The sequence below is a fragment of the Globicephala melas genome, chromosome 1, assembly GCF_963455315.2.
Source record: "Globicephala melas chromosome 1, mGloMel1.2, whole genome shotgun sequence".
NCBI classification, from domain to species: Eukaryota; Metazoa; Chordata; class Mammalia; order Artiodactyla; family Delphinidae; genus Globicephala; species Globicephala melas.
In genome coordinates, this window is record NC_083314.1 from 48,295,671 (window position 1) to 48,872,386 (window position 576,716).

General features: G+C 45.8%; 1 protein-coding gene and 1 pseudogene across 1 annotated transcript; both read right to left on the reverse strand.

Annotated features, from left to right (window-relative positions):
• Positions 1-16,087: 16,087 nt before the first annotated feature.
• On the reverse strand, positions 16,088-379,747 carry CACNA1E (calcium voltage-gated channel subunit alpha1 E). The gene is made up of 48 exons (XM_060295653.1): positions 379,620-379,747; positions 311,417-311,683; positions 284,135-284,240; positions 283,141-283,280; positions 220,171-220,274; positions 218,689-218,841; positions 217,364-217,545; positions 155,351-155,454; positions 100,723-100,838; positions 96,231-96,284; positions 95,523-95,612; positions 94,367-94,576; positions 93,473-93,585; positions 91,717-91,829; positions 91,223-91,354; positions 90,700-90,772; positions 89,725-89,842; positions 87,612-87,679; positions 86,033-86,130; positions 81,878-81,934; positions 80,055-80,708; positions 79,337-79,650; positions 77,134-77,293; positions 75,842-75,971; positions 75,080-75,139; positions 74,205-74,311; positions 61,614-61,710; positions 59,062-59,222; positions 58,396-58,533; positions 57,377-57,578; positions 56,393-56,557; positions 55,453-55,563; positions 51,856-51,939; positions 50,979-51,104; positions 47,421-47,486; positions 43,062-43,153; positions 42,356-42,521; positions 38,405-38,532; positions 34,892-34,988; positions 30,747-30,852; positions 29,546-29,653; positions 28,192-28,292; positions 27,809-27,915; positions 23,695-23,806; positions 21,120-21,248; positions 19,913-20,093; positions 18,769-18,959; positions 16,088-17,216 (listed from the first exon to the last, which is right to left on the reverse strand). Exons 1-48 carry the CDS (start codon positions 379,721-379,723, stop codon positions 16,674-16,676), a joined length of 7,038 nt encoding a protein of 2,345 aa, XP_060151636.1. The 5' UTR covers positions 379,724-379,747; the 3' UTR covers positions 16,088-16,673.
• Positions 379,748-520,173: 140,426 nt separating this feature from the next.
• On the reverse strand, positions 520,174-521,337 carry LOC115847590 (antizyme inhibitor 1 pseudogene; annotated as a pseudogene).
• Positions 521,338-576,716: the final 55,379 nt, after the last annotated feature.

A 576,716-nucleotide genomic window follows, 5' to 3' on the forward strand; every position in this document is an offset into this window, starting at 1 on the left:
CACTCCACAGAGTGAAGGTCTTGTAAATGATTGTCAGTAATTAGGAAATAAATTGATTAGGATAATATTTAAAATTTGATTATATTTTTGGGATGATGAAAATGTTCTCAAATTAATTGTGGTGATAGTTGCACAACTCTGAATATAATAAAAAATACTGAATCGTAACTGTAAGTGGCTGCACTGTGTGACCTGTGAATTGTATCTAAAGCTTTTAATTAAGACAAATCCATGTGACTTCAGTTTATTGTCACCACAGCTAAAGCAATCCCCAGTCCTTACCTGGCAAGTGGGAGGCATGGGTGCTCTCTCCCTCCATTCCCGGGATGGGTCCCTTTTCACAAACTCTTTTCAGTCTTGGAAACCTTCAAACCTCCAAGTGGGATGTGTCATCTCCCTTCACATCTCTCCCCCAGTTCTAATGATGGTGCTGATGTGAGGGAAGGGGGCGGAGCCCAGGAACTGGGTTCAGATCTGCATGACACCCTTTAACAAGACAGTAGTGTTCTAGATCATACCCCAAGGAGACCGAGGAATTTGGAAAGAGGACACCTGGATAAATTAGGGATGTTTATCCTGGGTGTCTTGATAACAGTCTTCAAATATCTGATGACCTGTCTTCTGGAAGAAGAATTAGACTTAGGTAGCTCTAGAGGACGGGTCTATGAGTAATAGATGAAAGTTACATAGAGAGGGGAAAAAACGCCATGAAATGGGGCCCATCTCAAACTGCCACCTATTTAGTCAGGTCCACCTTAAAATACTACCTTCAAAAGCTTACCCTTTGATATTTAAAGACTGGCTCTACATGGTACGTGCAAACCAGAGAGGAGTCACACTGACAGGAAATGCCCTGGGTCCAGTTCCACAAAGGACAAATTTTGGAGCCTGAATTAAAGATTCTGTGAGTGTCTGTCTAATCCCAGATACCTTTATAATTAATATCCTTTATCCTGGCTGAGTCAGTGTGAGGTCTCAAACCTTCTACCTAAGAGCAGACTGGCTCAAAGCAGCTGATGCTTCTAAGAAACTCCTCAAGAAGGAAAACAAAACATTATAGCTTCTTTTCCTTTGAAGCTGACATCAGCTACTAACAGAAAAGAACTTCCAAACCTATAAATACGGTTACATCTAGTGAGTCTCAGTTTTCCTTTTTGTTAAATATTTTCTCCGATAGCTGATATTTTCTGGAGGGAAGATATAAAGAGACTTTTGCAAGAAGAAAGGACCACGTAGCCCCCAAATGCCATAAATGGAAATACCTTTGGACTCAGAAGGGAATGTGTATTTGAGTTTTTATTTTAGATCAGGCTGTAGTTGGCCTATTGTGTAGCCTTACACAGGATAGATTTCTTTTTCTAATTTTTATTTTATATTGGAGCATAGTTGATTAACAATGCTCTGTTAGTTTTAGGTGAACAGCAAAGTGATTCAGTTCAGGATAGATTTCTTATCAATAAAATGAGGTGCTGGAATTAAATCCCTATTTCTCAAACACGGCTTCTCGGACCACTTTAATCTGAATCATCCAGGATGCTTATAAAATGTGAAAATATGGAGCCCCACCAAGACCTACTCTATCAGTATTTCTGGAGGTAGAACCCAGGAATCTGCATTTTCAATAACAGCCTAGGGGATTCTGATGTACGCTACAGTTGGAGAACTATTGGGTCAGATAGTCACTAATATCCCTTTCATCTTGAACATTTTCTCATCCAGTACTTTTTCATCCACTGCGGAGAACCTGGAATATCTTTCAAGTAAAGATTTTGTACTGCATCTTACCCTTTATGGAGAGACCTAGGCTGACCAATGGTTGGTTTACCTAGGAGTAAGGGGATTCCCAGGATGCAAGCCTTTCAGGCAAACTGAAGCAAGTCTGTCATCCCGTGAGGACCAGCTGAAGTGATGATTTCTTCCACTAGAGAGACCTGCCAGTCCACCAGGATGCCGGAAACTTCTCTGTGTCAGTCACAAATACACATCTAGCTGAGATTATAATTCCTGGCACTCTGATAGCAAAGGGTCAAGACACCGATGTGCCCCTTGGCATGAGGGTCAGCTCAGAAACTGTTGCCCTCTCTGTAGTCCATTGGCACGGCTTGCAGTGGGGATGGGTGGGTGGGTGGGCTTCAGTCTTGGGGGGAGTTGGCAGGGCAACTTCCATCAGCCGTTCCCATCCATCTGTACAGCTTGTAGCGTGAGCCAACGTGAGTCATCTCTGCTGCATCAGTGCAAACCACCCATGGGGAGTCCGACCTCTGCCTATTTCTAGAGAGGCATTTAACGAAGACTGACCTAATTCAAGCAAAAATACGTCTCAATTAGTGTGCAACTAACCCACTGATTTTTTCTAGAAAAGAACCTTTCTGCCATGCTTGGTGACTCGATGGTGATGCTTGGTAATGGTGAAGTTGCACTTTGCTTGTGTTAATGCTTCTCCTCCTTCTTCTTTCTTTTCCTCCCTCTCCTATCCTAGCTTTCTCTCTCTCTCTCTCAAGGAGGGTTAGCTGCTGGTGATCAATCATGATGCCTGAAAACCCTCTCTTAGTCCCTCTATCTGGCAGAGCAGCTCCCATTTTTCATTAAATGAATATGGAAATTAGAAGTGAAGAATAAGCAAATTGGGACTTTTCTCTGAGACAAGAGTGGGGGCATGATTTAAAAATAGATCTATAATAACATATAAAGACTGATGCAACCATAACATTTCTTATGTGAGGTATTAAGGGGTTGCCTTCTTAGATGAGAAGGCACTGTGATGCTTGGAGTGATACACTTTGAAGATGGAGCAAGGGTTCACAAGCCAAAGGATACAGGTGGCCACTAGAAGCTGAAAAAGGCAAGGCAAGGAACTCTGCCTCAGAGGCTCCAGAAAGAACCAGCCCTGCTAACACCTTGACTTTAGTCCAGTGAAACCGACCTCTGACCTCCAGAACAGTAAAAGAATAAATCCATATGGTTTCTCAAGCCACTAGTTTGTATAATTTGTTGCAATAGCAAAAGGAAACTAATAGACCATTTTAACTAACTAGCTGGCTCACTCATTGGAAACTACAGATTCGTCTGTCAGTGTGCCACATCAGCCAATCATCAAAGCCTGCCTAATCCTCCCCTAAGTGGACTTCTCAATTCCGTCCACTTCTTTCCATCTCTGCTGTCATTATCCTCGCCCAGGATAATGGGTTTCCCCTACAGTGAATTTCTCCTCTTTGAGCCCCATTCACCTCGTTGCAGCCAAAGTGTTTTTGTTTTGTTTTGTTTTGTTTTGTTCTTACAAATCAGACCATGCCATTTCTCTGCTTCTAACCACCTCAGCGGCTGGTCACTCACTTCAGGATAAAGTCTCGAGGATAAACAGAGTCACAGGTCAGAGGGTTTGTGATAGAGGTTCCCAGAGCCTCCTGGGAAACGGCCCCTCTGGGGTTCTACAGCACAGAACTGAGGGATTTATGTGGCCCGGACTGTGTTAGGCTGTGGAGGGGGTGGAGTTGAGGGTGATAGATGGGAGCTGTCCTCCAGCCTGAGAGTTCTGCCCTGTACAAGCCTTGTCATCACGGTGTGATTTCAAGACTGATGAGGTGCACCAGTGGAGGCATCCCCTGGCACCTCTCCAGATTGACCTACACGGAGAACAGCTTCAGTGTCATGCCTGGCAGTGGAACCTGGAGGAGATGGTTAGGCCTCCAAAGGGTCTGACGTAACCTCACTCATTCACATCATCATCTTTGGCAGTGTACTCCCAGTGCCCGATTTGGTGGTCACAAGATTGTATCTCTGACTGTCTTGGAGAACATTTTTATTTCTCTTCAGTGTATACTGACCGTCGTGACTTTCTTCTGTATCCTTTCGGTAAGCGGACCTGCTCTGGCTCACCCGTGCGATGTCTGTGTCTAGTCTTCTCATAATTTAATACTTGCCATTGACTAACACGGTGGTTGCGTGAAGGCTAAGCTCTGAACACGGTCTCTGTGCTCTCCCTTAATGCTCCAACCTTATCCCTTCACACACCCTCTCAAAGCTCTGCCCTTGAACCACAGCAAGCTACTAATAGGTCCTCCCACACCTCTACCTGGTACCCTCTTCCCCACTCTTGTGGCCCAGCTACACTCTGCTATCCTTCAGCCCTCAACTCAAATACTGGCTCTCTCAGGAAGCTGTTTCTGACTCCCAAGCCCCTCTTAGGGGCTTCCATAGTTCCCTGAAAGGTCCCCCCTGCGTAAGAATCACACAGTGGGGCAGTGGTTTGTTTGTTGTCTGTAACTCCATTAGGCGGTGGACAGCTCGAAGCCACTACTTCATCTGTCTTCTTCACCATCAAAATCCTAGTTCTTGGCACCATAGTGTGTGATTAATAAATACATCTGATGAATGGGTGAATGGATTCATAATAACAGTAATCATGTTTTATGGAATGCCTGCTATGTGATAGGCACCATGCCAGGTACTCTGTGTGTGTGTGTGTGTATGTATGTGTGTGTACAGCTGACCCTTGAACAACACAGGTTTGAACTGCTTGGGTCCACTTATCTGCAGATCTTTTCAATAAATATAGTACCTGTATTTTAATTTTACAGATCTTTAAATTAAGTAAGTATAGGGAAAAGTTTGTGTTCAATTAGAGAACACAATATGTGGAATCAAAAGAACTAAGGTTTGAATCCTGATTCTGTCCAAACTGTTTCGGCTTCTTGCCCTTGTTTGAGTCACTCATCAGTTCCTCTGTTTTTGAGGCAGAGATAGCGGTATGCAGATTTTCGATGGCTTGGGGGTCGGCGCCCCTAAACCCTGCATTGCTCAAAGGTCGACTGTAATCTCTAATCCTAAATACAACTATGCAAGGTTGGTCTTGTTATCCTAATTCTGTAGTTGGGAAAACCAAGGATTAGAGGCTAAGTTACATGGCTGGGGTCACTATTCGATGCATAATTGGAATTTGGGGCCAGATCTATCTATTGCTTTATGTCAGTATATTTACTGAGCTGTATTTATAATGAAGCACCCTTTTCCCCTCTCAAACCCCTCCCAGCCATTCACACTGTAATCCCATCCAAGTCAAGCCATCAGATCTGGAGGCCCAGGAAAGCAGTGTTCCCAGCATGCCTGGGAACTGGGCCTGGATTCTATCCTTTGTTTCCAGGCCCAAATAGTTTGATGTCACAGCTCTTCCTTTGAATTCCTTTGAGGCAGGTAGCTCTGTGTTGGGCTTGGTCTTTCCCTAATACCTCCTGGGACTGTTGTGGGGGAATTATAAACAGCCTTTGGGGTGGGGCTGGGGGATGTGAAGACTCAGGGTTTTTTGTGCTTTTTTTTCAAGAGAGAGGACCCATAGCTTCCATTAGATTCCCAAAGGAGTCTTCTGGATGTGTGAGCAAAAGGGCCTCCTGGGTATTTCTCTGCTGTTTTCTTCCCCTCTTCTCTTTTGGAAGTTGTGCTAGGGTGGGTGGAGCCTACTCTGGCTGCCCAGATTCACAGGAGTCCTCCTTGATCTCTGGAAAACCCACATTAGAGCTTTTCTAAATCTCATATCCCTCACGTATGAATGAGCTTGGGCCAGAATTGACACCTAGGCTCCTTCCTGCTCTAGCATTCTGGTTCTATGATTCCTGTGTGTTACAGAATCATTTAAGTATCAGCACATGGAGGCTAAAGGTATTTTATGCACACATGAGGTGTTGCATGCAGAAGCAGGGGCCGGAGGTTTGGAAGCAATACCTGATGCATGGGGGTCCCCTTCCTGGATGGACTCACGGCTGCTGAGCCACGTTGCTCTGCCTTTTTGGTACTCTGTTCCCTGCAAAGCACTGCAATTTATTGATGTCCAGAGCAGATGCCTTATGAACTAATAATTTTTATTGACCACCTAGCAATGGTTTTTTTAAAGGATTTTTCTGATTTTTTTCTTTCTTTTAATAGAGTAACAATCAGGCCGTTGACGCTGAATCTGATTCTCTTACGTGTGCCATTAATTTGTCAGTTGCTTCATATTTCAAATTGCCTTGAATATTGCTAGTTTATATGTGTGCAGTATTTTTAATATTGCCATTAACTTTATTCCTACTTTTACAATTACTACCTCCCACTAATGTTTCTCCCATTTTGTTATTAAATGAATATGGAAATTAGAAGTGAAGAGTAAGCAAATTAGGGCTTGTTTCTGAGACAAGAACGGAGGCGTTATTTAAAAATAGATATACAATAATGTTTTGCTTGCTATTTAAGGCTTAATTTATTCCGTTTTCGTTAGACACCTGTCTACAGATCAGATTGTCCTCTGTGTTTCACTGACAGAAAAGGAACACCCACCCGGCATACTCTTCCGGTTAGAACGTGTCTCTGAGGGTTCAGTTTCTCGGATTTAGGGGGGTTGGGGAATGAACTTTTATGTGATGATAATGACAAGGATGGTGTTCCTATGGGGCGGGCACTGGCTATTCTCTTTATATGCAGTAACTTGTCAGTACCATCTAACCACCCTATGAGGTAGTTACTACTATTGTTCCATTTTATTTTATTTTATTCTATTTTAAATTTTTTGATAATTTTTTTTTTTTTTTGGCCGTGCCGCACAGCACGTGGGATCTTAGTTCCCCGACCAGGGATTGAACCCTTGCCCCTTGCGTTGGAAGTGCAGAGTTTCAACCACTGCACTGCCAGGGAAGTCCTGTTGTTCCATTTTAAAGATGAAGAAAGTGAGTGTTAGGTTAAATGGCTTGCTCAAGGGCACACAGTTCATGAATGGCGGTGCACAGATTTGAACTCAGTTGGGTCTGACTCCAGCACTTGCTTTTATAACGTCTCTTCTCTTTCTCTGTGTTGCCTCTTATGCTTGAGGTGTTCTAGAGTCATATACACCTGGGACTAGTCCCAATATTTTGTGTTTAAGGGACTGACATCTTGGTCTTTGGGAATTTTCCTAGCTTATTAGCAAAGGAACTTGGTATACAAGTAAAAACAAGTTTTTAATATTGTAGAAAATTTAAAGGACATGTGTTAGGGTAACCAACAAGTGCTCAGAAGCATAATACAGAAACACCAGAAAGAAGTGCAGAACAGTGTCTATTTTTCTTTATATATGTTTCCTAGTGCCATTACCCTGTGAAATACTATGGACCTATGGTCTAGATTAGAAGGAAACCAAAAAAAAAAAAAAAAAAAACCCCAAAACCCTTATTAATCCATGTAGAAATTCCTTAGAGATCAACATTTGCCTAAACAAACCAACTAGTAATCCCATAAAAGAATGAAGGTAAGGAAGACTGTTGCTGACATTCCATCTTCCCAGCTCCAATGGTGATGAAAGCCATGGGAAAGAAATTGTGACGGGAAAATACACAAAACCTGAGAGTTGGACAAGATCTCAGAAGTTTCCAATCCAGCCTCCAAGGACCTAGGCCATTTTCTTATAATCAAAACCGTCCAAAAATGTGGTGCAGTAATTCTTACTTAACAAAATTATATGTCTTAGGGCTTGAGAGGTTATCTTGGATGGAACTGCAGAAATGGGGGACTTATCCTAGAATTCTTGGTTTTATTTAATTGATAAAATAATTATTCAGATTAAAATAATAAACCCAACACTAGGATTAGAAGATGATGATGCTTCCCCAGGGAGAATGAGACAAAAAGTTGTCCTCCAAATGGAGACTCAAAGGGACCACTGGACCCGGGGACTGATTTCTATCTTTTTATTAAAGAAGCCATGATGGTCAAATAAGGAATGATATGGGCAGAAGGAAAGAATGGACAGTATTTCCTGAAAGGCTTGGGGAGTCTGCTCCGTCCTGAACTTGGCAGCTAAGCTGGTGTCCCATAATCTTCTCCCTCTTTTGGGAGGGAGGCTGCTTATAGTTCTTCTAGTCAAGAAGCCCTGTGTCCCATAAAGAGATTCTCTGCCTATTTTTAAACTCCTCCCCTGGACATAGTATTTTTCTGATTAGAAAAATTTCCCCAACTTTTTCCAACTAGTTTATCTGGTTATTTATTTATTTGTTATTTCCTCTAAGATGAAGAACATTTATTAATAAAAGAAAATCTTCTAGGACCAGGATGTCCTTGGAACTTTGGGAAACTCTGGAATTCCTCATAACTAGCTGGGCTGAGCAGACATTGACATCCAGAAGCTGCTGCCCATCCCCCTTGAGAGTCCTGGCAACGATTCACTTCCATGATCTCCCTTTTGAGTGGGAGCAAAGAAACACATCGAGTGAGAGAGGGAATCAGGCCGATTAATTCTTTACAACAAGGTTTTATTTATTTATTTTCTTTGACCCCACCCCCCACCCCCCAAAAAAGAAACAATGAAAGTTGTTCATCTTTCTTTTATTTTTAATTGTTTTCCTTTTGGATCCAAACGAGCATTTATATTACAGGATATCCACCTGGTTAACATGCAGTGCTGAACTCTGGCTTTGGGAGAGATGCACCGATACCGTGGGCAGTCCAGCACTGGCTGCCATTCCAACATGGTCACTGAAGGGGCATCAGGCTGGCACACCACGGTGGATGCTGCCTGTAAGGAAGTGTCTCAAGTGCCTTGACTCACACGTGTTTTGTAATGCACGTGGCAGCATTTTAACAGCCTAAGGCAGATCACCCAATTTCCCTCTTGGTCCCATCTGATGTGCTCATCCTCTAAGAGCAAACCAAGCAGGGGGAATGGCCTGCCCTTGGGTCCCAAAGGACGGAGGGCATGGCCTGGGCACCCTGTTGTCCACTTCCTTGCAGTGTTATCTTTTGAGGCTAGTGCACCATGTGGAGTTTGAAATCTATTCCTGATAAAGCTTATCTCCTGTCCCGCTAACTGCCTCTCCTCCCTCTCCCCTCTTATGGTGCTTGTGCCACTAGGAAGATCAATGAAATCTCTCCACTACTGGCACTACTATATTGAAGAGCTGTTAGTTAAGGTCATCGAGATTGTCTTCAGGCTGCTTGAAAGCAAGAACCTCCTTTCTCTCCATCTCCCAAGTCTGGAAATTTTTTTTCAGGGCTCTATTAATCCTCTGAGGCCTTCAAATCCACTACCTAGAGTGGAAAGAACCCCTCTGCCCCCGATATCATGCTAACAAGTTGACCCGTGATCTGGCATAAATGAGGATCCCAGGTCACGCTCCTCTAAGCCTTCCTCTACCTGGGACCAGCTGGTGTTTCTCACCTTAGCCTTGTCTTTGTCCTAGAGCTTGTTTTCCCCACCTCCACCCAACTCGTCCCAGCTATGAAATGCCCTGCACACTTAGTGCTTTAGATGTTTCTCCTCTGTTTGTTTTTCTGGGTGAGTTCCCAATCTTGGACTCAGTTTGAGTGGAGATGGACGGCTCTCTAATGTCACCAAGAAGGAGGTTCCTCTGCAATCACAGCACTTAGGGTGGCTTTGTATAAATTTTGGTTGGTCACAAAACCCCAGGGTAGAAAAACACTGACTGAAGTTTGGCCTGCAGGCTAAGTATCTATCTCCATGGGTAGCCATTAAAATATAATACCTATGTTTTTACTAAAGCTGTTGGGATCTGCTTAATGCTACCTAGCTCCATATCAAATGTAACTAAGACCAGAACTACAGTATATTTTAATTGGCAGTTAGATTACCTTGTTTAGCCCTCATTTCCTATTATTTTATTTTTTTAAAATTGGCTAATGGCACTTTGAAGCTTTGCAGTGTGTTTTTCCTGCTCATCTCTTATCAAGATTTCTAATAGATTTTGAGTGGTGGTTCTTCTGTGCTACAGGCCATCTCTAGAAGAAATTAGAGAGTACTGGAAGGAAAACTGAGTCACCAAATAAGGTCAAATGTGAACCTGGCAGTTTTGACTGATTTAGTCTCCTTGCAGTTTGGGGGTCCCCCTCTGAGTGAACCAAGAAGGAAGTGGTACTGCCTGGTACACATTCTCGGATCTGGTCCAGAACATAGAGAATAATCCATCCTTATCTCTGACAAGCTGGCAGAAGAGAGAGAGAAAGACCCACGCAGATTTCCAATGCTGAGTAGGAGAAGGGGTCTCAGGGAGGATCGTACGTGTTAGCTCGTGAGCATTGGATCTAAGACTGGTTCAGTGTCCACAAAGGAGACGCTGGACTGGGAAGCTCTGAGCATGGACACTCAACTGCCTTCCTGGATTCAAAAAAGAAAGTCTGGATTTTTGTTGTTGTTGTTGTTAGCAAGCTAAGAAGAAGAGGAAGGGAAAAGGGGAAAACTAGAGGGTGAAATTAAAGGAACTCCTGGATTCAGGATCCATTAAACATGAAGTTTCTTCCAAAAAAAAAAAAAAAAAAATGCTTACAGCAATGCCAAGAATGTCATAGGTCCTAAATGGGATATAGGGAGTGAAGAGTTTTCTAAACTGATTTGTGGAGACTTAAGTGCTTTATTTAAATGATGAGTTAGTAACTTACTTGCAAACACTTGACACACCCGGGAACTAGCCAAGCATTAGTATTTTAATTTTCCTAATAAGGGAAAGAAAGTAGAGAGAGGCGATACCCTGCTGAAGGCACAGGTTAGTACAGAAGGCTGGGATAGATTTTATTATTTTTGACTTTCAATAATTTTCATTTACCAAATTACTACGCCCTTTTTAAACTTTTTTATCTTTTCATCAAGACATAAATTTTGTATTTATTGGTTAAAGATGTCCTAGAAAAATTCTGTATCCATTCTATTATTTCCTTGGCTTTCCCTGTGTTTTCAGAGTTTTTCAGTCTTCTAGATAATATGTTAAGTCCCTAAAAGGAGAAGAGACAGAGAAATGAGAGACAGAAGCTGACTTAGAAGGAGAAAGAAGACAAAAAGGAAACCAGAGAGAGAAAATAGAGCTGGTACTGTGTAACCTCAGATTTTGGACTTAAATATCACATCATTAAATTGGACAGAAATTAATTCCTAAAGAGAAGCTAATTCAGAAACAATGCAGAGCACACGTTTACCCTTCTTTGCTGTTCTAGAGCAGGTCTCTTACCAAAAAGTGCAACTAACCAAACAAAAAAAAAAATCCAAAAAACACCCCCATAAATCCCCTTATCTCTTTTTACCTGATCTACTCAGCTCTTTCAGACCCCCAGAAATAAGAATTCAGGGACCTCCCTGGTGGTCCAGTGGTTAAGACTTCGCCTTCCAATGCAGGGGGTGTGGGTTCGATCCCTGGTCGGGGAGCTAAGATCCCACCTGCCTCAGCGCCAAAAAACCAAAACATAAAACAGAATCAATATTGTAACAAATTCAATAAAGACTTTAAAAATGGTCCACATCAAAAATAAAATCAATCTCAATAATATATTTACATCACAGCATGACTTATTATAAAATCTCTTCTTGCATTTAGAAGGTCAAGATACCAGCCCCCCTATTTTTAGCATGGGGGGGAGGAAGTAAGACTATAAAAATAGAAGCACAGTCTGGGGACACCCCAGCCTCACCAGCAATGTGATAGGATCTCCTCTGAGTCCCATTCTTGCTTCTTAACTAACTGGCTTGAATTTTAGGAGCCGCTTTTCAGGCCCTTGGGTAGGTTGGGACAATCTATGAATCAGTTATCTTTGGCTTGGAGTGATCTCTCTGGGATGCCCAAGCCTCAGAGGCTCAAAGCAGAAGGGACTCAAGAAAAAGACGGCCATCAGAAACCAAAGACGGCTCTTTCCGTTCCTAGTCTTTTCTGCCCCCAAGTGGTACATCTATATCTCTGACAGGGTGAGTTGTAGCACACGGCAGCTGACAATCGCCCCAGCCAGCTGCAGCTGAGCCCGCCACTAGAGCCAGCAGAGAAACCACGGGCTGCTGCTTTGCTGGGTTACACCTGCCTATGATGACTGGGTGGTTCAGAGAGGAGAAAACAAAAATCAAAAAGACAACACTCCTGACAGAGGCAGTGTTTATCAACGTGGGATCTCCTCTGATCGCCTCATGAAAATGTTAGGTCGCAACTCCTGAGTTAATCTCGTTTGGCTTTTGTTAAAATAAGAGTCTCAGTGTGGATATATAGTTATCCAAACCGGGACCTGATTCCCTATGGGGCTCCTGTCTGGAGTTAAACCATCATGCTCTGACTGGCCACTTGCATGGGGCCACTGTCCTCCTTTCCTACAGCATAAAGTCCTCTCCCGGAACTCCAGGGAAGTGCTCAATGCTCTGGAAACCAGGGGGGGGAAGGACAGACAGGATGGGTGAGAAGCAAGTGAGGAAGAATCTACCCCAAGGCATGGAAACACCTCTCTTCACCCCGATTCTCTGCATACACTGGCACTGGGCCTTTAAGATCTCAAACATAAGAGACATGAAACTGATAAAAATAGCAGTGAACGTTCCTTAACCTTCTCATAAAATCTCAGCAAAGTAGGTGACTTTCTGCTCCCCTCCTGTTACACATGCACCCCTTTTTCAATACAACCTCATAAGATGTATTATAGCTGAGCTTAGAAATTAAAGAATCTCTCAACTTATCCCCGGCTTGACCCACTAAAGAAATATTCTGTGCAAAAACGAGACATCTAGAGCAGGCTTTAGAAATAAGGATGTAATGAAAAACTGAGAACTTTCTTAAAGCATCAAAGTTATTCAATTTTGTTCCATTTTACTCCAGGAGAGACCTGATTTCCCTACGATGGGCTTTCATCGAGTACGTGGACGATTCGTACACACCAGCAAGAGTTCTGCACGTTACACTAGCTCAGATCATCTTGTGTCACCAGGTGAGTCCCCGACTGTATTTCATGAGGCTCAAGCGTGCCCTAACGGCAGAGAGCCCAGCAGAGTCAGGCAGGTCGGCAGGTAAGCTTGGACTGGGTGGACTTAACCATCTCGGGAGTTGGGTCATTACTAACGTGTGGCAAAACGAGGGCTGGGATGGGAGGACAGAGGGCGCCCAGGCTCCTCACAAAGCCTATGTGAAGGAGGATGTGTGTGGAGGATGCGTGCTGGCCGAGTGGTGGAACATGGGGTCATCTCTTTGTGGTGGCAGAGTCAAGGGAAGGCAAAACCAGCAGATCTGGAGTTCAGCTTCAGAGAACTGGTATCAGTGATTTCGGTACCTCATAGAAACACTGAATGGGGAGACGTGAAACCCAGATCAGAAATAGATTCCTCAGCTAGAAAAACACACAGCCCCACGTTGGGCGGCTGTGTTCACGGCTCATGTTGAGCCTGGGGGACCCTCAAGGATACCGTCCCGTCACGGTGTAGGTAAGTCTATCCTGACCCTGGCTCACGGCACCTTGGCCTAGAGCCTAGAGCTCTACCCCCTTGTCTGAAGGCCTGCTGGCGCTCTGCCCCCTTGGTGACTGAGACAGGCAGCGGGACACACATATACGTACACGGAAAGAGAGATGAATTCCCCACCAGAAGTCTGTCTGGAGCCTTAAGTGAAAAGAGGAGTATCTAAACACAAACCTAGTTAGAACATCTCTCTGCCTTGGTTTCTTTTCTTTTCCTTCTGCTTCCTTCTTTTTCCCTTCCTCTCCCCACTACCTCCCTCTTTCTTATTCTGAGGGGATCCCGAAGGCTCACACTGGCAAGGGAAACTGGACGTACAGCTAAAGATTCTTCCGAGGGGACCTACAGTGCTGAGTTTGAGCACGCTGTGTATCTCAAACACTGGTGGTGGTTCTGTTTTGCTTGGAATTTCTCAAGATGCTGCCATCCTTTTTAATCCAAAGAGAAGCACAGGTTTTGAGATTTAAAGGTGGGGGGGGGATCTTTTCAAGGGAAAGAGGCAGAATCTGACACCTAGGAATGGATCTCCAGGTTGGCTACTGGGGGAAGGTTAGGGTTCATATTTATTCAGAGGTGGAAGGAAACCACTGCAAGATTATGCTAATGCGTTCTGTGACTTCATAGAAAATTGTCTTTTATTATCTGGTCTTAATAGAAGGGTAAATGCAGGCTAAGGGATTAGAAACCTGATTTCTTGGTCAGGGGGAGATGAATTAAAGAGATGAGTTCGTAAGTTCATGGGTACTACAAAAGCCCAAGGAGTTGGTCAGGGGCCTGCATCTACAGTGCAGTATGCCACTTTATTCAGGACTCAAGTGCTTGTGTGGATGTGAGTTTAAGGAGTTCAGATGTCCAGGAAGGTTTCCTGGCACAGCAAATCGAGTGTCTGTAATGTTGTTTGCAGGCAAATCCCACTTCTGGTAATTAATTGCTCTGCCAGCCTCAGTGCCTCCTGTTGCAATGGTGTAAGACGTCACTTCAACACCCATTCTCAAAACACAATGCAATAGACTCGCTGGTGCAGAATGGCCGTCCTGTGTCAGCCTTTCCCTCAGGAAAGCTGCATTTCCGAGGTGGAAGAAAGCAATTTTGTGCGAAGCAGCCCATAGCAGCACTTTGGCAGGAAAGGACACCGAGCAGGGGAAACCTTTAAGACAGTACAAGGCCCCGAGTCTGAGTCTCAGGTAACAATCCCGCCTGTTAGGATCAGGGTGTTACACAGTCACACTCCCAGTTACCCCTGAGCACACGCGTGTGCTGAGTGGGAGAGGAAAGGGAAAAAAGACGAGGGTTTCAGAGTGGGAGGCCTACGTCTCTGCCTCACTCGTCTCCTGCCCCAGGACTGCTTTGGTTTGGGGGCTGACTCTGGGCCGTGAAGCTCCATCCATGTCTAGGACAGAAGGCAGGGCCATCACAAATGATTTTGCAGCCACAGGGTTGAATCTGGCTTTGCAGAGCTGATACGACGATGCCTTATTTCTATTTCCACAACAACAACAAAACAAAAAAACCCAAGTTCGTAATAACAGCCACTGACTGCTCCTACCCAAGACGTGAAGTCTGCCTGGGCCGGAGGAGAATAAAGAGTGTTTGTTTATCCGCTGCGATCTCAGTTGGGGGCCTCTGAGTCGCCCCATGGAGGGTCCTGGGAGGCAGGTTCCATCTGCTCCTGGCTGGGAGAGGAGGGCCCTGCCTGGTACCCCCTGCAGGAAATCCTTCCACCTAACGGTGATGGTGCTGGAGGACTGGAGAGGGACATGAGGGGGTGATGTGTTTCCACCGAATGGATAATCGATACAGTGAAGGAGAACTGATCAGCTAAGAAAGGGCTCTCTTGTTCTCAATGCTTATGAGTTTTGGGGGTTAGGAACAATGTCCTGAGGTTGTCTTCTGCTCAGCTCTACTTTAGGGATGGGGAAAGCCCAGGGGAATATTCAGGACCACCGGGGTCCCAGGCCTGTCACCTTGTGTACTGAGGCCCCACTGGAGCCTGCTTTGCCAGAAGGAACAGCCCAGGTCTAAGCTGAGGTATATTTACTCATCACCTTAAAGTATCCTTGACAAACTGACCCTCAATCACAAACTAGCTGCAGAAGCTGCCCGTCCAAGCGTCCCTCCCTCACGGGAGCCCCTCAGTAAACTCAGAGCGACTCTCTCATTGAAGCTTCTCTGGTTGCAATCTGTTGGCCTTTCTCATCTCTACGGAAGAAGTCCCTACCAGGTGATGTGTAGCTCACCTTGGATGTGTGTGTGCTGCCCTCTTGGGGAGCGGCTGGGGAGGCCAGGCCACTAGTACTTGGGCTCACTGGCCTTGGCACGGCACTGGCCTTGCTGCTTGGCAAAGAGCTCTTCTGCTCCTGGCCCAGAGTCTGGGCTGACATGCAGCCGGTATGTGCTGGGCCGGCTGCAGCGCCGTTCCACATACTGAATTACCTCTATACTGGTTGGAAAACTGACTCTGCCTGAGCCCCTTAAGTGCCCCCCTGCGACACTCAGCCCACCCTCGGGGCTCCCCCGTGCCCGGCCTCTCCCGGGCTAAGTGAGGCCTGTTGGGGCATGGGGTGCCAGTGCTGAGGCCGGACTCCACGCTCATCAGCGGGTGCCCTGGTCACACGGGTTGTTAAATACTTTGAAAATGTCACCCTTACCAGAGCCTTCGGCACCTCCCTGGACCTCAGGGGGCCTCCCTGGCCTATCCTCAATGAACACAGCACCTACTGAGTGGGTGACAGGCCTCAGACGGGACTGCAGCGACCAGCAGCAGCAGCTCTCCGCTCCTTGGCCCCCCCCCCCCCGCTATGGTGAGGGCTGCCGGCCTATGGCTTTGCTCACCCAGACCGGCTCTCGCTGCTGCTACCACAGCGCCCCGACCCCTTCCCCTTCCCCCTCCCTCTCTGCCTCCTACCCTTGACATCCAATGCTCCTGAACTCAGCCTGTGCTTCCTCTGGGGACGCAAGCCACAGGATAACGCATGAGATGCCGTCATGGTTGGCCTGGTGGCAGGGGTGCTGGCCGAGGAGGAAGGGCTGGTGAGGGAGGAGAGTCCTCTCCCAGGGTCTCCATGACTCCCCAGTTAAGAGCCAGAATGTCTTCCAGGCTTCTCAGGGCAACAGGCATAGCCACAGGCCGGCCTGACATCCCCGCGGCTATAGAAAAGTGGGAAGGGGCAAGGGGAAGCAAAGCCATCCTCGTGTCCCTTCTCTCCTGGGAATAACCCTCCATGTTCTTGTATATTCTTTCCCCAGCAAAGAGGCAGAACTATGGCAGTGCCCATCTTGCCAAGGGAAATACAGCGATTTGGTGGGTTTGACCGGTTTTCCTTCTGTCCTTTCCTTCCTCTTCTCTTATAATGCACGGTGTCCTTCTATCTTCTTCCTCCCTCTTCCTCCCCCCCGGGCCGCACTGGCTTCCCAATTGGGGTCTTGGTTTTCTCCGTGTTGAGAGAAGAGCATGCATCGGAGGGGGGCGCGGCCTCTAGCACTTGTCGTCTTCTTCCGTATCGCTCAGAAGGTCGCTGACGGCTCCACACATCATGCCTGGTCCAGGCCCCCCGTGCCTCCGCCGCCGATAGTGCCCATTGGGCATCTGCCAGCTGTGCCGCAGGGGCGGGGCTGAGCCGATGGTGTTGGACCGGCCGAGGCTGGTCGCCACAGCTGCTTCAAAGGTGAGCGTCTCCTCCTCGCCACAGTCCGAGGCGTGGGAGTCTTCGTGCAGGGCCAGGTAGGGCTCAGAGATGTAGCGCTGTGGGGAGGAGGGGTGGCCCTGCTGTACGTACCGGGGGTTGCAAGGCTCGGGCAGGCTGGCGTCATTGCCCTCCAGAGCTTGGGAGGTCAGTGGGGAGCCACCCTCGCTCCCATCAGCAGGTGGGGAGATGCTCCCAGTGTGTCTTATCAGGGAGCTGTAGGAAAGGAGGGGCCGAGGCTTCGGAGGGACAGGTGGGAGCTGCCGACGACTTCGTCTTGGGGTGCTGGTGTCGGAGACGGAGGGAATGGAGCTTTCACTGAGGGACCCTGTGCCCTGTGCGGCAGGAAGAATATGGCATGTTAGCCTGGGTTTGGCATCATTCCTACCTGGGACCTGGTTAAGGTCCCTAACCCCTCCTACAGAGAGCCACCAGAGTCCCCCCTGCTACCAGTCACATCCGCTCAGGGACGCAGAGATTACAGGAGACTCAGGAGCCAGTACCATGGAGACCAGGGTATGTCAGCTTTCAATATGCTTATGCATCTTTGGGGTCTTGTTAAACTGCAGACGCAGCTCAGGAAGTCTGGGGTGGGGCCTGAGATCCTGCATTTCTAACAAGCTCACAGGTGCTGCCGGTCCTTGGAACAAACACGTTGAGTAGCAAAGATCCGGAAGCTCACTCTCTCTAGCACGTGGCACGTTGAAAGAAAGACTTGAAGCTTTTGGGAAAGACAACTACGTGAAAGGTAAACGAACGCTCTAGAGTTGCTCTGTCTGGGGAACGTTCTTGGGAATTGGATCTAAGGGCATGGCAAATACCTTCCCTCATCTTCTCTTTTTGCATCTGTGTTTCCAGTGGCGTGCTAAGACTAACTTGGCTTCTACACCCGCTCCCCACTTATCTGCTGGTTCAGGCCTGACACACCTAGTCCCAAGGGTCTCTGAGCCCAGGGGTTGGTACATGGACCTCCAGCTCGGTGTTGAGGCTTAAGGTGTGCGTGTAACCTAGGAACCACATGCTCAAGATCTCCTGGGAGATTCTGGGGTCCTTCCAAGTGCAGACTTCTGGGTTCTACCTTACAGCGGGTCTCACTACTGAAGCAGAAGCCTCGAGGTCCCAGGAACGTGCACTTATAACAAGCCCTAGGTGACTCCGTTCTGCACTACAACTCGACACCACTGCTCTAGAAGTAAACTTCTCAACTGCGTCTGAAAGTTGGCTGTGGAAGCCCTTCCTCTTGCCCACTGCTCACTGCCGATGGGTCTCACACCTGGACTCCGAGAGTATTGGAGCAAGGTAGGGCAGGGAGTGAGGGATGGTAGTCAGGAGGAAAACAGGGCCAGAGAGTGTTTTCACACAGCCCTCATAGTTGTATCTTAGACCTAGGCTGACGTTTCAGTAACTGGCCGGAAGGAGAGATGCTCTTCCTCTTGGGATGGCCGGAAGCTAGATAGATGAAGTTGAATTGATCTGACTTTTGAATCCTGTGTTGAGAGAGGAATCACCATTCCAACCAATATTAAGGGCCACACGACTGGTCAAAGCTTTTCTGGCTAAAAAACCATCCTTTCCTCTGAAATCTGCCTGAGCTATTTATGAACTTACTTATTTGTTGTGACTCTGTAACTCTGGATACTGAGAACCAAGATGGAAGGACCCCTAGACACCATTGTCTTTCTTGGGGGGCTCTTTGGTTTTCTGTGAATCCGTATCACTTCTGAGTACACAAGTGTTAAGTAAAAAGCTAACCTCTATGCACAATGGATGCAGTTTCCTGTGAAGCTGAGGTCTGTGTGGGTGCTGGATGCCCACATTCTGCACCTCATGTTAACAGCCCGCCCCTCCCTGTCTTCTGCAGAGGCTCAGCTTCCTCTCCATGCTCACCGGTCTGTTGGAGGTCTGCGACCTGCACTCGCTGGGAGACCGGGACTGATGACGTTCTGGGGACTCCCAGTCGGCCTGGGTCCCTCGCTCCTCGGAGTTGCAGCGGGAGACGTCGGGAGAGAGAAGATGCTTTCGCTCTTTCGATCGTCCCCGCTCTCTGCCCCCTGAGCGGTGGGTGTCGGACTTGTGGCCTATGAGAGATGACAGAAGCAACTATCGTAACTCTGCCCATCCTGGCCGCTGAACACAAAGATAAGTCTTACAGCTTGGGACCAGGCCCCTCAAGGACCCTGGCTTCTGCAGACATGTCAACAGGTGATCTGAAAGGGAAGAAGGAGAGAAAGACTGGAAAATTACCCTTTTGTGAAGAGGTAAGTGGGCAAGCTGCCACTGGAAAGACTTGCAAATTCAAGGATGCAATCACTCTCTTCTTCCATTTACGCTAGATACAATTCAGGTAGAATCTCTGCCAGCAATGTGGCCCAAGAATCCTCTACGTCCTAAACATGGGTGTGTAACTTTTTAGAGGGAAAACGGCACTAGCAGAAGGGAATTAAGAAGTTGCTATGAACAAAGTAAACACAGTTACTGTAATGCCCTAGGACTGAAGTCAATGGATTTCACTTCTAGTCCCCTCTCTGCCACTTGCTGGCCCTATGATATGGGACATGTCACTGCTTTTTTATCTTTGTTTCTTTACTTAGTAAAAATAGTTTGAACCAGACTAGGGATTTTCTGTTTCTATCAATATGACCCTTTTCCTTAAAAAACAAAACTCAAATGCATAAAACAATTCCAGGTAGCACTGTCTGGGTCGAAGTGCAGTTAGCGGGTAACGCTCCGCCCTTGCCAGGGGGTCTCTAATGCTTCCCTAAGGCAGTGGAGTGGTTTTGTAGAAGGCCCTTGGGAAAACTCTGTTTTAATGATTTTTATAGCCCTGGTCTGGAAGAAAGAAATCTCCTCAGCCTTTGTGATGACTAGAGAGGGTTTTGTTGCTTTGTTTCATGATGTGAGTCAGACAGGAAACCCCCTTTGTTAAGGAGCATTGTTCCTTCACTCTCCGCAACCCCATCTTTACCTAGATTCTGTTCCTGTGACTTTCAGTTCTCGTCAGAAAAGAGGCAAACGGTGAAGACTCCCTCACCTGAGTCAGAGTTCAGGCGGTGGGCTGACAGCCTCAGGGAGGAGTGGTAACTCCGGCGACGCGACTTGTAGGTGTTTTCGCTGCTTCGCTCCATGGAGAATTCCTCCAGCCAAGAGGAATTTGAACGCTTTTCCCGAATAGTGGAAAATGAACGTCTTATGGAGCTAGGGTCTGTCACCACCTGGAAACATGAGCCCCCCAGAAGAACACAAGGTATGGATTAATTACTGAAATGGTCTAGAAGTAAGGAAGATGTAGGACTGAGATTGTTGAAGACTGCAAATTGTCATCTCCCATAAATCCCTTTTGCTCAGACCTTAGCTGGAGGAGGCTGTTCCAGAAAGTGTCTTTACGTTAACATAGTCACTGGGCTGGTGCAGGGCTCCTCTTCACGCTCAGGAAAGCAAGGAGCTGAGGGTCCTGTGCAAGCTGCCCATAGAACCATCTACCCTGGAGACTCAGCCAGGACCTGCCGTGAACCTGGAGCCACTTTGAAACAAGTGAGGGCAACTGTCAAAAAGTCTCCACCACGAAAGCAGCACGGCTCTGCTGCTTGTTTCTTGCCCTCCTCGGGGAAGGCGCCACCCTATAGCGCTAGAGCTGAGGAGAGCCGGTAAATGAGTGGCTCCTGAGAATGCACTGCGCTCTCTCCATCAGTCCCACCCCAGCTCCTCCTTAAACTCTGGCATTTTGACTTGCCACAGATGTGAAAACAGATCCACAAAAACTTTTTGTCTCTGTCAAAACTTGATGTAAGACAGACAGACAGAAAAAAGCCAGGAAAACAGACAAAGGAATGAGGCGTGGCCTGCACTGGCTAGGACAGACAGTCCTGACACAGAGCTGTGTGTGTACGTAACTGCCTATGCGCTAGAGGAACCAGGAAAGGAGAAAAGGAGGAAAAATGCACAGGGGAAATCCTGGAAAATATTTCTTGCATGGCTGGTTGGTTGGGTCTTGAGGATGTTGAGCCCATCCGGGGGCCTGCCCTTTGGCTGGCTCGGCTGTCGTGGTTAGGGTTTCATTGCAAACACGGTGTGGAGGAGCAGGCTCTGTAGAGAAAGCCCGTGAGCCAGGTTTTGCTTATAGAGAAGGGGTGGGGGCAGGTCAAGGGCTCACCTGAAGATATCTGATGTGTGTTCAGAACCCACCAATTCAATACAGCCCAGGATGCCACTGCATATGGTAGGTGGTGGTTGCGTTTTACCTGGGGATCCACAGTCAGGCGTGGCATAGAGGATGCCCTCCCAGATCCCGCATGCTCCTGGGTGTCCGAAGGAAGGTAGATGCCATGGTTAGAGGGCTGCACGCTTTTTAATTCACTAACCTCTGGCTCCTAGAAATAAACACACAGCCAAGCTTGTGGGACCTGATTCCATCCCATTGCTTCTCACTTCCAGGGGATGCTTCTGCCTCCTCCATGTGAAGAACGGCTTTCAGAAGAGACACTTGCATCTCTAAGGTCTCCGTTGTGTGTGTATATATGTTTGTGTCTATGTGTGCACATAGGTGGTATACCAGATGTCCCAAACAGAAAGCGCTAACTAGGATTGAGGGATAAGGATCACCTTTTCTGGTTAAGTATCATCTTAGTTATCACTGAGCAATGCTTCAGATTTTATAGCTTCGTGAAATTTACCTTCTGCAAGTTGACAGTATGGGGTTTAGTCTTGTAATCTGAAGAAGCCATTTGTCAATTAAATAGAAATCACTATTTTAAGGAAAGTCAGCAATTTCCGGTGTCAGGTTTAGCTTCTGAAACCTTAAGACACGTGATTTTAAGAGCTTTCTTATGATTGAAACCATCCAATAATGGGGGGTGGGTAGCCATCTTTCAGGAATGCTTTGGACTAGTGCAGTCTAATAGAAATATAATGCAAATCACTTATGTCATTTAAAATTTCCTAGTAATTACATTTTAAAAAGTAAAAAGAAACATGAAATTTAATAGATTTTATGTAACCCAATATAGCCAAATATTCTCATGGCCACATGTAATCAATATAAAAAATTAATGAGCCATTTTACATTTTTTGGTACCAAGTCTTTGACATTGGCATGTACTTTACACCTATGGCACGTCTCAATTTGGACTAGTCACATTTCAAGTGCTCAGTTACCGTATGTATTGGACTATGAGAGCACTTGAGAGCTTTAAGAAGGTTGGATGGGAGAACTCTAGGGTCGTGCCCAAATCAGTTCATTTTCCTGGTTAAAGAATGTTTGTTAGTTTGGCAAATGTACGTGCTCTGTATAGACAGCTAGTGTCATTGCGCAAAGAGTACAGCCGCTTTAAAAATGTTTGTTTACGTGGGCCACCCAACAAAGAGACCTAGGAATATCTTAGACAGACATCTGGAGATTATACCAGAAAAAAAGCATTTTACATTTAGGAAATGACACCTAAAAACATGGGTGTATGAGTAGGGTACTATTAAAGGAAAGGGGGCCTGAGACACCCCCTTGGCCTCAATGACCATTTGGCTGAGTGGTTCCTGGTACGAACGGGAGGACTGCCTTCAAAGGACGTGATGTGTGCACCTGAAGAAGTTACAGTGTTTGCAGTACGTGCTTTATATAGCACCCAGGTCTGACTCAAAACAGACGTGATAACGACACTGCAGTCTACGTGGTAACAACAACTGCAGCCAACGGGTATCAGAGGTGGTGCAAGACACGCCCACACACACAAATCATGGCCATGTCCCAGGACGTTGAGCAGGGAGCCCCAAAGGATGGGCAGGAGTACACAGTGGTGAGTGTATCGCATGGGCTGACACCTGAATTGAATTACAGACACCAGTACTGACAATGAGATGAACATATATCCAAAAAGTCCTGGCACTACAGCTCAGCCCCGGGAAACCTGCAGAAAGGGTGATGTAATGAAGCCTCCCTGTGAAAGAAAGGACACGTGATTGAGATTTTTCTCACCAGGCAGACACATCACCAGGCAAGCCATAAAATGATGAGAGGCCCTTTTTAGAATTAAACTGTCTGGACCAATGAGTCCCTTTTCCCCTCTGAAGGGTACCCATTCCATCAGACGTGGCCTCCACAAGCAGGCCACACCCACACTCCACCCACACATCCATTCAGGAAGGCGCTGGGGTACACTAACAGTGGGGCGGGGTCAGGGAAAAAAATGAAGGGGAGAGAAGAACACAGGTGAATTAGAATCAAAGTGACATGGGACTCACTTAATACAAGCTGTCTATATAGACTACTGCAAAGGTTGGGTTTTACCCTTTTTCTTTCCAGACCAATAACCACCTGGATTTTAATTCTAAGCTCCAGAGGGAACTTGACCTCATGGCTCCTGAACTCCTAATAGTAAAGTCCATCATCTCTGGGAGTCCCATTTTAGCTTTGTATTATCAAAATCTAAAGTTCCATCTGTCATCCATTGGTGCCATCCATTCTTATGATGATTCATCCTCAGGCTCCCTCTCAAAGGCAAGATTTCATTTGTCACTTCTGCTTCTCCATTTGATGCCCAGGGGCATAAATTAAGAGGGCTTGGCCTGAAGCATTATAAGTTCCTGAAGCAGGTAAGGAGCCTCTGGGGTTGTAAAACCCGAAGAGGGAGCATTTGTCAAAGAACATGAGAAACTCAGCTATGAAAGGGGAGATGGCAGGAAACTTTCAGGGTAATTGGTTGGACGATCAGAAAGGTTTTTTTTCTGATGGAGCAAGGCTATGGAATAAAATTTGAAAATGAGAGGGGGAGGGATCAGGAAACCAAGGAAGTATTTTTGAGGTCATGTAACTCATTCATTCACCAGAGATTGCTGTTCCTGGAATTGTCCATCGTCAGCTGGGTCCATACAGGCCAACTGGAATATTTCCTGCGGGGAGAGTGGACTCATCGAAGGGTATCCGCTCCGGCCACTCCTGCAAAGCAATGCCAAGTTCAGAGGTAACGTGTGCATAAGAGAAAGAGAAACAGTCATGACGTAGTTGTCATTACCAATTCCCACCCAGACAAGACTTCCTCCCCAGCATAGGGCAACACCCTTTAGCCTTGGCTGGCTTGAAAGCCTGATAACTTACAGGTGGCTGGCCCTAGAATAGAAAATTTTTTTAAAAAAGCATTGGAAAAGAGGAACCACTGTTTTCAACCTGCATTTGGAACCATTCATCATTTTGCTGGCGACTAGCATATCTGTGACAAATGACATCATTTGTCACACTCAGCCATATGGAAGACCAATGCTAGACTGTAAACCTGTTTCTGCTCAGTTTCTCCATTCGGCAGAAAAATGCCGTAGCTTAAAGTGAACAGTTTGTTTAAATATTAAGCAGTCATGGTCTTTTAAAAAATTTCCTCCACTCTCAGAAAGAATATGGTTGTATTGTGCCAACATCCCTGGCCAAACCAAACAATTCAATGCCATGAACATTTATTGAAGGACTGCTCTGTATCAGACACTGCTGGTGTATGAACTGCATGGAACGATTTCAGAAGAGGTGAAAGAGGTGACAACATCTGGGGCGATGGCTATGTAGGAGGATGCTTCAATGGTGATGAGGTAAAAAAGGACAGGGGCAGAGTTGGCCAAGTGTTTAGGGGCCTCTGAACGAAAAGCATGGACAGCTGTTGCAGTGTGCCTGCTATTAAACCACCGTTTGGTACCTGAAAGACACCCTCAGCCTATGGGATCCACTGGGCTGGTTAGGAAAAAAAAGGGGCAGCCAATCTTTCCTGAGAACTTGGCGCTGCTGCGGCCACTCATTGCTACTAGTACAGTAACAGTTCCTCTTTGACCTAAGCCAGCATGCAGACTGAGCTTCCTGATCACGGGAAGAGGAACGTGGTCAGTGACTGGGGCAGCAGCTCCCTCGGTGGGTGTGGAATTAGGAGGGAGAGATGGGACACCGTCTCTGCCAGTGTCCCATCTGCTCCGGAGACAGCCAGTGCAGAGTCTCCTGCTAATGACTGTGAATCCAGTGGAAAATCCGAGACCTAAGCAAGGATTGCCAGTCACTGAAAAACAATCCATTAGACTGGGATCACAGGGGACAATCTGAAGCACAGACTTTTCACCCAACCTGTCCCCTCGCTGCTAGTGAGGGCTTTAGCTGAATTGTTACAACTGCTAGAGAGCAGTCTGCCATTTAAACGACTGCTTAAATGTCAATCATCTTCTTCTGTGTGCCTTGGCCTGAGAACCATGGGAAACAAGCACTGCTCTATAGGAAATGGGCCCCCTTTTGTCCTACAGAAAATGAGTAACTCCAGGATCCCCAATAGGTAGACAGGACACTTGAAAGCACTGAACAACCTTATAGACTTGAAGAATTTGAACCCTGAGTAACCTCTTACTTTGAAAACCTTGTCTGGCTTCTCACTGTTATTAGGAGAGAGTCCAGAGGCCTCTTTCATGACCCACTTCCTACCTGGCCACCCTCCTCTTGCATTACTTTCCCTTATTCCCTGAATTCCAACATGCTGGGCTCTCTCAGTTGGTTGAAGGTGCCAGGCTTCTTTCTGCCTCAGGACTTGAATAAAGGCTGTTCCCCAGAGTGCAGGATGCTTCTCAAACACCCGGTCCCTTGCAAACTCGTTTTTGAATTCATCCTTCAAAATTCTTCTTAAAAGGCACTTCCTTAAGGAAACCTTACCTGATAAACTCGTCAGAGGTCTCTCTCACACGCAATCAGATCATAATGTATTTTTTTCCCATCCTAGCGCTCACCAGAACTGTGATTAAATCATCAAAAATGACAAGTGTTTTTTTTCCTGATAATCTGTTTCATGTTTGTTTTTCTACCAGCTGTAAGCTCAACGAGAGAGGAGCCCTGTCACGTCCACCACGCTACCTCCAAAGCAATCTCTACTTGAACAATTCAGGGCTCTAGAAACACAAGTGGTTCCAAAGAACCAGCCTGCTGCTCCACCAGCATCTCCGTTTCAGGAAGTGGACCAACATCCACCTAGAAGCTCAAACCAGAAACCCGAGGGTCATCTTGGACTCCTCCCTGTCCCTCACACCATGTAGCAAATCAATCAATCACCAAATCCTATCCGTTCTGTGTATTAATTGCCTCTCAAGTCTGATTCTCTCTCCCCATTTCTATCCTGTTAGTCCAAGCCACAGTCTCACGATATTCACAATTGCAGCCACGTACTAAATGGTGTTCTATCTCTCGAACTGCTTCCCTCCAATCCACGGAGCCCACACTGCATTAAAGAATGATCTCTGGAAAGCCCAAACCTGATCATGTCACTCTGATGCTCGTGTCGCCCATTATCCTTGGATGACACTAAACTTCTGTATCCTGCCTGTAAACTACCTCTGTATCCCTACATCCTGGCCCCTCCAAATCCATCACCTGCCACGTCCCCCGATATCTCTGTGCTCCAACCATCATGACAGTTCTTAGGTTCCTTAAACTTACCATACTTTACTTTATTTCACCTCTTGAAGTACCTGCTTTTGAGTCTCAATCAAATGTTACTTCCTCAGGGAAGCGTCCTCAAATCCTCAAACTACGTGCGTTGCTTCCTTTACACAGTCACAATAGCCTACCCTTCCACATTTTAACCTTTATCACTCTTGTAATTTCTTTTTTAAGAACTGTGTCCATGGGGACTGTGTGATTATCTGGACTGAATCCCCAGTGTCTGAGCCAGTTTTGGGGTCACACCGACTCTCAGTAAATACTGGTCAAATCAATGAGTGAATGAATTAATAAACATATGGGACAGAGGCTGGAATAGTCCAATGATGGGAGTTAATTTGTACAGCAAATTGTTGTGGCTAAAACAGATCTAGATGGTGGAGGGTGTCCTCTATTTCTAAGCCAAAGACCCTTGAAAAACACTGTGAACTCTTCCAAGGAGGTAGTCCCTAGTACTCTAATCATACCTCTTGACCACCTTCCCGCACGGACCAAAGATAAACATGTACTTGTTTTTTTGTAGACAGGAGAATCCATACCTTACTTTAACACCTCACATGTTTTGTAAAAACGACCGACGGCCTTGGTCGTTTTTTTTCTTTTCCAAATGCGTCGGATTGTGACCTTTGAAAACAATGCTTTTCAAAAACAGGTCTCCAACACCACAGGCAGAAAGAAATTTATGGCGTGAGAGATTCCAAATGGTATTCTGACTGAGGGCTCATTCCTAAGCCTGGGATTTCACTCCTCTGACAATTACTGAAGTTGTGATATTTAGTGATTTACTGGTTCCAAGAGAGCTAGACTGGAAAAAAGTCACTAATCATAACCAACGACAACAAGCCATTTACGCTGGGTAGAGGGACCATTTGGGTACATCACTTGTGATGAGAGAAAGAAAGCATTAAAATGAAGTATGTATATTACATTAGATCCTTTATGGCCAATGACCACATTGGGGCTAAGGCTTCCAACTCGGAAGAATTGGCACATGCCTTAATTAGGGTTTTGTTTCCACTTTCAATATAGAAAATTAACAAAAAATTGTTTTGCCTGATTTAAGGTTCTTTTTGTTCATTACAGATAACACAGTGTAGTGGGAAGACTCTGGGCTTGCAAATAACTGACTTAAATTCCAATTCAGCTTCCTACCAGCCATATGGCTTTGGGCCACTTAGTGAACCTCTCTGAGTTCACTCTAAAGTGATGATACTAATACAGCCCCTTACTTCCTTTGTCCATTCACAGTGCTCCCTGTCTCTGGAGCTGGCCACAGCACCAAACACGCTCAGTCTGCTTTTCCATTACCCCTGCTGAATAACCATCTTAAGATACAACATGTGGTCTTCTCACCCTCAGAGAGGGGACCATCCATGCATCTCAGCGTTAGTATTAGCTCGGGCACTTCTAGGCAATGAGTTTTCTGGGTCTGCCCGACGGCACACGTGATAATGCAAGCAGGGGAGTCATGGACCCTCTGGTAATACTCACAGGCCTGAAACGGGGTCCTGCTGGAGATAAGGCAGGGCTTTGGCATTAGCAATGATCTCCTGAGGCAGAGATGACGGCTCCATCCGCTGGAACATGGGTGCGTTTTTCTGTGTTGAAAGTGGAAAGGAGGAAAAAGGAACTCAAATGACTGTGGGGGAAAAATACCATTTGAGTAAAACAGGAATATGACTGATACCCTGTTTGACTATCTGAACCTCTGCCCCACTGGTTTTCTAATCCCTTGATCCTAGGGAGGTTCCTGGACCCTGCAAAGCAAAGCCTGACCTCTGCTTCTAAGCACTTGCAGGGCACTGTGCCCCAGGGATGCACAGGCCTGTCCCTTCAGGGGCCCACCCAGCCACCACGCTGTCCTTGACCTTCACCTGTTCCTCCAGCTGCTGCCTCTGCTTCTTCACCTTGCTCTGTTTATAGTAGTCCATGATCATCATTGCTGCATAGATTTTGCCCACAGTCAGGTCAGAGGCTGAAGACACAAGTGTGGCATGGAGGGGAACAGGGAGAAGACACGGGGGGGGGAAAGTGAGGACACCTAGGAAGCAGGTTTGCCCCTTCGGCCACCCACCCATCCAACATTTATTGAGGGTTCCATCTGTGCCAGGCACTGAGGCTACAGAGTGAACAGGCCCCCATGTCTAGCCTCAGGGAGCTTCCACGGCCACCCAGGGAGGGTGATGTTACCAATGATGTGCAGCACATCAGTAAGCACCTCCCCACCCCCAGAATGGTCTAGGTTTCCGTCTCTTAGTAACACCACCTTTTCCCCAACGGCTTGAAGGTTTGCTGAACTGTGTTATGTGGAAGGACAGAGCTATGTAGCCAAGAAGTTTCATCCACCACCGCAGTGACCTATCTTAAGAAACTGTTCTCCAGTGTGGAGGTTCCTCAGAAAACTGAAACTAGAACTACCATGTGATCCGGCAATCCTACTCCTGGGCATATATCCAGACAAAACTCGAATTCAAAAAGATACACACACCTCAGTGCTCATAGCAGCACTATTCACAATAGCCAAGACACGGAAGCAACCTAAATGTCCATCAACAGATGAACAGATAAAGAAGCTGTGGTACATATATACAGTGGAATACTACTCAGCCATAAAAAAGAACAAAATAATGCCATTTGCAGCAACAAGGATGCAACTAGAGATTATCATACTAAGTCAGAAAGAGACAAATAACATATGATGTCACTTATATGTGGACTCTAAAATATGGCACGAAATGGAAACAGACTCACGGACATAAAGAACAGACTCGCAGACATAAAGAACAGACTTGTGGTTGCCAAGGGAGGGAGGGTGGGGGAGGGAAGGATTGGGAGTTTGGGGTTAGTAGATGCAAACTATTACATATAGGATGGATAAACAACAAGGTTAGTATAGCACAGGGAACTATATTCAATATCCTGGGATAAACCATAATGGAAAAGAATATAAAAAAGAATATATTTATGTATATAATTAATTATATAATCACTTTGCTATATAGCAGAAATTAACACAACTGTAAATCAACTATACTTCAGTAAAAAAAAAAAAAAGAAACTGTTTTCAATTAATGACAAAAGGAACTTGAGAAGTGAGGGATTTTTGTTTCCTAAGAATAAAAGAGCACCCTTCCCTTATCTCCTCGATCATTCTGTGTTCCCCCCAAGGGTGTGGTCTTGGCGTGCTGGGCCCACAGTGACAAGGATACCCTGGAGGAGACCCCACACCTTTGGGCATGGGCACAAGCAGATCTAACATCTTCTGGGACAGGTGAGGCCAGATGGCCAGGGTCTCCTTCTGTAGCTCTGAGTCTAGCTGCTGCCTGTCCGCACCACCTAGGGGAAGATACATTTATTAATAGCGAAAACAGAACAGACACAGAAATAACAAGGACGGAGGGAGGAGGTGGGGCAGGAGCTGAGTCAGCACGGCACGTCATATTCTCAGAGGGGATCTTGGTACTTAGCGACAGTGGACCTGGCAATACTGGGTCTTTCTGCTGAAGAAGCAGAACACATTTTGGCTCCGTTTTCAGTGACTCAGGGATATCCTGTCACAGAGAGCCGAGGCCCTGGGACCAAGATCAGCCTCCTCATTGATTCACAGAGGCTCCCAGCTGCTCAGTATATCAGAAGGGGGAATGCAGAGAGCCACGAGCCAGCCTCCTCTGCCTTTATACGTGTATCAGTTCTTCCAGCGATCTGACTCCAGAGTCTGAGTGACCTGATTTTTTTTTTTTTTTTTTTTTGCGGTACGTGGGCCTCTCACTGCTGTGGCCTCTCCCGTTGCGGAGCACAGGCTCCGGACGCGCAGGCTCAGCGGCCATGGCTCACGGGCCCAGCGGCATGTGGGATCTTCCCGGACCGGGGCACGAACCCGTGTCCCCTGCATCGGCAGGTGGACTCCCAACCACTGCGCCACCAGGGAAGCCCGAGTGACCTGATTTTAAAAAGGATTTGGGTCAGGTAAGAGCAGGAAGCTGGAGGCCCATCTGCAAGTAGTAAACCCTTTCTTTCCTAAACCACTGAATTAGAAATCAAAAGGAACAAAATACTGCCATGATAGCACCTGCCACAGAAGCCTTCCAAGTTGTTAAAGGCACCACATAAGGGGAAAAAGAAAAAAAAAAAAAAGAACTGAATCAAAACTCATTTGTTCAATCAACAGATATTTCTAAAATGCCTACTTTGTGTCAGACACCAAAGATCACATACTGTTGAAGTTAAAAGGAGGCTTAGTGATTATCAAACCGTTCATTTCACCAAGAAGAAAGGGCAAATATAATAGTTACTGTAGCTCAGAGGTGAAACAGGGACCCTACTATTTGATCTCCAGGTCACTGCCTCATGGATGAAAGGTCAAACATTTCCATCCTGCGCCACCCTGCGTGAGTTGTTTCAGAATCTTTCCCCCCCCAAGCTTACTGACCTTTGGCGATTTTAATGTCCAGAGCTGTCCGGATCAGAGCCATAAGCGTGGAAGTGAAGTGGACAGTCATGTCCTCAGCCACCGGCATATTCATCAGGACTAACCTCTGTGTGAAAGAGAGAAAAGAAACAGCAGGAGGAAAAAAATATATCGAGAGAAACCTTGGTGAGAAGGGAGGAAAAGTGCAGAGGTCAAATGCAGAGACAAAAAAGAAGGGCAAGGATACCCCCGTCCCCTGTCCCAGTCCTGCCCTCTCCCGGCTTCTCACTTAAGGCTCATTGGCTGCTGTTTTGTTTTGCTTTGTTTATTTCTAGGGAATGATGCCGAATTCCAAGGGAAGAGGGACTAATCATTCTGTAGGACTCCTCCACAGTCCTAAGAATGTCTTTAATAGGGATTCCTAAAAGCAGTGGCTCAGGGGAAGGAGTCAGCTCTGTGAGGTGACTCCATTCCCTGTTTCAGGGCTGCTCTACAATTCCACTTGTCCCATGAATACCCCCCAAAACTCACATGGGGGAGATTGTGCTTTGCTTATCTGACTTGAAAGATGCATCCTGATGCCCCCTTTTTGAGTCTTTAAAAGATGAAATTTGCCAGCACATGGTTGAACATGCAGAAGTCCAGCTTATCCAAAAGATGAAGTGGAGCAGAATGGAAAAGTGGGAGAGTGCAAACAAGGTCTAGGGGAAGAGGGCTGGGGAGAGCAGAGAAGAGAAGGGTGATCAAGGCAGGAGCAGAGTGGGCAGGCCTTGTTCCCCTCACCCAAAGGAAGGGGATCAAACTGAAATGGCCAAATCCACTTTCCAGAGAGTATCTTGCTTTTGGAATTCTTTAACTTTTCCTCCAATCCCCACATCCCTTCTCCCACTGAGCTTCACCCCAGAAATTCAAAGAACTTAGGGCCACATTCCACCACCCGGTACCGTTAGATGTGGAATCGTGAGCAAAAAGGATGCCAGCCCCTAAGCTTCAAAGGAGGAGCCATGTAGTGGGGTGGATAAGGGTCCCTAATGGGCACCCCCATTCCAATGAGATGCTCTCTGGAGCTTTCAACTTGGAGGTAGCAGCAGGAGAAGGTCCTCCAACAGAACCACCAGCCTAGCAGGAAGGCAAGTGTTTCTTCCCAAGACAGGGTTTCTAAAACTCCATTGGAACATCTTGCTTAACGTGATGCCACAAACACGGTGTCTTAGAGTGTAAGGCCAGTTTCTTGTTTGTATCTGACTTCCATCTCTCTCCCACTTCTTTAGGCTTCTAGAGAAGTGGCGACATTGCTAGGGTGTATTCCTAGGTGAACGAAAGAGCTCCAGAGTTCTGGGTCAGTCTAAACAGCAATGGGGAGTTAGCAGTAACTATTATCCATTGTGGAGAAAAAGTTCAGGCCCCAAGGCTCCGAACACCCCAATGGCAGTTGACTCCCAAGGCACAATGCTGTCCTAAGCAAGCCGAGGGGAGTCCACCCATAGTCATGCCAAGAAGGCATATCTAATGCTGAATGCAACTTGTGTCCATCATCACCCTTTCCTCTGAACTGCCCCGAAAAACGGGTAGCTGGGCTAATGGGGAAGGGAGCTGCATCCTTCATCATGTATCATGGGATGAAGGTTGCCGTTCCTCTTTCTTTTCTGGTACCTAGAAGGAACCATGCCATCGTTCCTCCCTACGTCATGGAGGAAGAAATTTGTTAAGAGTTTTCCTCTCTCCTAAAAATTTCTTCTTGAACCATGTTTAGAGGAATTTCTGCATTATTTCCTGAGCTTAGCTGATGGAAGATTTTTTTTATAAGCTCTGATAGCTGTCTTGCTGCAGGCTTTCTTCTTGCCCATATATGCTATTCCACAGCCCACCACTCTGCCTCCTCTAGAAGGAAACACGCTACTTAACACTTCCTTTCTAGGAACCCACTCACAAGAAGCCACACACTTGTAGAAACAGAATAACATTAAAAAAAAAAACCCACGGCGAATAGTCTTACACACCACCTTGTGTATCGATTCAGGACTTCACCCCTTCTGTGAAGTTTCATGACCTTTTCATCTCATCATTCCTTTTTTCCTTGGTTCCCTCCTCTCCCTCCCCAGCCCGGCTTCCTCCCCACGTTCTGACCTCCCCACAGCTGGCGCCCATTTCCTGCTGGTCACTAGCCCAGAACAAAGGAAGAGGTGGTCTACCTTATATGCCACCTTGGAGGGACATCTCTTGCCGAGGCCTAGCGGTGGTGACATGAGAGTCAGCATTTCATACATCTCAGTGTAATGGATGCGGCCACTGCTCATGGCGGGGTGGTAAGTGGGGATGGGGGCAGGGTGGCAGGGCAGGGAGGGTGGCAGGGAAAGGATGCAGACAGGGAGGAGAGGAGAACAGGCATTCCCGGGGAGCCAAAACAAACAAACAAAAGAGTACAGAAAACAGGAGAAGAAAAACGAAACAAAATGGACAGACAGGAAAAGAACAGGAAACCCGTTAATCAAGGCAAGTCGTACACGTGTCTCCATCCTGGTGCGGGTTTATAGCACACCCAACACAGACCCGGGAACGTGGCGGCAACCTTTGGTCTCTCTGCGCGGCTGTCACAGGGACCGGTTTTCTCCTCCAGGATGAGCGTCACCCTACCTCTCTGTTCAACTCATCCATCCCCCATACAACACAAGCTTGTCTTCAATTCCCAGGGCTGTGTGAGAGTGGTATAAACCAGATAGACGGTGTTCCAGCCGTGGGTTAGGATTTCTGGCCCCGGCTGGGGACGGGGGTGCTGGCCTGGAAGTCAGGCCTTTCTCCTGCTCTGAACCCGCAGGCGGAGCATCGTGTATCCCCCTCTGTGGTGTGAGTGCAGCAGGAGACGGCGGCTCGCGCTGGAAGTGCTGCGCTACGGCTGCTGGGCAGAGTCGGCCCGTTGCTTCCACCTGGCTCTGGTGGCAAGAGTGCTCTTTGTGCCCCGGCATGCCCCGGGGGCGACGGCATGCTGGGGACAGAAGAAACAAAACCAGGAGGAGGAAGAGCATCTCGCATGCCATGCTGCCCTCCCCGGCTCTCCCACATGCGGCTGCAGGTTTCACCAGGGTGGAGTTTAAAGAGTCTCTGCAGAGGCAGCTGTTCGGCCTCCTGAGTATGGGAATCACTTGTCACCATCCCAGGCCATCTCCTTCCCATCGCCCAGCCTGGCATCTTCCTGGGCCTAAGTCGTCTTCCGGCTGCCAGACTGTGCTATGCACCCGGGAGCCCGCGCATCCCTCCTGTAACACCAGGAGAGACTTCCTTATCTGGTGGGCTTGGCCTTGGACAGGGACTGGGTGGAGCCACTGTGCTAGTCGAAGAGGGAGGTCCTGTGCGCCCCTGAACAACGTCCTTGGTCTCACAAACAAACAGTGACTCGGCAGTTACAACAGAGCTCTCGGTGCCTCCAACAATACACGGCAGGACCCTCAGGCAAGAAATCTGCTCCGAGCCCTCGTCCTCTGCTGGGACCTTCCCAGACCCTCTGAGCTATTAAATTCTCCCACCGACTCTATCCTCTTTGCCTTCTTGACTTATCCTCCCCTCCTGCCCTCATTTTTTTTTTATGATTTCTCACCTCCCTTTTGTCCTATAGCTTTTATAATTGCTTGTGGCCGAACTACCCAGAGCTGGGCAGAGGTAGGCATGGCTAGAATCACACTTTTCTACACCGTATATGGGATGATGCTACTAGTTTGCTAAAAGGAGGCTCTCTGTCTCCAGGGAAAAGAAACCAGAACTCCTTGCTGGATTCAAAAGATTTCTGCATTCTCTGGAGGAGGGAGAGGTCCCTCTGGTTAAATCCACAGATTAACGTGGAGTGAGAAAGAGAGAGAGGAGAATGTGTGTGTTATACGTGCACGAATGAGTGTGTGCATGTGAAGAAAACAGAGGTCAAAGCAGCCTCCGTTATTAAGTCCTTAACTCTTTTTTTATCCGCCATCCCCCCAAAACGTTCCCTTCTTCCTTGTGTAACAGCTGCTGGTTCTGGGAGGGTTTGGACCTCTTTAAACTCAAAGGAAAGCAACATGAAGGTTCCCTCATGTGGCGCAGTGGTGGTGGAGCAGAACGGAGAGGAGGGGGGTTGGAGGCTGCACCCCGCCGCCGGTCACGGTCATGGTCATGGTCACAGCTGGGGACCGGAGGCAAACCTTGCAAGCCACCCTGTAGGGGCAGTTCTCTCCCAGGCCCAGAGGTGGCGAGATCACCCGCACTAATTTGTACATATCCTTATACGGGATCCTGCCGCTGTAAAGGAAGCACAGGTGGGTTAATAGGACACTCAGAGAAGGGTAGGAGAGAAACGACAGCCTAGCCACGAAGGGGATGGCTGGAGGAGGAAGGGCAGCTGCTTTCCTTGGGCCCAGCAAAGCCAGATTAGGAGAGACTGAGGACGAAAAGCATCAGAGAACCACCACCTTGCAAACAGCGAGGTAAGTATCAGAGAACCATCACTGCAAACTGCACTGCCTCGAATTTTCTAAGGAATCAGAGCTCATTCAATGCCTAGTGGCCACGAGCACCCAGAGATATCTGTTGGGCCTATACCTGACCAGATGCAGAAAGTGGAGCCTGGGTCCAGCTAGGCCTCTAAGAACAAAGCCCACCAATTCACAAATACCTCTGACTGCCACCAAGAGCAGACACCAGGCTGCCGTGAAGCGGACTGCAGAACCCTTTGCTTTACACAGACACTGATCACAGTCAGTTACTCAGACCCACTTGTCAGGGCAGTGGGAAAGTCAGCCTCCTTCTACAGAGTGCGAGAAAGAAATTTCCCATTAGGCTAGTTAGCAAGGAGCACAGTTGGCATGAGGGAATTTGCAAAGGGCTTCGCTTCTCGTTGTGGCAGATTTTTCCCCCGAGTTCTGCTTGGGCAAACTCTTCTCAATTTGGCTGGAGCCTGCCGGGATCTGTGCTCAGAAAGCAGCCTGCAAGGGAGACGAAATGCTCTCCCGCCAGCCCTGCTCCTGCAACCCAGCCCATAGGCAGCTTGGTCAGATCCAGTCAGAATTCCAGGAACACTGTGACCTATCTTATCACTCCCGTTTCACAGAGCCTGCTAGAGAATTCTGATTTCCTGTGTAAAGGACAGACTCAACAGTTGATTCATTTTCAGTGGCTAAAGCATCTGCTCCCTCAGGGGCCAGAACAAGTCAGCAACGGCCAGGGATCTGAGGGTCTGGACACATCCTGGTACAGACCAGGGCTTCCACCGGAAATGGTAAGCACGCATTCTCCACCTCCAAGCATCCGATCCTCGCCAGTGATGTCGAGACTACAACTTTGCCCCAGCGTCACTCTTCCTAATCTTTTCTTGATTTTGCTGTTGATTCCTCCTCTTCTTCCAAACAGCAGCTCAGCCGTACTTCCAGGTCTCTTGACTCTTAAGGGGAGGTTCATTTTACCATGTGTTCTTTTGTTTCTCATTGTGGATGGGACGTGGGTGCGTTGGTCCTGCTGTCTACAGGCTGATGTGCTCTGCAACCCGTCTGTCTCCTTTTTGAAGACATTGGCTTACTTTACCTTGGTTAGTTTCCCCTCTCATCTCATAGAGAAGGCCAGTAAAACTAAAACCAGGACAAGTTACGCTGTGAATTTCAAAGTAGACACAAGAGGTTCTCTTTGGTCTTTTCGCTCTTTCACAGCTCATGCATCTGAGTCTCATGATTAGTTCTCGTGGAATTGTTCTTCCCAGCAGATGGAAGAACTGGGGAGCAGCATGTTTAATGCCCAAGGCACCTGGGTCCCAAAATAATGTGAACCCCAAGAAGCTGGGGTTTCTGAGAGCCAAGGGCACCTGAGTGAGGCTATAGGTGAGCCATGAACTCCTTTGCTAGCAGCTGCTTTCTCCTCTCTCAGGTGAGTGAAGAGGTCCCTTCTTGGTCTCCCGATCCCATGGCCATCCAGCTTTACAGACACCAGTTTTTCATATTTTCTTTCCCATATGGTAATTAATTATAACAACAGTTAATACATGATTTAATATATTCTTCACAACCAGCCTTCAAGGTAGGCAGGATCATTACCACTATTATACAACAAATGTGGAAGCTCAGAGTGGTTGAATGACTTATCCGAGGCCACAGAGCTGACAAGATACAGGCCTGGCTGCATTCCCCTGTAACACAGTGCCCACTGCATTCTAAAGCAGCCTATCCTACTAGAAAGAAGGCCCAGAAAGTACAAGCCATTGCTCAGCCATTGTAACAGGAATGGATTTAGAGAACTCTGTGCTAAGTCATTAATAATTACTGAGGGGAAGAGGAATTCTGATTCACTCTTTCAACATCTAAAGCAGGGACCCAAGTTCAACAAGCCTCATAGGAGGACAGATTTGGGAAGAGTCTTAGATTATGAAGTAGTTCCAGGTGGAAGCAACGTGGTCCATTCCCATGAAGGATGGAATTTCTTGTAGTATTTTCAGAGGGGGACCAGAATGGATAGACTGGCGAGATAAGATCCTAAAACTAAGATGACTTGGGACAGAAAACTTCCCATGGAGTGAGTGCTCACAGCACTCTTACCCTGTCTTCAACTGTGAGGACCAAAAGCCTGCCTTTGAACTCTAAATCAGGGATTAGCAAACTTTTTAAGTAAAGGGTCAGATAATACATATTTTTGAATTTGAGGGCCATGCTGTCTTTGTCACAATATGCAGTTCTGCCTTGTAGTGTGAAAGCAGCCATAGACAGTACATAAATGAGCATGGCTGTGCTCCAATAAAACTTTATTTGCAGGGCTTCCCTGGTGGTGCAGTGGTTGAGAGTCTGCCTGCCAAGGCAGGGGACACGGGTTCGTGCCCCGGTCCGGGAAGATCTCACATGCCGCAGAGCGGCTGGGCCCGTGAGCCATGGCCCCTGAGCCTGCGCGTCTGGAGCCTGTGCTCCGCAACGGGAGAGGCCACAACAGTGAGAGGCCCGCGTACTGCAAAAAAACAAAAACAAAAAAACCAAAAAAAACCCCACCAAACTTTATTTGCAAAAAATAGACAGTGAGCCACATTTAGCCCATGGGTTATAGTTTGCCAGCCTCTGCTTTAAAGCCCAGAAGGCACAATATCACTTGAGAACTATTGGAAAGTGAAAAAGACCTAGGGAGGTCATCCCCGCAAATTCCTGCCATCTAACTCAGTTCCATGCAATAAAAATCCACAAGTATTTAAGCAATCAGTTAGAAGAATAACTTGCTCGCTTTTTTATATAATTTCAGAGTTATCTGAAACTGTACCTTTTGAGAGGGATGAGATAGAGAAAAGACGAATGTCACTGACCATGGTGGCCAGATGTCCAGCTGGCCCCAAAAACACTTGTCAACCCCCCTGGTGACTCAGAGGGGTCCACTAACCATTTTGGAAGCTCCTCTAGGGACTGACTCAAACACTCTGAGGTGCAGACTGTGTACTGAGATAGGCAAAGAAAGGGGGAAGCCTGTCACAGAAGGAAAGAGAGGGGAAAGGAAGATAAAGAAGCTAAGTGGTCCATAACTGGCTCGATCCCAGAGCCAGTCTGAGGACCTGGCCTCTTCCACGGGCCACAACCAAGAGGAATCTCCTCTCCTTCTCTAACAAGCAAGCATGGGTGTCTCCAATTCCAACCTCTTCCTTGAGAACTCCAGAGGCCCTTGATAGGGGCCTCACGGGGGGCGCCGAGAGGCCTACGCACCATGCCGCTCTGTCATACTCTGCCCAGACACGGACAAACTCGTCCAGGTGGTGAGGCCCCAGGATGGATGAATCCCGAGTCAGGTACTCAAAGTTGTCCATGATGACGGCCACGAACAGGTTGAGCATCTGGAGGGCAAGGGGGAGAAGAGGAGTTAGGAGAAACCCAAAGCAGAAAAACAGGCTTCAAGACAAATAAAGAAAGCAGACGTTTGTGAGGCTGAGGCTCCTAACCAAAGCACTGTTGACCCTGCCGGAGGCAACGCAGCATTTTCACGACTGAACTACACGTCTTTCTGCCTGCATTATGATTTCACTTTCCTCTGCCACTTTATATCTGCAAAGTATTCCTCAGTCGCTTTTGTTATCTATTAAATTTCTTTAATTATTAGTGCAGCAGCAGCAACACGTTCTCAAAGGCTAGAGGAAGTCAAGGCCCGACACCAAGCCTCCCTGCCAGCCTCCCTCCCCAACCCCTGCTCCCCAAAGCGGCCAGTGAGAGAACTGGTGGGATGCCTTATAGCGGATGAAGGGCTCACTGTGCGACAACTTGAAGCTGTTCGCGGCTCTTAAGTGCTTCCAAGACCCTGTTCTCCCACTTATTTGTTCAACAACATTTATTGTGCACCTACTATGTTCCAGACAGAGCTCCAGGTGCTGGTGGTGGGAGTTAAGAAAGGTCTGGTCCGAGATACATTTCCATAACTAGCACGTTGCTTAAGGCACAGCGGGCGTTCACTAGATGTTGTTACTTGAATATTCTTAAAGACATTTAGTATTTAGCAGAGACTGTGATGTGTTGGAAACATACAAATGTTACAGATTTTTTTAAGAGCCGTGAAAGAAGCATGTACAGCAGGGACAAAAAGGAGTATGGGTTCGAATTTCATATAATTTTCATGTCACGAAATATTATTCATCTTTTGATTTTTTTTCTCAACTATTGAAAAATGTAAAAATCATTCCTAGCTCATGGGCCATAGAAAAACAAGTGGGAAACTGGATTTGGCTTGTGGGCTATAGCTAGTGGAGCTCTATATAATCTTATCCAGCAACAGGAAGCAACAGGAACCCCTAAAGGGGTTTAAACTAGGAGAGAGACCAAGGGCTATGTGCATTCAGAAAGAACACTTGGTCGCAATGTGGAAGGTGTGGAAGGTGGGCAGGAGACCAGGGGGAGAGTTTTGCGATGCTCTTGAACTAAGCCAGTGCCAGACAGCAGCCTGGATAGAGAGTTTAAGGAGGTGGACTCAACAGGCCTCGACCACAGCGAACAGCACTTCTTTGTTGTTTCTTGGCCATCCAGCACCCATATACTGTACTTCCGGTCTCCTGGGGACACACCCTTTACCTATTCCCAGTTAATATGGTTTAGTGGGGCACCACCATGACCCAGGCCTCAACCAGCCATTGAATCCCATCTCCCTGGGCTACAGTGACTGGTAAGCCAATCAAGGCCAAGAAAATGGCATTGAATCTTCTGAGCAAGAGACTTGTTCTTCCTTGCTGGCCTTGAATACGTGGGGAGTGAGGTACACAGCTGCTGCTACAGCCACCTTGGAGCCAAGGACTGGAGTTGTTGGAGAAAAGAGCTCACATGCAGAAGCCTGGAGAAGAGATCTGACAATAAAGAAGGGAACCTGGGCCTGGGGATGTCATCTGAGCCCCAGATCAAGCTTGCTTAAGCCTGTCCTGCCAGACCCTTCATTTATATGAGCCGATGAAATCCCTTTTTGCTTAGGTCGGATGCAGCTGGACTTTCTGCCACCTGCAAGTGAAAGAACCTTGCCTGACAGAGATGAATTGGCTGTGGAGGTGAGCGAACAGGAGCCTCTGTTGCTGATTCCCAGGTTAAGTGGCTGGGTGGGTGGAGGTGCCAGGTATGCAGACAGGATACACAGGATAAAGACAAAGTCTGCAGGATGGAGTTGCTGGGAGTCTTCTCTGCAACAGAGACTGCTGGCTGCATCCTAATTATTATTAATGTTAACAAAAACTATTTGTATTATTATTGCTTTACATTTGCATAGTCTTCTATAGCGTTGTGTGCGTATTCACACCTACCAGACGTTTAATGCTTGCTCTAACCTTTCGTGAAGCAGGTTTAATTACCACCAGCCTTTCAAGGACACAAGTGCTTCCTAGACACATCTGTGTTCTTTAGCTCCAAGCACATAGCTGGGCACATCCCAACGCACCGGTAAATCTTTCTAGAGTGGTTGGCTTGAGTTGAGAAGCTGTGTGACTTGCCCAAGGTCACAGAGTCAGTGTCGGGCTGAGATTTGAAAGCAGATCATCTCATACTGAATATAGCCTCTATAAAAATAACATTAATGTGAATTATGCAGTAGCCTCTATCTCAAAATTCTAAAAGTACCTTTATGGTCACTAATTAATTTTCCAGTTATATCTTTGGTTTCTTTTGAAATATTTATTAAACACTTAAATGATGAAGGATAAAATGGAGATGTCTGCATGGCCTTCTATATCTCCACTTCCCCCTGTGATAAGCACTGATACTCCTGTATGAGTTTCACCTTTCAGTTCTAGGTGACGGATGCACTGAAACTCGCTGACGGCTTCACCTCAGTGTCTAGCTCAGTGTGGACCTTTTAATGGCCACTCAGTAAAAATGTGCTGAAAGTGCTGAATACAGGAATGAATAAACAAAAAACTCCAATTTATATCATCATTCTAAATTTCCTTGGTTATTTTCATTATAGGTTATACTTCCCTATTCCTAAATAAGATAATATTTTCTGTTCTTTTTTCATCAAAAAACCTTTCACATCCACGAGAAGGAACACATGTATCAGCTCACTATACCAATAATACTCTTATCAGCAAGTACTTTTTCTTCCCATTTTACAGAAGCCACAAATGGGAAGGTGTCTTGGCCAAGGCTAGAACAGCAACAACGCCAGTGTGGGCTCCCCAAGTCTCCGGTCAGTTCAACCCCTGCTACGTCGGCCTGCCCACCACCCTTACCAGTCTGTGTGTTAGCCACTTCCCCACACCCGACAGCTGGACACATGGCAAGTCCCCTTGGGATCACTTTAAAGAGGTAGAAATTCCCGGACACCAAACAATTCACTCTAGGATTCCCAGCCATGAAGCTGACCACTTTTAAGTGGCATTGCTTTCGTTTTAGATTTTTTGTGTAGCCGGTGGCCTCAGCAGTGAAGCCGAGCCCAGGGACGTCAGGGTGGCCAGAAACGCCAGACTGACCCTTCCAGTTATCTGGTAGCCCCTCGCCCATTCTTCTCTTTATCACCGCTTGTGTGACTGTGCAGGGTAGAGATTTCTGGATGCTGCTGTGCTAAGTCATGTTTTCTCCCAAAGAAAGAATTAAGAAGGCACCTAGGGCTTCTCACTATTTTATAGGTGGGCGTGTGGCACGTATATTACTCAATATTTACTAATGCCTAAAGCAGTCATATCCTTTCACGTCTATCAAGCTGGCCAACTGTCACCAGACGTAGCGACATGAGAGAGAACCGCATCTACTACATTGTATATTGTCATCATCCTACTCTGATGAATGCTATCCCCTTACAGTTTCAGAGTACGTTTTCTCAAACAGTTCAAAGGTCTCCAAAGGAGAGATAAAAGATTCTGAGCCCTGCTTGTGAGATAAAATACCGGAGATACAGAAGAGAACGATTCACTCTGGGTCACAACTGATTCAACGTGGTATTCAATACTCTATTCACGGAACCCTACCTACTCTCCTAATTAGCTCTTCTCACACAGTCCTCGCCTAGAAGCAGCAGAGACATCTCTCAGCCATGGAAAGTCACCCACCCTGGCCTCCAAGAGCCTCCGTGAGGAGGCCTAGTTCTCATCATGGGCTGGGGTTCGTGGCGGAACGTACACCGAAGGAAACCTCTCGTCTGTTTATCAGAGGGGGGGACTGGGCCACATCTCAAGCCAAGAGCACACTGCTGCTCACCAAGAAGGAACAGAAGAAGATGAAAGAGACGAAGTACACGTAGGCCAGGTCGGTGCCACAGCGCTCGCTCTCGCTCTGCCCTGAGGGTGCGGTGGTGTCAGGCTCACAGCCCTTCTCCCCGAGGCACGACAGCATTATCTCCTGCCAGGCCTCACCCGTGGCACTCCTGAGCCCAAAAGACAACTCGGTTAGTAGCAGCAGGTCTGCGTGTCCTAACCTCTCCTCAGCACTCTTCCCGACTCACTCATCTAGGTTCCTCTTATGCTCAGCCTCCTTCGAGTGCGATGGAGAGTACCAGTGAGGTCTCTCCTGGGCTCTGCCACCTCACCCACTGCCTCTCCATCTTCTGTTGACAGCGGTAGAGAGGGCAGTGGGACTCTCTAAGACCCCACGTAAACCTGGTCATCCGTGGTTTCAGCCCTTAAATGGAATCTGGCCTGCAATCCACCCTCACCTTCCCCTTCTCAAAGCCCTGGAGGATGTGCTGAAACTGCATTTTGCAAATTGACTACTGAGTCAAAGATGTGGAGGAAACGTTCTAAAGTCAAGTCATCGGAGCAGTTTTTCGGACATCCTGCCCCTGCTCCCGCCCTCATCTCACTGTCTATCCTGTGAGCAGAGACAAAGGGGAACGGGCGGAAGAGGCAGGCCGACTGTTTCTCTCTCGCAGGAGAGCTCCAGCCACCACAGTTACGGATCCAGGTACCTGAAGAGTAGCATGAGGGACCCAAAGAAACTCCGGAAGTTGTTGTGCCGGTTGATGTGACTCTCCTCATCTAATTTTATGTTTCCAAAGACCTGGATGAGAAAAACAACAGAAAGCCCTGAGCATTATTGAGCGGTGGGATGTGTCCAGTGCAGGATATTAGATGTACCCGCAGGCTTGGTGAATTCACATGCGTGGCTTCTCCCACTGGCCTAACCATGAAGCAGACAACTCAAAACCCAGGAAGGCTGGTAGACCCCCACGTTCTTGGCCTGATATGCGGGAGGAGTTATATTCTCCAGTGACGCAAAGAGGATGAATGCTTGCAAGGACCGCAGAAGGCAAGATCTTTGAAAGCCATTCTGCTTAGATGTAGTTCCTCCCACACCTAATTTGGTCTTTTTATTTCTGTGATACCTACTCACTATGGTACTCAAGCAGTCTGTCAAAGACATTACCCTATAATAGGCATGCAGGGAACGAGTTACCCCTCCCCTCTTCCTGTCTCAGCTGGTAATGATGAGAACACTTGCATTTGCAGAAGATGTGATTTATCCCTTACAAAGGATAAATAGGCAGATGTTGTCCTGGAATTTGCAAGCAGTTTAAGTCAGAGAGGGGTATCTCTATCTTCCTTGGATATGTTCCCATCTGAAGAGTCACATCTCAGAAGTGTGATACAGCTATAACCCAGAGTCCATGAGAATGAACACACACCAAGTCCAGGCCAATAGGATGAAGAAAGTCTGGAAAACTGGATACTTGGAAAAGGAAAAAGAAAATGGATTGGGGCAAATCTGGCTATAGAGTGAGTTTACTAATCTGCTGTGGGTCTCTGGGCTTAGAATGAGGTCACTGTGCAAGTTCATGTGAAAAAAAGAGGGAAAAGTCAGAGATCTTTATCTATAGTGAATAATGATGAGCTCTCAGACACAGTGCTGTCTGGAGCCAAGGTCGACCCCATGTCTCTCTAGATGGGAAGGGTGCCCTTACACGTGTACTTTCCTCCCCAGACATGATTCAGATCTCAGGATCTACTCTCACGAGGCAATGTCTGTACAACCGAAGGCTTACAGGTCACTTTTCCGGCCTTTTGAGATTATATTGAGCCTGTATTTAACATGCTTCAGTTTACCTAATACGTGCTAAATGGAACACATTTCCCGCCCCCCCCCAACAGTGTCTAGAATGTGCAATTAAGAACAGTCTCTGCTATTTTGCTCAAATAGCTCCCACTGACACCTGCTTGGGGAATTTGTTCTCAACGCTGATTTTCAAAACCTAAATACTACTTGTCTCTCAGGGAGAATGGAGGTGGCAAGCTAGGCAGTGCTGGGGAGGAAGGGAAGGAGGGAGATAAGGCCGAGGGCCCCCAGTCAGACAAATAGTAGCACTGAAAAAAATCCCACTCAAACAATCAAACCTAGTTCTGGATGCCCCAAGAGGAAACCGCCATATATCCTTGCCCATGTTCACATCCCCTTCTGTCTTTCTTTACACTCATTTAACTCAAAATCCATAGTTTATGCCTGATTCATCACACACACACAACTTACAGTGTATTTCCTCCCTGTGACACTCCTGAAGCCATTATTCGTTGTCCCCTTTACGATATTCTCGAATACCTTACCCAATCGTGAACTAGCTGGAGGGCACACTGTGAGTTTACAAATGTTATGTGTGTAATAGTCAAGGAACTACTGTCAAGCCAATAATGTATATTTATAATGAATGTGGTGTTTAAATTTTTCCACCTTTTGAAAAAGCTTTTCACTTAGTCCTTGTCAGTAACCCAAATCTCCTATATCCAAAGGAAAGGCTATGGAAGAGAAAGGTTTGATGAGACCCACTGGAACACTTAATGAAAGTATAGGCTTAAATCTGTTTCACTTGGGATTACAGAACTTTAGAACTAGAAGGGACCTGTAAAGCTATCTATCCAACTCCTCTACTGCACCGGTGATGGGGTTAAGGCCCAGAGAGGTTCAGTGACTTGACCAAGTTTGCACAGCTGGTCAGTGGTGGAGCTGAGGCTGGAAGCCTGTAGCCCCAGGACTCTCCCAAACCCAGCAAGTTACTCCTTCCTTCCATCTTCAGACTTCTCTGCAAAGCTCTCTTCTTCTAAGAAGCCCTTGAAAGTTCAGAATAATGGTGCTTCTCACAGATACCTCCTATTGCTAGTTCTCTTTCCAATGCTTGTCTACTTTCCTTTTGCTTTTCTGTTTGTACGGATCCCTCTGCTTTGTTATGACTGTATGAGACACAACCTTTCTAGGTACAAGCTAGGTGTCTGCTTTGTGCGTGGTGTGGGGTCTCCGTCATGGGACAGGATGAAGATGGCCAGCTAAAGGTAAGTCACAGTGGGAATGGCATTCATGTCTTGGTGGAATGGAAGTAGTGATCTTATTTTTTGGAAATAAGTCTGAGGGCAATAAATGATTACCCATTGTGGTTATTGTAAATATTGCAGTTTCACAACTGAAGAACTCCTATCTCCCACTAAAGGGTCAGAGAAATACTTGTATTTGCTTGTTGGTGGGAGGAGAGACAGTGCAGAGAACTTGCAGTCCAGTAGGAACATGGGCTGCAGAGCAGACAGAGCTGAGATTTAAACTCAGCTCTCCCACTTACTATCTGAGATCTTGAGTGTGTTACAAGTTACTTAGCCATGCTAAGCAACAGTGGAGACAATGAAACCCACATATAAACATTTTCATATCACTCCTGAATACATCAGTCATGTATCTTGTGGGGTGTGTGTGTGTGTGTGTGTAATATATATATTTGCGGGGAGAGAGAGAAAGTGAGGGAGAGAAAGGGAGGCAGGAATGGGTAAGAATATCTATGTAGCACAGTGTCTGGAACACTCAGGAATTCAAGTGATGGTAAACGGTATTATCATCATCAGTAGTATTACTAACGGGTTAATATTAGAGATGGTGTTATTCTAGTTTATTTTGCTGGAAGATGAAAAGGGGATAAGAACTATTCTAAGCATGGACCAAAAAAAAAAAAAAAAGAACCCTAATTTAATCAAGTTTCATTTGGCCGTTCAAGAACATTTTAATTCTAGAATCAAATATCTGAGAGTTTGGATGGACTTAATAGAAGTCATCAAGCCAATCTTCCACTTCAGCTGGGATTCAGCTTGCACCCACTTCTGACATCATCACTAAAGCTCTACCAAAATATCCTCCGTGAAGGAGAACTCATTACTTTTCAACCAAATCTCACAGTTTTTGACACTTGGCATTCTATTGTATTTTTGGAGAACAAAACTCTCCAGTCATGGGATCAGAAGATGAACAAAATTTGGAAGTGCAGGCAAGAGAGAGGAACAAAAAGAAGACATTTCAGAGAAGCGCTCGAAAGGGCTGCTGACACGTCAAGCCTGGGGGATGCGTGCAGTGGCTCCAGGTGGCAGCCACCACTGAGAAGGCAGCTGGCCGTTCAAAGGCAGCCAGACCACCTGACTGCAGAGACTCCCACTTGGCTGAGGTCCTACGCTGGGGTTTAGTCTCCAAATCTCCAAGTCAGAAAATCAGCCTCTCGGAGCCCAGCAGAGAGCCTGTGTATCCAACTAGACAGGTGCATGGGATGTGCTGCTGGCTGTTTACGGTAGGAGTTCACCCACCACAAATGACAGCTGCCTTTGAAAGATCTTTTGGCCTCTTCTGCTCAGTGGGTTTCTGGTTACCTGCCTAAGTACCCTGGGTGGGAACCTCATCCACTTCTCAATTCCGAAACTGGAAAGGATGTGGTAACCAAGGAGAACCATCCAGCGAGCTGCGTGGTCCTTTGACAGGCATCAGCCGGGATGTGGCCCTTGGGTTTCCTGAGGACTGGGCACACTGCCAGGAACTCTGAGCTGTTCCCAGTGGTGGGTCTTAGGGCATCAATCTCAGCCATGTGGGATGTAACTCGCATACATTTTGTGCTGCTGTCTGCAGAAGAACAACCACCTGACCTTCTTTTAGGTCTGGCTCAAATATGGGAGGGTCCTGAGATACGGATCATCACGAGCCCTACCCTATCCTTAGTCTCGTGGGGGGAACCCCTCTGGCTAAGAACAGCGGTGTCATCTTCACTGGAGTCCAGCTGCTTATGAGGCAGCACCATGACCTGACGACCTCAGAGGAAGCCCCTGTATCAGACCACCCTGACCATCTGGGCAACCCGAGTGGGGAACCCTGCACACGTGAATTCCCAAGGTCATATTGCAACACGATCCTGGGAGCGAGCCTCAGGGCAAGAAGGGATTCTCGAAAGGACCTCAATCCTGTAGGCTCAGGCTAGAAAGCCAGAGACAACCTGGGCAACAACTGTCCCCCACCAGAGCCCTGATGCACCCTCTCTCACCTGCATCCCAATGATGGCATAGATGAAGAAAAGCATGGCAATCAGAAGGCAGACGTAGGGGAGGGCCTGGAAAGAAAGCAGAGACACGACCATGAATTTAAAGGCAGGCAGCTCCAGGGTCACCTGCAGCACGGGCAGACAGGAACTCTTGTCCTGAGACTGACTTAAAACACAGGGCTGGGGCTCTCTATTCACCCGGATGTTCTATTTTGGGATTCCGTACTTTTGCAGATGTCCATATCCTCTGACAGATATGTAAGCTGGTGGCCCCAGAGAGGCTTGTAATTTCCCCTCTGTCGAGAATATTCCCTGACCCACAAGTGTGTGGCCCATATATCCAAGAGAGAGCTAGGAAAACTTCTTGGGATTGGGATTCATCCCACTCCGTATGCAGAATATTAATAACCTGGGCAGTTGTGATGCAAATTACACAGCAAGCATTTAGCTTTGGCTCCCAAACCCCTGTATTACCCTTCCCAACCCTCGCTCAATGTGAGGTTCATAACGGAGCATTTGGAAGCAAAATGAAATGGCTGGGGTCTCAGTTGCCGGTCAGTTCCTAGCAGGCTCCTTCAAGCTCTGATGAAACATCTTTTTCCAATGTTTAAGCGTCCTGACCTTTCATTCTGTGTCACGCAAAATTCCAAAAAGGCTTTCAAAGCGTGAGCCATCACAAAACCCTGCCATGAAGCCACATGGCACAAAATTCCACACTGTGCCAGCTAACTGCCACTCTGGGGTGACAACACTTTACTGATGGGGGTGAAAGGGCGAGTGCAAGAGACAGAAGGCCGGGAACTGCCCCTGGTGGCTGGGGGAGGATGGAGACATAGGGCAGTCTGGTTTGGAGGCCAGGGTGGGCATTATAATTCTGGGCTGATCTCCGTGCTGACATGGAAGCCCCTCTTCTTTACCACCCAGGAAGCCTCCCTGGCAGTTCGTGCAACTCCGAGTCTCCACCCTCTCTCGAGTGTGTACAGCATAACTCCCCAGAGAGCAATTGAAGGCTTTCAGACTGCATGAACCAGGCAGAGCTTATCAACAGAGCTAACTAAATGAAGAGCCCTGGGAGACTTTTACAACTTGAATAAAGAATAACATTAAAATGCAATAGGGCTTCCCTGGTGGCGCAGGGGTTGAGAGTCCGCCTGCCGACACAGGGGACGCGGGTTCGTGCTCCGGTCCGGGAAGATCCCACATGCCGCGGAGCGGCTGGGCCCGTGAGCCATGGCCGCTGAGCCTGCGCGTCCGGAGCCTGTGCTCCGCAACGGGAGAGGCCACAACAGTGAGAGGCCCGCGTACCGCAAAAAAAAAAATGCAATAGAGGGGTTTCCCTGGGGCGCAGTGGTAAAGAATCTGCTTCACAATGCAGGGGACACGGGTTCAAGCCCTGGCATGTGGGAAGATCCCACATGCCGCAGAGCAACTAAGCCCGTGCGCCACAACTACTGAGCCTGCGCTCCAGAGCCCGCAAGCCACAATTGTGAGCCCACGTGCCACAACTACTGAAGCCTGTGCGCCTAGAGCCTGTGCTCCGCAACAAGATAAGCCATGACAATGAGAAGCCCGCGCATCGCAACGAACAGTAGCCCCCGCTCACCGCAACTAGAGAAAAGCCCGCGCAGCAACGAAGACCCGAGCCAAAAATAAATAAATAAATTAAAATGCAATAGAGAGTTGGTGGGAGAACCCCTTCTCCAGTGGAGTGCTGATTCTCAAGATCTGTGAGGAGCGACTACATCCCGAGGGGGCATGTGAAGACACCATCTGCTGAAAGGAAAGAGTAGGGAGGCAGGTTTCTCTCCCAGCTTTGAGGAGAGGACCAAAGAGTCATCCTGATCTCTCTTCTTGTCATGTTGTAAATTCCAACACAAAATAAGGAAGAGAAAAGAACTGAGTAGGGGTCAGTGGTGGAGAACTGGGTGATGCTCAGGGTGGGGCTGGGGAAGGTAGAGGCAGGGGCAACGCTGTTTACACAGTGTTACTTTCTGCTGTGTATGCACAGAGGCAGCCTTTGTTAAACCAGCCTCAAGGAAACAACTTCTACACTGTTCCAGGGCTGCACCATGCATCACAGTGTCGCCTGGAGGCAGATTCAGCTGTCTTCACTGTTCTCTCTCTATTCACTGGAATACGCCAACCATTTGGTCATCAACTTTTGACATGCTTTTCTTTGCCCTCGACAGTATACACTTTGACAGAGAATCAGTGATCATGAGAATATGACAGGCTGACACATATTTCTTAAGAGACTCACTAACAACTGTAACTTGTTGCACAGGCCTCTATAAAAAGCTTTTAAGACCATCTTGTGTTTCAAATTCTAAATCCAGATCCACCCGAGACTCAAATGGTAAATTCTTGCTAAGGTTTTCAATTTCTCCTCTGTCACTGAGCTTTGGAGAAATAGTTTTCATTGAGGTGACACCTCTCTGGGAGTCATAGCACCAAACAATTATCTGAATCCAATAAAAATGTCAAGGTTGCTTGTGGGACCCTGAGCGTCCTTACAACTGGCCTCACATCTCAGACCCCCAGGACTTTGCTGAAGAAGTAAATCAGTAACGATGGTGGGGCACGAAGTCCCTTTCAAGTGACAAGAAACCATGAATTCACTGACAAGCTTTCTTTAGTTCAATCTGTAGTTAAAATGTACAAACAATTAAAATAAAGAAGGCAATTCAATAAATTCATGGTTTTTCATCTTTGAATCAATTTCATCAACCACATTTTTAAAGTACATTCATTGAAAGACTCTTTTTTATAGGAGGAAAATAGTAGGCTTTTGAGCAGCGTTGATGTCCCCCAAAGCTGAAAAACAAACTCATTATATTTGCTAGAGCTTGAAGATATTGAAATATGTTTGGAGAACTTCTTTTACTGGAAACCTCTGCCATTATAGTGGATCTCAGGTATCAATTTTTAACTTGTTTATTACATATACATTTCTGTATGGCTCCATGAGATCATTCAGAAGCAGCTCTCACCATATTAACCTTGCTCAGGTGCCCTCTGGGTTTGTGGGATGCAGAGGTAACTATTAGCATGGCATATATTCAGTGGTTCAGGAAATACACTAATGATGACACGGGTGGGACTGGTATGAATCATCTTGTTATAAAACACAACTCAAGGAGTCCTTTGAAAAACCGTTCTGTGAAATAAAGCCACGGACGAATCCCTGAAAAATGCAGAGGATATGTGACTACAGGTGGCTGGCTCTGTCCGTGGATGGGATTGCCCAGGGCATACTGAAATACCTCGGGAGGGAGCACACCTCATAAAACGAGCCCCCTGCCTCAGTGGACAGAGAAGGTAACTGAGTTACAAAGTTGGGGTGATTTTTTAGCATGAGATTCTAGCCAGTTAGTCATAAGCTAACCGCTGCCTGGCCAAGTTGTGTTGTAACTAAGAACTGCTGTGTTTATCTAATGCTTCTGACAAACGCCCATCCCCAGAGGCGAGGGGACTTGTGGAATCATGCTGCGTTGCCTGGTGTGCTGTCTGATGTGACAGGGCCGCTGCAACCCTCAGAGGGGAGGAGCTTGTGCCCTTTACCTTAAAGGACTGCACGAAGGTCCAAAGTAAAATACGGATGGTGTAGCCTTGACGCAGAAGCTTGATGAGGCGGGCGGCTCGGAAGAGCTTCAGAAAGCTCATATTGAAGCCACTGGTGTTCACCAGCTGGTGGATCAAAAGGAAACATATCATTAGTGACATTATGGTCATTTAGAACATCTAAGCACTGGTATTTGTGTATTTATCTCTCATTCAGATCATAGAATGGAACATGGATGCTGTCTTTTGTTTTTAACCCCATTTTCAGCTGATGGGCCAGTGGGGACCATCTCTCGGAGCCTCCCCAGGCCTGCCCTCTATTCCCAGAAGGAAGGCGTGGAAGTACCACAGATGGATGCCCCACATACAACTGACAAAACTGGCCTCCCCAGTCTTCTCTAAGTAGTCCTAACTCTGCACTCGGATGCCAGAGGGCAGACCTAACAATCTCTCTTGCACATGATGGCCCTCCAATATTCAAAGACTTGTGATGAGCTCTCCAAGTCTTCCTTAGGGTGAACCATTTCAGGGAAACAGTTCAGGTCTAACAAGTCTGAGGGCGAAGACCCTGTGCCTCTTTTGTGTCTCTCAAAGAATCTAGCAGGACACTGTGCACACTCGGCCTCTCCTGGGCCCTCTATCCCATTCACCCCCATTGGATGGCTGCTATCTGAGTCATGCAAATGGGACCAAGCCTTCCATGAGATCCAGCGCCATCCAATGTTCCCATTTTCTGGCAAAAGCTCAGGAATGAGGAAGTGAACAGGGGGCTGCACATTGGACTTGTGGAGTTACAAATGGACTGAATGTGCAGAGAATTTTTTTTTAATGCAACCCCAGGGCCAAGCCTAAAGAGAAGGACCAAGGAGCCACTCACCTTGCTGTCTGTCAGAATAATTTCTGTGATACTGCCGATCACCGTGATGAAGTCAAAGATATTCCAGGTGTCTCGGAAATAGTTCTGCCAAGTGGATTCAGCCACGGGAACATCCGGGAAAAAAAGGAAAAGAAAACACGGGAGAAAATGGAAAAAAAGACATCTTTCATGACATAACTTTGTCACTTGGAATTAAAACTTGTCAATTCCAGGAGAAGTTCATTCCAACTTTCGCTTTAGTTTCCTATTTCTAACCAAAAATGCTGTTTTTCCTTCACTAGTTTGAGAGTTTCTCATTTGGGAAGCAGTTTCATCACTATTTGGAGACCTTGTTTTTGAAGCTGTCACTAAAGAGCTACATCAAAAAAAGTATAAGATTTTTTCATGTAATATTACATAAAAATATGTAAGAAAGAGATCTGGGGCCTAGAACATTTTGATGTCCCAAAATGAAAGATCATAATTGTCACCTACAAGACAATAAAGTTATTTACAGTATCACTCCAAGGTTTTCTATAACTTGTAAATTATTATTTATATAGCATCAAGTGACCCTATAAATATACAGTTCTGACTTTCAACTAACAATAAAAGTCACAGAGATGTCCTAAGTGACTAAAGATCAAAGATGTGTCAAAAATCGCTTCCTAACTCCACTGAGCCTTTTCACACCAACTGCTGATTGGCAATGGGATGAACAAACTCATCTTTCCCCCGTTTCCCTGCCCCGTTACACCTTTCGAGGAGGTGTAACTAAATACAATACAAGGAAGCAGCAACAGAATGAGTGGGTTAAAGGACACGAAGAAGTAAAGGACCCGGATAATGCACCAGCCAGCCAACGTTAAGCTTAATAGAGAAAGTGGGCTCTGCTCCCATCTCCAGTGCTCCGGTGAAAACAGACCTTGGACTATATTTCTTAAAAGAAACAAAGCGCTTGGGACTCCAAGACGTTACCCACTTGCGCTTGGGTGGCGCTTCCCGTAGGAGACCCTCAGAGCACTGCAAAATACACCCTCTTCCATCCCCACAACTGGCATTCATGAATCCTTGCTACACATGCCAGATTTTGTGCCAGGTCCTCCCTTGGCATTCTTTCAGTTCATTTATTCCTCCCATGGATGCTGTAAGTAGGTAGTGATAAATACCTCATAAATTACTGAGTGGTAGGGCTAGCAAGAAGAATGGGTAGAGATACGCGATAAAGAGAGAAATGTTCTGGGGAGAGAGAAGGTACGTTTATGAGCACCTACTCAGGACCTGCCACCTTAGGTATATTCCCTCACAGGACACATACACAGTATCTAAGGCTAATGGCAGCTATCGTTATCCTCCTTTTATGAATGAGAAAACTGAGGCTTAGAGAGGCCTGTCTGATTCCAAAGTCACAGGCACCTGCCAGGCATGTACAGAAACTCAGCACACAGCCTCAAAAACTCACTGCTGCTAAGGATGACCACCTCAGGAGTGGGGTCAAGTTGAGTCTCTGAGTTCCTCAATTCTCAGTGCTCTCCTATTACCAACCCGGGGTGAGCTGCCTAATTCTTGGTTAGGTCCCTATATGAGAGCTAGAATATAAATCTAGCTCTCAGGGGACAGAAGCCCTAGATTCCAGTAGAGGAGGCCTTACAATACAGTATGGTAGAGCACAGCATAGCATAGTACAGACTAGTAGATTACGGTGGACAAAGCATGGGCTTTGAAGCCAGAGAGACCAGGATCTGAACACTGGCTCTGCCTTTCAGTAACCTTGTGCAAAGTACTGAATCTTCTTGAGCCCTAGCTCATCCGCATAAGAAGAAAACCATAATGGCCATCTAATAGAGTTCTTATGAAGCTAAAATGGATAATACATAAAGCTTTTGGTACTTAGTAGACAACCAATGTATGTCAATTCTCTCCCTCTTTCTTTCTCCTCTTCCTTCCTTTTCTATTCCCACTCCACTTTCCAATTCTACTGCCTTTTATTCTGTAATCTTCAAAGAGCGACACAATTTTTCTGACCTTCAATTTCCTCATTTAAAATAACAACAACAACGATAATGACAGCTTCTGCCATGCCTATTTCAGAGTCATCGAGAAGATCTGCCAAAAACAGTATATATTAGGGCGTTCTGAAAATCTACAGTCCTATATCAATGAAAAGACTTATTCGGGACTAGTGGTGCCTTTTATAGTGTGAGAATGCTTCTAGACCTTGAATGAAAATACGGGGCTGAAGGTGGGAAGGAGGCAGGCTTTGGGGCCGAATCATCTAGTTAAGCCTGTAAGCATGTATTCGGCATTCACCATAATTTGACACAGAATTGGGGACTTAAGTCACAGACGACGTCAATCCAACATGCAAATAATCAAGATGCAGGGAAAAACTTGCCCTGTTTTTACACAGGCTTCCCCCACCCCCTTCTCCTCCCGCCCAGGGCCAGACTGTATTATAATGGCATCTTTGTTGCTGGTAGTTTACTTTTCTTTATTTCTCCAAGACTCAAAAGGGAGTCAAGCAACCAACAATACAGCCACCTGCAAGGGGTTCCCTTCAACTCTCCTCCCCAAACCATCAAATCAATGACTTTTCAAAGAACCACCAGGAAACCAGAAGCAATCGCCACCGTCAACACTCACAACCATCAAGCCGAGGCCAGAGTCCCTGTTCAAGCTGCCACCAGACAAACATATTCAGATAATCAGCTGAGTTTCTCTTCTTGCAGGGAAAGCCATACACATATAATTTGAAATGGTAGCTCACACACAAAGTAAGTGTGAAGCAGCTGTCGGGTGGGTTTATCTGCAGCCCACTGATCTCACTGTAAACACTGAGGCAAGGGTGGCAGAGAGGATTTTGTTTACAGGACACTGAAGTGAAGGGCTAGGTTTGCTTCACACCCTTGAAGGTAGATGTGAAAATCTGCCAAACAACTATAATCAGTAGTTGAGGAGAAGTAAAAGGAGGACTCATGCCAGAAAAACTCAACCCAACCCTCCCCAAACCAATTCCAGAAACTGCCCCCCGACCCCACACTTGCTCACTCTCTCATACACACACTTTAAAGGCCATTAGCCTTTGGAAGCTTAAGTGCTAAACATTTATTTTTAGTGGCAGAAATTACTCTTCAGGTAACTAAAGGGAGGAGGATTACTAGGTAAAATCTATTATTTGCTATGTTTGAGGCTAAGCGGGACAGATATTTTCCCATTTGAGTTATAAGATTTTAAAACTTTCACCAGTAAATAAGCACTCAGGTTTATTAGTCCAGTCCTTGTTTTGCTCTTCCTGACAGATAAATCTTACTAAGTTCTAGTAAGACTCAACGACTGTCGCCCCTTGACAACTGACAGACTTTGACGAGAACAGAGCTGATAGCTAGAGGTAGGAGCTGGGGATCTGGTTCTCTTTGTCTTTTCTCCTAACACCCTCACACATCATCCTGTCTCTACGGCAGTTTTTTTAAGCAGTCGAAACAAGCCCACAATTAGGTGGGCAGGTGTGTGAACCCTTTCTGGAATAGCGGTGACCGCCCTCCCTTCCAACAAAGGCTGGCAATGTACCCAAAGAAAAGGGAAGACAAGAATGGTGCCGGGATAAATTCCATGACGTACCAAGAAGCCAAACGCAATGATCTTTAGGACACATTCCAGGGAGAACACCATGGTGAAGGCGATATTCAGGTACTTCAGGGCCAGTTCATAGGTACAGGGAGCAGAGTAGTACTGCCGGGAAGAGAAAAGAGGAAAGAATCAAACCCCTAAAGGTGAGAGGGTCCATGAGAGAGGCTGGCCATCTCGCGTCCCTGCCCTTGGGGGACATTCTGGTGCCATCTAGGGCTAGAGAGGAGAAGCACACGTCCTAGCAAAACAAAACAGAGGAAAACACAGGTCTTATTAGCAAAATGGCCAGTCTTCCTAGAGTTGAAGGTGAGAAGGGCAGAAACATTTCCTAGAGTTAATTACTTTACCATTTAGTATTAAAAACCTCTTCCGACACTCTTAGAACCCCATGATCATCTACATCTCCTGACATCTCCACCCCTGTCTGCGTCTGATTGCCATCACCAACCTTTGCTTTCAGAGTTGCTGGACTGCTACTATATATTTCACTGCATTTTGCCCCAAAGACCCAAAGGCTGGGCTGTGGATGGAGACAAGATGAAAGAGAAATTCCACGATGGAAAAGTACGTAACAGGGCTTCCCTGGTGGCGCAGTGGTTGAGAGTCCGCCTTGCCGACGCAGGGGACACGGGTTCGTGCCCCGGTCCGGGAAGATCCCACATGCCGCAGAGCGGCTGGGCTCGTGAGCCATGGCCGCTGAGCCTGCGCGTCCAGAGCCTGTGCTCCGTAACGGGAGAGGCCACAGCAGTGAGAGGCCCACATACCGCAAAAAAAAAAAAAAAAAAAAAAAAAAGAAAAGTAGGTAAGGAGGCAACAGACTGGTAAGCTGGAGTGTTTTCTCAGTGTCTCGGGCACACACACAAGTGCTCTGCGAGGGGACAGCTGCCGAGGCTCAGCCTGCCCGAGTGCCTCCCAGCCACCACCTTCTCACCTTCATCATCAGCACGACAGTGTTCAGGGCGATCATGGCCATGATGGTGTACTCAAAGGATGGAGACACCACAAAGTGCCAGACGCGGTACTGGAAGGTGTGCCTGTTCTGGGGCATGTAGCGGGTGAGTGGTTTGGCACTGATGGCGAAGTCGATGCACGCCCTCTGCAGGAGAGTCACACTGATTAGCCAAGCTCAGATTCCCTAAACCTCGCACACGGGTGAGCTCTCTGTTAGACGGTTAGAAGAAGAGGACAGTGTGTGAGAAGAGGCTAGGGCTGGGCAAGCAGAGGTAAAAGTAGCAAAAGAAATTATCTGGACAGAGCCACAGGTGAGATGTCACCTTAAATGAATACACAGAACTAGAAGGGTTTGGTCCCATGCGGTAAGGACTTGATGGTTATTAATAATGCCCTTTACACAGCACAAGACTTAGATATTTGGGCAGGAAGCTCACAGTCAGAAGTAAAAATCTATCTCCCTGTGCATTCCCATAGCACTTTATTTGCATTTCTCTTATGGACTCTAACAATTTTTAGTTCAGTTCCAGGATAAAAACGATGGACCCGACAATGTGTCAGAACTACACTTGTTACTACAAAAGCAGTAATAAGTTAGACAGGTTCCCTGCCCTTACAGCAAATATACACCATTGAGGGTTGCAGGAAGGGAAGCAGACGTGTTAACGTTATAACGTTGGCACACGTCTTTCACCCCCACCTCCAGACGATGCGCCACATAAACGCAGGGGCTGCATCTTAAACACCTTACATCCCTCCCAGTTCTCTGTGTCTCATACCTGGGCTTTAAACAGAGCGGATACTCCAAAAACATTTATTTAATGACTGGCTAATGCATTTCCTCCCAATTCTCTCTCTAATTCACAACAAAATGGAGAGCATTCTGTCTTCCTCCTGACACTGCTGGTCTGAGAGTCCTTTCCAGAGCGCCCCCTGGCCCTACACTCCAGACCCCTCGTTTCACCTCGTTCTTCTCCAGGCTGCACTCCTCCATCATCTTGTCCCCTTGCTCCTGGAAGGTGATGATGATGAGAGCCACAAAGATGTTGACGAAGAAGAAAGGAAAGACCACAAAGTAGACCACGTAAAAGATGGACATCTCCATGCGGTTGCTGCGGCTCGGGCCTCGGTCTTCCTCTGTCACATCGACAGAATGCTGCAAAACTCTGGGGACAGAACGAGAGGGCACGGATGGTGGACGGCAATGTTGGAAGCTGCCGTGACTCAAGGCTTCATTAGCAGATGTACCATCTACTGTATTTTCTTATCTGACTTTTTAAACTTGGTGGATCCTCCGTGAATTTGGGGCTCCACAACCAAGCTGGCGGACCCCCAATCCACTGCTCTTTCTAGCCCCGGTGCCATCACGCATCCAACTCCCTAACACCAGAGTGACATTACTTTATAGTTGAGGTTGTCATAAAATACCAAGAGACTCCTGAATTTCCCATTTTGCTGCCACCAGAAAGTAGTGTCTTGGCTACCGCCAAGTCTGAAAAAATAAGCCTGCAGCTACGAGCAGCATAAAAACTGCATTCTGTTGTCTTTGACATGTGAGGTATGACCACAGAAAGCATCTCTGGGTTCTGCCACCGCATCCTTAACCCTTGACCCTCATGTCCAGGGCCAACTCGGAGGATAAATCTGTCTAAAACAGTCCTCAGGGACTCTCCTACGGTGCGGAGAGCTGTTCAAAACTCATTTGTTCTGTAGGAATCAGACGGCTCTACTCAACTCCTTGATCATGGGCTGAAACACTGTGTTTCAAATATTTCCCTGACTTCGTCAGCTCCCTCCTGATTCCCGCCTGAAGGATTTTCATTTTTCCTCTCTCCTGCCCGTCTTACCTACTCATAACCACTTACTTTCCTTGGTACAATAACAAAGGGTTAGCCTTGCTTATCTCGAATCAACTTCTCAAGGCAAACACATGGCCCTAGCCCAGCTCACAGACAAGCATGCCAAGCCAAACCCATCACTCACTGAGGCCATCCTTCCCCTGTGGAGACGGTGAAGAGGGTCAGCAGGGCCCAGATGATGTTGTCATAGTGGAATTCATGGCGCTTCCATTCTCGGCCTTTCACCTCCATCTTGTTTTTCTCGTGATCTACATAGTTTCCTCTAAAACCAGAGCAGAAGTGAACCAGAACCTCTTCACTATAGCTCATGGAAGAGCAAAGAAATTCTAGGGACTTTGATAATGTACAGTAGTAATTATCAGCATTCAAACCCAAGCAAGAGGGGATTTTATTAGGGCAGTGTATTATCATGGAATAAAAATGAGATTTGGTGCCCAACAGACATGGAAGATTAAATCCTAGTCCTTTCACTAGTCACTGTATAACCTTGAGCAACTTCCTTAAACTTTCTGTGCCTAGGCTTCCACACCTATAATGTGCAAATAAAACCTATCTCAAAAGGTCATTAGAAAGATTTAAAATTAAAACCTGATGCAAAATGCTATGTTCCATGTCTGACACAAAAGAAGTACTCAGTCAAAATGTGGCAACTTCTTATTTTGCCTTTTTTCCCAAAAGAGGAATGGATTTAAGAAAGGGGGAAAGAAAAGACCTATCTGTAAAGGGTTGTGTGGACCTTGGCAGAACGCACTTTAGCAGAAAGTGAGTGGTATGTGCTGGTGGCGCTTACATGCACTCCTTCTCTGTGTCCTTGGAACTGTCTGTGCAATAGAAGAACTTGCCCTTGAAAAGTTGAACTGCGATGACAGCAAAGATGAACATGAAGAGCTTATAGACAATTAGTATGTTGAAGACATTTTTCAAGGAGGTGACCACACAGTCGAAGACAGCCTGTGAACAGAAAAAAGAGCCCTGGTGTGTGAATCCCTGAAATGGCCTGTGTATTTGCCTACAGCTGAGTTGGACCCAGACTACCACCAGCCAGCCCACTGAGAAGGTGCCCTAGGAGATAGCACCCTAGGAAAAAGTGACACTCATGGGATTCGGACCTGTTTTCTAAGCTGGTCATGACTGTAGGAACGTATAATTTAGGAGGGGAACACATGTTCTGAATCTGGAAGGAAACCCAAAGCAGTAGAGACCAAGATGGTATCAGGCAGTGGAGGGAGTCCTTTGTGGAATCCTATTACGGGCACTCCACTTAGTGTGAAACAGGAATTTATTCCAGAAAAGGGATCCTTGAAATCATTTAGCCTGTTTTAGGCGTTAAATAGCTTATCCGTAACTTCATCTATTTGGGGCACGTTCTTAGATTTGATTTATATACTGAATATGTATTGTTTTCTCTTAGCCTTTCTAAATAGATCAGGGAGTGATAATAAACTCTCATCTTTGTTCATTTTAATGATATTTTGTAATAAGTTCACACATTTACCCCAATTACATTCCACACTTCACGTAAATGTTCTCTAGTTTAAAGCTGGCTGTGCTGGGGATGAAGATTCAACAGGTGATGTGGGAAGGGGTAAGAGCCACCCTCTCTTAGAGATGGGAGGATCAGATGGACAGAATCAGGAACTTGCACTTCAGTTCAAGGCAGTGAATCTCCCTCTGAAGAATCCATTGTAGGCCCTAAGCCATGAATAGTTACATGGGAATTCAACACATTTCAAACCATTTTTAGGTTATTTTCTAGGTTTGTAGGTTTAGCTCACTGAAGAGTCTAGCCCCACAGTGGCGCTGCATTTGAGCAGTTACCTCTTCACAGCGCTGGGTGAACACTGCTGGTTTAATTAGTTCAGCACTGCAGGGAATGTGAGTGACACGCAGCCTCGTGGAATTATCAGATCCACCTACATTTCCCTCAGGTTATGGAGCTGCAGAGCAAAGAGCCAGCCCTTCCTAATTAGTTGGAATTAACCAAGGTTGGGTCGCCTTCTTCAGCCTGTTAATTAATCTCATCATCCTGTCCAAGCCCTCCTCAGGACCCCAACATAGCTCAGAGGAGGAGACCAGTGGACCTGGGCTGCAGCTAACAACATTGGTTAGGGCCCCAGGCCTCCCGGCCAAATTCTTCTGGGGGTGAGGCAGAAAGGAATGAATGTTCACAGGCACTGACCCCGGCCAGGCCCTGTGCTGGGGCCTGTCACCAGGTGGAGGGTTATAATGAACAGCGTGTGAAAGATTTCCTGATACCGTGGGAGGTGCCTGATCCAGGAGGGAAGGCAGGGCAGTGGAGGAGGAGAGCAGGCAGTGAGGACACTTCCTTTGGAGCACGAGTACCTCTCCTCGGGAATCCACGCAGGAGGCCAGGGCCCCGGGCTCTGAGAGGAAGCCACGTCTCAGCCAGTTAGGGGTCTTCCAAAAAGACCTTCCTGTGGTCTTAAGCCTTTGATCAACCTGGTTGGTTTAACACCTCTCTGCAGAGCCAGAGGGCTGAAAGGGAAGCAGTTGGGGTGGCGGTGGAGGGACTGGTGGGGAATATCAGAGGTGAGGCAAACCCAATGGGAAAGAGGAACTGGGGAGCAGGGGAGTCCCTTGTTCCCTCCCTGGTGGTGGCTGGCTCTCATTCGCAGGAATTCAGGAAGGAAAAACTTTTCTCCCATGAGGCTTCAGCTTCCATAACAGCAAGGGATCTGTGTGGGAGAGGCGGGTTCCACAAGCCAGCAACCTAAGGGCAGGAAGGCTCAGGGAAGGAGCTCAGGGTGGGTGAGCAGGTCAGAGGGCAGGAGAACCCAGATAATAGACCTATGAAGACACAGGTCCTGGCAACAGGGAGAACTTAGTTGTGTGAGCTCACTTCCCCATTTCTTCTCTGCTTGTGCCCAAAATGACTCTGTGTCCTTGGGCAAGTTATTGGCCTCTAAGATATGAAGGGTCAGGGCTAGAAGATTCTTTCTTTCTCTAGAATCATGAGGAAAGAAACCAGCCCAGGTGACTTGGTCTGACGTAGTATGTGGACCACAACACGCAGGGCTCATGCTCCTTCCATTGTGGTGTCTGACCCACCTTAATGACACAGGAGGCTCCAGGATAAAGCCACACAGGGTTCTTCCTATGACTTCCCACACAGGGTGGGGCAAAAGTCCTTAGTGATAGATTTTTTAGGATATTGGTTATTTTCCTTTGAAACTCAGACCCTTAGTTCAAGCAGATGAAAAGAATCTCGGTCTCTGTGTGAGCAAAAAGAATATCCCCAGAAATAATTCTCCAAAAGCAGGCCACCTAGGCGTCTCTCTCTAGAGGAAGGGGAGCTGATGGGAAGAAACTGGCGAACGTTACCTTGAGCTTGGGCAGGCGCTTGATGGTCTTCAGCGGTCTCAGCACACGCAGCACCCGCAGGGACTTGATGGTCTTGATGTCCCGGCCCTTGTTGCTTCTGCAGGGGAGAAGCCCCGGGAAATCACAGGACAGGGGACAGTTAAAGTGACAGGCACACTACTACGTTAACAGAAACAGGGAGAAGGGAGAAAGAGGTGGGCAAGAGGCCTGAAACTGGGTCAGAGTAGACCCCAAACAACACTTTCTGGGAACATTTTCCAATCACTCCCCAGCATGCACACACTCATATGCACGCACACTCATGCATACTCACAAAGGGCAAGACACAGGCACACCACAGAGGCACCCGTGCACACACGTTAATCAACACTTCCTACCCCTAACAGCCGGAGCAATGCTGCTCATGACCACACTGACCAAATGGAAATGGAGGATCAATCGACTGGGGAACATGACCGTAGCCCATTGTGGACAGGCGTGGTGCCTAGCCTAGGGAGTCTTCAGTAGAACGCTCTCAAAGAGCATGTGCTGAATTGAATAGGGAGCCATGGTTGACAGCAAGTCTCACCAGAGGACTCTACCTAGTCCTTCCTTCAGCTCTAGGTTTGTCACCTCTGCACAGTTCATGAGTTCAGGGGAGAGCAGGGTAAGGAAGGCTGGTGGGGACATGACACCCATGCTGGGCTGGGCTGCTGACGTCATGCAGGCTTCTAGCCAGGACTTGGGCTCACATCCCGATTATCTCTGTGCGAGTGGCTCTTCCAGCAGTCCCTTCCCATTTCCAGCCCTCTGCACCTAGCACAAGCTGCAGAGAGCCTGCAGTTGGAGGAGGCCCAAACTGCAGCCCCCGCCCACCTTTATCCTTGCCCTACAGCTGATGACCCTCCCTCTTCAGCCTCTCGGAAATGTTTGCTCCTAGTAGACAAAATACATCTTTCTATTTTTAGGAAGGAAATGAATAAATCAACCTGCATCTCTCTCTCCACCCTGCCCATCCCTTGAGATCTTTGCATTCGAGTCAAACAACTGCAATTTGTAAAACATGCAGATGGTAGAAAATGAGACTCTAAATAGTGAGCTCAGGTTCTGGTTCTTTCCTCACGTTGGCCCAGATCACCATGACACCAACTATCGGAGGAAATGGGATCCATCTAGAACATCAGATGGGAACTACAAGGCTTCTGCCTGCTTTTCACCCTGTCCTTCCTGCCATACCCATCCTCCAAATAGGGAGATCAAAGGCCATCCATTCCTTCATACAAGGCAAGGCAGGAAGACGGTTAATGGAAGGCTGACCACCTAGAAGGTGAATTTTGAGACCCTCTTAAATGGTTACAATCCATGATGTGTAAGTTGCTCTTACTCCGTTCTAGATCTGATTATAGATAACCCAAAAGTATCACATTGATATCAATGGCCTTTTGCATCCGTGGGCTTTGTATATTTTATAAACTCTTTTACTTTAGTAGGATCGTCTATCTACCTTTCTAAAAAGGCAACATATAGGCTGAAAACATATCCAAACCAATAAGAATGATCATTTCCCAAGAAGGCTTGGTGACTCCTAGTTTCTGTTCTCTTGGATATCAATGAAAACACACCACTCACATAAACTCACCACTCCTTTCTTAGTGAGCCAGTTCCTTCCCTCTCAACCATACTTTCTCCCTCCTCCAACCCACTCCCCATATTTTTTTACTTCAAAGAAAACTGAAGAAAAAAATATTTACCCCAAGGCATTCCTATGGAGGATCCAAGCAGAAAGCAGTTAAAAAAAAAAAAAAAAAAAAAGGAGGAGAGGTAATGGAGAGAAGGGAGATAGTCAGTAAATTCAGGGAGAAAAGAGAACTTTAGGACAACGGGAAATTGGAGATGCCCAGACCCCAGAGATCCCGCTTACAGCCTTGGCACTTGCAGAGTCCGCACGCTTTGTGAAGGAGAGGAAGAGCCAGCACACCATCGCTCCACACCCACCTCTCTACCCTGCAGAGGCAAAGGACCTCTTGCAAGTGTTAGGGACGCTGCCTCGAACTATATGGCATTCCCCATGTGTACTTTATTCCATGGAGCCTCGCTGAATTGGAGTTTTCTAAATGTAGTCTTTCACCTCCATTTCCTTAGTAGCCTTCAGACAAACTCCTTCTGTTTCCAGTGAATTTATAAGAAGCCAAGCTAGAGGAAAAAATGCCTGATCTGGGCCAGAAACTATGTCTTGGAAAAGGAGTTTCAAGACATGGTGGCATACTTATGCTTATGAAGGAGTTCATTTGAAGAGTGAGACACCATGTCCAGGAGAGGGCTACTCTGACATCTCTCAAAAGCACAGATGGGCCATACCATAAAACCACCTTGAAATACGGGGGAAGGCATTGTCTATCAAGGTCCTGATGTCACATAAAGGGATGCCTTTTGATAAATTAAATGACCACCTGTCCGTTGTGAGCTATTTACCGTGTAGCTTGCAGACAAATCATCCCAGTTCTATTGGTGAGGCTTAAAAATGACAAAAATAAAGATGGAGAGCATAAACATGAAACATTTGAGATAGAAATACTAAAAGCTAACTTTCTGAATATTTACTCTTGGCCAGACTCTGTTAAGCACTTTTAGTGCAACTCTTTATTCGGACGTCCTAATAACTTTCGGACAAAGGTATTATTATCTCCATTTCACAGATGAGATGCCGAGAGGCTGAGTGCCCAGCAGTGGCAGGGCAAGCTGGGGCTTGAACCCAAGTCTATATGATGCTCAGAGCTCTTGCTCTGCACCGTTAAGCTTCTGCGCCAGCAAGTTTTTGGTTCTAGGCTCTGTCAAACAGCTCACCAAATTCTAGAGCTGGAACAGATCCTTGAAATCCACTTAGCTGCAAACAGAACTGCAGCCCGTGGAACGTGTGCCTTGCATAAGATCTCAGTAAGTGAGCCCCAGTGCCACGGGTGAACAGCCAGCTGCTATGAAGAAGTGCTTAAAATTCAGCCTTTGCTTCTTGGTTGACAGTTGGCTGTGAAGGGTATTTTTTTTTCCTTTCTTTTAATTTTTTTTTTACTTACCACAAACCTATGTTACACCACCATATACCACAAGCAAAGATTTCCAATGACCATTTTATTCAGTGAATGATCCCACATTCAAAATTATATTAATTTTCACTGTAAATGCCAAATGAATGGTGGTTTGAGAATTAAACCCAAGTCCTTATAAACCTTAAATCCCTCATGTGATAATCTCCAAATGCTCAGAAGGCAGAGGAAATATCTTCCCCTGAGTTATAACAGTGTCTTCTCATGCATGAGACTGGGCACGTGGTAGGTCAGCCAAACATACCTTTATCCATTCATATAACGGCACTGATGGAGTCCTTAATAAACGTCTGGCACTATTCTAAGTACTGACTACACGGTTGTGAACAAAACAAATGAGGTCCCTTCCTAATCTAGGAGGGAAGACAGGCCTTAAATAAACAAGCAAACAAATGAAGGTATAATTGCAAGCTAAATGCTTGGGAAAGATGGAATCATTTGACTGAAAATTTTGCCAGAATAACTAAATAGGTCACCATCTTTTCCCCAGGTTACATTCATCTTTAGCAAAAGCTCAGGGAGAATCTTCCAAATCCTTGAAATGAGAGAACAAAGTGGTCCAGGCTTTCACCTTCCATTAGCCCAGGTCCTTAACACCAAGACCTTTATATCCAGTAGACTCGAAATGGGTTCATACTCACAGATGCCCATCGTATTGAAGGAAAGTTCAAAATTTTTTTCTCCAGGACAGAATTTGCTCTCTACAATTAATTTTGTCCCAGGATCCTAGTAAAATGTCACGCTATAGAACAAAGGGGATCTCTGACGACGTGTGTGTGTGTGTGTGTGTGTGTGTGTGTGTGTGTGTGTGTGTGTGTGTGTGTGTGTGTGTGTGTGTGTGTGTATGTCTCCCTTGGTTTGGGAAGTGGAATGCTTCGATGGTACACTCTGATCTTAACAGCTGATTGTGGTTGCCAAAGTACTGGGCTATTAGTCCCATTCTGACTCCTACAGAGTTGAGCCAAGGATAGTAATCAGACACAGGCCAAAAGTAAAATAAAGATTAGTCATTGCTCTGCACATCTTTCAAACAGGTCTGCAGAAGAGCTACTGAAAAGCTAGGATTTTGAGTGGCTGCAAAAAAACATGCTTGGGTTCTCAGTTTTGTTAACATACATTCAGTACGAACTTGAAAATTGTCATTTGAAATGAAAGGAATACTGGCTAACAAAGCCACAGGGTCAGGAAAAGCATCAACAACGTAGTCCCCATTAATTAAAATATAGCATAAATTTACACATGGGCTAGGCTAAACTACCTCTCCCAAATCCCTGCATACAAGAGTCATTTAAGCCATTATCCAAGTCAACAAGATTGCAAGGGAGACGTTTTACCAAACCAGGAGAACAGACTCTTCAAATACATCAACTGCAGCATATTGTTTAAGAAAAAATTCATGAGCTTTTTACAGATGATTTAAATATAATCATTTGATAACACTTAGCTACGCTTTGCTACTAACTGCATAAGCAGAATTTTTGTACACTGCCTGGCTAATTGGTGAAATTTTATCAGGTTTAAAATTGACTCTAGAAGTTTTAGCCACAGCAATCAGAGAAGAAAAAGAAATAAAAGGAATCCAGATCGGAAAAGAAGAAGTAAAGCTGTCACTGTTTGCAGATGACATGATATTACACATAGAAAATCCTAAAGATGCTACCAGAAAACTACTAGAGCTAATCAATGAATTTGGTAAAGTAGCAGGATACAAAATTAATGCACAGAAATCTGTGGCATTCCTATACACTAATGATGAAAAATCTGAAAGAAATTAAGGAAACACTCCCATTTACCACTGCAACAAAAAGAATAAAATACCTAGGAATAAACCTACCTAAGGAGACAAAAGACCTGTATGCAGAAAACTATAAGACACTGATGAAAGAAATTAAAGATGATACAACCAGATGGAGAGATATACCATGTTCTTGGATTGGAAGAATCAACATTGTGAAAATGACTATACTACCCAAAGCAATCTACAGATTCAATGCAATCCCTATCAAACTACCAATGGCATTTTTCACAGAACTAGAACAAAAAATTTCACAATTTGTATGGAAACACAAAAGACCCCGAATAGCCAAAGCAATCTTGAGAAAGAAAAATGGAGCTGGAGGAATCAGGCTCCCTGACTTCAGACTATACTACAATGCTACAGTAATCAAGACAGTATGGTACTGGCACAAAAACAGAAATATAGATCAATGGAACAGGATAGAAAGCCCAGAGATAAACCCACGCACATATGGTCACCTTATCTTTGATAAAGGAGGCAGGAATGTACAGTGGAGAAAAGACAGCCTCTTCAATAAGTGGTGCTGGGAAAACTGGACAGGTACATGTAAAAGAATGAAATTAGAACACTCCCTAACACCATACACAAAAATAAACTCAAAATGGATTAAAGACCTAAATGTAAGGCCAGAAATTATCAAACTCTTAGAGGAAAACATAGGCAGAACACTCTATGACATAAATCACAGCAAGATCCTTTTTGACCCACCTTCTAGAGAAATGGAAATAAAAACAAAAATAAACAAATGGGACCTAATGAAACTTCAAAGCTTTTGCACAGCAAAGGAAACCATAAACAAGACCAAAAGACAACCCTCAGAATAGGAGAAAATATTTGCAAATGAAGCAACTGACAAAGAATTAATCTCCAAAATTTACAAGCAGCTCAATACCAAGGAAACAAATAACCCAATCCAAAAATGGGCAGAAGACCTAAATAGACATTTCTCCAAAGAAGATATACAGACTGCCAACAAACACATGAAAGGATGCTCAACATCACTAATCATTAGAGAAATGCAAGTCAAAACTACAATGAGGTATCATCTCACACCAGTCAGAATGGCCATCATCAAAAAATCTAGAAACAATAAATGCTGGAGAGGGTGTGGAGAAAAGGGAACCCTCTTGCACTGTTGGTGGGAATGTAAATTGATACAGCCACTATGGAGAACAGTATGGAGGTTCCTTAAAAAACTAAAAATAGAAGTACCATATGACTCAGCAAGCCCACTACTGGGCATAAAACCTGAGAAAACCATAATTCAAAAAGAGTCATGTGCCACAATGTTCATTGCAGCTCTATATACAATAGTCAGGACATGGAAGCAACCTAAGTGTCCATCGACAGATGAATGCATAAGGATGATGTGGCACATACATACAATGGAATATTACTCAGCCATAAAAAGAAACGAAATTGAGTTATTTGTAGTGAGGTGGATGGACCTAGAGACTGTCATACAGAGTGAAGCAAGTCAGAAAGAGAAAAATAAACACCATATGCTAACACATATATATGGAATCTAAAAAAAAAATGGTTCTGAAGAATGTAGGGGCAGGACAGGAATAAAGACACAGACCTACTAGAGAATGGACTTGAGGATATTGGGGAGAAGGAAGGGTAAACTGGGACAAAGTGAGAGAGTGCCATGGACTTATATACACTATCAAACGTAAAATAGATAGCTAGTGGGAAGCAGCTGCATAGCACAGGGAGATCAGCTCAGCGCTTTGTGACCACCCAGAGGAGTGGGATAGGGAGGGTGGGAGGGAGGGAGACGCAAGAGGAAAGAGATGTGGGAACATATGTATATGTCTAACTGATTCACTTTGTTATAAAGCAGAAACTAACACACCATTGTAAGGCAATTATACTCCAATAAACATGTTAAAAAAAAAAAAAACATGCACGCTGGGGCTTAAAGACAAGAACAGGTAGACTGGGAACTTCTGTCTTTCTTTCAGACACTTCCTTCGTGTGGCTGCCACTACGACCTTCCTTTTTCCCTCCCAAACCCTGTTTGCAAGGCAGCTAGGGTGTAAAATGCAGCAGTGGGAATCCCAAGAGTCCATGGACATTAATCATCTTCAGTGTCCCTGCTGGGGTCCAAAGTCAGATAAAGTCACTCTTGAGGTGACTCTTAAGGCTGGAGTCTCAAGCAATGACATCCTTCTATCTGCTCACAGCTGGAAATTTCTAATTCCAGCTCAGCTGGCATCCTAAATCCACAGTTAACGGGCTACCTGACGGCTACATTTAATTTTAATCCTTCATTCTCTTCCACAGAGCAGTGGAACTGGATGAACTGTCTGGCTCAGTGGTAAATGGGTCTTCTTTGAACGGAGTAGGACTTTGTCAACCCTTTTTCCCCCTACAAGATTAATGAGTAGTCAGAGCTTCCTGCGGGAGACACCCCTCTCACTTTTAAAAGAATGGGGGCTGTCAAGAGAGAAACCCCAAGGCAAAACTTGAGGTTTGAGGGGACTGCCTCAGACCCAGGCAGACAGCAAAGGACAGGAGAAAGGGTCAGGCAGGTGTAAGGTGAAGTATCAGTTCCATGATTACCAAGCTCCGCTGAGTGTGAGCACGTACCAGCATTTCAGTTCTAAGTAGTCACTCCTTTCTCATGTATGCACACTCCCACCTTCACCAACACAAAGCCTCAAATGCAAAACCAGAACCAGAGTACCATTTCCAAGTCTAAAATTGTCTGTGCTTGTGTATCTCGTTGAATGAATTCAGAACCGGCTCTGCTGCTGTGGCTGGTTCTGAATGCGTTCAAAAGACCTTATCCATCTTAGAGACTAGGGCAGACTGTCAAGTGTCAGGAAAGTGACATACTTCAATGAAAAGAAGGTACTAAAAGCTAACGTGGGAATTCCGGTTCCTTCTGGCATCAAGAGGCAATTGACTCATGTTTTTCTTTTCTGGCTAAGGACTGAATAATGAAAGGCCAAGTGCGGCTGTGATCCAGATCCCCTGCGTGCCAGGGAGCCCTGACCTTACCTCGTGCCCTGCTATGATGGAAAACGGTAACGGGAAGCTTTGGCGTCAGCTGCCTGAGAGCCTGCATGACTGACTGATGTACACAGCCGTGCTGGGGAGGAGGTGGGAGCTGAATTGCTAGTTATTTTTCTTTTCAACTGTTTGTGTTGAGAAGCTATCATAAGCTGTGAATTTACTATTTAGAATCCAACCCAGGACAGCTCACCTGGTGCTTGACTTGAGCTGGTCAAGTAACATGTTGTAGAGCAATAGGAATGAAGAGGAGGGAGGGGCCTGGGCTGGAGTGCAGGATCACACCCTTCCCATCCTCCCCTGCGGTCCCTACTGAGGTGCTGGCCTGGCCCCGCCCACCTGCCTGCCAGAAGCCCTTCACTAAACACGGAAGACGGGAAGCCTGAGGGCCGGACAGCATCGCCATCAATGGGCAGGATCCCATAAGGTTTATGTACTCAACCTGCACAGTGGACACATGACCCCCCTACAAGGCAGCCGACTCTGGGGGGTGCCCCAAAGTGAGGGGGTGTGTCCAATGTGCAGATACCCAGAAATGCCAAGGCTGGAACCGTCCCTGCTTTCCCACCCAGCAGACCGGGAAGCAGAAGTGATGGCAACAGGGTGTGAGAAAAGTGGGAAAAGCAGTTTCTGGTCTTTCAGTGGACAATAATTATCAAACAGCAGAATCCCTCTTTTTCAAATAGAAAAAGATATAAGAGAAAGGTTTCAAAGGCCCAGTCACTCACCAGACTTTTCTTGAAATCACAGAGAGGAAAAGGCACAGTCAGGATATTTATAGTTGGCAAACACTCCGTGTCCCCACGTGGCCCAGAAAGCAGGGTGTTGTGAGGGCAGTGGGATGAGGGAGAGCTGTAGCCAACCTCTGTCAAAACTTTGCCCCCTCTATACAGGTATTGGGCTTGTGGAGGGAGACCTGAGCGTTCTTATAAATGCTTTATAATGTAAAAGTGGACTCGGCAGAACAGGAAGGGTGCAATACAGGTATCTTTCCATTTACTTTCTTATCCCTTGCTATGCCCACACTCAGAAAATAAACCCCCTTCCCCTCCTCCTCAAAAGTCAATACAGTGCCCACATGGAATCCGTCGAGTTTACATTATAAAGAATCCCTTCACTTCACATATGCAGCTATAAAGAAGAGAGATCCCCTTCCAGCCAATACAAAACAACATACACGCTCCTAGAAAATATACATGATGGCAGGGGCAGACCGCTGCAGCAGAAGGGCTCAGCTTTCTCTGAGAATTCAGCTAGAGGCCATTTTCTCCCCTTGGTTGGGGTGTTGCTCCTGGGACTTTGGCTGGGTCCTCAGAAGGCTCTGGCCGCCAGCGGTGGAAGAGATACCAAGTCACTTCTGATTTCTGAGGAGCCACGGAAAGGTATTACCATGACAATCGCCATCAGTTCTGCTCAAATTGAGCAATAACGTTTGCAGAAGCCTCAGTAAAACAAGGTTCAATTTCAAGGAGAGAGAGAGAGATAGAGCAGGAGTAAGGTTATGTGAATGGTGGACATTCTTAGGGGCAAAAATATGGGATATGACAATCAAAGTTTTATCCACAGGGAGGGATGTCCTTGACAGGCCTACAGAAAAACTCACACGTGGTTCTCTTGGCCTGAGCCCCTGACCACAGCCCTGCAGGGGGACGTAGGCCTTATTCCGATGTCAACCCGTTTCAGGTCAGGCCCTTGCTTTGCTGTCAGGGGAAACCCTGGCTAACCCTACCAAAGTGATAGGAGAGCTGAATTCTCCGTGCCCTTAATGAGGAAAGGGGAGAACAGAGTTAGAAAGCATGAGCATACGAGCAAGAGAAAGCATTACCTGGACCTCAGCAAACGTGACGAAGGCCAGAGGAGGGGGGTGTGAGCCTGTCCCATAAGCAGGAGAAAGGGGAGAGGAAATGGGCATGGCAAGCTTAGAAGGATGCTAACAAAAGAGAGAGTGTGCGTGGAGAAGGATGAGCAAGTACCATTTACATTTTGGAGAGAAATGAATAAAAAGTTCAAGAAGTGAAATCACTAAAAGCAAGCAATGGGGCTTCCCTGGTGGCGCAGGGGTTGAGAGTCCGCCTGCCGACACAGGGGACGCGGGTTCGTGCCCCGGTCCGGGAAGATCCCACATGCCGCGGAGCGGCTGGGCCCGTGAGCCATGGCCGCTGAGCCTGCGCGTCCGGAGCCTGTGCTCCGCAACGGGAGAGGCCACAGCAGTGAGAGGCCTGCGTACCGCAAAAAACAAACAAACAAAAAAGCAAGCAATGGATCATAACGCTCAATCCATCACAATACACGTGGACCCCAGAACCAGGGGGTTTCTGGGGTACCCTGCACTGTACCTGGTCTGAGGACCAACAGAGAGGCTTCGGCTCCGGGGCTGTTAAGGCTTCCCCTGCCACAAACACCAAAGCTACCACTGCCACGTTTCAAAGGGCACAAAGAAAGAACAAGACAGATGACAACCCTCCAGCCCGTCGTCACTGCTCTGGATCTGAGGAGACACAGCTGGACTGTGGACATGTGGCAGGCGTGCAGAGGCTTCCTTTAACACACACCTCCTTCCCACTGGCACCAACACAGGCCAGGTGTGTGTGCACAACAACCAAGTCTTGGAAACCAGCCTGTGTTCAACTTTTTGTGTACGTTATGTCTCAACACACATTTTACTCCATATTCGGACTTCATGACGTGATGGAGAATGGAAGCATAAGGAAGGGAATTCACGTTTACTGATCGCTCACACTCGGTAAGGGTCTGGGCTAAGCCCTTGACACACAGTATTTTGTCTCCATGTCAGAGATGAGAAACGGAGGTTAAGAGGGTTAATACTTTGCTATGTTGCTCTAGGCCATGAAACTGGTAAGTGGAGGAGCTGGGCCTTCCTGACTCCACAGCCCACCCCCTTCCTCCCACTCTGCCCTGTGACCCCAATGAACTCCGTTCTTTCCCAAGAGGACGTGGCTCCTTTCCTATATGCTCCTCTCTCCTTGTCCTTTATTTCTTCAAAGAGAGACAACGTATTTTACCGAGATCAAAGTAAGGGAGAAGAACAATATGGTGAACAATGTACACAAATGAGTTGGAAAAATGAAAAGGGAACTTGACTTTAAAAACTCAGGGGTAAGATTTATCTCGAACATGAAAAGGTGGACCTCCTTAGGAGGAAGGCAGACTTTGGTGCTTCTCCCCTTGAAGGAGGAGGAAGAGGAGCTGGGAGCCCCCTTATTAGAGCCAGAGTTGCCTTTATTTTTATCTTGCTATGAGAGTCCACACAGGGACCAGATGCTTGGAAAAATGTCATACTTTTGTGAAATCTCCTTGGGAACAACAGTTCAGAAACGTCTGACAGGAGGTTTCCTTGTGAGGGGCACAGGTGACTCCACGTGACTCTAACGGGGTAAATACACTGGTGCACATAAGGACAAAGGACACTGGAATTGTCCTGACTGCCAGCTCAGGGTCACAAGTCACATTCAGCCTGGTTCTCCTTTGGAGGGTCCCCCATAGCTGGGGCAGCAATGGACACAGTCTACTTCCAGGTTCTGGGAGGTCTCAAATTCTTAGCACAGCTGGGGACCTTTCATCTCTCCTCCCACTCCTGGCCACCTGAGGAACATTCCTTCTTAACTCTTACCCCATTTCTTTCTCTGCCAGATGGATAGGGATGGAAGCTGACAGTGTCTGGGGAGAAGGTGGGACAGATGATCCCTATTTGACCACTTGGGTCTGGGAAGGTCAAGCCTACGGAGGTGTTTTGCTCCTTCCCTTCTGTAGCTGTCATCCATGACAGAAGCTCCCAAATGCTTTCCTTGTGCCCCATCACACAGTGTAGCTCGTCTTGCCTAGAACACTTGGCTTTCTCTTGTACTCAGAAGGCTGGAGGGCATATTCTATTGTGCCATCCGGCAAAGGGTGAAGCTGCTCTGACAGTGGAACAAGGTACGGACAGAGCCCAGAAGCCTGTCATTCATCTTCTGGGGCCCTCTACCCACTAGCTTAGGGAAAACGCTCTGACAATATGTCTACTTCCTAGCTACACCCTGGAGGGCTAGGAAAGCCCTTCCCTGGATCAGTGTTCAGGAAAAAAAAAATCCCCTAACGTAATGAACATGGTTAGTCACCTGAATGGTTTAAGACTGTTTTCCTAAGTGTGTTACCAAGGAAAGTTGGGAAAGTCTTTTCTTCTGGAGTTCATCATATTAACACGCTTCTTATGTCCTTGGGATAGCTCTGGGGTACTTCTGCTTATAAGCAGAGAATCTCCCTACACCCAGGACTCTGTGATTCCCCAACTCTGCTCTACCCGCTGCATTTTTCTTTCAAGCTGACCCTTTGTTTGACAGAATCAAGAAATGAAAGGGTACCTCGGCTGCCCCTGGGTCCCGCGCCGAGCCCATGGGGGCACACAGGTGAGTGCCTGCCCAGGCCCACTCATCTCGAAGGGAGGAATGCCAAGGCCTTTGGCTTCTCCCTAGAGACTCGCTCTGCTCCTCCTTCACCAGTCCCACGACTCAGGGCGTGGGAGCTGAGGCTGTAAGGCCCTCAGGAGCCCTGTCGAGGGGTAACTGGGAAGCAGACTCCCAGGGCAGCGTTCATGGGCACCACTGAGTGAACTGGCCCTGGAGAAGCCCTCAAATCAGCCGTCTCAGAAAGGAAGGAGGGAAGGGAATTGAACGAGAAAAAAGAGTTACTTACGCCAGAGCAAAGGCCACCAATGCACCAACCACTACCACAAAGTCGAGGATGTTCCAAAGGTCTCGGAAGTAGGACCCGTCCTGCAGGATCAAGCCCTGGTCTATCATCTGCAGGAGGATGTGAACAGCCATCAATGAGCCCAGGAGGTGCCGGTCATACGTGCCCTGAGCTCTGGGCTCCCCATGGCAATGTCCCCACTGCCACTGCCTCTAGAAAGCAACCCACACGGGGACCCAAGAAGCAGGAGGACAGGTCCCACAGGCTCTGTCCACCTAACTGTGAGGCCCAAGGCCCTTCTCATAGCCACCAGGGTTCACTTAGACTCCCTGGCTCCTCGAAAGCCGCCACATCCCTCTTTACGTTAGTGGCTCAGAGCCCCAGGCATCGCCACATACGCACAGACGAGAAAAATCTCAGATGGGTGAGACTGGGAATAAGATGGTAACGTGGGGTGTTCTAGTGGCAGGGAAGAGAGTGGAGGGCAGTGAGTAAGGTTGGGACTAAATGAGGCCAGGAAGACATCTCTACCTAACCCCCTGCCTTGGCAGGTACCCAGGCTCAAACCAGGAAGCGTGTTGGGGAGGTGAGAACAGTCCCCACGCCTGGAGCACCTCTCCTGCCTGCCTGAGAGGGGGCCCGCCTTCTCCCCGGGCCATGCCCACAGGTCTGCACCAGTCTAAACAGATCCCCACAGTCACGTCCTGCCACGACAGACCTCACTGGGATCTGAGGCTGGAGGAGGGGTCAGCAGAGGCGCCGCTGAGATTCTGACATTGATCAGGAGGTGACAGTCCTGGGGAAGGGCACCAGACTAGAGAGGCAGACGGGTGGCCCATCCAAGCCCCAGAGCCCAGGTTTGCTCTAGAGGCTCTTACCTTTATAACCATCTCAAAGGTGAAGACGCCAGTGAAAACATAGTCAAAATACCTCAGCACCTGTGAGACACATAAGGTAGAGACCACCAGGCTACACACACCCCTCAACACAGGCTCTCCTGCACGCCCACCCCAAGCCCCGCTCACTTCTACCTTGGAACAGAAGCTCGGAGTTGTAACTGCTAATCAGACGCAGGGAAGAGAGGAGCCGTGGATACTGCTGGGGCCCCATGACCCGCTGGCCAGTCCTTGGCCCTTCCCTCCCCTGTGGTCAGAACTTAATGTCTTGGGTCCGAACTGCCCCCCAGGTCTCTCCCTCCCTGGGATCCTTGTCCGTTCCAATCCTCCCCACCCCCTTGACCCCTCCTGACATCCACCCTGGCCCTCTAGGAGGCGCCTCAGCTCCCTGGGAGGAGCTGCAGCGCCCTGATGTCACCCACATCACCCATGCCCCTAGGTCAGACCCCACATCCAACCCATGGGTGACTGCAGACCCCCTTTCAAGGCCATGGCTGGCTCTGGGTGTAAGGCCCACTGCTGAACGTAAAGGTAAGCAGTGTGGTTAGGGTTAGGGTTGCGGGTGGGGACTGGCCTGGAAGCGGTTCACGCTTTGCCCTGAGGACTGGGACCAGGCAATCTCTCAAGCCTCTCTCATTCTCCAGGAACCTTCCCTTAGCTCATCTCTAATGTTGGGATGGGAGGGGCTGCGATGGGCGGTACCAGGGTACTACGGGGGCTGGCAGTCAGCCCCCGCGCACCTACTTTGTTGCGCTCCGAGTTGGTCAGGACGGGGTCCTCGGCCGCCAGGGCGATGCTGCTGGCTGCGATCACCAGGAGGATGCACATCTCAAAGTAGCGCAGGTTCACGATGTAGTGGCAGGCCCTGCGGATCCTGTGGGCGGCGGATGAGCCCGCTGAGCCGGCCCCCCTTCCCTCCCATCCCCATCTTTCCTCCCCACCCCCATGCACACCAGCCTCTTCCAGACAGCCAGGCCCTGGCCAGAGGGGGAGAGCCATTTAATTTCTCAGGCACCACCCTTGATTGAAAGTGCTGGTGGGGGGAAGGTAATCAGATTGGTTAGAGGCTGCAGTACGCAAGCCAAGATACGTTATCTGCAGGCACATCTGAGCTGGGGGGAGCCGCGGCCAGCACCAGATGACACACGCGCGGGTGGCTACAAGGTACCTTCCACTAGGTCTCAGTGTCTACTCCCCAACTGTACAGAAACTGGGGCGCAGCAAGGAACTCCTAAGAACCAATAAATGTAAAAGCAGACCTTGATCCTAAGATTCCTGATGGAAGCAGCAACAGGCTTCCCTGAGCCTCAGGTATTCTGATTAAAGTGACTATTCTATAGACAGCATCCTGGCCTCGGTTGGCCTGACATCTCTTAGCCCCGGTTCCTTCCTTCCCAGGGCCGTGCCTGAATACTGCCCACACGGTCACTGAAAGCCCTCTCACCTTCCTAGACTCAGAAGCTGGTCTATGTGTACATTTTGCTCATTTCCAGGGTGGAAGGCAGCTTCTCTTTCAAAATTCCATCTTTCCTAAATCTAACCTTCCAGATTCTTCCTCGCCAACCCCATCTCATGCCCTGCCTCTGCTCTGAGGGGCACACCCACTTCAAAATTCACATGTAGGGCAGCCAACGGATGATCAGTTATCCAAGCCTCCCTATTCTCAGCTCTGTCCACCTCTGGAATATTTGGTCACACATCCCAAGTAGATTTCCTTCCTTCTCACCACGCCCCACCCCCCCAACCTGCTGACCAAAGAGTAGGTGAAGGGTCCTTCCCTCATGACATTTCTCATTCTGTACTGTCTTAAATTACTCTTTAGACTATGGGCACAGAGTTCCAAGGCTGTTCATTAATTCCATGACTGGCCTCACCTAGTGAGCACCCTGGAGTCTTCAGATGTCTGGCCACATTCCACCAGGAAGGCTCAGGAGGAAGACTGGACCCCCATCCCTCCTTCTCATCACCCCGCCCTGGCTCAAACCTGGGCTGTTTACTCCAGCACCAAAGGGAGGTGGCAATGGAGGGTGTCTTACGGGTTGGTGGTGCTGAAGATGAACATTGAGCTGTGAGGCACCATGGCTTTGCCCGTCTCACGCTTCTCCTTCTTCTGCTGCTTCTTCTCCACTTCCTCCTCATCCTCTTTGATCTCTGCCTCTTTCAAGGGACTGGCTTCTCCATCAGTCTTGCTGCTGACTGCAAGAGGAACGTGTTGAAATCTTCAGAAACCTTGCTACGTGCAGAACGGTGCCCTTCATTTTCCACTGGGGATGGGATGGAGGGCACAGGAGAGGCAGCTAGGGATGTGCCTGGCAAGGTGCCTGAAAACATCGGGGTGTTTGCTAGATTATACTGAGTTAAGCCCTGCTCTCTTCCTAGCCTTACCCCTGCCCTGATTTCAGGTGGTATAGCCCTGTTTTTTGCCATATAAATGATAATCATGTTTCCCTGGGTAAAACAGAATGGTTGTTTCTGTTGCAAAGTTTACAAAGTTTATTTATATCTAAAATCTGAACTCTTTGTATATATTCACTTATGGCATTTTTCACATCAGTACACCTTGGACGGCATATATTATTATTCCCCTTCTACAGATGGGAAAACTGAAGTTCAGGGAATTCAAGGACCTATCCTAAGGTCATACAGCTGGTATGGGTTCCCAATTCAAAATTCTATCTCCTTCCAAAGAAATCACACTGCAGTGGAAGCCTTTGAGAAGACATTACTCTGTTTGTGGCAGCCTTTCTGGCTGTGCTTTTTCCCGTCATGATTAATGTAGAAACAAGAATGCAATATTCACGCGAAGATGGGTCCATGACTTTATCCCAGGATTGAGAGGATGAAGAAGCAGAGACAGAGTGGGGCTGCTGGACCACTACTCTCTGTTTCCTTCTGCAAGTCCCAGAGTGGGGTGAGTGGCAGAGAGGATGAGGCTATCAGAGTGGGGCAAAGGAACCTCTCCCACATTCCCATTCACTGAATGCTTCTGCCCTGGAACCTTGTGTAAGTAGCAAACCTCTGAGGTCCTGACCCCTTCCAGGTCCTTCCAAAAGGTAAGTCATCCAAAGTGTCCAAAAACCCTCTGATGACACGCTCTTACCTACGACCAAGGACAGGGACTAGCCCCAGAAAGAGAACAGAGGGGGGTCAAACTTTCTTAATGTTGTGTCTCATAAAGGAGGGCCCCCAAAACTTCATTATTAGAACATAAAATTAAATAAGACAGAAAAAAAGGTTGTGAGCCTGAGATCCTGAGACATGCCCGCCCAAGTCAACCCCAGGGGCACCGGATATGCGAGATTTCACTTTTTAAGGTAGTACTGGCACTCTGAAGAACACTTTGAGACATTTTCTTCACTTTGAGAAGGCGACGAAACAGAGACAGAAGTGGGAGAGAGAAAAACAGGGAGAGAGGACTGTTCTGTGAAAAGAGAAAAATATGAGGAAAGAAAGAGAGGGAAAAAAGCAAGAGTGGAATCCTGTGGTCACGATTCAGTGATGATAATAAGGTGGATGGTGGGATTAATGCAGAGATGGGTGGGGTGTCAGGGCAGGGACGGGTGTGGGTTAAGTGCTTTTGGGTTGCTTCCGTTTAAGGTCTCACAGGTGAACAACCATTGCCTTTAGGAACTATAAGAGAAAGTGTGACTAAGAGCTCCTAGGAGAAAAAGAGTAGATAAGAGTAAGAGATTCATAAAATGTTAGCACAGGGAAAGATCTCAGAGGTCATCCGGTTCGATGCCCTCACTTCACAGATGATAAACTGAGGCCTCGAGAGACACAGGGTTTAGGAGGCTACACACCGAGCACAGCCAGTGCCGGCCCCAGCCCACCTGCCATCTTCTGTTCCAGCAACGGTCCCCAAACTGTCAAGTGGCAGAGCACCTGGGGGGTCCCAGAGAATGCCATCAGATATTCATACAATAAATCAAATAGCTGAATATAAAAATGGGTCAAAAATCACGTGTGATCTCTCTGAAGACTCTAGGATGGTCACAGGGGCCAAAGGCCTAAGGACATTTTATGGGCAAAACTTAAGATTGAGAAAATTCTAACTTATTTTTCTTGCAAACTGGGGAAAAAACTGCTGCTGTTTTTTTTTTACATGTTGAAGAGTGAGTTCATCCCTCTGGTGGGGTTTTCCACGCAGCTCTCCAGGGATGATTCCAGAGCCAAGACTCCCCCAGCCCCGGGCACGATGAGCAATGGGGGTGAAGGGGACAGGAACTGTGTTCTCACTGTGCACCACGGTCGAGTCCACCAAGGGGTCCACGTCAGGGATGGCGACGGTGACGCTGGTGCTCTCGGGGGCAGCCCTGTCCGTGTTGGCCGTGGTGCAGGAGAGGTCGGGCTCACTCTGGCTGATGACCCGGCCCATGTCCAGCTGCACGTCCCCCAGCAGGGCTTGCTCACTGCTGCCCTCCGGCTCCTGTTCCGTCAGCGCTGCATCCTTCTCCGCTTGCAGCTCTGGTTGGGGCAGGGCGAGGGGTGTGTTGGCCTCGTCGAGGGCTCCTGCCAGCCCGGAGCGTCTGTGCACCATCAGACTATTGGTCCTGTGAAGAGAGAGGGGGACACAGGTGGTGCTCAGATCGAGAAGCTGTTCCGAAACGTCTGATACGCCTGGCGAGAAGCAGAAGTGCGGGGAGCCAAAGCAGCCCTGCTGGAGAGCACGTGGCATCCGGTGCCTCCCACCGCACCCAGCCAGGCAGTATCCACAGACAGTATCCACTGCCTTTACTCCTATCCATTCATCCACTACCCACTCCCAACAGGAGACGCCCTGGTGTTCAGGGGGGTGGACGCCACCGCTGTCATATTTACACACGCCTCGTAAAAGGCGCATTAGCATCACCTCCATTTTACTACAGGGGAAACCGAGGCTTGGAAGGGCTCACGCTGAAGAACCCCTAACTCCAGCACGCTACATGCCTCGGGCATGCTCCTGCGTCTCATTTACCTCCTTAAGTCCTGGGATCGCTCTTCCTCCTGGATTGTGGGCTCCTTGCCCCCGTGGCTGTCCCTGGGCTCGAGGTCCCTCTCCCCCTCACTGGGCACAGCTTCATCCAGACTCCGCTCCTGGCTGGCAGACCTGCTCCTGGAAGCGGAGGAGGACTCCTTGCCCTCCGTCCTGACGCGGCGGTGCCGGCTGCGCCGCTGGCTCTGCCTGTGCCTGGCCCGGTCCTCGAAGGCCACCACGGTCTCCCCGCCCCCGGCCTCCTGCTGGGTCGGGTCACAGTTCCCATGACAGGGCCTGGCCAGCCAGGGCGGCTCCCGTTTGCCCAGGGACACGGGGCTCCTCTGGTTGTCCAGGGCACTCGACAGGTCCCCTCCGTCCCCCTGGAGGGACCCCCCGCGGCTGACGCGCTCCTCCTCACACTTCTCCAGACCCAGGCCCAGGGCCGGCCCCTCGATGGGCCTGGGTCTCCGGTAGAGGCTGGGGTGGGCATTGAGTGGGTGGAGGGAGCTCAGGGGGTTGAGGGGGTTGAGGGGGTTCATGGGTGGGGCCTCCTCCTTGTTGAGGGCCTCCTGGCTGGGCATCTGCATGTGCCTTCTCAGCTGGCTGGTGCGCTGCTCCCACACCGACATGTGGTGTCGGCGCCTTCGCTCCCTCCTGGCAAAGGGGAGAGGGCGAGGGCTTGGTCAGAGCTGACGGCTAAGGGCCAGGGAGGGCGGCCACGGGGCAGAGGCCAGCCCTCGGTGGCCGTGGGATGGGGGGACACACAGTGCAGGGAGCGAACGGGAGAGCCCAGGACCTGCAGACAGGGTGCACAGAAAGACGCGAGGGGCCGAGGGGGTGGTGGGACCACTGTCCCCCGGTCCGTGGGGCTTCCCGCTCTAATCACTGCTCCGCAGGAGCTGAGAGGGGTGGGGTCAGCCCAGGATTGAGTCCCGGTCCCCAGGACAGTAGTACGAAGGCTTACCAGATGTCCGCTCCCCCAGCTCCCCTCTGCTTTCAGGGCAGCAGCCTGTACCTGCTCTGTGCCCACCAATGGCCCTTAGTGCAAGGTGCGAGGCCTTTCTTCCTCCTCCTCTCCCTCTCCTTTCCCTTTCTGAGGACAGCCTGGGAGAGCCAGGGCTGAGAAATGCAACGGGCAGGTACTATCCAAGGGTGGCGGATGGCAGTGGCGAGCAGACCCGTGTTATAAAAGGTCTTGGCATCACTCTTGCAGTGATGCAGTGGGGTCTCTTCCACAACCACTAATAAAATCCACAGGACTCTATGTCCAGGGACCACCAGCAACTCATACTCAAAACAACCGCTGAACAGTCCAGCTCAGGGGCCTGGCTGAGCATTCACGTGGCAGCGGGAACACACAAACGTGACACAGAGAGTGGGCTCCCACGGGGGGGGTGGGGTGGACGCCTATGCCCACACTCACACACGCCTGCGGGCGCACGCCTAGAGCCCGTGCAGGGGATGCTCACATGTGCCCACACGCATCCTCACTGGGGCCCACACGTGCTGTCCACAAGTGCCTGCGTGAAAGGCACCCCACCGGCACTAACGACCCACACCGACACATGCCCACTCACAGGCCACACGGAAGAGCAAACTGCACACGGGGTCACATACCTGAGACGCACACTGAGATAGGCACATGGTGAGAGGTGCGGAGGGGCAGATCCACAAACCATGTGCACGGAACGCCCACGCACACACCATGGCACACACTGACACGTGCACGCCCGATGCCACTCTGCCCACGGCAAGGACAAAGACACGGTGTCCCCGCACCCACACGTAACCACTCACAAACACGCAAACCGGTACACACATACAGGTGGCTGCTGCGTGGCTCCCACATCGACATGTGGTGTCTTCTCCTTCTGTCTCTTCTGGGGAAGAAAAATGGACAGGTTCAGTTTATCCTGACCTCTAGGACCCGCAAGCCCCACGGCCACCAGCCGATCTCCAGGGAGAGGTGCAGAATCCCCTACGTGTCTGCTGCCCTCTGTACACTCCCAACCTTCAGCTCTCCAAGGCAGTGACCTTGGCTCCTTGCTGTGTGCAAACACACGGATCTAGTACTGAAGCAAACATGCGGGCACACAAAGGGCCTATTGCTTCCAGGAGGTAACAGCTTCGGATACTCAGTCATCAAGCCCCACTGGCACTCACGCTTTCACCTAAATATCCTTCAGAGACCTACTTTGGAAACCCTGTAAACCTGGACAAAGAGTTGTATTTCCCCCTGATCATTTCTAGGATATTCACAAGGGTGTGACTCCCCAGCTCATCACTCCAATCTCACACAACATGCAGGGAACAAATGCACTGCCATGCACACCATCGAGGCCACCAAGTAGCCCACGGCCAAAGGCGGGGCCACCACTCCGTGGGCTGCTGTCCACATACTTCAGGATGTAAGCAGTGCCCCCTGCATGTGTGCAATGCAGTGGCCCTGACCAGAGGCCTTCAATGTTCAGTCTATTCAGCTGGGTAAAGCACAGTATTAACCTTCCTGGCCTTGCACAGGGAAAAATCTCTTCTACAGATACACACGTGTTGTGTCCTTTCAAACACAAGGAAGGTCAGAATGGTAGGGTAGAGGCATCACCCACAAAGGCAAACAGGAAAAATGAAGCTGTCAGTGCTCCGGTGGAGGATTGCACGTCTGGGACACCTGTGGAATGAGCTTGCCCCAGTTCCTGGGCTGACAAACCCAGTCTGGCCCAATGGGCCCTGCCTGGACCTGGGAGGTTGGCAAATGCTGCTCCTTCCCCGATGACACTGACACCCACCAGTGGAGAACACGCAGGCAAACTAGCACTGTTCAAACGCCGTGTCCACATCTGCAGAGAAGCGTGGTCCACGGTGGGCAAAGGGAGCAGAGGCAGCTGGTCTGAGCCTGAAGAGGCGCAATGCACATAAGCACCCCTGGAATGGATGTGGGTATCACTGTGGAGACACCTGTGAGCTCCGCAAATGAACGCACCCCTCAGCATTGACAGCTGCAATGCACGCAGAGTGGCCATGCCAGGAAGCACGGGCAGCACAGAGAAAGAGAAGCACACGCTCTAGACGGGCAGCATGCACTCCCACCAGGAAAAGCACCTTCCACTGGCTATTTGCAAATTCTCAGATATTCAAATGCCAGCCCTCCAGGAGCACATGTGTAAGAGTGTAATTACATGGAAGAATTCTCTCTCTCTTACATGCTCACATGTGTGCATACCCACATATGCGCACACGCACACGCGCATACACACACACACGCGCCAGGCAAAAGAGAGAACCAACCTCTAATTTCCACACAAATCAGATACACACTTCAAACTTCACTTCTCCAGTCGCACATACAAAGATCCAGACTCATATCCCATCACAACCATTAATATGTCTTCATACCTAAAATCACAGAGAAGCATCTTTCCAACTCATGCATATATGACCTCACATACACCTTGCAAGGACCCTGTGGATCAGGAAGGGTGGTTGGTATTCTTCATTTCGAAGATGGGGAAACAGGGATTCTGAGATGCCAGGAGGTTCCCTCAGCATGTGAGGGACCGAGCTACGACTAGCACTTGGGCCTTTTAATTTGTAACAATGTTCTTTCCGTGTTTCTCTATGGACACCACATTCGCACTTAGTTATACCGTAGTCCGGAAGTCAGGAGTCTGGGCTGTAAGCCCAGGCAGCGCACACACACCCTGACAACGTTCCACCTGTAGCACCCACCTCGCAGCACAAGCACTGCACCCAAAGCCTGGATCTCTGCTCATCTTGGATGGTCACAGCACCTCTCCCACCTCACTGTGGCCGGATACGCACACAGCTCAATGCCTACTGTCATGTGCCTACCAGCATCTCATTCATTCTTTCATTCCATAAATAGTGATTTTCTACTCTGGGCCAAGCATCCTTCCCCCGCATATCTCTAACCCACTCCTCCTCCAGGCTTCCTCATCTCAGTAAATAGAACCACCTACTGCTAAGTGACAGCCAGCCCTACCCACCAGCATGTTTGGATACCTGTGTATATGTATTTTTAGCCCAGACTCATGAGTGCAGGGAAAGTGGAGTAGAAACTGCTCAAGGCCCAGAGAATGCTCTAGGGAGCAAGGAGTTGTTTCACCTTTCTTCATCAATCTTTAAAAAATTTGCCGGGGGTGGGGGGGGAGGGGAGTTTTTTTCTCATGCAGGGGAGGGAGGTCCCCACACATAACTCTGGAATGTTCCTACAAGGCGAGGCCGAGGACATTCATAGGCTTTCACACGAGCTCTGGGCAGAGAAGGGCTCCTCCCTGATCAGCTTCTAGTAATAGATGACAGGGTCTGGGGCCAGGATAGAGGTCCAGCTGCCAGGGCTCTCAGACCCTCCCCAGTGATACCCCAGGACCCCTCACTAAGTTCTCAGGACGGCCAAGAAGCCACAACAGGAATTCCGTGGTTCTGTGGTCACTTCTCAAGGCCCTTCTCCAAGGCCCTCCCCCAGCACCATACAGTGGTCAGTCGCCCCGCAGGGCCCATGGCCTGCCGGTTCCACCAGCAGCCACAGGGCCAGGCTGGATCCTCAAAGAGTCTACACTCGCCACTCTAATTTATCACCTCCCATTCTCTCCCTAATCCGCTCCAACTGGATTCTGTTCCCACTGGGCCACTGAAACGGCTCTCGGGAAGGTCGCTAACAGCGTTCATTTTGCCAAACCCAACGCTCCCTTTTCTGTTCTCATCTTACGTGATCTTTCAACGGTCCTGAGCTCCACCGTCCACTCCCTCCGTCTGGAAGCGTGTTCTTCTCCACGTCTCCAGGACACCACGCCCCCTCGTTCTCTCTCCCACCTCCGGGCTGCTCCCCATCAGTCTCCTCGCGGGTTTTCCTCGAGGCCCGGAGTGCTCTGGCCTCTGTTCTCAGCTCCTCGCTTCTCCAGCCCACCTCTCCCTGAGTCAGCCCGCCCGGGCTGACAGCTAAAATGCCGTCCAAATGCAAATGCTCCCCCAAATCCTTATTTCTAACCCCGACTTCTAAACTCCAGACTCACGGGCCAACAGCCCGTTCAACACCTTCGCTTGCATGTCTTAGCATCTCAAATAACATGGCCAAAATGAACCCTGGATTTCCAGTGTTCTCCAGGCTAGCAGTAAATACCACCATCATCTACCCAGTTGCTTAGGTTCAAACCTAAAAACCTGGGAGAAACGTTTGTTTCTTCTCTTTTTTTTTTTCATCCCCACCTCCATCACATTTATTCCATCAGCTCATCCTATTGGTTCTCCCTCCAAAATACAGACTGAATGGGATGACTTCTCATCTTCTCCATTGCTACCATGGTCTGTCTAAACCACCACCAGCTCTCACCTACTTTACTCTAAGAGCCAACCTCTGTCTTCCTGGCTCCAGTCTGGACCCCTACAGTCCATCTCCACAGAGCACAGGGACCTTTTAAAAGTGTAAATCCTAACCTATCCACCCTTCCCCTCTAGACCCTCCTATGGTTGTAACTAGAATAAAAGCTAAAGTCCTTCACCTGGGCCTTCAGAACCTCCCGGGCCATGTCTCCTTCTCTTCCCCCTTGCTCCCTTCATACCAGCCACACTGGGTCTTGCTGGGGATGTTCCACCTTCGTAACGTCACACGACCATCTTCGACACATTTAGGTCTCTGCTTAAATATCATCTCTTCAGAGAACCCCTCCCAGATCGCCCGAAGGTACTCCACCCAATTCCTGTTCCTCTGCCTTAGTACCCTGTTATATGTATTTGATAGCTATTCTCACTATCTAAAATTATTTCTGTGTATTTATCAGCTATCTTGCTCACTGAAATAAAAGCTCTGTGAAAAAAAGAGAGCCTGTCTTGCTCACTGCTGTATTCACAGGACGTTTCCTGGCACGGAGCAGGCGCCCTGTGAGAGTTCACAGCTTTGGAATTGAGCAACTGGCTGTCAGCACAGGAGCCCAGGGGTCTGTGAAGTGGGGACAGCGACTCACTCGATGGAAGGCATGTTGGGTGCAGACATCGGGCTGACCTCCTTGGCCTTCTGCAGTGCGTGTTTCTGGTTGAAGGCCTCCTCTTCTTCCTGTTCATCCTAGACACAAAGCAGAGAGGGCTTTGTCTGGGATCCTCGTAAAGGACAGCAGCTCCCATGGCTCTCCCCAGAAGGCGTTCTGGAGACCAGGCGAAGCGAGACAAGCAGGGCAAGAGGTGAAACAAGGCAGAATGAGGTCAGGTTGGCTCACAGACCTCGGGTGGCCAGCAGCCAGCCCCCTTGAGACAGCAGCCTCCTGGCCAGCAATTCTGGCCTCCACCCTGCCCCACCTTCTCAGGACAGCCGTGCAGTTCTACCCCAGTGCCAGTCCTCAGCGGAGCTGGCCGGGGTTGTGGAGGTCAGAGGCCAGAGCCGACACTTCTCAGATGCTCTGCAGTGTCTGGAAGTGATGGAGGGGGACCTTCCAGGCACAGCCCCCTGAAGTAAACACCACACTTCCCATCACGCCCTCTTCCCTGCACAGCTAAGTGACCCCACCCTGGGGCCCAGGCAGGGACCTTATCCCCTCACCCACATTCCTGCTCATAAATGTCCCTCTATGTGATGACGCCAAGGAAAGCCGGTTCAGGTAAAATGACTAGAGCTCCTAGGAATACACACATCTTCACAGCCTGCTCTGGTTTTCACACGCATCGTTTTACTTGATCCTTGCAGTACTCCTGTGAGGTATGCAAGGCAGATATATCATTCCTTTTTTACAGATAAAGGAAGCAAGGCTAATGGAGACCAGGGGTCAAGCACAAGCTAAAAGAGCCAGTAAGTGGTAGATGCATGACTCACAGCCAGCTTTTCAGATACTGGAGCTGGTATTTTTCCCTGCCTGCAGAGAAGAAGACCCTCAAGGACGTAGGGAAGAGCAGTCACGGAAACATCACCAGGTTGCTATGGGCTCTGCCCCAAACCAAATGTGTATTACGTGGGGAGAAGTTTTCACTCATCTCCCTAGACCATCCCACTGCAATCAGTATTGCCTCCACCCCTGAAGAAATGACTCAGAGGAAAGAAAGGAACAGTTCTTTGAGCAATGTAGCAACTAGCTTCATTGAAACTTCCCTCAAGATGACCATGGCCACTGGAGTACCCCAGGAGACACAGTCTAGGAACAGAGATGCTCCTGGCCCCTCTCACCCCCAAACCAAGAAGTATGAAGGCACATGATTGAGGTCACACAGCCACAGGTCACAGGAGCAGAGGTGGGACTTAAATCCAGGACTTTGGTGTTTTCTTTCTTTTCCAGGGCGTAATTCTGCAAAGGATATCTTTGGGAGTTTGCAGTGACTAAGTGATTATCTTCTACGTCCCATGAGAGATCCAGTCTGCTCCAAGGCTCAGCAAACTCAGCGAGGGTGAAGCAGGCTCCTTTCATGGATGTGTGGCTCTCCAGCTGTCCACAAGCTCCCAGAAGGGGCCTTCCTGGCAGGCTTGAGCCAGGCAACGCAGACTTTTGGACACAGCCCCAAAGGCCAGCAGGCACCCAACGGCACTAGAGAACCATCGGATCCCCGGAGAACAATGCTTACCTTGGTCAGCTCCTGGGCATTGGCCAGATTGTCCACAGCGATGGCCAAGAACACATTCAGCAGTGTGTCTGGGGTGATGAGTTAAGGATGGGCAAGTAAGAAAAGCCAAAGGCCCCAGCAAGGCTGAGAGGGCATCCCCAGGCCTTTCCTGCCTGGGACACCAGCAGGAGCAGAAACCACCCCAAAGAGTCACTTAAGCAGGGGCTGTCGGGGGAGGGAGAGAGATGTTATGCAACTCTGTTTGATGGAGAAAATGTCTTCTCTCCTTCCACATGTCACCTCTTTGTACAGGACAAAGAAATACCTGAATCAAAGCTCCCAGAGGGCAAAGTGAGCTACTTTGTGACAAACTGGCCTTCCATTTCTGTGACTCACTGCCTAGCTTTCTTTTTATGGGTTTTTCATGTTCAGTTTATAGTCTGCTCTGGCCCCTAGAAGTTTTCAGGGCAGAAAACTTAAAGAAATATCACTGTTCTGTGAGGCTATGGAAAATGCAAAAATATAGCTGCAGCACATGGCTGTCCCTTTTCACTCTAGCAATCCCAATTCAACGCAAGTCCCACCCCCCAAAACTTCTAATGATCATGTAGAAGTTTGCAGTTTATAACGTAACATTCAAGCAAATTATCTCATTTACTATTCATAACCATCAAAGGAGAGAGATACTGCTTCTTCCTTTCAGATGTGGAAACTAGGCACTTAGAGAGATTAAGTGACTTTCCCAAGGCCACACAGCTGGTAAACAGAGTTGCTGGGATTAAAACCTAAATCTTTCTGGTCTAGAGCCCACGACCAGCCATGGATTTTGGAATTAAATGCACTTAGTTTCTAGTCTCCCTTCACAACTTACTAATTGTTTGACTTTGATTGAGTTATTTCCTCTAAGTCTTATAAGGTAAGGATTAGACGCAATAGTGCCTGGAAAGCATTTACTACAGGGTCTCATGAACAGCACAAGTACGATAAATGTTAGCTATGCTCAGTAGTATCAGCATTAATCATGATACTAATATTTTTGAGAACTTACTATGTGGAAGGCTCTGTTCTATATTAACATATAGAGCTGCCACATGATCCTGCAATCCCACTCCTGGGCATATATCTGGAGAAAACTAGAATTCGAAAAGATACATGCACCCCAATGTTCATTGCACACTATTTACAATAGTTAAGACATAGAAGCAACCTGAATGTCCATTGACACGTGAATGGATAAAGACGATGTGGGATATATATACAGTGGAATACTACTCAGCCATAAAGAAGAATGAAATATTGCCATTTGCAGCAACATGGATAGACCTAGAGATTATCATACCAAGTGAAGTAAGCCAGACAGAGAAAGACAAATATCATATGGTATCGTTTATATGTGGAATCTAAAAAACATGATACAAATGAACTTATATACAAAACAGAAATAGATCCACGGACATAGAAAACCAAGCTTATGGTTACCAAAGGGGAAAGGGGGAAGGAGGAATAAATTAAGAGTCTGGGATTAACATATACACAGTACTATATATAAAATAGATAACCAACAAGGACCTTCTGTATAGCACAGGGAACTATACTCGATATTTTGTAATAACCTATAAGGGAAAGAATCTGAAAAATATATATATATGTGTAACTGAATAACTTTGCTGTACACCTGAAACTAATACAACATTGTAAATCAACTATACTTAAATAAAAGTCTTTTTTAAAAAAGTAAAAAAAAAAACCATATAATTAATTCATTAGTATTATAATCTTGTCACTATTTCAGCCCATAGTGATCTCTGTCTTTTCTTATTTTCCCCAGCTCATTGTATCTCCAACCATTTACTATAACAGACTCATATGTTTTTATTTGTGATGCTAATCTGATAACTTGGATATTATGATATCTGATCATTTGGATGATACTTGCTTATATTTATCTTCTTTACCCAACTAGCAGATGATCCTTAGATCGGGATCCTTGTGCCTCTTAGTACACCTAGCAATGGTCACCCCAGTGCTACCCCGCCCCCCACTATTACCACCATCAGCACCACTACCATCACCTCCTCCTCCTCACATGCTGGTCCCTGCAGGCAGCCCAAGAGAAGCCTTTGAGAAAGGATACAATTTCCAAACAAGGTGAGCACAATGAAATAGATAGCTGACCACATGCCTGAGCTGACCCCACCCTGGGAGCGGATCCCATTGTACATCACCTCATTCCAGTCCTCACCCGTCAGGATCTACGCAAAGCAAACAACAGGCAAATCAGAGACCTGGGTTGGATGAGAAAATGGGGTCAACGGAAGGGGGAAAATTCTGGGCCTGGGTCTTTTCCATCTACCCCTTGCTTGATTATCCTGCGAGAGAGAAAAAAGTGTCACGGCCATGAATAATCCTCAACTTCCTTCTGATATGTAAGAGACATTGAAAACAGAAGGAGAACATCAAAAGGGAAGATTCTATTCCTCAAAATATAGAGTCTCCCCACCCTGACCCAAACATCAGCTTTGCCCGGCCTGTGGGAATCACACAGATGAGGTGGTCTGGTCACTGCCTGACTGTCTCCAGGAGCTGCCAAGATACAGTTCCTGAGACAGCAGCATTATTGGAAAGGGCCTCATGGGCTCCAGTTCTGGAAACCTGGGTTCTGGTTCAGCCTCAGATTCTGGCTAAATAGTGTTCTCCTTCAGCTCTTAGACATTATTGATTTTGAGTTTCCCCCATGATTTAAAAAAAAATTTTGGGGGGGGCGGTGCGTGGAAAAGATGCTTCTTTAAATGCACACGTGGGTTTGAAGATACTTCCAATTTCATAAAACCAGAAATGCGATGTTGCTGAATGACTTTGACTAACATCTCTTGCCAACTCACAAGTGTAAGGAGAAAGCCAATGAGGTCATCACAATAGAGCTCTTTTATTATTGGTAAGGACATAGCTATAGAAATGCTAGGAATTATAGTGGTGATGATTACTCAATAAGCAAGAGTACCCAGCTGCCTGAGAGGAGCTTGGAGAGGAAAGGGAGAATTCTCCTAACACATCATTTTATAGTGTGTGCACCAAGGGATCCCAAGTAACATTTTTTAACGTCTCATACCTGGAATACAGTCATGATGGCTGCAGGGAAGGTGTCAAAGTTTGCTGAAGGAGTCCCATCATTAAAGTTGAACCTGAAAAAGGAAATTCAGAGAGAATGAAATGACCAAGTTTTCCTTTCCCGAGATTATGCCGTTTTCATCACTACTTTTCCCCCTTCTCCACATCCCCCTGTGCCCTACTCTCTCCTCATCCCAGTAACTTATGAAGACAGTTTTAGTGACTACTACTGGGGGACTGTGCCCTTGAAGGGCCCTGGTAATGGGACGGGGTCTGGGCTGATCCTGAGTTACAAAGCCCCAGGCTGTACCGTTCAGGGACAGCTCCAGAGAGAGGGGTCCCCTCAATAAGAACCCTGTACAGTGTGAACGGATTAAAAACAGAGATATCTGTTCCACACACATGAGCCACAGACACGAACAAACTAGATAGTTAACATGGCAATCAAATTAGTGACCCCAGCGCTCACAGGTTGAAGTCTAGGTTTTGAGGCTCCTTTGGATGCAGAGTTCATTGGTGCTTACCTGCCTCCAAACAGCTGCATTCCTAGGAGAGCAAAGACAACGATGAAGAGGAAGAGAAGGAAGAGCAAACTGATGATTGACTTCATGGAACTCATCAAGGAGACCACCAAATTCCGGAGGGATGCCCAATACCTACAAAGAACCCAGACAGCATTACAGCAGTGAACACCAAATACCAAATTATCTCCATGCACAGCTGGGCATCTGCCTGGTGGTCTATGAGATAAGCCGCATCTGCATACTTGTAGGAAGGAGAGATGACAGCAATAATGTGGCTCCCTTGGGAATGTGGCACAGGATATGGCATCATGGGCATTTTTCTGGTTTAATCTTCGGAGAAGAAGAAGAAACTGGAGAACGGAGTGGGGGGTGGAGTCAGAAAGGGGATCATGTGGTAAGGGCATGTGGGGATGGAAGGAAATAAATATAATAAGGCAGAGAGAAGCGTCCACTCTCGAAGGTGGTTGGGAAGAGTCTAGATTCTGATCACTTACTTGGTTATTTTAAATATTCTTAGAAGCCGGAGAGCTCGCAAGACACTGATTCCAAAAGATGTACCAGGTCTGAAGATCGCCCAGACCACTTCAAAGATGCTGCCCACTGTGACCTAAAGAGCCAAACCCAGCCACGGTGAGAAGAGGAAAAGGAGGAGGAGGTGAATGAGGAAGAGGAGAGAGGAGCAATCTTGTATTCCGCAACCAACAGCTCTCACTGGGCCATTGTGAAATTCAAACTCCCCCCTCCCCCACCCAGCCCACCTGCAACAGGACCACCTGTTTGTGAAGGCTGCCAAGGAAAAACAAGACTCTACCACCTCTCTCCCCACTGCTCCCCACTCCCCTTGCTAAATTTCCTCCTTCATACTACAGATTGCTTTACTGACTGCTGTTCTGTCCTTTGTGAAAACTGCAGTAGTCATTCACCACTTCTGCACACATCTGACAGCCATACTGTTCTTATAACACCTTGAACAGACAAAAGAGTGGTCCTCAAATGAGAAAACAAGTTTAAATTAATACACGTTGCATTCCAATACAAAAACCTCTGAGAAGATCCACGTTCTCTCATTGTCCTAGAATTTAGTGCTAACAAGAATGTTTCAGTCACCTGTACGTGAAGTATCTTTCAGTCACTCAGGACCCCATACCCCAACATGATGGTACTACTTGGTGGCGTAGAATCTGACTGCTATAGAAATAGCAACGTCAAATCAACCATCCAATTTGTTTTACGCTTTAATTATGTGTTTATTGAAAGCCTACTACATTCCACACATTGCACTAGGAGAAAGAACAAAAATTAATTCTCACAGCAATGCTGAAAAGTATGTACATAAGGGAACTAAGGTGAAAATGGGCTTTCACTAGTTATTATGCCTGAAAATTGCCTGTACCCAGAAGCATATGTTCCAAGTTAAAATGCAGATTGGCAAGGGCTCAGAATCGTTAGCACCTAACTGGAGATTTGGCAGAAAAAGAAGTAGGTTTGGCAGAAAGAGAGATGGTTCAGGAACCCAAAGTTTTGAAACCGACTTCTGCCGCTAACTGGCTGTGTGAACTTGCCCACGAGGTCTCCTATTTACTCATGTGTAAACGGGCAGCCTAACTCCCAGCACCTAACATCGTGGACATCGGACCCCTGCAAGCAGTGGAGGACAAATATGTATGTGAGAGCACCTTGAAGACTGTTAGTAACGCACACATTTATGTATCAATATTATTTAGGAAAGTGGACACTGGGTGAAGTAGTCTATGTGGGGACTCGCTAATACACGAGTGTGTATGTGCATATGTGCGTGAATGTTTAAGGGTATACCCAGATAATTTTCCCAATTTTAAAGTGAACTCAAAAAATAAATATATAAGTTGCTCATTTTTGATTGAACCACCTTCTGGAATCAAGTCTTTTGTCCTTCTCCCCCAGGCTTCCCCCAAGATAATAAGTGGTTCAAAACTGGCTATGGGTAGCTTTGTAAAATTTACCAAAGTGTTTACTCTATGGCATGTGTGTTACCATTCAGTAAAACATTAAAAACATTAAAAATAAAAGAGCATTTAAAAGACCCAAACAAACCCTAGTACGGCAAGGATTCACGCATTCCTGACCTCCCTTTTTGCTAATCCTATCTATTCCCCTTTTATAAATTCTGATTTCAGTGCTTCACGCCGAGAGCCCCGGAGCAAGCTGCTTATCTCAAACCATGGCATAGCAACACCTGGCAGAAGGATGGGCGGGCTCCAGAGCACTTACCCCAAAATCAAAGCAGTTGAACGAAGAGTGAAAATAAAGGCGAGGCCCCATGCCGTACATCTTCAGGGACATCTCCAGGAGGAAGAGTCCCAGAAACAAAAATTCTGCATAGTCTGAAAGCATTAAAGGCAGAAGCGTTGGTTCCATGGATGGCACGGGCTTCTGCCCTCCCCGGTCCAATCGCCCCACCTACAGAGGAACCCTCCACAGCAGCAGGACCTACACAAGCGGGACTTGCAGTGACCATGCCAGCTCAGTGCCAGGCAAAACCTAACGAAGTCTGAAAACGCTCAGACCCAGAATGAGTCCCAGGCACACTCCACAGGGTCAGCTTTGCTCTCTTGACAGGTGGCTTTGTCATTGCCCTTCAAATGGTAGATGGCTCTCAGGAGAGAGAGAAAGGGCTTAAGCATGGCTTTGATGAAAGAGCTGGATTCGCTCTCCACACTCCCGGCAGTGACAGCCTCTGGGAGCCTCACTTGCGCCCAGCGGCAGCCTTACCCAGAGCTGACCTACACGTTTCCTTTCTGGCCTATCGAAGGTATCCATTTCCCTAGGAACTTTTTCCCTAGGACTTTGGTGACCAAGACACCCTACGTTGCTGAGCCTACGTAAGGCACTAAGCTGGCCTTAGACTACCCAAGGTGCAACACCATCTTGTTGACTCATCAGCAAAGATTTGTTGATCTGATTCAATAACGAATGACAGCTAGGAATGGTCGTGTGATAACCCCGACCCCTTGAGGACAGCTCTGGCCTCGGTCACAACGTGGTGGAGAGGCAGAACTCTGGGTGGGCAGGACCACGGCCAGGCCCACGTGACACCTTGCTCTCTTGACATTCACACCCCAATTGAGCAGCTGCCGTGAAAGCCAGTAGTCACCATTCACTTACAGAGGAGGTGGGTGAGCCACTGGGGCTGGTTGTGATGGACGATGGCCACACAGGCGGTGTTGAGAGCCACAAGGCTCAGCACAATCCAATAAAACACCTGGGATTTAACCATGTGGCGGATAGAGATACGCAGAAGCCGCTCCTTGTGCCGGAAGTAGGAGGCCCCGTCCACCTTTGTACTCTTGATGCTGGCTCGGGCGAGGGGTGTGCCTAAGTGGGAGAAGTAAGGAGGAAGAATGAGGCTGCAAAGGACATCACCCTCCGTGGCAAGCAGGTATTCGCAGGGCAAGGTGGGCAGCTTTGGTCCCAGGGCTAGGGTACTGCCACGTGTTATGAGCTAAGAGTTTCCACAGCACAGCAGGGGACCCTGCTTTTCCTCTGGACACCCTCAGTCCTAGGAAACGGAAAGATTCCCCAGGCAGGACACCAGGCATCCAGCCGGTATCTTGAATCCTAACAGGATCGTGTTTATGTCTGTAACAGATTGGGCTTCTCTCTGGCTTTTCTTTTTAAATATGCTTCGGGCACTGGAATCATCCTGCCGCATTTGTGATTTTTCTGCCACTGGAAGCCTAAAGCAGCGATGAGCTCTGTACGCCTCTTCTGCTTTGGAGGATGAAGTCAGACCCTTCCCTTTTATCTGGGGAGGAAAAAATCTGCCATCAGCCAGAATCTCTAAGGGAACCTGAGGTTGAACACCAGTCATGTTAAAGGGTTGTCAGTAGGAATTTGTGTAAGTATCACATGGAAGCAGGCGATGGAAGTAGGTAGATGCTACTATGATTAAGCAAATGATTGCAGGTTCTCAAATGGGTGTCCTCAGGATCCTTTGAACAATTTCCCAAAGTGGGTTCTCATTATCACATCCAGGAGAGATAGGATATATATGCCGATGGGATACATCTGCCACACTCGAAGAATCTGGGTTGGATTCTTGGCCCTAAGCCCCATGTTTCACATAACAGTATCCCCTGGTCCATCTTTTTCTGTAAGTCATTGTCAACTAGATTAGATTCCAACGCCTTTTCCTAATTACATCCCAAAGTTCTGGATTCTTTGGCCTCCCTTCCTCCTGGTGGTGTTTCTCCAAAGACAGGATGTTCCCTTTCAGAGGAGGTTCAGAGCAGTGAAAGGAGATCTGACAGCCTCCACTCACCCACAGAGGAGATGTCGACACAGTGCTCGTCGCTGGAGTCCCGCGTCATGGCCTCCGTCCGGCTCCTTTTGATGGTTGCCCTTCGGAGCACTACACCGGGGAAGGCGGAGGCCAGGGAGAGGACACAAGAACAACCGGATCAGTCTGGTCAGAACTGAGGACTGTGGGCAAGAGGCCCCTCTGACACAGGCGCCTGCCTTTAAATACCCGAGCCAGGGTTAGTGAAGTCAGCAGCACCTCTGACACACGAGGCTCTTGAATCCCATGGGACAAGGCTCCCGAAGCCTTGCTAGAGCTTATCTAAATGCAGTAGGTAACAGGTACTCCGTATCTATTTGTTCTGGTTCTTCATAAACAATGTCACTTCCTGCCAATGAAAGTGGTCCCAAGATGATCCCCACAAATTGTCAAAGAAGATCCCTTTCTGTGCCATTGGTTGTATGATGGCTTTTTCACTGCCCGTATCAAGCACACGCCCTGGAACAAAGCAACTCTTGGATTTCATTTTCATCACTTTAAAAAACATTTAAATCCATGACTCAATTCCCTTCATTTTAAAGCATGAGGGATTTTATGACAGAGAGACTTGCGTTTCAAATCCCAGAGCGCCCCTCTTTTCTTTCTTTCTCCTCTTTTGATCAAGAGAGATTGCCTCTGCAGAAGAGGGGGCAAATGCGAAAGGAATGAGGCCCTGGAGCACTTCCTTACCTTCTAAGGCTGACGTTCCAGCATTTTTATTTTCTTCAGCGAGCATGACTTCCTCTATATGGAAACAAATGGTTTAGTAAATTATCGGTAAATGCCAAATTACTTTGCAACATGAAAATCCCTCAGGAACGGCTCTGGCTCCAGGGCAACAGAGAGAGAGCAAAGAGTTCAGAGCTGGTCACAGGCATCAGCAAGACATCAAAGGTCATGAAGGGAGCACCCGAAGGTCAGAACAGAAAGGAAGGTCTTCAGTGAGGGGGTGTTGGTGGGTGATCGGTAAGATTCAGCTCTGTCTCTGATACACTGTTTAGGAGAATAGCCCTGAGAGCGAAAGCTGATCTTTTTAACTAAAATCCCCTAAATTGATAAGAATGACAAATTTCCATTTCTGTTTTTTCTTTTATCCAGGTTCCTTAAACCTTTTCTAGCAGCAGGAGCTCCCTTAATTTTGCTTGTCTGCAGCCCCCAGGTCATAACACCTTACCCCTTCATTCTGAAGGTGAGACCGTGTTTTGGGTTCTAGCCTACTCCTTTAAGGAAGGGGCGGAGGAAGATTCTCACAGCCACCCAAAAGAGAGGAGCAGGGCTTATGGGCTTGCCTCCTCTCCCCGCCACCACTTCCATCCTGCCTAGCTGAGCAGAGCTTGAGCTGAAGAGGCTTGGGCCTATCATGAATTTGTCCCTGTGATATAATAAAATATAAATATTTGGTTTCTGTCCACCTTCCTGGCACAGAGCTTCCAAACCCTTGGAATTTACTGTCTTTTGTACGCTAATGAGATGACTCACTGTGGGAGAGGCCTAGTTAGTGTAAGCATGGGGGCTGGTTTCCCCCAAAAACCAACCACATGATTAGAAGGTTGTAACTTTCAGTCTCATCCCCCTCCCACCTCGCAAGAGGGGAGAGGGTCTTGAGACTATTCAATTACCAATGGTCAATGATTTAATCAATCACGTCTACGTAAAACCTCCATAAAAACTCTACACGACGGGGCCCAGGGTGCTTATGGGTTGGTGAGCATATCAGGGTACTGGGAGGGTTAAGTGCCTGGAGAGGGCATGTGGGATCTGCATGCCCCCCAAACGCCACCCTCATACCTTACCCCGTGTATCCCTTCCATTTGGCTGTTACTGACTTGTATCCTTCATAATAAACTGGTGGTAGTTTTTCCTGAGTTCTGTAAGTCATTCTAACTAATTATCAAACTTGGAGCCCTCTGAAATTCTAGTCAGCCGGGAAGAGGTGCAGGTCACCTGGGGACCCCACTGTGGCTGGTGTGTAAAGCAGAGGCAGGCTTGTGGGATGGAGCCTTTCGCCTGTGGTGTCTGCACTAACTGCGCGTCAGAATTGAGTTGAATTGTTGGACACCCCAACTGGTGTCAGAGAGTGGAAGGCCTGGTCGGCATTGGGACGATGTATTTGGTTGCTGGCGTTTGGAAAACAACCACTCAGTCCCCTGGACGCCCCTCTTGGCCTCCCCAGGAGCAGCCTGTACTCCGCAGCGGCGTCATCATCGGCAGGATACTATTTTCTGCTAAGACTTATCAGAACATGCCTCACTGACATCCCTCCAAACTTATCAACAAAACAGCCCTTCTGTCCCATGTGTGCTGGGATTCTGAGCCCAACTATTGGGAGTGGTGTGGATGAGTTCTGATCACTGCCCCCGTCTCAGCCACAGGTGAGGGAGCTGGAGGCCCCAGCAATCATTCCCTAAGATCCCAGCTGCTGGGGAAACGCTTGCAGCAGGGTCTATGAAGCAATGCTTTAATTTAAGCACTTCTAACAAGTAAAAGGACAGGCATAAGAGGGTAAAGTTATTACCATAATTCCACCTGCATAGAAAACTGAGAGCATATAATGTATTTCCCAGGGAGGGGAACATTTTGAGGCTCGGAGGGTACCATGCAGGATGGCCATTATAAAGTCATAACATTTAGCTTTCGTTTTTAAGTACAGCCCTCCGGCAAAACTAAGTTGACAGGTTAAGTGTTATTGGTGGGATGCTCTTTGATGAGGACAAAGAGGGTTTTAAAGTCATTAATAGCACTTGCTTTTGGAGGGCATCCTTTTAAAATTAGGTACTTGTTAAAATACCTCATAGCAACATGAACGACCTCAGCCAGAGAGTCTTTTTCGTTCTGTGCAGTGTCGGGGCTTTGGGATCAGCAGATCCGAGGACCCCCAAGGCAGATGGAGGGTGTATGGTGCTGCTGAGTACCTCTGGGAAGCGCTCGAGGGCTCTGGATGGGCTGGAACGGCCCTCCCATCCCCCCCCACGCCTCTTGCCAAGTTCGCTTTCGAACTTGAGCATGTCTTTCCAGGCAAATGTAACCCATATGTCTCTGAATCACTCACGCTCCACTTGTAAAGGGAAGGGCCAGGAAGCACAATTTGACGTCGCGGTGCGTCTTTTTTTGCTGAGAAGGAGAGTGCTGGCTTTGCCAACTGGAAGAAAGTGGAGCCTTGGGATTCTGCATGAGACTGAAAAGCAGAGCCGCAAAGAGCGGCATACCGGGCTGCCTGACCCCGAGCAGGGCCGTGGCAAGGGCAGGGAGGGTTGTCTTCCAGCTCTGCTGCCAGCCTACTCGCTAGGGTGGTCTGTCAGACGGCTCCCCTGCCCAGGAAGCCAAGGGCAGTTGGGAACTTCAAGCTGCCGGCCTGGCCTGGAGGCAAATCTGCTGAGATACTGTTCCAGGAAGAGGGAGGGGAGATTCACATTAACCTCCACACAAGAGCCTCAGAGGAGAAAGGGCAAAATGGAAGTACAGTCGCCACTCTCATGGCTCCTGCTTCCAGAAGCAGCAAGTCCCAAATGAGACGTGGCTTTTATCTGGCTTTGACGTGGCACTTTCCACCACACATGCCCTCTCACCCCTGAAAGATAATCCAAAGTTGACTCCTGAACTGAGAGAGCTTTTGTGTGCTGTGATCTGAATAAGCGTCATAGCATCATTCCAAAGCTTAGAGAAGAATAAGGGTCAGGCACCTAAGTATCCAATCCTATTCCAAATTTTTCCAGAGAGACCTCTTTGTTCTCTGCTTTCTACCAGGAATACAGCAAAGATGCTGACTATCACGTGTATTTTTTTTTAATTAAAAAACAGTTTACTCTTTTGCTCGGGATGATATACAACACCAATGCAACGCAACCTTTAAAATAATACGGAAATCAAATACATCCTTTTTACTGACAGGTGTGGGGTGATCGATGTCCCTCATAAGCAGCAGAGCCACAGTCAAACTTGCATCCGGGGGCTCTGTGGGTTAATGAAATCGGGATAAATCTGGACCTATCCTCGGGGCTGGGCAAGAATTTTTCCCGAGGCTGAGCCACAGAATGAGGAGCTGATGACAGTGCAGGGAACAGCGAACACCAATTCTCACCATCATCTATTAGCTGCCTTACTGCAGTGGCCTCACAGTCAGTCTCCCTGCTTCTAGCCTTGTCTTCCTACTGTCTGTTCTCAGGGCAGCAACCAAGTGCTCCTTCAAAATCTTGAACAGAGCATGTCCCTTCTCTGCTCAAGACCCTCCTGTGGTTCTTGCCTCATTCACCGGAAAGTCCCAAACTTTACAGTGGCCCGTAAAGGTCATACACAATCTACTGCCTCTGCTCCCACCACAGCTGCCCTCATCCTTACTCTCGACACCTTCCCCTGCTCACACCTCCTGCTATTCCTGGAGGGCTCCTGGCCCCTCCCACATTAGAGCCTGGGCACTGGGGTCTTCTTCCCTCAGAACTCCCTGTGGCTCACGCCCTCATCTCTTTCGAATCTCTCCTCACACGGGTCTACCCTGACCCTCTATTTAAGACTGCAACCTACCCTAAACCCCTAACCCTACCTTGATCTGTTTTCACTGTACTTATCACCTTATCAAAAGTAATTATTCTGTTCATCGCTGCCTTCCCCAGCTACAGGGTAATGAGCTCCACAAGAGCAGAGCTCTGGGGGAATTCTCCGGCAGTCCAGTGGTTAGGACTCAGCACTTTCACTGCGGTGGGTGGGGGGGCCGGGTTCAATCCCTGGTTGGGGAACTAAGATCCTGAAAGCCGCGTGGCATGGTCCAAAAACAACAAAAAAGGTAGAACTCTGGCTCATTGCTGTATCCTAAGTGCCTAGAACAGGACTTGGCACAAAGTAAGCTCTCAATAAATATTTGTGGAATGAACAGGCTGTTAGTAGTAGTAGTAACAGTAGTAGTGTAGAATGTCATCAGCCCAAACTCATGGGTTATGTTACCTTTTACTCAGTTCACCTTGCTAAAATGCCTGCCTCGTGAAAGGCGTTTGGCTGAAGAACTGGGACAGACTCCAGAGGGAGAAAAAGGGACCAGCGGGGAATCCAAAAAGCCAACAAGTCATCTCGAGCTTCTCTCTGCTCTGGTCTAGGCTGCCCCTTTGAATGGAAGTATTGGGAGTGGGAACTGGGGCAGGTCCCTGATGTCTGGGCAGGCCATCACCAACCTCCCCCAGCCCCCAGGCCTTACCTGCTTTGTCTATCCACGCGCGGTACCCATTCAGCTCACGCTCGATCTGCTGCTGGCGCCGCAGTTTCATGAAAGCTCTCCGGTTCTCCACTCTCTCTCTCTCTTTGGCAAATTCCCTGTGGACAAAGCAGATAAGATTCACTAGGTTTGGGCAGTGCCATGACTAAAAGAAAGGGTGAAACAAGCAGGAGGGAGAGCATGTTTGAACAGGCACTGTGTATACCCCATTTCCTTTGTCCCAGGCTGCAACGGGGATCTCCTTAAAAGGTTGCACAGAAATGCACTTCGTTCAGCCTCCTGCAGGAAGCCTTCGCAGATCAGTTTCTTTCCAGTCAGCACTAATGCTCTCTGCTTGCTCTATTTTGAAAGGTATTGACTTAGTAACGTGACCAGCTAGCTTCCAGAATGCTACGTTATGTCTCTCCGGCTACAACGGAAGCCCTTCACCCTCTGAGGGGCCCAGCTACCCCTTCTGCTCTTAATAACAACAGTGACTAATGTACATTGACTGATGATTACATGCCAGCCTATATGAAGTTTTTCATACCCATTAACTCATTTAATCCTCAAAATCACCCTATGAGGTAAGCACTATTAAAATTCCTATTTAACAGATGGGGAAATCAAGGTTTAGGGGAGAGAGGTCACTTGCTGGGATCTGAACTCTACCCATAATGCTGTGCTTCCCCTGGTGGCCTGTACCCTGTGGTGATCAGTATGGGCTGCCATGGAAGACCACGACACTGAGGCCTAGAAGGGCTGAAATGCTGTTTGAAGATGGCTGGTCGAGATTAAACAAGAAAGCTAAGGACACAGGAAGGGCACATGGCTCCAGTAGAAAGACAGTAGGAAGATGGGGTGGTGTGGAGGGGAAAATGAGACAGCATGAGGGTCAGAGATAAGACAGAGCCCACTAACAGACACAGGGGACCAGAGCCACTCTGGTCAAGATGATTAAAAAAAAACAAAACCAAAACAAAACAAAAACGAAAGCTCCATGGGAAAAAGAAGACAGAAGAGGAACGAGGGTTCCCTGGCAGAGGGGAAGATGATCAGATTCAATGAGTGAACAAATGGGGATCAAGAAATATTCATTTGCTAACAGGCCCCTCCAGATACCACCTCTGCACCAATGCCCGTCTCATCACCAAACACCCTTCCAGCCGGAACACCCCTTGCTAGCGTAGTGCCTCCCAGCCACGGCTCACGCACTCTCCTACTGCCCTGGAAGCTGTTGCACTTATTCAAGGTGTTCCCCGTCCATAAAGAGCAACAGCCTGAAGATAAGAGAGTCGAGCACCCACTGTGGGTCCTGCCACCTACCCCCTCATGTCCAGGGAGGAGAAAATGAGCCAGGGGCTGAGGGACGTGCCCCAGCCCCGGTGCAGGGAAAGGATAGGTGCCAGTCTACCGTGAGGCAGAGGGATATACCGGTTTGGGTCTCATACAGCCCCTCCTTCCAAGATAGAGAGGGATTCCTCGGGCACAGACACCTTACAATGGTCACAATCAGGCTAAGGGCATGGGGACAAGGCACATGGGCAGGGGAAGTTCTCCTGGGCTTGGTTTCAAGCTCGGTGGGTTCTCCTAAGGCTGCTGTGGGGGAAGGAAGAGTTGAGCAGGGCCAGCGAGAGTCAAGGTAACAGAACTTAAGCCCTGGGACACCTCCTTTTTTCACCTGCCTCTCTGGATTTCAGCAATTAGAAAGTAACGAACAGCTAGCTTGGTTCATGGCGTCACCATCTACCAAAGTTCCTACCTTTGGTTCTTTGTCTTCTTTCTATCCTTCCTGTCTGACGAATGCTATTGTTCTGTTGGTTCTATCTTCAGAATAGCACTTGGACCCAGCCTCCCTCTGCATCCTTACTGCCTCTTGGTCCTCATCCTTTCCTGCCTGGACAACTGCAATAGCACCGACTTGGTCTCTCAACCACCTATCTCCCTTCCCTTCATTTCATCTATTTCACAGTTACTCCAGTTATCTTTCTAAAACGTGCACTGGATTTTGCCACTTCCAAACTGAAAATAATAACCCCAGGGAGTGACATTTATGGAGCACTTTCTAATTTCCAAGCACCTGCATCCATTTTGTGCATTTAATCTTTACAACCAAAATGAGAAGGAGGTAGAACATGTATTTTCAGCCTCGATTTAAAAGTGAAACAACTTGCTCAGGTTCAGGTAAGAGATGGAGCCAGGTTTGGAACCCAGGCCTGTCTGCTCTAAGAGCCCAGGCTCCCCGCATATCTGCCGGCCCAGTGGCATATTTCTATGCTGCTTTCTTTATCTTTTCATACGTATGTGTCTTCATTTTCCAACTATGCTCTAGGGAAATCCAAGAGGGTTTTGCAGGAGGTAATGTTTTGAGCAAGACATTGAACAAGGAGAATTTAAGCAGGCTATGAGCAGGGGAACACAGTAATCTTTCTTTTAGCATCTGCATTATTACCAACATCTCCATTTTCCAGCTCAGAAAACTGAATCTTGGTGGTGGGATGAATTGGGAGGTTGGGATTGACATAAATACACTAATATGTATAAAATAGATAACTAATAAGAACGTGCTATATAAAAAATAAATAAAATAACATTCAAAAATTCAAAAAAAAAACAAACCCCAAAACTGAATCTAAGGGGAGTTAAGTGGCCGGCCACTAAGAGGAACCACGACCCTCAGATCTTCTAAATTCCCTCTTCTCTCTACTCTATCCTCCCCTCCTCCACAGTCTCCTCCAACAGCTGCTAAACACCTAACAGACCCTTCAAAGGCCTTCACAGCTGGATCTGAACCTTTCATTCAAACCTCACCTCCCATCAATCTGATCTATCTCTTGCCTACTTGCAGCCCATCACGGCCATGCTTGAAACACAGCACACTTTCCACAGTTCCTGAAAAAGCAGTGAGGGATCTCAAGGTTTAATTCACACCGCCCAGAATCTGTTCTTACCTTTTGCCTGAGTCTTTTTTTTTTTTTAAACATCTTTATTGGAGTATAATTGCTTTACAATGGTGTGTTAGTTTCTGCTTTATAACAAAGTGAATCAGTTATACATATACATATGTTCCCATATCTCTTCCCTCTTGCGTCTCCCTCCCTCCCACCCTCCCTATCCCACCCCTCTAGGTGGTCACAAACCACCGAGCTGATCTCCTTCTTCAAGGCCAGGTTGAAATGTCACCTCTAATGTTTAGCTTTCCCCTCCCCCTCTCCCTTGCCCCCAGTCTTCTGGCCTCCTTTCTACCTTATCTCTATCTCTTCACAGCTCATGTTACAGCCAGACCTCTATTGTGGTGAGTTGTACATGTGACTGTCTCTCTCCCTCTATGTGAGCTTTTTGAAAACATTTTGTCTTACTCAACTTTGCATCTTCCAGGACTAGACTAGGTCTGGCGTATAGTACTTATTCAATAGATTATTTTATTACAGATACCCAGGCTGACTTGAGGAGCACACAGATAGCTCTGACCTGATTCCCAAAGGCTTAAATGAGGGGGCGCAGCATCTCTGCACTGACCCAAATGGAGCCAGGTGAACTAGCGGGAATTTAGCAGTTGCCAGGTAACTCCTGGACACTGCCACCACTATTTTTCTTTGTTTGACTCCACTAAAATCTCTGTAGCATTCGTCTATGAAGTATGCAGTGTGGTACCTCTATCTGACCCCCAGGATGACCGCGTGGCTCGATTTCCGGTGGGATAGCCCAAGACACCGCAGCCTAACCTCCCTGTATATTTGGAAGTTTCCTGGCTCCAGTCTCACCAGCTGGCTTCCCTGCTCTCCTCTGCCACTGCAGGCCCCCATTTCCTCCCACCCTCCCACCTGGCATCTTACAAGCCCAGAGCCCAACAAATCTGGCTTGGTCTTTTTAAGAAGCCTCTTGGCTAAAAGAAATAGAGTATGCACCAACGGGGCTACTTCCTAAGCAGCTCCCACGTGTCAGTGGGGGGAAGGAGGGCTGTGTTTGGGGTTCTTCTGTACTATGTTTATCATTTGGCCTTCTGTGTTTTTTTTTTTTTTCATCTTTGCTCTTATTTATTTTACAAAAACTGGATCATAGCATACTGTCTATAGCACGTGGCCTTCTGTGTTTTGTTTTGCTTTGTTTTGTTTGTCAGCTGGGAGCCTAGGGCAGAGAGTCTGGCACGACACTTCTTAACCCCCTCCCTTGACATCACAGTGTGCCCACGGCTTTTCTCTAACTAATCTGAAGGTTCCATGAGGCCAAGTAGAGGCTGAATCATATCACATTCTATCAAGGACCAATGAAGTTTAATCCACAGCCTAGTATTATAGCAGATTCCATAGATGATAAATAAGATATTAAGCTTTTTAAGCCACATTTGTAAGATTTTTATTTTCTAAATCACTTTCATGTAAATTATTTCATTTAGATTTGCAAAAACCCTGGGAGGTTCAGAAAGGTTACTTCTCCAAAATGACCAAATTATCAGGAGGCAGAGCCAGAATTCAAATGAATGCCTTTTGATTCCAGATGAAGTGCTGTTTCTACGAGGCCTGAGCTGTCTTCCATGTTATGTAGCAGTCAACATTTAAAATCCACAAGAGGGATTTATTTTTCAGCCAGAGGTTGAGGAAAGTAAGGACATAAAAACAGTTTTGTGTTTTTTCTAAAAGGACTATCTTCTTAATTGAGAGAGCAGCGTACAAATCCATTGCTCTGTGTTGGGTTAATAAGGACCTAGTATCAATGCTACTAATTTGTAGCATTAGTCAAGCTAGTGATGTGTTGCTTGATTTTGTGTCTATATCACAGTCACCATTTATTTATACACATGTTTCATTCTGGAGAACACAGGGACAAACAGGATTCAGCTCTATTACTTGCCAAAAATAAGTGATTATTCTAACCTTAGATTCAACATGTCTGCCAGTCTCGTGAGTATATATGTAGCCAGACGGAAGAAAGGCAAATGTGTTCCTCCCACTGGCCCCTCTCTTCCCTGAGGACCTGAGTGCTCTCTCCTCTCCATAGAGGATTATCCTGGGGTTATTCAGATGATGATGCTTTTGCAAAGATAAAACATATGGCCGTTGCCTTACTTAGCCATCTCGATGACCACCGCCAAACTTCTTAATGAAAGGTGCCTCAAGGAGTGGCCCTATGGATATCTCAATTTATCCAGTTTCCTTGGATCAAGCAACAGGAAGTTCAAAGGAGAAAAGTCTGGCTTACATTAGAAGAGTGCTCATGTCCTCTAAGAGCACTTAGTATTAGTCTGTGGCTCAAGGTAAGAGGATGGGTAGTCAGTTCCCTTTCATTTCCTCCATCCAGTGTTTCCACACCCCTAGATGTAACAGAACTCAAGCTGAGATGTATCTAGACACTCAGGAAAACAAAAATAAATCCCCATGTGATGTGGCATAAATACCACCAAGTCAATTCTCAGAGCTAGGTACCCAGGTAACCTTTGCTTTTAATAAACTGGGCAGTAAACCTCTCTGTCTCAGTTTCCTCTTCAGCTAGTGTTGCCATTAGAAAGACACGAAACCCCCCTACTCATAACCAGAGCAGGAATAAATCTGTTTTAGTCTGGAAGTCCTGAGTGGATTCTTGTAAGAGATTGTAAAATGATAAAAATTCAATGAAATGGCAACCTATGGAATGAAAAGGCAGCCTATGGAAAGGAAGAAAATATCTGCAAATCATGTATCTGATAAGGGGTTAATATCCAAAATATATAAAGAACTCACACAACTCAATAGCAAAAAAAGAAAAAAAATACCATTATAAAATAGGCAGAGGAACTAAATAGACATTTTTCCAAAGAAGACAAACAAATGACCAACAGATACATGAAAAGGTGCTCAACATCACTAATCATCAAGGAAATGCAAATCAAAACCACAGTGAGATACCACTTCACATGTATTAGAAAAGCTCTTGTCAAAAAGACAAGAGATAACGGTCAGAATGTGGAGAAAAGGGAACCCTTTTGCACTGTTGGCGGGAATATAAACTGGTGCAGCCACTACGGAAAACAGTATGAAGGTTCCTCAAAAAATTAAAAATAGAATTACGATATGGTCTAGCAATCCCGCTTCTGGGTATGTATTCAAAGGAATTGAAATTACTCTCTCAAAGACATTATACACTCCCATGTTCACTGCAGCATTATTTACAATAGCCAAGACATGGAAACAACCTAAGTACCCATCAAGAGATGAACGGATAAAAAAATGTGGTGTGTGTGTGTGTGTATGTGTGTGTACACACACATACACACACACCCACACACACAATGGAATATTATTTGGCTATAATAAAGATGGAAATCCTGTCATTTGGGACAATATGGATTAATGAAGGCATTATGCTAAGTAAAATATGTCAGAGAAAGCCAAGTACTGTATGATCTCACTTATTTGTGGAATTTTAGAAAAACTGAACTCATAGAAACAACATTTTGGTGGTGGTCAGGGGGTGGGGGAAATGGGTAAAGGTGGTCAATAGGTACATACTTCCAGTTACAAGTAAGCTCTGGAGATGTAATGCATCGCATAGTGACGGTAGTTAACAATACTGTGCTGTGTATTTCGAAGTTGCTGAGAGAGAAGACCTTCAAAGTTCTCATCATCACAAGAAGAAAAATGTAACTATGTGCGGTGATGGATGTTAACCTACTGTGGTGATCATTTCACAATACATACAAATATTGAACTAACACAACTTAAACTAATACAATGTTATCTGTCAATTATATCTCAATAAAACTGGGGGGAAAATCCATTGCATTTCATTCAAATATTTCTTACCCAATTCTGTTATCCATAATTTTTGGCTGTCTTTTTTTTTTTTTCCTGGGAGGAGAAATGGCAGTTCCCCTCAAAACACAGCTGTCACAGAGATGGAAGGATGATGACGTGGAGATGAGCACAGCTGAGCCTCTATTCTGGTTGTCTCATGTGTACGCAAGGTTTGGGATTTTAAACTTCAGTTACCAGAACGAAGAAGGAGGCTGATCTATCTCCCCATACTGCACGGTTACGTACAATTTTCTTCTTACGTCTGACTTAGTGAATTTACATTTGTGACTGCTTTTGTTTTTTAGCAGTTTACATGAGAGGCATAATTTGTACAAATGAACGATTCATACATAACCAGTTCCATATTATTCACAATTAGATAAAGTGCAAGAATGATGTAGATAATCTCAGACAAGGTACAACATCCATGTGCGCTTATCATGTTTGACTGGGGGGCGGGTGGTGGGGAGGAGGTAGAGTTGTCTTTCAAGTCATATTTAGGTTAATGTTAAAATTAATTTATATTTTATGAACTTCTGAACCTATAAAGGAGCCACAGGTAATTCACAAAGCAGCTCATCTGTATATTGATAAATAAGTGATTGGCTTTGGTCCATAGGGTGATGGGAGAGGCTTTGAACACTCACGTTGCTGGAATTTATTATGAGATGACTAACTGCTGGGGGTTAGGAGTGAGGTTCCCTGAAGCCTTGCTCCAATTGGAAATTCCTGCCCATGTTGTCACCTCAGGATCACAGGGCACCTGAACAGGTATCTCTGTATTTACCTAGTGGCGAAGATGTGCCGGTAGGTCTGCTGTGACAAGAAATGGGAATAAAGACACAGACTTACTAGAGAACGGACTTGAGGATATGGGGAGGGGGAAGGGTAAGCTGGGACAAAGTGAGAGAGTGGCATGGACATATATACACTACCAAACGTACAATAGATAGCTAGTGGGAAGCAGCCACATAGCACCGGGAGATCAGCTCGGTGCTTTGTGACCACCTAGAGGGGTGGGATAGGGAGGGAGGGAGGGAGACGCAAGAGGGAGGAGATATGGGGATATATGTATATGCATAGCTGATGCACTTTGTCATAAAGCAGAAACTAACACACCATTGTAAAGCAATTATACTCCAATAAAGATGTTAAAAAAAAAAAACAAAAACACTCTGTAGGAGGATTAGATGGCTCCCAGTTTGGGCTTCTAGCTCCAGACCCCTCCTCCTGGTTCAGTCACACAGGCAGCTTTGTTTACGGATACGGAGGCCCTCGCTGTTGTCATGGCAACCAAAAGGAAGACAAAGCCCGCCAGGAGGGGCCGGCCCCTGTGACTCAAAGACCTGTTTACCCACACTCCTGTATGCACTTGTACACTTCATCACACACACACACTGGCACAAATGCACACATGCTGACACTGGCACGCAGAAGCATATGTGGACAGACTGCCAAGCTCACAAATGGCCACGTGGTCATATTTCTATTAATCTTCAAAGCCCATATTTCCAAAGTGCCTCACTGCCCCCGTGGAACCTTGCCAGTCTTCCTGTAACACGTTTGCTTTAGGAAAGAGGAATTTGGGTTAGACATCAAAAAAAAAACAACCCCTTTGACCCTAACTGTGCTAAAACTAACAAAGAAATTGGGGGAGGTCAGAGAGGCAATTGTGTGTTGGCAGTGTTTTCATTTCGATTTCATTGGAGAATGGCATGGGTGTGGTGGGGTGGAGGGGGTTGTAAAACAGTCTTTCAGTGTACTAGGAGCCTGGGGAACATTTTCTCCTATTTTTCAGAGGAGCAAACACAGCCCCGAGAAGGTAAATACCTTACCGAAGGTCACACGGTTCAGCTGTATTACAGTTATTTACACCTTATCCCTTGATTTGTTCCAGAAAGGATTTAAGGAGACTTAGGTTGTCAATAAATAAAGGCCCAAACAGCACGCAGTCCTCTAAATGCCATCCAGTGTTGACTCTAACAAGCAGAATGGATGGGCATAGAGGAGGGTGAGGGATGCATTAACTCGGGCACTGCATCATACCATGTCGTTTCTCCTTAGAGATCAGGGGCTCCAGTGAGCAAAAGTCCTTCCCTAAAGCAGTGAAGGCAAATAAATGGCCTTACACAGAGTACTATAGCCCACCCTCACTCCTCCACGCTATACCCACAGCAATGAAAGAAAGGCCACGAGTCTCACAGGCCAGAATCAGGTGGGAAGGACCTCACAGACCACTTCCCCAAGTGCCGCCTTTTACATGCGAGGAAACTAAGGCACAGAGAGATCAGAGGGCTTGCTGGCCCAAGGCGGACAGGGTGCTCGGAGGCTGACCTGGAGCGTCACTTCGATCTCCAGGTCCCAAAGCCAGTGCCGTTCCACATCTTCATGATATTTCAGTCATGAGACCTCAAAGAGGCAGATTCTTTTAGGATCTTGGGAAATTTGCTCGGTCTTTTTTTTTTTTTTTCCTTTTTCTTCTTGACATTGAGATCTCGTTTATTTATTTGTTTGAGCAGATGCAAGGGAAGGCCTGGCAACTAACATAAAGGACATAATGAAGGAACTATGTCTCCTGTTTTGCTTTTTAACCTTGAAGTTGGTATAATCCTGACTGTTATAGCATAATGATTAAAAGTTCTGAAATGTGACTGAACTGGGTTTAAATCACGGCTCTGTCAGGGACCTGGGGCAAGTTCTTAACCTCTCTGAGTCTCAGTTTCCTCGTTTGTAAAGTAGGAATAAACACTGTACCTCTCTCAAAGCGTTGTGAGGATTAAATTAAATAATAGATGGAAAGTGCAAAGTATAGTATCCAGCACAGAACAGGTATTCCAAGTGCCTATTTTAAGAACTGCTGACATTACTAAGAATGTATCATAATACACACAAACTACTATCAGGGTCCTTATCTATCTATCTACTTATTCTGCTTCCAAAATATAATTTATTGAGTGCCTACTACATGGTTGGCATTGCTTTAGCACATGGGGATACAGCAGCAAACATAAAAGTAATAATCCCTGGCCTCATGGAGCTTACACTCCAGTAGAGGAGACAGGCAATAATAACAAAGATAAGTACAAATATAAAGGATGTTATATACTGATAAGTGCTGAGGGGAAAACAAAGCATGAAGAGGAATAGTAAGTATGAGGGTAGGGTCTGGGGTTTGGGGTAGAGTGGCTGGGAAAGGCCTCGCTGAGAAGACTTGAGAAATGACAGAAGAAGAGTGAGACAGTGAGCCATGCAGACTTCTGAGGAAGAGCATTCCAGAAGAGGCAACAGCCAGGGCAAAGCTGTGGGGCAGGAACATCCTGGAGGAGCTTCCGAAGACCTGAAAGGAGCCAGTGTGGCCGCGCTGGACGGAATAAATAGAAAATGAATGAGATGAAGTCTGAGTGCGTAACAGGCCACATGGAGGTGGGAGGCTAGACCAGGTAGACCATGGATAATAACCTGACTTTCACTTGGTGTGATCTGGAAACCATGGGGTGGGGGTGGGGGGTTTGCAGCAGAGAACTCATGTGACCTGATTAAAGTTTTCAAAGAATGTCTCTCATTGCCCTGTTGAGAACAGACTGACGAGGGCTAAAGGTGGAAGCAAGGAGACCTCCCAGGTTATTTCCAAATCATGACTGCCTTGGCCAGAGTGGGAGGAGTGGGGACACTGAGAAATAGCGGGATTCTGGGTATATTGTGAGGTAGAGCTAGGAAGACTTGCTGACACATTGAATGTGGAATATAAGAGAGATATGAGTCAAAGATGACCCTCAAGGTTTTTTAGCTTGAGCAACTAGAAGGATGGAGTTCAAATAACTGAGATGGAGAAGAGCAGTTTCTGGGGGGCAGACCAGGAGTTGAGCTGTGTATCAAGTCAGCTGGATATCCTGGGCCCAATAGCACCAATTCTCTGTTATCCACACGAGATCAGCTAGCTGCTTCAAAAATCATCTGCTGTGACTGAAACAGCCATCCTAGACTCCTTCCACACCCTGCTTTCTCCTCCACTGCCCACAGGTGCTAGAAAGATGTTAACTGATTTTTCAGCAAGATGTTATCGAGAAATTGTTTTAGCTATTGCTGCAAATACAATTCAAAACAAAACCCCGCAAACATTCCTGAATGTTGCACTATTTCACTCTAACTAGCTTTATCATTTCCTTCTATCATCAGAGATGACCATGGAGTAGCAGGTACGAAGAACACAGTGAAAAGTTTTGAGTTCTCACACGCTTGTCCTTACAACTTTTCAGGGAGGAAACTAAGGGACCCTCATACTTTTACCCCCATTCTTCTGAAATTCTTTCCAAAGTCTACTTTTCAAAATATACAAGCATGTCAAAATAACCATCTTTACTGTGTGTCTAATATAATCAATGACCACTACCTTTCTTTGTAAAAATGAAACCCCCTAGATTAAAAATTGTTGTAATAATAGAAACACATTTTTAACACATATTAAATGTGTTCTATGCCACAGGCATTGTTCTAACTGCTTTAGTTCTATTATTTCATTCATCTTCACGACACTTTTAGGTATATACTATTCCTATCTTCGTTTCCAGATGTGAACGTAGAAATATTGCCAGAATTTATGTTGAGGAATGTGTTCATTCTTCTTTAAAACTTGGCATACAGGCTAAATCAGTTCAACGTGACTCTTGGAGAGGCACAGGGTTACAAGGCAGAATTCTGATCTCCCGACTCTGATGAACTCCCCCCCAGGCTGCACCCTCTCACTTTAGCACATAGGCACCATGGAGGCAGAAACCCAGGGGCACACATGTCGCTTTCTCCCTCTCTGTGCATATAACAGTGTGTGTTTCAGTCACAATATTTCAGTGAGTTCAAAGCCCTGCAGTGCAGGAAGAATAAGCCACGAGGGGAAGTAAGAGCGTTTCATATTCCTCCTTCTCCCTCATTTCCACCCCCCTACAGCACTCTAATTACAGTATGAAAGAGGCATCTTGACAGAGAACAAATGGCTGTGTTCTTTTCGGAGACACTTTCTGCATTTCTCTGAGAAGCTGCCGCAATCAGTTCCCTCCCGAAAGGTTCTGAGGCACGTGAGGAGTGGGTGCGGCTGGGTTCAAGGGAGTGGCTGAGAGTTTATTATCAAGTTCAGCCATTATACACTGAACACTGTGTGGGCATTTGAATTTCCCAGAATCTTTTGTTCCACCTCCCCAGATCATTTAAACATTAAAGATGCCTCTCAGGAAGGTCAAATCTTCTTGGTTCAGCATCAAAGGATTCTTCTGTGATTCTTCTCAGCATCAAAGCCCTTTCTTCTGCTTTGGGATGGACAAGCAGAACCAAAAAGACGGCCCAGAGCTGACAGAACAGCAATGGTGAAGGGCGAGGAGAGGAGCAGACATCTAGAAGGAAAAGCTGGAGACTTGCTGTAGGCTAACACACCAAACGTGAGCTCGCCACACAGACAGGCTGCCCAGGCCTCCCCACTCACTGCCCTTTTAGATGTTCCACGAGGGGCTAGACAGGAGTTTACATCCTCAGGGTATATCAGAAAGCTCCTCAAACTTAGTTCCATTTCTCAGACGGAAAATCAAGGCTTAGAACAGCAGCTATACTTGCCCGAGTCTCACAGTCTATACTAAAAACAGCTGTACCTCAACCATTTCTGTTCATTGTAATTGTCCACTTGTTGGGGACCTTATTATGTTATAAACTCTCTGAGGGCAGGGACTGTGTCGAACTGTTCTCATTCAGCGTTACACCCACGGTGCCAGCACAGATGGGCTGCTCAACAAACGTTTACTAAGTGAACGAAGGGCACCACACAGTAAGGGCAACCACCGGACACAGAGCAGGTTCGGATCTTGGAACAAGAGGCAAGACTGGGTCCAGTGGAGTGAGTGGGGCCTGTGCCGTGTCTCAGTCCCGGGTCCTGGATGTGCAGGGTCAACAAGGGGTGGGAGGCACGTGTGGGTGTGTGACTCCAGCTTATTCTTTAGGAGAAAGAAACTTCTTGTCTTAGGCTTTTCTGCTTTGCTTCTTCTCCATCTCCTTCCTTCTCCTGGACACATGGGAATGCCTTAGCATCCAGGCCTAGGTCTTCTCCTCTACATTCTCCCTCCAGATGATCCTGTATAGGCCCACGGAATCAACCTCATCTCTATATTATCAAATCTATAGCTCCAGCCCCAACTCACCAATGAGCTCCAAACACGTTTATGCAACTGTCTACCTGTGATCGGCAACTGGGATGGCAAACAGGCACCCCAAACGTAACATGGCCAAAATAGAATTTTTGATTTCTCCCCCAAATCCCTCCTCCTCTAGACTGTCCCACCTCAGTAAAGCGTATCAGCGAAGCTAGGAGTCACTTTCAATTCTTCTGTTCTTCTCACTGCAACCGCAATCCAATCCAATTCCTAGCCATCCAACCGCCTCTCTCCAACTCCACTGCTGTCCCCTGAGTCCAAGCTACTCTGCTCTCTTGCCTGGATGCTTCCTGCTTTCGGTAGCCTGAAGTAACCTCTCTAACTCACTTCTTGTTTCTACCCTTGCCCCAATCCCCCTATTTCCCTCATAGAAGAAAAAGAAGGAGTGACTTTTAAAATAAGTCATGTTACCCTCCTGCTTAAGACTCTCCCCTGGCATCTCCCAGTTGTCTACGAGACCCTACATGAGTCTGACTCTTGTCTGTCTCCTTAACTTCAGGGAACCTTCCCTGATCACAGAACCAAAACTAGTAATCCCACTACCTGTCACACTCTATTACAACTACCTGTTTGATTTTATTAATAACATTTGTTGCTACAAGATTACCTTGTTCAACTATTTGGTTTTTTGTCTTCCCATAAGAATGTCTTATGGGGAAAAAGGGGGTCTCTTCTGCCATGTTCACCATTATATCCTCAGTGCTCAGAACAGTGCCTGGTACTTAGAAGGAACTCAACAGATACTTGTTGAATGAATGAATAAAGGTAACAGAACATGCAGAATTATACATTCTTTTCTCTGGAGGTAAGTTACCAATTTGAGTCATGACCATTGCATATCCTATCTACTGGTAGTGTGATCAATTCCTCAACCTCCAAGAATTAATTCTCAACCAAATCTAAAACTAAAATCTGCCCCTTTTCTTAGAACATGAACTTTCAAAACCACTCCAAAGCTGTAAAGCATCGATCATGGCAGGAAATTCTTTAGTGTATTCTACTCAAATATTTTCTTTTTTTTTTTTTTTTTTTTGCGGTACGCGGGCCTCTCACTGTTGTGGCCTCTCCCGTTGCGGAGCACAGGCTCCGGACGCGCAGGCCCAGCGGCCATGGCTCACGGGCCCAGCCGCTCCGCCGCATGTGGGATCTTCCCGGACCGGGGCACGAACCCGTGTCCCCTGCATCGGCAGGCAGACTCTCAACCACTGCGCCACCAGGGAAGCCCAACTTAAATATTTTCTACTGCAGTTGAGACCTTATCCTTCTGCAGTCTCACTTAAGTTGATGGTTATCATCTTTTATTCAGAAATCTTTCTCAAGTTGAGGATATTTAATAAATCACCATCTTCTTTAGTTTGTCTTACAGTTAAGCAGGGTTCTTTGTGAAAATGTAATTAATTATTACTTCATTGAAAATTTCAGTGTCTCTTAGAGACAAATGCTACAAAAGCAGGTGATGTACAAGCAAAGGTGTTCTCCTGAAAGGCTGGCATGTGGTGGACATTACTGTTTCGGACTATGTAGGCTATGCATTTTCCAACGAGGACTCTGTAATAATACATATACAACCAAAGAAACAAGATGTTTTGAGAGATAATTAAACATGCGCTATAGTTTAAAAGAACTGCATCTAGACTCAGTACACCTAGCTTTGAATCACAGTCATTGATTGTGATTGGGAAAGTCATTCAAGCTCTCTGAGACTTGATTTCCTAATAAATGGCACTGATAAAAACAACCTCACTGGGCTTCCCTGGTGGCGCAGTGGTTGGGAGTCCGCCTGCCGATGCAGGGGACACGGGTTCGTGCCCCGGTCCGGGAAGATCCCACGTGCCGCGGAGAGGCTGGGCCTGTGAGCCATAGCCGCTGAGCCTGCGCGTCCGGAGCCTGTGCTCCACAACGGGAGAGGCCACAACAGTGAGAGGCCCACACACCAAAACAAAAAACCAAAACAAAACAAAACCCTCACTGAGCTGTTGTGTCAATGGGCTCAGAAGAGCAAAGGTACCCATCATGGTGTGGAGCATGGTACCTCTTAAATATACACAGGCTGAATTTGAACCGGAAGCCCCAAAGTAGCTAGTTCACTTAAAGTATAAAGCACTGTGAGTGGATGACTCTCGCTGTTCATATTTTATCACCTTGGGATATTAACTCAAAACAGGTATTTAGGTCAAGGATAATATAAATCAACACCAGAAAGGAAGGAATACCAGTGAAGTCAGAGAGGAGAAAAGTACGTCTTTTGACAAAGTCTATGTTACGAAACATTAGTAAACTATTTAGCTACTCCTCAATTCTAACTGCTCACCTCATAGATTTCTGGATAACTCTGCCACCTTCAGAAGAAACCACTCCTGCATTGGACTTTTTGATGAGAATTTCCTTTAGAGAAGACGTTCCAGAGTTTGGAACAATCTGGGTCATGTGTGCAAATGAATGCATTAGTTGGGAGCGGGGAGCTGCCAGCTTGGATCATAACCCTTCACCCTAGCATAGACTTCTAAGAACTTCCAAGCCCTTCCCTTACCAAAGTTTATCCTAATATATATATAGCCATCATAGATCTGCTCCTCACAGAGCAGTGGTACTCAAAGTGTGGTCCATGGACCAATGCCCATCTGTACATTGTTACTAGTTCATGATAAAACAAATTCAGAAATTAAAAGTGCTTAGTAACTTCTATAACAATTTGATAGATATTTTATGTCAATCGAATTTAAGAATAAAATTGAGGGCTTATATTTATGTCTCTGTGTATTTTTATTTATTATGGTAATCCATTTTTGTGACAACTGCATTTCACAAAAGTATCAATACTCACTAGACTGGGAATGTTAAAAAGTGATTTTTCACTATAGATAGTTGGAGAAGCACTGTCTGGAGCAAAACTAATGTTTTTTGTGGCTGGAAGATGTGGTATTGAGATCATAACACTAATTACCATTTATTTTGTGTTTATAACAGAAACTCTGCTAAATGTTTTATAAGCACTATATCATTTAATTTTCATAAAAACACAAAATACACGCTATCATCTCACTTTTAAAAAGAGGCCAAAGGATATTAAAAAACCTGTTTGAAGTCATAAAGTGAAGCAGTGATGGCACCAATATTCTTTTGACCACAAACAGCTCTAAGAGGCAGATGAGAAGCCAGGAGGCTAGTGCCACTTGATGGCCTTATGATTATATTGGTAGCATTTAGTCATATCTTTTCAGTGTATCTTCTTTCCTTTTTTGCACCCTCCTCCTCTTTTTGTTTTTCTTCTTTTTCATTCTTTTCTTTTCTGTTTTCCCTTCTGTCTCTCATCCCTGAGGATGGACTCAGCCAAAAGGATAGAGCCTGAGGTCACAAAAACCCCTGAACTCCACTACAGGATGTCCCTGCCCTAAGCTGCTCTGTGTGGTTGAGCGGTTGAAGCCATAAGGAGGCATGAAGTTCACATTCTCATCCTGTGCAGAAAGTATTATCAAATGGTAGTTAAGACAAATGAATTCTCATTAAAAGCACCAATATCCAACAGCACAAATCACAGCCACGTCCTTTTGTAAGTTAAACCTGCTCTGCTAATAAACACTAATCATTTTTTCACATATCTTGCGTCCAAATATTACAATGAATTCTAAGTTTATGTTAAAATATTACTTATTTTCAAATCTTCATTCTTACCAGAAAATACACCTCATCTGAAAACACTATCTGTGAATACATGTGGCTGCACAGTCATGAAATGGTACATGCACACAATGGGTCTATACATAACACGTGTATAGCCAGAGCCCCACTCATAGGAAGGCTCACACCTCAGAACATATACCATGCCGACATTATTTCCAGAGGTTAACCTACTGCTTTTCAGTCATGCGTCCTACCTGGGGAAGCAGTAAGTACAGGCTTTATGTTTGAAGGGGTAACTAGATAGGTTTTGACTGAACAATTTTGCTTAAGTGTGATGTAAGGTAGTCACTATCACGCTAGAACTGTATTTCTACCTCATGCTGCTCAGGAAATTGTTGTATCTCACAGGTAATCTGAAAAGTAAAATAACTGACTTCTAAGTCTGGCAGACTCATGCACTAATGTTCTGAAATACATTTTACACAAAATATCCGGATGCTGGATAAATTACAACACGCATGCTAATTAATACATTCCTAAGCTTACAGGAAAGTAATAGAAATCTCTAAGGTTAAAAAGATAAAAATGATACGTATTATGCAAGTACTGTCCCTGGTCTCATCTTTTGTCAGATTTGTTCCTAGATGTCTGATTTTTTTTACTTTAAAATTCTTCATTCATCTTAATTCATTTCAGTTGAAACTGAAGTATTTTCAGTTGAAATTGAAGTACACTGCAAATATTATTAACCCAATTGAAATTTTGAATTTGACCTATGTCCTATGATCTTGCTAAATTTGCTTATTAGCTCTAGTAGTTTGTAGATTCTATTGTTAGATTTTCAAAACATGCAATCATATTGTCTGTGAAAAAAATTAGTTTTACTTCTTCCTTTCTGATCTATGTGTCCTTTATTTCTGTTTCCTACCTTTATTAAAATGGCTCGGATCTCCAGAACAATGTCGAACAGAAGTGGTGAAAGTGGAAGTTCTCGCCCATTTCCGGATCATAGGGAAAAAAGGGATTCATATTTCACCATTAAGTATGACATCAGCTGTAGCTTTTTAGATGCCCTTTGATCAGACTGAGAAAGTTCCCTTCTATCATTAGTTTACTGTAAGTTTTTAATCATAAAAGATTATTGGATTTTGTTATATTCTTTTTGGGTATCTACTGAGTTGTCACATGTACTTTTTCCCTTTAATACTGTTAATGTGGTATATCACACTGATTGATTCTCAAGTGCCAAGCCAACCCTGAACTCATGGATTAAACAACATTATCCTTTATAGTTTGCCAAATTTGACTGATAATATTTTGTTAAGGAATTTTGCATCTATGTTCATGATGAATATTATTCTGCAATCTTTCTTTCTAATTATATGTTTGTCAGGCTTAAGTACTGGGTTTATACTGTCTACATCAAATGAGTTGAGAAGTCTATCCTCCTCTATATTCGAAAGAGTTTGTGAAGGTTTGGTATTATGTTTGGTAGAACTAACTGATGAAGCCATGTGGACTGGAGTTTTCTTTGTGGGAAAATTCTAAATTAACAAATTTGATTTCTTTAATAGATATGGGTTTAATTAAATTTTCAATTTCTTGTATAAGTTTTGCCAATTTATGTTTTCAAGGAACTTGCCATTTTCTCTAAGTTGTTGAATTTGCTGGCATAAATTTATTCATACTATATCCCTATTATCTAATGTCTGTAGGGTCTATAGTGATGATCCCCTTTTTGTTCCTAATGTTGATAATTTATTTCTCTTTCTTTGAGATTTAAATTTCAAAGGTAAGTTATACAGTAAAGCAGACAGCATTGAAAGAAAAAGGCAGTGAACTGTAAAGAGATAGGAAAGATGAAAGGGAGGTTAATACAAATGTTTGACAGGATAAAGATCTTAAATAGGTCAAGTCAGAGTTCCATAAAAATAGAGGAGATAGAAGAAGAAGAGGAAATATTTGAAAAGATGCCTGAATTTCTCAGAATTGATGAAATACTCAAATATATAGATAGAGTAAGCACCATACATATAAAAGCAGTATGAATAAAAAGCAACCCATAACAAGAACCATACAACACCAAGGACAAAGTCTTTAAAGAAGCCTAAGAGATTTTTAAAAATTATCATTTATCAAGGGATGTCAATTAGGTCTCATCAGTAATGTTGGAAACCAAGATATAGGGATTATATGTTTAGAATGCTGAGACAAAATAATTGTCGCCTTTGAATTATGAATCCTGACAAACAAACTTTTAAGAATGAGGTCAAAATAAAGATAGTTTTCAGATAAATAAAAACTGAAGGAACCTACACCAAAAGATCTCTGCCAAAGGAAACTCTGAAGGATGTACTTTAGAAAGAAGGAAAACAGAGCACTGAGTAGAGTTCCCTGTGCTGTACAGCAGGTTCTTATTAGTTATCTATTTTATATACAGTAGTGTGTATATGGGAAAAGAATCTAAAAAAAAAATGGTGGATATATGTATATTCACTTTGCTGTATACCTGAAACTAATGCAACACTGTAAATCAATTATACTCCAATAAAAATTTAAAAAATAACATGTTGAAAAACTAAAAACAAAAGAAAAGAAAAGTTTACAATGGAAGAAAGAATGGTAAGCAGAAAACGTGGTAGACATGCAAGTAAATCTAACAAATATATTTGTTCAAAATTGTAAAGACTATATCTAAATTGCTGAATTAAAAAATTAGAACTTCATATTGACCAATAATAGCTTATAAGCCAAAAATCAGGTAATACAAGTAATTGAGTTTTTATGTTATGAGGTAGGAGGGTTAAGGCATTGAGTTTACAAAAATTTCATTAATTTAGAATGCCTGGAAAAGATTAAAATTTATCCACTAAAAGAAAAGAAATAGAACGCTACCTTCACATCTGATAGAAGGTATAAAATAGACTAAGTGGAAAAAAGAATTAAAAAGCTGTGTGATCTTTGGATGATAATACTATGCGCTGAAAACCCCAAAGAATCTACATATAATCTAATAGAATTAAGAGAGTATAACAATATTAATGAATACAAATGATCAATTTCCAGAAATCAATGAAAACTAGATACCAGAGCAATTAGAAAATTAATAACAAAAAGGTACCATTTGTAACAGCAACACAAATCATGAGGTACCTAGGAATAAATCTAACAAAAGATGTGTAAGACCTTTCTGGAGTTATGAAATTATATTGAAAGACATTAAATAAGGCACCGAAAATGAAGATATCTATATGCTCATGGATAGACTTCTTATTGTAAATATCAGTCTCCCTAAGTCGCACTAGAGGATGCGAAGCATTCCAATAAAAACCCTAACAGATATTATCTTGGAACCTGGTAAGGATGTTAGAATTCATATGGAAAAGAAAAGCACCAAAAAGAATAAGCTGTTTTCTTATAAGTGGTGGGTCCCTAAATTTTATAAACTTTTTAGAATATAAGAATATCTCTATAACCTTGAGGTAGAGAATGATTTTTTTAAAACAAGTTTTATAAAAACATAAACCATAAAAATAAGACAAAGAAATTCAAACTTCAAACTTCTGTTCATAGTTAGGACATGACAGAACAAAATAATGATGTGCTACAAGCTGTGAGGAATTACTTCTAGACAAAATACTAACAGCAACAAAAGTAATGTTTACCTAGAACATACAAAGAACTCCTAGAAAAAGACAAATAAGCCAAAAGAAATATAGACAGAAGATGGAAACGGGTAAAATACAAATCGACAATGAACATTTGAAACATATGAAAATATGCTCAACCTCATTAGGAATCAAGAAAACGCAAATTAAAACCACAAGATGCTGTTTATACACATTAGGTTGACACAAAATCAAAAGTCAAAAAGTTTAAGTGTTAACAAGGATGGCGAACAACAGGACCTCTTATAAACTGCTGGTGAAACTGTAAACTGGTACAATCATTTTAAAAAATAACTATGCACTGTCTCATAGAGTTGAAAATGCATATGACCTATAACCCCAGAAAACCACTTCCAGAATCTTCATGGCAACATACTTGCATTAGCAAAAAACTAGAAGGACCCACCAACAGGAGAATGGATAAATAACTTGCAGTACATTTACACAGTGGAATTCTACACAGCAATGACCCAAGATGAATAAAAACATACACAGTACGTTCCAATTCATATAACCAAACAATGATTTATTGTTTAGGGAAACATACATAGGTAGTAAAACTAATGAAAAGCAAAGGGATAGTAAGTACTACCCTTGAGGGGAGGTGGGAGAAGCAGTTGGAGAAAGGCCATTGGGCTCCACTGGTACCAGTAATAATGCTCTCTCTCCAGCTTCACTGTGAATACCCAGACACTCATTTCATTTATGTTTGTAACACATATATGGTACAAACCTTATATAAAATTACATATATATTTTTTCTTTTGTATATGAAATATTTCAGACAGAAGGGTTTTTGTGAGTCAATGAACCATGAGTCATGAAAACACATTGCTTCATGGTTATGAGGGTGTTGAGTTACCTTGAATAATAAGAAAAACAGTACTGACTAGAAGGGGAAGAGCTGGTTTCCAGTCCCGACTCTGACGTAGCCTAACTGCGTGATTCTGGCTAAGTCAACAGTCTCTGTTCTTTACAAAATGGGGATGATAATTTCTCTTGAAGTTATGGTGCAAATAAAAGAATAAAAAAAATATACAAAGGTGTTCTGGAAAAGGTAATAAGCCATATCTATATATGAAATATACATATATATCAAAAGACCCTAAAAACACATGCAGGAAATAATTTTTCTTCCAGTTCAAGAAACTGTGTCTGTCAGCTGCATTCTTTTATAGTTGACCCAATGCCCCTTCTTATAAAAACGTATGTGGCGGTCAGAAAGCACGTTAATATTTATCCTCACCAAGTTCAGCGGGGAGCATCTGGGCTCTCAGACCCAGCTGCCTGTGTTCACTTAAACAGACCCTTTGGCATGCCTTCCTCCCAAGCCTGCGGTTACCCACCTTGTCAAAGGGCCAAGCTCCAGCCAGCTGAGGTTGGGCTTGACAAGCCAGAAGAGCTGTGAGGAACCCCAGGTCATTTAAGTCCCTAAGTAACACAACTGATTTCCCAGCATATCACCCTGAGCGACTTTCCAGAGCAGACTGTCATAGATTCCAGAGCTCATTAAAGGAACATTAAAGATCAAGACAGAAGACACGACACCCCCAATGGAAGACTGTGAAGGCTGGGGCGGAAGTGCCATCTGTTCCCCCTGCCCCGGCACCTGCTTCCCTGATAACTCCAGGGTCTCTGTTCCCATCTGGCTGCTGGGGGCTAGATGTCATACTTCTTCCTTCAAGGGGAGCCCTTCTGTACCCACACCAACCACCTCTCTTGAAATCTGTGAATTAAGAGTAGCTTGTTGAAACACCACCCACCCCACACCCGGCCCCGGTCTCATGGTCCCAATCAAGCCAATCACATTTCTCTTGCCAAGAAGATAGCAAAAGACACGCAGCAGCCATCGTACCAATAGGCGGAACAATGAAAATCAGCATCACAAGTCGCCCAGGATCTCCACCCCTCTTTGAGGGGAGCTAGAGGAAAGTCCGTTTTAGAGTCTTTTTAGAATTCCCTTTGCCCCTCACCCACAAGCCTGCTTTCCTAAACACCGCCACACAAGAGAGCTCTCCACAGGAAAGTCCTGCTAGCATCCCCACCTTGGCCCGTCCCCTCTGGACATGTCCTCCCTGGATTAGGAGGGCCTTATGATTCCCACTAGCCGCAATCCGAGCTGCAATATCTGGATAGCAATAAGGACTAAAGGAGGCTCATCATCTTGCTACCAGCCTGAAAGGCCAACACTCAGAGACACGAAGCCACTGCTTGGAAACCTGAGTTCTTACTGACCTCCAAGGCTCTGTAATCAATCTAATATGGAATGAAAGTGTGGTCCTCGGCACCAAATGAAGGCCTGGGGATAATAAGGATGGAAGTCAAATATCAAAAGGCACATCTGACAAGGGCAGATAGACAATAAACACTGACGAGGAGTCAAGGGGCCGGGATTCCAGCCTTACTCTGACACTTGCCACCTCTGGGTCTTAGTCAAGATAATTCGTGGGGTGGAGGTGACTCTATGACCTCAGCCATGAAACATTTTCTAAGGGCCTTGCTAGCCTGAGCACTTTCAGATTATAACTCAAATGAAACCCAACGTTAGTTACATCTGATGCTCCCAGGAAGTGAAATTTACAGAACTAGGATGAGGGTGTGAAGCATACGAAGAAATAGTCCAAGTTATATAAAAAGCAAAACAATCGGGGTACAAAATGAGTAAACTCTAGAAACCAGGGATAGTAAAACAATGAGATATAGGTGAACTATTCTAAACAGTCTTGGAGATAAAGTTTGAGAGGGTCTCTTGAAAGTAGGTATAGTCGTGCTTTTCCCACAGAACTGAACATAGCACCTGGCTCATAGTAGGAACTATATTTATGCATTGAATGAATGAGACCAGGATGGAGAACATCTGCTGGAGAGGGAAACACCTGCCCAAACCATGGCAATTTAGAACATTAAAGGAAAGCCTTAGGATCCTTCCAGAAGTAAAAAAAGAGGTATCCAAGAGAGTCTGAGTCAGTAGGGGTAAGGGGACTGACCCCCAAGGAGGAAGATGGTACAATGCGCTGCTGTTGGTTGGGTTAGTCATCCACAGGGTCCAGCTGTGTTCCCCTGGAGACTTGTACAAGGCCTTCAGAACACAGCACTGACTGACTTGAGGGGTACAGTTTCTGGCTGAGGACAACATGAAATAATAGACGTAAAAACAATTTGAAAAATTAAAAGTGAGCTATGTGCAACCCAGTTAGGCAAGGAAACATCTTCTTTGTAAGCATGCACCTAGGGGGAAAAAGTCTTCATTTGCTCATCAAATTCTCATTCAGCATCTATTATGCAGCAGACATGATGCTGGATGATAAGTAGAATATAACGTTAAGTACACTACTTATAACAGTATGTTACTTTACAGTCTGTAAAAAACCTTCACACAGAGTATCTCAAGAGTAACTCAGTCTTGGACTTCCCTGGTGGTGCAGTGGTTAAGAATCCGCCTGCCAATGCAGGGGACACGGGTCCAAGCCCTGGTCTGGGAAGATCCCAAATGCCGCGGAGCAAATAAGCTCATGCGTCACAACTTCTGAGCCTGCGCTTTAGAACCTGCGAGTCACAACTACCGAAGCCCGCACGCCTAGAGCCCATGCTCCACAACAAGAGAAGCCACTGCCATGAGAAGCCCATGCACTGCAACGAAGAGTAGCCCCCCGCTCACCACAACTAGAGAAAAGCCCACGCGTAGCAACAAAGACCCAATGCAGCCAAAAATAAATAAATAAATTTTTTTTTTAAAAAAAGAGTAACTCAGTCTTTGCAAAACATTAAGCCCCCAAAGCCATATAGAATCCTTTAATTCAGGCTGTCAAATTGCAAAGTAGAATTAATCTATTTATTTCCTGTAGCATGATCCTAAAAGGGCAAAAAAACAAAAAACAAAACAAAAACTCAAAAACTTTTGTTTAGGGAGAACATCCATCTAGAATGGGAAAGTGGTATTATCACCAAATGAGTAACAAAGCAAATTGGCAAACCTAATGAACAACAGAGGAAGAAAATCTGATAAACAGTCTCCTAAACCCAAGAATAAGCACATGGAACACAATTATGTAAGAGACTAAAAAGTTACAAGCGGAATAAAATTCAGTAGAAAGTGGGAACAAGAATCAAGAGTCTTAGGTTTTGGTACCAACTCTGCCTGTTTGTGCGGCTGTGGGAATTGCTTTTGTTTCCAGTCATTCAGACACAGAATCTTATCCAGTGGCACTGGATAAAGTGCCGCTTGTTAGATTGGAAAATACAAAGATGTATAAGATACCATTCCGATACTCAAGTAAATCCAATCTTCCCAGAAGACATGCAAGTAAAACAATAAAAAATGGAATGTGCTATAAATGAGACATGGATGAAACAGGGAAGAGAGAGGCTCCAATTCTATGGGAGTAACTAGGGAAGGTGTCCACGGAAGATGAGATGTTTTGAAAGATAAGTCGAGAATAAATGGTAACACCAGCCACTGAGAAAACACAGGTTGAACGGTGGGATTTGCTGGCAGAGATGAAATGAGGGCTCAGGATGGACATGCTGAGTCTAAGGTGCCAGGGAGCACTAGGTGGGGATGTCTTGCCCTTCTTGGTCCTTCAGTTTCCTCATCTGTGATGAGCAGAATTGACTAAAAGATAGTTTGCATTCCTTCTAGTTAGAGTATCTTTGAGGGTCAGTTCTTTTTTTTTTTCTCGGTACACAGGCCCCTCGCTGTTGTGGCCTCTCCCGTTGCGGAGCACAGGCTCCGGACGCGCAGGCTCAGCGGCCATGGCTCACGGGCCCAGCCGCTCCGCAGCATGTGGGATCTTCCCGGACCGGGGCACGAACCCGTGTCCCCTGCATCGGCAGGCGGACTCTCAACCACTGCGCCACCAAGAAAGCCCCGTCAGTTCTTATCTTAAAGTCCCTGACATACTTAAAGCTACTGTGTCCCATCCTCTTTGGAAGAAGGCTAAGCAAAACCTGACAAGGTTGACTAACTAGTGGTCCCATGGAGTCTTTGCGTCAGAGCTTGATCAGGCAAGGAGGCGATCCAGAGGCCAAGGGTCTGAGGTAACTGCTATGGGGTAATGCAGCAGTCTTTCAAGCTGCTCACATAATGCTTTTGGCTTTCTGCCTTCTTAGCCCCTGAGGCTGGATATGGCCATACGGCCAGTTCTGTCAAACACGTTTGAGGACAAACACTTCACTGCCAGGATTACAGCCTCCAGAGCTCTCTCTCCCCTTGTCATGGTGTGAGGAGGTGGCTGAAGTACAGTAGGCAGAGGGGGAGAAGGAGGGGATGAGGTCAGAGAATGGCTGCTCCATCAGCCCAGGTTTGAGAGGAAGCATAATACCGAACCCCCAGCCAGCTGGATGATGGACGTGAACATGAGCAAAAGATAAAGCAACCCTGTGAGGTAGGTATTATTATCTTCTTTTTATAGTTTGGAGAACTGAGAATCAATGAGATTAAATAACTTACTCAGAGCTAGTAGGCGGTGGACCAGGATTCAAGCTCTTGTCGGTCTCTGTTCAAATACAACTCCGTTCCCCCCAAGGAGTTGACATGATTTACTCTGTGGGTTGTAGGAAATTCTCAAAGATTTTTACATAATGGAGCAACACAGTTAGATCTATTTTTAGGAAAATCGCTATGTTTTTGCCAAGACCAAAGGTGAGGAAGAAACACTATTTAGTAGACTATGGCGGGAATCCGGGCCTGGAGTGACCAAGGGCATTGACAATGGAAAGGAGGATGGATAGGCCAACGGATATTTCACAGAATAAAAAGGAATTTGTAGACCAGACAAGGAAGAGCCAGAAATTTCAAAGGCCCCCAGGATGGCTAAGTGGGTGTGTTAGCAGAGAGAGGAGGTGAGGAGTTTGGCATCAGAAGTTCATTTGGTTTGCAGTATGATGACCTTAAAGTAATTCATTCACATCTATCACACAATTGGGAATATGGCTTTGCAGCAGAGGAGGGAAGCAAAAGTTGGGGATGTGGATCTAAGGGTCAGAAGGACATGGAAGGCTTATAGCTGGGGGAGTAAATGAGACTTTCCAGGAAGGGCAGGGCGATGTGGCTCAGAATGGCTCCCTATGGGGAGCCAGTGTTTCACCAGGACCTAGAAAAAAAAAGGCCAGCAAACAGAGTGAGGGAGACACTACTGACAGCTCTCCTCGACTTCCGGGCACACGCAGGACTGCTCATCTTCCAACTTTGACATTAGGCAAGGCTATGTGACAGGTTCTGACCAATGAAATGTGAGAACTGTTAGGTGGCACGTCTGTGCCAGGACTGTCAGACTGAGTCTCTGAGAGGCATCTATGATATGCAACCTTGACCGTGTAGCTTGAGCGAAAAATAAACTTCTATTATTTCAAGCTACTGAGATTTGGGGCGTCGTTTCATCCACATAGCTTAATCTATACAAATACTGAGAGGGAGTGGTCAGAAATCTAGGAAGTGAAAAAGAGAAACCTAAGAGAAGAGGAAAGGTCTCCATGAAGTCATCAACATTTTCAAAGGCTGCAAAGCGTGGAAGAGTTTCATGACTGAAGAGACTATTAACTCGGCAATGGGGACTGCCTGGGAATAACCAGAGACAGGTATGGGGTGTGGTGAAGTGTGCCGTCAAGTGGACTGATGTCTGGAAAACTGCAGAAACCAGTATCAGGAGGTTTTCTTTCTTTTGGCTCTTCCTTTCCGGACGCAGAGAGCCTGAGGGGCAGGGAGGCCTGAGCTGGTTTGCATGTGAATTAGAGAACACACAGTTCCTTGATTTGCCTTGGCCCTGTTGGTTGGCAGCCTACACACTTCTCACTGTGGCAATTTTCATTCGCTCTAGCCCATTGGGTAGCCACATCCTTGGCCTGTGCTCTCACCCCAAACCACATCCCTCTGCCCACTCCCCCGCCCCCGGGGTTGGAGTTTCACGCATTATAGCACATTATAGCTTGAGAAGTGCCCAGCCTGCCTTCACAAGGAGGACAGAGAAACCACAATAAAAGCCCACTCTCTGCCCAGGGAATCCTTCCAGAGCCACCTCCCCACACCCGTGTTCATTCTCCTCACTCACTGACCCCTCCTACCCACTGGGTCCTCCAGCCTGTATCCTGACTCCTGTTCTCTCTGTAGCTCCTTAGATTGGGGACCCAGATTTAGAACATCAGCCCTCACTCTGACTATGGTCCCCTTCTGGGCATGGATCTGTTTGTCAATTCCGCACACTATAATGCTAAATAACGAACGGCCTGCCTATCCTAAGCTCCCCACCGGCCACTGCCCACTCAGACCTGCTCCTTGCCCAGCCACAGAGAGGGGGACAGACGCTGAGCAGCACCTCTCAGAACCCCAACCCTGCTGCACTGTCCTGACGGCTAATGTGCCTTGGGAGTGTGGACAGGGGCTCACTCTGTCTCCCCCAAACCAAGCCAGCCCTAAGGGACACAGGAAGTAGAAGCTGTGAAAGCATACCTTTCCTCCACTTTCCCCCATTTCCCTGTTAACAAGTCTACCTCTTTCACATCTTTACATTGGGCCCTTTGGCATTATGCCCTTAGCCTCTCCTTGGCTTTCCTAGGACGCTTGGCCCCCTGAGTTTGCCTCCTTCCAATAGGCATCACCGCTCTGTGCATTTCCCAAGGGCCAGCAGAGTACAGGACAAAGCACACAGTCTTTGGATTAAGAGAGCCCTGAGTTCAAATCCTGGTCCCTCCATTTACTAGCCGGGGATCCTTGGGCAAGTTACTTAATCTCCTGTAGTCCACATCTCCTCATTTGTTTTTTTTGTTTTGTTTTTTTTTTTAACATCTCTATTGGAGTATAATTGCTTTACAATGGTATGTTGGTTTCAGCTTCACAATAAAATGAATCAGTTATATATATACATATATTCCCATATCTCTTCCCGCTTGCGTCTCCCTCCCTCCCACCCTCCCTATCCCACCCCTCCAGGCGGTCACAAAGCACCGAGCTGATCTCTCTGTGCTATGCGGCTGCTTCCCACTAGCTATCTACCTTACGTTTGGTAGTGTATATATGTCCATGCCTCTTTATCGCTTTGTCACCATTTACCCTTCCCCCTCCCCATAGCCTCAAGCCTGACTTCAGACTATACTACAAAGCTACAGTCATCAAGACAGTATGGTACTGGCACAAAAACAGAAATATAGATCAATGGAACAGGATAGAAAGCCCAGAGATAAACCCACGCACATATGGTCACCTTATCTTTGACAAAGGAGGCAGAAATGTACAGTGGAGAAAGGACAGCCTATTCAACAAGTGGTGCTGGGAAAACTGGACAGCTACATGTAAAAGTATGAGATTAGATCACTCCCTAACACCATACACAAAAATAAGCTCAAAATGGATTAAAGACCTAAATGTAAGGCCAGAAACTATCAAACTCTTAGAGGAAAACATAGGCAGAACACTCTATGACATAAATCACAGCAAGGTCCTTTTTGACCCACCTCCTAGAGAAATGGAAATAAAAACAAAAGTAAACAAATGGGACCTAATGAAACTTCAAAGCTTTTGCGCAGCAAAGGAAACCATAAAGAAGACCAAAAGACAACCCTCAGAATGGGAGAAAATATTTGCAAATGAAGCAACTGACAAGGGATTAATCTCCAAAATTTATAAGCAGCTCATGCAGCTTAATAACAAAAAAACAAACAACCCAATCCTCATTTGTAATATGAGGAGAACACACCTACCTTACTGAGTTGTTAAGAGGATTAAATAGATAATATATTAAAATTTTCTACCATACCGTGGTTACTAATTACATCTTGTTTGGAACAAGATGTTTTAGCTTTTTCCAGACTCCTTCATCTTTTACAACTCCATTCCCCAACTATTAAAATAATTCTGGGACTTCCCTGATGGCACAGTGGTTAAGAATCCGCCTGCCAATGCAGGGGAAATGGGTTCGAGCCCTGGTGCAGGAAGATTCCACATGCCGCGGAGCAACGAAGCCTGTGCGCCACAACTACTGAGCCTGTGCTCTAGAGCCTGTGAGCCACAACTACTGAGCCTGAGTGCCACAACTACTGAAGCCCATGCGCCTAGAGCCCGTGCTCTGCCACAAGAGAAGCCACTGCAAATGAGAAGTCCACGCACTGCAACGAAGAGTAGCCCCAGGGGCTTCCCTGCTGGCGCAGTGGTTGAGAGTCCGCCTGCCGATGCAGGGGACACGGGTTCGTGCCCCAGTCCAGGAAGATCCCACATGCCGCGGAGCGGCTGGGCCCGTGAGCCATGGCCGCTAAGCCTGCGCGTCCAGAGCCTGTGCTCCGCAACGGGAGACACCACAACAGTGAGAGGCCCGCGTACCACAAAAACAACAACAACAACAACAACAAAAAAAAGAGTAGCCCCAGCTCGCCGCAATTAGAGAAAGCCCACGCACAGCAACGAAGACCTGACGCAGCCAAAAATAAATAAATTTTTTAAAATAAGTAAATAAATAAATAAAATGATTCTGTCCTGCCTAGGTACCACTCTTCTAGGGCTCTGTTATTCTAAGATGCTAATAAATGAGTCATGCAAAGCTGCTGAAGGAATATGAGGGAGAAAAAGTGTAACTTTCACTATATATCGTGTTTTAGTTATTTAGAGGCTCTTACAAAGCCTCAACTCAAAGATACAGCGGATGAAAGAAAAATTATGTTTCCACAGGAGGTTAGTTAAGTTGCCCTTAATAATAATAGCGCTATGCTATTGAACATCGATTATGTGCCAGGCACTGTTTAAAGTTCACTGCGTTTATTATCTCATTTAATCAACGTCAAAATAATTCTATGAAGCATTGCGATCCCCACTTCAAAGATTGGGAAACTGAAGCTTACAGAGGTTGGAAAATTTGCCCATCATTATACAACAGTAAAATGAAGAGTTAGGATTTAAACTTGAGCTCTCCAATTCCAAAACCACTATGCTAGACAGTCTCCTAGTTTTGGTAAGGGACTCTTCCAAAACATTCCCATCAGGGGTTGCCTTTTTTTGTCTGTATTTACCCCCAGCACTGTAAAATCCTAATGACTGTTCATTATGTCCTTGTTAGAAGCATATATGTTAGAGATGCCCAAACACAGTAAGAAAAGCCCTAACACTCAGTAAACACTTTATAAACAGGGGCTTTATTATTACTATTACTGTTATGACGTACAGCCCTTTGCTACAGCTCCTAGATGTGTGTGTTTACAAGGGAATGGTGACTATTATTTTTGATTTTTCATTTATCTTTTAAAAAAGGCCTTTCTTTTGAAACAATGTGCATCCTCACACGTAACCGCAAATCTCAAAGCCACGGTCTCGGTGGAATGAATGCTCTTTCAGTCCTTCCAGAAGCATCCTAGCCTACCTTCTGTGCCCGGCATGTCTGTCACAGTGCAGAGTGGCTGACAGAGGGACACAGCCATAGTCCTCCTGAGAGACAGCTCAGAGCTCCTAGAAGATGAAAGAGTTGGGGAGGTGTCAAAAGAACTAGATAAGCAGGAGTCCTTGCCCCCAGGACAGGTCTGTAAGTCCATCTTCCTAAAACACTCTATCCCGCATGGTCATCCTGTATCGTCCATCCAGTATACACAATGACTCACCCACCTGCAGGAGCAAACCTAATCCCCTCTTTTGTGAGCCCTGCCATCATCTGGCCAGACACAACTATAAGCCAACCTCGTTTGCACCACTGTCAAATGCAATGTCCTCTATCTCACAAATAAATTAGGGCCTCAAAGCTGGTGCTCGGGCTTCCCCGGTGGCACAGTGGTTGAGAGTCCGCCTGCCGATGCAGGGGACACGGTTTGTGCCCCGGTCCGGGAAGATCCCACATGCTGGGGAGCTGCTGGGCCCGTGAGCCATAGCCGCTGAGCCTGCGCGTCCGGAGCCTGTGCTCCGCCACGGGAGAGGCCACAACAGTGAGAGGCCCGCGTATCGCAAAAAAAAAAAAAAAAAAAAAAAAAAAGCTGGTGCTCATCCTATTCCTCCAGCCTGAAATGCTCCTCTCCCCCAACCCCACTCCACACCGTCCCTGGCTTACCTAAATTTTAGCCACCCTTCAAAGTCCGGCTCAAATCCCCCTTCTTTCCACAAAGCTGCTCTTCTGATAGAAGCCACAGTTGACCCCCAGCCACAGAACGCCTGTTACAGCGATCGCCAACATGAAAGAACAGCAGGTTTAAGCTTCTTGGGGAGGACGTAAGCCCCAAGAGAAAGAACCAGTTCTCAGACTTCTCTTTCATTCGCCTGTTTTTGGTGATCAGAAGGCCATACACCAGTCAAGTGTGCTACAAAGATAATTTCTGTTCTGTAACTATGCTTTCCCGACTGACCTTCAATATAAATATCTAAGGGATGCACACTGAACTTTCTGGATTCCTTGAATGTGACAAAAATCGCATCTGAGGTTGTACTGTATCATTTTAAATTGCATGTTTAAGGGGGAAAAAAGACTTTCCAATCAACCCTAACAGTACTGTAGGGATCAATATATTTCTTCTCCTCCTGATTATGGAACCAACTGAGATAAACAGAATATGTAGGCGTCTGATACAAGAAGACAAAAACATCAGCTTTATTTCGGATCCAGCCCAGTGGAGACATGGCTTCAGCTCCATCTCTAACATTTGCTTCAGCATTTTGAGCCGCCCAGTCATAGGCACAAGCTACGCGTCTAAGCCCGCCCTGTTACAGGGTGCTATCCCGGTAAGCCAAGAGCCAGAGGAGGCGAGGACACCCACACCTGGAGGGCAGGCCGGCCCTAAAAAGGAGAAAAAGGCTGAGGGAGCCAGTTCTTTTATTCTTACCAGTTATGAGTCGGCAGGAATGAATGAAGGGTAGGGAGAGAAATGCAGTGTTTTCTGGAGGAAGGTCCTCCACATGGATACATGAAGCCAGAGAAAAAGGAGGTCCCCTCACTAATAAATGGGTCTAAAATATTGGAAGTGTAATGCAATACGAACAATGTAACCGGTTAATATCTGGAAGAGAGATTGGTAGATTAGTCTCTGCTGATCCGAAGAACTCACTCAGCGTGATGTGCTCATTTCAGTGGCGTTGCTGTCCTTCTTAGGGGTACAGGGCTCACCTGTATGTCGTCTGGTGAGCTTCATGTGCATTATGGCCAAAGAGCCCTTTGTGAGAGTCTGGCCAGAGCACATATAATAAAAAGGGCCTGAAACCTGAACCAGAATCAAGCACTCATTCATTCATTCAACAAACATATTAAGTAATCAGAGTGTGCTAGCTACTGTGCTTGGCAGCAGAGATATAACAGCGTATAGACTAATGGGTACCCATGTCAAGCAAGCACAAGGTGGCAGCAGGATCCCCAATTTCACGCAGGTCTAAGAACAAGGCTGTTAATTCACGGATTGGTTCAAAATGCTGTAAGATAATCGCTGATTATACGAGGGAAGGATATGTATTGAAATGTCCACAGCTATTCTAATGAGAAAAAGAAATGAATGATATTTGAATAAGGATAAGAGAACACCGAGGGGTTGCTTCATTAAATATACCTCTTTTAAGAGTAAACAATTCTAAGATGCTTTGGGTGCATTTCCAATGTGAGTATGGCAGACGAACAAACCATTACCTACACATCCTTCTCAGCCCTCACATTTTATGCTTCTCAATGCTGCCTTCTTTTGTCTGAACCCTACACAGTTCTGGGACTGGGGAGAAGAGCTTTCTAGTTATAATGAGTGCCCCGTGATGGAGACTTTCTGTTCTAAACTGTTGTGGTGACAGGGATACAGCGCACACTGTCACTTGAGTGCCAGGGAACCCACTGCAAGAAGCAACGCTGAGAGGGGGGCAAGTGGGAGGAGAGGAAGGGGCAGCAGAGCAGGACGAGAGCCTGGCTTTCAGAGGCTTCTCCCCCCACGATATGCCTCACACACAGTGCAGTTTTCTTTGTCAGAATCTCTTGGCCTCGCATTGTCCGGAGCCCAGGAGGTTGCGAGAAGCATTGTACGCGGCCCGGCAATTCCCGCAGTCTCTGCCGCGCTCGGCCAGGAGCGAGCAGCTCCACAGTCCAGGTCCCCAGGTAGTGGCAGGATGTGTTAAGAGCCTCTTCAGAGGCGTCCTTGGCCTCATGATCACTGCTTTATTATTTGTATTATTTTAATTCTTTCCTTCTGGGCTCCCCTGCTTCCCCTGCAAAACTAGTTCAGAGATGCCATTTTGGAGCTCATTATGTTGTTATGGCAACTAGAATTCTCAAAGTTTATTTCTCCTCCACTTCTCCCTTCCAGGAACTCCTTTTCCCTCTTCCATCTCTTGCCGCGTATATGTTTTGCACATGAAACAAAACATGGAAGAAAATACGACCAATATCACCACCGGGTAAATTTTCTCACACACTTTCTACTTCAGCACTGCTTGTCCCCCTGGGTATTTGAAATTGCCCCTGTTCTCACAATATCCAATTAATATTCTTAGGCTTCAAATCCCTGTGATGTTTGGCAGCAAGGCCTTGGGTAACAGCCATCAGCTTGCCCCTCTCTTCTCTCCTCCTTCTCTCTTCCTGCAGAGAGAAGCAGATTTATTCCTTCCTGCTTATATAAACCATGCACATGCTGTGTTTTATTTATCCTTTGTTAGCCCTTGAAAACAGCATTTAAAAAAAGAAACAGCCACAACTGTACATGAAGGAAAGTGAAAACACCTTGGATGCGGGCTCTCCGGAGATCAGAGGAGCTACAGTTGCCGAAAGGAAAGGAAAGGCAAGCCCCAAAGAAAAGTTACTACATTGATTGTTTAATTATAACATGAACCTTTGCTATCAAGAACCAGACGGAGACAGAGAGGGACAGGAAACCGAAACGAGGAGAGAGCCTGAATTCCCACACTGAACACAAGCCATCGCGAGAGGCTGGCGCTGGCTCCCACCTGCTTCATTCACTTATGAGGAGGAAGCTCTGAGCTCTGGCATGCTGGGGCACCTGTAGGTGAAATGGTTGTTTGGGCCACACTGCTGCTAAAGGAGTTGTCACCCCAAGGACTCATGCTCTGGTTCTCTGCGCTGGGGTCTGGGTGACCCAAGAGAGGTGGTCAGGACAAAGTATACCCACGAACTCCTTCCTCCTGACAGCCCCGCGCCTCTGCTGCTCTCCCCACTGGGGAGAGGGAAGATGACTGGGACAGAGAACATAGGAATGCTAGGCTGAGCGGGGTACGAAACAGACAGAAGGGGCCTGACCCAGATTATGGGACAGTGTCCTGAGGCTCTAAGATTGAATGACCCTCTGGCTACTGAGATCCAATATTTTTAATTCACAGACCAATTGAGTTTGAGATTAGACTTTGTGACATCACCAGTGATGGATGAGTGTTTTTGTTCTTGTTTTTTTTTTGGTTTGTTTGGTTTTTTTTGCGGTACGTGGGCCTCTCACCGCTGTGGCCTCTCCCATCGTGGAGCACAGGCTCCGGACGCGCAGGCTCAGCGGCCATGGCTCACGGGCCCAGCCGCTCCGTGGCACGTGGGATCTTCCCGGACTGGGGCACGAACCCATGTCCCCTGCATCGGCAGGCGGACTCTCAACCACTGTGCCACCAGGGAAGCCTGGATGAGTGTTTTAATTGAGACTCTGCTTACTTATTATATCATTCATCACTGTTAACAGAAGGAGATCTCCACCTGCTTAAGTCATAAAAGCTCCAGACTCCAGAATTGCTTAAATTGGCCCATAATAGGATTAGCTGCGTAGATGAGGGAACTAAATAATGATAAAGGGAATACTGTACTTCACAGCAAGGGGAGGGGAGGGTGAAAAGGGAAGGAAAGCTGAGTAGGACAAACGCATGTTGGGATACACTGGAATGGTGGGTGTGTTGGGGAGAGGAGAAGGCGGAGAGAAATGGGTAAGGAGAAGAGTGGGGTCACGCTGACCTCAACTTTCAGGAGTTGGGTTGGCCTTGTGGGATATGACAGGGGTGTCCTGCCCAGCCCATGGCTTCTAAGCAGCACACCTACCCCCAGAGCACCTGTCTCCTCCCCATTGAAGGATGCTCTCATTCTGAGCAGTGGACCGACCACCTGCTCCTCCAGCCCACTCCATACCTCAAGGCTCTATTCCCACTCTGCTTCTTTTAACTTACCTGGACACTAACCTCAGAAATACTGTTCCTGGCACATAGTAGGTGCTCAACAAATGCTGGATGAATGAAATATTCCTTGAATGGGCAGCAAGCAGTGTATGCTCTGGATGGCCCACTTCATATTCCCTCAGGTCCCCTCTGAGTTGTCCTGAAGCTGCGGTGGACGGGTCCTGCGTGCTTTGACAAATGTGACAGTCCCCACTTCAAGTGCCCACACTTTTCTGTTTCTCTGTCTGAGGGACTTCTCCAGTCCCCCAGGGGCTTGATCAGCCCACAAGCAGGGCAGCCTCAAAGTGTCATCACTCAAGGAGGGCCAGGAATTAAGGGAGATTATATGTAAATACATATCCCAATGGCTCAGTCTTCAGTGGAGCAATTCTGAAATATATCCTATATGGTTCCTTACAAGGTTCCCAGTGGGTTAAGCCTCAGCAACCCATACCAGAAACTGTCTCAATTAATACATATTATTTGGCTTTGCCACTTCTGTCTCAATGTCTCCATTCTTTCCCTTTTGCAGCTAGAGATCACTTCCCAAATAAACTACCTAGCCCCAATCCTTTTCTTACGATCTTCTTTCAGAGGAACCCAGCCCAAAACACTACCTGTGAGCCAGTTAGTCCAGCAAATCATTTTCCTCCCTGACAAAAAGGATGGGAAAAAGGAACGGGTGACATTAAACTTGGGGAGAACAAAGGTATGTCATCTCAAGTATCAATGCCTACTTTTCAAATTTTGCCAGGACCAAATCTTGACCAGGGTTGAAAGATTATATACATGGACCAGAAATTCCTAGAAAGAAAGGTTAATTTCTGTTTAACTCATCTGTAAAAATGGCCAACCTAGAGATAGCTATTTGTTACTGCTTCTAAGGACAGTGCTGAGAAAAGGGGCCAGAAATGAGTGACTGAATCAATAACATCCTTCTTCTCTGGGGAGTAGACAATCTGGGACGTGACTTGGCCTTGGGGTTCCCTCTGACCGTTTTAGACTTTAACTATTCATAGGTGTATGCAGAGGGAATGTAGAAGGCAGAGATATCAACAAAAGCATAGTCCTGGATGCTGGCTCATTATCTCTGGAAGGAATATTAAGTTGCTTGATCCACTGGGCCATCTTTCACTGATGGTTAACACAGAGGCACCCTTTTTAACCCCACCGAGTGCAGAACAGGGGGTGCCCCACACAGATTAATTAACACGTTCAAGATACTACTGCTTGTTAATTTTTTGTAGCCCCATTGCTTGGGAAGTGACATTTTCAGAATAACAGATACTGTCCTTCTAGAGCAAAACACGTGCCATCTCTCCAGCGAGGGAGCCCTTGTGTCAGGCTGAGAAAAGTATGTCTACAGATCTGACACCTAGGTCAGACCCACGTTGCTCTCTCAAGTCTGATGTTTTTCACCCTAAGACAAGAGTTAGAGCTGTTATTCAAAGGCTGTTCATTTGCTTCATAACATGTACCATTAATACGGTGCTACTTGCTTGCTTTCTGTCCTGGCCATTAGAACTTCATGACTATGAAGTTCATGAGCGTGAGGGACCCCACTTCTCGTCCACTATCAAACACAGGTGCTTAATAAATGTGTGCTGAAAAAAAATCTTCATAAATCATCAAATGGGTGTTTCTTCTCCTTGCCTTCCTCTGCTTAAAAAAATTATCTCATATCTCCTCCTCTCAGTTCTGGGTCTCAGATACCTGCTGGCTGAGGCATTGATGTCTGCTAATAAGATCATCCCTCCCTTGTGTTATATCTGACCACTGGGTATTGTTCTAAAGGAAGAGCATAATGTGAAAAAGCAGGGGCAAGGTGATGGAAAAGGTACTTCTCTGTGTACAGCACACAAGGTCGTGGGAGGAGTCGGGAAGATTCGTGTCCCATTTTACTGCCATTTCAGTCAACTCTGGTGAGGGTCTCCTCTGGTCTGGTCAATTTGAGCTTATGAATTTGTCAGCTGGTAAACAGATTGGTTATCAAGTTTAGTTTAACATGGGTAAGAGTAATGTGGCCCCTTTAACAGGCTTTGGGGTCCCCTCCTGTTCTCTCAAAGCTCTCAATAGCTGTTCATTTCCTGGGTTCTCTATGGAACACACCGTCTCCGTGTTCTCCCTGCGTAACAGAGTTTGCTTCTTCACCAGGAAAGAGTAATTGCAATATTTTTGCTAAATGAGGAATATTTGGGGATGCAATGATAATTAAGTGTTGAGAATGTAGTGATGCACTTGACACCGAGGGGAAAATAAAGAACTTTTAATTCAACTACAACTCTAACGGCACTGAAACGTAACAGCTAGAAATGCCAAGTACCCAGTATATAACCAAGTTATAAAGACTGTGATTATCAACCGGGGAAATTGGGAGGTATTATTTCAGCCACCTCAGTGTGCACATGTCTGCAAGCACACAGAAAACATGTCTAATTATAGGGGCCTGACTGTGGGCTATAAGCTCAGAATGAAGTGAGGCTCTAATACTATTACGAATTTCTATGTGGTAAAATCAGTTACTATGAGATTCCACAGACAAGAAAAAGAGACACTGGTTCAAGCAAAAAAAATTTTTCTAATGTTGAAAAAACTAAGATTTTGGCATAAAAGCCACAGTGAAATGAGCATATGGGATAAATTTTGTCAGCAAAAAAAAATCTGTTAAAAAGCCCCTCAAACAGCCATGGATTTGATACAGTGGCTTATGTCCATCAATCTGATAATGACAAATGTTCCCTCCTTCTCCCTGTAATGGAGAAGGTCTAAGCACAATTGTTAGAGTTGTTCCTTGACACCAGCAAAAGAATGGAGTTCTGCTACAGTCATCTGTGCTCCGCTCTTCAACTAATGTTAAACTTGGGTTTCAGGGAATTATAGCCACTGAAAACAGCGCCCAAAATCTCAGGAAAATTTCTGACAAATGCGGACATCCCATACACAGGAAGACGGCCTTTGATTTGTTCACTAGAGGGTATCTACTGGGAGCCCACTGAATGCCTGTTAATTACGCTTGCCAAGTGCTGGAGAAAGGAAGGTGAGCTCACCATGGTGCCTGCTTTCATAACCCTATGAAAGGGGCAGAGACCTCCACAAATAGCTATAAAATAAGACAAGTGCTCTAATAGAGGATTACCAATAGTGCAAGAAAAACACAGATGAGGGTACTTAAGGGGAATTTGACCTTGAAAGATGAGTCAGAGTTTCCTAGTCAAATAAGGCAGGTGTATGAAGGGGGATATGGTGGTTCTTTCTAGGCAAAGGAATGGAGGTGTGTGTACCTGGGGCATCCAGGAACAGCGAGTGTGTAGCAGGGCTAAAGGAGAGGGAACATAGCATTGAGGCCAGAAAAGTAGGTTGGGCTAAGCTTTGAGAAGTCTTACAAGACAAGGACCATTTCTTTGGACTTTTTAATAAATTGATGATTAAAGAAGCTAGCAGTTGGAGATGTGTTTGTGATTATCCTGTTTTAAAGCCTTTAACTGTTAAAATTAAAATTTATTAACTCCACATTCATCTTTCCAATCCATCTAATGTTGGTTTTGTTGTTGCCGTTTATTCTCTTTTTCTGAGAACTTCTTGGTCCATAATGTTTAAAAACATGATCTATCTAATAATCATTGGTTTACATTACTTATATTACCTTAAAATTTCCACATAAATTGTGATATTTTTTAGTGTTCATTGTATATTATTATTTAATTTTTAAAAACCAGCCAGTGAGGACAAAGAAAAACCAGAATTCTCACTTTTTCTGGCAGGAATGTAAAAGGATACAGCCACTCTGGAAAGCAGATTGGTAGTTTCTTATAAAACTAAAGATGCACTTACCCTATGACCCAGCAATTATACTCCTGGGCATTTATCTCATGGTTACGTTCACACAAAACCATGTAGACAAATGTTCAGAGCACCTTCATCTGTAATAGCTCCAAACTCAAAACAACTCAAATGTCTTCCCAAGGGGTGAATGGAAAAACAAACCGCGGTACACCCACACCATGAAATGCTGTTCAGAAACAAACAGGAATAAGCTATTGATACGTGCAAAGATCTGGATGGCTTTCAAGGAAACTATGCTGAGTGAAAAAATAAGTCAATTTAAAAAGGCTGTATACTGTATAATTCCATTTAAATAACATTCTTAAAGTGACACAATTAGAGCGATGGAGAACAACTGAGTGGTCAGCAGGGGTTGAGGAGTGGAGGACAGTGGGTGTGATTATAAAGGGGTAGCATGAGGAAGTGTCATGGTAACGAACTAGTTCTGCGTCTTGATTATGGTGGTGGTTACACAAATCTACACTTGATAAAACTGCATGGAACCACACACACACAAACACACACTTGCACACACACAGGAGTGCATGTAAAACCAGTTAAATCTGAATAAGCTCTACAGATCGCACCAATGTCAATTTCCTAGTTTGGGTATTGTACTATAGTCATGCAGGATGTTATCACTGGGGAAACTAGGTGAAGAGGATACAAGTCTTCCCTGCACTTCTTGTTTTTCAACTTCCTGTGACTCTATAATTGTTTCAAAAAAAAACAAACAAACAAGCTAGCCAGGTCCTCCACATTGAAAACTTCAACAGCTATTTTTTAGTCATCTTTGTATTGACCCTATGATTCATTCAGCATTTGGGATTTTCTCATTCCTTTTAGAAATCCTGTATTTCTTTGCCCTCTACGATGTGACGCTTTTGTGATATCCTTTTGACCAATCTTGATATTTTAACTCTTTAATAGCTAGCATTCTAGAAATCTTTATCCTTGGCTCTGTTTTTTCTTCTCTACATGCCCTCCACGGATAACCCTATCTATTTGTGCCATCTTCTCTACTATGTTCTGAGAGTGTGTCTCATCTGTTCTCCCTCTGTTCTCAAAACACAGATATTGGCTGATCCTATCTACTTGTTAGGCTCTCCTGAACCTCAAACACTCTCTGTCTGAAATTGCATGCATATTCCTCCCAGAACAGAGATGTTTTTCTTCCTATATTATTCATCTCAGTAAATGGAAAACCAAAGTTCTCCAAGACATTTGCAAGTGAACCTTGGGATGTATCCTAAATAATCTTCCCTCACCCATTACAGCCAATCATTTACGTTGTCCTGACTATTTTATCACCTAAAATCTTCACCTCTGTTTTCCCTTTTTCATTTCAGCCATCAGTGCCTAAGATCCTCACTTTCTCTCCACAGCTAGAGCTCTTCACAGTCTTATTACTAATCAATCACCTTTTTTTTTTAAAACCACCTTCCCTAAACCTCAATCTAAAATTCAAAACTAACTCAAATTTTGTCTTTTGATCTTATTAATGAATTATGGTAGTCAGCACATTTTTATTTTTACAAATTCAATTTATCAATTGTTTCCTTAATGGCTTACTGATTTGTATCATGCTTAGAAAGGCTCTCCCCCTTAAAGAGTTTTAAACAGTCCGTAATCTTTTTGAATATTTATAGTTTCATTTTAAAAACGTGTACTTGCTCCACCTGCAATTTACTTTGGTATAAGATATAAGAGATGGGGAGCCAATTCAACTTTTTCTTTACAAGTGACTGGCCAGTTATCAACACAATTCACTGAATAAGTTCACTAATTTGAAATGACACTTACATACACTATAAATTCATATATATATATATATATATATATATTTGAATCTCATTTTGGTCCTCCTACTACTACATCAGGCCACACTGTTTCAATTACTGCAGCTTTAGAACACATTTTACTACTTGGAGAAAAGTCCCTGTTCCTCACTGTTCTAAGAAATGTCTTGGATATTCTTATATACTATAGTTTTCAGATAAATTTCCATTTAGTAAAGTAAATCTTATTTGCATTTATTAATATTCAAGTTAAAGATGAAACTAGGGAAAACAGACATCTTTGTCATCTGAAGCATTCCTTTTCGAGTACAGTGTTTGTCTTCTTATTTACCTAAATGAGAATAAACAACTTAGAATCTCCCCGTGTTGGAATTCAAGCTCCACAAGGGCAGACTTTTTGTTTTGTTCTCTGCTATATTCCCAGTTTCTAGAACACTTTCTGGCACAGTAGAAGCACAATACCTATTTGTTGAAAAACTGAACACATAAATTATCCTATTATTTAGGCAATAGAAAGCCATTATAAATAATTAAGGTACACAAACTGTGTAATTAGATGTCTAGTTAGGAAAGACTGCTTTGATCATGGAGAGCAGGCTGCACTAGAGTAGGCAGAGCACTTAAAGAGGCAATTGCTAGAGTCCACGATACAGCTCATGAAACCTTTCAAAGGGGGAATCAGTAGGTCTTGATGAGCAACTAGATGCAGAGAATCAGTAAAACGAAAGGACTAAGGTTAACTAAGGTTACTATCTTGGATAACTAAAGTGATAATAGATAACAGAGGGAGAGTATGGAAGAGTAGTGGGTGTTTTTAGTGGTGGAGTAGGGGAATGAGGCAATGAATTCAGTTTAGAGCATCCTAAGTTTGAGACATGTAAGGGATACCCAAGTGAAAATATCCCTTTTGGAGCTCAGTAGCAGATGGGTGAATTAAATCCAGGCTGGCCTGGTAATAAGCCACCTTCTTAAATATAATTTTATATTATATTATTTTATTAAACACAAATTAGCTCCTCCTCTGAAAAACAGATAACTTAAATGGGATTTTAAGACAGAAACAGTCTTAAAAGAGGCTTAAATATAGTGTGCAAGTGTGCAATACAGTGTACACTGTACAAGGCAAATTCAGAGAACTGTACAGTCACCTACGGGGTCCTTAAGTACTTTATGGAGGAGCAAAGACTGGAATACAGCATGTATATAAAGTGTGAGCATGAATATAAGCATCATGTACATGTGTGGAAATACGTGTGTGTATGCATATAAATATGTGTGTATATTTGTGTGTGTGTATGTGTGTGTGTGTACAAATGTATGTATGTACACACACATATATAAATAAAGGTATCAGAGTGTTCGAGAATGAATCTCGAACCTAGTTATTCAGGTTATGGCAGAGGAGATAACAGTATTATTTCAGTCACCTAAGAACTTGGCCAACTAAAAATTTAATGCACGAAAAATCCTTCAACAGAGAATGGACGCATTTTTATATTTAGCTGTAGTTTTCATCACCAAAAAGGCACCTAATGAATTCCAGGTCTAATGTTCATATTGCTCTAGAAAAATTATGGGTCCATGTAAAACAGTACCTTGTTTTGATGATTTATCTTGACTGTCGTACTCACTGATTTCTCTATTCCTTTTCTGTTAACACTTTGACCCTGCCTCTCGGAGTTGACCTTTCTTGATAAGATTGTTAGTTTCTACCAGATATGACTTCACTGCTCCATCCCCACCACACACATATTCAGACAATGATCCTCCCACCTTGGCCCAGGCCCTCAGAACCATCTATCCCAGTACAGCTCCTGCTCCCCCAGATAAATAAAAGAGTGCACTAGAGCTTGACTTTTGAGAGGGAACAAATTTTAAACAATAAAAGAGACCTAGAGCCTTTTTCTTCTCAAAGCATTACATTTCACATTCACAATCTCAGCTCATAAATATCAACAAGTGTGATTTCAGGGTACTGGCACTGATTATACTTCTTCATATTAGTACATCTTAAAATGGGGAGCAATATTCTAGAAAACAGAGATTACATGTGCAACACAAAAATATAAGTTACATGAGGGGAGGGATTTTTCAATTCCAGCATCTAGAACAGTGTTAGGTACATAGTAAGTGCTCAATAAATATTTGTCAACCTAATAACTAAATTCAAAAGAGCATTTTGTGGTTTGTTGGAGCATGTATGTAAATCACACCGCTATGTCTTGAATAGAAGCTGAACAGCAAAGATTCTACTGGCAATACCCAACGCCAGAATGGGAAAAAGTGTTCTGTGTAACCAGGAGCACTGGACTAAGGGTCAGAACACCACACCCTTAGATTTAGGATTTCAGGCATGTCGCTTGCTCACTTTTGAACTTCAGTCTCCTGACAACACAGTTCCTAGAGTCACTATGAGAATTAAACCAATGAATACCCATGAAATGCTTTCTAAATGAAGTGCTCTACGGTAAAAAAAAGAAAAGAAAAGAATAACTGCTTTAGTCTTTCTGTGCTTCCAACAGACTTAGTTGCCCACAATTCCCACTAGGATGACAGCTTTAACTATCCTTAAGTGATTGTTCCCTAAATATTTGCCACATGTGATTTATATGGATTAATATCCTCACTATATAAATAGAAATTTTAAGTTCATGTGAAAAAGATAAATATGGCTAGAGGAAAATGGGCAAAGGACATAAGCAATTAACTAAAAGAAAAAAATCAATAGCTATGTGAAAAAATGTTCAGTATGTGACAATTGCATGTTTGTAACACCTGTTAGATGCAAGCAGGGACCACCACTCTGCAAAGTAAACAGCCGCTCTTGGGCTTTCCCCTGGATCCCCAATGCTAGTGACTGTGCTCCTGACTTTCAAGATACCAGCCTCTTCATAGTCCTCTGCAGTATTATTCTCCAGAATGCCACAAGGGGGTAAGAAATCTTCTAAGAGGGGCCTGGGGTTAGTTGGTTTCCCTTCAATCAGCAATTATGTACTGAGCACAAGATAAGGCACTAAGATGTTAAGAGAGGTCCAATTATGTGGAAAGCCATCTCCAACATAGGAAATAAAACCTGGACTTCCCTGTGGCTCAGTGGTTAAGAATCCACCTGCCAATGCAGGGAACACGGGTTCAATCCCTGGTCCGGGAAGATCCCACATGCTGCGGAGCAACTAAGCCCGTGTGCCACAACTACTGAGGCTGCATGCTGCAACTACTGAAGCCTGTGTGCCTAGAGCCCATGCTCTGCAACAAGAGAAGCCACTGCAATGAGAAGCCCGCGCACCGCAACGAAGAGTAGCCCCCACTCGCAGCAACAAAGACCCAATGCAGCCAAAAAAAAGAAACAATAAAAAAAAAAGGAATAAAGCCTAACAGGTGACAGGGACATTCATAACTCCAATACAAGGAAGACGGTGCATCCTGGGCGGGACAGGAGAGTTCTGCCCCCTGATAAGTCATATTTAAGACTCAAACTTTCTCAGCCTCCATTTCCTCATTTATTATAAAATGGGGTTAACAATACTACCTTACTCGTGAGGCTGTTATAAAATTAATCAAAATAATGTGTATAAAGTATTTAGCACAGTATCAGGCAGATAGCGAGCTTTCAATAAATGTTAGCTCTTTTCTTTAGCATTATTATTAAATGACATAACAAAATAGTGTAATGTTATACTGAGTAATAGGTTCTAATGGACAGGTACATAGTGCTATGAGAGCATATGGGAGAAAGATTTTAATCCTAACTGCAGAATGGGAGTGGCGGTATGGATCTGGAAAGATCTCATGAAGGAAGTCAAAGCTGAAACAGGTGATGAGGGATGAGCAGGAATTCGACAAGGAAAACTAAGGGGGCAAGGCTTACTCCAGACCACAGGAGCAGAGGGCATTGCTAAGAAACTGCAGGAGGTATAGTGTCCAAGGTGATGGCCACATGTGGAGGTACAGGGGGGTGGTCCAATGATCCATCATTACTATTCCCTCTAGGGAACAGGGTGCCATGGGTGGTCAGCCCGACCAGTGGCATCTGAAAACACCCGAGTTCATGCTAACTGACTCAATGGGGGGACTTGGTAAGTAAAAATGACTCTTTTCCAGTCCTACGTACTGAGGTGTAAACCAAGGTCTGGAGAGAAGAAACCTGCTACTCAGAGCTAACACTGATTAAGTATTTACTATCTCCCAGGTACTGAACACTTAACGTGAATGAGCTGATTTAGTTTCCCCAACAATCCTACACGGTGGATCCTAGAATCCTTGTTTGCCATCGGGTCATCGAGGGTATAGAAAAGTGGAGCACCTTGCCTAAGGTCATGCAGATGACAAGTGACGGACATGGGATTCAAACCCAGGTACGCTCTTGACAGAGTCTGTATTTACTACTAAGCTATCCCCATTTGCGCAGAGGAAATAAGCACTCTGAACAGGGAACCAGAGGACTAGGTTCTAGTCAAGATCTGCCGCTAAATAGCTGCGTATGACTTCAGAAAGTCTCTTCACTCTCTGGTCAGACTTCTTCGGTTATAACATGGAGGCCAGGAGTAAACTACACTTATAGTCCCTTCTGCCTCAAATAATTTTTATCACACTCTAGGGTACAACTCTGACAACTGATACACAAAACAGCTTCTTGGGGAAATGCAGACGCTTTCCACAAACCCTCAGAGCTTTATGTGGGAGTCCCATGGGCAAGCAACTCATCCAGGAGCATGCTTCCAGTCAAGGTGGGAAATATGAACACTCTACTCTGGTCATTACAGGTGTTTGACATGAAATCTCTGTCTGCAGGACTGGAAAGCTGTATATGTCCCACCAGCCACCAAGGGCCCCTTCATTTCCATCGAGTTCTGCGATACTAGATCCCAGATAAATTCCTTTTAACAAGGACATTTAAACTATAGGCAAGATGTATTGGGGTCCGGCCAGACCTCCATCCAAATTCTGAACCTGCTGCTCTGTGAGCTTAGGCAAATTACCAAACCTTCCCGTCACAGCTATCCTATTTATAAAGGATAGTACTAACTCAAGGGTCATGGTGAGGATTAAATGAAACAATATGTGTCATGAGATTAGCACAATGCTTGGTGCATAGCACAGTCTCAATAAATTACAGCTTAAAAAAAAATCAACCTAAAACAAACCCTACACTACTGCTGTGAACTCGCCAAAGGTGTAAAATGCGTTACGCTTTCTCAAACCCTATAGGTACAAAACCTAAACTCTTTCCCTCAAAACCTCTTTGTCCTGTCTTCTCCCTCGACCACCTAGTGGCTCAATTCCGAATGAAAGAGACTCACAGACAGAAAACAAACTTATGATTACCAAGGGGGAAAGAGGGGTTAGGGGAGGGATAAATTAGGAGGCCGAGGTTAACATATACACACTGCTATGTATAAAACAGATAATCAACAAGGACCTACTGTATAGCGCAGGGAACTATACTCAATATTATGTAATAACCTACAAGGGAAAAGAATCTGGAAAAGAATATATATGTGTGCATGTGTGTGTTTGTATATATACATATGCTGTGTGGCACACCTGAAACTTACACGATATTGTAAATCAACTATACTTCAATAAAAAAACTTTAAAAAAATCTAGAAGTAGTCCAAGACACTTCCCTCTTATTTCCACCCCCAGTACACACTCAAACACACCCACACAGTCACCAAGTCATGCAGATCCCATCCCACCAACACCTCCTGGATCTGGTCCACCTTCTCCATCACCACTCCCCTCTGCCTCACTGCTTCTCTGCTTCTTTCTTCATCTGTTGCTCCAAACATGTCTCCCTGCCTCTAATCTCGCTTCTCCAGGGTAATCATCTTCAAATGCAAACTGGCTGTCTTCCCCGCTAAGCTTGAGAACCCCGCCCCCCACGAGCTCTAGGGGTCAGGTTTGAACTCAGGTTCAGCCCACAGGAGGGGCCCTGCATGATGAGCCGCTGCCTCTAGTTTCACCTCCTCTACAGCCCCCGACATGCTTCACTCCAGTCACTCACAATGGCCTCTCATTATACATCTTCCTGACTACCAACCTGATGGAAAGTCCTCTTCCCTTCTTCTTGCTGGCCATTACTCATTCTTCAAAAGAATGCATCAATGTCACCTTCTTCAGGTGGTCCTGCCTGATCCTTGCCCCCATCTAATATAAATGCTCACCCTGTGCTATCTCTCTACCTCTCCACCTAGACTACAAGCTCCCTGAGGGTAGCAGCTCTCTGTCCCTGTCTGATCTCATTCCCAGCCCTAGGAGCAAGTGACATATAGCAAGCACTCAGGACCTGCTCGCTGAATTCCTCCCAGTTGATTCCAGTGCTGGAATCCTGGCAGGAGACTTACCGTGTGTTCCATGCACACGCTTATCTTAGCCAGTCTCCTTCGATGTCAGTCTGCCTCGGGAAGATCACACACAGGCCAAACTGATACCCACCAACCCCTCAGAGCGCTCATCTGGACCACCGATCTGGGCATGAACAATTTCCTTCTTAAGACCACCAGCCATTCCTATCTCAAGTCAGGCCTGGGAAATGCTCAAGTGCCGCCTCCTAACATCCAGAGGGAAGCAATGGCAGGTGACTCAGGATATCCAACATTTAATATTGAAGGTACATTCATTAGCCTCTTCCCTGTGGACAGGACCTAGGTCCTACTCACCTTTGTATTCTCAGCAATGCTTCACAAGATAGTAGGTGCCCAAAATACATGACATATGAACCTTTAACTTTTGATAGGGCTAGAATTCTGGATCTATTGAATTTAGACACCATTACATGTATTTTGAATGACTTCCTTAATTAATCTACAATCTCTTTTACTCATCTTTGTAATCTCAGAGTCTAGCGTGGTGTTCTAAGTACAGTAGCCACACAATCAGCTTTTGCTGAATTGCACTGAATCGTCAAACCTACCCAGCAAAGGAGTTGGTGACAAGACAGACGGACCACAGTCATCTTGCCAGTCATGGGAGCCACTCCACTCATTCAAGAGATGCGACCAGAAGAATTCCTCCTCTTATACGGACAGTCCACCACTCCCTATTAGTCTTGAGGGCAAGAGGACCTGGACAGTGGGCCTTGGCATCTTCTACCTTGTATGTACCAGGTCACATTGTGTACTGAAGACCAGTGTATGAGAATAAGTACATGCTTCAATGTAGGTGCAGATTAAAACTCGTACCAACATCTGTATGGTCAGGATGATATTCTAGGTTAACCACTGGCCAACTTGCTCTAGTTGTGCCACATTGGGTGCCAGTATTCCTGGATGGAGGCCACCTGGTGCAGGTGTATTAAAACAAGTCCCTAACCAGAAGGTGGGAAATTATTACCTCTGGCCACACCTCTGGCAGCAACTACTTGGGGGTTAGCACCTCTAAACCGCCCTCTTCCCATCTGTAAATAAAGATAGTGTCTACCTAAGCAAAGGTGCTCTGAAAACTATGACATGCTTTACATACATGCTCCCTGTGTGCATGTGTAAGCAGTCCCTGGCTTGGCTGTCCCTGCCCTGGTTTGGAGATAGCACAGCTGCTCCCCCAAGCCTACCTCCCTCTCTCCAGAAGCCCTGGGAGCAGAGAGCAGAGGCGATGGGATAAGGGTCATTTTCTGTTTGCATGAGCCTTCTGCCCTGTAGCCCCTGACTGCACTTCAGGATGTACTTAAGCAACCCTGTTTTGTTTCCATGGAGACAGGAAGCTCTGCTTCTCTTCAAGCCTAAACTAATGGTTTTCATCAAATCCCATTTCCTCTGAGACAAGTAAAAATGCGACAAAGCTTCTATCCACACTTCCTGTTTAAATACACTGAAACTGACAGACATACCTCTGAGCCCTCCTCCCACCTAGGCCCGTGCCCCTGGGACAGGTGCAACCATCACTTCCACACCTGGTGGGCCATAAGCACCGGTACGGGCTGCCTGCCCCCACTCACCGGACTCTTCTTCACTTGCCCGGCAGAGGGGTTCCTCCTTCCATTGCCTTCTCCCTGCTTTAGGAAACCTTGGTACCTAACGTTCAAACTGCCTGCAGGTCACTGGGAACATGTATCCCAGAGATAAAACCTTCAGAGCTTTTCCCTGGCTTATGAGTGCAACTCCCAAGCAAACTCTTACTCGAAGGAGAACGCCTCCATCCCCTCCAGGGGCATGTGAGAACCAGACAAAGCAGGAGAGAGAGCCCATACCCCCCCACCCCACCCCCGCAGCCCTGTACACAGAACTAGCTGCTGCCGAACCCTCTGCAGACACCAGTGAAACCCAATACATGTTGAGCATCAGAACGAGAAAAAGAAACCAGGACAGAAATATTCCAACCCCGGCCTGTAAGGCCCCTATTGTTAACACTCCTTGAAATGTTGGAATTTATTCACACCAGCTGTTCCCAGCTGCTGCTGTCACTTCCTAGGCTTCTCCAGAAGTGCTAAGGAGGCATATGTCACGCAGTTCTGTTTCATCTCCCAGCCTGAGGAGGCCGTCTCCCAGTCAGAGAGGAACTGATGGCCTCGCGGCAGGTTCAAGCCCACCATCACAGGCTGCTACTCAGATGATAGCCACCTGCACCTAACAGGCAGAGTAAACGAACATCGATAATATCAAAGGGTGTAAGAGCTGACGGCTACTCCATGCCAGACCTGGGCTCGGCTTCTGCCTGGGAGAGGGATATGGCTATCCCATTTCACAGAGGAGGAAGCAGGCTCAGAGTAACTTGTCCAAGTGCACAGTGCTAACAAGCGGCAGGGTTAGGATCTCACCCGTGACTGTCAGATGCCCAAGCTCCCATTTCTCCCAACCTCCCATGCTTTCCCACCCAGAGAAGGATGTAGGAGAATTCAAAGATGCAATTCCAAACTAGAGCTAGTCCATCAGAGTGGACACGGTCAGACAGGAATTGTGTTTCGGGGCAGTGCTCTGTCCCATTTCCAGCTCTGTTATGACACATCCTCAACCCACACTGGAACCTTATCTGGAATATCAATGACCTGTTATTCAATAGTGAGAATCTGACTTGAATTTTCTCAACTAAAATGTGGACAAGTAAGGACAAAGAATGTCGGCTAAGATTATACAAACAAGAGATTATCCCCTCAGTAGAAATACAAGAAGAAAGAAGTCTATGGTCAGGTCCCTCCTGGGCAGTCATTGAGGTAGAGCAGGTGACTTGTAGCTATAGGCTATGTGGAGAGAATTACCTATTGAGCATAAAGGATGTCAATAAATGCTCACTGAATGAGTACATACATAAGAAATCGCATTATGTCTTATGACTCTCCACTCAAGACATACACTATTAAGAACTTCTTCACACTGTCTCTTGTCCTTCCTTCATAACCATTTCACAAGTCACCCAAGGCTCTTAGTACCACAGAGTTGACTAATATGGCTGTTTCCTCCTTAATCCTCCTGTATCTGGTCTCTCTCCAGGCCAATCCTCCCCCCACGATGCTAGACGAATAGTCTTATACACTCCTTTCATCCTGCACTTTTTGTGTGTGCGCAGTAATTTTAAAATTTAATTTCTATTTTTCTCCAAGTCATGCATGTTGAGTTTTAAAGTCAAAAGTTTTTAAAGCTTGTAATGAAAAAATAGCAGCCCACTGCCTCACCCCTTCTCACCCCTGAACCTGACTCCCCAAGGCAACCACTTATAACTCTTTTACCTGGTTCTTCTAGTATTCATTTCCAATTTTATAAATATTATACTTACACAACTGTTCTTTCTTGATATTTCACTTTTAGTTATCACTTAAGGACTTCCCCACTGTAGAACCTAAGATTTTAGTCTTTGACATTCCCTTCTCCTCCCCCATCTTTATTCTCCCCCATCCTCTTAAGGCAATTATAGCACCATAGGGGCTATCTCAAAATCCAGTGTGAACAATGTACGTCTGATTGACAGCTGAGTGGTATAGAGTACTTACTTTGCTTATATTACTTTAGTGGTAACACTTCTGTATTTTGTGGAATTAATTGCTTAGATTGGTGTGTGTGTGCAAATACATATAAATATTTATATACTCCTATACATAGTTTTAGAAAAACTTAAACTCTTGTAGGTAGAATAATACACATTGGGAAACATATTAATTTCACTGTTTTCTTAAACATATTTTTAGAGCCCTCTGTCATCCTACTCAAATCTGAACTTGCTGCTCACTAGGACTTCTGACAGTTATTATCCTTAAGTTCCCTTCATCATCATCCTGGAAATCTCCTTTCTTTCTCTCTAATGAATCCCTTGTTTCCATGAGTCTCGGGGTCCTTCTCTTTCTTCAATTAATTCTTTATTTTTAGGGACTCACATTCTCCAGTAACTTCTTCAGAGAAAGTGTCTCAAAATATTGCTATTCCATCCTCATAGATAATTGCTATTTGGGCTAGGTATAAACATTCTATCTTGGAAATTTTTTTCCAAAAAATTTTTTAGGAACTTCTCTATCGGTTTCTAACTTTCAATGTCATGGAGGTGTCCAAAGCCATCCTAATTCCTGATTCTTTATAGATAAAATTCATCTCCTTACTAAGCACCAGAAGCTTCCAGAATATTATTTTACTCAGATGCTCTGAAATGTCATGGTTTATCTTGGTGTAGTCTCTTCTCAGCTGTTGTGTTGAGTGCTCAGTTGGCATTTTTATTATTAACTCACTTGTTCCCTTTTTTCTCCACACCCACCTCCCATCTCCTTGCCATACAAACAACCATTACACTATATTCAATGTATAGTTTTTATCTGAATGAATTTTTACGAACAGTATATTATGTGTACATGTATTTTTTAATTTATGTGGATGGTATTATACTGTTTCCTTCTTGTTTTCACTAAACTCTTTTTTTAACATGTACATGGTCTTTGTTGCTCCTGACTGTCACATAGTATGTCATCCAAGAGTTACGTTCACCTAACTACTCTCCTAGTTATAGGTACCCAGGTTGTCTCCAAGTCCCCACCATCAAAAACTAATGCTAGAAAGAATATCCTTGCACGTGTCTCAACCGATCTTTTAATCTGGCGGTATGAGTTTATTAGTTCTGAGAACATTTTTGGTATTTTTCTTTATTAATTTCTTCCTCTCCATTTCCCTATTTTCTTTATGGAATTCTTATTAGTTCAATGTTGAACCAATCCTCTAGTTTTCTTATTTCTGTTCTACTTTCTGGGTGATTTCATCAACTTTATAATCCAACCGTTTACTATTTATTTTTATTACATTTTAATATATTTACATTAATTAATTTTACATTAATATAAATTTTACACTAATTATTTTACATTAATTTCCAAGAGCTCTTCTTAACTGCTAAATGTTCTCTTTTTTAAATAGCAATCTGCTGCCTTGTAGATAAAATAATTTCTCTTCTATCTCTGTTGATATCAATTATACTTTTAAAAAGTTATCTTCCACTCCCTGCATTATTCCTGTTCCCTCAAGTTCCTTTTTCCTATTTATTATTTTGATTTTGTCTTTTGTGTTGGACCTTTTCTTTGAATGCTGATGACCCCTAGCTGTGTGTTTATATTTAAGAGCAAAGCACAAAAGGCTTACTGGAAATTCCTGCACGAATGGTTGGGGCTTGTAGAATGCTGGGTGTAGTGGTTTGACTGGTGGCCCCCTCCCCCAAAGATAGGTCCACATCCTAATTCCTGGAACCTGTGCATGTTCCCTTATTTGGAAAAAGGATATTTGCAGATGTAACTAAGTTAAGGATCTTGAGATGAAGAGGTCATCCTGCATTATCCAGGTGACCCTAAATCCAATGTCAAGTGTCCTCATAAGAGAGAGGCAAAGGGAGATTCTAGACAGAAGAGAAGGAGGCAACTTGACCATGGAGGCAGAGACTGGAGTGACACAGCCACAGCCAAGGAATGCCTGGAGCCACCAGAGGCTAGAAGAGGAAGCAAAGAAATTCCCCCGTAGAGCCCTTGGAGGGAGCATGGCCCTGCCAGATTTTGGACCTCTAGCCTCCAGAACTATGAGACAATTTCTCTCACACTTTTAAGCCACCTAGTTTGTGGTAATTTGTTGGGGCAGCCTCAGGAAACTAATATGGTGAGCCTCACTGAAGGTGAGGGATGGGACCATTTCTCTGATTACCCTCAAATATCAGGATACAGACGTCTTTTCTCTTCAGATGGGTAGTTCCCCCATAGGGGAAGGCTGTGAACTCCACCACATTGCTACATTTTTGAGAGCCAAGCAGAAGTGGGCTGGGAGCATGACGTTCAGTTTGTGGACTTTCATGTAACACTCCCGTTTTCAGTACAGAATATCAACCCCACCCTGATGTTACTATTCCACGCTTCTCTGGTTCAGCCTCCTCAGAGAGGAAGTCTTCTAACTTTGGCTGGGGGGGGGGGAGCGGGGGGGGGTGCGGGGGTTGGGTGGGACAGGCACCTGTGAGCAGTGTCTGGGGGAAGAGATCTAAGGTACCGGGGAGAATGCATCTAGGAACTGGGAAAAATCCTCTTGTTCTAGAATCCCCCCCATACCCCAGCTTTTAGACATACCTGGTGCCTCAATTCATGAGCCTTTCTCTCATTTTGCTTTTTTCTTGGCATTCCTCGCTGGAGGCAGTGTAACCTCAGCTTTTCGTGCCACTAGATTAGTTACCATTTACTGGCTTCAAAAGTTCTGTTGACATCTCTCATCTATTTTCATACCCTCTCCTGTTCTCTTTGTCACTGTGTCCTTTCAATATTTACTTCCTGTGTTAGTGGACTTATAAGAGATGTCCAACTTGGTTCAATCTGCCACGTTTAAAGAGAAGGACCACCTTATAAATTTCCATTTCAAGAATGTCTGCCATTCAGACAAGAGATTATGTTCAGTTTTGCTCAGAAAAATGAAAGCCTCTCTAAGGCCCTGTTTTAGCCCTCCTATTTTAGCCTTTCAATTCCCAAATGAAATTTCCACTCAAGTTAAATTTGGTTGCATTCTAGTCTCCTCACTCTCCATGACGAATCCCATTTCTTCATGTTTGCTTATGGTGTGGTGCTCAACTTCCTGGAATATTCACTCCCATATATTCTATTTTATTCTATTACATATTTTGTATCCCAAGCAAAATCCCAATCCTTTATGAAACCATTTCTGATAGCTTCAGACTATATAGATTTGTCCCTTCCCCCAAACAAATGAACTGTATCTTATATTAGTCAGTAAAAGAACTCCTGTTCCCTGTTTCAAGTGGTTGTGTTGTCTTCTCAGCAAAACGTAAGTTTCTTAAAGGCAGAAACCGTGCCTTATACTTTATGTGCTCTTTGCGATGGCATTGAACGTTCAGTACTTGTTAACTGATGTATACTAATTCAAGCCACAGATATGGAATCTGATGTCCGATACACAATAGAGTAAGAACCTTTTGAGGGTAAAGCCTGTTTCTTATTAAACATCATATGTCTATCAACCAGCACAGTGTTTGACACAGAAGGTCTCTGTTGAGTGACAGAATGAAAGGATGGATGGATAAATGGACTTGCGTTAGCTACCATGTTCAAGGTTGTATCAGTCTAAAGACTTTTCAGTTCCTAAGAACACTAAAGATGATTAAAACAACGGTTCACGACTGCCCTCCCAGAATCTAGAACAGCTTTTAGCACATAGGGGCTGCCCAGTTGATGAAGGTTACATGAATGAATCCGCAAGGAGTCAGGAACACTAGTTTATCGTTAGAAAGGAGAGAGAGACATTTGGCTTACCCAGAAAGCACTCCCAGGACGAGGTTGAGAACAAAGAAGGATCCAATGATGATCAGTGGGATGAAGTACAGCCAATTCCAGGTGGCTCCTAAGGCATCATTGGTCTGAAAGGAAGAAAAATGGTTCCTTAATGCTTCATCAGGACCACCCGCCAGGTGACGGCCTCTGTTCCTGCAGCACATTTAGGGTGATGAAAAAGCACAGTGCAATACGGTTAAACGCTGCCTCACTTCACTCCCAATTTAATGTGGTTGTAGATTAACTCATGTTCTCCATGTACGCTGTGAAGGGCACCGTGTCAGCCACACATAACATCCTGAATTGGAAGGGTCTAACACCCTCACTCGGCAGGTAACTGAACCCAGAAAGGTAAAATACTTTTCTAAGATCATGCAAATAATCACTGGTTTTACAGTGTTTGGTGATGTGAGTTCTAAGCCTTTGTACTCTAAACTGGGCAAGTTCTCAAACGACTGTGGCAGGCTGTGTCCATCACTTTATCCCAGGGATGCTGGCAAACACCTTGACAGGTTGCTTGGGAGAGATTAATGTCATCCACATCCTGCTCAGCTCGTGACCCTGGGCTCTGGCTTTCCTTCCTCCATCATAGTCCAATAGTACAGAGCTAGATCAGGCCTGGCCCTGGGAAGGCTCTGGTAAAAGAAGGAATAAATCTAGATTTGAAGAGTGATCCCTTGCGCTCTCTCTAATGTGAACACACAGTGAACTAAAAACCGCATGGAAACCCATATTCTGGATTCTTATACCACAAGTGAGACGTAAGGCCCTTGAATGGTAGGGGGCTGAGGGAGGATTATACGACATGTCTTAGCCAAAAAAAGCAAAACAAACATAAAGCAACTCTCAGCAGGATGTCTCATTAAGGACCTTTAAACAGTTTTGGAGAATTCTGAAAAGTCCTAACACATGGACCTCTCAACTAAGCTTTGCCTTGACTGTCTCCCCTCATGATATCAACCCCAAATCTTCCTAACAAGTCCACCTGAATTGCATTTTACATATACAGGGCTTTGAATCCCCCCAATCCCACTCCACCCCTCACACACAAACTTTAATACCTCTTTGAAACTCAAAAGTTTCTGCAAAGATATTTTATTCCCAATTCACTGGAGAAACAAGGCCATCCAAATCCAATGCCACGCCTAAAATTCACAGCTAAATTAGTGAAATGAAGATCTGAACTCGGAATTTCTATTGCAAAGTGTTTCTTATCCCCGTGAGTTACCTTTTTCTCCCTCTCACTACTACCTTTGCAAACATATTTTGATTCCTTGTCTTCCTGCTTCCCATGGACTTCTATGACATTCTATCTTGTTTTTCCCCAAATTATCTCATTTTCCTTCTGCCTCCCATTCAAATATGTCAGTCTATAAAATACAGCCTCCCACTAATCATGGCAGCTATCACTGTACAGTAGATTTTTCCATTAAAAAATAGCTTCTAAGGCAACCTCTTTCACCAAGCTCGTGTCTTTTTGTCTTGCCCCTATGCTGTTCAGAGAGATACGTTTGCAAATGAAGCAGAATAAAAGTTAAAAACAAACAAACACCTTCTGAACTGTATGAACAAAAGCAGAGACCTGCCAATTTCAGTGTATAAGATCTAGGCTCTTTGGTTCAACCAGGTCTGCTCAGTCAAATTCGGGTCAGACCGCAGAGAAAATTTCTCCTGATATCAGAAGGAAGATGCAGAAGAATTAGATGCCAAGGGCCACAGGGGGTTTTAATGGACATAGGAAGCTAGTTTTTCTGAGATAACTGAGACATGGTTCTTCCTGTGAGCTACAGGATGGACTGAATGATCTTTGTATAACTAGCTCTATCTTGATCCATGACTATAAATGCAACATTTTGTAAAGACTGGTTAGCGCGGATGGTTCACCGGTGGTGCTCCAGATCAACAAGTTTCATTCACCCCATGGCTCAGACAGTCAGCCCCACCCTGAGAGTTCTTCGGCAGCAAGAACTGAGTCTGCTCCCAGCACCCAGATCACGGCTCAGCTGCCAATACACATTAGTTGGTGTCAGCAATGGCAATGATGAAATTGTGACTTTGAATCTGTTTTTGGTCCCAGGAGTGACGGTGCTACGTTTTGAGGATGGCTAGAGCAACTTCGGTTGGGTGACTATTTGCCAGAGATGCTGCACAGTGAAGAACAATTCCCAAATTGTGTTCTCCTCGTTGCTAGCAATCTGTAAGATGTTCATGGGTTCTGTGGAAAATGAGCTTCTCGAACCAAAGAAACTGGGGAAACACAGCAGATTATATTTTCGTGTCAGCCTGTGAGAAGATCCACCAAAAAGGAACATTATTAACTTTATTTCCTCCATCATTTCTTACGCTTCCTTGATTACAAAACCTCCTTTTCAACGGCAATCTATTAACATATCAGGAAATACAGCCTGTGAAATACAGGGAGAGAAGGACTTCCCTCACAGGCCCCGAGTCTGGAATGTGCTTCCCAATTCTCTAAAATGCTGCTGATGCAGAGGGTCCTTGTACTCAGTGCGCTGCGAGAATGTTTTGGTTTCGCTTTAACCTACATTAAGGCAAGAGCCTCCACTGTCTGCTCATTTCTGTATCTGGCATCTGACAAAGTGTTTGGCACACACAGATGCTCAACCAATCAATAACTGACCACAATTTGAGTAAGATGATTCTCGTGTTTAAAATATGCCCAACAAAATTCATTCTGATATTCTCCCCAAGCTTTGTCTGAATTGCTTTAAAAGAAAAAACAAAAGTCATCCACCATGGTACTGGGTCCTGTTGGATGAGAAGGACAGAGGAGAAAGGGAAGAGAAGGAGAAAAAGAATATCTGGGAGGACCCCAGCACCAGCGGCTAGGGGGTTAATAACCCTAGGGGGTCATTAAGGATGACTGACAGCTTACAAGTTTCTTCTGGAGAAAGCAGCTTGACAGCTCCCCGAGATTATTCACAAACCTTTTAATAGACTTGCCCTACCCTCTACACCTTCCGCCTCTCCCTCCGGCTTCCTCTTCCCTCAGCCCCTCCCGTTCCTCCTCTCCAGGTGGCCTCACACCCCCACCTCCCATGCCTGTCAGTGGATCGATGACAAGGCCACCAGGACAGGGGAACACACCTCAGCAGGAAGTGGGCAAGCCCAGGACTTCATGCTTCCCTCCTCCAAAATGGCAAGGTTCTTTCTCATGCTGATTAGAGCTTCAATCTCCTTCTGATTCATCGTTATTAAAACCTTAAAACTGTCCAGTGTAGGAGAGACAACTACTGAAGTGTCTTTTGAGATGAAAAAAGAAGAAAGTAATCGACAACTCTGAAGGCAGCAAGTGCCCTGATACCATATGAGGTGGGACTCAGGAGCGCCAAGCAGAAAGGTACCAGTTCAACTGCAGAGTTGTGACTGTGTTCCCTCTGGGGTGGGCATGTGTGTCTGTGACACAGCGGGACACGGGACAGAGGAGGGGCTGCCTGTGTGAGAGGGAGAGCCTCTCCCTTTCCTTCTGTCTCCCCTGTACCCCCTGCTTCTGTGACTCTCCCAAGCGCCTTGCCTGCGGGAGCATCACGCTTCATTCTCCCTAGCAACTCTTCCTTCAGGGCCAGGGGACAGCTGTGCTAAGTCCTCTTTGCAAGATCCCGGGGAAGGAGACCTACAGCTTTCCAAACATGGTCCACTGGATTCTGGCCCCAGGAGAGTGGACCCTTCCCTGCCCAGACCGCTATTGTGGAGCAGCTGAAGTGTAAACCAGCCCCTCACTGCAAAGACAGCTGCACACAGAGTACCAGCTTCCTCCTCCCCACCATTCATGGAACACCCACTCTGTGGCAGGCAGTACATGAGAGCGCTTTTCTTCGGTCAACGTCCTCTTATTTAAGATGCTGATTCTCCTCCCACCGACCCAGTCAAGCCTCTAGACTTGGCAAGCAGGCTACCCTCCATCTCTCTCACCTGCTGATTCCCTGAGTGACACACACACACGCGCACACGTGCGCAGGATGGGGCTGATGACAGAGAAAGCGGTCGGGGGTGGCGGCCCACCCTGCACAGGGAGTGCTCAGCGGGTACCAGGCCTGACACAGTGGGAATGTGTTCCTTTGGGAACCTGCCTGACTGGGGGTGGTGAGTGCACCCACTCCCTGCGTAAACAGGCACACATGGCAATTATCACATTAATCTCCGGGTGATGGGGGAGATGGTGGAAGGCAGGGGTGGGAGGAGGACTGGTAAGAAGGATGGAGATGGAGATGACAAGAGGCAGGGGGTCCCTGCCCAGCCCTGGCCTGGGTTGCAAAGGCAGTACTATAGCTCCCATCCTTGGAAACAGGCCTCCATCAGGGTTCCACAAGGCTCTGCAGAAAACAGGCCGAAGGGCCTCCTCCTGGATGTCCACGCCTCTCACAGAGCAGCTCTGGCCAGGGAGGCTGAATGACATATAGCTGAGTGGGGAGGCTGAGTGAATTGGAACTGGGAAAAAAACGAGGATACTTATTCCAGGGTCCTTTCAGAGGGAAAAACAAAAGGTCTCTCAGGTACACCTGCTTCCCAGGCTGGAGGTGGCACCCGCTGGCACGCTCTGGCCTGGCCTGCCGCAGGCTCAGTCTGGGCACCATCGGCATCGTGGGCAGGATACTTCTTGGCAGTGGGAACTGCCAAGACACCTGGGGGTAAAAACTGGCTTCAGCCGCGAACTGCTGGCCTAGAGGCTCTGCCTCCAGGAGAGAGCTTTGGAACTGCCGAGTGAGCTCAGGTCAAGGGGGGGCTGCAGCAGCCACCCTGGGCTGTCAAAGAGGCCAGGCCATTCGTCTCAGCAAAAGCATCTGTCCTAGGCCTCTGCAGACCATCCCGGGGAGAGAAAATTCAGAGAGGGCAAGAGGTGGAGGAAATAAAGTTAACAGTGTTCCTTTTTGCTGGGTCTTCTCACGGGCAAACACAAAAATATAATAAGGAGGCCAAAGACGATTCAACTGCTTACCACCTCCCCTGAGGGAATGACGCCTGGGCATCCGGCACTGCCCAGCTGACTTGCCTCGCCTGGGCCCCTCACTTCTTTCCAGCACCAAGCGTACAGCTCCTTTTCATCCCAAGGGACTTGGGACTCGGAGTCCATGTCTCAGAGCCTAAAGGCCATATTTTGTTCAACAAATTTGTGGACCATGTACTAGGCAACAGATATCCTCCTAGGTACTGGGGATAAATGATGAACAAAGCAGTCTCAGGTCCTGGCCTTCATGAACTAGTGTCATGGGGAGACCCACATTCAATAAGTGAGCTCACACATGCTGTGCGGCTTTAAACCGAGATGAGTGTGATGAAGGGACCACCAGGGAGCTGACCCACAGGTGCGTCTGATCTGGTCCAGGGGGTCAGGAAAGGATTTGCTGAAGCTTTCAGAGTAAAGAGTCACATGACAGTCTAAGAAACTACCTTGGCAGGAGGCAGCAGAGGTCAGAAAGGCAGAGAAAAGGTTTATCATGGAGGTGAAAGAAAGAGGAGGAGAAGGTTAAGATTAAGAAGTCATACAAAACACAGTCATAAAAAACAAACTTATGGTTACCAAAGGGGAAAGGGGGGTGGGGAGGGATAAATTAGGAGTTTGGGATTACCATAGACACACTACTATATATAAAATAGATAACCAACAGGGACCTACTGTAGAGCACAGGGAACTCTACTCAATGTTTTGTGATGGCCTGTAAGGGAAAAAAATCTGAAAAAGAATGTGTGTGTGTATATATATATATATATATATGTATATATATATGTATATGTAACTGAATCACTGTGCTATGCACCCGACACCAACACAACGTTGTAAATCAACTACACTTCGATTAAAAAAAAAAGATTCAGGGCTTCCCTGGTGGTGCAGTGGTTGAGAGTCCACCTGCCGATGCAGTGGAGACGGGCTCGTGCCCCGGTCCGGGAAGATCCCACATGTCGCGGAGCGGCTGGGTCCGTGAGCCATGGCCGCTGAGCCTGCGCGTCCGGAGCCTGTGCTCCGCAATGGGAGAGGCCACAACAGTAAGAGGCCCGCATACCGCAAAAAAAAAAATAATAAAAAATAAAAGATTCAGAAGTGTCAAGAGGTAGGGGACACGTGAGAAGAAAAACGAGGGCAGGGAATGCTCTCTGGGGATGAACTCCTGCCTTCCTGCGATAGCAGCCCCCGGGGCCCCGTGCGGATGTTGTACTGAAACATACACGAATCATAAGGGCACTCTTAGTGGATTTTTTCAAAACGTACATAACCGTGCAGCCAGCACCCATATAACCCCAGGGCTTCCCTCACCCCTTCCTAGGCACCATCTACTTCCCTCAAATGTGACGTTCTCCTGACTTCTATAACCATCAATTACGTTGGCCTAATTGGAAAATCACATCTGAGCATTTCCCAGCGTGTCCTGAGCTATCCCCGTTCCCTCTTTGCTCAGGGACTTGTATTCAGAATAGCCCCCTCATACCCTGCCTCCTAGCCTCCCTCCCTGTCCGGCTCTCAGCAGCCTGGATGTGGCAGATTCTGTGCTGCCCCCATCAGGTCTCCTTTACCAGCAGGTGTACCCACCCCCTCCCACCCCAGCAGCTCTGAGTGTTGGCTGCTAACGGCTCACACCTGGATCCTCCTGAGAAGTTGGCCCCTGGCTGACAGACCCTCCTCATCTGGGAGTTTATGCCTGTCCGAGGGGGACAGTGACCTGGAACCAATAACTCACCGATGCAGGGGTGTCAAGGGCCCAGCCCCTTCACCTCTGCATGGGACAACTTCTGTGGTGCAACTCACTGTGGAGCCGCCTGGGGGATACGACTGAGGCTAAAACGTCTGCAACCATACCTCTGCCTAGTATTTTCTCCTGACTTATTCTACTTCCCTCCTATCGGTACAGGCTTCTCCCGAAAGCAGTCCATAAATAAATCATTGCCACAAAAATCTCTGTCCCAGAGACAGTTTATAGGGAATCTGACTTAAGCCATTAAATCCCTTTCTCATCAGTGTTTTGTTTTTTTTTTTTCGGTACGCAGGCCTCTCACTGCTGTGGCCTCTCCCGTTGCGGAGCGCAGGCTCAGCGGCCATGGCTCACGGGCCCAGCCGCTTCGCGGCATGTGGGATCTTCCCGGACCGGGGCACGAACCCGTGTCCCCTGCATCGGCAGACGGACTCTCAACCACTGCGTCACCAGGGAAGCCCTCTCATCAGGGTTTTGACCAGCCTTACAAAGCAGGTAACATCCTGCCCCTGAGTCACATAGATAGACGGTGGATGGTGTTTCTAAGGGCAGAGTCACTGCCCTTTGACCACACCCACATTTTAGCGAAAGGACACAATGCCCACCCAGCATACCGTGCAACCACTGGGCAAGTAAACCTTGTGGATTTCTTGTATACCAGGAAGGCTAGCCACAGTCTTGGAAGATTATGAGAAGACACTGTCCAATCCATCAGTTGGTAGAAGAGGAAACCAAGGTCCAGGCGAGCAAAGTGAAGGGGTTCCAATCTAGAAGCACAGTGGGTCAACTTCTTGAGGACACTTGACTCTCCATATCTCGTTTGGTTCCAGATCTCTTAAAAGCAATCCTACCCATACTGTCTCCACCTTCTAGGGGAGAACCACATTCAAGAAGAAAGCCAACACTAGGCTCCGGCAGCCAGAACATGAAAGCTGTCTTCCCAGTCCCCAGGCAAGAAAGAAGGGTGGGGGGAGCAGGGGAAAAGAGTGAGGACAGAGAGTCCCGAGTGCAACACAGCCACCTGCTGCCACCCAGCAAGGAGGCAGAACCTGTCAGTCCTGGAGGCAGGGCATTTCATTATGTCTCAGATCCCTGAGCATATCTAATGCATATGCTCAGTCTCCCCCACACCAACAAGCTCCAAAGGCAGCATCTGGCTTGGCCAGGGGCCTGTGACAAGTAATCAAGACTCTCTACGCATTCTGGCCCTCCCAAACCCTCCCGGACTTGATGGCCAGCAGCCACTTTCTCCACTTGCCTGGACGGCCAGTGACCGTCACTGATGCAGCAGTGCCTTAGCCCACATGCAAAGCACCTCCAGGAGGACTTCCTATTGGGCATTTCACCACCTATTCTTCCCCTTCTCTGACTAGTGGAAAAACAGAGCAGGACCAGTCAGCCAAAGAGGAGAACCAGAAAATAACAGCTCGCCCACCCTGGTCCACAGGCGGTAGCATGATTCCAATGAGACCACCCTTGGGAGCTCTGCTCAGCATCTTGGACCAGTAAGCACTGCCTCACTTTGGACGTGGGCGGTGATCACCACTGGTGCTGGGCAGACAGGTATTGACGTGTCCGTGAAAATCTATCCTCACGCCTGGGAAGAAGACTCAAGAATAAATGTCAAAGTGAGGGAGGATGAGTAGTGCCACATCTGACCAGGAAGGCTGCCGTGACGTTGTCCACGCCAAGTGAGAGCCTCAAAACCCACAGAGCTCGGAGCCCTGCTGTGCCTGAAAACTCTTTGGTTAAATCCTAATAATTCCAATATCACTGTTATGTGAGGTTACTGTCACCTCCCTTTCTGAGCCCTGGCCCGGAAGCCCAAAATGGAGATGAGAGATACTTTCAAGATCTTTTAACTGTTGAAGCTGGGTTTGGGTTACACAGGGGCTCAATATTCTATTCTCTCTACTTGTGTGTATGCTTGAAAACTTCTACAATAGAGGGTTTAAATTTTTCCCCAAATAAAACTGTATAGGTTGTTTATATGGTTCAGGGTCACATGTGGATTTTATGATAACTGGGGGTGGGGGGTAGGCAGGGTAGAAATTAGTGATTTTGTTTAAAAATCTTTTTATACTTTTCCTATACTTTGCAACTTTTCTGCAGTAACTAAGTGGTTTTTGTTTTGTTTGTTTTCATGGTCAGAGAAAACATATAGGGGGGAAAAAAAAAGCCAAAGAGGAGGTCCTCCTGCCCAGCGACTGCAGCAGGGTGCCGAGGAGGCTGACGTTCCTGGGGCCACTGGGAAGCCGGACAGTTGACCATACAGTGAGCCATCCAGGCCAGGATGCTGCACTGCTCTGGGAAAAGGCGAGTGTGTTGTTCTGATGCCGCCATATGCAGGCTGGCCAAAGTAGGCCACTTAGAGAGGATGCTTCCTATGATGATCAGCTAACACACATCACCCCTCTACACGGCGGGCTGACCAGAGACTGAATGTCTTTTTGCAAGAAAGTCAAGCACCAGTAAGAGCTCAGAGAATGAGAGAAGACACGAGTCTCAGAAGACCCTTCCTTTGAGGCCCAGGGACAAAGGGTGCACAAGGCTTGACAGATCCTCTGCACTGTGAGAGCTTTGTGTAGGGTCCACTGTGTTCTACAAAGACTGTGCTGATGACACCAGGGCAACAGGTCTTCAACCAGTTCCCCAGCTGGTTCTCGGCTCTATCCTACAGTCCTTGGGGGTCAGTCCTTCTGGTTACCATCATTTACTGCATTTCCATGAGTCCCCGGTCCCGTCCAGCTAACCAATCACTATTTCCCATGCATCTAACATGAATACTGTAACTTTCATCATCTTGCAGTACATAGAGCTAGGAGGAATCACAGCATCTTGCACAAACCCCTCATTTTATGGATGAAGAACCAAGGGTCAAACGTTGATTGCTGAAAGATACCCCACTAGTTGATTACAGAAGCAGAACTAGGACTTCTGATCCCCAGGCTACTCTGTATAGCCCTTGTATTCTCTGCCATATCATTTAGTACTGATAAGTATGTATGGCCCTGCTCTCTCTGGTTATTTTGTACGTAGTAGTCTACCTTCATGCTTTCCCTTGGAAGCTACCTGAAGGTGAAGACCACGACGATGTGTCTCACTTCTTCTGAAGGTTTGGAGCACGGAGCTATGAACATGGCTATCGGATTTCATAAAGAAAGGAGTGAGGCTAGAGATATCCTGGAAGGCTTCCTGGGGCTGTGCCGTCACCTGGACTTGAAGTAGGAGAAGGATGTAGATTGGCCCATCAATGGAGGAAGAGAGTCCAAGAGAGGGAAAGAAGTGGGAATGATGAGGCCACAAAGAGTGGCTGTGGGCAGTGGCGAGGAAGGCAAGATGAACAGTGGAGGACCCTGAATGGTGGTCTAAATGTTTGGATTTGCTCACTCCCCAAGAGCTCTTCCTTCCTTCTACCCTCTCCTCTCTGTGCCAAGCCATGAGTTCCCTCATACTGGAGAACACTGCTCAGTCTCTGGAAGGCTTCCCCAAGGCGTGTCACTCTGCTTCTCTCCAGAATTTCCCAGCGTACCCCATAGCAGCATATATATTCATTCAACATTTTTGAGTGTGTACTCTGGACAAGATGAGTGAGAAAGGAAAACAGTCCTTAAGGGCCTTGGTATCTGTAAGAAGGCTAAGTCATGAGTATAAATGCCTATAATTGTAAACAAAACATTAAGTGCTGCACTTGGGTTTTTATTTGTACTTAATTACAGGCCCTCTTTAGATGTTATTCTGTCTCTTTCACCTATTGGTCCTCCCTTTCCATCAGGGTTGACTGGTTCTTAAAGACAGAACTGCATCTTTTATTTCTCTGTTCACTCTCTAATGCCTAGAATATTATTCTACAAACAAGAGATGCTCAGTAACATTGTTGACTACCAGGAGATTGTTAACACCACTACCATTCTTCTGCTTCACAGGCCTGCATGAGTTTCCTTCTCTGGAATAAATATATCATCTGTAAAATGGCATCTCTGTTGACATATAGCAAGAACACTTAGCTAACTCAAATATTCAGCACAGCATATAAGAGCAGACACTCAAGAAAAGAGCTTCAGGTCATCATTTTTCTTGGCTTTCATTCCCTCCACAAAGAGCAGGTGAATTAATTTATCACTGAACATCCCCGTTTTAATTAACGATTGCATGTCAAACACTAGGTAAGGCTGGTAAGTGCAGCTGGTTCCCTGAAGAAGCCCCAGGCCAGTTAGTTTCATTTATTTTGTGGCCACAGGAGCCACTCTTACTCCTTGGTAAGAACGGCTTGAAAGCAAGAAACCATGGCTTTGAAGTCTCTATATCTTCAGATTTCAAGAAAACACGCTCAATTAATCTGCATTGGTGCTGATAATTGGTGATAATGAAATGCCCAGTCCCACATGCCTATTTGTCACCTGAGGGGCTGAGAGTACCTGGGTGAGGCTCTTCACTCTGGTCCTGCTGGATCAGAGTTTCTCTAAGCACACTGGCCTTGGAGAAACACAAGTGCCCAAAACATCACTCCACTCAACTCTCACAGCCGCTGGCAGAGCCTGGCTCAGCCAGAGTCCCCAAGGCAGTCACCTCCACTTGTGAACAGCTTTGTCCACTCACCCCAGCGCTAGACAAATGTTATTTTCTATTTGTTCCATGATGTGAAAAAAAAAATGGGAATCACTGTGCCAGACGACCATCTGTCAGGGACATTGAGGAGGGAATTCCTCGCTTGAGTAGGTGCCTACATCAGACAACAGATGTGGGGTCCCTTCCCACTCAGACCCAGATTCCTCACTGTGCTTCTCCTCTATCTCATGGACTCGAATTCTCCGGTTTCAATTCTACTACTCCCTCGAAACCTTCTCTTTTCTCATCTCCTGATTTCTCCTGTCTTGTTCACTCTGCTGCTGCCCTCCTAGGAATTCACCTTGGTTCTTCTTCTTTCCCCTAAGATACACAGAGTGCATGCCCCAACTGAGCTCTCCCATTGGTTTGGGGGCATAACAATGTTGAAACAAAATACAGATAATAAAGTAATAATGTTCACTGCTTCCCCAATCTGGGAACCATTGCAAAGAAAAATCTCTTTTGGCCTTTCCCATTCTTTGTACAACTTTCGTTCCTGTTCATTAGGGTGGAATGTACTGAGAGCAACCACGATGGGTGACTAATACAGGACTGCATATAAACTGTTGGATGGCAAATCCAACACGGACCCAGTCAGACCTATTTCTGGAAGTACTAAGAAGACCTGATTAAAACATTCTTATCTCCACATTTTCCTTTGACTTATACCCTAAGGCTATTGTAATTGAGAAGCGTAATTGAGAAGGAGAAAGAATCATGGCTTCCATTCGTTAAGCATCTAGTCTACGCTGAACAACGAGCTAGATGCATAGCAACCATGTATAGGAGAGGTGCAACTGTAATTTCATATGCTAAAAACAAACAACAACAAAATCCAGGCTCAGAAAACCTGAGGACTTGCCCAAGGCCCCGTAGTCAGTATGTTACAGAACCCAAATCCAAACCCATGTCTGACTTCCTCTTAAGACATGACATTATGCTGCCTCTTGTATGGTGGGAAAGGGGGAGAGAGACAGAAATAAAAATGTTGTTTTAACGTGGAACATATCTGAGAACAGAGCTATGCATGCAGGTATTTACAACAGCAGTGCCAGCAGAAGAAACAGTTTCTGACCAATTGCATACTGCAATCCCATCTGAATGTTATGTGGTTTCAACTCCTTTGATGTCTACACCTTAAAGCAGTGGTTTCTTCTCTGCCCTCGATGTCTGATAAGGTTGGAAGGACTTGTCACAGCAAGTTCCCTGGCTAGTAGTGCAACAGTCACTCTGTTGCCAGGGTGATCTTGTAAAGTGGGACGAGTGATTCCCAGCCACGGCTGGCTTCAGTCTTCAGAGCAGGGGAAAGCTGTCATTTCTAACCAGCATCTCTCACCCTGTCTCTCTTCTGCTTAAAACCCTCCAAAGGCTGCCCTTGTCAAATCCCCCACCATGTGCGACCCCAGCCCAACCTCTCGGGCTCACCTCACAGCCCCCGCCTCCTCGTGTACCAAGTCAAGTGGCCACACCCCACTTCTTGCAATGCCCCCATACGCCACGTTCTTTCATAGCTGTATGCTTCTGCACATATTGTTCCCACTTCCTAGAATACCTTCTCTGCCTTCTTCACTTGGAAAGCCTCTACTCAGGCCCTGATGAAAGGTTACTTTTGCCAGGAAGCCTTCCCAGAGTTGGTTGCTCTCTTCACTCTCTGCACTTAAGGCTACCATGCCACTCAACTCTACTGTAATCATGGCTTGCTGGTATGTCTTTCTCTACAAGACTTGACACCCCACAGGAACAAGGAGGAGGTCTTATTTTTCTGTCTGCCCCAGAACCCAAGTTAGCTCTCAGGACGTGCTCAGCAAGTGTTCACTGAGTGAACAGATAAATGAATAAGTTAATAAGCTGAATGTATGGCTCTGATTAAATCTAAGACAAGCAAAAGAAAGAAAAGGTGATGAGAAAAGATTTCTTAAAGAGTTAATTAAATGCCTAGAGGTTTCTTTTATCACTAAGAGGGCAGAGTCACTGGATGATTAGAGGGGGTTTATCAGGAATTATCACTTAGTAAGCCCTTCCCAGGTGTATCTTGCCACCGAAGGACTTCATCCTCTAATCCTCTCCAGAAGAAGAAAGGCTTTATCACTCATCTCCGATGAGCTCAGGAAAGAATTAAAAACAAAACTGGTAGCTTCTGCCACTTCATCCAGCTACAGTTTCAGCTGTAAAGCTGGGTTTGAGGGAGGCAGAAAATACAGACTTGATTCTCAACACGAATGTGGACAGTGGTTCCTGCAGGGCCCCATGCAGAGATTAAGGGAACTCTCCCTAATCTCGAAACTAGAATAGTGAAACTCATCTCTCAGCGGACAGTGCGGGGTGGAGTAGGGGGAGGTAACCAAGAGGGGAGAGAGCAGCCCCTTTGGGAAAGCAGCAAAAAATGCAGCCTCTTTGCTGTGGCCTCTGGGCACGAAGGTGATGGGGAAGAAAGCATGTCTCAGGGAAGGTGACCCTGGTTCTCTCAATGTCAAAGGTAAACTTGAAACTTTCTAGATCCCAGCCGGAGGGCTCTGTGTTCTGTCCTCTTAAGCTTGGTGAGGTAGAGATGTTCTTTTTTTTTTTTTACATCTTTATTAGAGGATAATTGCTTTACAATGGTGTGCTAGTTTCTGCTTTATAACAAAGTAAATCAGTTATGCATATACATATGTTCTTTCAGCTGGGAATTCTTTTAAGCCTCCATCTAAAACTGCCACTCATCCTCTCAAAAAATAAGAAATGCTTTGTCAAAAATCCTGGCCATCCTTCAAGGCCTTTGTTATACTCCATCTGGATGAAATGATGCCCTGATCACCCAGCCAGGGCCGTCTGGTGCCCCAGGGGCTTTTTGGACTTGTTTGGAGATCCTCTAACTCTCACATTCAGAGCCAGCCCCAAACCATTCTCTTGGCTAAACCCTGGTGAGTTATTTAGTCTGAAGAGTATAAACTTCTCTAGGCAAACTCTCTTGATATTCAACATGAGGTCACACAATATCAATAAAAGTCAACACTTTTTGGAGAAATTACTATGTACATTTTGCCCACATTTGCACATTTAATCTTTTCAAGAATGCTTTAAAGCTGATAGTAGTACCATAGCCTTTTTCTCCAATGAGGAAACTGAGGCACAGATTGGTTAGCTAACCTGCCTGAGGTTGCACAGACATTAGGGACAAGACTAGAACTACAGCCAGCAGTCTGAGAACTGAAACACAGAAAATGCTCCACACACATGACATATTAATATTATTTAAATAGGTTAAGCTCAGTTCCCTTTAACCCTTGAAAAAGGGGGGAAAAAAAGAATGGATGAATCACTATTATTTTTTTAACATTTTTATTGGAATATAATTGCTTCATATTGTTGTGTTAGTTTCTGCTGTATAACAAAGTGAATCAGCTATATGTATACATATATCCCCATATCCCCTCCCTCTTGTGTCTCCCTCCCACCCTCCCTATCCCACCCCTCTAGGTGGTCACAAAGCACCGAGCTGATCTCCCTGTGCTATGCAGCCGCTTCCTACTAGCTATCTGTTTTATATTTGGTAGTGTATATATGTCAGTGTTACTCTCACACTTTGTCCCAGCTTACCTTTCCCCTGCCCTGTGTCCTCAAGTCCATTCTCTACATCTGCACCTTTATTCCTGTCCTGCCCCCAGGTTCTTCAGAACCTTTTCGTTTTTCTTTTTTAGATTCCATATAAATGTGTTAGCATACGGTATTTGTTTTTCTCTTTCTGACTTACTTCACTCTGTAGGACAGACTCTAGGTCCATCCACCTCACTACAAATAACTCAATTTCATTTCTTTTCATGGCTGAGTAATATTCCATTGTATATATGTGCCACATCTTCTTTATCCATTCATCTGTCAGTGGACATTTAGGTTGCTTCCATGTCCTGGCTACTGTAAATAGTGCTGCAATGAACATTGTGGTACATGTCTTTTTTTGAATTATGGTTTTCTCAGGGTATATGCCAGTAGTGGGTTTGCTGGGTCATATGGTAGTTCTATTTTTAGTTTTTTAAGGAACCTCCATACTGTTCTCCATAGTGGCTGTATCAATTTACATTCCCACCAACAGTGCAAGAGGGTTCCCTCTTCTCCACACCCTCTCCAGCATTTATTGTCTGTAGATTTTCTGATGATGCCATTCTGACCAGTGGGAGGTGATACCTCATTGTAGTTCTGATTTGCATTTCTCCAATGATTAGTGATGTTGAGCATCTTTTCATGTGTTTGTTGGCAGTCTGTATATCTTCTCTGGAGAAATGTCTATTTAGGCCTTCTGCCCATTTTTGGATTGGGTTGTTTTTTTGATATTGAGCTGCATGAGCTGCTTGTATATTTTGGAGATTAATCCTTTGTCAGTTGCTCCATTTGCAAATATTTTCTCCCATTCTGACGGTTGTCTTTTCGTCTTGTTTATGGTTTCCTTTGCTGTGCAAAAGCTTTTAAGTTTCATTAGGTCCCATTTGTTTATTTTTGTTTCTTTTTCCATTTCTCTAGGAGGTGGGTCAAAAAGTATCTTGCTGTGATTTATGTCACAGAGTGTTTTGCCTATGTTTTCCTCTAAGAGTTTGATAGTGTCTGGCCTTACATTTAGGTCTTTAATCCATTTTGAGCTTATTTTTGTGTATGGTGTTGGGAAGTGTTCTAATTTCATTGTTATACCATCTCATCTAAATATTTTGCTTACCTTGTGCAAGGAGATTGGTGTCTACTTCTAAGCCTCTTATCATTTGCAGGTGATTGTAATATTTATCACACCAGACAATGATTATTTACTTGTCAGTCCCCTGTACAAATTGTGAAATCTTGGAGGACAAGGTTTTGTGGTTCGTTGTATAGCGTACCTGCTATAGTACCCTGAATACTGCTCAATTAACATCTGTTGCACGAAAGGGTGAATGAGAAATCAAATCCTTTAGAATCGAAATGTAAAGGAATATTCCAGCCATCACTAGTTCAAATTGGATGAACACAGTCTAGAACAGTGGTTCTCAAAGGTGGTCCCTGGTCCCCCAGCATCAGCAGCTTTGGGGGCCTTGTTGGAAATGCACTGGTCCGAAGGTACCAGTAGAGACCTTCGGATCAGAACTCTCGGGATGAAGCTCAGCACTCAGCCATGTGTGTTTTAACAAGCGATTCAGGTGATGCCTGCTAAAGCTTGAGAACTAATGGTCTAGGGAAAAAAAGAAGTCTGCCATGGTAGCCTCAGTTGCTATGCTGTTGTATCCAGGAGTGCAAAAGACAGATCTGAGGAAGGAGAAAGTCTGAGGTTGAGTGGGGAGGAGAGAAGATGACAGAAGGGTGTGGGGAGAGATGGAGAGGGAGGAGAAAGAGGGTGGGTGAGAAGGAGAGAGTCATCTCCTGGGAATGAAATGGGTTCATGATCTCAGCAGCATGTTGCCACAGCAACAGGTCCAGCACCTCCCCCACCCCCTCCCCAGGATGACCAGGCATTAGACACACCTACGCTGAGGCCTGAGCCCTGCAGAAAGATTTAAGCTTCAGCAAGTTGGAAAAGCACAGTGAGGGGAAAGCTTATAGAATTAGCTCCCCACACAGGCTCTGGCCCCCAGGTGCACTCCTGGAAAGGTCGGTTCTTCCTAAGGTCAGTGATCAGTCCCAACAGGCGGTGAAGACACAGCCATGTGGGTTTGCTCCTCTGCACCCCAGCTCACAGCCTGGCTAGGATGGCTCTGCTGCCCTACAGAACTCACTGTGAGAAAGGATGAGTGGCCTAGAGGAGAGGGAGAGAGCCCACCATGCTGCAGGGGTGGAAGCAGAGGAGGGCATAAGGAGACAGGGCTCAGAGACCAGGGATGGATTACTCCAGAAGCCAGGGCGGGAGTCCAAATGGGGAAGGAGAAGAGGAGCGGAGCTTGCATGCAGATTCAAAGGGCTCAGGGGGGAGAGCAAAGGGGTAGTGAGGAGCAGAAGGCTCTCAAGAGCATCTCGGCCCTTTCCTGGAAATGGCTGGAGCTTCCAGGGCACCCACAAGGCAAACGCACATCCGACCGGCTTCCCTAATAAAGGCAAGACAGGGGCTGCAGGAGGACACTGAGATAAGCAAAACGCACAGTGTTCCATATGCTCGATGGAAATAACTCCGGGAAAGCGAGTTTACAGCCAATTAGACATTAAAAGTAAGATATAATTGCTGTTGCTATGTTTGTTTCCAAGAAGAACTGTGTTATGATTAGACTAACAGGCTAGTGTTAGAATTCTGAGCAAACTGCATGGAAGACTTAGTCTCGCTTTGTCTCCGCGTGAGAGAAGAAAGAAGGTGAGAAAAAGATGAATCAATAAACCACCACTATGTTCAAGGTCTCCACCCTCTGAAAACCCCTGTGAAGCCCTGAACCGTGTTTTGGAGGGGGAGAGGGGAACTAGGGGAGAATATGCAGAGATTTCTCCCATCGGATTCCTTCTAATCCGCATTAACAACCCAATGAAGTCATCACAGCAACTCCCATTTTTATGGATGAGGACACAGCCCAGAGAAGTCGAGGAGCATGCAGGTCATAAAACAAAGACTGGGGTTCGAACTTACCTCTGCCTGACTTCAAAGACCATGCTCCTTTACCCACAACAAAGGGCATAATTCTGTCCACAAAAATGGAGGTGGGGAGAACTGGTGGTCCACAAGTTACCCAAGGGCTGTGTGCTATTCCAGCCAGAACTGGGTGTCTCTCACTGGACAGGTTATTCCTGTGAGATGCTATAGTGTAATGGGAAAACACTGCCCTCACCTCTTATTAGTTCTGTGACAGTGCGCACATCATTTAAACTCTTAGTGCCTCAGCTTCTCAACTTGAATAATGCGGGTGATAATCTCTCTCATGAAGCAGTGCTGGGAAGATTAAATGAGAAATATAGTGTGATAGTTAACACCCACCCCACCCCACCATGTATTAGCTGTGGGATCTTAGGTACGTTACTTAGCTTCTCTGCCCGTCAACTGATTAATCTCTAAAATGGTTGGACTAGGAATAATGCAGCTAAAACACTCAGCTCAAGGCGTGGCATGGCACGCAGAAAGCATGTGATAAGTGGATGCCGTGTGTTCTACTTCTAGCCAGCTCTCCTCCTCGGAGAGCACAAGCCCATCCCACAGCTGCTGGGACCATCTGTCCCTGACAGCTCACAGCTGCATCCCTCACTGGGCATTGCCCTGTACCTCTGAAGGGGCACCTAGCTCAGCTGGTGTGGGTCAGCCTCTCCTCTGTCCGACTTTGGTCTCCTCACTTCCTCAGGTGTATCTCCCAAAAGCACACCCCGATCAACACTCTGCACACAATTCTCCAGTGCACAGTTGCTTTCCAGAAACCCCAATCTAATCTATAGGATCTATATCTCAGTGCTCAGCAAAGAGTAACTGATAACAGCAATTATGAAGTCTTCAAACTCAAAAGGCTATGATACTGTACATGTGACTCCTGGAAGCTTTACAGAATTATTGGCCGGACTGTACATTCTTTAAGGATCAGGACCATGTCTTAAATGTCTTTGTTTCCTTCAAGCACCCTCAAGACAGCACATCCTCTAGAAACATATTTGACTCATACGGGCTATGTTTCTATTCAGCCCAGAATCAAATCCATCTGCATGGGTCCAGGGGGTACACATTTCATTTCCACAGCATTGACATACATGGTTCATAACCAGGACGTGCAGAGTCTCAGCAGGAAGGAACTTTATAAATGAAATCCCTCTGACAGAATAACTTTGTAAAAATGGGCCACACAAATCAAACAAGGGAAGTAGGTTATATGAACTATTATTAGTATTCTTGAAATATTAAATATTAAACAAAGTTCACATCTGTAAAGATAAGTGTTTCTGACCTGACCCTCCAGCCTCCCTGAGAGAGAGACATAAGCTCCTTGGGGGACAGTCGATCCCAGCACAAGTCTCCTTCTACCCCGCCTCCTACCAAGGTGACACAGAAAGCCAGTGACAGTGCTTGGAATAGAAACTAGTTCCCCTATTCCCAAACCTGTATGCTTGGGTTACACTATATCCTCTGTAATTTGCTCCCGTGGAAGCGTAGGTATAAGAGAAAAGGGGAGATGCGCAAACTTGCCCTTTTGGTGCCGTGAAACAGGTTAACCCCCTGCTGTTGATATTTCCTCAGTGATGTCCATGTGTTAGCTGCAGGGTGGAGAATGTGTAGCTGCCAATACTGCATCAGCTCATTCAGTTCAAGGTGACTCTAGTTCGGTCTGAAGTCCGTGGGGCTCCACAGGGATGAGTTCTTTCCTCAGGACCCCCAGACAGACTTGCTGCTCTTTACATCTGTCTGAGTTCTGGTGGGTGGGGTCTTGAGATCCACGGAGCAGTATTCCTGTCACTTCACGAAGCCCAGGCTGAATCTCATCTCCCTGGGCTTGTGGAGCCAGACAGGAGGCCCTCGGAAAGGCCGTGTCCATCGTGTGGCTTCCCTGCAGCCCAGCCAGAGCCATCCATCAGAAAAAGTGGTCAAACCAAGTGTTCCTCAACTTTCCCTTCAGCTTGCAACGAGAGACAGTAAAACAGGCATTTTAACAGGTGAGCTTTCGGCATGTTCCCTGGAAGCCGAGGAGCGAGCTTCTCCTTCTCCACTTCCCTTGGAGTGCAGCTTGCGGGGCGTGTTCCCTCTTCCCCTCAGCTGCTCGGGGGTTCCCTTCACTCTGAGGGGCAGCATCCAGACGAGGGGCCGGCAGGAGGTCCTGCGATGAAAGGTCCATCTCTGCTGCCCTGCCTGCTGCCACCGGTCCCCGGGAATACAGCTCCAGGGACTCCCCGGAATCCTCACACACTCCAGGTATCTCTGGGCTTACTGCACTACCTATGCCCAAAGCACTATGCTGGGGGAGCAAACTGTTCGAGACACTCCTGGACCTCAGGCAGCCTAAGATGTAGTCAGGGAGACTGGAAAGTGCAACACATCAAGGCCAAACAAATGATACACCAAAAGAAAAAAAAAGACACTCAGAGAGGGGAATAGGGTCTGAGGGCCTGAGGGGTCCTATAAGACGTTCTCAGAAGAAAGGTCATCCTGGGACCTGAAACATTAGAGCTCTCTGCAGAGGATGTCCATTCTCGGCCAGAGGTCTCCACAACAGCCCAGACTCATTAGCACCCAGCCCGGGCCGGGCCAGCATATAATCACCTAATTAACCGAGCATCACGCACCTGGCTGGCAACTCGGCCGCCCTGGGCACCAAGCCTGAGAAAGCGCCCCTGTGATGCGGCGTCAGGCTGGGTTTGTTTGCTCTTGGAGAGTAGGCCTCCAAGGAGCACCTCCCAGCTGACAGTGACAAGCCAGGCTCCTTCCAGCCAGGTCTTCCGGCTCCCTGAGGACAATTCCAGAAGATGCTAGCCTGCCTGGCCTGAGAGGAATCAGGTCAGAGTTGGAAAAAACAACACTAACACTTGGAAGGTGAGCAGGGCTCAGAGTCAGTACAAGCAGACAGTCTGGCATATAGTAGGCAATCGTGCATGTACGTGTGTGTGTGTGTGTGTGTGTGTGTGTGTATTTTTAAATGATAACTAAGGTAAGAAATTGATAAATGAATGAATGAACGATAGGGCCTCAAAATGGAGAGGCTAAAATAAAACAGGTGTAGTGGGTGGTGTCAATTACACCACTCTGTTCTAGGCATGATATTAAAGTCCCTGGCAGGAGGAAAGACGTTCACCTCACTTGGCATCATGTAGCTGTTTTCTAGCTGGTTTGAACAACCGTATGGCCAGACGGGAGCAGATGGGAACAGAAAAACCATCCTAATCGGTTCTTAATCTTTAAGTACTTGTGAAATTTTAAATTACAAGAGCAATGAGCCTTAGGAATAAGTAATAAACAATACAAAAAGGTATAAAGAAAGCTTTAGTTTCCCCTCACCTCCACCCCATCCCACTGTGTTTACACCATGTCCATGGCCTGATGTGTATACCTCCCCACCTATCTCCATGCACATTCAAACTGACATATAGCACTTTCCTATTTGTTTATTCTTTTAACGGGATCACACTATACACATTACTCTGTAACTTGCTTATCTTATGTAAAACACGTTAGGAATGTCCCTCCAGGACAAACACATAGATCAAACTCATTAAAACACGCCATACACACACCACAGGGGCACAGACATACACAGAACCACAGCTATGTGAATAGGGGGTCCACAGATCTCCCTACTGCTGTTTGTTTGCTCTTGCTTTGGGTGCTGTAAAATAAGGCTGAATACTCTCTCTTGCATATGATATCCATATTGACTGGTCTTTTAATTTCAGTAGGTGCATGTCTCAACAATTGGGCTTACAGGGTCTAAGGCAATACCTATTTTCAGTATTAATTCCCCTAAAGGTTGTAGCAATGCACCAAATACTCCACCAAAATTTCATGAATGCCTCTTACTCCACATCCTCACAGGTACTGGATGTTATGACCCTTAAAAGTTGGCCAATCGGATGGATGAAAACTGGGTTTTATTTAATACTTTATTTTGCATCTTTCAGGGGTCTCAGCATCATTTCAGGTGTTTAGTAGCCATTTAGATTGCCTTTTCTTTGAACTGCTTACTCATACCCTTTGTTCTTTTTTTTTTTTAACGTGGTTGTCTTTTTTCTTATAAATTTGTTGGGGCTCTTTGTATATCAGTTCCATCAGAATTTGCTTTATGTCATTTTTCTCAATCTGTCAATTGTCCTTTGACATTACCTAAGGTGTCCTTTGCCACAGAAAATTTGTAATTTCTTAAGGTTGCTGAGTCCAATATTAGAGTTCCCACTGGAAATTAAAACATTCATGTTCTTTTTTCTCTCCGTCTTGTTGGGGGGTGTCCTGCTTCATGAATAATAAGGTTTCAGTCTTAGAGACTGAACTTACAGACTGAAATAAGGCAGTTCATAGTACAAACTCCACAAGTATACTTGACGGAAAAGTGGAGAGAAAAATAGTAAAATAACCTCTCCTGATGATTAGGGAAGCAAACGCTGTGAACAACTTTTCACCAAAATTCACTCCACGTAGAAGGCTAGGCAAAGACCATCAACTGCTGATTGCTTGTCCTGACACCTGAACCACTCAACACCGAAGTCCACCATGCCTCTGATCCTGGTCATCTTGGGGGGGGGGGGTGGGAGGCCACCACCCAAGCAAGCTCTGCCTCACATTTTCATCTCCTTGAGCACTCGGCTCTGGCAACATCTATACCTTCCCTCACCGCCCCAGGCCAAGGGACTCTGATCTAATGGGCCTCCCCGCACTCCTTGGTATATCACACTTACCTCTGGATTGATAATTATTTACCTGTCATTCTTATTTATATTCCCAACACCTATTACTGTGCCTGACACACGGTCTCTGCTCCTTAAGTAGCTGGTGAAAGAAAGGAGCAAAGAAAAAGGACAAAACTGAAGAAGAAGCATTAAAATCCAAAGCTGAAGGTTCACAGCTAACTGCCAACTCAAGATCAGGAATGAATCTTAAACATTGCTGAAATTACAGGGTAAGTTAATAATAAAAAAAAAAGATTCCATTTACAAAAAGCTGACTGACACATAAAATTTCAAGAACAAGCCTGGTTCATAAAGAGAAGCCCGCCTACACTTCAGGCTTGCTCAGCTGCCACTCTCCAGCTATCATGTTTCACTCTGGGACGAATGGGTTTTGGTCAAGGATAAAGTCTAAATATTCATTTTTCAGACTCTTAATGAGTTTTTAGAATGATCACTATCATTCAGCCCTAACTGCAGCCAATTTTCTCTGAGTTAATCTTGCCATCAATACCCCACCTAAAGACTTTTCTGTGATAAAAAATGATTCATGGGATAGTGTTCACACAATCAAGCTTGCACCTTCCAGAAGCAGAAGTGACACGTTTTTGAATTGACTATCAGACTACAAAGAAGGCCACCAGCAATGAGCTCCTGGGAGAATGGATTTCAAATTTTTAACAGAGGAAAGATAATCTGGTTATACAGATTCCTCCTTTAGAAATAGAGTCCTGGCTTCCTCTCTGTAAGTGCTATGGACATCCACTCTCCGACTTGGCCTCATGTATGCCCTGAGAGTGAGTGTTTCCATTCCTGAGGAATGCTGAAGAATCTAAGAAAATGGAAGGCTCCTGAGACACCCACAGTGATCAGAGCTGGACACATGCGTTTGCAGTAAGACAGTTGAACTTTTCACCTAGGATGGGGTTCAAAGGTTGCTGACACTGGCCAGTTACTTAAGGGACATACAGACCATCTCAACCCCTCATCATACCATCTAGCTTCTTGGTGGTTTTTTTTTTTCTTCAAAGTATGATTACGCAGTCCCATGATTCTAGCTTACAGCATTAGGGAAAATTTCTAATGATCTAAACATGAAATGCCTAATAGAGAAGTAATTTAGCTCACTTGAGAAGTGAAGTGAATATGAACTAAATGTCAATAACGGGATGGAAGAAGACTAGACAGAGAAAGCAGAGGTGGGTTGACAAGACATGACATTAAAACAATGAAATTATTGTATTGCAATTCCAAAAAGTTTAGCAACCTTTAGCCTCACCCACTGGATAAGCATTTTAGTGACACAACTTAAACCTTATTCTCCCTAATTTGTAATAATTAAGGACAGTGGGGAGAAGCCTGGTGCTTATAGAAGTATCTACCATCTTGAAAGGCCTTTCTCAAAAACTACGATCCCTAGACAACATTCCCTTATAGCTGAATTACTGTGCTGGCCTGATGACTCCCCTCCAACCCACTCAGCAGCCAACACACTGCTTTATCACAGCCTTCCTCTGCTCAGAACTCTGCACTGGCTACACTCTGTTCACCAGCTAGAGGCCATGAGCGCGACGAGCTGGGCCCAATCTGTCTCTTGGACTCATACCCCCCCTCCCAGATACGATCCCTCCCACATACCCAAACCTGACCTTTCACAGTTCCTTGATAACACACTACGTTTTCCAGATACAGGTGTTGTTTGCTTTGACAGAGAGATCTACTTTCCATATTCTATCATTTGCTAACTCTTCCCATGAGTCCTAGTTCAACAGCTTTCTCTTCTGTGAAACATTCATCCTGTGACCAGCTCTCCATCTTGAATCATAATTATTTGTAACCCTCACAGTGCTTGTAATATTATAAAGGTTAAATAAATATTTATTGAATGATACGGGTGTTTGTTGAAATGAACTGAACTTTGAAATTTTTCATTGTTCTTTTACCCTGCTAGGATTTTTTAAAATAAAATTTTGTTCTTCTGCTTATGAAAGTAATACATGAACATTTGAAAAGTACAAAAAAGCAGAAACAGGAAAGCAAAAATTACCCATAATCATCACCTAGAGATAACCACTCTCATTACTCTCTTAATTGCACATTTTACATCAATGCAATTTAACAAATTTACATATGGAAGTCCTACGCCCTGTGCATCTTTTCCTGAATTTAGATCAAGTCACATACTATGTACTCACCCAGCATTTGGTTGACCAGAAGTCTCTGCCAATGAGCACTCCTATATATCAATAGTACAATGCAAGCAAATGTTCTTGGTGATGCAAGTCTCTGAAGTACTTTCTCCCAAATCATAAATGCATAGAACTTTACTGCTCAGAGAGACCTCAGAAAACATCTCCACTAACACCACCTCTCCTCCCTCCTGTGCATTTGGCCGACATGGCTAATCATTTAAGATACTCTTCAAAGATGGGTTTGGACATGATCTCAGAATCCTCTAGGAAATCATACCCATTGGGTGAAAACTGCATGCAATGTGAAACCCAGTTGTCATCTGAGATTCCATCCACTCATTCTGCACATGGTAAAAGGTCTTGAGAGAGACTGAGTAACTACCCAAGGTCCAAAAGCCCATGAGGGGCAGAGCAAGAGGCAGAACTCTCCAACTTGCCTCTACCGTCCTTTGCTTTATGTCACCCATCTAAGACAGATGAGATTAGATCTATATGGTTTGAATTTAAAATGTATTTTATTTCAATTTGATTATTTCAAAGTTCATAATTTGCAAAATCTATACACCAGCCTATTAAGTACTACATTTGATTAAACAGAAATTTCTAAGTTTATGGACCCAAAGAAATACCACTGCTTCAGACAAGTCCTGTAATCATGTAATCATCCAGCAAACAGTTGAGAACCTGCTCTGTGTCTACTCTCTGCTAAACTCTGGCAGAAAAAAAAATATAAGGAGTGATCCTTGTCCTGGAAGAACTTATTATGTAGGGTTTCTAGGCAACCACTTCAGATCCCACCCTTTTATCCTCTGGAAACAGCCTAAATGGATTTCCAGAAAAGGGGTTGGAGGGAGTGGAGACAACAGAAGGATGAAGTGTGGAGTAAGGAAGAGCTTCCCCACTGTTATGGGCTGCTCTGTGCCCTCCAAAATTAATATGTGGAAGTCCTAGCTCCCAGTACCCTAGCATGTGACTATACTTGGAGATAGGGTCTTTAAAGTGGTGATTATCTTAAAATTAGGCCATTAGGGTGGGCCCTAATTAAATCTGACAGATGTCCTCATAAGAGGAGAAATAACAGACACATGAAGCAACACCAGGGATGCACACACAGAGGAAAGACCATATGAGGACACAGCAAGAAGGTGGTCATCAACAAGCCGAGGAAGATGTCTCAGGAGAAACCAAACCTGCTGACACCTTGATCTTGGAAGTTCAGCCTTCGGAGCTGTGGGAAAATATCTTTCTATTGTTTGAACCACACAGCCTGTGGTGTATTTTGGTTTCCCTAGCAAACTAATATACCTACCAACTACTCTAACATTGCCTTCCTAATCAGAGAAGGTTCAACCATGAAACTTGACTCCTTGAAAGAGAGCAGCTCTCTACTAAGCCAACAGCTGGCTTTCAAAAAGATCTAAATGATTGTGAAAGACTCTCAGGGGAAGGAGACAGAGGAGCTCACCTTGGATATGCCAAGCATTACCTGATAACAGAAATGGGCCAGGGGCAGCTCTGATGGATCCGTGCCAAGGAGAGGTGGTGGAGCTCTGACTGACCTAACTCATCCAGGAGAAAGGAGTAGGGACTCTGCTACTCAAGGACCCTCTTAGGGCAGGGACATTCTGGGCAGTGAGAGAGGCCCTGTACTGGATGCCTTAGCTCAGCAGGGTCTTATATGCCCTTTAAGGAGGGGATACACTCATGACGGGGCTGGGCATGACCCACACCACAGCTGACAAAGCTGGTTCCGTGAGTAGATACTCCCTTACCTATGCGTTGTAGGGAGACTAAGCTTGATACAGGCAAAAACTCTGGCCAGTAGTGGAGAAAAACAGAGCTAGTAGTAGAGAAAGTTCCCCTCCCCTCCTTACACGTATACAATCCTACCTACACTTTGTGCAGGGTCTTCCATGGCTGTAAAGGAGATACACAAAATGTAGCACAAGGCATTATGGGAGTAAAAAAGCATTTCTGGGATCAGCAGTCAAGAGTCTGAGACATGCCCTGCCACTGCCAGGCTGGGTGACTTAATAGGTCATTCAGCCTTTCAGTATCTTGGTTACGTCCCTGGCAGATAGGGTTGATAATACCAATCTCATAGGGTTGTAGTGAGAATCAGGTGTGATAATATATGGTCATGTTTTAAGCCATTATGGAGCTCCACAAATGCTAGCTGAACTGACAATGATTAAATTTCCTTACCATAGCTCTTTCTGCTTATCTAAGTTCTGTCCTCTTTTATTGGCTAGTTGACTTGCTACGTGGACATGCATTTTATATTCAGTTAGACTTTGAGCAATGGAGGGAGGAAGCCATGTGTTCAATTTTTTTCCCTGTCTCCCATCTACATGTATTAGAAAGCTACGGACATGGTAAGCACTTATCACGCACCTATTTGGTTAACGTACAGTCAGCCCTGTGGTACATGCTTGGAAATGGTTCTGTGTCTTTCCGTTAACCCTAACAGCATTGTTTTAACACTCTCGATTCTCCTTCTAGCCTATTCTCTTCCTTCACTTCACCACCACCAGACGTCTCACGACCCCAGCCCGCCTGCACTCTGCTATCAAGAGATCTGTCTAGAACACATTTTTAAAACAATCTCTTATCCAAAAACTTCTAGTCAGCTGATAACTGCCAATAAGGTGAAGTTCTAATTCTTTAGCTTGACAGTCAAAGCCTTACATAATGTAGCACCAATCACACATCTTTGTCACATATTTGTCACGAATCTTCCGCTATGGTCAATGTGGCCTGTTCACTGGTGACAGACAGTATTTGCTGCATAAGTAGATGGATGTTTGACTAGCACCAAACAAATGACCATATCATGGCTGATTCTACCTCCTTGCTTTTGTCCATGCTCTTCTTCCCTCCTGGAGCATCTGTTTTGGGCCCAGTGATTACGCACATAAGACACATGATTAGGATATATATGGTGCTGCATGAAGCTGTGTAGGTATTTCCTGCACAACCACAAAGAGGAGGCTTCCCCCTCTTTCTTTTACTTATTTAAGTTCCTCCATTTCTCAAAGGCCGGTTCAATCCTCACCCGCTGTGAGAATGAGCCTTTTCTGACTCCATGGTACACAGGAGTTTCTTGCTTCTCTGCATTCCTCACGACATGTTACCTTCACCATGCCCTTGCCTTCTAGCGCCCTCCATCTTGCATTGTTATTTGAACTATACAGTGGATGGAAGTCCACCAGATAATAAGTCCCTTCAGGAAACTCTCTAAGTCTTCTACCTCTTTGCACCCACCACATTGCTTTGAAAGTAGTGCAATCCACTTGGGACTCCTAGGAAGAGGACAACAAGCTGGGCGCATCTGTCTTCTCAGATTCATGAGCTATCCAGGGTCGACCAGTCCTAAGCATGCTCTGATCCGTGTTATCTCTGGCCCATTTGTCAACTCTACCTCAAAGTCTCACCCTGAGATGAATGAACCCTAAGAAAAATCAGAAATGAATTCAACTGCACATGTCAGCCCATGACGCAACATACGGATGAGGGGTGTCAGCATGGCGAAATGGCATTCTCCAGGTGACTTGTATCTGCATATCTGTCAAAGCAATCAGGACGTGCTCCCCTTCACAGCAAGGATGATGACACGCTGACTCACCCCAGTGAGGCTGCTTTCCCAGTAGTGAGGCTGGCTGCTGCTGATCCATCGCCCTACTCTCCCCAGGCTCACCTGTAGACTTGACGCGCACGTGCGCTATACAGCTAGCTTGGGCTAGTGGCTCTGAAACTAATCAATGGCCCCCCAGTAGAAAGACCTATTTGGGTCACATACTGATGGAACACATGACATCAGCTTTGTTCTCATTGAATTTTCATGGCCATCTATATGCTATAATAATAATGTGATACTAAATATAAAATATGTATAAATAACAATAAAACAAAATAACAAAAAATATATAATAGAAACTTTTTTTATATACTATAATAACCCAGCAATATAAAGGTTCACCACAAACCTCTCCTCTGACCTCCAGAGTCATATGTCCAGCTGCCTATTCCAGATCCTCCGTGGAGGTCCAACAGCCATCTCAAACTTCACATGTCTAAAACTGAGTTCCTGATATGCCCCTCACAAGTCTGTTTCTCCTACAATTTTCCCCATTTTAGTTAGTTACAATGCCATTCTACTAGTTGTTCAGACCAAAAACCTTCAAATCACCCTTAACTCCCCTCTGTCTCTCACATCAACTTCTGGTCCATCAATAAATCCATCAGCCCTTTCCTTCAAAACTCATCCAGGATTTTACTCCTCCTCCTCCCATTCTCTGACCACCCTGGGCTAAGCCACCACGATGTCTTACTGGGCTTAGAGCCTCTTTCAGTCTATTCTCAACACAGCAGTCAGCATGTTACATTTAACATTTAACAGTGTGACCCTGTTAAAACATAAGCTAACTCATGGCACTGGCTTCTTCTAAGCTCTCCAAAGGCTTCTGAGCTCACTCCAGGTAAAAGTCAAAGCCTCGTCATGACCCACAAGGACCCTCCATGACCTGGGTCCCCAGATCTCACCCCGTAGCCTAGATTGCTCTCTTGTTGCTAAGCTCTACCCACACTGTCCTCTTCGCTCTTCCTCAACCTCTGCAGACCTATTCCTACCCCAGGGCTTCCACATGTACTATTCTTCTCAGAATGCTTGTTGCCCAGATATCCATGTGTCTTAATTCCTAGCTTTCTTCAGGTCTTTATTCAAAAGCCAACTTCTCTTTGAGGCCTTTCCTACCTATCCTATATAAAATGACAACCTCAGGCCCTCCTACCAAAACTGCCCATGCCTCCTTGGACTGTACCCCTTTCTATCACACTATGTATCACTTAATACTAACATGACTAATATTACTCATTTATTTTACTTTTTAAATTGTTTAGGATGTAAGTTCCATGATGGCAGGGATTTAGATTGTTTTGCTCCTTGCTATCTTCCCATTACCTAGACCAGTGCCTGGTGCATAACAGATGCTCAATGAAAATGTGCTACATGGTGTAATAAATCTAATTCAGTCAACTGAAATTCACTTATTTTACCCATTACTACTGTATATCTATGAATCAAAAATTTGATAATCTTTGAGGTAAATACTTTAGGAACAGACCAATCAGATACTCTGAAGAATATCTTAAAGAGTAGCCTTGACGGAATTTTTACGAGCAGCAGCTATGTATTTGGTGTTCATTCCACATTTAGTGAGCACCTACCATGTGCTAGGTATTGAAGTAGGTGCTGGAGATACAACAGTGATCAAGGCAAATATAGTCTTTGACCTTTGACATTTATAAGCGAGCAGAATCAAAGTTTAACTTCTTTACCAAGTAATGAAACATCTCTGAACGTCAACTGTGTTGTCTATAAAATATGGATGAGGATACTTCACCTACCCAAGAACAGAAGACTCAACCAGATGATGTTTGATGTCCCTTCTACTATTATGAATCGAATCTGCCATGCCCACTATCATCCCTTCTCTGGTATCTTCCTACTCTCCCCAAGAATATTTCCCTCTGGTTCATCTAGCCCCCTATCTCACATATCCACATTAATACAGATGCACAGTCACTTCATGGTTGGTATTTCTAAAACATTCGAAACACCACTGCAGGCAAATTAAACGTCATGCAGGGACTCACTGTCTATAACTTTGGGTCTCTGGAGCAAGGCAGTGGGGGCAAGCCATATCGAGTTTGGAGTCTTAAATGAGGGAAAAAAAAAAAAAGAGGAGCTGCCGTGCAGATCCAAGAAGCCTTTCTTCCCACACTGAAAATAAACTCCCTCAGTGCTAGGACTCACCCAGCTAAGTGTGGACAAAGCATCAGTCATCCAGATGACATGCAAAGCCCTAACAGCACTTCCAACAGAGTCACTGTGCTGATACCACATCACTCTGTCACCGTCACAAAGCTGCGCCCCTTAAAATACCCAGAGTCGTTTGGGCTCTTTTGTAATGCGGAGAGGGGTGGGAGGCAATCCTTCCTTGGGGGAACACTGAAAAGGAGGGCTGTCGGGAATGCTGGCAGAGAACATGCTATATACTTAAGCCTGTAGCACTTCTCACTGCTTTCATTGTTAGTGATGGGGGTGGGGGAGAGGGGAAGTAGAAGTCCTTGATAGGGGGACTGCTAGGAAACAGATAAGCATGAGAGCCGCCTAAATCAGAGAGGCAACTAAACAGAAGACAAAGGTGCCCAAGGGAGCTGCACTATTCACTGGCAGCTGAACAAACTCAGATTTCCGACTACCTCTGTCCGAATCTCCTGCTCTTAACAAAGAGTCAGTGCTTATTCACTCATTCATTCAACATTTTCTCGTGGAACACTAAGAATGTGCCAGGTACTATTCCAGGTGCAATTTACCATGGTGAACAAACAGACACTAAAGACGCTAATTAAAAGACCAAAATTACTTACAAAAAAGCACACCTTAGATATAAAGATGCACAGAAAGGTTGAAACTGAATAGCATATTAAACCACTGCCCAAATTCGAAGAAAATAATAAGGAACAGAAATTGAAATAAAAATAAATTTGCAATACGGAAAATCAACAAAACCAAGAATTGGTTCTTTGAGAAGATTAATAAAATTGATAAACCTCTAGCAAAACTGATCAAAAAATAAGTAAATAGAAGAGAGAAAGCAGAGATTACCAATATCAGAAAAGGGGGAAAAAAAAGAAACAACATCACTACAGATCCAATGAACATCAAATAACATAATAATGTATGATTAAAAACTTTATGCAACTAAATTTTAAAATTAAGATGCAATTATTTGTGGAGTCTAGAAAAATGGTACAGATGAACTGGTTTGCAAGTCAGAAATAGAGACACAGATGTAGAGAACAAACGTATGGACACCAAGGGGGGAAAGTAGGGGTTGGGATGAATTGGGACTAACACATATACACTAATACGTATAAAACAGATAACTAATGAGAAACTGCCGTATAGCACAGGGAACTCTACTTCACTTTGCTGTACAGTAGAAACTAACACAACATTGTAAAACAACTGTACTCCAATTAAAAAAATAAAAATAAAGATGCAATGGATAATTTATTTTTAAAACATGACTTAAAATAACTGACACAAGAATAAGTAGGAAAGTTTACAATCTGATGTCTAGCAAAGAAATTAAATCTGTAATTTAAAAATTCACTAAACAAAATAAAACTTGAACTTTACTAAATTCTTTTTCTATATTGGTCATGTTTGCATTGATCACAATTTTTCTCTTTCATTCTTTTAATATAGTGAATTACACTGATTGACTTTTCCACTGCTAAACAAACAAACTTCCAACTTGGATAAAGCCAAAACAAAACTTTAAAAAGTAAAAAAAAACCCACAACTGCCAGGCCCAGATGACTTCATGGATAAATTCTAAGGAAAGAAGTAACTTCAATCCTTCAATCTTATAAATTCTCCCAAAAAATAGACAAAGAGAGAGAACATATAGTTTTTATTTATTTATTTATATTTTTATTTTTGGCTGTGTTGGGTCTTCGTTTCTGTGCGAGGGCTTTCTCTAGTTGCGGCAAGTGGGGGCTGCTCTTCATCACGGGCCTCTCACTATCGCGGCCTCTCTTTTTGCGGAGCACAGGCTCCGACGCGCAGGCTCAGTAGTTGTGGCTCACGGGCCTAGTTGCTCCGCGGCATGTGGGATCCTCCCAGACCAGGGCTCGAACTCGTGTCCCCTGCATTGGTAGGCAGATTCTCAACCACTGAGCCACCAGGAAAGCCCGAACATATAGTTTTGATATCAAGGTTAGGTTTCATGAGGGAAACCTAACCTTGATATCAAAATCTAAGTAGGACATTTTAAGAAAGGAAAATTACAGACTAATCTCTATTATGAAAATAAATAAAATCATAAACTAGAATATAGCAAATCAAACTCGATAATATAAAAAAAAGCATACATAACAAAATTGGTGTTAGTCTAGGGCTGAAGGTTTAATACTGGAAAATCAGTGTAATTCACTAAATTAAACTAACATAGGATGGACTTCCCTGGTGGCACAGTGGTTAAGAATCCGCCTGCCAATGCAGGGGACACGGGTTTGATCCCTGGTCGGGGAAGATCCCACATGCCACGGAACAACTAAGCCCATGCACCACAACTACTGAGCCTGTGCTCTAGAGCCCATGAGCCACAACTACTAAGCCCGCACATCTAGAGCCTGTGCTCCACAACAAGAGAAGCCACTGCAATGAGAAGCTTGTGCACTGCAATGAAGAGGAGGTCCCGCTCGCCACAACTAGAGAAAGCCTGTGCGCAGCAACAAAGACTCAATGCAGCCAAAAATAAATAAAGAAAATAAATTTATTTCTAAAAAAAAGTCAGTGTTGTCGACTGAAAAAAATGCACAACCTAAAAGTGGAGAATTATGTAAAAAAAGAAAAGAAAAGAATATAGGAGAAAAATCATGTGATCATTGCAGTAAGTAGAGAATGAATTTAAGGAAGTTCAACCTCTGTTCATGCTAAAACGAAAAAAAAACAAAACTTTAGCAATTTAGGAACAGAACTTTCCTAGCCTGAAAAGTGGTATATATGAGAAACCTACAGCAATCACCATATTTAATGAGGAAATATTGAAAGCTTTTCCACTGAGATTGTGAATAAGAAAAAAAAATCCATTTTTATCACTTCTATTTGTACTAGAGGTCCTAGCCAGTGCAATAAGAAACAAAAGGTATAAGGATTAGAAAGGAAGAAATAAAACTATTCTTATTTGCATGATGGCATGAGTATGCATGGAAAAAATCCGAAAGGCTCTTCAGATACACTATTAAAATAAACAAGTGAATTTAGCAAGATAGCTAGATACGAGTTCAACAAACAAAATTCATTTGTGCGTTGGTATACTAGCAACAAAATATTAGAAAACAAACTATAAAAATAATACCAATCAAACAAAACATCAAAAACATTGTTTACTAAAAGATGCATCAGACCTATACACAACATACTATAAAACATTACTGAGAAAAATTAGATATAATAAATACTATGCTCATGAATGAGACGGCTCAGTATTGTAAAGATATCAATTCTTTCCAGTCATCTACAGACTTTATAGTCTCAGTCAAAACCCCAGTAGAAATTTTTTATGAAAATGGATGTTAATTCTAAAATATGTATGGAACTGCTAGGAGAAAAAAATAAAAGCTAAGACAAACCTGAAAAGGGAGAACAAATTTGGAGAAATTACATTACCACATATCAAAATTTATTATAAAGCAACAATTATTAAGAAACTGGTATTTGGAACAAAGACAAAGAGACACAATGGAACAGAACAGAGAATCCAGAAACAGACTCATACACGTATGGTCACCTGGTTTATGATAAAGGTGACAAAGAGAGTAATAAAGTAAGGATAGTCTTTTCAGTAAATACTGCTAGGTCAATTGGATATCCATTATGCAAAAAAATGAGTCTTAACTCTCACTCACAACATACCTAAAAATCAATTCTGGGTGAAATGAAAACTAAATATGAAAAATGAACCAATAAAACTTCCAGAAACTAAGACAGGAAAATATCTTCATGACCTTGAGGTTGCAAAAGTTCCTCAGTCAACCTGGCAGTTTTGTGTATGCTCAAGAAGTGAATGAGGAGGTATCTTACTTGGCACTGTAGATGATAGTAGCTATGGACCAGAACTTTTCACTCTGTTACAAAGAATGATTAAGAATATTTGGTGGGCTTCCCTGGTGGTGCAGTGGTTGGGGGTCTGCCTGCCGATGCGGGGGACGCGGGTTCGTGCCCCGGTCCGGGAGGATCCCACGTGCCGCGGAGCGGCTGGGCCCGTGAGCCATGGCCGCTGAGCCTGCGCGTCCGGAGCCTGTGCTCCGCGGCAGGACAGGCCACGGCGGTGAGAGGCCAGCGTACCGCAAAAAAAACAAACAAAAAAAACAACAAAAAAATAATATTTGGCATCTTAAACCTAAAAAACTTAGATGCACAATACTGTACTCTGTGCCTGGCTGTGTTACAGAACAAGCAGGGTAGGAAAGTGCTGTAGAAAAAGATATGCTCTTGGGTATCTCCCAACACAACTCCTCATACACGCTCTGCTAATCCCTCAATTATGCAAAGACATGTTTGGAAGGAGACTTCTCAAGCTTATATGTTTAGGTTACTGGTCTATGATTTGAGATAGGGGTAAGTGGGATGGCTGGAAAAATTATCCAATTGGTAGTATATGCAGGGACTCTAAGAGGGCTGATCTTCAGGAAGTCTGCTCAGGCCACAGACCCTCTTTGCAGTACTGGAGGCAAAAGGCTTGCCCCCTTCTTCTTGTACAACATGGGGAACAAACCATCATGGCTTTTAGACTAAGAGGGAGGTGCCTATGACACACCAAAGTGGCAGTGGGCTTTCCCCAGCCTTTCGTTACCATCCACCAAATGAATGCTTGTGTTTGTACATCTCTGGGCCAGCTCCCAGAATGGGGGCGGCTGGGGGGTGGGGTACGGGTGGAGATGTGCTCTGTCCTGGCAGCTCTTCCCTAACTCCATCCACCCAGTTACGAGTTCGTGCTAAGGACCAGGTGGAACAATCCCTCGACAATCCTGGTTTTGCCCCTTTGAGTTTGGGATCCACCTGTGCCACCTACCAGCTGTGTGACCTTAGGCAAGCTACTCACTCAGCCTTGCCATCTCTAAACTGAAGCTAATAGTAGTTCATCTCATAGAACTGTTGTGAGAATTAAATAAGATTATGCATAGAGGAGCTAAATACAGTGCTTCATGACATGATGAATAAATGATTATGAAGATTTGTATTGGCTCATTAGCAATTTTTCTTACAACTTGCACACACATACCCAGGCGAATCCCTCACCGATTCCCCATCCTGACCCAGAGCTCCTTCTACCTCACCGAGTCTGGTGTGCCCCGGTCACCTGCCCCCTCTGTTCTTCTCTTCCTATTTCTATTCGGCCACACTTGGGGCTACTATTCCTAATGCTTGCTTCCCCATCACACCTGACACCACCCCATCCCTGCCACCACTAAGAATGCATCCTTTCCAAACAGCTCACCCCCATTCTCTTACCACTGACCAAACAAACAAAAGCAAATAAAGAAATTTTAAAAAATACAAACGTCTTTTAAATAAGAGGTTGTAAAGGAAGGGAGAGTAGAAGAGGGGGCGAGACAACCAGAAAGCAAGCAAGCGAGCCCCACTGCCATTCTCTCTCCCAGGACCCTCATCTCCTAGATGATGTTTTATTTTCTTGTTCGTCTTATTTCAGGTCTAAGCTCAGGGAGCGCCACTAGCATTTCGCGTTGTTTCCATGTGGCCCTGATGCACCTTTTGTGCTTGGCAGATGTTAAATAAGAATTGCATCATACAAAGAAATGGCACTGGATAGATGGGCAGGAGGTGGCCCTGCTAGGTAAAGCATTCATTCCGTCAGGTGTAAGGAAAAAGCCAGGGGGAAAAAGTGCCCTCTCTTCATTTCGTCTTCCAAAGATTAATGCCCTTTGCAGACCCTGGGGCTCTCCTCGGAGTCTAAAATTGCCTGCGTGGTCCAGGCTGCAGCCGAAGGGTTGAAACACAGTCAGGAGACACCACTGCCCCAGCCCCACAGGCTCAGAAGCCTCAGTCCATCATTCCTGAGTCTTACAGTAAGAATGCACCATTGGGAATCAGGAATGTGGAAGAGGGCTCCAGAAACAAGAGAGCAGGCAGCTGTAGCAGAGATGTCCCAAGAAGAGAAGAGAAAAGTACCTGTCACAAAGACCCCTGGCGTGGGACTAGATAGAGGGGAGGGAGGTACAGGGGAAAGTGAAGCAATCCCGCCCACACATGGCAGGACTGGGGACCTCTCTGTGCCCCTGGGTCTCCTGCGGACATACATAGTGGCTGATAACCTCCACATCCAGGTCTCATCCATTCCCAGCGGTCCTTGTGTTCATCCCGCGCTTTCCACTCGCACTCAGCTGTCATTCAGTCCAGGCCCCCTGTCCCCTCACATCAGGCCCCCTTACAACAGTCTTCCAGTCGCTCCTTGCTTCCCTCCACCCACATATTTCTGCCTAAAACATTCTTCCAAACACAGGTTTCCTAATGGGTCTTCTCTGTTGAAACATCTATAACTTCCCTCGTTTGCAGGATAAAACTCAACCTTCCAAGAGTTAACAGTCAACTGTGGTTTGGTCGATGCTACCTACTTCTTAAATCCTATTTGCTGTTGATTTCTTCAGCTGATCCCTAAATACTTTCCAGCCTTTCTGCTCTTTTTCTTACACCATTATCCTCACCTGGACATCCTTGCCCCTCCTTGTACCTGTCTTCCCAAATTATACCCACCTGTGCTGGTTATTCTCCAGTTGCCTGCCCCTCCCCCATGTATTCCCTACCCTTCTCTGTGCCCTGAGAGCTAGCCCCTTCGAACTCCATCGTGTGGCTCCCTAGCCTTCTCACTTCTCACAAGAGGCACCAGCAGGAGGAGGGAGCTGGAGGTATGTCTTTCCCAACTCCCTTGGACTTTGCTGCGGGACTATGGTTGGACCAGGTCCCTCTGTGATCGCAGTCTGGCAGTCCCTCTTCCCTGCTCCCAGCTCTCACTGGGCTCTGCTCACCCCACCCCCATCCTTGCCTCGCTCCTCTGGACCCAACAGTGGAAATGGCCTTTCACTGAAGCTGTCCCTGGGGTCTAAACATCACTGGCTGGCTCTGACCACATCTCTTAAACACTCCCTTCATGAAATCTCTCCCTACCCCAGCTGAACATGCCTCCTGTTTCCTGTCAAGATCCTGCCTGAAACACCATCTTTCCAGCCTCAATCTCAATCCCACCCCCTCCAAGAAACTTTCTTTTCCACTGCAGTTGAGTGATGGCTCATCTCTCGTCACTCCCCAACATCCTTACTTAATTCCAACACTCTTATGGAGCTGTACGGTTTTCAAAGTATTTGACATAAATGAACTCATCTTTTCCTCACAACAACCCTGAAAGATAGACAAGGTATTATTACCATTAATAATCTCATTCGCATTTTGCAGAGAGCTGAAGCTTCTAGAGCCATGGCTGAGAACACGCAGCTATTCCGTTGTCTTAACGCAGTGGTTTGGGCCACAGGACCTTCTGGGATCCCAGGGATACAAGGCCAGTGGGCAAAGGGAGGAAGGATACACCTTGGAAGACAGGGGCTGGAAGGGTCTCTGTGTATATACGACATCCAAGAAAACAAAACCCAGTGAATGTGTGTCCACAAAGTTTAAGACACAGTCCTCAAGGAGTACAAACCTCTATTTGGAAACATGCATACGTGCATGCACAAGTTGATGACACAAAACATTTTAGGGCCAGGTGGGAAGGGGCCTTAGGCCAAGGACTCTTGGTAATTCCTTTCTGAATGTCCTGCCCCACCCCTACCCTGTGCTTGAATCAAAGCCCCAGACACAGAGGTGTTCAGGGCAGATTCATTCATTTGTTCAGCCTCTACAATGGGCCAGGCATGGTGCCGTATTCCGGAGACACCACAGTGAACAGGACAGACAGGGCCCTGCTCTCGTCGAGCTTGCACTTGTTAGGAGGGATGGCATTACTTAAAACATTACAAGTGACCGGAATAGCACAATGGTGATAAGCGCTCCAAAGGAAAACAGGAAAGAGTCACGAGTGAGATTTCTGGGGAGAGCTGACTTTGTTTAGGGTCGTACCGAGGGAACATTTCCCTGAGAGTATGTCCTTAAAGCAGATCTAAAAGACGAGCAGGAGTTGACCAGCAAGGGAAGGGGCTCCGAGGGAAGAAACTCCATTACGTGCAGAACAGCATGTCCAAAGGTCCTGAGGCTGGTGCAGCTGTGGGCTGCGTGGTTCTGACAAAGGCCAGCATGGCCACAGTACAAAAAGCAAGGGCCAGCAAAGCTAGAAAGGCTCACAGGGGCCACATCCCTCACAGATCACGTTAAAGATTTCTGTCTATATTTCAAGTGCAACAGGAACCAAATAAAGGGAAAGGGAAGTGACGTGGGAGACGTGTATTGTTTAAAAATCATTCTGGCTGCAGAGTAGAGAATGGATTGAAGAGGCACAAGAGAGAAAACTGGGAAGGCAGGAGGCGACGGCAGCAATGCGGGGAAAGAACACGGCAGCTGGACCAGAGGGGTTGTAGTGGAGATGGGAGACGGGGGACTGGAATGCATTTTGAGGGTAGAAGCCATAGGATTGGGGTTTGATGGGAGACAGAAGGTGAAGGAGTGGGAGGAAACAAGGAGACAGGAGGCTTCTGCTCGTGCCACTAAAGAGGTGGTGGGGTGCTTCCCTGGTGGCGCAGTGGTTGAGAGTCCACCTGCTGATGCAGGGGACCCGGGTTCGTGCCCCGGTCCTGGAAGATCCCACATGCCGCAGAGCGGCTGGGCCCATGAGCCATGGCCGCTGAGCCTGCGCGTCCGGAGCCTGTGCTCCGCAACGGGAGAGGCCACAGCAGTGAGAGGCCCACGTACCGCCAAAAAAAAAAAAAAAAAAGAGGTGGTGGGGCTCTTGTACTGGGATGGGGGAGACCGGAGCAAGAGGATGGTGGCAGATCAAGTGCTTAGTTTAAGGCTCGTTATTCTGAGGTATTTCAGGATGGTGCAGGCAGTAGGTAATTAGATATATATGCCTGGAGCTCAGAAGAGAGTTCTGGGCTAGAAATATAAATTCCAGTCATCAGCGGATCGTCAAGGGACTTTCAACAATACCTCCCAGGGAAAGAGCGTGTGAGAAGAAATGAGGGCCCCAAGGAGAAGAAGCAACCAGAAAGACGGAAGGGAACAGGTCAGTGTGATGGCTCTAAAGCTATAGGGAAGGAGCATCCCATAAACCAGGATATACTGATCAGAGCCACACACCAAAGGTAACATGACTGGGTTTTTAAGCGCTCAAATGACCTCATGTTTATATCGTACCCCAGGAAAAAAGTCTACGCTAAAATCTCCACGTACATAAATACCTACTAGGTAAAGCCTGAAAGCTCCCTCTGCTGAAAGCCTCCCAAGAAGATCACGGTCTCTTCTCCCACCCAGGACAGAGACCAGGACAAGGCCATTGGGCCCTGGTGGGTGTTGCCCCGAGGGCCCCTGGGACGGGACGGAAATAGCTGCATAGATAATAAGATCCGTGCCCGCTCCGAACTGCTAAGAACACTGGGTGTTGATTAAAGTTTCACAGCTCCATGACAGATTCCACCCCCCCGCCCCCTGTCTCTTTTTTCCCCCTGTGTTTCTTTTCTGGTGGTTATTCCTGTTTCCAAAACCTAAAGAAAACACAATACAAGAGGTTCTTTTCCTGCATGAGTTTTGGCTTGAGGTTTGAGTGCTGCCTGGGGCATCAGTCTGGCTTCCAGGAAAAGTTGTGTCAGCATCTGGGAAACAGTGCAGGCTCCCCACCTCCCAGCTCCCCTCTCTGCCTTTTGCCCCTGTTCCTAACTCCCTTCCTTACCTCTCCCTTTCACTGCCTCTTCAAGCAGCCTCTTTTCCGTCCTCTTGTCCACGTTATGCCTCCTTCTCCCCCACCTCAGTGTTTTTCTAACTTGTTCTAATTTCTCTCTCTCTGTTTTCCCCTCAATTGCCCCCTAACTTTTTTTTTTTTTTTGCGGTACGCGGGCCTCTCACTGTCGGGGCCCCTCCCGTTGTGGAACACAGGCTCCGAACGCGCAGGCTCAGCGGCCATGGCTCACGGGCCCAGCCGCTCTGCGGCATGTGGGATCTTCCAGGACCGGGGCACGAACCCGGGTCCCCTACATCGGCAGGCGGACTCTCAACCACTGCGCCACCAGGGAAGCCCACCTCCTAAGTTTAAATCCACGATGTTGAAGCGTGCACGCACACGAGCAAAATGAGGTTCTTTTCTCTCCCTGTCCTCCCTTGCTCGCTTAGTCTCCGGACAGCTCTCCTTATTTCCATTCTCAGAGAAGAACTCTAGAGACTGTGGGTCTCTGAGAGAAGACAAATAATTGCCCGTGCCTTCCTCCACGTTCGGAATGACAAATGGGGCCATTCTCATCTCTCCCACACCAGGAGGGGTTCAGGGGCACTGTCCTCCCCTTGTTCTACAAATTGGACTTAGGAAAAGAGAAAAGATTCACTCTGACCTCTGTTAAGAGCCCCTGTGCTAGGTGAAGGGACGCAGCCTGGACCAAGCCTCCACCCCAAGGAGATCAGAGTGGCCCTGGGAGGTCTCCTCTCCTCCCTCCAGTCGGGATGTGGGATCAGATCCAGCTGGAGGATAAAGTAGGGCAAGGTGTGTAGTAAGCACAGTTCTACCTCATCCCACAGGAATCGCAACAGGCGACCCAATTTCATCTCCAGTGACTTGGTAGTCAGTAGAAAGTGGCATCAGAAGCCTAATCACATGAGTGTGAGGCTGGTGCCGTGCAGACAGAACCTACTGGTCCTGATGTAGCTACTGCCCCCTTCCCAGTCTCAGCCCAAGGAGAGTGGAGCCAACCTCGGCCCCTTTTCCCAAACAATTCCACGGCTGCCCACTCCACGAGAGGCGGTACTCAAGGCTGCCTGCAAGATGGGTGGGGTGGGCTTGTGTTGTGTTGAAGGTAGTGGGGTGTGAGCATCCTGATTACTCCCCCAAAAGGAAGGCTGACTAAGGTGGGGCGGGTTCCCCAAAGGCCCACACTCTGGTGGCAGATGGGACCTCAGTCTGAGACAGGGTCAAGGTGGAACTCCGCATCTGCTCAGGCCTCAGAAGGCAATGGTACTTGAAGGCTGGACATCAGGGTACCATTCACGGGAGTCACAAGGACCTTCCTTTCAAATCAGGATGAGTCCAGCAAACACAAGAAGCCTGGCCATTCTCTTAAAATCAGTGCTTCTATTAAGATGTTATGGAAAAACTCAAGCAAACTTTGTGGCCAACCCAACAGAGTAAGAAGAGCTGGCCAGCTCTGTTACCCACAGCTCTGTTACCCACAGGGCAGGGCAAAGTGTAGAGGGGGGTGGGGCAGAGGTCAATCCCCAAGCTTCATTACCACCAAGTGTCACTGATCTTCCACCATCACTCTCCGCCTGAACTGCCCTCAGAGGTCCACAGGTGGGCTGCTGCAAACCTGACCCCCTAGCCCTGGACACCTGATGGTGAGTCAGCACACGTCCATCACCAGGAATGGAAGACAGTTGGGCAGAGGCAAAAACAGGAGAGGACAAGAAACTGGCTCCTCTAATCACCAGAGAATCCTTCCTGGGTAATCAAGAATTTCTTAGTACAGAGGATCAAAGGGGAAAAATGCTTAATAGCATCTAACCAGTCTTCAAGGGTCCCAAACCCTCCAGGACCTTCATCGAAAGGACAGCCCTACTTTAACATTCTCTCTTATGAAAATTCAAAAAAAAAAAAAGTGTCATAAGCAAAGTCTCCAGCTAGGCGCAGTGGGGGAAAAATACCTGTTCTCTCTTGGAAATACTAATTACAGTGTTCACATGTGCATGCCTCATAAAAACATCAGTTTTCACACACAGCTACTCCCCACAATAATATCACAAATTAAAACATAACATGTAAGCATATTAAACCACCTCCCTATTCTCCTAAATGGCCGGTTAGCCACACTTATTTTGAGACAGTTATCGTATAATGATTAAGGGTACAGACTCTGGGAGCAGATGACCTTGATCTTCTCAACTGTAAAACGGGGGTGTAACAGTCCTATCTGAAAGGGTTGTGGAGACTATCAAGCGAATTTATACCTATAAAGTACATAGAACAGTGCCTGGCGTACAATATATGCTATCTAAGTGTTTGCTGTGATGCCTCACCCTGGTCCTTTCACAACACTAAACACCCCCAAGGATACAAACAAGAAGTCTCCCAGTACTTAAGGCCAGTAGGTTTTCCTTCCTGGTTTTAAGGTTCACTGACCTCCACTTCATTCACAGATTTAAACTCTACTCAGTGGGGCTGGAGGCTTGCTGTAGCACCTGGATGAAGGCGTCATGAAGGCTCCCTCGGGAATTCGGATCTCCTCCCCGTCTCCCAGCCAGAGATCTCACAGTTATCTTCATGCATAAAATTAGATCTCATGAACCCTCAAAAGAATGACTTGCTTTTGTGAATATGACCTCAGTGAGCCCCTGTGTGGATTTATCTAACCTCATACCTGGGATGGTCAGTTTGCTAATAATACTAAGGACAGCTGGGTGAAGGGCTCACACACCACCACCACCCCCGGCCTCCGTGGCGGCCAGCTGGCTTCTCGAACGGGAATGCTGTTCTGAGAGCACAGATTAGGTCCCTCATGGCAGCCAACCATCTCACAAATGCACTCCACCCACCAGCAGAGGTTCTGGCGCAACAGCCAGGGGAGGAACAGTAACTATAACAGATACGGTGCATTGACCACAACCCCTCCCTTGTGGGCTCGTATTCTGTCATGTATTCATTCAGCGAAGAGTCATTAAAAACTTAGTTTGTGCCTGGTATTGATCTGAGCAGCAACTGTTCAAAGCAGTGAGTAAGGCAGAACTCCTGCCTCCCGAGGCTTATTGTAATGGGATGAGTTAGTCTTCAAACAAATGGGAAAAATATACGCTGTGGTAAAAGGTTAAGTGCTCTGGAAAGAACGAAAGAAAGCAGGAAGGGGGATAGAGACTCCTGGGAAGGGGAAATTCAACCTTAAATAGGGTGGGCATGAAAGGATGCACTGAGTAAAGACCCGAGGAGGGGAAAGGGTGAGCCCACTCTGATCTCTGGGGAAGCACATTCCAGCAGGACAGCACAGTTGCAAGGCTCCGAGGCAGGAACATGCCTGGTGTGTCTACTGCAAGAAGACCGCTGTGGCTGGAGAAGAGTGAGAGGAGAAGAGGAGAGGGGCAGAAGGGGGGAGAGGCAGATGGTACAGGGTCCTGTGGCTTCCCGGCGAGAGCTCTGGCTTTCACTCAGCGAGACAGGAGGAGCCGCTGGAGGGTTCCCTGCAGGAGATACGCGCGTTGATTTACATGTACCAGGGTCACAGGGCCAGACTTTTTTGTCTTGTTTTGGTTTTTTTTTTTGGCTGCGCCACACAGCATGTGGGATCTTGGTTCCCTGACCAGGGATCAAACCCGCGCCCCCTGCCTTGGGAGCCCGGTGTCTTAACCACTGGACTGCCAGGGAAGTCCCAAAAGGCCAGACTGAAGTGGGGCAGTGATGCACTCAGGGAGACACTGCAGTAACTCAGGCAAGAGATGTGGTGGCTTGGGCCAGGGTGCAGTGCTGCAGGTCAGACTGGTGGTCAGGGTCTGGACAAATAGGGACTGTAGAGCTGACGGGAGTTAGCGATGAATTAAATGTGCCGTACGAGAAAAAAACCAGAAGAATGGTTCTGAGGTTTGGTAGTTACAGTATCTAAAAAATCAATGATGTAACAGCTGTGAATAATGGTGTACAGGTGAATAATACACGCAGTGCAAACAAATCGAGACCAGCTGGGAGAGAGCAGATGACAGAGAGCAGTACAGACATTTTCAGAGGAGCCCTGGGTTGGAAAAGGGAGCATTCCAGCACTCAGCCCAGCGTCCAGCACATAGTAGGCCCCCATAAATGTCCTGAATGTGAAGGAGTACAGTTACACGAATAAAAACCAAGCTTTACAAGCAATATCATCTTGAGGGAAAATATAATTTTTATAGAAGAGGAGCAGACGAAAGGAAAAGGAACCAAACCAGAACGGACTCGGATTGAAGAGCTTTGTCCACACCTGAAACCGTATCTGTCCTAAACCAACTCATTGGCTGGTGGTGGGAACTCCTATCTGCCTTCCCTCTAGTAAAGAAGTCCCGGCCATAATCGACAAACTGGCCCTAGAGCATGTTATTATCCTGCTAATGTCCTAGGAGAAGTAATAATATTACATTTGGGCTAAATTCCAAAAAAAATAGCTCTGAGAGAAAACCCCGAAGTTCTCAGGGCCTTAATAGGGCCACTGCTGGGCCCTATTACATACACATTGAGTTGTAGTTCCTCGCACCTCAGTCCTTAATCCTCTTTTCTTTTTTTTTTTTTACATCTTTATTGGAGTATAATTGCTTTACAATGGTGTGTTAGTTTCTGCTTTATAACAAAGTGAATCAGTTATACATATACATATGTTCCCATATCTCGTCCCTCTTGCGTCTCCCTCCCTCCCACCCTCCCTATCCCACCCCTCCAGGTGGTCACAAAGCACCGAGCTGATCTCCCTGTGCTATGCGGCTGCTTCCCACTAGCTATCTACCTTACGTTTGGTAGTGTATATATGTCCATGCCTCTCTCTCGCTTTGTCACAGCTCTTTTCTATCTATACCTTCTCCCTGTGCGGCATCAGCCCATCAAGCCCGTAACTCTAAAACCTTTCATAAGTTGATGCTTCTCAAATGTGTTATCTCCTGCTCTGCCCTCTCCCCTGAGCTCCAGGCTTATATATCTAACTGCTCACTCATCGTGACACCACTAACTTGGATACCTAAGATGTGTCAAATAGGCATCTCCAATTTAACATACCCCCAACTGAACTCTTGACCCTGGTCAATCAACCTGCCCCTTCTCTAAGCTTCCCTGTCTCGGGAAATGGTACCACTGTTAGTATACTACTGTAGCTGAGGAGCCATCATTGGTCCCCACCTTTCTCTCTCACCCTACATTCAATCCATCGGCAAGTCCTACCGACTCTACCTTCAAAATACAGCCCAATCTGACCACCGTTCATCGCTGCCAGCGTGACCATCCCAGGCTTCACCACCATCGCCTTCTATTACCTCCACCCTTGCCCACCATGGCCAGTTCTCCACACAGCAGCCAGAGTGATCTTTCAACATATACCAAGTCACACCACCCATCTGCTCAAAACACTTCAAAGACTTCCCATCGAACGTGAAATACAACCCAACGAGGCCCAATGGGATCTGGCCCCGACTGGCTTTCTGATCCCTCTTCCCTCCATGCCCTTCTGAAGTGCTCCTGCCTTCCTGTTGTTCCTTGAACCCACCAAACAATCACTGTGCCAAGCAAGCCACTGTGAGGTTTCTCTGCGAAGCCTTTCTTGACCACCTCAGACAGAATACGGCTATCGTCTGGTTGTTCTCACAGCACTCAGTCCACAAGGGTGGAAGGGATAACACTTTATCATGGCATCCGCTGAACACAAGTCTGTCTTCTCTCCTCAAAAGGAGCCACAAAGTACCTTCTACCATCCCGGCAATGAGGAGGCTGTCTAAAGTTTGTTGTGTACATTGAGTTGAACTGAATGGCCCAATCATCCACCACCTCCTCTGCCGATCTGTTCTAACTGATGGCAGCAGGGAGCCGTGGAAAGAGCCTGGGCTTTTCTAGTGACACAACACTAGGTTCCAATCCAGGCTTTCTACCTTAATAACTGAACAACCCTGGGCAGGTCACTTAACCTCTCTGTGCCTCAGTTGCCTCATCTGTAAAACAAGGAATGATCAGATTCAACTTCAAGGTTACTGTAAGAACTAGAAGCCACGCAGGTAAAGGACCCGGCACAGTGCCTGGCACACAGTAGGTATATGATAAATGGTAGCTAGTATTATTATCCACATATATCTTGTCTTTCATCTCTCTTTACGGCATTACTGAATGTCCAGAGATTCCAACATAGCATGTTTCGTCCTTCGAGAGGAGAAGTAACACAATGAGAAAGACATCAAGACATACGGATGGGAGAAGAGGCTTCACTCCAGGTGGTGTAAGGGGAGGTGGCAGACTGAGGCCACGGGAAACAAGATGACTGACAACAGCAAGATAACCCCCTTTTCCTCTCCAGCCAACCTCTGCCCACTTCTGAACTGTCCATGACCGCAAAAGCCACAGAGGACCCAAGTCCCCACTGAGGTCTCAGTGCCTGAGCGCCGGGGTGGGTCTCATAAAAAGAGATTGGTTGCCACAGCAGAAAAGGATATGCAAGCTCTTCCAAATTAGAACAGGAATTTAATTAAACCAGGAGAGAAATGAGAGATAGGGAGATGATTAAGGCCCCAGGATATTTCCTTCCTTAGAGGCGAGGGGAAGAGGCAGGGACGAGCTAGAATTCACCCCCACTCACAGTCTGCCCCTTTCCTCCCCGCCCCCCAGTCATCTCCCTCTATACCCCCTACTTCTGACTCCTGGGCAATCTTCTTCCTCCGTTTTGGAACCCCTGGGCCCCTACCCCAAAACCAGCTCGGCACAAAACTCTCCCTCAAGACATATGTGCTGCTGACTCATTCTCCCAGCTTGTAACAAAGCTTAAAACTTTTAATTCCCCAGTTTTTAGTATCTTTTCTCACTCTTTCTACTTCATCTTGCTTCACGTTATGAATTATGTACAGTACTTCTGGTACTCAAGAAAGACCCTTTATCAAATCTGTGCAAAAGAGAATTCATGAGTGATTTTGATCGACGAACAGTCTCTTGAAATGACAAAGAGTTCCCCGGGCCTGCAGGGAGCTGGAGCTTGATAGGCACACAGACAGGCACGTGGTGGTAGGGAGGGACACTGTGCTGTGGACATGAGACCTCATTTGGATTCGGTGGCTATAATATGTTCTAAGGACATTCTCCCTTGCGTGTCTCCCCTCTGTGAGCTGCTTAAGACCAGAGCACGTAGGGAAGAGATGTGATCATGTCAGGTGAGCACAGAGGTGGGCAGCTGCCTTACCAGGTAGGGTAGCTCACTGCAGACTTCATGCAGTCTGCAGGGCATGCCTTCGTTTTTTTTATCCATAAACTGTAACTCAAGATAATGTCCACAGGAGGCTGCTTCCCAAATGCCTGAAACAGAGAAAGCGCTTCAAGGTCCTCCAGCAAAGGGGCTCCCGGCGGACAAGCCACAGCACACGCGTGCCTTATCCATCTGAAGGGAGGGGAAAAGCCACCTCTTGTTCCTCTTGGCCCCTTTCTCTGAATCTCCTCTGCCCAAGCTCCCATCTTTCTCCCTCCTCACCGCCCACTTCCCCACTTGCTGAAGACACCCGAGATCTGGCTAAATAACCCACTTTGCAGTTTATTTAGCTCTAAATGGAAGTCGTAAGACAAATGCAATAAATAACTTGGGTACAAAAGGGAGGCACGCGTCCTCCCTCTCACTGTTACACACGTGCACACAGACTAAACAGGGGCGGGTACTCTCCACGGTAACCTTTCCCAGGCTCTGTGGGCCGACGGTCACAGCTGCTTCTAGTAGTGCAGGATGACAGGCAAGGTCCGTGTTCCCGGGTAGACTGGGGTCCTGGAGGGTAGACCAAGACTGCTGGCCCAACGAGGCCACAGAGTCTGTAATTCCCAGGACTGGAACCCCGCTGCCCACTCTTTGGGGAGCATGACCTTGGTGACCTAGCTATTAGCCATGGGTGCCTCTGCTCTTCCCAAGCCATTCAGGTGGCGCGCTCCCTGAGGGGCTGTGTCATGCCACTCCAACGCCACCTGCTAAGGAAGAGGAACCTGTCACAGAGAGAGAGGAGAGTGGGAGACCTGGGGAAGGGAAGGAAGACCGAGAGAGAGAGAGAGAAAGAGAGAGAGAGAGCCCTGATTGGAAACCCTGGGAGAAAGGGAGGCTGTGACAGAGATGCACCAGCCTGGCGAACTACCCCAGCCCCACCTGGGTTTGGGAGACACGTTGCCAAGAGCTCGAATGTGATCACGACTGGCGGTGAGGGAGGCGTGATCACCTGGGTGTGCGCGTGCCTGCTGCCCTTTCGATCCTGCCTTTCCTTCCAAATCAGGAAGGGCGGCCTCTCTGATTCAATGGCACAGCTGTACCTAGCAGCACCCCCGAAGGCAGGTGGAGGCACACCTCGGTCATTCAGATCAAGGTGGGGTCCCTTGGAAAAGCACTCACGTTCCCACACTCCCTTTCTTTTCTGCTTCATCTAGGAATCTGCTCCTTTTATACAAAAGACTCCGGGAGTGGTGGCTCTGTTTTACATCATCAAGGAAACAGTTGGAAAAGGTCACGGTACCGTGTTTTGTGCACAAAGGAAAGAGAAAGATCCTAACGATATTCTAAATATATATATTCTGCCTTATTTCCTAGGGAGCCCACTGATCATATCTGCCAAAACACATTTAAAGATGATACGTGAAAGATCGATTATTGTGAAGCTCAAAAACAGAAATCCTCTAAACATCACTGTTCATAACCTTAAACTATTTTAACAATCCCTTAAATTTATAAAGCATATCTTGGTGCACAAAGCCCTTTCATGCATACATTCTGATTTAATTCTTACAACCATAATATGAACTAAGTGTTCCAATTTAACGGAAGAGGAAGATGAGTCTCACTGAGGTCATGTGACTTGCCTAAGATCATGGTATGGGGGAGGGGGAGTAGACAGAAAATAAAACCTGAACTTGAACCCAGATCTTCTGAGTACAACCCAATGTTGAATACTACCTATTCCTTATGGTATTCGCTGTGCCAGCCTAACTGGTTTTCTAAAATATTCGTTCTTTGGTGACAAGTCACATAAGCAACTACTAATTCCTGTTAAAATTAATGTAAAAAGCTCACTGTCACCACAATGGGGAAAAACAAACAAACAAAAAACTCACATGCCAAGCTGCTAATAGCAATATTGTGCATTCACAAGTAAATTATTTACATCAATGTAATTACATTAATAGATTAATCTATCATATAGATAAAATCTATATAACCATAGTTTTTTTTTTCAACTTTCACAGATCAGAGAATTTTCACAAAACAAATACAAAAGACTATGGGCTTGCCATGCAGTTGTTAACTTTTTCTTCTGCCAAGAAAAGATATTAACTTTGAAAATTCAACTTCAAGTTGAACAAATTTAGCTTCCCAAAAAACTGTATTGCTATTATTTTCTCATTATGCCAGACTGCTAAAAACTTCATCAAGGGCTCAGTCCCGGCCCATTCAGGAACACCGCTGGAGATAAATGTCAGGTCTGCCCTAACACGAAGTGTAGAAAGTCCTGAAGCGTGTTAGAATTTGAGAGCAGCTGTAACATCAGCATTTCGCCAGTTATCCAGAGGTAATTCAAGTTAGCAAGAACTGGCATGAATACGTAAAATGTGTTCAGAAGCCATTTTAGCATCAACTACAGGTATGTTTTTCAACGTGCACATAATATAAATAACACTACGCTTCAAAGCAAAGGCACAGGCCATGAGAGCTCTCAATACATAGAGCAAATGGAAGCTAAGGAAAAGGAAACATGATGGGAGAATTTGCCTTACATGCCCCCAGCAGCAATCAGATACTCTATTTGAATAAGCAAAACAAAAAACAACAAAAAAAGCTCACTTAGCAAAATCGAGTTTATAAGTACACAGCTCTTATAAGCAAAAAGGAGGGAGACGCAAGAGGGAGGAGATATGGGGATATGTGTATATGTATAGCTGATTCACTTTGTTATACAGCAGAAACTAACACACCATTGTAAAGCAACTATACTCCAATAAAGATGTTGAAAAATAAAAAAAAAGCACTCATAAAGCAAAGAATGAGGGTCTTTTTCAAAGCACTTTCATATGTTTTAGCTCATGTAATTACTACAAGACTCTTGAGGTTAGGAACAGCTGGTGGTATTACCCGCGTATTACTAATGAGAAGACTAACGCATGTTCATTTATTCATCTGACACTTACAACGATCACAGGGCTCATGGCAGAAGGGGGTCCGGTGGCTGTCCCCCATCCTCAGTGTAAGTATCAAATCCCAAGCTGATGCTCACAAAGGTAAAAAATGGAACTTGTAGGGCTTCCCTGGTGGCGCAGTGGTTGAGAGTCCACCTGCCGATGCAGGGGACACGGGTTCGTGCCCCGGTCCGGGAAGATCCCACATGTCGCGGAGCGGCTGGGCCCATGAGCCATGGCCGCTGAGCCTGCGCGTCTGGAGCCTGTGCTCCGCAACGGGAGAGGCCACAACAGTGAGAGGCCCGCGTACCGCAAAAAAAAAATGGAACTTGTAAAAGGTGGATTCAGCTGCAGAAAGTGATCACAGAAACAGAGTGTGTGTGTGTGTGTGTGTGTGTGTGTGTGTGTGTGTGTGTGTGTGTGTGTGTGTGTGTGTGTGTGTGTGTGTGTGTGTGTGTGTGTGTGGTGTCACGTTTCATCACAGAAAACAGGGCATACTTTCTCTTCGTTCTGTTCCCAAACCCTAACCATGTCTCAGATTACCATCTCTTAGGTCTGGGTCTCTTTAAGAGCATTTCAGAGCCAGGTTCCAAGCCAGGAAGGCCAACTGTGTCACAGAAATTAACTACTAATTACACACAAACCCTGTGTAAACACTCCAATAAATTACAGTCCCCCTACTTTTCACTAGTTGGGTTTTTGTGTGTGTGCCTCTACCTGTCACAGGAGAAGGGAGCATGGCGCTGAGCTGGAGCACAGCAGGGAAAGCAGACGGCAGCAACAGTGGGGACAGCCCACTGTCCAGCATTAGCGGTGTCCTTCCCGACAGCAGCTCCTTCATCTGAACCTAGACCCTATGCTGCATATGCTGACGGCCGGGCGGCCTGGAAGCCAGGGCACCCTGGGTGGGTTCACAGAGCCTCTCTGTGAAATTAGCCTATTGATGGATATTTACTGAATACATAATCATGTCTGGGGAACTGTGGTTGATGCCAGAAGACAGAATGGTGTTTTGAAAGGGTAAAGGGACAGAGGCACCTAAAAGACAACTCCTGATAGGGGAATCTGGGAGAAACATCAGATGAATGCTACTGACGTTTAGGTCTGGGGGAGAGGGCTTAGAGGAAAGATCTCTTTTCCTCTGAGTTTTCAGGGGTAGTCAGAGAAGGCTCTGTGGAGGAGGTGGCCAATGTTTTGGAGGAAAAACTAATTCAAAAAACATGAATGTAAGATTGGCAACGATGCATATGAAAGGTACTAAGTGGCTAGGCTGAGAGATAGGAAAGGACCAGTCGGAGAGGAGAAGATCTGGACAGCAAGTGGGCAGTGGAAGAAGAGGTTCTGCTTGTCTCCCCTATATGAGTGGTTTTCACAAAATGTTCTAAATAATTAGTTAACACCATTAGTGCTTCCTATGTGCTAGGCACATGTCAAGGGCTTTATCCAAGATATCTCATTTATTTCTTACTACAACTCTGTGAGGGGGGTACCGAAATTATCCTCACATTACAGATAAGGATAATAAGGCATAGAGGTTAAGTTGTCCAGGTCCCACAGGTAGTAAGGGTGGGACCAGGATTCCTAACCACTGTTATACCACGTCTAGTAAGAAATCATTGTTTCAAACAAGATCATCAGAACATCAATGCAGAAAACGTACAGAGAGGAACACCTTTGGCATAAATGTATTTTTGCTATTTAATATATATATATATGCATTTATCATACAAAACATGTATGTAATGTAGACTCAATCACTCAAAACATAAGGTGGTTTTGGGGAAGATGAGCACTAAAGCCGGGGGTAGGAGGCCTGCTGCAGTCTTGAATCAGCTTTGACATCCAGTTTATTTCTGTATTTTGTTTTAGTTTCATAGTACTGAGAAAATCCTCAATCATGCAGAAAAGTAATAGTGTGCTAACTTATATCACTGTCTGTGAGCAAACAAGCTCAGGTCTGAATTTTTTAAAAAGACTAACACAGAACTACCAGCCTTCTATTAGCACATTTACACAAAGTTCAAACGAACACAGAGATGGCAAAGGGAGCTTTACTCCAAGGTCTGCACAAATAAGCCAGGGCAATCATGAACAGTCTCCAAGTATGAAGATTTGGTCTCGAACACACTGATTACGTGTGTCTTTTTAAATTAGTTTTTTTTCATCATTTTCTACTTCCTCGATTCTAAGATACACCTTTCTTTGCAGACAAAGGTTTTAGGACTAAGAATATACGAATATGTAACATACAGAATGTAGTAGGGGTTCCCTCCTGAAATGCCATTATTAACTTTTTTTTTTTTTTTAGCGGTACACGGGCCTCTCACTGCTGTGGCCTCTCCCGTTGCGGAGCACAGGCTCTGGACGCGCAGGCTCAGCGGCCATGGCTCACGGGCACAGCCGTTCCGTGGCATGTGGGATCTTCCCAGACTGGGGCACGAACCCGTGTCCCCTGCATCAGCAGGCGGACTCTCAACCACTGCGCCACCAGGGAAGCCCAAATTTTGATTAAAGTAGGACCTCGTAGAAATCCATGTGGTGGGGGAGACGGGCTTTCTGAAGGCTTTCTCTTTAGTATGCTCCCATTTCACCCTCCCCCAGCCCAGTCATTACAACCACACGGAACTGTCACACTTCACTGTGGCCTGAGAATCACAAGAGAGCTTGTTAAAAATACAGATTCCTTCTTCCTAGTTCTGTAGCTGCCAGTTCATTAGACCCAGGAAGAGCCCAGGAATCTGAAATTACATTAATTGCCCCCAGGCAATTCTAAGAAGGCCCACACTCTGAGGGGCACTGAAAGAAAGTCCTCAATAAATATTTTTCTAGTGAATGATAAATTGAGGGAAAAATGAACAGAGACCTTTTGGCTGCCTAGTGCCAGAGGCTGGCACTGCGCCAACCAGTCTGGCTGGGATTCCGTAAGGATTTGGCCTCCAGGGTGAGCCAGTTGAAAGTACCTGAAACAGCCACTGAGTCACCAACACACCACCCCCAGTTAATTTCTGCCCCTTCGTCCTAAGGCCTGGGGTTGCCTCAGAACAGAGAGATCATAGCCTAAGGCTGCATGACACACCAGGCACCTGAGGCCTCTGGCCAGGGATCAGAAATTAAATTGTGTATTAGAGTGGGCTAAAAGAAAGGCAAAGAGCCCTGAGCCAGGTTAATGGTTCTGCACAGGTGAAAGATCTGGAGACTGGCTTGGTGAGTGCGTGGTGTGAAATTCAGGCACCTGATCAGGAGGCAAACTTCGCATATTTGGAATCAACCCTAAACACGCTGACATCTCTGGTTTGACAAGTTATTAGGAAATCAAAATGGATATGAAAGAGTAGGAATAATTTCAGGGTAGAAGCAGCTATGGATGGGAAGGAGAAAGAAAGCAAACCACAGTTTTTTTTTTATCCCACGGAGGGAACCAGGGACTGGAAACTGTGGACCCCAGGCTCTAGCCCAGCGGGCAGGGAGCAAGGAGAAAGGCATTGCAGGGTTTAGAGGGAGGACGAGTGATTCACATGGAGAACAGGCTGCCAAAGGCAGCAGCAGAAGCTACGAACATAAATGTTTTTTTTTTTCCACCTGAAAAGCCGATATCTTTATTTTTTTTTAACATCTTTATTGCAGTATAATTGCTTTACAATGGGGTGTTAGTTTCTGCTGTATAACAAAGTGAATCAGCTATGCATATACATGTTCCCATATCTCCTCCCTCTTGCGTCTCCCTCCCACCCTCCCTATCCCACCCCTCTAGGTGGTCACAAAGCACCCAGCTGATCTCCCTGTGCTATGCAGCTGCTTCCCATTAGCTATCTATTTTACATTTGGTAGTGTATATAAGTCCATGCCACTCTCTCACTTCGTCCCAGCTTACCCTTCCCCCTCCCTGTGTCCTCAAGTCCATTCTCTACATCTGCGTCTTTATTCCTGTCCTGCCCCCAGGTTCTTCAGAACCTTTTTTTTTTTTTTTTAGATTCCATATATATGTGTTAGCATACGGTATTTGTTTTTCTCTTTCTGACTTACTTCACTCTGTATGACAGATTCTAGGTCCATCCACCTCAATGTGTTTTTAAAAAGAGACACTCTGGGGCTTCCCTGGTGGCGCAGTGGTTGAGAGTCCGCCTGCCGATGCAGGGGACGCGGGTTCATGCCCCGGTCAGGGAAGATCCCACATACCGCGGAGCGGCTGGGCCCGTGAGCCATGGCCGCTGAGCCTGCGCGTCCAGAGCCTGTGCTCCACAATGGGAGAGGCCACAGCAGTGAGAGGCCCGCGTACCGCAAAAAAAAAAAAGACACTCTGAGGAGGAAAACAGGATTACAGAGTACAATGCTAGTGAGGAAGGTAGGCGGGCCTGGTAGGTTTCAGTCCCCCCCAGTTTCCCCAGTCAATGCTCTGAACTGGGCTGACGCAGGGCGAGGTGCCCAGGAGTGAAGTCTGGGAGGGCCCAGGAGGTGTGCCACACCTTCTGTCACAGCTTACTCTGCTCACGGGGACACACACCCCTCACTCACTCACTCTCCCTCTACTGGGGGCAGTTCAAGTGCCCAATTAGAAATCAGAACAGCTAGTTTTAAAGCTCACTGCCTACGTCTTCAGAGCAATGAGACAGGTTTCTCAAACTCACTCCATAGACTGAATTTGTCCAGGAGATTCCAGAGTAACATTTGAAAAAAGGCCTATAATCCGTTTACTCCCTTTTCACAGTCTCCCCCCGCCTCCCCACCTCTTTCTTCCCTACCCAGCTCAAATTCCACCTCTCCTGATTCTCATTTTATTGGTGAAAGCCAACTCTCCACCTACTTCCTTGCCTGAACCTCAGGGGCCAAATGTGACTACAGGAAAACACAACACAGTCACTGGTCTCACTTTCACCCCAGCACCATTAACCCCAAGCGGGTCCTCCATGCTGCCCGGCGATCAGATCCCCACTGCACTTAGTCCCTCGCTCCAACTTCCAGCATTTCCCTCCTCCCACCTTCGGCTCATGACCTGACTTTCTATTTCATCGAGACAATAGAAGCAATAGGGGAATTTCTACACGCTTCCGTCACCACGTCTACCCCCCATCCGAGCCTCTGCAGCCTCCCTCCTAGGACCATGGATGAACCATGAAGCTGGGCTCCAAGCCTCGCCCTCCAACCTGTGCTCTGATGGGCTAGGAGCCCACCCCCTCTTTCCTGCTTTAGAAGGGCGCTCCACCAGCTGTCCTCTCTCTCCAGCAGCAATGATTTTTACCTTGAATGACTCATTCTCACCAAAAAGCAAGTGGTATTTCTTCTACCTGCCCCACTCTCTCTGCTTCTCTTTCAACAAAACTCAACACGACGGTCTGTATGGCTGTCTCCAAACCTCTCTTAAACCTTCTCCAATCAGGTTTTCGCCCCTCCCACTTTCCCCTCCTGGCCTCTGATGATTAATTCTTAGCCCTTATCTGCCTTGACCCATCTCTAGGCAGCATTTGATTCAGCTGATCACTGCTACTTCTTCCTGAAGCACTCTCTTCCCTTGGCCTATAGGACACCCTGCCCCCCTACGGCTCCTTCTCAGTCTTCTTGCTAACTCCTTAACTCACCCACATCTTAACACTGGAACTTAGTGCTGGAACCTCTTCTCTATAGTTAGATATTTCCTTCCTTGATGGTTTCTCCAGTCTTTGCACTTTAAATACCATTCTATACACAGAAAACTCCTGAATTTATTATCTCCAGCCTAGGCTCCTACCCTGAATCCATTTACCCAACTCTCTCCTTACACCATATTAATAAGCATCGCAAATTTTTCATTCATGTCCAAACTCAATTCTTTATCTTCCTCCCCATCTACTTCACCTCTCAGCCTTCACGGGAAAGGGGCAGACTAACTTCCGGTATCCACTTATTAATCCCTTTGTGTATGAGACAAGTCACAGGTGAACAGACACTGGTATCAACTGGTATCAGATTCCAGGTGTCATCTGTATTACAGGGACCCAGACAACTGCAAGGACACGGGAACAGGCTCGCACAGACAGGGATGTGGGGGAAAAAACAGCCTATCCCAGAGCATGAGTGATCGGTTACAGGAGTCTACAAATTGTACCAACTAGACACCTTATCCTAGGTCAGCTGGTACACCTTACCACTCTGACACCGTAAGATGATGGTAGGTTCCTGGCCCCTATCTGTCAAATGAGCTCTGAGTATGTTCTGTTCCCAGAGCATGTGGAGGAGGTGGTGATGAAAACTAAAGCAGAGATGAGCAAACAACATTCCCTAGTCGCATGGAACTCAGCACCGAACACGTTCTCTGCAGATACTATAAAATCAGAGAAACTTCAGGAAGCTGGAGACGGCAGTTTTCCACCAACCCTCGGATGTGGCATTATTCTTTCAACAAACAACAATTATATGTTGTATACATACAATTATTTTTTCAGCAACGAGGCAAAAAGTGCGTTCTCTGTTAACCATTTAGCATATATTAACTATGTGTAGCTGGGAGAAGGCAACTTAAGGAGCGTCACGGGCTCTGTCACAGACCAAAGGACTTCCGAGAGTGAGGAAGACTCTCAGAAAGCATCAGACCACAGGTTGCCTCTTCTTTCCAAAAGCCAGGAAACAGTATAAAAATCTTCCCCACAGCAGCACAGAGCACCGAGGCAGTCATAACAGATACAGCTGGCGCACCTGTGAAGCCGAAGAACGCACACCTCCAAAAGTGTCCGCATCTGCATGAGTTATCAACACCAGGTGAGAAGAGAAACAGCTTGATGAGAAATACAGATGAAAGGTAGAAATACCGATCAAAACGACTGGACTTGAAGAGCACAGATTGGAGGAACCGCAGACAGCGAATGGGAACCCCCGCAATCTGTATATTATATTCCTGGTACCACAAACAGCAGAGAACATAAAACCAGAATGACGACAGGGAAATCAGACTCAGCCCAGAATCGGGAGAAAGCCAGATCTGAGAGCCACACCTCACCCAGGTGAAGAAGGTTAGAAGTTAATAATGGAGCCACGGTAACATCTGCGGAGTGAACAGCACTGAGGGAGAAGGTGCTGTCCTGGAGAAGCAACACCTATCCAGATTAGAAGAAATGAAAGGAATTAAACTCGTAAGAAGAAGGGAGAGTCTGCAAATGGAGGAGACCTTGGGAGAGACAGTCAAAACAGGAAGAAGCAGCCAGCAGAACCGTAGACTGCTTTGCATCTTTCTACCACAAGAGGGAGGGAAGCCAAGAATACAGTTGGAGTGGGACCAAGCCAAGTTGAAATTTTGGGAGAGACTAAATTGAGCACAGCACGCAGGACTCCAGGTTGCCCTGACAATGGGAACTCTCCCCCACCCTTACAATCATGCATGCTCATGAGAAAAGCTACATGCAAATGAAGTCAACGGTAATCAATGGCAGAGCCACACAAGGTCACAGGAGGCATTTAGGAAGGGTCTGTGCGGCAGAAAAGGGATGCAAACACCAGGGAAGCATTTAACTTACATAGAAAAAGGTTAAACTGAGTCCACATGTTTGAGAGAGCTTCTGCGTACAGTGTAAACCTGAAGGTTCTCCTAATGGTTTGGTTAAACTGGCGCCAATAAATCTTACGTATTTGTTGTAACCACTGAATAGAAGAGGCATTGGACGGGGAAATAGGGACTCCCTTTACTTTGTGGTCTTTGTGAAGAAATACAGTGGCTGGGTGAATTGGGCCTTCCAGGAATAGTGGTAGAAAGGGAGATCAACAGTTATATCTGCGTCTTATTAGCAGTGGTAATAATAAAAGGCACAGTGGGTAATTTTTCTCTATGTAGAAACATACATATATACATACATCTATTTAGAGTACTCAGGTGACTAGTTGTTCATAGTTAATTCAGTGCTGTGTAACCAGTTCCAATATATATGTAAAGTTTTGTCATTAAAAAATCTTAAGTTAAAATTAAGAGAAGAAAAATAAATACTCAGGTATCGTTGACACGGGCTTTCAGAATCTGCACGTTTTCAACCAAGATCCTAGGCATCTCTAATCTCATACTTCCAATGGGCATAAGCGGGAGAGGGGTGGTAGGTGAATTAGTCTGTACTTTTTATTTAAAAAAAATTGTTTTTAATTTATTTATTTTTGGCTGTGCTGGGTCTTCATTGCTGCGTGCAGGCTTGCTCTAGTTGCGGCGAGCGGGGGCTACTCTTCGTTGAGGTGCGCAGGCTTCTCATTGCACTGGCTTCTCTTGTTGTGGAGCATGAGCTCTAGGTGTGCGGGCTTCAGTAGTTGCAGCACACTGGCTCAGTAGTTGTGGCAAACAGGCTCAGTAGTTGTGGCTCACGGGCTCTAGAGTACAGGCTCAGTAGTTGTGGCACACGGGCTTAGTTGCTCTGCAGCATGTGGGATCTTCCTGGACCAGAGCTCAAACCAATGTCCCCTGCATTGGCAGGCGGATTCTTAACCACTGCACCACCAGGGAAGCCCAGTCTGTACTATTTAAATTGTTATTTTCCCCCATCCTGGATCCTCTTTCCTGTCCAAGCTAAATGGTTGAATTTGGGTAAATTAAAAGTGTTTAAAACAAGACAACAGGTTATGCTAAGCCCCATGTCACCAATGCAAAACTTCATTTCAGTGTCAGCCTCTCCCACAAATGGGCTCTTAAACCAGTCAATCAGGAATCACCTGTTCAGCACTAGTGATCAGGTGAGTCATCTGCACCAGCATCTTCCTGATAAAACCCTGCCACGCCCCAAAGGAAAGTGACCTTGCCACAACTAATCCACTTTTTACTAACTTCCTGGTCCAGCGCCCTTCTGCCTACAAAAGCCTTTCGTTTTTTGAACAGCTCCTCAGAGCTCCTTTCCAGCTGCTAGATGGGATGCTGCCCAATTCATGAATGGCTGAATAAAGTCAATAACATCTTTGAAATTCACTCAGTTGAATTTTGGTTTCTTTAACAAAAGCTTGTATGACGTGACTCCACCATATATTGCAAGCCCTACACCCACCAGACTGAGGAGTCCACAGCTCTGAACCTTCCTCCAGTAGCAGAGAACCCTAACTCCAGGATGTGCATCCAGTTCCTGCGAGAGAGCTCTGCCTGGGCCATGCTTTCCACCCCAGTCTCCTGCTCAAAGGAAGCCCAGACTTTGATGGCTCCTTCTCTTCCTAAGGAGCCAGACTTTGTCCTTGTTCCACTGGCCTTTTTCATCCACCTTCTCCTGAATCAAGGGGTCGTTACCCATCTAACTACAACCATCACCTCTGCCTGTGGACTCTTGGCTCCATGCCCTCCCCCTAGATCCAATGCTTTGGAAAGTGATGTCATTTCAAAGTGGGCATGAGTTCATTCTGCCCCATAAGCAGCCACTTTTTGGAAATCAGCCCAACAGCTCATTGAGTTCCCTCAAGTCTGGATCCAGCCACAGGGGTAGCAGGAGGCCTTCAGTAAACTGAAGTTCAATGACTGATGTCATTGTCAGAGGTACTGTGAGTCTGTGGCCCTGGGAGCCCATGCAATCCAAGGTTTCAGAGAATCTGCAGCTTGACCTCTTCTCCCTGCTTCCTCGGTAGAGCACACCTGCGTTCACTGTGTCTGGGTGACCTCCATACCTATGTTGGACAGATAACCTGAGGGAGACTGGAATTTGAAGAGAGCACCAGGAGAGCAGGGATCATGGCACTTTTTTTTCCCCTCTGTTTCCCCAGTGCCTAGCACACTGCTTGACACATCACAGATGCTCACTAATATATGTCGAAAGAATGAATGAACAAAGGAACTAATGTAAGTGATGAGTAATTCCTGTTTATCTCAGTACCTTCTGAGCCTTGGCTCCGGAGGACCAACAGATCTCACCTTTATCTTCAAATGCAACACTTCTCCCTTCAGGCTTTCAATGCATTTATCACATCACTTAGGTGAGTCTACACATATAAGTGAAATACATCCCTCCCAAAGCCCCGCAAATGACACCAGCCGCTGTGGGGACAGTGCTGTCATTTCCAGAGGTGCCTGGTTAATCTGAGTGACACGGCTTCGAGACAACCTTCACATCTCAAATGAGGAGCAACTGGACTCATCAACCTCGCCTCCCTGACCTCCTTCCTGCCACCCCACAACTGGTGAGAATCCCAGAGTGTCCTCAAGGGTTTTCTAGGTCACACATAACCCCCCTGGGCTTTCTGGGCATACGCTGGTCCTTGGGACTTCTTCACTGCCCTGTAGAGCTTTGGCATAACAGCCTGTGGCTGTTTTCTGCAAAGCTCTACCTGCCTGGGAGCTTGGGAATGGGTCCAGGTTAGTGATGGACATTTACTAGGTACCTACTTGTACGGGCTTTATGCAGACCCTGGCTCTTCCTCCATGACAATCTGGTTGAGTCTCTCCTGAGACAGCATTTCCTTTCCTTCCGGTATAGATTATGTCCAGAAGTCCTTCTAAGGGGGGCTTTTTGTAAGCCACCCCATGTTCCACCCATTATTTATACAGACGGAATCAGGTTAGAAGGAAAGGAAAAGGTAGACTGTGGGAGGGCAAGTAAGATGGGTGATTGCTCCAAACGGATCTGCCTTGGGGTGGGCTGGCTGTATGCATAGGAGGGTACGGACCTTTATGAGCACCTATTTACAAAGACAATTTGCCCAAATTGCTTTGCCCCCCCTAGGCCTCCTATGTAGCAAAGCACACACCTCCCCACCCTCTCATTTTAGAACTTAGACTCTGCACCATGCCTTTCATAACTTGTTGAGATCAGACTCTGGGAGGTGGAAGACACTTCAGTGCTCACTCTAACATCCCGCACAGACAGTTAGATAGCCCTGTCTTGTACACCAACTCAGAACTTTCCCAACATGCCCGATCACATGAATCACCAGGGGCACGTGTAAAAAATGTAGCTCAGCTCACCAACTATTCAAAACCACATGAAATCAAAATCTCCAAGGGCCTGTGAATCAGAATTTTCAACAAGCATCCCTAGTGAGTCTTACAATTAAGCGTGTTACTTATGTGCATGTGATGCAATGGTTCTTGAGGGAAGCTACATATTAGAATCAGCTAGGAAGCTTTAAAAAGAAAATCAATGATAGGTCTCTACCCCTAGCTATTCCTACTTAACTCGTCTGGAGTAGAGCCCAGGCGATGTCAATTTTTAAAGCTCCCTCCCAGCTGCTTCTAGTGTGCGGCCAGGGGTGGGAACTACCGGAATACCTTCCCAGGCCAGTGGTAAGCTCTTTGAAGACAGCAACCAACAAATCTATACCTCTTGGTGCCCCTCACTGAATCCCACCACCATGTCGAACCAGTAGCAGAACAAAACGGCTGAGCTGATCTGACTAGCAGTTCACCCATCAAATATGGCATGTAATTTCCTAACTATATTAAGAAGCTGTGTACTTAGCAAGAGGCCAAAAAACAGAGGCAAATGAACTGCTCAGTATAGATTATGTCCAGAAGTCCTTCTAAGGGGGCTTTTTGTAAGCCACCCCATGTTCCACCCATTATTTATACAGACGGAATCAGGTTAGAAGGAAAGGTAAAGGTAGACTGTGGGAGGGCAACCATGGTTGAGTCTACACACACACACACGCACACACACGCACACGCACACACGCACACACACACACCTGCTCCGGCCCCTCGCCAGCTCTACTCACATTGTACAGCACGGTGGTCCACCCTTCCATGGTGATGCACTGGAAGACAGTCAGCACAGCAAAAAGGATGTTATCAAACTGGGTGATCCCATCATTGGGGCCGATCCAGTCCCGGCATTCATAACCAGCTGGGCAGCCCTGCACACCACATGGGTGAGGGGGGTCAAATCCTTCTAGAATACCTGCAGACACATTTGGAGGGTGGGGGATAAACCACACGATGCTTAGCATGAGCTGGAAATGATCCCAGGAGGCCACAAGCATGCAATTCTATTTCCCACAGAAAGGTTTGTCCTTCTTTGTCTCCAGCTCCTACCCTTCTCTGGCATCTCTGCACCTCACAGCTCACGTACCATGTGTTCAACCTAATGGTTCCCAACCTCCTGTGAAAATGAAGCCTCCTCCACATGCCCCCCCCACCCCCTCTTTCCTCAGGTCACATCTTCTACCTTCTCCTGAGTCCCACGGGAATTTACAGGACTGGGTCACCCAGAAAGGTCTGAGCTGAAGGCAGAATCTTACTGCTTTTCTAACTTCAGACTCCAGGATAGACTCTTAGTTCTTTCTGGGTTCCTTGGGAACAATTATAAACTACAGTCCCTTCCGTGGATCTTAACTCCTTGTTTTCATGGCCTAAATTCCTCATCTTAAATAAGACAAAAATAAAAATCCAACGTGAAAGGTGTCCTTTGAAGATTCTTTTCATAAAAACATGGTACCTAATTGGGCTCCTTCAACCTCTCCCCTGCCCCCTTTCCTCCTAAAGCACTCGACTGAACTTGAAAAGAACAAAGAAGATACAGGGAGACAAGAATGCCAGATCTGTGTACGCTGCTCATCTCCCAAGCACCCCTGCCAAGTCATGCTCAGAACTCCCCCAGTTCTTCCACACTATGTGTGGGTCACAGCAGAGAGGGGGAAGGTCATGAGCTCGAGCATGGGTGGAAAATGTCCCCAAGCTCTGGAGGGGCCCCAGATCTGACTCCGGACTCCTGGTCTCTCTGGCTGTGGGCCAAAGAGGCCACATACAAAGGGTAATTCTTCAGGCAGAAGGTTTTTGACATGCATTCTGATGGCCTCCTACCAAGGGATGGGGCAGCTGAGACCTTCTATTGAAATAAACTATAAACCTAAGAGGTTACTCGCTTTGCGGTATCAATGCACAATGGGGATCTTTAGGCTGGTTGTGCCTCGTAAAGCTGCTGACTAGGAAGCCTCTGGTTCTAATTCTGGGGTTGGGACCAGCCTCCAAATGCCCTGAAATGACCCCGATGACCAGAGGAGAGAGGAGGGAAGCAGCAGACGTCAGCAAACAGTGCCCCTACCTGAATTGTTCATGAAGCAAGCTCGGTGCAGCTTCCCACTGTAGAACTCCAAGCCGATGATCGCAAACATCAGGATGGCAAAGAAGAGCAGAAGGCCAATCTGCAGCAGAGGCACCATGGCCTTCATGATGGACTTCAACACAATCTGCAGGCCTGCAAGGAAAGCAAGAGAATGATAAACGGAGCCCTCGCTCGGCACCACCTCATACGGCAGGCTGACTTCTTCCTGGGAGAAGAGGGGCAAGTCTGAGGGAAAAGAGCCATTGATCCTGAAATGATAAAGCAATTCACGAAGGGACAACCAGGATAAGTCAAGCCAAAGACGGCCATCACCCCCTCCCCTAGGGATCAATCCCTACCTCTTCCTCACCGTTCCCTGATCATTTACATACCTATCACCCTTCCCTTATTCGCTGCACCCATGCTGTCTTCTGGATTCCTCCTATAGATGAAACTTATTAGAATACGCTTCTTTCCTAAAGGGAATTAGGCCCAGCCCTGCTAGGCTATAAGTCTGTAAGAACAAGGAAAAAGTTCATCTTCCCCACGACTCAATCTCAGACCCAGCTCTCCCACCCACTGTTGGAGAAGCAGAATTAGGACAACCACTGTTCATGAAACACCATATCCTTTGACCCAGAAATTGTCCTTCTAGGATTCTAGCCTAAGAAAATAATCAGAGATTTGAATAATATTTAAGTAAAAAGATGTTTGTTGCAGCACTATTTCTAGTTAGAAAAAGAAAACTGCAAATAACCTAAATGAATAGCAACACAGAAATGACTACCCAAGTCAGGGACTGTATAAGACAGACTATAATACAGATTTAAAAATCATATTTCTGAAGAATTTTTTTTTTTTTTTTTTGGCGGTATGCAGGCCTCTCACTGTTGTGGCCTCTCCCGTTGCGGAGCCCAGGCTCCAGACGCGCAGGCTCAGCGGCCATGGCTCACTGGCCCAGCTGCTCCGCAGCATGTGGGATCTTCCCGGACCGGGGCACGAACCCGTGTCCCCTGCATCAGCAGGCGGACTCTCAACCACTGCGCCACCAGGGAAGCCCTGAAGAATTTTTAACGTCAGGAAAATCAAATGCTTATGATGGGATCCAATACCAAAATTACAGCATGATCCCAATCACATTAAAATGCACAGGAAAAAATGAATGAAAAAATATGCTAAAATGTTAACAAAAGTTATATTTCTGAGTGATAGGATAATGGGTGCTCTTCATTTTCTATTATTTCCTTTACTTTCCCAATTTTTTACAAAGATCTTTCATTATCTTTTAAATATGAAAAAAGTCTGCTAAATTTTAAAATGGAAGGTGATGCCGGATTGCCGCAGGTCCTCTATTTATTACTGCAGGGGCTTCCTCTCAGGAGAAATTATTTCTTGTTTATCCCTAATTCTCTTCGACCCTGGATCTGGTTGAGGACACATCAGTAAAGCTATCAGCAGAGGAGAAAGAAGAAAGGCGCTCACTAGGTATCCCCGACACGAGCTTCAGGGGCCTTAGGACACGCACAGCCCGGAGCGTCCTCAGGTCCACATGTGTGTTGAAGTGGGTTCCCGCAGTGGCCAGGATGCTGCAGATGGAGACACAGAAGGTCAAGGTTACCACAGTCTGCCTTTCTCCCGCTGTTCCACGGGGGAAGCTGGGTTAAAGAAGGATCATCGGCCTGGAAAGCACACAGAGCTGATGCCAGCTGCGTGTGGGCGCACCTGAGCTTGGGTGAATCACCAGTGATTCCGAATGGAATTAAATTTAGCCGCATGGATTTCACTTCGAAAAGGAGGAAAACTGATCATCGCAATGGAATCCTAGCTCCAAATCATTAGTAAAACACAAGGTCCCCAGCATCTGTCTCATCCCTGCCCCGAAACCGTGTCCCCTACCCTCCTCTCTGCCCCTTGCCAATTTCCTTCCCCTCTTTCCAACCTACCAAGGGCCTCACATATTTTATCTTAAAATTTTCTTCGATTCCCCTGTCTCCTATTGCCTTCAGGAAATTTCTCTGGATTAACTGCAGTAAAGGAGTAACTCACTCTTCTTTACCTTGACGCTTAGAATTTTTACCAAACAAAATCAATCACTCTGATGCTTATACTTAGGGAATAACGTCACTGGTCCCCATGCAGTATTTTTATAATCGCCCCCAAATCACTGTGTGAGCTGGATTTGGTTTCTTTGTTTCCACTCTTCTACTTCCACAGCCATATCCAGGAACACACACACACACACAACAAAAATCCATAACAATCCTATTAGATGGTGTACACCAAGTACCTTGTCTTGAGGAGACAATTTATTTCATATAATCCCATGACACTGCAAGTACTTTGGAGAGACAAAGACACTTAAGTATTTATGACAGGTACAGCAGAAGACTAACAGTCAGAAGAACTGGGTTTCAGTCCTGACTCATGTACTTGTGAACTGGGTGCCTTGAGGCCAGTCAACCTCTATGAGCCACGCTACCCTTATCTGCAAACTGGGGGAGTACCATGGCCTAGTTACAAAAACAAAACGACATGGAATTGAATGTTATGAGTGTTCTGTAAACTATAACGTGCAAAACAGACATTATATCTAACACAAATGTTAATAATATTGCCTTTACAACTCTGTCTAATTTTAGTCTTCTTTCTGTAGGGTACTGCTTTTTCTTCCTTACAACTTCCGGGACAATTTCAGCTATGTGGAACTATTGGGGAATGACTCATTCAGAAAACTGAGTTTTCTATATGGTCAAAGGGTGGCAAGAATGATTTATTTCATTTAATTATTTTAAGGGGCTTTGGACGACTGGGGAGAGGCTGGTTCAGCTGAGGGTAAAAAGGGCCTGGACACATCCCGTGGCTGGCCACGCGAGGCCCCTGCACCATAGTTTTGCTTCTCTCTTTGACGTTAGCTTTACTTTTCTTCTCTTTCCCATGTCATCAACCCTGTTTCTCTGACATTTGACATTCAAGATACCTTGAAGTCTCTTTAATACGTGAACGAAACGTTTATGCTCTATTATCTCTAGAAAGTAGATACAGGATCAACAGAGACAAATTACGCAGACCCAGATTATAATCACGAGCAGTAACTTTGATACAAGCAGTGCTGGCCAACAGCCAAGTGGGCTGCTTTATGTGGTAGTGACTTCCCGACATTCGAAGTATTCAAGGACAGACAGAAGAACTCTCTTTTACGAAGGTAAGAGGGTTCCAACATTGGGTTGAAGGTTATTTAAATGACCAATAGAGATTTCTTTCAACTTTAAGATTCTATAATTCTATATGGATCCAATCTCAAAATCAGAACCAGAAAGAAAGTTTAGTCTCATAACGCATCTCAGGAGCTAGGTTTTCTCTGTCTCTCCCAACCCAAACTTCCATCCTCTCATCTTAAAAGGAGGGAATTCAGGAGACACTGCTTTTGACTCTATCTTCCAAGGCCGAAGAGTAACATTAGGGAGGGGAGTGATGTAATTTCTAGTAAGTAGGAAAAAACTGAAGAGAAGACAGAACAAGGAGAAACATGGAAAATAGGAGTGAAAAACAGGACAGAAATAGAAAAAAAAAAAACAAAAGAAAAGAGAGAGAGAGAAAGAGAAGCTTCAAGGATAGGTATAGTGATAGAGAAGCAGAATCCCAGGAAAATGGTGCCATTGCTCCCCTGATTCCGCTAACAAGGGAAGGAGACTGTACTCAGTCTTCGGAGGGGCACGCATGGAGGCTGCTTTCCCTCTGGTTCGCTGTGTTACAAACGCAGTGGATAGAATCTGCCCTGTTCAGAAACCAGAGTTCTGTTTCCTAGGATACCCAGATACATGTGAGATGCTCTTTCATATCATAAGAAGGGCCATTGAAAATGAAAATCTCCCCAGCCCAGAGATGAACAAGGTACATTTCGGAACACGGAGGTAGGAGGCCAAGGACGACATTAAAGGGCAAGAAGGTGCAGGTGTAGAGAGAAAAACAAAGCAGCAGCAGAGGGAAAGGAGAATGAGAGGATGGGCAGTGAGCAAAGGAAATGTGGAGATGAAAGCAATAAGGGAAATAAGAAGAAGTGAAAGCTGGTGGAGAAGCAAATGTCAGAGAAACAGGGATGATGACATGGGAAAGAGAAGAAAAGTAAAGTTAACGTCAGAGAAGCAAAAATATGGTGCAGGGGCCTCGTGTGGCCAGCCATGAGATGTGTCCAGGCCGTTTGTACCCTCAGCTGAACCAACCTCTCCCCAGTCCTCCAAAGCCCCATCACACTTCAGGCAGGGCTGTGCGCCTGTGGCCCTGTGCTCCCCTGGCCCTCAGAATTTTCTTCTCTTTCATCCAGTGCAGGAGGGCTGTCAACTGAATCTCTGGCTGCTGCACATTGGCCACTGGCTACCTGCTAGTATTCAAATCGTCTTTGAGGGCAGGAATCACAATGTGGTTCCCCCATCCACCTGTCAGAAACAGGAGCAATGGGATCCTTAGAGGAAAAGATCGTTAAGGAAAAGGGCCCTATTCTGAGCTCCCATAAAATTCTGTGCCCACCGCCATCACTGCCCTTAGCACATCCCAAAGGAAGTCTCTGTGTTCTCATCTGTCTACCCTCTGAGATTCAGAGCTTCTCACCTGGAGACACCGTCTTCCTCATCTCGACAGGCCCCACACCTAGCCCAAGGTCTGGCAAGTAAAAGGTGCTCAATAAATGCTCGAAACTGCACTGATGAAAGTAATAAACGTGTTGAGGCAGAGACCAGATGGACAGACATACTGCAGAAACCCTAGAGCTTATCAATGAAAAGATTCAGATAGCACAGCTCATTTGCTACCCAAACACGCGCCTGTGTGAGCATACAGGAGTGCACAGGAAATCTGGCCTCGAGCACTGTAGGGCCTAATGAGGATCTTCTGATGTACTGCTAAGACTCCTGCTCTCAAACAGATCCCACAGGACAGGATCTGCCCAGCCCTCAGTGGGAGAGTTAGAGAGGGAGGGAGGAAGGAGGAAGACTCAAAATTCAAAGACTTGCCTCCTAGCAAAACCCAAGTACTGAAGAGTACCCAGCTCAGCACAGCTCCAAGCCTTGTCCGGAGCAGGCCTGCGCGAGAGGCTCTGGGAAAGTGAACCAGAGGAAAAGACCCTGGCCCTCAGTCTAGTGGAAGGAGACAGACACGGAAATGAAATGATTATAATTCACCGTGAAGAGTGTCAGAACAGAGGTGTTTACAAAGTGCTGTGAGAATGGGAAATACTGCAGTGGACAAATACAGGGCTTACTATCTGCTAGCATTTTCCAATATGTTATCTCATTAAGTCCTCCAAAATATCCTGATATTACTATCGACTCCACTTCATAGGGGAGGCAACTGAAGCTCAGAACAAAATTAAATTTCTAATAAATGGCAAGAACAGGCATTAAAGTTAGTTTTCCTGTGAGATCAAAACCCATCGTTTCCCTCTCTGCCATGACGCCGGGCAGCGTCTTCTCGGTCCCAGGCAGCTCCACTGTTCCTTAGTCCAGCGAGTTGCTAAAAATACCAAGGTTGCAGAGTGTGGTCGCCAAACGAGCCAGGGAACTTGGCTTCCTTCATTCCAAGGCCACAGACTGCTAACGCCTACAGACTTGACAGCAATCGCTCTCAGAACCAGCAGGGTATGAGGCTCCTCGCACCCCAGGTGGTGACCGCCACAGTATCTACACATACACACAGGAAGGGACAAGTGCACCACAAGGTCAGAGCGAGGCCACTGCGGAGGAGTTCAGTTCTGAGTTAATAAAAGCTAAGCTCTCCGCCGTCCCAAGAGGCATACGCATGTGCTCTTCAGGAGTGAAGGCTGTGTTCTCCATTCCTTTTGTCACCATGAGCACAGAGCCTGGTGGAGAGCTCTGGACACAGAGGGGGGTCTTAATTACTACTTTATCCCCCCAAGCAGAAGACAATCGGACAGCAAACAAACTTCTGACCAGCACCAGCACAGAGACTGTGTTCTGTAGGCTGTGAATGTTCAAAAAGTGTTTCCTGATGGATGTCAGGGCTCAGCCCTGCCTCTATCGTTTTTGCTTGTAGGTGTCAGCAGGTAAGAAGAGAATGGAGGCCGATATGATTCTGAGGGTGTGGCCTGACCATCACACAGTGGCACGGCACAGCAGACGATGGGAGTGATGCTCTGGGCAATTATAACCAAAGGTCTCTTCCCAAGTCGTCACTCAAAGAATTCTTCAACACTGTATTCCTTTTGACCTTGGGGTTCTGCCATAACCTCCTCGTCGATCCAGATCTAACAGTCTCTTTGCACACATGTATTTCACTATACACTCCCATGGCTGAAGGTGCCCGGAAGCATTGTACAGATATTACACTAAAAATGATTCGTTGCTTATCTGAAATTCAAACTTAACTAGGCATCTCGTATTCTAATTAGCTAAATCTGGCAACTCTACTTCAGTGGTGACCAGTAATGACCAAGTAAAGAGCCTCCCTCTCAGTGGTTGCCCCAGCCCTAAATGAACATTCAAGTTGTCTTCTGAGAAGAGACACAAGCCCAGGACTGTTAGCATCAGGCCTAGAATTCCCTCCTGAGCTCCAGAAATCACCTGTTTTGTCTCTGACCATATAAATCCCCAGGGAGAACCTCATTAGCATTTGAAAGCCAAGTTGTCCATATCTGTGCAAAAAGACTGATTAACAGTAGCAAAAGGTGTTAGGTATTTATCCAGCCCATGTTATGAGGAGACCCAGAGGAGGCAGGAAGGCACCTAATTCAAGTTGGATTCCAACCCAGAGTTGAGTCAGGATATCATTTCCTTGGGTAGTCAACAGAAATGAGTTGCTGTGTTCACTTAAAACTGTTCCCTGGGAGGTTGACTCCTTCATCTCTTTTACTATTTTATCTCCAATGAGGCACCAAAGTCCATCATCTCTTTCCTCTACTGCATCTCTTAGATTTACCTGTTACTCTCCGGCCTCGCTCTTGCCTGGACTGCCCTTCTTATGCCATCTCTCTCCTGCCTCAATGATATGATCCAGACTTCAGGGCCTGTCCTTGAAAACAGGTCCACAATCAAGAGAGACTTGAACTAGGATTCTGAGAAAGTAGTTGAGCCCATGCTCTCCAGTCATACTGGCTGGTTTTAATACCAGTTCCATCACTCACACAAGCTGTCTGGCCTTATGCAATTGTCTCTCTGAGCTATAGTTTTCTTATCTGTAAAATGGGGACAGTGCTTCTCTAAGAGGGTTAATGTTGTTTAAAAGAGGTTGCTTGGACAGTTCTTCACACAGCGCTGATTTACCACGGTAGGGTTCCTGGTTGAAAATGACAGAAACTAATTTTAGCCTTCTTAAGCAAACAAACCCCAAAAAAAAGTATATTGAGAAGATATCAGGATCTCACAGAACTGAAGGTATATTGGAAGACCAGGCTGGGAAAACAGAAAAGCAGGAATCTTCGTGTAGTTGGCTGAATAATGCTCCCTGAAGATACCCAGGTCCTAATCCCTGGAACCTGTGAATGTTACCTAATATGGAAAAGAGAGGTTTTGCAGATGTGATTAAGGACTTTGAGATGGGGAAATTATCCTGGATTATCTAAGTAGGCCCTGAAAGCAATCACAAGTGCCCTTATGGGAGGGAGGCACAGGAAGACTTGACTAGAAAGAAGGCAATATGGTGAGTGAAGTAAGATGCGATGCTGCTGGCTTTGATAGACGGAAGAAGGGCCCCCCAGTCAAAGAGCACCGGACATACAGCTCTAGAAGCTCAGAAACACAAAGGAATGAATTCTCTCCTAAAGCCTCTGGTGGGAGCACAGCCCTACTGACACCTTGATTTTGGCCCAGGAAAATGGATTTTGGATTTCTGACCTCTGGAACTGTAAGAAAATTAATTTTCTTTAAGCCACCAAGTTTGCAGTAATTTGTTACAGCAGCAACAGGAAACTAATACACTTGGCAAAGGTCAGAGAATCCAGGACATCTGATTCTTAGGCCACTGTGGACATTCTTAGGAATATATCTGCCAATGAAAACTCACGTCAGAATGTCACTAGCTTAAAAGTCATGTGGAAAAAAGCCATGTGGCTGAGCTTAAGTCACATGTCCCCTTATACCACATCTGCCTGCACTGGGACAGTCCACCACTTCCAAGGAGAGCAAGACCCCTAGCAAGAGCACAAACAATAAAAGATGCTCCCAAAAGGGAGATCAGGGACCACGGAGGAAGCTGGATGTAGGATAACTAAAAAAAACAACGTCTATTAAGTAATAAATAGGTGTTGTGGAGGAAAAAGAGAAAGAATATATTTGTTTTCTTATCTATAAAATGAGGTGGTCAGATAGAGAGCCCTCTCGGACCCCTTCACGCTCTCAAACTCTGTGAGTCAAAGCCCACCCACATGGTGCTACACCTGCAGCTCCCACCAATCTCCCCTTCCTCTGGCCACCCAGAGGGCTGCACAACATCTAACACTTGACTGCATACTGTTCTTGCATCTTAGAACAAAAGTCTGATCATGAATGATAATTAGCTGGACCCTCATAACTCAGTTCAAAGCCGGCTCCTTGATAGCACATTTCCATCTACCGCGGCCCCTTCCCTAACAATATGCCACAGTGGTGCCCAAGAAATACCCTTGACTCGGGGATAAATGAGCGCTAATACGTCCCCCCATTGAGACGGATTGGCTGGACTTGTCCATGGAGCTGTGAGTGAGCCCACAGGCACCTGTACGTGTAACTGGACATCCATTTAAACCACATGTGCACATAATGATGATCTATCAAAAATCTACTGAATTACACTGTTTCTTTTTAATGAATTACTGAAAGTGTGATTTGATCTGGGAAGCAATTTCTAAACACTTTACCTCATCTATTCAAAACCAGAAATGTCAGTATATATTAAATTGTTTACACGGAGACAAGTCTTCCCTCTCCAACGTTCAACTTGACCAAAATATACTTGAGGGAAGACAGTGAGGCTGGGAAAGAGACAACAGGGGTCAAGCCCAGCCCAGCCCCCAGCCTCTGGAAGCTGCCTCCTTTTCCTCCCCAGCCCTTATGCTGGGGCCCCTTGACCCCATTCAGGCTTAGCTCCATCCCAGAGCCCAGAACCCATCTACAACCTACTGATACGTATTGAGTGTATGCCCTGCAGGAGATGCTGGCATTACCATGGAGAACAAGATGAAGATGGTAGTTGTCCTCAGGAAACTTAATGAAGAAGACAGGCACTAAATAGATCACAATTATAGGAAGTGGAAGGTCAGGAAAGAAAGGCATATGAGGGAAGTGGAAATAGCACATGAGCTCAAAGGTAAGGTATGAGTGGCCAGAGGAAGCAATGTGGGGAGAACATCCCAGATGCAGGAAAAGGCACGTGCAGAAGGCCCAGAGGCAGAAAGGAGATTGACATACTTGAAAAATTGAAACAAGGGCTTTTGTGGCTGGAACCTAGTGGTCCAGGGAAGGATGGAGAGTGGAGAGGCTGCAGAGACGAGAAATAATCTTCCCAGATAACAGAGATATCCTCTGGTCATGCCAACTAAAGAGGCTGGGCCCCTCTCCAGCCCAGAGGGTGCGCCTAGATTAGTCTAAGCAAATTGTCTAAGCAAATTAGTCTAAGCAAAAGTCTAAGTCCATTGTCGCGAGTAGTGACTGGTTAAGGAATGGGCAGGGGATGGAACTCAGGCCTTTGGTGTAAGGGAAAACATGCTCTGGGGCTTCAACTGACCCACGTTCTTAGAACAAAAAAGCATAAACGGCAATGATTTTCAAAGCTTTTCTGACCACAGCCTATAGCAGAAAACATATTTTACATCATAAGCCAGGGGGCATGTACATATATAATTGTATAATGCTTCATAAAATAATACCTACTCTTTCTATGTGTAATACATTCATATTTTCTCCTCAATTCTTCCTTTCTACCTTTTGTTTAATGCTGGTTGCAACCAACTATATTGCTTTCATGACCCTCTAATGGGGTTTGGCCCACAGTTTGAAAAACCCAGATGTAGAAACCAGCCAATACGTACGCTCATTCTCTCTGAGGAGAGGATGAGATGGACCAACATGAATTGCTGCTTTAATAGTACCATTCCTGGTGTTTTACCAGAACAATGAAACAGTCTGCCTCGAAAGGCTTAGTGATTTTCTAAGAACTGCAGACACAGCATTGTAGGAGGGACCCTGTTCCCTCCTATGGTATCTGAAGTAGCATTAGCATCTTGCTGTGCCGGGGAATGGGCAGTGTTAAAGAGATCACATACACACACGCTAACTTCAAAATCATCCTGAGGCAGCCACTTGTTTCTGTTTTGTTTTGGTTTGGTTTGGTTTGGGGGGGGGGTTGGTTGTTTTTGTTTGTTTGTTTTGGTATTTGGCTTGGGTCAGAAGAGTGGAGTATGGACTTTCTTATAAGTCCACAGATAGTAAATCATACCCAGAAGCCCTAACATTTCTTAGGAAGATGGGAGGAGGGCAGGGTCAATTTGCCCCTTTCTAATAGAGAAGATCTATTTCCAGGAGGGAACGAGTAGCTCTGTATTTAATAAAGATAAGGCAACACTTTCTGGATTTTAAAATGGGGTTTCTAATTAAGTTTCATAAGAATCTTAGTGGATATGAAGGAGTCCCAAAATATGCCTTTTGATGAGCAATAAAATCTTAGCCTAAAAATCCTCTCTTTCCTTTCCCACCAAAAGAAAGTTCAATGCAAGTTGATACAGCCACTATGGAGAACAGTATGGAGGTTCCTTAAAAAACTAAAAATACAATGACTATACGACCCAGCAATCCCACTACTGGGCATATACCCTGAGAAAACCATAATTCAAAAAGAGTCATGTACCAAAATGTTCATTGCAGCTCTATTTACAATAGCCAGGACATGGAAGCAACCTAAGTGTCCATCGACAGATGAATGGATAAAGAAGATGTGACACATATATACAATGGAATATTACTCCGCCATAAAAAGAAACGAAATTGAGTTATTTGTAGTGAGGTGGATGGACCTAGAGTCTGTCATACAGAGTGAAGTAAGTCAGAAAGAGAAAAACAAATACTGTATGCTAACACATATATATGGAATTTAAGAAAAAAAAAAAGGTCATGAAGAACCTAGGGGTAAGATGGGAATAAAGACACTACTAGAGAATGGACTTGAGGATATGGGGAGGGGGAAGGGTAAGCTGTGACAAAGTGAGAGAGGCATGGACATATATACACTACCAAACGTAAAATAGATAGCTAGTGGGAAGCAGCTGCATAGCACAGGGAGATCAGCTCGGTGCTTTGTGACCACCTAGAGGGGTGGGATAGGGAGGGTGGGAGGTGGGGAGATGCAAGAGGGAAGAGATATGGGAACATATGTACATGTATAACTGATTCACTTTGTTATAAAGCAGAAACTAACATACCATTGTAAAGCAATTATACTCCAATAAAGATGTTAAAAGAAATAAAATTAAAATAAAATGGGTAAAGACAATTTAATAATGAACTTGGATAATATACATGAAAGAAAAAAAAAAGTTCAACAATCAAACCATGTCACACCAAGGAGAGGAAGTTGTATTGACATTTGAGACCATATGTTTAGGAAGTTGTGCTGTGCATTGTGGGATGTTGAGCAGCATCCCTGGTCTCTACCCACTAGACGCCTATAGCGTTCCCTCCTCCATTACCCCCTCCCCAGGTTATGACAACTAAGGATGTCTCTAGACATCATCAAATGTCCTCTGAGGGCACCCCTGGTTGAGAACCGCTGCCATAAGGGAACCTCTCAGACAGTGATTCCCTCAAGCTGAGCTACAGTCTGACCAAAGGCAATGTGCTTCACAACTAGTCCCCAACCATGCTGGGAGAAGTACTCATAGCCTCTCTCAGGCAGAAATGAAGAGGTTGCCAGGATGACCCCCAGCTACAAGTCATAATTTTCAGGGACCTCCAGCATTGATGAAAATTCCCTTCTGCTTTCTTCTTTAAACATCCCCTAGGGAATGCATAAAACTGAACCCCACAGTGTCTCCAAAGGAAGACTTAATCCAAAAGAAAAGTTTCCCCAAATGATGCAAGGTAAAGAACAAGGAAACGTAAAGGGGGGTTTTAGCTCCTTAACCTCAGTGTAGTGGAAACAAAGGTCAAGTTCCTACCAGTGGTCCCTGGTTTCTTTCTTTCTTCCCTTTCTTCCCTTCCTTCCTTCCTCCCTCCCTCCTTTTTTTCTTTCTTTCCTTCCTTTCTTCTCTCTTTCCTTCCTTCCTTCTTTCTTTCCTCCCTCCCTTTCTTTCCTCCCTCCCTTCCTTTCCTTCTTTCTTTCTTCCATCCATCCTTCCTTCTTTCTTTCTTTCCTTCCTTCTTTCTTTCTCTTTCCTTCCTTTCTTTTTTCCTTCCTCCCCTTCTTCTTTCTTTCTTTTTCTTTCTTTCTCTTTCCTTCCTTCCTTCTTTCTTCCATCCTTCCTGCCTTCCTTTCCTTTTTTTTTTTTTTTTTTTTTTGTTTAGAAAGTCCCTGATGATTCACTCAGACACAGCAAAGAGAAATGCCAAGGCAATGGGTAGAAACTCTGTCATTCAGGACCAGGTGATGACTATGAGGATAAGAGAAAACTGCCTCAATGTTGTTTCACAGCTTACATAACCCTGTTCCATAGCGATACCATTATCCCCCGTTTTATAAGTATGAGAATTAAGGCTCACAAAGAGAAATTGGCTAGCCCAAGGTCACTGAGATAGTAAATGGTCAAACTGAGACTCAAACCCAGAAATTTAGATTCCAAATTTGGAGTGATTTCAGTAGCTACAAAAGATAATGGCTAATAGCTACAAATATATCCCAAAGGCACATATATTTGACAAATGCCTTCTCTTGGACAACCAAAGAGCTGCCTCTCTGCAGAGCCTTATGGTGTCCTGTGATTGCAGCATCATATGCACGTTACCAAAACTGTGCCTCAGAGAGTTGGCAAAGAAGAACTGCTGGAGAGGGAAATCCCACATCATAAGAACTCGCTAACATAAATACATGTTCTTTGAGTTGTTTTGCTAGTAGTGGTGAGGGATTTCTGTTGATCTACCACCCACACACTTTCTCTCACCAGGTCTCCTGCAGGACCAGGAACAAGCTTCTGTGAGACGGCTAGCCAGGGAGAGAGCCCAGCTGAGGAACAGAACACAGCTAATTATCCATGTGGGGGCCAAGGCCCTAATGTTAGCCTCGGCAGAAGAATGCACTAGCAAACTCCAATACCAGATTACAGACACCAGCTTTACAGTCCAGCACGGCCCCTACTGAGTGGCCGCCTATGGTTTGTACTGCCTTTCTTCCCAAAACACCACTCTATCCCTACAGTTCTTTTCAGAAATGACAACGTTCTTATGTGACACGGCTGGCCAGTTTACAGGTTCAGAGACAGGGAGTGCCCTGGGATGTTTGGACTTAGGACCAGAGTTTGGTTGAACTGTTCTGAAGCAGCTATAAAATAAAATATAAGCCATAAAATAAAAGGCTGTCACTGCCCATGCTTCCTCTCACAGAACAAAGCTGGCTGCAGTGAAAGAGAAAAATAAAGCGGATCCCACAGAGGTAAGAAGAATGAAGGAAGGAATTCTGCTGGAGATGGCATCCTGATCCTACAGTTCCTGAGGCCCTACTCTTCCTAACATTGCTGCAACTTGGTGGTCCTGGGAAACCGGGACCCTGAAAAGCCCCTCTTTGCTTAAACTAGTCCAAGTTTAATTTCTGTCCCTCACAATGACCTACTCACCTATTCTGTCCAGATAATACCATCTGGATAAGAAACCGAAGTGAAGAACTTGAAATAACTAGCATGGTCAGACAAGAGCTAAGTAAGATGCATGAAAAACAAGGAAAAACTCAGAAACATAACTCTGGCATGGCACCAATATACCAATTAGAGGAGGTACAAGCTTTCTTCTTGATGCCACCTTAGCAAGTGGCTTAATTCCTAAGATATTGAAACTTTGGTCTCTCAACAGCTTCAGAAAGGCTGAAAAACTACACACATTCATAATCCTGGGGAGAGTCCGAGACCTCTTCTCCAGACATCAAATGCTGATGAGTGCAGGTTAACCCTGGATGGAGGGTTGACTGAAGGGATCCTTAAAAGTAGAAGGAAAAGAAAAGTCTAAGTAATAAAACTCTGCTTTCTCATAGTGTGTTGAGGTAAGGAGCACCGCCCCCCCTTTTTTGGGGATGTCTGGGAGATACCTGGCTGAAAGAATCTGTTTGAGTTTATAAAACATTCTCAAATCAATGACTCTTTGAGACAAATCATGGCTCCATAAATGTTAGAAAAAAATATACTTGTCCATTGTTCCACTTTCCTAGTTCTGCCTACAATGCCTGAGACGCTGACTAGCATGACAGGCATATGCTCTCCATCTTCTAGGATGACAAGTATTAAAAAAAAAATACTCAGATAATTTCCCATACTTGCATAGAAGACAAACCTACAATTATGGTGCATGATGAAGAGGCAGCCACAAAGTCGTTCTAAAATATCAACTCTCTGTAGAGCACCCAAATGAACTAGAGCTATTTGTCAAGAAAACAAAGTGTTTTTTACTTTTCAGAGTCATTAAACCAAAATACATTCCAGTACTTCTGAGTCATATCACATCCAATACCACCTATTTGGAATACAATGAAGAACAAGCAATTTTAATGATTAAAAAGAATTGCGCTTATATCCAGGAACGCTTTGTTACCCAAATCTATTTGATAGAGTATGTAAGCACAAACAAAGTAAGTGGTTTTAACTGCACTTTCATTGTGAATAAATAAAATGCGGAGTTGTTAAAGGAATCAAGAGGTTGCTCCTCCAGCTGAAGAACTAAACAGCATGGGCATTTTCTCAGAAAGGAGTTTAAAAGAGCGCCTTTCTCTATTTATAAGGAACAATGGAGTGTGTTCGTTAATAATGGAGTCTAGACGAAGGAACTGCTGCCCCTTGTACAAGTGCAGACACCCAGGGTCCAAATTTAACTCGACGGCATTGCTCTTTCGTTTCAGCTCTGAAGTTATTTTTACCTTGCCAGCTATGCAAATTAACTCATGGCCTCCGAGCATGAAAGAGAGCAGGCTGAGATTGGTTAATATTTTATGAAAAATGAAAATACTGTAAACCACCGTTCCTAGCACTGAGCTTCACATACTCTATAACTGACTCTGTGAAGATAGAGCCGTGAAAAATTTCTGTGCTATTCTAGCATCAAAACCAGCAAGGCTAGAGATGACTTACAAAAGAATAAAGAGAATGTTTAGTGATTATATGAAAAAGTTCCATAGCATTGTAGTCAAAGAAATTCAAATTAAAACAACATGATAGCCTGTTCTGCCTATCAAATTACCACCACTAGAAAGACGGTAAATTGGTACAACCACTTTGAAAAATTCTTGAACAATGTGTATATAAAGACACTGAAGATGTTCACAATTTGATCTGGTGGTTTTAGGAAATTATTTTAAGTACAAGCTCCAAACTGAGGGCAAAGTTTTACATATAATGTTGTTCATGGAAGCACTTTTTATGATAGTACAAAATTTCAAAATTACCCACAACTAAATAATAAGAAAACAAATAACCCAATTAAAAACATGGTCATAAGAAGTGGATAGATGCTGCACTAAAGAGAGATGTGGATGGCAAATAAGCACATGAAAAGATGCACCATTATTTTTTTTTTACATCTTTATTGGAGTATAATTGCTTTACAATGGCGTGTTAGTCTCTGCTTTATAACAAAGTGAATCAGTTACACATATACATATGTTCCCATATCTCTTCCCTCTTGCGTCTCCCTCCCTCCCACCCTCCCTATCCCACCCCTCCAGGCGGTCACAAAGCACCGAGCTGATCTCCCTGTGCACCATTATTAATCACTAGGGAAATGCTAATTAAAACCACAATAGTTATTACTACACCCCTACTAGAAGGCTAAAATAGAAATGAAACAAAACAATAAAAAGCCTGACAATAGCAAATGCTGGTAAGACTGTGGAGCAACTGGAACTCTTGTATATTGCTAGTGGGACTACAAAACGGTACAACTCACAGGCTTTCACAAAAGCACTCTTCATGGCCCCATCCAGGAGGGCCACTGAACTGGGTGGGGATTTCCATTTTGGAAAACAGTTGGGCAGCTGCTTAGAGTTAAACATACACTTGCTATATAACCCAGCAGTGAATGGTTACTTATCACAGTTAGATTCATAATTGCCCCAAACTGGAAACATTACAAATGTCCCTCAAATGGTGAATAAACGAATTGTGATACATTCATACAATTGAACACTAGGCAGCAATAAAAAGGAATGAATTTTTGGCATATGCAACAACATGGATGAATCTCAAAAGCATCATGTTAAATGCAAGAAGCAAGAGTGAAAAGATGACATAAGTGATTCCATTTATATGATATTCTGGAAAAGGTAAAACCGTAAGGACACAACAGAGCAGTAATTGCTAGGGGCTGAGGCCGGGGAGAGCGGACGGACAATAAACAGGCTTGAGGGAACTTTCAGAGTGAAAGAAATATTGTATATCTTGATTGTGGTGGTGGTTAGCTGACCACATACATCTGTCGAGACACACAGAATGCTATACCTAAAAAGGATGGCTTTCACTGTATGTAAATTATACCTCAGTAAACTTGACTTCAAAACGTATCAGACTCCTTAGTGGGTTTTTTTTTAATTGTGGTAAAACATACATAATATGAAATGTACCATCTTAACCATTTTTAAGTGTACAGTTCTGTGTCATTAAGTACATTTATATTGCTGTGCAAACATCACCACCATCCACCCTCAGAACTCTTTTCACCTCATAAAACTGAAACCGTACTCATTAAACACTAAGTCCCCATTCTCTCCTTCCCCCAGCCCCTGCTAACTACCACGCTATTTTCTGTTTCTACAAATTTGACTACTCCAGGTACCTCAAGTAAGTGGAATCACAATATTTGTCCTTTTGTGACCGGCTTACTTCACTCAGCATAATGTCTTTAAGATTCATCTGTGTTTTGCACATATCAGGATTTTCTTTCTTTTTAAAGCCGCATGATATTCCATTGTATGTCTGTATCACATTTTGTTTATCCACTCATCTGTCAACGGACACCTGGGCTGCTTCCACCTTTTGGCAATTGTAAATAATGCTGCTACAGACACTGGTGTACAAATACCTGTTCAAGTCCCTTCCCTCAATTATTTTGGGTATACACCCAGAAGTGGAACTGCTGAGTTATATAGTGATCCTGTGTTTAATTTTTTGAGGAACCACCATACCATTTTCCACAGGGAGTCTTTAGTGTTATAACAAGAGGGGAATGGTTGAGCAAAGTATAGTGCACTCAGTGAAATAGTATGCAGCCTTTAAAATGCTATTTCTATATTACTTTTAATAATATGGGAAAATTCATCATATAGTCTTAAAGGAAAAAACAGTGCAATTTTAAAGGAAAAATATTTTGTACAATATAAATTCAACAATGTGCAATGTGTAAGAGCAGAGAAAAGACTGGAAGGAAATACACCCAAATGGGGACCGTGATCATCGTTAGGTGGTGGGAACTACAGGTTACGTATATTTTCTTTATGCTTATCTGTACTTTGCAAATTTTCTTTACTGAGAATGTATTCCTTCTATAATCAGAAAAACGTAACTATAAAAAAAAAGGCAAGGTTGCTTGGAGTATCTCCCCAACCTTCTGAAGTCAGCATCACAGAGAACAACTCACAGGCCTTCACAAAAGCACTCTTCATGGCCCCATTCAGGAGGGCCACGGAACTGGGTGGGGATTTTTACATTCATATCAAGACAGGTTTTGATTGATAAATCTGAAAATATGACTAAAATATAACACACGTAAAAAAACTCTCCAATAGTCATTGGATCCTTAACTTAAAACAATCCAACCCTTCTAGTACCAACACGGACTGGGCAGAGGTGACGTTGTTCCTCACGTCAAATCCTCATCGGAGGCCCTGTGTTCCGCATCCTCAGGGGTCCTGCGCTATGAGTGCCCCTCTCCTGTTTCTTCCATTCCTTAATCTCTATCTGTTGACACAGCTCTTCCCTGGGTGCTCAAGGTGCCCTTCTTCACCTTACTTCGCTGTCCAGCTTCTGAAGCTGGTCAACATAGCCACTCTACCTCCTCAGCCCACTGCCCTCTGGCCTCTTCCCTCACCACTCTATGAGAGTCATTCTCATTAAAGGTCATCAATGGCCTCTACGCCCCCAAATCCAACATGTACTTGTTGGTATTCTTATTATAGCACTTGCTAAATCTGTAGGCTTTGGTGCTCTCTCTTTGAAATTCCTCCTTTTCCTTCTGAGTTACCTTTTTTCCTCTGGCCACCCTTCCTCCTCCACCCTCCTTGAAAAGCAGTGTTTCCCAAGGTTTCATACCTGCACCCTCCTCCCTTTTTTTTTCAATTCAACACATTCTCCCTCAGTGGCCTCAGTGAAACCAGGCTTTTATCACTTAGATACTAATGACCCCACCCCCCCACCCCCGATCCCATCTTTATCTGCAGGGCAGACCTCTCTCCTTGCATCTCCAGTCCCCAGTTGGGCACCTCCACTCTGCAGTCCAACCACCTGCTACAGGGCTTCAGGCGTGCATGCACCCTCCACAGTGCTTTCTCCACATGGCAGAGTGAACTTCCCTAAAGCGTAGATCACATCAACTTGCCTAAAATGCTGTAGCTTCTCCCCATGCTTACAACAACGACTTCCCACGAATCAGGTCCTGCATGATTTGGGCCCTGCCTCTCTCTCACCTCATGTCCCTCCAGTTTCTCCACCACCCTCTGTGATCCAGCCATACCAGTCTCCACTCTGTTTCTCGAACACTCCAGATTTATTTCTGTTTCAAGGGCTTTGCTGGTCCTTTGGTTTGGAACTCTCTTCATTCCACGTTTTCACATGGCTGCTTTCTTCTCATCATTCAGGTGTCACCTGAAATGTCACCTCTTCTGTCTTTCTCTAGATATTGTCTTACAGTAATTCCTGTAGCTTTGTCTCCGTTAATCTCTCTATCCTCACTGCCAATGTCCTCATCATTTTTCACGTCACTACCTAGTGGTTTCTCTCTGTCTTGCTGCCCTCTTCTCCCACAATCCTATCTCCAGACCATTACTAGAACGATCTTTCTAAAATGCAAGCCTGATATGCAACTTCCCATTTTAAATCCTCCCATACCTCCATGTTGACTTTCAAATAACACCATGATCTAGTCCAGCCTGTTCCCACACCTCCCCCACCCCACCCTCCAATCACCTGAACTAATTATGGTTTCCTACAGGTGTCAGGCTCTCACATGTCAATGCCTCTGCATGTATCTTGCCTTGTCTGGGTATAACCTGCTCCTCCAAAACATTTCCCTCAAAAGTCTGTTCAGCGTGAACCTCCTTTAAGAAGTCTTTCCAAAATCACCCTCTCCCCCATCTTCTATCTAGTAACTCATTCTTCTTATCTGTCTTCCCTACTAGACTGAGTTCTCTGGGGGCAAGGCCTGTGCCATAGTTCCAGTACAATATGGAATAAAGTATGTCTTAGTCTGTTTGGGCTGCTATGACATAATACCAGACTGGGTGGCTAAAACAACAGAAATGTATTTCTCACAGTTCTGGAGGCTGGGAAGTCCAAGATCAAGGTGGTGGCCTATTTGGTATCTGGTGAAACACGTTTCCTGATTCATAGACTACCACCATCTTTTTGCTGTGTCCCCACATGGAGGAAGGGGTTGGGGGAGTTTTCTGGGGCCTCTTCTTATTAGGACACTAATCCCATTAACCAATCACCTCCAAAGTCCCACTTCCAAATATCATCACCTTGGGGATTAGGTTTCAATATATGAATTTGGGGGGGACATGAACATTGCCTATGACAAGGTACCTGGCACACAGTAAGTAGTCAATAAATGTATGTTGCAGGGAAGAGAACTAGATCAACCTCAAGTGGGAAACGATCTTGGAAAACATCAAGTCCAAACTCCAAGCCCCTATATAGTGTTCCTAGGCTAAGATCATTCCAGCCGCTGTTTGGACCCTCACAGGGATGAGAAGCAACGTTGTTCCAAGGCAGCCCACCCCTGACCTTGAGGCTATATAAAGGAACCCCCTCTTAATGGAGCTGCAAGACTGTCCTTCAAGTGTTCAAAGTCCGCACTCCTGGTCTTCTCCAGGCTTACATCCTTATTTCTTCTCTCACGTCCTGTAACTTTTCTTTAGGCCAAACCCTGGTTATTCTGGACAATTTTATGTGTAACCACTCCTTTTTGTCACTTGTTTGGGATCTTAAATTCTGGTTACAGAGGCCTGGATGGCCTTATCCCCTTCTCAGCAGCCATTTCACTCCCTTACGGTATCCTGAGTCCTTTCCCACAACCCACTGCTCAACCAGCTCCAAGCCGTCCTCCGCTGAGAGACGGGAGCCATGGATGGTTCTTGACCAGGGGGACAACGTGAGCAAAGCTAGGCTTTGGCGGGTCGTCCAGCAGTGGTTGAAAGAGTGGCCAGAGAGAGGAGGGACGCCTGGGCAGAGGAGCAAGGAGGCTGTGAACTTGGTGACAGTAAGTGGGGTGAAAAGGAAGTTCATTATCTCCACCTTCCCAGAACACTCGGCATGTTGACAGGATGCATCTACCCCACATGGTTGTCAGCAGAAGGACGATTAAAATGCGCAAAGCTGTCAAAAAGGATTGAGGCAGCCACCGTATGGCAAAGGGTGACCGCAGGAAGGTTCGATTTGCTGGTGTAACTTTCCAGAGGGGAAACGAAGGCTCTAGAGAAAAATCAGGAGGTGCTCCCGAGCCAAATACAGAGGCTTCCCACACATCCCTCTCTACTGACACCTGCTCTTTGCACCTCTCAACAACCTCATCACTAGAGGAGCCCACATGACTGTCAAAGGAAAGCCCTGCTGAAGGCCGACAGGCTGAGCCTTCTGGAGGCCAGGAGCCAGGGTCCCAGGGAGGAGAGCTGTGGGAATGCCGACCTCACGCTCCCCCTGAGCTGATCCCCGACACCCCCAGCCCTCGCCAGAGCCCCTGCTCCCAGAGCTGGGGGGCAGGGGGCACCCCGCAGCTCCCATCCTTACACCGTGTGATGCCCCTCCCGCTCATCTCACTGTCTCCGACATATTTAAAAGAAAAGCCGTGGGGATGGGGAAGAGGGACTAAAGGTTCTGTGTGAACTGTGAGAAAGGCTGCGAACTAGCAAGTTATCTCTGGTTCTCCCTCCGAAGTCTCATTTTACACCTCTTGGTAGCAGCAGCCGCGGCAGCGATACTGCACGCATTCCGGTCTCCAGCCCAGTAATTAGGAACGTAGGCCCGTCAGAACTGGAAGCTTTAGCATCTTGTTTCCTCAATATGACCACCCGACTTCTGCCCACCAGCCCCACAATGTGGCCTGAGGCCATGCACCCTCCAAGAGGATCCGCAGGAAGTCGATTCGCACTTCAGGGTGACCCCTCTTTGGGGGAGAAGGTCCGGATACTATTATGGGAAGAAGTGCATTCAAAAGACCAGTGTCCGCAGGGCTTCTCTGGGGATGAGCTATCCAGGGGAGACAAACTGCTGACTCCACCCACACGCCGCCCCCCTCCACACCCCATCCCTTCCAGCAGTTTGGATCTGCTGTGATTACGGAGGAAGCCTGATTTTTTTGCCTTTTATATTCTTGCTTAGAGGTGACTATTATGGGGAAACGAGGAAGCAAGACTCTCTCCCAGAGATACCGACGATATCTGGACGATAATTGATGAGAATGCAACGTCTTGGGAATTTAGTGTTTAGTGCAAACCCTGCATGAAGGTACACCGCACCGCTTCCGCCCCAGAGGGACGAGGTGAGGGGTGTTGATGCCGCCCTGCAAGACATCCAGTAAGAAGATGCCCTGGGGCTTCCCTGGTGGCGCAGTGGTTGAGAGTCCGCCTGCCGATGCAGGGGACACAGGTTCGTGCCCCGGTCCGGGAAGATCCCACATGCCACGGAGCAGCTGGGTCCGTGAGCCATGGCCGCTGAGCCTGCGCGTCTGGAGCCTGTGCTCCGCAATGGGAGAGGCCACAACAGTGAGAGGCCCGCGTACCGCAAAAAAAAAAGAAGATGCCCTGGAACACTCTAGTATATCCACATTTGAAGCAGAAAATCCACGCTGCATCTTACTCCTGCAGTGCCCTTCACCCATGACAGCAGCTGGAGGCCCAAGCACTCCTACACCACTCCAAAACCATTTGCTCATCTCGGTCCATGTTTCCAACAATCTCAGAACATTTCCATTCTTTTGGACAGGATTTAAAGAGTAAAGATGGGTGGAGCTTTTCTGATGAACTCCTTTCTGGGACTCCTCATAACAAAGCTTAAGAAAGATTGCATGTCATGGCAGAAGCCACAGTTCCCATGAAACAGGTTTCTCCCTTCATTCCTTTGTTCATTACTTCCTGCATGAATGTACGCTGACATTTCATGTGTGCCAGGCAGCAGACAATGTGAGGAGCTAGGATGCAATGGCAAGCAAGATGGTCACGAGATCAGGGCTTACAATCTAATGGAGCACATCTTCCGAGAGCTAAGACCAGGGATAGAACACAGCAGCTCTGCTGAGGTCATGACACCACGTGAGCCCATTCTTCTGCGTCTTAGTTTTCCCAATGAGAAAACGAGGCTGCTGGCCATAGGGGAAAGAAGCTGGTTGCTCTCTGTATGCAGCCCACCTTCCCACAGTAACGCCAGAAGAAACTGCAGAGGTAACCAGATTATTCTGCTGACCCGGGGAGGGTGGAAGAATAAAGAAAAAAAAAATAAGAAAATCTATGCATATGGTCCCCTCCTTCTGGGATTAATGTGATTTGCTTCTTTGAGGACTTCTGCCGGTTAGGGACTCCTTGAGTCTGCAACCCAATTTCTTGTACCTCAAGCTAAAACAGTGAAGAAGATGGCTAGCGGGTACCTCTTTCTGGGTCTGGAGACTAATATTCGGCCATACCTCTGTGTGTCTTATAAATATATAAAATAAATAAAAAAGGGTAAGGCAAATTTTGTTAAGAGAAAAGTGAAACCCAGGTAGGAGATAATATAAGAGAGAATCCCTAACCATTTTAGATAATAACAATAGCTCAAATATGTCTGGAACTTTCAAGTTGGACAAGCATAAACATTCTCCCAACACGAGTATTTCAAAATCCCTAGAAATATTCTGCATAGGATTATTGTCCCCATTTTAAGGATGAGGAGACCAGAGCTCAAGAAGATTGAGTGATCTGCTGTTCGTCCCATAGATAAAAAGCTACAGTAGAACTGGACTTGAACCCAGTCTCCAGCTCCCACATTCAATGCTCGTTTAGACTCAGCACTGAAAGAACATCCAAACTGCTTGTGAGAAATTGGGGATAAAAACAGAGGCCTTGGGCTTCCCTGGTGGCGCAGTGGTTGGGGGTCCGCCTGCCGATGCAGGGGGCGCGGGTTCGTGCCCCGGTCCGGGGCGGGGGGCTCCCGCGTGCCGCGGGGCAGCTGGGCCCGTGGGCCGTGGCCTCTGGGCCTGCGCGTCCGGAACCTGTGCTCCACGGAGGGAGGGGCCGCAGCGGTGGGAGGCTCGCGTACCGCAAAAAACAAAACAAAAACAGAGGCCTTAAAAACCTGAACAAATGTCTTGATTGCCAAAGAGAAGATTCTAGAATGGTAACAAGTAAGCTCATTGTCAACCCCGGAGGAATTTAGCAATACATTGGTAAATAGTTTGTGAGCAATGAGAAAGCAAGATGATCAAATAATGCACGGGAAAGCTTAGCTCAGTTCCTAGCAGAGGTGAGGAGGGCTCAGTAAATGTGAGGACTGTTCCTATCACTATCATCATTGTTTCTTATTACCAGGAATTAGCATGGGATTGCTTGGAACACACTGAACCAAGCTAACCTTGTTTCTTGTTTTTAAAGGGTTATTGGATGAATAAGTCAGGAAAATGCTTACAATTTGGTATCCCTGTGTTTCAGTAAGGCCTCTGACAAAACCTCTTATGCTATCAGAGCTGTGGACAATACCACTGGGTGAGTTGCTGACATTTGAAAAATCTTGCCCAAATTATACCGATCAGTGAATAAAATATGGAGTTCAAATTCTGACTTTGCTACTTAAAGCCTGTGAGACCTTAGGTGACTTACTTAACCTCTCTGTGGGGTGCCACAACCTCATCAGAAAATTATTATTATCATTAAATAACAGCAAGCAACTCAGAAGACCACAGAAGGTTGATGAGATGGATGGATAGACAGACAGATAGATAAGCAGCAAACATTAGCTGTTAATGTAATTATGTTATCAATTTCAACCTACACGGAGGTCTCTAGAGGTGTGCCACTGAGTTCTAGCATCATTATTTCTGTCCATTTCAACATATTCATCAACAGCTTAGCTGACAACAGCAAAAAAAAAAAGTAGAAAACTAGAGGACAATGACAGCTGTTCATACGTAAAAGATCTGAGGATGACAGTCAGCCAATGGTGTGATGAGGGGATTAAAACGTAAGCCCCGATTGTGTTCACAGATGTGTGGTACCATCTGCAAGTTTGCTACATGGGTCAGACCAGTGGAGTACGATGTTCAGTTCTAGGTGTCATATTTTAAGAGCAACACTGGGAAACATGGGGGATGGGGTAGCACAAGGAGTCTTGTCTTGAAATGTCAGGTGAGAAGAAATTGAGAAAAGCACGAATGTTTTGTTTGGTAGCAAGTGGCTATCGCTTGGATGAAGACTTACACTGCTTTTCTTCTTGGTGTTACTTGAGCCAGTGGATCAAATTAGAAGGGGCCAGATTTTGCCAAGAAAGACAGAAAGACAGACAGAAAGGAACGGAGGGAGGGAGGGAGGGAGGATGGGGAGAGGGGTACCTAGGAACTAACAATGGAACGGTGGTGTGCCTTGCCCAGTAGTGAGCTCTTCATCACAGGGAGAGTCCAAGCAGGGGCTTGATGACCAGACATCAGGGATGCTGTTGAAGAGTTTGATGAACTAGATCATCTCAAAGGCCATTTTCAGTTCTCAGAGGCTATAAACGCCCCCCCTCTGCCCTGCTCAGAGCTCTGTTCCACACACCCCTTCCTCCATCAAAGTCACTGTGGAGCTCCTGATCCCATGAGCACCTGCTAAAATCTGGCCTGCGAGATGCATTTTCAATAGTGACGGATTCAGCTGGATGAACTTGGCTGGCCTGTCTGGAGACTTCGACACTGCGGCAAGTGACTCTCTGGAATCCCAAATGAATTGTGGAGAGCATCAGAGCCTGGGCTTCAAGCCCCCTACTCTGGGGACCTCAGCCACACAGGCCAAACGCTGCATCACTACCTCCCCTCAGCTGCCCACCATCACCATAGCAACCACAGGGGCTGACTACCTCTCAAGGCATTTCAATCCAGGCAGAGGGAGGCCCAGTTTTTCCTGCAGTTTCCCAAAGAGTGAGCCCTAAGGGGATGCAGGGAGGAGGAGTGGAGAGGGAGAGTTTCTCCTATCCTCCTCCAACAGGCTGCCCTGAGGCCACCTTGAGTCATAGCCTGTCATGCATAACTTGACCCTGGCATCCTCTCACGCTAACCAAGAAACAGGAGAGAAAGCCACGGGGGAATTTCATTATTTTTAAGAGTACAATCACGTAGCAACCTAAACATCCCATTCTTCCCCACCCCTCCAGAAGCCCAAAGAAATAAACAGTATTGAGGACTCCAGTGTTTGGCTCTGATACAGCATGAGGATGTAATAATAATAATACTTTCTATTTATATAGAAATAAAGCTTGCCTTCCAAGGACCTCAGAGAGTCTTAGTAAAATTAAGGCACTACTAACCCCTTGTACCTGGCCCCCTCTGCCTCTCAGTGCAAACTTCCCCAGGGTGACTTCTCTGCTCTTTCAAGAAAGCCTACACCCAGAATGGACTTTACGTATGGAATCTAAGACATGAAACAATAACAATTCATTCCAGAGGGGCAGGGCCCCTGTATATTACTGCCTCCTGCAAAGAAAACTGCACTTATCTCTAGCAAGGAAGCAGAAAAAGCTCAGGGTTTCTCAAGCAAATGCCAGCAGTGATCTCCCTCCTCACATTTCACCCTGTTAACCATTTGCTTCTTCTGTAAACTCCTCCCTGCTAATGGTCTCTGCCAATCTTGTCTCCCACTCTGTGCCTGCTGCCTCTCAGCCTCCCCTCCGGATTGCCCTTGTTTTCTGCACATGTTTAATGCAGGGTCCTGTGGAGTCCATTCTCAGCCTCTTCTCTCTCTGCTGCTCTCCTGGGACAACCTGATCCATGTCTATGGTTGCATATGGCAACCACACACCGATGAACCACAGATGTCCACACAGACCCTTGAACTGACCTCCAGCCTTTTGACCAGGGTGCCATACCCAGTGGTCCAAAAGGCATACCCAGCCCAACAGAGACAGAATCATCCTTTCCCCCACTCCTGGGTGCTCCTCATCTAGTGTGTTACCCTCTCTCTCAGGGAAGGAGTCCACCCCCCACCTCGCCAAACCTGGGACTCATCTTTGATTCTTCCCTCTCCCTCATACTCCCAATTGAAGGATCCCTAAATTAAGAGTCTCACGCTCTACCGACTGAGCTAGCCGGGCGACTGTGCAGGATCCCTAAATTATATCTGTCCCCTCTTCTCTGGTCTCACTGACACAGTCCAGATTCATACCACCATTTTTTTCTAGACAGTAACACGCGTAAAGGAGAGCCTCCTAACTGGTCCTCTGGGCTCGAGTCTTAGTTCTTCCTCCCTAACCAGCATCACCCACTCACGTGTACCACCGGCAAGAATCTAAGCCTTGGTGAGTTGGAAGGTTTATCTGTCCAGGAATTCTTTCTCTCTTGCTTTAACCCTTTAATGATCCTCTGTTGTCTTCATAATAAAATCCAAATGTGTTATCACGGAACACAAGACCCTAAGGTTTCCACCTGCCTATTGGTCTACCTCTGGAACCACCATGCTTGACGGTCCAGCCCCTGCACACTCCAGGCATGCCATTCTCCAAATACAGCAGGCTTGCTCTCGCCTCCATGCCTTTGCTTGTATTCTCTCTGTATGGCTTTCTTCCCCAGCCCCACCGTGCAGCTGAGGAGCCCCTTCTGAACGTCTCCATTCAAGCAGCAGCTCCTCTGTGTGGCCTCTTTCCCTGACACTTCCAAAAAGAGCTAGATGCTTCCTCTTTCATGCTCCCTGAGCACCTTGTACTTACCCATCTTACAGCCTCACCACCCTATGGTAATGGTTGGAGTCCAGGTCTAATTTCCCAAGATACTTGGACTCCTGCAGGAAGAGGCCGTGTCTTCCCCTGAACTCATCACAGCGCTCGCCATTTACTAAACACTTAAAAAAAACACCTGTTAGGAAGCTACTCTGGTTTCCAGAGCTCCACACTCTGCTGCCACGCTCCTCTGATGGGATTCTAGACAGTCTGCATCCCTTATACAGTATACAGGAAACAGTATATACCTTGAAGAGTATGCACCTTGAATTAACACATCATTTACATGGAGAGTGAAGTCAAAAGAACACACATACTATTACTGCCTTTCCTTTGGACCCAGTATTTCTACAATACTGATGCAAATTAAGATGACATTAGTTAAACCAGAAAACATCAGTCTTTCTCATATGCATTGCTGGAAAGCCATAGCTCTGCTATCTGGTTCTTAAGCTATTCAATTATGAAATCCTAATTCAGGACTTTACAATTCTCCCTTTCTATTTCATTCATGTAGGACTTTGGATCTCCTTAATTAGGGATTTGGGGAAATCTAATCATTATTATCTACTCCGTTCCCCCACCAGAAGATACGCGTCCTGCCCCATGGGGCTCCACTCATCAACAGCTCCTTCTGCCAATGCCCCTTGCTCCAACAAGTATGATGGGAACCCAAGGGTAATTCCTCCTCTTCCCTCCTCCCCCTTTGCAAAGATTCACTCCCTAGAAGTTTCCAGAAAGCTCTACAGTTGCGGCAATATCATTAAAAGGGAAAGAGATGAATCTGGAAGCAGCCTGGTGGGGAGCTGTTTACCTACACGTCCCCAGCCCTGATTCTTGTGGCATGATTCTGCCTTCTCTCATTCTCTTACTTGTTCCTCTTTCCAGAGGAGGGAAGTATCCTGAATCAGAAGCAAATACCAGGGTATATGCCCAGTAGTGGGATTGTTGGGTCATATGGTAGTTCTATTTGTAGTTTTTTAAGGAACCTCCATACTGTTCTCCATAGTGGCTGTGCCAATTCACATTCCCACCAGCAGTGCAAGAGTGTTCCCTTTTCCCCACACCCTCTCCAACATTTATTGTTTCTAGATTTTTTGATGATGGCCATTCTGACCAGTGTGAGATGATATCTCACTGTAGTTTTGATTTGCATTTCTCTAATGATTAATGATGTTGAGCATTGTTTCATGTGTTTGTTGGCAATCTGTATATCTTCTTCGGAGAAATGTCTGTTTAGGTCTTCTGCCCATTTTTGGATTGGGTTGTTTGTTCTTTTGATATTAAGCTGCATGAGCTGCTTGTAAATTTTGGAGATTAATCCTTTGTCAGTTGCTTCATTTGCAAATATTTTCTCCCATTCTCAGGGTTGTCTTTTGGTCTTGTTTATGGTTTCCTTTGCTGTGCAAAAGCTTTGAAGTTTCATTAGGTCCCATTTGTTTATTTTTGTTTTTATTTCCATTTCTCTAGGAGGTGGGTCAAAAAGGATCTTGCTGTGATTTATGTCATAGAGTGTTCTGCCTATGTTTTCCTCTAAGAGTTTGATAATTTCTGGCCTTACATTTAGGTCTTTAATCCATTTTGAGCTTATTTTTGTGTATGGTGTAAGGGAGTGTTCTAATCTCATACTTTTACACGTACCTGTCCAGTTTTCCCAGCACCACTTATTGAAGAGGCTGTCTTTTCTCCATTGTATATTCTTGCCTCCTTTATCAAAGATAAGGTGACCATATGTGTGTGGGTTTATCTCTGGACTTTCTATCCTGTTCCATTGATCTATATTTCTGTTTTTGTGCCAGTACCATACTGTCTTGATGACTGTAGCTTTGTAGTATAGTCTGAAGTCAGGGAGCCTGATTCCTCCAGCTCCATTTTTCGTTCTCAAGATTGCTTTGGCTATTCGGGGTCTTTTGTGTTTCCATACAAATTGTGAAATTTTTTTTTCTAGTTCTGTGAAAAATGCCAGTGGTAGTTTGATAGGGATTGCACTGAATCTGTAGATTGCTTTGGGTAGTAGGGTCATTTTCACAATGTTGATTCTTCCAATCTAAGAACATGGTATATCTCTCCATCTACTTGTATCATCTTTAATTTCTTTCATCAGTGTACCCTGAGAAAACCATAATTCAAAAAGAGTCATGTACCAAAATGTTCATTGCAGCTCTATTTACAATAGCCAGGACATGGAAGCAACCTAAGTGTCCATCATCAGATGAATGGATAAAGAAGATGTGGCACATATATACAATGGAATATTACTCAGCCATAAAAAGAAATGAAATTGAGTTATTTGTAGTGAGGTGGATGGACCTAGAGTCTGTCATACAGAGTGAAGTAAGTCAGAAAGAGAAAAACAAATACCGTATGCTAACACATATATATGGAATCTAAGAAAAAAAAGGTCATGAAGAACGTAGGGGTAAGATGGGAATAAAGACACAGACCTACTAGAGAATGGATTTGAGGATATGGGGAGGGGGAAGGGTAAGCTGAGACAGAGTGAGAGAGTGGCATGGACATATATACACTACCAAACGTAAAATAGATAGCTAGTGGGAATCAGCCGCATAGAACAGGGAGATCAGCTCGGTGCTTTGTGACCACCTAGAGGGGTGGGATAGGGAGGGTGGGAGGGAGGGAGACGCAAGAGGGAAGAGATATGGGAACATATGTATATGTATAACTGATTTACTTTGTTATAAAGCAGAAACTAACACACGATTGTAAAGCAATCATACTCCAATAAAGATGTTAAAAAAAAAATTTTTAAACCAAAAAAAAGAAGCAAATACCACTCGCCCCTGTCTTTACTCCTTCTTCCTCCCCTTCTCTCCAGCCCTTCCGTGATCACCTGCAAGTCTATTCTAATCCATTCACTTCTATTCCTCTCTTAATGCCCTCAAAGCATAAAACAACCCAGTTGTGTGACATTTCTGCTAACAACCTAACAGGGCTGTGGTATTAGGGAAACCGATACCTGAGAGCCAGGACAGGGGCCCAAAAGGCCGAGCTCCCTCCTCCCCCTGCCCTGGGACTTTGGGCTGGCTTCCCTTCTTTGGACCTCCATTTCTTTATCTGTAAAATGAGGTTAGACCTTCTAGCCCTCAGGGTTGGAATTCTCTTTCTTCCTGGCTTTCCCTTTCTGTTTCCCCCAGACATACCTTTCCTTCCCAGACCACTGCAGTTTGGGTGCTTGGAAAATGCTGCCTGTGCCCTGTTACCAGGAATTTGCTTTATTCTCTGTGCCACAGAGTAAACAATAAAAATGTCATCTCTTCATTATCTGGGCTGACGGAGGGAGGAAGAGACTTAGCCAAGAAACCATGATGGATAAAACCAAAGTAACTTATTGTGTATTTGACTTTGAGAGGAGGTTCGAGACACACTCACAGACATACAACTACCTCTGCCCATCTGGAAACCAGCCCAAACCCTCCCAGCCTGGCCTGCATCCCAGCCTGGGGTTTGGCCGCATTGGTGGGAAGAGGCTCTGAGCTGTGCAGAAAGACCTCATGTGGATAAGATGGTGCTAATTGTGTCATTATTCATAATATTCAATTCAACAGCCATGTATGGGGCACAACTTCTTAATGTCTTGGGACACTCAGAATCCAGGAGAAGGCAGGACTTTGTTCATGATTATCCACGTTTTGAGCCACAATCAAGGTACTGATCAAGTGCTATGAGAACAGAGGGGAGGGGGCTACCTGATTCTAACCAGGTGGTTCTGGGAAGCCTCAGGAGAAGAGTTCAGGCAAAGCCAACACTAGTATGGCGGGGCGGGTCCCCCTCACCAGCTCCAACATGAGCCTTGCCTGGAATTGCCTTGAAATCCAGTGAATCCCCAAATAAAGAGTGAGTTCCATTCCATGCCTGGAACTGTGTGAGATGCTCCAGGCTACAAAAGATATTTAAGACAGTTTTGACTACCAGGCATAAAGTAATAAGTGAACAACGCAGTGTTATATTCTGATATAATAAAGGGCTCAATGTGTGGAACTGACAACACAAATGAGATCAAACTGTAATAAAGTGCTAATTGCATGGAGAAGGCAGTGAATAAGAAATCCTCCACAAACACTGTTATTTACTTCCACTGCATCTCCCTGGCTGGTGATGGCAACACCCCAGCTAGCTGTGGGTAAGAACACTTCCTCTACATCTGTAGGCGGCACGTTACGATGGGAGCGCAGGACCAGGAACGGGAGGCCTGGCCCTGGAATCGCCTGGTATGTATCACAGGCAGGTTATTTCCCCTCTCAAGGCCTCAGAAGAGAAGCAAGACTCGAGGCTCTTGAAGATCCCTTCCAATTCGCATGAAGTGTGACAGAGGAACCAGCTGACGTCCAGGCTACAAAAGGACTTAAGGGCATGGGGAGGGGGAAGGGGAAGCTGTGACAAAGTGAGAGAGTGGCATGGACATATATACACTACCAAATGTAAAATAGATAGCTAGTGGGAAGCAGCTGCATCGCACAGGGAGAGCAGCTTGGTGCTTTGTGACCACCTAGAGGGGTGGGATAGGGAGGGTGGGAGGGAGACTCAAGAGGGAAGGGATATGGGGATATATGTATACATATAGCTGATTCATTTTGTTATACAGCAGAAACTAACACACCATTGTAAAGACGTTAAAAAAAAAAAAGAAGACACACGCACCCCAACGTTCATTGCGCACTATTTACAATACCCAGGTCGTGGAAGCAACCTAAATGCCCATCGACAGACAAATGGATAAAGAAGATGTGGTACACATACACAATGGAATATTACTCAGCCATAAAAAGGAACAAAATTGGGTCATTTGTAGAGATGTGGATGGATCTAGAGACTGTCACACAGAGTGAAGTAAGTTCGAAAGAGAAAAACAAATATCATATATTAATGCATATATGTGGAATCTAAAAAAATGGTACAGACGAACTGGTTTGCAAGGCAGAAATAGAGACGCAGATGTAGAGAACAAACGTATGGACACCAAGGGTGGGGCGGTGGTGGTGTGATGAATTGGGAGATTGGGATTGACATGTATACAGTAGTATGTATAGAATAGATAACTAATAAGAACCTGCTATTTAAAAAATAAATAAATAAAATTAAATTTTACAAAAAAAGGAAAAAAGAAAAGAGAGGGCCCAGCCCCAGCAGGGGCTGATGTGGGGAGACCAAGGGTAGCAGGAAATTGGGAGGGAGGGAAGGAGGGCTGTTGCAACAACTCTAAAATGATAAATCAGCCATCTTCCAAATGCCCTAAGCTGTTCTCAGCACCTCCGTGCGGTAGGCGGAGAGCAGCTCTACCTGCTTTCAGAGAAGAGGGCAGAGGATTGGGGAAAGAGGAAGCTGGCAAGTGCCCAGGTCTCTGAGTTCTCAGGCCAGCATGCTGTGTCAGGCCTCCCTCCTCCTCGGGGATGGCACACGCTGGCAGGCTTCTCAACTGGCCTGAGACTGCTTTAAAACTTGATGACTTGGCATTCATCCCCTTTGAAACCAAGCTCTGCCTCTGCTGGATGTGGACTCTCCATTTACCAAAGTGACAAAGGCCAGCTGGCTGCTTCCCATCACCTGTACCCCTCACTCAAAGCCTCAGCTTCCCTCTCCACGAGGCTGGCCAGCCCAGCTCTCCTGCAGCCCCAGACAGAGCCCCACGGCCCAGCAGGTGGCCACCCTGGAGTCTATTTGGTGACCTCCTCTGCACCTCCATGCCCAGCCATGTAAAGGGGACCAAGGAAAGAATACGCCTGAGGAAAACAGCAAAGAAAGAAACTGGATCGGGGCGGGGCAGGGGGGAGCTGAGGTAGCCTTTGACCAAGAAACAAAAATTCCTCCCTCCTAGAGATAGGGGGTAAAGGCAGGGGTCTTAAAACCTAGGAGGGAAAAGAAAAAAAAAAGTGACAACTATTATGATCCAAACATGGCAACCTCCCCAAACTCTCAGAACAGATGTCTCCTGGGACCAGGGAGGCAGGCTGTGGTTTCCTCATTCCTCCTCTCTTTCCTGTTCTGTCAGTAGAAATTCTATCCTGGGGCTTCTAGAGTTTCTGCGTCCTGCCCTGATGGATTCTGTGTGGAGCCAGGAGTGGTCACCAGGGGACCCTCCGGGCAGAGGGCCTGTGGGGGGAGATGGGCAGGGCCAGGCCCACCAGGGGACTTCCAAGCTGAGGGCTGCCATCACCTATAGCCCCACGGGAAACACGAAGCCCGATCTAAACTTCCAAAGGTGATAAAGTCCTTTGATATATTTCTTATTATGAGATAGTTCAGGTACTCAGGACATAAGGCAATGTACATAGTGATACACGGTCCCATCTTTAACAGGGGTTACCATTTTCTGCTATTTGCTTCAAATCGTTTTTTTAAAACAGATGAACATTTCAGACACAGCTGAGGCTCCACCCCAACCTGTTTTCTCCCCCACCTCCCTAGAGTAACTGCTGTCTGGAGTTGCTCACAACAGTTGCATACAGATTTATGTACTTTCCCAATACAGTTTAGGTGTTTTTCTAGCTCAGATGTTTTCAACAGTGTCTAGGAACCACCTGCACCAGGGTTATCTGGGTGCTTCCTTAACGGGCAGATTCTTGATCCTCTCAGGGTTAAGGCCAAAGTTCTGCTTTTTAAACAAGAGCCCCAGGTGATCTTAATGCACACCAAAGCTTTGAGAGCCACTGTTCTGGCTTAGAACGTTAAGCTTTTTAAAGTGCAAAGCGAACAACAACAACCAAAACCAACTAACCAACCAATCCCGGGAAGGGTAAGGCATGAAATTGCTGTCTCTTACTGCCCCATGTGAGTGACAGATCCGAGGCAGGTTTTATACTTTCTCCAAACTGCCTGAGGTCACCCTGCTGCTTCACCATCACTGCCTCAGCTCACTCAGAGCCACAATGAAACAACAGTAACATTTATTATCTCCTTGGGGAAGGAGGAAGAGAAGAGAGCTAAAGTGCCATCCTTACCTAAATGTCCTTTGTATCAGCCCACCACTGCCTCCAAGCCTCTGGCACCTTACAGATTATAACAGAGTTAACAGCATATGCCACAACTGGATATCTGTATTTTTGTTGTTATGCTAATTTAGAAGCTATACATATTCCTTTTTACAGCTGCTTTGAGTTATAATTTACAACCACAAAACTCACCCGTTGAAAGTGTACAATTCAGTGGTTTTTAGTGTAGTCACAGAGTTGTCTGACCATCTGCACTGTCTAATTCCAGGATATTTTCCTCACTGCAAAAAGACGCATCAGCAGCCTCTCCGCCACACCCTGCCCTCCAGCCTTGGGTAACCACTATTCTACTTCCTGTTTCCATGGATTTGCCTGTTCTGAACTTTTCGTCTAAATGGAATCATACAATGTATGGCCTTTGTGTAAAGGACTTCTTATACTTAGCATAATGTTGTCAAGGGTCACCCATGTTGTAGCATGAATCAAAACATCCTTTTCGTAGGTAAATAGTATTCCATTGTATAGTAGATCACATTTTGTTCAGCCATTCATCAGCTCTTGGGCACTTGGGTGACCACCATTTTTGACTATCATGAATAATGTACAGTTTTTTTGGTATGAGCACATGTCTTCACTTCTCTTAAGAATATAGCTAGGAGTGAAACAGCTAGGTCATGTGGTAACTTTATTTTGAGGAACTGACACATTGTTTTCCAACGTGGCTGTACCATTTTACATTCCCACCAGCAAATGTTTAAGGGTGCCAATTTCTCCATATTCCTGCCCAACACTTGTTACTGTCTTTTGACCACTTCCATACTTTCTTTTTTTTTTTTCATTACGCGGGCATCTCACTGTTGTGGCCTCTCCCATTGTGGAGCACAGGCTCCGGACATGCAGGCCCAGCCATTCCGCGGCACGTGGGATCCTCCCGGACCAGGGCACGAACCCACATCCCCTGCATCGGCAGGCGGACTCTCAACCACTGCACCACCAGGGAAGCCCTTCCATACTCTTTCTTTAAAGCTTTTAGCAAGGAGCCTGGAATCCACTGTTTACAGTGATTCTCAAAAGGTGGTCTCTTCCCTCCCCTGCACACACTCACATACCAGCAGTATCACCATCACCAGAGATCTTATTAGAAATGCTAATTCTCAGGCCCTGCCCCAGGTCACCTGAATCAGAGATTCTAAAAGTGGGGCTCAGCAATCTATGTTTTAACAAGCTCTCCAAGTGCCTCTAAGCTCTCTTAAGTGGAGGCTTAAGTCTAAGAATCAATGCTATAGAATAACGTTTCTTACAGGGTGTTCCATAGCATTTTACCAAGTGATGTTCGATAAAGAAATTTCTTTTCAATATAAGTTTGCAAACACTGGGCCAAACAAAAAATTCTTTACTCAGAACTTTTCAGACCCTTTAACATGTTTATGAGCACTGTGAATCTACAAAAGGAGATCCAGTGTACAGCATTTCCCAAACTTATATGAGCATCAAACCCCTTTTACATGGAGCATCTTACAGGACTAGTGTTCCACAGAAGTTACTTTGGCAAACATTCTTTTTTAAGTATCCTGTGCCACCATTTTCTTTATCAAATCAAAATCTGTTAACAGTATCCTTTAAACTAGTTCTTTACAAAGTCTTTTGCTTCTGTTGTCTCCCACTGCACAGCAAAACGGAGTGGCTTATGACAACAATCATGTGTTATCTCACACAGCAGTCAGGAATCTGAGAGTGACTGAGGTGCCTGGTCCTGGAGCAGGATCTCTCAGGGTCTTGTAGTCAAGATGTCAGCAAGGGCTGCACTTATCTGAGGCTTGACTATTCTGGGTTTCCAAGATGGCTCACTCACCTGGCTTTGGCAGGAGTTCCTCACCACATGACCTTCCACAGGGCTCATTGAGAGTCCTCATAATATGGCAGCTGGCTTTCCCCAGAGCAAGTCATCCAAGACAGCAAGGCAGAGTGGCAATGCCTTTTATGACTGAGCCTCAAAAGTTATACTCTCCCTTCTGCCATGTTCTCTTGGTCACGAAGACCAACACCGACACAATCTGGGAGACGACTATGCAAGGACGTGAAAACCACGAGTTGAGGATCGCTCTGCCAGTAAGTGACTGGGCTGCGATGGACCCCAGGCAGTCTGGTTCCAGAGTCCAGGATGCTGTGTCCTGCTGCCTCTGTGTTGGTCTTACTAAACATGCTCTCTGTTCTCTGATATTCCTTTAAGAATGGGTAACTCAAAAAGACCAGCCTTTGCAGGTCAGAACTCAGCGTGGGTTCCTCTGCTTGGTGTTATCGTGTCCATACGCTTTTGCAGCTGCCGTTAAGCACTGCAGTTGCCCAGAAACTGAGCTTTTCAGAACACAGGACTGGAACTGTTCATTAGCTAATTAGGCTGTTCTTAACTAATCTGGGATATGAGCATCAATTTACTTCTGTTTATGCTCGCAACAATCCTGTTACTACTAAACTAGAAATCGTGCCCCTTTCCCTTTTTTTTCCCCTTCATTGTCCACCTGACTAATTGGGAGATTCATAACTCCTACAACCTCTAGCTTCTAAAATCCTATTCTTAGAATCCCTCCATCTTTTTTTAGGTGTATCTTTTTTTAGGTGGTTTTTTTTTTTTTTTTTTTTTTGCGGTACACGGGCCTCTCACTGTTGTGGCCTCTCCCACTGCGGAGCACAGGCTCCGGACGTGCAGGCTCAGCGGCCATGGCTCACGGGCCCAGCCGCTCTGCAGCATGTGGGATCTTCCCGGACCGGGGCAAGAACCCGTGTCCCCTGCATCGGCAAGCGGCCTCTCAACCACTGTGCCACCAGGGAAGCCCTTTTAGGTGTATCTTTAACTGCTATTATTATGGCAATGGAATGTTGGGTATAAAGCCTCAGCTCCTTTCAAAATGAAATGTTAATATTTTTGACTAAAACCATGTTAAATCTTAGGACCCCTAGGACCTTAAAAACATTCTTGAAATATTTGCCTGCCTTCCTAAAATCTCCCCCTTTTCATATCTGCCATTCATTCATCAGCTTGTTCAATATTCATCAAATATTGCTGAATGACTTCTAAGTGCTATGCACATAAGGAATAAAAACAATCCTATGGGCTTCCCTGGTGGCGCAGTGGTTGAGAGTCCGCCTGCCGATGCAGGGGACGCGGGTTCGTGCCCCAGTCCGGGAAGATCCCACATGCCACGGAGCGGCTGGGCCCGTGAGCCATGGCCACTGAGCCTGCGCATCCGGAGCCTGCGCTCCACAACGGGAGAGGCCCCAACAGTGAGAAGCCCGCGTACTGCAAAAAACAAAACAACAACAACAACAACAAAAATCCTATATAAAATCATATAACATACTGTGTGCCATAGAGTATGGAGACCATGGTGGTGAACATAGGAGAAATCAGATGAGGCGACAGGAAATTCCTGATGATGAAGCACCCAGTCAAAGACCTCTGATGTTTACTGTGTGTATGTGCATAGCTATGATCAACCCCACAAGGTATGTAGGAAACGTGTTTACAGTAAGGTGGGTTTTGGGAAGATCCTCCATCTCCCTCGTCATAAACAGGCTCTAACTATGCATTGTGTCACCAGCACATCATAACCACACAGCAGGTATTCACTGAGTATCTGTTGGTGGTTGTGATAAGGAGGATGGAGGCCAAACAGGGACTAAACAGAGAACACTTTAATTTATCGTAAGACTGGGGACCTGAAATCAGAAATCTTGGTTTCTAATTCCGCCTCTGTCCTATTTGAACTTAAGACCCCTGGTCAAATAACACAGCTTCACCGTACACCACTTCTTACATACGGCAGCTGAGAGCAAAGTCTAGACTCTCCGTCAGTCTTCTACAGAGAAAAGGTAAATTTTAACAGGAGTTTTATCCATTAAGTAATGTAATGGTTTTATATCTAATATTCAGAGGTTACTGACCTGAGGAAGGATTTCTATTAACTAAGAAGAAAGCTTAACATTTTTTTCAGGTTGCTTTTATTCAGTTCGAGGAAAGCTTCAGTGGGACTCAGACATCGTAGGACACATGCAGTTGAGCGGCTCATGCAGAATTAGTACTGTTAAAGGACCACTGGAGAAGGAGAAAGAGATGGGGAATGATATATTCTTCCTCCCATGAAGGTTACCCTTGGACAAAGATTGGATCAACTCAGCATTTCTTCATCTGGCCTTAAGAGCATCCTTGAAACATTTGCCTGCCTTCTTAAATTCTTCCCCCTTTCCCATCTGCCATTCAGGAATTCACTCATTAGCTTGTTCCATCATTCATCTGTTTTTCAGCAATATTTGCTGAATGACTACTAAGTGCCAGGGACACAAGGAGTTCAGATAAGCATAAGATATACCCCACTAGATGGGCTGCTTGCCTGCCCTCAAACCCTCAGCAAGCAACCCATCTAGTGGAGGAGACACTAATGTCAATCGTGGGAGTTAAGTTCCAAGTGAGCCTAGCCAGGAAGGAAGGGAAGAATGGAGGGAAATGAGGAATTAGCCAAAGGCATGGCAAGCATGGTATAACAACAGGCGAAAGAGCATGATCAAAAGGAAGGAGGCATGAAATGCATAAAGCTCAAGGAACTGTAAGTAGTCCAGTATAATTGGAGGGCAGGCTGCATATGGTCAGGTCAGGAAGGATCTTAATGGCTCTTGTACTCTGCTACTCTGCAAACAACTAAAGAAGGGCTTTAAGCAAAGAGCTGCATAATCATATTGCATTTTGAAAATCTATGGTGATCCTCTTCTGCAAGATCTTTTTTCAAAATTCAGCAGACGTCTTTTCAGATTAACATCACACCGTTAACCAGATTTCATTTTGTAGATTCTTAGGGGTTTGCAATTCAGTTTGCTTTATATTGGGTGATATCCTCCGCTTTCCTGACTGAACACCCTTCCCCACATTCTCTATGGCAGCCCCTTATCCATCTTCAACAACAACCAAAAACAAACATCATCTCTCCTGTGATTTTTTTCTTCCCCCAAACACAGTCAACTTCTCTTTCCTCCATGCTCCTAGAATATCTTCTATAGAGCATGACTGCACAGATGCATTCCAGTTACTCCTTACAAGTCTCTCTCTTCCTAGCCTCTGGGTCCCATGAAGGCAGAAACTTGCATTTAATTTACATATACTACAAGCTCATTTTCTCATCAGTACTTGATCGAACACTTGCTCTGTGCCGAACACTGTGCTGGACACTGGTTTTTAATACAGTACTACTGAATGAAGGAAAATTTTCTCATGCAGTATATGTAAATGTGTTTGTGATGTATATGTATATGGAAATTAAAAACTGATTTCTTTCAAGCAAAAGTTAATGTCTTCTTCAGTACTCTGAACATGAGAAATTACAAACAACTGATTTTCTTTAAAACTTATTAACTAAGTTACATATTTGTGATCACACCCTATGACAAAGAAGAAAATGTTGAAATGGTCTCGAGCACCAATACCTGAAAATCTAAAATGTTGAGCTGGTAGGGTGGGAACCAAGTTTCTGGGAACCAACATCCAGAAACGCACATTTTTTTAACTACAAAAGAAAGCACCAGGATAGAGGTTTCTATCCAAAGATTGCTACACGACCTTCTGCAGACCAAGTGGAATGTAACTTTTTGCTGTCTTTTCATTCATTCACCATGTATTTTTTTGTGCCTGTTATCAGCCAGCTCTGTTGTTAACTCTGAGAAAAATGATAGTTGCCATTTTTTAATGAATTTAACACATTTCAACTACCATGTTAAGTGCTTTACGTGTATTAATTCAATAATCCTCACACTAACCCTATTATTTGGGTAAATTGGCCACTTATTTGGGTAAATTACTTAACCTCTCTGTGCCTCAGTTTCTTCATCTATGAAATGGCAATAATAATATATATCGTAGGGTTGTTGAGGAATTAGATGAGTTTACACATGTAAAGTGTGAACTTAGAATAATGTCTGACATATACTATACTTTCAAATATTAACTAAGTGTCACCACCTGGTTGTGAACATGAGAAAACTGAGGATCGGTGAGATTAGAATAAGTTGTCCCAGCTTCTCTCTCTCAGACAGGCAAACAGTGCACACACTGTGGCCTCTTCTTCTTTCCAATTCCTAGAAATCATTTTACAAATACATATAATAACCACACTGGAAAGCAAGAAGGGAAATAGGCCTTTGGTCAACTAGAGATTGTAATGAATGCCCTTAGGACAGAAAATAGATGCAATTTGATTTTTAAAAGAAACCACAGCTCCCAGGCCTCAGAGGAGGATGCCACTCCCATAAATGCAGGCTCGCTCCGTGAGTGCTCCTGTCTGCAGACGGTGGACACCAGAGTCTGGAGGGATCCAAGGGTGACCAACAGGGTGACAGTGGGTAGAGTAGCAGTAAGATCAAGCACACATTTTACTCTCTCCTCCTTACCCTTCTTTCCCTTCCTTACCTCCTTGGACCAGGAAGCAATAAAAGAATGTCTGCCTATAAGCCAGGGCAATGGGCATGGAAGTTGGGTGAGAAAGTGGGGCAGTGCCCTTTGTGCCTTTCCATGCCTGAAAGGAACAGGCGACTGGCCATCAGAATGACCCACCCAGCAGCAGGTTGCATCCCTCCACACTCTCACTAGACTGTTAGCTTGTTAGCTTCATAGTCTAATGTCCCTTCAAGCAGTTTGCACAAACAGATATGACAGGTGACGTTACAATCAAGAACCACAAAATACTTGAGGAAATTCAATACCACAAAGTGAGGAAACAAACTCAACAAAGAATTGACACTCAATGAGAATGAATACATATAATTACTAGCTTAGGGGAAAGTGTGAGAACATTACAAGCATTTTAAAAAATTGCTAGAGATAGGGCAAATAAAGATTTCAATAACTGAAAAACTTTTAAGTGGCTAAATAAACTGAATGGCAAGATAGACAGTTGAATTAGAGATCTGGAAAATAAAACTGAGCAGTGTTCCCAGAAATCAACACAAAGCAATAAAAAGATGAAAAAAGCAAAGTTAAGAGATGTAGTGGATATACAGAAAAGTCCCAACGTTATATATAATGAATGCTAGAAATAAAGAATAGATAAAATGGAGAGAAAGCAATATTAAAAAGAGAGAGAAAAGGAAGGAGCAATTTGAAGGAAGGAAAAAACAATTCAAAAGTACTTCCCAGAATTAAACAATAAAGATATGAATCTCTGGATTGAAAGGGTCCCCAAAACTGGCAGGAAAGATAAAAATAAATAAATAAAAACCATCATGTAAAGCACATATTAGTGAAATTTTACACCACCAAAAATAAGGGGAAAATGCTAACATTGTGTAAAGAAATAATCAAGTTCACATTAGAACTGTCATCAACTACATGGGATAAAAGACAATGGTAGGAAGGTTTAAAATTTTAAAGGTAATCATGTGTGTGTGTGTGTGTGTGTGTGTGTGTGTGTGTGTTGAAATGGAATTGAACCTTTTTGTAAAGAAGAAATTTTGGTTGCATTTTGTTCAAAACCAGTTGGAAATCTCTTTAGTAGCTACCCTTTAATATTAAGGATACCCTTAAATTAATGTTAATATTAAGCTACCTTTAAATATTTAACAGATATTTATGCTGATGATATTAAAGATGTAACTTTTACATCTTCTTGAACGATTTTCCTTTTATCAGAATGGAATAGTCAGCACTGTCCCTTTAATGCTTTAACCTTAATGATTTTTTAAAAACTATTATATTTCTTTTTATTGAGATTTCTTTTTATTGACATTGTCTAGCATATTTCTTACCACTCTTTCAATTTTCTAATATCATTTTTATTTAGCTAAATCTTTTAAACATAAGTTAAATTTAAATCACAGTTTATATTTTTAAAAGTAAGTTTAATCTATTTACATTTGTTCTGATTGCTATTAAGCTAGGACTTATTTCTACATTCATATTTTCTGTTTGTCTTATTGTTTCATTTCTCTCCTTTCTTGCTTCTTGATGGACTTTCTGGAGTTTCTTTATTACCTTTTTCCTTTACTGGTTCTATTTGTCTACAGCTTCTATTTCAACTTAGGGAATACCAGACCTTGCTGGCTGTGATTAAGAATTATGTGTACCTCGCAACTCCATGAATTTCCATTCCATAGGCTTCTTAATTTAGTAAAAACTTTATTTCTACAATAACACCAACATTATACCAAAATCATATGCATATTATCACTCCAAAATAAATGTTTATTGTTTTTTAATAAGAAGAATGGTTATAATTTTTTTTTTTTTTTGGCGGTACGTGGGCCTCTCACTGTTGTGGCCTCTCCTGTTGCGGAGCACAGGCTCCAGACGCGCAGGCCCAGCGGCCATGGCTCACGGGCCCAGCCGCTCCGCGGCATGTGGGATCTTCCCGGACCGGGGCATGAACCTGTGTCCCCTGCATCAGCAGGTGGACTCTCAACCACTGCGCCACCAGGGAAGCCCCAATTTTTTAATTATTTAAAAACAAGGTGCAATTTTTCATTTTACTATACTCCAATAAAAATTAATTTAAAAAACAATATGTACTCTAAAAGTTTATTGTTAATGCTAAACTTTTAAAATGAATTTTCAATAGCATTCCCCATAATTTCAGTGCTTAACCTTCTGAAGAATGAACTTCCAAATCCTTTGAGTTTATAAATTAAATGAAAATACTGAGCTATTGGTGAAATTAATTTAACTGTTACTCTTTACTTACTTTATAAAGGGTATCTACAATAACATACAGTGTTATAACAAATATCTGTCTTGATGGTGAAGCTTTAAAAATATTCCCTTTAGTATCAGAAATAAGATATGAATGCCTTCTATTACTGCCGTTATTCAACATTTTCCTAGAAGTTCTAGCTAGTGTAATAAGGTAAGAAAAATTATATAGAGTGCATGAAATGGAAAGAAAGAGATATAATAACAGCTATTTGCAGTTGATGTAATGTTCTACATAGATAATCTAACAGAATGTCAATTAAAGAAAGGGTTTGACATGACTGGAGGGTATAATACCAACAACCAAAAACAGTAACATTCCTATACACTAGCAATGTTTGATTAGAAATGAAAAAAATATTAATTCATTCACAAGAACAGTAAAATTATAAGGTACATACAAATAACTCTAATAAGAGATGTACAAGTCCTAAATAGAGAAATCTCCAAAACCCTTATAAGACCTAAAATATATCCCAAATAAACAAAGACATATTGGTAAGACTCAATATTATAAAAATGACAATTTTCCTCAAATTAGTCAGTAAATACACTGCATTTCCAAACAAAATCTTAAGATTTTCATCACACGTTAATTCTAAATTTGTATGCAACTATAATGTCCAAGATTAGCCAATTTTAAAGACAAATGGAGAAGGGATGATTAGCACTGTCAGTTACCAAAGAGCATTATAATACATAGTCATTAATAGGACAAATAATAACTGATGGACTAGAACAGAGAGCCTAAAAACAAACAGTGCATATATAGGAACGTGGCATATAAACAGAAGTGGCATCAGCAGTCAGTGGGCAAAAGATGTACTATTCACTAAATGAAGCTGGAAACCTATGGAAAAACATATAGGTATATTCATACTTCACATAATAACACAAAAATAAATTCAAGAAGGATTAGAACATAAATATGACAAGCATAATTTTAAAATAGTACTAGAAAATATAGGGGAATATCTTTATGACCTTCCTGAAAAAAGTCCAAATGACCAATAAACATACTGCCATATCTTCAACAGCCTGGCATTCTACTTATACACTGCCTCTGTCTCAACTCCCTAAAATAAAATGTGGAGTCTGACTGCCTAAGAAAAAAATGAACTCTGTTTAGGTAACAAAATTATTTTTTCTCAGCTGGCTTCCAAAGATCAGGGTATATTCAGGAGTCCCAATTTTTCCCTATAAAATGACTAAAACTGAGAGGGTTTGTAGGTAGAGAATGTTGCTCTTCTACAAGCTAGGCATCAGTCCTACTGTCTCAGGCACACAAATATTTAATGACAGTTTTCAAAGATAAGGAAGAGCTATAAAATGAATGATAATCAGGTGTTCTCTGTCTTCAGTGAAGGAGATATATGAGGAAACTGAATAGCGTGGCAGCAGAAAGTAACTAGGTTAAGACTCTGGGTTAAGAAAAAAAAATGTCCCTTGACTAGGAAGGTCTGAAATACTATATCGCAAAGGGAAGAAGGCAACATACTCCCTTTTTTCAAATGCTTTGAAAATCAAATTAACCATTCATCTTGGGAAGAGTGAATAGCTGGTAAATTTAAAGGGGATAAACTCCAGTTCCCTGATTAATCTGACCAAAACCAGAACCACCGATCTAGAAGGACTGAAATGCATACACACTCAGAGAACCTTGCTTTCCCGGGAGAAGCTCCAACCCTCTTACCTTTGCTAGAACACAGAGAGGAAGACCACATATGCAGTCTGTTCTGCCCCTGGGCGATGATCTGTACCATCCCCTCCACAGAGCCAGGGAGAAACCTCTGACCTTTTGTAGGAGGTGCTGATCACACACACACACACACACAAACACACACACACACACACACACACATCCTGTTGCCCCACCATATGGCCCATGAATCATTCACAAAGCTTCTGAATCAATTATTCATCCAAACCGAAGACCAAACACTTTGCTAATTGTCTAGGGAGGAGGGGTGAAGGGGGAAGGGAGACTGACGGAAGGAAAAGGAATCTAAGCCAATCTGACAATTGGCAGTATTAATACTTCATTTATTTTAAAGAAAAAACAACAACAACAAAGCACAAAGAGAAAGAAAATAGCTTCCTCTAAGTTAACTGGATTACTAATATGGGATACGAGCTGAAAGAGAAGAGGCCCTCCCACAGAGTCCTGATCAAAGCACTCCACCCCATGGGACCCCATTCTCCGCCTTTAGCCTCCCACCTTCAGCTGCACTAGGAGCTCAGCACCCACCCACACCACTACTGGACCTAAGGTTCGGCCACGGCCTGCATTTTTACTCCTGCTGCGTGGGCTGAGGATGAGAAAACACACCAGGGCAGACTATGAAACTGGAGTTCAAGGCTTCAGCTGGGTCCATGTTTCCCTCCCCACCCTCCCCACTCAGCTCCATGGGCAGATATCAACAGACCCTTGCTTTTCACCTCCTCATTCATCCCGCCTTTGTTGGGCATTTATTATGAGTCTGAGAAAACCCAAGTCACCCTAGGGAAGAAGGAAGCAGTACATGTCCCATCCTCAATCTCAATGCAGAGACAAGAGGGCCACAGGAATAACGAAAGAGGAAACACAGCACCTGCTGATGAAGCGAAAATGCAGCTAAGTGCTTAGGGAGCCTGGAGAAGGGGGTCTATCTTGCTGAGGAGTCAGGTCTTGAGCTGGTTCCCACAGAACATCATGGCACAGATTATTAAAAGGCACGCAGGATATAAACAAAGCAGGGTGACAGCAAGTGAAGGAATACAGAAACAAGCTCTGAGATGAGAAAGGCACCTCCGAGTCTGGCCCTGCTGGGATGAAGGAGCCTTCAGTGACAGTAATGACACAAGAGGGGCAATGGGCACGAGGCAAGGAGGAGATTCAGCTGACGGGTGTCCGGGATGCAACGCTAAAGAGTTTCTTTTCTTCTTTTCCATTCCAAAGAGGAAAGAAAAGTTTGTCAAAAGGTCCTGATCAGGAGAGAGGCATACAGAAAGAAATGATTCAATTGCACATGTGATGACAGAGGAGAGCTGGGGCAAACCTGTGGCTAGAAGTCAAGTTATGATGGCCTTGCAGGGCAGGGACTCATTGATGACAATCCCAATGAGGGGAGAGATGACAGAAACAGGCAGGAGGAAAATAAGGTCTTGGGTTGATGAAGACATCAAACGTAACAGAAATGTCTACATGACGGCAAGGCTAATAAAACCCAAATAAATTCTCAAACTTGTAAGTTCCTTAAAGATCATTTAAAGGAATGGTCCTAAAATGTGGGTCACAGGCTCCTTTGATAAAAGCTATGGACCCTTTTCCTGGGGGAAAATGCTCATATATATTAACTTATTAAATGATTTTAGGTGATGCAAGACTCCCTAAAGCCCATCCATCCAAACTTCCCAGGCTGCAGCTGGGGTTGTGGCTCTGAAGGGTCTGATGGTGCCTGGAGCAGATCCTTGTATTCCTGACACGCGTCAAGGTCGTTTCCTTGTAACCACACAGACTACTGACACCATTGATAGAAATGGTGATGTTGGGAAAGGTATCATTTTGTAGGAAAGAATTTAATCAAAGAGAAAAATCAAGGAGGTAGAAAAAAATAAATAAAAACTGTGCTGTGAGAAGTTACCTTTCTGGAATGTCTCTGAACTCAGTTAAAAAAAAAAAAATCACCCTTTTTTCAAATCCCTTGATGTTTGTTTTTGTTTTTAATACACAATTAAATTTGGAGGAGATGTGCCCTTCAAAAATCATCAAACAGGCTCTCCTTCCTCCCTCCTTTCACATAAATACAGGGAAGACAGTCTCAGCTTACCCCATTGGGAAATGGGTCTGCCCTCAAAGAGCAGACCATGAGTGAAATAAAGCCTGAGTCGCTGTCCTTGCTGTGACAAATTCATTTTCAAATGTCCATCTAAGCCCAGGATTTGCATTCCAGAAATGATGACCTGTGGGAGTTTATTCCCAGGAAATTCTAAGGGTTGGGTCCTCCTGGCAAAGACAAAACCAAACTGGTCAGGGTTGGGGGCTGAGGACGCCACTGAGGTGGAGAGAAGGAAAGAGACATCGCTTTGTAGCAGTTTACAGAAAGGCAGGGAAACCCACCCCTAGAACAAGCTATGGTAATATTATAAACCAATGTTACAATAAAAAATAAATTCTTTAAAAAAGGAAAGAAAAGGCTTTTAAATCCTTTTAACAAAATCCCTGATAAAGAAAAACAGCTACTAAGAGAACACAACTGTCATGCTGTTTGCATTCAAGAGTTCTCCTTAGGATAATACATGATATGGTGGATACAGATGAAAGTATAGATGCAGATGTACTTTGACACAACGTCAGGCAAGGATATACATGACACATCGGCAGGCACACATATGGGCAGATCATAAGCCAGAAGCCTGTGCCTATCTTCTTCAAAAGCTGTACAATTTGATTCTTATTCTTCTCTTCTCTTCCATTTCACCTCTCCAGCCCAGCAGTGCCCAGGAGCACCATCAAACTTTAATGGGCTCCCTCCTCTGCAGCACCACAGCCTGAATACAGATAAACTGCATAAGGGGGCTCCATGATTCCTCCTACTGATGCGCGGAAGTCAGGAGGAAGGTAGACAGGAAAAGACGGCAGCAGCAAGGAAGGTACCAGACACTCTCACATATGTCATTGCATTTAATCTCCTCAACACTTCTGGAAGGCTAGTACTGCTCTCTTTGTAGAGCAGACGATTAAGACTCAGGATGGTTACAAACTAGCCCTACCGTCATACCAAAAATAAGGACAGGTACTAGGAACGGATCAGTTTTGATCTGGACGGGCTTTCCACTACAACAAACAATTTCTCACCAGCACTGACTCAGTTTGACAGTCAAATTGTCAGTGATACAGCAAGTCTTAAAAATCGACTATAGGGCTTCCCTGGTGGCGCAGTGGTTGAGAGTCCGCCTGCCGATGCAGGGGACGCGGGTTCATGCCCCGGTCCGGGAAGATCCCACATGCCGTGGAGCGGCTGGGCCCGTGAGCCATGGCCGCTGAGCCTGCGCGTCCGGAACCTGTGCTCCGCAACGGGAGAGGCCACAACAGTGAGAGGCCCGCGTACCACAAAAAAAAAAAAAAAAATCAACTATAAATTCAGCATCAAGTTTAGTGCTGTTATGTGTATTCATGCTTACAGCCTGCAAAGGAGTGGGGGAAGTGATAGGGAATAAAACAAAAAAGATAAAACGTAGTAACTCCACCATAAGACTTAATAATTTGGTTGACAATTATAAGAAACTGATTATAAGATTCCGATCAATACAGAAAAAAATAAGGAAAAGAAACATGAAAAAGAATAAGGTCTAACGAATAGCAAATACTGTATAACTGAAAGCAGATAAATCCTTTATTATAATAAATGTTAATGTTTTGTGTTCTTTCAAAAGGGGAAAACTCAGCTGTATAATCAGAAAGCAACACACACCAAAAAAAAAGAGAACTATCATGAGACACTGACTCCAATTTACTTGTTGTAGTCATGCATAGTTCACTAGTAAACATCTGACTTCTCAACCTTCTTTGTGCAAACTAAGGATAGAAAAGACATTAGTAAACTAAGAAGCTGGTTTTCCCTCTGACACTGGCTCCCTGATCCTCTGTCCTACTGGCCACAGAGTTTGGAGTTTGACAGATGTTAACCAGCAGTGATATCCAGGCCAACATGGACATTTTATAAATAACCTCAGCTGGCTGACTACCACTGGGAAAACAACACAAAAATCAAATAAAATGAAATAAACTACCTGCTTCTCATCCTTACCTTCAAAGCCTGGTCAAAAGAGGTGGCAACACGTGTTCAAGGGCTGCTGACACCGGCTTCTAGTACAGGTGCCAACAGTAGCATTAGAGCAAAATGAAACCAAATTCCCAATGACCTTCCATCTCCTCCTGATTTAACTCTATCACTGACCCTCTTACTACTCACAGCTATGCTGCGTACACAGTAAGCACTTAATAAAAGGTGGGTAGACAGAGAGATGGAAAGCTGAATGGACAGAACAGATTTATTTGCAAACTCTCCTCCTGATCAAATGGTTTGAGCACAAATTAAAACTATCTGTATACAGATGCTATCTCTGTATCAGACTGACACTCCTTGAGAGCAGATATCTTATTACTTATCTTTTTCGTCCAAATACTTAGTAAAATGTTTTATACATGCGTAGGAAATATTGCTTGAATCAACAGGTATTACTAATAATCAGAAGAAAACATTTATTGTATACCACTATCTGTCCAACAATTTACATACATTTTCTTTTTTAACCTTCATATAGACAATGAAGAGGTCACTACCTGTCCTCCAAAATTGATGCTCACCTTTCCACAGTGTAGCGTTGTTGCTAGGAAGCAGCTGCCCAGTTAGAGATTAGATCTCCTAGTCTCCTTTGCACCTAGGTTGAGTCACGTGGCTGGTCCTTGCCAATGAGGTGTTAGTAGAAATCATGTGTGTCTCTTCTATGCCAATGAATGTAAAAAGTGACTGTGCCTTCTTCACACTCTTTCTGTTTCTACTGAGATGTAAACCATGAGAACCTGGAAGATGGCAGAGCCACCAGACAGGAGGAGACTGGGTCTCTAAATCACCAAGTGAGTGAAAGCCAAGAACACACGGACCTATTGAAGGAGACAGAGATAAATCTATTGTGCTAACCCACTGAAATATAGGGGGTTGTTTCTTAGAGCAAGTAGTGGTACTCAATCTAGCACATGAATCTTGCAACAGAGGTATTTTAGACTTAAAAAACAACAACAACAAGAATCCAATAGGCTAAATAACTTGCCCAAAGTCACATCCGAATGGCAAAGCTGAAGTTCAAGTTCAGGTCTACCTAAACCTAAAGTCCTTAGTCTTTTCACTACGGTATGATTTGATGTTGGTAATGGTTGGGCACACATCTACGAAACAACCACTTCTCCCCACTAACAAGTGCAGGAGAGGCAACACCAGGCTAAGCTTCCTTATTCCTCCCTAAGCCTGGATTGATGGTAAGTTCCATGAGGGAATGGACCATAACAGTTATATTACTGATATAGTCAGCATCCAATATAGTGCATTGCATTCAAATATTTACTTAATAAATAACGCATGATGGTTTGTCAGATGGATGAGTGGATGGATAGGTGCATAGGTGGACGGGTAGGTGGGTGGGTGGATGGATGGATGGGTGGGTGGATGGATAAGAGGATGGGTAGACAAGTATATGGATGGATGGATGGATGGATGGATGGATGGATGGATGGATGGATGGATGGATGGGGAAGAAGTATTACTAGGAGAAATCTGGTGAAAAAAGGACTAACGATCTCTTTCCCCCCATCCCACATCCTCTTGCAGCAAGAACCAAGGATGCTGAGAGTCCTTATATATACCATTATACCTTCTTTCCCTCTTCAGTTCCCCACAAAGTCTCTCTCAGCCTTGCTATGAATCCATAAATTTTCATTGGTGAATTTCAGGGAACAGATTTAAAGAGCTAACACTGTGCTCCTTTATCAAGCAGTAATCAAATCAAGATCTACAGTCAACCTGAAAATCCTTGAGCAAAAAGACATTTTCTTTTAGGACAGTAATACAAGGTGTATATACACATAGGGTCAAGAAAAGACGGGCAAGCAACCCCCCAAAAAGACTTAACTATCCAAGTTAACCTTGGATCAATGGTGAAAGACAAAGAACCCAAAGGCTAACTATGGAATACCTCATCTTGGATACAGATCTGGGTATCACTGGCCCAACTTACATCTGTCCCTTCTAGCCACTCCTAGAGGCTGAACCACCTGACCACACTGTGCTGAGCTGCCTTATGTACAGATACACATACATATGTGTTCTACTCCAATCAAACCATTTCGTTCATGAGTGCACGCACTGGGTCTAACTTCCACTTCTACTTCCCCTCCATATCTATACCGCCAGACTGAATACAAGAAATTATAAGCCTGACCAAAATCGGGTGTTAGCTATAGGCAAGTAACCTCCCAACCAGAGACAAGAGCACTAGGCATACACTAGAGTTCAAGCTCTCAAAGCCCTCTCTGGGCCTCAGCCCCTTCGTCTGCAACAATGGGTCACACTGGGTCAGCCATTCTTACCCTTTCAAGTGTGAGGCTCCTTTTTTAATGGCAAGAGTCCAAGACCCACTTGACCCTCCCAGAGGAGTTATTTCGTTAATATAGCCCCATGACAACTCTGTCAGACAGACGTTATTATCCATCACCACCTCCCCTTTTTTATAGAGATGAAGACATTGAGACCTACAGAAGCTGGATCATCTGCCCACAACCACAGAGCTAGGAAACAGCAGAGCAGAAACAGAGCCTACAGAGCCCAAACTGTTAACCGCTATGCTATACTGACTAAATGAGAAAAACAATGCCACCATTTCTTCAAGAATGCTTCTACATCTGTTTATATCTAATAAATGACAATGGCACCCACACACATTTTAGAAAAATGATCCTGTGGTACATATTTGCGGGAAACACTATTCAGGAAACAGCCAATGCTAGGTGCGGCCATGGAGCCTCACGCCCACGGCAATAATGCCAGGGGTCTCTTAAGGTGTATTCTTAAGGTATATTCCTGCTTTAACTTCCCACCTGTGGTCCTAAAATTTGAATTCCTGGGTGACTTCAAGGTGCTTAGCTTTAGCTTGGTTTCAGATCAGTCACAGCTGGGGGGGAGTTGAAGTACTCATGGAAATTTCTCCTCCTTTATTTTCAGTAGTAGCTGTTCAAACTTTGAGCTATCAGATTCCCAGTAGGGAGAACCCTCCTCATATATGGATTTGTTTGCTGGAGAAGAGGGGTTGAACGTCAGACTCCCTCTACAGACAGAGCCCTAAGAAGGCGTCTGTCAGAACTAGCAACGCATACAGACACACACACACAAATACACCACCTTCTATGGCACGTGTCCTCAACTCACCCAGTCTTTTATTTTGAACCAGGGTGAAAAATGAAAACAGAGAAAGGTTAGGCAGAGTAAGAAGAGAACAAAGCCAAGAGCAGGGAGGAGGAAGCTGGCTGCACTCATGTGAAGAGAGGATGTGAATTTAAGTACTCAGTGGGAAAGCCTGGGGTAAGCAGTGAACACCTCCCATCGCTAGCACCAGAGCCCAGCTGTGAAGCCTCCATCCGGGTGACCTGTCTCTAAAACAGAGAACACAACACTTACTCAGAAAAGGAACCGGGAGGGAGGCCTCTATTTCCTTTTTCCAAATGAGAAGTGGGAAGAGGGTGAATTACAGAGCACTTTGAGCTCTCCCCAGAAGGGGCCCCTAAATCACAAAATGGTATATTTATCGTGGTTATTAACCAGAGTTCAACCTGGATCCAGATTCAGCATCATGATGTGTCATGGGCTTAGAAAGCAGGAAAGAGAAACATCCCATAAACAAGCATGTGGGCTGGCTTGATCTTTTGACTATTGTTCTATCAGAAAAACAAAAATCATAATAATCATACAGCAGTGTTCTCAGAAAAGCATTTTTAAAATAATTTCTCTGCTGAATATCAAAAATAAAAGCCCCCACACTCATCAATTCTTACCCATTATTTGAATCAGTAGGAGGTGCTCAGAGTGTGAACCCAGAAGACAGGACTATGTCTTTACTCTGGGCAGGGCTAACATTTTTAGCATAGGATGGGCTAGAGTATAAGGTCTAGAGACTGGGTTTTGGTACAGTTCCAACAGGTTAAACAAAATTATAGTTGAGGGCCAGTGTTGGAAGGAGGAGGCAAGAGGAGGGAGGGAGGGACTCTTCGAAAACATTAATTCTATCCTAATTCTGAGCAGACTTGGAATCATTCCGGGAAGTTCTATTTTCTCAGCGAACATCACCCATCCCCAGTCATTTTCTGCAGCTATGTCTACTTCTCTGCTTCAAACCAGTCAATGGCTTCCCACTGAACACCCCTGGTGATACCAATGAGACCCTGAATGATGTGGCTCCTCCCCCTCTCCAACTCCCCTCAGGTTACTGTCACCTCAGACACTACGCGTTGGGCTCCACTGGCCCTTCTGTTTCCCAGAGCTGCCAGGCCCTCTCCCACCTCCAGCCCTTTACACCGGCCCTACCCTCCACCTAAACACTCCTCGTCCCGCCCCCTTCCCTCTCGTCATCTTTTCCTAGCCAAAGGCTACTCCATCTCCAGGTTTCAACATTAACATCAACTTCTTGACCTCCTTCCCCTCAGATTAGGTTAGAGTCCCAATCTCAAACCCTCCTGGCACTGTTAACACTTCTCCTTTGCAGCACTTTATACACCACTGCAGTTCAATTTAATTTACTATCTGGCTTCTCTGCTAGACAGCAAGCTCTAAGACAATAGAAACTCTGTCTCCATCCAGGGCTGTACCCCTTATAGTGAGCACGATGTTTGGAACATAAGAGGTCCTCAACTAATACTGGCTGCCTCTAGCCTTCCCTCTCCCTTGTCTTCTCCTGGCTCCTCCTATGTCTTTCCCCATGATTCAAAGTTTCAGATATGGGGGCTAGGGGTGCTTAGCTCTGAGTGGGCCGGGGCCAGGTGATACATCATTCTGGTTATCACTCCTCACCCACAGTTTTGATTAAGTCTCAACAGCAAAGATATCCCAAACCAGTTCTGTTTCAGCTGCAGCTCTCCATGGCCACTCATGTGGTCCTAGACTAAGAAACGACTCCTCAAGGACCCTCCTGGCCCTAGAGGGTTGATGGGGGAGGAGATGAGATGCATGGAACCGCCCACAGTGACGTAAATCATGAGACTTCACAGCAAATGTCATCTGAAGTGTGAAGCAGCCACACCTGTCACTCTGCCTCCCAGTCACTGTCCCAGAGTTTGAGGCCAGGGAGAAAAGCCATGACCTTGAGCTCCTCTCCTAACCATTCTGTCACCAAGGCCCAGGCTCCTGACAGAAGAGTGGCAGCCGAGACGGAAGGAAATGAAAGACAAGGGGAAGGACATCAGAACTCAGCCTTTCCTGTCAACTCTCCTCAGAGCGAGGATGAGAGTTCTGTGCACGATCCTTCTGATGGGACATTCCTCCTTGGGGGAAAAAGGGCATCCTCTTCAGCCTTCCTTTGTAGCACTCAGAGCCTTCTGACTTGTGTGTGTTTGTGTGAAGCGGGAGGCCAGAAGATGAAGACAAAGACACGGAATATTAAAAAAATAAAAGTAAGAATATGGAAAAATGTAATATTTTCATTGTTGATAAGGCTAAAAATGAAGGCCTTTGTTTCCGCTTTTACTTGGAATTTCTTTGCTGTTGTTGATAATAACCGTAGAAGGATTTGACTCGTTCTGATAAAATTAGATACTTCTAAGAGGAAATAAGATATATCTCACGTTCAGTCTGGAGTACTTCTGCCTTGAAGCAAAATGACAACTAATGGGAAATTTTAAATCAGCCACAGCCTTGGAATTTGCAGTAAGTTGCGGTGAAACTTGTCTTTGTAGTTGCAACTTTTATGGAGGTCAATGCCTATTCTGAATGAGCTACAGAACTACAGTATTTTGAATATTTTTAAACATCTTTTTCAAAAGGCACTCAAGGTGCTTTATGTGTATTTTAACATTTATCTTCAATATATCACTGACCTGGGCGGCAAAGTATTTCTGCTCACTGATTTCGTATTTTGCTTTATTGTCTTCCCAAGCACTTTTGCTGAGGCGGCTGTGCTGTACAGTAGACATCACACGGGCTTTAGAACTGCTGATAATACGATGAAAATGCCGATCCCTCCCCTTAGTAAGTGTTTGGCCCTGAGCACGTGACAGCCTCTTTGAGTTCTGAATTCCTCATCCGCAAATCGGAGATAATATTTGCCTTGATTTATGTTTCTATACTTAAAATGATATATGCAAGTGCTGACAATAGTGTATGAAGGCTTCCACATTTAAAATAAGACATGTGAGCTCCTGGTAAAATGCGAGCCATCATCACCAGTATCAGCATCGTCATTACTGTATTTGTTTGTCACAAGACCTGGTGAGGCAGCTCATGCAGGCGCTACCTTCATTTCATAAATGACGTTTCATGAGGAAAGCTGAGATGGTTTAGGTATCATCCAAGATCACACTGAGGTATCAGAAAGAGAATGCATATTAGCGTCAGGACCAGGACTCAGGGCCCCTGAAATCATTTAGTCCACTAAACTAAACTCTGTTTCCATATGAGTTGCGTGTATATATATATCTATATATATACACACACACACACACACACACATATTTTTATATATATATATATATATATACACACACATATATATATATATTCCAGCCAACCAATTACAAAAATCATTTATTTCTTAACATCCCAGTTTAATGGCCTGAACACAATCAAGAAGCATCAGATTCTGACCGCTGGGGAGCATAGCGCATAGCTACAACCAAGTCCTGGATTTGGAGTTAACAAACCAGTATCCAAGTCCCCGCTCACCACGTTCCAGCTCTAAGACCCTGGACATGTGGCTTAGCCACTTGGGCCTCAGTTTTCTCTTCTGGGAAAAGTAATAAATACAGAAAGTGGGACAAATTTATCATTCCCCCAGGTCTAAAATTTGTTGGTTAAGTTTTAGTAACCTCAGACTTAAGCTTCCTTTATATGTTCTCCTTAAGCCCCGCACACCCTCTTTTTCCTTTCAGCATCTGCACTGCTTCCTGTGTTAACCACTCTGCACTCCTCACACCTGCTATTTTCTGACTTCAGGGAATCATACATTGAATAGTACTGCTGCATTTCGCATTTCACACTGAACTGTGGACTATATTTACAGTACAGACAGAAGTGCACAAAAGCTCTATCCAAAGGAGGAAACGTGTATCACCCACAGAATGGAAATGTAAACACTCCCTTTAATTCTCAAGTCTCCCTTGTAAATTTAGAGAATGAACATTTATGCTATAGCCATCTCGGCTTTGCAATCCTGCCTTGGAATTTTCACCCCTGCTGCGCTCTTCCACACACAGTCATGCACATGCCTAAGATTGTATGCACTTAACAGCCTTCCAACGGCAGCTCCAGGCCCAGGGCGGTGGTCTGGCTTAGAAAGCATCTGGCCATCATTTCTTTCCCTTTGTTACCCTGAATGAATATAAAGCCAGAAAAATACTCTGAAACCAAACCACCCGGGGGGTCTGGACCTTCCTCCACTTGCTCTGGCTTTCCTTCCTCCTTGTTGACACCAAGACCAATTCAGGCCCCCACTCAGTTCTCTCCAGTTTGAGCTTCTATCAGTCAATGGAGGTGACAAGAAGCAATGTTTCAGGAAAGAGAAACCACCCCAACAGCAATGTCTTACACCCAGAACACAGTAAGTAGTCAATAAATACCTGCAGAATGAATCATCGATGACTCTCAATACAGAAAAAGGATAGAGTACATATGTAAGAAGAAATGATCTCCCACCCAAGGAGCAACCCCAGCTCAACTGCCTGTCACCTACTACCTGGGACTCTCATCTGGGGTCTCCCTGAAAGAACTGGGTTTATCATTAGCACAGAGTGAAGAAGAGACCTCCAAGCTCCACATTTTGCCTTCTGCCTACCTCTCCCCTGAATCCAAATTCCATATCCTAACTCTATCTTTTCCATCATGCACCCATCTGGAGGGAAATGGAATTAAAAGAGAACTAATGTTCTGACAAACGGAGATGCTGCAAGCAGCAGCTGTGTTCCCCCAAAGTGAAGCTAGAAATGAACGAGGAGCTTGTGAGGAGGTGGAGGTCTTTCAGACAAGCAGCCACCAACTCTGCTGGGAGAGAGCACTTGAGAAGCAGGCGGAGCTTAAGGACTAGCAAAGCACCCCCACAGCAGCATGAAGGTACAGAAGACCTGGTCTCCTTCTACTGACTCGGGTCTTCTGAGTAGCTCCCAGCCCCCCCATATCACCTCACTCAGCCTCAGTTTCCCCGTCTCTGAAAGGACAAGCTCCAATGTCTCCTCCCTCTACCCAGCCTTTCCCTGCTCCCCACCTTCCTGCTTCGCCCACTTAGAGCAGAGAGGATGAGTAAAAGCCAGGTCTGTAAAATCTCACCAGGCTCACTGGCACGGAGATGCTATATAAATACCAAGCGTTATCATACTATTACCACAGAGATTTAAATTGGGCTGGGGGCCCCGGGGCTGCGTTCGCAACACCTCCCGCACATTCTCAGCACTGGAGAGACGGTGCTGGAGAAGGAAAACTGTGCTTTCCTCGATCTTTAGCTGCTCGGGAAACTCGTGTATTAGGGCAGCCTCCTTACAGAAACCCTCTAAAAATACCTACCGATGTATATTTAGCTCCAGATACCGTCCTCCTACCAACAGGCTCTGCTTGTGCCACTGGTGAGAAGCTGGGGACATCCAATAGCAGCTCCCAGCTCTTCTGCAGCATCTCCTCGGGCTCTTCTCCTCCCCGTCCCCTTTTCCCTTCATCCTTCTTTTCCCTGCTGGGTGATGCACCTCCTCCCAAACTGCAACTAAGGGGATAGCTATGGCTTCCCTCTCCTTTCCATGCCCTTTGCTCAGCGTTAATTCCAGGAATGACAAAGACCTGTGCAGCATCCAGCACTGAGTTAGAACTAATCATTCCACCCCTGCTCAATGCCTTCAGGGGCTCCCCACTGCCTTCTGGCTACGGTACAAGCTCCTCCTCACGGCCTCGGCTGGCCCCTGCTGACCTCTCTGCGAGCATCGCTCACTGTTCCACTGGCCAACTCTCCAGAAGCATCCTGCATGCTCTCTCTCAGCTTCAAGGATTTGTATGTAGCATTCTTTCTCCCAGAAAAGCTCTTCTCCTTCCTTGTCTAAGTCCTAACAGCCTACCCCTCACATCCCAGTTTCAATGTTACTTCCTCCAGGAAGTTTGCCCCAGTCCCCAGAACTAGGTTGGATGCCCTTCTTCTGGGTTTTCATGACATGCGGCCTCCTGGTGGGGACACTCAGCCCTGCCCCACCCACATCTAGCACAGTGCCTGGCACATTGTGTGTCGTCAACAATGTCCCTTGAAGGACTTGAAGGAAGACAATGTCCCTTCAAGGACTTGAAGGAAGACAGAGGGCCAGGTGATCACCTGGGCCCTGGGGTGATGGTCTTGGTAGAGGAAGGAGGCAGAGCCCCAGGCTCAGATACACTTGCCCACTCTTCAGAGTTTGTACCCATGTTCTTGCAGTTAAGAAAATAGTCAAAACAGGTCAGCTCCGCCAGAAAAGCTGGCAAAACTGATAGTAAAGCATGTTCTGAACAATAGGTATAGATACAGATAAAGATATAGATATAGATACAGATATAGATAGAAATGTAGTCTTTGCAATATAGCTCAATAGATGGAAGCTTTCATTACATGGCAAATGCCAGGTGAGGCATTCTTCTGCTTCTTTCTCCATACGCCCCCCCCCCAACCCACAGCCACCTCTAGGAAGTTGGGTCTTCAATACTCAGCCCTGACCCCAACCCTGCACCCATCACCCAGGAAACAATTCCCAAAAGGTAACACTGCGAACCTAGTAAATAGGCCCAAATGATATGAAGCCCAATATTTTACTCACCTAGAGGCTGAGTTCCCAGCTTTCATTTCTCTAATAAAGTGATCAGGATGTGAGCAGCCAGGCTGAGTCATAGCTACATGAGAGAGATGTAGGTACTGCCTGGCTCAGCCGGACCAAGAGGCAGGACTGGGAATAGGCAACCCCTCCACACTGCCAGCCCCAGGCTGCCCCCAGCACTCTCCTTTGTATCCTGTCGGTGACAAGACAATCTGGGATGGAACAAGTGATTCCATTCTACTAGCATTTATTAAGTACCTACTCTGACCAGGCACAGACATGAATAGGGTTCAAAGACACAGTCCTGGCCCTCACTTCCCTGTTCCTACCCATGGGTTAGCAGTACCTTTGAGTTCTCATCCTCCGCTATCATTGTCCATCTAGTCCAGGGACTATGACTTATTATTATTTTATTTATTTATTTATTTTGCGGTACGCGGGCCTCTCACTGCTGTGGCCTCTCCCGTTGCGGAGCACAGGCTCCAGATGCGCAGGCTCAGCGGCCATGGCTCACGGGCCCAGCCGCTCCGCGGCATGTGGGATCCTCCCGGACCGGGGCACGAACCCGTGTCCCCTGCATCGGCAGGCAGACTCTCAACCACTGCGCCACCAGGGAAGCCCTATGACTTATTATTAAGACTAATATATAATAACGACTTCGAGTAATTTAGAATTCTCCAGGTGGCCGAACAAATGGTTAGAAATAGCATCTCTTGAACTGTTACCAGTACAAGAGAGATTCCAAGTTATGTAAGGTAAGAATTTGTTAAAAGAATAGCAAATTCCACTGTCTTTTAGAAGAAATGAGAACGCATTAACCTTGGTGTTTCTCAGTCCCAGAATTTGCTTGAGTATTCAACAATACACGTTTTGTTGAATAAATGAAGGGATGGATGGGTGAATGAATGAATGAACAAGCCAATTAATGAAACAAGCTGGAACTTCGGGTTCAGTTTTTATGTATTAAACCATGAGAGTTAAGTAACGTGCTTTCTTAACCACAGAGCAGGGAGTTGGTTGTATTCCAAGCCCACAGAGAGATGTCTTAGGATGGACACATGGGGCTCTGGTCCTCTTCAAGGTGAAGCCTCAGCTCTGGGTCAGGGACATCTGCCTGATTATGCCACTTCCTGAGCCCATTCCACATTGCTTCAAGGGGACCAAAGGAACATGCAATCACAGAGCTACAGAACCACAGAGCCTGTGAGCTTGTGAGGTCACTAATGGTGTGGGGAAATGAGCATTGAAGAAGGAACTTGGATCCAGAAGATACAGGCTCAAGTCCCAGCTCTAGTACCTCCTAGTATATCACATACCTTCTCTAAACCTCGGTTTCTTCATCTATAAAACAGGGATAACGAGATCCCATTTTGGGGATTATGAGGATTAGATGAATAATGTACATAAATTAAGCTTCTGAACCATGGAACTCCCTCAGCTTACAGACCTAAGGATTCTAAAGGTTAGAAGGTCGAGAGTACAGGCAGAATGTGGTGGCCCAGGTCTCCCAATCTCTGAGCCAAAGGCAGTGATGGAAGGTCTCTGGCTGAGCCAGCTGTCTGGCACCTCAGGCCCCCACCCCTCCACCTCCCATCACACACTGAGAGCTGAGAAGTTGTACAGCCTCAGCCTGAGGCGGTGTCCTGCTCTAGTACCTGTCACTCCTCCTGTGCGCCGGTGGCGGATGTGAGGTGACACCCGGAGCTGAGGTAAGAAGTCAGAGCAGCCAGCACGGGCTGCTGCAGGGGCAGGTGTCAGGAAGCCTAAAGGAGGGGTTGCACCGGGCAGAGGTAAAACACCAGGCTTGGGTCAAAGGGCACAGTTCCAACTCCTGTATCTGCTGTCAAGGAGCTGGTCGTCTTGGGCTGAGCACTTAACCTCTCTGAGTACTGGATGACTCCTATCTAAAGCCTGATCTGCCTGCTTCCCTGGGCTGGTATTACAACATATTCACTGCATCTAAGACCCCAGCAGTTGTAAGATGCCCCGTGGTTTTATTTACTACTATGAAAGACAAATGCTGTCAATTAAACTATATCATGCCATTATTGTAGGACACGGGCTGATTTTAGAGATGCTCCAGCAGGAGAAATATGCATTTTAGAAGCCATGCAATGTGGTAGATGAAAGCATCGTGTGAACAGAAGGCAACATCTGATTACCCATTCCTGCGGGGTAGAACCGCAACCCTGAGCTCGGATCTCAAGAGTGCCAAGCCCTCTCCCTGGAGAGAAAGAATGAGTAGGTGCAGGAAGAACAGGGGCAAAGTCCTATTGGTTCAGAAGGACAGCAGTCACCTTTCAGCAAAGTTTGAAGAGCCACTAAGCATGGGAGATGCCCGGGCTGGGGGGAGAGAGAGCAGAGAGAACAAGTGACTTGGCCAAGGGCTCAGCACCTGCGCGCACTCGTGTGCACCCCACACACGCAGGTGAGGACACAGAGGGCCTTCTTGGCCATGCTGACAAAGGACTCTGCAAATCTGCCCCTTCAACCACCTGGCAACCCTCATTTGAAGGCAGTGCTTATGGCTCCCACCAGCCTTCTCTCGTCCCATCAAATGGCTGGCCCATTTCCTCTACCTTCCCTCACCCATCCTAGTTCCCAGGCCCCACCCCAGAAAGGCAGATTCTCCTTTAGAAGTACTTCAACCTATCAAATGTCTCTTAAAATGTGACATCCAAAAGATGTACATTGAGCATCTTTAATAATTATTTATAATAGCCAAAACCAGAAAGCAACCTAAGTCTCAGATAAGTGCAAACATGGAGAAGTAAGCTGAGTACATCTATTTAACAAACTGCTGATCAGTCCTTACAGATTTTTACCAAAATATGGAGTAATATGTACTACGCCCATACTATACTGAGAAAAGGTAGCGCAGTTACAGGCATTGAAAGGAGAGCTTAGCATTAAAGGGGATGGAAGGAAAGACCACAAAATAATCAGGAATTTTTCTTAACCAGTGACTGTTTTTTTTCTTTTGATTTTTCTGTATTTTCCAAATTTTCCTTAATGAACATAGAATAGTTTAAAATAAAAATAAATAGACTAGACGAGAAATTTCAAATGGCCTCTGACACGTATAGGCCTCAATGAGACCAAGAATTCACGCAATTGTAGCATATAATCCATATACATTACAGTCCTCTTCTTTTAGACAGAATCATATTTCTAAAATGACTCAGACTCATTCAGGCCTTTTACTGTACACATCTTCCTTGACTTACAATGAGGTTACACCCTGATAAACCCATCATAAGCTGAAAACACAGTTAATACACCTAACCTAGTGAACATCACAGCTGAGCCGAGTTACCTTCAACGTTCTTAGAACACCTGCATTAGCCTACGGTTAGGCAAAATCACCTAACACAAAGCTTATTTTTTAATGAAGTGTTGAATATCTCATGTTATCTATTGAATACTATACTGAAAGTGAAAAACGCAATGGTTGTATGGGTACACGATGGTTGTCAGTGTATCGGTTGTTTATCCTCGTGACCTCAGGGCTGACTGGGAGCTGTAGTTGCTGCTGCTTAGCACCACAAGAGAGTATCATACTGCCTATCGCTAGCCCAGGAAGAGATCAAAATTCAAAATTCGGAGTACAGTTTCCACTGAATGCGCATTGCTTTCACATCATCGGAAAGTCAAAACATCATACGTCAAACCATCCTAAGTTGGGGATTACCTGTAGAGTATATATTATTTATTTTAGGGACATTTAAAACATCACCCAGTTATTAGCAAAAGTCAAAAGATAACAATCGTCGGTGATGACGTGGAGAAAAAGGAACCCTCGCGCGTTGTTGGGGGAATCGTAAATTGGCGCAGCCACTATGGAAAACTGTATGGAACTTCCTCAAAAGAATTAAACATAGAACTACCATATAATCCAGGAATTTCACTTCTGGATATATATCCAAGACAATGAAATCATTATCTTGAAGAGATATCTACAATCCCATGTCCCTTGCAGCATTAGTCACAATAGCCAGATATGGACACAACCTAAATTTCCATCGATGAGTGAATGGATAAAGAAACCGTGATACAGGTACACACACACACAGAGGAATATTATTCAGCCTTTGAAAAGAAGTAAATCCTGCCCTTTGCAACATGGATGAACATGAAGGATTATTATGTGAAGTGAAATAGAGAAAGACAAATGCTGCATGATCTCAATTCTATGTGAGGTCTAATTTTTTTAAAAGCTGAAGTCATAGTAACAGAGGAAGGAATGGTGGTTACCGGGGGCTGGGAGTAGGGGAAAAGGGAAGATACTGATCAAAGGGTACAAACTTTCAGCTACAGATGAATAAGTTCTGGAGAACTAGTATTCACCATGGTGACTATAGTAAATAATAATGTATAACATCCTTGAAATTTGCTAAAAGTGTAGACGTCAAGTGTTCTCACCACCAAAATACAACAAAAAAAGTAACTATGAGAGGTGACGGATATATTAATTAGCTCGATGGCAGTAATCATTTTACAATGTATACATATATCAAATCATCACATTGTACACCTTAAATATATACAATTTTTATTTTTCAATCATACTTCAGTTAAGGTGGGGAGAAAACCCCACAAAACATCATCCAGGTGTACTGCAGTCTTGGACCATGTACTTCTGAAACACTATGCAGAAGGTGTATCTTTATACACTAAATCACATTTTAAATGCAGTCGTAGAATCTTCTTTTAGAAAAATAACCTTCAGAAAATCCTTTTGTAAGGCAACAGACGTTTTTGAACATAAAGAGTCATCTCCGTCTACTTATCTGTTCCCTATATTAAAGGGTTCGATGCTCGGGAGCTTCCATTTATACATTCTAGTCAATTGCCCCTTCAACTTTTTCCCCTTCACTTAATCACAGTTGACATGAAGGTTAAGCATATGAGGATTATGTCTATTGCAGAAGACATAATGAAGAGATGCAAATAGTCTCAAACTCACTCTTGTCAGATTTTACCTACGCCCACTCCTCTGGCTCTTCCCTGGGTGTGGGGTGGGGGGTGAAGGTCCTCTTTGCTCCCCTCTGCCTTTGGTCAATCATAATGGTAGCTCCTATCTCCCCACTCCTCACTTTTCTACTCCACTCTCATCTTGTCCTCACGGGTTTGAACAACTGGGCAGCCGGGTAAGGGAATTTCCACGCCACACCCCTTGCTGCCACACCCACACAGGACCCACCTGGCCTGGACTACTCCCCTCCCCTGCAGGTACCAAGAGCAACCTGATACAAAGACACACAAGAAGCCACAGAAGCCCAGGGAGGCAATGCCCATCATCACCAGTCCCAAGGTCCATCGCATAGGCTGCCAACAGCGCTGGATCAACCCCAGTATAGGTATACGATATTCATTTACAAAAGAATGACTATCGGATATTTAACTAAATGTACTGCCATCATATATGCTGCTTATGACACAACGCAGTATTACTATGTTAATTTCCAAAGGGATGCGTTGTCAGACATTTTCGTGTGATTCAGTTTTACACCTCCTCGTATAATAAATATGTATAAATCTGTAAATCATAAAGAATTCTGTTGTCAGGACACGAGTCTCAATTATCAGTTCAAAAAATATACTTCGAGTCTTTTCCAACCTCCAGAAGAAAACTGCACCTAATGGCATCTTCTGGCCCATTTTGGGTGGGGGGGTGCCGCTTGCTGTAGTGAAAAGACTCACTTGGAAACGTCTCTGCATCCCTAGCCAAACACAGAATGGGAAACCAGAAGCAGCAGCGGCCAGACCTTGGGGTCCATGGCCTCTGCCGAATGCCACGTGCGTCTCCAGAGTCCTCGCACCCCCCTGCAGGTGGCTCATCTATGGCTCAGCCCCGTGGGAATCTCACCCTTGAACCTCTTCCTCCACCGAATTCTGCCTTCCCACCCCCAGGTTCCTCGCACCAGCCGCTTCTTCCCCCCACAGGCCCCTCCACACACAAAGATGAGACAGGAAGAGGACTCACCCACTGAGGACCACGATGAAATCCATGACATTCCAGCCATTGCGGAGGTACGAGCCCTTATGGAAGATGAACCCCAGGGCTACGATTTTGATCCCAGCTTCAAAGCAAAAGATCCCGATGAAATACGGTTCTGTCTTCTCCTGTGGGATGAAGAACAGAGGTGCTGGTGAGAGGAGGACTGTGCTTCGTGAGACACAGGCCAAGGCACCCCCTGGCTAGCTATCCTCTCTGCTCTGACATTTCCTCTCTCCTACAGGACACCTGGACGTCTGCACTGAGCCAGCCCCATGTACAGGTGAGGGTGCTGCGGGACTCACGGAGAGCACAAGAGCAAGGGAAGCCAGCTGCAGAAATGGATGGACGTGGGTCTCATGCCCAGGACCGGCCATCCTCCCACGACAATGGCCAACGGTGCTGGCTTTGCCTTGAAGGGGTCAGCTTTCCCACTGCTGGCCTTTACTTACGTTGGAAGCTTAAGGGTTCTTTCTCATCCATGGGTTATCAGGCTGGAGCCACCTACCCGTACCTTTGGATTTTAGGCATTTTGTTTGCCCTCTTTAGAGGGAATACTTTAGACACATGGATGATTTCTTTATAGAGAATACGGACAAACGTTTAGGAAGTTCGGAACAGTGAAGGCACATAGGCTTTGAGCATCCTTCATGCTCTCTCCTTTACTCTCCCTCTTCCTCTCACTCCCAAGGTCCCTCAGAAAGAGGAGAGAAGTGTGTGTGGACACCGTGTCCTCCCTTTCTCCTTGCCTGGCTTCCATGCAGTGTACACACAGAACTTCCTGGGAGCAGGAATTTAAAAGGTCAGTCCTCTTGTCTTCATGTATCCCAACGGGACTTGTTACCAACTTGTCCCTCGGCAAAGAACAAACTCACAGAACTGTACAGAAGGGAAGGGAGCCAGGTGAAGAAGCAAAGGAGAAGGGACCCAGGCAAGAGGAAGAACACGGGGAAAGAAAGATGAGAAGGAAGGAGGCACCTACCAGTCTGCGGGACATTGGGGTCTTGTCATCCTCAGGAAGATGCTGCTCCAGGGCCAAGACGATGCAGTTGGCAATGATGGTGGCCAAGATCATGTACTCAAACGGCGTGGGAAAGCAGGAGTTAAGAAACAGATTCACCGAAGAGAGCGGGACACAGCCTCCAAGATGGCTGTGTACATCAATACACAAACTTTATCAACCCACACGGTGCGCAGTCTGCACGACTGATGTGAGCAAACAGGCAGGTAGGACAGTGGAGGGTCCTCAGCATGTGGAACTGTAACCATTTCTGATTAGGCTCTGAACACAAAGTATCTTCTCAAGAAAAGAAAGAGTGTAGCCAATAAATAATATATTAGACATACGGTAGACACTCCAGATACTTAGTGAATTCAGTGACATATCCAGGAATTAACCAGGACTAAAAAGGGAAGTGGGACGAAGGGAGGAAGAAACACTGATGCTGTTGCAGGCTCCCCGTTCTTCTCAGTCTTCAAAGCACTGGACTGTATAATGATGCTTCAGCAAGGATCCAGCTGTGGCTGTTCGTTGCTGCCTCGGGGAATCACATCGGTAGTGCCCTCTTCTAGAACCTCTGCTCAAATGAATAGAAGAAGAGCCCTTGGAAAAGGAACAATTCTCTCCACGAGCTCCCTTTTCTTTTAATACCCAATTCAGGAAAATCTATAATGGGGCCAGGAGAAACTGGCTTTGTCCCACCTTACTTTCTCCTAAGCGTCTACATCTATAAGAAACAGACAGACAAATCATTAGTCTGCATTCAGGGCAGCAAAGTCGGGGCCTCTAGGAATCAAACTACAAAAGAATGGATAATGAATTCAGGCTTCGTTTTCTGTTGCATTTTTCTGAAGACAGGTGAGTGGGCTCCCTGCGACTTTTTGAAAAACAGGACTACGATTCTAGTGCCAGCATCCCCGACTCCCGCAGAAAGGTTGTGCCGTAAGCCCAGGGGAAGGCAGGAGAGGGGGACTTCTAGAAAAGAGAGAGGGAATCACCGGCTCCAGGATCACTCTGCACGTGGGATTTCGTTCTATAACTATGGTTGTGACAGACAGAAGTGAGCGGTTGCCACTGGTCTTGCTGAGCAACCTGGGATCTGGCAGTTTCTGGAATCCAGGCGGGAGAGATGAGTAGTAAGTCGGATAAAGCGGAGGTAAGGGAAGGGATCTTGTCTCCCCACACATTCAAGCTGGCTGTGTAGGATGTAGGGCCCGGAGCCCTCCCTAGGGAGTACAGAAGGAGGGCAAATCATAAACACGCCCCCATGCCTCCGCATCCCCACCAGGACACGTGTGCTGGTGAACATCAGTGGCAAAGAAGCACTCGCGGCATCTCTGAGAGGGGTTAGGGCAGAGGTGGTACGTGCAAGATGTGAGCTGCCCCAGCGGCTGCTCTAGTCCTGGTGCTGGAATGGGAGGCTTCAGGGGGTGAGATGGCCGGCCGCATCCGAGCCTCCAGAACTATTCATTCTCATTTAGCAGCACCGCTCCCCGCCCCCTGCCCCCATGCAGCCCTGAGTCACAGCCCATTCTCCAGCAGCTGGCCACCCTCCCTTCCCACACACCCCAACACTCACACGGGACTCATACCCTGGGGACAGCTCTGCTGGCCTCTAGGACCCAGCCACCGGATCTGAAAACTGGATGGATGGGGCTCAGAGGACCTCAAGAGCCAGCCTCCTGCCCCCATACCCTACTGTGCTGGCTGAAACCCTCTCAGTCAGAGGGGAGCCTCACCACACGCAAAGTCCCCCAGCACACCTCGCCACTCTTCCTCCTTCCGTCCTTCTGGGCACCAAGCATGGCCCCTGAGAGCTAAACATGCCAGCAAATACACACCAGAGATGCCCACCGCACTAACAAGCCTACTTTCCTGTGACAAGTCCCCACACACAGCTCGCCCAGGGGTACCAGTGCCCACCAAGCACAGGGGGAGTTCTCCTCCGTCCCATCATGGGCTCTAATCCAGCGCTCTGAACAAGTGCAGGATGACCAGGACCGCACCAGGATCTGGTGTCCCGTAAGCCCTCTGAATAGGCTAGCCTGTCCTTGGCCTGGTTCAGACACCCAGAATTCCCCAGACCCGAATGGTAAAATGAAGACGGGAACATGGCAGAAGTGGAGGCCCAGGAACCCATGCCCTTTCCTGAGAACATCCCTAGGGAATCGGTACAGATAGGGAACCAAGAACACGACAGCAAGCCAATGACAAATGGCAAAAGAAGTGAAGGGCACTTGGGACATGTTTCTAAGATGCAGGCCACAGGATACTAGTGCTACAGGGACTCGCAGTCAAACGAATGAGGGAGAGCCTGGGTTCGGTCAAGGTGAGGTTTCCTCCCAGCAGGGTGCTTGCAGCCTTTAATACTCTTGTACACAGCATGCACCCCCTCCCCCAAAGGGGGCTGGGAACAGGACACAGCACTCCCAAACTTCTTCACCATATAACCCTGCTGTCAGAGCATCTCTCCTGGGGATTCTGTTCATAGGAACACATCTGGGGAGCCCTGATACAAAGGGCAGCGCTCACAGCCAGTCCCCAAGGGTCCGGGGGATGCGAGGATGGCGGCTCTGACAGGAGTGAAATTAATGCCTCTCCCACTTCACGCCCTGTCCTTGTCTCTAACAAAAATATTCGAAGTGTCAGGCTTGGCCAGCCCTTTGCCATGGCTGGAAGGCCCCACACAAGTTCAGAAGGCTACTCAGCAGGTCCAAGGGGCCCAGCACGTGACCTGGGAAGCAGGACCGGGGACACGCATGCTCACATTCAAGCTGCAGATGTCGCGCACTCTCATTGATCTACTGGGGGGACAGGCTTCTTCTCCTGAACACCTTCGAGGGACAAGCACAGACTCAAAAGTAAAGGAGCTCTTAGTTGCTGACCTTCAGGCAAGGCAGCTCCCGCTGGCTGTGCATCTCCAAGGCTTTCCACCCAGCAATGCCCACGTGGGCTGCCGCAGCCCCTCTGTCACCCCATTCCTCATGCCCACTTCCACACCTACATCCTCCTGGCCAGACAGTCTAAGCATACAGCTCCCTGCTAGGACCGGTAAGCTCACCTAGCCCGGAATGTCCAGGTGCAGATAGATGAGGCTTCTGGGGGACACAGGGCTAGCTCCTTGGCCATCACCATGAAGGGCGCTCAGTGCAGGAGAAAGGCTGACGAGCCAGACTTCCTGTGGCCAGACAGGTGTCTGGATGGCCGAGAATTCACGAGGGCGCAACAAAGGGCACCACCTATGGCCCAGGGGGCTAGAATCTAAGTGAGGCCTCGGTAGTTCAGTTTCTGAGACGACCCCGTTCCCACATCCTCCCGACTCAAGTCCTCTGCCTGCAGTCTGATGGCTAAGGACCCACTCAGAGCAGTGATCCTTTGGCTTGAAATTCTGAAAACCTCAGGAAATTCCCTGGCTGTCCAGTGGTTAGGACTCTGCGCTTCCACCGCAGGGGGCACAGGTTCGATCCCTGCTCAGGGAACTAAGATCCCACAAGCCGCGTGGCAAATTCTGAAAACTTCAAATGCACATATCCTGGAGAGGGATGTCCCTTTAGGCCTTATAGAGCATCTCGACCTCAGGATGAATTCGTGTCTGGGGCAATTAAGGATCTGAGGTGAAATTTTGGTGTAGAAGTAAAGGTGAAACGATGGGAATTCTGTGTATCTGTGACTAGGTGAAAGGAAGAAGGGGGACAGGGAAATTTTAGGAGAGGAGAGCAGGAGAGAACACCCGGCTCAGCCCAGGCCCTAGCCACTCCCCCTCACAGCCCTTTCCTTCAACCTCTTGTCCACTTCCCTTTCTGAAGAAAGCACAAAGAACGGGCACTTACATCTTAGTGATTTTGCTTCCTCTTGCAATGGCCTTTCTCCTCCTTTCTGGTCATATATCAAGATGGAGGTGAAATTCACCTTGTCTGTAAAGGCTTCTCCCTGTGCCCCACAGCTCTCTGCATGGTACAATTTTATCATCCTTCCTCATACTGATCTCCCCCAAGAAACTATACCTAGAAAGCAGGGACAGTGTTTTGTTCACCTCTCCACTGGTGGTTCTCAGCAGAGCTCCTGGCACACAGTAGGAGCTCACTCAGTGTTAAGTGCAAGGCATGAATGAAAGGGAGGCATCCCTGTCCGTGAGCAGCAGCTCCACTGAGCAGCTGTCACGAAGACCAGGCTGTAGTCACTCCCACTGGCTCGGGCCCCCAGCTTGGGATCTGACTCAGGGGCACCGCTCCCTGTCTTCCTGAAACAGAAGTTCAAGCCCCTTACCAAGGGCTCTGCTACATCTCCCAGAGGAAGAGCCTGGACCGCAAGTAACAGCCCACAGGGCACAAGGATGCACCTCGCAGGCTAGGCAAAGATGTGCTTGGAAAGGTCAAAGGAAGCTCCGTGTTGCAAGGCCTCAAAGAACAACGCCCTTCATGAAACAGGATGGAAGTCTGTTCAGGACTCTGATGCCTTCTGCCCAGGAATTCAGAGACTCCCATTACATTCTGTGCCTGACACCAAAGGCATTTTGGAGAACACTCTCTCTCCCTGGGGTCTGTACTGTTTGTGGCTTGAGATTTTGATTATATGGAGCTGATGAGGAAGCCTGAGGGCAGGGGCTTTTTTGCCCAGGGACCTCTTGTACCCCAGTGCCCAGCACACAGCGGTCACCCCATGACTGGTTTTTAACTAATAAAGTAATCAATCAATTCATAAGCTAATAGCACAGGAAAACCAGAGCCGGAGCTATCCTTACAAAAGCTACCCATACTTTCTCTACACAGTGCACCCATTTGAACTTTGTGTGCTATATGCCGTGTACACACATTAGCTCTTCAAAAAAAGAAACCAGCATGCATAAAAGACCCCTTTAATGTAAAAAAAAAATTTTTTACGAGCAAAGGAAAAAATCTGTCTTGCTAGAAGGATAATGAGTTTTCTTGGAGTAGCAGGATTTCTTCTTCACTCCTTTACTCATTGTGTTATAATGAGCATGTATTCATTTATAATTATAAAATCAATTGAAGCTATATCTATTCTAAAAAAACCAAACCAACACAAAAACCCATGCCAACCTGAGGGTCATGGAAATCAGCACAAGATTTCTGAGAGGATCAAATGCAGGAGAACAAAGGGACTGGACCGCATGAGGAAATGACCACGGAAATTCTCTGAAAGCTGCAAAGATGCCTCTCTCTGCATCAGTCTCGCTGTCTGCTCGCTAGGGGCCTCATTTTATAAACTTCCTTGGCAATCTCCCCAAATACCCCTTCACTCCTTTCTCGCTCTAAGCCCATTAGTGAGGACCTGTGTCACTCCAACACTCCCTTTCCCATCTCGCAGCTTCAAGACAATCATTAGGGAAATGATAAAAATAGGATCCCTTATTGATTTATCTCCTTTACCCAATGCTCCTTCCTTCAAATGGTTGACTTGTTTCCTTAGCAACACAGCTAATTTGAGCAGCACGACTTGGCCTGCACACCTGCTATTTGTTCATCTCCTTCCTGAAGCCCAGAAAGCTGGGGCAGGGGAGAGAGAGGACTGCCCTCCCAGCTAGCTACTGGCTACCGCGGAGGCACTGGCTCTGCTTGTCAACAGAGCCCTGGAGGCCTGGCCTGGGAGCTAAGCCCTCCCTTTGCTCACCCAGCAGAGCTTCCCCATCCACACCTCACAGGGACTGATGTGCAGGTACAGGACTGGGAAGGCCTTAGGGCCCGAGCAGCAAATCTGGGGTGTCCCCAGGGAAACATGCACCTCTCTACCATCAGGAGGCTGATCTTAGACCCTTCTACTCTCAGCTGCTTCCTCTCAGAGCTGTGACGCTAGAATAACAAGGAGGAGACCGAAAGAGCTCAGAGGGCTGAGGGCCCACCGGGGACAGGCAGTCAGATGGAACGCTGTGCCCTCTCTCCAACTCCTGGCCTAATGGAGAATCTGCTTTTGTGGGGGGCAGCCTGTGGCCACCTAGGCACTTCCTGTAAACTCCTGGGGAGTCTAGAACAGCACAGTCTGAGAGGCAGCAGGCCTCAGGACCCATCACCACCCCTCACCCCAGGCCGAGAGCACGCCCCCTACGGGCAGGTCTGTCTCCTTTCCTCCTGTCCATCCCTGCCTCCTGTTTAGGGATGTCTAATTCTAAGAGATGGAAGATTCTCAGAAGACAGCCTGGGCAGCGTTGTGCACATCCTTCCACTCCTCCCTCACCTGCACAGAAATGTCATTCTAACCAGTGGAATGTTGACTCAAAAACAGTCACGGGGGTCTTCCCTGGTGGCGCAGTGGTTGAGAGTCCGCCTGCCGATGCAGGGGACACGGGTTCATGCCTCGGTCCGGGAAGATCCCACATGCCACGGAGCGGCTGGGCCCGTGAGCCATGGCCACTGAGCCTGTGCGTCCGGAGCCTGTGATCTGCAACGGGAGAGGCCACAACAGTGAGAGGCCTGCGTACCGCGCAAAAAAAACAAAACAAAACAAAACCGTCACGGGGTGAGGAGTGCTGCCTAGTCTGTGATTCCCTCAAACACAACACCAAAGGAATATTTTAAATATGAACAATAGTGAAATCCAGCTATCCAAGACCTTCGTGCTGCCTTTTTAATATGAGAAGAATTAGAATCTTCCTCAAGACGTGGAATGCAATGGAGAAAACGTACCTTGGCAATGGAAACCAGAGCCATGGCTCTCCATGCAAAAGTCACCCCGACATGATATTCAAGTCAGAGAAAACCACCGCCACCCGTTCCCCCAGAACCAAAGGAGGACAACAAAAGGATCAAAGTCTAAGATGACACATGAATATGTACACACTACTATATATAAAATAGATAATCAACAAGGACCTGCTGCATAGCACAGGAAACTCTACTCAATACTCTGTAATAACCTATAATGGCAAAGAATCTGAAAAAGAATAGATACATGTATATGTATAACCGAATTACTTCGCTGTACACCTGAAACTAACACAACACTGTAAATCAACTATACTCCAATATAAAATAAAAAAATTTTTAAAACCCTTTGAAAACTGTAAGGTGCTACACAAATGCACAGTCGTTTTATTCTCCTACTAAATCAATCTTTAAGCACCGCTCTGGCGCTAAGCTTTGGGGGAAGCAGCTGTTAGGGGTCACAGCCTCCGGAAGCGGGCTGGCTGTCTGCAGCCATGGGCTGACATTGAAGAGACCCACCGCGATAAAGGATTTAAAAGAAAATTATGGTAATGGGCCTCCGGGAAGAAAGCAAAGACATTTGGCCCAGAACCTCCTGGGAACATGCAAAGCACATCCAAACACCAGTCCCCAGAGGAGGATTTATGAAGTTGATGGCTCTGATGCAATCTCGCCCAGTGATTAGAAGGGACATTCATCACACCCAAGGCCAAGGCTAAGAACAGGAGGGGTTGAACCGCCACAGAGGTCAGGCTCTGGCTCCTACAGACCCTGATGGAAATGCAGTGAGATCATGCTGGTGAGATCATATCCCCAGGCCCGGGCTGCAGAGAACAATACATCTGCCCTGGAGGGACCAGTAATAGTGAAGAGATGAGACTTAGGCCTAAAAGCCAGACATGGCCAGAGCCACCGCCATCGTTTCCACATGCAGTGTCTGCACCCCTCCCTAGAGGCTGACATTCTCACAGGAATAGCTGTCTCCTAGCCTTTCCACACACATCCTATGTACAGTTCTTCAATGCCTCACAGACTGAAAAAAAAAAATTAAAACCAGCCCTGTTAGGCCTGGGGCCAGCTCTCCTTCCTGGAAGGGTGTTTCACCTTTTCTCCAGATTGTGGCATGAAGTAGGAGGAAATATGAGATAAAAAGATTGAGCCAAGAGGGCTTTCTAACAGCTCTCAGCTAGCCTTTGCAGCCCTGCCCCACTGAGGCCAGGTTCAGAGGTTAGCCACGGTCCAAGGGAGCTTCGGCCCAGTGGCTAACATGCTCCTGGATGGGCTCCTCCTGGACTTCTCTGAACTTGCTCCCGTGGCTGACCTAGGAGGACAGTGCGTCCAAAGAAGACTCATCCAGAAAAGGGAATAAATAGAGACACTGTATTCTGTGGGGTTCTGAGGGGCTACAGATAATTTTTTTTTCAATTTCCTGAAAAACAATGTTAAGCATCTGAACTTATCAATGTATGAACCACTCTCATCTCTGGGGCAAGTCACACCCTCAACTGCATTCCCATCTCTTTTCTCAGTCCTTATTTTTCGGTTTCCAGGCTCTGTCCCGGGCTCGTCAACAGAGGGTGGACCACACGTTGCCACCGAAGGGCAGGAGGGCTAAACCCCTGTGCTTCCCCATGTGACAGAAGAATGAGTACACAATTCTGGCTGCAAATCTGGAAATCCATCCTGGATCTCTCCTTCCTTTCCCACCCCCATGGCAGCAGAAACGCACTGTTAACAAGCAGAAAAATGGGGTGGAAGGCTCTGCGTACTTCGTATTGTCCCATTTCATTATCTCATTGCTTTCCTTACTAGAATTTTTCTCGTCTTAAAAAAAAAAAAAACCCAACTCATCTTAAAAAAAAAAAAAACAACAAAAAACAGATTGAAAAACCAAACCCCTTTTCTTTTTTTAAAACAAAACAAAACAAAAATGTATCATGTGACTTCCAGCCTTAACATTAGTTTTTTAACTTTGGTTTCCATGGTGGTGGGATGCAACCTGCCATCACCATGACAACAGCTGCCTCTGTTCAAATTCACCGTATGACAGGCAGTCCTGAACACACCTCTCTCCCTCTCTCTCTGTCAAGAAGATGGAAATGCCATTACACCTACTCCTAAAGACTTAAATCCTAATGAATGAAAAACAAAGGAAGCAACATTGAGAATACAGCAAAGAGGCAGAGACCCCCCCACCCCACTGAAAGAGGCTTTCTGTTTGCCGGTACAGTCCCACTGCTCACTTAGGGAGGTCAGTGGACTCAGTACCCAAAACAAAGACCCCTAGCATTACCCTTGCAATGTTGGCTATGTAGCTGCATTGAACTTTTCATTCGTCTGACTCCCCTGTCCCTGCCCTCTACATAAGATGACTAAAAGGAAGTTCACATTATTGCCAATCTGGTTAACCCGTGCTGAGGTCAGTTCCAGACTCGACCGAGCCCCAATTCCAAAAGGATGGGGAGTGGCGATTCTGCGGAACTCAGACAGCACCGGCTTCCTTCTCTCTTTTGTCTAACAGTCAGCTGGATAGGTCTTAACAAATTCCCTTTTTGTGTGTCTGACTGAATCCTGGACTCAAAACGCTGTCATTCGACACAGAGTTTTGGTGATCAGGAGACAAATGATTGAACGCTACAGAAAAGGGAAGAAAGAAAGGGGGAACGTTAAAAGCCTCTGGAAGGAAAACAAAACAGTGGTGGGAAAATTACCTGTTTCAGAAACCAGAATCTGTGTTTTGATGACACTCTGATGAATTCAAGCCCATCAAGCATTCTGGCAGCAACGTGCATTTTAGGGAAAGAATGTGGGCTGCAGTCAGCAACCACACCCAAGACTGTAGCCTACCCCACATCCACACTCACTCCGTGTGGCTCAGCCGGTACTCTGAATGCAGAAAGAGAATGAAAAGCCTTTTGTGAACAAGTCCACAGATCATCTCTGGGAGAAGTTTTCGTTTTCCTCTAAAAACCCTGCAACTGCACCCCAATATTCAAAGCCACCTACTGAGCCTCCAGACCACATGAGAAAACGTTGAACACACTGAGGGTACTCAGCTTGGAAAGGGAAGACTTCAGAGAGACATCACAGCTGTCTTCAAATATCTGAAGGGCTAGCTTGTCAGAGGGGGCTTTGATGTCGTCTAAGTTATTGCGAAGGGCAAGGCTGAGACCACTGGGTGGGGTGCCCACCCAAAGGCAGATCTGCGGCAATACAGAGAAGTTCCACTGTTCCGCAAGCGAATGGACTACTTTGCTAAGTACTAAACTAACTGTTGTACGAATAGATGTTTAACCACCAGCCTCTCTGAAGAGAGAAAAGCCCTGATGTGCAGCGTGTGTCAATTTCTGGAGTGTAAAGACTGTCTCCGTGGTGACTGAGGCTACCAACTTGACACCAATGCACATGGAGTTGGGAAGAGATACACACAGTTGAAACCCACAAGCTGGGACTAGCCAGTTCCGCACACTACTTACTGTAAGTTCCATGTCTCTGGGAGACCATCAAGGATATTAAGGAAGAGATTCCTGTATTTGATAGCAGTTGAGCTAGATCAACCCTCCTATGCATAAGGAGTTAACAAATGGGAAGGAAGAAAGTCAAGGATTCTTCGGTCTCTTGCTCAAGGGCCTCATGGGTCAGCATGACTCCCTCTGTCCCTTAGACTCAAGTTGCTCTCTTGGCTGGACCTGCCTTCATGAAGTCTGAAGCATCGCCCGTATCACAGAAGGCTGGTACCTGTGTGGCGGGATGTGTGCCAGAAGCAGCCACGGGTGAAGTTTGCCGGCACCATGAAACGTAAGAATTAATCATCCCATTCTCTCAGGTAGAATTCCGGGAGACCCGGGGGCTCCTGCTATATCACCGTAGCCTATAAGAGGAACCTACCAAGACACGTGATTAAAAGCACAACCCAAGGAAACAAATCAGGTAAAGGCTCACCTCTTATTCTGGAAGATGAGCGGACCTCAGCCTTTGCTACACAGTAGAATCACCTGGGAAGCTTTGAAAAATTAAGGGTACAGGTATTCCATCTGTAGAAATCCGGATTTAATTTGTCTCAGCTACCATCTGGGCATCAGCATTTCTAGAAGGACCTAGGCGGATTTCAATGTGCAGCCAGGGAGAAGAACATTGCCTTCAGTGCTGGAGGCCATGACAGCTCATGGTGTCCTCAACTCAGCTGAGATAACAAATGAGGAAACAATCCCAGAGGCACCTCGCTAAGAACTGAAAGGTGCCTTAGAGCTCTCTTAACTGATTCAGCACGCTCATTTTATAGATGTAGATACTGAAACCAGAGCAGGAGTAAGACTTTTCCAGAGCCAGGACTAGAAATCTCTATGGATTCCTGAAAAGCTTAGGAGCCGATTATCAGGGCAATCAAATAAAACTCCCTAGCTTCGTGGCTTGAATGGACAGTTCTTAGAAAGAGATATAAGGTATCTTCTTACTGAGTCTACTGCCCCATCCCTACTCAACTGTCCTCAAGAGCGTATCTCTTAAGGTAGGGTGTGGACCTTTGTCAGGACCATGGAAGAGTCCAGAAAACATTCTGAGAGGAGTGCTCGCCTCAGCAGCCACTCTCCCATCTGCTGAGATGTGATCTTGGTTTTACGTTGGGCAGAAGCCCATTGCCTGCTGAGTACTACCACTTCGTAACATTCTCCAGCAGAATTTTTGGGAAAGGAAAACATCGACCATTGTTCTGAATCACTGCTTCCCATTCTCACTGGATCTGTGCTGGTTGGCATCTCTTAAATTTTCCTTCTCTTGTCTACTTTTTCTTAATTAAATCCTTTCTTATTAATCATGACCCAGCCTCCTATGCCCCAACCCAGAGAAACACTGAAAACATATACCTGCTAACAAAAAAAAAGGAGGAAAGCATCCCAGAAAGAGGATGAGGGGATAGAAGGATGACGACCGAGTGGAGAAAGAGTACTGAAGAAAGCACAGAGGAAATGTGATAAAAAAGGAGCCCTGGACTGAGAGTCAGGAGCCCTGGGTTCCAGCCCTGGCTCTGTCACTTACTGAGAGATCAGTGACAAGTCATTTAACCTCTCTGACTCTCAGCTTTCCTACAGATAAAGGAAGGTTTGGTTAGAGTCTCTCTTAGGTCCCCGTAACTCTAACGTTCTCTTAGTCTGTGGTGCTACTAAGAAGTAACATGATGGGAAGGGAAGTGAGACAGAAAGGGGGAGCGCCCATTATTACAACTGAGAGAAGCCACTTTGGGCGAAGCTACTAATGAGTACATCCAACAATAACACCCAAAGCAGAAGTCCTGGCACACCTAGGAATACCTTTCAAGTGTCTAAAGTCAATGGAAACACTTCTAAATTTTCAATAGCAGGAGCTCCATGACAAGCTGGACTGGCTAGAAACACCTCTAAGAGATAGTTAATAAAAAGTCAGAATCCTCCAAAGGGTGACCTGAAGGTGAACCTGAGGCTGCTTTTCCATAAACCTACTGTAAGCCTTTTCTACACTCTCTGTCGGGATAGTAAAGTCTTTTCTGCAGCCTCTCTGTCCCCACCGCCCCCATGTCCTTAACAAGCCGCAAAGGTAAAAGCATTCAGTAAAAGGTGAAAGTTCAAAAACAGTCATAAATGTTGTCTACTCCACGCTACCACTCACACTACGGGTGCCCCGGAAAAGGGAGGGCTGAGAGCAGACCTTCTGAGGGCTGGAAAAAAGAAAATGGACTTGATATGCTAATACTAAAAAGTACTAAAAAATACTAAAGACTAAAAAGAAAAGGAGAATTGGCACTTCCACATCAAAAGTCCTTTGCGAGTGATGACGTCTGACTGGAGCTTCTGGTGAAGACAGAAGACAAAAGAGCAAAGGGCCCCAGTTGCAAATGAAGGTTGCTTTCCAGTGACACAGGGCAAGCTGCCTCAGACCCATTTCATGACGATGGGTGAGAGATCTTCGTGCTTTTCCCATCTATCGCTCCTTTACTCTCCCATGGGTTTAGCCTCATACCCAACGGGGGCTACTGATACAGGCAAGCAGTTCACAGTGTCATCCTAAAAGATGCTCTGTTAGGGAAGATTACTTGCTACTCTTCTGGTCTGACCTGAGGCAGTGTGGTACAGTGGAAAGAGAGGAGCCAGTGGAGTCATTCAGACCACATCTCCCTGTGACCCTGGGCTAATCATCTGTAAGATGAGAAAATAATATCCACTTCACACAGCTTTGGGTAAAGTGATAGTATGGCTCTAAAGCACACTGCAGAGTGTCTGCCACACAACAGGCGTTTATTAAAGGTGAGGTTCCTCTGAACACTCCCAGGGATGTGCACTGAAGGATGGATGACTCTCCAGGTCTGGATCGTGGTCTCTACAGCATGCTGGTAAAATGATATGAAAATAATTACATGAAAATAAAAATAAATGAAGGGAAGAGAAGAGAAAGGGATGATAAACCTTATCATCGTGCAGGGTTGCTCTGAACCCAGCCTCTTCCACAGTGGAAGTGTGGAAAGCTGTCAGACAGTTCTCATTTCCCAGAATCTATTCCCTTGCTTTGCTCCTTTGAGCCTGTCTACTGAGGTTTGGGACAGAAGTGAGCTCAGTCTTCCTGAGCCTGCACATTCAGGGGTGGGCATTTGTTTGTTACTCTCTAATCATCACCAAGGAGAGAGGTTACCCAGAGAAGATGTACCGTCCCTTATCCACAGAACTTTGGGGGAGGAGGGGCAGATGGTGATCTCAAAAATAAATAAATACATTAACTATCGATGAGAAGGGATTATCATGTTGCCAAAGTGCCCAGATCCTCTGAATTTACATGGGCCCATATCCCCCAGAACTGCCTCTCCTCATGTTACCACATCCACCTACCCACCCCACCTCCAGAAAAGCCCACACCCTTCAACTGCTCCTCATATCAGCAGACCAGGAGAACACATGTATCCTTGTACATCCATATGGCTCAGTTATCTCATAAACACAAACTCCCTTGCAAATACAATCCAAAGTTAGCAGAAAGAAGAGGCAGTTCCTTTCATGTTTCTTTAGGCCCACTCCCTAATTTCCTTTGGGTCCTGCACCTGGTTTCCAGAAGCCAAGTCGTATATCCTGGTTCTCCATTCACATCCACATCAGTGCCCAGTTCCCTCAAGTAAAATGCCCTCCAGTGTCCTGGTCAGATGACCTTCCCTAAGCTCATTATACAAATGTCCAAGGGCTCATGGAGCCTCCCCCTCTCTGCCACACGCCTCTAACCCTTTCAGAAGTTTCATCCACAGTTCACGGAATCCCATTGTGACTCCCTTCTCTGATAGAACAAAGATGGAGACTTTAAATACCCAGAAACCCAAACAGACAAGGAGGAGTTAGCTAGAAGGCTGACAACCTCTGAGAAGAAAACCTGCCCAGAGGCCAAGCTGGGGTTCGAGGAGGGACACTTCCACACACCATCAATCAGGCCATCTGAAACTTGCGGCTACCATTTCTGTACAAACAAAATCGAGTGACTTTGTCTAAGGTTGATAGTTTTGAATATCTCATCTCCTTTTATCAAAAGTTTGCTGGAAAAATTCCGCATCATTATTGCTCCTACAGATATTTTTTTTTCTGGATTGTAAATCCAAGTGTGTCCTCAGGGACAAGGTTGCTGTAAAACTGGCATCAGAGACCCATGAAGAAAGACAGGTTTGGATGTAGATATTTTTAATGTATCTTTAAAAATGTAAACCCAATAACTTTGAGAAGAAAAACAAAAAGGGCTGGTGGGCAAACCACCTAGTTGCAGTGGTTGAGAGCACGGGCTCTGATCCAGGCCTCCAGGCCTCACTTGCTGTGTAATCTTGGGCAAATGAGTTAACGTCTCCACACTGTAATCTTCCCAGCTGTGAAATGTAGAAAACAAGCATGCATATCTCTGTAGAACTGTCATGGGGAATAAATGCCAATAATCCAGGGGACGCACTTAGCACAGGAATCTGGCACATAGCAAATACTCAATAAAATGTTGGGTATTTATTAACCCTATTGACATTAACACTAGTGCTAATATCTAACACGTTTACAAAGGGTTTTCATACATATTAGATGATGCTAGCCTCACAACAGTCTCGCAAGGGAGGCAAAGCAGGGCAGGTGACCTCTACCTCACACCTGAAGACGCTGAGGCTCAGAGGGGTTCCAAAACCAATGCAAGGTCACATAAACATCTGGCAGTGTTCAGGTCAGACAACCAACAAGGGTCAGGAGAAAATAAATGGTATTGTTCGAAGGAAAAAACTTAGCTGCACAAATTCAATGTTGAGGCAACTGAAATTAACCAGATACTAACAACTAAGATGTATTCATGGCTTACTATGTGCCAGACATCGTTCTCACATTTTCCATGTGTCATCTCATCTGATCATCAGAAAAATCCTCTAAGATACACCTTATAGGTAAAATTCCTATTTCCACTTTAGGTTTGAGGATTCTAAGGCACAGCAAGGTCAAGTAACTCCCAGAAGCACGAGCAAGGAAGTGGTGGAGATGGTACCAAGATTTGAATCTAAAGGCCACATTTTTAACTATGACACTCTAATGCTTCCAAGCAGGGACTGGTAAATCCTAAACCCTAAGGTGAAGCTTTCATCAGCTGGGCACTGGACTACCTGACGTCTAGTATCACTTCAACTCCTACGATCACTTCAACTGTCCACGGTAAAGAAATAAAATATTGTCTAAGTGAGTCTCTGAAAATGACACACAGTGTGGACTTTGCAGAAAGCAAGATGCTATCTATCCTGGCCTAACAAAGGCATGAAATAGGCATAAAAGTGTGTACAGATTTCAGCAAAGCATGTGACAAGGATATCTCGCGCAATATCCTTACAGGCAAAACAGAGAGATAACACCTGGCTAGAGGACCGTTCAGGAAATGTGAGAAAAGCTGAACCGTCGATGAGCACTTACCAATGCACTAGTAGTAAGCAGAAGGGAGGTCCCCAGTTCTAACCATATTTCTATCAGTTACCTGGATGAAAGCATAAGGCACATGTCTATCCGGTCTGTAGTTGATGTAGCCCTCAGGGTAAAGAGCACGCCCACTAAACAGCAGGGTCTAGAGGCAATGTGCAATGGAAACCACCTAAGTGTTGGAGTCAGACCACCAGGGTTCAAGTTCACTGGTGATGACCTTGGGCAACCGAATGAATCTTCTTTAGCCTCAGTTTCCCCATATATAAAATGTAGATAAAAATATGTATAGAGTCTGAAGTTTACGGATGCTCAGTGAATGTTAGTTCCCTCTCCCCACTTGAAAAGGATGTCTACAGGATGGACTGCTGGACCAGAAACAAGGAGATAAAATGTATTTGAAATAAACAAGGAGTCCTGAATTCACATTCAAAAATTAAATTGAATGAGAACAGTTCGAGGGAAAATTCACTCTGTCATCAATTCATAGTAAAAGATCCAAGGCTTTAAGCTGACGACAATCTCAAGTCAAGTCAGGATGCCATTTCTTCACAGAAAAAAAAAACTTTAAAAAATTATTTTAATTTAAATAAATGGGGACTTCCCTGGTGGCACAGCGGATAAGAGTCGGCCTGCCAATGCAGGGGACACGGGTTCAAGCCCTGGTCCAGGAAGATCCCACATGCCGCGAAGTGACTAAGCCCGTGCACCAAAACTACTGAGCCTGCACTCTAGAGCCCGCGAGCCACGACTACTGAAGCCCACACGCCTAGAGCCCACACACCACAACGAAGAGTAGCCCCTGCTCACCGCAACTAGAGAAAGCCCAAGTGCAGCAACAAAGACCCAACACAGTCAAAAATATAGTATAAATAAATAGACAGATAGATAGATATGTGTGTTAAATGCCAATGTTAGTAAGCACTGTTCTAAGTTCCGGAACTTACAGATAACGGCCCTTCGCTTGTAGGGATTTTAAACCAATACTAAAGCTATGTGGTAAGTGAGTGTTATAAGAAAGTAATAAATTAGGTAGCATATGGGAGCCAGAAGGAGGGAGTTAGCCTTACTCTGCTGAGAGAAATCAAGGAAGGCTTCATGGAGGAAATGACCTCTGAGTACAGTCTTAAAGCCAGGAAGTCGGGGGGAGAGAGAAAACATTCCAGGCAGAGGGAGGAGTAAGTACGCAGGGATGGAGGCCTGGGAGAGGATGGTCCCTTCAAGCGGCCCATTGGAACAGCTGGAAAGAAGGGCATCATGGTGGGTGAGACAGGTTGGTACCATGTGCAGAGGGGATCACAAGAAGCCCTGTGCAACAAGCTAGGGAAACTGTGTCCACTTACAAAGCAAACAAAGAACAGAACCCGGACAGGAGCTCAGACTTTCTGACTCTATCTAGCCTCTCTACTTCTGCTTCCCTGTACTGTAGCTCCTAGCCATACGTGGCTATTCAAATTTGAATTAATTAAAATGAAATAAAATTTAAAACTGAACACTCGGTCACGATAGCCACGTATCAAGTGCTCAAGAACCGCATGTGGCTAGCAGCTACAGCACTGGACAGCACAGATGAAAACATATCCATCATCACAGAAAGTTCTAGCCAATAGCACTGCTCAGTACCGTAGTACCATTAAGTGAACAAGAAGTAGATTCGGTCTGTGTTGCTTTACAGAACAGAAACAGGAAAACAAACAAACAAACAGGTGGAAACTATAAGGAGGAATATTTCAGCTTCCTACACTTTAAGTTTTCTAATAATGGAAGAGCACCCTGACACTAGAAGCCTGATGGCCGTCTATCAGGGTGATGGAGAAAGAGTTCCAGTATTGACTTAATGCTCTTTGGTTAGAATGTTTATGTTTCATCATGGTAGCATGGCTGATGCACTCACACAAACAGATATCTGTAGCTCTTCCACGTGAAGTCCTGTCACAGTTGTACCTAAAGGATACATTGTCCTGATGGCCCAGCATCCCAACATCCCAGAATGTGGGAATTTTCTAACATAGTTAGCATTTTTAAATTGTGATCCATGGACCACCCCTCCATGAAATTTAATGCAAAATTGTATGTGTATTTTTCAGGAAAGAGGCGTCCACAGCATCACTTGGATTGCAACAGGATTTGTGATCCCGATACAGAAAGCAAGAAAACACTGTACCAGGAGGACGTAACTGTCCCCATACCCCAAGAACAGTCACCTAGATGTCATCTACACAGTCGTTCGGGTCAGTCCCAACTCTAAAGTTCCACAGCCTTAAGCATCTAAAGACCATCACCCTGAAATGAACAGTTTCAAACCAAACATCCTCTGATCTCGATCAAGGAGAAATGAGATGGGCGTATAAAAGAGCATGGAACAGTCCAAAGCACAAAAGTTGGGTAATTCAATCAAGTTGGGGAAGGTGTCACCTGTCAAGCTCTTGCTGAGATGCCTATTGGAGACCCTCTTGGAAATCTTGGTGGTTCATTTTCAACGTGAGCCTACGGAACCAAGCACACCCAGTTAGATGCAATGCCAGCTTGTCAGCTGGAGAACTTGCCCACTAAATCTAAAGCTTGCTGAGCTATTTAAAAAATAATGACTTTGTTCTAACCACCACCTGACGTTATGACAACTGTACCAGGATCCATCTCCAGGTCCTACAGTATTACCAGAGTTGAAAGGACTCATTTCTAGAACAATGCAGAAATTCCTCTATTATCTGGTGTAGCTGGAGAAGAAGATTTTGGTTAATTTAACAAAAAAGTGATAAAGAGCTACTTTATATAATCAATATGGATTATAATTTGCAGCAGCTCTGAATACAATAAAGTACACACACCATTCAAGCCATGTTGACATAATGTAACGAATGCTTCATTGGCCGTCATATTCAGAAAGCACTACAGCATTCTGTGGTACCTAGGGGCCATCCGTATAAATGTCAATTGTCATTAAACCATAGATCTCTGGGTGCCAATTAATAAAGAGTTTTGTACAACCAAATGCCCCATAACAACAGACACCAAGTACTTTCTGCACAGCCTGTGTTGGATATTATAGAGACTAGAGCGACCCTTAGCAAGGTTCAAAAGTAGGTGAAGCTACTTTTCCAACCTCCAAATTCCCATGTAATGACCTTTCAATCCCCTGCCAGCCATCCAGTGCCCTCACCACCTCCCAGCATTCTCCTCTTCCCCTACTAAGGCTACGCCTGGTCCTACAGGTCCCAGTCAGTGCAACACTAGACACATAACAGGCACTTCGCCGATGCCTGTGGTTTTAATCAATAGCAGCTGATTAATTCGATCATTCAACAACAGTTTACCGAATACTCACCAAGTGCCAGCATTGTGCTAGGTGCTGGAATTAAATGCGCATGTCCTTTGCCTATTCTCAGAACAGGCTGCTCTCAATTATAAGCCCAGAAAGAATAAGAACGAACTCTAAGTGGATAATGTCATATACTAGCTTACTATGTCCCTGCTCCCAAGATCATCTGTATTTTGGTAAAGAAAGTCTCAAAGACTCACTACCTGAACCCAAAGAACCCCTGTTAACAGCAAGGCTCCAGGCTGTTATACGAGAGAGAGAGAGAGATTTAGGATGGGCGCTTTGTAAGACTGGTCTTCTCTAAAGGCACTGCCAGGCATAGCAGTGGTTCTTGAAGTACGGTTCCAGGGCCAGCAGCATCAGTGTCCCCTGAGAACTTGTGACAAATGCAAATTCTCAGGCTCTACTTCAGACCAATGAAGTCAGAAACTCCAGGACTGAGGTCCGGTAATCTGTATTTTCACAAGCCCTTCAGGAGATTCTGAGACACGATGAAGTTTGAAGACTAACGGTAGAGATGAAACAGACAGAGTCCATATGTATGACTTCAACACAAAGAAGCTAAATGAGGAATTAGCCTTGATGCTGACAGAAACCACCTGCTGGCAAGGAACATCCCTGACAGCGCGGAAGCAAAACAGTTCCCAATAGGACACAGCTGGAATTGCCAGGACGTCAGCGAGTGACTGCTGAAAATCCATTTCATGCTTTTTGACTCCGACCAGCCCCATGACCGTGAGGTGTGGAAACTGAGAAAGGTACAGAACGTTTGCAACGCTTCAAACCTCCAACTGAGCTGAAGGCTGGGAAGACTTGAGAGCACGAACTTCCTCCTCACGCTGGTGTGCAGAGGCTCTCCTCTGGGTCCCTGAGGCCACTCCCAGCCCCCTGTATCTCGGCTACGGAAATGATACCAGACTCTGATTACTGGCGAACCTCAGTTCCTCACACTGACCAGAGCACTTCTCCCCTCTAACCTGTTACCCACTGTGTGGCCACATCCTTTTCATCTCCCCTAAAGGGGAAGAGGAAAAAAACAGGACACCCCACTCCACCGCCACCTTCTGGCTTTAACGACACAAGCCTTTAGAAAGCCAGTGCGTACATCTGAAACAGGCTTTCCAAATTCTCACGAGATGAGGCAAAACAGATGCAGCAAAAATGCAGCAGGACCAAATGCAGCCCCCCCCCCACCAAAAAGAAGCCTCATAATTATGCAGAGTTGCAACAGAGATTCAAATCAGCCACCTACAGGCACAAAGGCCACACTCGGCACAGGAGGGTCCCTCCCTGAAGCCGCTCACTTAGCTGGACCACAGGAGCCTAGAGCTGGAGCCTAGCCTGGACTTACATCCCCAAGCCCCACCCACCTGCCTCTGGGATGAACGACTTTACAAAAATGGATTCATTGCAGGCCTTAAAACAAAACAAAAAAAAGTCAAAAAGGCTGAGAGTGGAACTGTTCAGTCCTACAAACTTGGAACTCAAAATACAATAAGAAAAGAAACCCCTAAGGGATAACCCACTGCATTGTCAGGGACAGGGTGGGGTATGGATTGGATAACAGACACTTTTTAAAGTCATTCAGTGCTGTTCTCCTTAATCTGGCCCATTTCTGCCTCTTAAGGATATACCTTCTAGCTGCTCCTTGCTTTCCAGAGAAGGGGACACAGGGGCTCATAAATAGGGTTAAGAGTTTATAGCCAAAGACCGGCCAAAGGTGTGGGGAATGAAAAACTCAGTAAACATTCTGGGGGTGCTCAGTGACCAAAAATACACCATAGACAGCGCACTGAAGTAGGCTTAACGCATAAGAGGCTGCTCGGTCGGAGGAACCTAAAAACTCTGTGCTGTACTTTCCGTCCTTAATTAAGGGCAACGCTGGCAACAGGGCTGGTGAACCTCCACCGGCCCTCTCTGCGTAGGTTTAGAATGTTTGGGAAGAGAAGCGTTGATAGAGGTCCCTGGCATTTTTATCCCTCTTTGAAAGGACTGCTTCAGAAGTCACATGGTGATGGGGGGCGTGATACACTAATTTAAGTGTCTGCTCCCCACTCCAATCCTATGTGAATTCACACTGGAATTTGAAATGAAGCAGTTACAGAAGCCTGCTTCTTAGCTCAGTGGCTCAGCATTTATCAGCGTGAAGACCTAGGAGGATGAAAGGATTCAGAGTGACAAGTGCTTGGGGACATAAATATCTTCTAGTTAACCACGTTCTCTGAATACAGGAGGGGAATGGCTGCAAACTGATGGGGCACCCAAATGTAACAGGACTGGGTAGGAGGCAATCATTACAAAAGCAGCAAGAAAAAAACGATTTAAAAAGATTCTTCCCCCCAGCTACCCTTCTCATGTGTCCCAATCCCACTGCAAAAATATAGAGGACTTAGAGAAAAAAGTTGATTTGTGAAGTTGGCCCTCTGCAAGAGATCTTCCTCATAACCAAGAAGAAGATGAATAACCTTCCTTTTCCAAAAAGCCTAGGAAAAACCCACACATATAATGAATTATTCACAAAGGCTGAACCTAAAAATGAGAGGGAGAAATATAGAAAGATGAAAAGGGCGGAGGACTGGGCAGAAAGAGAAAGTGAAGAAAAGGACCTGGTCTCTCTCTCCCTGAATAAAAGGGTATTAATTACCGTCACGTATAGGTTCCCCCTTTTAATGTCTTAGTGGTCAGTGATAAACAAAATTAGATCAGCACAGTTGCCTCTGATGGGCTGGACCACATGCTGGCCTTGGGGAGCTGCAGCCTCCCAGGCAGCCCTGCAGATGACAGGAGGGAGGCTACTGATGACATGATAGAACACAGAGAGCCAGAGTCTGCAAGAGTTCTCATAGTTTTGCACATCTTGACTGCATTTTATTTCAACTAAGAATATGAAAATGGAAAGAAACCAGATGTTCCTATAAAGAGGGGGAAATGCAGCAGAGTTTGAGGGGGGAAAAAACACCTACATTTTGTATAGCAGCAGCTAAAAAGAGATAAGCAATTCTGGATCGAGCTACTAATCCCAGAGTCTAGATCTTTCAAAAGAAGATAAAAAGAAGGTCTGGTTTGTGACCACCTAGAGGGGTGGGATAGGGAGGGTGGGAGGGAGGGAGATGCAAGAGGGAAGAGATATGGGAACATATGTATATGTATAACTGATTCATTTTCTTATAAAGCAGAAACTAACACACCATCGTAAAGCAATTATACTCCAATAAAGATGTTTTAAAAAAAAAGAAGGCCTGTTCTCGTTATTTTCTTCCTCCTCCTCCTTTAATTCATAGTGTGCCCTGCACCTAGCACAGGGAAAGCAAGTGGAGAGAAGTGGGGAAATAATGACATGCAAACCAACAGACAACACTATCACATCCAAGATATTTTTGTCTCCATCCTCAAGTCATTTCATTTCTGTCAAACTCCTTCACTCCAACTAGCATTCCAGGCTGCATCCCAATTACAACCGGTCCCCACGACAAGTCCTAGCCTGGTTTCTGGAGGAAACATTTCTCACACCTTATTTCAAGGGCAAAGCCACTAGGCAACATGGAGATTGTCCTGGGAGACTCAGAAAATGAAGACCTTTATCCCGCAGCATCAGTGCCAGTTACAGTCGCTATCTGTTTCACTGCCTCTGTGCCCAGGTACACAGAAGATGTGAAGACTTTCTGCATTATCTGATCACAGGATATAATTACAGACTTCGTTCTTGTTAGCTGCCACCCTCTGCCCTAATCAAGGTGCTCTGACTCATGAGCCATTAGAGTTACATCAAACCTGAAATTCCTGCCAGGATTACAGTCTACTATCTTTCACAGTGCAATATATTTATAGGCAACAGAACAGGAGAAAAGTATATGCCATAATGGGAGATTGGGGAACTAAAGCTTTCAGTAATCTTCAGCAAAATCCTCCAAAAATAATGGATAACTGACAATGGGAAATTCTCCACAATAAAGCACATATCCTCTGACTCAAAGCCAGAGCCCTTTGGGGCTATAAAGAAATTCTCTGAAACAAGAAATCACGAATGAGTATCCACAGGTTCATTATAATGAGCTTCATCAGCTCAGTGGCTACAAACACATTTGATCTTCCTACTTTAAACCATGTTCATTTCCACATGAAACATGTGCTCCCCTGCTGAGATAAACCACACCATCGGGGGGGGGGGGGATCTCCCACTGCCCATCGATGGCACAAAGTCAGACATGCCGTTTCTTCCCTTCATCCTCTAACCTGGAAAAATGCAAACGCGTGGGGAACATCTCACAAACCATGAGGGAGACCCTGTAGGTCCACAGGGCAACTGGGTCTGGGCACAGAAGGGTTAGAGCCAGTAAGCTCATGACACAGTGAATGCGGGGTGACATTCACAGCAGCCAATTCCCTGAGAAAAAGAGAACCCTTCTGTTAGATCTATTAGATGAGCAAAAAAGAAAAAGGAATCATATAAAATGTAATACCACATTTTAAATCAGATTAGCATTTTCAAAAAGGTTATGGCACCCACTGCAGAAGAGATTGCCATAAGAAAATAAAATTATCTCCCTGTGCAGATGTAGCTTCCAAGAAAAATGAAACACATTCAGAGTGGGCTGTTGACTTGCCACCATTTTTCTTGCCAAATCTAGGTTATCCTATGCATTTCTTCCCATAAGAACGAGATCTGCCCTGTTAATAACTGGACGAGGTTATCACCACCCCCAACCAAGTCAGAGAGTGGCAAGTCTAAATTAAATCATTCCTTCTGTTTAACTGATCTTTTCAGGCTAATCTGATTAAAGACCAGTATTACGTGGTGTTCAGAGACCACTAACACAGCACACAGAAGTACATATTATCCCCCTAGTTCTACAGTGACTTTTTGCAGCCAAGAAAAGATGTATACATCTCAAAAAGTGTACTACATGAATAATCAAAATCCTCAAGCACGTTGCATATGAACATGACAGTTCAAAACAGGTCTTGACATGTGTCCCGAACCTTCCTGTCTGTGAAAATCTGGCCCTTACGTAGAGCACAGAAGTACTTGCCAGACGTGAACAGGCATACTAAGCACCTGAGGATCTTATTAAAATGCAGATTCTGATTTAGTAAATCTGAAGTGTGGCTCAGGATTCTGAATTTTTTTTAATGGAAGTATAATTGATTTACAATATTATATTAGTTTCAGGTGCACAACATAGTGATTCGATATTTTATAGATTACATGCCATACAAAGTTATTATAAAACATAGACTATAGTCCCTGTGCTGTACGTTACATCCCTGTGACTTGTTTATACTATAACTGCTGGTTTGTACCTCTTAAGCCCCTTCACCTATTTTGCCCCTCCCCCTGCCCCTCTCCCTTGTGGAAACCACTGGTTTCTTCTCTGTATCTGGGATCCTGAATGTTTAACAAGCCTCCAGGTGATGCTGGTCTTTGCTGTCTGTGGGAGACAAAAGCCTAGAAGACTTCGTTCACCTAGAACTAAGATCCCTCCCTTCTGGTATGCTGAAATTTCTGAAGGACTCTATTAATAATAATAATAGCTAGTGTTTGCAGGGAATTAGGCGGTGTTCTAGGAACCTGACATATATTAATTCATTTAATTCTCCCAGTAACTCATTATTACCATCCTTATTTTACAGATAAGGAAACTGAGTCACAGAGAAATGAAGTAACTTTTCAAGGTCACAGAGCTGGTGAAGGAACTGAGATTTGAACCCAGACAGCTTAGCTCCCAAGCTTTACTGGTAACCAGTGCTCACACTGACTCCCAGTAAGAAAAAGGAATATAATACCAGAAAGGAATTAGAAAAGAAGAGAGGTGAGACTAGGAACTGATATGCGGTATTAGAGCAAACGCAGAACCCACAGAAGCGCAATGTGTCCACATGGTCACCACCAGAGGGAATATATATTAGTCAATTACACTGTACAGCCAGGAATAAACAGCAAACATGGTGTGTTTTAAATTTGCGAACAGGTCTCCACTACACACCTTAGCAGATGCTCTCCAAACACTAACAGCCTACATGCTGTGGAAGCACTGTGAAACTTCCAACTATGGGGATGGAAGAGACCACTGGGACGGGGCTCAAGGCCAAGGCACTGAGTAGGATGCCGAAATCAACTCCCTAGTCTCTCCTTTGAGTCTCTTTGGTGCATTCTGGCCGAAGACAAGGAAAGAGCGCAGTGAAACCCACAGTCGCACCTTGCGCCGCTCGCAACTCCTGCTATTCTAGGCGGCGTTTTTGCAGCGGAAGAGAAAACGTGAAAAGCGGCGAACGCGTGGTGTAGGAAACGTGCTTAATTTCCCCTCCCGGGAGCCTGGGCCCGGCCGGAAGTGCCCGAGGTGCTGAACCCCGGGGACGGTGGCGCCCAGGCCGCGGGGCAGTTTCGGTGGCGCTGTCCGAGGTACCAACGCTGGCTGCGGGCACACTCTGCCACCCGCGCGGCGGCTGGGCGGCTTTGTCTACCGCCGGGAAACGGGAGGGCGCCTGTCTAGGTAAACAGGCCCCTAAGAGAGGCAGCACCTGGTGGGTGGGAAATTTTAGAGAATTGTAGAAGATGGGCGGGCGGGGAAGGGGGTGCCGCTGAAGAAATCTCTAGGGACCTGACTAGAGCAGTGTTCGCAGCCGCCGCACGAAAACACAATGAGAGCCGTCGCTTTGTGCAGCTCACCGGCAGGCGGGACTGCAGGGACCGGACCCTTCCCCCTCCCCAGTCCCCCTCACCCTAGGTAGGTTTAACTCTGGTACTGTTTGGCCCCAGGACCATTCTGTGCGGGTAGGAGAGGGAGGGGAGTGCAGGGAGAAGGGGAGAAGAAGCCCAGCCAGCGGGGGCTGTGGGAGGGTTCGAGCAGCAGCAGGAAGAATATCTGCCTAGAGATGCTCCTCCGTTTCTAATGAGGGGTACTGCCTAGAAGCACCACGAGCCAGCCAATCGCCATGCTGCTGAGGCAGGGAACTAGGGAGGAAAGAGGGGAAGGCCAGAGACGAGGGTGGGAGTAGCAGGGAGATGCCCAGACCCCGAGGGGAGTGAGCCACGAGCCTCGCTGCTACTAGAGACCCAACGTGGCTCCAGCTGTCTCCCTGCTGCACACCTGGAGGGGGGGGAGGGGAGGAGGGAGGATGGGGAAGAAGAGGAGTGGCCTCTTTCGCAGGTGCATCCCTCCCAAGAAATCCCTCTCCACAAGCATCAAAGTCCCATGTCTCCAAGCCTACCCCCACGTATAACACCATCCCACGGGCTTGCTCCCTACTCATCCCCCTCACCATCCAGCAACCCCCAATTCCTAGAGACCTTGCCAGACGCCCATATTCTTAGTGAAGAAAGAGGCAGTGAGATGCCTAATCAGCAGCCCACATTTGGCGCACTTCATTAAACCTGCAAAGAACCTCTCTCTATGCCCGTTCACCCTGACACCGTTACCATCAGAGATTCCCCCCACCAGCTCTTTGTGGAGAGCAGTTCCTCTGGAACTAGGGAGAGACAGACTGCGTGCACACCTCTGGGCTCAGCTGATGCAGCACCCCGCTGATGCATTCAGGCCCAGCAGATCTGCCTGGATCCTGGGCACTAGGAGAGCGCTCAGCTGATGAAGCATTAAGAGGCAGGAGTACCCAACCCAGGACTAAGGAAAGGATGGGCCCTGATGAGCTGCTCTTCCATGGCTGAGAAGAGAGCCCGAACTCTGCGTTGTCTGGGCTGTGTCATTAGAGATTGCCTCCCCTGACACACTCATTCACACCACTTCCAGTGGAACTTAAACTCAGTCCCCAGCAGAGTTAGCTGGGTCCCAAGCCAAACGCCTGCGTTATTTATCCATTTGTCAACTTGTCTACAGGGTTTTGGTTCAGAGCTCTTGAAGCTTCTGAACTGATAAATCCCCTCATGGAGTCTTGACTTTCCTGCAAGCTGATAGTGTAGGTGTCTTCCCGGCTGGTGGGGATGGGGGCAAAGGGGATGGCTTAAAGGGAGGGAAAAGGGGGGCTGAGTATGAAAGAAAACCCAGAGATTAGGGGCAACCCATTCTATGCAGCTTGTGAAGGGACTAGGGGGCTGAGAATCGAATAAAGCCCAGCCACGAAAGGGGCAGACACCACAACACCACGCACCCAGGGATGCTGGAGACTTCCACGTAGGAAATATCAAAAACCAAAAGTCTTACCTTGCAAAACACTAGTGCCCACATCGGTTTCTACAGCACCAAGCTTGCCTCTTAGGTGCACCAAAGTACAGAGTGCACTTCAGCAGAGGCAAATCGGCACCAGGAAAGGCATGGGGTGCAAACTCCATGCTACGTTTCCCCCCTTACCCGAAGAAATGCAAAGGGGGGAGAGGGGAGCGATGGTGGGCAAGAAAGGATATGGCCAATCGATGAGCTTCTTGGCGTATTTCCTGACAATGTTATCTTCTCCGAAGATGAACAGGGATCTGTTGACGGTGAAACAGTTCTGCCGGACGGGAATGGGGTTGTACAAAGCCATAGTCCGCGCCCTCTGCGCTTTCGACTGCTTGTAGGCGGCCGCCGGCCCGGAGGCCGGCACGGGGGTTCCTTGCCGGTTCCTGCTCTGGTCCGAATCTCCATCTCCCGACCCCGGCCTGCCGACCACCGCCTCCCCGAAGCGAGCCATCCTGAAGTTTAAACAGACAGAATACACACAAAGGTGATCGTGGCCGAACACCCGCACACAGCAACAAGCAGAAAGACACACGGAGTCTCAGAGCCGCATCCAGACGGACACGGGGACCACCGCCTCCGGGGAGCCTCGCGAGCTCTTCGGAAAGGCGGCAGCAGCAACCCCGCCGCTCTGAACTGTTGAATCTAAATACAACCTCTGCGAAGCTCCATTCCTCAAGGAGGAAAAAAAAGGGGGGAAGAGCTTGGGTGTGCTCAGTTTCTGGAGGCAATTTTTTTTTTTTTTTCAAAATGCCAGTGTGTGGTGGCGTTCAGGGACTGGAGAGGAGACGGGTGGAGTAGGCTGCTCTTCAAACATAGCTCCTCTTCTGGCAGACGCACCACCTAGTTCTGGGAGAGAGGCAGGCACCGGCCCGCTAGGTAACAGTTTGGTAATTTATTGGTGGGGGGAGGGGAAAAATGAAAACAAAAGAACTTTTCAAAAAAAAAAAGACAAGGACGAGGTTATGGTGACATGCTTTATAACGCCAGCCCCCGCAAGTCCATCTGAGAAATCCCACAGCCAAGACTTGGGTCTTTAAATCTGCCAGCACAGACGCATCCAAAGGTTGAGAGACAGAAAGGGAGAGAGGGGGGAGAGCGGTATTGAGGTTGCTGCGTAAACCGCAACGCCCAAAATATCAAAATAAGAAGTCGATCCAACCGGAGAGGGACAAATGACTTCAAAGCTCCTGCGCTTGGGAGAGAAGTTGAGCAGCATCCAGAGAGCCGCGAAGCCCGAGTGCCAGCATCCGCCCGGAGCGCTCGCCGCCGCCGCCGCCGCCGCCGCCTCCCCGGATCAGCATGCAACAGCGATCCGCGGCTGCGCCGGTGAGAGGGCGGGAGAGCGGGAGCGAGCGAGCGGGCGGGCAAGCGAGCACTTGGGCGAGGGAGGAACAGGTTGCAGCTGAGCCCAGCGGTAGCCTGGCACGGGAGTTGTCCAAGGACCGAACTTGCTCACTACCGACTCAGTCTTCCTCTTCCACCCTGGCAGCCCCACTCCGAGGAGCAGAGGAGAAGAAGCACGAGGCCAGGAGGGGGAGAGCGAGCGGAGCGCAGAGGCGCAGTCAGGCGCGTACTGAAGAGCCAGGAGAAGCGGGGGCGGGCCTGGCGAGCTAGGGCGGGGCGGGGATGGAGCCGGAAGGACCCGGCCAACCGCTGCAGGAGGTTCCTGGGACCCGAGGCTGGCTTGGGCTACTGATCGATGTAGCCAGAGGGTAGCGGGCCCCCTCTGCAAAGATCCAGGCAAGAATCGCCTTTCCCCAAGTACTGCTGAGAGGAGACAGCCTGGCGCAGCTGGCGGCGCGGCGGAGTCTCCGCCTGAGAGCCGAGGCCTGGCGGGGGCGCACACGCACGCGCGCACGCTCTCGCGCCTCCTGTCCCCGCCGAGAGGCGCCCGCCGGGGCTGTGCCCCGCGCAGTGACCGGCGCGCCGCCGCCCTAGCCGGGAGTCGAAGCCTTTGCGCTCTACGCGCCCTGCGCCGGGGCCGGGTCGCCGCGCCTCCGCACCTCCCAGGCTCCGAGAGCGCTGCCCCAGGGTTTCCGCAGAGAAGGCAGCACCCTCTTCTGTCCATGTCCCCACTTAGCAGCCTGGAGGTCCCACGAGGGACGCTAGGACCTCTGGGGGCTCCGCACTCTGGTGTTGGAGCCAGCTCTGGCGGGAGCTTCTGCACCCCGCCCCTCTCTAAAAGCGATCTGGGACGACCTCTTGGGTTTGGCTCTAATAGAGCCCTGTATCTCTGGGATACTGAGTTCCGAGGTAGTGAGTTCTAGGCTAAAACTACCTTCTCAAACAGGGGGATCCTCCCACCCCTATCTTTTACTCCCAAGTCCTCTCCACTGACTTCCTCAAACACACCCCAAGAATGAAGAAAAAATAGAATTAGCGTCTGAGCTGCAGAAGCGGGAATGGTGGACTTCACGCCCCAGAGAACGAGTCCCTGGGTTTAGCAACCAAGCCCTTGCGCACAGGTGAGTCAGTGGTTTGAACTGAAGATAGGTACCAGCTGCCCCCCTGCTTTGGCTTGAACGCACAGCCCTATCCAAATCCTCCCCACCTGAGCCATGGAAGAGACGGGGTGGGGGTGGGGGTGGGGTGGGGACAGAGGAAGGAAACAAAGACTGACCATAGCCCGGAGGCTGGAAATCACGGGTGAGTGTGGATTCGCGGGTGTGGAAGGCAGTGTCTGTGTGTGAGAGTAACTGGTGAGAAGAGAGGTGACATCTGAGTGAGAGGCACGTGTGTTCCTCGGTGGATGTGTGTGTGTGCTGGACAAGGCCATGTGAGCACTGACACGGGTCTGCTGTGTGAGAATGTATGTGAGTGTGTGTCTGTGTGAAGGGAAAGTGTCTGGTGCTGGAAAACAAAAGGAATGGTCTCAACACGTCCTCCCCTAGCAGGCACTGCTGCCCTTGGGCATGGCGTGTTGACATTTTGATTCAGGAAGGCCCATTTTAAGCCAAATTACTATTCGAGGTGAGTCAGAGTATTTTGCTTTCCCATTACTGCCTTACTCAGTCCTTCTACCTACCTCAATTGGAGGGTCCTTTTCTGCCTGAACACCTAGTCAGAGTGAAAGGGAAGGCGATACTATGAACCCAAAGTCCTGTCAGCTGTCGGTCATTTAGAACCAGTCACAACTGGCTGTCTCAGTAGCCCTGTAAACCATACAGGAAGAGAAAAGACTTTCGGAAATGATCAAATCCATGCTTTCAGAGGTAGGACCCATAACCCAGAGCACAAAATTCATTCAAATCATTTGACAAATATTTCTGAGCCCTAGGCCCTGTTTTAGGAACTGAGAGCACAATCATGGACAAAATAGATGATGATAAAAATAAAGTATACGCTTCTGGGATTAAATTAGATTGTATAACTTTACTGGCTAGAATGCTAGATGGACCTCATTCTCATGCTGCAACTTCATCCCTCTGCTTCGTGTCCCGGCCTTTGCAGGCTAGAGGGTGGCATGCCTGTTAATTCTCAGAGGAAGCAGGGCTCACCAACCCATTACCTCCTGGAAGAAGTTCATGGAAGATCAGGAACCCTTGGCTTGTGTCTTCAATGTCACCTACTAAGCAGAGATCCAGTACTAATTCCTTTTGCTCTCTCTACAATGTCCTGTGTTCTCTGTTGCTGCTGTAATTCTACGGACCTAGAATTCCCAAGACAGGAGGTTATTCACGGAAACGTGAGGACCCACTGCAGTTGAGGCTTACCTTCCTACCTTCTCAGGAGGCAGGGATCACAAATGCATGTGTTGGGGATGATGTAAAGTGTGCTGGGGAGCATGAAAACCTCTGTAGGGGAGTTAAAAACTGGGAATTCCTAGAGGGTGGAGCCCAAGAGGACAAAGGCAAACGTGACGGCACAAATGGCTTTGGGAATGGACTTGGCCTGAGGACAGTAATGCTGGGAAGAAGGCACACTCTCATATTCACCCCCACCTGGCTGTCACAGCTCTTGAGCCCTTTGAGATCTGTGAACTTCTTTCATGCTTTCCGATGCCCCCATTCTCCCAGTCCCCAAAGGGCTACAATTTTAATGGCTGAACAATATCTTATGTGTCTTCAATAGTTTTCACTTTATGTAACTCTAACTCCAAACCTCTGAGGTCAGCCTGGCAACACATGTATTACAAGCCTGATGTGGTGAACGAATTAGAGTTTCAGAAATGTTAAGTAGTTTGTCCACATCTGATAAGAGGCAGATTTTAGACTTCTAACAGATCTTTCACTTGATGGCTTTTTCCAATACCCAGGCTAATTTCTCAGGGGCAGTAATAGTGTGATCCCAAATTGTTCAACATCAAGAGAACAAACTATGCAATCACGCTAAGCCTGTGGGAATGCTGGGCTTACCATCCTCAAATTGAATCTGATCAGTGGCCAAATGCTCCTGGGACCACGCTGGGAAGATGCTTAACTGGGAACACATCTACTGCCCTCAAGATCCGGGAGGATCCTTAGAAAAAACTTCAGATTAGGTCACTGCCATAATGCTCTTTGTAAGGGGAACTTGCCATGTCCCTAGTTCCAGTGTCCTCTTAAAGACCCACAAATGGAAATATAAAAAATCAGCAATTGGGGCTTCCCTGGTGGCGCAGTGGTTGGGAGTCCGCCTGCTGATGCAGGGGACACGGGTTCGTGCCCCGGTCCGGGAAGATCCCACATGCCGTGGAGCGGCTGGGTCCGTGAGACATGGCCGCTGGGCCTGCGCGTCCGGAGCTTGTGCTCCGCAACGGGAGAGGCCACGGCAGTGAGAGGCCCGCGTACCGCCAAAAAAAAAAAAAAAAAAAAAATCAGCAATTGGTCATAACTCTGATTGGAAACCGGTTTCCTAAAATCCCTTTCCAGCCCAGGAGGGAGAGCAGCCATATTTTCATGTTGTTAGAGCACCATCTACTGGTCATTTGTGAGCATATCCCTGTGAGCTCAGGTACTCGGCAGCCTAGCACCTCGGGTGCCACACCTCAGAGCCTAGACATTCCTAGACGTGAGCTCTTGTCACTAGCCCTCTACTCCTGTGGTACTTTGTTGAGGCCCAAGCCCCAAATTTCACCAACAATGCAATCAGCCATCTCACAGTACTTGAAACGTGCAGCCCCACACACTAGGCACGTGAGTACAAGGTACACACACACACACACACACACACACACACACATACATACATACACACACACACGAGTTAAGATGGTACGGCCAAAAGGTCTACATGTTTTCCTGCAAGAAGTGACCTGAAAACTAGAAACCCAAAAGGATCCAAGGAAGCAAGTGAAAAACTTTCCTGGAGTATGAATCCCACGCAGATAGTCCAATTCCAAAGCATTAACCCCGCAACTCCTCTAATGGTGCCTCCAGGGCACCATTCAAAGTGCAAGCAAGAGAGAAGCTGACTGGTAGGGGGTCCCTCCAGCATCCTCTGGAAAAGGAAGGAAGCAAGGTTGCCACGCTCCCCCCAGACCAGGCAGGCCATGGGAGTTTGTACCAAGATGGAGAGATGTGAGTGGCAAAGATGGAGAAGCACTTAGCCTATTTCCCTCATTCATAAAGCTCTTCCCAGATCTATCAGGTCTTGGGCCATCTTCACAGGAGATTTCAGCCCACCACTGGGGCGTCTGCACACCTTCGCCTCATCTAAAGGTGTGTGCCCTCACACCAGCCCCACTCCCTCATCTCCCCCTACCCGGCCAGTTCCACTCAGATAGCTTATGCTTAAGTGATCAGGGCCCCTTTTGTTCTATTTTTCCCCTGTTGAGCCTTTCCAAGAAATAGACTCTTATGCAAAGCACTGCTCTAAGGAACATAATGCAGAGAGGATTTGGGATTGGGTTTTAAGAAGAAAAGTTGGCAGGAGACCATATGCAAATTCATAGCAGAGCAGAGGAGCATTATGGTGATGCAGACATCTTGGGAGTCTGGCGGCTTCCACAATACCTTACAGCCCTGACTTGGGTGAAAACATAACTTCACATCCTTATGTAATGTCTGTCCCTAGAACCGGCATTTCTCAAACCTATGCCTGAGAAACCGCACAGCTCCAACCCTCTATCAGCTAACTATAGATGTGCAAAGTTTGCTAAAAAATATTTTTTAAACCATTCATTTACGACAACTCAATATTTCCTGGGTGCCAACCGTGGTGATGTTATCTCACGGCATCTTTGCTGCAGGACTGTTGAGACACATTCTATTACCTGGGGCCCAGAGGTTCAGGGACGTGTCCAAGTGTACAGAGACAGGCAACAGCAGAGCTGCATCTCCTGGTAATGAGGTCAGGATTCCTTACAATGTGTGACCACACTTAACATACTGCATGTCAGGATAATGTTTTCCTTGCTTAAGAGTCTGGCCACAGGCATGATCTTAGACCTTGGAGAAGTAAGCCATGACCTTGAGCCAGAGTCTCCCAGAGGGTTAAATTTCTAAGAATGCCCATCACCTGTCCCACAGGGCTGTTATGAAGATTAAGTTAGTTAATATTTATCAAGCTCTTAGATCAGTACCTGGCACACAATAAGCGCCGCGTAAGTGTTTGTTAACTACATTTTAGCTGTGACCACGGCACACACAGCAAACACCGCACATCTGACAGCTTTCTGCTTCTGAGAGCAGACTTCAGAAGTGCATCCCACGGGTGGCTGTGGTGTGTGCAGGATATATGGAGGTGGAGAGGAGTGTAAGCGCCTGAGACTTAGAAAGACGAGGGAAACGAGAAAAGAAAGCAACATATTAGAGACCAGAGTCTGAAGACCCCAAAGGTCTTGATACCCGGGAGAGTCGTGCTTGTTTACTTCTTCGTTAATTCATAAACGCATTGAACAAATAAGCACTAACCCCTTTTAATGTGCCTGGCATTGTTCCCAGGGATTCTGAGTGTCAAGGATAAATTAGACACAGTCACGGCCCCTAAAAGCTTACGGTCTAAAAGAGGAGAAAGGGAAAACATCCTTATGAAGAACCCTAAGAGGAGGCAGAATGTGGCGGGCACCCTAAGAGAGCACGGGGTCTGGGGTGGAGGAAGAGCCGAGTAGGGAGGCGTCCCCTCGGGCTGGGGCTGGAGGCGGCTGGGAAAACAGAAGAATCAGTGGCACCCCCTGAAAGAGACAGCACTGGAGACCTTGAGAAGTGCTGGGGGACGCAAGAGCCTGGGCATGCAGGGGATGAAAGGTAGGGAATTCATTAAGCAGTCAGCATCTTTCATTTCTTTCAGTGTATCTAGGATCATAAACGGGTCTAGTATTACCACTTCAATCCTTTGTTTTCTATAAGATGAGGTCACTTTTCGGCCTGGACAAAAGTCAAACTTGAAAGACATTAACCCCTATTGGGAAAGTCATTTTGGAGGTTCAGTGTCTAGCCCCAGACAGCCAAGGATGCCTGCCCCATCCCTGTGCACCTCAGCTCCCACCCTCAGTGTCCAGCCCTGCTGTCCGGCCGAGGCAGGGGACGGCAGGACCACTCCGCAGAGCTCCAGCTCTGACCGACAGGGGTGAACCGAGGGTGCCTCGCCATCTAAGGGTGAGAACAACTGATGCAAACACGCCCATTCACCTGCTCCCTTGGCCTCTTGACTTGGAAAACAAAATACAGCCCACACATTGCAAAGCTTGCTCAGCCTGGGTGGGCTCGGGCTGATGCGTTCATTCAACAGAAAGAAAATGAGAGCCTTCACGTGGCGTCGTGCTGAGGATGAGAGGGCGCTGGGCTGCATCCTGCACTGACGGGCCGCTCTTGACCCACTCACTCCCCACGTTCCACTCTGGAAGAAGATGTCCCACCAGCAGGGAAAGCAGCAGCTCAGAGCCCAAACAGAGCCTCGAGGAGCCCTGCCGGTCCAATGAAGAGAACTCGCACCCACCCCGCCCACCAGGCTTGTCTCTCACAGGACTCTGGGTTGGAATCATCGCAGATTAAGCCACCACCTGTCCATCACCACACCCTTTCTCTCCCACTCTCTCCTCCGCTGAACAGCTGGTTACACCCACCTGGTATAAAATAATCAGAGTGAATAAGGCGTTCCCATATGATATGGACTTGAGGCCAGCTTTGAAACGTGCATCCGAGCAGACCATACTGGTTCTGCCCCTTCCAACCCCCAGAAATTGCACAAAGACCCCACTGACCTTGTATGGTCTCTGTTTTCCCCTCCTTCTCCTGGACCATCATGCAGGGTTTGGCACCACTGACCTCCCCTTCTTCTCAGAGGTCCGCCCCTTAGCATCCCAGTCTCCACCCCTCCCAGAATAAGAGTAAGAGAAGGACCCACCTCACTGCCCGGTCCTTCTCTTACTCCTCTTATTCCTGTCCCTTTATCGTGGGAGGCCCCATGGGTCTGTCCTCAACCCCTTGACCTTCTCTCTCTAACTTCTCTCCCTTTGGGGTCATGTCCTTACCCACAGTTTCTACTATCCTCTACTTCCACGTCTAGCCTCTATCCCGTACCTTTCACCTCATTTCCATAGCCAAATGCACAATTAAGTAATGGGTAACTCTGTACCGACTGGGCTACCCACCATCCTCTCAAACTCAATGTACTTGAAAGTGAATTCATTATAATTCCTTCAAAGCAAGCTCCCCCTCCAAAAATGCCACTTTCTACCCAGGTGACATCATTCTCCCTGTCAATCACTTGACTTCAGTGGCTCCTCACTGCCTAAAACATGGCTAAACTCCTTAGCCTGACAACTCAAGACAATCTGAATTCAACCTACCTTTCCAACACCATCTCCCCGTGTACCAGAGCATTAACCAGTCATAACACATGGTGCCCATGCCTACCTCAAAACTCTTACTCACAGCACCTGCTTCGGACTGACCCAAGCACACGCTTCCTCTTTTCCGCTTCCCCAACTCCGAGGTATCCCTCAAGGTGTGTGGTTCAGTTCAATTCTGCCTCTGCCATGAAGACTTCCATAACCTCTCCAAGTCAATCTGTGATCTCTACCTCCTATAAACTCACAGAGCTTCTGTATTGCTCATCCGCAGTACCCTGTTTACTCACTGTCATTGTTGCCATGGATATAACTTCAACAGTACATGCCTATTTAAGTTTGCAGTTAGGTATGCCATGTCTCCTCCACTGTGGTATAAGCGTCTCAAGTACGGAAGACATATATTCTCCTTCATTATTACCTAGAGTGCCTGCATGATATTATCCTCATAGCAGGCCTTTACTAAACACACAGTCAATGAATGAATGATTGGGTCTCCTGCAACTCTTTTTGGTGAAAAGAGCTTTGGCATCAACCAGGTAGCTGGTCCCTGTCTGAGGGGCTGCCCTTCTCCTAACACATTCTGCCACTGACTTTGAGTCTCTGTTCTGTTGTCTGATGTTTCCAGCTGATCTTTCTGAGTTGAGTGTTCATCCTCCCCTTAATTAGAAGAGATGCTTACCTCTCGCGTAGGAGATCAGGTGACTCTAACTCAGGGGGACCTTTTCCAGCACAGTAAGAGCCTCACCCTCATTTTATCCATCATAAATTATGGGGTTCATTCCCCTACGAGGAATATCTCCTGCTCTTTAAAAATGTAGTTGAATTAAGGTTTGGGGAATCAGTTATTAAAAAGAGACATTCAGATCCCTACATAGAGAATATTTTGAGATCCCTTTCCTCAGAAAATAAAACATAGCAGAATAAAATTCTACTTCAAAAAAAAAATCGACTACAGAATTAACTTGTTCTATCTCTTCTCTCTACAAAAAAGGCAAATGTCACCATTATACACCTCTTTCCCTTATGAAGAATTACATGTGAGGACTTCCCTGGTGGCGCAGTGGTTGAGAGTCCACCTGCCGATGTGGGGGACTCAGGTTCGCGCCCCGGTCCGGGAGAATCCCACATGCCGCGGAGCGGCTGGGCCCGTGAGCCATGGCCGCTGAGCCTGCGCGTCCGGAGCCTGTGCTCCGCAATGGGAGAGGCCACAACAGTGAGAGGCCCGCGTACCGCAAAAAAAAAAAAAAAAAAAAATTACATGTGAAAGAGACACACACACTTTTGACTGTATGCAGACATACGCACTAGCTTCTGATCTGATCTCAAGTTCTGCCAGTCACGTGTCCAAACATATACAAAGAATCTTCCTATGCTGAGAGCTTTCAGACAGGCTTAATAATACAGTACATTCAAAGGTGAAGAATTATAAGCTCTTTTGAAGATTTCTAAATATTCCTAATGTGTCATTTAAAATGGGAAAGGTGGAAATGTAATTCTCAATCAAAAGAGAGAATTTGTGAAATACTCCTCTCTAATACCCTTAACAAGCCAGTCCCTTGGACACACACACATAGACACACTCACTATACAGCCCTTTCCATTAAAAACTTGTTTTTGTTTTGTTTTGTTTTTCACATAATCACCCCATCACTCAATCACATTCTTCAAAGAAATTCTACCAGATGTAAAGTGGTCACTTATTAATATAATCACCCAAAGCTTCCTATGATGCTATTTTCCCCTTGTTAAAATAATCTCTATTCTCCAATAAGTCATAATTTCATATGAAAAATTCCAGGACTATAAAAAACAAGGAGAAAAAGGGACATGCGTCAAGCAAGCAAAGAATAATTACAAAGAAAATACTAATGAGTGATAATACTAATTGCAATAGGTATTAAATACGTATTATGTGCAAGGCACTGTCCTAAGCCCTTTACTTTCCTTATTTCTCAGAATAATTATATGTGGTAGGTATTATTATAATCTGCATTTTACACATAAGAAAAGCAAAACTGAAAGAGACTAAATAATTTCACTTAAGGTCAGATAGGTGGTGAATGACATCACAGAAAATCAACCCTAAGTCTGTTTGACTTCAAAATCCATTATCTTCACCACCACACTGTACGGCCTCTCACTGATATCATTAATAGAGATTTGGGGTGGTCACTTATTGTCATGATGATCCTGCAATTCCAAGAGGCAAGAAAATGTCCAGACACTACAGCAGGTTCTGAGAGACCCCAGAATAAGCGAGTTATGTGTGTGTGAGGCAAGACAGAATTATCCCTCAGTCCTGGTTGGGTTTATTGCCCCACCTGCGGAAATGACAGAAATAGCGCCTGCCATCTGAATCTCAGGAGACTATTGACAGACCAACTGTGAAAAGAGACTGTCAATGCATTGTATTCCAATCCATGCTGGTACTATTAGCCTGACCTGCCTCAGTTCTGCATTGCTATGTCCCCAGGCACAAGCCACGCAAGAACTGAGTCCTCCTTCAAAAACTGTTCAAACTCTTCAAAACTTCTCAAAATCCAAAGTGTATATCAGTGTGCACTGTTTACTCACGATGAACATCGTTTTCTATCCCATTTACTTGTTATCCAATGAATGGCCAAATCTACCCCAAATGCCCCAGCCCCTGAGCTCCCTGGTGGGTCACTCTAGGTAGCTATCTGGAAAAGTTTTCAGCCCAACTCTGGAGGGGTCACTGAGGGAGAGAAGGGAGAAAGGGAGAGGAGATGACGCCCAGCAGCAGAGAAGGAGGGTACACGACACTGCAGACCCAAATATTAGCCAGTGCTCTGTGTTCAGGAAATCCAAGGCTAGTGCCATTCCGACCATTCAGGAATATCGATGCTGATCACTCGGTTTGGCTTGAAGTTTTTTCCTACGAATACTTCTGCTGCCGACGCATGCCACTAAAGGATTCAGCACACTTAAATCCTCCTGCCTTTCAACTTGTTGTTTCCCTGCCTACCCTCCAGCAGGTAAGACACCCACAGACTCGCGGTGCTCCAGGCTGTAGAATTCACAGGAGTCTATAATGTTCAGGTTATTTTTAAACTTTCAGGCCACTTTCCCTCCCCACGAACAGCAGGCCTGCCATTTAGAACAGTGTTTAACCCACACCCCACCTACTGTGAAACTTTAGCTTTTTGTGTTAAAAGAAAGGAAGCTATCCTTCACGCTCATGCATGCGCACTCACACACACACACACACACACACACACACACACACACACACACACACACACACACACACACACACACACACCCCTAAAAAATGAAGACAGTCACCAGCTCTCTGGAGTGAAAGACCCAGCTCCCAAAATGATGCTGAGCTTGTTGAGATGATGTGTGTGAAAAGGCTTTGTAAACTTAGAGTGTCACACACGGTAGGTGGTATTATTGTGATATTTGCAAGGACAGATACCAGGCGTTATAGGTGATGCCAAAAGACAGCTCCCTACTTCCAAAAGGGAATTATACCGGAACAATCAAAGCATTCAAGGCCCTTCATTTGCCTAGGGAGCCAGACAGGGGCTGGCTAAGGGGTGTTAGGTTATAATTTTCTTCAAATTAATTGCTTATTTTTTTAAGGTGGAAAACATTGGAAGAGAGGGGAAGAAATTCTGAAAACAATTCAACGAAAAGAGAGTGAAGCAGGAAAATGAAAGAAAAAGTTTCAAAGCCCTAACAATACCTACCATTTGTGGAAGGTCTAACTGATAATCACCGTGTATGTGTTACCTCATTTGATCTGCATAAGAATCCTCAGAGGCTTCAACCATTTTTCAGATGAGATCAGAGAAACGATGTCCCTAAACTAAGATCACACAGTGAGTATGTGGCGGAGCTAGACTTGGAGCTAGACCTGCCTGATGCCAGAGGTCACATCCCACACCTCCCTCTCACCGCAAGAGCCACACGGAAGGAGCAAGTGTGGCCTGAACGGTGAGGCTGGGTAAGAGTGGTTTCAAGGGCCCACAGTGGAAGAGCTCAGGGTCACTCTAGAGTCCGTGAGGGTCAGGCAGTGGGCACATAGGCTCCTCCACAACCCAAAATAAAAACATGAACAGTCCCTATTCCTGGAGGAAAGCTGAAGGATTTGCGTGAGCTATGTCCACACAGCCACCCAGGCTGTGGGAAACGGGATGGCATGGACAAAATCCATCACAGACAGTCCTCAGGGTCTTCGCGGTGGGGGGATACCTCTCAGGCCAAAGGCTGTAGCTTCTAAAGTCCCCTTGTTGCCACACTGGTACCTACCATAAAACACACCAAGCAGCTTTTCCCTCACAGCAAACCTCTTCACCACAACTCCGCACACACAGGAGGGAAGACTCGCTGGAGAGCCTTCTCCTCCCCCTTTCGCCCCCCTCCCCCTCTGGCTGAGGCCCTGAGAAGTGATCAAATGATCAGGTGGCTCAACACTTCTACAGCTAAATACGTTCCAAGGGATTTTTAACACCAGAGTCTGTCTCCCTGGAGGCTATCAGGGTGTGTACACATTCTGCTGCATCCGGGGCTCAGCAGGAACTGGCTACCCCGCCTCCCTGCTTCCCCGACCCCTCCGGGAGTATCTCCAATCTCCTGTTCTCCCTGCACCTCCCTCGCTGCCCCTTCATCTTCTTCACCTTTTCTTCTTCCTTTTCTTCCCTTTCTTCTTCCTCCCAGAGGGACGCATCTCTCACGGACTGTTCCCTACCCTCTTCTCTATGCAGACCCTCTCTCTTGGTGATTCCATCCATCCAGATGGCTTCAACCACAGCTAATATATGGAAGATTCCCACATCTTTTCCTTTGGCCTATTCTGTTTAAAGTGTGGTACCACATTCACAACTGCTCAAAGGCTCCTCCACCTGAATGGCCTGAAAGTGCCGTCAATCAACTGGTTTAAAAATCAACTCATCATCTTTCCCTCCAAATCTGCCCCTTCCCGGGTCTCTAATTCTGACTGCAGCACCACAGTCTCCCCCTAACTCAGGCACGAAACTTTGGAATCAGAGTTGATTCTTCCTCTTGCCCATCTCCTCCACCAACCCTTCCCCAAGTCCTGTCAGTTTTTTTTCCTACTCCACTTTCACAGGCTTCCTTTCATTCCATGTGCACCACCACCTCTCAAGGTCAGACTCTTATACCTCCTCAGAAGCTGGGAAGAGCCTCCCAACCCATCTTCCTCTTCCAGGTTCTACCACAAGTGTTCACTGCATAACCCAACTCCGACCCTATCCCCAGCCTGCTGTGCAGCAAAATCCAAGAACTTGTTCAATGTTGCACTCCCCGTGCCTAGCACACTGTCTGCTAAAAAAATCATTACATTTATGTATTGAATGAAGAGGTGAGCTTTCTAGTGCCTAACAAATATAACTATGGAATCACGAGACCTTAGAATCTTAGGGTTGTATGTAAGCAAACTTAAATGTCATCCCATTTAACTCCTTGTTTCAAGGACCAGAACTAAACAAAATGCCCTGCCACATCTATGCTCCCAGCAATATCTCCTACGACTGTGCAGCTCTCACTGCCTGCTCCAATGAAGCAGGACTCTCGCCAGTCCACAGACACAGAAATACACACCTTCCACAAATGCAAGTCCTCCTGCATATCACTTCTCATTTCCTCTCTCCCTTCTGTCCCCCTTCTATGGTACCTACCTGTCAAAAAACTAGACTTCAAAACCCAGTTCATGCCAAACTTCCTCTGCAAAGCATTTTGTGATCATAACACAACAGGATCTCTTTCTCCTCTGAGAACCTTGGGCACTTTATGACCTCCTGCCTCAGACACTGTGGTGTATGGATCTCTCCTCCCCACTACACTACAAGGGGCTTCATGTATCCGTCCTTTCATTGTCCACACAATTCATGCACTGCCTTACGCCTGGTGGGTACAAAACACATATTTTATTGAATGAATGAATGGTAACTATATGCGAAGCCAAAGGGACACAACCAGGACATGGACTTCTTAGGATCTGTGCCATGTTGGGAAGGTTGCGTGGGCATAGCTAGAAGTGATAAACCTGCTCTGCAGAAGCAGTTCAGCTCAGAGAAGACAGTCCTTGGCTCTTACTTCACAGGGACAAGTGTGGAGGCAAACACAGTAGTCGCTGTGAACCTGCTGAGCTCCCAGCACTCTGAGGACACAATTTCCTTCTTTTGGCAGAAAATGAGGTATGTTTTTAGCCCATTTCATTTGATTCATGCTTCTAAGGATGTGACATGGATAGAAGTGGTCTGTGTTAGATAGGGCGTGCAAGTTGAATAGTAGAGCTTACCTATCATATCAACCTCCTCTTCTAACCCCTCCTTTTTATATAAGAAGAGGCAGGTAGAGCAGGGTTTTGTCAACCACAGGCATGTCAACCACAGTACTATCGACATTTCTGAGTCAGACAATTCTTTGTCCTGGTGGGCGGGCCTGTGCACTGTAGGATGTTTAGCAGTATTCCTGGCTCCTTACCGACAGATGCCAGAAGCACCTCCCAGTTGTGACAATCAAAAATGCTTCCAGTTGCCAAATGTCCCTTGAGGGGCAAAACTGCCCCTGGTTGAGACCACTGGTATGGAGTAATTAAATGAGTTCCTCAAGACCACACGACTCACCAGCATTGGAACCAGGAACGCAGTAACTCCCAGGAGAATGCTCTTGCCACACCAGCACTGTCTTTCACTTCTCTCCCTCATATCTGATGAGACACAGCCTTTGGGGGCCAGAGTGAACTCGGAGCTGCACATGTGGTTTTCTAATGGCCTCACAGCCCTACATGGGGATCCACACCTCAATATGAGACATATTCCTAGCAGAGACCAAAGGGAGAACTCAGGCTGAAGCGTAAGAGTGATCATAATCCAATGTCATCTGCTTAAGGCTTAGCAAATGGATCTCAGGCAAGTGGCATTTCTCCTAATACTTCAGATGCTAAGAAATGTGGTTACCAGGCCCCACAGAGAATAGGTTTTCCCCCACAAATTGGCTTTGTCTTCAGTGAAAACTCCTACACGCATGCTTTCAACTCAGTCCTTTACACCCTCACCCCTGCTTCTCCTTCTGTTTGCTTCCTCTTCTAATGTTTAAATTTAGAGGAGAGCTTGAGTCCTTCAATCTCTCCTTTCCCCAACACCTCCTGTGGCTCCCAGTTTGCTTTTAGAATTTACTTTCACTAGAACTTGAGAACCATCTCCCTGCTTCCAGATTCTGATCTTTTATTCCCTAAAAAGACTCAATCACTTCAGGCAAGATATTTTTAGAAGCTGCTTACCAGGACTTGTCAATGATCACTTTTCTAAGTGAACTGCCATTAGCTAAACACTCAAGTACCATCTGAGGGGGCCGAAAGTAATTGTCCATTAATGCACTACTGTTCCTCCCCCACTTCCTTCCTCAAATCTTCTTCTACACTCAGTCCAGCACTGAGTAACCTCTCCATTAGGAACATCACACTTACAAGTCTTGAAGGATGCTGTGTATGCCCCCAGGAAATATCTTATGCTTTCCTATTTTAGTGAATTCTCTTTGTAAAAGTCATTCAAGGATCCAGTACTAGCGACATGGCAGAATAAGAAAAAACCTCTTGCTAAAAATTTCTAGAAAACTAAAGTACAGAAATATATTTTCAAATATATTTTAAAACATATATTGCTGAACTTGCAAAACATAAAAGGAAATCCCTAGGAGGAAATGAAAAACATAGGACTAAGCATGTGAACTGAGACTGCAGCTGTCCCATGGGCAGTGATTAGTCCTGGTAACCTAGAGGATTTAATGGATGGGTTTTAATGCCCATTCAAGAGCAAGAGATAAGGTCTTAAGAGCACCTGTGAACAGAAGTTAAAACTAAGATTCTGCATTAAGCTGGGACACTTGAAGGACTGCACTCTCAGTTAAACAATAAACTGCATAAAAGTCAACTCTATAGCAAAAGGAGATGGTGAAGAAGCTTTTATCTCTGAGTGAGTGAAAAAAGCAAAACCCTGAGAAATCAAAACCCAACATTGTATATGTTATATGAATTTATGAGCTGAATTCATATCACATGTTCAGGAGGGTTCAGAAACCCTTAAGCCAAAGTAAAAACCAGTCCTAGTAACTTTCCTGGGTTAAATAAGAGAACTAAACAAAACCATCCTATGAGGCTACTCTCACAACCCAGATTCTACTGTATTTCCATAGGAAAAACAAGCATCATTAGACATGAGCTTGCAATCAAAACTTTTCACTCACACAAGGAAACAATCTACTATAAGGGAAACTTAGTTGATATAATAAATAAGATAATTAGAGCACTAGAGCTTGAAATAATAGAAAAGGTATATAAAGAAAGACATTAATAGGATACAATGAAAAAAGTTTAAAGTGACAAATACAATTTTTTGTAATGAAAAAGCTAATCTTTGAATTTAAAGGCAGTAGATAAGTTAATTATTAGGTTAGACACACTAGGGAGAGTGTTAATGAACAGGTAGACACATTTGAGGAATCTGAGCATAACGGCACAGAGAGATAAACAGATGGAAAATATGATTAAAGGTAAGAGAAAGGGAGAACAGATTTAAAAGATCCAAAATATATCTAATGGGAGTTCTAGAAAGAGATAATGGAGAAAGACAGTATTTGAAGAACTAAAGATTAAATTTTCCAGTATTAATGAAAGACATAAATCCTCAGAGTCAAGAATTTCAATGAGTTCTAAGGAGGATGATAAATAAATCCAACCTATACACATTTTAGTGAAATATTAAAAGTTCTAAAATTATGAAGAGAAAAATCTTAAAAGCATCCTGAGAGAAAAATCTTAAAAGCATCCTGTAGGCAAGCATACAGATTGCCTAAAGAAACAACAATTAGATAATCAGCTATAATACTAGAGGCTAGAAATGAGAGAATAATACCTTCAAGTGCAAAAAATATTCAGTAAATTGTTACTCAAAACTGAGATTGAAATAAAGCCTTTCTCAGAATAATAAAGAAGATTTTACCACTCAAGTTCAGGTGAAATAAGTACTATACAATATTCCTCAAGAAGGACATTTAAATGGAAGGAAAGACTGCCATGCAAGAAAATGGCATGATGAGCAAAAAATAATGGTAAACATGAGGACAAATGTAAACTAAAGATAGATAGATAGGCAGATAGATGATAGATAAAAGAGATAGTTTAACTTGTGAATACACACACACACACATACACACACACACACACACACGACGAAGGCATATCACTAGACAACAGTGCCTTGTAAGGTAGGAAGGATGACCAGAGGTAAGGTATTGGCCAGGAGGAGTACAGACTTGAAGTCAAACCATATATTTGAAGTGAGGTATGTGACTAGGACACCCACTAAAAATGTTTCTATTCATCGTTGTACTTAAAGTACTAGTCAGTGTAATAAGTAAAGAAAAAGAAAGGAACGGCATATGGATTATAAACGAAAAAAACAAAGCTGTCATTATTCACAACTGATACTGTCTACATAAAAAATATGACAGCCTATAGGGGGAAAACCATTCAAAGTAATAAGACAGTTCTGCAAGAATGCTGGATATGAAATAAGCACACAAAAGTACAAATTCTGATACAACTACAACAAAGAACCAGAAGATACAATGATAAAAAGGCATCATGCAATAGCATCAAAACTGTAAAACAAATCAAATAACAAGATGTGCAGTAAAAGATGTAGAGAAAAAAATTGTAACTCTCTTGGGGGACTTTAAGGAAGATCCAAGCATAGAAAGAAACATGTCATGTTCAGGGCTGGAAAAATAGCTTGAAGATTGCAACCCTCCCTCAAATAAAACTATAAATTCAATTTCAATCAGAATCCCAGTTTAAAAATGAAATACAAGAAGCTTATCCTAAAAGTCATATTAATGAATAAAGGCCAATATCCAAGACAATTTGGCAAGGGTGTGGAAAGGATTTACCCTAATATATGAAAACCACAAAGCTATAAAAACTAAATTAGTGAGAGAGGGGTGAAAGGGATATACCATTAGACCAGTGGAATAAAAAAGATGCCCAGAAACAGTGGAAACAAATTGACTCGTCACTAAATGGTGACTAATGGGACAAAGGACTAATCATGGGGGTGGGGGGAGATTAAAGATAAAATTAGAGCCTACCTCTACACACAAAAATTAATTCCAGATGAATTAGAAGAGCCAGATGTGACAAGAAAAACTAAAAATTATAGCTTAAAAAAATACAAATGAGGGACTTCCCTGGTGGTGCAGTGGTTAAGAATCTGCCTGACTGGCTTCCCTGGTGGTGGAGTGGTTAAGAATCTGCCTGCCAATTCAGGGGACACGGGTTTGAGCCCTGGTCCGGGAAGATCCCACATGCCGCGGAGCAACAATCTAAAGCCCATGAGAAACAACTACTGAGCCTGCGAGCCACAGCCACTGAAGCCCGTGCACCTAGAGCCCATGCTCTGCAACGAGAGAAACCACCACAATGAGAAGCCCACGCACCGCAACAAAGAGTAGCGCCCGCTCACCGCAACTAGAGAAAGCTCGCACGCAGCAACGAAAACCCAACGCAGCCATAAATAAATTAAATAAATACATATTAAAAAAAAGAATCCACCTGCCAATGCAGGAGACACGGGTTCAATCCCTGGTACGGGAGGATCCCACATGCCGCAAAGCAACTAAGTCCGTGCGCCAAGACTGCTGAGCCTGAGCTCTAGAGCCCACGTGCCACAACTACTGAACCTGCATGCCACAAATACTGAACCCGCATGCCACAACTACTGAACCCGCGTGCCACAACTACTGAAGCCCGCACGTCTAAAGCTCGTGCTCCGCAGCAAGAGAGGCCACTGCAGTGAGAAGCACGCACACCACAATGAAGCCCCAACGCAGCCAAAAATAAATAAATTTATTAAAAAACAATACAAATGACTTCTTTTTATCTCAGTTTGTGGAAGGAATTTTTAAATAAGACAAAATGAACAAAAATCACAAAGAAAAAAGCAGATAAATTTTACCACACTAATATTAACAACTCTGTGACAAAAAGCACTGTAGACAAAGTGAAAAAGACAAGCCATGTGAGGGAGAAGATATTTTACAACCCACAAAGCATATCTGTTTGTAAGGACTGTCACAAATCATAAGAAGAAAACACAAACTACATGATAGAAATATGGGAAAAGGATATGAACCTACAATTCACCTAAGGAGAAACCCAAATGCCCAATAAACATACGTTAAATGCTCCATTTCGTTAGTAATGGGGGGGAAGGAAATGCAATTAATGCAGTAATTGGATTTCATTTTACACCCATCAGATTTGTCAAATTTTAATAATTCTTATCATCTCAAGTGTTGTGGAAGACATATGGAAATGGGAACCCTACACATGGTGGGAGGGTAGATGACACAGTCACTCTGGAAAGCAATGTGGTGACACCTGATAAAGTTGGAAATGTGCATTCCAAACCTCAGTAATTAAACTTTCAGGCACCTATCCTAGAGAAAAATCTCACATGTGCCCAAGGAGACATGGACAAGGTTGATCATTTTCACATTGCTTATAACAGCAAAAGCATCAGAACAACCCAGCTCCCCTCAGAAGGGGAGTAAATTAACAACCTGTGATTTATCTGTACAGTGCAGGTGTAGGCAGAAAGTGAATAATGAACTAGGTGTTTGTGTAACAACACTGGTAAATCTTAAAAATAAATGTTCACTTTGTTGCAAAAGGGCACATTCCATACATCATTTATATAAAACTTAAAACTCACAAAACTTCACATGCATAGTTTATGAAAACATACATATGTAGTAAACTTACACAAATGCACATGGTAATGAAATATCAATTTCAGAAAAGTGGTGACTTCTGGAGCTATGGATAAGGATGAGGGTACATACATGCACCTGTAACATTTTATTTCTTTAAAAATGGGAGAAAGAGGAAGTAAATATGGCAAATACCATGATCCATTTAATCTTCGTGTTAAGTATATGGATGTTTCTTAATTATTTTCTATACTAAATGTCTGAAATATATCATAATTCAAATAAATGTTTAAGAGAAGTTCAGGAGATATTCTTACTAATTAAAATACAGAGAGGGGACTTCCCTGGTGGTGCAGTGGTTAAGAATCCGCCTGCAAGGGACACAGGTTCGAGCCCTGGTCCAGGAGGATCCCACATGCCGCGGAGCAACTAAGCCCGTGCGCCACAACTACTGCGCCTGCACTTTAGAGCCCGCGAGCCACAACTACCAAAGCCTGCGAGCCACAACTACTGAAGCTGGCGTGCCTAGAGCCCGTGTTCTGCAACAAGAGAAGCCACCGCAAAGAGGAGCCAGGGCACCGCAATGAAGAGTGGTTCCCGCTCGCTGCAGCTAGAGAGAGCCCATGCATAGCAATGAAGACCCAACACAGCCATTAACTAATTAATTAATTAAAATAAAATAAAATACAGAGCTGGCAAAGATCTGGGCGATCTTATCCACTACTAGCAGGGGTGTAATTAGTACAAACTCTCCTGGGGGAGATTGGGCAATATTTCTCAAGCATCATAAATATATGTATTGCCTATGCCCCAATAATTCTAAGAATTTACCCTTATGAGATCACTGAACTTGCACACAAATATGCATTTGTAAAACTGTCCATGGGATTATTAATTCGAACATTAAAAGCTACAATCCAAAATAACAATAAGGAACTGGTTAACATATTATGATACAGTCATACAGTGAAATATTTGACAATTATTTAAGATCATAGGCTAAAATAAATCGTATGGTAAAATAACATTTAAGGACACAGGAAATTGCTCACAGTATATTATTAGGAAAGCAAGTTACAAAAGCAATATGTATGCACTATAATCCCCAGTGAGTACAATAAACTGTATTTAGGTATATGTATGTGACTGTTCATATGAATGCATGGAAGCAGGGGAGAAACTGATCCAATGTTAGTGATTAATTATATATGCAGGAAGATTGATCCAATGTGAGTGATTAATTGTACATGATGGGATTGTGGATAACCTAAATTTTCTTCTTGTGCTTTTCCATACTTTCTAAAATAAACATAAAGTACTTTTGTGATTTCAAAGAAGCCACATTATTATATCTAAGATGGGTCTAAGGTTCATATGAGTTGTTCACATCAGCCACTGTTAGCGACTGATGATTTATCCTGCAAGTGCCAGCATTACTTTTAGTTGAGTAAGGGAAGAAGAGAGCATGGAGGGGGGAATGCCTTGGAGTTTGATTGCAAATTGGGAAGGCACAACTGCCTAAAGTATTACAATCTTCCGTCTATGAAATGGATTGAAAACACTTGTCTCAAATTATCTCACAGGGGCACCATCACAGTTATTCATAGATGGATGCTGCTTGGAGCCTCTCAGAAGAAAGGGCTAGATTCCAGCCTCCTAAGTATCACCAGAGGAATGTTTTATAAGGATCTATTACCTCCTTTAATGGCACAAACTCCAGAATCTCCGGACTAAACCCTGGAAAGTGGTCTGCCAGATGAGGGTCAAGGCTGAACCCATCTCAATTCAACCCCACTGAACTGCATCTTCCATGGGATTAATTTATCGTGAGCGCGGTGACGGGAGAGAAAGAGCATGTATCAGGCAGGTTATACACCTAAATCATTTCATCCTCACAACTCCAGGCAGTTGGTGTTATTAATCTCCATACTGAAGATGAGAAACTTAGACTGAGGTTCTATAACTAGGAACTGGTCAAGCTAGACTTGAAACCGAGAGCTCTGTGAATCTAAGACTCAGTCTGGTCTTATTATGGTAAATTACTACTCCTCAATGGAAGAAGTATTTCCTTACACTTTTAGCCATGGATCCCTTTCTGCAAAAGAAATAACCACTCTAAGTGTAAACAAATGAAACAAATGAAAGTGGAGGGCTACTCTGATTCAGCTAAGAGTGGGAAACCAAACTCCCTCCCCCTGAGCAGGGAGCAGTTCGAATAACACCATCCCGAGGTGACTGCAAAGGTCTTCAGTTGTCCCCAGCAGTGTTCCCCAAGGGTGAGCCTTCTCTAATCTCAACATAGATGAAGGTCCATCCATGGACCTTGTAATCTGTCATCTTGCTGAGGCACACATTTGAATGCCAAGCATAAAGGCTGCTGTGCAGAGGTGAGTCCATTACTAAAAGCAATCTGACCCACCACCCAGCACCCATCTCAGTGCAGCCTTGCCTTATGATTGGCCTCATCGCAGACACACATGATTATGCCCCCCACTGCCCCCACTCTCGTTTGGGTCATCATCCATCTCTCACCTGAACTATGGCAATAACCTCAACACTCCTCAGCCTGCTTCCACTCCTGCCTCCCTTCAATTTATTCTCCCAACTGCAATCAGAGTCATCTTTTTAAAAAATCAGATCATCATTCCCCTGTTCAATATTCTTTAACTACTTCTCCTAATTCTCAGAATGAAATGCAAAATTCTTACCATGTCCTACAAAGCCCTCCATCAGCTAGTGCCTGCCTGTCTGTCTCAGCTTCCCCAGAAAGCAGAGCCTGAGGCAAGGATTTAGGTACGATCACATGGAAGCAGGAGTGAGGGAACAGGGAAGGAAGGCAGGGAAAGAGAGAGCCAATACAAGGGTGTATTACCAAGTTAGCTGCTGCTAAAAGCCCAGGTAACTGTGTATTGGGGCAGTCCATCAGAAGGGAAGAATTCATCTGCTGGGTCTCCTATTGGTCAAAAGTTATCACTCAGAGAGTTAATTTCTCTCTTCAAATTGCAGTTGCCCAGAAGAGTCCCGAGTGTCTCATGGGTCAGCATCAATAGAGAAGCTCCAGGGTAAGAGGTAGGCAGTGCACAGTATGAGGTGAAGGGCTATCGAGTTTTACATGCATAAAGTTGGCCAATCACTACAGTGGTGGCTGGGCTGGAACAAGCAGCCAAAGGTCCCAGAAACAGGTGAAGCCAAGAGTCTCTACATGGCCCATGTTAAGGCATCTGACACGATGACCTCAGATCTGACCATATCTCCTACCTCCTTCTCCTTCACTCATTCCACTCACACTGACTTTGATATTTCTAAGCACAGGCTTGCTTCTGCGCTAGGGCATCTAAGCTAATTGTTCTATGCTGGGAATGCTCTTCCCCCATCTGCCCATAGTGACTACTTCCTGGTGCTCCAACCTCAGCTTACATGCCACCTTCTCAGAGGCCTTCCTAGACCACCCACCCAGAGACCATCTATGACATCACCCTATGTTAATCGTCACTTTTTACTATCTGGTATTTTCTTATTTATTTATTGTTGACCTGTCTCAGAAGAATGTAAACTACTTGAGAGCAGAGACTGTCAATCTTGTTCACTGCTCTATCTGCATGGTTGGAAGGTACCCAATAATTATAGGTACTCAGTAATTGTAATAGGTACTCAATAATTATTTCTCCCATATTTGTTGAAGAGATGGATGAGTAAATAAGTGATGTAAAATGTATCTTGTGGGGCTTCCCTGGTGGCGCAGTGGTTGAGAGTCCGCCTGCCCATGCAGGGGACACAGGTTCGTGCCCCGGTCCGGGAAGATCCCACATGCCGTGGAGCGGCTGGGCCCGTGAGCCATGGCCGCTGAGCCTGCGCGTCCGGGGCCTGTGCTCTGCAACGGGAGAGGCCACAACGGTGAGAGGCCCGCGTACCGCAAAAAAAAAAAAAAAAAAAAATGTATGTTGTGAAACATAGCCATGATGTGATAGAAAACCCAAGTGAAAGATGAAAAGGCTAATGTGGTGATGCAATGCACCAAAAATACAGGACCCTCAAAAACACTTGCGTATTCCTGGGCTCTGAGATTCCCAGCTAAAGGCTGCTTAGCTCCCAGAGGCCAAGGGCCCACAGCACATCAAATTATGCATGTTTCCTAGATGTGGGTTTCACAGGCTAAATCCTGGCTCCCTCTCTGCTGTCTTTTCTCTTCCTAGTTGTGGATGGGACAAGTAGATCCAACGTGTTTTCTTGGGGTTCTTCCCCCAAACAGCCAACCCATCTCAGCTCTTCCATAGCTTTACCCTGAAGGAAGCAGCCCGTGCCTTGCCAGGCTGTTTCTGAAATGGCCAGAATAAAAGAAAACTGTAGGGCTTTCCTGGTGGCGCAGTGGTTGAGAGTCCGCCTGCCGATGCAGGGGACGCGGGTTCGTGCCCCGGTCCAGGAGGATCCCGCATGCCGCGCAGCGGCTGGGCCCGTGAGCCATGGCTGCTGGGCCTGCGCGTCCGGAGCCTGTTGCTCCGCGGCGGGAGAGGCCGCAGCAGTGAGAGGCCCACGTACCGCAAAAAAAAAAGAAAAAGAAAACTGTAACTACTGCTTCCTTTTTTTGCTTTTGCCTTTTGGCAAGCATAGGTTGTGGGACCTGCAGGGCGATGGGGGCAGAGGAGGCCAAAAGGGGACTTTGTAGTACAAGGAGTTCCAGAAGTACCATCCCAGGATCACCTGTGTCTTCTGCCTTCATGTCCTGCCAGCAAGACACCCCCAGCCACTAGAGACCCCTAGCCAGCTACCATAGCAACGCGAGGACAAACTGGGACAAGAGAAAATCATGACACACAGCTCAAAAAAGCAGTTTGAAGAACAGAAGCAGGCTTTCTGGTAAACGGCTAGAAAGGCAGGAAAAGGCAGCTAGAGGAGTGAGTGGAGGAGGGGCACTGGTCCACTGTGGGGAGTCACACAGGTGGACCCACACCATGCCCAGAATTTATATGGGGTGACAGCCCCACCTGCTCCCAACTTTGAGATTCCTCTTTTCACCCCTACCCCATCTCCCCTACGTGTCCCTTCCTCCAGCATCGCTGGGAAACCTCCTTTCCCATGGCAGGAACGTATCAAGGTCTTAGAACATCACCAGGTATTCACCTTCCTATCACTCACAAGCCATGCTGAGTTGAGACACTTCTATTCCTGGTCTCAGACATTTGTTCAACTTACTACATATGTTCGACTCCTGATAGGTGAGCAGGTAAATATGGAGGCTGAGTCAGCATCTGGCGGAGTCCCAGGGGTAGGAAGCAGTTATGTACCTAGCCATGGGAAATCAGCTCAGCCTCCCCTGTAGGGGTGGCCCACACCGGCCAGCACCAATTGAGACCATCAAAGTAATGCCTCAGATTCTGTCATCCATGCCCTGTAGTCCCCAGCTCTGTAGTCCCTCACCTGTAAAAAAGTATCCCTTGGCTGGCAGCTACTCCCGTTCCCGGGCTGCCCAGGGGCTGACCCAATCTTTAGGGCATCTCCCCAAAGCCATCTGCCCAGCAGACTCATCTTCCCTCCTTGCTTTTTAGTAGAGAAGTGAACACAAGACCCCCGACTTTTCCCAGCTATCTCTGAATTCTCAACCAGGCAGTCCTGAAGATTACAATTACAATTTTTCCCCTTTTCAAAGTTCTAGGGAAAGACAGGTGGAGGAGGAAGAGAGAAAAACGTCCTCTCCACCTCCAGCTGTCACATCCCACAGCCCCACAGCTAATGCAGCAGGTAAATATTAGCTCCCACTGGAACTGAAGAATACCAGAAAGAGAGTGAGGGAGAGCGGGGGTGGGGGTGGAGGGGGCATGTGAATTTCTGCTGCTTAGCACTTTCTTGGCAGCGTGGGAAGCTGGTGGAATAAGCAAAACATGGGCTCTCAACTCCACACACATAAATAAGCTCAAATAGATGCCCTGCTTAGCAGCCCATGACAGAGACCTAAAGAAGGATGGCCCCCTTGGCCGCTCCCCTCTCTGTGCCCTACAGCCACTCAGTTCCTGGAAGCAAGGACCGCTTTCCCCTGAGGAGGGGTGGGAGGCAGGGAAAGACGTGAAGACACCAAGCAAAGGTGGTGGAGGTTTGTGTCAAGGAAATACCTCAAATCACACAGAGGCTCACAAAACAAGCACACCTCTCCCTCCCCCTCAGGCTGCTCACCTACAGTGCAAGATGACTTCTAGTCCTGAAAGGATGGGTCCTTGCCAAAACCAAGTATATGATCTCTTGGTTAGCGGAGTCTCTCATCTTGTCTACCATGGGCTCCCCAGCCCCCTATGGTCTACCCAGCCCTTCCTGCACCAATTCCAGCCTTCACATGAGGCTGCACTCTCCCGTTTCCTCCTCCTCCATGCTCTCTGGACCTGCAGCAGTGATGCAGTCTCTCTCTAGAAGCTCTCGATCATGAATCCTTCTTGGCTCCAAATGGATCTGGTCCTTCTCCTCCAGCCTCCCTTTATCTCCCTTCTCATTTCTGGGCTCAGCAACTTTAAAATCAAATTCTTTTCCTCTTCCAATCAGGCTCTCTTCCTATTTTAATCAACGGTGACCATCCCAGCCCCACACCCACAGGCTTTGGCCACTGGTTCCTCCCTCTCCACCCAGTCACGTGTTCTACTGAGACTTCTTCCATTCCCTCAATCTGCCCTGTGATGCATCCTACACACGACTGCTCACTGGGCCCTCCTCAGGAGCTGAGGCTAACTCCATAAGGGTGCTACCCTCAAGGGTGTACATCTTGCCTAAGGTGTATATCTCTGGACAAGGCCAGAATGAACGAGTTCAGTCCAACCCAGTAACGAGGCCAAGTTGTGCTCAGGGATGCAAGCAAGAGGTCAGAACTGGAAATGAGTGACTGCTGGCCAGAGGTGAGCGTTAAGGCAAGGTCAAAGATCAGCATGTGAGCGGGCAGGCCAGAGCCAGAATACCAGGTGGACCATGTCACTGATTCAGTGACTGGGGTAAGGGGTTCAAGACAGTGACTTGGTTAATTCAAGAAAGCCAGAGATCTGTTGTTATTGTAGTAACAGCTGGGTGAATTTTTTTTTTTTTTTTTGCGGTACGTGGGCCTCTCGCTGTTGTGGCCTCTCCCATTGCGGAGCACAGGCTCCAGACGCGCAGGCCCAGCGGCCATGGCTCATGGGCCCAGCCGCTCTGCGGCATGTGGGATCCTCCCGGACCGGGACACGAACCCGCGTCCCCTGCATCGGCAGGTGGACTCTCAACCACTGCGCCACCAGGGAAGCCCCAGCTGGGTGAATTTCTTCTGGGCCCAGCAGGTAAATGGACAAGGTTTCCAAACTTCTTCCTATTATCCTAAATGAACCCTCCAATCTTACCCCCAAAGTTCTTTTCACATTACTCCCTCAAGGGGAAGATTCCTCACAGCCTTCCACTTTATCAAATCCTTTGTCAAACAAAATCGATGTTTGTCCTTTCCTTGAACACTCCAGTACTCAATAATTGCTCCTTCCCTTGGCTCTGGACAGGTGTGCACACCAAAGATTCTCTTGCTTTTGAATTTCAAGGATGAGCAAAATTTCAAAAAGAAACATATTATGTAGCCAACTTTTTATTTTTCTAAGTATGGGCTTTCAAAAACAACTACCACTATTTAGACCCCATCATTTTATAAAAGAAAGAGCATTTTAACACTAAAATTTCAGAAGCATATAATCTCAGAAAATTCTGTAAAACAAATACCTCAGAGATATCACGGGTTCAGTTTCAGATCATCGTAACATAGCGATGCAAAAAAATACCGTAGTAAAGCAAGACACCCGAATTTGTTGGTTTCCCAGTGCATATAAAAGTTATGCTTACACTGCACTGTAGTCTATTAAGTGTGCAAGAGCATTATGTCCATAAAAGCAAAGTACATACCTTAATTTATAAAATACTTTATTGCTAAAAACTGCGAACTGTCATCTGAGCCTTAGCAAGTCACAATCTTTTTGTTACTGTAGGGTTTGAAATATGGCAAGAATTTCTACCGAAATGAGACACAAAGTGAGCAAATGTTGGAAAAAATGGTGCCCATAGATTTGCTCAACGTGCGATCGCTGCAAACCTTCAATTCATAAAAAAGGCAGTACTTGCAAAGTGCAGAAAAGTAAAGTGCGATAATACAAGGTACGTCTGTAATCTGAGCCTTATAAAATAATCACTACTTGCCTAGCTTTTCTCATTTCACAACAAACTGATGAAAATGTTGTCATCAACAGGCACCAACCCATAAATTAGCATTGGAACCATAAATAGAGATGTCTCATTTGAAAATCATACAGTGCGTTGCAGTTTTGCTTAGTTTTATTTTCTCCCATATTGTTTATCCAACTTTTCAACTGTTCATGTTTTCTCTGTAAGCTAGATGGGAAGACCCTCAAGTTCTGTTTATATTTCTTTGTATCCACCAACTCACAAAGCCTTGTACACATGGGATAAATACCAAGTGAGCGAATGTCAGGTCAGAGCCGGGAAACACTTAAGAAACCCAAGGTAAAGAGGGAGCTAAGCTGTAAAAACAGAGGGGAAGACAGCACTTTTCCACCTCCATTTTTTTTTTTTTTTTTTTTTTTTTTGCGGTATGTGGGCCTCTCACTGCTGTGGCCTCTCCCGTTGCAGAGCACAGGCTCCGGACGCGCAGGCCCAGTGGCCATGGCTCACGGACCCAGCCACTCCGCGGCATGTGGGATCCTCCTGGACCGGGGCACAAACCCGTATCCCCTGCATCGGCAGGCGGACTCTCAACCACTGCGCCACCAGGGAAGCCCTCCACTCCCATTTTATGCTACCTTTATGCTACAAGTCCTTGAATGATACTGATAAAAACAGCATTTGTCTGTGATAAATCTGAGAAGTGTGTGTGGTCCAGCCAAAGGGGTCATTAGTTCACGATGCATGAACTAACCTCCCAAGCCTCCGAGCTGTCACCAATTTTTAGAGCAACTATGTAAAGGAGGAGCCTTCTACTAGGAGGCAAGGGCCACATTTTCTGCTCTGCCTTTGGGGTGTCATTTCACCTCTTCTAGGCCTCAGCTGCCTCTCCTGTTAAATATCTTTATTTTACATTGTATTGGAAAATCCTCTCCAACTCTGAGCGTTGTGATTTTTTTCACTTCCATTTTATCAGTGTACAGATAGGACTAACACACAGAGAAGGTTCAGAGGCTCATCCCAGAGGCTTTGGGGAGGATCCCGATCACTAGACCCTCACTCCACCATGCAGCATGGCTATCCTGACACTCGTGAGAGTGACGTGTGACATCTGTGCTAGGCCACCCAACCTGTGGCCTCGATCCCCTTACGAAGCCCTTGGATCACAGCGAAAGTCATGAAGTACTATTTATTTGAGTGCCTATTATACACCAAGCACTTTCCTTGTGCTGTCCCCCATCTTCTCAACAATCCAGCAAGGCAGGCATTATTTCTCCTTTGTACCGTAAGGAAACTAAGGCCAGGAGAAGTTAAGCAACCGACACAGCAGAGTGGGAAAAAAAGAGCAGGGACTTGAACCCGGGCCTCTGATTCCAGAGCCTGTGCTCTCCCAGTGGTAGATCTGGTGGGTGAGCTGTTCCAGGGTAATGTCTTCCACAGCTCCAGTCTGTCAGGGACTGAGAAATCAAGAGCTACTCATGATCAAATTTTCAAAAACACACAATGGAAATATCTTGAGTTTGTCTCGGCACGAGGATCCCACCTGAGTCCAGAAACTCTCCACCATCAACCACGCCAGCAGTTAGGACTTGATTTATCAGTGTCAGCTCTCTTTCGCTGGACCTTTCCTGCCCTCTGTCCCCAGAAGAACTCTACCATCAACCCCCATACTTCTGGAGTGGGATACACAAGGGTCACCTGTCAGAACACCAGTGTTCTCGCTCGGAACCTTGAAATCATCTGGTTACTTCCATTTTTCAGGCTACCCTCAGTACTCACTCCATCTATCCATCCCTACCCTCTTCCTTGTATTATTTAAGTCCATGCCAGGGCCATTAACTCCCTTGAAGGCAGAAACCATTTCTTAAAATCTTTGTATCCTCTACATAATCTAGAACTACGCTTTGCCCCTCAACAGGTGCTCAATAAGTATTTGAGAAGAAGATAAAGGCTTAGGCCTGAATTTCACAAACTGTGAGTCAGGAAGTTGCCACTCAATTCTAGGCAGTCCTCAGAAATGGAAAACAGAGAAATACGAATTCTTAATTTTGCTGTATAATCAGGAAGCAAAATTACTGTCTTTGCCTCTGGGTCTTTTCTCTTTAGCCTCTAACGCATACCTACTAGTGCATCAAGGCGAACTGCAGCCTTTTAAAAAAAGATTTTAATGGAAAAGGGATTGTTTTAATGCAGGTACAGTTTCTGAGGATGAGGGAATTGGTAAATTGATATGCGTGAGATGCAGTGGTTTCAGGAAAACACTGCCACTAAGTGTCCAAACACAAGCCCATCAAGATTTGAAGATACTCAAACTATCCTGCTGATGGTCACAGGGTCAGGAACGATGCACGTCCAGGAAAGAATCCAAGCTGGTAAATTTTTACACTCACTCTTCCAGTGTCTGGAGTGCCAGGAGTCTACAGGAGGAGGCGGAGGGACAGAAAGCAAACAGACATCCTGATGAGAAGAACTGGTACCACAGAGCATAGGTCCGGAGGGGAGAGGCCAGAGCTGAGGCCGAAGGGTTAAGGTTAGAACAAAGCAAGTGGCTTGCCAGGTGTTTTGTGTGGTAAACAAAGGACCAACACCAACTTTGGGGGATGGTTTGCAGACAGATGTGCCTTGAGGAGTCTTAAAGACAGGCTGGTGTAGGTTCCCCACACTGGGAAATGCTTCCCTGGTAGAAAACTTCCAAAGAAGGCTGATCTAAAAGGCTGACAAATGCCTGAGAGCCTGGCTGAGGTAGGCTGGGAGCTAGCCCTGCCTCCTAGATGCTTCCCAACACCTGTAACCCAATGCAGTCCCTGAAGGGCTCCAGGGAACACAGTTTGCAAACCACGGGAGAAGTGTGAAAGAGCCAACCCTTGGATCTAAAGACCCAGATTTCAGCCTGGCTCCGTAACTTATTAACCTCAAACGTCTCTGAGCCTCAGTTCCTGATCTCTGCAATATCCTCTAACTCAGCGGTCCCCAAACTTTTTGGCACCAGGGACCAGTTTCATGGAAGATAATCTTTCTATGGACTGGGGGGATGGTTTCGGGATGATTCAAGCACATTACATTTCTTGTGCACTTTATTTCTATTATGATTACATTGTAATATATAATGAAGTAATTATACAACTCACCATAATGCAGGGTCAGTGGGAGCCCTGAGCTTGTTTTCCTGCAACTAGACGGTCCCATCTGGGGGTGATGGGACCGCCTCAGCTCCCCCTCAGATCATCAGGCATTAGATTCTCACAAGGAGCGCGCAACCTAGATCCCTCCCGTGCGCAGTTCACGGTAGGGTTCACGCTCCTATGAGAATCTAATGCCGGGGAGGCGGAGCTCAGGTGGTGATGTGAGTGATGCGGAGCGGCTGTAAATACAGAGGAAGCTTCGCTCACTCCCCCGCGGATCACCCCCTACTGTGTGGCCCAGTTCCTAACAGGCCACTGGCCAGCACTGGTCGGTGGCCCAGGGGTTGGAGACCCCTGCTCTAACTTACCTGCTGAAGGGATGAAATGAGGGAATATACCTCAAAGAGTTTTGTAAACTGCTAAGTGCATACAAAGGCTTTTACTTTTCCTAAGAACCCTTTCCGCCTATTCAAGCATCTAGGCTTTGAAAGGGAACTCAAAAGTCATGTAGTTCCAAGGCGCTCTCTCTACTACTGAGCATTCCAGCAAAGGCACATGGATCGACTAAGCCCTCAGCTGACCCTAACCATCAGGTGAAGGAAGAGCCTTCACACTGGGGGCTCCGGACTATGCTGTGGGACAGAACTACTTACTGCAGGATGGTGCTAATCACCACATGCGGTGAGCCGTTTCCTTCTGAAGAGGCAGTATTATCTTGCCTACCCCAATTAGAGCATAAGCTCCCTGAGGGCAGCGACCTTATCAGACTTCTTTAGCACTCTTCTTGGCCCTGGGAGTTCCATTAGTTGTCTCATGCTTCTGCTTAAAATACTTTATTGGCTCCTTACTTCCTGTAGGGTCGAGTCCAAATTCCTTAGCCCTGGGGGGCCCCTCTTCTTATTCTGTACACTCTCCTTGAAGACTCTCATCCACTCCAAGGCTTCAACCTTTAGGCTGATGACCTCAAACAGAGTACAGTCATCTCTCGGTATCTGCGGAGATATCCCAGGACCTCCAGGGATACCAAAAGCCACAGATGCTCAAGTCCCTTGTATAAAGTGGCATAGTATTTGCATATAACCTACACACATCCACCTGTACACTTTAAATCATTTCTATACTACTTATAATACTTAATACAATGTAAATGCTATGTAAGTAGTTGCCAGCAAGGCAAATTCCAGTTTTGCTTTTTGGGACTTTCTGGAAAAAATGTTTTTGAATATTTTCAATCCGTAGTTGGTTGAATCCAAGAATGCGGAACCCACAGACAAGGAGGGCCAACTGTATTCCTGACCATTGACCTCTCTTTCCCCTGAGCTCTTGACCTTTTACAACCAACTGCCTGCAGGACACTTTGCTGTCTTCAAGGAGAGATGTTAAAAATACTGAATGGGGCTTCCCTGGTGGCGCAGTGGTTGAGAGTCCGCCTGCCGATGCAGGGAACGCGGGTTCGTGCCCCGGTCCGGGAAGATCCCACATGCCGCAGAGCGGCTGGGCCCGTGAGCCATGGCCGCTGGGCCTGTGCATCTGGAGCCTGTGCCCCTCAACGGGAGAGGCCACAACAGTGAGAGGCCCGCGTACTGCAAAAAAAAAAAAAAAAATTACTGAATGGCCCTGGCAAGGGCACTAACCAGTCAGAACAGGAGACCTGTCATGCCGCATATGACCGACATTATCGGTTTAGTTTCTAGATCTTGGGGAGGTCTGAGTGGCTGGCAAGCACGGTGGTGGAAGGGGAACAGGGATGAGGAGCTGCTCTGGGCAGTGGCTCTCTATTGGCAACACAGAAGTATTTCATATTTCAGTAACCAACCAGGCCCAAATGAGTCAACACCAATGAAAGCTCCCGCTTGGCCATCCCACAGCCCCTCACATTCAACCTGTCCACACTTGACTCATCTTCTCCACCCCAGCCTCCCGCATCTGCTCTGCCTCTCCAGCCCTTGTAGCTGTGAAGGTGGTACTATCCATCCGGTTGCCTAGGGCAGAAATCTAGGTGAATTCTTAGTACCACTTCCTCTCCCTGAACCCTACTGAATCAGTCATCAAGAGCAAGTCCTATCCTTTGCAATTCCTAAATGTTTCTCCAATTCACCCACTTTCTCCATCCCGAAATTTAAGTCAGGCTACTGCTTTTTCCACTTAAGACCCCTGTAATGAGCCTCCCTGATGGCGCTGCCTCCTCCAAGAGACTCTTCACATCGCAGCTAAAATAATGTCCTTCAGGCCAAATTGGTTTGTGTAACTACTCTTCTATACTCGTTCAGCAGCTCTCCGTTTCCCTGAGGCTGAAACACAAATTTCTTTACTTGGTCTACAGATTATCTAGTTTTTCAGTTCCCGCTAGGCTAATCTCTCTCCACTTTCCATCCATCATCCTACTCTGAATCCCACCCATCATCTCTGCTTCTAATTCTCTCGTTTGCCTAATTCTCTCTGGCCTCTGGGCCTTTGCCCATAACATTTATTCTGCCTAGAACTCTTCTTCTCTTTGTCTCGAGGCCCCTACACACACACACACACACACACACACACACACATCCTCCCTCACCTGAAGAAAAAAGCTCCGGTTTGCTTTTATGTCTAGCTTGTATGTCAGTTCCTTTAGGAAGCCTTCCCTGTCCATCCGCTGCCCGGATTGGGTTGGCACCTTCCTGTGTGTCCCCATAACTCGCTATACTTCCCTGCCTCCCATACAGCATTTACAACACTCTATTGTATTTGCCTTTTTAATCAAGGGAGAGGTTTGTCATTGTTTGCCCTTGAATATCCAAAGGAGATGTTCATTCAGTGTTTGCTGAAATGAAACAGAGGAGCCCGCAGCCCAGCACCTTCACATACAGGTGGTTTGTGGGAAGGCACTGGTCATCAACAGAAAGAAGCCCAGGTGTCTGCTCACCCAGGCTCCTCCCTGGGGCCTCCCACCCTCCCGGGTGCAAACAGAAAGATGCCAACACCACTTCCTACAACGCTCCGGACTCTTGATGCAGAAGCTAAGAGGGAGAAGAGATTAGGCTAGACGTTAGAAATTCCTCATCAGTCGGAACTGAAAAGCAAGTCAGCAACTTGCAATCCTGATCTGTCAGAGTCACTTTAATCAACATGCAAAGACAGAATCGTGGTGCCCTGCTAGCCTGTCAGAGCAGTACCAAAATTGGAAGTAAAAACCACAATACTGAAGCAGGACATAAGCCGATCACATATTTAAAGTGTATACGTGAGTGTACGTATGTGTGTGTATATGAGGCTGAAATAGCTACAGCCTCCCCAAGTTGTTACTGCGGCAGGAATCTCAGGGATGGGGCTGCATGTCTCTGGGGATCTTTCTAACTGAGGCAGAAACCAGATATCTCTGGCTTGAACTGTGAGCTCCCAAAGGCCACAGCATCAACAGCCTACCCAGATCCAAACCAACTGCATCGGCAGGAAATCAATGATCATAACACTGGGGTGTTTTACAGAACTGGTGGCCTCCAGGTGTGGACCCGCTGACAGCCACACCAAACCTGGCATGCCCTTCTGCCCCACCCTGTCTCTCTGGTCCCTGCAATTCCTGCAGAGCTCCTCCAGTTCTGATGCGGCTGGCACAGACACTCCAACCCCTCAGTTTCAGTCAACTGGGAGGGCAGACACTGCTTGCCCAAGGCCAACCTCCTGCAGGGCCCCAGGCATCTGAGATGAGCAGAACAGAGGAAGGAATTCAACCAGCTTCCCAACACCCAGGACAGGATACCACAGGCACAAGATTCCTGGTTCCACCTTAAGCCACTCTTAAAAGATTTGGAGCTTGGCCAAAGGCCCTGAGACAGAGTTCCCTCACTTCCTCAATTGTCTTTCTTGTCCCAGGTGATATAAGTGATATAAAATTGGTTCTGCTGCTCATCAGAGACAGGAGTCTGGGAGAATGAGTAATCTATACTCCACCTCCAGCTCACATCTCAAACAGACTTTAATGAATCTAGAGGAAACATTTATATTTAAACAAGCCTAATTCTGAAGCTCTTGGTTGAGATCCCAGGAGAAACAATATGGAATGATAGAAAGAACAGCATTCAGACTTTGGAGTCTTACCCTCTTGGGCTCAAATCCTAGCTCTATCATTTACTAAATTTTGGATCTTAGGCAAGTTACTTAATTTCCCCAAATCTCAGTTAACTCATCCCCCAAATGAGGAGAGAACTTGCCTAACTAATGCACGTGCAGGTCTAGCATGGTACTTGGCATACCATAGGTGCTCAATAGATGTTAGTTCCCCTCCTCCTGATTGTAACCTCTAGAATTTAATGCACTATGGGCTTTCTGAAGAAACGATATATGATAAGCATAATAATACCCAGCCCCCAAAGATATCCCCATCCTAATCCCCAGAACATGTAAATTAAGAGGATTAAGTCTGCAGATGGAATTAAGGTTGCTCATCAGCTGACCTTAAAATGGAGAGATTAACCTGGATTATCACAGTCCCATCGAATCTAATTACACGAGCTCCTAAAAGCAGAAGAGGAAAGGCAAGAAACGTGGATGAGAGAGATGTGACATGAGAAAGATTCAGCCCACTACTGCTGGCTTTTAAGATGGAGGAAGAAGGTCACAAACCAGAGAAGGCGGCACCCTTTAGAAGGAGACAGCCCTCAGGCTACAGCCAGCAAGAGACTGGACACTGAGATCCTACAACTGCAAAGAAATGAATTCTGCCAACAACCGGAAGGAGCAGGAAACACACTCTCGCCTAGAGCCTCCAGAAGGGAACATTCTGCTGACACCTTGATTTTAGCCCAGTGAGACCCACACCAGATTTCTTGCACACAGAACTGGAAGGTAATAAATCTGTGGGGTTTTTAAGCTGCTAAATTCATGGTAATTTGTTATGGCATCAGTAGAAGAACTAATGCACTACACTATGTATATATAGATTTAACTTTTTAATAGAGTTCTATTTTGATAGGGAAAAAAAATCCCAAACTGGAATAGCAATCAAGTTTTCTTTTACTCAGTTAATGACTCCTAAGAGAAGCTTGGATATTCTGTATATCTGAACCTTGAGGCTCTCATCCAGGTCCTTTCCTCCTGGTGTCCACTAGTAAAAGGAGGCATAACATTTGGAAGAACTTAAGAGCCTTGGAATTATAGTCTAACCAAATTACCCTATGACACAGGAGTACATCATAAGCCTAAAACACAATGGCCCAGATTCTTCTGGGAGTAAGAAAGGCTCCAACAGGTGCAGTTCTAAAGAACACTTTTAACAATGGTGGGCTTGGCCACTTATGCCGAACATGGTATCTGGAAATAACACAATGATCCAGGAGGAACCACAGCCCTACCAGCCACAAGAAAAGCTTTTCTGGTGACATGTATGGCACATTTCACAACTCCCATCAGGTTAGAATCCACCCTGCAACCAAATGGCAGGGTGCAAGAGTCCCCAAGGGCACATGCTATAAAAGAATAACGGGGGTGAGTAGAGACAGCATGGGGACCAAGATAACGTCTTCGTTTTCAGTCCCAAGGACTTCTAGATTTAGACAGTCCAAGCCAAGAAGCTGTAAACATTAATTCAGCATTTGATCATCTTATTAAATGCCTCTGAATCTTCATATAGTGCATTAGCCACCCAAATGCCAGGAACAAGAAGAAGCTGATGGCAGTAACTCCAAGCAACGGGTGCTGAGGGAGCCCACAGCTGCATAACGAAACAGCGGTCTGCCATATTAATGAGCACATCTATAATAGCTTTATCCACAGTAATCAAGACAAGATGGTACTGGCACGAAAACAGAAATATAGATCAATGGAACATGATAGATAGCCCAGAGATAAACCCATGAACATATGGTCACCATATCTTTGATAAAGGAGGCAAGAATATACAATGGAGAAAAGACAGCCTCTTCAATAAGTGGTGCTGGGAAAACTGGGCAGCTACATGTCAAAGAATGAAATTAGAACACTCCCTAACACCATACACAAAAATAAACTCAAAATGGATTCGAGATCTAAATGTAAGGCCAGACACTATCAAACTCTTAGAGGAAAACATAGGCAGAACACTCTGTGACATAAATCACAGCAAGATCTTTTTTGACCCACCTCCTAGAGAAATGGAAGTAAAAACAAAAATAAACAAATGGGACCTAATGAAACTTCAAAGCTTTTACACAGCAAAGGAAACCATAAACAAGACCAAAAGACAACCCTCAAAATGGGAGAAAATATTTGCAAATGAAGCAACTGACAAAGGATTAATCTCCAAAATATACAAGCAGCTCATGCAGCTCAATATCAAAAGAACAAACAACCCAATCCAAAAATGGGCAGAAGACCTAAACAGACATTTTTCCAAAGAAGACATACAGATTGCCAACAAACATATGAGGGGATGCTCAACAACACCAATCATTAGAGAAATGCAAATCAAAACTACAATGAGGCATCACCTCACACCGGTCAGAATGGCCATCATCAAAAAGTCTACAAACAATAAATGCTGGAGAGGGTGTGGAGAAAAGGGAACCCTCCTGCACTGCTGGTGGGAATGTAAATTGATAGAGCCACTGTGGAGAACAGTATGGAGGTTCCTTAAAAAGCTACAAATAGAACTACCATATGACCCAGCAATCCCACTACTGGGCATATACCCTGAGAAAACCGTAATTCAAAAAGAGTCATGTACCACAATGTTCATTGCAGCTCTATTTACAACAGTCAGGACACGGAAGCAACCTAAGTGTCCATCGACAGATGAATGGATAAAGAAGATGTGGCACATATTACTCAGCCATAAAAAGAAACAAAATTGCGTTATTTGTAGTGAGGTGGATGGACCTCTGGGATGGACCCAGACTAGGATGGACCTAGTCTGTCATACGAGTGAAGTACATCAGAAAGAGAAAAACAAATACCATATGCTAACACATATATATGGAATCTAAGAAAAAAAAATGGTTCTGAAGAACCTAGGGGCAGGACAGGAATAAAGATGCAGACATAGAGAATGGACTTGAGGACACGGGGAGGGGAAGCTTAAGCTGGGACGAAGTGAGAGAGTGGCATTGACCTATATACACTACCAAATGTAAAACAGAAAGCTAGGGCTTCCCTGGTGGCACAGTGGTTGAGAGTCCGCCTGCCGATGCAGGGGACACTGGTTCGTGCCCCGGTCTGGGAAGATCCCACATGCCGCAGAGTGATTGGGCCCGTGAGCCATGGGCGCTGAGCCTGCGCGTCTGGAGCCTGTGCTCCACAGCGGGAAAGGCCACAACAGTGAGAGGCCCGCGTACTGCAAAAAAATAAATAAATAAAAATAAATAAAAACAAAAAACAGAAAGCTAGTGGGAAGCAGCCACATAGCACAGGGAGATCACCTCGGTGCTTTGTGACCACCTAGAGGGGTGGGGTAGGGAGGGTGGGAGGGAGACGCAAGAGGGAGGGGATATGGGGATATATGTATATGTATAACTGATTCACTTTGTTATAGAGCAGAAACTAACACACCAGTGTAAAGCAATTATACTCCAATAAAGATGTTAAAAAAAGTAGCTTTATCCATTAGGCCCACTGTGTTCCAACGTGCCCAGGATGCAATGTTTGGCATCAAGCAAGCCTGGGCCCTTTGCCTGAGATTCATTTCATCCTCTATTAAAGGCAGAGGCAAAATCTAAGCTGTGCTGCAAGGCCAGGATAGCACCTGTGTGGCGACCTCACAGATGCTGGGAGACCCCAGACAGGTCCGTGGTCCAGCAGCCGCTGCCACATCCCTTTCCTGGTCTGGAAGCCCCTCCAAAGAACACCACAGTCTAGCAAAGTAAATAAGATTGCCCCAGACTCTGAGGTCAGCCCTGTTGGTGAGCATGTAAGGAGCCAGTCTAGAAAAATGATGCTATTTTACCTTGAGAACAAACTGCTAGGTGGGCTCCAAGATGACTGCGTGACAGTCATTTGCAGGAAGAAGGATAAGCGTGCGTCCTTACATTCCTCCTCTTCCATGAATGCCGGGGCTGGGTGCTCACTGTGGAGGGCTGAGGAGAGCAATCATCTCCCAAAAGTGGGGTTGCTGAGGATTCTCTTTGACCCAACTCGGGAGCCATATACAGAGACGCAAAGATGCTTTCCCCAAAACGATGTCTTTCTTTTTGGAACCTGAACGATCCTGGAGGCATGAACCACTAATTTAGCAAGTGAGGTGAGGCTGGGACCAGATTTGTCAAATGCTGCAATTTTTAACTCTAACTTGGAAAGTTCCCCAACTACTGTGTGTCAGGCTTATTTCCCTCTGCTCTTTGAGGGCAGGGCCCCTGTGTGGTGCATCACCTGTTATACATCACAGCCCTGGTGTATGCTAAGCACAGGGCAAGTAGGCAATAAAAACATGTGGGTGGGCTGGGAAAAGCTCACCCACCACTCAGACAGCCACCCCAGGAACTTCCTCCAGGCCAGAGAACCACCGCCACTCTTCATCCCCATCACCATCCTTCATCCCCATCACCATCCTTCATCCCCAACACCCATCCTTCATCTTCATCACCCCACCACCCATCCTTCATCCTCTCCAGCCCTGAAGTCTAGATTCTGGAGCAGGGGAAATGGCTTCAAGGCTTCAATGGCTTCAAACATATTTTCCTCATGTCTGATTAAATCCATGCTAAACACAGAAGAGGCACTCAGGAAGAGTGCTAAAATGAAAATACAGGGGAAAAAATCTTGAGTTGGAAGATGATGCATTGTATTTTTATCTTTTCTTTTATTAGTAAGTTTACAAAAGAAGTAAACATACAATTCCTCAAACACTAGTTTCCCCAGTGCATGTAAAAGAAGACTCAGTGCTTACGAACAAAGGGATGAATAAGCCAGTTTTCCTACCCTCAAGAAATTCAAAGTCAGGAAGGAGAATGGGACGCAAAAACATATAAATTATAGAACTGATCAAGAGAACAATCTAAGTACCTGTCTCCTTTCCTTTCCCTCCATTTTGTCTTGTTTAAGAATACATCTATAACTAGGACTGGAAAACAAGAATGCCATCAGTGAAGCAGAGGGGTGAGAAAATTCTAAAAGATCAAAAGCCACGGGTACAAACAGACAGGGAGAGAAGACAGAGGAACCACAGCCAGAAAAATGGAAAGAGGAGACCCTAGACGTGGGAGCAATTCCAGGGAACTCCAAGCGGAGTCAACTTCAAAGAACACTCAAGGTAGGGAACTGGGGAACTGCCTTCCGAGCTCTGGGACCAGCTCTTCCCATCTCTCCCGCTGGTGCTGAGCCCCCCAGCAGATGACCGAAGGCTAAAGCAAGGAACACATCTGCCAGGGCCAGATAGATGGGGCCCTAGTAGACAGTGTCTCAAGTAGATAGCAAGGTAGCCCTGAGTTCAGAAAATATATTCTCTTCCCTAAACTCTTCTTCCCCCCACCCCAACTCAAGTCTGTTTCCCTTCCAGAATTCTCCATCTTATTCTACCCTGTCTCTGTAGCCAAAATCCTAAGTCACCCTTCCCTTTTCTTTCCCTGTCTCTCCAGGCAATCCCCAAGTCCTGTAATTCTACCTGTCGGTGTCTCATAGCTATCTCCTCCTCTCTTTCTCCGGTGGCCTTCTCCGTCGCTTAAGCCCTCTCTTTTAACTCTCTCTCCTTCATGCTCTCCCATATGAAACAATATAGAGGAAAATCCTATTTTTGTAAAGCAATGTCGTCTCTACCCTTGGAAGACACCAGCTCTGTTGGGTGAATACTTTGCTAAGCCACTTGGGGAGATGGCAGAATCCCTGCAAATGCTCACTGGCCTGTGATCAAAGGGAGTCAGCTCAGTGCACCGCAGAGATTCTGCTTGGCTGCCCTGTGTACGCTGCTAGGGTGGGCGCCGAACTGCTTGGAACGATGGAGGGGGTACCAGGGGCCAAAGGAAGAGAGTGAGAGAAAACAGATGAACCAACCCTGAAATGGAGCTGAGGGAAAGGCATCAAGGAGAAGAACAGAGATGTTAAAAAAGAATTCAAGGAATTCAAGAAACTTTTCCTAAGTGATGTGCAATGCAAAATGTCTTCCTCATCCGGCCCCAGAAAATCTTTAGTCAAAGCTCCATTTCTCACCAACGTGCTGTGAAGCTAGATTTATTCTGCAGATTCGTCCAAGTGCTAAGTCCTGCTTTGAGGTGGGTGCAGGGTGAGAGCTGCCATGTCTAGATCTCATGCATAGTCAAGTACATGGTGCTGCAGTGGGAAGAGGATGGATCCTGGCATTTGACAGACCTGGGATCAAATCCTGGCTTCACCACTTACCACTGCAGTAGCTCTGTCCGCTCACAAAACCTCAGTCTTCTCACATCCACCGGAAGAATAAGAATCCTGCCAGCGCAGTTGTTACAGGACACCCCATCTCAGAAGCTGCTGTCTTCATGAATTTGTAGTGAGATGGTAAGACTGGTGGTCCTGCCTGCAATGAGTTTGTCTTCCTCCTTTTGAACCTGCAACACCCCTTGTACTTTTCCTCAGCAGTTGACTGTGGTTGGAAGGGCCAGGACTCAAAATGTGTTTAAGCCATTTTCGTAGTTGTCTCCAGCATCTTAGAAACAAGAAGAGCACATTTTCCCATCAACTGGGAAAATCCAGGGAAGAGACAAACCCTGAAGTGTGAGGTCAAGGACCATGGGGACGAACACCATGATGTTTGTGATGGAAGAACAATTGAGAAGCCTGAGACTGTCCAAGCCTGTCCAGAACCTTACTTTCATCTAGTATTTAATATTTTGCAAACAGCCTTCACACGTTTTATATATTAGTGCTGTGAGGGAGAGAAAGTAGAGACATTTTGCAAAGAAAGAAACGAAGTTTTAAAAAGCAAAGTGACTCATGCAAACTTACGCAGTTTGCAAAGCCAGAGGCAGGACTCGAACCCAAGTCTGGTGTGTTTCCTATCACCTTAGGCTGCCCCTTCGGGCGTGGCGGGCTCATCTCTGTCTGTGCTTTTCTTCTCCTTGGTTTATAAGCATCCTACTCTTCCCCCTCTGGGCTGAGGGAAAGGAGCAAAGTCACCCTGAGCCAGAGGGGAGAGGCTGAGGAGGGTGTCCCAGGGCAGAGTGGGTCTGCAGAAACAGCTCTTCTGCTGAGGGAGTGACCCTCGGATGGGACAGCTGGGCACCGTAGCACTGAGACGCTTGCTCTCTCGTGGGGTGAAACATCATTAGCTGAGCCCATTGCCCCCAGCATCCAACACCTTCTGGGGGTGGAAGAAAGCAAGGGGATAGAAGGATGTGGAAGGACTGAGAATTAAGGGCATTTGAGTCTATCTGAAGACTAACAACCAGGACATAATCATGTCTTCAAACTCTTTCTAGGATCTTAGGGAACCAGGACATTTGGAAGCTGGAAGAGACCTTTGGGGACCCCTGCAATCCGGGTGACGGGCAGCTGGTCTGCTCCCAACAGAGGAAGTGGGAAGGCAGACCACTGGGAAGCTCTTTGGGAGCAGCTGGGAAGAGAAGGCTCAAGAACAAAATAAGGAGCCACGATGAAGGCCCCTGCCCTTCACACCCGTGCCCTTCACACCCGTGCCCTTCACACCCCTGCCCTTCACACCTCTTCCCTTCATACCCGTGCCCTTCACACCCGTGCCCTTCACACCCGTGCCCTTCACACCCCTGCCCTTCACACCCCTGCCCTTCACAACCTGTGCCCTTCACAACCCAATCCCCGCTCCCACATCCCCCAGTGAAGCAGGAAACGGCACTGCTATTCTTACAGCCAATTACAGAGCACGCCAGAGTCGAAGGTCCACGTGGGCTCTAAAATGCTGTAACTGCACTGACTACACAACCTGTGAGGCGTAGATGCGGCAACTTCAGTGTCTGAGCTGTCACATGAGGTGAACGAAGGCTTCCCTAACTCTCCCCCATCCTGTCTTCCATCACCCTCTCCAAGGCTGCTTCACGTTCCCCAAAGTGAGGTGCCCCTGCTTCCAGTCACTCTCTCTGGCCCCTTTCCTACTGCGCTCTGTAGAAACAGGCTAAGAACACACAAGAGTTTGGCTCCAGCCCAGACACACTCGCAGCTGCCCACAAATCCCACTTCCCAGGCAACCCAGCAAGGCAGAGGGAAGAAAGCAGAGGCGGCACTCGATACATTCCTCTGAGGCCCCATCAGCAATGAGTTCCTCCCCATCCAATACGATGCGCTTTAAGTTCTGAGAACACAGAGTGATCCACGTGTTTGCATTAACCAAATGCTACAACAGAGCCAACTCGGCACTTCTAACTTGGGTAGGGAAGGAAAAGTATGACCAACGCCACAGTGTTCTTAAACCAAGCAGCCATCCGACAGCACTTCCTTGGTATCAATAAACAAATGCTAAAAGCACTGAATCATTAACTTAGCCAATTACAAATAATAAATTGAGGCCTCACCACTCACTGTGCAATGCAGATTTGACATATGCCCTGGGGGCCAGGAAGCCAGCTTTTCCAGGCTCTGGGAAGACCTGGGCATCTTACCAGCTGGGGCCCCAGTCAGACCATCTTGAGTTGACAGTATGGAGCTGACCCAGTCATCCAACAAGTTATATCAACTTTTTCAGTAACACCACCCCCTTTTGCCTCTGCCTAGCCTGCAGGTGTGAACACAGACCAAACACTCCCCCAGATTCGGAGGAGTTTCAGGTGCCTATTGTTCTATGGCTGATTGACAGCTTCTTGTTTTTGTTTTTGTTTTTTGCGGTACGCGGGCCTCTCACTGATGTGGCCTCTCCCGTTGCGGAGCACAGGCTCCAGACGCGCAGGCTCAGCGGCCATGGCTCACGGGCCCAGCCGCTCCGCGGCATGTGGGATCTTCCCGATCCGGGGCACGAACCCGCGTCCCCTGCATAGGCAGGCGGACTCTCGACCACTGTGCCACCAGGGAAGCCCTGACAGCTTCTTTGACACACACACAACTTCCAGTCCACCTCCCCTGGTTCGCCCCTGAATAGAAGCATTGTGCTACACAGCACATACATGTATTTTAAAAACTGAAGTAAATGACAACTAATTTCCTTTGAAGAATTCCAAGACAACCCTGGGGAATCATTAAGCAGGGCTGGGAATCACTGATGTAAGGTTTCACCACTAGGGGTGGGAAACTTTTCAGCCTTGGCTCCTGCATCTCCTATGGGAGCACACAATTGCCTCTTTCTCCCGCACGCTCCTGCAACCCAAAAAAGTAGGTAGCCCAACGCTGGAGACCATTTTCCAAAGAAAACATCTACCCGATCACAAGGACTGCCTGAGACTATGGTCGCCAAACCATGCTGAGATAATTGACAGGAAAGCACTTTTGAAAGGTATAGAGCATTCTATAAATGTAAGTCCTTATTATTTCCTATTATTCCTATTATTGCATCAAGGATGGTACTCCATGTACCACACACTCTATTTCCCACTCATTCTAGAGCGTTCTGGTCATCTCATTGGAATTGCCTCCAAAGCTTCGACCCTGTCGCACTTAGCATTCAACAGACATTTGTGAGATTGGATGAACTTGAACAGAGCTCCACAAGGGTATTTCCTAAACGGAAAAGATGCTGTCTCCTTGTAGGGATGGATTTGGCCATCATTCAGGAAGGCCCATTTTTATGCTATTTCCTGTGACTGGATGACATGTTATTCTCTTGGTAGATAGATCATGCTATCTCTGTGGGTGAGACCTGTTTTGGGTGGGGAAGTGCCTCTTGCCAAAGCAAGTGTATACACCAGGAAAGTCGCCAACGAAGTGATGCAACTGAAAGGAGCTAGCAAGTGCTGAGAGCTTGTTCATGGCCGATCACTGCACTGGGTGCTGGGGACACCAAGGTGAGTGGTGCAGACCCAGTCCCTAGGGCTCATCCTCTAGACAATAGGGTGACTGTGCATAGTGGTTTCATATCATCTGCAACTTGGAGCAAGTTGGGGACAGAAAGGAGCAAAAGTCCACCCCTAACCGCCACCGACAAAGGCCTGACCCACTCACGCTAGTCCTGGACCTGGGTTTTAAAGGTGGTTCTTAAAAAAAAAAAAAAGACATTTGGGAAATGTAAATCTAGCATTCTGAAATTCATGGGGGAAATGTTTCAAATCTGAACTTTCTGTCTGATTTTATGCATGCTGTTCTTCCCTCTCCCGGAAATGACTCAGGAGGCACCAGGGTTTTTACATCTTCATCCCTAATTCCCACCTTCAAACTCCTCCCCCTGCACCAACACCTTCCCTGACACATTTAGCATATAATCTTAAATGTTTATTTATCTTTATAAAATATGAGATATAGGGAGGGAGGGACGTTTTCAATTTACCTAAGTCATATTATGTTACGAATTTCATTCAGTTCCTCATTTTTTTCACTCAGTGCTGTTCTTAAAGCTTATCCATATTTCAGTATGCAGGCTCTTGCTTCCCTACTGCATGTCCTATAACTGCTCCCACTGCAGTTAACTGTTCCCTTTGTAATGGGCACCTAGGTTGCCATTAACTCCCTGCTATTACAAGCAACACGACAATGAAATCTTTGGACACGGCCTTTCGGATCTATGCAAAGCATTTCTCTAGGATCTATGTATCTGAGTGGGACTTCTGGGTCATAGGTCATACACATGTTTCATTTCACTAGATTCTACCAAATTATTATACTGATACTTTCCAGAGTCGTTGTACCAGTTACGCTCTCACCAGCAGTCCATGAAAGTTCCCATCTCCCCACATCAGTGCCTACGTGGGTACTATCCAGCTTTCTGAATTCTGGCATTCTGCTGGGTATAAAGAAGTTAGTCCTAATTGTTTATATTTGTCTTTCTTTGAGGATTTCTAGCTTAAAACACCATCTGACTGACAGTGTTTGATTTAGACTCTCCCACTCCCCACCAAAATACCCATGATGATAAAGGAAAAGATGGACAAAAACAAGTAATATGTTTTTAAAAAAGAATAACAACTGAGAATGGAATTGGAACAGAACAAACTTACAAGCCTGAAAGAATTTCCAGAAATGCACCATCCCTCATCTGCAGTTCCTGCTGCACATCACAGGGAGGCAAGGGTTCTACTGCCCAGAGAACCAGGAAGCCACCCTTCTCTTGCCTGGGTATAACTTGTGAGAAGACAGAATACCACTGCCCACTCTAGCCTTCAGCACCTCTGTTTCTAGAGCCATTACAAGACCAAACTTCCTAAGAAGGAACAGGAAGTGGGAGTAGTGGGGAGGGAGAACTGGCCACAGACTTTGGGTTCTGGGACATGCGCTACAAAATAAGGAAGGTCAGATCAGAGAGAGGACAGTCCTGGAAACAGCACCCTTGGGAAATGTAGCTGTTACCTCACCACACACCTTCCTTAATCCTTCAGCATTAACTGGGTTTGGAGGCACAGTGTAGATGGTGGTGCCATTTGTAGAACAGGGAAGACATGGAGGAGGAGGAGCTTGGAGGATGGGGTAAGTTGAAAGTTCTGGTCTGGACATGTTAAGCTGAAGAAGCTACTAGACCCCTGAGTTAAGCTGTCGAGGATGCAGCTGGATTAAGCCTCAGAAGCTCAGAGGAGAGATAAAGGCTGGATCTATAAATGTGGAAGTCATCCACATACGGATTTCTGGAAACCTGTAAGAATGGATGAGATCCTAGCAGATGAGTATAGATAGAGAGGAGAAGAGGGCCAGAACCCAGACCTGAGGCACACCTACATGAGGAATAGAGCAGAGAGGAAGGGCCAGCAACAGAGACTATAACGAATAGTCACAGAGTTAGGAAGGAAACTAGGAGAGCGTGCTATCCCAAAAGCCAAGAGAAGTAAATGTTTCAAGAACGACAGTCGTCAGCTGTACCAAATACTCTGAGAAGTCAAACAAAAGGAAGGCAGAGAAGGAACCTTGGGACTCAGCAACAAGGACACCACTTTACAAGAGCAGTTTTAGCAGACAGAAGCCTATTAGAGTGGGTTAAGGAGGGAACAGCAGACGAAAAAGTGGGGACGACTATTGACAACTCTTTCAAGAGGTTTTGCTGTAAAGGAGAGCAGAGAAACAGGACAGAGGATAAAGAGGGGTATGATATTCGGGGAGGGTTGCTTTTTTTTAATATGAGATTATATAGCATGTATTTACACTGGTGGAGATGATCTGGTAGAGAGAGAGTGTGGGAAGGTGAAGAGATGACACTGAGAGCAAATGTGGAAATTTTTAAAAGAGAATATAAAACTGTCAGAAGCAAGACTACACACATCAGGCTCGTGGTGAGAAGGGAAGCCTGTGGTGGTATGAGGCTACCCGTGGCACACGGTGATGGGTGGTCTGCTGGCCTTTAGAACAACCAGTCAGAGATGCTGTTTGTGAGCACACAGGGAGGTCCTGGCAGTCTCACTCGAATCATGCATTAGTGACAGTGCTTAGTTGTTCATGTTTTAACAGGTAACAGATGTTTAGTTGCATTTTATTGCATAATATTTTGTTATCAATCACTGAGCTCTTTGGATTTAAGACACCTCAACCTCAGAAATATCATTAAACTAGAATAAGCCAATCCTGGACATTCCAAGTAAGAGAACTCATTCAACTGTATTAGAATTAACTCAAGAGTTCAGAAGGGTAGTCAGATGCACTGGTTCATTCCAAGAATATATCAATATATTGAGAGCCTACTATGTGACAGACACTGTCCTAGCCAGTGGACGTAGCTTGATAAGTAAATGGCCATGGTTCTTGCAAATAAATAATTATAGATTGATAGGGTGGTTAGGAAAGTCCTCTGGAAAGAGAGGATGTGTGAGCCCAGACCTGAAGGATGAACAGGAATCAGGTATAAAGAGAACAGAATGGGAAGTTCCAGATAAAAGGAACAGACTGTGCAAAGTGGTAAAACAAAAAGGTCAGGATGTTGGAGGAGGTAAGAGAAAGCCAGATGGCCCAGAGGACAAACAGAAGAGAGCAGGTGTAGGAGATGAAGCTGGAGGGGCAGGCGGTGCCAGATCAGGCAGAGTTTTATAGGCCCTGGGAGTTTAGATTTCAATGGGACACCAATATAAATGGTCGACATACATGTACACAAAAAATTACAGCTTGCCTGCATGCCAGCAATAACATGTTAGAAAAAAGTATCTTGTTCATAATAGCAATAAAAACTATGTCTAGAAAAAAAAAAAACCTTAACAACAGAATTTGTATAAAGGAAGGAAATTATAATATTTTACTGCAAAAGGTAAGAGAAACCTTGAATAAATACCATATTCCAAGATGGAAAAAATATAAATGTCCCTTTTATCCAAACCAATTAAAGACTGTTGCAATTCCCAACAAAATCCTAACATTTTTATATTACTGCAAAGTGATTCTAAAGTATGCTAAAGGAGACTTTACCTTATCAGATATTTAATATATTATAAAGCTCAAAATAAAAACAGCACGATAGTAGGAAATAATAGATCAATGTAATTAAGCAGAAATAGAAACAGACTCTACTATACCTAAAATTGTAGATGATGATACAGATAACATTAAAAACCAGTGGAGAAAGATTTCTTCAATAAATACTGCTGGGAAAGTTGGTTAACCATTTAGAATAAAATGAAATTGAATATTAACTAAAAGTCTTAAACCAAAATAAATTCTAGATGCATTAACAATGTATTTTTAAAACATAATTAAAACATAAATGAAAATTCCTCGGGCTGAAGAAACAATATAGATCTTATTCCATACAAACGTAAAACTTCAATATATTTTTAAAAATTAAAAGAGTAAAGAATAAACTAAGAAAAAATATTTGTACCGTAATGACAAAAAATTAAAACTTTTAGTATATAAAGAGTTCTGACAAATCAATAAGAAAAATACAAACACCCAATTTTAAAAGGCGTGTAGGACATGAATAAATAATTCAATAAAGAAAATAAACATATGAGTGATAAACATTCAATCATTAATAATCAAATAGGACACCATTTTTTATCTAACAAATTTAGTTTTTTTCTTTTTTTCCCCCTTTCTTTGCTTGCTAATGATCAGTATGAGTAAAGTTACAGGAAAGGTGTCTTTTACTGCTGGTGGAAGTATAAATTGGTGAAAACTTTAAGGAGGTAGCAATTAGATGATTTTACGCAGTAATTTCACTTCTAGCAATTTCTCCTAAGGAAGTACTCAGAACTACAGTCAAAATGATACGTTCAAGGATGTTCATTACAGTATCACCTCCATTTAATTCATTCTCCACAGAGAAGCTAAAGAAGTGTTTTTAGAAACCCAGATCAGGGTGTTCCAGGGGTGTGCTGGTAAATGCTTAACAATGGACCCTCTGCAGGATTAAAGCCCTGATTTGTAGCAACTGCTACAAATTTCTGTAGTGTGAACACTCTCACCATGGCCATTTAAGTCACCAACATGATGTCACTAAACAATTAGTTGGGAAGAAATGGGTATAATCGGTTCTCACAAGCCCCCGTGAGCCAAGTCCAGCTCACATGACTGAATGTGTGTTTCTCCCCCACACAAAACCCCCCAGTAGGGGTCCCTCACATTTTGCAATAAAGTCCACACTCCTTGCTCTGTTCCCCAAAATGCTCCATGATGAAGTGGCCCCTGCCCATCTCCCGGGCACCTCCACCCCCTTTGCTCACTCACTGATTCTGAATTTTTTTTTCTATATCTTCATTGGAGTATAATTGCTTTACAGTGTTGTGTTAGTTTCTACTGTACAACAAAGTGAATCAGCTGTATGTTTACATATATCCCCATATCACCCCTCTTGAGCCTCCCTCCCACCCTCCCTACACACCCCTCTAGGTCATCACAACGCAATGAGCTGATCTCCCTGTGCTATGCAGCAGCTTCCCACTAGCCATCCATTTTACATTTGGTAGTGTATATATGCCAGTGCTACTCTCTCACTTCATCCCAGCTTCCCCTTCCCCCGCTGTGTCCTCAAGTCCGTTCTCTAAGTCTGCATCTTTATTCCTGCCCTGCCACTAGGTTCATCAGTACTGTTTTTTTAGATTCCATATATGTACTGCTTCTGAATTTTGACTGAACTCCCCAAGTTCACTCCCACTTCAGAGCCTTTCAACTTGCCCTTTCCCACTTCTTCTCCTTGTCATTCAAGCCTTTCAACTTGCCCTTTCCCACTTCTTCTCCCACATCCTTCTCCAATAGGATCTCCTATTCAGAAAGATCCTCCCTGACCACTCCATCTGAAGTTGCCACCTCTTAGTTCAGTACATTGTCTTGTTTCATTTATAGCCCTTGTCACCACCTGACTTAGCTTCTTTGTCATGTCTCTCCAGTAAAATTTAAACTCCGTAAGATGACACCTGTCTAGTTACCCCATGTAATTCCCGGCATTTAGAAGAATACTTGGCATCCAGTAAGTACTCAATAAATATGTGTTGAATATTGATAAATTAATTTGTTTTTAATAGTGAAAAAATTTTAAAACACATAAATGCCCAATGATAGGGAAATGGTAAAACTAACATTTATTGATCATTATGTGCCAGGTACTGTGATACATGTTATTTGTTCACCTCACTTAATATGTACAAAACTCTGTGGGGTGAGTACTATTGTTATCCACATTTTACAGATGAGGAAATAACCAGAGAGGTTAAGTCATCTGCCCAAAGCTACACAGAGCCAAGGAAGTAAGTCAAACCCAAGTCAGCTCCACAGGCCCATCTAGATCATCTAAGATTCCAGCGAGGGGGGTGAGGAGGCTTCACTTAGACCAATGAGCCCAGAAACACCCAAGTGCTAGTTTCAAGTGCTCGCTGAGCTATTATTGAAATAGCTTCTTTTTTCACAGTTGGCTGCTGCTCTTCAGAGTTGCAGTTCTCCTGGGCAAGAGCTCTTTAGGGAGGAAGAATAAGAAGCAAGACAGGAACTAAGTCTACATGAGTCTCTATCTTAACAGCAGCATAAGAACCCCCCAATCTCTCCCTGAACTTCAGCCATTAGCCATTACAAATCCGGTTTTCAAATAATATTGAATGGTATTACTATAATACTCACAATATAATGAAAAGTGAAAGCAGCAAGATAGAAAACTATATATTCTGTAGGAGCTCACTTTGGGGGGTGGGGGGCTAGAAGTTAAAAACACATTTGTATGTATATAAAATGCTTTGAAAAAGACCAGAGGGAAAAACACACCACAATGTTGGCAGCGTTTGGATTCAAGTGACTGGACTGTGTGTAATTTTTATATTCTTCTTTATAGTCTTCCTTATTTCCCAATTGTTTTCCAATGAATATGTCTTTTGTAATGAGAGGGGAAAAGTCTATATCATTACGTTTTTTTAAACGGTTGAAGATTTTAAAGGCAATGGGATGCAAAATTGAGAGAATGTTAAACAGCCCAGATAAGCAAGATTGGGAGACTGCAAATATGGTTTCTCCGGGGCCAGGCTGAAAGAAGCCTTGCGGGGAGAGGCCTCAGGTACTTAACCTGAGAAACAGCAGCTAGAGAAGTGGTCACAAAGGAGACAAGCACAGGACAGAGAGGGGATGGTGAGGAAAGGTAACAGGGTAGGTTAGGTTTCGAGGGTTGGTCCCTTCCCCCGACACTGGAGGGAGGTAAGTTCTAGGTTAGGGTAGAGTTTTAGGTTCCTGGACCCAATTCCAATACAGGGTGGGGTGTCCCCTACAATTCAATTCAATTCTGACACTATCGACCCGGAGATACCCTACGATTCCACAGGTTAAGGGATCAGTCCTACAAGACCTCCCCCCATTGCCTCCACTTCAGATTCCAATCACAAGCCCAGGTTGTTACTTGTGCTTCTGACCAACCTGCTACAGATTGGAGGTTCCCATCACCTGCTCCTTGGACTTCAGATGCCTACTGCAAGCCCAGGTTGCTACCTGTACTTCATTAAAAGGTATGAAATTTAGCCATTTTCAACAACATGGATGGACCTAGAGAATATCTTACTAAGTGAAGTCAGACAGACAAAGACAAATATCATATGCTATCACTTACATGTGGAATCTAAAAAACAATACAAATGAATCTATTCACAAAACGGAAACAGACTCACAGACAGAGAAAACAAACTTATGGTTACCGAAGGGGAAAGAGTGGGGAGGGGATAAATTAGGAGTATGGGATTTACAGATACACACTACTATATATAAAATAGACAAGCAATAAGGATATACTAGCACAGAGAACTATATTCAGTATCTAGTAATAATCTATAATGGAAAGTAATCTGAAAAAATAATATATATATATTACAATCACTTTGCTATACACCTGAAACTTAACACAATATGGTAAAACAACTGTACTTCAATTTATAAAAAAGAGTCATGATGTCTTCAAAATGATAAAATGACATACCTCTGAGTTTCAGGGTCAGTATGTTGTGATCTAAACCAAGTCAAAAGCAACTGGAGAGCAAAGATGATGTACCCCTGCCACATCAAAAATCACTTCACAATTTCAGCTCCTTATTCAAAGCAAACACCAATTTTCCATTCAAATTTCCTTTTAAGCAGAGCTTAAATTTATCTTTTGCCTTATTTGTACAGTTTGAATTGATTTTTTTTTAGCAAATGGTCATTAATTTCTACATGAAAAATTGAGGAAGAAGCATACTCCTTTGGAATACCATTTTTCTATTTTATGTATGTGAAATAAATTACTCATAATAATTTGTAGGCAAAAATTGTTCAGGCTGTTGTGTGTATATGAGTGCGTTTCTGGGTGGGGAGAGTTCCATAGCTTTCCTGGGATACTTGGAGGAGCCCATAAGCCTGAAAAGGTCACCACAGTTCCAGATCTAACAATGGCTGAACTTATAGAAAAGTTAAGTGTCAGTGGCCTTGTTCCTTTGTGACAGTGTTAGTCCCTGGGCCCTCTATGAACCTTACTTATTTACAGTCATATGAAATTGCAAGGTCCATGTTCAGCAGAGTTGTGACGTAAACGAAAATGTGGGTTCAATCCCAGCTCTAGCTGTGTGATTCTGGGTAAAACATTTAATCTCTCTAAGCCTTTCATTTTATCCGTAACAACTGGCCAGGTCATTACAAGCTCAAATTAGATGACATAATGAACATGCTTTGTCCACTATATAATGTCCTAGAATTGTAGGGTTGTATTGTAAGGTACATAATGTCCTACAGATGAGGAAAATGAGTGAAGGAGAACTAAGTAATTTACCCAAGATCAGACAACTAAGAATTGCTGGATTCAAACTGGATTCAGATCCAGATAAGCCTTCCCCCTCCCATTATCCCAGGACTCAGACAAAAGGATATAAATTATCATCCAGTGAGCCTTGGCCCCTTATTTTACATGTACAGAGATGCAGAACCCCTCAGAGATGCTCTAATTGCCTTCTAAAAGGCCTACAGGAGCGGTCTACCCCCCCCAAAAAAATGTGGGGGGTCTCAGGAGATAGTCTCAGACAATCCGCTATGTCCCAGGAAAGATGATAGAGGGACTGACTCCTGACAAAGGCTGGACACAGGTGCCTGCCCATCTGCAGCCACAGGTCTGGGTCAAAAGCTCTCAACCCTGGCTGCAGCTTAGAATCACCTGGGGAGGTGTAGAAAAAATATATATCAATATACATATATACATACATACATATACATGCATACACACATTTCAATGCCAAGACTCCACCTAAGAGTATCTGCATCTGAATCTTTCAGAGTTGGAATCTAGACACCCATATTTTATAAAGCAAACTGGGAATGGTGTAGGTGGGTCACTGAAGCTCAACGTGTAATGACGGTCCTGCTTCCTGGCTACAACCTAAGGAAAGTGAGGGACAGAGAAAGACTGCAATGGACTGAATGTTTGTGTTCTGCTAACATTCACATGTTGAAATCCTAAAGTGATGGTATTTGGAGGTGGGGCCTTCAGGGGGTGATTAGGTCATGAGGGTGCAGCACCCATGAATAGGGTTAGTGCCCTTACAAGAAGAGGCCAGAGAGCTTGGTGCTCTCTTTCTACCTGTGAGGACACAGTGAGAAGTCGGCCGTCAGCAGCCCAGAAGAAGGGCCCCACCAAAACCTGACCGTGCTGGCACCCTGATCTCAGACTTCCAGCCTCCAGAGCTGCAAGAAATAAATTTCTGTTGTTTAAAAGACACCCAGGCTATGGTACTTTGTTACAGCAGCCCAAACTGACAAGCCAAAGATGAATAATAAACGTTAGTGAAAATGAGATTAAACACATCACGAGAGCATAAGAAAGTATGAAGCTTGTCGGTAAAGGTAAATACATAGACAAAAAATAGCCCTGAGATGTTGCTGCTGTTAACCCCAGAAAGATAAAGAGACATGTCAGGCTACTGGGTGACAGGCTCAGGTCTACCTAATGCCAAGGATTTTCAGCCTCCACTGAGCTCTGCTGCCAGAAGCATCTGAGAGGAGCCCGAGACAGCAGAGTCAAGCCCAGACGCCAGGCAGGTGATCCTGGCTGGCGAAAGTGAGGAAAGACCCAGACCCTCCACTGAGAGGCTCCAACCATCTCCATAGGTGTGCAGACAGGTCGGAGCAGAAAGGTAAGCACTCACAACAGAGGAGCACCCTTGGGAGAACAGGTCCTGGCTGGTGTTCCAGAAGGTTCTGGCCAGCCCCCGTGCCTCTGCTCAGAGTCAAGTCTGTACTGTGTGGATGGGGGGGGACATGACATCCTCCCTCCGTGTGGTGCAGGAGTCCTTAAAGCAGTGTGGTGGATGCCATGACATGCCCTGTCTCCCCTTCAGGACTGCAGGTCGTTTCCCCCAGCTGCTGGGATGCTGTTGGCACACAGTCCGCACTGTCACCCCCTCAGGAATTGCCTTACCTGCAGCTGCCCACCTGGACCAAGGTCAGGACACCTTCAGGGCCGGTGGGGGGCGGAGCTGCATGCATCCAGTGTCTGGTCGATGAGGGAAGAGAAAGGCCTGGCCTCTCTGCCCCAACTCCAGACAACTCTGGAAGACCATCCAAGTTCTAGAGTCCTCTACCTCCACCCCATGAGGTCATCTGAGGCCTCTGTGGAGACGAATTGCAGCCCAACTTCTCCCTCAGCCCAATCCTGCTTCCCTCCCTTCCTCTCCCCCAGTGCTGATCTCAAGAGCACCCCCAACTCTGCATAAACATCCTGCACATTAATCCTTGTCTCAAGAGTCTGTTTCCCAGAACCTGGTCTGCAACAAGCAGCCTCCCACCCCTGCAGCAGCGTGGGAGCAGAGGCCCCAGAGCAATGTGGGAAGGAAGGCAGGTGTCCTAGGCACCGGAGGGTAAAGGATGGGCTTGACAGAGCCTGGCCCTTAGCCAAGCCAGGGCCAAGTGCAGGAGGAGGCGATGCCTGCATCCCAGCCCAGAAGATGTGGCTCTGTCTTAGCCGCATGGCCCCCAACTGGCTCCATAGCCTACTTGGGAAGACGGGGAAGGAACAGGGCTGAGTCCCAGCCAGGCGGCCTAAGAAATTTCCATGTCAAACAGCGTACAAACGTGGGAAAAAATTATTCTCATCAGATTGGAGTTTACGTCAATATCAAACCAAGATTAGTTCTAAGTAATAAAGGCAGGAGGGAACAGAGGCCCAGAGAGGTGAAGTGACTTACCCAAAGCCACCCAGCTCCCAGGTGCTAGAGCCCGGATGGAAAACAGGCAGTCCCACCTATCATTTATCATGTGCTCTGAGCCATCTGACCACACTGCCTCAGACAGCAAGCAAGGGCTACCTCTAATCCAGATTACAAACAGAGCCCAGAGACGTAAAGAGGCTTGGCCAGGGTCACACAGCTTCTTGGTGACAGTCTCCTCTATAGGAACATTTCTTGAGCAACTTTATACAAGCCTGGCACTATATGCACGGGCCAGATGCTACACCTCATAGGAGTGTACGTGTAGTGAAGGGGGACGGTGGGGTTAGAACAGTATTTATGTTGAGGCAATCTTCCTGGGCCACCTCCCCCTAGAGGGAGCCTGTGATGTGAAGGCAAGGCTCCTCCCTGAGACAACTACACCCAACGCAATCTGGCAAGTGTCACTTGCCTGCAGCAGAACCAGAATCACAAACCTGCCACGTGGGCCAGCACACACCAGCCAGCACCATCTGGACAGTAACCCCCAACCCTGCCCGCCGCCCCCCCAGCCTGTTTCCATTCCGCCCCCCAACCCAAGGAGGCACACAGGGTTCCCTGGAGGAACTTCTGAATTCAGCCAGCCCCTTGCAAGGAGGCCCCTACTCCACCCAGGAAGGCACGAGGGCTCCCTGCTCTGCGCCGGATGCCACAGGCTGAGCCACGAGCGTCCCCGAAGCGTCGCCCTGGCTCTGGATAAAACCGATGCTGTCAGCATGCTAATTATTGAGAGGAGAGGTTGGGCACACTGACTGACAATTAATGACTCCATCTCTCTGTTTCCTGCTGGCATATTATTAATTCATTGTGCCTCTCCGGTGGGGCCGGAGAGATAATACAGACTGCGAAAGTTCACATTTCAATTTGCAGCCAAGATGAGAGGAGGGGTTTGGGGAGAAGCCACAGTCCTCAGGGGGCGAGAGGGCACAGTGTGGGAAAGCCTCTTCCACCCACCCCCTCCTTCAACTCTCTCCTACAGGAAGGAAAGCGCGTGTCACAGAGGCTCAATCACAGAGGGTCGCTGGAGCGCGGCTCGTAATCACCGAGCGACCGGAAACTCCCCTGGAGAGGGGCTATGTGAACAAATTGTGGTTCTAAGGAAACTGCATCTAAGGAATACTATGCAGCATGAAAGAGACACTGTGGTCATCTTTCTAGAAACTGCCAGGGAGAGATATCCATGATAGAATGTTAACTTAAAATTAAAAGCAAAATGCAGACCTGTACGTCTAATATGATTGCACTGTCATGACAGAAGGAAAGGGAGAGACAAGTGTTCCCAGCTTCAGCACAGAAATAAGGGGAAGAGAGTCACCACAGTGGATGATGGCTGGGGAGCGCTGAGATGAGGGGGGAGGGGGATGAAGATGGACTTGACCTCAGCATACCCAGGCCAGGTATGTCCAGCCACCCTACCACACACCAAAGAGCACGCCCCCAAGTAAGTATTTCTGTACTCTCAGAACAGAAAGAGAATTTGCCTAACTCCTCCCTGTATTCTTTATAAATGTGGGGAGGGATGCAGCTCTCCCATCACCGAGATCAGCAGGTGGTGAGCAGCGTGGCCCGGTAGTGAGATGCGTACACACGGCAGAGGGTCTACACGGGGCTTCCCAGGTAAGAGGAGGAGGGAAGGGAGAGAAGCAAGAAAGGAACCCAACCCCACATTTACTCATTCCTTTCCACACTGGGCTTTGAAAAACAAATGAGGAAGAGAGGGGGTGAGAGGGGCCAGCAGCAAGGAGAGGTGGAAGACGGTACAGGTGGGAGAGCAGGCCTCTTGAGGGGCATCCTGTGCTGAGAGGAGAAGCAGCCCCTGAAAACAGCACAGGCCAAAGGTCACAGCAGACTGGCCACAGGGCCTAAGGTGATGCACTTCTTTCTCTCCACCTCTGCTTTCTCATCTGAACGTTAAAAGAGAAATTACGTGAGGCGATGTTTTTAAACGTCTTGCTCATCACAATACCCGGAATACCGCAGGTGGTCTGTATGTGTGTGTGATCTTCAGCACCAAGTATGTCCTTTTCTACATGTGTCTTCATCCATTCTGGCACTTCCGAGAGAAAGACATCCCTGACTCATCTGGAACCAGGCATCCAGGTGAGCGAAGGAAGGGCAAGGCAAGGCGGTGAGGGAGATGGGAAGCCCTGCGCGCTCACCCAGCTCTGCAAGGCCCTCCATCTTCTGGCTTTGGTGTCCTTACCTGTGATATGATGGGTGACCCCTAGACTGCTCCGGCCCATTCCAGCTACACAGCACTCTGTGAAAAGCTTCCAAGTGAGAGACAATGGCTGCACTACACAGAAGTGACCACTTGGGGACACCATAAAACAGGAAAAATTATCTCAAGAAGCAGGGAAAGTGTGACAAATTGTGCCGCTGACAGTAGAGGGCGCCCCTTTCCCCATTTTCTTCAAAAAGGTGTCTCAGGGGATAGAATCGCTTCCTATCTTGACGTGTTCAGAAGGCTGAACGTCTTCTGAAGGTACCCAGGCATGGATCATGCTGGCAGAGAGGAGATGGCCGGGTGGCGGGGAGGAGAGATTGGCTCAGCTGTCCCTCAGAACAGACAAGACTGATGCTGCCAGAAAGGGAAGCACAGACACGGACTGGACACCTGGGGCACATCAGGAATGAGAGCTGGGCTTCAGACTCACACATTCTCCTCCCCGCCTCCTCCTTCCTGACCTGGCCTTGAAGGGACGAACCAGGACAACAGAGACTCACCTGACCCCACTAAGTGCTGGCTCCTGGCACCATGCTCTGGAGAAGGTGACACATTCTGGTTTCCCTTAGGGCAGCCAGTGGCTCAGCGAAGGAGCAGAGAGGGTATGAGGGGTGAAAGTCACCAGGCACTGCGGGAGGGGGCTGGGCACCTGCACAGGGACCCCCGCTGCTTAAGCTCCCCACCATGCGTGTCCCCACAGCCTGCTCTCTGAGGGAAGCTTTCACAGAACTGCCAGAAGGTCTGAAGGAGAAAAAAAAGTAGGGAAAGGAAAGTCATTAGAGAACAGACCTAGAAGAAGACCATTTTTTTGAAATCCCTGGAAGACAGGTAAAAAAAAAATTCAAGGATGTGTGCTGAAGCTCCCCCAAAGGGCCATCCATCCTAAAGCCAGTTTCTCGGGGTCACCAGAACTGTGCTGGTTCCCAGGGTGGGCTGGGGGGTGGTGCCCTGTGCCGCTCAGAACTCCAAGAAGGCAGGGCATATGCTGCAGGTCCCCGCTTGGCTCGTGGCTTCCAAACGTGTTGTTGGCTAGTGATAACGCAGTGTGTTGAAGGCTCATGATTTCTGTGTTCCATTGGCACGTGTCCTGGTTTTTGCAAGGCTGTTATATATACTACAACCCTAAGAGCCTGAAATGCCTTGTCTGTGAGTGAGGGGGCTGAACTCTGCAGGGCTGCCTGCTCAAGCGCCTTCGGGGCAAAGCTGGTCCTCTAAACCGCCTGAATCAGCCCTGTCTGAGGCAGTAGGGAGTGATGGGGACTGCAGTGACCTTCCTGCCCCTCCTCAAAGCATACAAATTTAAATTGTATTAAAATATCGGATCATTCAACGAAGCACTTCTATTCAACTGAGCAAAAACTCTGCCCCTGTGCCCTCCTGGCAATGACATTTTTACAGACTCTAGTATTCTAAGAACTAACCCAGATGAGCCTGATTTTGCCAGCAAGTGACAGCATGTGGAAGGACATCCCCACTTAGTCTGACTCGTTCTGCATGGGGTTAGCTGCCTTTCAAGAGTTCAGAGAAAAACTGGCCACATGGCTTTAAAAATTGAACCAGAAAGCTTCAAGATTGAGACGTCTGGGGTTTTTTTTTTTTGTTTTTTTATACAGAATTTGTCACGGATGTTGAGTGTGGTGTGAAAGCTGGCGAGAATGTTGGTGGCGTGTTTGAGTTACCGTCTCTCCCAATCTGGCTGCCCCAGTCCCGCCTCCCAAGATAGCACAGCTGCAGGGCTGTGGGCGGGAGTGATGGGTGGGATTTACAGGGCTGGGTCCTCCAAGCCTTTTCATTCACCACAGTCCACTGACCTTGCCATCAGAAGAATGGTTTCTGTAAAGCAACAGCAGTCACCCAGCCCTCAGGACCCCAGTTTCCTCATCTGTAAATGAGGCAGCCGGACCAGGAGGCGGGGAAGGGGAAAGGGAAGGGGAAGAAGGAAATGGCTGGGTGCACACCGACTCTTCACCACGTGCTGGGCATTGTGCATTTCCTCGTTTCGCCACCTGAGAGCTGCTGGGGTCCGCTGACTTATGCAGCTGATCCCAACCCTGACTGCACCCTCTGTGCCACGGACTTCAGCAAACCTCCACGCCCTGCTGTAGACAGGGATGGCAAGTCACGGCTCTGGAAGGTGAGGAACCCAACATTAGGGGGAAAACAACCGAACACTGGACTAAGTACTTGGCATGTTCTTCAGAAAGGTCAACGTCCTCATCCACAATCTAGCTAAGGAAGAAAATGAAACCCTGAATGCTTGAATATTTTTCCCCAGGTCAAATAACACATGGTTCAGTGTGATCAAAGGAAGGTGTGAAGGAGGATAGTGCCCAGATGACCTGCAACTTAACCAACCTGGGTTTTCACGGCCCATGAGGCTTTACACCCCAAGGGCGGACGCTGGTCTAGACTCAGAGCCCTGAGCTCCCCGGACCCCATAACGCGTCTGGGGGCTGTCAGAGGCCGAGTGAGCATCGAGATCATGATTATAACCATGTCAACTGTTCATTGAGCAATCATTCATTCACTCACATATATTCACTAAGAGCCTGGGTGTCAGGCGTTGCTCCCAGCACTGTGACTATGGAGGGGACAAGGCTGCGTGGCGCTTGCGGGGCGAGGCAGTCAACTGCGTAGGGTGATGTGACCCAGAGTTACCAGATGTCTAGTTTAGACTATGTGGTGAAGGGCAACCTCTCTGAGGAGGTGTCATTTTAGCTGAGGTCAGAATGACAAGAATGGACCAATCCTGTTAAGTTCTGGAGAAAGAACATTCTGGGCAGAGGGAGGAACCAGGGCAGAGACGTAAGCCGGCACGGGCCTGGCCTGAATGAAGGCAGGTGGGCGAAAGTATAGGGAGGAAGGGAGAGAGTGGTCGGGATGAGGCCAGAAGCCACCCAAAGACCAGGTGGTGTGGGAATTCGTGAGGCAGAGAAAGGAGTTCAGATTTTACTCTGAGTACAAGGGCAAGTTATGTCACAGAATCACGGCTAAATTTACATCTTTTATAAACATCCCTGTCTGGTGAGTGAATAGACACATTCCTGATTACAGAGAAGCCAACACGAGGGAGAGGCCAACAGGGAGGCCACTGCAGTGGTCCGAGTGACAGTGGTACAGAAGAGACTGGCAGCCATGGGGATGGAGAAGTGCTCAGACTTGGAATATGTTTGGGAGATGTGTGGGTAGAGGGCTTACCAACTGATTGGAAGCGGGAGAAAAGGGCAGGACAGCAATAAAGGATCCTGAGAATCTTTGGCTTGGGGCAATGCACAGATGCGATGCCATTTACAGGAACAAGGAGGCAGGTGGGGTCGGTAGAGGGTCAAGGGTTCTGCTTCAGCCATGTTAGGTTCTCGATGCTGGTTAGACCACCACCAGTGTGGAGATGCGGGGCTAGCACTGGGCTACAAAAGTCAAGAGTTCTTAAGAAATCTCCATTCGGGAGTCATCTCTATATATGTGGACCTGGTTGAGGTCACCCAGGGAGACTGTGTAGGCAGAGGCGAGGCCCAGAATAACTCTGGGGCTCACCAACATGTTGAGGACCCACACCAGCATATGTGATATAATAAATATGGCCAAAATTTACAACAGATCAGCAAGGCAAGTATTATTACTCTCCTCCACTCTAAAAATGCAGAGAGCTTACAATCAGCCCCAGGTCCCACAGTGTACAAGTTTAGAATCAACCCCACTAGTTTGAATTGGGTTCCTGTCACTTGCCCGGGCTGTGTAGTCACTGCAGGGGATACTAAGGTGGGCAGAACACCTCCGTGGAATAAGACAGGAGTTGAATCAGAGGGCCTGGTGTGAATCCTCATTAGCTGTGAGATTCTGGACAACTAACGTAACCTCGTCAAACCTGAGTTTCCTAGTGTGTCAAATCACATCTTTCTTTTTTTTTTTTTTTCATTTTGCAAATATCTATTAAGAGTCTATTACGTGCCGGGTACTGTGCTAAGTGATGGAGACACAATGCGATTCAGACAAACTTCTCTGCTCTACAGTCTAGTGGAAGAGACAGACATGTAAACAGGCAATTACAATATAGCGTGATAAGTACTATGATTATGGAAATACTGTTTCCCTCTTCATAGAGTAAGTTGTACCAACCTACGCAGACTTTAAAGTTACACATATTTTCCTTTCTTCCAAATCCAAAGGCAATAATAGTCCCATATGAAATGTTTCCATTCTTTATAATAGTACCTGTGATTTCCATTAGAATAAATAACATGCAAAGCGTCTAGCACGTAGCCAGTGCTCAATCGATAGCGGCCGCTGTTATTAAGACTTGGGTTTTTTGACCTAACGCCACCTCTAGCTTTGCAGCTCATTTTCCTTTCTGTAAATTAGAAATAATAATAGCTGGTCCACAGGGTCATAGTGAGGGTCAGATAAGACAGTATATATGAAAATATTTTGGAAGCTTGAGGGAATTATATTACAGCATTAGTAAAACATGGTTTCATGCCCACTTGCTAGAGCTATAAAACTTAAGTGTTAAACAAAAGGTCTCATAACCAGTACATTGGGCCTAAGGAAACCTTTTAACAGGTTCTTTGGGAAATAACATTCCGCACAAGAAAATCTGCTTCATCCAAATGACCTACAGTCCGTCTTCAGGAAAACGGAGACCCTTTCCTTGAAGTCTCCTCCTACCCTCCCAACTCCCCCTCCCAGCATTTAGCTCCCCCAGGCAAAAGCAAAAATGCTGGAAACAGCCCAGGTTGGTTTCTAGTCTGCTTCGTGCGGCACCAGAGTCCTGAGTCAGCGCCAAGGAGGCAGGATCTGTAAAGCGGGTGGTGTGCGTGTGCCATAGGCTGTCAGCTGTGTGGGCGGTGGACAGGGCCTAGGGAGGGGCTGGAGCTGAGGAGCAGGAGGAGCTGAGGAGGGAGGAGCAGGAAGCTGGCAGGGCCACCGACAGACTCCTTCCTGATTTCCTACTGCAGCAAATCCATGCTCTGCAGAAAGACCAGGCTGCCCTGTCCTACTGCCAGGAGGAGCCTGTCTATAAAAGGTTAAGTCCGGAAAAGCTAGAAGGCAGAAGACAGAAGAGAGAAGAAGGCTCCATCTCCCCAAGGTGCACCACAGACACGGGGTCCTGAGCAGCCCTGAAGGAGGGCAGAGAACAGACTCCCCACTTCCTCTGCTGATTGTTCAACTGGAGGGCCTTGTGCAGTCAGCAACCTGCACAACTGCACAGCTGACCCAGAGAACTCAGTTACCTCTTTCCCTGGAAGCTAGCTGATTGGAATAGGTATCAATTCCCCTCAGTGCGTTTATTTCATCATTCATTCAACAAACAGTTATTGCGAGTCAACTACATATGGGACATTATTCTATACACTGAAAATAAGCAAAGTCCCTGCTTTCAAGAAGCTTACATTTCAGTGCAGGGAGACAAATGTACACACACAAAATACGTGTGTGTGTGTCTGCGTCTGTGTCTGTGCATGTATCTCTATGTGCTTGTATGTGCACGTATGTGTGTGTTGGGAAAATGATAGTCAGGCTATGATGAAAAATAAAGCACAATAAAGAGACCTCAACAGAGAGGGGTCAGGAAGGTCTCTCTGAGCAGGGGCCTCAGTGAAGTGGGGGGTGAGTGCTCTGAGGGGAAGAGCACTCCAGGCAGAGGGAACAGCAAAGACGAGGGTCCTGCGGTGAGGTGGGTTCAAGAAATGGCCTGAGGCCAGCAGAGCTGGAGCAGATGAGTGGGGGAAAGATACAGAGATGAAGTCAAAGACGCCTGTGCATCTTTGCAGGAGAGAAGTCAAGGTCAAAGTCGAGGAGGGAGGTCACGCAGAGCCTTGTAGACGATGCTAAGGACTGGGGTTTGTTCTGTGGGGTGAGCGCCGCTAGAGGGTTCTGAGCAGAGGACTGATGCAATGGGTTTCTGAAGACTCTTTCATGGAAACTCTATGCACTATCTTTCCAGCTCCTTTGTAAATCCTTTTTTTAAAAAGAAAAAAAGAAAAAAAAGGAAAGGCAAAAAAGGACGATTCACTGCAGTGAGGGCGACAAAAGCCTGATTGGAATGGGTTCCAGAGGGAATTGTAGGAGAAAATTTAGAGATAGAGCGAATAGACAAACAGGCTTATCATGCTCTACATGGGCACCAGACCTCCACATGGAGTGTGATGAGGGGTTGGTCCACAGAAACAGGAGGAATGGCCTGGAACAGGGGCCAGGTGCAGCAGGTGGTCAGTGCCGGTGAGAGCTCGTACAAACCTCTTCGACTGCTTCTATTTTCCCAGTGAAGTAGGAAAGCAATTGTGGTCATGAGCTAGGAACAGGCTGGCAAGAGATGTTGGGGTTTGAGAATGAAGGGAAAAGTGTGTGAACTAATCTCTAAAAGAGTGTGAGGGTGGATGAAAAAGGAAAAGTAGTGGGATTTCTGGGCAGGACTAAGGGTGGACCTGAGGTAGGGGTCACAAATTTACAGCCAGACCAATGAGCACAGCTGTGAGTTTTGCTATAGCAATGTTCAGCTGCCCAGGTGCAGGTGAAGAAGAGGTGGCAGGTGGGATTTAAGCAGGGCTGGAGTTTTGCCAGACCAGTATAATGGAGCACCAGAGGGGCAAGGAAGTCGAGGGTGAAAACAAGGAAGTGATCACCACGATGGTGAAGCATGAAGTGGGCTGAGCAACTTGGGAGTCATCCAGCATCCTGGCCCTCGGCTACTGACTGGCTCTACCTTAGAAGGTGGCAGGAGAAAGAGCTGAGAGAGTAGGAGGAGACCTCAAGTGAAATGTCACCATTTTTCTCTGGAAAGTATTTTTGGTGCTTACAATGGAGTTTAACTTGATAAGATGGGAAATGAGGATACGGCTGGGGAGGGGGCAGTGACAAAGTAATAGGATCAACGTCTTGTGGAGGCCAGTGAGATTAAAGAATCTTGGAAATGCAGCACCAGAGGGAGTGCACTGGACAGAAAGGAGGTGACGGTCAGACAGTGGGATGAGTGAAACTGAGACCGTGGAGCAGTGCAGTTACGACACGGTCCAGGCTAGCCAAGGAGATGAGGTCTCAGCTGGAAGCCTGGAGCAGAATCATCGGGGAGAAGAGGTTAAGGAACCAAGGGGCCAGGGTACAAGAAGAGTTATCTAAGTGGATATGGAAATAACTAAGAACTGCCGGCAGGAGAAGAGATGGGGAGAGAGGCAGTAAACCAAAAGCTGAAATCTTCCTGGCATGAAGGAGGGTGGTCTGGGCGTCTGTACATGGCTGCAGCAGGAAGGAACAGCAGGTGGTGCTGTCTGATGCCACGAGCTCCAAACTGGCGTTTCAGGACAGGTATGAGGAATAATGGTCTGGAAGCAACAGCGAGAAGCAAGGAGACACATACCCCACCTTCAGGCTCAAGGGTACAAGACAGTGTGGGAGGGAAGACAGCCATCACGTGACGCGGCTGCAGGTCAAGTAGCATTCTTGGGAGAGAGGCAGGTTCCACTTAGAAGAGGAGGTGAAGGGACTGTCCAGAGAAGGCTCTTGCTGATGATGGAACATGAGTCCTAGCCAGGGCGATATCAGGGAATTTGGGAATTTGGGGAGAGGAGGAAGGGGATCAGACTAAGGCATGCACAGAGCCTTGTGGGGAGGGAGTTTGTGGTGAGGAAAAGGTCTTGGTGGTATTGACCACAGAGATCTCCCAACAGACTGCAGTGACGGCTGTGAGTGCTGGGAGCAGGGAGGGTGTGGCCACGTCACTCCCACTTTCTCCGCAACCCACTCCATCTAGAACCTTGCCCCATCACCCTACTGAAATTGTTCCCATTAAGGTCACCTCCATATTGCCAAAACCCAGTGATTCCTCTCCATCATCATTTTATTTGACCTTCCAGCAACATCCAACACAGATGGTGTTCCTTCTGACACACCCTTCTTTTTGATTCTCTATCCCTGTGCCCTCCGGCTTTCTTCCTACCACTCCAGCCACTTCTTCTCACCTCCTTTGTGGGCTCCTCCTCTACCGCTAGTCTTAGAGGTTGACATGACCTCAAGCCATTGGTGTGTCTGCTCTGACTCCCCTCCTCATGGACCCGCCCTGATGAAAGCACAGTCTCCCACCATCCCCACAGTCACTCCATCCTCCAACTAGCAAACGTTTAACTTAGAGAAAGACCTAAGAGTTATTCACAAATCGCTAGGCATGGTGAAGCTAAGTTTTCAGTGAGTGTTGTAGGAATTCTTGAGTTAGGTCGTATGACAGGCATTGAGCGACATGAAGAATGTGCAAGACAGTCTCTGCCCTCAAGCTGTTCAGCATCCTCTTAAGAAGACAAGACAGAGGTGCATAAAAATATAGGACTTCTGGAATACGAAGAAATACCAACCATAAGAGTTGTACCGTATTCAAATGGTCATCTACTTTCTCCTACTTGTTTTTCAAAGCCATGATGAGATGACTTACCACCTATAAGGTCACCCTGGGAATTAGCCCCATGTCTCTCAACCCCCAAGCCAGTGCTCTTGCCATGGCATCTCAATGGATGGTTGAGATAAGGAGGACTGCGAGAACTAGAATAAAAGGCACTGTGCCTTCAGAGTTAGAAGCACGGATTCTAGAACCAGACTTCCAGGGTACAAATCACTAACGAACCTCAAACCACATGAACAATGCAGTTAACTATCAGAGTGACCTTGGGAAAGTCACTTAACTCCCCTGTGTCTCGTTGGTTAAATGTGGACAATAATCGTACCTACCTCATAGTAATGATGAGAAGTAACATGAGTCAGGTAAGGTGCTTAGAATGTTGCTGGCACTTAGAGAGCTATGTAAGGTTTTTAAAACTAATAGCACTGGAAGATGATTAACAGGAGAGAAGGCCTGTTGAGTGCTGAGTGCCCAACTCCTCTCTGAATCCCAGGAGCCTGGTACATGTCACTGAATGAACGAACTTATAACAACCATAGGAAAAGACCACCAGAGATCAGTTAATCTACCCCCATTTGCACCATACAGGATGTCCACCAAAAGCAGGTAGGTAAAATTCCACCATGACCGGCACCGTCAAAAAACACCTGTTGCTAGTCTAACATCTAACAACTCAGTCTAAGGCAAGAGAGAGAAAGACATACAGATCACAGGACATGCAAACATGCAGAATAAACACTGGCATCCGAAGGACAAAGTCCCTGGGTGGGATGTAAATGTGGAGTGACTGAGAATTAAATGAAATACTATCTTCCTCTACTTCATGACTCCTAGGAGTAAACTCCCAGTCCCCAATAAGCATCAATCAGGGTAAAGGTAGCCCAGGACAGAACACAGATCCTTTTGCTCTACACAAAAAGATCAGAAATAAAGTCATGGAGGGGTGGGGGGGGAGGGAAATCTTGGTCAATCTCTTCTATCCACTGAAGACCTGTCCCCAAAAGTAATCATTCACTCAAGAATGACACCAGAAAGAGGAGGGTTACAGCAGCAATTCCGGAGGGAAAAACGAGAGAGATGCTTCCCAGTTGGGTGGATTCTCCATGGTTTATAGAGCTCCTCTTCTCAGGGAAGCTCAGGGTGTGAATCAGAACCCAGTGCTTTCTGCCCAGGCTCTCAGTAAACTAGGTGTACTTCGAGGGGGAATGGGGAGGGCGGGCTCCAAGTGAACCAGCTGTAGCCTCAGTGAGGTTCCGCGCAGCCTAGGGCTGATCGGTGAGATCAATCGGGTCTGACCTCAGGGAACTACCTCGGAGGGTCAAGCCCCTCTTTGGCGGGAGCAGCGATAGATCCCTTCCCGCGGGACCACCAACCCGGTCCCCACGCCCCCTCGGCTCCTCCCTGGCCACCAGCCGGGCTGACGCCGTGCTCCCCCATCCCGCCCGCCGGGTACTCACTCCCACTCCTTGCGCCGCGCCTGCGGGGTGCTCTGCATCTTGTGCGCCTCGTGGGCCTTGATGATGTCGCGCTGCTCGATAAGACCCCCGCGCCGCCGCTTCATCACCTCGGGGCTCACCGGGAGGAAGGGGCTGGAGCCGCCCTCCCAGCCTGGGCCCTCGCCCTCCTGCACCGGGAAGAAGTTGTCGAAGCCGGCGGCGGAGGCGCGCGGGGAGGCCGGCAGCATGCCCGCCTCGTCCGAGGCTTCGGCCTCGAGCAGGGCGCACTGCTGGGGCCGCCATGCCTCCTCCTCGGGCAGGGCCAGGACGTGGCGGTGGCGGCGGCGGCCCTCGGCCCCGGGCTCAGGGCTCCCGCCCGCAGCCGGGCAGAGGGCGGGCTCCAGCAGCCTGCGGCCGGGGCTCAGTCCACGCATGTCGGGCACCATCACAGAACATTGCTCTGCGCGGGGAGGTGGGCGAGAGATAAGGGGTGGGAGGGCGGGGAGGGGAGGGGTGGGCACGAGGGAGATAGAGAAGAGAAAGAGGTTAATGACTTTGTCGTCCAGGGCAAGGCTTCCAGCCTGGCCCAGAAACTGGCACACAGTAGGAACTCAATAAATGATGGTTGAACTCAGGAGCATGCACTGTGGACCAGGCTGTGCGCCAGGTGCTGGGTGTCTACAGTCAAACAACGTAGACTTGATTTGTGCCCCCATGAACTTCAGTCTAGCGCAGAGGACAGACGTTGAAGACATAACTGTATGCAACTGTGATGAATGTCTCAGGGTGCTGCTATCAGGAGAGGAGAATGCCAAAGGCTGTCCTTCTCAGCCCCTATCTCGACAGCTACCTGGCTCTCCTGGCCCGTTGTGGTGAAAGAATGCCCCTAACCCTCTCCCCAGCTCCCCTGGGGAAGTCCTACCCACCACCTGCTGCCCTAACTCTCACACCCTCTCCCGCAGGACTGCCACAGGCAGGCTGTTCGGGAGAACTGGGTCCCGTACATGGGCTCCTCCCTCCTTTCCTTATGCTCATTCGCGCAGGATCTGGGGAGCATGTGTGGAATCAGGTGCCTCGGCGGGCTCCCTTGAGCCTCATTCTCCTCTTCCATGCCAAGGAGGATGTGGCCGGATTTGCCGCTGAAAGATGCGCTCATTCAATCAACATTAACCGAGGGCTCACCACGTGCCAGCCGCTGGGCACGCCAAGATGAGCTGGATGTAGTCCACATCCTCCTTGTGGGAGAAAGAGGAAGAACGTGAATTTGACCACACAACGCCATGTGCTAGGATTGATTGCTATGTGAGCGCATAGGAGGGGCCCCCCAGTCCCCTCCTGAAGGCTTTGTGTAGGAAGGGACCCTCAGTCTGGGTTTACGCAGAGCTTGCCCGGCGAGGAAAGGGAGAGGATTACAGGCAAAGGGGAGAGCATGCGCAGAGAGGATTTAGGGAAACTGAAGGATTCAGAAAGAGTTCCCATAGCAAGTCTGAGGTCTGGGGGCCAGTCCTGACTTGAGAGAACCTGAACTGAGCACCTTTTCCAGATCTCTACCGACTGTCTCCCTCCCAGCCAAGAGCCCAACACCTGAATTCCCAGCCTCCTCCCATCCATGTTCCAAACCACGCCCCTAGTTCCAAACCACACCCCATCCATGTTCCAAACCACGCCCCTAGTGACACAAGTGGCACACACATGCCCCCTCGGCTCCAAGAAGTACCATTTGCTCTAGACGCTGGGAGGAGCCCTGGCGTCCAAATCACTGGTACAGGGCTTAGTGAGCACCCACTGCGAACTGAGGGCTATGCTGGGCCCCCAGGGGAGGCATCTTCCCAGAATGCTGCCCTCCAGACCCCGCCCCACCTTCCCCAGTCTGGACTGCCTATCAAATCGCAAGTCACAAAAACAAAGAATATTAAAATGGGCAGGAATCTTAATGGTTGAGCCATATCATTTTACAGGTGAGGGAACTGAGGTCCAAAGAGGTAGACAGTCTTGCCCAGGGTCACACTTAGCAATAAAAGTCAGAGCTGGAAGGGGGCTCAGGTTTCAAATTTAGCTCATAGTTTTTCCACCGTATTGATCACACTGCTTCTACCCCACGAAGCAGAATCCCTAGATGCCTCTCCAGGCCCCTCCTCATCACACTAAGGAAGCAGATAGAAAAGAAAAAAGGAAGGATGATCTTGGCGCGTAGGTGATCAAGCCTGACGCGAACATTAAATAGACTCTGACCTCCCTGGAGAGAGGGTGGGAGATAACTTCTTTACTTGTCTCCTCCCGCATTTCTAGCACCTGGACTGGTCGTCCCAGCCCTACCAGCAAACATCTTGGGAATACTGGGCTGGAGGCCCTGGGAATGTGCTGGTCGGCGCTAGATACTCAGTCACCAAGCTGGGTCAAGAGGACAGGGCCAGGGGAGGTAAAGGGTCCAGGATAAGCTTGGTAGGGAGGAGAGAAGGAGAAAATAATTTCCAACCCTGCACGCAGTTGGGTGGGTCCCTAGAAAGAGTGATTCATGTTCCTCACGTTGTCATTCTGTCTCAACTCTGCTTGATGGATTTTAAATTTATCCTTCATTCCTACAATGTTTAAATGTCTCTCCTCCACCACACACACGCACGCACCCCTCCCGGGCTGCTCCCACTCGCTCCGCAAGCTTCAGCACCGCCAGAAACCCAAGCAGTCTCGGGTTCTGCGGCCTGCAGCCTCCTCTTCCTCATGTCGCCCTATGGCAGAGGCTCCTGGGCCACCCTCCCGGCTCCCACCAGGCCACCAGGACCTGGCTCCTTGTCTACGCTTCCTGGCCCACCCTCTCCCTCCTTCCTGGATTTCCCCTTCCCAGACGCTCTGCCAAGTTGAATCACATCTTTGCCAAAATTACAGCAGCAATAATATGCACCACAGCGCTCCCGCTTCAACTGAATCAATTTTACAAATATCAAAACATGAAATTATCTCATCTTTCCTTTAAGAATTCCTGTTAAACAACCCTTCTATTATTGATATAAATGTTCATCAGGGGAATCTGTCGCTCCCACTGCCTGCCAAGCTGGCCAGTCCCCAGGTCTGGCTATCATCAAGCTGAGAAAACATCTTTCATCTCAGGCAATTTAGACAAGACAGAGTCTACATCTTCCAGGGAAGGACATTTGAATCTACTCTATACTTAGATTTCCCCCAACCCCCCAATTCTGGCATTCCTTGAGTTCCTTGAGATCAGGGATTTTGTCTTATCTTTCTATATCCAGCCCCTAGTACTGAGTTCAACACATAGTAGATTGCTGTGGTGGTCATTGGTACTGTTGGCCCAAGAGTCTGGTTATCCCCTTCCTGGGCACATAATAGGATGCACTTCCGGCCCCCTAGGGTTGAGCAGGGTCAAGTGACCGTGCTGCCCAGTGAGTTGTGAGTGGAGTATGCACGTCACTTCAGGGCTAAGCACTTAAAGCCAGTGAGAAATCTCTAGATCTAGAGGGACAGGCAAATTTTGTTTGTAAAGGACCAGATAGTAAATATTTTAGACTTCGCAGGCTATGCAATCTTTGTTGCAAATACTCAGATTCTGCTGTTGTAGCCTGAAAGCAACCAGACAATGTGTAAATCAATGTTTTACTGTGTTCTGATAAAACTTGACTTGTAAACTTTGCCCTTTCAAGTGCACCTCTTGGACACCATCATTGTCACTCAGTCTGTGCCCATAGGAGCAGGTTCTACAGAGAAGCAGGCAAAAAGAGAGGATGGAGATCCACAAAACAGAATGAAGGGTGGACACACCAAGTAAGAAGCTTCCTGAGGGCAAAGTTGCTGTCCTGTGGGCCCCAGTCCGAGTCCCTAGGGAAGGAAAACAGGTCCCGCTGCTCTGAGATACTGACCTAAGAATGAGCTCATGAAAGCCCCGAGGGCACCTGTCTTATTCCCCTAACGTTGCATTCCACTTACCTCTCTTCTTTTTCTTTGTTGCTTTTTTTTGGCTAATGCACAGGGGACGGGATCTTAAATTATAGGGGTCCTGAGGAGGAAGAGGGCTTAGTGACACATTTGCAATCCAGCAGCTCCATTAAAAACTCTTCCTTTGCTTGCCAGGCCACATGGGGTAGCAGGGTAAGGGCTCTCCTTTCCACCCCTACCCCAAGTACCCTGCACTGCCAAAGATGCTAGAGCCAGTAATCACACTCCGGCCTGCCTCTGAAACCTTCTCCCCTCTCTCCCCTCAGAGCCGAAGTCGAGATCTTCCTCCACAAAGGAACATTATGTCCTTTGCACCATCTTTCCCTTTATATCCTATCAAGAGTTTTAATTTTATTCATCTATTTTTGATTGCTTTAGTAATAATGGCCCAGGCATCCCCTTGGCTCTCAAGCCCAGCAGGTGAGTCTGCCATGTTGAAGACATGCATCTTCCTCTCACTGGGTTCATGCCCATCCCACTCTCACCCCTCACTTTCTAATTCTTCCAGAACACGTGCATCTTCCAGCCACCTTCTGAGAAATGGATACACTAGGAAGTCAACAAGGTCACAATGTTCTTATGAATGTACTGCCTTTATACCCTGAAAGTTTTGAGTTCAGCAAGGAGGAAGAAATCACCATGGAATACACCACCAAGCAGCATGGGTTGGGAGATGGTGAACAGAAATGGGACTGATAGGCAGTAAAAGGTGAGTGGTGGGCACACATATGTGCCTGAGCTGGACCTGACATATCCCAGCCCTGTGCCCTTTGTCTGCCCTGGGCAGGAAGAGGACAGAAAGGTCCCCATCCCAACTGTAAGAAATGAACAATCCCAAGAGGAGAACACTTTTCAATATAAGATACTACACAATTGAGATACCGTTCTGAGTTCTTGTCTAAAAATGATGCTCTACAGAAGAGAACTGACACAATTAATGGGCTTCCTGCCCAGTGAAAGAAAAGGCAAGGAATAACTCTACTCTTCCTCTTCACCCACCTGCTCAGAGAGGAACATTCCTGGTATAGAGATAAATATTCATCTAGGGATTCTTATCTGAGCCAGCCTGCTACCTGACTACAAAGGAGGAGTAAAAGCTGGGTTAGTTCATTTGCTGTAACCTCCCAAGGCTGTGGTTCTCAGGCTTTAGTGAACCTCAGAATCATCTCCATTGCTGGTTTTACAACAGAAGATTCCTGGGACCTCCCTCCAGAGATTCTCATGCAATAGGTCTTGGGTGGGCTCAGGAATCTGCAATTTTAATAAGCACCACTCTATCCCCTTCACCCCCAGGAATCACGTCTTGAGAAACAGTGTCCTAAAAGCAGCCTATAGTCCTGAGAGGTTGTGCTGAGTTGGTAAGAAGTAATGAATTAGGAGGTTAAAAGGCCCCGTAGGTAGGACAGTGTTCCTTTCACCCATTTTCAATCTACATCATGAAGTGAAGGGACCAAAAAACATCCAAGATGAGTTCCTTGACCCACCCACACTCCCTGCAAAACTCCATTCTCCCCTCCACTGGCGTCAGTTTTTGCCCCTCCCACATCCCTCTCCATATGTCTGTGTTGTTATGGTGACTGTTCAAGGATGGGCTAATGTCCAACAGCATTTGACAGCTGGTGCATTTTGAACGGAAACCAAGACCCAAGGAAAACACACGACTTCAAACATGGAGTGATCGCTACGTCTGCTGCACTGAAGGAGGCAAAAGAGCCTCGATTTGGTGTCAGCAGCTCGGGGCTCGGGGTATAGTTCTGCCATTTGCGAGTCAAGCAAGCTTTCTAGGTCAGTTTCCTCTCCCAAACAATGATAATAATAATCATTATATAATTTATGTTACATTATACAACAGTTAATAATAAATATTTTCTATAATTATATAATATATTGTCATGGATAATAATATAACCTGTCTTACAGAAGTCTGTGGTGAGAATCAAATAAGATAGCCCCTGGGAAAGAACTTGGAGATGGGAATTATGTAAATATGGAGCGAAGAAGAGAGTCTAGGAGTCAGCATGCTGAAACCAAGCTGCCTGCGTATGAATCCCAGCTCCCCTCTGACCAAATGAATTCCTGGGCAAATGACATAGTCTTTCATTTCCTCATTTTTAAAACGTCACTAAGAGTAGATACTTCATAAGGTTGTTTTGGGAACTGAATATATAAACACGTAGAACAGTACCTGGTAGAAACGCCCAATAAATGTTAGCTCTCATTTTTTATTATGCAAATGACATTTTATTAGAGTAAGTAATGCTAGTAACAACGCCAAAATGTCTGTGGTGTAATACAGTAAAGGTTTCTTTCTCTCTCATGTCATAGTCTAATAATGCAAGTTGGCCTAGAAGATGAAAAAGAGGGACTCTGCTCCATGATGTCATTCTGGGACCCAGATTTATTTCATTCAGGGGCTCTGTCATCCCCTAAGGATGGCATTTTTTTATTAAAGGGCTGGAAAGTAAATATTTTAGGCTTGGCAGGTCGTGAGTTTCAGCTGCGGATACTCACTGCTGCCTTTGTAGTGTAAAAGCAGCCATAGATGAGACATAGGCAAATGAATGTGGCTGTTTCAATAAAACTTTATTTACAAAAACAGGCAGCTAACACCTGAGCCTAGAGCCTCAGAGTCCTCCACTAGACTTTTTCTCTCCAGCCTGGAGACAAAGAAAAAGAAAAAGAAAAAGCACTTGGGGGACATTGCGAAAGGTCTTGAGGCCAGACCTGGAAGCGATGGATAGCACTTCTCCCCTCTTGCATTAGCCAGAACTGTCTCCTGGCCCTCCTCAGCCGAAGAACAGCAGAAATGCTGTCTACCTGAGTGCCAAGGACAGGGAGGAGAAAACAGTATTGATCGTCTGCGTCACACTATTGCTACTTGCATCGTGATATAACCACACAAGCGAATCGAAATGCAAATGCTCACAAATATGTGAAATACATGGAATACTGGCCAATCCAATGAAGTATTAATCAATTGCTGAAAATTAGCCACATCGTAATGTGCACAGAGAGAGATAAACAGATATATTTTACACAAAAGGAAAAGGAGAAACCCTAAGTGGTGTGACAATCAATTCACCAAAGGATCCTGATGATTCCAAAAACAAGACCTCAACAGTGCCGAGTGTTGGTGGGTCCTAATCAATTATGCAGCAGGCTAATAGCACAGACACATCTATCTTTACAGTCCTTTGATGAATGACCACCCCCCTCACACACACGCTGGCCTTCAAGCTACATAAAGGCAGAGGCCACAACGACTTTATCCACCGCTGTATCCCTAGCACCCAGCGCTGTAAGCATTCAATAAACATTTATAAAAGGAAGGAACGGGGGTGCGGGGAGAGGAGGGAAGGAACGTAGGGAGAAAGAAAGACACTCCGCAATTTCCCATACCATAATTTTGCTATTGTGGTAAATTAGTCCCCTTAAAGATCCGGCTTCTGCAGAGATCCTTACAACTACATTTGAGTGGGTAGGAGTGGGTTTAAGGGGCTTTTGCTTGCAACTTTCCAATCTGCTTGAATATTCGCCTTTACTGTTCTGCTTTAAGAACTGCTTACAATCTCTACAGGACCTGCCTGACTTGGAGAAGGGAAGGGAGATGCTTTAACATGGGAGGGGAGACTTAATACACCCCTGTGCAGAAATGCCTATAGATTCATTCAACAAACATTTATTGAGCACCTACTATGTGTTGGGGAGTGATAAAGGCACTGAAAATTCTTTACGGTACCACAGAAAGAATCCAGAAAGAAACGCAAGGGGTGAGGCCCGGTACAGGCACTTTTTTTTTTCTTACTTTTTTTTTTAAACACAACTACTTTGGAATGTAGACCAAAAATTACTTCCACAGGAGTATCTTGAAATTCCTTGAGCATGTGTGACTTTTCCAGGGTTTGTTACTTCTGTCACTCCTTCTACTTCCCTAAGGCACCCAGACGTAAACAGACAGACAAAGCTAAAAAGGAATGCATACGTTTTCTGAAGATTTTAAGGGAAGTAGAAATCTAAGGACAGAATACTGTTCTTTGGATAGGATCTGGAAGGAGTCAGTTATGATGACAGCTGGAAAGAAAGCAAATGCCACAACCCCTTGGACTTGCAGAAACAGAGTTGAGATGCCACAGTTGTCTAGCCTGGGATAGAGAAGGGCTGGGGGGCTTCCAGGAGACCACACGTATTCCCTGAAAGATATGTGGCCAAACCACTGCAGCATCAGGCTTGGACAGCTGAATCCAAAGTGCTGCAAAAACTCCAGTACCCTTGTTTCCGTCAAATACTTGTCAAGTGTCAATTCCAGGAGCACTGTGGGTCTCCAACTAGCGCCTAATAATATCCCTCCTGCCCACAGAGACCAAGGCGACTTGAGCTGATTTGCCTGGAAGCTGTCTTGTAAAGTGGAGTAAGTTACTGCCACAGCAGAGTTTGGGGTGGGAGTCAGCACTATTTGTGCAGCCAAACGGCATCTCTTCTCTGAGCAGGATTCCAATTCCGTTACAGGCTCTCAGAGGCACTAGCCCAGGAGCAGCCCCTCACTCTGCAGATTTAAGCAGGGAGCATGGTTTGCACTGAGAGAGCCGGTCTGAATCACCACCCACCCAGAGAGATAAGCGCAGAGCCCCGAGTCTGCGTTCAAGGCTTCCACAGTGTGGCCCCAGGAAGAAGGACAGGCCTACAGCCCTCAAGGCCTTGCATCTTGGCCCGCTGTGAGCCCCTGTGGTGGTGGCTGTCCCTTCCAGATGCTGAGCTCTGCCCCATCTGTCTGCCAGTGCTGGCCCCTCCCAGGGGTCAGGCCCCCCGATGTCAGACCTGTCTCAGAACCCAGCCTTTGTCCGGCCACCCACTCAGCTGTGGTCAGACACATGGGAAGTGACAGTGAAGCCTGCCAGCAAGTGCAAAGTCATGGCTTCTGAGCTGGATGCTTAGGCGCTGACGGAAACAGAAGGATGAACTGATGCCTTCCAAGCGTATCTGGCCTCTGAGAGCTTTGACACTTTCCTTCATCCCACCTTCATCTCTGCACTCTCTGCACTGTTCATTTATGCTTTTTTCCTTCCGGTCACTTACTGTATATTTTGCCACGTAATTATTAATAATGATATTATAATTAACTTGTTTTTTAAGCCAAAGAATTCACTGAGAACAAAATTTGCATTTCCAGGGATAACATGACGTGAAGGATTTTATGCTCAACACACACACACAATGCACAATGTCGGCAAAACCAGGTGTGCAGCTCAGACTGGTGGCCCCTGGAGCTGTGCACTAGGACACAGGGCACTTGTGAGATTAGACCAACAATTACAGCCACGCTGAAAGTGCCTGCACACCGGCAACAAGCTAAAAAGAAAAACTGTAGTGGGCATTACGGTTAATCTTCCAGATCCTTCCATGCCCCACCCTCATGCAGTCTCTATTCAACCTGGGCAATGGGCTCCAGCACCAGGGTGGGTTCTAGTTAGTCTATGCCAGTCAAGGTAACCCTAACCCTTTGCCAGTGACTAGTTAAGGGTAAGGCACGTGACTCACTTAAGGCCAATGAAGGAAGAAGACAAGGTTACTGGGGCTATGGAGAGAATTCTCCCAGCTTTTAAGGAAAGCTTTTAAGGGAATTGCCTCTGGACAGTGTCCTACACAGATGTGAACCATGGAACTGCCGCCACCACCTCACTGCCAACCTGAGGACAAAGCTGCCACATGGAGGAGGGCAGGCCACAGGAATGGAGTCACCAGATTCTGTCAGCCTGGAAGCCATCCACCTCTAGGCCACTAGCAAGATGAGGCATCACAGCTCCTGCCTGATGGCTGCAGCCCATGCAGCTGAGTTAGATTTTCTGTCACTTGCATCCTAAAGCTTACTAACTGTAGAAGCCCCGTAACCACCCGTACAATGATAAGATGTTAACTGTTCCACGAGCCTGCAAGACCACTGAATTGTTTTGGTCACAGCAGGGCGAAAGTCACCTCATGCTCCTCTACATGTTTTCTGGTTGTAGTTTATCTTTTATACATAGACACTGGGACTTCAGTCGTGCATAAAATTCTTGAGAGTGAGATTCTAATTCTAAGATTCCCTGGTATAATGGGGAAATGACTCAACTTAAACTGAATAAAGTTAAATTCAACTGAGCAAGCAGTAAGTTTTAGGTGGGAAAGGGAACTGAATTACATGGAAAGGACTTATTGCAATTAAGTGTAGTATAAAAATATTTAGTGGTCCTAGCAGACACTGTCATCATTATAATCATCAATAAAGACAATGGTTAATATTTATTGGATTTTTATTTTATTTATTTATTTTATTTTATCTTATGCTAGATACTGTATTAAGGGCCATTCATGCAATAGATCCTTTAAGATTTCATTTAATTTTTGTGAGAAAACTGAGACTTCAAAGGGTTACGTAATACCGTAAGGTTAGGGTTACATAGTCATTAAATGGTACGGCCTCTAACACATGTCTGACTGACTGCAAATGCCCTGCCGTCATCCACTGCATTGCCCTGGCTCTAATGACAGTAATAATACAACAGTAATAATGTTTTATGACAATAACTTTCACTTATTGAACACTTATGCAGAGCCAGAAATGCATGTTTATTACCCGCCCTATAAGGTAAGAATTATTACTATTCTCATTTAATAATGGAAACTCACCCAAGGTCACATCACTAGTGAACACTGAATCTGGACTTCAATATCAGATTCCTCCCCCAGTGTCCCTCTGGGAAGCTGTACTTTGCAAGTGGAGCAGACCTCAAATGGTCCTATCCCCAGGCCATCTGCATGTTTCGGTGACTGCATGTACATGTATGTGTAGTGGGTTGTTAAGTTCATGCACGTTTGTGCCAGATTCTCCCTGGCCCCTCACCCGGGTCTGGCTCTATGTCTACACAGGACTGTGCAGAAGAAGCAGAGCTATGGGCAGTGGCACTTTCTAAACAAGCACAGCATGGCACGGGGGCAGAGCACACTCTTGGCAGAAATGTCCCAGGCCTCCCCAGGCAGCACCAGGCAGGATCATCACGGAGCAGGCTCTGGGACTGCCCAGAGGTGCGGAAAAGAGGGAGTGAGTCATCAGTTGTGATCGTGTCATCACCTGACAAAAATCAAGTAACAGCTCTGCTCTGGGATGAAACAAGGAAAAAATGGACAAAATGAGTCTTGGGACCTTTCCACCTCCTTTCCTGGTCCCTAGGCTCTCTCTTGCCACCTTATAACCCCATCCTCCGGCTGCCAGGGTCCTTATACTGCCCTTTGGCTGTTGCCAAATTCCTGTCTTCACCATAATTTTGTCCAAAAAAATCCACTATGATTATGGCAACCTTACTTTTCAATCCAAAAATTAAAACTGGTCTGAAAAAAAAGATTTTTTTTTACTTGAAAAATTATGTATAAGAAACATCTCATATAGTTACCTATACTGGAAAAAATATAATTATACAAAATTGGGAAGCAGCAGAAAGGCTGGACCATCTAGGCATCAGATACATGCTCCAAGATAGTCTATCCTGCCTTTCTTCTACCTCTTTTTCCCACCTTAAACTTGAGTTCCCCCAGCAGCAGGCTCTTAGAGGCAAAATGAAAATCACTTAAATACATTAGCACATTCTAAGGTGCCAGTGTTGCAGGGAGCTGGGCTGCATGACAGCCAATCAGTGATAACAGGAGGTGAGGCAAGAAGAGGGGCCTCTGCTAGTCGTGTGTAAGAAAGACTTGATGCTGTAGAAACGTGGCACTGCCCCTTCCATCCAATGCACATTTTCCAAACATTTTAGTCTGATATTTTTATACAGTTCTCCGGTATAAAAATCAGTGCCATTTTCTCTGGGACTAGCTGAATTCTAGACAATACAGAAGTTCCATGGCAAGAAGCCCTCCCTTATCATACAAATTATAAATTCCCTCTTTTTGAGCCAGGCACCATGCTGAAGGCTTTACGAGCCTTCTAGTTATTGCAACAATCTTTTTTTTTTTTTTTAATGAACTGAGTCATTCATTCATCCATCCAATCATTTATTTCTTCCACACATGTATAATGAGCACCTAGTACGTGCCAAACATTGGGCTAGGCATCAGGGATAAAAACAGACCAGTAAATAGATTCTGACACAACACTATGATAAGTGCTTACATGAGAAAAAGAATAACATGCTTTGGGAGTCCACTGAGGGCAGTGGGGAGTCAGGGAGGCTGCTTGGAGGACAGGATATTTATTTAAGCTGGGAACTGTACCTTAGGTAAGAGACGGCCATGTGCAGGGTGGGGAGAGTTGGGGTGGGCTGCAATTTAAATAGCCTGGTCAGGGTAGGCCTTCTGGGAGAGGTGACATTTGAGCAAACTTGAAGGAAGGAAAAGAGTGAGCAATTCAGATCTCTGAAAAGACAGAAAAGGCAGTGCAAAGGCCCTAAAGAGGGAGCAGGCCTAGAACACTCCAGGAGCAGGAAGGAGACCAGTGTGGCTAGAGCAGGAATACAGCAAGAGATAAACTGAGAGAGGTAACATGGAGGGACTTTGTTTTTGCTCTGAGTGAAATGGGAAGCATCAGAGGGTCTTAAGCAGAGCTATGATACTATCCTACTTGGCTGGTATTGAGAACAGGCTCTAGAGAGCAGGGGAAGAGACTAGGAGCCTATACTAGTTAGAAGCTGTTAGAGCAATAATACTGTAAGTGTGCCTGCTTCCTCTCTGGAACCCTGGGCAGAGACAGTAGAAGTTCCCTGATCAACAGGAGCTCAACGTGCCACAAGGAAAAGCAGAGGCAAGGCAGGACTGAGGAGAGGCAGAGGGAGGGCCTGGGATGGCCCCAGCCCACCCCTAAAGCTCGTGTGTCCTCCAAGTGGTGCAGGAGAATCTCTGAAGATTTCCCATCTTCAGCACACACTCCTGCCCACAGAGAGGAGCGGGGGAATCTTGCCACTGTCCTGAAGGGGCCTCAAGGTTCGGGCAAGGAAGAGACAGGAGACTAGAGGCATGGCAGGGCATGCAGAGGCTCCAACAGCTAATGCAGTGACACCAGTGCCCGCCCACCGGAGGACACCTACACTCCAGTCACAGCCAGTCTGCAGCCAGCCCCGCAGGCCACATACCTTACACCAATGTCAGGCCATGTAAGCTCCGGGAAAGAAGGGGTAGGAGACAGAATATTAGTTAACTGTATATTTAATCAAAAGAATGATAAATCTTGAGCTAACTAGAAAATCTCTGGCTAGAACCAAGGAAAAACATGACTTTGAAAAATTCAAGTTGCTCTCCATTAAAGTGACTGGGGATTCAGAAATCAAACAAGGTTCCAGAAATAATGCAAACCATTTCCGAGTTTTGTGGCCGTGCAAATTCAAATCTGTGTCACAATGGACCCTTGAAAAGAGCCCTGAGATATAGCATAGAAATACTGTACACACAATTCTGTATTATTTATCCAGATCATCTGTACAATTCACCCTTTGGACTAGTTAGAGCTGAAATTCATCAGTGAAGGTTTTCAATGTTCAAGGTCATGTCTTAGGACCCCACCTGTAATTTGTGCAGTCTTAATGTGGGTTACCATGGCATTGATTGTCTTAGCTTCATCCTAGGCAATGGTATCCATAAAATCTTGATTTGTGCTGATTCTATTTTTACTTTTTTTTTTCAGTTTTTTAAAAAGACTTTTTAGAGCAGTTTTAGGTTCAAAGCAAAATTGAGAGGAAGGCACAGAGAGTTCCTATATACCTCCTGCCCTCACACATGCACAGCCTCCCCCATTGTCAACATTCCCCACCAGAGCGGTACATTTGTTACTACTGATGAACCTACAATGACGCATCATTATCACCCAAAGTCCAGAGTTTACATTAGGATTTATTCTAGTTGTCCTGCATTCTATAGGTTTGGACAAAATGTATAATGACAGGTATACAGCATTATAGTATCATAAGAGTATTTTCGCTGCCTTAAAAGTCCTCTGGGCTCTGCCTATTCATCCCTTCTTACCCTTTTGACCGCTGGCAACCATGGATCTTTTTACTGTCGCCATAGTTTTGCCTTTTCCAGAATGTCATATAGTTGGAATCATATAGTAGGTAGTCTTTTCATATTGGCTTCTTTCACTTAGTAACATGCATTTAAGCTTCCTCCATGCCTCTTCATGCTTTGACAGTTCATTTCTTTCTAGTACTGAATAATACCCCATTGTCTGATGTTCCAGTTTATCCATTCACCCACAGTAGGACATCCTGCTTCCGAGTTTTGGCAATTACGAATAAAGCTGCTAGAAACTTCTGTGTGCAGGTTTCTATATGGAGATAAGTCTTCAGCTCCTTTGGGTAAATACCAGTGAGCATGACGGTTGGCTCATAGAGTATGTTTAGTTTTGCAAGAAACTGCCAAACTATCTTCCAGAGTGGCTGCACCATTTTGTATTCCTATCAGCAGCGAATAAGAGTTCCTGTTGCGGGCTTCCCTGGTGGCACAGTGGTTGAAAGTCCGCCTGCCGATGCAGGGCACACGGGTTCGTGCCCCGGACCGGGGGGATCCCACGTGCCGCGGAGCGGCTGGGCGCGTGAGCCATGGCCGCTGAGCCTGCGCTCCGCAATGGGAGGGACCACAATAATGAGAGGCCCGCGTACCGCAAAAAAAAAAAAAAAAAAGAGTTCGTATTGCTCCACATCCTCGTCAGCATTTGGTGTTGTCAGTGTTCTGGATTTTGGCCATTCTAATAGGAATGGAGTGTTATCTCGTTTTATATTTTTCCTGTTTTTAGTAGTAAATTCTTCACCAGTGAAAATCCTCTAGCATACCACCACGTGGGAAACATTGTCCTGGTGGAGATGCAGGCTCTACCTAAAGCGATTGTCATCCAGGGTTTTAATGTTGAACATGAGACAGAGGACATTAAGGATTACCCAAGATACCCTCCCAGTCATCACTTGAGACGGCCCTAAATATTCCCTGCACAGTCACTCAGCCTATATTTGAACACCTGTATTGATAGGGATCTCATTGCCTCCAAGGCAACTCTTCCAATTTTAGACAGCTCTATTAGGATGTTCTCTCTTATTCTGAGCTGAAATCGATGTGCAACACAGAAATCAATAAACTGTGAGGAAGAGTAATTCATTCACCTCTACCCAATGCTGACAATCTAGAAAAGGAGGATATAACCAGCGATCAAAACAATGAAGAGAAGCCAAAAATCAATGTGTCTACTGTTGGAAGAGCTCTCCACTAAAATAATTCAGAATTTTCTCAATGGACTCAGAGGACAAGATTTTTCAGTTGCTTCTTTTTTCTTTTTCCACCTCTTTTTCTTTAAAAATACGTCTCTTTGATCTTTCTTCCCAGTGAAAAGCTAATTGTAACTTTCCTAAAAGCCATTACTTTTTGATTCAGGATATTGCAGGAAGAGTCAGCTCCCACAACTTCAGAAGGGCGGAAAGGTCACAATATGAGGACAAATCTTTAAGAGATTTTGGATGTGGGCTGAGGGGGCTCACTGAAGGATCCAGGTTCACCTAGAATCTGCAGAGGAGGTTCTCCTAATATGTATGTCCTCTTGGTGTAAACAGAATTTCTGAAGTGCTGTTTTTGCACAGCAGGACCATGGGAAGGGGAGGAAGGGATTCGTTTCTAGTTGGTTCTCCATTGCTTTCTGCCCTTTGATCAAGCTAAAAGGCTGATTTTTAAAGATGGGGCTACAGATTTCAAAGAGGTACTTGGTTTTGCGCGATGAAGTGAAACCCCTTAGAAACATACTAGAGTAGGTCCAGCAGTGCTGCTAAGACATTTTCCTGAAAATGAGACAGAATGAAAAGCTGACACAGTGAAAGGTGATCCAGGTGGGGCGTGGGGGAGGCACAGAGGTGCTGGTGCTCCAGGAGCCCCAGTCTCCTTCAGCGAGGTCTGTGGAGAGAAGGCACTCTCGAAGCCGCCTGGCTCCAGCTGCCAGGAGGGTTTCCTCCAGCATTTACTTTTGCTTTGAATCACCTTTTACTGGCCTTTTATCTTCGCCTTCCTCTATTCCTAGCTTTGTCATTTACCAGCTTAATGTCATTGAGCAAGTCAGCAGCCTCTTTTGGCCTCAGTTTTCTCATCTGTAAAATGGAGATAATTGTCCTGGCCTCCAATATATGAGGATTAAATAAGATAAAATGTGAGAAAGCACTTTCTAAGCTATTAAGCTTATGGAGGAAAATGTTGTTGTTGTTGTTATCATCTAATTTAAAGTTTTAGCACACCTTTGTCCTATTTTTCAGGAAATAGGGAGGAAAAGAATAGCTGTTCCTCACCCTCCAAAGACTGCATGAGAAATGGGAATTAAGCTGCCCTCTGTCAGCTGAAGCATCCGGGTAGGGCCTGTGGTCTTCACAGATGTTGAGATGCCAGCAGTTTCATTTTACAACTGACCTCAGAATAGACAGAGGTCAAGAATCAGCCCGCTGCAGGAATCCTGTGGTCCATGGAGCCTTCCAGAAGCCGGGGGTTGACACAACAATGGAAAATTGAGCGCCAGAGCAGGGATAGAAGGAAGAGGCAGCTCCGCTGAGACATGTACCAGCTTGAAAAGGTGGCATTAGTACATTAGCATCAGACTGGCTAATTGATTTGTTCCTCTTACAGAAGCATCTGTCTCTGCAAAAATGAGGTGGCCACCAGCTCTGGCACGGTTGCTAGGAGAGCATCCAGGATCTCCAAGGTTACTTTCTGCCCCAGCCAATGGGATGAGGGCTTTGGGGGAATCAGGAGGGCGCCCATGGGAATTGCCTACAGGACAAGAGGAGCAAGGACTGACCTCATGCTCAGGTCTGCACATGGAGGTCGCAGGGCTGAGGAGCCAGGCAGGGGGAAAAGAGGATGAGGAGAAGGTAGAGGGAGGGGTGCCAGGTCTTAAAAGCTGTATTCTAAGCATCACAGGTGTGGTCCATTCAAAAGCTTCTCTCACTGTCCTCCCTCCTCCTAGAGCCTTCCTAGTGGACTCAAGAGGAGACCAAGTCACTTGGCCCAGGCCGGAGGCTGGTCTGCTTAGGGGTCCAAGGCAGAGTCCTAACCACTATTTATTCCAGTGAGATCTAATAAGAGGAGAGGATTTGATCATGTAAGCCCTGCTGGGAGCTTGCGGCGGGGGCGTGGGGGTTAGTTGATGCTCCGCTTCTTTCAGAGACATTCTGAGAACTCCAGCAAGTCCCTGTGCTTTTTCATTATGCAGTCTATTTGGTCAGCTCTATAATTCCCTCATCTTGAAACAGAAAGCCTGTCTATCTTCAGGGCTCTGAACTACCCTAGAAGTCCCAGCCAGTCATTCGCTAGGTTGACTACAGATATTTTCCAACCAGGCTGCAGGCTGACCAGATATGTTCTACTCCTGAAATAAGGAGACTCCAGTCTTCTCCTGATTCCCAGAAAATAAATTAGTTAATGAAAAGAATTTCCTCAATATTAAGATTTCTCCCCTGTAATTGTTTTCTTAAACTCTTGAGATCTGGTACCTCTTGTCTATGTAAGAATGTGTAGGTGATTTTATCTGTTTTAGCATACACTATTTATTTGGAGTTAAATAGACCTTTGTTTCTGTGTTAATTTGCAAAGAGGACCGTGACTTTGCAGATGCCCCACCATCTGGACAAGTTATGAGAACATAAGTTCTACCTTTTGACCACAAGCAAAAGGAATCGTGAGGAAGGTGCCTTAACTGCAGCCATCGTTACCCACCATCATCAAAGTCATCAAAGGTATCAAAGCCGCAATTTTTAAAAATATATACCATCTAGCCAGCCTAGCTGATGACCTCGCTTCCCACTTCACTGCAGAAAAAGGAATGATCAGAAGACAACTCCCCATGGTGGGATGAATTGGAAGATTGGGATTGACACATATACACTAATATGTATAAAATAGATAACTAATAAGAACCTGCTGTATAAAAATAAATAAATAAATAATTTTTTTTAAAAAAGACAACTCCACAAACTCCCATAACCATATCTACCCACCTACCATGTGGTGTGTCTTCCTGAACCCAGCATGCTTCTAGCTAAAGTCCACTCTTCCTTGACACAAGCTCTTATCTCCTACTCAAGGACCATGCTCCAGTCATTCTTTCTCTTCTAAAATACATCAACAATTTTTCACTCTCTGTTGTCCTATTCCCATCAACATACAAACATAGTGCTATTTCTCTCACCTTATAAAAAATACTCTCTTCATCAGCTGTTGCCCCATTTCTTTGCTTCCCTCTTCAGCAAACTTCAAAAGAGCTGTATACTGACTGCCTTAGTTCCTCTCCTCCCACCCTTTCTTATACCATCTGTAATCAAACATTTCTCTTTGTGGCTTTTGTTAAGGTCACCAATGACCTCCACGTTGCTAAATCCAATGATCAATTCTTCTTGGCATACTCGATGTGGTAGCCAACTCCCATGATGTCCCCCTCCTCCTGGCATTCACACCTTGTGTAATCTCCTGCCCATTGCGCCATGTTTGGTCTGTGTGACCAAGAGCATCCAGAGGTGATGGTATGACATTCCAAAATTAGGTTATAAAAGGCTGTGACTACCACCGTGGATGCTCTCTTGCTTGATCTCTCTCTCTTTCTCCCTTGGATCACTTGCTCTGCGAGACGCTGCTGCCATGTCATGAGGCCACTCAGACAGCCTACAGAAAAGCCCACATGGTGAGGAAATGAGTTGTCTGGCCAACAACCAGTGAGGAACTGAGGACTGCTAAGAACTGTAAGAGTGAGCCTGGAGTAGGATTCTCCAGCCCCAGCTGAGCCTTGAGATGACTGCAGCCCCAGCTAACAGCTTGATGGCAACCTGGCAAGAGATCTTGAGTCAGAACCACTCAGCTTAGCCACTCCTAGACCCTCAGAAACTTTATGAGATAATAAACATGTGTTCTTTTAAGCTACTAAGTTTTGGAGTGATCTGTTACACAATAGATAACTACTATGCTTGACCCATCACATTATTTGACACAGTTGATCACTCCTTCCACCTTGAAACCCTTTCTTCCTTTGGCTCCCATTACAGCACACTCCGTTGGTTTTCCTTCTACCTCATGAATCATTTCCCCTCAACTTCCTCTGTTGGTTCTTTTAAAGTTGGAGGCCCTAAAGCTTGGTCCTTGGTCCTCTTCTCTTGTATGTCTACACTCTCCCCCTTGGGGACCTCATCCAGTCTTTAATGGTGTTAATTATTACCATCTATATATTGTCAACTCCCAAATTTATATCTCAGCCCAGATCTCTCTCCCAAACTTCTAATGAATGTAGCCGGCTGTTTACATGACTTCTCCACTTGGATATTTAATACACAGCTCAAATTCAACATGACCAAATGTGAACTCATAATTTTTCCCATCCAAACCTGTTCCACATTCTTCTGAACTGATAGCAGTTCCATCCTCCTAGTTACTCAGTCTGTCCTTAATTCCTATCTTCCTCTTAGTCCTCACATCCAATCATCAGTGATTTCTACTGACTCTACCTTCCAGAATATAAGAAGACCTAGTTGCTTCTCACCAACCACTCCTACCACCGTGGTTCAAGCCACCATCATCTCTCACCTGGACACAGCAGTAACCTTCTAACTGGTCTCCTTGTTTGCATCCTTGCCTCTCTCAGTCAACTTTGGACACGGTAGCCAGCGTGCAGTGCAATCCTCTTAAATAAGCAGATCACACCATTCCTCTCTGCTCAATATCCTGCAATGCATCCTCCTTTCACTTAGGGTAAAAGCCAAAGCCCCACCCCCACCAATGGCAGCAAAGCCCTACACAGTCTGGTTTCCCTGTTACTCCCTGACTTCATCTCCTTCTCTTCTCCCTTTACTCTGTTCTCGCCACACTGGCCTCTGTGCTGTTCTTGCAACACGCCAGGCGCAGCCCCACAGCATTTGCACTTACTGTTTCTTCTGCAAGGAATGCTCTTCCCCTAAACATCATCATGACTAAGCTCCTCATCTTCTTCTTCAAGTCTGTGCTCAAACACCACCTTGTCAATAAGAGGCCTGTCTTGGCCATCTTATTTAATATATACACTGCCCCCCACCCAGCACTCCCAAGCTCCCTGATCCTACTTTCGGTTTTTTTTTTTTTCCCACAGCACTTAACATCTTTTTACACACTAGAAACTTTATTCATTTATGTTAGTTTACTGTCTATCTTCCCTTGCTAAAATTTAAACTACCAAAGGGCCAGTATCTTTGCTGTTTTATTCACTGATATGCCCTAAGCCCTTAGGGCAGCATCTGACACCCAGTCAACACTAAAAAAAAAAATATCTGTTGAACGAATGAATAACTATTATCTATAATTATGATAAAAATCCTCACAAGATTTTTTTAATCTACATTTCACAAATGATGGAACCAAGGAAAAGGGAATTAACACTTAGTCTTACTATGTGCCACGCTCTCTATATACATTATCTTAGATATTCCTCCCGTGTTCCAAGGCTCAGAGAAGTTAAGTTGCTTCCTAAAGTCACATAAGTGGTGATAAGCCAACCCCGATTTGAACCCAGGTCAGGCTGGCACTAAAGGCCCGAAGGATGCCCCTAGCGCTCTTCCCTCTCTTCCACTAAACACCCACCACACGCTGGACTGGTCAGGGATCTGCAGTCACCTGAGACAACAGTCTTTGGCCCAGAGAATCCACTGCATCACACCCTCATGGCATCCCTAAGGGTCCTGTCTGGAGACCAGCAGCCAATCTCTAACTTTCCTCCTGTCCCCAGGTACAGGCATCCAGCCCACCAGTGACACGTGGTGACGGACAGTCACACAAACAGCACCAGCCCCTCAAACCCATAAGCCCAGGATGAGGTTCTTGGTATTCACCTTTTGAATGTTGCAAACATTTTTGCAAATATTTGAAATATCGGGGTTTTCTAAGCCTTTGAGGCCAGATGAGTACACATTGGTCCATGACTTCTCACTGCCTCCATCAGGAAAGAACACCAGCTCTTCCGTCAGTCCCATCCTCAAAGCCTTGAAGACACTGCCAACTGATGGTAATAATTAACAGTATATTGGCTCCTGCAACATGCTAGACACTCCCGAATGCTTTACGTAAATTACACCTCATTGAATCCTCACAGCACTATAAGGGAGGTGCAATTATTAACCCCATTTTACAGATGACAAAAACTGAGGCACAGAGAGGTTCAGTAGCATTCCTGAAGTACCATAAGTGGTAAGTAATTGAGCCAGGATTTAAGCCCAGGCAGCCTACCCCCACATCCTGTGTTTAACTGATGCACCACACTTCAGCATGGAAGCATGTGGAACGTGTAAACAATACCTAGGGCTGTTTAAGGCTCCAGCACTCCACAGAGCAATTCCATTCATAGTCACAGACAACACTGAGATTGGTAAACAAACTGACATTGTATCTTCCAATATAGCTACCCACAGTTAACTTCCTTATAACTTCACAGACCCCATTTTTACCTTCCTAAAGAACCAACCCTGCATTTTCCACTAGATCAGTCATCTATTACTCATTGCTAACTGTAACATTTTTAAATTGCCAACATCACACAGTATCTTCATTCTAAGCTTTCTCAGCCTGCTCCCCATCTCAGCCTCTCACACCGCTGTCTTTTCTTTTTCCAGCTACCCGTTAATTAAGGGCAGCCTCCCTTCTCCCCAAGGGCCACAATTTCACATTTGCTGCCAATGACAGTATTGCTCTGTCTTGTTCCTAAAGCACTCTCTTTGGGGGGGCTCATTAATCATTTTTTTCTTCTTTTTAAAACACTGATTGTTTGATCTTTAGGATTGCATAAATTTCCACTCACCAGATGTTGGTCAGACATCCACTCTGTGCCTGCATATGGTGGTGACATCTCTGAAATATCTCTCTTGGGAAAAGCTGATTTAACCAAGTAGTGAAAGCAACTTCAATCCTTTGAAGAATTCTGAAAAGGAGAGAAAGATCTCTGTGGGCTAGAGGAAACCAGGAAGGCTTCATGGAGGAGGTGAGGTTTGAGCTGTTCTTGAAGGATGGATGGCATTTGGCCAAAGAGATTCTTATATGTAAAGGTGAGGAGGTTGAAGTTAGTAAGGCTTAGTCTAGTATCAGGGAAAAGATTCCAGTTGGAGAAACATGGGAGATAAGATTGGATGAAACCCGAAAAGGCTTTAATGCTGCCTGAAAAGTCACTGAGATTATATTCTGGAAGCACCAAACTGCCTGTGTTTTGCACTTTCTCTGCTAATCTGCCATAGAATTCTCTTAAGAAGAATAATCGCTGCTTATCGTCCCAGGGTCAAAAAGAGGCCAATAAGAGGCTCTCCATCATTTACTCAGCCCCTGGACCAGGAGATACGTGTCCCTCCACTAGACACACAAACACACTCGCACGCATGCACGCGCGCGTGCGCGCGCGCGCGCGCGCACACACACACACACACACACACACACAAAGAAATGCGAAGAGCTGAGCAGATTCCTGGGCTATGGTACTTTCTGACAGACAAATTCAGCAGCTTTCTGTTCCACCCACGAGTCAGACTCAGTCTGCACCAATAGTTCAGCCAGTGCCTGATATTCCATACGCTAGCAGTTTACCGCACACCCTCCTCCAGGATACAGTTTGGCTCCCAGGCCATCTGCCTCAGCCCTCAGCCCCCAGCCCCAGCCCCTACCTGTGTCCTGACCGCTGCAGGGCATTTCCAAATGCCAGTGGTGAACAGCTTGGTTCACCCCTAGCTAAGCTTAGGGATCGCCATGTAGGGATCTTTAGGCAGGGTCTCCAGGGTCTTTTCAGTTTCCATCTACATGGTGATTCCCTAAGCTTAGTTAGTTCTCACATTGTGACCAGCCCTTGTTTCACCCCATGTGCATCCCAGACCCAGGTTAGGTGGGAATAAACCCACCCTGCTTTGCCATTCCAACAATGCCTTCCTCCACCTCTCCCTACAAAGGGACAGACAGCCTTTTGAAGAAGGTCAGTGCCAGCTCCCAGCCGCAAACCTCCAACCTCTCCCATCCCCGTGCTTTGCCCTTGGCCACCAGCCCTGCCCCCAAGTAGAAAGAGCCAGTGGAACGGGGGCGAGGCTGCAAAGGAGAGAACAGAATGCGAAGCTTGTAGAAACTGTCATCCCTGACAACATGTCTTGGTGTTTTTTTTCATTGTGGTAAAATACACATAACACAAAATTCACCATTTTAAAGTTTACAATTCAGTAGTATTTGGTACATTTATAACGCTGTGCAACCAACAGCGCGATCTAGTTCAGAACTTTTTCATCACTCCAAAGGAAACTCTGGACCCGCTGAGCAGTCTCTGGACAATCCCCCTCCACCCCACTACACCCCCCCGAGCCCCTGGCAACCACTACTTGGCTTTCTCTCTCTATGGATTTTTTTTTTAATTTTTTTTAAATTTATTTTTGGCTGTGTTGGGTCTTCGTTGCTGCATGCGGGCTTTCTCTAGTTGCAGTGAGCGGGGGCTACTCTTCCTTGCGGTGCGCGGGCTTCTCACTGCGGTGGCTTCTCACTGCGGTGGCTTCTCTTGTTGCGGAGCACGGGCTCTAGGCACGTGGGCTCAGTAGTTGTGGCGCACGGGCTTAGTTGCTCCGCGGCATGTGGGATCTTCCCGGACCGGGGCTCGAACCCGTGTCCCCTGCATTGACAGGCAGATTCTTAACCTCTGTGCCACCAGGGAAGCCCCTCTCTCTGTGGATTTGCCTATTCTGGGTATATCATATAAACACAATATGTGTCCTTTTGTCTTTGGCTTTCCTGATGATGTTTTGAATCCACCCTAATGCGTGTTGAGGACCCTGAGGGTCTAGGCTCTAACGACAAGAAGAACAGGGTCTTGTCTAGTGGACCCATGACACCAACCATATAGAGCCTTGGGAAGCATGGTCCACCTGCCTCTGCACATAGAAGGTGAGCACCCTCACCTCAAGGAGAGCCAGGCCCACCTACCCAGTCAAGGCCCTGTGAGGCCCCAAGAGATCTAAATCAGAGGCGAAAGCCAAAGCTTCCCCGAGCAACCCAAACAAAGGGCTTCAGCTTAAAGGAAAGACAGGAAGGCAAAGGAAAGCCTGGGATGGTCAAGGAAGGCTTCATGGAAGAGGCAGCACTGACTCTGGTCCTGAAAAGGTGGTCAGGACAGAGACAGCATTTAACTGCCATTTATATTCGGACACCCAAATGTCTACTTCCACCTTTGACTTCACCCCGGAACTCCCGGCTCCTGCAACGAGCTGCCCAGATGGCATCTCCACTTGGGGGTCTGACAGGCTTCTCCAGATGAAAAGTCTTCACTCCCCTGCTCTCTACCCCCTGCTCGGTTTTCCTGTCAGTGTCTCTCGTCTCAGTAAATGGCACCACCAGTCACCCAGTTACTCCAGTACAAAACACTGGGAACCACTTTTGACTTCTCCCTTTCCCTAAAACCCCACATTCACTCCATCAACAAATTGTATTGACTCCACATGCAAAATACATGTGGAATCTACCATTTCTCACCAACAGCACTGCTGCTCAGCTGTACCAAGCCACCATCATCTCTCACCTGTACCACAGCAACTGTCTCCCAACTTATCCCTCGACCGCCACGTGCCCCATTAAGAGCCTACTTCTCAGAAGCAGTCAGCCTGATTCTAACACAATGTAGGTCACATTACATCAATCCCCAGCTCAAAACCCTCCGATGACTCATCACATTTAGAATGAAATCCATAACCCTGTCTGTTACTTACAAGCCTACCATGATTTCTCCCTGACTTCTCCCTCCATTCCCACCCCTCTGCCTTCATGCATTGTACTCCAGCTTCCCTGTCCTCCTTGCTCTTCCTGGAATATCTCCTGTCTCAGGACCTTTGCACTTGCTGTTCCCTCTGCCTAAAACACTCTTCCCCACGATATTCACATGGCTTGCTCCTCACTTCAGGTCTTTTTCACATGTCACTTCCCACAGCACAGAAAGACCTTCCATGACCACCTAAGCTAAATAGAAATCCTCTCACTCCACATTTTAATTCTTACAAAGTTTGATTTTTCATAGAACTAATCATTAACTTGTCAAAAAAATTATATATATACACACACACGTATGTTTTCATGAAATTAATCATAACTTGGCAAAAATAAATACAAATAGTATGTATACATATATATGTATATATACACACACATACAGGCATGTGTCTTCCTCGCTAGACTATAAACTCCACAAGGAGTTTACCTTATTTACCACCATATCTTCAATTCACAGAATAGTGTGTGGCATATAATAGAATCTTATTAAATTTTTTTTTGGAAAAAAATGAACAAATGGGGGAAAATTGGGTGTGTCAGGGCCACAAAGAGACCATTTCTGCTAAAAGCGGAAGTCAGGGAATGGTAGGAAATAGTCCTCCTCTTCAAACTCCTTACGTCACCTGCCCCTCCCAGCTTACTGACCTCTCACCTTTCATCATGTCCGGGTCCCTTGCCCATCTCCCCACCCCCATACACTCAGCCCCCAGAGCCACTGCTTCCTGTTCTCCAGATAGCCATGCTCTTGTACCCCTCTGGATTGCATACTGTCCCTCGGCTTTCATTTCCCTTCACCTTCCAAGCTGGCCCTGGGATACGAGCAATCTTCGTGACACCCTGGGAAGAGCTGGCTGATCCCCGGCTCTGGCCCCAGCGTCTTGCACAGAGCGCTGTTAGCACAGATCACACTGCACTGTAATCATCGGTTTACATCGGTTTACATCGTTTATCTCCCATATTAGACAGTGAGCCCAACGTAAGGGACCCTGGTTTTACATTTACATGTAACATCCTGTTTTACATTTAAATGTCTCTTACACTGGCAGAACCCGGTTCTTACCAGGCATGCCAATCCTTGATGAATAAATGATTCAATCAATTAACCACACTAGAATTCCTCTTCAGTTCACTAGTCTTTGCTAATGGCATCCCTCTGTCTAAACCAATTGTGACTAGGATAGTTACAAAATTTTCACTGGAGTTAAAAATGTAGTAACTCTTTGGACACTTTTTATGCATCCTTCAAAGTACAGTTCGGAGCTCAACGGCTTTCCATGGTTCCCTATTACCTAGCTGAATAAACCCATTAACATAGCTTTTAAGGTCCTCCATGATCTGGCCTCAATCTGCCTCTCTTGACCTAATTCCTACTTACCGCCCATCACTTTCTTTACACTCCAACAAACCAAAGTTCTCATCTTTCCTGAAATACACACTTTCCAATATCTCTGCTTTTATTTTTGTTAGTCCACTGTTTGAGAATGTTCTTTCTTCTCTCCCATCACTGCTTATTGAGATTCTACTCAATTTCAGCACTCTTCATTTATTCATGCCACAGACATTCACTGAGTGTGTACTACGTCTGGCATCATTCTAAGCGCTGGTAATGTTCACAACAGTTCACTGCTGAACAGCGCACACAAAACCCCTGCCTCTGTGGAGCTTTCCTTTAAAATGAATAAGGTAGGCAAGGTGCTTTCACGCAGTTTACAGTCTAGTGGGGAAGATAAATAAGTGTGTGTGTGCGCACACACCAAGTAATGACTAGCTCTATAGAATAATAATAAGCTGTGTAATGAAATAAAACACGATGGGTGAGGGGCAATACTTAGCTTGGGTGGTCGTGGAAGGCCTCTCCGTGGAGGCAACATTGGAGCAGAGACCTGAATGAAGTGAGGGTAGACAAGAATAAACAACAAACAAATAAAATAATTTTGCTGAAAACAAGTACCATAAAAAACTATCAGGGTGGGCTTCCCTGGGGGCGCAGTGGATAAGAATCTGCCTGCCAATGCAGGGACACGGGTTCAATCCCTGGTCTGGGAAGATCCCACATGCCGCGGAGCAACTAAGCCCGTGCGCCACAGCTACTAAGCCTGCACTCTAGAGCCTGCGAGCCACAACTAGTGAGCCCACGTGCCACAACTACTGAAGCCCGCACACCTAGAGCCCGTGCTCCGCAGAAAGAGAAGCCACTGCAGTGAGAAGCCCACACACCGCAACGAAGAATAGTCCCCGCTCACCACAACTAGAGAAAAGCCTGTGCAGCAACGAAGACCCAACGCAGCCAAAAATAAATAAATAAAATTAAAATTTAAAATAAATTAAAAAGAAAAAAAAGATCTTATCCACAAAGCCAGTACAAAAGAACTAAACATTAATTCATCAAAAGAAAAAAAAACTATCAGGGTGATATTACAGAGTAGGCGATATTATAGAATAAGGTGAGGGGAGCTCCTTTACATGGGGTGGATGGAAAGGCCCCTCTGGGGAGGTACCATTTGAGCTAAGACCGAGGATGCAAAGATAGGAGCCAGCCAGGAGGGTAGCCAAGGGATGCATATTTCAGAAAGAGAGGAGGACACTGTCCAAAGGGGTGAGGAACGGTGAGCCTGGGGAGCTCGATGACTAGAAAGAGGGCTAGCAGAGCACGCCTGCTAGGAGGAAGGGTACAAGGCAAGTTGGTACAAGGCAAGGGTGGACAGGTAGCCAGGGCCAGATGGTGCGAGTCCCCACAGGCAATGGCAGAGAGCTGGGAGGGTGCCAGTCTTTGCCTATTGTCAATCTGCTTCCGCCCTTCCACACTTCGCCTTCAGCATTTCCCAGGCTCCCTTGACAACGAGCTTCTGGCAAAGTTCAGCCATTGGGAAGCCCTAGAGAGAGACCGCAGATAGGGAGAAGGGAGAAGCCAGAGTATTTCTCCCTCTCCTTCTTGGCGCTAGCCGGCATTTATGGCAACAGCAGTGTCCCCTTTATCACTGCAGCTTCCCACCAGACAGCCCCTCCCTCTGAGGTCCCAGCTCCCACCACAGGGGACCCACCAGAGTTGAGTAACTTCTGGGTTCTGGGCTTGGGTCCCTTCAGCCTAGAGTTGGTAGTGGCTTCCTACTATGGGTTGCCTCATCCTCTGTTTTTATGCAACAAAATCCTTGTATTCGTATTCCCTGTTTGAAATACCTGAAGTGGTTTCACCAACTAATACAGGAAGCCGCAAAGGTTTTTGAAGAGGGGAGTGGCAGGATCTGGAATTATCTTTTGGAAAGATAACTCTGGCTGCTGCAAAAACTACTGATAGGAGGGGAGGTTGGGTAGAATTTTAAACCACCCAGGAAGCTCTTTCAATAGCTCCAGCAACAGGTGGTTGTACCCAGGGCTTTGGTGGTAGCAATAAATAAAGAGTGCAAGGGATAGACTCTAGCTCTACGCCAGAGATAGACGCTAAGCAAACTGGAGAAGGATTGGATGTGGGAGATGAGGAAAAGAGAAGAAGTTGTGATGGATCCACTAGCGTTTTGGCTTGACCAACTGGGTGGGAAGCACAGGGGTGGGACTAGAAGGGCAGGGGCGGCGTGGGGGTCGAATACCGTGTCAAATCAACTCCTTCTTCAGGACGCATCCAACAGCCCTTCCAGTGGGGAGTAATTTTTCCCTCATTTGTAATCACATGATGGTGGGAAAATATTATAATTATATAGCTATATGTCCATCTGACTTACTTCCCCTGCCAGACTATAATTTGCTGTAGCTTACTGTATCTAGTTCATCTTTGTGACCTCCCTAGCACCTCTGCCATAGGGCAACTTTGCCATAGGGCAAAGCACTGAGCTGACAACCTAATAGAACAGAATAGCCCCTAGGCGACAGGCCCCAAGTTCCACCTCTTACTATACAAAAGGGTACGAATTTCAGCAACCACTTTGAGCCCTTGCTAACAGTCCTGAATGTCCTTCCCCAACTCACAGATGAAGCCCACTCCCCTGCTGATGGGCAGCTGTCCCTGAGCAGATTCTATCTCTGCCCAGCCTATGATTCCATCCTTTCCAGCAGGAAGGATATTCAGAGGCTCAACAAGTGACTACCGAACTAAATCAAACTGACATCACCAAACAGCATGAACAGCATGTCTTCTTTTATAAGCTCTCAAGTTCCTCCACTTTCTTAACTTCTCATTTAAAATAAATAAAATGGTGTCCTCTTGTCTGGCCATCGCAGAATTCAGCTGAAGCCATTCAGCCTATGGTCAGGTCAGTGATGGTGGGAGCCCAGGTTCCCGTTCCCTTGAGAAGGTGGCTTAATCCCCCCTCCCCACCCCAGGCCCTTTGCTCATCTGAACAGTGGGCATCACAGCCCGGCCGTCTCAGGGAGCTGTCGCGAAGAGCAGCCATCCTTTACGTGGAAGGGAGGCCCCGTGTTTTCAAGAAGGAAAGTCCTCCCAGGGAAATGGAAACAAGCCTCTGCCTCACACCAGCCCCATCCCAATACAGAGAGTCTGTTTCTCCCCACATCATGCTTCTGTGGCTGCAGCCACTTCAGTCTCCTCCCACAGGTCCTTCCACTGCCTCTTCATTTACTTTTTGAATCAATCTTAAGCTTTGTATACTCACTCTAAGTGCTCCTTAGGTCCTCCGTGCATCCCTTGTCTCATTTCATTCTCTCCCTCCACTCCCTCTGCTCTGAACTAGCGCTGACAACATCCCCACAGCCCTCATAGCAAAGAGTCACCCAGTGCCCACTCTGGACCAGATAGTGAAGAGGCAAATGAGAGGTACGTCGTCCCCAAGCTGAGTCCATCCAAGGACATGGGACAAAAAGTAAGACTCACTCACTAGACGGTCAGGACCAATACTTTAGACCTTCTTGCAATACACACTTGCATAGGATGTCATACAATTTCTGCCCGGGCATTCACTCTCCACATCTCTGCGTAAAGCTAACCATGTTTCTACTTCTTCCTCTTGTTTACGATATAATCAATCCTCATTATTCACAGATTCCATATTTATGAATTCACCTACTCACTAAAATTTATCTGTAACCCCCAAACCAATACTCGAGGCACTTTGGCAATCATCCACAGACATGCCCAGGTTGGCAAAAAATTTGAGTCACCCAATGCAGACTTCCCAGCCGAAGTCAAACAAGGTGACGCTCTGCCTTCTCATTTCAGCTCATACTGTAAACAAGTCCTTTTCACTGTCTCTTTTTTTTAATAAATTTATTTTCTTTTAATTATTTTCGGCTGTATTGGGTCTTTGTTGCTGCACACAGGCTTTCTGTAGTTGTGGAGAGCGGGGGCTACTCTTCGTTGCAGTGCATGGGCCTCTCGTTGCGGTGGCTTCTCTTGTTGTGGAGCACGGGCTCTAGGCACGCCGGCTTCAGTAGTTGTAGCTCACGGGCTCTGGAGCGCAGGCTCAGTAGTTGTGGTGCACGGGCTTAGTTGCTCCACAGCATGTGGGATCTTCCCAGACCAGGGCTCGAACCCATGTCCCCTGCATTGGCAGGCGGATTCTTAACCACTGCACCACCAGGAAAGCCCCTCACTGTCTTTAGGGCCATGGTTTTTATAATTTTGTGCTTCCTGTTGGTGGTTTCACTGTTTAAAATGGCCCCCCAAGCCTAATGCTGACGTGTAATCTGGTGTCCCTAAGCACAAGAAGGCTGTGATATGAAATACGTTTGGTAGATAAACTTTATTCAAGCATCACTTTATAGCGCCGTTGGGTGTGAGTTCAATGCTAATGAATCAAAAATATATATTACAGGGTTTCCCTGGTGGCGCAGTGGTTGAGAGTCCGCCTGCCGATGCAGGGGGCGCAGGTTCGTGCCCTGATCCGGGAGGATCCCACATGCCGCGGAGCGGCTGGGCCCGTGAGCCATGGCCCCTGAGCCTGTGCATCCGGAGCCTGTGCTCCGCAACGGGAGAGGCCACAGCAGTGAGAGGCCCACGTACCACAAAAAAAATTAAAAATATATATTACATAAGGTGTCTTTAAGCAGAAATGCACATAAAACAAGGTTATGTATTGATTGGTGAAAACATGACCAGAGGCTCACAGGAACCCTAACCCTGTGTTTCCCCTAGGAACAGTGCTCTAGTATTCACTAATTCAGCAACTCTATAGAACATAACTACTGCAAGTGTCAAGGATGGACTGAAATTGAAGTTCTACAGTCTCCCAGGGTGTGTTAACGAAGGAGAGCATCTAGAATAAGGGAGGACGTAGCTCTACTCTACGTGGTCTGCTGAGCCCACCAGTGGTCTGTGAAGTTTTAGCTCCGGGTGGTCCACTCTGGGGAGAAATGAAAGACTGCCAGCCAGGATGACCACGGGGCTTCACTGCTTATCCTCCAAGAAACAGGGAGCCTATCTGGAGAAGGAAGACTCAGACTATCATCAAACACCCGGAGGTATTCACGTGGAGGAGGGATGATCAGGCTGGGTTTATAGGGTCCCCTGGGGAAGGTCAGGATCCAAGAGTGAAAGCTACAACGGGGCGGATTTTAGCTCAGCCCCGTGAAGTGTGTTCCCAACGTCAGAAGGACCTGCAGAAAGAGGGCAGCCTCGTGCGGTAATGAGGTCTCTGTCACTGCAGGTGACAACAACCAGAGGGGACCCTGAGAAAATGCAAGCACTGACAAAATGATATTTGAGAGTCTGTTATTCTATGAAAATAAATTTCCCAAGTGGGAATCAGGACTCTGCCAGGGCAAAATCCCAATTCCATCACTAAAATTACCACGTCTCCAGTCTCTGTGTACTCTGAAAAGGGGGCGACACTATCTGCACTACCAGAGAGAGGAGGACGAGCCCCAGCCACCGTGTCACATGGGCCTCCTGCTGACACACAGAGACCTGCGCTCAGGAATGGCTCTCCCTCGGGGCAGGAGCTCTACCATCTTTGGCTCTGATGGTTGGGGGAGGCTACAAAAGTGGCAGATCATTGATTATCCCCAGATTGATTGAGAGCAATTACCACAAGAATGTTTCCTTTTATGACTCAAGCTGAGCCGAAAACATAAGCGTGGAAATAAGACTATTTCCCAATCATTTTAAAACTGTAAATCTCAGCGGGAAAGTGATTTGACTGTCAAGAAAAAATGCAGGAATGGAAAGCAAACTCCCTGTCACCATCAGGCTTTCAGAAGAGCGGCCCAACAGTCCTTTGGGGGTGGTGACAAGGTCTCATGAGGTGACACCTCGCCATTCCCTGAGGAAGCAGAGAATCCCTCCACCCCACTGCACTCACAGCACTGAAGCGTCCCAGGGATGGGCAAGCGAGAGAGTCTGGGGCTCCCCGGAAGGGGTCCCAGAGGCCCTGCAGTTCAAAGGCAGATTTCTTCCATGCACCCTCTGGGGGCTGGGACACAAGCCGGTATCTGCATCCTTAGAGCTTTCTATCCATTAGCTCACGAAGGAAAACAGGAGCCAATCGGTTAAACAAAAATTATTCGATGAATACAGGCTATGTGGCCTGCCATGGGGTGAAAACAAAAGCCAAGAGCAGTCCCTACTCTGAGAATATAAAGACTCATTGAAGAGGAAGGGAGACACATAAAAACTGATAGAAAATGGTTACCCAGTTAACCAGGAGATTTGACTGGTACAACAGGCCTCAGTGGCTGGGGAAGGCTTGAGAGGAGCAGAAGGGCCGGCATGGGGGTCCTGTGCAGAAGAAATTCCATTATATTTCTGTGTATGATGAGCAGACAATACAGATGTGTACTGTCCAATATGGTAGCTTCCAGCCACATGTGGCTATTTAAATGTAAATAAAATAAACATTAAAACTCAGTTCCTTGGTCACGCTAGTCACATTTCAAGTACGCAACAGTTACTGTGGCTAGCTGCTACCATATTGGCCAGAGCAGAATTTCCACTATCAGAGAAAGTTCTATTGGACAGCTCTGATCCAAACTGTCCATACCCTCTCCAGCATCCTTCAGATGCCCTAGAATGAATGCCAAACTCACTATCGTGGCTTAGGTGGCCCTTAGCGATCAGCCCCTGCCTGGCCCTCAAGACTCATTTTTGCCACTCTGGCTCCACAGGCCACAGGCACCAGCCGTGCTGAGCAAGCTCCTTTCCATCCTTCTCACAAGCTGCTCTCTCCAGCAGCAGCTAGCTGAACCACGATCCCTTTTGCCAACCTAATTTCTTCTCAACCTGCAGGGTTCAGTCAAAGAACCCTTTCTCTGGAGTCCCTCCTGAACCCTTAGATGAGACAAAGTCCCCTGCTTTGTAATCCCAGAGAAGTCTGTTCTTTGCCCATCACGGCCCTACTATCAGTTGTTCATGGATGTATCCCAGGGCCTAGTACACTGCCTGGCTCACAGTAAACTCTCCGTAATTATTTGTTGAACGAATGAACAAACGAATAACTCTTTGTTAGAATTCCTTGTTTCATTGTTTGTCAACCACTGTAGTTTGCAATTAAAAGGGACCTTGTTTATTTCATTTACCACCTTATCTCCAGCCTCTTCATTATAGTGAATAATCAAAATTATTAAAGAATTATTGATAAGAAAGGAAGGGCTGGAAGGAGGGAAGGAACAAGAGAAGGAGAGAGGGAGAGGAGGAAGGGAGGGAGGGAGAAAGGGAGATGAAAGTAAGAAAAACAAAAGGAAGAGGTAGGTGAATAAACGATGGATGTAGTTTCTGCCTTAGAAGATAGGGAAAATTATGGCATTATTGAGTAACAGAACAGCTGGGAGCTAATGGCACCAAGCAACTAAGCTCTGACTATACAATGCAGGAACGATTATTTTCCCATCACCGACTAAAGGACAGGCTTATAGAGCCTCCCTGTATAGCCCCATCCTTGCCACCCCTACTCCCCAACCCAGTGGAATGAGAAATAGAAGCGCAAATTCAGCTTTTTATTACAATTAGCAGCCTAACACAGGCATCGCCTGTCCTGCTGAAATGTGATAGTTCATCTAAGACACTCATAATCATAGCCCAATGGGGGAGACTGTGAATCAATTCACTGCCTATTTTTCAACAGCTTTATGTGAAATGATTTTTATTCTTTACACTTGCTAGTTATCCCCAAGGAACTCAAGGCAATTTACAAACTTTTAATTCTCCTGACACCCAGGGTGTGCAGGAAGTGAGAGCCTAGAACGTAGAGGTGGGGAAGAAAAGCCATGTGACAGGATTAAGGCGCCCAGACAAAAGAGACTCACCCGGTCCCCAGAGCCCACCCTTCTGAAGTTGAACAGAGAATCATTATGGCGATATTCCTAAAAGCCACCTCAGCAGAGAAGTGGAGGCAAAAGCTGGGCTGGAGAGGCTGAAGGTGAGCAAGGCGTGAGGCGGTAGCGATCGCAGGTATGCACGTAATCGTTGGTAAAGAAAACAAAAGCAGTGAACCAGGCAAGAGGGCTAAGAGCTAAGGCTGAAGACAGGGGCACAAAACAGAATGTGGAAGGGCCTGTGGTGGGGTGGGCACAGGGTGGCTGGAGCCAGGGCCACTGGGACTGAGAACACTTTCAAAGGAGGAGGAGAAATAGAGGGGGCAGAAGGAGGGCAGATATTTATCATTTTTTCCTTTTTGTGTGTTTATTTTTAATTGTGGCTTTAAAAAAATTCATTGGTGGGCTTCCCTGGTGGCGCAGTGGTTGAGAATCTGCCTGCCAATGCAGGGGACACAGGTTCGAGCCCTGGTCTGGGAAGATCCCACGTGCTGCGGAGCAACTGGGCCCATGAGCCACAACTACTGAGCCTGCGCGTCTGGAGCCTGTGCTCCGCAACAAGAGAGGCCGCGACAGTGAGAGGCCCGCGCATCGCGATGAAGAGTGGCCCCCACTCACCGCAACTAGAGAAAGCCATCACGCAGAAACGAAGACCCAACACAGCTAAAAATAAATTAATTTTTAAAAAATCATTGGTATTAAGTACATTTAGTGCCATGCAACCATCATACTGTCTATTTCCAGACTTTGCCAACATCGCAAACTGAAACTCCAGACATAAATGGTAACTCCCCTCCCCAGCCCCTGGGAACCTCTAGTCTACTTTCTGTCATATGACTGGACAACTGGAATACCTCATAACTGGAATCACACAGGATTTGACCTTCTGTGTCAGGCTTATTTCACGCAGCCTAACTCTTCAGGGTGCATCATGTTGTAGCATGAGTCAGAATTTCCTTCCTTTTTAAGGCTGAATAATATTCTGTTGTTTGGATGGACCACATTTTGTTTATCCATCCACGAGAGAGCAGATATTTAAAAGAAGCATTTTAGGGACAAAAAAAAAAAAGGTTGGTGAGCACACCCAGAAATCACAATTTTATGGGTAAGGAAGTCAAACCAGAGAAAAAATGTGACTTGCCCGAGCCCACATGGTGAGCCAGGATGGAGCAGTCTCTGCTACCCTGTGCAGGGAAAGGAAGTAGTGTTTGCCTCCTGAGCTCCATTCCCACCCCCACACCCCCACACCCCCCACACCCCCACACCCCCGCAGCAAGATAGGGTGGGGCAAGATTGGGAGCTCAAGAGAGGAGAAAGGAGATTGGATTGCCCATTTAAGAATGACACTAGATAACTGGGTTTGATATTCGATATTGAGTTTGTCCAGCCACATTGTTGATGAGCAGCTAAAGATGGCTACCACATGAATTTTTAATGTAGCTGAATCAGCAGGTATCCCTCACTTTATGGAAGAGATACTGTACCTCAGTGTCTTAGCACAGTAAGTATTTATTTCTCATGCACTTTACCAGGTAATGCAGATAGGCTGGAACTCTGCTCCACCCAGCCACTCAAGGACCAGACTCCCTCTAAACAATGCTGGGCTATCCAGTACGGTAGCCATAGCCCTCTGTGGCTATTTAAATTCCCTCTAACAATGCTGGGCTATCCCGTATGGTAGCCATAGCCCTCTGTGGCTATTTAAATTCCCTCTAACAGTGCTGGGCTATCCCGTATGGTAGCCATAGCCCTCTGTGGCTATTTAAATTCATTAAAAGTAAATAAAATAAAAAATTCAGCTCCTCAGTCAGACTAGCTACATTTCAAATGCTCAGTGAGCACACGGCTACCATATTGGACAGCAGAGAGTTAGAACATTTCATCATCGTAGAAGGTTCCACTGGATAAGGCTGCTCTCCACTGGAGCTCTGGCATGCAGCCAGCAGGCAAAGAAGAGAAAGAGCTTAGATAAGGATGCAGGAGTTTTATCAGCCAGGCCAGAAGGTGCCACACAGCACTTCTGCCCCTATTCCACTGGCCAGAGCTCAGTCACACTGCCACACATCACTGCAAGGGGACCGGGGAAATGCAGTCAAGCTGTGTGCCCAGGTGGAAGAGGAAATGGGTTTAATGAGCATTTGCCAGCTTCCTCCACAGATACATTCTAAAAAATTCCTAAAATAAAAACTCATTTCCCAACTACAGTTCTGTAATAAAATCAGACTGATGATCCTAAAAGGAGAATATCTCTCCACAGGCTGTTTTAAATTTTAAGCAAGTTAGAGTTAAGATGGTGCTCAGAGTTGTGGTTCTCTACAGGCATTTCAATACACATACCTTCCTAATTCAAAGCACTCCCAACTGCTCCATTTGTGCCCCCCACTCCTAACCCATCATTTATACTGGATACAGAGATAATTGAATCAACATTCACAGGGGAGGCAACATTTCAAAAATAAACAAGCAAGACTACATCAAACTAAAAAGCTTCATTCTGCACAGCAAGAGAAACCATCAACTGAATGAAGAGGCAACCTACTGAATGGGAGAAAATATTTGCTAATCATATATCCGATAGGGAATTAATATCCAAAATATATAAAGAACTCATACAACCAATAGGAAAAAAACCAAAATCCAATTTAAAAATAGGCGGAGGATCTGAATAGATGTTTTTTTCAAAGGAAACATACAAATGGTCAACAGGTTCAGGAAAAGGTGCTCAATATCACTAATCATCAGGGAAATGCGAATCAATACCACAATAAGATATCAGCTCACATCTAATCAAAAGATAAATAACAAGTGTTGACAAGGATGTGGAAAAAACAGAACCCTTGTACACTGTTGGTGGGAATATAAATTGGTGCAGCCACTAAGGAAAACAATATAAAGTTTCCTCAAAAAATTAAAATAGAGCTACCATATGATCCAGCAATTCCACTTCTGGGTATTTATTCCAAGCAAATGAAATCACTATTTCCAAAATATATAGACAGCCCCATGTTCACTGCAGCATTATTTACATTGGTCAAGACACGGAAACAACCTGTGTCCATCTATGGATGAATGGATAAATAGGATGTGGTATATACATACAATGGAGTATTATTCAGGCAGAAAACAGGATATCCTGCCATTTACAACAACATGGATGGAACTTGACAGCATTATGCTAAATGAAATAAGACAGAAAGACAAATACTGTATGAACTCACTTGTATGTGAAATGTTAAAAAAAAAAACTCATAAATACAGAGAACAGATTGGTGGTTGCTGGAGGTAGGAGAGGGGGTGGGAGCTGGGAGGGGTGCAAAATGAGTGAAGATGATCAAAAGGTATAAACTTCCAATCATAGGATAAATAAATCCTGGGGGTGTCCTTGAACGAACCTCACTGCAGCCTTCCAGCCCAACCAGGTCATGCTACCTTCCTCCTTCCTGACCAACGTGAGCCACACTGGTCTCCAAAAACAGCTCCTAGAACACGTCAAGGTCTTTCCCATCTCCAGGCCTCTGCAGTTGCTGCCCCTCTGCCTGGAAACACTGTTCCTTTTTTTTTTTTTTTTAACCCCTTTATTGGAGTATAATTGCTTTACAATGGTGTGTTAGTTTCTGCTGTATAACAAAGTGAATCAGATATACATATACATATATCCCCATATCCCCTCCCTCTTGTGTCTCCTTCCCACCCTCCCTATCCCACCCCTCTAGGTGGTCACATAGCACCGAGCTGATCTCCCTGTGCTATGTGGCTAACACATATACACGGAGTCTAAAAAAAACAGTTCTGAAGAACCTAGGGGCAGGACAGGAATAAAGACGCAAATGTAGAGAATGGACACTGTTCCTTTTGATCTCCACACGGCTGGTTCAGCTCAAATGTCACCATTTCAGATGACCTCTAATTGCCCTATCCCAACAGCCCCCGTCCCCAATTACTATTATAAAATTTGCTGGGAGTGTCCGCAGACTTCTACTCTTCCCTTGCTCCCTGCTATCCTTCCAGGTATCTCCTCCACTCTCCTGTCTCCAGCTCTCACCTCTGAGCCCATCTACACACACATGTGGCAGCACTCACCTCTGCGGCTGCAGCGCCACATTCCCAACTAGCTCCTGGGTGTTCCCACCTATAGGTCACGTTTGGCAAAACAGAAATCACTATCTTTTGCAAACCAGTTCCTATTCCGTTCTCCCTTATTTCTGCTACTCCTACCATCACCGTTCCAATTTCCTAAGCTTATAAACACACAGTCTTCTTTAATTAATTCCTTAAATATAATTAAAAACTAACTTTTCTGTAGTATTATACAGTATATAAAAGACTTTCACATGTCATCTTCTTAATCACTTAGGTGGTCATTATTATTTTTAACAGGCTTATTGAAGCAGAATTGAATATGAAACCATTACCAAAATCAAGATAATGAACACATCCATTATCCCCAAATGCTGCCTTGGGTCCCTTGGTAATCTCTAACTCATCCCACCCCACTTCTCCATCCTCTCCTGGAAACCACTGATCTGTTTTCTGTCACTACATTCGTGTGCATTTCCTAGAATTTTACATAAATGGAATCATACTTTATATACTCATTTTTGTCTGGCTTCTTTCACTCAGCATGATTATTTTGAAATTCATCCCACGTTGTCACTTGTGTCAATATTTCCTTTTTATTACTGAGTAGTATTCCATTGTATTGATGTACCAGTTTGTCCATCATCTGTCGATGAATATTTGGAGTTTCCACCTTGGGGCTATTACAAATAAAGCTTCTAGGAACATTTGTATGCAAATCATTATACAGATATGATGAAAGAAAATGTATATTTTAAGGCACAACAAGAATAAATTAAACAAAATTCTGTGTGTTTGTTTGGGCCTCCTCCCTCCCTAACGTGCAATGTGCATTTGCATTATACATTAACCAGAGCTCCTCAAAGACGGGAGTGCCTGCTCAACCACAAAGATTTTTTTTTTTTCTTTCTTGTGCTCTAGCAATGTAACTTCTTAAAAGAATAGTGTTCTTTCCCAGCTCTCATGGTGACTTGCTGCTCGCTTTGTATGTGCCTACCCCGACTAGGTATCCTTGGTGACCTTTATGTAACGTATCAGTATGTCACTTTGACAGACGATCCTTTGTCTCAAAAACGTATATGGCTGTGCCTTCGACTTCTAACAGGTGGAAGAATTCTCAGAGTTTTCTGAGAAGCTGCTTCCTGGGTTATAATCCTCAGTTTGGGTCGAATAAAATTCCCCTTTTTTCTTCTTAGATTGATAGCTAGTTAAATTTTCATTGACAGATATATGCTTTCATTGCTCTTGCATAAATCACTAGGGGTGGAATGGCTGTATCATATTGTAGATATATGTTTAGTTTTTTAAAAAAAAAACACTGAACTCCTTTCTAATGTCGTACCACTTTACATTCCCACCATCAGCACTTTGGAATTCCAGTTCTTCCCCATTCTCACCAACACTTCATATCATCAGTCTTTTGAATTTTAGCCGTTCTTACAGACATGTACCCGTGCCTCACTGAGGTTTTAATTAGCCTTTCTCCAGTGATGATGTTCAGCATATTTTCATGTGCTCATTTGTCACTTGTCTGAATTCAGTTTGCTAAAAATTTTTTCAGAATTTTTGCAACTATGTCTACGAAGGATATTGATCTACAGTTTTCTTCTCTTGGGATGTCTTTGGTTTTTGTATCAGTGTAATGCTGGCTTCACAAGATTAGTTGGGAAGTATTCCTTCCTCCTCAATCTTCTGAAAGAGTTTGTATGGAATTCTTATTTAAATATTTGGGAGAATTCACCAGTGAAATTATCTGGGCCTGGAGTTATCTTTGTGGAAACGTTTCTAACCAAATATTACATTTTTAATACCTATGCAACTTATTCAGGTTATCTATTTCTTTTTAAATTAGCTTTGGTAGTTTGTACCTTTCAAGGAATTTGTTGATTTTATCTAAGTTGTTGAATTTATTGGCAGAAAGTTGTTCATAATATTATTCTTATTATCCTTTCAATATTTGTTGACTCTATAGTGACGTCACCTTTCTCATTCCTGATATTGGTAATTTCTGTTTTCTTCTCATTTTTTTCCTGATCAGTCTGCCTACAGGTTTATCAATTTTATTGACCTTCCCAAAGAACTAGCATTTGGGTGCATTAATTTTTCCTTATTTTTCTGTTTTCTGTGTAATTAATTTTTGCTCTGATCTTTATGATTTATTTTCTTCTGCTTACTTTGGGTTTACCTTGCTCTTCTTTTTCTAGTTTAAGATAGAAGCTGAAGTCACTGCATTGAGACCTTAATTTTCTCATATAGGCGTTCAAGGCTATCAAGTTTGTGTCTTTATATTCAGTGGATTTCTCCTATGTAACATGAGCTAGCTCTTGCCTTTTCCTCCAGTCTAACGATCTCTGTCTTTTAACTGGGGTGTGTTTTTTTTTGTTTGTTTGTTTGTTTTAAATTTATTTATTTATTTAGGGCTGTGTTGGGTCTTCGTTTCTGTGCGAGGGCTTTCTCTAGTTGTGGCAAGCGGGGGCCGCTCCTCACTGCAGTGCGCGGGCCTCTCACTATTGCGGCCTCTCTCGTTGGGCAGCACAGGCTCCAGACGCACAGGCTCAGCAGTTCTGGCTCACGGGCCTAGTTGCTCCGTGGCATGTGGGATCTTCCCGGACCAGGGCTCGAACCCGTGTCCCCTGCATTAACAGGCAGATTCTCAACCACTGTGCCACCAGGGAAGCCCCAAACTGGGGTGTTTATTGATGTATCTGGGTTTGACTCTATTATCTTGTTTTTCTTTTTCTATTTGTCCCATCTGTTCTTTGACTCCTTTTTCTTTTTGTCCCACCTGTTCTTTGACTCCTCTTTTTTTTTCCCTGCCTTCTTTTGGATAAACTGAACATTTTGTATGATTTTTTATTTCTGTGATTAGTTTACTAGATCTTTGTTTTGTTATTCTAGTGGTCACTTTAAGATTTATAGTATACACATTTCCCTTAGGACAGTCTACCTTCAAGTGCTACCACTCACATATAAGAACCTTACAATAGTACATTTCCATTTCTCCCCTCCCAATCTTTTTTGTTGTTGTTATGACTTAGATTTTTATATACATTACAAACGTCACACTACATTGTTATTAATTTTGTTTAAACACTTTTTCTTTTAAAGAGATTTAAATAATAAGTAAAAAGTCTTATACATTTATCGATGTAGGTACCTTTTCTGGTGTTCTTCATTCCTTCGTGTAGATCCAGAATTCCACCTGGTATCCTGCTCCTTCTGCCTGAAGAACCCCCTTTAACACTTCCTATAGTGTGGTTCTGCTGGTGATGAATTCTTTCAGCGTTTATATGTCTGAAAAAGTCTTTATTTTTCCTTCATTTTTGAAAGATACTTTCTCTGGACGTAAAATTCTAAGTTGACAGGGATAATTTTCTTTCAAAGATGTTCCACAACCTTTCATTGGCATTGTTTCCAAAAGATATCTGCTGTCATCCCTATCTTTGTTCTTCTATACATATCTTTTTCCTCTGGTACCTTTTAGTACTTTCTCTTTACCAGTGGTTTTGAGCATTTGATTATGATGTGCCTTGGTATAGTTTTCTTCAGGTTCCTTGTGATTGAGGTTTGTGAGCTTCTTGGATTTCTGAATTTATCATTTTCATCAAATTTGAAAATTTCACCCATTATTTCTTCAAATATTTTTTCTGTCCCTTCTCCCTCTCCTCTCCTTTGTGGACTCCAGTTACATGTATGTTAGGCCACTTGAAGTTGTTCACAGCTAACGAATGCTCTGCTCTTTTTAAAAAAATTCTCTCTTATTCCTGTGTTTCATTTTGGATATTTTCTGTTGCTAGGACTTCAAGTTCACAAAATTTTCCTTCTGCAAGGTCTAACTTACCATTAGTCTCATCGAGTGTATTTTTCGTCTCACACATTGTAGTTCTCATTTTTAGAAGATGGATTTTTATATCTTCCATGTCTCTAATTAATTTGTTGAACATATGGAATACAGTTATAACTATTTTTAATGGCTTTGTTTTCTAATTCGAACATCCAGGTCAGTTACAGGTCAGTTTCAGTTCATAAATTTATCTCATTGTGGGTTGTATTTTTCTGCTGCTTTGCATGCCTGGTAATTTTTTTTTTTTTTTTTTGCATTATGTGGGCCTCTCACTGTTGTAGCCTCTCTCGTTGCGGAGCACAGGCTCCAGACGCACAGGCTCAGCAGCCATGGCTCACAGGCCCAGCCGCTCTGCGGCATGTGGGAATCCTCCCGGACCGGGGCACGAACCCGTGTCCCCCACATCGGCAGGCAGACTCCCAACCACTGCGCCACCAGGGAAGCCCATGCCTGGTAATTTTTGATTGAATGGCTGATACTGTCAATTTTACCTTATTGGATGTTGAAAACATTTTCCCCATAATTATTTGTGAGTTTTTTCCTGGGATGCAGCACCTTGGAAACTGTTCAATCCTTTTGTGTCTTGCTTTTAAAATTTGTTATGAGGAACCAGAGTAATGCCCTTGAATCTTGAGGTTTCCAGCTGGGCTACTGAGAACAGGTACTATTTCTGGACCTGTGTGAGTGCTGGGCACTGTTACCTCTAATCCTTTCGGTGATTCTTTCCCCAGCCTTGGGTAGCTTCCGCACACACGTACTCATAAGTACTCAGCTGAAAGCTCAAAAGGGATTCTCTACAAACTCCTGGAGTCCTCTCTTTGCAACTTTCTCTTCTCTGTTACTCTGTCGTGAGAACTCTAACTGCCTTCCTCTCCCTGGACTCTCAGCTTTGTCTCTTCAATTCAGGGAGTCGGCTGGGATCTACCTGGATTTCCCTTCCTTGTATGTGGCCTGGAAACTCTCTCAAGACAGTAAGCTGGGACAATGATAGAGTTCACCTCATGTGTTTCTCATCCCTCAAGAATTACTTTTTTCTCATGGAAGCAAACTAAATGTCCATCAACAGATGAATGGATAAAGAAGATGTGGTATATGTGTGTATATATACACACACACACACACACACACACACACACACAAAGGAATATTACTCAGCCATAAAAAAGAATGAAATCATGCCATTTACAGCAACATGGATGGACATAGAGATTATCACATTAGGTGAAGTAAGTCAGACAGAGAAAGACAAATATCATATGATATCACTTATATGTGGAATCTAAAAAAAGATACAAATGAATTTATTTTAAAAATAGAAATAGACTCAAAAACACAGAAAGCAAACGTATGGTTACCAAAGGGGATAGTGGGGGAAGCAGGGGGAGAGATAAATTCAGAGTTTGGGGTTAACATATACACACTACTATATATAAGACAGGCAAACAACAAGGACCTACTGTACAACACAGGGAACTGTACTCAGTATCTTGTTTAAAAAAAAAGAATTACTGTCTTTTTCTGCCTGGTGTCTAATTTCTTGCAAATAATTATTTCATATGTTGTTTCTGAATTTTGGTGTTTTAAGTGTAAGTTAAGTATGATCCCTTTTACTCCATCTTGACCACAAGCAAAATCTCTGTCATTATTATTATACCCATATTATGAATAAGTTGAAGAAAGGATCAGCCCAAGATTCCAAATTTTAAGTGTTCTTAAGCTTCCCAGCAAATCTAGCACCAAGCTCTGTCCATTATTCCCTTTTTTAATTACATAGTTTAAGACTTAATTATCATCTGAACTATCAAAATATTTACCTCTTAACTAAGTAATGAAGAACAAAACTATGTGTATTTTATTTACATTTATATGTTGCTAGCAGCTCCTTGCACATTGTTGGGGTTCAATACATCTAGGGAAAATATATAGTGCAGTATTAAGAGTACGTAACACTGGAGGCCAACTGCCTGTGTTCAGATCCTGACTCCACAACTCACTAGCTATATGACCTTAGACAACTCACTTAACTTCCTTATGCATTTGTGTTCTTGCCTGTAACACAAAGATAAGAGTATCAAACACAGGGGAGTGTTGTGAAGATTAAATGATTTAATATATGTGAAATACACAGAACAATGCCTGGTACACAATAAGCATTGTGCAAGTGTTAGCTAGTATTACTGACTTGAATTGAATTGGTCTCCTTGCTTTCAGTTTCTCCTCCCTTTAATTTATCCCCCAGAAGATACTTCTCATGGAAGATGCTTCCTAAAATCCAAGTTTTATTCTAATGCATCCCCGCTGTAAAATCCTCTATGGCTCCCCATGTAACCCCCAAAGTATTCCCACTGTCTAGCCCCAGCCCTCATCTCTAAATTCATCTCCCCACCACCACTACCACATCAACTCTTCGCTCCAAGAATATGGATCCTGTTGCCTGACCCCAAATACATCTTTCTCCTGACCTTTGCTCACACAATCTCCTCCACCTGGAATTTCATTCTACAGCCCCCTCCAGCCAAGTCCACTCTAATCGAGATCCTATCCATCCTTAAGAGTCTAACTCAAACTCCATCTCCCTATAAAGGCTATCCTGATCACTCTCAAAATATTCAATCTCTGTGTCCTCTCACCAACCTCGGCCACACTGTCCGTGATTTTCAGAGGACCCCTGTTGACTTCCTTTTTTAGTAACTGTTATAGACCTATTCACCTAGCAGACACTCGATAAACCACCACTCACTGAACAAATAAATTAATTTGACTCAGAGGACTAATGGGGACATTTAAGGCAAAGAACTATACAGTCAATTCTTTCCTTAGCCAGTTCTTCCTGAGAGAAGCTGAGCTCCTCATCATGCAAATGGCAGGAAGAACTGAGCCCAAAATAGCCACGTTATCCCTGGCAGCCCCCCGGGGTACAGAAGTAGCAAAGTCCACAAAACTTCAGTTGCCAGTTTCCGGGCTCTTGAACTTGTCTAATTAACACAGCCTCACTGAGTCAAATGTGCCAAAGAGAAGCAGAACATCCCACCAAATACAGACTGCTGCCATCCTCCCCTGGAAATAGAAAGTAGGAGGCAGCAGAAGCTCAGGATGCAAAGGAAAAATGACATGGTGTCACAGGACGGGAAACCAGCCCATTCCTGCCATCCCTGCAGCAGCAAGAGAGAAGCATCCCCTCCCACATCGAGCTGGAGGGACTTTCCCGAAAGGTTGGGAAAGGAGGGAACAAAGGAAGGCATGTCACAAGCCACCTCCCAGCACGAGGTCCTTTCTGCATCTGTCTCCTAGAGACTGAAGGAGGAAAAGAGAATTAAGATATCAAAATATGGAATCTAAAAAAATAATACAAATCAACTTATCTACGCAACAGAAACAGACTCACAGATAAAACAAATTTGTGGTTACCAGTGGGGAAATGGGAGGGGGAGGGATAAATTAGGAGTGTGGGATTGATAGATACACACCACTATACGTAAAATAGATAAACAATAAAGATTTACTGTAGCACATGGAACTATATTCAATATCTTGTAATAACCTATAATGGAAAATAATCTGAATATATATATATAACTGAATCACTTTGCTAAACACCTGAAACTAACACAATATTGTAAATCAACTATAGTTAAATAAACATCTAAGAAATAAAAGATATAAAAACCTGTTCCTGCAGGTTCTGCACCCCTAATCTGGTTCAGGAAACATCCGATAGGCCAAGGCTGTCAAAGAATGCAAATTGGCCCTGTCCAAGCTCCTTCCCTGTTTCTCGTCTCTGCCCCAGCAAAATAAACAGCTTACCTTCCTGGGTGGGTCATCCAGGCTGAGATTTATTTTAAAGCAAACAACAAAAAGAGAGGCATCCGTATAGGTGGCAGGCATAATTTGTAGGTTTGTCCCAAGTACCTCCACAGCCTGCTCCCACCTCCCTGCCACCTTGGGTTTTGACCACACATCGTTCATGCAGCTCAGGCCCTTTCCAGGCTCCACTCACTCAACGAATATTTGCTGAGTGCCTTACGTGTGCCAAACTCTTGCAGTAGAGATTAAATAGAAAAACAGATGCACACACAGTAATTCTGCCCCAATGGAGATTGTGGTCTACAGGGAGAAGCAGGCATTAAATAATTTCACGGATAAGTGTGTAGTTACGTAATGAGTTCTAAGAAGGAAAAGTATACAGCGCAGTTAGAGCCTGCAGCCAGGAAGCCCAGCCTCATCTGGGGTCTCAAGAGAAGTCACCCAGAGGAGACAAGAAGGATGAGGAGCTCCAGGCTTGACATCGCTTCCCAACAAGGAAATCCAGGGCACGTTGCTTAGCTTCCCTGTGCCTGGGTCTCCTTATTTGTGAAAGGGGTGGGGATCATGGTCCTACCTACTTCACAGAGCTGTTGTGAGGACTGTGAGTTAATCCAACACGTTCTATATGCACACAGTGTTTTTTGAGTAGTTCCTGACAAAGTAAGTACCAAGTGTTTGCTGTTGTTCTCTGGGTTGCTCCTGACCCTTCAGCTCAAGTTTCTCCTCTTGGTAGACCCCTCCTTGACTCCCCCTGGGAGAATCAGACATCTCCAGAAACCTCAGCTTGTACCTCTGTAATAGCACCCACCATAATCCATTCTGATACACCTGCCTATGTGTGTTACTTTCACGGCCATGGGAGGTTCTAGAAAGCCTTGACTCCATCTGATATTTATCTTTATGTTCTCAGGGTCTCCCATAGTACGACACAAATAAGGGCTCATAAACATTTAAGGAAGAAACGGATTCCTTTTCAGTTTCATAGCTGCTCCTATCAAATTTAAATACCAGACAAGATGATTAAAGAGCTACAAACGCAACCGACATGAATGTGACCCCTAATAAAACCTCTTTTGCTAGAACTGCTTTTAAGGTCTGTGCCCCCAGCCTGCATGGACAAACCTATAGGAAACAACTCCCTGAAACTCAATCCAACTGTGAGCTCTGTGAGGGCAGGGCCTGAGTCTCACTCTTTGTTTCATCCCCAGCACCTGGCATGGTAAGCGTGTTGTGCACATCCTATAAATATTTGTTGAATGAACAAGTGCCCATCATATTGTTATTCATCCACTACATCACTCAGCACCTTCCGGTCTCTCCATCTTTGGTATCTGGAAACCTTTCTCCAGAGCAACTGTTCTTCTTTCACCTTATGAAAATGTGACACCTATGACTCACTGTGCTTCTCTTTTTACTCCGGCTACAGAGAAGGTCAGAGCCAAAACTTGAAGTCCACTCTCTAACTGTGAAGGCATGTAGGGTATGCAGTATACCAGCTTTCTGTTTGGTCTTAACTATGTTGTATTATTTTTCCCTTCACTCTAGTCATTCTTTTATGTCTTTTACCTTTATTACTTGATATACCCAGAAGTGCAAAAATTATATACAAATCCTAGATGTGTAAAAAGTATTTCAATTTTTTTTAACTTTATTTTATGTTGGAGTATAGTTGATTACAATGTTGTGATAGTTTCTGGTGCACAGCAAAAAAATATACCTTTTTAATTTTAAAACTGAATTCATTTTTATTATTGAGCCCCAACCCCTTGGATAGTGGGGGAAATTTTTTTGGGGGGGCAAATTTTTAACTTGCCATTTCTAGTTATTTTAGACTCTACTGACATAAAACGTTTCTTTCAGGCTATCTCAGGCCTTTAGGGGCAAAATCTGAATCAACTGAGAGCTGAATTTCCTACCAAGGCTATTTCTACTAATCAGATGATGTCTGAGATGGAGGAGGCCATTCAGGCATCTTGATGGCCTTAGAGAAGGGACGCGTGGTCTTCACAGGTCTCCAGTGCAATGTGGCAGCTACAGCCTGGCTCTGGGGAGCTGGAACTTCTTGGCTCTTCTGGGCTCATGTTTCATGCTGACACCAGCTGCTGAGGGAGTCCCTCCAGGAGTGAGGGCCCCATCTTTGAGGCCTATGTATTGGAACTATAGGACAACTTTCATTCAACAAATTCACTGGAGAGAAAGTTCTGTGATGTGGCTTTTTGAGCTTCATGTGACTTTTGCATCCCAGAATGCCTTAGTTAACGTGTGGAGAATTCCATTTCTTCTTAGGGGAACTCTGACTGACAGTCAGAGCAAGGCTTGTGACATAACAGGCATCAGTTTTCTCCTGTGGCCCAGTCAGACCGGGAAACAGAGACTGGAGAATGCTGCCATTAAAAAGCCTCGGTCAGTGCTTCCCTGGTGGTGCAGTGGTTGAGAGTCCACCTGCCGATGCAGGGGACACGGGTTCGTGCCCCGGTCCAGGAAGATGCCACATGCCGCGGAGCGGCTGGGCCCGTGAGCCATGGCCGCTGAGCCCGCGCGTCCGGAAAAAAAGCCTCGATCAGAAGCCACGTAATTTCTCCAGTTCTCAACCACCACACTGAATTTTGTGCAAGGTTTAAATTAGTGGAAATCTCCAAGCTAGAAATATCTCAGAGTCAACTAGCTTTGAAATGTTGACACGCAACTATTCACCGGTGTACTTGCAGGCCTTTCTAATTAAGTGAGGAGTGTCCCAACTGGACCTAGAGAACCACTTAGACAGAAGGATCCACTCTCTTCTACAGCATTTGCTTCAACCTGTCTGCATGATGCTTCCTTTAGTATAGAGTCAGAATCCTGACAAATCAGCATCAATACAAATCCTGGTGGTAATTTAAAACGAACCTACTGTGTGCTGAGTACTTTACATACATCATCTGTACTCCTTGAAGAATCCACAGGAACAGTGTCATGAGATCCACGCTATGGACGTGGAACTAAGCAATTTGACTCCAAAGCCCATGCCATTCACACCACTGCCTCCTCCAAAATATTTCGATTCTCTCCCCCTTGGAAAGTTGGAAACAAATTTAATGTAAATAGAGACCGACCAAAAAAGACTTTTTTTTTTTGCTTTCTTTATACAAAAACTTTTTTCAACATTGGTTCCATGCAAACTTACAGATACCAAAGGAGAAGGGTGGAGGGAAGGGATAGTTAGGGAGTTTGGGATTGACATGTACACACTGCTATATTTAAAATGGATAACCAACAAGGATCTACTGTATAGCACAGGGAACTCTGCTCAATATTATGTAACAACCTAAATGGGGAAAGAATTTGAAAAAGAATAGAAAAAGAATAGATACATGTGTATGTATAACTGAATCACTTTGCTGTACACCTCAAAAAAATTAATTTAAAAAGAAGAAGAAAAACAAAATTGGTTTCACATTCTCTTGTATTAATGATGACTGTGGGCAAAATACTACCACTCTCCTCACTGGTCCTGTCTCCGCCCCCATCGGCTTTTCTCTGTCCTCAGAAGACACAAGAGGAAAAACATCAGATGTAAATTTTGAGAAGTGCCTTTTATTAAGGCCCCATAAGGTTGTCTGAATTATTTCTGTCACACAACTGAACTGCCTTTTTCTTGTTCAAATTGATATTCTTATTTCAGGCTAACTGTGATTTTCAGCTAGCTTTTATTACTTCTAATTCAGATGTCTTTAATAACTTTTTAGAAATCTTTTTGACAATAAAATTTGTACCCCAGGTTGTCTGTGGAAATAGTTTTCATTTGTCACCTAGTTATAAATATCTCCTTTTCAGTTACTCTGGCAGATCTGTGATGCATTTTCTCTTTGCCAAGAGCTTCACACGGCTGTCTATCAAAAGTGGCACATATATACAATGAAATATTACTCAGCCATAAAAAGAAACGAAATTGAGTTATTTGTAGTGAGGTGGCGGGACCTAGAGTCTGTCATACAGAGTGAAGTAAGTCAGAAAGAGAAAGACAGATACCGTATGCTAACACATATATATGGAATTTAAGGAAAATAATATCATGGAGAACCCAGGAGTAAGACAGGAATAAAGACACAGACCTACTAGAGAATGGACTTGAGGATATGGGGAGGGGGAAGGGTAAGCTGTGACAAAGCGAGAGAGAGGCATGGACATACATACACTACCAAACGTAAGGTAGATAGCTAGTGGGAAGCAGCCGCATAGCACAGGGAGATCAGCTCCGTGCTTTGTGATCACCTAGAGGGGTGGGATAGGGAGGGTGGGAGGGAGGGAGACGCAAGAGGGAAGAGATATGGGAACATATGTATATGTATAACTGATTCACTTTGTTATAAAGCAGAAACTAACACACCATTGTAAAGCAATTATACTCCAGTAAAGATGTTAAAAAAAAAAAAAGCACTGGTAAGGATTTCTGAAAGCTCTATGAGAAATAAAGCCCTATTTTCAAGGAAAGCAAAGTAAATTACAAATAAGTAGTCATATTTCTCATGGTTCTGGAGCAGAATCGTATTTGTTGCATTTGAAAATAATTAAAATATAAAAGCTAATTTACCATATCTTACCCATCCCCTATGAAACAATCTCTGAAGTAGTTAGCCAGTGACTCTCTGCTATTTTCACTTCTAACTGTAAGGCCAACTGGCCCGAGGCAGGGGAACACAATCAGACTCACAGGTTGCATCAGACCAACACTTTCCGGACCACCCAGTTCCAGAAACTGACCGGGGGACTTTCCACCCGGCCCAGCCTTCCCGCCTTTCAAGGGGCGGGATTAACAGTCCCAAGACTGACGCAACCGGCACCGGATATTGCCAGGATTCCCGAAGAGACCACCAAATACCCTGCGCCTCCCGGATTCGCCACACCCTTCTTCCCCTATAAATTTTGTTCGCGCCCACACCCGGACGCGTCTTCTCTGGCCCGTTTCTCTCGGACCAGTGAACCTCGCCCGGGAGCGCTCCCAAATAAAGCTTGTTTAAGCTCTCCTCCGTTTTGGGTGCCGTTCCTTACACTAACTAGTACAAACATAATTATTATCCCAAATCAAGTTCATCTGGAGAGCTTCAAACTTTGATTTATTTTTTATTCATATTTTTCTACAACTGTACATTCGGTACCCCTCTGAGGGGGCAAGCTTCCTAAATGGTTTTCAAGGTTGCGGTGCACAACAAAAACAAATGTCCAGGTGGTCCTGGAACAAACTAAGGGAAAAAATCTTGAAGCCTAAGATGGGAAAGAGACAACGTGAAAGGAGAGATGAGATGGTGACAGTTCAACTCAAAGCAGAGTTTCTGAAGCAGCACTTTGGATCGGGCACCAGGCCAGAGATCTTTGACAAATTCTAAATTTTGCTATGAATCTGCCTCAATCCTGAGGAGCAACAGTCTCCAGAGGCTTAAGGTGATACCGCAATACCCTTGAACGACAACTCTCCAGGGATGGGGGAGGCAGGAGATGCAGATCCATCCCAGGAAGTCGGGGTGTCCTGAGACCAGGTGGGGCTCACCCCTGGGGTAGCCCTAACAGGAGCTAATAGGATGTGTTAGGCAGAGGGGTACCTCCTTCAATACAGACACAGGATCACGTGATGGAAAGAGGTGGAAGTTTTAAGGGATGCCAGCCTCCAAACCATCATCCTTTCACTTATAAACTTGAGCTAAAAGTACTTCAAATGGCTGTTGTGAGAATTATAGAGGATACAGGTAAGCACCTGGCACAAAATAGGCCTTTAAGGGATGTTAGATATAATCACTATTATCAGTATTAGTTTATCATCTCTTCAGTTACCCAACCTAAAGGCATATGTTTTCTCTTCCATTTTTGTGAGAAAAAGTCTCCGGTTCAGAGAAGTGAGGTAAATTGCCTGGGGTCACACAGCAAATGGGTGGCAGGGTCAGGGCTCACACTGCTGCTCCTTGCCTTTGCAGTCTGCCCCTTAGCCCACCCACGTGCAGGATGCCCTCTCCTCCTGCAGCAGCTCCTGTGAATGCCATCCCTGCAGGATTAGATTTGTGGCAGCAGTGTGGTGGCTCACCTCTCAAGAGATGGGAGAAAAGCGGGGAGATTACTGGAGAAAGCAGAGGAAAATGACTAGATTATGCTGGGAACCCTCAAAGTGCCACAGGTCAAATCAGTCAGTTGGAGATATTGAGTCCTACCCTTGAGATAACTGGGTCTCATGCAACCTGCAACCCAAGTGGATCTAGTCAACTTATAGCACAGGGCATCGCCCAGTGTCTGATAACAGGGATCACAGAACATCAGAGCCCCTGTAGTAAGAAAAGGGGAGGGGGAGGGGAAGATGCAACACAACAGCTGTAATACGTGCAAGGTATCAGTCCTCTCCCCCGACCCTAAAACAAAAGGTGTAAGATGGGAATAAAATATCCACAGAGGATAGTCAAATGAGACTATGGTCCAGGGCAGGGAATGGGGAGGCTCATTCTCTGGGGACACCAATCCCAGGCCCCATGTGACAGCCTTTACTCCAGCTCTCACCAGCCGGTGGATGTGGAGTCAGAGTGACAACAGTAACCCCAAGTTCAAAGGCTCTGGCAGGCCTCTGGTCCTCACAGGGTCTTCCCAACCACAGGGGAAAGGCTCCAAGAGCCATCTCGACTATGCTCACCAGCCAGTTTCCACAGGGCATCTGTCCCGATCTTCCCCTCCCACTCTGGCCCCCTCAACCACTTCTTCCCATGACGATGCTTGTGGCTGCGAGCGTTGCCAGTGTCTGCCTCAAAAGACGCTCCCCTGTGCCTGGGGTGCCATTTCCTGCTAGATGTTGGGGCTCGTGGCCCCCAGACACGTGGGGAAAGCCCTCTCCTGCTACCAAGGCAAATACAGCTCCTGGAGGTTCTGCCTGAGGCACCCCTCCCTCTGCTGTCCAGACCATGTGTCCCGGGTTTGGGGTAGAAAGAAAGATCAGTGACTGAGGCAGTCTCTGAACTGTCCCCCCCAGCGCAGGACTCCCCTTGCTAATTTTTCAGGAGAACAGTAACAAACCATGCCACCAGGCTGCAGCTGCCCCACCCCAGCTCCTCAGACTTACCTGAGGCTTCTGAACTCCAGGTAGCTCCAAAGGTGGGTATCCCCGTCCCAGTAGGGGCTGTCCCCAGCTTTCCTCATCCTCACACGCACTCACTACTAGCTGGCTGGATGCTCAATGCTGCTCCCCGACCATGCCAGGGGGCCTGGCTGATGGTGCCAAGGGCTGTGTACAGAGGAAAGGCCCCAGGGGCCACTCATTATCCCAGCAGCCCCGTCAGCAGGAAGGAGGCCACAGGCAGGAGGGTGGGAAAATCCTCTGTCCGCCCTGCTGTGCACCTGGCTGTCCCCAGCACAGGAGTCAGGCTCAGGCCCCAGTGCATCGGAGAGCAGACTTCCCCTTCCCCACTCCTGGGAAAACCTGCTCCCTAGACCGTCACTGCATTGTGTATTCTTCCAACATGCTCCACCTAGAATCCTGCCCCGGGGCCGAGCCACGCACCAGTGACACAGCATCACTCTACTTTCCTTGCCCAAATCTTCATGATCCTTCTTGTATTCTCCTTCCACTCAACCCTTCCAGCCCTGTTACTCCTTCCCCAAGATATCTCTGAGGTCCAAGCCTTCCCATCTAGCTCCTTCCCTGGCAGCCTCCATCCTACCTCTGGTGAGCAAAACAGAGGTCCTTGTCCACACAGAGCTCCCATCACAAGGAGAGACAACTAACAATAGATGCAATAAATAGGTAAGTTACAAAGTGTGCTGAAAGCTCCTAAGTGCTATAGAAAAATGAAACCGCAGAGCAGAATAAAGGAAACCGGGAGCATAGGGTACAGGAGAGCACAGTGCGGAAATCAGGGGAGGGGTCAAGGTGGACCTTGGTGAGAAGATGGAATCTGAACAAAAACCTGAAGGAGGTCAGGGAATTCACCAATCCATGGGGGAAGAACATTCCAGGCGGTGGGGAACAGCCAGTGCATAGGCCCTAAAGGGAAGCACGTGCCTGGCCTGCCCGGCCTCTGGGCTCTGCCACCTCCATCTCCTTGAGCATCACCGTTGGGTTCATCTTTCTGTTTCCCTGTGCCATCCAGCTGCTCAGGAATTATAAGGGCTTCCAGTTGAACAGGGGACCCAGTCTGGACTGCTTACTCGGGTACTGAAGACATCCCATGCCCTGCCCCGCCCCACTATCTATAGGTGCTGTTGGCGCTCTGCCCGGATCCCTGTCACTGCTACTGTGCACCTCCCTCCTTGTCTTGTTTCTGACAGCTGGTACTTGCGATATTATGGAGAGCCCTGCCACCACCACGCAGAAAGTGAGAAGTACCTGGCGTCCAAGTCACCTGCCTTGCAACAGCCTACAGACACTGAGTGGGACTGTGAAGGGCCAGGTCCCTGCCTAGAGCTTGGACAGAGTCAGCCGTGTCATTTATGCTCCAGAGCTCCCAGAGGCACCAGGCGGAGGCTGGGATGTCACCTGGAATAGCATCCTTGCTTGGTGCCTTCCCTGCCCTGTCCTGCTCCCCCTGGTCCCTTACTAGTTTCTCCTGGAAGCATTTTCTTTTTTTTTTTTTTTTTTTAGGTATTTTCTTTTACTTTTTTTTTATTCAGGTATAGTTGATTTACAATATTATGTTTCAGGTGTACAACATAGCAATTCACAATTTTTAAAGGTCCATTTATAGTTATTATAAAATATTGGCTCTATATTATATTCTCTGTGCTGCAGTATACAGTGTTCAGCTTATTTATTTTATACATAGTAGTTTGTACCTCTTAATCCCCTACCCCTACCTTGCCCCTCCCCCCTTCCCTCTCCCCACTGGTAACCACTAGTTTGTTCTCTATATCTGCAAGTCTGTTTCTTTTTTGTTATGTTCACTAGTTTGTTTCATTTTTTAGATTCCACATATAAGTGATAACATACAGCATTTGTATGTCTCTATCTGACCTTCCTCACTAAACATAATACCCTCCAGGTCCATCCATGTTGTTGCAAGTGGCAAATTTTCATTCTTCTTATGGCTGAGTAGTATTCCATTGTGTGTGTACATACACACACACATATACACATATATGTATGTATGAATCTCACATCTTCTTTATCCAGTCCTCTGTTGACGGACACTTAGGTTGCTTCCGCATCTTGACAATTGTAAATAATACTGCCATGAATACTGGGGTGCATGTATCTTTTCAAAGTAGTGTTTTCGTTTTCTTTGGATATATATCCAGGAGTAGGATTGCTGAATCATACGGTGGCTCTATTTTTAGTTCTTTGAGGAAGCTCCATACTGTTTTCCACAGTGGCTGCACCAATTTACATTCCCACCAACAGTGTACGAGGCTTCCCTTTTCTCCACATCCTTGCCAACACTTGTTATTTGTGGTCTTTTTGATGACAGCCGTTCTCACAGAAATCTTTAACTCAGGGTCTGTCTCCAGAGAAGTAAAAGTGACCTAAGAAACTGTCCCAGTTTAGTTCCCACTACTTCCAAACATGGATTCTCTCCTTCCTTCCTAAGCTGTTCTGGCAGTACTATCTCTCCCCTCTGGATGACAGCAATAGACATCTCACACATGTTTTAGCAAGTGTTCACAAAGGGGTGTGTTTTGTTACAGTTTTCATAGATCTGTTTCTTATCTTCCTAAAGAGATTGTGAGTGCCTTGAGAGCATTCCTTGCAACCTTCAGTACCAGACCAGGCACAAAACACGCCCTGGAAACTTACTGAATGAAACTTGAAATGAATGCAGGTCTATTTGTCTCCTGTTCATGGCTGCTTTGAAGCAATCTGGTTTCAAAGAAAGCAGCAAGAGGCGACCATCTGCACAGCTCACCTGTCTTAGAAACACAGCTGCATCCCCCCAGGGAAACTGTGGCCTTTGCGGGCCTGTAAGAGGCCTGATGCCAGACCTGAGATGAAAGATTTAACCCCTGCAGTCTCCTCCTGGCCTCTCTGGTAAACTCATAATGGGGTGTCTGAAGAGGCCTCAGGCCAGGGGTTGGGTCAGCCGGAGACAAACTATACAGTCAAAAGAGTCTCTGGATTCTCCCATCCATTCTTTCATAGTCCTTCCCAATTCCCCAGTTTCCCTTCCTAGATGTGCACTTCTAAATCTTATTCCTATCATGCCTTGCTCTAACCTACTGATATAAGGCTTCAGGTGAGGTGCCTCTGGGAGATATTTGTGTTTCAAGAGGGGTGACAAAATCATCGGTAGTCAGGAGTCTAAAACAATAATCCCTGACACTGTACAGCATTTTACAAAGTAGGTAATATTTTCACATTCAGTGTTCCACTAGATGCCAGTAACAATCCTGTAAGGGGGGGCAAGGCAAAGAGAGCATCATCACCCCACTCTACAGATAAGGAAACTGAGGTGTGGAGAGGTTGGGAGCCTCACCTAAGACTACACACACCTACCAAGCAACAAAGCTAAGGCTAGGTGAGGAACGTACCGTGTGAGGAACAGCAACAAAGGCAAAGATTGCTCCCATAATGAGGAGGTCTTGCTGTCATCCAAGGCAGACAGGGCTGCAAGTGAGTCCGTTTCTCCATTTCTGCAGCTCCTGGGAAAACACATGAGACTCTGGGCCTCTGGGAAAAAAAGAGTCTGGAGTAAAACAGACCCAGAGTTGTGAGATCATGATGGACACGAGGAACCTCCCCTTTCTGCCTCTGCTGAGAAAGGACCAGAAGCTGTTAGAGAAGACGTGGGAAAAGGTGGATTAAGGTTCATCTGACACCTACTGAACACCAGATGCTGTCAGGCAACCAGTCTTCAAAACTCTCCTGTGAAGTAGGTAAGATTAGCCCCACGTGACAGATGAGGAAACAGGCTCAGAGAGGGTAAGTGAGTAGCCCAAGCCCATGACGCAGCTAGTAGTAAGTCAATATCAGACCAGCCATTCATTGACACTTGCTGTGTGTCAGGCACTGTGCTGAGTAATAAAGATACTTAATAATTCTAATAATCCCTAATCCATAGGCCGGAGAGTCTTGAATGCATTAAGTGATCGAATTATCATTTCCAGATGCGGAAACTGAGTCTTGTCAAGGAATCTGCCCAAAGGAGCTCAGCTTGTGGGTAGCAGAGCCATCCTGAGGACTTCAAGATCAAGTCGAGTCCCCTACCTTCCCCATGACATCCTCAGATACGTATAGAGCAGTGATGGGTCACAGGCTGCTCTGTGAGGCGCCAAGGCCCACACCTGCAGGAGGGGTGTGGATGTATTTACAGGTGAGGGGGGAGGAGAGTAAACAGCTGTCTCCATGGGGCTGGTTTCAGGGGCATTAAAAGGGTTCTGTTCATGTTGCCTCTGCCCAAGGCCAGCCCCTCCCAATGACAATCCTTGAGGCTTCCAGGGGGTCATGGGGAAATCTAGCAGCTGAATCTCCTGGCCTGGGAACCTCTGAGACCTTCCCTGCTACGTCGGGCAGGGGCCTCACACAAAGTAGAAGACTAGGCGGCATGTGGTAGGATGATATTCTGAAATGTTAACCGAGGTTTCCAAATCCAGCTCCGTATCTCCCTGCACTGCTCGGTCCTTCCCTCACTGGGTCCGCTGAGACAGTCTGTGTGCGCTGCCTTGGGAAGGACAGAACAGAAGAATCACAGACGAAGAAAGAGTTAGTTCCAGCTTTTGAGTTTTCCAAGCCCAGCCCTCATGAAGGAGCAGATAGGATTCAGCAGCTAGACCACAGACAGAAGGGAATTACACAAAGAAGCAGCTCAGAGCTTCCCATGCTGGGGGATCTGGGAGACATCAGGGGTGAAGCAAAGATGGAGAGATGCAGTGGGTCCCTGAGAAAGGGGAACGCTGTGCCCTGCTCCAACCACTTGAGGGTCCTTGTACCACCCTCCCCATGAGTTTACGGGATTTGAGACCATCAGGGGTCCTTGCCCCCTTACCCAGGTAGAGTCCTAAAGAGGCTACAAGATCTCAGAGAAGAAACAGTTGCATAGGGTATGCAGAGAGAGAGTGGATTTTCACTCTCTCTTTTTTTTTTAATCTTCAAAACAAAGATATAATTCACATAAGATTCACCATTTAGCCTGACCTTATTTGGCCAAAAGAAACATATGAGAGATCTGTGGTTAAAATGAAAGTGAGGATGACTCTACAGAAAAAATCTTTTGACTTCAGGCAGTGACTTGTGATAATTTGTTACAGATGAAGAAATAAGTAGAAAAAAGTGGCTTTAAGGGTTTTGATATTTCACTAAAAATGATGGTTTTTCTTAAGAAACACATGGCTCAGGGCAATCAATGATCCATTAAAAATTGCCACCTGTTATTCCATAGAGATTTATTTTGCAGGCAATTATGCACTGATACCAGAAAACGTTATTAACATCTCTGGGGTTTTTTTCATCATAACCTCAGTAAAAACGATGTGTCCACACCACCATTTAAAACTGTACAATTCAGTGGTTTTTAGTATGTTCACAATGTTATACAACCAACACTACTACCTAATTCCAGAACATTTCCATTCCCCCAAAAGAACCCCCACACTGTTAGCAGTCACTCCCCATCCCTCCCACTCCCCGTACACGCAGCCCCTAGCAACCGCTCATCTACTCTCTGTCTCTATGTATTTGCCTACTCTGGACGTTTCATAAAAACGGAATCATACAATATACGACCTTTATGCCTGGCTTCTTTCATTTAACATAACGTTTTCAAGGTTTATACCCAGTTATAGCATGTGAGCGTACTTCATCCCTTTTTACGGCTGAATAATATTCCATCGTATGGAAAGCCCACCGCTTGTTTATAGATTCATTAGCTGATGGACATTTGTGTTGTTTTCATTTTTCGGCTATTATGAATCACGCTGCTATGAACATTCATGTACAAGATTTTGTGTGTCCACAAAACACACAAATTCTATTGGTTATATACCTAGGAGTGAAACTGCTGAGTCATAGCTCTATGTTTACCTTTTGGGGGAACTGCCAAGACTCCTTTCCACAAAAGGCTGCACCAGAGACAGGGCTTTCGACAGCCTGTGGAGCTACCCATGGCCTAATGAGTCATAGACGCAGCAAAATAACTATGATTCCTATCTGCCAAGGGAGAGAGCCAGACGTGAAGAGGTCTTATCGTTGAGAGAGGGAAAGTCAAAACCACTCAGCAGTGGGTTGCAAGGCTGGTCAGCAGCACTTACACTTCAGCAACTACCAGGGTGAATGTTTATGCCAGCTCCCTCCATGCACCCCAGATTTAGCTATAGCCCTAAAGAAAGGAGAGGGCTCCAAATTAAGTAAGATTAACTTTCCTCTCTAGCAGAACGGGAATTTATTATAGAAATTAAGTTCAATTATAGAGAAATAAAATTACATTTCTTGCATACCTAACTTGGTGAATAGAGATAAGTAACTACTACACAGCTGAACCTTGGAAACATCTCAGAGAGGAAGCCAGGGAAGCCCATGAGGAGTTGTAAAACCCTCCACCCCCCAAGCCTCTGGGTATTTATCCAAAAGGGAAGAGTAAGCTCAGATCCACAGCCTCTCAGAACTAGAAGGCCCTTAGTGGGAGAGCGAGCCCACATGCCTTAGACTGGCCTATTCAACCCAGCTTCCTCTCTGGCATTACGTCCCCCTTCAACCACACTGCACTGCTTGCTGCTCCCCACATCCATGATGCATGTTTGAACTTCTGTGCCTTTGCCCACACTGTTCTTTCTGCCTTTCCCCCTTGTATACTAAAAAAATCCTACTTCAAGGCCAAGTAGAAATGTTACTTCCTGCAGTGACTCATTTGCTGTCCCACTCAGGCAGAATCAATCCATCCTTCATTCATGCCCCTTAGCATGCTGCACACTTGGCGTTGTATTTATTTGTTGATTTGTCTCTGTCTTCTGTCTAAAGCCCCTCCAACCACCACCACTGCCCACCCAGCTAAAGGGCAGGGTATTATCTGACTGGGCATCCCATGCATTTAGCACATAGCTGATGTTCCATAAATACCAGAGTGAATTAATCAGGCTAAGCCTCTATTATGCAAATAGGGGACTATGGCCAAGAAGGGTGGGGGACTTATCAAGGATTCCAACAGTCAGCGGGTGGCTGAGCCAGTGCTCGAACCCAGCACATTCAGGGTGATTTCCAAGGAATGGCCAGAAATTGCATCCAAACAAGCACTCCAGTGTCAGCCAAAATACCGGTCGGTCCCACAATTGCTTCCCTGAGTTTCTGATAAAATGATAAAAGTAAGGAAGTGTTATAAGTGGGGAACATTGCTGGCATATGCGTCCGACTGGTATTTGAGGAAGAGATATATGGGGGGAAATGTTACAAGGACATTATGTAGTGTGCCGGGTGTACCTCTGAGGGAGGACAGTTTCTAGAAGCCTACTTTACATTGATGTGAAATGATAGCTCGTTATGAATAAATCAGATCTAACACACAGCTCTGTAATGGCCAGATTCTCCACTTACCAACACTCCTGCAAGACAGGACACTGCCATTCAACTCATTGCAAAAAAGCAACTATCTAGGCTTTTCCAAGAAATCTCCATGGAAGGATTAGTCTTAGTGTTCCTTGGTTCACTTGATCACCAGCCCACAATAAGAAAGCTCTTTCAAACATCTAAAACAAATCCTCCCTGCAACCTTGTAAACTTTCATAAGATTATACATTGAATAAGATTTCACCAAATACGCTTTCAAATGTCCCTTTATACACTAGAGTAGAAATCGTCACAAACCCCACTGTTGCATCTTGCAGCAAAACCAAACTGAGTGTGTGACCTTTGGCATGATTTTGCATGCTTCCAAGGTCTTAGCTAAGTCTCAAGAAATAGCTGCTGACCAAGGAGCAGGAGGAACGGGTAGAACTCACCCATTCCAAATGAAAGAAAGGCTGCTTCTCCCTGGTCCCCGCAAAACGTGAGGAATGTGAGATTGCTCGGGTCATGCACTGAAGAAGACGTGGCACCGACCCTCCACACGGAGAGCCGGCTGTGGACAGATGCAGTCCAGTCTGTTTTTAGAGCCAGCACTTTCCTGTCCTCCTGAACGTCATGTCAAGCCCTCTCTACTCCACCTCCCCTTCCACTCAGCAGATGACCAGACCTCCCACTCTGTGAGAGCCCTCTACCAGCAAATCTCTCTCTCCCTTCCATGGCTTTCCATGACATTTGTCCACAGCCCACCTCTCACCATGAGAGGCAGATGTCCATAGCCCACCTCTCACTTTCCTCCTCTCACCATGAATGAACTGCAGGAAAATACCCCTCACTGGAGTGCAATCGACCTCTCTGCTACCCTCTCTGCCCTGCAATAGACAACGCGAAGGGGCAGAGATTCCAGGGATGGAATCTAACCGGGACACCTCAGGGGCTGGGCGTTCATAGCACATAGGTTGCAAATGTCCTTCAGCCGTTTGGGGGTTAACCTATATAGCTTCGAAATCCAGGAAAAACCAAATACCCTCTTATTTGCCTCAAATTGAACAGTGATGGCTTAGGCAGGGCTGAAGTTCCCGGCAGAGCAGGGGGAGGTGTCTTCTGGGTAACACACAGGCAATCCTGTCTGTGAATTCTCATCAGCCGACTCTAACTGAGCTCACACAGGGTGCCTGGCAGCGTCCTTTATTTCAAATTGAGAAACAAATAAAAATAGGAAAACCGGAACAGGAGTCTGTCCCCACCACAGAGACTAACGGCCTCGGAGGGACAAGCTCTGATCACCGGGGGCCCTGAGAAGAGTCAGAATTATGCACCTTTGGTTTTCTCGTACAGAGATGGGAATAAATAATGGTTTGGGCGTTAAGAAGTCCAAAGTGTCTCGCTGAGGACTTCTGAGCATGGCAGTGGGAGGTCGTACCCATTCCTGGGGGCCCTGAGCCCAGCAAAGGAGGAGTGGGCGCCAGCGCCGTCAGCCAGGGCTCCCAGGGACCCGCCCATCTTTCTGCTGAGCGAGCTGTTGGGATTAATCCAGGAACACGAACAAGAGTAAAGACTCCTTTCAAACAGTGGGCGGTGGAGGCAGCAGCAGGTGGGAAGGCAGGAGGTGAGCAGCTTCAGCGGAAACAATTACATTTGCTGCTAAAAGAGAGGCAAAGAGGAAGCCTGGGAGAGGGCAGCTCCAATGATTGGTAAGATAATCAGAAATAAACAGTCGTTTACCCAAGTACAACTTCTCCATACCCCCTAGCTGAGCCTCTTTGCTGCACTGGTTATATTTAGAACCAATCTGAGCAACCAATTTGAGTTAGTTTGTCCACTGGAGCCAGAGAAGCCGCTAAGGGCTCCCACCAGGGCTTGCGAGTAGAGAGGAGGAGGGGACAGGGGGTCGAGATGCCAGCCTCCCCCGACCTGGAGCCCCGGGTTGAGGAAACCCCCAGGATATAGCAGGAGTCGCCCTGGGAGGAACAGAGCCCAGCAGCGGACCCTGGAATAGCCTCCAAGGCGGCGCTGACTGAAGCCAGTGGCGAAGGAATCTAAACAAGGCTGAGGCCTGCAGGGCCTGGATATCTTCTCCCAGCAAGGCCTGGTACCAGGCAGCGCAAAGGCCAGAGCACACATGTCTTCTAGCTCCAGCAGGGCTCTGGGGAGGGTCCAGCCACTGAGAGACCAAATCAAACCAAGAGTCTATCGTGCATCTTTGTGCCCCAAGCCCCAGGCACAAAGTCATACGTTAAACTAGGGGCAGGGGAGATGCTACGGGTTAGATACAGAGCAAATAGATGATACAGGAACCACTTTCTATGATGTCACAATCAACCTGGACACACACACACACACACAACTGGAAGGCAACAGCCAGGGAATAAGATGACTAGAGAGTCCTGCTAGCCTTCTCCATCCCTGCATTCTCCTGCTCCACTTTCCAACAGTTCAAGGAAACATAACTCCGCCATAAGCACCTCTAAGTCATCCCAGACATTCTTGATACATCTGTCCGCAGGTGCACACCTGCATGAGGGAAGGAACTCACAAGTCGGTCAGTGAGCCAAGAGTCTCCGTGCATTTTCAGCATGCCTGCTACCACTGGGTGCCGCGACAGCCCTGGGAGCACAAGGTGAGAAGACCTGCCTGCACCCGCTTTTGCTCACAGGCCAGCGCGTTGTCAGGTAAGGGCTGTCCTTGACCTTAGCAGAGTAGGGTCAGCTCAGGTGCTCAGCCCACTTCTCACGAGAAACACCCATTCGCCCTCACCACTGTCTGGTTACGTCATAGGAACCCCCTGCCTGCACAGGTGCCTCCGTTCATCAATAAATGTGTTCCTGAAAAATGAGCTGTGGGAGGTATTATTAAACGAGAAAAACGAGAAGCAGAAAAGTGTATATACGATGATCACCTTTTTATAAGATGCTGACGAAAACAATCCCCGATCTATACATGCCTCTGTTTTAAAAATGATAGCATCACACAGAGAAGGACACAAAAGATGCATTTCAGGTTGTAAACACGGGGAGGGAGGGTGCTCCAATGGTGCCAATAAAAAGGTAAAAGAGGGGTACTGCAAAAAAGGAAGGGGGGAAATGAACCCCTTACACCAACTCAGCATATCTTATGTGAAATTTTGGATCACCAAGTAGTGTGCAAATTAATTGTCTCAATGCCCCACTGGTTTGCCGCACAGTCTTAGACGTGCTGCACCTTCATTTCTGATGCTCTAGACTTGGCAATGCCTCCTGTCAACTTAGCTTTAACAATTCTCTGTCCTCTAGCAACTGTCAATCAGTTACTGATCTGAAAACAAGCATGGTGGGGGAGAACTCTCTTTTAAAGGAAGCCTTTCCAGATTTGGGTTCTAATTATTAGTAAAATGAGCCCTTAGGCCATGGGGTGCCCCAGGCTAAGAACTCGGTACACAATGCCTCATGTAACCCTCACCTCCACCTGTGATGTATTTCTCCACATTTTCCAGATGAGGAAACAGATGTGGAAAGGATACTGATTTTGCCCAACGTCACCAGCTAGTGCATGGCAGGGCCAGGATTCAAACCCAGGCCGTCAGCTCAGGGCCTCACCCAGCTCAATCACCTCGCTGGACCATTTCCCCTAGGAACTGTTGTGTTTAGTAAAGTCACCCCTTCCTCTGTGGGGTTCCTCCAAGTGGGGCTCATCCCCCCTCATGGAGCAGGGTCCCAGCAGACACTGGCCTCTTCCATCTCCTCACACAATGGAACACAGCTGGGATTTCTGGAGGTCTTGGACAGGAGGTCGTAAGATCCCGAACCGCGTTTACTAATGCCACTCACTAGGCTTGGGGTTGGCTGTTTCAAGTTTTCTGTTTTGGTTTCTTCGTGGGCAAAACCCTCCTTTTTCTCCCTCCCCCGCCTTCCTCTTTCCATAGGAACTCAGCCCCCCGGCCCTCCCACGTCACGCCCCACAATGCTGTCTCCTCACCGGAACACTCTGGGGCAGCCAGGGCCTCGCGGCTTTGCCCTTTCTCCCTAAAACTTACGCTTGGGGTGGGATAGGCTGAATCTTCCACACTGAGCTCTCACAATCACAGCTCCGTGTCCCTCTAAAAGAACAGGGTAAGGTATAGACAACCCAAGCTGCAGGAGGGAATCTCTAATTGTGACTTTTCTGACCCTGGGAAGCTGGCAAGGAAGGTATGGATTTTGATGAGGTGGGTTCCCACTGCCCCAAACAAACCATGTAAGCTCATTCATTCATTTCTTCAGATCTTCACACGCAAGTCACCTCCTCATCAAGGCCTTCCTTGAGGGCCCTATTTGAAAGAGCAACTCTTCCCTGGCACTCCCCGTTCTCCTGCCTGGGTTTTCTCCGTAGCACGTATCAGCATCTGACATGTTACAGATTTTACTTATGTATTCTATCATGTGTCTCTTTCGATGCCCATAATGTGACTGGCACATGGTAGATATGTATATCTACCATGATATTGATTTCACTCATTTTTTTTCATTGAGCAACACTGATTAACAACAGTGTGGCAAACGTGATTACAATAGACATTGGTTTTAAAAAAAAAGTTTGCGCCCTTATTCAGCTTCCAGTCTGATATGGAGATAGATATCACACTTGACAAATACACAAATAAAGTAAAATTGCAATTTCTGTGTACAGGAGAGGGACCAAGTCAGCCAGGGCAGTTAGACAGCACTCAGGAGCTCGGGGAAGTGGCTCTTTACCAAATATGTATGGAAATATTTCATTTTTAACAACCCAGTATAGCATTACTGGTGCCTACCAATTAACTATCAACTTTAGGAGTCAGGGGATCTCTTCAAATTCCTTACCCGTAAATAAGGGTAGCCCTGCCATCACCTTCCGTCCTCAGTATAGTGGCCACAAATTTGAATATCTGACACTCCTCCAATCAAGAAGCAGAGTTTTTACCACATACCCTGAACCTCAGTGGGTGGCTCTATGGCTGCTTTGACCAATGAAATGCATTGGCAAAAACTCTGCCAATTTCTGGGCCCGGGCCTTGAGAAATTGACAGTTTCTAATTCCTCTCATGGGATACTCTCTCTCTGGGGATCCTGAGCTTCCATGTAGGAAGTTCAGCTACCTTGAGGTGACCTTACTGGAGAGTCCCAGCCAAGCCTGACCTTCCAGCCGTCTCCAAGGTGGCAGATGTGTGAGTGAAGCCTCTTGTACCTCCAGACCAGTCCATCTGCCAGCCGAATACAACCAGTGACCTGTGTGAACCCCACATGGAACAGAAGAACTTTCCGGCTGAGCCCTGCCCAAATTCCTGACCCACAAAACAGTGAGATATAACTGTTGTTATGTTAAGCCCTTAAGTTTCTCTCTTTTTTTTTTTTTTTTTTTTGGTGGTACGAGGGCCTCTCACTGTTGTGGCCTCTCCCGTTGTGGAGCACAGGCTCGGGACGCGCAGGCTCAGCGGCCATGGCTCACAGGCCCAGCCACTCCACAGCATGTGGGATCTTCCCGGACCAGGGCACGAACCCGTGTCCCCTGCATCGGCAGGCGGACTCTCAACCACTGCGCCACCATGGAAGCCCAAGTTTCTCTTTTTTTATATAGCAATAGATGATCTCATCTCCTCTCACTCAGTGCTATTCCTGGAAGATCTCATCTCTCTATCGGCTTCAGTTACCATCTATGTGCTGAGGCTCCGAGTCTGCCTCTTATGTCCTGCTCTGTCTCCTGTGTTCCAGACCAGTGTCATCTCCACTTGAAGCATCTCAAGCCCAGTATCTTTCCTTAAAAGTCTGCTGCACCTCTTGTATTTCCTATCTGAGCAAATGAGATCATCATTCAGGCCTGTTGCTCAGAAAATGAAGTCTGGGTGTCATCCTCTATTCCTCCTTCTCCCTCACCCTCCACAATTGCAAAGCCCTGGCACTCCTTCTCTTTTAACATTTCAAATATCTTGTCTTCCCACCATCCCCCCTGCCAAGACCTTAGTCTATCCCACTAATGTCTTTTGTCCAGACGACTAACAGCCCTTGAACTGGTGTCCCTACTAAAGAATCCTTACGCTTCCCCAAGCCGTTCTGCACATGACAGCCAGAGTGATTTTTCTAAAATAACAGTAAGTGTGAGTCTGATCATGTCACTCCCATGTTTAAACCCTTTTATGATCCATTGACCTAATGCCCCATCCGAAGAGTCTATACCCGGTTCACCCTCAACTCTTCCCACCCCCGTCCCTCACCCAACACTACATTCATGCCAAACTGCTTATGGTTCCCCAAACACATCATGCTCTCTCTCTCCAGACCTTGGCCATATGTTATTCCCTCTGTCTGGAATGTTCACCTCCAGCTTTTACTTGGCTAATCCCAAATTCTCTCTCAGACTTCACAGTAGACATGACTGCCTCCAGAAAGCCACCCTTGGCTCTGTGCTCTCAGATCACCAGGCACTCAGGCCGGTAGCAGCCCTTATCCCACTCTATTATGATTGCCTGTTACTTGTCTGTTTCTCCCATTAGACAAAAGCTACTTGGGGACCAAGCTCGTGCCATGCATTGTGGTACCCCCAGAACCTGACCCAGAGCAGACGCCATTAAATGCTTGTGGGATATATAAATGAAGACCCCTCACAGGACCTCAGAGAGATGATCTCCTGCAGGCCCTTGTAGATTAGCAGAGGAAGCCCTTAGTTCTTCCGAAGCCAAACAGCTAGCTACCTGTCCCATTAATTCCAAATATGTGTAGCTGGCAACGATCTGCATGAAACAGAACAGACAGCGGCACAGCCAATAACAAGCTGCTGTCTGGAAGCCAGGGCAGCATGACTGAAGCCCCAGAGACAACTCTGACAGGGGAACTGAGAGTCAGTCCAAGTCCCTGTCCTGCCCTCCCTCAGGTCAGAGCAGTGCTCACAAGTCCTGCCTGGGGACAACCCCAGCCTGCACTTAACCCCCACCCTCCTTCTTCCCAATCAGAAAAGATGACTTATTTTAAAGGACTCACCAACCTGAGTCCTGCACTGAGACAGATTAACGGGGAGCAGACATTGGCACAGACCCCCAGGAGCTTAGAGACAAGGACCCTCACCCTCCAATCATAACCACCACCTCGACCGGCAAGCCAAACGAGCAACTTAGCCGATGTCTACAAATTGCGCTGCCACATCTCTGATTTATCTCTTTCCGCTCAAGCACCTTCAGATGATATAGATGCTAACAAGTGGCAGAGGAGGCAGTGAACAGAGAGACCAATGCATTAATTATTCAAGTGTATTCTTGTTTAACTTCAGAAATAATAAAAAGAAATTCAATAGTTCTGGGAAGACTGTCTAGGTAGGAGAACTTAATGCTTCTTTGACAGCTCTAGGAAATACAGCGTTCTTATTTACTTAATCGTATCTTACGTAATTATTCAAGTCCATGAATTCTCAGTATCTAACAATAAAAACTCAGAACTGAAGGCAACAAGGACCCCCCTGTTAATGCCAGTGGAAGTCCCCCCCCACCGCCACCGCCCTCCGTCCTCCTCATCACCCGCACTTGCTTGGACACCGTCATTCCCCACTGCTCTGTGCCCTTTCATTCCATGTCAGGAGGTTTTTTATTTAAAACATAAAAAGTTGATGTAACTGAGAGGCCCAGGGTTTCTGCCACCCCAAACTTCTCATCTCTCTTTCCTGCTGGCCAAATCCTCTCCTGGGAATGACAGGATTAAGATATAATGAAAAATTAAAGTATCATAGCTGGAGGTATAATTAAGTATTTTTACCAGTACTCACTGGGGCTTCAAACCAGGCGCCAAGCATATCCACTTCAGACACTGGTGCCCGGACCCTGCCCACGCCCTCCCCAACCTCCTCCTTCTCCTTCACCGTCACATCTTGGGTAGGCTAAATAGTAGCCTCCAAATATGGCCACGTTCTAATATCCCAGAACCTGCAAATGTTACCTTATATGGCAAAAGGGACTTTGCAGATGTGATGAAGGGAGATTCACCTGGATTACCCCGGTAGGCCTAAATGCAATGATACGTGTCCTTAGAGAGGCGGAGGGAAATTTGACACAGAAGAAGACAGTGAGACCAGGCAGCAGAGATGGGAGGGGAAGTGGCTACAAGCCAAGGAATGCCAGCAGCCACTAGAAGCTGGAAGAGACAAGGAACAGACCCTCCCCACCAAGAGCCTCCAGAGGGCGATCAGCCCTATAGACACCTTCATTTCAGTTCAGGGATTCCAATTTCTTACTTCTGGCCTCCAGAACTGTGACACAATAGATTTCTGCCGCTCTAAGCGTTCTGCCACTGCAGAAAACTGATACAACATCCAAATCGCTTTTTCTCCAAAGTAAAATCCAAAGTTCTGCAGCTCCAGGACTGAGGCCATTTTCCTCAGTCTTGGCGAGTCCAGGATGGGACCATTCTTTACCTGCCATGTTCCATGATACACCGTGGACCCTGAGCACTTCTTGTGGGCCCTGGGACTTCGGCCCTAGAGGTGGTCCCGGCTGACACTCAGTACATTCCCTCCCTACTGCATGAACCACCCACCCTGCCTTAATTCCATCGCTGCTCATGAGTGAGGAACCCAGGCACACCAGTCCTCCTTCAGGTATTCCAATTTTCCCGGCCACTCCCTCTATCTGAAATTCTCTTCATCCTGCTCTTCAAATGGCTGGCTCCTTCCTCAAATCTAAATTTAAATGTCACCTCTTAGAGAATTCTTTCCTAACACAACATCAAAAAGAGTTCCCCTCCTGGATGGACCTAGAGATTATCATACTAAGTGAAGTAACTCAGACAAAGAAAGACAAATATCATACGATATCACTTATGTGTGAAGTCTAAAAAATACTACAAATGAGCTTATTTACAAAACAGAAACAGACTCACAGACATAGAAAACAAACTTACGCTTACCAAAGAGGAAGGTGGGGGGGAGGGATAAATTGGGAGTATGGGACTAACAGATGCACACTACCATAAATAAAATAGATAAACAACGATTTACTGTATAGCACAGGGAACTATATTCAATATCTTGTAATAACCTATAATGGAAAAGAATGTGAAAAAATATACAAATAACTGAATCACTTTGCTGTACACCTGAAAGTAACACAATATTGTAAATCAACTGTACTTCAATTAAAAAAAAAAAAAAAGAATTCCCCTCCTGTTTTTCTCTTCCAGCTCCTTGTTTGTTTTTTTCATAGGACTTGCCACCAATTATAGTTATTTCATTTATTGGTTTCTTTGGCTGGTTTTTTTATTGTTTGGTTGCTTCCCTCCCGAAGTACAGGAACTGCGTTTGTCTTGTTCTCCCCTGTATCCTCAGCGCCAACACGTGCCTAGTAAATGGTAGGCACTTAATAAACATGGTTGAATTAATGAATCCCTTAACTGTAGAGGTTATAGATAGAAAACATAGGGACATATAAGGCAAAGGAGGTGGGGAGATATTTCTGACCATTTCCAAGTCTGAGACATGGGGGATGACTCTCTTGAGACAGGAACCCAGTATGGATGGCTAAAGTTGTACGTGCTCCCTGACTCTTGTTTGCGTGCCCGTTCTAACCCTGTGCCTTTCTCCACCTTCCCTAAATCCTCTCCACCATCCTTCAAGGCCCATCAGCTCCCAGCTCCTCCAGCCCCTTCAGCCTGTCTCCTATATACACCCAGGGTTGGCCTCACAGGCTCTCTGGACTGGCAGTGTCCCCTCTTCCTTTGCTAGATTTTGGTGTCATTTTTAAGGCTACCTCCATTTCCTGATTTGCACTTTAGTCCCTGTCCTGCTCCAATCCAGACAGCTGCCCACAGGAACCACGGCATCTGCACACACTCACCCCTACCTGATGAGCACAGCCACTGCCTAGAAACTCTTGCTGCAAGGCCCGCACACTCATCACATGCTCTTGGACCCACATCAGAATCGAAGTCATCAGACCCCTCTGGACACTGTGATGTGGACCTGAACCAGGGGAGTTTCTTTCAGCCCAAATCACCCAGTCCCAGTTTTCCCTCCTCCCCTTATCCAATTCTGCTTGGGTCCCAGGGCACCTCAGAGCTGAGTCACTATCATTACCTCTGGGCCACTGAAACCCCACAGTGGGCATCTTGTGCTATTGTCTGGCCAGCACCCTCTCTTCTTCTTTAGAGGCACTGCTCCTCCCACCTCAGTCATGTGATTCTGATGGGAAAGGAGATCACAGAACCTACCTGACCAGAGTCACAGGGTTGGCCATGAGATGGAGGCCCAACCAAAGTCATTCATTCTCATACTGGGCCAGAGTGCTTCCCTCAGATTTTATTTATGGGTACTGAAAGAGAAAAACTCTCTCTTTTGCTACACTCAGATTAAGGAGCCTGGAAATACCATCCTTCTCCCCATTCAAAGTGTATTTGTAATACTGAGGAAGAAAGTCAATACCCAAAAAGAAGCAGAGGAGAAAACATGAGTGAGGGTGAGCAATCAAGCGAAAAATGGAGGGCTTCCCTGGTGGCGCAGTGGCTGAGAGTCCGCCTGCCGATGCAGGGGACATGGGTTCCTGCCCCGGTCCGGGAAGATCCCACATGCCGCGGATAGGCTGGGCCCGGGAGCCATGGCCGCTGAGCCTGCGCGTCCGGAGCCTGTGCTCCGCAATAGGAGGGGACACAGCAGTGAGAGGCCCGCATACCGAAAAAAAAAAAAAGGAGGAAAATGGAGAACGGCAGCGTTTAAACTCTTGGTTCAGTTGAACCTGATCTAGATCCACCCCTCTTCTTCCCACTTACATGAACTAAAACCTGCCTTTTTTACTCTCAGCCAGCTGGAGCTGAATTTCTGTCTCTTTTAACTCAAAAAGCCCTAATACTTCACTGCCACTTCTGCATTGATCTCTTGCCACATACACCCTCTGGGCCACTTAACGCAATGCTGTGCCTTCTCATTGGTTAACTGCTTCATGATAATCCTTGCTTCCTCCTCAGCTGGTTGAAGGTGCCTCTGTGCAGGGCTGTTGTCCTACAGCTACTCTGATGCCCAGGGGTCAGGGTCAGTGCAGGCACATGACATGTGTGAGGGCTCATTCCGTCTTAGATTCTCTCCGTCCTGGGCGAGCTGAGATCTCCGAGCCCGTGTGAGGTTAGATCAGAGACATGGAACCAGAGGGCACATCGAGTCCCCCTACTCTTGGATATGAAGGGAGGGATGAAGGAGGGGGAGGAAAGAGGAGGCTGCTCAAAGCCCCAGAAAGCAGGGCTCCCCTGTGTCTCTTCTTTCTGCCACAGGACACTCGTTCTTGGGGGGCAGCTCCCAGGGACCCGCCCCCTCCCAGCACCGGGTAATGGAGGGCTCTCAGTGCCAGGAGCCATCACTTATATCTTGCACTGGGGCTCCAGGTAAGTGTTTCCAGCCTGAATGATGACAGATCAAGAGAAGAAGAATATCACATACCTGAGTTTCCCAAAATTAAAATGGAGAATAGGGCCTCAGGGAAGGCTGCCTGGATAATTAAGGCATTAATTCAGGCTCTGGTTTGCCTGAGAGCGCCACTGAATTTCTCCCAATAAATATCGGCGGCTCCAAGGCAGTCTCCCGGCCAGGGTGCAGGATCATAAAAGACCCCCTTCCTCTCTGTCCCCTGCCTGTCATCCTCAGGGAAGATCTCAGAAGCAGTAAAATCAAGGAGTTGAGGGCCTTCACTCAAAATGCCTCTCTTATGAGTTTAGGCTGGATAAGGTCTGGAAAGGCAACTAACTACATCCCAGAAAACTGAGGAACAGAGAAGGGACAGGATTTGCCTGAGGTCACACAGCTGTTGGTAAGTGAGAATGGAATCAAGAATTCAATATCCTGATATCAGGATAATACATTTCCAACTTGATTCCATCAAACATTTCTCGGAGCCTCATTCACAACACGCCAATATGCACGCGCACACACACACACACGTATACAAGCACGCACATGCACACACGCATGAATCCATCCTTTCTACACAGGCCTGTCTCCTCGTTGTCACCCAGTAACTCTGCGCTTTTGTTTGAGATGCTTCCCCCGCCCCCAACCCCCCCCACCCCCACCCCAATCCCCCACCCCCCACCCCCAGCAGCCCTCACACCTTCCCTCCCTCTCCAATTTCACCCACCAGGAAGCTTTAGTTCAAGACCTCTCTTCTATTACCTGCCAGGCCTCCGTTCCCTTGTTTGAACAACTCCAGCACTTGGAGTTTTCATACAACACATCTTAACCCTGAATCCTATGGTGCTGATCTCATCTTCCCAACAAGACAGCAAATTTCCTGCAGATTCCTCTGGGTAGCCCCTGCCTCCTACCCCAGCCCAGCCCAGCCCACAGCGAGAGCTTCGTCACTCCCCGCTCCTTGGAAATCAGGGATCCAAGTCCAGACCAGGATTTGCTGACTTTCATGGCCTTGGATAAACCCCACGGTGCACCTGCGCCTCCGTCCCCACCCAGACATGGGCATCAACTCTACCGAGGGCCAAGTTTATGCCACACTGTGATGTCTCTCTGACCTTCTCTCTGTCCCATGACAGCATCCAGCCCAGTCCTGCCACCTCCCTGCTCTCCCCACGGGTTCCCAAAAGCCTCCAAAGGATGCTGCTGTCTGCGGAACTCTGTGAGGGCACGTTCACCAACTGCTCTGTCCTCCCTGCCCGCCTTCAGGGCCTTCTCTGGACTTGCGCGGGAGATGACAAGGAGCGGCGTACCCAGTGGAGGCACTGGACGGGAGCTCTGGGTTGGATCCTGGGTTCCGGTCCTGTCCCCCCACCCACTGCCTGTCCATGTGCCCTTGCCCACTCTCTGTAGGCTCACTTCTGTTCAATGAGGATGCTAGAGTTCACTGCTGCTCCCTAAAGACTCAGTACTTTTTGATGTCTTTAAGTAGACATCAGTGTCTCCACACACAAATGACAAGCAGAGCAGCTGAAAGCATGGCCTTAAATGTCCTGGGCACGTAAGAAGAGAAGAAGGAAAATTAGCCCTTTTCTTGGAAATCTGGTTTGTATCTCCCAGAAGAGTGTGTGCAGTCAATGCTAGAAGCTACGAAAATCTCTGAGGCAACAATACACCCACCTGACACATATACACACTCATCGCCACCATGCACGGCTTCCCAGGAGCATGGCAATGGTTAATCATATCTGGGACCCAGCAACTTGTATCAAGGCCCATCATTCAGATAATAACAAATAGAACTGCCACTGAGCAAACCACATTGACTCTCTAAGTCAGCTCCTCAGATCACAGATGTTTTCTTCAACTGTAAATGAGGGACGGACGAGACGTGGGGCGGGGAAGATGAGATCCAACCTCCCGCAGGATAGGCAGACCTTGGGTTCTGAAGCTCCGAGTTATATATGCCCCTCTCTTTCCCCTGGTGTCCGAGTATGCCCAAGTGCGACCCTTCATCTCCACTGCAAGGCTGACCTGTCCACCTAGACTTCACCGAAGCTCAGAGGATAGTTCAGTGCTGGGAACAACTGGCGTTCACATCCTCCCTCCCCGAAACCAATGACTTCGAGGAGAGGGACTGAGTCTATTATTACAACTATCAGTGCCACTGCTCACTTCAGAGCCACAAGTCACCGGGGTGGAAGGCACCTGGAGAAGGTGACCCTGCCCATCGCCCTCCCACACTCGAGCCCCACCAACTTAAGTATCAGTGACCAGATGGTGCCAGTCCAAAGAGGTGGTCCGGCAGAGAAGTCAGCCCATCTCAATAATAGCCAAGTATCACCTGCTGGTCACCTGAGCAGGTGAGAACCAGGCTCCTATTCCCACCGCCCCAAGCCTGGCCCTGAGTAGCTTCTCCCTGAGGGCTGCCTTTTCCCTCCCGGCTGTAAAGTGAGCAGGTGTCTCCGGACCAGCACCCTGAGGTGAGTTGCTGTCCTGCAGCATCAATAATTAACGCTCTGCAAAATGCCTTTTCTGCCTTCAGCTGGGATTTTTTTTTGTTTCTTGATAAGAAGGGGAAGTATTTACTGTCATGGAACACTTCTGACTAGAATCCCACAGAGCACAATACCGAGGAAAGCCCTCTGTGGTGAAACGGCCACTCCCCGCTCCACCCAGCAGGCTGCAGCCATGTGCTGTCACCAACTCCATCGCCCAGGACAGTGGACACAGTCACACTGAGTTTAGACTTCACGAGCCCACAAATGACTAAAACATGCAAAGTAAATGGAGGCTTGAGGCCCAAAGACCCGGAATTATGGATGGAGGAGGGAGAGGTTCAGAGGTGACGATGGGTCCTTTTATCCCCGCCCCTCATCCCTGAACCTGTGGGGTCTTTAGTTTGGGGATGGAGATGTAAGCAGGTCTCTGAGGCTGTCTGGATGGGAGCCTTCTTGAGAAGGAACCTGTCTGCCTCCCCGTACCAAAACAAGCCGCATGTTGATTCGGGGGCCAAAGTGCCAGACAACCATATGGGGATGGGAAGAAAGAAAAGGCAGGGTTGGAAGAACATTCAGATACGTTCTTATTCTTTCATTCCTTACTTTGTATCTCTTCGGTTTGGGAAGTTGCTTGGAACTTTCTGGCTTCCTAGACAGGTATGCTTTAGAGATAATTAGACCAATCCTAAGAGAAAGCAGGTTAGAGCTAAAATAAATGAGGTTGTGAGTCAAGCCTGTGGGATGTTTTATTTCTGTGCAGGAAGGTAGTGGCCTTTCTTCAAAGTCGAGGAGAAGGGAACTGAATAAAAGAATTTGGGAGAGTAAATAGTTCCTTGTTTTCAACTATAAGGCAATACTGGGAAGTTCCCATTAAGAGCTGTGGTCCTCGTTGATTAGGCCACATTCAGTCAGCGAGCATGTCTTGGGTGCCCAGCTCTGTTCTCAGGAAGTCTGTAAAGAACTCTGTACCCCAGGTGCAAGGCAGGCTGCCCTAAGAGTGCACTGCCCAAGGTCTGCTTCCATAGAATGGAACAGTCCAAGCAGTGGTCCTGCAGCAGGTGGGGTCAGCAGCTACTTCCTTCTGGCATCTGAGAGGCAACCACTGGAGGCCTGGAGTCAGGAAGGCCCTATCCTTGGCTATGATGCCTGGAATTCCCACCATTAGAGATCCAGCCCTTTGCATGGAGGGAAAATGGTCCCAAGAGTCTTCAATTAAAAGCCAATAGAAAGTAAAGACATTAACACACACCCCAGATTGGCTGACTCCCCAGGGGGAAGCATCTTGAGCAAATGGAACCCTGCCCGGAGGGTTGCAAGAAGGGATTTAGGAAAGATTAGAGGAGAGACTTCCTGGTGGTCCAGTGGTTAAGACCCCACGCTCTCAATGCAGGGGCACGGGTTCAATCCCTGGTTGGGGAACTAAGATCCCGCATGCCACACAGCCAAAAAAAAAAAAAAAAAAATTAAAGTAACCTGCAGGAATTAGGAAGAACAGGGTCTACAACAGCAGCCTGTAGCAGCCAAGGTTGGTGACACCCATGGTGGCCCTCTGCCTTCGACCACAGGCTGCCAGGCAGTTTGGGCTTATATAAAGTAACACATCAGACACAGATCCCCGACCTCCTATCACCTGCATTCTAATGGAGGATAGAAACAATATCAAAAAAATTTTTTTAGGTATAACAAATGGCATTTTAGATGGTGGTAAGGGCTAAGGAAGAAAAATAAGGCAGGAAGATATAGTCGCCTAAAGTTTAGAAAGAATGACCAAGGAAGATCTTCCAGAGCAAGTTACTTTTGAGTAAACTGAAGGGAGTGGAGGATAGAACTATGGAGATATGCGAGGAAATACATTCCGGACAAAGGGAAGAGCTAGTGTAGGTGCCCTGAGGTGAGAGCAGGCCTGGGGAGAGAAGAGGGACGGGAGACTGCTGGCTGGAGCACAGGGACGGCAGGGTAACGGATTGATGCTGCATGTATACATGGCCCTCACTGACCTCTGCTGGCTTCAGCCTTCAGCCTTCAGCCTTCAGCCGTGCAGGAGTCTCCAGCACACACCCTACTAGAGCTTGCCTACTTTGGGCAAAGCCCCAGGCTTAGCCCTTTCGTGCCCAATCGCCAATGGAAAATGTCAGATGGGCTTTCCCTCAGGAACACCTGGCTCTGCATTCAAGAGAGGTGTGAGCTAATAAGGACCTACTGTAGAGCACAGGGAACTCTACTCAATACTCTGTAATAGCCTATATGGGAAAAGAATCTGAAAAAGAACAGATATATGTATAAGTATAACTGAGTCGCTTTGCTGTACACCTGAAACTAACACAACATTGTAAATCAAGTAGATGCCAATAAAAAAAATTTTTAAAAAAAGAGTGAGGTGTGGGGAGGCGGACCTAGCCCTGCAGCCCCTCCTTCCTGTGACCTCGCTGCCCCCCAGTATCACCTGGTGGCCCCAAGAGCCCACTCCTCCCCTCTAGTGGAACCTAGAAGGCGCTGAGAGGGCTCCTGGCTGGGAGGAAGATCTAGGCTCAGCACCGGCTCAGCCACTCAAGAATCAGGAAGACGTGAGCAAGTCATCCGACGTTCCTGGACCTCAGTGAGGACACTGGGTAACTCCTCTCTGACATCTCCTCCAGCCCCTGGTGAACCCCCTGCTCTACTGATAGACCAGCCTTGCCCATGTGTCCATTTGTGTCTCCTCTCAGACCGTGAGCTGACATTCTAACAGTAGCCCTGGAGTCACACAGCCAGATGCCTAGGGAGCCTCTGGAGCCAGCAGACCCTGAGGTGCTACCTTAGGCCCCAGACCTTCTCAGTGGCACGCTCACACCCCAGGTACGACCACCTGGGCCGCCATCTCAGCTTGTGACCACGCCCAACAGCGAGGAGGAATGAAGCGATTCCATGTCTTGCAGGCCCCCCACCAGTGGTGTCTTCCATTGCCCAGGCTCACACCAACTGCAAGGGACCTCAAGCCCAGGGTCCGCAGAGCTCTTATGAAAAGGCTTTACAAGGAAATAAGCCACCAGCCCTCCAAGGCGACCGCCTTCAATCAGGATGGCAAGTGGTCACTCACCCTGCAAGGCAGCTGCTCCCCAGCTCCGCTCACCAGGAGCCCAGGCTGAGTCTGCAGTCTGTGCCGGGGCACCCACACGGTTCCCTACTCTGGCATCTCTGCTGAGGCAGGTAACGGGGAGCTGGCTGGAACTATGGCCAGTTCTGCCAGCCTCAAGCCACTGTCTTTCATTCCAGGGTCTGGGTTGGCTCGTTTTTTTCTTACAGGGATGAAATTCAGTCTATCATCCCTAGGGATGGCAGGTATCAGTAGAACAGGAGGAAGGAAGTAGCAAAATTGCAAGAATGACCTCAGATGTGGCTAAATCCTTCGGCTGACCTGGCCAGTGTGAACCACAGAGGCTTTCAGGGCTCCGTCAACAGATTCTTTTTTTGTTTTTTTCCAGAAAAATCACAGAGTTTTATTAATGAACCACTTGACAAACATTTATACTTTTTCCCTATATTTTCGGCTGCATATTCTTTGGTCATTTCTTTTTTTATTAATTTTTATTGGAGTATGGTTGATTTACAATGTTGTATGCCAACAGATTCTTAAAAAAAAAAAAAAGACTTAAGGTTCCCAGGCAAACAGCGCAGAAACCTCACCCCTATCCTAGGCCCACGAAGGCCACCGTCCAGCGCACACTTTGCGGGGCTCTTCTTCCACTTAATGACTCCTTGAGAATTCATGCTGAATGGAAGTGGGAGTGCTGGGCAGGGAAGATATACATAATGTCATTTGATTGGCTTTGCCAGATGTCTGGTAGAACAAACAGCATTTGCAGCCACTTAGACCCAGTGTTTCCCCCAAGGCAATTTTTGGATCATTTTGTCTGGGAGGCACCAGAAAAGCTGATTTCTGTTCTCTCTTCTCTTTCTCACAGCTGCTCCGGTAACATCTGTGCCTCCTCCTTGGTGACCTTCCAAACCCTTAGGCAGAAAAGCATCTGCACTCTCGGAAGACTTGGGGGGACGTCTGTAGCCTGAGACAGGATGCTTGTGAAAGGAGCAATACGAAGTGTGCCTTGGCATGGACAGAGTCCAGGAGGAAGTTTTGTGGGTGGAAGAGAAAGAGCGAGTGCCTGGAACGTGTGTGGGAGAGGGTATGTATTAAATACTAGTTTATCAAGAGGTGTTTGTTGAGCATTTGCCTTAGCAGGTGTGGCACAGCTGTGTGGGACGCATTTGTGACTGGGACCTGGCCATTGCCCTCAGCTAGCTTACCGTCGACCAGAGGAGATGGAAATGAAGAGCTACTTCAGGGCTGTGGGGTGAGCGCTAACAGGAGAGCTAAATGAAGGAGGGGTTTGAGAGTACACAGGACGGCACCCCACTGGGTCCTGGGGGCTAAGAAACATGGAAAGGCTGTCTGCGGGAACAGGTATCCAAGGTGAGACTTGCAGACTGGGCACAAGATGAAGGATGAGGGCTAGGGAAGAAGCTGGAGACAAAGAGGACAGTACATGTAAAAGCCTGCCGTCCTTTTATGTGGCCAGTATGGGATGACGGAGGAGCCACTGGAGACAAAGTTGGAGAGGCAGGACCCGACTGGGCATGGTGGCTTGAGGCGACAATGAGGAATTTAGCCCCTACCCACTGGGCAAGAGTCATTGGGAGGATGTGGGGAAGAGAAGCTGCATCACCAGATTCATTCTTTAGATAGATCTCTTGAACCACGGGGTCAAGAATACAATGAAGGGAACCGGGCTGGAGGTCGACTAGCCAGTTAGGAAACTGTTGCCTACTTGATTTCTCCATTAAATACATAACGTGCATCTCAGACTTGACAAAACCAATGCAGAATTCTTTATCTCCCCTTCCAGCCCACCCCCCTCCCCAAGTCTTCCTTCTCAGGAAATGGTACCAGACATGCAAGCCAAACACTCAGGGGGCATCCAGATGGCTATTTCCCTCATCACCACCACTTACCACCCGATCTGTTGGCAAGTCCTATGGACTTCACCTCCAAAGCACATCCCAAACCCACTCCATCGAAACCACTACAGTCCCAGCACCCTCGCCACTTGCCGGGATGTCTGCAGTCAGCAAAGTGCTAGCCCTCCCCCGACTCTTGGTTCCCTTCAACCCATTTGTCACACGGCAGCCAAAGTGCAGTGTGTACACATTTTTATTGCAAGGTATAACACATATGCAGAAAAGTACAAAAAACGAAAATATGTAACTCTGTGGTTTGTCACAACATGAGCACACGTGCCATCACCCCCAATGGCAAGAAGTAAAACATTCCCAGTCCTACCCCAAAAGCCCTCCTTGTACTCCCTCCCTTTCACTGCCCGTCCTGTCCTGCCAAAGACAAGCCCTATCCTGGCCTTTAAGGTAATTCCTTCTTCAACTTCCCTTCTATTTTACCACTTAACCACGAATCCCTAAAAGCTACTGCTTGGATTTGGGCTGATATCTGAACTCTACATAAATGGGATCACACTGCGTGTATTATTTTGCGTTGGACTTCTTTCACTCAGCATTTTCTTTATGGGATTCATCTGTGTTGTGTGTATAGCTCTAGTTTATTTTGATTGTTCTACGGCAGTCCATTATTTATCCATTCTACTGTTGATGGGCATTTGGGTGGCTTCTAGTTGTTCAGCCAATATGAATAATGTTGCTATGAGCCCTTTGATATTTGTCTCTTCGTGCCAGAATAGCCTTAAAATATGGATCAGACCATGTCTCTCCTCTGCTTAAAACTCTCCAAAATCTCCCCGTCATACTTAAAATTCAAACTCCTAACCTTGTCTTATAAGGCCCTCGCTTCCTTCTCATCCCTCCTCTTATACCTTCCTCCCTTTGCTAACAACTTTCCCACCTCATCAGTCTGTTGCTGGAACATGCCATGTTCACACCTACCTCAGGGCCCTTGCACTGCTCTCTCCTATCCCTAGACTGCAGATCTTGGCATAGTCAGCTTCTTATCATTTAAGTTTCAAACCAAATAACACCTCCTTAGACAACTCCCTTGACCACCTAATTTGGGAGAGAGCCCAGATCTCCCTCCTTCACATCCCCTTGTTTGGTTCTCTTCATGGCACTCTTCACTATGGGAAGCCATCCTATTTACCTGTCTGGTAGCTTGCTTATTGTTTATCTCCTCCCACTTCCCTGAGCTCAGGGACTTTGTCTTGTTCACTGCTACATCCTCAGCAACTGTAACTGTGTCCGACATAGAGCAAGCATTCAATAAAAGCTTGTTGAATGAACAAATGAATGAATGAATCTCCAGGAAAGATGGCAGCATAACTGGTCTGGTGGAAGCTGAAGGAAGTGGGCAGATAGAAAACAGTGAATATTTCTGAGAACTACGGAGGAAGAAAAAAGGAAGGAAGCGAGGCAGGAGGTGAACACTAATTGAAACTCTGTGCTCTGAACCCTGGGCCGAGGGCTTCTCCTTAGCCCCTGCGGCCAGGTCTCACGTGTGCCGGAGGGCTGCGTGCCCCTTGCAGCCCCGCTGATCCTGGAGCCCAGGAAAAGATGCCCAGTGAGGGAAGGAACACTGAACCGCCTTCAGAGCACAAGCCAGCCCCTGCTGAAGCAGTGGAATAAGCAAGGCTGAATTTAATCCGTGTCTAGACGACAGGAGAGGAAGGCAAGGGTGTTTCATTGTTCTGAGAAGTCAAGGCAGCAGAATGAGATGATTTGGGTTGTCAACCTGCCAGAATGACCTCTGGAAATGACAAACTTTCCCAACTACTGCCTCAGTAGACATCCAGTGAGCAACAGAGGCCGGCACCAGACTCCGTATCTCACAGCTGGGCGCTGGGGTACGCTCCGAGCGGTTTCGGGTCCATCCCTGCACAGACCCAGAGCAGCCAGGCTGGGGTTTCAGTAGGGAAGACTGGGATGGAGCACAACCCTGAAGGAGAGACAGAAAGACTCCTCCTGGAGGTGGGACAGGAGTGTGGGGCTGCGAGGCAAGGACAGTGATTGGAAGAGCCCGGATGAGAATGGGGGGGGGGGCCAGGTCCAGCCCCACCCCTATGAGCTCAGGAGAGCATCTCAATCTGCCTGAATGACAATTACTTCCTCCTTAAAATGGACATGAATAAATACCCTCTTTGTTAACATCTCAATGTAATTGTAAGGATCAAATGAAATCACATACATAAAAGAGCTTTTTAGTAAGATGATAATAATGGGCTTGAAAGAGGTCCATTACTCAGAAAGTAAAAACAGATAGTAAATCATAGGCCAGATTTGGAATAAGTGGCAACGTCTGGGAGGATATTTTCCTTGCAGGACACTGTAGCACCCCAGGCCAGGAGGGTGGGACACTTGTAGTGACTAAATGTCTAAGAGCACAATGAGATCTCTAGTAGTAAAAGAGGAAGGATCCTTATAATAACAAATGAAAACACAACTAAAATGCTAGGAACAAATTTAATAAGAAATATGCAAGATGTATGAAGACACGTTTCATTTAAAACACTACTTAAGGACAAAAAAGAACTTGAACAAATGGAAAATCATAACACGTTCATGGATAAAGAAATTTAACATCCTGAAGACGTAAATTCTCCCTAAAGTTTACTTATGAGCTGAATGCATTCCCAACATAATCACCAATAAGTTTGGGAGAGAGCTAGATAAGTTTAATCTAAAGTTCACATGGAACAATAAATAAGCAAGAATATCCAGGAAGGGCTTCCCTGGTGGCGCAGTGGTTGAGAGTCCGCCTGCCGATGCAGGGGATATGGGCTCGTGCCCCGGTCCGGGAGGATCCCACATGCCGCGCAGCGGCTGGGCCCGTGAGCCATGGCCGCTGAGCCTGCGTGTCCGGAGCCTGTGCTCCGCAACGGGAGAGGCCACAACAGTGAGAGGCCCGCGTATTGCAAAAAAAAAAAAATATCCAGGAAAATTCTAACAAAGAAATGTTATGAAAGATTAACTAGTCCCCACATATTGAGGCACATTATAAAACTGCATTAATTAAAACATGCATTCTAGCATATGAATGGACAAATGGATCAATAGAACAGAATTAAAAATGTAGAAAGAGACCCAAATATCTATAAGAAATATATTTCAGATCACTGAGGAAGTATGAATAGTCGATAAATGGTATTGAGACAACTGAGTAGACATATGGGAAAAAATTAAGTAGGATCCTTCCCTCAAGTCTTATGCCAAAATAAATTATCAATGAATCAAAGAGCTAAAAGTAACAAATGAAACCCTAAATAGCATTTTTAATGTCTAATTTTTGTAGTTGTGAAGGACTTTGTTAGCAATATAAAACCAAAACACAGTAATAAAAAGGCTGATACATTCAACTACATAAAAACTGTCATAAAAACATAAACAACTTCAAAAGCCAAACGACAAATTAGAAAACTACTTTCTGCATCTATACTGCAAAGGACAAATTTTCTTAACATATAATGACAAATTAACATGAAAAATATACAAAGGATATGAATGACCAATTCACAATGAGGAAACATAAAGGGCTCTTAATATCTGAAAAGATGTTCAATATCACAATAAGAGAAATACACATTTAAACTAGGAGATACCATTTCTAATATCTTAGATAGTCTAGAACCAAAAAAGTTGGATAACACACTATGTTGCCAAGGATGCAAGGAAACAGCCACCATGTTGGTAAATGGATAAACTGGTACAACTTCCATGGAAGGCAAGTTGGGACTACAATGCAAAGTTTTAAACTCACTCTTTGGCTCCACAGTTCTACTTTTAGGAAATTTTCTTCATGTATATTTGCATATGTGCAAATGACATCTTTATATGTTTATTCATTGAAGCATTAATAGCAAAATATTACCCCAAAAAAGAAACCTATATGTCCTTCAAAAGGGCATCAGCTAAATAAATTATGGAATGTATATAGCCTTTGAAAAGAGAGAGGCAGATTTCAGTGTCCTGATCTGGAAGGATCTCCAAGATCAAGTGGAATTTTGATCAAGTATTTTCTTAAGTGGAAAAATACCTAGGTGCAGAACAATAAGTTATGTATGTTACTATTTGGTTCTGAGAAACTTATACGTTAAAATTTTATTTAGACATATATGGAAATGGAATGATACATGAGAAAGTGCTAACAGTGGTTACTTTCTAGGATGGGAACTAGGTGGCTGGGGGAAATTTTAAATAAAGAAAAAAATTTTAAATAAATACACTGAAAACTATAAAACACTACTAAAAGAAATTAAAGAAGATACATTAAAAGACTTAAGAGTCTTAAGATCTCAATACCGCCCAAAGTGATCTATAGATTTAATGCATTCCCTATCAAAATCCCAACAACAGTTTTTGCATAAACTGAAAAATCAAGCCTAAAATTTATACGGAAATTCTAGAGGCCTTGAACAGCCAAACAATCTAGAAAACAAGCAAAGTTAGAGGCCTCACACTTCCTAATTTCAAAACTTACTACAAAACTACAGTAACCAAAACAATGTGGTACTGGCATAAAGACAGACATATATATCAATGAAATAGATTAGAGAGTCCAGAAATAAACCCTCCCATATACGGTCAGACGATTTTCAACATGGGATCCAAGACTATTCAATGGGGAGAAGACAGTATTTTCAACAAATGGTGTAGGGAAAACTGGATATCCACATGCAACAAATGAATTTGGACCCTTAGCTTACACCATATACAAATAATAACTCAAAATGGATCAAACACCTAAATGTAAGAGCTAAAACCATAAAACTCTTAGAAGAAAACATAGGAAAAAAACTTCATGACATTGGATTTGGCAATGATTTCTTAAATGGGACACCAAAAGAAAAATAGATAAATTGGACTTCATCAAAGTTTAAAACGGTTGTGCATCAAGGGACACTGTCAACAGAGTGAAAAGACAATCTACAAAATGGTAGAAAATATTTGCAAATCATATACCTGATAAGAGTTTAGTATCTGGAATATATAAAGAATACATACAACTCAACACCAGCAACAAAACAAGCCAACTCCATTTTTTAATGGGCAAAGTAATTGAATAGACATTTCTCCAAAGATATACAAATGATCAATAAGTGCATGAAAAGATGCTCAACATCATTAATCATTAGGGAGATGTGAATCAAAAGCACAGGGAGATACTACTTCATACCCATTAGGATGGCTATTAATAAAAAAAATTTTTTTAAACAGGAAATAACAAGTACTGGTAAGGATGTGGAGAAACTGGAACCCTTGTACATTGCTGGTGGAAATGTAAAATGGTGCAGCCACTGTGGGAAACAGTATGGCAGTTCTTCAAACAAATTAAACTTAGAATTACCATATGATCCAGCAATTCCACTCCTGAAAGTAGGGACTCAAACAGGTATTTGTATACCCATGTTCATAGCTGTATTATTCACAATAACCAAAAGATGTAAGCAATCCACGTTTCCATTGGTGGATAAATGGATAAACAAAATGTGGTATATATACATACAACAGAATATTATTCAGCCTTAAGAAAGAAAGAAATCCTGACACATGCTGCAACATGAATGAACCTTGAAGAAATTATGCTAAGTGAAACAAGCCAGTCACCAAAGGACAAATATTATATGATTTCACTTATATGAGGTACCTCAAGTAGTCAGATTCATAGAGACAGAAAGTAGGATGGTAGTTACCAGGAGCTAGGGAAGGAAGGAATGAGGAGTGATTGTTTAATGGGTATGGAGTTCCAGAGTTTGGGAAGATGAAAAATTTATAGAAACGGAAGATGATTATGGTTGTACACCAATGTGAATGCATTTAATGCCACTAAACTGTACACTTAGAAATGGTTAACATGGCAAACTTTATGTTATACATATTTTACCACAATAAAAAATAAAGACAAAGAAAGAAACATTAAATAATATACAAAGAAGAGTGAACTCTAGAGTCCACACTTCTGGGTGTGAATCCTCACTACTTCCGTTCATAGCTATGTCACCTTAGAAAGGTACTTAACATTTCTAAGATTGTTTCCTCATCCAAAAACATGGTAATAAAAGCACTGCCTACTATATTGGGCTATTTGGAGGCACATAAAGGGCTTAGAGCAGTGCCTGCCACACTGTTAATGCTTAATAAGCAGTAGTTCCTCATTCATAATTGTCTTAGACATTTATTGAGCATCTATTAGATTCAGACATTATGCCAAGTGCTGGGAACACAGAGAGGGATAGGATGGATTCCTGCCTTTAAGAACTTCACCACTTGGTAAATGGGACCTTAACTGATTCTACCTTCATGCAGCCCTCACTGTAGGAGTAAGTGTTGAAATAGTCACTATGGAAGTACCCTTCAAGAAGAGAAACAAGAGACTCAATTAGACTGAACGCTCCAATGAGACCTATCTGAAAGTAGAATGAGCTACCCTGAAAAGCAGTGAGGCAGCCTGAATAGCCGCTTCTCAGACACATAGCAGGAGAAACTTGGAGGGTTAGACTAGGTGATCGTTGGGGTACCATCTGGCTCAGAGAGTCTCTGATGCTACAAAGTGAGGACAAGCACTGACTGATGAGTGGCCTGGCTGGGGAAAGGCTCCAGGGCATCAGCCTCCCAGACATCACCACTTCATGACATCATCCAAATTCCCCCCAGCAGGCACCTGAAGTCTCCAGATGGCAGGTGTGGATTCAAATTCAAAATGACAGACACAATTTTCACATAGATGAATGGAGAGGCACCAAGGCACACTCATCCCTGGATGACAGACAGAAGGGAAGAAAGGCCCAAAGAGGTCACTGTGGCCTTTTTCTGGGCCAGCATGAGCTCCAGAATAAAACACTGAAGCAGGATTCCTCAGTGAAGACGTGGAAGAAAACACCCCGATGCTGGCTGTGAATACACTGAGGGTCCCCACACCAGCCCCCAGCTCTGAGACACCCCAGCTGGTCTAGCAACCCGGAGGAGTCAGACAGCTTATTTTTTTTTTATTTTTGCCCGCATTGGGTCTTCGTTGCTGCGCGCGGGCTTTCTCTAGTTGCGGCGAGCAGGGGCAACCCTTCGTTGCGGTGCGCGGGCTTCTCATTGCAGTGGCTTCTCCTGTTGCAGAGCACGGGCTCTAGGCGCGTGGGCTCAGTAGTTGTGGCTCGCGGGCTCTAGAGCGCAGGCTCAGTAGTTGTGGTGCACGGGCTTAGCTGCTCCGCGGCATGTGGGATCTTCCCGGAGCAGGGCTCGAACCCGTGTCCCCTGCATTGGCAGGCGGATTCTTAACCACTGCGCCACCAGGGAAGCCCCCAGAGAGCTTATTTTTTAAGGAAAGGGAACAGAGGTCTGTTTCAGAGGGTGGAGGGGTTCGAGGGTGTCCTGCATGGAGGGAGAGGGAAAGGCAGGACTCCCCTCACCATCTTGGAGCTTCACCTACAGTTCAGACCAGCTGCAGCGGGAGTCGGGGTGGAGGAAGAGGAGAGGCAGGGAAATGCTCCTGTGTGGTCTCAGCCGGGCAGCTTCCCTATTAGGGTCTCAGGGTAGAGACGATCCACCTTCTCTTGGCTGAGATCTTGACTTTCTTCTTCCCTGGCGTGCAGGGGTGGAGGGAACAAGTAGTGTGATCAGGTAAGGCCTCACTGAGCAAAGACCTGAAGGTGGTGAGGGGCAAGCCACACAGATATCCGCAGAAGAGCACCCCAGGCAGAAGGAGCAGCAAGGGCAAAGAACCAGAGGCAATGAGTGTGCTTAGCATAATGGGGACAGCAGGGAGCCTGTGTGACTGGAGCAGGGAGACACATGGGAAGAGCTATAGGACATGAAGTTAGAAAGGCAAGGGGTGGAGGTGGGGTTCAGGCCCTGTAGGGTTCTGCAGGCCACTTTAAAGATTCTGGCTTCTACTCTAAATGAGATGGGAAGCCCATTGAAGGGTTCTGAGCAGAAGAGTAAGATATCCTGATTTATGGTTTTTAAAGGGTTCCCTGGGCTGCTGGGTTGAGAATGCACTACAAGTAGGGTGGCATGACCACCTGCTTCAGTTAGTAGCAGGTGGTTGCAATAATCCTGGGGAGGGGTGACAATAGCTTGAACCAGGTTGGTAGCAGTGGAGGTGGTGAGAAGCAAATATATTTTGAAGGAGGATTTGCTGACAGATTGGACGTGGGGAGTGAAAGAAAAAGAGATATTAAGGATGACACTAAGATTTTTTGGCCTAGATCCTGGAAGGATGGAGTTTCCATTAACTGAGATAGGAAAGACTGAAGAAGGAGCAGGTTTTATGGGGAAGATCAAGCATTCATATTTAGACATGTAAGGTTTGACATTTCTCTTAGACATCCCCGGGGGAAATGTTTCATGGGCAACTTGGAGAGACACATGCAGGGTTCACAAAGAAGACCAGGCAAGAGCTACATAGCTCATATCTTATTAAACATATTTAATATATATTTAGCTAAATATGTACACATTTAGAAGTCATCTATGTCTAGAACCCTGGAGAAGCGATTCAGATAAAGAAGAGAAGAGGTCTGAAGACTCAGCCTAGGGGAATCCAAGACTCACAGATTGATCGATTAGGAAAAATTAACAAAAGCCACTGAGAAGGAGTTACCAATGGCAAAGAAGAACCCAGGAGAGGTGGTGGGTCATGAAGTCAGGTGAAGCATTTCACAAAGGAGTGAGTGATCAGCTATGTCAAATGCTGCCAGTAGGTCAAGTATCTCAAGATGAGAACTGGAAACAGAACAGAGGATTTAGCAACAGGATGGTCACTGATGATCTTAGAACAATTTTGGCGGAGTGGGGCAGAAGGGAGCCTCATTAAAGAAGGATCAAAAAGAACGGAATAGAGCTTCCCTGGTGGCGCAGTGGTTGAGAGTCCGCCTGCCGATGCAGGGGACACGGGTTCGTGCCCCGGTCCGGGAAGATCCCACATGCCGCGGAGTGGCTGGGCCCGTGAGCCATGGCCGCTAAGCCTGCGCTTCCGGAGCCTGTGCTCCGCAACGGGAGAGGCCACAACAGTGAGAGGCCCGCGCACCACAAAAACAAAAACAAAAAGAACGGAATAGCCAAACAGTGCAGGGAAAAATCTCTCTTTGTAAGTGATTCCAGCTAATAAATGAAAAAGGAATGACAGGATTAGGATATCGGTAGGCATTGTGCAAGCCCATAAGGAAATAAACAATCCAGGCAGGGATCAGCAAACTATAGCCCTTGGGCTATATCTGGTCTGCTTGTTTTTGTAAGTAAAGTTTTACTGGAACTCACCCGTGCCCATTCACTTATGTATTGACTCTGGCTGCTTCCACACTACAATTGCAGTGTTGAGTGGTTGTGATAGAGACCCATGGCCCACAGACTAAAATATTTACTGGCCATAAATAGAGAAAGTTTTCCAACTCTAACCCAGGCATATAATCCTCAGTGACTGCTGACGTCACATGAAGGGAAACAACCAGACATTATGTGCCTCTGATGGAAATACCTACCACCCCCTAGGAAGTAATCTTACAAAGTAACAAAAAAGCAAATCTGAACCAGATGGAACTAAATGCCAGCTTACAGGAACTACAGGGAACAAAAACATTCAACAACCGATGGGGATGCAACCACCTAACTCCAGAATGTAGGAAAATCCACAGAAAATATGACCAAGTTTCTTCAACAAATAAACCACGAGGCTGAGAAACAAGTGGGGTGAAGTAACCTACAGATAAATGACTTAAGAAACCTGTCAACAAAATATGAGGTGTGGCCCTTATTTGGATCCTGATTTAAACAAACAAACCACTTCTTAAAAAATAATACAATTGGAGAAATCTGAACACCAACTAGGTATCTGAAGATACTAAGAAATTATTGTTAATTTGGGGGAGTGTGGTAATGCTATTATGGTCTTTTTCTAATCCATTATCTTTTAGAGTCTAGTACTTAAATATTTATGGATGGAGTTATATGATGACTGGGATTTGCTTCAAAATAATCCAGTGGGGAGGTAGAGTAGGGAGATTGAGGTAAAAAAAGTTGGCTATGAGTTGATAATTACTGAAGCTGGGCTGTGGTCACCTGTAGATTCATTACACTACTCTCTCTACTTTAGTATATGTCTGAAAATTTCCACAATAAAAAGGTACTTTAAAAAGAAGAGAATAAAGGGAGAGAATTTGGACCCAACAAGTACAAGAAACTCTTTGGAGGAGTTTTTTTTGGGGGGAATTGTACTGCGTTAAGAAGCAAAATGGAGCAATTTCTGGAGGAGGAAAGAAGAGTTTTCAAAACATGGTCGTCTCCTTAAGTAGGGAATTTGGGATTGACAGATACATACTACTGTATGTAAAATAGATAAACACCAAGGACCTACTGTGTAGCTCAGGGAACTAAATTCAATATCTTGTAATAATCTTTAATGGGGAAGAATGGAAAAGAATATATATGTATATATACATATATATATATACACACACACATATACATATATATATACACACACACATATAAAACTGTACCCCTGAAACACTGTAAATCAACTGTACTTCAATTTTTAAGAAGGAAAAATAATAAAAACAAACAAAAATTTTTTTAAACAGTGACATGACTGGGATAAGAACACAATTCTAGACTTACTGTGGTGGTAATTTCTCAGTGTACACAAATATCAAATCATTATGTTGTACACCTGAAACTAATAAAATGTTATCTGTCAGTCATCTCCACTAGACTCTCCCTTCACAGTCCCCACAGCTTCCACTGGAGCTTTCTTGCCTCTCCCTGGCTGCTCTCCTAAGTAACATATTTGGTTTCTTCTGAGACTTCCCACTCTGAGCCTCTAGGTAGCCAGTCAGAAGGTGAGTCTCTGATCTTGAGAAGCTGCCCTCTACCTGCACAGTCAAGTCTAACCACAGCTGAAAAGTTAACTAAAAGACAAGAAGTGTGGGAACATGTAACTCAGAGGATGTGAGGGCCTTAAGGACACTCTGGTTCAGAGAAGAATAAGGAGGGCAGGGGCAAGGGCTGGGAAAGATGCCAAGTACTTGCTGGAGGAGATGAGACGCTGGAAGATGGGCAAAGAGGAGAGAGCAGTGCATTTTAGGAAGGAAAGTAACACGAGCAAAGGCTGAGACCAGAAGGGAAGCCCCTTCCACAGAGTTCACGCTGGAAAGGACTGGGAAGGATGTCATCCACCCTCCATGCCACCCTCTGATGTGTCCCTGTGAATTACTTCCCATGGGCCACAGTGACCCACAGCCAACTTTCTGGGCATCAGGGCTCACAGCTATGGAAGGGAGACGCTGTCCCTGTGCGAGGCGGGAGGCACTCTCAGAGACGGAAAGTCTGCACGATGAGAATGGAGACGCCCCTGGTGAGTCCTGACACCAGAGAGATGCACTGGCAAAGGTGGGGCCCAGGCCGACCTCTCCATCTGGCATCTCTGTCCTCTGAGTTCTGCCCAGTCCTCTCGTGGATGACTCACGATGCTGAGAATATTCTCCATCTGACGTGATCCACTCAGACTGCAAGGAGGATGGGCTTCATGAAGCTCTGGCGTCCTGATATTGTATGAATATTTGAGGTATCCATTTTACCAGGTCGAGTCCACAGCCTTCATCAAATTTTCAAGGGATTCTATGACTCCAAAGGTTAGGAACCACACGACTAGAGGCTTAATAACGGTTTGATGTACTGGATTTGGGGTGAGGTCTGAGGTATAATTACATCTGTTGGGACTCCTTCAAAGGTCCTCCTACCTCTCAAAATAGAAGATTGCTTCAGGATCAATGAAAACAAGAATTAAAATTCTCCAATGGCAGGCTAATAGCAATGCAAACCTCAAGTACCCTCTACCTTTATAGGCCAAACAAAACAGCAACCTTATCAGGAGCTACTTCCCACATAATAGCTGACATTATACACATTTCAAGCCATACGGTTTACAAAGCAAGTGAACAAAGCAAGTATTTCACTGGTACTTGCCACGTCATGCGGGATCTTAGTTCCCTGACTAGGGATCGAACCCAGGCCTCGGCAGTGAAAGCGCCAAGTCCTAACCACTGGACCGCCAGGGAATTCCCCTCATTTGTACTTTATATTTGGACTTTGAGAATTTTGCTCTGAAAATTTTAAAAAGCAGACTAAAACAATAAAATGGAGTGCAATTCGTATTTTTCACAGAATTGTGTTTGTCTTAATGGTTTGAACGGCCTCTACAAATTGGCATCCCCCAAATCCTCACAACTTTACATCCCCATCAAAGGTATGACTAAAAGGATATGGGACCCAAGACGACCTTGACTCTCTGCCTCCCTCAAATATTTTATATGTTCATTTAATCAACTTTTATGGGTGCCTAGCGGGCTTGAGGTTCTGAGATGCCACAGGATAGCAGAGGAAGAGGGTGGGCCACGGGTACCTCGGCAGTGCCCAGCCAGACCTCTTGCCTACCGTTCTGCCTTCTCTCCCCTCCCCACAGAGTTCAGCGCCATCCCCTGATCTTAAACAAGTCTCAATCATCTCTAGCTAATATTTGTCGATTGCTTATACTGATTCAAACTTCACACAAATCCTATGAGGTGGGACCTACTCCTGTATACATTTAAGGAAGCTGAGATTCAGAGAAAGTAACTCACCTGCTCAGAGCCGCTCGGGAATGAATGGGGGAGCCAGGACCCGATCTGAAAGCTGCCTGACCCCAGGTTGGTGCTCTAAGCCCTCTACCACAGAACTGAGTCCCCATCCACTTGGTTACTACTCGTCTGACACCCTCTGGACTCACCCATCCACAAAGAAACCCTGTCACAGCGACCTGGGCAGCTCTATGTTTCAACAGCAGAGTTTCAACAATTCTAGGATGCCAGCAAGCCTCGCCCCACCGCACAGGGGAGAGAGCAGGACAAAAGCAGGGGCCCGAGCGGCTGGAGCCATGCATCACACTTGGGCTGTGTCCGCCCAGTTCCCCAAGCACCTTTCTCGGGCTCACCTGGCCAGGTACTCCACCCTGCTTACTCCCTGGCCAGCCAGCCTTACCACAATGAGTAATGCCTGTTGTGACATTTCATTTGAGATGCCTCCGCCTTTCATTTCAGTCATAATGAGCTGGAGGCAGGCAGAGAAGAAGGAAAGGGACAGAACTGGGAGGAGGTGGCCACGGCAGGGAGAGGGGGCGGGCAAAAGCCAGATATTACAGGCCTGGTTCCAGACCACTGCAATACAGCAAATACTGCAGGGGAGGGATAAATCAGGAGTTTGGGATTAACATATACACACTACCTTATATAAAACAGATAACCAACAAGGGCTTACTGTATAGCACAGGGAATTCTATTCAAGGTCTTGTAATAACCTATAATGGAAAAGAATCTGAAAAAGAATAGATTTATATAATATGTATAACTGAATCACTTTGCTGTACATCTGAAACTAACACAACATTGTATATCAACTACAGATCAATTTATAAATGAAGGGAAAAAATAAAGCAAATATTGCAATAAAGCAAGTCACCTGAATTTTTTGGTTTCCCAGTGCGTATAAAAGGTATGTTTACACTATGCTGTAGTCTATTAAGTGTGCAATAGCATTATGTCTAAAAAACAATGTACACACCTTAATTAAAAAACACTTTATTGCTAAAAAAAAATGCTAACCATCATCTGAGTCCTCAGTGAATTGCAATATTTTTGCAACAGTAACATCAAAAATCACTGGTCAGAAATAGAGACACAGAAGTAGAGAGAATGGACATATGGATACCAGGGAAGTGGGGGGAGGTGGGAGGAATTGGGAGACTGGGATTGACATATATACACTACTCTGTATAAAACAGATAACTAATAAGAACCTGCTGTATAGCACAGGGAACTCTACTCAATGCTCTGTGGTGACCTAAATGGGAAGGAAATCCAAAAAAGAGAGGATATACATATACGTATGGCCGATTCACTTTGCTATACTGTATAAACTAACACAACATTGTAAAGCAACTATACTCGAATAAAAAGTAATAAGAAAACAAAAATCACTGGTCACAGATCACTATAACAAATACAACAATAATGAAAAATTTGAAATATTGCAAAAATTATACCAAAACGTGACACAGAGACACGAATAAGCAAATGCTGTTGGAAAAATGGTGTCAAAAGACTTGCTCCACAGAAGGTTGCCACAAACCTTCGAATTGTAAATAACACTCTATCTGTAAAGTGTGATAAAGCGAAGTACCATAAGACAAGGTACAGCTAATGAGAGATGAGTTAGGAGGCTGCTGTGTCATCGAAGTAAGAGATGATGGTGGCTTGGTCTAGGTGGGGGAGCGGGGAGGGGTGTGTAGATAAGAGTGTGGATCCAGAGGTATTCAGGCAGTTACACTGTCAGGATTTCATAATGGATTGCCGAAGGGCATGTAGAGGTGCAGGTATCAACAGTGACCCTGGACTTGTGACTGGATGAAGGTGCCACTCATCAAGACAAGAAAGCTGGAGGAGTAGATTTGGTTGTAGAGATCAAGAGTTCAGTCTGAAAGTATTAAGTCTGAGACAGCCAAGTGGAGACATTACGAAAGCTGATGGATCTAGAGGTCCAGATCTTAGAAGAGAAGTCTGAGCTGGAGGCATAAATTAGAGACTTGCAATAAACTGTTTGAGTAATGGCCCTGTAGGTGGCTGTGAGAATGTGCCTGGCAGACGTCTAACTACAGGGTGCTTAATTGACCAAAAACCCCAGCTGCTGGGCTCTGAAATCCATCACCGAATTTGCACAGAGGGAGCAGGACAGGGACGCTAAGGCGGGCCCACTCCTGGGAGACACGGGACCCCTCTGATGGCTGACTTGGGCTGGAGAGCTTCCCAACAGCCTTGCCGAGCATCCTTAGATTGCAGAGCAGGTTGAGACCCTGGTACCGACCTTCTTCTCTCTACCCATCACTCAGGGTCAGACTTGCACGGTGCTCTGATAGTTCTTCCAGCCTTTCCCAGCTCCCTCCCCATTACGTTTCATAGGAGTTTCCCCCCCAACAAAATCTTTGCACATTTAATCTGATCTTGGTGTCTACTTTGTTGGAGGACCTTCCCACAGCGAATCTCACCTTGACCCTGTGCCTTGCTTTAGGCAGTGAAACAATAGCAAATGTGATACAAGCGGAGTATTGAGAAAGGCCTGTGCATCGGGGATTGCCTTCTGGGGATCGCCTTCTCTCTGGCTTCTGGGAACCCTTCCACAACCATGTGAACAAGCCTTGGCTAGCCTTTCTGAGGATCAGTAACCAAGAGGAGAGAGGCTCCAGCCATTCCAGCTGTCTCACTGCCTCAGCTGATGACCCATACATGTAAGTGAGGCCAAACTAGACAATCCAACTCCAGCCACGTTGGCCCAGGACAAGCAAACCTACCCAACCAACCCAGGGAATTGTGAGAAATACTAAATGTTTGCTGTTTGAGACTACTGAGTTTGGGCATGACTTATTATACTGAAAAAGTAAACTTACATAGGAGTCTGGGGCATAAGATGGTACTCAAAGCCATGGGAATAAGTTGGTCCTATCATGGACTCACGGATCCTGTCCTCAGGCTCCCAATCCAAAACCTTTCATAGGGCTCTTTCCATTGGCTAAGTCCCTTCTGAAAGTTTATTTAGCACTTACTATGTTCCAGAGCGCATACTGAGGAGCCATGGGTATACAATTACAACTGAAACACACTCTTTATCCTAAAGGAGAAAAATGGGGGAACCGAAGAAAACCCTTTTTCAACTTTCTATTTATTAAAAATTACTGGATACAAAGTTAGCAGGACTATAGAATCTACCTGGATTCTTCTACTTCAGGCTTCATGGGACCACTTTCAAACACACACACACACATATACACACACTCACACACACACATACACACACACTCACACACACACATGCTCACACACACTCCATGGTACCGCAGCCTTCAGTCAACTCACCACTTTCTCTGAGCGAAGTTGATGGGTTCTTGCTGTCATTTCAAAGTCAACAAATGATAAAAACTCTGTTGAAGTCACAGTTGGTGAGTGTAATGACCCAATCACAGGGAAGATGGTACACAACAGAGGGAAGGAGAATCAGGATTGGTCGAAGGTTCCAGAGTGGCTTCTCTACTTGTTTACATATTCAAGAAATTTATCAGTCACCTGCTAAGTGCAAAGCTTTGAGGAGACATAGATAAAAGAAACAATTCCTGCTCTCAAAGCTTTCACACTCTAGGAAAGAGGCTGGCAATGACAACAATACAGCACAAGACACTGAGAGAGTACAAAGGAAGAGGTTCTGGCACAGCTTGAAGAGAATCAAGGAAATCTTCCTGGAATAAGTAACTGAGTTTGATAGAATAGGCAAGGATGAGCCAGGCTCTTTGAGGAGGGGCTAGGAAAGGTCACGTTGAACTAGCACTGGTGAAGGTATTAAGGCTTAATACAGGAAGGCAGGTCTAGGTAACTGAAGTAGTCCAGTAGGGCAGAGTACAGGGAGAAAATGAGTGGAAATACCTAGAAACAAGACTGGAGAGGCAGGCAGGGGGTTAGACCATGAAAGGCTTTACACATCATGCCATACATACTTTATTCTGAAAAAAGGAACCATGGAGTGGTGTCAAAAGAAAGCATGACATACTCACATCTGCACATTAGAAAGATGGTTGTGGCCACAGTACAGAATATGGAGATAAGACAGGTGCAGTAGACCAGGAGAGAAATGATGAGTGCAGTGGTAGTGGAAGAAGGGAGAAGGGCCGGAATTCCATGGCATTAAGGAGGAACAGTCAGCAGAATGTCCTCACTAACAAGAGGTAGGTGAGGAGACAAGGCAAAAAGGAGGAAGTCGAGTCACAGGTAACATCCATATTTCTGGCCTGGTCAACTGAATGGATGGTGGTACCACTTGCTGAAAGAGGCTCTATGAGAAGAAAATGAAATTTTGTAAATGATGATGGGTTTAGTTTGGGACAAGGTAACTTTGAGATACTGTGAGGTGTTGAAACAGAAATGCCCAATAGTCAGCTGGAGAGAAATTCTAACATACAAAAGAGAATCCTGGGTTGGAAAACAAATTTGGAAGTCATCATATGGCTGATGGCGGAAGCAAAGGGAGGGGTTAAAGTCCCTCTAGGAGAGTGTACGGAGACCAGGGAGCTTCTATATTTAAGGATCAGTCACTCAGTTCTCATCTGGAGGAGGAACCCAGCCAGAGCTAACCAGAGGGCAGATTACCAAAGCAGTGAAAGCACCCACAAGATACCACCACCTACTGAGCTGCTCCAGCTCTCTTCTCAGAAGTCTATTGTAAATGGCCAGGGGAGCAACTAACACTAAGGTGTTAATGGTTAGTAATAGATGTCTCCAGATATATTTGCATTTTAATTAGGGGTATGAACTTCATAGTGATGCTGGCTTTGGAGCCAATGCTTGGATTCTAATCCAGGGCTCTACCACCTACTGTGATCTTGGATTCTAGAGGCCTTTGTTTGCTCCTATAAAAGCAGGAATAACAATGTTTCTATCTCAAAAGGTATAAGATGTAGCAAGTTTCTGGTGCACCCCTTCATCTATGCCTCTAACAGTTGTTCTCAGACTTTAATGTGCATCACACTCACCCAGTCCCAGGTTCTGATTCAGGATGTCTGGGCTAATGCTGATGCCGCTGGTCCAGGAACCACACTTTGGGATGGGATGTTCTACTTAAAGGACTCCTACCACATGAGTGAATGCCCACTCATATGTACCCAATAAACTGGTCTTGAGGCCCTAGAGAAGGGCTGTGGGATGGGAGCTCTAGGTCCTCAGTGCAGGAAGCATGACAAAGCAATGGGAAGGTGAGGGACAGGGACAGGCACCCAGTCTTCTCCCTCAGCTGTCACCCAAGACATCTCAAGGGCTACAAGTTGGGTGATTCACACCTGCAGGTTTGAAAAGCCGTGACTCACGGGATTCAGCAGGTGGGCTGCATTGACTCAACCCCAGGGAGGGTGACAGGGAGGGGAGCAGGTCTATGGAGTCAGCAGAATGGACTGAGGTCCCCTGGACACCCAATGAGCCAGGTTCCAGACTGGAGGGAAGACAGAGATGCAGCGGGGCTGGGGGAAGGCAAAGGTTTCGGACGCATGGGAAGGGAAGCCTTGCAGCCAGCTGTGGAGGGTGAGAGGGAGCTTATGGCCTCTCTTCACAATTTCAGATAAGGTAGCCTCTGCTCTGGGTTAAGAAGACACTGAAAAGCAAGAAAAGCGATCTGGAATTTCCCCGGCAAGTCTACACTCACAGTACTGCCCGTTCTTCTTCATCCCTCTGTGCCCTAGTGATGTCCAGGGAACCTGCTCTGCTCTCCCCAGGGCATCATGGACGGAAATCACCAGCAAAGCCCAGTAGTGGCGTGGCAAGAGTGGATGGAATATTGTCTTCTTTCAACAAAGGCCTGTCACAGACATCATCTTATTTTATTTCTTAAAAATCCCCTCTGAACTCCCAGTTTTAGATACATAATTTTTTCAACCTGCAATTACTACCATGCTAGGTACTGAGACTGCAAGTATTAATTAATCACAATGCTTGCCCTCAAGGAATTTTGCCAGATGAGATATAAAATGTGCTACATTTATTACGTAGTCTATAAGACACTTTCATATACAATGGTACTTATTCCTCATAACGGCCACATTATGAGATTTGGTGACATGGATCCTATCTCATTTTTTGCCATTCTATCTTCAGCTTAAATATTACCTCTTCAGAAGCCTCCCTGACGTCCAACCTAAAGAGCTACCCAATCAGGTGCCTCGTCACCCTATATTCATTTTCTGAGTGACATGTATCGCAGTGTGATTTTTTTAAATCAATTTACTAGTCTATTTATTGTCTCTCTCTCCCTGCAATAGAATAAAAGTTTCACAGAAGTGGGAAATTTGTCTGCCTTGGTCACTGCTGTATTCCCAGTACCCAAAGCAGTGCCTGGCCGAACAGGCACTTAGGACACATCTGCGGAAGGAAGGAGGGTGGGGAGAGCAGGTGGGAGCGGAGGAGGGAGGGGAGAAGCACTAAGTGGCAGAGCTGAGGCTCACAGCTGGGGCTTTGCCCCTCCCCCCCAGCCCAGGCTCCTTCCCATCCTTGGGGAACCTTGGGGGGGCCACTCTGGGCCAGTGCCAAGGTTCTGAGGTTGATAGGCTGACTTTCTTTGCCTGGACACAGAAGCAGAGGTACCCAGGACTCTCAGACTTCAGCACTGAACAGCTCATTAACTCCGAGGCAGAGATCTGACAAAAAGAAAATCAGGGATAAGTGCTCACCTGTCATTACACATCCCTTCTCTAAAGAAGGCCTGGAACTCCGTCTGTATTTAGGATCCTTACACTCAAGAAAACATCAATCAAGGACCAAAGAAGTCAAGAGAGATTCAATTTACTCTCTTTTCAGAGGCAGAAATATAAAATGATCTCCAGTACTTTTTAAATTAAGAACTCCTATTCAGTAATACAGCAAACAAAAAAAAATCGATTGCATGACTAGGTAAGAGGGAGACACAAAGAAGAAAGAGAAGTGGAGAGAGAAGGGATGGAAAACAAAATCACAGAACAGTCATTGCTCTTAAAATGGAAAGGGGCCTCAGATGACTGTTGGGTCCAGGCCCCTTCTCTCCAAGATAGGCTACCGGGCCTGTTTATTGATAAAGTAGCTGAGGCCTAGGGGGCTAAGTGATTTGCCCATGGTCTATAGCCAGTAAAGACTGGGGCAAGACCAGATAACACATCATTTGGTAAAAGAAATCAAAATTTCTTCAAAGGACTGTACTTAGAGCTAGAAACCAATTATTTGAGAGAACCATGTCATTTTCAGCTTTATTTTCCCATTTCTCCCAGCAAAAGGCCTTGTACACATCTGATTCATGGGGGAACCCCAAAAGATACATAAAGGAGGCATAAACACAGATACCTTCTGCCAAGGAGATACAGAAAGCTGTATCAAGTTACATTTCTGCAACTACAGTGATATCTCCATCATTAAAAGTTGCGTCCATCAGTGTAGCCCTAGATTGTGTTACTCAGGTTAGAAATTACATAAAAGCCCACCAGGCTGGATGCCCTGCTCTGCCACAGGCTGCAGTGCCTGCCCGGTATCCAAGACAGCATCACACCTTCCTCTTGGGCCCCAGTTCTGTGCCCTCCCCCAGCACCCATTCAGCCGCTGCCGCCACCCCTAACCCTACAGTGAGAATCTGGAGCATTCTCTCTCTGCCCCAATCCCAGGCTAGCGTTTATAGGGGGACAGATTTTTTTTTCGAGTGAGGTCAATGTAGTTGCAAAATCTCTGTGATTCCAGAGGATGTATCTTTCAAAGTGCTACGTGAACATAGAAGGGAAGGCCTTTCCTTGGTAAAGCCCAATTCTGTTCTAGAATCTCATTCATTGCCATTCCCCCAAGTCCACACATGTACAGCAGACAACAGAACCCTTTAGAATCCTCATGTCAGAGATGAGGATTACACTCCTAACACGTTTTCCAGGTTACAGGGAAAGAGGTACCCCACTTCTTTGCTTCTGCCAGGAAGTTTCTTGATTTGCATGTAACCCACTCTGTACTATAACAAAGAGCTTTGTAATGGGCTTCTTGGTTCCAAATGGCTTTAGTTTGTTACTATACAATGGCCTCGATCCAGGCTCCCTACCATACTGCAAGTCCCATAAAGACCAAGACCATGTCTCCTTACTCTTTTTCTTTTTGTAGACCACCTTCTTCCATCCTCCTGCCCACCACCGCTGCCCTTCTGCCAGCGCTCAGCTCATCATTCAGGGAATACTGCAGATGCTGGTTAGCACAGTGTGGTATTTCCCGCTCTTCCCAATCCTCTGTCACTTACTGCGGGTACAAGGAAATACAACTTCTTGGGGATTCAAGACAACACAAGGCAGACAGGAGGGAAGGCCAGATAAGCCACCCCATTTTTCCAGACCAGAACTGGGCTGAGGCCTGCCCACAGGAGGCCAGGGGCAGTCACTGCTCCTCCCCACGACGTCTCTTTCATGGCCCCTCCACCTAACTCCTATCCATCAGCCTCCTGTGCTTCCCCCAAGCGAGGAGTGGCTCCGCCTAGGATTTATGGAGCTCAGAGCCCAAAGCTACGCTGAACTGTGGGATCTTCAACTGCTGGAGCTGGGAAATACCTGTGGAGCATCTGCCCAGTCTTCATCTTCAGGCAAGTGAAATGAGGCCCAGGGCAGTTCGTGACTTGCCCAGGGTCACATGGCTCCTTACTGGGGCTCAGTTGGGCTAGAAGTCAAGTCTCCCCGGCCAGTGCTCCTTTATCCACCCCACTCTCACCTGATAACGCCCTGTTTCGCCCAGGCATGCTGTTCTTGGTCTGATTACATACTACGGGGTAAATAGGAAGGATGAGCAGGTGGAAACAAGGTCTAGAATTACCTGCTTAAGGCTCTATTTTTGCCTCAATGATAGAGAAAGGATCTAAAGGACCAAACCAAAACACTTTCAGCTGGGAACGGTCAGGTTCCCCTGCTGGTCTATAGAGTTGCTTCTGGGCAAACCAAGGGGCGGGGAGGCTTTCTCCAATTCTAGGCCATTGTCAGTCTCTGAGACAACTGGACTCAGTCAACTGCGATCCTGAGAGAGGCAGGCTTCAATAACTACGGTGTAGACAGACCCTCAGTACCAGATGGTGACACCTGCTCTGCGCATCCATGAGCCAATCCTCTCAGCACAGGCATTCACAGGCACACTGGAGCGGGATCTAGGTGAGAGGGTCCTCCAGGGATGGTCCACGTGGCAGGGCAGGGGGTGGAGCACACAAACTTCACAGATACCAAGAAAGGACGATGTGGACAGAAAGAACAGGGGCAACACGAGTCAAGAACCGGGCGGGACGGACAAGTGGACTGTCTAATCCACCCTACCCTGAAACCATCCATCGCCCCCAGACCCCCAAACAGGTTGCACCACATGTGTGAGCCAAATACTGGCCACGTCAACTTCAACACAAGGAGGTACCCATTGCATGGAGAGAGTCAGCTAGCCTCTGGGTGAACCTGAGCAAGTTACTTAACTTTCCTGAGCTCCAGTTGCCTCACCTATAAAATGAGGATACCTACTTAATAGGATTGGATACGGATTAATTATGATAAAGTCTGGAAACTCTTTGCTCTAGTATCTGGAAAATAACAAGCACTTAATAAATGATAACTAAACTGTTGAAGCCCTGCAGGGACCCGGCTGTCTGACAGACTCTTGGGCTCCTAAGGGGCTGGAAGTGTTACTGACACATCCCCTAAGAATCCTCATCACTCCCTCACACAACCCAGGAAGTAAAAGCCGGGCACTTCCCTGCAATAGGATGCTTCTTGAACATATATATGTTCAAAACCTGTACGTGTTCAAAACCCAGACACATATAGGATTCTTTCCTCTCCCCTCTCCTCTCTCACACCCAACACACACACCACCCCCAGCCTCAGGACAGCTGAGGAGTTCTGACAGCAGTGATCCAATCACTCAACCGTGGGACTCTGAGGGTCACTGTATATCATCCTGCCATCAACATAACACTCACAAATCCTGGCAGAAGGATGGCCTCCTGGGAGCCCAGGCTCATAAATATCACAAGGAAGCAGTCAGAGGGATAGAAACATGTAAATCATTTCCATGGAAATCACCCTCTACTTGTAACTCCTGCAATCAAAGCATGAAGTTCCCCTCTGGAAGTGGGATTTTTGAAGGGTTTCGTGGAATTGAGGAAAGAGGAGTCGTCACGGGAAAGAGATCTGTATTCAGCACTGGTTTCTCAGAGACAACGGAAATAAAGTCCATTTGCAATTTGAGTCAGGGAGAACCACGCCAATAAGGAAGGTGCAAATCCAAATGACATGAAAGCATGGCATGTTGCCTCATGAACTGTCCCTCACTCTGACTGTATAGTCACTCTCAGGGCAATCATTCATCCCTATCTGTCTAGACAGTCTCTCTTGTCCCTGTCTAATTATTACTAATGTCTCTCTCTACTCTCAAAAGTGTCCCAGCTTGGACAATAAATTATATGATTACCCAATACTACAAAGTGGTTAAAAAAAAAATACATCTTAGCTGGCCAGAGACAAAGCATGTGAGAGAACAGCAGAGCGGAATCAAACAAGAAAAGGTCATCTCCTTCTAGGCTCTAGAGATGGCTGCACAACCCGACCAGACCCACACATTTGCAGAAGGGGAATTTCTATTATTTTCCATTAGTAACTCCTCGTGGAACTGTCAACTGGGGAAGTTTTCCCCAGTGCCTACCCTAGCTCCCAGTCCCAGTAAAGAAAACCCCTTTTTTGTAGCTCAGGTGTCCGTGGAGTCAAAGCGATGCTCTTATTTAAGCGTCAGAAACATCTTTCCTTTCATGAAAACATTTCTCTGAGTGCAGGTCTCACAGTCTCTAGTCTGGACTAAACTGCTTGGCTTCTCCAGCCCTTCCGCTGACCATGATGTCTCTGAGACACAGTGTGGTTCTTGAACCCCAAGAGTAAGAAAGAATTAATGTTCCAACACCATGGCCTCCAAAGGTAAGAGAGAGTGAATCATTACAATCCCCCAGATCTCGGTCATTCACCCACCTACGCAGCGTGAACCACCTGCACGCTGCTCGGAGCGGCCCGAGTCAGGCCTGGTGAGAGGGAGGATCCCTCCTTGGGCAAGTGGCCAAAGTGCCACCTCAGTCCCCAGAGTGAGACGGCGGAAGCCTCGATCTCAGGGGGATGTGGTAGAGGAGGGGGTAGTGTCCCCCATCATTCTCTCCTGGGCGCGGGCACAAAGCAAAGAGGCTCAGAGAACTGGGTGTTCATCCCTGGAAAAGGACATGCAACTCACCCTCTCGTAGGGAGACCCAAAGCCGGTCAAAAAGCAAGTCACTCTAAATAGCCCGGCTTCTTCTCCGCACTCCCCTTCCTCCGAGGCCCAGTTCCCGGCTCTCTCCCAGGATAGGGTCCGCTCGCCAGCCCATCCGCCTGGTCGACCCGAGGCTCCAGAAACACCCCAGCCTAACCTGCACCAATCCCGGGACGCTTCCAACGGCGCACACAGCTTCCTTCCCAGAAACTTTGCTGGAAGCTTAGCCCCTGCTCAGCGAGCCTTCCCCAGGAGTGCCCCCCCACCCCCGCAGAGAACTTCCCGACGGCGGGGACTGGCAGAGCCCCGGCTGCCGGCCGGCACCCCCTCCTCCGAGCTTGGCTGCGCTCCCCTGGCGGCACGAGGCTCCCTCGCTGCCGGCTGAGCGAACACGCAAGCACGAACGAGGTGCCAGCCCCGGACGCCCTGACAAGGAGCACACCCCTCACACCCCAAAACGCCCACCGCGCGGGGGCTTTCTCACGCCCGGGAAACGAACACGGAAGTTGCAAAGAAAAGGGCAGCGCGTGGAGAGGAAGAACCGGCTCAGGGGAAGGTTTGGGCAAACTAGGAATCTCCACGGTCCATGCAACGCCAACAGGTAGCAGCACCGGGGACACGGAGCTGGGCGCCCGGCGCCGGGGAGGGTAGCACAGCCCCAAAGACTGCGGGCGCCAGGGCGCAGACGACCATTTCCTGGGTAGCAAGAACCGGGGCTTACCTTGAATTAACGCAGAGTCCCGCGCTCGGATGAATGAGGAGAGTGTGCTAGTATTTCCGAGACATCACTGAATTATTTTCAAAGGGCACACGGGGAGCGGAAGGGGCACGGGGAGAGGGGGCAGGAGAGATGGTGAAATTGAAGGGGGAAGGAGGAATCAGGAAAAAAGAAGAGGGGGGCGGGCGGGAAGGCAGGAGGAGGGAAAGGAGAGAAACAGAGAATAAAATGAATAAAAGAGACGGGAGACAGTTCGCGGGGAAAAATCTGTCTCCTGCCCACACAGTGGAAAAGAAATGTCTGATAATCAGAACGAGAACTCGCACACATGCCCCCCAGAGGGGTCAGACGGAGACGAGAAGACTGGAGCTGTACCCAAACAGAGAAAGAAATAGCAGTCGGGCCGGGCAGCACCGCGAGGCGGGAGAGTGCGGAGACGGACGCCGGCGGGAGCGCGCACACGGGCTGCGGGCGGGGCCGGGGGCTGGATCGCGTGCGGGAGGGCGGGGCTCGGTGTAGTAAAAGGGCCTGGAGGCGAGAAATTTCGGTCGGGGTTTCTGTGGAAAAGTTCAGTGACCTCAGACTTCCACGGGCGACTTCCACTCGAGAACACCGTCCCCGTTTGTGGGCAGGAGCGGCACCTCCCAAGGTTCCGCCGGTGGACCTCACCGCGGCCCCAGGGTCCTGGCCGTTTGCCTCGCTGGCCCGGGAACCTTGATGGAAGAGCGTGATTCCCCCTGACGGGAAACAGAAGCGAATGGAGGCTTTACGGATCAAGTTGAGGGAGAGAGGGAAGTGTGGGAGGACCAGCACCTGAGCCAGATGCTGCCCAAGGAAAGGGGACCCCCGCCCGAGTGGGGAGCATCTCTGATGCCTCTGGGGGCACGTAAAGGCTCTCCGAGGGTGGCCAGGGGCCAGAAGCGAGACTCTGTTCCCCAGGGGTAGTTCAGGGGCACAAAAAATTAACAACCCTAAAAACAGTCGGACTGGCATATCTCCAAGGCTTTCTAGACTTGAATCCCTCGGAGGGCTCCCTCTCCCCCCATTTCTCTGGCTCTTTGCCTATCTTTTCCTGGATAGTAGCAGAAAGGCCTCCCAGAACCCTTGCTGGTGAAGACCTCAGGTCCCACCAGCCTATCTCTTCAATCCATGTAGGTCCCCAGAGGGGCTTTGCCCGGTGGCTATACTCAGCTGCCCACCTTCCACCAAAAACTCAGAATCAGAGGGCACAGGGCCCCAGAGAGAGAAAGGAGAGGCAGTAGGACTGAAAAGGCCAAGAAGAGAAACAGAAAGGAAGAAGAGAAGGAGGAGAAAGAGCAAGAAAGGAGAGCATTCTCTCCCCTGTAGCTCTGGTTCCTTAGGCCTGGTCTTGGCACAGAAAGATGGGGCAGGTTTTCTGAAGACTTCCTTTGGGGGTTGCCAGAGTTGAATGAAGACATTCAGCCTTTCCTACTTAGCTGTGAGCTATGGCTAAGAGCAGGGATTTTATTTAGTCAACTTTGTATGCTCTACACCCACCTACCCAGGGCCTGGCACATCTCAGAAAACATGCATTGACAGGAACTAAATGATCACAAGGCCAAAGGCTCTTCTCCCCTTCCTCTTAGCTTGGGATGGGGAAAGGAAGTGAAGACCAAGGGCAGTGCAGCCTTCTTAGCTACTGCCTACTTCACCACACCCCCAAGAGGCCTGGTTGGGAGATTCCAGAACCTCAGCCCCAGCATCAGGTAAGTCCTAAAAATTATCAACCCTGAAAAGAAGTGAGTCTGGTCTCTATGAAATAGACTTTGGAAAACCAGGCCTTTAGCCTTGATATTGAAACCTGCTCCAGCTGGGCATTAGGGGGAAAATAATCAGGGCTTTACGTCAGTTTTTTAGAGGCTGACAGATTCTTGGGAAGTCTTAAAGATCTGGTTTCCCTCATGAAGATTTTTTTTTTTTCAGTACAAGCATCAGTGGGAGCCGCACTCATAGAGGAGATCATGGGCCCTGCACAAAGGGGGGGTCAGAATCCTAGGTCCTGCACAAAGGGGGGGGGTCAGAATCCTAGGTCCTGGGGAATTAACAGCCCTCCCCTCAAGGGAGAAGAAACACAGAGTGGGGAGGACACAGGGAGAGATTTTCCCACTTTAGAAAACTAACCTCAGAATCTATTGAATCTATTAGAGGGAAGGAGAATGGCTCCATTAACCCCAAAGTGGACTCTTCATGCCCCCACCGCACCCCAACATATGTACACACAGACACAAGGCAGTTACCAGCCGCTGAAGCCCTTCTTCCATCAGCCCTTAGCAGGAACAGTCACACTACAATGTTTGGGTTTCTTTTTATAATGAAAAAGTTTAAAGAGCTGGGATACCAGAAGGCTGATGGTTTTCCTGGCTTGGAATCTCCTTAAGAGAAGAGCAGCCACACTCACTCCCCTCAACCATCAAAACAAACAACAATTGTGCCCACAAACAAGACTCTCCTTGACAGACCATTCTTATTGCTGGGAGTGGGCCGTGCCTACCAACCGCATGACCCCACGACAGATTCCCTTTACCTATCCGAGGAGGCATCACAATCCCAGATGCCCCAGTACAACCCCACTGACACACCTGCCATTTTATTTCTTGCCTCTCTGGCTACATGTAGCAACTAATTCGAACAATATGGTGCCCTTTCAGACATAACAAAACATTGGTTTTGGTTCTTCTTTCATTTGAATGAGTTGTGGCTGTTGTCCAGTGCCTTTTGCTGGAGGAGGTGGGGGCAGTAGGCTGGGATGCAGGGATTCAGTTCAGCACACAGGGCCTGTGTCTCTCCAACTCTTAACCCCAGCAGATGCACCTCCTCCCTACTCCCAGGCCTCTACTCTACTCAGTGAGGCGGGGCAGGAAGGGCTCAGTGCTCAAGGCACCACTGTCCTCTCTTGAGCCAGACCATCAAGGGAGCACCTAGGCCTGCCCCGGCACAGACCTATGCTCCATACTGCGCCCTGTGCCCCCTAGAGGGACTTCGTACTGGGGCCCTGGCTTCAAAGACCCTGGTTTAATAATTCAGCCTGCTTGAATGCCATTTGGTAGCCATGGCAACCAGTTCCCTGACATCTAGTTGTAGGAAGGATGTGGTTAGACGGGGAAAAGAACGGGAGAAAAATGAGGGAAAGGTAAAGGGGAAAGGAAAAGAAAGAAACCCAGCTCAGATTTCATCTAAACTTTCCTTGCTTTCACTCCACGCAGCAATCCCGACAGTGTGCCGCCCAGGAATCTCTAGCTGTCTGTGCCTCTCCCTAGCTCTCGTCCCTTTTTTCTGACTCCTCTCTCTCCCCATCTTGTCCATCTCTAGCTCTTTCTCTCTCAAACCTACTGGAAGCCATGAGATCTAGGTTTCTTACTCAGCATTTTAACTAAACACATTTGTGACTCTGGCAATGCCTTTCTGTGTCTCCGTTTCCTTATCTATAAAATGAGGGGATTTTAGATGTTCTCTATGGCTTCTTCCAGCTCTGACAATCCTCGATTCTCTGGTCCTCTCTCTATTCCTCTCATCTCTCCACTTCCAGCCTTTCATCTCTGTCCAGCTGTCTCTGTCTCTGTCTCTCTGCCACTTTGTTTCCTATGTTTCTCCATCTTTTTCTCCTCTGCTTATTCTCTCTCTCTCTCTCTCTCTCTCTCTCTCCCTCCCTCTCTCCCCACCCCCTCATGAATACCGTTTGCCATCAGGTTTCACCTGTGAGGCAGTTTTTTTTTAAATAACATTCCATTCCCACTTGCTGGAAAGTATCCCATCACCTCCCTTTACCCAGCTAATTCCCCCTCATCTTTCAGGTTGCAGATCAGACATCAGTTCCTCTAAGAAGCCTCCACACCCCCCTTATCAGCCCCCATAGTGCCCTGGATTGACCCCATTGTACCTTTTCTCACCATATTGTTGGTACCTCAGCTGCCGTGGGAGCTCACCAGGGGCAAAAATAACGCCTCCTTCATTGCTGTACCCCCAGTGGCTGCCATTTGGGGGGCACATAAGAAGTAGTGGTTGAATGAAAGGGTAAATCACCTCAAACCAAGGGTTTCTGAATCACTGCTCATTAAATACTCAAGGCACACCCCAGAAATGGCATGAGGAAGCCACCATGGGAGCCCATTTGAGTCCCAGCCTACCCCATACTACAAGCACGGGGTGAAGGAGACCTCCTCCCCAGACTGTTCTGATGAGATGGGCAGCCAAGAGCAAGGGTCCCTTTCAGACATTTTGGTGGGACGATCCAGAATGGAAATAGGTCCTGGAGGGATTGAGAATAGACTCCAGAGGGAACGGGGAAAGTGAACACCTCCAAGTGGGAGATTCCCTTCTGCCCATCTCTGAGGTTGCTCAGGCACCATCTGGGTGAACTCAAAAGGTAACTGTACCTGTGCAGAAATGGGAGCTCCCTTCAAGGTGTCAGAGCTTCAGGCAACCACCTGACAGCAGATATCTTGCAGCCTTTTAGCCTAACTGCTTTCTTCCGGGAGCAGGGCCATGAGGAAAGCAGACAGAGGCTGGGATGCTGCTGCTAGAGACACATGGGCCAGCAACAGAGGAGGCAGGGAGGACATGCGCAGTGTTTCAGGGCCCTGAGGGGAGACACCAGGGTGGGTTCCTGTTATCCAGTGGCTACTTTAAAAAGAGAAAAGAGGGCTTCCCTGGTGGCACAGTGGTTGGGAGTCCGCCTGCCGATGCAGTGGATGCGGGTTCGTGCCCCGGTCTGGGAGGATCCCACATGCCATGGAGCGGCTGGGCCCGTGAGCCATGGCCGCTGAGCCTGCGCGTCCGGAGCCTGTGCTCTGCAGCGGGAGAGGCCACAGCAGTGAGAGGCCCGCGTACCGCAAAAAAAAAAAAGAGAGAGAGAGAAAAGAAAATATTCTTTTGATAGTCATCTTCTGATGGACAAACAAGATCTACCCATTTAAGAAACTTTAGCTATAAATATGAATGGAAGACAACGGTTTCTTCCCAATGCTCCCTAATAAGTTCTCTTTTATTCATACATTACATAGAGGGGGAGGGACAGAGCTGAGAAACACACAGACACACAAGCCCCTGTACTCGTATGCACGGAGCTCCCGTTAAGTTGAGACTCAAGTACAGGGCCAGACTCTGCCAGTGTGCTGTCCCCATTCATAACCCAGAAATCTAGGCCTGCAGATCTGAAGCCTCAGCCTTCATATAGCTTTTTCCCCAAATAATCCTTAATCCAGATGGAGCTGCTGTACTGTCAAAGATCTGCCAAGTGACACCCAATCTTCTTGACATCACACACGTACTGAATGACATCTCATCAGCAGACTTCCACGAGTTGTCCCCACCGCCCCCCAAGTGCCCCATTCTCAACAGCCCTCATGCCACAGGCAGGCTAGCCCAGTCTTCAGAAAAAGGGAAAGCTTTAAAGCAGAAAGCTAGAAGTGAAAGAAAGAAAAGACCAGCACATACTCTGAAAAAAAAAAGACACTTCTTTGTAAAAATGAGACCCCCCTAGACCTGGTTTGCATCCACACTAGATCATTTGAAAAGCTCAGTACGGATCCGCACCGACTTTTCCCGAACCGGGGGAATCATACCTCCCAGCTGGTGAAAATCCAACCCCTGTACACCTTTGTGCAATTGAAACCTGATATAGGAAAAAATAAGTTAACAACCGTCCTGTATGCCCAAACCATGCCACCACGTCACCCTCCACTAAACTGAAAATGCACGTCCTCTCCCACATGCTCTAACCAGCTCCAAGTACAGCACCCAAACATTAGGACAAACCTACGCTCTTACATCACTCCGAGAGCAGAACCAGAAAGCATGTGGTAGTGAACGCCCATGCTAGTTCCATCTGATACACACACAAACTGTCAAGGCATCACACAAACACACCCCACATACACAATAACTGAAACATAAGCACATGCACACATACTCATACACACACATTGCCCTCCCGGGGCGTGTGTGTGTGTGTGTGTGTGTGTGTGTGTGTGTGTTTTGTTCAGAGACTGATGATGCTTTGGATTACGAGGTTTCCATGGTTACCTTCTGTGGAGGGAACTGGGGTAATCGAACTCTTGGGGTTCAACAGATGCAGCTTGCTCACTCCTGCATGTTCACTTGCTAACTGGCTTGCTCTGTGTGCGTTTTATCACCATTAGTGTTTAGTTACAAGTTTCAAGTTGAGTACACTGCAAGAGTGGAATCTTCTGAGGGCTCTGGCTTTACCCTGGAAGGAGGGTATTGAAAACTCTGACTTCGGTATGTGGATTACCCTGGAAGAGTCTCAGACTAACTAGGGTCTGGGGGCAGCCATGGTCCTATAGACCCACCATTTCTCCCCTATGCAGAAAGGACAACCACCCCAGAATGAGTGAGAAAAATCATATCTACTAGTTCATAGAAAGCTCTAAGAGAATAAAATCTAAAGACCCAGGCCAGCATAAACCACAGGGGTGGGGACAGGGCTCCAACACCCATGTTTTCTCCCCTTTCCACAGCCTTTCCCAGGAGGCCTCCCTAAATGGTTATCTTACATCAATTTAGAGCAAAGTAATTGCTCAAGATAGTGTTAGCATCAGAGATAGCCCCATCTATATATATGAGAAACTGCCCAGATTGGCTTGTCAAATAAAATACTTCAACACACATTACATGCTGATGTCTCATTTCCTCTGATGAGTCTAAAAAAACAAACAGAACTGGGAGTCTATTGGAAAGTAATTGCCAGGCTCTTCTTCAGACTTTGCTGACCTACAGGAGCAAAGAAATGAAATCATTTCATTGAATCAATAGAGCCCTATGGTTGGGGGCTCAGGTAGGGGATGGGACCAGGGAAACTCTTTGCACTGAGTAGTAAATAGAAGCATGGAGGCCTCAAGCAAGACTCTTAGCTTCCCTCAGCCTCAGCATCTTATGTTTCTATGATTCTTGGTTTCTAGAAGTTCCAAATTGTTTTCCACATATAGGAGTAACCCTTTGGCCTGTTAATTCAACACGTGGTACAGGACAAAAAGGACCAGCTCGAGTGCTAAGGGGGCAGCTGAATGGTAGATTAAGATAGAAATCAGAATTATTTTTTAAATGTTCATCCTGTTTTCTACTCTTTTATCTCCTCAATCTCTACACTAAATTTTCTCCTCCAACCCAGAATGGGCAATATTTCTATGAACCAGTAAGAGGAAAGAGAAAAATTAGATGTAAATGAACACAGTATGCTTTCAATTTGGATCCAACTATTTACAAAGCACGACATGAAATTGGACACATCTATGGGCAAAAGAACCATGTACGTAGTCAACCAGTTGGGAAAGAAGACCTGGGAGGCAAACAGCAGAGGTGGGAGTATTTCCTCATACAGAAGAGAAGAACGAGAGGCAATCTAATCATTATGGACTTCAACAGGACCCACATTCTCCATCACCCTGTGTTATGGGCTAAATTGTATCCCTTCCCAAAATTCACATATTGAAGTCATAACCTCCAATACCTCAGAATGTGACAGTATTTGGAGATAGGGTCTTTAGAGAGGCAATTCAGGTTAAATGAGGTCATTGGAGTGGGCTCTAATCCAATATGACCAGTGTCCTTATAAAAAGAGAGTAGGACACAGACACAGAGGGAAGACCATGTTAGGACAGGGGGAGAAGACAGCCATCTACGATCCAAGGAGAGAGGCCTCAGGAGAAAGGAACCAACCCTGCCAACACCTTGATCTCAGAGTTCCAGCCCCCAGAACTGTGAGAAAATACATTTCTGTTGTTTAAGCAACCCAGTCTATGGTACTTGGTTAGGACAGCCTGAGCAGACTAACACAGCCTGAGGCCAAACTGAAGAGGTGCCCTGAAATGAAACAGTGAGGAGTGAGTCCCATGCAGTGGCCCAGAGGGTGGGCTCTGGCATCAGACCACCTGGGGTTCACCACCTGCTCAGCCACCAGCTAAATAACACGTGAGCTTGGGCCAGTTGTATAAGCTCTCTGTGCCTCAGTTTCCTCGTCTGCATAATTTGGATAATAACAGTAGCTTTCTTACAGGGCACTTGTGAGGCTTGAAGGAGATAATGCCTGTCAAGTACTTAGAACAGTGCCTGGAACATAGAAAATGCTCAGTAAATATTATTACAAGCCAAGCAATTTTTTTTTCATTGAAGTTTTTTTTTTTTTTCAGCTGGAATTGAGTCAGGGGTCTGGGTTGGTCCTGCCTGCCGATAAAGAAATGGGTAAGATAACTTCCCATGCACCCACCTGGCTCTGAAATTATGCAGCTGTCTGAGAACCACCTTGCTCCCTTTCAGAGAAAGCTGCAAATTTGAATCCTTCAATCCCACACATATTGATTACTTTAGAAAAGATCAGTAAGCCAGGAGTATCCATCATTTTTCAAAACCTTCACAGTCTGTGAACTGTTTCCCACAGATGCTCTCATTCCTCCCCCATAGCCCCCTGGAGGTTTCTCAGGTTCTCACCTTCCATCCTTGTGACCACATCATCCCTGACAGATCTTTCTTTGAAGGAAGCCCCTCAGGTCTCTTCACTCCAAGGACAACTGATCTGATTTGTTCTCCACTCTGTCCCTGTGGGATGTTTAGAATCAGAGGAGGCAGGACCAGGGATTTAACCTAATGACACCAGAATAACACAAGCAGGAATTCATTTTCATTGATTGGGAACAGATGGCAGCTACAGGATCCTGGAAACAGTAGGTGGTACTCCCAGCAGCCTCTGCCTGAGCCTCATGGACGCCCTGATGATGACTCACCAAATGCCCCCTCGCTTTCCATCACCTAGACCCCAGGCTGCCCAGTCAGTTGTCCACTTTGGGGCCTTTGATTTGGTTGCTCTGATTCTGCCCTGCAATCTCTTCAGCCTCTGTTGCGCTCAGAAACCCTGGCAGGAAATCCAGACCTACAGTTCTTGAGACTCCGGTAATACGCAGACTTCCATGAGCCATATTTGCCCACGGAGAAATCCAAGACCAAAGAAGCAACATCTAGTTCCACATCTCCAGGGAATGCCGAAAATGGCAGTTCATCCATTCATAGAGACCAGTGGTACCCAAGTTATCCAGGCCCAGCATCCTTGAGCAAAGAGCAAATGTGTTACCAGAGGAAGAGTTTAAAATGTTCTCTTCTTATGCCCAGAGTATGCACTTCCCTAGAGCCCGTCTAATCAGACAACCCACTGCTTCTCCAGTGTGTGCCACTAGGTGGACACTCTTAAAATGTAGTTACATGCAAAGATGACAATTTTGAATCTGTGGCTTTCCACGTCCATGGAGGTTGAGAACTGGAGAGAGAGGAAGAAATAACAATAAAGGCATGAAACCTCTGAGCAACGGGAGCTCTCCTCAGTTGTTCGTGTACAAGACAAACACCACCTTGCTTCTCTCACCAGGCTGTGATATCAATGGTATCGGCATATTTTCAAAGAGCTTTTTGGGGAAGGAAGAAAAGGGAAGGGCAAATATTGGGACAGGTGACTCTAGCTTCTTGTCCACTAGAAACTGGGAGTTCCTGAAGCACCCATTAGCTTTTTCTTCCCAGAAAAAAAAAGGAATAACCCATGGACTTCTTTCCATCACATCTTTACCTCGCTTCTCCCTGTCTCTTCAAGTCTTATAAAGCACCTGTTTGGGCTTCAGTGTCACTTTACTGGCTTTGCTGTGTCCAGCACCTTCCCCCTTGCATCAGCTGGCTCTGTTGTGTTCATTTAATAAAAAGTGAGGAAACAGACCCATACTCTCACCAGCCCCCAAATTATCCTAATCTATACTTCCCCTGGTCCTGAATCTTTCTAGTCCCCATGGCTTGTTGTATGTAATATTGAGTCAATTTACACAAAGTAAGCCAGCTTCTAAACTGATCAAATGAATTTAATTCTGCAAATAAAATTCCATTAGGACATTAAATGCAAATATTCCAGATTTCTGCTTCCTGCTCTCCCCATCACTGAGATACAGAGGACTTCATGCCAGAGAGACCTCATCAGCTCAGCAACTCTGACGCCCCCAGGTCTTTCTAAAGATCTGATGACCAAGCCTAGCAACCACATCCTCTCTCTGTCTTCTTTTATTGTGGTAAAACATACATAACCTAAAACTTAACCCTTTTCATCATTTTTAAGTCTACAGTTCAGTGGCTTTGAGTACATTCATGTTGTTGGGAAGCCATCACTACTATTCATCTCCAGAACTTTTTATCTTCCCCCAACTGAAACTCTGTACCCATTAAGCAATAACTCTGCTTCCCCACTACCCCTGGTTCCTAGTAACCTGGTTCCTAATAACTTCCTAGGTTATAGAGGTCATTCTGTATCTATGAATTTAACTACTCTACATGCTTCATATAAGTGGCGTCCTACAATATTTGTCCTTTGTGACTGTTTATTTAACTTAGCACAATGTCCTCAAGCTTCATGCATTTGTAGCTGGTGTCAGACTATCCTTTCCTAAGATTGACTAACATTCCACTGTGTGTATATAGCACATTTTGTCTATCCATTTATCTCTTGATGCACATTTGTGTTGCTCCCACCTTTGTCTTGTTATGAAAAATGCTTCTGTGAACATTGGTCTACAAAGTATCGAGTCCCTGCTTTCAATTCTTCTTTTTAATTGAAACATAGTTAATTTACAATGTTGTGTTAGTTTCAGGTGCACAGCAAAGTGATTCAGTTTTATATATAATATATATATTCACATATATATTTTTTCATATTCTTTTCCCTTATAGATTACTCAATATTACAAAATATTGAGTATAGTTCCCTGTGCTATACAGTAGGTCCTTGTTGGTTGTCTATTTTATATATAGTAGTGTGTATATGTTAATCCCAAACTCCTAATTTATCCCTCCCACCCTTTCCCCTTTGGTATCCATAAATTTGTTTTCTATATCTGTGAGTCTATTTCTGTTTACTTTCAGTTCTTTTGGACGTCTACCTAGGAGTGAAATTACTGAATCATATGGGAATTCTATGTTTAACTTTTTGAGAACCACCGAACTGTTAACACATTCTCTTTTAAAAAGTCCTCATCCGCAGAACCTTCCCAGGGACATAAATAATACCATGTTTCCAATTCCAAATTGGGCCTGGGGTGCATTGCCTTAATGTCCTCGGTCCTTCACCCTCCTGCACCTATGCCCTCTGCTGTGTAGCTTGATGGCCCCTCCCACAAGAAGGCAGGGAACTCTTCCAGGCCTTTGACGTTGGCTCAGCCATGTGACCTGCTGTGGCCCCTGGGACGCCGCAGACATGACACATTAGGGCTGTCCCTCTGCCACCAGCATGAAGAGAACATGCCCTGCTTGGCCCGGCGGTCCCAGGAGAAACAGGAGGGGCACGTGACACAGAACCAGCCCGGCCACTGCAACTGGAAGCAAAGCTGCCCCAGTTGACCTACTGCTCCTTGAGAAGAAATGATTGTTTTAAGCCTCTAAGTTTGGGGTTAGCTTATGACTGTTATCATGGCAACAGTTGACAGTACAGGGACAGGCCCATTTACTATTTAGCCTGAATCTAGGTGAGAGTGAAATTTCTGCAGAATAAATAAATTGGCATAAAAATCTCATTGGCGGGAATTCCTTGGCGGTCCAGTGGTTAGGGCTCGGGGTTTTCACTGCTGCGGGTCGGGTTTGATTCCTGGTCGGGGAACTAAGATCTCGCAAGCTATGTGTGGCAGCCAAAAAGAACAAAAATCTCATTGGCTCCAGGATTTTTTTTAAACTCACTCAAACCTGAATTAAAAGCTAGGCACCCCCTCTGTCTCTCAGCTCTCTAGAACTGCCTGGGGGCCTTCTTAGTCTGTTCTCTACCTGACCTTATCATCAAGCCTTGTTCGTACCAAACCCAGCCTGTGAAAGAATTTTAGCTTGGCATAAAATGTGCCAAACAGTAAACACTGATTAAGTAACTCTTTGGAAGGTTGTGATTAGTTGGAGCTGTTGCAGTTCAAGAAATCTTCATAAATGGCCAAGAGGGAGGAGGGCTGCTACCTAAGATGTGCCCCACAAGGCAGTCATGAGAGTCATAGCTGTTTAGAACCTGACCTCAGCTGGGCAGTTTCAGAAACTCAGCTTTGTTAGTTTCCTTGAAATTAACCAGCACCAGAGGGAAAGTCCCATAAACCAAAATGTCTAGAGGCTGGAAAACTGGAATGCCAGTTTATTAATTTACACACGGGAGGTTGTCCTTTCTGGGTCCTGGAGTAATGGACTTAAATTCTGTAGCCAGCATACCTCCTTCTTGCTGTCAACATATCTGCAAGACCAAATTAGTCATCAGAGGCTGCTGCTTGGTGAGCACAGAATCATTACAAAGGAAGGAGGACCGTGTTGGTACATTTTAATCCAGGCTATGGAAAATCCTTGTAAGTATTCCCATCCCAAAATAGAGCTCGATTCTAGGAACCACATATTAGCATAGTATAGCCCACCTTAGGGGCTAGTCCTCTAATCAAATCAGTATTATCTTGGTAAAAGTAAAACAATAGGGCTTCCCTGGTGGCGCAGTGGTTGAGAGTTCGCCTGCCGATGCAGGGGACACGGGTTTGTGCCCCGGTCCGGGAGGATCCCACATGCCGCGGAGCGGCTGGGCCCGTGAGCCATGGCCGCTGAGCCTGCGCATCCGGAGCCTGTGCTCCGCAGCGGGAGAGGCCACAACAGTGAGACGCCCGCGTACCGAAAAAAAAGTAAAAAAATAATAATTGAAGAAATAAAGCATAAGCTCTAAGCATAAAGACCTGAGCCACCTCTGGATTTCTAAAGTTAGGACAAATATCTCATCACCTTTTTCAAATCCCCTCTAGAACGTCTGGAATCCAAGCCCTCTGCCACACCTGAGGCCAGGCCACTGTCATCTTGCCTGGGCAACTGTACCCCGGTCTCCCTGCTGCCACTTTGTGCCCTCCACTCCATTCTAGAACCACACTGCACCCCCAGAGTGATTGTTCTAAATCACAGCCCAGGTCACACCCTTGCTTAAAATCCTCCAAGGTATGAATGGATAAAGAAAGTGTGGTATGTACATACAATGGAATATTATTCGGCCTTAAAAAGAATAGAAATAAAGCATAAAGCATTATACAGAAGTATCATATTATTATTGTTGTTGTTATTGTTATTATTGTATGTTTATAATAATAAGTGTGAGCAGTGCCATGTAGGTAGAAGTATACTGAACTTTCAGTGAAGACTCAGATTCTCATCGCGGTTTTGTCAATCAAATTACTACATGACATTGGGAAACTAACTATGGTACCCTGGACCTTGATTTTCTCATGAGTAATGAGAGTGAGTTGAACTAAGTGAGCATCAAAGACAGAATGACTTGAGTGTGTGGGCTGTATGGACAATAAGTGTTGGGATTTCAGAGGAGGGGGAAATCAGTGAGCTTTATTCACAAGATGGTCAGAAGAAAAAGTACATGGAGTAAAACACAGCCAGTAGCACTCCTGGCAAAACAATTTAAAGAATATATCCTGTTGGGTCAGGAAGCAAATTTTGGACACAGAATGTCCAAAAACCACTTGTGACTAAAATAACAATAATGTAACTATAGTTGCTGAGTTAGAGGTACCCAACTCGAAAAATCCTTGGGTCACAGAGCCTTTGGGGTAAAAAAAAAAAAAGTCAAGTTGACATTTAGGGTCAATATTGTATGCTTACTTTATTGATGTTAAATTTTAATTTCAATTAAAGTGTCAGGATCATGCCCCAGGATTTAACTTGGTTAAATCCCTAAGCTGTTGAAATAGCCATGTTTACTTTCTCAATAATTCTCATCTTGGCTTTAAGCCCTTCAACCTAAGTTGAAATCTTCAGATACTCAGGTCCATTATTTACTTTTTTCTTTTAAAGCTTCACTGCTAATATCCAGCACTGCAGACACTGCATACTTGGGAGTCTTGAACTGGTAAAACTGCCCTGGCCTTTCTGGTGTGCCCTCAGCATGATTTTAAGACTACCTACTATGAAATTTACAGACATTATTTTCTGCTGCAAACCCAGAGCTCTGAGCTGTCAAAATTCATCCCTGGTTTCAAGTTCAACTCAACTCTACTTTGACAACATGTCTTGTGCTAGCACTGCTGGGTAGATAAATTGTGTTAGAAATAGGACTCAGACCCTCAGAATGATTACAGACTGGTAGAAAAGACGGACATGTACATATGAAATTATTAGAAGACAACACAGGGGACAATATAGTTCACAGACTCTCCATTCCTCAAGAGATTTTAAAAGAATGCCATTAGTGACGCCTAGAAAAGGCTTTACGAACAAAGTCGGAATTGAAAGACACCATAATATAGCACGAATGTTATACAAAAAGCAGAAGATATGTGTTGGACTCAGTGATTGCATTTCTCAGGATTCAAGAAATGGAACTCCATCCCTGATCCCCCTTCTCTGTGCTTTTGTGGACACAATATTCCTCTGATGAAGATGAGGTGGTCATCTCACTGTCAGACTGAGGGACATCCTCTAACATGGGAGATTTAAAGAGATATTGCTCATGTCGGCTATACACCTGCATGCTCAGAGGTGGGAGGTGGGACACCTGACCCTGTCCTGATTCCATCTAACTCTGTGGCATGCAAAGGAACAAAAGGGGCAGGAAATACTCCTTCAGGGACACGCTTGTTAAACAGAAAGCCTCAACCAGAGCCTCAACCCAGACAAGGCCAGCTTTGCCATAGATGGAGTTGAGAAATCACTGATGAAAGACACTTACAACCAAAAATAATCCCCACTGGGCCTGCCCCAGGCTGGATTCCCCCATGAATTTCACATTTCCAGGGCCTTTTCAAGTACTAAAAGAAGTTCTGCTTCTGGCATGGAGGAGTAATCACTAACCAAACCGAATAACAGCTCTAAACTCTGGAGAAAAGTGCAACAAAAGCTACCTGGATAGCTAGTGGGAAGCAGCCGCATAGCACAGGGATATCAGCTCCGTGCTTTGTGACCGCCTGGAGGGGTGGGATAGGGAGGGTGGGAGGGAGGGAGACGCAAGGGGGAGGAAATATGGGAACATGTGTATATGTGTAGCTGATTCGCTTTGTTGTAAAGCAGAAACTAACGCACCATTGTAAAGCAATTATACCCCAATAAAGATGTTAAAAAAAAACAAAAAACTACCTGGAAATTCTGAAGACAGAGCAAAGGCATTTTGAGGGGAGTAAAACTTGGAGCAAGTGACCAGTATGGAATGAGCTCCCTGCTTACTGTGGCTCTGCCCTGGGAGAGACCACGGTTACAGCAATGCTGGTGTGGGTGGCTTAAATTCTGGTGGAAAGCCCCCCATCATTCTGACCACAGGAACCGTGCAAAGGAGCCAGGACAACCAGGGCTGCCAGAAAGTAAGGTGGGAGCTCTAGAAAGCAGAGAGCAAGCAAAGGAGAATCTCAAATTCTATATATAAGCCCAGCCTAAGTCTCTGGCTGACGAAAGCAGATTATAGGTATGGCTTAAGGAACTGAAGATCTGCGCCACCGCCCAGCACAGGCATGACAACTGGCCATCTGAGTCTAGATCAAGTTAATCGTCTGCTAAAAACAAAACACTGCCACTCCTTGGAGAAATATAACAGGATGCAGAGTCTCTACAATATAACATTCACAATGTCCAGGGTACAATCCAAATTTACTCAACAAGAGAAGACTCAGGAAAATGTGACCCATTCTCAAAGAAAAAGATAATCAACATATGCCAACCCTGAGATGATCCAAACGTTAGAATTCTCAGACCAAGACTTTAAAGCAACTAGTATAACTATATGCAGTAAGGTAAAGGAAAACTCACTTGCAATTAATCAAAAAGTAGGAAATATCTATAATAGACGTGATTGTTTATAGAGAAAGTCCTCGGGAAACTACAAAATACCTCCTAGAACTGATAAATGAATTATAGCAAGGATACAAAATTGATATACAGAAATTCTACTTTTATACACTAGGAGCAAGCAATTTGAAAATGAATTTTTTAAACACATTAAGTGTATACTTATTGATAAATCTAGACCAAATTATAGTTACAAAGGACAGTATGTAAGAATATGTAAGGCGATACGAAGTCTGACAATTCTCATGCACTAAAACCATTACAAAACAGGGAGGCTGGAGAGAATATGTGAAAAGTAAAACAAGCTCACTGAATGCCTTACGGGAATTAACTGGGAGTAACAGGATGTTACTTCAGAATAGCCTTAGTGGAGGGAAGGGGAGGGGAAAGAAGAGATTATTAGATGATTTCAGTGTTGAGCCAATAGAGAAAGAAACCAAGAGACAAAAATTCCAAATCCAGCATTTGACAAATGAGGAAACACCTGCTAAAGCCCTGGGATGTATACCTTAAGACAATAAACTAGCTTCTTCCTTCACACACACACACACACACACACACACACACACACACACACACACACACACACACACACAAAAGAAGACAAGCACTATCTCTTCCTCTATTTAATACTGTCTTGGAACTGATGCAATTAAATAAGAGAAAGCATCTAGAGGAATAAGAATTGGAATGAAAGAGGAAAAACTCTATATGCATGTGATATAATTTTGAAAATTGAAAAGAAACAATGGAAAAACTACTACACATAATAAGAAAATTTAGTAAAATAGCAGGTACTAAAATTATCATACAGAAAGAAACCTGGTTAGAAGTCTAATGGGAGAGAAAAAACATATTTCAGTGTAACAGAAGAAGATAATATACCTAGGCACAAACCTAAAAGAAATGCCCAAAATCTATATGAGGAAAACTATAAAATAATCAGAAAGAAACAAAGTAGACTTGAACAAATGAGATGACTCAGCATCCTAAAGATGTCAGTTTTTTATAAGATAATTTGTAAGTGTAATGCAATCTCAATAAAAATACCATCAGATAATTTTTTTTACCTTGAATCAGACAAGTTGATTATAAAGTTCATTTGGAAGAATAAACAAGGGAGAATCACCAGGAAAAATATTAAAATGAAGAGCAATGCCTATGTGGGTGGAAAGGGGCTAGTCATGTCAGAATTCAACCCTACTCTAAACCTCTAGAATAAAATATTTTGATATTGTTACATGAACAGAAAATACATATCTGAAAAACGACCCAGATATAAACATTTTATTTATTACATGAACATTAAGTATATGGTAATGAAAGCATTTCAAAGTGGAGAAAACATGGTATAAAATTACTGTATAACCACATAGGAAAAGATAAAATCAGATATATTGCTCGTACTCTATATTCCAGAATAAATTCCAAATGGATCTGAGATTTAAATATAAAATTAAGTCATGTGGGTATTCGAAAAAAATATTCGTAAATTCCTCTACAGTCTTGGAGGAGGAAAAACCTTTCTAACTGTGACTTAAAACCCAGAAGCAAGAAACATATTGATAAATTTTATTACATAAGAAAAATTTTTTAAAACATTTGCATGGCAAAAAAAATTATTCTAAGAAAAGAACAAAGGCAAATGACTAAGTAGGAAAAATTATTTGCAACTTATTCATAAACAAAGGCTTAATGTCCTTAATATCTAGAGACCTTCTAAAAACAGAGAAGAGGCCAACAACACTTTTAAAAATACAATATGTAATAAAGATATGAACTGAGAGTTCATAGGAAAAAATGCAAATGGCTCCTAACCACATGAAAAAATGTTTACCCTCACTCATAATAAGAGCAAAGCAAATTAAAACTACACAGATACTACCCAGCCATAAAAAAGAATGAAATTTTGCCATTGGCAACAACATGGATGGACTTGAAGGGTATTATGCTAAGTGAAATAAGTCAGAGAAAGACAGATACTGTATGTTATCATTTATAGGTGGAATCTTAAAAAATAAAACAAACTAGTGAGTATAACAAAAAAGAAATAGACTCACGGATATAGAAAACAAACTAGTGGTTACCAGTGGGGAAAGGGGAGTGGGGAGGGGCAATTTAGGGGTAGGGGATTAAGAGGTACAAACTACTATGTAGAAAATAAATGTGGTACAAGGACATATTGTACAGCACAGGGAATACAGCCAATATTTTACAATAACCACAAATGGAGTATAATCTTTAAAAACTGTGAATCACTGTTGTATACCTGAAACATATATAATATTGTAAATCAACTATACTTCATTTAAAAAAATAAATAAAAATAAAAGTTTTTTAACTACACTAAGATACCATCTCCCACCAGTCGGGTTGATAAAAATCTCGTATGACATCATATTCTGTTGAAAATCTGGTGGGAAGGCAAGACAATAAAACCCCTATGGTTAAGAATTTGACAACATCTAGCAAAATTTCCAGAAATCGCGGAAGATGTCAAAGACTACAAGAGTCACGTCAAATGGACATAGAAGCCAACTTGAAGAGGCTCCTACTAGCCAAAGATGGGACAATCCAACTACCGGTAAGAACAATTACAGTCAATTGAAACACATTAAATAAGTTTACATCCACAATTCATTATGATACTTAAAAAAATAAACCTTTATTGATCACACTTGTAAATCAACTCATTCTTTGGAAAATGGGTAATAAAAGGAAAAAGCATTTATTCTGCTTTTCCTATACAAACTGATGAAGGGAAGTTGATGAGGGAAAGTCTCTATACATTAAAGAGTTAAGGATATTAACTCTTTGTTTACGAATAACTTGCAAATATTTTTTCTACTTTGTCATTTGTCTTTTTTCTTATGGTAATTTTTTGCCATGCAAAAGATTTTTTAATTTTTTATGTAATAAAATTGATCAATTTTTTGTATTGCTTCTGGGTTTTAAGTCATTGTTAGAAAGGTTTTCCCTACTCCAAAAAATATAGAGGAATTCACCCATTTAAAACAAATACTTGTATGGTTTAATTTTTTATATTTAAATCTCTGATCTGTTTAGAATTTCTTCTGGAGTACAAGTGTCTACTGCTCTTGGAGCGCCTTTCAATCCATTTACCATTTAAATTGCCCATCCTGGGGCTTTCCTGGTGGCGCAGTGGTTAAGAATCCGGCTGCCAATGCAGGGCACATGGGTTCGAGCCCTGGTCCGGGAAAATCCCGCATGCCACGGAGCAACTAAGCCTGTGCGCCACAACAACTGAGCCTGCGCTCTAGAGCCCATGAGCCACAACTACTGAGCCCACATGCTACAACTACTGAAGCCCTCACGCCTAGAGCCCGTACTTTGCAACAAGAGAAGGCACCGCAATGAGAAGCCTGCGCACCGCAACGAAGAGTAGCCCCCACTGGCCACAACTAGAGAAAGCCCACACGAAGCAACAAAGACCCAACACAGCCAAAAATTTATTTATTTATTTATAAAAATAAAATAAGTTGCCCATCCCCCCCATAATTCAGCCCAGGAGATAGGGACACTTAGGTTCTTCACAGAAACTCCTAAGTTCTGTCATCTATGTCCCAGCAATAGCCATTTGGCTTCCATTCTCCTCCCTTCCCCCAGCTGGTCACATTTTCATCTCCTTTTGAATGGGAAATAAATTGTGTCATCCTGCCTTTTAAAACTTCAGCTCTCTGGACTTTGGCTCTTGATATTTAAAACCAAACATTTTTAATGTAAAGCCTCAGCTTTTAAGATTTTTGTTCATGCCAGGCAAGTTCAGGTTTCATCAGAAATCCAATGGACGTTTTTGTTCTAGCTCCATCCATCTGCCCCCTGAGAACAGTGTAATAAAAGCTCTCGGTGTACTCTGAATGTGAGTGAGAAGGAAAGAGAAAAGGAAGTTTGGGGATGGGAAGCAGGGACTCAAATTCTGAATACCTGAATTATTATATTTATCACTAGAACACCTTTGGCCCCTCCCTTCTCATGCTCAAGTCTGGCTCCATCCTGTTCCCTCTGAGGTTCTATCTCTAATCCCCTCTCCCCCAAGTCAAGACACGCACCACTTTCAGAACATTGCTGACAACCTGCCTCCTCCAGGGAGCCCTCCCTGACTGCACTACCCATCCTGGTCACTCCTTCACATCAGCAGCCCTCCCCACAGTTTTGGCGTGTCCAGACAGGGCTTCTCTGCAAAACCATCTCGGGCCTCTGGACTTCTGAGGCAGGCTGCAAGGTGCCCTGTTTGCCTGCGGGCCCCTAAGCCAGATGAGAGAAATAGAAAAGAAGAAGGCTTTGGGACTGACAGGCTCTCTGAACATAGCAATATGAGAAGACTTAAGAAAAAGGAAGGAGAGAGCTAGGCTACTCCAATTTGTGGTGGGGAAAAGTGTTACTGTACCAAACTTGGGTTCACTCGCCCTGCACAATAAAGCCGATATACTGACACCGGGTTGTGGTGAAGGAAAGTGCAGTGTTTATTGCAGGGCGCCAAGCTAGAAGTTCAGCTTGGAACTCCCCATGGGTTTCAGGAAGGCAATTTTAAAGGCCAGGTGAGGGAGGGGGTTCCAAGGTGTGTGATCAGCTCATGTACAATTCTCTGATTGGTTGATGGTGAGGTAACAGGGCAGAGCCACAGGGGTTAACAGTAGGCCTGGGGGCTACATGCTCAGGGTCATCAAGTAGTTAATTCCTTCCATTTGGTGGTGATCTTAGCATCTGTAAAAACAACTCAGGATATGTGCATCAGATACTATATATCTAGGTGCTTCAAGAGAGGAGATAAAGCAAAGGGTAGGAGGGAGAGGTCTGTCCAGGGAAGGCCCCGTAGAGTCCTGCTTGGTTACAAAAGGAGTTGGAAAGGAATAAGAAACCTGAGAGATGGAAGGCTGTCCCTAGCCTGTTGCTCAAACCCTCCTCCTGTCCAATCTCTCACATGCTCATAATTTTACTGTTTTTATTTTCTATCTTGATTTTTAAAAACATACATTCCTGTATAGCAAATGGAACCATGTTTATGTGACCCAGTTTTTATAGCTCTTTTCACGTACTTTTGACACTTCCATCATAGCATCAACTATTATAACTCTGAGTTCTTTTGGGAAATTGAAAATGAATGCACTGTGAACTCAGGGAGCATGCACATGTGCTCTCCTGCATCTCCCCAGAGGGAATGCTCAGTAAGTGCTATCAGCTCATCAACTCACTAAATGCCAGCAAGAGATATTTGGATTCAGCAGAATGAAGAACTTCAGAAATTGGCTAGGAACTAGGGCAAAATATGGAATTATTCCTTGGAGATCTTTTTAAAAGAGGATAGCCTTCTCACTAAAATGAGTTTGGCATCATTCTCCTCCACTGTCCACTCATTTCCCCTTTCCTCAGGCCAAAGACTGTCAAGGACGTGGACGACTGCTGCTAAGTTTCCCTTAAAGCCCTAGAAAAGAGGCCCCATGCTTGAGGTCCGTTTGCCATTTCCAATAATCCTATAATAGCAACACTTTGAGAAACCAGCTGTACACCTTGGGATGTGCTCAGCTGCTCCCCCACAGATTAGACCCTGAATCAGCCATTTAGAGCCCCAGGTTACCAGACCCACCTGGTGATCCTTTCTAGATGATCCTGGCCAAGGTTAGAAAAAGACCTTTCTAGGCCCAGGAGAATGAGTAGAGGACCCTGGAGTTAGCAACCAAGAGTTAATATTCCAAGAGAGGAACTTTCGGAAGCACTTAAAGAGGAACATGCTGTGGTCACACCGGCCATCATAAAAGATTTAGCAGCGGGTAACTTCTTTCCTCACATATTTTGTAGTTTGGGGAGTGTGTGTGTGTGTGTGTGTGTGTGTGTGTGTAAATTTAATGAAAAGCTTAGGATATAGAGTTAGGTTTACCCACTTAATAGTTTCATGGTTTTAAATAAAACATTTAGTATATTCTCTGTTTTCATGTCTGATTCAAAACAATGGTGTTGGTGGTAATAATGCTTAATAATAATATAAACAATAATACTAGCTCTACCTACCTCACGGTGCCATTAAATTAGGCAGGAAAATCACTTCTGTAAATGTAAAGCACTATAAAGATGTAAAATATTATTATTGCAATTTCTGACACGCTATTAGAATATTTTTCTTGGAATTGAACTTAAATCGGTCCCATTTCCATCAATAATGTACTCTGAAAGCACAAAAACAAGCCTAATTCTTCTTCCATATGACAGTCCTTTAAGTACTGGGAAATTGTCCCAATGCTATTCCCAAGGCTTCTCCTTTCCAAGTTAAAGATTCTTAGTATTCTGTTTCCCCAGTCACATGTCACATGGTACCGTAGGACTTAACTGGGCTTCTATTAAGTTTCCTTTGGCCTCTCCACATCTCCGGATTGCTACAATGGAGGCTGAGGAATAGTGCACGCCCCAGGTAACTTTGGCGCCCCAGGTAACTCTGGTGCTTCCGTGAGGCAAGCAGGCTCCATCAGCAATGTGTGCCCAATGCCAGGCTACTGTCCTACCCGTGGGACACCACACAGCCCTAGACCAGCTTTGGCCCTCAGTTGCTCCTTCTTGCTGTACTTCAATTAGAAGGAGCCTTGAGCAACACAAAAACCAAAAGGGTGTGAAAAAACTACACCCCAAGCTTGAACACCAATGAGATCTCACTTTAGCCTAAAGAAATCCTATGAATTATAATGAGAGAAGAATCATTTCCATATTAGATTTCTATAGCTTCTTTCCTCTAAAATGCTCAGGGCACGTACTGGGAAATTTTCATGCATTAACGTATGATTTCTTCAGTGCTACAGGGCGCAGCTTCTCAGGGCTTGGCGAAGGCCATTTCACTCACTCAGGCTGAGTTCTCCCTCCCTTGAAATGCAACCATTTCTTGTCTATTGCACACCCAGGGTGCCCTGTGGTACAGAGCATGGGTGGAGAAAGCCAAGCTGCAGCAGAAACACAGATGGAACCTCTAGAGACAATCCAATCCACTCCTCACCCCCCAAAAATGATAACAAATGAACTTATTTACAAAACAGAAACAGAGTCACAGACTTAGAGAACAAACTTATGGTTACCAGGGGTAAGGGTTGTGTGGGGAGGGATAGACTGGGAGTTTGGAATTGACATGTACACCCTGCTATATTTAAAATAGATAACCATTCTGGCCGGTCAGAATGGCCATTATCAAAAAATCTAGAAACAAATGCTAGAAAGGGTGTGGTGAAAAGGAAACCCTTCTGCACTGCTGGTGGGGATGTAAATTGATACAACTACTATGGAAAACAATATGGAGGTTCCTTAAAAAACTAAAAATAGAACTACCATATGACCCACTACTGGGCATACACCCTGAGGAAACCATAATTCAAAAAGAGTCATACAAAAAAAACAAAAACAAAAATACATCGGGCTTCCCTGGTGGCGCAGTGGTTGAGAGTCCACCTGCCGATGCAGGGGACACGGGTTCGTGCCCCGGTCTGGGAGGATCCCACATGCCGCAGAGTGGCTGGGCCCGTGAGCCATGGCCGCTGAGCCTGCGCGTCCGGAGCCTGTGCTCTGCAATGGGAGAGGCCACAACAGTGAGAGGCCCGCGTACCGCAAGAAACAAAAAAACAAAACAAAAAAACAAAAACAAAAAGAGTCAGGTACCACAATGTTCATTGCAGCTCTATTTACAATAGCCAGAATGTGGAAGCAACCTAAGTGTCCATCGACAGATGAGTGGATAAAGAAGATGTAGCACATATATACAATGGAATATTACTCAGCCATAAAAAGGAATAAAATTGAGTTATTTGTAGTGAGGTGGATGGACCTAGAGTCTGTCCTACAGAGTGAAGTAAGTCAGAAAGAGAAAAACAAATACCGTATGCTAACACATATATATGGAATCTAAAAAAATGGTACTGATGAACCTAGTTGCAGGGCAGGAATAAAGAGGCAGACATAGAAAATGGACTTGAGGACATGGGGTGGGGAGGCGAAGCTGGGGCGAAGTGAGAGTAGCATCGACATAGATACACTACTGAATGTAAAATAGTTGGCTGGTGGGAAGCAGCAGCAGAGCACAGGGAGATCGGCTCGGTGCTTTGTGATGACCTAGAGGGATGGGATAGGGAGGATGGGAAGGAGGCTTAAAAGGTAGGGGATATGGGACATGTGTATGCATATGGCTGATTCTCTTTGCTGTGAAACAGAAACTAACAATATTGTGAAGCAATTATACTCCAATAAAGATCTATTAAAAATAAATAAATAAATAAAATAGATAACCAACAAGGACCTACTGTATAGCACAGGGAACTCTGCTCAATATCCTGTAACAACATAAACAGGAAAAGAATTTGAAAAAGGATAGATACACGTATAGGGAAAGGAAGGAAGGGAGGGAAGAGAAGAGAAATCGTGACCCTGAGAAATGACTTCCTCAAAGTCACAGCTACTTAGGGACAGCATTAGGCACTTTATTTTACTTCCTCTCATCTGAAAAACGCAAGAAAATGAGGTAAGGCTGCACAACACCCCCGAGAAAGAGAGAACTGGGAGCAACAGGAAATTTCCTCACAGCTGTCTTAGCTTTTACCATAAAAACCTGTAAGTTTCCCAAAGAAGAACAGCCATAATGACTAGGTGAGTACATGGGCCAGCTGAAGGCAGGATCAAATCGCCCGGGTTAGCTCTGTCAGTCATGATTTAAAAGGGTGGGACAAACAGTGCTCAGTGTTTCACAGTTGTTATGTATCAAGGAGAAAACTAATTTGAGAGACACGAGGGGAAGATAATGGGGCAACAGAGATGAAGAAGCTGAATCAAGAGAGGAAAAGTTAAGACTGAGCATTTGAGAACGCTGCCCAGCACAGCCTCCCATAAGGACCCTGGGCGCTTTATTGCAGACAATCTTTGTTTTGGCAGGAAAATGAGCTTGCCATGCTGCTGCTGCTGCCGTTGCTGCTGCTTTAGTTTTCGTGATGATTTACAGGACATATGTATATACACACACACACAAAGATAATGTTCAAACACTCCTACAGTCATGAAAGTCTTCCCTGAAAGCCTGTTCTATCTTTTTACATTAATACTCAAAGCAGTTAAATCATGGCGTGCTCCCATTACCTGTCAGGTTTTGTTATTTTAAAAATACAACAACACGGTTTTGGATTCTATTCTTTGGTCTACATGCAGCCTTTCAAAGGTGGTTTCCTCGGTTGCCCCAAACATGAACTTTCATCCAGGCGGTAAAAACAGCCTCACTTTGAGATGGCTTGCTTTTGCTTGAGAAGGCTCTCCTTCAAGGGATGCCACACTCTCTGCCCTTTACGGGAAGAGGAAAAGAAAAGGACCAAAGGGATGTAGTGTGCAAGGTCGCCATCACGCTGCAACCCACACAAAAGCCAGCACCTGATAATGGCTCTAGCTGCCCCCCTCTAGGTTACTTTTCCTTTTGGACACTTAGGGACTTACTAGGCATGTATAGCTTCTTGGAAAACTTTCTGTTGGTTGTGCTAGAAGAAACAACCCAAATCACGAGGGGGTGAGTAGTGTATTGTTGACTTTGAGTAGACTCATGTCATCAACAGTAGAATCCCCAAAACTCACTGTAACAAACAGATCCAAAGAGACCTCAAAGGTGATCCCCAATGCTGGGCCAGAACAGACCTCAAGGTGTCCTATACCTACCCCAATGGCCAGAATTTTCAAATGATATAAGCCACCTGAAGGATTTTTTATAAAGAAAAGACATGCCATTCACTGATTAATGTTCATAATGAAGAGTCCACAACATCTCTAGAAAAAAACTAGCCAACATCATGTCCTTTACAAAAAGATCTACTTTGACAAATTGGTATTTATCCTTAATGCTTGAGTAAGCACCTTCATTACACAAGGGTGCTGAGCTAGGTGCCATGGGGGACACAAATAAGGATAAGCCAATCCTTACCTCAGGACTGTTACAATTTATTGGAGATAGAAGACAGGTCCATGTGAAAAGAGAACCACCAAAGGCAGTGAAAGAGGGCTGCATTAATGTCAAGTGAGTGAAAGCATCAGCAGCAAACTCTAGGCAACTCACCTGTACTGGTGATAAGGCCCTATATTCTAGAGACCAGGAAAGTCCTCACAAGCCAAAGGGGGAGAAAACAACTGTGACTATCAGAAAATATCAAATACAGCTTCAGAGCTACTGTAAGCTCTGTCTCCTATTATTCACAACAGACCTATATTCATTTCACCCACCACCCCAGGGGCTAATTACGCCCCCCTCCAGATGCAAAAGAGAGGTTGTCCAAGATCAGCCTCCTGCCTTGGGAAGTACAGACAGGTAGAAGGACCAGGGCACCAGAGGCCATTCTCCCTGCTGGAGGGCTGCATCAATCTGGTGGTGCTGTTTCAAATGTTTGCCAAGAGCAACAGAAGGTGTTTTCCCTCTTGGAATTTTTTCTCTTCCTCCCTCCACCCTGCCTCTAAAGGTAGCTCAAATATGACTCATAATTGGGGCATCTGGTAGTCACCCTCTTTACCCACTTATCCAAAGTCCCCTGGGTTCCTATAAGCTCAACCTCTCACCATTCAGAAGGCACTGAGGTATGATGGGATTCATCACAGAGTACAGATTCATAGAAGTGAAAAATCTTAGGGTCTTTCAGATATTGGAATCCTTCCACAACATTTCCCCCAGATGTGCATCAAACCTATGTGTATCAGCAAACTTATTACCCACAATGGGCAAGCTAGCCCATACTGGAACTGTTCTAATTGACTTTTCTCCCCTACCTGAATTTCCCTGATACTTCTTTGAGTTGTTCCTAATCCCATCTCTTAGGTTCACCCAGATCCAGTCTAATTCCTGTTCCACAAGACAGCCCATCAGATATTTGAAACCTCTCAGATCCTTTTGAGACCTTTTTTCCACTAGATCAACATAGAGACTTCCTTCAACCATTCCAGATATCACCTGGTTTCAAACTCTTTCATTTTCTCATTTAATTTCTTAAGACTATAAGAGATCAATTTGCCTATTTCTCTCTTTAAACTTAGCCCCTAAAAAGGAATAAAACACTCTAGACATAAACTGGCCAATAAAAGTAAAATGGAAAGTCTTTATTTTAGATTCTTAGATACTCTAATTTATATAAACTAAGACTGCATTCAACTCTAAGTTGTGGTCACATGGCATGGCATGTGCCTATTGTAGACTAAAATCCTTTAGCTGCAAGTGCTTCCCACCTGTGGGTGAAATCATTGATTATGCCTCCCTCACACAGCTGGGTGTTATCCCCAAAACTATGTAAGAAACTGGCATCTTTCATGCTCTTTCCACTCCTTCTATTTGACCCCCAACTATAGATTTAAATGACTGTTTCAACAATCTAGGAAAAGAAACCTTTCCTCCCAAGAAATCTCCCTGAGAAGATGTCAACATGGAGTTCTGAGATATAAAAATAAAAGCTTCAGCAGCTTCAGAGGACCCCAAAACTGTTCCTGATTTCCATTCTGAACCTTTCCTTCCAGTGTCCCTAAACAAATCAGAAAGCCCTAAGGAGAGGCCCTGAGATGTGAGTGAACCTTTCCCGTAGCCAAGGGAGAAGGGAGGGGACCTGCATTCAACCAGCCATTTAGTTCAGTCCCTTCTTTTTTGTTTTTTGGGGTTTTTTTTTAACATCTTTATTGGAGGATAATTGCTTTACAATGGTGTGTTAGTTTCTGCTGTGTAACAAAGTGAATCACTATACATATACATATATCCCCATATCCCCTCCCTCTTGCATCTCCCTCCCACACTCTCTATCCCACCCCTCTAGGTGGTCACAAAGCACTGAACTGATCTCCCTGTGCTATACAGCTGCTTCCCACTAGCTATCTTTTTTACATTTGTTAGTATATATGTCCATGCCACTCTCTCACTTCGTCAGCTTACCTTCCCCCTCCCCGTGTCCTCAAGTCCATTCTCTACATCTGCGTCTTTATTCCTGTCCTGCCCCTAGGTTCTTCAGAACCATTTTTTTCTTTTTTTTGATTCCATATATATGTGTTATCATACGGTATTTTTCTCTTTCTGACTTACTTCACCCTGCAGGACAGACTCTAGATCCATCCACCTCACTACAAATAACTCAATTTCGTTTCTTTTTATGGCTGAGTAATATTCCATTGTATATATGTGCCACAACTTCTTTATCCATTCATCTGTCAATGGACACAGGTTGCTTCCACGTCCTGGCTATTGTAAATAGTGCGGCAATGAACATTGTGGTACATGACTGTTTTTGAATTACGGTTTTCTCAGGGTATATTCCCAGTAGTGGGATTGCTGGGTCGTATGATAGTTCTATTTTTAGTTTTTTAAGGAACCTCCATACTGTTCTCCATAGTGGCTGTATCAATTTACATTCCCACCAACAGTGCAAGAGGGTTGCCTTTTCTCCACATCCTCTCCAGCATTATTGTTTGTATACTTTTTGACGATGGCCATTCTGACCGGTGTGAGGTGATACCTCACTGTAGTTTTGACTTGCATTTCTCTAATGATTAGTGATGTTGAGCATCCTTTCATGTGTTTGTTGGCAGTCTGTATATCTTCTCTGGAGAAATGTCTACTTAGGTCTTCTGCCCATTTTTGGATTGGGTTGTTTGTTTTTTTGATATTGAGTTGCATGAGCTGCTTGTATATTTGGAGATTAATCCTTTGTCAGTTGCTTCATTTGCAAATATCTTCTTGCATTCTGAGGGTTGTCTTTTCATCTTGTCTATGGTTTCCTTTGCTGTGCAAAAGCTTTAAGTTTCATTAGGTCCCATTTGATTATTTTTGTTTTTATTTCCATTTCTCTATGAGGTGGGTCAAAAGGATCTTGCTGTGATTTATGTCAGAGTGTTCTGCCTATGTTTTCCTCTGAGAGTTTGATAGTTTCTGGCCTTACATTTAGGTCTCTAATCCATTTTGAGTTTACTTTTGTGTATGGTGTTAGGGAGTGTTCTAATTTCATTCTTTTACATGTACCTGTCCAGTTTTCCCAGCACCACTTATTGAAGAGGCTGTCTTTTCTCCATTGTATATTCTTGCCTCCTTTATCAAAGATAAGGTGACCATATGTGCGTGGATTTATCTCTGGGCTTTCTATCCTGTTCCATTGATCTATATTTCTGTTTTTGTGCCAGTACCATACTGCCTTATTTAGTTCAGTCCCATCTGATCACTAGATTTTAAGACACTGAAGATATGGACAGGTTAAGCATCATAAGATATTGACTGAACAAGTGAATGAACAAATGCTGAAGTTTTGTGTAATGGTTACAGTCTTAAAATTTTATTACAGGTTTTTGTGGTGACGATCTATTTTATGGCTTATTTAAAAAATAAAATGTAAGCATAAAACTTATTTTAAAAGCTCTTTAGTGTCAAAAGTAAATTAAAAATTAAGCTCACATGAAAGTGGAAGAAAAAGAAGGGGACAGAATACATAGGACAAAATCTTCCATCACTTTGCTGCAGGCGAACCTCCCATAACTCTCTCTCTTCGATTGTTGTTGCATCAAGGCCTCGTACAGGCCTTAAAGATTTCTATTATTTGGGGTCCTCCTTTTATCCAGTCATATTTCCCAAATATGACTTCTACCGTGGTTGGGTCAGCCTGAACTCCTATGATGGTTGCCAGGAGATTTCTGTAGCCCAAAGGAACCTCCACCTCTTCTTCACCATATCTTTCAAGAAAAACACTCATAAAACCTCCTCTGAAAGTCTTCCCTGGCTAGTGCCATCCCACACTGACTATCCTGTTTCTTTCTCTAAAGCATATGGACAATGTGTAAGACAGTATGTTGGTTATCTTCTGACTAAAGAAGGTATAAGAATTCACTTTAAAAGAGTAATACCAAAATAATGATTTATTATTATGATTATATTTTAACTTATATGTTTGTCTCCCTTCCCCAGGGGGTTCATAAGCTCCCTAAGGGTAAGAGCAGTAGTCTTTATTTTGTATTCCTTAAAAATGCTAGATAACAACAGTTAAATAAAATAGATGCTAGATGACTAAATGAATGAATAATGCATTTCAGCTTATGAGTCTTTGAAGACTTCTTCACTGCTAGAGTTGTCTGAGGCTCTAGTGCTGAGATAATGATAAGCTTGGTCACAACCAACTAAGCAAATGACTAGTGACAAATTCTGCTGACCCCCAACCCTGAAAGAACTCATCAGCTGGTGACCATAATAATCATTGAATAACCTGCTGTCCCTGTCACCCTCCTACATTTAGTCCTCTATACTTCAACACCTAAATCACCATTTCATCATGTCAACTCCCTGCTCAAAAACCTGGATGTAAGGACTCCCTATTGCATGCAATAATTCTCAATCTGCATAGTACTAATAGAATAGAAGGTGCGAGTTTTGTCACTTAAATCCTAAAACACATCTTAGCAGAGCGGCTACCACATAATTTGGAAAATTTTATTGTGAGTAATGAGACATATTTCTGAGGAATGTGTGCCACGGACCAAATTGTATCCCCCCAAATTCATATGCTGAAACCCCAACCCCCAATGCGATGGTATTTGGAAATGGGGCCTTTGGGAGACAATTAGGTTTAGGTGAGATCATGAGGGTGAGGCCCTCATGATGGGATTAGTGCCCTTATAAAGAGAGACACTAGAGGTCTCCTCTCTCTCTCTCTCTCTCTCTCTCTCTCCCTCACATTTGAGGACACAGTAAAAAGGAGGCCATCTGCAAGACAGCTCTCAACAGAACCCAACCATTGTGGCACCCTGATAATGGACTTCCAGCCTCCAGAAATGAGAAAAATAAATTTCTATTGTTTAAGCATCTAGTCTATGGTATTTTGTTATGGTAGCCCAAGCCAACTAAGACAACATATATGACCCATATTAACTGTATGAAGGCACACACAATACACACATACACCTTATTACACAAACTCAAATACACACTGATAAATACTGTTCTAGACTTCAGTTCCACCCATGAATAAATAACTGCTATGGAAATTGCTCTCCTGACTTAAAATATATTAAAGATAAAATATATTAAGATAAAATATATTAAGCAACTATTTTCAGATATTGGACTATAAGCAATGCAAGATTATGACCCTTGAAAAAAGGGAGTTAAATATAATAAGTTTTATATTCATCCTGACTATCTACCTGCAAGGAAATTCCAAATTGCAGCACAAGGAGGGGGGAATCCAAACAAAGCTTGCTGGTCTTGCCAAGTTGAGGAGACAGAGATTGAAATTTGAGAAGCCCAAAGAAGCTAGAAGTTGCAGAGTAGAATACTGAAAATAAGGGAGCTATATGAAGGTAGAGCTCCAGGAATTTGCATAGGGGTTCCCTCAAACCTTTGCCTGAATACTAACCTGTACACACATAGGGTCAAGTTCCAACATGCCAGGAAAGAACAATTAGCAGAGAGCTGTAAGCCAAGAAATTCCCAGAGCTCAAACAGATCTGAAAATCATTTGAGTTTGCATCAGCCAGAGTGGACAGATCTCACTTAATTCAGGAATCATTCAGTAAAGTCACTAGAAGGTTCATAGCTTAGCAATGCGGCAAATAGACCCTACTACATTGGAGCTGTAGACCTGCCCTGAAAAACCTTCAAAACAAACCTCAAGAGGATCAATCTGATCTTCAAGCAACTTAACTGCCTGCCAAAACAAAACCATCACTCTTTAAAGAAATACAACAAAATCAAGCACTCAACAAAGAAAATTCACACTGCTCAGTTTCCAAAGAAAATAACTATTCGAAATGCAAAAGCAGAATATTGTGACTCAAAACCATGAAGAAAATCAGTCAATGGACACAGATCTAGAAATGACAGGTTTGATGGGGAATTTTCAGACAAGGATGTAACACAACAATTATAAATGTTACAACTATGTATAAGTATTTAAAAGAAAACATGAACATATGAAGAGAGGAATGGAACATATAAGTAAAAATAACATAGTTCATCTGGAGATTAAAATGCATTATTTGAAATGAAAAGTTCACTGACTGGCATTAAGAGCAGATTAAATACTGCAAAAGAAAATATCAATGGACTTGAAGACATAACAGTTGAAACTATCCTAATGAAGTACAAAAAGAAGAAAAAAATAAGACAAAATACCCATACCTCAGTAACCAGTAAGACAATATCACACTGTCTAACGTATGTGTAGTTAGAACTCCAGAAAGGAGGAGGGGAAGAATAAAAACAAATTTGAATATATAAATGGCTGAATGTTTTCCAAATTTTGTAAAAATTATAAATCTACAGATAAAGACACTGAATAAATGGTTTAAGCATATAGTCGAAGCAGTCTAAACACACCAGAGAACCGTCATAATCTATCTCTCAAAACCAGTGACAAGGAGAATATCTTTTCAAAAAGCCATAGAGAAAAAAAAAAAGCCATATGGAGGAACAAAGGTAAGATTTATGCAGACTTCTTTATTTTTTTTAAGTTTTTTTGATGTGGACAATTTTTAAAGTCTTTATTGAATTTGTTACAGTATTGCTTCTATTTTATGTTTTGGTTTTTTGGCCACGAGGCACATGGGATCTTAGCTCCCTGACCAGGGATCGAACCCGCACCCCCTGCATTGGAAGGTGAAGTCTTAACCTCTGGACTGCCAGGGAAGTCCCTATGCAGACTTCTTATCAGAAACAATGCAAGCCAGATGACAATAAAATGACATTTTTAAAGTGCCAGCCTAGAATTTTAAATCCAGGGAAAATGAAATTTTAAAATGAAGTGAAAGTAAGTATTTTTCAGACAAAGCCTGAGAAAATTTGTTGCCAGAGACCTTCAGTCCAAGAAATGTAAATCCAATTATTCAGGAAGAAGGAAAATAATACCAGATAGAAACTTGAAGCTACCCCAAGGAATGAAGAAAGTTGAAAATAATAAGTATAAAATGTAAAAATCATTTTTCACATATTTTTAAGATAACTATTTTAAAAACTCACATGAATGTATTGTGGAGTTTATAATATATGTTGAAGTAAATATATGACAACAATAACATGGAGGACAGGAAGGGAAACACAGAAGTATATTATTCTAAAGTTCTTGTATTATACATGAAGAAGTATAATATTATTTAAAGGTAGACTATGTTAAGTTAAAGATGCATATTGTAAACCCTAGTGCAAACACCCACACACATATATACATACACACAAGAGGTATAGCTAGTAAGCCAATAGTGGGGAGAAAAGAGAATACCACAAAATATTCAATTAAAAAAAGGTAGAGAAAGAGGAAAATATGAAAAAAGAACAGAGTAAAGAAAATATAAAGAGAAAACAAAGAGAAAAATGTAGATTTAAACCCAACTATATAAATAATTACATTAAATGCAAGTGATCTAAATTGTCCAATTAAAAGGCAGAGGTTGTCAGACTGAATAAAAAAGCATAAGCCGGGACTTCCCTGGTGACACTGTGGTTAAGAATACACCTGCAGGGGACACAGGTTCGAGCCCTGGTCCAGGAAGATCCCACATGCCACAGAGCAACTAAGCCTGTGAGCCACAACTACTGAGCCCGCATGCCACAACTACTGAAGCCCGTGCGCCTAGAGCCCATGCTCTGCAACAAGGGAAGCCACCGCAATGAGAAGCCCACATACCACAATGAAGAGTAGCCCCTGCTTGCTACAACTAAAGAAATCCTGTGCACAGCAACAAAGACCCAATGCAGCAAAGAAAAATAAAATAATTTTTAAAAATTAAAAATAAGAGTTTCTAGGAAAAAAAAAGCATAACCCAAGAGCGTACGCCATCTAGAAGAAAGCAACATTAAATATAAAATCAAAGATAAGTTAAAACTAAAATGATGTTAAAAAGATATATGATGCAAATACTAACAAAAAGAAAACTGGAGTGCCTATGTCAATATCACAAGGAATATAGCCAAGGATAAAGACCCACGTTTCATAATGATAAAAGGGTCACTTTCTCAAGGAAACATAATAGTCCCAATTCCTAAAAGCAGAGTTTTACAATACAGGAAGCAAAACACGAACTGAAAGGAAAAAGTGAACACATAATTTATAGGTAGAAATTTCAACATATGTTTCTCAATTGTCTTAATTTGAGAAATTAAGAAATTTGACAAACTTCTCAATTTGTCTTAATTGACAAAATAAGTAGACTAAAAATATTCAATAAAAATAACAGAGGACTTGACCAACACTTGAACCAACTTGAAATAACTGACATTTATAGAACATTCCACTCCACTCAGTAGCATGTACTCAGAGAACTTATAATGTTCTCTGACTACGAAATAATGAATAAATCAACAATAAAAAAATTAATTGGTAAATATCAAAATGTATTAAAATCAAACAAAACGCTTGAAAATAATCCATCGATCAAATAAAAATCATAACAGTTTTTTAAATATCTTGAAATGAATGACAATGCAAACACATATATAAATATACGGCATGCAACTAAAACAGTGCTAATTGGGAAATTCCTAGTTTTAAACACTTATATTAGAGAAGAAGAAAGGTATAAAATAAATTATCTAAACTTTCACCTTAAGGAGCTAGAAAAAGAGCAAATTTAAACTAAGAAGGAAAAAAAGGAAATAATAAAAATAAAAGCAGAAACCGATGGCATAGAAAATGGATAAAAATAGAGAAAAATCAATGAAAAGATGATTGTTTTAAAAGATCATTAGCAGTAGCATCAATTACCATGAAATATTCAGGGAGAATTTAAACAAAATATGTGCAAAACCTGTACACTGAAAAATACAACACTTTTTATTTTTATTTTTATTTTTTTTTTGCGGTACGTGGGCCTCTCACTGCTGTGGCCTCTCCCGCTGCGGAGCACAGGCTCCGGACGCGCAGGCTCAGCGGCCATGGCTCACGGGCCCAGCCGCTCCACGGCATGTGGGATCTTCCCGGACCTGGGCACGAACCCGTGTCCCCTGCATCGGCAGGCGGCCTCTCAACCACTGCGCCACCAGGGAAGCCCAAACTTTTTATTTTTAAGAAGGAATAAAAACATTTTATCTGTGTATTAAGAATCACACACACGTTACCTTTACAGTTCAATTTACTATATAGAAATCATTTGGGTTTTATAGTTTCAGTTAAATTCTGAACTGAGATTACAATATTGTTTTTTTTAAAAAAAAAGTTGTTACATTAATTCAGTATTTTAAGCATACCAAATTGAAATACATAAGTTCAAACTTCAGATTTATGGCAGCCTTCAAATACAACGTAGATATTTCTTAAAGTTACCGTATCATTCACATGTCTTACTTGCAACTCTGAGCTGTTATACACAGAATAGCTCTCCTATAAATATGGCAAAATCAACATGCCATGAAGCTCAAAGTTGTATAGTCAGGCCAATGACTCAAAGTTGTACCATCTCTTAAAAGATTTGGCATTTCTGGACCAAAAAGCACAACAAGTAAAGAAGGTTAGGAACAATTCCTCCTCCTTATTACAGTTAAAAAAAGTTGCATGGGGCTTCCCTGGTGGCGCAGTGTTTGAGAGTCCGCCGGCCGATGCAGGGATGCGGGTTCGTGCCCCGGTCCGGGAAGATCCCACATGCCGCAGAGCGGCTGGGCCTGTGAGCCATGGCTGCTGAGCCTGCGCGTCCGGAGCCTGTGCTCCGCAACGGGAGAGGCCACAACAGTGAGAGGCCCGCTTACCACCAAAAAAAAAAAAAAAAAAAAGTTGCATGGTAGCTTGGAATTTTGCATAAAACCCCACATTACACCTTGGAAAAGTCCAAGGGTAATTAGAACAACAGATTGGGGTCCTTTTTTTTAAAATTAATAGAACCCACAAAATTCAAAAGGGAATTAATCAAATCAAAAATATTAAGCACCTACTGGTTTAAGAGATTGAAATTTATTAGAGACTCATGATCAATTTCCTTCTACCTTGAAATCAAGGTGTAAAAACCAACTATTAAGTGCATTCCAAACTTCTCCTATTAGCACAGGTAGAATTTTCTGTCCATTGCCACCAAAGTGAAGTCACATTTCCTCTTGGTAGACAGAAATTCCACATCTGAACATAGAGTAAGTTAGGAAAAAATGACCCCTGTTGTTTATTACTATTGTGATTCTGAGATCTAGGATAACAAATATACTAGCAGTGAACAACGCAAATTCCTGGCAACAACTGTCAGGTTAGTGACTCTAACTCACTTCCCCCAATCACCATAAAATTTTAGTATGAAAAGAATTAAAACTACACTAAGCTGAACAAATAGGAAATAACAAGAAGCTAATAGCTAAAACAAAACAAACCCTAAGTTTGAAATCACTGCAACTGAGAAATTGAAAATAGGTGTGCTTCACCGCACCCTACCTCACAATTTTCACTTTAAATAATATTCCATGCAAAGGAGCATCAGGTTTCTGGATATAGATGTAGCCCTTCTTTAAGATTTAGTGAGCTGCAGAGTTTTCTGCAATTTTATTTCCCTCCCCCAAAGTTTATTCAAGGTACTTAACAGAATCTTCCATTTCAGCCAAAAGATATGTGATTCAAAGATTTACTAAGGTACTCTATGCACTCTATCTGTACAGAAACAGCTATTAATTATTACAATTGGTTTATGCAGGATTAACATTTTCGGTGTTAAAATTGTTAAACATCATGCTTACTGCACATCAACTCTCCATAATGAATCTCAACTTCACAATGATTTACCAAACATTTTACTTAAATTACTAATTAAATAACTGAAAAATGTACTGAGCCAAACTAAACTTAAATGGGCTATAAAGGAAAATAACCTTCTAAATAGTCCATATACACATCTCTTTCGAAACTGCCTTTGCTAGCTAGCCCCTTTCCCAAAGTTTTACCCTGAAAAAACAGTAAAATCTACACAAAATTTTATTGCAATCATACAAGGGTAACATTAGGTCAAATACAACAGATACTATGATGCAATTTTACGTTTATTAAACTACAGTTCAAAGCACAAATTTACACATTCTAAATACACTAAACATATCTAATGAAGTCACACTGGTCTTCCACTGACATTTGGTATATCTGGGTGAAAGACATTAACTTTACAAGACTTTTTAACACGAATCCTTAGTATAAAAACTGTGTCCTTGTATGTAAACATTTAAATGAGGAATCCAATTAATGGGCTTCCATCTCCACTAAGTCATCCTTTTTGTTGCATATTTTATTTTAAACGCTTAAGGGGTAGGGCAAACTGGTAAGTTTAAATGTGGATACATTCTCTTCATCTCAATTACCCCCAGTGAATTATAGATGAGAGCTAATTTTGTCTGGTCCCAAATAGCTATTACTAGTAGTTTTTGTTTCCAAGAGAATTAACCGAATAAGATTGTTCAAATTTTTTCCACACTGGAATGTAGACCGGACAAGCTTAACCTGCAACTTCAGATCTAAAAAAGCATTAATGCCTGCTAAAGCTTCAGTGGAAAAGCTGTCTTCTTGGCTCAACTGAATGCAAGAAGGCACAAAGAAGAAGTTCTTCATCATTGTGTCTGAAGTAATTCCAGAATCTTGCATCTCATACCAATCACCATATGACATCATATAATAAATAGCTGGCCTCTGAAAATCATTAAAAGCAGATGGTTTGTGAAAGTATCTGCTCCCATGTTATCAAAGATAAGCCAATCTCCCACATTCAGCTCAGGAAGAAGACAGTTTTCCACAATTTGATCAAGCTCATCACAGGACGGACCCCAAAGGCTGCTTGTAAACAGAGGCTCATCTTCCTTGTATTTCTTGTGAAGCTCTGGAATGGTATTTAAGTCCTCAGACAGTTTACTTGCAAAAGAACCATAAACACCGTCGTTCATATAATACATGAAGGTTGGTTCATCACTTCCGGTTTTTCCTACTCCAGAGGAAAACTTATTTTCAACAACTTTCTTTGCAATGATATTAACTGCAAGTGTAAATGCAGAAGACACGTAGTAGCTTCCGGGTTCAGAAATTATCTTAGTGTCAGATCCTTCAGGAAAGTAGACATCCAACAAAGGGCTGATAACATGATTAACCTCTTCCAATCGAAATTCGGTTCCTGTGAAGCCAATGTCTAACATGTTCATTGCGAAGCCAAATTCTCCAGCCATTTCAAATACACATCGAGCATCAGATAGCATGTACATATACTTGAGATTCTTTGCAAGCACTTGAAACATGAAATTTAACCCCAATAATTTGGACATCAAGTTCCTTAGCACATTCCAAAAGATGCCTACAGTTCTTCAGGGTAGTGCCAAACTTTGTTACCCTCTTCACCTCCAATATTATCTTCTGTTGCCATATGTAGTAAGACCTTGGCATTTGGGTGATCACGTGCAATTGTCTTCAATTTGACTTCATTGCCACATGTCATGATATTCACTCCAACTTTTGCTGCATACTTTATCTGAGACACTTGCTTGCAAGGACTTATGTAAATGATGTTTTCTGGAGATACACCCAATTCTTGCACTAAAGCCATTTCAGTTTTACTGGAACAAGCAAATCCAGTTCCAAGAGCTGCCCAAATGTCAAGTACAGCTGGAGTGGAGTTGCACTTTACCGTGTAGAATGGCTTTATCTGGACCACTATGTTCTGCCACCCACTGTGTTTCTTCACAATCTTTCCAAGATCTCCCACAAAAAATGCATTTTTCCCTGTCAAGGTATGTTCATAAACATAGTTATCAGCAACATTTCCAAGGTTTGTTCCTTCAGCCAACGGGCCAACGGAGTAGTTTGCATCGTCAATAAGTCCTTTCATCTCAGCCGTATTCCACAAAGCCGAAAGTCATAAACCAGGAAAAACAAGAGACGGGCCACCAACCCTTACATCTGGGTCCTTAGAATATGCAACAAAATGGACAAGTTAGGAGATGGAACCCGCCTATCATCATCTAGGTTCCCAAGGTGGCTCAGCGTTGAAGTTGAACTGCTCTCTATACAGCACTTCTCCTAGGCCCTCTGGGTAGTTGTATACTTGGTCAGAAAGTTCGCCGTGAGATAACGGCCCAAAGAGTCGGGTAAAGCGTCTTCTCTTTTTAGGCGGAATTTTAAAAGAGGGATGTGGTTACCTTGAGCAGAAATACCCAAGGCGGCCTGGGCCATAGGTTTCGGGGACGACGTTGGGGGAAAAGCGCGGCACCGACACCCCCTGTGCAGCAGTGGTGGCGGCGGCCGAAGGAGAGAAACAGAACAACAGTGCGGGGAGAAGAAAGGCGAGGGCTGGGTGCGGAGAGGATTCAGCCTCGTCACACCGCAGAGCAGAGAGCGAGAAAGGATGAGAAAAGGCAGAGAAGGGGAAAAAACGAAACACTGCAACCGAGTGAGGAGCCACAGAGTGTGGGGAATACAAAACATTTTTGAGTAAATTAAAGTAGACCTAAATAATTGGAAAGATATCCGATATTCATAGATTGGAATTAATATCTTAAAAATACTATTTTTAAGATGTTAATTCTGCTTAAATTGATATGTAGATCCAGATTGGGATTCTGATGAAAATGCCAGCAGGCTCTCTTGCAGAACTTGACAAGTTGACTTTAAAACTGATATGTAACTTCAGAGAAATTAAAATATCCAAAACAATTTTGAAAAAGAATTAGGTTGGAACACTTAAAGTAAGGGACTTCAAGACTCACTGTAAAGCTACAGTAATCAAGACTGTGGTTTGGATATAAGGATAATCATATAAACCAACAGAACTGAATTGAGGGTCCAGAAATAGGTCCATACTCACATGGGTCAGTTATCACTATTGACAGAAGTGTCAAGGGAATACAGTGGGGAAAAGAGTTGTTTCAACAAGCGCTACTGAAACAGCTGGATATCCATACAGAAAAGAATGAACCTCAACCCTTCTCTCACATCATATATACCAAAAACTAACTTGATATGGGTCATACACTTAAATATAAGAGCTAAAACTATGAAACTTCTAGAGGAAAAGATAGAGGAGAAAATTTTTGTGACGTTGGGATAGGCAAAGATTTCTTAGAGAGGATACAAAAAAGCATGAACCATTAAAAAATAAACTGACGGTCATCAAAAATAAAAACTTCTGCTCTTTGAAAGACACCATCATAAAAATGAAAAGCCACACAAGAAAAAATTCATAATACATATGTGTGACAAAGGGCCAATATACAGAATATTTCAGGAATGTCTTCCGGCCAATAATGTCTTCCGACAAACAACCAATTTTTTAAATGGCAATACATTTGCACAGATACTTCACAAAATAAGATATAAAATCTCAAATACGTGAAAATATGTTTAAGAGCATTTATCTCAAAGAAAATTTAATTTAAAACCACAATGAGATACCACTACACATCCATTAGAATGGCAAAAGTTTTAAAGACTGACTATATTAGACCAACTCTATTAGTTGTTAGGCTATGGAACAACAGAAATTCTCATACATGGCTAGGGTTAGATAGAATGTTTCAACCACTTTGGAAATAGTTTGGCATTTCTTAAAAAGTTAAACATACACTTATCTTATGACCCAGCAGTATTACTCTTAGATATGTATCCAAGAAAAATGAGAACATATTTCCACAAAAAAGAGTTGTACATAAATGGCCATAGCAATTTTATTCATAATAGCTCAAAACTGGAAACAAGCTAAATGTTGTAACAAGAGGCAGATGGATCTGCAAATTTTGGTATATCCATAAAATGGAATACTGTTCAGCATTTTTTAAGAAACTCTATGCTATATACAAAGTGGATAAACCTCAAAAACATTATGATGAGCAAAAGAAGCCAGTCTCATAAGAACACTTACTAAAAAAAAAAAAAAGAACACTTACTGTTTGATTTATATAAAATTCTGTAGGAGGCAAATTGATGCCATATCTTTTGCCTAGTATTATGAACGATAGGAGTGTTGATTGCAAAGGAATATGAGGGAATATTTCAGGGTTGTAGTCATGTTTTATATCTTGATTGTGGTGGTGTTTACATGTGTCAAAGTTCATCAGACTATACAGTTAAAATGGGTGCATTTTACTTTATGCAAATTATACTTCAGTAAAGTTATTTCGTTTCTTTTTCAAACAACTGGTCTAAAGAACAAACTCAGATTCTCTCAGACTAATATTCAGGACCCTCCACACTACTTGTCTACTCTTATTTCTCATACGCCTCAGATTCAATATTACCCTGAAATGCAGACAAGTTGGCTTTCAACCTCTCCTCCCCAAACAAGACTACTCCTCACTCCTGCTCTTAGCTTCCTGGGTCTACATATACCCTCTTCATTCTGCAGAGCCCAGACTTATGGCCACCGCTTTCACAAAGCCTTCCTCTAGCTTGCCCTGAGTTTTTTGATTCTTTGGCATTTATACCACTTATACCGTTTCCGTTGTTCATTATCCGTTTTGTGTGTGTTCCTCTCATCTCCCAAAAGGCAAACTGTCACCCTTTGATATACAGCCAATTCTGGTTATTCCTGCTGGTTACGTTCCATATAGTTGCTGTAAACACTGAATTAGCGAATACTGAAGCATTGTTCCTAGGGAAAATACAGGGTTAGATTTTTTTCTTTTTTTTTTTTTTTTTTGCGGTACGCGGGCCTCTCACTGTTGTGGCCTCTCCCGTTGCGGAGCACAGGCTCCAGACGCGCAGGCTCAGCGGCCATGGCTCATGGGCCCAGCCGCTCCGCGGCATGTGGGATCTTCCCGGACCGGGGTACGAACCTGTGTCCCCTGCATCGGCAGGCAGACTCTCAACCACTGCGCCACCAGGGAAGCTCCCAGGGTTAGATTTTTGTGAGACTCTGGTCACAACATTTTCATCCACCAATCCATACGTAAGCTTGTTTTATGTGTGTTTCTGTTTAAAGACACCTTATTTAATATATGTTGTTGATTCACTGAACTCAGCCAATAGGACTATATCTCATGACTGAATAAAGCTTATCTAACACACATATATTTTCCCTAATGCACATCAAAGCTTTCTTGTGCTTTGGAACACTAGACAGCACTTCAGCACTACCCTTGGGGGCTATTTTAAATAGGGAAATCACCAAGAAAAATGCAAAAACATGGCATTAAGTGCATTGCACAAAGGATGCTTATTTAGAGTATGAGAGATAAAATAGAGCAACAGCTTGTTCTGCCTCAGCTGGGAATGTGCATTTTGAGCAATTCAAATTTTCCCTGTACTACATATGTCCACAAATAACCATAAAAGAGCCATTGATTACGATTACAATAAATTTTAGCAAGTAAGCAAAGTCATAAATATGGAATCCGTGAATAAGGAAGCTTGCCCTTACTTCACAGCATCTTGTACAGTGCAAGACACTTAGCTGGCATTCGATAATTAATTTATCCAGACAATTGGAAGGACAAACAGAAAGAACTAACTCATGACTTTACTTAAATCTCTATCAAGAACCCTTGTTTAAAATTCATTTTAGGAGGTGTGTTCAAGCTTGAAGACAAGTTCTCCAAAGTAAGATTTCGAGACTCTTGCAGAGACATATTGGGGGCCATTGCTAAGGAGAGGCTCAGGAAAATATCATAGGACCATCTGCTATTTGCAACATCCATTAAAAAGAAGGGGTTTCTTGTTCTTTATTAGCAACCTAAAAGTTTTCTACTTCTGATGAGGAGAATGGATAAAAGAAAAAAAATTGATGGTCATGTTTCTAAAGCAAAGTGATATTTCCCACCTTACTTTTTGAAGAGAAAACAGACTCTTTAATTTAGCCCATTAAAAGTTACTTTCTAAGAATCAGTTGTGTTTCTATAAACTAACAACAAAATATCTGAAAAAGAAATAAAGAAGACAATCCCATATGCAATAACCTCAAAAACAACAAAATACTTAGAAATAAATGTAACCAAGTAGGTGAAAGTTCTGTACACTAAAACCTGTAAGACTTCTGTGAAAGAAATTGAAGAAGACACAATTAAATAGAGAGATACCCTGTGTTCGTGGGTTGGAAGAATTAGTATAGTTAAAATGTCCAGTCTACCCAAAGCCATCTATAGATTCAGTGCAATCTCTATCAAAATTCCAATGGAATTTTTCACAGAAATAGAAAAAAACAACCATAAAATTTGTCTGGAACCACAAAAGACCTTGAATAGCCAACACAAGTCTGAGAAAGAACCAAGTAGGAGGTATCATGCTTCCTGATTTCAAACTATATTACAAAGGTTTAGTAATCAAAATAGTATGATATTGGCATAAAAAGAGACACATAGACAAATGGAACAGAACTGAGAGCCCAGAAATAAACCCTCACGTATATGGTCAAGCAATATTTGACAAGGGAGCTAAAAATACTCAATGGGGAAAGGATAGTCTCTTCAATAAATGGTGCTGGGAAAATCGAATAATCACATGTAGAAGAATGAAATTGGACCCCTATGTTACACTATTCACAAAAATTAACTCAAATGAATTAAAGACTTAAATATAAGACCTGAAAATGTGAAACTCCTAAAAGAATACACAGGGGGAAACCTCCTTAATATTGGTCTTGGCAACAATTTTTCGATATAACACCAAAAGCACAAGCAACAAAATCCAAAATAAATATGTGGGATTACATCGAACTAAAAAGTTTCTGCACAGCAGAAGGAACAATAAATAAAATTAAAAGGCAACCGACAGAATGGGAGAAAAATATTTGCACATTAACCTGATAAAGGGTTAATATCCAAAATATATAAGAAAATCATACTCAATAGCAAAAGACCAAACAATCCTATTTTAAAAATGGGCAGAGGACCTGGATAGAGACTTTTTCTAAAGAAGACACAAAAAGGCCAACACGTACATAAAAAGATGCTCAACATCACTAATCATCAGGAAAATGCCAATCAAAACCACAGTGAGCCATCACCTCACACCTGTTAGAATGGCTATCAGCAAAAAGACAAGAGATAAGGCTGGCAAGGATGTGGAGAAAAGGGAAACGTTGTACACGGTGGGTAAGAATGTAAATTGGTGCAGCCACTGTGGAAAACAGTCTGGTGGTTCCTCAAAATATTAAAAATAGAACTACCATATGATCCAGTAATCCCATTTCTGGGTATATACCCAAAAGAAATGAATTCAGGATCTCGAAGGTATATCTGTACTCCCATGTTCATTGCAGCACTATTCATAACAGCCCAAATATGGAAACAACCTATGTGTTCACCTACAGATGAATGGATAAAGTTTTGATACACACACACACACACACACACACACACACTCATGCACACAATGGGATATTATTTAGACATGAGAACAAAAGAAATTCTGCCATTTGCAGCAACATGGATGAATCTTGACAGCATTATCCTAAGTGAAATAGGCAGAAAGACAAAGACAAATACTGTATGATACCAATTTACATGTGGAACCTAAAAAGCTGAACTCGTAGAAACAGAGAGTAGAATGGTGGTGGCCAGGGGCTAGAGTGTGGGGGAAATGGGGAGATGTTGGTCAAAGAACATGAGCTTTCAGTTATAAGAAGTAAATTCTGGGGGTCTAATGCACAACATTGTGATTAAAGAACTGATCTTAAATGTTCTCACCACAAAAAAACAAATGATAATTATGTGAGATGTTAGAGGTGTTAACTAACACTACTGCGGTAATCATTTCACAATATATAAGTGTATCAAATCAACATATTGTATACCTTTAACTTATAGATGTTATATGTCAATAATATCTCAATAAAACTGGAAAAAATTATTTCTAAGAATAACCTAGGAAAAGAGCAAAGAAAAAGTAAGAAGAGAACCAATAATTCTTTTCAAGTTAAAATGCCCCATGTAGTCAGACACGCGGGAACATGAGCAATCTTGTACACTGCTAATGAGAGTATAATTTGGTACCAATTTTCTAGGAGGAGGTGGTTAGTAATATATGTCAAGAGCCCTAAAAATCCTCCCTTCTCTGATCCAGTAATTCTACTCCTGGGAATTTATCCTAAGGAAATAATCCTAGATGCAGACTGGGATTTATATGCAATAATGTCCATGCAGTGTCATATAACAGAAGGACCTTGAAACAAACCAAAGGTCTCACAAAGGAGAAATGGTTCGATAAATAAATAATGGCATATTCACGTGTAGCTCAGGTGTTAGACTTTCCTTCCTTCCCAAACTCCTCTACCCTTTATTTTTAAGGTCACGTTTATTATATGATGGAAGGAGAATGTTTTATCCTAAGGGTACTCACGGTACTTGCCATGCCATTTCCCATTCCACCTTGGACCGTCATTCACTTCACAGATGTTCTCCAAAACTGGCACAATGATCACCCTCCCCAACCCCTGCTGGGCCTGCCCCTTTTCACCTTCCCCTGCAGAGGACTGAGCTGGTGCAGAGGAAATAAATGTCTGCTGGTGAACTGATGTCAGGCTCTGGCCCAAGGAGATCAAGTTGCTGAAACAGGCTGCAGGGTATGGTTTTCCCATTTTACAGATGAGGAAACTGAGGCTCAGGGGAGCAAGTAGCCCAGTGTTACTTAGGTGATAAGCAGTGATGCCAAGATTTGAGCCCATGTCTGTCTGACTACAAATCAGAATCCTTTTCACTACAATATTCCCCTCTTCTGCACCTCTACCACTTCATTCCTCTTCAACTTTCCAAGTGGAAGTTTATCCCATTACTTCTAGGAATTCACCTTCCTGAATTGGTTATAGGGATTAGTCTCTCCACTAACTTGCAACCTGTGAAAATTTACCCCAACCACAAATGTCCTCATACTTTCACCACCTCCAAAATTCACTTCTACACATACACCCGTGCTACTGCAGTTTACTGGCGTTTTCTTCTCTTTTTTTTTTTTTTGGTTGTCACAATTTTAAAAAATTCTACCAAGTGGACGGGGGGGTGGGGAAGTTAAATAGTTACTATATTTATACTGAGAATGGATTTAGGTGATAATAAAGGCAGATGTTGCTATAGCAACGAACGTTCTAGGATCACATACACATCTTTTTGCATTTGTGCAAAGTGCACTGGATTGTAGCTAACATCTCCCCGAATGGTCTGTGCAGAGCAGGGCACATTGACCATTGTGTGGTCAGGTCAGGGCCAGCTCACACACATGGGTCTCCTCAGCTACCAAAACACTGGCTGCTTTGTGACCACCTAGAGGGGTGGGATAGGGAGGGTGAGAGGGAGGGAGACGCAAGAGGGAAGAGCTATGGGAACATATGTATATGTATGACTGATTCACTTTGTTATAAAGCAGAAACTAACACACCATTGTAAGGCAGTTATACGCCAATAAAGATGTAACAAAACAAAACAAAACAAAACACTTGCTGCAACCTGGGGCTCCAGGTAGATCTGGATGCCAGCACAGCTTCAGGGAGCGCCATCGGGAAGCTGTGCTCTCTCCCGCCTGGGTAAACTCTCTCCCTTGCTCCCCTTTTCTTTCGCTCTTTTTCATGCTGGTTCTAAATTATGCTAACTGTTTAATGACAGTCTGGGTTATTTTCTGAACACCAGTGGCAGGAGGAGGTTAGGGTATTCACTCTGACAATAACCCACCTTGGTGTGAGGGAAGGAACCCCAGGGCATGCCCTGTGTGCTGTGCAGCGAGAATAGCCCGGGGCCCCTTCCCCTGGGACCCCTCCTCTATTGGCTGGAGTTCTTGCCCCAGGATCTTCCTACAATCCTCCTGACCCCAGGCTCCCAGTAAGACAGGTGCCCTCCTTCACCCGCCCAGTCAAAGCCATCCCTCTGTGCATCACACAAAGGGGAAAAGACCTGGCTGGAATGTAAAGGATGTGTGTTCTAGCTCTGCTCTGCCACCTAGGAGCTGCCACCTAAGAGCTGCCACCTAGGAGCTGTGGGACTTCTCTGAGTTGTAGTCCCCTCCCCTGTGAGAGAAGGCTGCATCTCTGGAGAAAGTGCTAACCTGGTATACTCATTCACAAGTAGGTGAAAATGATAACACCTGGCAAATGCACTGTATTCACCATTTTTACACAAAATATGAGCCTTAAACCAAAAGAATAAATGCCAAATTGTAGAAATTTACCCATCAAGTAACAGGCAAGGGATATGCTCTCACGGCAATGGGCTCCCATGGTGACCATCTACACGTAGCGCCATCATTTAATGACATGAACTACATCTGCCCACCATGAAGCCACTAGGTGCTCAAGAGCTCAGAGCTGGTACCAGAGGCAGGTAGGAAAATGGTGGTAGACATACCTTGTGATGGATGCCATGGTGGGTGTGTGCTTTGAGGAGGGACACCAAAACCACAGGGAAGTACTAGCTGTGTGAACTTGGGCAAGATACCCAATCTCTCTGAGCCACAGTTTTCTCATCTGTGCATTGGAAAAATGTCTGACCCATGAGGCTGTTTCTGGGTACACTAACCTTTGAAGTTCTGCTGGATCAAAGATATTCCAAAGGGGAGCACACATAGGAGCTCTTCAGATGTCTCCACTTTATAGTAGCTTTGCAGCGTCCACAAGAAGTGGGAGGCTGGTGCATATCATGCTCCCTTTGCTCCAGGAGAAGCTCAGTTCAACAGCTTTACAAGATGACATAGTGGGACAGATTGTCAGGTATCTCATCTCCACGGCCAGGGCTCCCCAACAGACCAAGTCTGAAGCGTCAGTAATTTGTATTGATGAGAAGAAAAGGCTGCTGTAGATTATTGAACTTGGCCAATTAACAAGTAAACAAACACGCAATTGCAAGCCAGAGCCCTGGCTAACACAACGTACCTCGCTTATTTAATTGGACATGAGTCGTTTCGTTTTAATTAGGACAGTACTTCACGGTCTATTAGTAGGAGTCCTGTAGTATGTTGTGGAAATAATGAAGGTTTAGCAATGAGACCTGTTGCAGCGCTCTGCTATTAAACCTTCACTGAGAAGGGAGGTGAGGCTGCCAGGCTCTTTGTGGAAATGACTGGGTTTGGAAATTAGCACTGTTAGAAAGATCTAGGTGAGACAGAGTCTGGCAAAGCCTCCAGGCTCCAGCAACCCAGGCACGCTCAGCTCACGGGACTGAGGACCAAGCCCACTGCTGAGCCCCAGGATCGCCCAGCTTTGCAGATCTCGATAAGGCCCGGAACACAACCCCACTCTCCCACCCACAGTGGTACACAGGACAGGATGGAGGTTGCCCAAGAGAGCACTGAGGCCGTCACCAGAAGGAGAACGTCCCAACTCGGTCACACTTGACTTCTCGAACCAGAACCCTCCTCAGCAGACCACTTGTTCCCCTAATGAGAGAAGATTCAAGATTCATACCCCACTCTCATTAGCTGGTTGAGAACGGGGCCTCTCTCCCTTTCTTCCGCCTTCCCAATGCGCTCAGTCCAGTCGCTCCATCGTGAAATGGTTCTATTCATGCTCAGAAGTTAGATAGTTTGTTTGCTCCCCTCCCTCTCACATAGGAGCTCTTCAGATGTCTCCACTTAGCCATCAAGGAACAGGCAAGGGGTTCAATTTCAGTTTGAATTCCACACCTCTAGCCTTTCCTTTCTATCCCATCCATGCTCTCCTCCCAGCAGGCACTGGGATAGCTCCCGCTTCCCTGCCTCCCCTAAGGAACTGCCATCCTTTATCCCTCAGCAGAGAGGCATCCCCGTCACTGTTCCCTCTCCATCATTTGCAATTTCAGCCTTTCTCCTCTCATTTGTGGAGCAAGAAGCTTGTCTTTTAAAGCAGCTCCATGTGTCACTGAATAAGTAGAAGATATTTGCCTGGAAAAGGAGACAACTATTCCTGTCTCTAAAGTTACCACCATGTTATAAAAAGTGCACTGAACTGACAGACACAAGGAATACAGTCTAGGCCAGGTCTGCCACACCACCAATGCCAAAATCTTGAGTAAGTCATTCACTTCTCAGCCTCAACTTCCCTTTTATAAAAAGAGGGGGTTACCTAAAGCATTTCTGAGATGCCAGAGGAGAAAAAACTCATTTCCCCAAGGCCACCTCTTTTATACTTACTGTGCCACGACCCCTGTCCTGGGTCTCTCTCCTTCCCCCTCCCTCCTTTCCTCCCTCTTCCTCTCACCTCCTCCTCCCCACTTCTGTCTCTCTTAGAATTCAGTAAGTTATCACCAAGGAAGACACTTTGTAAATCCACATCTCCATGTTTCTGCAGCGCCATCCCAGGGTACCTAGGTTGCTCAACCAGTGAAAATAGTCCCAGAGGTTCCCAGCATCATAAGCAGGAAGAACATGGGTGGGGCCCCAACCACTATAATGGAAATGCTTAAAAGGAGCCCACAAATCTTCAGTCCTCTGCAAGGTGAAAAATATAGGAAACGTCAGCTCTTGGGAATAAAATTCGGAGCCCTGGACAGTGAATGTATTTGGGGCGGCAGCTGGGGGAAGGAGTGTGTACATCATCTTGATTGACTCATGGGGTTTTTTGTGTGTGTGTGAACTAATGTTAACTTAACTCTACTAAGTGCTTGGCATTGACTTCAGTGTGATTAATGAGTAAGACACCAGCCCAGCCCTCGAGGAACTGTGTACAGTCAGGGACAGCGACATGGCAGAAGGTAATTACAGTGCAGAGGAGAGGCGGTGGTGTATGAGAGCACATCACAAGCTCCTGAATCCACTCTGGGGGTTAGAACAGACTTCTTAGAGGAGGGCCAGTCAAGCTGAGACCTGAAAGAGTGTCTTCATCTAAATCAGTCTCTCAGCAGCATCTGATGCACTTAATACCCCCTTCTCCCACTTGAAACCCTTGCTTCACTTCATTTTCCTCCTGTTCAGCTAATCCTTCTGAATCTCCTTTGCTGAAGGTTCCTTATCTTCTGAACATTTTAAATGTTAGAACGGGGCTTCCCTGGTGGCACAGTGGTTGAGAGTCCACCTGCCGATGCAGGGGACACGAGTTCGTGCCCCGGTCCGGGAAGATCCCACATGCCGTGCAGAGCGGCTGTCCCGAGCCTGTGCTCTGCAATGGGAGGGGCCACAACAGTGAGAGGCCCTGCTTTTGATCCTGAGACCTCTTCTCTTCTCTACTGCTCTCACTCCCTAGGAGAGCTCCTCCATATCTTGGCTTTAAGTACCACCTACTACTAGAAACCAGCAAATTTTGGTTTCTAGATCTGACCTCTCCCTCTCACCACTAACTCAACAGCTCACCTTCATGGTCTAACAGGTATCTTTTTTTCTTTTTTTTAATAGATCTTTACTGGAGTATAATTGCTTCACAATACCGTGTTAGTTTCTGTTGCACAACAAAGCGAATCAGCCTTATGCAAACACATGTCCCTATGTCCCCTCCCTCTTGAGCCTCCCTCCCACCCTCCCTATCCCACCCCCTCTAGGTCATCCGCAAAGCACCCAGCAGATCTCCCTGTGCTATGCTGCTGCTTCCCACCAGCTAACTATTTTACATTCGGGAGTGTATATATGTTGATGCTACTCTCACTTCGTCCCAGCTTCCCCCTCCCACCCCATGTCCTCAGGTCCACTCTCTACATCTACTTCTTTATTCCTGCCCTGAAACTAGGTTCATCAGTACCATTTTTTTTTTTTTTTAAGATTCCATATATATGTGTTAGCGTGCGGTATTCGTTTCTCTCTTTCCTAACAGGTATCTTTAACTTAACATCATGGAAACTGATCACAATTTCACCTCCCCCGAAAATACCTCCTCAATCTTTCCCTCTCAGGCCAAAACCTGGAGTCATTCTTTAGTTCTCTTTTTCTCTCACACCAACGTTCAAGCAGTCAGCAAATCTTGTATCATCTCTACCTCAAACACGTAACACTAACTTGGCCCCTTCTCACCACCTCCACGGCTCTCAACGTGGTCCAAGCCACCACATCTCCCTCTGAGACTCCTGCGTTAGCCTCCTAACACATCACCTACACTTTGTCCCCAAAATCAGAATGATCCTTTAAAACCGTAAGTTAGGTCGCGTCGTTCACCTGCTCAAAACCCCCTGTGGTTTTCTATGTCACTCAGAATAAAATCCAAAATCCTTCCCATCCCCTAGAAGAGTCTGATGTAATCTGGGCCTCCACCTCTCTGGTCTGGACTCCCCCCGCTTCCCCGCCAGCCACACCTCACCACGCTCACGGCTCCAGCCACACAGGCCTGGCTCCTCTCCCCTGAACGTGCCAAGCACCACCCTCCACTCCTCCGCTAGGTCTTCCCTGTCTGCTCGACCATCTTCTGCCGGATACCTCCCGTCAAATGTCATCTCCTCAGAGGGACCTCTGTGGCATAGATAGTGTTACCTATTGTATCAGGGGGTCTTAGCCAGATGTAGATGGAACACGCATCTTTGAGAAGATCTTTTTGTGATGGTATTCACAGAGGAAACCAAGAATAGCTTTCAAGGCCTCAAGGACTAGCAACGCTGGGAGGCCGACACCACCCTTACTCCTGAAGGGGGAAGACAAGGAAATGGTGCTACCAGAGCCCTTCCGAGAGCTGGAGCCATGGGTGTGAGAGTGCCTGGTGGAGCTGTGGCTATAGGAGAATAGTCACTGCAGAGCTCTGGCAGAGCAGGGAGCACAAAGAACATGGGCCCGCCCTTCCCCACCCTCGGCTCTCCTCCTGGTGTACCCTTTTGGCCAAAGTCAAGCGGGAGTCAGAGGGCCGGGGAGCCCTGGCGATACAGTCCATGGAGTTTAGGCACAAGAGCACGGAGCAGGGCAGAGAAGGACAGAGAGCAGATCTGGGATAAATGAAGTTACTCAACACATCAGTATTTCTGGCTCCTCTCCTTCCAGGCACAGGGTAGTTCCCCACATTCCCTGCTACCCTTGAAGTCAAGTACAGCATGCAACTTGCCTTGGCCAGGGTCACTTCCAGACATAAGTCTTCATGTTCCCCCTTCCACCTCCTATAATGACCAGGGACAGTCCAGAGGATGAAGACAGTCAGCCTGGGCTCCAGAGTGATAAAGATGTGGAGTAGGATCCCCGCTGTCCCACAGCAGACAAGCAGCATATGAGCAAAAGGAAGCCCTGAGATGTGGGAGTTGTTCTGTCATTGCACTTTCACCTAGTTTATCGTGATCCACTTCTTCTGCTGAAATAGAAAGCTACGTCACCATGATACCTTCCTCAATCTTGCTTTCCTCATCCAATGGATCACCACCTGATAAACTGCGGTATTTATTAGTTGTCTGTCTCCCTCCCCTCGTATGTAAACCATGGGGGCAGGACTTTGGTTCACTACCAATTCTCAGCGCCCAGAGTAGCACCTGGTTGACAGCAGATGCTAAAATTCTTTGTCAAGCAGATGAATGAATAAATGAGCATGTAATGACTAACATATATTATTAGTTATATCCTAGACACATTCTCAGGAATGATGTCTAGGTGATTCTGAGGAAGTGAAAGATTAAACAATTCGCTAAGGTCACCTGGCTTAAGTCATGGAGTGGGTGGTGAAGGCATTTTGACTCCAGAGCCCAAGCCTGTGACAACTTTGCCACTTCCCAGTATGAAGGGGGCTTGGTGGGGAAGCACAGGAGAAGCCATTCTGGCCAGAGACTGGAGAGGGCCAGGCAGCCTACCTACTGCAAAGTGTTAGTTACTGCTGGAGCCAAGAGTGACAACCGATAAACTATACAGGGTAACAGGGACAATTGAAACTGTGTTGGCTATGTACAAATAATGCTAATTACAGTCATTTATGTGAGTTGCTTACCATTTCTGCCTAATTACCACGCAGCACAACAATTATGTAGATCTTTAATGTCAACCTAAGTTTCCTGGAAGTTTTATTTGATTATAACGGTAAAAGCTAAAAGCAAGTAGTCCATCCATGAGCTGGTTGTTCATGGAGACTGGTTCTCTGCCCAGAATTTTAAATTAGAGAGGAATTACCTTGTCTTTACCAGCCACTGCCTGTATTGTTAGTGATCTTCCAGGTATAAGCGTTTCACCTGGACTAGAAACTCCTTGAGGCTGGTACTATCTCATTTTCCCTGGTATCATTATTCCCTCCCCACTTGGAGCCCAGCTCAGCCCTGAACAGAGGGGGGCTCCTACACCATTGTTCATCTGTTGGAGCTCTGTCTTTGGAAGAAATGGTCCTGCTTCATGTGCCTCTGAGTCTCTTCTCGTTGCCTGGAGGCTGAGGAGTGAGATTGGCTGAAGGGTGCCATGTCTATACCAGCTGTGACCATGGCAAGAGACTTTCCTGAGCCCTGTAACAGGCCTTCAGAAGAAGGAGGGCAAGGGTGGGATAGAACGCTTAGTGGCCTAGGGATAGCTGAGAAGAATTCAGGAAATGTAATAACAGAGAGCGCCAGCTGTCCGCCTAGTATCTACTCTCTTTCTTGAGTGAAGAGAGTTTTAGCTGGGCACACGGCAGCCCAGATAAAGGCCATATTCCCAGGATCCTTTGCAGTGAGGTGTGGCTAATGGGATGTCAGCAAAAGTGATGTAGGCAAATTTAAGACCATGACTTCAGAAGGAAAGGAGTGAACCTCCCCCCCCCCCGCCTTTCCCCTCTTTCCTCTGCCTGGGGTACAGGCAGGATCTTAGAACTTAGGCAAGCCTCCCTGGACCCAGGATGGAATGCAGATGTTGAGATGCCGGAGCAGCAAGATCAAAGGAGCCTGGATGGTCAGAACCGTGGGACTGCAGTACCACACCATTGCAGAGCAGTACAACCACGCTCATGCAATAGATGTATGTCACTGTCAAAACACAGAAAATAGTAAAATGTAGTAAAATAATTAGGAGGTGGTGAGTTTTCATTGCCTTTGTTTTTAGGATAGTTTATTTCTTTTCAAGTTTATATAATTAATTTTTTTTCTTTTTTTTTGCGTTATTTGGGCCTCTCACTGTTGTGGCCTCTCCCGTTGCGGAGCACAGGCTCCGGACGCGCAGGCTCAGTGGCCATGGCTCACGGGCCCAGCCGCTCTGCGGCATGTGGGATCCTCCTGGACCGGGGCACGAACCCGCGTCCCCTGCATTGGCAGGCGGACTCTCAACCACTGCGCCACCAGGGAAGCCCCTATATAATTAAATTTTTAATGATGGCTATGCTTAACAACCAGCTCGTAAGAATTCTGAAAATTTGTGACAGCTCCAGCTTCAGGTCTTTGTCAGACTAGCAAAACCTGCATCCTAACTGATACAAAGGTAATGCAGGAAGTGGGAGTTGGGTTTGAGATCATATTCTCAGATGTATGTGATATGTAAATCAGCCCATGGATGACCCAGGGTTGCCTGAAAAATTATGTTGCTCCAGGGATAACTTCGAACCAAAAATTCTAAAGCTTCTACCAGTTATTATTGAAAAAAATTCTTGTAGCCTAGCCTAACTCCAACTTGAACATACCCACGTCTGTGGAGGGCCATGGCTCTAGATGATGGCTAAGGCCCTTCCTGCCCAAAGCCTGGTGCTCCTACACAGCCCAGTAGAGCATTTCTGCCTCTTTCCCACCTGCCTCTCTTGGGATCTTCTCTTGCCAGTTTAAGGGCAGAGAGGACATCTCTGGTGAGAGGCATAGGACCCGATCTAACCTCTCACTTTTGCCAACACAGGATGAAAGGCAAGTAAGTCATTGATTCAATAAATTTGCACAGATTAAGTGGAACAAAACACATCTCAGTGTAATGTGCTCTGTAGAATCCTATGTTGTTGGAAGGAAGGAAGGAGGAAAGAAAGAGGGAAGGAGGGAAGGAGGGAAGGAGGGAGGGAGGGAGGGAGGGAGAAAGAAAGGAAGACGCAATGGTATCTATATATGCTGTATATATATGCTTGTCTGAGCCAAGAGAAAGTTGTGGAAGGACACCCGCCAAACAGGTAATCTGCTCGGTTACCTGAGGAAATAGAACAGGCTGGGGAGAGGGTAACTTTTCTTTATATGCATCTGTATTATCCAGATTAATGTAGCAAGTATTACTTTTAACTTGTTGGGTTTTTTTTATTTTATTTATTTTATTTTTGGCTGTGTTGGGTCTTTGTTACTGCACACGGGCTTTTCTCTGGTTGCGGTGAGCAGGGGCTACTCTTCCTTGCGGTGTGCAGCCTTCTCATTGCAGTGGCTTCTCTTGCTGCGGAGCACGGGCTCTAGCGCGCGGGCTTCAGTAGTTGTGGCACACGGGCTCAGTAGTTGTGGCTCGCAGGCTCAGTAGTTGTGGCGCACGGGCTTAGTTGCTCCACACCATGTGGGATCTTCCTGGACCAGGGCTCGAACCCATGTCCCCTGCATTGGCAGGAGGATTCTTAACCACTGCACCACCAGGGAAGCCCCTAACTTGTTATCTTAAAGCACAAAAAATATGACATGAAATACTGTACACGAGTTAAAAGTGAATGAACTAGAGCTATAGTATATCAACATGAATAAATTTCAAACAGTAATTTTGAGCAAAAGAGCAAAGCTAAGGAATAATACCTACCTTATGAAAACAATTACATAAAGTATTAAAACACAATTTATACTATATATTGTTTATGGATACATTTATACAAAGCAATAGTATATAAGAGTATACATGGGGGGGCTTCCCTGGTGGCTCTGTGGTTAAGAATCTGCCTGCCAATGCAGGAGACACAGGTTCGAGCCCTGGTCCCGGAAGATCCCACATGCCGCGGAACAACTAAGCCCGTGTGCCACAACTACTGAGCCTGCGCTCTAGGGCCCATGAGCCACAACTACTGAAGCCCACGAGCCACAACTACTGAAGCCCACGTGCCTAGAGTCCGTGCTCCACAACAAGAGAAGCCACCGCAATGAGAAGCCTGCACACTACAACGAAGAGTAGCCCCTGCTCGTTGCAACAAGAGAAAAGCCCGCGTGCAGCAACAAAGACCCAAAAGCAGCCAAAAATTTAAAAAATTAAAAAAGAAGATACATGGGGATAATAAACCCAAATTCACATTAACAAGGGAATGAGCTCTGAAGAAATATATCGATTCTTTCAGCTGATCTGCAGTGCATTTGTGGTGTATGTTTTCGGGTAACATGGCAAATGTTAAGATTTGATAAAGTTACATGGTAGATACACAGATGTTCTTTATCAAATTCTTTATATTTGTATGCTTGAAATATTCCACAATAAAAATTACCTTAATTTTAATTTAAAAAATGTATTCATGTAGATAAATTTAATAAGAAGAAAATGTGCACATTATACATATGTCCATTAAAGTAAGTATCTCATTGTGTTGTCTTTACGTAGCTGTAGTTCCCATATCACCATTAGATTGTGAGTCTTTGAGAGCAGTGACTATATATTTCAATCCATCCACAGAACCCGTGCTAATCCCTGGTCCAACATCTCTTGTGCCCCTGTTATATACCATATGTTCTACTAGACTCTAGGAATACAAAAAGGTCATTCAGAATCACCCCCTGCTTTTGAGAATCTTACATCTTGCAGGAGAGACGGATGAATAACTAACTGTAATTCACCAGGCTTGCTCTATGGTACACACACATCGTCCTGGCGGTGCGTCTTCTGCTCATAAAGTGGCAAACAGCCATGGAGAGGCAGCATGTGGGGGGAGGCAGACTTCAGCTCACCTCCCAGCTCCCTGGCTCCCAGACATGGGACCCTGAGTAAATTACACAACTTCTCTAAGTCCTATTTATGCACAAACTCTTCACAGGGTTTTAAGTAGTTAATAAGATAATCTCATTGAAAACACCTGGTACTTTGACAGGGCAGCCAGGGCTCAATAACTGTTAGAACAGGTGCGGCAACTGAGGCTCAAGAAAGGTGAATGATTCATCCCAGATCAAACTACAGGGGGTGACGGATCCAGGATTCCAAACCAGGTGTTTGTTCCCAAAGGTGCCTCGGACACAGTAAGTTTCCTGGGTGCTCAGTAAATGCTTATTGAATTGAGACTTCACGTCCAGCTTAAAGTCAAGTCTTTAAGCATGGGATCATTTAAAGCATTTAACTGTTACGGCGATCATAACAGTTAGGAAGGTCAAGACAGAGGGGTCCACGGACTCCAAGACCTCACAGCAGGTGGGGCTGTCTCCAGGTCTCCCTCCTTCCGCCACAGCTCACCTCCCAGGTCCACAGGCGCTCTTCTGCTCTCCCTGGATAGCACAGCTCCCTGCACACTAGCTCCTGACGCTGGTGACCACTCCTCTCTCATCAAATCCATCCTCCTGGGGCATTCGAGACACGACTTGCTCCTGGTTTCCTCCTACTTGACTGTCAGCACCCTCCCATCTCCTGCCTGGATGTCTCCTTCTCTACCCATGTGGTATTTTGCGTGGCTTTGGGGAACTCTGGACATCCTTGTGCCTCTGGAAATCCAGATCAGGCCGGGTTGGGGGCCTGGAGAGAACACCTGGAAGGGTCAGGTTATGTCACCAGAACAGGAAAGGCTCCACTGAGAGAAATGGGGCATCTACCGTGTACCTAGTGGTGTTCTCGGCTTACATCATTTTACTGAATCCTCTGACTAATCTTATGAGATAGACTTGATTATTCTTCTGCTTCACAGGTGAGAAAACTACCAGTAAACAAAGTCAGAGTTCCAGCCCAAAGTCACAGAGGAAGAGGTAGAAGCCGGGATTTGAACTCCTGAGGCCAAGACTTACCCACTGTGCAGCTGCCTCTTGGGAACAGGGTATACAGCATATCAGCGTATCCACAGCACTGGTGAGTCCTCAGTTTGACATAAACCTGCAAGATGGAGAAAATAAATCTGCACACGAATTTACCTTCTTGCATTAACATTCAGGTTCAATTGTTTGTGGCCCAAACCCTGAGCAGTTGGGTCTAGAGTCTACAGTCACATTCCCAACCCCTTCCTTCTGATTTTCATTTGAAAATTTATCAAATGCTTCCATGTTGCTGCATATGCCATTGATGATATTGAGCTTTCCAGGTTTTTTTCTGGGCCTTTTTCTCCACAGTCTCAGATGCCCCTTTAAAGTCTTCAAGATGGGTTTGGCAAGCATCCAGGCCAAAACCCACACTTCCTGGGTTTTCACTCCATCCCTGCCAGCAACCCATCCCTCTAGTGTGTTAAGTCCACTGATCTTATACTTCAAAACCCTCCCCAGAGCCAGCTGCGCACGTCCCACAGCCCCCTCTCTCTTCCAAGGTCACAACCTTCGACAGGAAGGAGGGATGAAAACACATCGTTTTCAAGTCCTCAAGTCCTTCTATCTCCTGCTCAAAATGTCAAAGTCTGTGGAGACACCTTCAAGGTTGTCTTTTACCCTGACTAGATCATTTCTCCTGTGTGAGTCAGCAGAAGTAGGCAGTTGTGTGAGACCTGAACCAGCAGGCTAAACCCTGTCACTGCCCAAATTAAACAAGATGATGAAGATGCGTGTTGTGTAAGTGGTAGAACAGTAGTCAGACGTTAGATGGTGGAGGTTATTTGGGACGAGTCATCCAGGAAGAGGGCGCATATCTCCTTTTTAGTCCTGGCTGATCAGACACAGCTGACTTCGTACCTCATGGGAGGGGTCACAACACCACCTCCAGGGAGCCCACCAGGATACCGCCTGCCTTGAGACAGTGCCTAAGGACACTGTTCTGCTGGGGGAGCGTCTGTTTAGCCAGGTCAACACAGCTGCTCTTGGATGCGCCTTTGTTGTCTCTGATTTGTAACTCTGAGGCCCTTGGGCTCTGGCACCAAAGACCTGCCCCTCCCATCACTGGCTATCTGGCCCAGACCTTCGACCCAAGGGTTTCTTACTTTTTGCTTTTCTTCACGTGTTTGCAAAATAACAAATGCAGTTAACATTTATAAAACAATGTACATATTTTATCTCATTTGATCCTTGCACCTGTGTTGTGACATCATTAATACATTCTGTTTTGGAAAACTGAGGCTGAGAAAGGATAATTGCCTTATTTATTTGTTTATTTATTTTAGCTGCACAGCTTGCGGGATCTTAGTCCCCAACCAGGGCTTGAACCCATGCCCTTGGCAGTGAAAGCATGGAGTCCTAACCACTGGACCACGAGGGAATTCCCTAATTGCTTTTGGGTTTTTTTGTTTTTGTTGTTGTTGTTATTTTTTTTGCAGTACGCCGGACTCTCACTGTTGTGGCCTCTCCCGTTGCGGAGCACAGGCTCCGGACGCGCAGGCTCAGCGGCCATGGCTCACGGGCCCAGCCGCTCTGTGGCACGTGGGATCCTCCCGGACCGGGGCACGAACCCGTGTCCCCTGCATCGGCAGGCGGACTCTCAACCACTGCGCCACCAGGGAAGCCCCCTAATTGCTTTTATTAAAGCCCCAAGATAGTATGTGGCAGAGCTGAGACTTGAATCCGTAGCTATATCATGTAACAGCCCATTCTCTTAATCATTTTGTTAACCCCCCTCATGCTCATAACTTAAAAGCTAGGAACACAAACAGTTTACAGCTTAGAACTAGGCACTTGCACCTTATTCTGGAATACTGGGAAGGGGGCAAGCTGCCCTGCTCACACTACAAGCCTCACCTAGGTAGCTCACAAAACATCTGATGCTCCTCAGACTTTCAAGTACATAGGAATCACCTGGGGGTCTGGTCCAAGTGCAGATTTTGAGTCTAGGTTCGGGTGAGCCTGAGAGCCATAGTTCTAACAAGCCCCCTGGCAATGCCACGCTGCTGCTCTGCGGACCACACTCCAAGTAGGAGGCCCTCGAATTCTGGGGCTCTGACTAACCCGGCTGTGAGTGGCTGATCAGAACATCCCAAAGGCCAGCTCGGGAGGGGCTTTCGGGGCTGAAGGTACAGCAAGAGCTAAGGCACTGAATCTTGACTGTGTGTGGGGCAAAGTATACCAGGCAGTCAGCAGAGCTGGGACCCAGGGCATGTGGGAGAATGCAGTAGAACACAAGTCTTAGAAAACAAGTCTGGAAGGAAAATCTGGAGTTAAACTGTGAAGAGCCTTGAATATGATGCTAAGACATTTAAGAGCCCAAATTTACATCTCTTTTTAACCACACCTCTTTTATGGTGAAATTATCCATTTCTAGCTTCTTAATACCTATCCTCCTTATTAGAAATAAGGAGTGCAGTCTCTGAATCATCTTTTTATGCCCTAAAATGCCTTGCACCTGGGTCTTCAGTAAAGACCAGAGAATGGGGAACACCGGGTTCTCTGAAAGGAGGAATGATGGGACTCAGTCTGTGCCTCAGGCATTAGGAATGGTGGATTGGAGATGCAGAGATGTGTTAAGAGAGTATCCCAGCATTCCAGGGTTGGGATAATGAGGCTGGAACAGAGACGATGACTGTGGGGATGGATAGAAAGGGGGGAGGCACTCTAGAGGCAATTGATCGGACTGCACACTGGTTATTCTCCATTGTGCCCTCCCCTCCCCCGATCCCTCTGGCTCTCTTTGCCCTGTGCTGTTCTCCAGAAGACTGACCCCTGTGGGCTGCACCATCCAGGCCACCTTCCCTTCTGCCTCCAGTTGAGTTCAGCCAATGCAAGGCACCAGTAGGAGATTGTAGAAGGAAGAAATAGAGGACAGAGGTCGAGGTCTGTCTTTCCACACCCCCTATGCCCTCACTTCTTCCCTACCTCACTGAGGTCTTGCCAGGTTGTATTCATCCATGGCCAAAGCTTCAGTAGGGCAGTCCCTTTTCCATGGTGCCAGCTGGGGGGCCACTTTCTGTAAGGTGCGGATGCTATCCTGCAAGATGAGGTACCGTGGCCAATGTGTATTCTTTCCCCTAAAGTCAGATAACCCAGGTCCCTGAACCAAGAGTCAAAGGTAAGAATGACTCGTCTTACTGCCCAATAACCCACTTTAGGGATTTTTTTTCCTTCCCTTGGGCTCAGGGGTGGTGACACACACCACTCAGGCTATGCCCCACTTCCCTTGGCCCACCTGAGACACCCCGAAGTGGGGGCAGGCAGATCCTAGCATGCCGTAAGGGCCAAGTGCACACCTCTCTTCTTCTCTGCCAGAGGGCTTTCTCCAGCACTGTGGGAGCCTGTTCTACCACAGACACACCTAGAAGTCAAGGTCGAAACCTCTACCAATGGTGGATGGGAGTCCCAGCCCCAGCCTCCCTGTTCTCTGGTAGGATGATTCTGAAGTGTGTTTCACACTATTTCTCAGAGTCTCCAGTAGGACCAAGCCCAGTGGCCACAGTCATTTGATCATTAATTCACTTTTCATTGGCTCTTCTCCCCTCCTTGTCTCATTTCCCCACACCTTCACTCATGTTTCCTGAGATCACCTCCCAGATAAACTACCTACACCCTAGTCCTTGTCCCAAGGTCAGCTTTTGGAGGAACCCAAAATAAGACAGTGCATTTGGAGCAAGGCTGCCACCAGAGAACCCACTCTGAGCTACATTTGGCCACTTGGAGCTCTCATGGATGGTCAGAGAAGGGGAGGATTAATGAATTAATTTAATGAAAACAAGAGGAAGCTGGTTGCTGCTACATGGGGCAAAAGGGACTGAGATTGCAATTGAGAGGATTCCCTGGGACATCTCTCAGCGCTCCCATGGCCAGTCATAAGGGCCAATGGGAAGCCATGGCAATCCAGTAAAGATGGGACCACTAAAATTGTGGATCCTGCAAAACTGCAGGTTTGGATCATCCACTAGGTGCCCAATAGCCAAGGTGTGGGCAGGGGCTTGAGGGAACACAAAATGAGTGGTGGCAAAAGAAAAGCTTTATGTTGCTTCTTTCCCCTACTTTTTTTCTGCTGCTTTATATGAAGAGCAATGGCCAACGTGATAGCTTTCGAGATTGGAGTGTTATCGAATCAACATCATCCTATGATGACAGAGGGGTTCATGGGACTTGGGGCTTTTCCTGTGTTGGAGAAACACACATTTCTTCACTAAATAAAGGACAAGAAAGATGCCAAGTAACAAACAGGTTACACTGCGCTGATTATTCTTGATTTGTCCCCCAAATCCCTTCCCCACCCTCTCTGTTCTGCTCTGACCTCAGAGGCTGGCCTCCATGGGCTGCTACACTTGGCATCCTGCCCTCCCATTTCTGGTTCAGCCAATGCAAGGCACCAGTAGGAGATGTGAGGGCAGGCGAGAGAGATGCTCGGGGATTCATTTCTCTGCTCCCTCCACGTCTTGCCACAGTTTGGGAAACGCAGCGGCTGTATTTCTATAAGCCTCTGAGCGGTGACCCCTCCTCCAGGCTCCAGCTCTTCCACGGGCTCCAGCACTATGGCTCCTTGGAGGCCTGTGGGTGGTAACAGCTTCCAGATCTCACTTGTCCCTGATGGGTCACCATTCGTGGGGATTCCCTGAACCCTGTCCACACAGAAATAGAACCTTTATTAAACTTCCTTTAGTTAAACCATCTCTTTGGGAACTGGGCTGATCAAGACAGGTGGTGAAAAGCAAGTGGAGAGAAAGGAGGAGGAGGGGATGAGGACGGCCGAGGTTTCCAGCCATCAGCTGGAGGGGACACTGTAGAGCAGGTTTGTCTGATACACGCTTTCAACCACATCCCATGTGCTATCAGCTTCCTATTCTCCCTAAAACTTCTTTTTCTGCAGTCACTCAGGCAGATTTGGGTTTTGCCTGAAAAGTCTTCTTAGAAGAGGTAGGTGGCACCTTAGGCTTGCAAAATTAAATAAAAATGACTAGCCATTAAAAAAAAGGAAGAGGGCTTCCCTGGTGGCGCAGTGGTTGAGAGTCCGCCTGCCGATGCAGGGGACACGGGTTCGTGCCCCAGTTCGGGAAGATCCCACATGCCGCGGAGCGGCTGGGCCCGTGAGCCATGGCCGCTGAGCCTGCGCATCCGGACGGAGCCTGTGCTCCGCAACGGGAGAGGCCACAACAGTGAGAGGCCCGCGTACCGCGCAAAAAAAAAAAAAAAAAAAAAGGAAGAGGTAGGTGGCTTCTAAAAGAAAGAAACAAAGCAGTAATATGGAAGCACATGGGGTCACGTTTACTCTGACTCGGCCCCACTGAGGTTATCGTGGAGGGCGGAGGCGCTGTGTCCACAGAAGGTACCTAAGTGGGCGACACTGCATTTCCTTCCCCTCCCAGACAACTGAGAGTGTCCATCCGCCAGTCCAGCTCCGAGCCTCAGCCCGAGGATAGCAGTAGCAGTTCATAGTAGACACTGTTCATTCAAAGACATCAGCGGTTGTGCGAGCCATGCACCTGTGTGTTCTTAGACCATTGCCCTGCTCTGTTCTGCATCACAGAAGACTCATTTTGCAGGTTCCTTTACCCTCGAGCAGGCTCAGCCAATGGGGGCATCTCTCCTCATCTCTCTGGATATGAATGGCATGTCCAGCCACGGCTCTGCCTCCCCTATGATTCCAGCTCCCCCTGACATTCCCTGTCTCTGTGGTCCCAGCTCCTGGGAACAGCAGCCTTGGCTTCTGAACTCTGATAAGTCCACTGGCTCCCTGGGTCCCAGAACTGGCAGCTTCCTGCTGTGCTGGTCCCATGTTCCCCACCCACTGCTTGTCTCTTTGGCTCTTCCATTCCCTGTTTAATTAATTACCCTCTATTGAAAGATGAAGAGTGGCTTCTGTTTTCCTGACTGGACCCTGACTGATGCAGTGACTTGTCCGAGATCCCATGACTGGTAAGCAGCAGAGTCGAACCAGTTCTGCTGACCCCAAAGCCCCCACGCTCCCCCTGCCATGCCGTCCTGCCACATCACTGCCTCAGAGGACTCCAGGCCCTGGCATCTCACCGAAGCTTCTGCTCTCCATTGCAGCCGTGTCTCTGTCCTGGGGGTCAGGGTTTCCATTTTTGGATTCAAAGGTTCTTGTGCTGGTGACCTGATTTGCCTAGTTCAAAGCTCACTCAGGACCTAAGACACGGCGGCTACCAGGCCTGGAAGGAAGGCCTCTCTTTGCTTTTGTTTATTTCCTTATTTTTGTTTATTGGTGTGCAAGAAAATCTCAAGTGAACTTAGGAGTCCCCACCGAACCACATATGAATGTACTTCAAAATCTTCTCAGTTTGAGGGAGCTCCGGTGGTCCAGTGGTTTGGATTCGGCGCTTTTCACTGCTGTGGCCCCAGGTTCAATCCCTTGTTGGGGAACTAAGATCCCACAAGCGGCGTGGGCACAGCCAACAAAAAACACAAACTTCTGGGTCTGAAAGAGAACTTACTTACTGCCAAGTAAGGAAAAGACGGTGCCTTGGCCAGTGCAACCACAGAAGGGCAAGGCCCGCTCCACTCCATTGTGCGTGGAAGATTACACAACAGCCCCAAAGTATTCACCATAATTGGCTTGGGTGTAGTTCTCTCTCTCCAATTCCCTTGCTGGGTGGAAATGATGAGAAACAGCACATTCCAGCTTCCCTAAGGTAGCTCCACGGGAACCCAGACCTGAAGTGCACGGCACTGTGGGATAATAAGACCTCCTCTAGCAGAGAGGAGGTTATGTAACTAGAAATCAGCCCATCCGCCATGACAAAACAATCAGGGAGGGTCGGAAAGACCGACGGCGCCATTCCAAGTGACCTGTTCTAGTTCTGCGGGTGGGATGGAGGGTGATGAACAGAACCCCCTAGAGATGCGATTCTGAATTCTTCAACGTGACCCTCCTTTCAGCAGCAGCAGCAGGCTGTAGGGCTCAGAGGAGGGACTCTTCTTTCTCCAGAAAAGAAAGTCTCAGAAGCTCTCCTGCTCTCCTCACAGTAAGCTCAGGCCTCACCTTTCTGCTTCCCTCTCTGACCTCCCAGAGCAGCTACTGTCAGTACTGCTGGCCCTCAGATATTTCTACCTGACTCAGAAAGGGATGCAGGCAATGGTCAGGAAGGGCGCATCAGGCCCGCATACCTGCTACACACGGCGGGGGCTGGGAGCACAGAGTAGGAAAGCGCTCTACCTCCTGACAGGGGCACCAGAACCAGAAACGAGCTTTATTCACCGACCTAACAATGGAATGAGCTTTGGTACAAAAGCCCACATCCAAGGCTGTTGTTCCCAGAGCTCTGTCAGAGCAGGTGGGTGACAAAGGATTACCTCATACACATATGCACACTCTCCACAGACAGAAGTCAAAATTAAACACAGGCAGAAAAGACAAGTCAATGCTATCAGAGTGCCACAGCTAGTTAGATACCAAAATCTCCCAGGCTCCTTTTAAAAGCTCAGTCCCAGTTCCTGTCCCCAGACACTGGGCTGCAGTAGTCTGGGGTGGAGCCAGAGACCACGTGCAGATGACCACTGGTGTCCCCCCAGGAGCACTTGGGACCCCTCTCTCCTTCGTTCATCAGCCCTTCAGTTCCATTCACACCCAGTACAAGGTGATTCCAAGAATTGAGAGAGAACCTCACAAGATGAGGAGACATCATTGGAGATTTCAAGCTTCATGCTTTCCACGCACCAAGCTCGTATGTGACATACCTCTACCCCAGGCACTGCTCTAAACACTTTACAAATTCATGTCGTTTAATGCGACCCTTCTAGCAATTTTCTGAGGCAGGTACTCTTACTATGCCCCCATTTACAAAAAGGAGCCCAGGCACAGAGGGTTCAGTGGTTTGTACAATGTCATGCGAGTAAGTGCCGGAGCCAAGATCTCAACCCACAGAGTCTGACTTGAGAGTACACACACATACTCTCACACACACACACACACACACACTCACACACACACACACACACACATGCACACATGTGTGTTTGTTGCACATGGGCTCTTGGAAAACTCACATTCAACAAAACTGTGAACTCCTTGAGGCAGAAATGGAGTGCTGGTCACCCAGCACACAGAGCTAGAGCTCAATAAACATCACCGGTTCGAGGGCCTGCTCTGTGCCAGGCACCGGGCTAGGTGTTGTCACATCGAGTTCCACGTTAGTCCTCACCACCCCTGCCTCACACACGCGTCCTCGTGCTCTTTCTCTCTCCCTCGGGGAGCACCGACAAGGCTCAGAGACAGATGAGTGGATATTCACAGGTACATCCCTGCTGTGCTTTTCACACTGCTTCTGCCTTCCACGGCTCAGAGCCATTGCTGCCTTCCCTTCTATGGGAGCCAGTGACACGTCTTTCTTGACAGGGAAAGAAGGGGTGACAGGAGGTGCTCAGACGAGGGAGGAATGGAGGCGCTGGCCTAAGCCCGAGCTCGCAGGCTCTCCAGGTGTGTCACCTGCCCCGCCTGGCCCCAGCATCCTCAGCAACTGCAGACACATCACACTCACCTCCACTCTGCCTCTTGCCCACTGGTAACCACTGTGCTGGTTTTGTTTTTGTTTTTTTTAAACCTCTTTATTGGAGCATAACTGCTTTACAATGGTGTTAGTTTCTGCTGTATCACAAAATGAATCAGCTATATATATACATATAACCCCATAGCCCTTCCCTCTTGCGTCTCCCTCTCACTCTCCCTATCCCACCCCTCTAGGTGGTCACAAAGCACCGAGCTGATCTCCCTGTGCTATGCGGCTGCTTCCCACTAGCTATCTATTTTACATTAACCACTGTGCTTTTAACTACTGGCAAATCCTTTCGCAGGATGAGGCAGACGTACATCAGAGCCCTTGTGCTTTAAGTGCATCTAAAGTTTCACTTGGTCCCCAACTCAGGACGTTACCACGGCCCCTTCAAAGCCCAGGATCCCCAGCGAGGCCTCCAGGCAGTCCCTGGGCAGGCGGCAGTCTCAACACACGCTCTCAGCCCTCTCCAGCCCAACACCCCACTAGGCCTCCTAACTGGTTACCTTGTGTCCATTTATGCTCCCCTCAGTCTATTCTCCATGCAGAACCAGAGTGATCCTGCTGAAACGTAGGCCAGACTGTACCCCTCCCCTGCTCCAAGCCCTCTCTGGTAGGCAGAATACTAAGATGGTCCCAAGATTCCTGTCCCTGGTATGGGTGGGCCTGGTTTAATCAGGTGAGCCCCTTGGAAAGAAGGTCGAGAAGTCAGAGACAGAGGAAGTCAGAGAGATTTGAAGCAGCAGAGATGCCCTCCAAAACAGCCACACTGTGGAGAGGGCCACCTGGCAGGGAATAGTGGCCTCTGGGAGCTGAGAATGGTGCCAGGTGAACAGCCAGCAAGAAAGCACGGATCTCAGTCCTACAGCTGCAAAGAACTGAGTTCTGCCAACAGTCAGTGAGCTTGGAGAAGGGTTCCACGTCCCAAATGAGACTGCAGTTGCAGCTGACACCTTGATTCAGCCTGGGGAGACCCTGAGTAGAGGACCCAGTGAGAGCATGCCAGACTCCTAACCCTTGGAAATGGTGAGACAGTAAATGTGCATCGCTTTAAGCCATTAGGTTTCTAGTCATTTGTTGCCCAGCGATAGGAAACTGATATACCCTCCCATGCTTCCCCTCTTGCTCAGAGTAAGAGCAAAAGCTTGAACCCAATCTCCTACTATTCTTGCCCTAGTTCTCTCTGAACCAACTGCATAGACCAGGCATACAGGCGCCTCAGGGTCTTTGCACTTGCTGTTCCTTCTGCCCACAAGTTCTTCCCCTACAGATCTGCATGGCTCTCTACCTCACTTCTCAGGGAGTCCAGCCTTTCACCCACGCCACCTGCTGACCCTCTATATCACTCTTCTTTGTCTTATTCTTCTCAAAACACTCTATGCCTACTAACATACCATAAACGTTTATTCTTTGTTATTGTCTATGTCTCCCCCCAAGAATTAAACTCCATGAGAACAAACACTGGATTGGTCTCTTCCATTCACTGCTGCATCCCAGGCACCAAGCACAGGACCTACCACATGGTAAACACCCAGAACTTATATGTTAAATGAATGAATGGGTTTGGGCCCCTCTCAGCCCCAAATGTTCTCACTTGTGTGGACATTATGTACTGTTCAAGGCCTAGAGGAAATTCCACCTTCTCCGGGAAGCCTATGTTTCACTGATCTCATATACCTCCGACCTCCAAAAGCAGTGACAGTCTGTGCCACAACATTCACTTAGCAGTTAAGTATATCCTGAAGTTTTTATGTAGCCCAATAATTGCTTCCCAGATTTAAGTCTTCTCCTATCTCCCCTGATTTCCATCCCACAGCTCCATCCCTGCACTAGGCAGTGGGCTTCTTGAGTACCAGGATCAGTCCTTCACTTATTTTTGGAAGAATAGTTGATTTACAATGTTGTGTTCATTTCTGCTATACAGCAGAGTGACTCAGTTATACGTATATATTCTTTGTCAGATTCTTTTCCATTATGGTTTATCACAGGATATTGAAAATAGTTCCCTGTACTATACAGTAGGGTCTTGTTGTTTATCCATTCCATATATAATAGTTTGCATCTGCTAATCCCAAACTTCCAATCCTTCTTTCCCCCTTGGGAGAAGATGGAGGGAGAGAACTGGGTCTGTTGAAAGGGTTAGAGACAGGGATGAAAAAGTTAATCATTATCCTTAGTGGAGAGTCAATAGATAATGTTTCAAACTGAAAAATCAAGAAATAGCAGTACACACATGTCATTTAGAAACACGGAGGCTAAAAACCAGAATAAATAGCTAACAGAGTTGAAAGACGTTGCCTCTGAATTTGAGATAGGAAGAAGTAGGATGGGGACTGATGACTGTCATTATAATCCTTGCAGTACTTTTTTTTTTTAACTTTTAAATTCATGTATATGTATATATATATATATATGTGTTTGTGTGTGTGTGTGTGTATATATATATATATATATATATATATAACTTTAATGAAAATAATAATTTAAGATACGGCATAGCTCTTACTGAGCTCAGTTCAAAAAACATGCATAGGCCCAGACTGTGGTTCCAACTCCGGCTGCACATAGCCCGGTGCCTGGAGAGTTTTATAACAATACCTTTCTTGGGTGCTCACCTGACCCCAAAGATTCTGATCTTATTGAGGTGAAGTCTGGGCATATAGGTATTTTTTACACTCCTAGGTGATACTAATGTGTAGCCAGACTGGAAATCACAGTGCAAAATACCTCGGGGAACTGGAAAGCCGCCTCGGGTCTCCTTTCGGAGCCTGAGCTCAGCCTCTTTGTCCTGATCCATCAACAGACCCAAGAACCCCAGAGCCTGGATGAAGGTGGGGACCAAGCAGAAGGCTCAGTAGGACTTGTTCTTTTCCAATCTGGCTGCCTGGAGCCCCACACCTGCCCTCCTCCCAGAATTGGGCTGGAGTCTTGATTCTCCCAAACACAGATCTAATTAATGCACATCCAGTAGGAAGGGAATGAAAAGGAGAAAAGACCAGTGGGAGACCCTGGAACAGAAGAATTATGGAAAAGCATAAGGATCTTTAAACCCATCGTGGTCTATCCAAGAAGAAGGAGAGCTTCACAGATCCCTGATCATATACACCCTGGAACGGTCCCACCCCAGTCTCTGCCCATATTTACATGCACACATGTATGCATCTGTGCAAACTCACCCCTGGCTTCCTGGCAGGGGTTGGCCCCCTGGCCCACCTCTGGGAGAACAGGTATGCAAGTGATGAAGCTGGCAGTGAGAGGGCTAGAGTAGGCTAATTAAATAGTTTAAAAATCCCACTAGGGGATTAAAGACACAAAGGGGATTTTAAGGGTGTTTGGGAGACTATTGTAAGCTAATGACCATTTAAGAAAAGAATCCAGTAACCTAGCAACAATCTACACCACCTTGAAGGAAGACCAGGTGCATCTAAGTGCCAAACACACCCAAGCCACAAACCCTGATAGTTAAAACACAAGACAGTAGATATGGGGTCTGAATCTTGTTACATGAAGTCAGGGAGTTAAAAGTCCTTGAAGAGTAACATTTCTGCATGTACCCAAGACAGAAATATAAATGAAAGGGGAAAAAACTAGGTGAAAAGGGACATTATACTGAAACCTGAGATGAATTACCATATTTTAGTATACGTTACCACCCTTCTGCTAACATACACATGATTTAAATAGCACCATGACAGTCCCGGTTAAACCATATAGGGTCAAAGGAGGAACTAATGATGTAAGCCTTGACATCTGCCCAAGAATGAGGAAGAAGATGGTCTTCTCCCCCTCCCCACTTTTCTTTTGTTTATAAAAATAAAGTCCTCTCAGTCCTTGGGGCATAGGCTTCTCACCTGTCTGCTTGTGTCTCTCACAAGCGTCCTATGCTAATAAACTCACTCTTTGCCTGCAGCTCTGCCTCACGCTGAATTCCTTCTGCGATGAGACAAAAGAATCTGAGCTTCAGTAAGTCCTGACCCCAGGTGAGTGGTTTCAATGAAAAGACAGTGGTTTGGAGCCCTCTCCTAGTCAGGGATCCTAGGGTTCAAGTCCCAATCTGAGCTCTGGCTGGATTCGAGTCCCACCTGAAAAGCAGTGCAGTTGCAGCAGCATAGGAAGACACAAGCCAACGGTTCTATACCATGCCCGCTATACAAAGGAGTGCTTCTGGGCCTCCAAGGGCAGGGAAATGCCAGTGCCTATAGTGTAATCTGACTGCCTGAGGCCATGTCACAGTTTTCTGGGAACAAAACCAATTAGGCATGACAGAGCTCAAAAGTGACCTCTGGGAGGCTTCCCTGGTGGCGCAGTGGTTGAGAGTCCACCTGCCGATGCAGGGGACGCGGGTTCGTGCCCCGGTCCGGGAAGATCCCACATGCCGCGGAGCGGCTGGGCCCGTGAGCCATGGCCGCTGAGCCTGTGCGTCTGGAGCCTGTGCTCCGCAACGGGAGGGGCCACAGCAGTGAGAGGCCTGCGTACCACAAAAAAAAAAAAGTTACCTCTGGGGCTTAGCAGCCGCAGGCAACAACCGGCTGCCATTTGGAGCCAGGAGAGCCCTACTGAAGGCTGGAGTGGTCACTCTGGGACTGGCCTCCTGCTTTAAGGCTGTTTACTCAGTCTCAGACCCTGAGGCCAAGAGGCTGCAGGGTTCAGAGGTTAAGAGCATGGCTATGGAGCATACCCCACCCTTGACCTTCACCCACATGCTCAGACCCCCACCTGCCCAGTGTGCCTGTGTGAACCAGGAGGCAGGCAGGTTTGCAGGCAGGAGCCTGAAAGGGCCTGGGCCTGAGAAACAGGACTCTTATTCTCAAGACAGCTGTGTGGCCAGGCACAAGTCACTTCACCTTTCTGGGACTCCAATTCTTCACCTGCAGGACGAAGGGGTGGGACTCAGCAGCCCTGAGCCCCCTTCCAGAGCAAAGGTCTGTTCAACCAAATTTCTTACTTTTTTTCTTTTTCTGCATAATATATTGAGTTAGTTTTTCAGGTACTGGTACTTTATTAGCTCTTCAAGTACCTCTGTATCTGTAAGCTACCACCAGCAGGCTACTGCTTACCAGCCACAAAACCCCAGCGGCACACAAAAGTAAACAATTCCAGCTCACATGGCGGTGCAGAGGGGCTGGTACAGGCTGGCTCCCCAGGCGTCTGTAGATCTGCTGGGGGCTCTCTCTGGGATGCTTGGCTGCTACCTTAGCTAGGACAACATTGCTCCACACGTCTCTCATCCTCTTCCTCTCATCAACCAGCAGGTGAGCCCAGGCATGATCTTCCCAGGGAGAGAGCGAGAGGGCAAGCCCAAACACGCAAGGTCTCTTGAGGTCCAGGCTGGAAATTATACTTCTGCCTTATGCTATTGGCCAAAGGGAGTCACATGACTAATCCCAGATTCAAGAAATAAGGAAATAAAATACACAGAGTTACATGGTAAAGGGCATGGATAAAGAGAGAGGGAAGAATCGAGGCCATTCTTATAGTCAAAGAACAGGAGTATTAATGCAATGGACCACAGCCTCTCTGGGAAAAGAGGAATGCCATCCAAGTCGGGTCAGTGGTCCACCCTGACCCTGAGTGAGGTTTTGGTGGTATCAGCCAATCCTTACGAACATATAGGCTCTCCATCCCTCTGATGGCGTAGCCTGAGACAGAATGCTTGACTCCAGAATCCGCCATCTTTCTCTGCCCCAAATCCCACAGTCTGGATCTCTTGCAGTGCCGAGTCCAGGGTAAGGAGGGTTGCCTCAGGGACTGATGGATCAGGGAAGCAGAACCTGCTCAGGCTTGGGTCCTCTGAAGCCTCTCGGTACCTGACTTGATTGGAAATGAAGATGATGGACTTGATTTGGAACTGAGGAGGAAGATCCAGCAAGGGAGGGTGGCCATACCCCCCAGGGGGCGCTCCAAAGCTCACAAAACACCTCTCTGGCTTAGCAGAAAGGATCAAAGCCTGACCTCAGCCTCAGAAAACCCAACTACCCATCCTGGTTTTGCCACTCACCAGCCAGGGGCCTCAGGTAACCCATTCAGCCTCTCCAGGGCCTGTTTCCATATACTGGTAAATGCAGATTATACATTCCTCCTAAGCTTAAATGAGCCTGTCTACATGAAATGGGATTTGCCAAGCACCCCTAAATATCCTCCAAAGTCACACGACACCCACCTCCCGCAGCAGCCCCAGGCATCCATGCCCACCCAGCTCTGGGGTGGGAATAACATTTTCCATCCCCTCCCTGGACACTGCTGTCTTTCTGCCGGCATGGCTTTCAGGTCTAGTGTGGCTCCCACTGTTTCAACACCCCACAAAAGCTCTCTGCATTCACTGGTCCCACTGCCAACATTTGATTGCTGTTTTTTATTTCCAGCTCTCGGGCGCCCTCCCCACCAGGCTGTGCCCCCTGGCTGTTCCACCCTTGGCTGGTTTAGATTTGCCATCAGTATCTCTTGGCTCGATTCTTCTAGTCTGTCCCAGCAGGTTGGCCTCACACACCCACATTAAAGGTCAGCTCTTGGCCGGTATTATGACTGAGCAGCTGGAGGAAGCCTCAGAAGCTGATTTCCCTTTCTCTAGCTACTAAATCATTCTTTTATCCATGAACTCCCAAGCAAGACCCCCGGCCCTAAAACGGGCTGTTCTCTGTCACCTCAGACAATAGCATCTTTGAAAATCTCATCTGGACTCATCTCCCTGAGTGATCCCACCTCCCTGGAGACGAAATCCATTCTGTCGCTAAGTGACAACGCTCACACTTGGAGGCCTGGGGAAAAGACGGGGCTGCGAGGGGCAGTACGGGGGTCTCCCAAACCACACTTTTTTTTTTTAACATCTTTATTGGAGTATAAGTGCTTCACAATGGTGTGTTAGTTTCTGCTGTGTAACAAAGTGAATCAGCTATACATATACATACATCTCCATATCTCCTCCCTCTTGTGTCTCCCTCCCACCCTCCCTATCCCACCCCTCTAGGTGGTCACAAAGCACTGAGCTGATCTCCCTGTGCTATGCAGCTGCTTCCCACTAGCTATCAGTTTTACATTTGGTAGTGTATATATGTCCATGCCACTCTCTCACTTTGTCACAGCTTACCCTTTCCCCTCCCCGTGTCCTCAAGTCCATTCTCTACATCTGCGTCTTTATTCCTGTCCTGCCCCTAGGTTCTTCAGAACCTTTTTTTTTTTTTAGGTTCCATATATATGTGTTAGCATACGGTATTTGTTTTTCTCTTTCTGACTTACTTCACTCTGTAGGACAGACTCTAGGTCCATCCACCTCACTACAAATAACTCAATTTCGTTTCTTTTTATGGCTGAGTAATATTCCATTGTATATATGTGCCACATCTTGTTTATCCGTTCATCTGTCGATGGGCATTTAGGTTGCTTCCATGTTCTGGCTATTGTAAATAGAGCTGCAATGAACACTGTGGTACATGATTCTTTTTGAATTACGGTTTTCTCAGGGTATATGCCCAGTAGTGGGATTGCTGGATCATATGGTAGTTCTATTTTTAATTCTTAAGGAACCTCCATACTGTTCTCCATAGTGGCTGTCCAATTTACATTCCCACCAACAGTGCAAGAGGGTTGTCTTTTCTCCACACCCTCTCCAGCATTTACTGTTTGTAGACTTTTTGATGATGGCCATTCTGACGGGTGTGAGGTGATACCTCACTGCAGTTTTGACTTGCATTTCTCTAATGATTAGTGACGTTGAGCATCCTTTCATGTGCCGAACTGCATTTTTTTCAGCCATACAAGCAGCACCTGCTGCTCACCAGCTCCCCGCTAGCCTTCTCAGACCTGCTGGATGAGGCCACGGAGAGGGTGAGAGGAAGCCCTATGACTCAGTCTTGACAGGGGCTACAGCAGTGAGAGAGAAGGAGACCACTGTCCTGCCAGCCAGGCCAACTGACTGCCTTCATCCAAAGATGGGCACCTGTCATCAGGTGGCCTCTTGATCTCAACTGAGCCTCTTATGACCAAACTCTGAGAGGTGGGTCCTGTGCTCTCTTTTACCCAAGATCAACAAATGACTTACTTCTGTCCTCCAGCTGACAAATATATATTGAACCTCTGCCATGTGACAAGTAGAGGTGGGACTGGGGATAGTGCAACAGTGAATAAAACAGACAGGGTCCCTCACAGAACCCACTCGTGGGGAAGACAGATCATAAACAGCTGAAGTGAGCAATAATCAAAATCATTTCAGACTGTGAAAAATTCTGTCCAGGAAATAAATCCAGTGCTGTGATAGAGTCTAGAAGAGCAGGGATGTCTTCGTGATGGGTGGTCAAAAGGTCCTTTGAAAGGAGGATCCTTTGATATTTAAGCAGAGACCTGAAGGATAAGGGACAGGAGGAAGAGTGGGCAGAGGGGCTGCACATGCAAAGCTCTTGGTGTGTCCTAGGAAGCGTAAGAAGTGCCGTGTGACTAGAGCAGAGAGAAGGAAAAGGAAGGCAGGAAGAGCCAGGGAGGCAGGCCAGGCTGACTCACTCAGGGTGGAAAGTCACTACATGCTGGTTTTCTTTCAACTCAATGGAGGATTTTAAGCAGGGCGCTGACACAGTGTTTTGAAAAGATCTCTCCAGGGGTGTAGAGAAAATGCAGGTAAACGTTGAATCAGAACAGAGGAGGTTTAAAAAAAAAAAATAGAACAGAGGAGGTTTAAGGTAGCCAGAAGAGAAGGCTCTCTGATAAGCAGGACCTGCTGGAAAGGGACTTGCTGGAAATTTCTACTTTTTGGAAAAAACTTAAAAATAAGATGGAACCATCTATCTGAAATGATTTAAAATTGTCTTACCTTGGAACAATAGTTCCTACATGAGCTGTATCTTAGCTGAATTTTTCAATTATATAAAACAGAAAATATCTACCTATTTTGCCTCTTTTAATTAAGTAAGATAGTAAATTTTGGAAACATTGTAGGCATTATTCAAACAAACTAACAGGTGTGTGTTGAGAAGTTTACTCCGAGCCAAGCTCTGTGGAAAATACCGTTCTTTTTTTGAAGGCGGCCCCCTGTCTTCACAGAGCGTACACTCTGATTTGGGGAGATATGACAAAATAACATAGAACGTTAAATAACTATCTGGTACTGGAATTTCAATTCAAGACAAACAACAAAAGAAATATCATAAAGTTGTACATGAGAACTCACTAAATGGACTTTAAAGAAAATGTCCAGAACTGTTGGAGGTGTGGAGAAATCACATCTGGCCACACGTGGAGTGGCTGGCTCAGATGTGGGCTTTGGAGCCCCTACAAGGATGGGGAAGGCACTCCAGAGGGGGAATGGGCTGGACCAAAGCACCAACAATGGAAAGTACAGGGTGTATTGGGGAGAATACTGTACACACTCCTGTCTAGTCACTGATGGTTGTAAACATATCCCAAACACACATGTGTTAGCATAAGCAGGGACAGATCTGGGTTTTGTGATATCTGAAGCTTACAATATTTTTGTGCCCTCTGCAAGGAAAAGGACACATAATAACTAATATAAAATTAGGTATAAAAGAGTACATTTATTTCAAATAAGGTAAGAAATAATAGCAAGTTATTATTGGAGCCTTAGAGATTCAAGACCTTTCTCCCCAAATCTCTTTATGCTTCCATAGAAATTCCCCTCTCCACATAGAATATTCTTCAAATCCAAGTACCTCCCAGAACCTGGAGCCACAGCCTCATGAATTCCAGGTAAATCTGTCCCTGAGCACAAGCAAACCAGCCAGCGATTGACTTGGATTCAAGTTCGAGAGAAAAGGCAGCGTCAAGTCTGTGGAGTAGGCCCTGGAGAAGACCTTTGTGCCCCGCTGGCCAGTGAAACACACAGGGCAGCCAGTGAAACACAGAGGTCAGCCACTGATGTGACCAGGCATATAAACACCTCTAGCTCACGTACGCATTCATGTTGTTAGTATGACCTCACAGGAACCCCACCTGAGCCCCCAGTGGGGCCAGTGGCTCATTTCATTTGCAGGAGCTGTGCCTTTCAGTAACGACACCAAAGCTGGAGAGTTCAGCTGGCCTGGCGGGTCAAATATATAAATTCCCGGAGCATTTCTAGGTATCAGAGAATCAGTGCTCGTTCAAGCAAGCCAGGATCCAGGTTCTCCAACCACACATCCAGCTCTGCTGCTCCCAAAGTCTCATGTACACTCTGTGAACTGGGTTCCGAATCTGTAGGAGGACCCTTTTAGACTCCCCAACCATGGCTGAACCTCTACAGTTTCCACAGCTGTGCCGCCTGGTACAGAGCAGAGCTGGGGACGATGTAAGAGGATTTCCCCCAGTTGGACACCCTTAAGTCACCATTAAAAGTACAGTGTCATAGACTGTCTGCTCTAGAAAGAAACTCAGAGGTCATTCAGTACAGTGGGTTGGAAATGTTTAGTTACCTCTTCTCTAAAAGGACTTTTATCTAGAAGGCCAAACAAGCAGGGCAAAGGAGTGTCTCCACGTCACTCACATTCCTTATTCTTCTAGAGTACACTAAGTTGGGCACCAAGTGTCTAATCATGGTAGCTAAGGAGTCCAGTATGAATAACAGCCAGTTACTGAAGCATCCTCTCCCGCATCCCATCCCTTGGGTCACTGGGGCTGGGGCTTCATCTCCACATCTACCGTTGCTCCTTGCACAGAGAAGACCACCCTCCACAACTCTCTTCTAGGTTCACTCATCAAGACATACTTGACCACAGAGACCCACCCATGGCTATTCTCAAGGCCAAAGCGCTGGCCTCCAAAAGCACACAGCAGCCATCCAACCACCAGTACCATTACCTTGGCAGGTGAGACAGGTCTCCACCCCTCACTGGCCCCTGCCAGCCCTGCTCTCCCAGGAAGGACCTCCCCAAGCCCAGACTCTCTCTCCTCTCCTCCCACACAACCCACCTCCAAACAAAACTTAGGTTGGGTAAGCTGGGACGAAGTGAGAGAGTGGCATGGACATATATACACTACCAAATGTAAAATAGATAGCTAGTGGGAAGCAGCCACATAGCACAGGGAGAGCAGCTCGGTGCTCTGTGACCACCTAGAGGGGTGGGATAGGGAGGGTGGGAGGGAGATGCAAGAGGGAGGAGTTATGGGGATATATGTATAGCTGATTCACTTTATTATAAAGCAGAAACTAACACACCACTGTAAAGCAATTATACTCCAATAAAGATGTTAATAAATAAATTAATTAAATTAAAAAATAAAACAGGTTGGGGGAGAGTGATCCACCCTGTGCACGACCTTTTTTGTCCTGAATCTCAAATGCTGTTAACAAACCCCTAGGGCCAGGAGACCAGAATTCCAGATTACGGGAGGAAAAAACCTCACCTCATTCTGTGGAATCTTTCGTGAGAGCCAGAACAAAGTATGAATTAATAAATAGAGTAGTTAATGCATGCTGGATTATCCCACCACACAAACGACATAAATAGAAGCAGGGCTTTTCTAGCAAAGAGTGTCAGTGTCCTATGCCCCCATTACCCGGCCCTATGATCCCTGAGGGCCAGTGGTTTGAAAACTACTAAGTATTACATCACCCCACCCCCACTCACACACTTCATTTCACACACGAGGAAATGGGAGTGGCTTGCCCAAGGTCAGCCAGCTAGTCAGACCTTGAGGAAAGCAAGAGGTCCCCTTCAACACTAACAGGATCTGTCATTTGACAGCAGCCCCCGTACCCCAGCACAAGCCCCTTTCCCCTCAGCAGCTACTACAGAGAAGGGCCTCCTTTACCCTTTAAATCAGGGGTCCCTAGCCCCCGGTGCTGGTCGGCGGCCTGTTAGGAGCCAGGCCACACAGGAGGTGAGCTGCAGGCAAGTGAGTGAAGCTTCATCAGCCGCTCCCCATTGCTCCCCATCACTTGCAATACCGCCTCACCCATATCCCCCAACCCCCAACCCCCCACCATCCGTGGAAAAATCATCTTCCGCTAAACTAGTCCCTGGTGCCAAAAAGGTTGGGGACTGCTGCTTTAAATGACTGTTTAAGGGATTTTTTTTTCATCTGCTGGGGGTCTAAGCCTTTCAATTCTGAGTCTTCTGAATAATTGGAGGAAATCAGGGGCTGAATGGGACGTGTTTTCTGCCCCAACTCACTTGGAAGAGGTCAGATTGAAGGGTGCGCAAGACACTCCAGGGATCGGCCAAGCAGAACCTCTCTTCCATAAGCTGTCAGAAATGCCACCAAGGGCTGGAAGACTTTTACTTAATATGAAACATTGCTCCTGGAGGAGGGGAAGGAACCTGTATCGAGAGACCGATGCAACCAAATGTTGACAGGATCTATGGTGTCTGAAAATCATTGGTGGGATGCCTAGAATTCTTAATACAAATTTCAGAAAGTCTGAAGCCATCTGGGTAACAGGGATGAATTTAAAACGAGATAAATCTATGATATGCCGCAGTAACAAATAAATCCTGAAATTTTAATAAGATTAATCTCAGTCCTAAAGGTTTACCAAAACAAAGATTTATTTCTCATTCACAAAAAATCGGCCACATGTCAGGAGGCCCTTCTACATCTTGCAGCTATGTCCTATGGACACATGTTCTTCAACATAAGAGAAGAGAGAGATGAAAAAGTCACACGCATCTTAACTGCCTCCCCGTGGAAATGGCTCCCATCACTTCCATGTGGTCCATTGGAAAGAACCAGGCACATGGCCCCAGTATAATTACAAGGGATGCCAGTGCATGTAGGGAACATGTGGATATTTGATGAGCACTGACTAGCTCAGCCACATCGAACTCCCAGCTTCTGCCCAAATGTCTGATCTTTCACCCAGGGCCTTGAGCTCCTTACCCCTAAATATCCCATTCATTTCCCTTTGGGCCAGAGCTGTTGTCAAACATGGACTAAAACACATGTCCTGACAGGCTTGTCTAAGCTCAGGTTTCACAAAAGTACAAGCCAGAGAGTCATCAGAGCAGAGTGTGGCTTCCACTTTCTGAGGTCCCTCATGGTAACAGCACATCCAAAAAGGCTGGAAAATTGTGACTCGTGACAGTTTGCTCGTGCAACAAACGTTTATGGAGCAGTCACCGTGTGCCAAGCACGGTGCTCCCTGCCGAAGATAAAGCAATGACTCAGCAGACACGGTTCCTGCTCTCGGAGAGCTTAGAGTCTAGTGCAGAACCATTCAGATCACTTCACCAATGTGACGGTAAGCTGAAGTGTGTGCTATGAGGGGAGAGAACAGGGAGCCATGGTAGGATATGATCTCGCCTGGGAGGGTCAAGGAAGGTTTCTCTGAGGAAGTGATGTTTGAGCTGAGCTCAGAAGCATGAGGAAGGGGAACTGAGGCAAAAGGTACAAGGTGAAGGAAAAGTGTTCCAAGGGTGAAGGCACAGCACATGCAAAGGCCCCAAGGAGGGAGGGAACACAGAGCGTCTGAGGAGCTTCAGGGTGGCCGGGGTAGCTGAAGCTCAGAGGGCAGGAGTGCCACTGGGTGTCACAACCCCAGAGGACATAATTCATGTGGGAAAATGTGTTTTATATTTAAATGAGATTTTTGTCTCAAGATTGCTTCGGTGCGGAGTGGCTCTTGGGTCTGTGGATCCTCCCTGGCGTTGGCACTACGTGGTTCATGGTCAGCACCCCCTGCTCCTACACAGCGTTCTCACCAGAGTTCAGGGTCCAGCCACACCCTCAGCAAAGCTTCCAAAGAAAACATGCAGGGAAAGATCCAAACTTACTGGGAAAATAAAACTGTGCAGTTATAAAAGACCCCCCTTCATATCATCAAATGCCTCAGACGCCTCAAATCCCATAAACATCTCTTCAGGAAAGAAATGGTTAAAAGAAAGAAATTAGGAGTGAGCAGTTTCGCAGCAGAGGCCAAATATAAAGGGGTGCTCCAATGGCCCAGAAGACAAGAGGGCCTGAGCATAAACTAAGGGGGACCTGGGCTGGCTGATGAGGACCCTGAACTCGGGAGTGTCACCCCCAGGCTAGGGTCTGGCTCTAGGGGCACCTCACTCTCTAAGGGGTCCCAAAGGCCCTGGGTCTCCCTGTCCCCAGCCAGACTTCATGGCCTATGACTCTGGTAAGCTGTCCCCTGCCTAGATTTCTGCTTCCCCTCATCCCCAACCCTGCTGCCCCTCTCCTTCCCAGCTCCAGCCACTTCAGACCTTTCCCGGTTCCTCACAGCTTCTCAGAGGCTCTTCCCTGGCCCAGAACATCCCTTCCTTCCCTCCTCCTCCCTCCTTCAACTCAGCCTTCTCCTCTCAGGAGACCGTCCCTGACCCTCAGACAGGGGCAGGTCCCCCATGCTCTGGCCCCCAGCACCCTAGCATTCCTGCTCTTCACCCCATCACAATGCAATAAGGACCCTTTATAGTGCTCACTTCTTCCCTCTCGGACTGCAAGCTCTCCCAAAGCAGCACCCACTTCTACATGGGCCACCACTGTCTCCCCAGTGCCCACACAGTGCCCGGCACATAGCGGGGGCTTAACCACTAATTCCTGCGCGAATGAACATCCCACTACAGAACTAGGATTTCGGTTTCTCAAAACCAGGAGTTTGTGTCTAATTTATTCAAGGCTACATCCCCAGCGCCTAGAACAGATATTTGTGGAATGAATGAATGACCTTCTGAGCTGGAAAGGACACCTTAAATGCCTTCATTTGACAAGTGAAGAAATGGAGGTCCAGAGAAACCAAAGACCTGCCCACGTTTTCACAGCTCAAACAGCCGGGCTGGGCTCCGGGTGCCAAGAAGTGAGGTCATCTGTAACACTCTGCCCGTCCCTCTTTTTTTCGAGGAAAACACGCACAGGTATTAGTCCTTTCCAGAAGCAGCTGCCCAAAGTATTTATGTAGATGTGAATGTATTTATTTGTTTATTCCCTGCCCTACTCTCAAAAGAACTAGAGGCAGTTTGCCCACTGTAGCTCACGGCAAGTCTGTATTTTCCAAACTCTAGAACAAAACGTGAGCAAAAACAACCTGTTCCAGAAGGAGGGGAGACAGCACCTTAAGCAGAACAAGTTTCCTTGGCCAGAGCACAAAAGCTCCAACAGAGAGGGTTTTCCCTGTAATCAAATTACCAAAATTAGTGACTAAGAGGAATAGAGCAGATGTGGAAGATTTCAGTTTTGCTGAAGGATGTGGCACAGTGTCTCAAGGAACTGAATTTGCAAAATTCTTGCGTAAGAACAGCATCACGTGGAAGAAAAATCTGGCTGTGGGACCACAGATGGGGGCGATGCTGACAGCCAAACCCTCCAAGTGATGTCGAGGTCATTGACACAAATGTTATCCGCCTCCTGATCTGCAAGGGGCAGCAGACAGCGCCTTGAGGAAGCTGCAGCCACGGTAAGAATAAAACACCATCTATTCCTATACAGCAGTTAACTTTCTAAAGCCCTTTCAGCCACACCATCTTATCTGATCCTCGCCATGGAAAGTAGAGGCTCAGAAAAGGTAAGGGATCTCTCAAGGTCACCAAGCAAATGAGTGGCTGAAGCCCAGCTCTGTGGTCCACTGCTTCCCGCCCACTCGTGGTCGTAATAAGGATTGAGGGAGTGGCTCATTGTGGGAAGGACATTTAACTCTTCCAGGAAACGAGAGCATCATATTTTTTAATGCCACATGGCACTAACTGCTAACCTGACAGATCAATTAGTCCCCCTAAGGAGCATGTTTTCAGTGATCATTTCTTACAAGGGTTCAAGTGGACCAAGGTAAAGAGGAAAGAAAGCACAGTGGCTCATCTCTGAATCTAACCACAGATGCTTCTCTAAAGAGCCCGACGTTTTTCCTGAGCAATGTCCTTCCCATGAGTCCCAGGAAATAGGTGCAGTCATATCCCAGACTGAACTCCTATGCTCTTCACCCAAGCCTGGCTCCCATACATGACAGATGCCACCACCAGATGTTATAAACCAGAAGCCTCAAGTCGTCCTTGACACCTCGTTCCCCTCACCCCCCAAATCCAGCCCACTGCCAAGGCCATCTGACCTCCCAACTACTACCCAGATCCACCTCCCTTGCCCCATCTCACTCCCTGCACCTCAGTTCAAGCGATCGTCAAGTTTTGCTTGAGATGATTCCAGCAGTTTCCCACCACTCTCCTCATTTTCCTTCTCGCACCCTCCAATCTCTCCTCCACACTGCAGCCAGAACGAGCACTTGAAGATGCAAATTTGGACACGTCACTCGGCTGCTTAAAATGCTTCCGTAACTCCCACTGTACCCAACATGGGCAACGAGGCCTGGTGAGGCGCCTGCCTGCCTTTCTGGCCTCTCCATCACCACCGCCCCCCTCCACTCTCCAACCTCCAGACACACGGACCTTCTCTCTGCTCCTTGTTGAGGCTACATCTCTCCCACCTCAGGGCCTCCATGTGTCCTGTTCCCACCATTCTCTGGCCCCACATGTCTCTACCGACCAGATTCCTAGCTATCCTTCAAAGCTCAGCTCAAATGCCATGTTCCAAGGAAACCAGCCTTCCCCAGCCCTCGTGGCTGGGTCAGATCCTCCTGACAGACACGGTCATAGGACCGCGTGTTTAGCTTTTCCAGCACCTATCACGATTTAAATCAAATCATACTCCATGACAACGGCCCGTGTTCATTCAGTCGCTACTTTATTCCTAGCAAACAGAACGTCACCTGGCACGTGATAAGAACTCAGTAGATGTTTACTGGGAAATATTTTAATGAATGAAGCCCAGACACGGTAGATGGGGAAGTGGAGTCTCATTGAGATGAAGGACCTTGACCAAGGACATGAAATCTGCCAGGATTAGGCAGAACATGGGCATCATCCAACCCCTGGAGATATATCTGGGGATTATACCCTCCTGAAATTAAGTGAAATGTTTCTATTGAACAGGATTGAAAGTTGAGGGAAGGAAACTCCAAAACACACACAATGTCAGGCCTAGTGGTGAGAATGGCTGTCAAGGGAGGGCCCAGCTCTCCATTTCTTCTCAATTATCCACCCAATTAAGGCTCAGTAGACCTAGGAAGAGTCAGAAGCTGGAGCATTCAAGAAAGTAAAACTGCAGCTTCGGGCCTCCAGTGGCACAGAGCAGGCAGGCAGGAGGGTAACCCCATCCTGGTTAGAAAGTTGATCGGGCTCCCTCAAGCATCATCAGCTCCTTAAACATTTACTAAGGGCCAACCATGTTCCTAGCTGAATATCTGGATGAAAAGCACAGTCCTTGGCCTTATGGAGCTCTGTATCTAGAGAAGAAACAGATCTGTAAACACTTCACTACAGTTTAGTAATTAAGCGTTAGAATTGTTACCGAGTCCAAGCTCATACTGCCCCCCACACAACAGGCCAATAAATTGAGAGACAGACGGATGGGGCAAGGAATGGCAACTTTATTCAGAAAGCCATCAGACCGAGAAGATGGTGGACTAGTGTCCCAAAGAACCATCTTGCCTGCGTTTGGATGCTAGTGCTTTTATAGAACAAAGAGGGGGAGGTGAGGAGGTAAAGTAAAAAAGACAGTAAGTTGTTGCAAATATTTCCTAGTTACAGCCAGACTCTCTAGAGGATGTGTTAATTTCTTCCTTCCCGCAACCATTCACAGGTGGGCCTGGTTAGGATGTTTCCTGTGAGCTAAACAAAGAGGTATTTTAGCTTAACATTCAGGCATGAGAAGCAGGGTCCCCGGAGGTGGGCCGCCATGATACTTTAAGCTATAGGCAACATCCCTTCAGTGATTAACTTGTAGCAAAAAGCAATAGAATAAAAAGGTCAAAGTAAAAGAAACAGATCCAATATGGAGTCAGATTTGTTCCCCCTATCACAGAATAAAGGTATGTCTCAAGTGCCGTGAGTGCTCAGAGGAAGGACAATTGACCTCTGGGGGTAAGTCAGGGAAGGGGCTGCTCAGAGACAGTGCCACTGAGGGCTGCATCAGACCCAGAAGAAAAGTGCATCCCATAGGCAGCCTATGCCCACCACAGCCTAGGGCAGCATCAGTTGTCCTGCAGTGACACACAGAAACAAAACACCCAGAAGAACAACGATTGTCCCCAAGGTGGTCCTTCAAGTAGCCAAACCAAGACCAGAAAACTGTGGTGCCTCCTCTTCACATGCAGAGAGCTGAAGGAGGAGTGAAATGCCACCAAGAGGAAGAAACCTGAGGGTAGAAGTCAGGAGGGCAGCAAGTCTTAGAACACAGAGCCGCTGGTCCAGGGTTGCCCGTCCACATGCTACATTGGGCTGGGTAGTGTCCCCCCCACCCCGCCCAGAGTCATGTCCATCAGCAACCTCAGGCTGTGACCTTATTTGGAAATAGGGTCCTTGCAGATGGAATCAAGTTAAGATGCAGCCATACTGGATTAGGGTGGGCCCGAATCCAATGACTAGTGCCCTTATAAAGAGACACACAGATGCATAGGTGACAATAGAGGCGGAGATTGGAGTGGTGCATGTACAAGTCAAGGAGTGCCCAGGATGGCTGGCATCCACCAGCAGCTAGCAAGAGGCAAGGAAGGATGCTCCCTCAGAGCCTTCAGAGGGAGCGTGGCCCTGACGACAAATTGATCTCAGATTTCTGAGCTCAGAGCATAAATTTCTGTTGTTCTAAACCACTTAGTTTGTGGTACTATGTTACGGCAGCCCTAGGAAATTAAACTGGTACCTAGAGACCAAATATATAAAGCAATGAGATGAGCCAGCGTGGCAATCAGAAGTGGGCCCCGACGTGGACCCCACTGCAGAGCACTGCCTGCAGCATGGGGCAGCAGTCACTCAGTACTAGCCAGTTGTAGCCAAGAAGCAGTGATATTGCCAAGTATCCCAATTTTTCTAGAGAAGGAATAAAATCCACACTTTTACATGAAACCTCTAACTTTCAAATGTTAGCTCTAATGGTTTAAACGTTTGTTTGTTTCATTCTTGTTTTTTGCTTTTTGGAATCAGTGTAGGCCAGAAAAGTTCAGACCAGCCTCCCCATTTTGCAGATAAAGAAACTGAGACCCATGAGACAAGGTGATTTATGTCTTAAGTGAGAATCAGGGGTGAAACCCACATTGACATCTACTGCGCTGCAGCCCTGCCGTCCGCCCCACCACTGCCTTCTCTCCCCACTGGAGAAGCAGACATTGGCTTGCCCTGCTCAAGATACACATCCCTCATGAAAGGGGCTGACTCCTGAGCTGGAGGAATGGGCAAAGACCAAAATATGCCCTCATTGACCCAGCTGTCATGGTGTCCAGCGGTTCCTCCCAGTCTGGGTTCCCAGCAAGAAGTTATATGTGTTCACAGTAAAGTCCTCAGCCACAGAGAGAGAAAGGGATGGGTTGGGGTCTGAAGAGGCATGAGACGGTGGTGGTGGAGACTGGACAGGAAGGGCATTTTACAAGTGTGACATCTACTTGGCAGCATCTGTGATGCTCCAGCAGCAGGTGTTTCCCACCAGGTTATGGGGCAGGCTGGATAGACAGAGGGAGCTGTTCTCAGCAGTGAGCACAGAGACATCCAAGCAGCTCCAGCCAGTTACTGGGGGAGAAGGGGAGGGGCAACAAAACTGTGCTAATGAGATGTCAGGGTAGACAGGCCTGGAATCACGTCAGAAGTGTGTCTCCGACTCTCAAGAATTCCATGCCTGACTTCAGACTATACTACAAAGCTACAGTAATCAAGACAGGATGGTACTGGCACAAAAACAGAAATATAGATCAATGGAACAGGATAGAAAGCCCAGAGATAAGCCCATGCACATATGGTCACCTTATCTTTGATAAAGGAGGCAAGAATATACAGTGGAGAAAAGACAGCCTCTTCAATAAGTGGTGCTGGGAAAACTGGACAGGTACATGTAAAAGAATGAAATTAGAACACTCCCTAACACCATACACAAAAACAAACTCAAAATGGATTAAAGACCTAAATGTAAGGCCAGACACTATCAAACTCTTAGAGGAAAACATAGGCAGAACACTCTATGACATAAATCACAGCAAGATCCTTTTTGACCCACCTCCTAGAGAAATGGAAATAAAAACAAAAATAAACAAATGGGACCTAATGAAACTTAAAAGCTTTTGCACAGCAAAGGAAACTATAAACAAGATCAAAAGACAACCTTCAGAACGGGAGAAAATATTTGCAAATGAAGCAACTGACAAAGGATTAATCTCCAAAATTTACAAGCAGCTCATGCAGCTCAATATCAAAAAAACAAACAACCCAATCCAAAAATGGGCAGAAGACCTAAATAGACATTTCTCCAAAGAAGATATACAGACTGCCAACAAACAGATGAAAGGATGCTCAACATCACTAATCATTAGAGAAATGCAAATCAAAACTACAATGAGATATCATATCACACCGGTCAGAATGGCCATCATCAAAAAAATCTAGAAACAATGAATGCTGGAGAGGATGTGGAGAAAAGGGAACACTCTTGCACTGTTGGTGGGAATGTAAATTGATACAGCCACTATGGAGAACAGTATGGAGGTTCCTTAAAAAACTAAAAATAGGGCTTCCCTGGTGATGCAGTGGTTGAGAATCTGCCTGCCAATGCAGGGGACATGGGTTCGACCCCTGGACTGGGAGGATCCCACATGCCGCGGAGCAACTGGGCCCGTGAGCCACAGCTACTGAGCCTGCGCGTCTGGAGCCTGTGCTCTGCAACAAGAGAGGCCGCGGTAGTGAGAGGCCCGCGAACCGCGATGAAGAGTGGCCCCCCCTCGCCGCAACTAGAGAAAGCCCATGCACAGAGACGAAGACCCAACACAGCCAAAAATAAATAAATAAATTTATTTAAAAAAAAAACTAAAAATAGAACTACCATATGACCCAGCAATCCCACTACTGGGCATATACCCTGAGAAAACCATAATTCAAAAAGAGTCATGTACCACAATGTTCATTGCAGCTCTGTTTACAATAGCCAGGACATGGAAGAAACCTAAGTGTCCATCGACAGATGAATAGATAAAGATGTGGCACATATATACAATGGAATATTACTCAGCCATAAGAAGAAATGAAATTGAGCTATTTGTAATGAGGTGGTTAGACCCAGAGTCCGTCATACAGAGTGAAGTAAGTCAGAAAGAGAAAAACAAATACCGTATGCTAACACATATATATGGAATCTAAGAAAAAAAAAAAGTGGTCATGAAGAATCTAGGGGTAAGACGGGAATAAAGACACAGACCTACTAGAGAATGGACTTGAGGATATGGGGAGGGGGACGGGTAAGCTGTGACAAAGTGAGAGAGTGGCATGGACATATATACACTACCAAACGTAAAATAGATAGCTAGTGGGAAGCAGCCGCATAGCACAGGGAGATCAGCTCGGTGCTTTGTGACCACCTAGAGGGGTGGGATAGGGAGGGTGGGAGGGAGGGAGACGCAAGAGGGAAGAGATATGGGAATATATGTATATGTATAACTGATTCACTTTGTTATAAAGCAGAAACTAACATACCATTGTAAAGCAATTATACTCCAATAAAGATGTTAAAAAAAAAAAAGAATGCCGTGCCTGTTTGCACAGGTTTTGGCTTTCCTATCCACGTTCTGAAAACTCTGGGAAATGAGAAGAGAGGCCTTTTCAATTCTGTTTGGACAGTGCCTGGTATGGCACTGAATGTCAACAGCTCCAGCAAAGGGCTCCTCTGTGCCAATTAAGGTAATGGGCCAATACCAAAACCACACACACCCAGACCTCACACCCTCACACTCCAAGCAGCATCTTCCCTTGTCTGGTGGGGAAGCTTCTTGGGAGAACGGCAGAGAAAGGAAGACAGTGCTTTGCTTTGCCTTTTTTTTTTTTTTTTTGTCCTTTGACAAGATGCCAAAGAACTTTTGCTAAAAGTTTTTCATGAAGACCGGAAATGACATTCACAGCATTGCTTGACTCTAGCAAGCCTGTGATACCATGTAGTTCAACAGCCCTGGCCTCCCACCCTGGCTGGTCCTCACAGAGCTCCGTGAGGCCGGGCCCAAAGCAGACGGGGGCAGGGAGAGGTCTGTGACTTCCACAGGACCTCTGGCTGCTATAGATGCCTTCATGACAGGGTGGCTTGCTGAGACCCCCCCAGACACACACACACATCCACACGCACAAACACGCTGGCCGCACAGTAACTATTAAAGACGAAAAACAGGGTCAGGTCCGAAAGGATGGCAGCTCCTGTGTTAAAACATGAGTGATAAGCAGAGGCATGCCTCTCTACTAAGCCCTCATCCCCCTGGCATCTGGAGCCTGCTATCTGCATAAGTAAATGGCAGCTCATTAAGAACACATTAGTCGCTCTGTAACCATGTAAGGAAACCAACCCACTGAACCCTAAGCCGCTGGAGGTTTCTCTAATTCAGTTTCACAGCCTTGGAGGCATGAAGCAGAACAGTCATCTGCAGTCTGTCTGTCCAGCCAGAAGAGGAAGAATAGACCCTTATGGAAACACAGAAGAGACCTAATATTTGTTGAAGAATGAACAATGGTAGGCCAGCTTTGCAAGGGGCAAATCTTACTAAAACCAGAGGAACGTTTAAAGCACACTGGCTTGGAGAAGCACTTCTCCCCGTGTCTAGCCACCCGCTAAAAGCCTGAGGACGGTGGTCACAAATCACCCGTTAGCTTTTCCGACATTTGGCCGTATGATGACTCTGATTCAGGGGATCACAGACGGAGCCCAGGAATCTGGAGTTTTAAAATGCCTCCCAGGGATTCTTATTTACTCCCCTGTTTGAGAACCATTGCACCTGAGCCTTCCAGGAGCTTGTCAGAAATGCAGAGTCTCAGGCCCCATGAAGCCCCGTGGAGTCAGAACCTGCATTTTAACAAATGCTCTGGGAATACTTTGGTACCAATCTAGAGGCCGTCGAGGCGGCCTCTGTGTGAGCTGGGTAGGCCCTCTGACAGCCAAGGAGGCTCCTGTCTGAGACCTGCCAGGGGTGGCCCCTCACCAGGTGTGTGGCCCTTTGGTCACAGCCTCAAGTCTCCACATCACCCTCCTACAGGGTGCAGAGGTTGTACTCAGTGGCCCACCTCAGAGGTCCTTGTTCACAGTGCAGACCTAAGTAATCCTCCTCTTTCACCATATGTAGACCCAGAAGCAGGGCTGCCCTCAGAAGCGCAGGCTGGAAGCCCGGGAGTAGCAGGGCCTCGAGCTCATGTCTCTGCTACGGTGTGTGTCCCTGCCACGTGGACCAAATCAGCAGGAAGCCCCAGGGCCAGCAAATCTCAGGATGGACTGGGCCCAGGCCCAGCAGTGACTGGGAGGGCCTCTTCCACCCTCAGCAGCCACTCAGGGAGGGTGGGCAGGCTCAGAGCATTGGTGCCTGTCTCCGGTGCCCTCCAGAGCCACCAATGGTTTGATTATTCCAGGCAGGCTGCCCAGGGGTGACCAAGCTAGTGACTTTCGTGCAGTCAAAGAAGGAAGGCCCTGTGTCTGCCAGGGCAGCAGCTGCCCCTCCTCTTCACACCAGCCCTAACTCACGCCTGCCTCCGCACCAGGGCCATCAAGGTCATTGTGGGTTTTCTCAAGTGCCTGCCCCTTTCACCCTAGGCAGGACCGCCCCCCACCCAGAGGATCAGAACAGAGTAGGGGAGCGAGACACACAAGGCAGAGACTCCCAAAACCATGCAAGTGCCAATTGTGGGAGTATTTTTAGCCCTGATCCCTCTGGAAAAGCATCTCATGAAATCCTCTTCTGTCAGCACTCTCTCCCTCCCCTGGCCCAGGAGGGGCGAGCGTTGCCTTGGTAACCGCAGTGTGGATCTGCTGCTTTGGGGACACCTGAAACCCGCCCACAGGTATCAGCAGAGGGACCCCGGAAACCTCACATTCGGGCTCTGGCCTCCTTTCCCTGTGCAGAGTCCCCAGGGAATGGGGCCCCCATGGCTCCGGGATCCAGGAAACCCATGCAGACGTCACAGGGGCCTCCGTAGGCAACGCTGAGACTTCGGGTTTTCAAAGATGCCCAAGCCACGGTGAAGACAACATGCAGTGCCTGCCTCAGCTCCAGTCTTTAAATTTTCATGAAATCCTTGCTTGCTAAAGGCCAGACCCTCAGCTCGTTGGGGGGTTAATTATCCTTGAGAGGTGACTCTGCAGGGAGCAGGGCTCAGACAGGAGTAGGCCTTGTCTATCCCCTTCTCCTCCTCACTCTGCTTTTTGAAGACCTTCATACTTTTTCCTTGAAAGGGGCTGGGGGCAAGGGGCCAAGTGTTTCTCCGAGGCCCAGAATTTTTCTCAGTGGTGTTTATTCCTTCCTTATTGCTTCTTTGCTCTCCATCGGGCGCCTGGTAAATTTCGGCCCTAAATCTCTGGTTCATTGCCCTTACGTAGCATTGCACCTCTCCACAGTAATGAACTTGGGATGATGCACATCGGCTGTTAGTTAACTTGCAGCACAGGGAGGAAATGCCTGAACCCGGAACAGACGGGCATGAATGCTCCTGGGGCAAAGCAACTGCAGGTTCCGATGTGCATTTAGCCGTGTGATCAGTTGAAGAAGAAATCGTCACTGTCCGCATTCAATTAGGTACAGCCTGTTTTTGAGGGCCTGAGTCATAAAATGTACTAACAGAACAAACCACAGAACCTCCAGTAATCACACTGATTCTCTTTTATTCTTCCACGATGAAAATAGCTCTACTGGATTTTCTCCATGGTTATATAAATAATACCTGCTTATTGTAAAAAAAAATTTAAACAGTGCATAAATGTGTCGGGGAATAAAGTCAGGGTCGCTTGCCACTCAGACGTTACCACTGCCTGCTTTTGATGAGCAGTCTTCACACTTCTTGCATACATACATGTGCAATTTTCCATAGATGGAATTGTTTCATGCGCACTGCAGTTTTCTTTCTTTCTCTTTGTCACAGTGTGTTTGTGAGTTTATCTTGCCATCTCCTCACCTGACCTCCCCGCCCAGGTACCCAATGTTAGTAGCCCATCCTATCGTCCAGGCTCAGATATGACTTGAAGGCATCCTCTCCTACATCAGGGAACCATCTCCCCACACTCTCATAGCTGGGGCCAAACACTATTTCAGTCTCTCTTCAACATCTCAGGGAAAGTGACCTTGTAAAACCCTAGGTCACTTCCCTGCTAGAAATGGTCCAACAGCTTCCCATCTCTCATCAAGATAAAAACAAAGACTCTGGACTTCCCTGGTGGTGCAGTGGCTAAGAACCCGCCTGCCAATGCAGGGGACACAGGTTCAAGCCCTGGTCCGGGAAGATCCCACATGCCGTGGAGCAGCTAAGCCCGTGCGCCACAACTACTGAGCCTGCACTCTAGAGCCTGTGAGCCACAACCACTGAGCCCGCATGCCACAACTACTGAAGCCCGTACGCCTAGAGCCCGTGCTCTGCAACAAAGAGAAGCCACCGCAATGAGAAGCCCACACACCACAACAAAGAGTAGCCCCCGCTCGCTGCAACTAGAGAAAGCCCGCACGCAGCAACGAAGACCCAACGCAGCCAAAAATAAATAATTAAATAAATTCAAACAAGCAAATAAAAAAATAAAACAGAGGCTCTGAAGTGACCCACGAGGTCCTGTGTGATCCTCCCCTCTCTCCATATCATCTCCAACCAGTCTCCCTTTTGTACCCCCTGCTCTGGCCCTACTGGCCTCCCCACCACAGGGCCTTTGCACCTGCCATTCCCTCTGCCTGATCCATTCATTTTCCACACATCCAAAAGGCTCACTCCCTCACCTCCTTCCAATCTTCAGTCTAATATCAGCTTCTCAGTGAGGCCTTTATTTGCCACTCCATTCAAAACTGTACAGCCTTTCCCCCAACATTCCTTTCCTGTCCCTTGTTTTTCTCCAGACACCTATCTCCAGCCAACATGCCACACATTTTACTTACTTATGAGCTGGGTCACCCCACCAGGAGGTAGACTCAATGAGGACAGGGTTACTGATTCTGTCGGTGCACTGCTGCATCTCCAGCACCCACCACAGGTAAGGACTCAATAAGTATTTGTTGAATGAGTGAATCATGAGATCTTTAGGTTTGAGCAGGGGGCCTGGGTAATGAGCAAGTGCTTGTTCAGTAGTTGCAAGTTTCTCCTACAGCTATACTTTCAAGGTCAAATGGTTTCATGAGCCTTGCTGTTCATAAGAGTAGGCACATGCCTTGTAATTCCTGGGGTGTGCTCTCTGCTTCTTTGATCCCAGAAGCAACGGGTTGCTCCCCTCCAGCTGAGTTAATAGTCCAGATGTTCCAACATGGGCTCCACACAAAATCTGGGGAGACACCTGCCCCTGAGTCCTTGGAAGGGCCTTGAACTTCCCCAACAGTGTTCCTAACTTGAGCCCCTCCTTCCCACCCCTCCCGTGAGTGTGGCTTTCATGGCTTTCTGTGAAAGCTGGACAGTCTTTCAGCTCAGCCTTGGCTGTGGGCTGCTCTCTGGTGGTCCCCAACACGGGCATCCTGGACTCTTGACCAACACTGCAGTTCACTGCATCCCCTCCTGTTCCCTGACTGCAGAGGCCGACCCAGAAATGTCAGCCTCCTTCCTAGGGCACCAGGGAGGTGCCTGGAGCAGACAGCTTGAGCCTGTGGTTGCTTGGTTTGTCTTATGTTTTGGTTTGTGTCGTTGTTTTACTATTGATGATTATTATATAATATGGACTGTCTTTTAAAAGCTTATTACTTGGATAATATATGTAAGGCAATACATGTATAAAAATTCAACTTCCTTTGAATTGTAATCTGTTCTACATTTAACTTGTGGGAAGTGGCAGGAACGGGGTATGGTTAGGGAGACAACTAATCAAGGACTCTCCTGCCCTTGGTTTGAGACCTTTTGACATTTGGTCAGAGAGTCTGCCTATGGGAACACACACACACACACACAAATACATACACACACACAGCATTCACAACCCATATGGAAGGAGCCTGAGTGCCAAGTTCCGTCTGGCAAAAGACTGTCTACTTCCACTGCCAAAGCATATCCAGGATCAGAGTCACAGGAGACTAGAAATTTCTAAATGCTGGCCCTGCTGTGGCAGATGCTCCCACCGTCACGGGAGGGGAATGGGTGGCCAAGGTGGACATTGGCTCCTTAATCAGTTCAATACTGGGAGGATTATCTTCTCCCAGGGTGCAGCACGATTAGATTTTTTTAAAACTAAAATATAACTGTTTTAGAATAAACATGAAGGTGGGAGCGCTAGTGAATCTTCAGTTCTACCAGTTGTAGAAATTTTTCAATGTAATTATATCTCTTACAACTACATAGAGTAATATGAACTCCAGGCTAGACATTAGACATAAAACAGCTCATGTAATTCTCACAAGCGGTCTGAAAATATTATAATGTCATTTTATCCTGGTGTTCAAATAGGTTAGAAGCTAACAGCTGGTGAGTAGTATCCCTGTAACTATTTACATTGCACTGATCTTGGATGGATGGATGGATGGATGGATGGATGGACGGATGGATGGACGGATGGATGGATAGATGGATGGACAGATGGATAAGCAAATGGATGGATGGACGGATGAAAGCATAGATGAAGAGCAGAAAGAAAACGCAACTAAACCACATAATTTCCCAGTTAAACTAATGAAATAGTGGGGTTGTTTAAAGGAATGAATTAGACTGATTAGTAATTAGCATTTCAGCAGTCAAGAAAAGGAAAAGGGAGACAGGAGGAGGAGGAACTACTATTATTAGAATCTGTGCTCTAGAGCCAGACTGCCCAGGTTCAAATCTCAGACCCACCCTTTGCTAGCTGGATAACCTTGGGCTAGTTATTTAACCTCTCTCTGCCTCTGTTTCCTCATCTGTAAA

Excerpts from the sequence above, each read along its gene's own strand:
- CACNA1E (XM_060295653.1), bottom strand. The coding sequence starts at position 379,723 with ATGAAGCGGCGGCGCGGGGGTCTTATCGAGCAGCGCGACATCATCAAG. Across the intron at positions 93,586-94,366 it reads GTGGCTCACCCACCTCCTCT|ACTATGCAGAATTTTTGTTT; the intron begins GTAAGTGAATGG and ends TAATGCTTTCAG. Across the intron at positions 18,960-19,912 it reads CCGCCTGAACTCTGACTCAG|GCCACAAGTCCGACACCCAC; the intron begins GTGAGGGAGTCT and ends CATCTCTCATAG.